General features: G+C 46.2%; 6 protein-coding genes and 1 pseudogene across 15 annotated transcripts; 4 read left to right on the top strand and 3 right to left on the bottom strand.

The window, feature by feature from the left end:
- Positions 1–26,160: 26,160 nt before the first annotated feature.
- Positions 26,161–124,621, top strand: PIAS2 (protein inhibitor of activated STAT 2). 8 transcript variants are annotated; one of them, XR_010662906.1, is made up of 15 exons: positions 26,161–26,342; positions 57,057–57,531; positions 63,675–63,759; positions 75,177–75,227; positions 75,347–75,437; positions 81,480–81,614; positions 84,196–84,301; positions 85,708–85,781; positions 90,776–90,936; positions 99,156–99,289; positions 101,452–101,623; positions 110,058–110,197; positions 112,199–112,371; positions 114,225–114,437; positions 114,546–114,583. XR_010662906.1 is itself a non-coding variant. In XM_065932651.1 (14 exons), the coding sequence occupies exons 1-14, from the start codon at positions 26,319–26,321 to the stop codon at positions 120,988–120,990; spliced, it is 1,707 nt and encodes a 568-aa protein (XP_065788723.1). In that variant the 5' UTR covers positions 26,161–26,318; the 3' UTR covers positions 120,991–124,621. The 8 variants fall into 8 exon arrangements, 7 of the variants coding, with proteins under 7 accessions (XP_065788723.1, XP_065788718.1, XP_065788717.1 ...); XM_065932651.1 differs by lacking the exons at positions 112,199–112,371; positions 114,225–114,437 and adding an exon at positions 120,970–124,621; XM_065932646.1 differs by lacking the exons at positions 112,199–112,371; positions 114,225–114,437 and adding an exon at positions 116,585–118,648.
- On the bottom strand, positions 108,578–110,035 carry LOC136166308 (small ribosomal subunit protein eS25-like). Its single transcript, XM_065932426.1, has 2 exons — positions 108,907–110,035; positions 108,578–108,740 (listed from the first exon to the last, which is right to left on the bottom strand). Exons 1-2 carry the CDS (start codon positions 109,077–109,079, stop codon positions 108,578–108,580), a joined length of 336 nt encoding a protein of 111 aa, XP_065788498.1. The 5' UTR covers positions 109,080–110,035.
- A 30,148-nt stretch (positions 124,622–154,769) lies between the features above and the next one.
- ST8SIA5 (ST8 alpha-N-acetyl-neuraminide alpha-2,8-sialyltransferase 5) lies at positions 154,770–221,949 on the top strand. 2 transcript variants are annotated; one of them, XM_065935170.1, is made up of 8 exons: positions 154,770–155,156; positions 181,175–181,282; positions 197,361–197,453; positions 206,354–206,440; positions 209,803–209,947; positions 214,365–214,477; positions 215,236–215,328; positions 216,470–221,949. In XM_065935170.1, exons 1-8 carry the CDS (start codon positions 155,026–155,028, stop codon positions 216,936–216,938), a joined length of 1,239 nt encoding a protein of 412 aa, XP_065791242.1. In that variant the 5' UTR covers positions 154,770–155,025; the 3' UTR covers positions 216,939–221,949. The 2 variants fall into 2 exon arrangements, with proteins under 2 accessions (XP_065791242.1, XP_065791241.1); XM_065935169.1 differs by lacking the exon at positions 181,175–181,282.
- A 17,274-nt stretch (positions 221,950–239,223) lies between these two features.
- LOXHD1 (lipoxygenase homology PLAT domains 1) lies at positions 239,224–433,153 on the top strand. Of its 2 annotated transcripts, XM_065935167.1 has the most exons (41): positions 239,224–239,353; positions 246,975–247,089; positions 253,866–253,946; positions 256,068–256,252; positions 277,739–277,837; positions 283,778–283,926; positions 293,826–293,949; positions 296,962–297,212; positions 305,746–305,881; positions 306,724–306,884; positions 307,891–307,977; positions 308,397–308,532; positions 322,938–323,092; positions 324,617–324,777; positions 329,223–329,299; positions 331,759–331,955; positions 334,468–334,660; positions 339,917–340,077; positions 342,359–342,833; positions 343,291–343,445; positions 346,047–346,180; positions 355,590–355,756; positions 356,482–356,586; positions 361,741–361,869; positions 362,853–363,017; positions 364,207–364,388; positions 368,704–368,820; positions 369,534–369,696; positions 373,167–373,321; positions 376,588–376,797; positions 376,890–377,025; positions 390,354–390,562; positions 391,425–391,610; positions 394,711–394,838; positions 401,373–401,490; positions 402,364–402,538; positions 404,058–404,243; positions 418,924–419,094; positions 425,040–425,172; positions 426,522–426,680; positions 432,673–433,153. In XM_065935167.1, exons 1-41 carry the CDS (start codon positions 239,224–239,226, stop codon positions 433,151–433,153), a joined length of 6,837 nt encoding a protein of 2,278 aa, XP_065791239.1. The 2 variants fall into 2 exon arrangements, with proteins under 2 accessions (XP_065791239.1, XP_065791240.1); XM_065935168.1 differs by lacking the exon at positions 391,425–391,610.
- LOC136168039 (U6 spliceosomal RNA) lies at positions 359,309–359,407 on the top strand (annotated as a pseudogene).
- Positions 378,432–379,229, bottom strand: LOC136167669 (nascent polypeptide-associated complex subunit alpha). The gene has a single exon (XM_065935166.1). It carries the CDS (start codon positions 379,181–379,183, stop codon positions 378,536–378,538), a length of 648 nt encoding a protein of 215 aa, XP_065791238.1. The 5' UTR covers positions 379,184–379,229; the 3' UTR covers positions 378,432–378,535.
- A 13,917-nt stretch (positions 433,154–447,070) lies between the features above and the next one.
- On the bottom strand, positions 447,071–547,553 carry ARK2C (arkadia (RNF111) C-terminal like ring finger ubiquitin ligase 2C). Its single transcript, XM_065935165.1, has 8 exons — positions 547,493–547,553; positions 459,455–459,770; positions 457,698–457,808; positions 453,220–453,349; positions 451,342–451,446; positions 450,934–451,029; positions 447,730–447,836; positions 447,071–447,284 (listed from the first exon to the last, which is right to left on the bottom strand). The coding sequence occupies exons 1-8, from the start codon at positions 547,551–547,553 to the stop codon at positions 447,167–447,169; spliced, it is 1,044 nt and encodes a 347-aa protein (XP_065791237.1). The 3' UTR covers positions 447,071–447,166.
- Between the last annotated feature and the right edge of the window lie 6,356 nt (positions 547,554–553,909).

Here is a 553,909-nt window from a genome sequence, read left to right as displayed (position 1 = left end):
TTTCCAACACCACAGTTCAAAAGCATCAATTCTTCGGGGCTCAGCTTTTCTTATAGTCCAACTCTCACATCCATACATGACTACTGGAAAAACACTAGCCTTGATTAGACAGACCTTTGTTGACAAAGTAATGTCTCTGCTTTTTAATATGCTGTCTAGGTTAGTCATAGCTTTTCTTCTAAGGAGCAAGCGTCTTTTAATTTCATGGCTGCAGTCACCATCTGCAGTGATTTTGGAGCCCCCAAAAATAAAGTCTGCCACCGTTTCCACTATTTTCCTCATCTATTTGCCACGAAGTGATGATACCAGATGCCATGTTCTTAGTTTTCTGAATGTTGAGTTTTAAACCAACTTTTTCAATCTCCTCTTTCACTTTCATCAAGAGCCTCTTTAGTTCTTCACTTTCTGCCATAAGGGTGGTGTCATCTGCATATCTGAGGTTATTGATATTTCTCCTGGCAATCTTACATCAAACTAAAAAGATTTTGCACAACAAAGGAAATGATCCAACCCACAGAATGAAAGAAAATATTTGCCATCTTTCTGATAAGGGGTTAATATACAAAAACATATAAGGAACTCATGCAATACAATAACAAAAAAATACCCTAAACAATCTGATTTTAAAATTGCCAGTAGACTTGAAATAGATATTTTTCTAAACAACATATGCAAATGGGCGATAAGTACATAGAAAGGTGCTCAACCTCATTGATCGTAAAGGAAATGCAAATAAAAACCACAGTATCACATCTCACACCTATTAGCATGACTATTATTAAAAATACACAGGTGAGGCTGTGGAGAAAAGGCAACAGCACTCTCGGTAAGAATGTAAACTAGTACGACTACTCTAGAAAACAGTATGGGGGGTTTACAGAAAAATTAAAAATAGAACTATCATATGATATGACAATTCCATTTCTGGATACATACCCAAAGGAAATGAAATGACTTACTTAAAGAGATATCTGCACACCCATGTTCACTGCACCATTATTTACAATGGCAAAGACACAGAAACAACCTAGGAGTCCAGATGATTATAGAAACACATCTCTAAAGTGCTGAAAGAAAACAAAATGCTGTCAACTTGATTCTATATCCAGTGAAAATATTCTCCAGAAATTAGTGACTTTGAAAAAATGACCCTTAGCCTCAAATAGGACTTGAACCCAAACAGCAATAGACATCTCGGAGGAAGAGAGTGACACTCCGACCTCCCTTTCTTTTGCAACTCCAGGGACTGCAGAGGCCCAGGTGACCTGTTTGCACTGCTGCTGCTGCTGCTGCTAAGTCACTTCAGTCGTGTCCGACTCTGTGTGACCCCATAGACGGCAGCCCACCAGCCTCCCCCGTCCCTGGGATTCTCCAGGCAAGAACACCAGAGTGGGTTGCCATTCCCTTCTCCAGCCCGCACTGCTAGAACCATTTTAAAAAATATATCCATTAATTGCTTCCTAAATTGTGGTGTTGGAGAAGACTCTTGAGAGTCCCTTAGACTGCAAAGAGATCCAACCAGTCCATCCTAAAGGAGATCAGTCCTGGGTGTTCATTAGAAGGACTGATGCTGAACCTGAAACCCCAATACTTGGCCACCTCATGGGAAGAGTTGACTCATTGGAAAAGGCCCTGATGCTGGGAGGGATTGGGGCAGGAGGAGAAGGGGACGACAGAAGATGAAATGGTCGGATGGCATCACCGATTTGATGGGCATGAGTTTGACTAAACTTCGGGAGTTGGTGATGGACAGGGAGACCTGGCGTGCTGCGATTCATGGGGTCACAAAGAATCGGACACGACTGAGCAACTGAACTGACTGACTGACTGAAACTGTTCATACCTACAGAGAAAAGAAAAACTGTCCTCTTTCTAAGGAAATTTTATTTTCCTCTCCTTTTATAAAATATTAAATAAATTTATAATCCTTGAGTTTTGAAACATTGTTTCAGTAATCATCAAAGTATGAAAATTGTTTCAGGTATAGTTCATGGGGCTCTCACAAAGGCTGGTAGGTGCCCAATATGCTACTGCAGATCAGTGGAGAAATAACTCGAGAAAGAATGAAGAGATGGAGACAAAGCAAAAACAACATCCAGTTGTGGATGAGACTGGTGATGGAAGGAAGGTCTGATGCTGTAAAGTGCAATATTGCATAGGAACCTGGAATGTTAGGTCCATGAATCAAGGCACATTGGAAACGGTCAAACAGGAGATGGCAAGAGTGAATGTAGACATTTTAGGAATCAGCAAACTAAAATGGACTGGAATGGGTGAATTTAACTCAGATGACCATTATATCTAGTACTGTGGACAAGAATCCATTAGAAGAAATGGAGTGGCCCTCATAGTCAACAAAAGAGTCCGAAATGCAGTACTTATATGCAGTCTCAAAAACGACAGAATGATGTCTGTTCATTTTCAAGGAAAACCATTCTATGACAGTAATCCAAGTCTAAGCCCCGACCAATAATGCTGAAGAAGCTGAAGTTGAATGGTTCTATGAAGGCCTACAAGAGAGTCTAGAACTAACACCCAAAAAAGATGTTGTCTTCATTACAGGGGACTGGAATGCAAAAGTGGGAAGTCAAGAAACACCTGGAGTAACAGGCAAATTTGACCTTGGAGTACAGAATGAAGCAGGTCAAAGGCTAATAGAGTTTTGCCAAGGGAATGCACTGGTCATAGCAACACAAGAGAAGACTCTACACATGGACATCACCAGATGGTCAACACCAAAATCAGATTGATTATACTCTTTGCAGCCAAAGGTGGAGAAGCTCTATACAGTCAGCAAAAACAAGACTGGGAGTTGACTGTGGCTCAGATCATGAACTCCTTATTGCCAAATTCAGATTTAAATTGAAGAAAGTAGGGAAAACCACTAGACCATTCAGATATGACCTAAATCAAATCCCTAACAATTATACAGTGGAAGTGACAAATAGATTTAAGGGACTAGATCTTATAGACAGAGTGTCTGATGAACTATGGATGGAGGTTCGTGATGTTGTACAGGAGACAGGGATCAAGACCATCCCCAAGAAAAAGAAATGCAAAAAAGCAAAATGATTGTCCAAGGAGGCCTTACAAATAACTGTGAAGAGAAGCAAAAAGCAAAGGAGAAAAAGAAAGATACACCCATTTAAATGCAGAGTTCCAAGGAATAGCAACGAGAGATAAGAAAGCTGATCCTCAGTGATCAGTGCAAAGAAACAGAAGAAAACAACAGAATGAGAAAAGACTAGAGATCTCTTCAAGAAAACTAGAGATACCAAGGGAACATTTCATGCAAAGATGGGCTCAGTAAAGGACAGAAATGGTATGGACCTAACAGAAGCAGAAGATATTAAGAAGAGGTGGCAAGAATACACAGAAGAACTGTACAAAAAAGATCTTCATGACCCAGATAATCATGATGGTTGATCACTCACCTAGAGCCAGACATCCTGGAAGTCAAGGGGGCCTTAGGAAGCATCACTGCAAACAAGTCTAGTGGAGGTGATGGAATTCCAGTTGAGCTATTTCAAATCCTGAAAGATGATGCTGAGAAAGTGCTGCACTCAATATGCCACCAAATTTGGAAAACTCAGCAGTGACCACAGGACTGGAAAAGGTCAGTTTTCATTCCAGTCCCAAAGAAAGGCAATGCCAAAGAATGCTCAAACTACAGCACAATTGCACTCATCTCACACGCTAACAAAGTAATGCTCAAAATTCTCCAAGCCAGGCTTCAACAGTATGTGAACTGTGAACTTCCAGTTGTTCAAGCTTGTTTTAGAAAAAGCAGAGAAACCAGAGATCAAATTGCCAACATCCGATGGATTATCGAAAAAGCAAGAGAGTTCCAGAAAAACAACTATTTCTGCTTTATTGACTATTCCAAAGCCTTTGACTGTGTAGATCACAATAAACTATGGAAAATTCGAAAGAGATGTGAATACCAGACCACCTGATCTGCCTCTTGAGAAACCTGCATGCAGCTCAGGAAGCAACAGTTAGAACTGGACATGGAACAACAGACTGGTTCCAAATTGAGAAAGGAGTACGTTAAGGCTGTATATTGTCACTCTGCTTATTTAACTTATATGCAGAGTACATCATGAGAAACGCTGGGCTGGATGAAGCACAAGCTGGAATCAAGATTGCCAGCAGAAATATCAATAACCTCAGATATGCAGATGACACCACCCTTATGGCAGAAAGTGAAGAAGAACTAAAGAGCCTCTTGATGAATGTGAAAGAGGAGAGTGAAAAAGTTGGCTTAAAGGTCAACATTCAGTGAACTAAGGTCATGGCATCTGGTCCCATCATTTCATGGCAAATTGATGGGGAAACAGTGGAACCAGTGGCAGACTTTATTTTTTGAGGCTCCAAAATCACTGCAGATGGTGACTGCAGCCATGAAATTAAAAGACGCTTGCTCCTTGGAAGACATGTTATGACCAACCTAGACAGCATATTAAAAAGCAGAGACAATAGCACTGAAACAAGTACACTATCAAGTGTGAAACAGATCGCCAGCCCAGGTTGGATGCATGAGACAAGTGCTCAGGGCTGGTGCACTGGGAAGACCCAGAGGGATGGGATGAGGAGGGAAGCGGGGAGGGGGGATCGGGATGGGGGACACATGTAAATCCATGGCTGATTCATGTCAATGTATGGCAAAAACCACTACAATATTTTAAAGTAATTAGCCTCCAACTAATAAAAATAAGTGAAAATAAATAAATAAATAAAATCCTGAAGTGAAAGGAGCTAAAAAAAAATTAAAAAAAATAAAAAAGCAGAGACATTACTTTGCCAACAAAGGTCCATCTAATCAAGGCTATGGTTTTTCCAGTAGTCAGGTATGGATGTGGGATTTGGGTTATAAAGAAAGCTGAGTGCCGAAGGATTGATGCTTTCGAACTGTGGTGTTGGAGAAGGCTCTTGAGAGTCCCTTGGACTGCAAGGAGATCCAACCAGTCCATCCTAAAGGAGATCAGTCCTGGGTGTTCACTAGAAGGACTGATGTTGAAGCTGAAACTCCAATACTTTGGCCACCTGATGCCAAGAGCTGACTCATTTGAAAAGACCCTGATGCTGGGAAAGATTGAAGGCAGGAGAAGGGGATGACAGAGGATGAGATGATTGGATGGCATCACCAACTGGATGGGCATGAGTTTGAGTAAACTTTGGGAGTTGGTGATGGACAGGGAGGCCTGGTGTGCTGCAGCCCGTGGGGTCGCAAACAGCTGGACATGACTGAGCAACCGAACTGAACTGAACTGTGCACATTAGTGACGTTTCCAAGTTTTTTCCTTTGATGTATACAAAACAGAATCAAAGCTTACCGCTTATTTCTCAAGGGATATTAGTTCTTTTCTTTAAAGTCATATTATTTCTAAAATATTGAAAACAGTCCAACTTCAGTTGGAGAAAAGTATTCCACTTGTTCTTTCTGTTACAGCTTAAGATGTTCTATAGGGTGAATTGTGAGTGTATTTTATTCATAAAACTTTTTGTTTTAATTGACTATGTTCTTCAGAGTGTGTGAATCCGACAAGGCCTCTCCCCTTCTCTCCACTAGCCCCTCCCCACACAAACACCTTGGAACCTGTATTCACAACCTCACTTACATCAAACTGCCTTCCACAGAGCTTTTAACTGGGCAGGCAAGGATGAAGGAGAGTTTTCAAGAATAACAAGAAAGATGCCTGCCTAACAGATAACTCATCTCTAAATATATATTGTTAAAACTCCATTTTTTTCTTTCAGCAAGGGTTTATTGGGGCCCATGCTGCAGGAGGGGGAGCAAGAACAAGTAACAGGCTCCTTTGCTTGATGTCTCCCTGAAGCAGGTCAAGCTTGTTCCTTAAATGGGGTGAAGATAGCTGTGTGTCCAGGGTTCTGGCTGGGCGGGTGGCTTAGGTGGTTTGCCCACCCCTCAGGTGGTGTTGAGTTCAGGGGGGCATGCTCAGTACCCTGCTTTTGTTCCCGACACCCTATTTTTGTTCCAAGCTCTTCGAAAGTGGCAGTTGGGTTTTTTGGTCTCTTTTTATCTTTTGTCCAGCATTTGCTCCAACTGTCTATGCATGAATTGATTTTTAGTCCTATATAGTTTCTTTCTTTTTGTTGCTCACAAGCTGTTATTTTTAGTCCTATATAGTTTCTTTTTGTTGCTCACATGCAGTTATTTTTAGTCCTATATAGTTTCTTTGTATTTTGTTGCTGGAGGAGAGGTGTGTCCAGGTGCAAGCATTGTAGCACTGCAGCAAACATCCCAGGCCCTCGCCTGTCCCATTCCCCTGAGAGACTCCACGCCCTTAGTTTTAAGGGGTAAGGGGCCAAACGCTCTTCTTCTGAAACTTTTCCTGTTGGACAGGAGCCACAGACCATAGCCTATCCTAGAGGTGTAGAAGTCCTTCGCTAAGTGAATTGTTCCTACTGAATTGTAGGGACCTGGGCCACTCTCCGTTGGAATGGGCTGAATTCCTTGAGTCATCATGTGTCTTACTTCAAAATATTTGGGTCTAAAAAACACAAACTTAACCAAAAGGTTAAGCTAACAAGGGCTAAAAAGGAGGTAAACTACAATAACCATGAAAAAGTCTAGAAAGAGAAGGAACCAGGTGAACTTTGGGAGGCCTTCCTTGGCTGTTGGCCAGACAGGGAGTGATATTGCCCCTGCCGAGAAGCCATTCTGCTTGGCTGTATATTTTTGTTAATCTCCAGGTTAAAGTTTACCATGTTTCTCTAATTTTAGAATAGAAGGTTTCAACCTGTTGGTCCCAGGTCTCCTTCTTGGACCAAAAGGTATTAGACACTGGTTTACAACAGTAAAGAAGACAAAGGAACCCTAGATGAAATATAGCATCAACCAGTATGACTGGAAAGAAAAGGGTTATAAGAAAGTGAAAACCTCCTGTTAGAAAATCTTTTATACCTTGTAGGATCCAAGAGAACAAACTAGAGTCAATTTTCAATTTCCCCACCCATATTGCATAGCAAGGATTGGTTGCTCATTGTTTGCTAAAGTCAAGTGGCCTGTGGTCGAATTTTCTCAATATCGGGTTCTCCCTGGTGTGGGCATCAGGGCTACTTTCTTTGCCTCCCAGTCTGCCCTGTTGTTCCTGTGGGTAATTTTATAATTACCTTTTGGTGCCCATGGCAGTGAATGACTGCTACTAGTTTTGGTTTTTGAGTCACTTCTATGAGATGTAAAATCTCAGCCCCATTTTTTTTTAAACTTATTTTGAATTGGAGGATAGTTGCTTTACAATATTGTGTTGGTTTCTGCCATACAACAACGTGAATCCACCATAAGTATATATATGTCCCCTCATTTTTGAACTTCCCCCCACTCCCCCCACTTCATCCCACCCTTCTAGGTTGCCACAGAGCACCAGGTTGAACTCCCTGTGTTATACAAGAACTTCTCTTTAGCTATCTATTTTTATGTATGGTAATGTATATGTTTCAGTGCTACTCTCTCAGTTCATCCCATCCTCTTCTTCCCCTGCTGTGTCCAAAGTCTGTTCTCTATGTCTGGGCCTCTATTCCTTCCCTGCAAATATGTTCATCAGTACCATTTTTCTAGACTTCAGATATACATGTGTGTTAATATACAAATCTGTTTTTCTCTTTCTAATTTCACTCTGTATAATAGGCTCTAGGTTCATCCACCTTACTAGAACTGATTCAGATGTGTCCCTTTTATGGTTGAGTAATATTGTATATACATAGCACAAATTCTTTATCCATTCATCTATCAATGGACACCTAGGTTGCTTCCATGTCCAAACTATTGTAAATAGTTCAGCCCCATGTTTAACCGGGGAATTTTGCACATTTAAATTTTTTGCATTTAAGGATTGGGATGTATAGGGACCCCTGCCTCATTTACTGCTCTATGTCTTATACCATTCAACATTCCCTGTTTGGCCTAATATAATAGTTGGCAGAATAGGGGTATTGCATGGAAACTGACAGGGCACTAAGAGGCCATGTTTTAAAAATTTATCTTTGAGGAATTGCAAACCTATTTTTGCTTCCAGCTTTATGGGGTACTGTCTCTTGTTAGGATAAGCAACTTCTGGCTTAAGGCTAATTTTTACAGGTTGGACATTTATAGCCTTCTCAAGGATTCCTTTGTCCCAAACTGCAGGGTTTGCTGTGTGTAGAATATGGCAGGGAATAGGCCCTTGTTCCTCCGGCTGATTTGTTTTGTCAGAGTCAAGAAAAGAGGCTGCTCAGGGTCTCCTAATCATAGTATGTCTCCAAGGGAGCTCAGAGGGCCTCTTCCCAGTAGTGGGGTAGAATACTCAGGCTCACCCGAAAAGGCATGTGAGGCTAAATGCTATTCAGGTTGGCAAATGAGAGGCCCAGTGAAGCAACTGATGTGTTTGGAGATTCCATCAACACCAGTCACAGTTCAGTTTTTGGAGGAAATAGGCCCAGGGTGAGAGATCAGGATAAAATTAAATGGCTCCTGTATCAGTTTAAAAGTTGATTTTTCTTTCCTGCCACGTCAAGGATCACCCAGGGCTCCTCAATAGAGATAGAAATCTCTTGCGGGGAGAGCTGCCAGAATCCCCAGGCCGCCCAGTCATCCAGTGTGGCCATCTCCAGAGTGGGAGCTGTCCCCTCCCCTTCAGGACTGAGGGCAGTCCCACTTCCAATGACCTGTTTGTTTGCAGACTGGACATGAACCAGGGGGTTGTTTTTGACATTCTCAGGCCCAGTGACTGGTTGACTTACATTTGAAGCATTCCCGCTTGCTGGTTTTAACCTCCAGGCAGATGGCTTAACTTCCTCGGGATCCCTTGGGTTGTCCTGAGGTTGCAAGGCATGGCTGACAGCTGTGGCCTCAGTTTAGCTTGAGCCCCAGCCTACCTGTTTTCATGTCAGTTTCTCTCTTCCTCCTCAACTTGATCTCAGTTATTAAGTATCCCGAAGGCCACCTCTAGGAGTTGGGGGATCAGGCTTTGTGGTCCAACTGTGCCTCTACTGGGGAGGACTGACTGAGAAAATGTTGTCCCAGTAGGGACTGGCCCTTGGGAGTGGAAGGTTCAATGTTAGTAAATGTTCTAAAAACCCTCACAAGCTGTCCCTCAAAGAGGGCTGGATTTTCTTTTTCTTCTTGGATCACTCCTTTAATGTTTTCATAAAGCCAGTTAACTGGTTTTTTATATATATTTCCTCATCCCTTCTACTCCACATTGGATCATGTGCTATCTGGCTTCTGTTCCCTCCTGGGAATTATAACTCCAGCAGGGCTCCTGATTTGGGAGAGGCAGTCATATCTCCACCCATAACAAAACATTCAGGTTGGTCCCTGGCAAGGTAGTCAGTACACCCCCTCAGTTCAGTTCAGTTGAGCTGCTCAGTCGTGTCTGACTATTTGTGACCCCATGGACTGCAGCACACCAGGACTCCCTGTCCATCACCAACTGCCGGAGTTTACTCAAACTCATGTCCATTGAATGGGTGATGCCATCCAACCATCTCATCCTCCGTCGTCCCCTTCTCCTCCTGCCTTCAATTTTCCCCAGCATCAGGGTCTTTTCAAATGAGTCAGCTCTTTGCATCAGGTGGCCAAAGTATTGGAGTTTCAGCTTTAACATCAGTCCTTCCAATGAATACTCAGGACTGATTTCCTTTAGGATAGACTGGTTGGATCTCCCTGCAGTCCAAGGGACTCTCAAGAGCCTTCTCCAACACCACAGTTTGAAAGCATCAATCCTTCAGTGCTCAGCTTTCTTTATAGTTCAATTCTCACATCCATACATGACTATTGGAAAAACCATAGCCTTGACTGGACGGAACTTTGTTGGCAAGGTAACGTCTCTGCTTTTCAATATCCCATCTAGGTTGGTCATAACTTTTCTTCCAAGGAGTGTCTTTTAATTTCATGGCTTCAGTCACCATCTGCAGTGATTTTGGAGCCCAAAAAATCAGAGCACCCCTTTCCTGCTGCCCAAATTCTCTGCTTTTCCTCAGGGGTACACAAGTACATAGGACTATTTGGATATCCCTCCAAGTTAATGAAAGGGCAGAGTCAGGGTCTGAAGCCCTGCAACCAACTTATTGGGTTCTTAAGTAAACCATCTCAGTCTCTGTTTGTGGTTGTGTAGTCACTAAGTCGTGTTTGACTCTTGTAATCCAATGGACTTTAACCTGCCAAGCTCCTCTGTCCATGGGATCCTCCAGGCAAGAACACTGGAGTGGGATGTCATTTCCTTCTCCAGAGAATCTTCCCGACCCAGGAATCGAACCCTGGTCTTCTGAATTGCAGGCAGATTCTTTACTTACTGAGCTATGAGAGAAGCCCTCTGTCTGCATTGGTCTAAGTTGGTTAAAGAGAAGAGCACATGTTCTCTGATTGTCCCTTCACCATTTGCCTCTTCCCTAAAGAGGGCATACTTTTCCTGATCTTAGGTGATAGCAATTTCCACTGCAGGTTACCCCAGAGGGATTAGTCTCTCCTTCCTAGGGTAATGGGATATAAATGAACATAGGGAGGTGGAGTGTGGGATTGGTCAGAGGTATCTGGTAGGTGCCTCTGAGGAAGTAGGGGGCTCTGGAGAAGAAGGGGAAATTTGGTTTCGCCCTGAGAATTGAGGAAGGTTAAAAGAGAATCATCTAAAATGTTGGGAGTGTTTTCTGATTGCCTAGGCCACATGGAGCAGGGTTTTGGTAAAGGACCATGGAGACTTGACCACATGGAACTTCAGTCCATTTTCCCATCTTGTGACGGTAAAGATCCAATTGCAAGGTAGTATTGTAATTTAGAGACCCAGTTTCAGGTCGTATTTCTCCATCCCACCAACTTATATAAAGACCAGGCAGTGTTATGGCAGAGTTTAAGTTTTCCCCTCTTCAGCACATTTATTTATTTTTTTTAACTTCCAGTTTTTTTTTGTTTGTTTGTTTGTTTGTTTGTTTTGCCAAAGTCTCTCCCCACCCGTGTTTTGGTATCCGTTTTCTCCTATGAAATGCAGTCCTTGGATTCTGCGCCATCTGAACAAGCTTTCCTGCTAGCCTGCACTTCCTGGGGCCGCAGGGGAGGTGTCTCACCCTGTGGCTTCAGAAAGTAACTTCCAGTTTTTTAAGGATATATTCCAGAGGTGTTTCTTCTGGCTTAGAAGAGGATTCTCCCATGCTGAGTAACCTGCAACTGAGAGCACTCCTGGAATTGATGTGCAGAGACACTTACTAGGACCTTTCTGTCAAAGGGGGATCAGAGTGTCCTCTGAATTTCCCTCTTACCCAGTGGGATTCTGGGCATCCTCTGCTCTCCCGCTGATTCCTGTCCAGATGCCTCTGGTTGATCCAGTCCCTCGTGCCAAGTGTCCTCAATAGGGGATGTCTGAACCAGTGCCAGAGTGTTGCCAGGGCTTTCCTTGAGGGAGATCTGTTGTCTGTAAAAATTATGTCCGATAACAATTTTCCCTATGTTGGGCTATATTCCTTGACATTGAGCATCTACAAAGCAGAGGACATGCACTGCTTAGAAGTGGGCAGCCCAATAGGTAGTCTGTAACAAAGTATGAGGCTGCCAAGGCATGGAGTGAAGGGGGTCTTAGAGCTGCAAAACGGAACTCCTGGAGGAGCTGGAGTTGGATGCAATGGAAAATGCCTTGGGGGTCAGGACCTGAGGCCCTAGAGTTGGGAGTATTCCCATAGGGGATTTTTTTGGACATAGAGTAAGGTGAGAGACTAGAGAGCAGAAAATCCCCAAACCCTCTCCCCTATCTGTTTGGTGACTGTGATAAAACTGGAGAGAGCCTGATGATTCTTTCTGACATCAGTTTGGACAGAAACTGATGGCAACAGTTTGGACAACATTTCCCATGTCATTTAGCATACCAACACACTTAGTTTAGAATCTCTCTTTGGGATGCTCTAGTAGCACTTTGAAGGACCCCTTCAAAATAGCTGGAGATTAAAGGAACTTTAAGTAGAATTTGCTATTTGGGAAGTTTGTCAAAATTTTCGAAAAGCTTTAAAACACCCAGTCTGATAAACTCAAAGGCCACTGTGGAACAATTATCCCTTGAGTTAGGTGAAAAAAAAAGAAGATTTCAAAAACAATTACAGGACTTCCCTGGTCCAGGGGTTAAGAATCTGCCTGCCACTGCAGGGGACATGGGTTTGATCCCTGGTTCAGGAAGATCTCACATGCCGTGGAGCAACTGAACCCATGTGCTGCAACTACTGAGCCCATGTGCCTGGAGCCCATGCTACACAAGAGAAGCCATCACAATAAGAAACTTGTGCATGGCAACAAAGAGTAGCTCCCACTCACTGCGACTAGAAAAAACCCATGCAGCAGTGAAGATTCAATGCAGCCAAAAATAAATAAATAAAATTGGAAAAAAACCCTATAAAAAACAGATCACTTAAAGGCACAGAAACTCACATAATCTGATATCAAAGGCAGCATTCCAGGAAAACTTTGTTCTCTTATGAAAGAGAGAAACCAAATCCAGTCTTGCATCAGCTTGCTCTTAACAAAATCCATTCACCTAATTAAATTTAATCCAAGCTTAGAAAATCCTGAACACATACAAAATTTTTTTCTCAGTGTTCCTCTTCTGCAGACCTTATGCAACTTTCTGTAGTCATACTTTGTCCTTTATTCTTCCCATTTAGAAATAACTGGCTTTAGGACAAAAATCACCGTTTTTCCTTTAACAAAATACATTTCCATTCCTCATACCTTCTTTTCTGAAAACACACATCCTACTTTATTTAAGCAACCATGAACTGTCTTTACATCAGCATTCTATAGATTGGGAGAGAACATCTCAAAGTGGTACCAAAGAGCTTTAGTTTCTCTCTTGAAGACTAAAGTAGGTAAATTTTATACCTGTTTAGAAACGTAACCTTCCCAATATTTTTTGAAATGGCCTGGATACTCAATTAGTTCTTATCATTTAACTTAATTTTAATTTACCAAGATTTGGAGAGACTGTTTCCAATGGACGTTTCTAAAACATAATTATTTCTGTAGAGTTTGCCAAAAATTTCTTATCCCGGTTATATTTACTCGAAAATTCAATCATATCAGGTTATTTTTCCTGTTGACAAATTTCATAATAAAAACAAATGTACTTATTGACTTCCAGGAACCCTAGGGAAAATTAATGTATTGTACTTAATTCTGATGATTCTAAAGACAGGTTTGTATTAATTAAATCCATAAGCTTAAGCTAGTTCCAAAAAAAAAAAAAAGAAAAGAAAGAGCTAGTTCCAAGATCAGATATTAATTAAATATTGAATATTTCCCAGATCACATGAACACAAGTTGTATTCTGGTGAGCCTCCTTTATATTTCCAAGAATGTATGTAAGAACTCAATTTCCTTTAAGCCATTAAATACAGTTCATTTACAAGTTAATTTTTACATAAAGACAGACAGAACCAGAGAGTTCATAGTTTTCCCACCTGAATTTAAAATGGTCCCTTGGGACTTCCCTGGTGGTCCAGTGGCTAAGATTCCATGCTCCGAGTGCAGGGGCTGCCTAGGTTCAACCCCTGTTCAGGGAACTAGATCCCACATGCTGTAACTAAGACCCGGTGCAGCCAAGCAAATAAATATTAAAAAATAAAAGAAAATACTCCAACTAATAAAATAAAATTTTAAAAATAAATAAATAAATAAAAGAAAATAAAATGGTCCCTTCCCCCCCCCCCCACCGTCTGGGGCACCTCAGAAGAGTCAGGTAATTCCTGAGAGCCCAGGCAGAATAGTTACACTGCAAAGCCGAAAACAGAGATGCAAGCCCTGTTGAGCTTAGGCAGAAAAATAGTTACATTGCAAAGGCAGAGAGGAGAGAAATGCAAGCTCCTCAGAGCCCAGGTAGAACAGTTACATTGCAAAAGCAGAAGAGGGAAAAATACAAACTCCTTTCCTTTCTTTTTGTTCTTTAAAATCCCACAAAGTAACTCAAGGCTGGAGTCTCAGGCAATGAGGCCTGCAGTTGTATTTCAAGATTTAAATGCTTCACCATGCCCACAATTTTGGCAGAGACTTGCAGGGGCTGTTGGGCAGACAAAACTACATAAACAGACCAATGACAAAAACTTAAAGATACAAGAAGTTTTCGGGATAGAGGGGACGGGAGTGCAGATAGAAGGATCAAGAGAGAGGAAAAGGAGGGAGGGACAGAAAAGACTGAAAAAAGAAAAAGAGACAACAGCAAAATAAAGAGGAGATTACTAGAAAGATAGGACTACACAATATGAGATCTAAACCTCTATCACTGCTGTCAGGAGGAGCCTGCTGAACCACGGTCTATTGTAAGACACCCTTCTCCCACTTCTGCTTGTCACCAGTCAAGGTTAGCCATTGCCAGCCAGAGGGGGCAGGTCTCACAAGCTGAAAAGTGATGCTGTAGCTGCCCTAAGTCTACTCTCTCAAAAGAATGCAACAGAGGGAGCAGAGGCAGAGAGAGGTAACAGAGGTTCAGAGGTTTCAGAAGAAGGAAAAGGACAAGTTGGAGGGGAAAGCAGTGCCTGAATGAGGTTACTAAAGCCCCCAGAGGCCAGGAAGGCAGACTTCCCAACCTCGGTGACGCTGAAACAAGATGGTCAGGTGGCCACTTGCCACCCATGGAGAAGCTGCATCCAGTGGTCCAGGAGGTGCCAAGAACCTCTCCCCAGAAGGGGACAACTGTCCTACATTGGGAGCCCTGAAGCTGATAATGGCCAGTGTTCCTGGCCTTGCTCAATCAATAGAAATTGACTAGAGGTCAGACAAGAAATTCAGGCAAGGCTTTATTGGGGCTCTTGCTGCAGCAGGTGGGAAAGAGATAAAACAACAATTTCCTTTGCCCATTTGCTCCCCCAAAACTCTGTTTTTTATGTTGCTTAAAAAGAATGTATCCTTAAAAAAAAAAAGTGCATCTTGTCATTCTTTTAAAACTGTCAACTCTGTCAGTGGAAAGAGAAAAAGTTTTAATCATACAGACATTCTGTGTTGGTGTAAATGTCTCTTTGCCAACAGTTGTTGAAATATAAGAATAGAGAGGTTATACTGGATCTTACCCAAAAATAGAATGAAATCTGGTTTTTACTCTGTCTCTGTTATCAATGTCACTTTCTAATTTACCCTAAATGGTATCAAAATGTTTGCCCCGTCTTCCTAACTTGATCTGTGAACAGGTTTCCTGCTTCCATTCCTGCAGGCACATTCAGCCACATAGACCAGGATAGGACTCTTGCCCCATTCTTTACTGCTCTGTGATTTTAGGAAAGGTATCGGATATGTTCAAGCCTCATCTCCTCATCTGTAAAGTGGGAACAGTAATACCTTCTCAGAATGAAATGAGACCATGTGTGGGAAAGATTGCCCTAGTCAAGTTTCCTTCATTAAGAAATTGTTAGTTTTGTTTGTTTCTAAGAGAATGAATAATTAACAAAACAAAGTAACCTACCCCTATTAGTTTTAAAAATGAAGGCAGTGGATTTTTCTGGAAGAACAGTGGGGGTAATTTATGTCATTAAGCCAAAGAAACATTGAACAACAAGGTTCAGAAAGGGTAGATACTGGGGCAGCTTCAGGGACCTCAGCAGCTGTTCCTTTCGCTCAAAAACGTCCTGCCATTAACATGACTCATCTTTAAACTTTTTTAGCCTACACGTCACTCAGCACAGATTTTCAAGAAAAAGAAAGGGATCACTTCCCTCTGGCTAACAGATGGGTTTTTCTCAGTCCCCTCTCCTTCAGATCCAATCAGCCACAGCTAGGGAGGAGGTTCCCGTATCTCAAATAGGTTCGTAGGGCCTAGGAGGAAAGCAAGGTTCATATGTACCCCACAATGTATGTGGTTCCAGTGCTTGGAAATGCACATAATGAGTGCTTAATGAGTATTGGCAATTTCTGTTGCTACTGAGAGTGCAACCTGTGATTTTCAGACTCCATGCATTTCATTATATCATTTTTAACCACTGAAGTATTACTCTTCCTCTATTTGAATGAAAATGAAATCATTTATTCTTTCCTCCAGAAAATATTTATTTCATGCTTCATACGAATCAAATGATGCTCTTGGCAATGGGGATGCAGTGAAGAACAAAGTCCCTGCCTTCAAGGAACTTATATTCTAGTGGGGATGGGAACTCTGGGAAGAACTGTACCTGTAAACCATGAATTAGTATAATGTGAGGTAGTGAGAAGTCCCACAGTTTGAGGGAATAAATAATGCCAGTGAGGAAGAAGAAGGGCTAAATGTGAGCAATAAATAGGGTCCGTGGGCTGTAGTAAGGAGTTTAATTTTCATTTCTAGAGTGCTGCAAACCTGCTAGAAGATTGTGAACAGGGAGGTGGTTAGATCAGAGTTATATTTATAAAAAGCCATCCTGGCTATTACATGAAGAATGATTGAAGTGGAACAAGATAAAAAGCAAGACAGAAAGACAGTAGGCAACTGTGGTCATCCAGGACAATGGGGGCAGAAGCCGTGAAGTAGTTAAGAATGATCAGATTTAGGATGTATTATGCATTTTGTTTCATTATGAAATATCTCAAGCATGCAAGTATAGAGGATAATAGATTGATACACCTACTTTCCAATTCTATCATATCTTAACATTTTGCCATATTTGCTTCAGATCTTTTTTAAGAGAGAAAACTTTACAAGTATAGTAAAACCCCCAAGAATAGCCTCCAGATCCTAGTCCCTTCTCATAGGTACCCACTTTCCTGGTTTTGATACTCATCATTCGCATGTATGTTTTTGAACTTCTAGCATGTATTTACATATCCATGACTATACAGCATTATTTTCCCCTTTTGCAGAACTTATATAAAAGGTATATAACTTTTCCAACTTGATTTTTTCACTTAGCATTTTTTAGGGGGTTGTCCATATTCTTATATGCAGTTCTGGCTTATTCATTTCTTTCGTACTCTAAACATAGCATTCTTTTGAAGGAAAACACTACAATACATAAAATCACCCTGTCCTTGACGGACAAGTTATTTTTAATTTTTTGCTGTTACAAACAGTGAAGTAATAAATATTCTTGTACATATCTCCTGGTGCACATGTACATGTATAAAATTTCTCTAAGTTAGTGCCTCCTAACCTTTTTTAGGTCATGCACACAAAGATAATAATAATATTTCTGAGGCATGTTCATAAACTGGAGGGGATCTAGGAATGCCTACATGGAGCTTGGTGAAAAAGCTCATTACTTTTTTCCTATTATAAGAAAAATGGAATACTAAAGTATTACGGAAAATGTAAATCTTAAATTTGTTTAAAACTTCCAAATAGAAAACTTCAAGAGTTTTAATGAAAAGCTTGAGAGGACTTCTAAGGTCAGATTTAATGTATGAATTGTCTGTATTTCCTGATCAAGACGTTTTAATGACAATATCTTCAAATTTTTGCAGACACAATTGATAAGATATTTTGTATTTTTCAATCATTCAGAAGTTGAAATTATATTTAAAAAATCCAGTAGCCAGTCTCTTTCTATCACTGACAAATTTAATTTTGGAAATTTTTTATGATAAATAAAATAGGTTTTAGATTCCAGTAGTGTAGCTAGAACACAATTCCCTCCTATATACTCCAGTTTCCTTTATTATTAACATCTTTTAAAAAATTTAACGTTTATCTTATACTGGAGAATAGCTGGTTTACAGTATTGTGTTAGTTCAGGTGTACACCAAAGTGATTCAGTTATACACATGCAAACACCCATTCTTTTTCAGATTCTTTGCCCACATAGCTTACTACAGAGTATTGAGTAGCGTTTCCTGTACTATACAGTGGTTAACATCTTGTATTAATATATGACACAACTGGGCTTCCTGGGTGGTGCTGGTGGTAAATAACCCACCTACTAATGCAGGAGGCTTAAGAGACAGGCTTTCAACCCCTGGATCGGGTATCCCTTGGAGGAGGGCATGGCAACCCACTCCAGTATTCTTGCCTAGAGAATCCCATGGGCAGAAGAGCCTGGCGGGCTACACTCCATAGGGTTGCAAAGAATTGGACATGACTGAAACAACTTGGCACACACACATGCATGTCACAACTAATGAACAAATATTGAATCATTATTACTAACTAAAGTTCACCCTTTGTTCAGATTTCCTTAGCTCTTGTGCATTATCCTTTTTCTATACCAGGATCCAGCCAGAATACCATATTTCAAGGGTCCCCAACACCTGGGACATGGACCAGTATGGGCCCATGGCCTGTTAGAAGCCAGGCTGCACAGCAGATGAATAGTGGGCAAAGCGCTTTCTTTTGCATTTACAGCCACTTCCCATTACTCACATTACTGCCTGAGCTCTGCTTCATGTCAGAGCATCATAAAAGTAATGCACTTAAATCATCCCCAAACTATCTCCCCGATCCTATTCATGGAAAAATTATTTTCCATGAAACCAGTCCCTGGTGCCAAAAGGGTTATGGACTGCTTCCACGTCATACTTAGTTTTGTCTCTTCAGACTCTTCTTTGCTGTGACAGTTTCTCTCACTTCCTTATTTTCAATGACCTTGACACTTGTAAAGAATACTGGTCAGATGGTTTGTAGAATGCTCCTTCATTGAGATTTGCCTGATAACTTTTCCCATGATTAAACTGGGATTGTGTGTGTGTGTGTGTGTGTGTTTTGTATGTGGGGGGCTTTCCAGGTGGTGCTAGTGGTCAAGAACCCACTTGCCAATACAGGAGACCTAATAGATGTGGGTTCTATCCCTGGGTTGGGAAGATCCCCTGGAGGAGGGCATGGCAACCCACTCCAGTATTCTTGCTTGGAAAATCCCATGGACAGAGGAGCCTGTTTGGGCTATAGTTCATAGGGTTGCAAGCAGTTGGACATGACTGAAGTGACTTAGCACTCACACACGTGGGTGTTTTGAGAAGATCACAGAGGTAAACTGCCATTCTCATCACCTCCTATCAAGGGTACATACAGTCATTACGGCTTTTTAAAAAAAACTATTTATTTGGCTGTCTCCGGCCTTAATTGAGGCACTCAGGATCTTCCTTGCATCATGTGGGATCTCTTGCTACAGCCCATGGACTCTCTAGTTAAGACTTGCAGGCTCGGTTGTTGTGGCACGTGGGCTCTCCAGTTGTGGTGCTCAGGCTCCAGAGTGCTGGGGCTTAGTTGCTCCATGACATGTGGGCTCTTAGTCCCCCGAACAGGGATCAAACCTGAGTCCCCTGCATTGCAAGGAGGATTCTTAACCCACTAAACCACGAGGGAAGTCCCCATCACGGCTTATTATATCTCATCAGAGCCTGAGAGATGATAAAACACTGTTTCAAGACAATCTCTGTCATAGAGAAGTTAAATGAAAGAGACTTGTAGCAGCTTCCTGTCCTTTAAAATTTTGTTGAAACTCAGAAACAAAAAATGAGTACAGGAATGACTGGCTTCCCAGGTGACGCTAGTGGTAAAGAACATGCCTGCCAATGCAGGAGATGTAAGAGACTGGGTTTGATCCCTGGGTTGGGAAGATCCCCCGGAGGAGGGCATGGCAACTCACTCCAGTATTCTTGCCTGGAGCATCCGATGGACAGAGGAGCCTGGCGGGCTACAGTCCATAGTTCACAAAGAGTTGTACACGACTAAAGCAACTTGGCTTCCACGCACAAAGGACTGAATAGACATTGCTCCAAAGAAGTTATACTGAAGGCTAATAAGCGCATGAAAAGATGCTCAGTATCACTAACCATTAGAGAATTGCAATCAAAACAACAAGGAGATATCATCTGACACCTATTATGATGGGTACTATTAAACACCAGAAAATAACAAGGGTGGATGAGGATGTGGAGAAGTTGGAGCCACTGCACACTGCTGGCAAGAATGTAAAATGGGCAGAGCTGCTTTGGAAAATATGACAGCTCCTCAAAAAATAAAATAGAATTACCATATGAGCCTGTAATTTTACTTCTGGGTACATACCCCCAATATTGAAAGCAGGATCTAGGAGAGACATTTGTTCACATTAGTCACAATAAAAGGTGGAAGCAACCTACTATTAACTCAATGTCTGTGTCCCTCAAAAACCCACTTGTTGATGCTTCAATCCCCATTGTGATGCTATTTGGAGGTGGGGGCTCTGGGAAGTAATTAGGCTTGGTTGAAGTCATGAGGGTGGAAGCCCTAGGATTGGATTAATGCCCTTATAAGATCAAGAAACCAGAGATCTCTCTCCCCATCATGTATGGAAATAGTAAGAAAGTGGTCAAATGGAAACCAGGAAAGGGAGCCTCATCAGACACCAGATGCTAGCACCTTGATCTTATATGTCTCAGCCTCCAGAACTATGAGAAATAAATGTTAACTGTTTGAGCCACACAGTCTGTGGTATGTCGTTTCAGTAACCCAACCTGATTAAGACACAGCCTAATTGTTCATGGACAGATAAACAGATAAACAAACTATGGTATATACATACAATGGAATATTATTCAGCCTTAAAAGAGAAGAAAATTTTGCCATATGCTACATTATGGATGAGCCAGTCACAAAAAGACACATACCATGTAATTCCATTTATATGAGGTACCTAGAGTAAAGTTATGGAGAAAGCAGAATGGTGGTTGTCAGGGGCTGGGGAGAAGAAGAGAATAGGGAGTTACTATTTAATGAGCATAGAGCTTCAGTTTAGCAAGGTGAAAAGAGTTCAGGAGATGAACGGTGGTGATGGTTGTACAAAATGTGACTATACTTAATGGCACTGTATTGTACACTTGAAAGGGTTTAAGGTCGTAAATTTTATGTTGTGCATATTTTATCACAATATTTTAAATTGTTGAGGCTTCCCCTGTCATGATCAACTTTGGTAAATGTTCCATATGTACTTAAAATAATGCATTTTCTGCAAGTCCCGTTCTGGGTCTTCTCACAGCTCTACCTCAGACAAACATGGTTGAGTCTGATCAGACTGGGACCCGGGGACAAATCAGGGCACCCCAGCTGGCAGGGAGCTACTGCAGTGTTTGGATAAGGATTTCTCCTGGTGACTTTACAAAAAAACAGTCACCCGTCTTTTAATCACGTGAAATTCTTCCAATAAAGCTGCACACAAGGCATCTGGCTTACTTGACAGCGAGAAAGGCACATTCTTCTCTGAATCCTTCTTCTCTGAAGAGGGAAAGAAGGGTCTGAGTGTGTGTGCTTTAGTCTTGCCTGGAGAATCCCATGGACAGAGGAGCCGGGGGGTGGGGCGGGGGCTACAGTCCATGGGGTCGCACAGACTCAGACACGACTGAAGCGACTGAGCATGCACGCACATTATTTGTGGTCACTGAGTCAGATTTGCTAATCATGCAGTTCCAAAAATCTGTATCTTTAATGATTTTGTTTGCTTTTTGTATCAATTACTGAGATAGTATGGTAAAATGCTTGACCATACTTGTGGGCTTTTGTTTACTTCTCACTGTAGTTCTGAATGATACATTAAGGACATGTCATTTAAGTGATACACATTTACAATTGCTGTGTTTTGCTGGTGAACTGAACTCATTAAGTCCTTAATATGGTATCTCCATCAGGTCTATAAATGTAGACCATTTACAGTTCTTCCTGGTCCAGAGGCAATTTACTAATCAGAGGTCATTTTTATCATAATCCTCTATTATGTTTCCAGGTGAAAAGAGCTAGGAAATTAACTGAAGTTCAAGTTTTCATGCGGAAAGGAAAAGGGTTTTATTAACCCTTTACCCACAGTGATTTTTTTTTCACTCAGTGTGAAAATCTCCAATTTCATCTTGTCATATATAAAAAGAGTATTTTTTGCTCTTTGAGGACTCCAATCAAACATCTGGTAGACTTTTTCAACATTATCTTCTCTGTCTCAAATTTATGTCTAACATTTTCTTACACATTTCCCATCTTTTTATTTCCCTTACCTTCATTCTAGCATTCTAACATGTTCCAGTTATTCTCTTAAATTGTGAGTAATAGACTATTACACCTATCCATTGAGTTTTTTAACTTCTCAATTCTAGAGTATCTATAATATTTTTCAAGGTTTGCTTGTTAATTTACTTACTTGTGTAGGCATGTTTTTATTGCAGTCTTTTTCTGATTTTTGATTACGTGTTGGTCATTTAACTTGGAAAATTATCTGTAGGTTAATTTGAGGTTTGAAGTGATATGATCTTTATCTGGAGAGAATTTTTGTTTCTGCCCAGTGTCTGTAGAGTACTATCCTGGACCTGTTTTTCAATATTCAAGGAGTGAGATTTCCTGATTAGTATAAAAACTGAATGTAATTTGTGGACATGCTGACATTTCTGGTTTATCTTTACTCTGTGGGATCTTGTATTAAATATTGGGGTTGTTTATTGGACTTTGCAAATGTTATATTTTAGTTTGTCATTGTTCAGTTGCTAAGTCCTATCTGACTCTGTAATCTCATGGACTGCAGCCCGCCAGGCTCCTCTGTCCATGGGATTTCCCAGGCAAGAATACCGGAGTGGGAGTTGCCATTTCCGTCTCCGAGGGACCTTCCTGATACAGGGATTTAACCCATTATTCTTGTCTCTTGCATTGGCAGGTGGATTCACCACTGAGCCACCAGGGAAGTCCCAGTTTATAGATTTTACTTTTGATTGTCAAATTCCTCAGGATAAATGTTCAGTTTAAATGCCTGAAATATTGCCTTCTACGATTTTGACCATATAACTCTTTACTCTTGGCACTTGTTAATGATGTTCTAAATCCAGAATTTTGTTCTGTTGTTGAGTTGTACCAAGTTACCAAGTCTCTAACATATATGCTAGGGTAAAACCATCCTTGCATTACTGGGGTAAAATCTACTTATATTTAGATAGGAGAATTAATTTTTGTCTGGTTTTGGCACTGAGGTTATAACAGCATTTTAAAATAAAGAAGTTTGCCTCATTTTAAAATTCTCTCTACAGTATTAGAAATCAGATCATTGATTATTTCTGATGGGAGGTTTGACTGAGAAGGGGCAGAAGGGAATTTTCTGGGGCGATGAAAGTGCTGTGTCTTGATAAACATTTTTCAAAACTAGATGAAGAGTTCACTTAAGATACGAGGGTTTACCTATGTTATTTATACCTTAATAAAAATTGTTCAAATATTAATAATTGCTGAATCTAGTTGGAAAGTATAGCTATTTATTGTTATGCTTTCAAATTTTGTGTTAAAATGGGAATATAAAAGATAAATTCATTGTTCATTTTCTTTTGATACTATTCAGTAAAGGCTAAGGCAAAGTGCAAAAGATGTGAAGAAATCTGATTAAAATAGATGTGCGCTCGGCAAAGCAACAAAGGTGTCTTGGAACTATCTAGGAGCCTTGAATACGGATACAGGGAAAAAGGAGGAAATCAGTGGAAACAAAATGAGAGATACTGAGATCAAGAGACTGATGGGTCTACAGATAGGCAGGGAAAGGATTAAGAAGACAGGTGCTTGGAAAGTAAATTCAGTATCTCATGCATCATCCAACTAGAAAAGAGAATATTCTTTTCTAAAGTATTGGAATATATCATATAGATATTTAAGTGCTTAATTTTTTTTGTGTGTATGCTTATCAGCTGTTTAAATACAATCACCTATCAAAGGTAAGTTTATAAAGTATACTTAAATTCCTGATCTCATTTAATTCTTCAACATCCTGAGATCTGGAATAGATTAGAAAAACTGAGTTGAGACTTTGCCGTAGTTAAGACAGCTAATATGTGGAAAAACTACTTGTGAGACTTTTGAGTCTGTGTAGGATAAACTTGAAATGAAGTCGCTCAGTCATGTCTGACTCTTTGCGACCCCATGGACAGTAGCCTACCAGGCTCCGTGGTCCATGGGATTTTCCAGGCAAGAAAATTGGAGTGGGCTGCCATTTCCTTCTTCAGGGGATCTTTCCAACCCAGGGATAGAACCTGGGTCTCCTGCATTGCAGACACTTTACCATCTGAGCCACAGGAAACTTTAATTACAATACTTATGTTTTTAATTGAAGCTAGATAAAGGGGGTGGTTCAGCCAGGTAACTGCCTAGAACCTCAATCCATAAAGTGTTATCATAGTTAATCACTTAAAAATGTAATGAGAAAATTGTTAAATGGAATTGCTCTAGGGGAACAGTTCTACACGTGGCAGGCGGGGTAGTTAGGTATGTGGTCTACAGTAATGGTGAGACTTCGGTGCTTACCTCCTTCCTCAAATCTCATCCAAGGATGTATTATACCACACTATAAAGAAGTTATATCCAACTAAGTGCAGAGATTTCTTTTTGATGAGTAGGATTTACAAAGTTGGATCAGAGCTAAATTGTTTATGACAGTAAAAAGAGACTTGCTTTTTACCCATTACCATTCAGCCTTTCCTTTAAACAAATATTGAATTAATATTAGGGAGTATAGTTTAGGAAAGATGCCCAATTAGTAATCTGGCCTGCTGAGACCAAGTGGTGGTTTAGGCCAGTCTAAGACAGCATCTAGACTCTTTGCAGGCAAAGCTACCCAACCCTACAATGAACACTTCAGTAATTGTAGCGTGGCTTTTCTTGGTTTTGCGTGTCAGTGCCTCTTGTGAGTTGTAAGTGCCTTGAAGGAAGGGCTGTATTATATTCTACTCATATATTCCCCTAAAGCTCCTAGCCCACATAGGCCTTCACTTAAATGTCTGTTGAACAATGTTAAACTCGGAGGTGGAAGTCAAGGCCTAAGACTAATAAGCCAATATCAAAACTAAGTCCAACTGAGACCACGAAATCAATGGTGGAAAGCCAGAATATGAAGGTACTCTAGCCTGATACTGTTCATTCTTTTACTCACTAAATAGGAGGCCAACAATTTTTCAGGCATCTGTCAGTCATTACAGTCTAGTGGGTTTAAAAACATTTTTAAGGAAAAAAGGTAAACATGAATTATTTATATAATAATTACACAAAGACCTACATAATTACCCTGTAAAAACACCAGGAAGGAAAGGTTCCGGTTCTGTGAGCGGTCAGAGAAGGATCTGCAAGAAAATGGCGCCGGCGGCTCAGATGATAAAGAACCCGCCTGCAATGCACGAGACCAGGGTTCAATTCCTGGGTTGGGAAGATCTCTTGGAGGAGCCCATGGCAAACCATTCTAGTATTTTGGCCTGGAGAATCCCTATGGATAGAGGAGCCTGGCGGGCTACCGTCCATAGGGGTCACAGAGTCGGACACGATTGAACAACTAAGCACTGCACAGGCGCCATGTGGGTTTAAGAAGTCTTTCTGAAAGAGTGATACTTAAACTGAGATCAGAAGGATGAACAGGAATTAGGTGAAAAGTCAGACTGGAAAACTATTTTTGGTCCAGGGGTCAACATTAGGTGTCTGAAATGGGCTCCATCCACTTCTTCAAGGAAACCTGAATCCCAGACTTGGTCCAGCTAATTTCTGACCAGCTTGACTCAGCACCTTGTCTCATCCTTGGTCAGCACTTCAGGGGTGAGGTGAAACTTCCATCGTCTCTGCCTCTGGCATTTCATCTTTCCCACCTATCTGATTTCCCTGACCCCTCTATCAGGGCCCTTCTGGGCGCGCTCCTATTTCACTTCTCCAACTTCCTTCCCCCAACCCGCTCAACTCTGCAATCCTTGACATTCAGTCGCCCTTCAAAGTCAGAAAGAACTAGCCAGGTTAGCACTTTGAGGCTGCGGGCAACCCAAAGAGGTCTTACCAACCCTGCATCACGAGATGGGAACAATAGCTTATCCAACATCCACGTTTAGGTTGCTCCGCCGCAACTAACCCAGGGGATGCCTTTATTTTGGGTGGACCCCTCTGTCCACAGCCACCGTGGGGATGGGCCCCGTAAGAATTTTCCCCAAATGTTCCAGTCACGAGTCCCAGGCCACCTCTTCTCCGTCACTCCCTCCGCCCAGGCCCTCCGGTAACGCAGCAGTCGCCCCGGCGCTTCAGGAACTGAGGCCTGGCATCCAGGCCGGGGACCGGAGGCAGAGGGCTGCACGGCTACCGACCCGGGTTGGCCGGAAGGCGTGCGGGAAGGCGGGCAGGCCGCGGGAGAAGGCGGGGACCCGCGGGCGAGGACAGCGCCGCGCGGGGAGGGCCAGCGCGCGGGCGGAAGACGCGGGCGGAAGGCTGTGGGCTGGGTGGGCGGGGCCGTGCTCGCCGGGGGGCGGGGCTCCAGCGCCTATCACGTGACAGGTCCGGCGGCGGCGGCAGCGGCGGCGGCGGCCGCGGCGTCTTTAGCGGCCCCCAGTGCAGGATGGTGCTGGAGGCGGCGGCGGCGGCCGTGGTGGCGGCGGCGTTGTTGGCGGCAGCGGGCGGGGGTGCTGTGGCGGCAGCGGCGGCGGCGCCCGCGGGTGGTATAAAATGGCGGATTTCGAGGAGTTGAGGGTAAGCGGGGGCGCGGGAGTGGAGAGCGGAGGCCGCGGGGGAGGGGATGGGAGGGGAGGGGAGGCGGGGAAACCGCAACGTCGCCGGCCGCCACCTTCTTGTTTCGCGGGGAGCGGTTGGCGGAGCCCCGAGCTCCGAGCCTGGCCGGCGTCCGAGCAGGCGCCCGCGCGGCCGCGGGGGGAGCGCTCGGCGGCGGAGGACGCCCGGGCCACGCAGGGGTGGCGGGCCCTGGGGCCCAGGGTGAGCCGACCCGTGGGGTCCGTCGGGGGTACGCACACCTGGAGCGAGGGGCCGCGGCCGCTCTCGCCAGGGGCTCCTGGGGACCCAACTTCCTCCATTTATTTTAAGGGATGAAGTCGGGAGTAGGGTTTGCTTTTCCACGTTCGCGAGGGGTGTACGTGTCTGGCGATTCCTCAGTCTCCGGGCCACTGACTTGAGTGGGAGGCTGTTTTCGGAAACGTGAAGTTGCTTTTAGAATTCTCTCTCCTTGGGGTGATGCTACTACTGTTCAGGACGATCTGTCACGAGGAAGGCCCCTTCCTCCCACCAGTGCTCCTTGCACGTCTTGGAGAGGAGCGTAGTCTTTTGGGAATCCTGCTTTTCATCATCGGCCTTAAACCTTGGTGTTTTTCTTAGTACTATGGGTAAGAACTCCGCAAAGTCCGTGTTGTCATGAGAACAAGGTCATAACTTTATTGTTGATACGCTTGTATTGTAGAGTAGAGGTTTGAAATGGGCTGTGTTGAGGTTAGAACAGAAAAGATATATATTTTTTTTCCCCCGGAGCTGGTAACCTTCAAAGCCCTAACTGAGACAGAATTGTGATAAACGAGCCAGATTTTTTTTTTTTTAATGGGCCGCTGAGTTACTGACGGCATAAATAAGATACTTAAGGAGGGAAATCCTGATTAAAAAGTAAATAGTCTTCGAAGAACGGATGAATAGAAACTTTTAACTGCAGTCAGTTTGCACAACATAGACGTGTGTTGTTAGCGTTACTTTTTCAGAATAAGAAGAAAGTGGAATATGGTAAAAGATTCAATGTGTATGTTTATTACGGATTTTTGGAGTGGGGTGTATTGGGGGGAGGGATGTTGGCTGGTTACCTGGCTGCTTTGGTGAACATCGGCAAGAGAAAGGTAAATTGTTTTGTTTTGAGTAGTGCCTGCCATTTTCTCTCCAGCTGTTTCAAAAATTACTTAATTCCCAGTGAAAACTATATTAATACGTTTTATGCACTATGCTAGTTTATACAGAGAACCTGCTTGTAGGTAAAGGATGTTCATATGGTTAAGTGTAAGGGTGAGTCTCAGCTGTAGAGCTAATAACACCTGTAGAGCTTTTGAAACAAGGCCTGAGCCTTGTAAATTAATGCATCAGATGTAGGGTGGATTGAGGATACTGAAGTTTGTGGTTATTTGTATCTGCAATATTGTCTTAGTTTTTGTGTACTAATGGGTATATGTAACTTGACCTCTTCTAAGCTTTTTTTGTTGTTGATGAAAACTTTCCCAAGACTTGTGTTAGACTTTTTACAAATGTTGGTCACAGCTTAATAAAAAGTGGAGAATTTATTGGTGAAAGGTAAAAAAGGGCTTCCCTGTTGGCTCAGTGGTAAAGAACCCATCTGCAATGCCGGAGATGCAGGTTCGATCCCTGGGTCAGGAAGATCCCTTGGAGATGGAAATGGCAACCCACTCCAGTATTCTTGCCTGGGAAATGCCATGAACACAGGAGCCTGGCAGACTCCAGTCCATGGAATTGCAAAAGAGTAGGACATGACTTATCGACTGAAAACCACGGAGGGCAGAAAAGGCAGTCAGTGCTTATAGGTTGGAGTGGAACCAGGAACTGGAAAGTGGTTGAAAACCAAGATTTTTCTCTCTTTCTGTTATTGTCTCCCTTTCTCTCCCTCCACTCTCGTCTCTGGCCCTCAGCCCTCTCTTCTCTCCCATTTTATTTTGTGGGTCAGCTTTATCATTTTTTTCTGTAAATTAGCTGTGTTTGCTTCTCCCTGCACTTGCTAGAAGATGGCCCCTCCCCCACAGGTTGCCTTAGGAAACAGGAGAATTTTCAGAAGTGAGGAGGGTATGAGCTATGCAAATGCTGAGTTATCACCCCAGATTTTGCCGTACTGCTTAATAGCATCGTTTGCACTTAAAGATGTGCTGTAGCTCTCCCCACTCCTCATTGCAAACCTTGATGATAATGGTGGCAGATATCCATTATAATAACGTGCTTATTATGTGCCTGACTCTGGGTTCAGAACTTTACATACATACTTATTTAAATAGTTCTCACAAAAAGTGAGGCCCAGAGTGGCTGAATGACCAGACGGAAATCACACAGCTTGATACTGGAAGACCTGGGATTTTTAACTTCAGAGGTCTAACTTCAGAGTCAGCGCTCCTCAGAGCCTAAGCTGTGCTGCTCTGCCCAGTTTCCTTCAGGTCCACGAGGTGTCCCCTACCTGTCCTCCTGCACTCCGTGAACTAAGTTGAATGATAAACAATACCCTGTTTATATGACATGATATTAAGGGGAAAACCAGACAACTGGCTAAACATCTAATTAGAAAGGAGGCAAAGAGGAAGATCTGAATGGTTTCTGATTCAGAGTATATTCTGATCATCAGAGGGAAAGTGAAGTAAGTTAAAGGACTGGGAAAAATCACGGGCATTGGTTTGTTGCCTAAATTCTTGGCTGTAGAGGAAATGGCCAGCAGGCCTGAATGTTGCATGTTTGGCTCATAATGCCGCTCAGAGGATTTCCTTTATCTTTGTCCATTATGACTCAGGACCACTTCCTGGGAGCCCATGTCACCAGAGCAGGTCACTGCTGGCTAGTGCTGGTGTCCCCTGTGCAGAAGGTCCGGAATTTGGGAATTTAGACCTCACTGCCTCAGTGACTCCTGTGCCTGTGCTTTTCCTGGGGGAGGGGCCTTATTTGATGAGGCCCCTCCCTTAGACCCTGAAGAGGCTGCCTGACCATTTCCCTTTTTGAGACTGCCTTGGGGGCCAGTACTAGGACTCTTGTCCAGTCATAGCAGAGTGCGACATCCCTACATTTTGTCACTTGCAGTTCAGGTGACCAGCAGAATACCAGCACACCCCCTTCAGTTCTTAGGGGAGACAGGATCTGATTGGCCGAGCATTTAAGCCAGGAGATGAGGGTCACATTGGGCTTTCCAGGTGATTCAGTGATAAAGAAGCCTGCCAATGCATGAGATGCGAGGTCAGTCCCTGGGTTGGGAAGATCCCCTGGAGCAGGAAATGGCTACCCATTCCAGTACTCTTGCCTGGCAAATCCCATGGACAGAGGTGCTTGGCGGGCGACGGTCTCTGTTCACGAGGAGTCAGACAGGACTGAGCAGCTAAACAACAACAATAACAAATAGTCAGAGATGATTACAATAACGCCTCATGTGTTAGAAGCTTTCAGGGTGCGATTGTTCAGTCGCTCAGTGGTGTCCGACTCTTTCAACCCCATGGGTTGCAGCACGCCAGGCTTCCCTGTCCTTCACCATCTCCCAGAGTTTGCTCAGATTCATGTTGGTGATGAATCAGTGATGCCATCCACTCCTCTCTTGTCCCCTTTTCCTGCCTTCAGTCTTTCCCAGCAGCAGTGTCTTTTCCAGTGAGTTGGCTCTTTGCATCAGGTGGCCAGAGTATTGGAGTTTCAGTTTCAGCATCAATCCTTCCAATGAATATTTAGGATTGATTTTCTTTAGAATTGGCTGATTTGATCTCCTTGCAGTCCAAGGGACTTTTGAGTCTTTTTCAACATCACAGTTCAAAAGCATCAATTCTTCGGCACTCAGCCTTCTTTCTGGTTCAACTCTCACATCCATACGTGACTATTGGAAAAACTAGCTTCGACTATATGGGCCTTGGTCGGCAAGGTAATGCCTCTGCTTTTTAATATGCTGTCTGGGTTTGTTATAGCTTTTCTTCCAAGGAGCAAGAGTCTTTTTAATTTCATGGCTGCGGTCACCATCTGCAGTGATTTTGGAGCCCAGTAAAATAAAGTCTTGTCACTTTTTACATTATTTTCCCATCTATTTGCCATGATGTGATGGAACTGGATGCCATGATCTTCATTTTTTGAATGTTGAGTTTTAAGCCAGCTTTTTCACTCTCCTCTTTCACCTTCATGAAGAGGCTCTTTAGTTCCTCTTTGCTTTCTGCCATAAGGGTGGTGTCATCTGCATATCTGAGGTTTTTGATATTTCTTAATTTCAGCTTGTGCTTCATCCAGCCCGGCATTTCGCATGATATACTCTGTGTATAAGTTAAATAAGCAGGGTGACAGTATACAGCCTTGATGTACTCCTTTCCCAATTTGGAACCAGTCTGTTCCATGTCTCGTTCTCACTGTTGCTTCTCAACCTGCATACCGGTTTCGCAGGAGGCAATAGGTGGTCTGGTAATACTATCTTTTAAGAGTTTTCCACAATTTGCCGTGATCCACACAAAGACTTTAGTGTAGTCAATGAAACAGACATAGATGTGCTTCTGGAATTCGCTTGCATTTCCCATGATCCGATGGACATTGTCAGTTTGTTCTCTGGTTCCTCTGCTTTTTCTTAATCCAGTTTGAACATGTGGAAGTTCTCGGTTCACAAACTGTTGAAGCCTAGCTTGGAGAATTTTGAGCGTTACTTTGCTAGCGTGTGAAATTGTGTGGTAGTTTGAACTTTCTTTGGTGTTACCCTTCTTTGGATTGGAATGAACACTGACCTTTTCCAGTCCTGTGGCCACTGCTGAGTTTTCTGAATTTGCTGGCATAATGAGTGCAGCACTTTAACAGCATCATCTTTTAGGATTTGAAATAGCTCAAGTGGAATTCCATCACCTTCACTAGCTTTGTTTGTAGTGATGCTTCCTAAGGCCCACTTGACTTCACACTCCAGGGTGTCTGGCTGTAGGTGAGTGATCACACCATTGTGATTATCTGGGTCATTAAGGTCAGTTCTTCTGTGTATTCTTGCCACCTCTTCTTAATCTCTTCTGCTTCTGTTAGGTCCATACCATTTCTGTCCTTTATTGAGCCCATCTTTGCATGAAATGTTCCCTTGGTATCTAATTTTCCTGAAGAGAGCTCTAGTCTTTCCCATTTTATTTTTTTCCTCTATTTCTGTGCATTGATTGCTGAGGAAGGCTTACTTATCTCTCCTTGTTATTCTTTGGAACTCTGCATTTAGATGGGTACATTTTTCCATTTTTCCTTTGCTTTTCACTTTTCTTCTTTTCTCAGCTATTTGTAAGGCTTCCTCAGACAAACATTTTGCCTTTTTGCATTTCTTTTTTCTTGGGGATGGTTTTGATCACTGCCTCGTCTACAGTATCACGAACTTCCATCCATAATTCTTCTGGCACTCTATCAGATCTAATCCCTTGAGTCTATTTGTCACTTCCACTGTATAATCGTAAGGGATTTGATTTAGGTCATACCTGAATGGCCTAATGGTTTTCTGTACTTTCTTCAATTTAAGTCTGAATTTTGCAATAAGGAGTTCATGATCTGAGCCACAGTCAGCTCCCGGTCTTGTTTTTGCTGACTGTATAGAGCTTCTCCATTTTGGGCTGCAAAGAATATAATCAGTCTGATTTCGATGTTGACCATCTGGTGATGTCCATGTGTAGAGTCTTTTCTTGTGTTGTTGGAAGAGGGTGTTTGCTATGACCTGTGTGTTCTCTTGGCAAAACTCTGTTAACCCTTGCCCTTCATTTTGTACTCCAAGGCCAAACTTGCCTGTTAGACCAGGTATCTCCTGACTTCCTACTTTTGCATTCCATTCCCCCGTGATGAAAAGGACACCTTTTTTGGGTGTTAGTTCTAGGTCTTGCAGGTCTTCGTAGAACCTTTCAACTTCAGCTTCTTGGGCATTAGTGGTTGGGGCATAGTCTTGGATTACTGTGATGTTGAATGGTTTGCCTTGGAAACAAACAGATCATTCTGTCGTTTTTGAGGTTGCTCCCAAGTACTGCATTTCGTACTCTTTTGTTGACTATGAGGGCTACTTCATTTCTTCTAAAGGATTCTTGAATACAGTAGTAGGTATGATGGTCATCTGAATTAAAATCGCAGATTACAGTCCATTTTAGTTCACTGATTACTATAATGTTATGTTCACTCTTGCCATCTCCTGTTTGACCACTTACAATTTGCCTTGCCAACAAAGGTCGATCTAGTCAAAGCTATGGTTTTTCCAGTAGTCATGTACAGATGTGAGAGTTGGACTGTAAAGAAAGCTGAGCGCTGAAGAATTGATGCTTTTGAACTGTGGTGTTGGAGAAGACTCTTCAGAGTCTCTTGGACAGCAGGGAGGTCCAATCAGTCCATCCTAAAGGAGATCAGTCCTGAATATTCATTGGAAGGACTGATGGTGCAGCTGAAACTCCAATACTTTGGCCACCTGCTGCAAAGAACTGACTCATTTGAAAAGACCTTGATGCTGGGAAAGATTGAAGGCAGGAGGAGAAGTGGACTACCAAGGATGAGATGGTTGGATGGCATCACTGACTCGATGGACATGAGTTTGAGTAAGCTCTGGGAGTTGGTGATGGACAGGGAAGACTGGCCTGCTGCAGTTCATGGTGTTGCAAAGAGTTGGATGCAACTGAGCGACTGAACTGAACTGAACTGAGTTTACCTTGATCATCGACCTAACATTCCATGTTCCTATGCAATGATATTCTTTACAGCATTGGACTTTCTTTCACCACCAGACACAGCCACAACTGGGTGTGGTTTCCACTTTGGCTCAGCCTCTTCATTCCTTCTGGAGCTATTTCTTTGCTCTTCTCCAGTAGTATACTGGGCACCTACCGGCCTGGGGAGTTCATCTTTCAGTGTCCGACTATCTTTTTTGCCTTTTTATACCGTTCATGGGGTTCTCAAGGCAAGAATGCTGAAGTAGCTTACTGTTCTCTTCTCCAGCAGAGCACGTTTTGTCATAACTCTCCATTGTGACCTGCCCATCTTGGGTGGCTCTAATGGCATGGCTCATAGTTTCATGTGATCAGTTTGGTTAGTTTTCTGTGATTGTGGTTTTCATTCTGCCCCCTGATGGATGAGAATAAAAGGCTTGTGCAAGCTTCTGATGGAAAGGACTGGCTGTTGGGGAAATTGGGTCTTGCCCTGGTGGGCAAGGCCATACTCAGTATATCTTTAATCCAATTTTCTGTTAATGGGTGGGGCTGTGTTCCCTCCCTGTAGTTTGGCCTCAGGCCAAACTGTGGTAGGGATAATGGTGATAATGGCCACCTCCTTCAAAAAAATCATACCAGCACAGGCTGTGGCTCCCAGGACTGTTGTAGTTGGTGCCCCTGACGCTGTGGCAGGCCGCTGTTGACCCACGACTCCGCCGGAGACTCCCGGACACTCATAGGGAAGTCTGGCTCAGTCTCTTGTGGGGTCACTGCTCCTTTCTCCTGGGTCCTGGTGGGCATGAGGTTTTACTGTGTCAGCCAGGAGTCTGTTTCCCCAGTCCTGTGGAAATTCTGTAATCAAATCCCACTGGCTTTCAGATTCAAATTCCCTGGGGATTCACAGTCCTTTTGCCCGATCCCCAGGCTGGAAATCTGTTGTGGGCCCTAGAACTTTTGCAACAGTGCGAGGACTTCCCTGTTACAATGGTTCTCCAGTTTGTGGGTTGTCTGCGGCCGGGCTCTTGGTGACCTCCTCCAAGAGGACTTAGGCCACTTGCCGCGCCTCCCAGGTCTGCAGTCAGAGCCCCTGTCCCTGCGGCAGGCCCCTGCTGACCCGGGCCTCCACGGGAGACGCTCACACTCAGGCAGGTCTGGCCCAGTCTCTTGTCGGGGTCACTGCTCCTTCCCCTCCGTTCTTGTGTGCACAGGGTTTTGTTTGCACCCTCCCAGCATCTCTGGTGGGTCTGAGATTTTATTTTAAATGTGTCAGAGAAGAATGTATTCAGTTCAACTTGTTCCAGTTGCTTGTTTAAAGCATTTATGTTGTTAGGTTGTGATTTATTAGGTTGGTGCAAAAGTAATTGTGGTTTTTCTTTGTTGAACTTTGACGTTTGATACTGGAATACGTTCTTGAATGTGGTTGTGTTATACATCATTTAAATGTGTATTTCTTGCTGTAGTTTTTTTGCTAATGACTTACTACTTGCTGTTTCTTTTGACTATACAAATGATGTTAGACAAAAAGCAAATTCAAGCAGTTTTTGTTACTTGAGTTCAAAATGCGTCATAAAGCATCAGAGGCCACTTGCAACATCAACAGCACTTTGGGTCTAGCAATGCCCAATGAGCATACAGTGCAGTGCTGGTTCAAGAAGTTTTGCAAAGGAGAGCCTTGAAAATGAGGAGGGCGGTGGTCAGCCGCCAGAAGTTGACGGCGACCAACTGAGAGCAATCCTCTAAGCTGATCCTCCTACAAGTATGCAAGAAGTTGCTGAAGAACTCAGCATCGATCACTCTTTGGTCGGTCAGCATTTGAAGCAAATTGGAGAGGTGATAAAGCTCCATTAGCGGGTGCCACATAAGCTGACCTCAAATCAAAAAAAATCATTGTTTTGAAAAATGTTGTCATCTGTTATTCTACTCAGGAGCAACAAACCGTTTCTCCATTGGATTGTGATGTGCAATGACAAGTGGATTTTATACAACAGTTGGCAACCAACGCAGTGGTTGGACCAAAAAGAAGCTCCACAGCACTTCCTAAAGTCAAACTTGCACCAAAGAAAGGTCATGGTCTGTGTCTGGAGGTCTGCTGCCTGTCTGATCGACTGCAGCTTTCTCAGTCCCAGCGAAGCCATTACATCTGAGAAGTATGCTCAGCAGATCGATGAGATGCACTGAAAACTGCAGCGTCTGCAGCCGGCATTGGTCAATAGAACGGGCCCAGTTCTCCACGACAACTCCCAACTGCGTGTTGTACAACCAACGTTTCAAAAGTTGAACGGATTGGGCTACAGAGTTTTGCCTTGTCTGCCATATTCACCTGACCACCTCTTGCCAACTGACTACCACTCTTCAAGCATCTTGACAACTTTTTGCAGGGAAAACGGTTTCACAACCAGCAGGAGGCAGAAAATGCTTTCCAAGAGTTCATCAAATCCTGGAGCATGGATATTTATGCTGCAGGAATAAACAGACTTGTTTCTCATTGGCAAAAATGTGGTGTTGTGACGATTCCTCTGGTGAATAATAAAGATGTGTTTGAGCCTAGTTAAAATGATTTAAAATTCACGGTCCAAAACCAGAGCTACTTTTGTGCCAGCCTAACAGTTTGTGAATTAACTAACTAGTTGTGAATTAATCTGGAAGAAGCTCATACAGTCTGGTGGCCTGGGCTTTCGTCACTGCTACTGCCCTGCTTTCTTCCTCCAGAAGAGCCTCTGGCAGGGCAAGCACAGTGGTGGACGAGAGGCAGAGTAGTTGTCGTCTGAAGTCCCTCCTCTTCTTCAGCCAGAGCACCTTTTCTACCCTTGCCTTCTCCAGTTGCGTAATTTCAATACGCTACTGGTGCGTTCCTCAAAAAGGTCCCTGCTACAATTTAACCTGGTTAACCCACTCTTCCTACTTCTCCCAAGGGTGCGGGTGGAGGGGGACCTATTGTTGTAACTTTTTTTTTTTAAGGTTGTCTCACCCCCTTCCTTTAGTGCACTGAGAGTTATCTTTTGTGTGTCAGAGAATGAGAGCGAATGTGTTTGCAAGAATCTAGTGAAAGAGCCAGTGATTATAGCTTAATAGATTCTAGTACAACAGACACAGAAGATCTACTCAGAGGTTTAAGTAATTCTGTAACAGAAGATTTTCTACCTAAAAGACTTTGAGTATTTGGTTCCTTACTTGCCATCCTGGTACCTTTGGGTGCTGTTGGGATACAGAGGGAAAGTGGGAAGTTAGTGGGGAAGGAGGGTGTTGAGCTTAGAGGTCCTCATCCCTCCAAGTTCCCATCTATTGGGTCAAGAAGTAGACTAATACATATGATAGATGTAACAGAATCCACCATGTAACTCAAGGCTGTTATTAGTGGACACAACTCAATTTCCAGGAGGGCTTCCATTTGAGATCATGTCTATGAAAGCAGATTCAAAACCAGGTATTAATTTAAAGTGAAATAGATAATTTTTCATAGTAAACAAGGTATTCTTAGCTGAAGTAGACCTTTTTGTGTGTGTTTGCTCCTTAGGTCCGCACCATCCCTCTGGTTTACATGAATATTTAGTCTGATAAAGGTGACATTTTTCTAACCATTAGATCCTCCAGATGTTTGTCTTTTGTCAACATTTGTGCCTTTGTTTTTCTGAATTGGATCTTAGCTATTTAAAAAATTTTTTTCTTGCAATATAATTCTCATACCATAAAATTCAGCCTTTTAATGGTTGTGGTCAATTTACAAAGTTGTGCAGCCGTCACCACTATTGAATTTCAAGACATTTTCATCACCCCCAAAGAAACCCGTGTCACTGTCAGTCCTTTCCTATGTTCTCTTTCTCCCAGCCTTCAGCATCTACTGGTCTGCTTTGGCTCTATGGATTGGCCTATTCTGGACATTTCATATTAACACAATGTCACATGTGGCCTTTCTTGGAAAGAATCTTATGATTTCTTTGATTTAACATATAATCTTTCCAGGTTATTGTAGCATGTATCAGTATTTCTTTCTTATTTGTGGTTGAATAATATTCCATTGTATAAAACACACCACATTTTGTTTATCCTTTCGTGAGTTTATGTACATTTGGGTGATTTCCACATTTTGATTAGTGTGAGCATTCATCCCTAAGTGTATAAGTCTTGTGTGGATATATGTTTTTGATTTTCTTGGACAGACACCTAGGAACATAATTTCCGGATCATGTGATAACTCTTAAGTTCTTAAGAAACTGCCCAACTCTTTTTCCAACTGCTACACCAGTTTTCATTCCTCCCAGAAATGTATGTGTTACGACTTCTCCGCATACTTGACCTCATGGATGTGAAGCGGTATCTTCTTGTGGCTTTGGTTAGCGTTTTCCTGGTGACTCGATGTTGAGCATGTTTTCATGTGCTTATTGGCTCTTTGTATATCTTTGGAAAAATGTCTGTCCAAGCCTTTTGCCCATTTTTTAAATTGGGGTTTTTTTTTTATTATTGTTTATATTTTTTATATACTTGAGACATAAATTCTTTGTCAGCTAGGTGGTTTTCAAGTATCTTTTTCCTTTTTGTGGACTGTACTTCATTTTCTTTGCTATGTACTTTGACGCACAAATGTTTTGAATTTTGTCTGTTTTTTCTTTGTGGCTTGTGCTTTTGATGTCAAATCTAAGAAAACATTGCCTTATGGAGTGTCAAAGATTTATTCCTGTTTTCATCTAGAGTTTATACTTTTAATTTTTACATTTAGATTGTTTATCCGTTTTGAGGTAATTTTTGTTTATGGTGTGAGGTGGAGATAAAATTTCCTTTGCATATGGATATCCAGTTTTCCCAGGACAATTTGTTAAAGATTCTTTCCCTATTGAGTTATCTTGACAGCTAGACTTTTTATTCAGGAATCTGAATTTAAATTCACAGTTGAAGTAAAAGTGATATGAAATCAATTGGTGTCATAGTCTAAACTATTGTATATGAATGTTCATTTTAAACCCGTTAGTGGCATGCCAATTCCCCACAAGGTTTTTTTTGTGTGTGACTTTTCAGAGAACAATATAAACTTAACATAGACGTGCAGAGCTCTCCATATGATTATTCATACATTGAAGGTAAAAAGCAGATCTAGATTAACAGCTTTTTTTTTTTTGATTGGGGATCATGGATTTCAACTGTATGACCTTAGACATTGTTTGACTTTCTCCCCCCAATTGGAAACGGTTTTAATATTTTAAAATTTTTTATTTCTTTTTCTTCATCTTTTTCATTCTTTTTTTAAGTGAAAGGGCAGAAAATTTTTTTGTTGTTAGATTTCTTTCATAAATCCTGATATTACTGCCTTTAATGAAGGTCGTTCTCTTTAGTTTTTTTTTTTTTTTAGGTTAATTCCAAAAGTCAAAAATAAAGCATATCTTTCTGTGTTTTGACTTTTCTTTCAACTCTAAACAGTATCTGTTGCTTGACTCAGTAGATAAGAAATTCAGGTCATTGTATTTTCTACCTGCCCCGAGCACTTTGATTTCTATGAGGTACATTTTTGTTCCTAAAATATACTGTTGATTATTTTATTATTATTATTTTAAACTTTCCATAATAGTTAAATTCCTGTTTCTTTTGTTCTTTGCTTTTTTAAAAACTAATTTTAATCATGCTAATGAAGTCTGCATTTCTTTAATTGCATTTGTTTTGTTAGTAGTTTTGGCTAAGCTGGGTCCTAGTTGCTGTGCACGAGCTTTCTCTTGTTGCAGAGAGTGGGGGCGACTCTTGTTGCGGTGCCTGCTCTTCTCATTGCAGTGGCTTCTTGTGGATCACAGGCTCTAGAGCGTGGGCTCAGGAGTTGTGGCATTCGGGCTTAGTTGTGTGGGATCTTCCTGGACCAGGGATTGACCTGGTGTCCCCTGCATTGGATGGAGGGTTCTGAGCGACTAGACCACCAGGGACGTCCCAGATTTCTGTTTTATGACCATCAGTTTTAGACACCGCTTTCCTTTCCAGTCTTAGAGAGGATTTAGCACCCACCGTTTTCCTTTTGTTCTCCTTGCTTCCACCCTTCTTGTCATGTATGGATGTGAGAGTTGGACCATAAAGAAGGCTGAGCGCAGAACAATTGATGCTTTTGAACTGTGATGTTAGAGAAGACTCTTGAGAGGCCCTTGGACAGCAGAGATCCACCCAGTCCATCCTAGGGGAGATCAGTCCTGAGTGTTTGTTGGAAGGACTGATGTTGAAGCTGAAACTCCAATACTTTGGCCACCTGATGCAAAGAACCGACTCATTAGAAAAGACCCTGATGCTGGGAAATATTGAAGGCGGGAGGAGAAGGGGACCATAGAGGATAAGATGGCATGGCATCACTGACTCAACAGACATGAGTTTGAGCTAGTTATGGGAGATGGTGAAGGACAGGGAAGCCTGGCGTGTTGCAGTCTATGGGGTCACAAAGACTTGGACACGACTGTGTGACCATACAACAACTATCCTTCTTTCCCATTCTAGCCTTCATTTTCTAATACATTGTCAAGATTTGTAACTTTTATATTATGGCTTATAACTTTTCTAAACTTCTCTGTGCTTCTACAGAAAGACTCTGCAAAATGAATACTAATAACCAGCCTTTGTGATATGTGTGCGGATATAAGTAAGAAGTTACCGTAGAACCAAGTAGTGTGGAGCTGTAGAGGAGCTTCTGTGTTGTTAAACCCTGGCTCCTTAAATTAGCAATGTTACAAAGCCCTGCTTTATTGTGGATAGCTCCTGGAAATCATTGTTAAAACTTTAATATTGCAGTGTGTTTTCATCCTGTAACGGTTCAACTTTTCTTGAAGATGGGTTTTCTGGAGCTCTCAGCCTTTTATAATTTGGGCAGCTTGCTTTCTAGATCTGCTATACATCTGTTATCCTGAGATTACATTGCACTCCTGGGTTCGGTTTGTTGTTTGGATCTCATGTCTTTCTCTTTTTTAAACTCCTTTTTGATTTTACTGGAATATAATCTTGAATAGTTTTATTTTTTTAATTTTATTGACGTATAGTTGGTTTATAATGTGTTAGCTTCTGCTCTACAGCAAGTGACTCAGTTACACCTGTTTATATTTTCATGTTCTTTTCCATTTGGGTTTATCATAGGATATTGAATATAGTTCCCTGGGCTATACAGTAGGACTTAATTGTCCATGCTGTATATATTGCTAATCCTACGATCCCAATCCCTACCCCTGACCCAAGTATTTGTTTTAGAAATGATATGCTGGTGATAAACTTTCTGATTTCTTGAACATTTAGAAAATGACTTGCTTTTGTTCCTAGTTGAAATTTAGATACAGAATTATAAGTTGATAATACAGTTTTTCCTTCTGAATTTTGAAAGCTTTGTTTTTGGAATTTAAAACACCCAGTGTTGGTGTTAGAGATCTGTTGCAAATCTGATGGTTATCCTTTTGTGGAAACCTAATTTACAGTCTTTATGGTTATCTCCTTATCTTTGGATTGTGAACTGTGTCTAGTTGTGGGCCTTTTTCATTCCTTCTGGTGGAACCTTTTCAATGGTAAGGCTCTTCAGGTCTGGGGAATTATTTTTTGTTTTTTTGATAATTTCTTTCCTATTTTCTCTGAGACTCTTGACAGGTGAATGCTAGATTTCCTAAATTGACGTTTTGTTTGTTTATATTCTGGAAGATTTCCTTAACTTGTCTTGAGAACTAACTTGTCCATAAAATTTATTTTAGTGATTATATTTTTGATTTAGAAGAGCTTTATCCTGTCCCCCTTTTTTTAAAGTAGCAACCTGTCCTTGATTTATGGGGGGAAAATATCTTGAACTCTCTTAGGATACTAATTCCTTTAAAAAAGTCCTCTTGATTGTTTTCTGAATTGATAATGGTTATTAGTGATGTATGTATTTGTGTATGTCATGCTAATTAATAAACTTAAATATTAAGTTATTTAATAGATACAAAAAATTGTTTATACCAAGTAAAGTGAAATCGCTCAGTCCCGACTCTTTGCGACCCTATGGACTGTAGCCCACCAGGCTCCTCCGTCCATGGGATTCTCCAGGCAAGAATACTGGAGTGGGTTGCCATTTCCATTCCAGGGGATCTTCCTGACCAAGGGATTGAACCCAGGTCTCCCGCATTGTAAGGTATAGGTAAATAAACATTTGTGTGCTCACCATGCTAGTTAAGAAATTGTTCATTAGATCAGCAGAGTGCCCTTCTCTGATTACATCCACATTATATAGATATAAAATTATATATATATAAAAATCACACATTTTATATATGCAAATTTTTTTGTAATTGTGTGTTTAAAAATTTTATACAAATTGAATAATGCTGTATGTATTTGGGATGTTTCAGTTTATCATTGTCTTTGAGTTTTCATTGTGTAAATGTAAATACGAGTTTATTGATTCTTGTTGGAAGAATTTCCTTTTTTCCCCTCCTACAACAGGTCTCTTTTCTATATGTCTGAAATCCAAAAAGCTCTGAAAATGCGTGTGCCCACACATGCACACACAAACACAAGTAACTTACTTTGTTAACAGAGTTAACTTGCATTGATACAGTGCTGTTTGTAATCTTTATTGATCTCATTTAATGTGAATATTTAATACAATATGTTTTACTGTAGAAATTCTAGCAGTAGTATTGCTGGGAATTAAAGATGCATCTTCAACAATACTGGATAATGGTAGATTATTTCCCAAAGAGGATTATATCAGTATTTGCTCCCTCTAGTAATGCAGAGGTTTTCATTACTTAGCACTTTTATCAGACTTCAGAAGTTTTTGCTAGGGAGTATAAAATATCCCCTTTTAATTTTCAATTTTTTGATTTTTGCTGATCAGTTTGAGCATCTTTTACTGTGCTGATTAACATGTTCTTCCCTCATCTGAGATTCTCTTCATATCTTTTGCCCATGTTTGTACTAGGTTTTTTTTTTAATATATATTTTTTAATTGGAGTATAGTTGCTTTACAGTGTCGTGTTGGCTTCTTCTGTATAGCGATATGAATTGGCTGTGGGTACACATGTATTCCCTCCCTCATCAGCCTCCCTCCCAGTCCCCCATCCCACCCCTCTAAGTTGTCACAGACACAGGACTGAGTTCCTTGTGTTATACAGCTTCCTACAAGTTACCTATTTTACACATGCTAATGTATATTTTTCAGTGGCACTCTCTCAATTTGTCCCACCCTCTCCTTCCTCTCTTGTTACCACAAGTCCGTTCTCTACATTGCTAGTGTGTATTTTTCAGTGCTACGCTCTCAGTTCATCAAACCCTCTCCTTTCCAGACTGTGTCCACAAGTCTTTTCTATACGTCTGTGTCTCTCTTTCTGCCCTGTAAATAGCTTCATCCATACCGTTTTTTCCTAGGTCCCATATATATCCATTGATATACAGTGTTTGTTTTTCTCCTTCTGACTTTCTTCATTCTGTATAATAGGCTCAAGTTTCATCCACATCAGCTCAGCTGACTCAAATTCGTTCGCTTTTATGGCTCAGTTTTTTAAAAAAAATTTCCTCCTGATTTGTAGTGGTTCCCCGATTGAATCTATTTATATTTCCTAGACTAGTTTCTAAGTCTGATAGCACCATCACATAGTTCTAATTACTGTAACTTTTTAACAGCTTCCATAAAAACAAGCTTCTGCTGCTATAGGGCACACGGAAGTAAGCAGATCATGAGAATACAGCAAGAAATAGAACATGACTGGCATCCATTCCCGTGCGTCCTTTCCCGGTGACTAACCTCCTCCCCCTCAGAAGATACCTACTGGCCAGACTTCAACATCTTACACTAGTTTTGCCTGTTTTTTGAATCTTATTTAAATGGACTGATATAATATAGTGTATATTTTTTGTGTCTGATTTTTTTCTTGTCAGTTTTGTTTGAGAGATTCATCCATATTGTTGTATGTAGTTGTAGTTTTTTGTTAATTTCCTTTCGCTAGCAAAGTAATAGAGTTATAGTTGCTTCTCCTTTCCCATCCATCCTTTTAATTTTAGACATTTTGGTGGATGTTAAGTGGTTTTCAGTTGAATTCTGTAATGATTAATGATGTTAAGCCCTTTTTAATATACTTATTGGTCTTTTGTGAGGTAGCTTGCTAAGTCTTTTTCCGTTTTTGTATTGGGCCATCTGTCTTTTTCATACTGACTTGTAGGAGTTTATTAACGTATCCCAGATACCAGGGCTTGTATGTTGTATTTTGCAAATATCTTTTCAGTTTTCCCAGCCCTGTAAGTATATTCAAAGTTCTGTTTGATTTCTTAACTTCTCCATTGCCCCCTTTCCATTGGCAGGTATCTCCAGGGGAAAGGCATCAAATATTAGATACCATATTCTAGGCTTACCTTCTTTCCACAGTCTTGGCCTTCCAGGTTCTTACTGCCTTTGTTGTGCTTCTTGCCTTTCAACAATTTTTTTTTTTTTTCTTAAATTATGTTCAGTTTTAAAGTTTTCATAGAGTTGGTGTGAAACCATCGAGTCAGTCATTGAGGGACACAGAAATAGGCCAAGTCCTCCTGCCTTGTAGCTCCTCAGGGAACTTCTTGGTGGTTTTCTCCTCCATATAATTTTAGAGTCAGGTTTTAAAGTTCTGTAGATACATGCCCAGCTGTTGGGATTTTGATGGGAAATGCATTGAATTTGTAAACCAATTTGAAGGGAACTGACATTTTGTTATTGTTTGTTAAGCATGAACATGGCAACATTCATTCACTTAGGTCTTTTACAATCTCTTTGAAATAAAGTTTTTATAATTTTCTTCTAATAGCTTTTCTTCTAATAGTTTCTAATAAAGTTTTTATAATTTTCTTCTAATAGTTTCAAAAAACTATTGCAAGTGTTTTGTTAGATTTATTTCTTGGTACCTTATTTTGTGTCAAATCAGTCACGGTATCTTTAAAAATTATATTTTCTACCTTGCTGGTGTAAAGAAGTACAATTTGACCTTGTGTAATGGCCTTGGTATTATCCTAATTGTGATAAACTGTATGTAGAATTCTTTTGGATTTTCTGCGTAGACAGACCTGTGAATACTGACCTCTTTGTCTCCTCCTTTCCAATTCTTATGCTTTTTTTTCTTTCTTTCTCTTGTCTCAATGTGCTGGCTAGGATCTCCAGTACAGTGTTGAATAGAAGCGGTGATGGGGCATCCTGATCTTGTTCCTGTTTTTAAAGGGAATGCTTTCAGAGTTTCACAGTTAAGTATGATGCTTGCTGTAGGTTTATTGTAGATAATCTTTTCAGGTTAAGGATGTTCCTTTCTATTGCTAGTTTGCTAATTGAAAAGAAAAATGAATGGATGTTGAATTTTATCAAAAACTTTTTCTGCATCTTTTGAGAGGGTCGTATGTTTTTCTTCTGTTAACTTAACGTGATGAAATACACTGATTTGTTTTCTAATGTTTAAACCAACCTTGTGTTTCGAATATTGTCAACCCTGTCTGTCCCTTTTTTCCATTATTGGACTCAGTTTGAATATAGTTAATGTACAATTTTGTCTTTAATAATGAATAATATTTCCTTATAATTAAGAAAGTATATATACTTTTCCTCTTTCTTTTGGAGGAGTTTATGTGAAATTAGAAAGATTTGTTTCTTGAGTGGTTGGTAGAACTTCCTTGTAGAATTGGGACACATCTTAATCACTGATTCAATTGCTTTGGTTATAGAATTGCTTGAATTTTCAATTTTCAAACTGATTTTGGTAGGCTATACTTTAATAGGAAGTTGTCCATTTCATCCACATTCTTGAGTTTATGGCAATAAATTGTTAGTTTCTTATTTTGTAGTTAATGTCCTTTTAATCTTTTTTTTTAGTGCTGCCTTTTTCTTGCTTAGTTTTAAAAGCTAAAAATGCCCATTTTTTTTCAAAAAAACCTTTTCAAATAATCAAGTTTCTGTCTTTTATATGCTCTTTAACGTATCCTTTCCCTACTTAATTTCTGTTCTTTTTTGTTTCTTTTCTTTATACTTCCTTTGGGTTTATTTCTATTTTTCTAATTTCTTTAGTTGGATGACTTGCTTATGCATTTTCAGCATTTTAATAGACATTTAAGGTCATGAATGTCTATGTATTTGCTTTCCCTGAATCACCCACGGGATGAATTCTTAATTTATGAGTTCTTTAAAAGTTTTAATTCCGGAGGACTTCCCTGGTGGTCCTGTGGCTGACTCCAAGCTCCCAATGCGGAGGGCCCTGGGTCTCTCCCTGGTCAGGTAACTATATCTTGCATGCCACAAGTAAAGATCCCAGGTCCTGCAGCTAAGACTTGGTGCAAATAAATAAGTAAAAATATTTAAAAAGTTTTATTTCTAAACAGCTGGCATTCTCTTAGTTAATTTGGTTATTGATTTGTAATTGTGGCAGGGCAACGTGATCTATATGGATACAGTCCTTGGAAATCTGTTGAGACTTTTTGTATTTGGAGAGTTTTTTTGTATTTGAAAAGAGTGTATTTTCTAGTTGTTGGTGCAAAATTTTATATATCTACTATTAGTCTTGTTAATTCTGTTGTTAGCATCTTATATCTTTGTTTTTTAAGAGTAGATATTGTTCTTCTGCTAGAATTATTTTTTCAATTTTCTTTGTAGTTTATATCAGCTTTTTAAAAGACATTTTAAAATTGTTACTAGTACATAAAAGTTTAAATTTATCATATTGCTGTTGAATTGAAACTTTTACTCTCTGTAGTTCCTCTTTATATCTAATGATGCTTTTTCTGTTACATACTGTTGTTTGATATTAACATACCTATTATTTATTTATTTAGCTTTGGGTCAGCTGATTCTGCCTGACTTTGAAAATTTCCCCTCCCCCTACATTTTTGTGTTCTTTTATTTTAATCTCTTGTGAGTGTCATGGTATTGGATTAAAAAACGACTCTGCTGTAATAATGTTGGTCTTTGTACTTTATAATTAATTTTTTATTAAGATAATTGGTAATTCACTGACAGTTGTCAGAAGGAATGCAGAGGCATCAGAGACATCCGTGTCCTCTTCATCCAGGTGCCCCCATTGATCATGTCTTGCAAAGCTGTGGTACAACATCACAGTCGGGGTACTGACATTGACGCAAGGTACAGACCATTTCCATCTCCACAGGCATCCTTCATATTATTGTCTTTATAGCCACACCTGTTTCCTTTCCATCCCCTTAATCTCTGGGATCCACTCATTTTTTCCTTCATTTCTGTGATTTTGTCTTTTCAAGAGTGTTATATAAATGGACTCATACATAAAGGTGACCACCTTTTTGAATTTGTTTTTTTTTTTTTCACTTAACATAATTGTCTAGAAGCTAATCTATGTTGTTAAGTGTATCAGTAGGTTATCCTTTTTTCTTGCTGAATCATAGTCTGTGGTATGGATTTGTTTAACCGTGTACCTGTAGAAAAAGTTCTGGGTTGTTTATACAGTTTTTGCTAATATGAATGAAAGTGCAATGAAGATTTGTGCATAGTTTTTTTCTTTTTTTGATGTAAGTTTTCACTTCTCTGGGGTAAATGCTCAGGAGTGCAGTTGTTGAGTTGTATGATTGTTGTGTATATAGGTTTTTTTAAGAACTTAGCAAGCTGTTTTCCAGAGGGGCTGTTCCATTTTACATCCCTTCAAGCAATGTATGGAATGATCCAGCTTCTCGAGAGCCTCCTTGCCAGCATTTGGTATATCACTGCTTTTGATTTTAGCCATTCTGGTGATACCTTAGGTTTTAGTTTGCACTCCCCTAATGGCTTGCCTGGAGAATCCCACGGACAGAGGAGCCTGGTTGGCTACAGTCCACGGGGTCGCAGAGTCGGACACGACTGAGCGACTTCACTTCACTTTCACAATGCCTAATGATGGGGGCTTCCCTGGTGGCTCAGGTGGTAAAGTGTCTGCCTGCAATGTGAGAGACCTGGGTTTCAGGAAGATCCTCTGGAGAAGGAAATGGCAGCCCACTCCAGTACTCTTGCCTGGAAAATTCCATGGACGGAGAAACCTGGTAGGCTACAGTCCATGGGGTCACATAGAGTTGGACACGACTGAGCGACTTCACTTGGTGGCTAATGATACTGATAGTTTCGTTTGCTTATTTCCCATCTCTGTATCCTGTTGGCGCAATGTCTCTTCATGTCTTTTGTCCTTTTTTCTAATTGGATTTTTTTAAATTAATTAATTTGTTATTTATTTGTTTTTGGCCATGCTGGATCATCGTCGTTGCACTCGGGCTTTCTCTGATTGCTGTGAGGGGCCCCTCTCTAGCTCTGCCGCTGCGGGCTTCTCCGACTGCAGCGGCCTCTCTCGTTGTGGAGCAAGGGCTCTAGAGCGCGGGCTCGGATTGTGGTGCCTCGGCTTAGTTACCCCCTGGCATGTGGAATCTTCTTGGACCGGAGATTGAACCTGTGTCCCATGCAATCGGCAGGTGAATTCTCAACCACTGGACCACCAGGGAATCCCTCCTATTGGGTTTTGAGAGTTCTAGATATATTCTAGATACTAGTTCTTTTTGGATACAGATATTTTCTCCAAGGCTGTTGGTTGTTTTCAGCCTTTTAACAGAATCATGGAAGAGCATAAGTTTTTAATTTTGATGAAGTTCAGTATATTATTTTTATTCTTTTTGTGATTCTTCCTCAGTGTCAAGTCTAAGAACTCTTTGCTTAGCCGTAGATCTTGATTATTTTCTTCTAAGTTTCCCCCCCCCCCCCCCGTAAGTTTTATAGCTGTATCCTAATACTTATGTGTATGACCCATTTGGAGTTACTTTTTGTATAAAATGTGAGACTTGGGTAGTTCATATTTTGGTCTATGGCGATGCAGTTGCTCCAGCATCATTTGTTGAGAGGCTGTCTTTTCTCCGTTGAGTTACTCTTGCACCTGCGTCAGAAGCTATTTGGGTGTATTTGTGTAGCTCTGTTCCTGCATTCTCTGTTCTGTACCACTGACCTCTACTTCTCCCTCTCTGCCCATCCTCCAGTCCTGAATACTAAGCTGAATTATGAAGTGGGATAGACAGATTCCTCTCTCTCTGATTTTCTGATTTTCAAAATTGTTTTAACTCTTCTAGTTCCTTTGCCTTTCCATACACATTTTAGAATAGCCTCATGTATATCTATAAAACATGGTGAGATTGGATTTTGGTGAGATCTGGGTAGGAATTGTGTTAAATCTGTGTCTTGACAAAGGGAAAATTGATTTTGTTGTTTTGTTGCCTGTTCCAGTGCCCAAGGGATCCGTTTCTTTAGCACTTTTTAGACTTCTTTCATTATTAGTGTTTTGTAGTTTACAGCATACAAGACCTGTATGTGTTTTGTTATATTTTTGAATATACATATTTTCATTTTCTTTGGAGTGATTATAAATAGTATTGTGTGTTTTACTTATTTCTACATGTTCTTTGTTAGTATATAGAGATGCGATTGTATTTGTGTGTTGGCTTTTGTATCCTGTGACCTTGCTGGACTCAGTTATTAAATATCTCTCTCTCTCTTTTTTAACAGTTCAAAAAAATTTTTTTCTCACTTATTTGTTTGGCTGTGTCCAGTCTCAGCAGTGGCACTCGGGGTCTTTCGCAGCGGCGCACAGGCTCTCTAGTTGCAGCTAGTGCATGTGGGCTTAGCAGTTGTCACTTGTGGGCTTGGTTGCTCCCTGTCGTGTGGGATCTTAGTTCCGTGACCAGGGATTGAACCTGTGTCCCTGCATTGTAGGGGGGATTCTTAACCACTGGAACCACGAGAGAAATCCCCAGTTATTAATTCTAGTAATTGTTTTGCAAACTCTTTGGGATCTGCCAGTATAGGCAGCTTTATTTTTTTCTTTCAATCACTCTGTCTTTTCTTTGGTCATCTTATTCCACTTGCTAGGATTTCCAGCACATCCTTGCCTCATTCCCAGTCTTTGGGAGAAGCATTCATTTTTTTCACCATGAACTATAGTTGTTTTTGTAGGTGCTTTTTGTCAAGGTGAGGTGGTTCTCCTGTATTACTCTTTTTCTGAGAATTTTTATCATGAGTGGTTGTTGAATTTGCCACATGCTTTTTTTTCTTCATTGATGCATGTATTTATACATACATACATACACACACACACATAATCATATGATTTTACTTAAGTGTTAACATGGTGTACTTCAGTGATTTCAGACATTGAGCCAACTTTGACTGGAGTAGACACTTCACTTGGTCTTGGTATTCTTTTTATATATTGCTAAAGTCTGTTTGCTAATACTCGAAGATTTTAGCATCTACAGTTGTGAAGGATGTTGGTTTTACTTTCATTTTTTGTAGTGATTTTGTTTGGTTTTGGTATCAGGCTATTACTAGCTTCATAAAATAAATTTGGGTATCTTTCATATTCTGTTTTCCAGAAGATATTATGTTGAATTGGTACTGATTCTTATTTAAATGTTGAGTGGAATTCTCTGGTAAAATGATATGGGTGTGGTAGTTTTTTTTTTTTTTTTTTAATTTTAAAATTAAAAGCTAAATTTCCTAATTAGATGGAGTATTCAAATTATCTATTTCATATTGGGTGAATTTTGGTAGTTTGATTTTTCAAGGAATTGATCCACTTCAACTCAGTTGACAAATTCATGTGTGTTGCGTTGTTCTTAGTATTCCCATATTTTTGATGCTGTGATTTCTGTAGTGATATCCTTAATGGCTATTTTAATTGGAAAATATTTCATTTTTATTTGTTGGGATTATTGATATTTATTTCTACACTTTCATTTTGAGCATCTTACTTTTTCTGCATTTTTGTTTCCTCATCTATTTTCTTGCTGTCTTTTGGGTTTTTTCCCCCTCCCATGTGTTTCATGTTTTCTCCATTTTACTAGCTGTGAAATTCGTTTTTTTTTTTTTTTTGCTTTCTCACAAACTCTTGAAGTGTAATTAAATTTTCTCTTGAAACTCTAATATATATATAAATCTAAAATTACTGTATTTTTCTTCCTTTGCTGTAGAATGCTTTAAACTGCTTACTACCTCTACCAACTTTGAGGCATGCCATTTTGCCCAGTACTTTCGTCTTTTCTCAGCCTCACAAATTTCATATTATCATTTTATCCAGTAAATGTTTGTTTAGGCTATTTCCCTTCCTCCCCAGGTTTGTCAGTTTCTCTGCTCCTTATTCCGCTCTCATAATGCTCATTCTTTTAGATGACTCTGAGCCTTGGTGGGCTTTTACTTTCTGTTCAATATGTTAGGTATGCTCTTCTCAGGATTTTGGCATCTGCTGTGTTCTGTGCCTTGGAATGCTTTTCGTCTGATACCATTGGTTGCTTTATTACTTGTTCAGTCACTTTCTCAGGCAAATCTTCCTTTAAAATGACAAATTCTCTACCTCTTCACTTCATTTCCCTTTTCCTCTATTTTTGTCCATATTACTCATCACCACATGTCATATTTGTATTTTATTTCTTTGTTGTAAGTTTGATCTGTCCAAATTTGCTGAAATTTTACTATATTTATAACTGAAGTTGGGGGGAATTGACATCTTTTCAGCATTTTCTGTTTTTATCTAGTTGTTGTTCAGTCGCTCAGTCGTGTCTGACTCTTTGCAGCCTCCGTGGACTGCAGCCTGCCAGGCTTCCTTGTCCTTCACTGTCTCCCGGAGTTTGCTCAAACTCATGTCCATTAAGTCAGTGATGCCATCCAACTGCCTCATCCTCTGTCACCACCTTTCCTCCTGCCTTTAATCTTTTCCCAGCATCAGGGTCTTTTCCAATCAGTCTGCTGTTCATGTCAGGTGGCCAGAATATTGGAGCTTCAGCATCTGTCCTTCCAGTGTATATTCAGGGTTGATTTCCTTTAGGATTGATTGGTTTCACCTCCTTGCTGTCCAAGGGACTGTCAAGAGTCTTCTCCAGCACCACAGTCCAAAAGCATCAATTCCTCAGGACTTAACTTTCTTTATGGTCCAGCTCACATCTGTACATGACTAGTGTGTCATGTCAAACCATGGCTTCAACTGTATGGACCTTTGTTGGCAGAGTGATGTCTCTTGTTTTTTAATATGCTCTCTAGGTTTGTCATAGCTTTTCTTCCAAGCAGCATGCTTCTTGTAACTTCATGGCTGCAGTCACCGTTGACAGTGACTTTGGAGCTCAGGAAAATAGTCTGTCACTGTTTCCATTGTTTTCCCACCTATTTGCCATGAAGTGATGGGACCGGATGCCATGATTTTAGTGTTTTGAATGTTGAGTCTTAAGTCGGCTTTTTCACTCTCCTCTTTCACTTTCAAGAGGCTCTTCAGTTCCTCTTTGCTTCCTGCCATAAGGGTGGGTTGTAAAGCAGCAGAGACAACTCACAGCATCAACAATGCCTTTGATCCAAGAACTGCTAATGGATGGTGCAGTGATGATTCAGCAAGTTTCACAAAGGAAACAAGAGCCTTGAAGTTGAGGACTGCAGTGGCCAGCCGTTATAAGTTGACAATGACCAGCTGAGAGCAGTCCTCGAAGCTGATCCTCTTACAACTACACAAGAAGTTGCCGAAGAACTCGGCATTGACCATTCTGTGGTGGTTCAGCATTTGAAGCGAACCAGAAAGGTGGAAAAGCTCATTAAGTGGGTGCCTCATGGACTGACCACAAATCAGAAGAAGTCATCATTTTGAACTGTCATCTTCTCTTATTCTACTGAGAAACAACGAACCGTTTCTCAGTTGGACTGTGACGTGCAATGGAAAGTGGATTTTGTACGACAATTGGTGATGTCCAGCTCAGTGGTTGGACCAAGTAGAAACCCAAAGCACTTCCCGAAACCAAACTTGTACCTAAAAAAGGTCCTGGTCACTGTCTGGTGGTCTGCTGCCAGTCTGATCCTCTACAGCTTTCTGAATCCCAGTGAAACCATTACATCTGAGAAGTGTGCTCAGCAAATTGATGAGATGTGCCGAAAACTGCAGCTCCTGCAGCCGGCATTGGTCAACAGAATGGGCCCAGTTCTTCTCAATGGCAGTGGACAGCCAACAGTTCAGAAACTTAACGAACTGGGGACCAAGTTTTGCTTCATTCCCTGTATTCACCCGATCTCTCACCAATCTACTATCACTTCTTCAAGCATCTAGACCACTTTTTGCAGACAAAATGTTTCCACAACCAGCAGGAGGCAGAAAATGCTTTCCAAGAGTTCCTCGAATCCTGAAGCATGGATTTTTATGCTACAAGAATAAACATTTCTCGTTGGCAAAAATGTGTTGACTGTAACAATTCCTATTTTGGTTAATAAAGATGTGTTTGAGCCTAGTTATAATGATTTAAAATTCACAGTCCAAACCATTTACTTTTGTATCAACCTAATAGCATTTATCTAGCTAATCATATGCATTTTTTTGAGCCAATAAATCTTTTTGTGTTGTTTTTCTTCTTACCTTATCCATTTTCAGAGTACTAATGAGTTGGTTTCCCAGTGTTTTCTAAAGGAGATCAGTGAGTTTTTTTAAGTATCATTATTTAGAAATGATTTTTCTTATATTTGATGTTTGAATCTGATGCAGTGTTAGTCTTTTTGCTGCTCACATCAGCTTGTCCTGGGCTGTGAGTTGTTTTCTGTGTCCTTCTGACAAGATTTTCAGTAGTCTTTGATAATTTGTTTTCTGGATAGGATGTTCTAGGCATGTCTTGTGTGTTTTCTGCCTCAGACTTGCAGTTAGACATTTCCTCAAGGAGCCTGAGCTTTTTTTTTTTTTTTTTTGGAAATGGTATTTAGACCACAATCTCTTTATCCTAGATTCAAACAAATGACTTTTTCTTTTGGTCTAACTGAGTTTAGAATACTTTCAGATTAATAGAAAACTTGAATAGATTGTGCCATTTACCCCACAACCAGTTTCCCCTTGTCAAGCAAACTTTTTATTATGGAAACATTCTAGGTGACAAAGGTAGAGAATTCTCTGTGTATCCCATACCTTGCAGTTATCAGCTCGGGTCTTTTTTCTTGTTGCCCAGTCGTGTCTGTTTGTGACCTCATGGACTGCAGCTTGCCAGGCCTCCCTGTCCCTCACTATCTCCCGGAGTTTGCCGAAGTTCATGTCCATTGCATGGGTGATGTCATCCAGCCATCTGATTCTCTGACGCCCAGTCTTTCCCAGCATCAGAGACTTTTCCAATGAGTCGGCTGTTCATGTCAGGTGACCAGAATACTGGAGCTTTCATCATCAGTCCTTCCAATGAATATTCAGGGTTGATTTTCTTTTAAGATTAACTGGTTTGATCTCCTTGCTGTCCAAGGGACTCTGAGGTGTCTTCTCCAGCACCACAGTTCGAAGACATCAATTCTTTAGTGCTCTGCCTTCTTTATGGTCCAGCTCTCACAACTGTATGTGACCACTGGGAAGACCAGAGCCTTAACTATATGGACCTTTGTAGGCAGTGTGATGTCTCTGCTTTTCAACACACTCTCTAGGTTTGTCATAGCTTTCCTGCCAAAAGCAATTGTGTATGTCCTCATCTACTCTCCCCAAATGATTTTAACAGAAATTCCGTGTACTTTATAGAACTTCTATCCATAAATATTTCAGTATGTGACTGTAAGGACAGAAGTCATTTTAACCAAGTAATTTATTGAATTTATCTTAAACCATTTTTATTTTCCTAGATTAAATTATATTTGGGTACTTTGAGGCTTTTGTGTCTGTACTCACAGGAAACATTAGTGTGTTACCAAAAGATTCCTTCTCATCTGTCTTGGGAAATGACAGAATAGGTGGTATACTGGGTCCCTGTTTCACCAGGCTTTTCTCTGAAATTTTGGTTGGATGAGTGGACTCGCCTGCTGAAGTTTGAAATACAGTAATATTTTAAAAGTTTGTGTTTTGTGTTTTCTTAAAGTCAGTCCACAAACACTGAGAAATTTCTCTGTCGCGCACACAGCAGTTGTAACTGAAGTATTAGAGGGCAGACTTGGAAGCAGGCAGGATGGACTGGGTAAAGTCCCCTTGAAAAGAAGTGTTATTAAAAAGACTGACATCAGAGGTTGGTGGAAAGCAGTAGCTGAAACCCATTTTTGGTAGTATTCATAGCAGGCTCACTTTACCTGGTGACTGCTGAAATTGGTTGAAGACAGATATTTTTTAAAAAAGGCATAACTTGAAGAAGTAGTGGGATCCAGCGGTGTTTGCCAAGAAACACATATACATAGGAGTTGACTGGTTAAGCTTCTTAGGGGTTATCTTAATAGTAAATGCTAAATAAAGGGAGAGTTTTGTTGTTTTAAACTAGAAATTGATTACCAGAAAGATGGTGTGACTGCCAGTATCCTAAGTCTTGATGCCGGGACCTTCAACTACTGATAGCTGGTGTAAAGCCATCGTCTTTGAGCAAACGCCTGCTGTACATTATTTTGGCAACATTTGCAGGGCAGAGGCTGCCCTGCCTCCTGTTGTTTCCTTGCCCCTCTCCAAACCTGGGGATTTCTGTTTTGCTTCACAATACTGTAATTCTGCATTCTGTCTCTTTATTCATTTTCATTTGTGTATTTACAATAGATGTTAGACCAAGTACGTTAGCATTCTTTGCCAAATAAAGTTCCTATTGAAAATGAATGTTGTGAGACCTCCCAGGAATTCTTTTTTGAGAGTGAAGCTTTAGAATGCCTTGTGGTCTATTTTATCATTTCTGTAAAACAAGTTTCCTTAAAATGAAGAATTACCTGAAAATAAGGGTAAGGAGAGACACCATGAATTCTGAGTTAGCTTGATTTCTTTATAAAGAATCACAGATATCTTATATCTGTAGGACTGTCATTGTTGACTGTTTGTGTTGTTCAGCTATCACTAGTGTTAGTTGTTAGATTTACTGTTTGTGCTATTGTAGTATAAGCAGATTTCAGTTTTTTAAGATTGAGGACTTTGGGAAAGAGGCACTGCATTTCTTGCTTGGGAGGAAACTTCCTGAAAAGCCGTCATAGTCTTTATATGCTTGAAACTGTGACTCTTAACTGGTGTGCCATGAGATAGGCCAGAAATTCTTGTTTTCCATCTTTGTTGTCCTGAGCATAGGAGTTCAGTTCAATTCAGTCGCTCAGTCGTGTCCAACTCTGTGTGATCCCATGGACTGCAGCAGCCAGGCTTCCCTGTCCATCACCAACTCCCAGAGCTTACTCAAACTCACGTCCATCGCATTGGTGATGCCATCCAACCATCTCATCCTCTGTCTCCCCCTTCTCCTTCTGCCTTCAATTTTTCCCAGCATCAGGGTCTTTTCCAATGAGTTGGTTCTTCCCATTAGGTGGCCAAAGCATACGGGTAGGGTAAGATAAATAAAAATCTTCCTTTTAGCCATGGGGGAAGTGAAGCAAATTAAAATATAATGATCATGGTACTTGTGATATATGTTGCTGTTAGAGTTTGATTTAGATCCATACTGTCCAGGGTGGTTGTCCCTCCACCTGTGGCTCCCTAAGCCGCCTCAGTTAGTCCAAACTGAGATGTACTCAAGTGTGAGATCACACTGGGTATTGAAAACTTTGTATGAAAAAAGATCTTGTTGACACTTAAAAAATAAATTATGTTTCAGTTGCAGCCACTTTTTACATGTTGAAATAATGCTTTTGACATATTGGATTAAATAAAGCATATTATCAAAGTAAATTTAAAATGTATTTTAATGTGGTCACCAGATAGTTTCGAATTATATATGTGGTTCCTGTTTCTATTGAATTGTACTGATCAAGAATATAAAGTGTTTGCTGGGATTACAATGTAATATTCTCTGACTTGTACAATTTGAAATTTGGAGACAGAGTATTTGAAGTAGAATTATGATGCAGCGTATACATTCAGATTACTTTGATATATTTAAATTTATTTGCATTTTGGAAAACTGGCAAGTGTTCCTAACAACTCTTTTAAATACCAAGAAGAGTTTTAGCAATTGTTCTTGGGTTATCAGTGACACTTACAAGTGCAAAACAGAGGCATTCTTATGAGTCACTGCCGACTGTAGGTTGGCCCCTGCATACTCACCAGATTGAATAGGCATCCCAGGCAGCTGTAGAGTGTGTATCGCCGAGGAGGAGGGCTGGTCGGCTTCTGAAAGAGCTTTTGGACAGCTCAGGTCTTACTCCTCTTTCCGGGCAGATGATGCTTGTACGGCACAGGTGGAACTGACCCCAGTGTGGTTTTCCTCTGAGTTCAGAATTGACTGAAAATGACGTAAGTGGGTGGGTTTATGACGCAGTAAATGATAGGAAAAATTTACTAGCTTTGTTGAATAAATAAGGTGAAATGTGGAACAGAGCTATTTATAGTCTTCATTTTACACCATAGAGTTCTTGTTTTACATGTGTCAATTTCAGTCATTTTAGGAGTTCGACTGCTGAATAAAGATGATGTGATTTTTATCTTTAGTATTTAAAAAAAAATCCTTATTTTCTTAGTGATTAAGTGAAGTTGCTCAGTCGTGTCCGACTCTTTGCGACACCATGGACTGTAGCCTACCATGCTCCTCCATCCATAGAATTTTCCAGGAAATAGTACTGGAGTGGGTTTCCATTTCCTTCTCCAAGGGATCTTCCCAACCCAGGGATCGAATGCAGGTCTCCCGCATTGCAGGCAGACGCTTTACTGTCTGAGCCACCAGGGAAACCCTGTTGTCCCTTAATATTGGAGTTGGGGTGAAAAATTTATAGGATTTTGGATTACAGTTCTGTCTTGATTTTGTAGATTTTTCCTGCTTAGCATCAGAAACTTTAGACGTACATTGTTGTAGAAACTTAAATTTTTTTGTTTAATTGGTGATAATACTGTAATAAGCATTACACTGTGTATTGTACACTGTGAAAAGGAGTGTTTTCATTGGTTATAGATTTCATAGTCAGACAGTGAAGTGGTCAACAGAAACCAACAGACCATAGATTTCCAAAATTGAGAACAGCAAAACATAATTAAAACCATGATGTGAATGTGATGGCGGGGAAGGGTGGTGATGGTAGAAACAGTTAACAATTGTAAGTGATATGTGAAAATGCTGATTACTAGCACATGCCAGTTGATATTAACAGAATGTTGGAAAAATCTGATTTTACAGTATATTTTAGATAGGGTTTTAATATGTTTGGGGCTGACTATTGGCTTATATCCTTTTTTTTTTTTTTTCCTTTTAGAATATGGTTTCTAGTTTTAGGGTTTCTGAACTCCAAGTGTTACTAGGCTTTGCCGGACGGAATAAAAGTGGACGTAAGCATGACCTCCTGATGAGGGCGTTGCATTTATTGAAGAGTGGCTGCAGCCCTGCGGTTCAGATTAAAATCCGAGAATTGTATAGACGCCGATACCCGCGGACTCTCGAAGGCCTTTCTGATTTATCTGCAATCAAATCCCCGGTTTTCAGTTTGGATGGTGGCTCCTCACCTGTAGAGCCTGACTTGGCTGTGGCTGGGATCCACGCGTTGCCTTCCACTTCAGTCACACCTCACTCCCCGTCCTCTCCTGTTGGTTCTGTGCTGCTTCAAGACACTAAACCCGCGTTTGAGATGCAGCAGCCGTCTCCCCCAATCCCTCCTGTCCATCCTGACGTGCAGTTAAAAAACTTACCCTTTTACGATGTCCTTGATGTTCTCATCAAGCCCACGAGTTTAGGTAAGTTTCTTCTGGACAAGAGAGTAAATAAAGCAAGAGGGCTTCGACTGTTAAGTCATGAATTGCTGTTAATATTATAAAATCAGGGCATTAAAATGCCAAATGCTTAAATGTACAGGTAAAAAGAAATACGGGCAACTATGACAAATCTGGCATAAAACTTAATTCGTTGATCAAATTTCCTTTTTACAGCTTAGAACTCAAATTGCTTCAGTGTGTATACGAGCAGACACAAATCGTATTTATTGCCTGGGATTCTGCCTTTTGATATTTTTGCTGTTTTTACAGAGACTTAGTTTCTGTTCAACATGGCTTTTAAAACTTTTTTTCAAGAAATAAATCTTTTTTACTTAAATTTTTCCTAAAGTGACAGAGTTTGCCACATTTTTTAGCTTTTTGTTTAATAACCCGTGACCGCAGAAAATGTAGTAAATTTTATATTGTTAGACATTGATACATGTGACTCCAACAAATTTTTACCTCGATGACTTCTGTGCTGTAATGGCATAATTTCCTGCTGGCTAATGAAATTATTTACAGAGGTATTTGAATTTGTTGATAAATTGTTTGGGAAAAGACATTTCATAGTTAAGCTGGGAGATCATTTTCCTGTCAATCCTAGGAAAAACACTTTTTTTGTTTCAAGTCATTTGAAAACTCTCTTAAATATATTAATATACTTTTTTCATTTTGTATAGGATTTTACTTGTACATCTTGGTTGAGCTAGAAGGAAGTTTTGAGGTTAATGGGTCAGTATGGTCTGATAGTAGTAGGCTCCTTATGTTGTTTTGTTTAGCACAGCTGAACCAGGCAGGGAGAATAATGTATTTTATCTCTTCATTACATTCATTCTGAAATAAGGACTCTGTATTTGTTCATGTTTTATTGTTTGCACAGTCCTGTGAGCAGAATTATTGCATCATAGAGTGAGGACTCCTGATAACATTGTGCTAGGTTAGTTTCCAGGACAACTGTGCCAGTGTGAATTCCACCAAGTGAGAGACTGTCTCTCACTGCAGTTTTTCTTCCAACTTTTATCTTGTTTAGATTTTTCATTTCTAAAACTAATAACAGGAACAAACATCTAAAATGTGTATTACCTAACTGTGTTTCTTTTATGGTTTTACTTTCATTTTTAATTTCTTTTTTAAACAGGTTCGTTTATCTGATTAAAATGTTTCCATAATTTATTTCTCCTTTTTTCATGGTTTTTGATTTGTATCAGTGCATATGTAGTATCATTCACGTGTTTCTTAGCAATCACTATGAAATTATTTCTTTGTGTTTGGAGAAGGATTCAGATTAGTAGTGTGTGTAGGTGACCCTGCCTCCAGGGACTCCTCAGGAATATGGCTAAAGGCAGGACTGAGAAGAAGAGGCTGTCGGGGTCCTGGTTCCAGTGGACGGTTGACTGTCTGGAAGGAAGACGGCTGGAGATGGAGAGAAGATGCAGCGAGGTGTCTTCTCTGCCCCTGGCATCCGTGGGGCACCAGGCAGCCAACTCTGAAGAGGCTTCATGGAGTGCTTCGCGCTTCATGCTTTCCCTGTGTTCAGAAACAGAAATAGGAATTGGGTTACTTTTCCATGTTCTTCATAGGTTTTTCTTTCATTAACCTCCGTAAGGTTAAAGGAAGGTAATAGGCTTTTTATAAATGTACTAAAATTTTTGTATCTTGTGTGATTTAATAATGATTTTAATAGTACTGGAGGCATTTTGTGTTGAAGAGTGATTAAGAAGAAAACCTGCCTTTTGCTCATAATTTACGTTAGAATGTAAGACATACATATAACCTCGGGACTTATAAAATAATCTTTTGCTCCTGAGCTAAAAAATTGTCGATGTGTGTATTTTTCAAGAGTCCTGCTTGTCATTTCTGTAAACTTTATAAACTGATTTCTTGTTTTAAAACAAGGCTTTAAACATTTCCTTATCCTGCTTTCCTTAAGAAAGAAAAGAAAACAATTTTCTTAATGTATATATTCTTAGATTCATAAAACAGTGATCTAAAAAAGGCTAGTGTCATACTGTCTAAAGCAATGCAGTGACATTCAGGAATTGCTTTTAAGTTTTAATGATTTGGTTATGTCATGTTGAAAATACTTGTAAAAATAAAAATTTGGGGTAAATCCATTTATTATGAATTGAAAGAGATCCAAAACCATATTTCAGAGCACATATTCTTGACATCCATATCCTTGATTTAATATATAGTTGATTAGATGATTTCTAAGCCATCAACATATTGTTGAGCAGGAATTAATTAACAACATGGGAAAGACTGGAAGAGCCCTCATAGGAACAAAAACAACAACCGAAAAGTCAAAAAATGTTACAAAACCTCTTGGGAACATTGAAAGCAATAGCCTCTTAGTATTGAGGGATTCGCTCTTATAGCAAGGTGCATCTGTAGATGCTAAACAAAACTGTCATGACAAATACATTCCACTTAAGAAGATACATTATTATATAGTTTTGCAATTTGGTATTATTTCTATTAAAATTAAAAAAATTATTTTAGCATTTAAAATGATAGACTGTTGCATCTAAAAAGTGTGAGTGTATACAATAATACTATATGAATTTCCCTATAGCTGAGGTTTTACTGTAACAAATGAATTATCCCCTAATCTGAAAACAAGTTAATAAAATTTCTCTTCTCCCTTAAATAGCTATTCTCATTTGCTTTTGCTTTCACTGCCAGTATTTTTGTCTTTTGTTTTTTTTTTTTTCCTATTTTCTGTTTCTTCTTCTTTTTATTCTTTTGATGATGAAATCCTTTCTCGTTAAAAAGTTTGTGTATACTCAGTCTGTATAGAAGAATATATTAAAGACATTGTTATAAAGAATATCTATGAATGAAAACCTGTGAAACCACTACCCATTTTTTAGGAAAGGAACATCGCCAGTATCTTTGAAACCTTCTTGCCTTTTCCTCTTTGAGTTAAATCACTGTTTTGGATTTCTGTTTCCTCTTGCTTGTTTTACCATGTATGTGAGAAAAAGTAATGTTCAGTTAACTTGCTTTTGAAATGTATATGTGGTACCCTGTGTATATATTCTTCTGTGACTGGCTCTCTTTGTTCATTCTCTTTTTAAGCATCTACATGTTGATGTGTCAAACTGTTTAATATTATGAATACCTTCAAAATATTGAGTCTTTGATTCCTTAAAGTTTCTTTACTTTGTTTTTCAGTTTACAAAAGTAATTTATGCCAGTAATTGATAACTTCAGACATGGAAGCATAACAGAAAGGAAAAGTCCCTCATAGCCACAGTTATTACACAGCTAGAGTCATCATCAGTAATTAACTGTTTCTCTGGCTTATTATGTCATCTTTTCTCTCATTTAAAGAAATTCTCATTTTTCTTTATTAAAAATGCCCTTTCTTACCACAGAGCCACTAGGCCCTTTTCTGGTGGAGGGACAAGGGCATTATTCTACTTGAATCTACTGTGAAAAGCACCTTCTGGAGTTCTGTGCTGTGACAGTCTTAACTGTATCTCTTAGAAATAAATGATGCATCTGTAGATGATAGTAGGTCTGTTATCTTGTAGATGTACCGCAGCTGAACCAGTGTTCTGTTGATGTACGTTTTCAGTTGTTATTTATTCAGAAGTATTTTCGTGTATAGCATGTCTTGGGGCTCTATTCTTGCAGTCTTACAGCCGTTGCTGCTGTGAGCATTTTTGCATGTGTTTCTGAATACTCGCATTGCATATTCACAAAGTGTAAATGCCTTGATGTGAATTTGTTGGGTCAGGGAGTATGAGTATGTAATATTTTGATATTCAGTTTTTGCAGAGAAGTTTGGCAGTTGCTTCAAAAGCATTGTACCAGTTTCTACTTCCAGTATGTATGAATGTGTTATTTTCCTTATACCTTATCAGCATTGTATTGTTGGTCTTTTAATCTTTGTAATCTGGTAGGTGACAGAGTAATAAAGGTCAGTATCTTTTCATAGTATTAAATTTCTGAATATTAGGAAATACTCATTAAGTCTCTGGGTGCAGTTAACAGTTAATGGACTTCCTTGATGGCTCAGTGGTAAAGAATCTGCCTACAATGCAGGAGACATGGCAGGAGCCGTTGGTTTGATCCCTGGATCTGGACGATACCCTGGCGAAGGGAATGAAAACCCACACTAGTATTCTTGCTTGGGAAATCCTATGGACAGAGAAGCCTGATAGACTACAGTCCTTGAGGTTGCAAAACAGTTGGACACAACTTGGCAACTAAACAGCAACAATAACAAAATGATATGCACATTAATGTAAAGCCATTAAAATATAATCTCATAACAAGTGCATAATGAGGGTTTAATTGGATATGGTCATGTAGCCTAATTGTAGAGAAGTCAGAAGTATAGCGTGGGCTTTAGGAATTTTACTATTTAATTGGAGAGAATGTTAAGGTGACGGAAAAGTAGCAAACAGTTATATGCTTGTATGATGAAACCCTATAATTTGTGAACCTAAAGCTTAAATACTGTATTGGCCTAATGAATGGGAAAGTTAATCTAGACTTCTTGGGAAAGTTAGTCAAGACTTCTTGGAGTAAGAGTGGTAACTTGAGGGAGCTTTGAAAGATGAATGTGCCTGCTCTGAATCGGTGCAGTTTATGGGAGAGTAGACATCAAGAAAAGAGAGATCTGAGTAATCAAAGGAGTAGAAATAAAAATGGCACAGTTCTGAGACCTGATAGTGAAGAAACTGCTTTGAATAGAGCAGGACTTAGGGAGACATTGCAGATGTAGGTTTGCTAGGAACGACATTGTCATGGAGGTCCTTATAAATAAGGCACTGTGAACATGGTTCATTCAGAGATAAGATGATCTTAGCATCTTTTAGCGGGGGAACGATGATGAAGAGGTTTTACGAAGGATGACCAGCTCTGCACTGCTGTTCTGATGAGGGACCAGCAGGGAGGCAGGGCTGCCCCTTCATTTGTACAAAGTGATTCTAGGTTTTGGGGAGGATGGTGGTGGTGAAAATAGGAGGCAGTTGATGAGAAAATTAAAAAAGCAAATCAGAACAACAGAACTTAATGAGGAACTGGTTACAGGGGTGAAGATGGAGGACTAAAGGGAAGGAAAGGAGTGATTTCTGTGATTGAACAATTGGTAACAAGTCTCCTCACTCAATTCTGAATTAAAGCCACTGTTTTACAGGAAGCATGAATACTCAGCACTCTGCCCTCCCCAAATGATCTTTGTAGCTGATGTATTTATAGAGTGAAAAGTATTTTAGTATTAAACATCACTGATGATAATTAATATGACTGTTTTTGTAAAGACGAAATTCAGGTGATTCAAGTTTGCTATATTCTGTTTAAATCTCATAAAATTTGAAAAATTTTGGTGTATGCATAGGAGGATTATTTTAAAATGTTCTCATAAAACAATCTTTAGTGATAATTGTAACCGATTGATTATTGGAATTTAGATGTGTATTCAGTCAAGTGTTCATTGAAGGCATTCATTGCTTAAATGAGTACTAGAACATAATTGAATAATGGGTCAGTGTAAAACTATGAAAAGTTCTTTGTGAAGAAAATACATGTTAATTTTTAAAAATGCACTTCTGAAGAATGACTTCATTAGATAATCTTTTTTAACTACATAACCTTCTGTATGCTGAAAATTATTTTTATGTCTTAATAACTCTCCCAACTTAGAAGTTTCAGAGTTTTAAATTTTCTCCTAAATGAGTGCTCTGTGTATGTAATTGAGTACAAAGTGTTGAAAACAAAACACAACAAAGAAAGAAACAAAACAAACAAAAACTCCTGAATCTTGACTAGAGTTCTCCTGGGGAGAGTTTTTTTTACTTCCTCAGACTTTTCATTGGAAGATGCTGTAGTCAAGGATGAAATGTAATAATTTTGAAGGGTTGTGTTATATTTTGATTATGATTAGAATATTACAATAAAGAATGGTAAATGTTTAAAATTGAACCTGCTTTAGAGTGACCTTGCTTTCATGATTCCAAGATGCATGTAACTCAGTACTTTATTTTGGTGTGTTTTAACAATAAAAATTTCAAAATTTGGCAGAGTCTTTATCAGAAGTGCCTGGTTATTGTAGGTTCTTCTATTATTGAATTTGTTATTGGAATACTACCTTTCTTTTTTTTCCTCCCCAGTTCAAAGCAGTATTCAGCGGTTTCAAGAGAAGTTTTTTATTTTTGCTCTGACACCTCAGCAAGTTAGAGAGATATGCATATCCAGGTAAGAGGAGTTTGGAATGTGTTTTCTGGGATGTTGGTGTCTTAGTCTGTTCTGCCTGCTATAGTAGAGTGCCACAGATGGGGTGGCTTAAGCAAAGAAATTTTTCTTCTCACATTTCAGGGGACTTGAAGTCCAAAAGTAATTGACAGATTTCGTTTCTTCTGAGGCCTCTCTCCTTGGCTTGTGTTGCAGGGGGCTGCCTTCTTGCTGTGGCCTTCTACACGTGGCCTTTCCTCCGTGTGCCTGTGTATTCCTGGTGTGTCTTCCTCTTCTTGTGAGGACAGTAGTCCTGGTGGATTAAGGCTCCACCCTTGGGACCTCATTTAACCTTGATGACCTCTTTAAAGCCCTGACTTCATAGTCACATTGGGAGTTAGGGCTTCAGCATATGAATTTTGGGGGGACACAATTCCATCCATAACAATTGAGCCATTTCTCCTTAAGTAAGCATAGTATACTTTGACTAAGGTTAGCCAAATATTTAATAAATACTTTGGAACCAGACATCTTGGAGTGTGAAGTCAAGTGGGCCTTCAGAAGCATCGCTACTAACAAAGCTTGTGGAGGTGATGAAATTCCAGTGAGGTATTTCAAATCCTAAAAGGTGATGCTGTTAAAGTGCCACAATTAGCATGCCAGCAAATTTGGAAAACTCAGAAGTAGCCACAGAATTGGAAAAAGTCAGTTTTCATTCCAGTCCCAAAGAAGGGCAGTGCCAAAGAATGTACAAACTGCCGCACAGTTGCACTCATTTCACATTCTCAACATCCTTCAAGTAAGGCTTCAGCAGTATATGAAACGAGAACTTCCAGATGTACAAGCTGGATTTACAAAAAGCAGAGGAACCAAAGATCAAATTGCCAACATCCGTTGGATCATAGAAAAAGCAGGAGAATTCTGGAAAAACATCTGCTTCATTGACTACACTAAAGCTTTTGAATGTGTAGATCACAACAAACTGTGGAAAATTGTTGAAAGAGATGGGGATACCAGGCCACCTTACCTGCCTCCGGAGAAACCTGTATGCAGCTCAAGAAGCAACAGTTAGAACCAGACATGGGACAACAGATTTGTTCCAAATTGGGAAAGGAATATGTCAAGGCTGTATATAGTCACCCTGGTTATTTAACTTATATGCATACATCATGTGAAATTTCAGGCTGGATAAAGCACAAGCTAAAATCAAGATTGCCAGGAGAAATATCAATAACCTCAGATATGCAGATGACACCACCCTTATGACAGAAAGTGTAGAGGAATTAAAGAGCCTCTTGATGAAAGTGAAAGAGGAGAGTGAAAAAGCTGGCTTAAAACTCAACATTCAGAAAATGAAGATCATGGCATGCGGTCCCATCACTTCATGGCAAACAGATGGGGAAACAATGGAAACAGTGACTGACTTTATTTTCTTGGGCTCCAAAATCACTGCAGATGGTGACTGCAGCCATGAAATTAAAAGTTGCTTGCTCCTTGGAAGAAAAGCAATGACAAACCTAGACAGCATATTAAAATGCAGAAACATTACTTTGCTGAAAAAGGTCTGTCTAGTCAAAGGTATGGTTTTTCCAGTAGTTATGTACATATGTGAGAGCTGGACAATAAAATAGGCTGAGCACCAAAGAATTGATGCTTTCGAACTGTGGTCATGGAGAAGACTCTTGAGAGTCCCTTGGACTGCAAAGAGATCCAACCAGTCCATGCTAAAGGGAATCAGCCTGGAATATTCATTGGAAGGAAGGACTGATGCTGAAGCTGAAGCTCCAGTACTTTGGCGACCTGATGTGAAGAGCCGATACATTGGAAAAGACCCTGATGCTGGGAAAGATTGAAGGTAGGAGGAGAAGGGGACAACAGAGGATGAGATGGTTGGATGGCATCACCGACTTAGTGAACATGAATTTGAGCAAACTCTGGGAGATGGTGAAGGACAAGGAAGTCTGGTGTGCTGCTGTCCATGGGGTCACAAAGAGTTGGACATGACTGAATGAGTGAACAACAGTTAGAAAAAATTTTAATTTTTGAATAAAACCCCTTTGAATTACTTTTTGTCACTTCTGGCAGTAATTTTTTTAATGAAAATTTAATTCCAAATATAGCAACATAAAAAAGAATTGTGTTAACAGCCCCAAAGATAGAATGACATAAAGTTCATCGCCCAGATGCTTTTTTGTAGTGAATGTGGACATTAATAATTTTTCTGGGATAAGAACATAAACTAGAGGACCATTCTGAGCTATGTGGTTACCTGGGCCAAAAAAATTAGCAGAAATCTGAAAACAATTATGAAAAGTACTCTGAGCTTTGCCATTTCAAAAAATAGGATAAACTTAAACACCTTTATTAAGAGCAATGAACTAAAAAGAGAAAGGAAAGAAAAGGAAATCTGTACTATATACTTTTCCAATTAAGTCATCTTTGGTGTTAATACATTATTTATAAGACTTTAAAAAGATTTAAATGATATTCTGGAATGGTAGAGTTAAAATTTGGAACCCAGAATTGAGCAAATTAGAGATCTTTTTGCATCCTTTCAGCTCTTCTTTAGAACACTTATCTTCTGTGAGATGTTAATACAAGTTTTTAAAAAATAAAGGTCCTGCAGTTAAGTTTTGGAAATTCTATATTCAAGGTAGTTTCAAAAGTTCTTCAGGTCAGACTTTTCAGTCTTTCTTATGTTAATGTGCATTCTCAATCTCCTAAACGGATCAGAATTTATGGATTTCTCTTAAACACCCTAACATCTTGAAGATGAACACAATATCAGGTGGAATAGTACGGGATACAACTTTAGATCTTTCACTGATCACATCACTGCTCTCAACAAAGCCTCAGAATAATTTTATACCTTGACTTGGTAAAATTTGAGCTCCCCAGAAGGGAAAAGGACCAAACATTGAACAGTAAAAGAGAAAAAAGGGGACAGTACTAAGGATTAGTCCAAAAGACCCAATATCCAAATAATAGGGGTTTTGGAAAATTTAGAGAAGGAAATTATCAAAGAAGTAAAATGAATGTACATGTTCACTGGTGGCAAGAGATTGCAGGAAATTTTTATATTGGAAGTACTTTCAAACTTGGAAGTACTAATAAACCAACTGAGAAATGAATAGGGTAAGTTAAAAGTTATATTTTATATCCCAAGCCACATCATTATTATTTAGTATTGTTTGTTATTCACTGATGATGCCTGCTTGAGAACATTTACTAAGGGTTCATTAGCTACAAAGCATTATATTATATGGCATGTCTCCTTTCCACAAGTTGCAATCCAGTTAATGAACTGGCTTATATACATAAAATGATTGTTGGCATTACAGGGTGTCACATGGAAAACACCAATGCAGTAATGACAAATAAGAGCTGATTTATAGATGGAGGAGATTACTACAAGCTTCTTTAGGGTGTTGGGTTGGCCTTTGATGGAGGGAGATTATTTAATCACTAGTTTTCAAGATACATTTTTAAATGAACAAATCAAAGCATGGAATTTGAATAATATTTAACATTAATTAGCCTTGAAAGGATCTTCCCTGGTTGCTCAGCTGGTAAAGAATCTGCCTGCAATGCAGGAAAGTGAAAGTGAAGTCGCTCAATCGTGTCCGACTCTTTGCGATCCCATGGATCCTCCATCCATGGAACTTTCCAGGCAAGAATACTGGAGTGGGTTGCCATTTTCTTCTCCAGGGGATCTTCCCAACCCAGGGATCCAGCCAGGGTCTCCAGCATTGCAAGCAGACAATTCTACCATCAGAGCCACCAGGGAAGCCCTACCTCAGTTCAATTCCTGGGTGGGGAAAATCCCCTGGAGAAGGAAATGGGAACCCACTCCGTATTCTTGCGTGGAGAATCCCATGGACAGAGGAACCTGGTGGGCTACAGTCCATGGGGTCGCAAGGAGTCAGACACAACTGAGTGACTAAGCACACACACTGTCTTAAAAAGGCGTGTGTGTAATTTGCTTAAGTGTATAGCATGTGTCTGGACAAATATGGTAAGTTGCCTCTGGAGGAGGGAATCAGGTGGTCATGGTCCAAGTTGAGGGAATTTTTTCACTTTATATCTTTTTTAGTATCTTTTTGAAGTTTGAACTGTGTGAATGTTATTAGTCAAAAAATGAATGACTAAATAATTAATTTCAATAAAAGTTTTTAATCATGGTTGTCTCTGGGATGGATGGTAGTGATGATATAGTATAAATGTACTTAAAGCCACAAAACTGTACACTTTAAGATGGTTAACATGATAAATCTTACCTTAGGAATATTTATCCACAAAAAAATTTTAAAAATACTAGCCGTAATAGGCTATTAGTGATCCTCCCAACAAAAAAGACAAAAGACACCTATGTTGTCCCTGTAAGCTCCAACCTTTACAGAGTTGGCTAATCAAATAGCAAAAAAAAATTTCCTTAGAAGTGGAAGTAACAGCTTGGTAGTCATTACCTGGCTTTAATAATTATCAACATTTTGGAATCTGTATGTGACCACTTCTCAACTTTTTTTCTTGAAATATTTAAAACCCACCTCAGACATCATGTAGTTTCACCCAAAAATACCTCAAGATACATCTCTTAATTTTTAACATAATCACACTAAAAATGATTCTTTCACATAAAACAATGTCTAACCTGTATTCAAATTTTCAGGGTTGTTTTCAGTGTTCAGATATGGCCTGTATATTATTTTGATTTTTATGTCTCCCACAATTAAAAAACTTTTTACTTTAAGCTAATTATAGGTTTATAGAAGAGTTGTGAAAGTAGTAGAAAATACTCTTCATCGAGTTCCCTTAATATTAACATGTTTCATAGTTATAAGTGGCAGTTATCAAAACCAAGAAATTAACCTTGGTGCAATACTGTTAACTATAGACCTTACTCAGATTTTATCAGTTTTTCTGCTAATTAATTTCTCTTCCCGGGTTCATTCCAGAATCCCAAATCACATAGAATAGATGTATCACTGATGTCTTTCAATCTGTGATGGTTTCTTAGATTTTCCCTCGTGTTTCATAACTTTTGATACTTTTATTGAGTCTGGTCAGAAATTTTGTAGAATATTTCTTGGTTTGGTTTTATCTGGTGTCTTTTCATGATTAGATTCAGATTATGCATTTTTGACAAGAGTTACTAATATATGCCCTTCTCAGTGTATTGTAACAGGGGATTCATAATAGTGATGCATACTATATTTGGTTATGTTAATTTTGATCACTTGGGTAAGGTACTGTTCACCAGATTTCTGCACTGTGAAGTTGCTGGTGTTTTTTTTTCTTCTCCCTTTGTTAATAAATATCTGGGGGAGATATTTTGAGATTAAGCACATTTTCTGTTTATCTTCAACTTTTTGCCACCAATTTAGCATTCACTCATGAATCTTGGGAGAAGGCAGTGGCACCCCGCTCCAGTACTCTTGCCTGGAAAATCCCATGGACGGAGGAGCCTGGTGGGCTACTGTAGCCTGGTAGGCTTCTCGACTTGAAGAGTCGAGTTGGACACGACTGAGTGACTTCACTTTCACTTTTCACTTTTATGCATTGGAGAAGGAAATGGCAACACACTCCAGTGTTCTTGCCTGGAGAATCCCAGGGATGGGGTCGCAGAGTCGGACACGACTAAAGTGACCCAAGCCCCAGTTGTGGGAAGGATAAATTCTCGAAGGAGCTCTTGATTCTACCCTTATCGTACTTTCTACCACTTAATTTGAAAAAGAGTGGTTTATTTGACTCTGTTAGCATATTACACATTCTGGATTTGAATAATTACGGTTCTTGTGGTATCATATAACTTCTATCCCTATGGTTCTCAAATTTTGCTGTGTATTAGAATCAACTGGGGAGCTTTTAAGATTCCAAATACCCAGATTTCATTCATACCAATTAAATTTGAATCTCTGAAAATAGAACCCAACAGCAGTAGTTTTTAAAGCTCCCCAGGCATTTCCAGTTGCAGCAAATTTGAAAACTGCTGTGCATCCATCCCCTCCCCTTTGCCTATAATGGCGATAAGGTCTAAACCAGAGGCTTGAATGCATTCAGGTTTGGGTGGTTTTTTTCTGTTACCTCTTGTGAAGATTGATCAGTGACCTCAGCTCTGTTTCTGGCTGTACCCTGCCCCTTCCATTGGGTATCACTGCCTCTGCAATCATGCTGTCTCAGTTCCTCGTACTCCCATCTCTTGCATGTTCCCAAAATCAAGGTGTGATTCTCTCTTCGCTGCTCTGTGATAGTATCCATGAATGTGCTTTTTTCTTTTCTTTCTTAAATTAGCTGGCTTCAAAGAGGTTTTTGCTTAGTATGTTTTCTCCTGTTGCCTCTTCTGTTAAATGGTGTGGGCTCTGCCTGAACAGAGGCCTCTTTATATTATCCCACATTTCATCTGCCAGGTCCTTGGAGTTTGCTACTCTGTTCATCCTTTTTTGTGTCTCAGGATTTAAAACTTGAAGCAACTCTACCCTTCCGAAGCTAGCATGGTCTTTAGAGTTCATACTGATTGAAATGTGAATTCTGGCTTAACCACTTAAGTCTATATACCCCTGGGTAGGTTACTAAAGCCTACTGAATCTTAATTTACCTAGCATGTAAAGTTGAAGAAATAATCACCTCACTCAGTGATTGGTGGCTGAACGCCATAACCGGCTCTACCTCTGTTGATCCTGGTGCGTAGCATCACTGTCTGTCCAGTTGCACCATTCTGAAACCTGGGCACCATGCTTGGTGTTCCCTGCTCCTTATCCTACCTCCTTGTATCCAGTCAGTCATTTAGTCCTATTAGTTTTTATCCCTAAATGTCATATTCTGTGATATTTATGTTTAAATAACTTTCAAGCATTCATTTTCTGCCTGTACAAGTGTAATGATCTCCTAACTCTCCCAGGTGACCCAACTGATCTTTCTAAAAGCCCATTCAGTTTTTTCTTCCTTGTGCTTAAAAACCCTGTGTAAAAGTGTGTTAAATAGTCGCTCAGTCGTGTCTGACTCTGTGACCCCATGGACTGTAACCCGCCAGGCTCTTCTGTCTGTGGAATTCTCCAGGCAAGAGTACTGGAGTGGGTAGCCATTTCTTTCTCCAGGGAATCTTCCCGTCCCAGCAGTCAAACCCAGGTCTCCTGCATTGCAGGCAGATTCTTTACCATCTGAGCCAACAGGGAAGCCCTTAGTGATGCCATCTGAAGTCCGCACTCCATTGCTTGACAGTTCTCTGCCACACCTACTCTGCTCACCTTCGTTTTTAGTTTTTCAAGTTGAAGTATAGTTGATTTACAGTGTTGTGTTTCAAGTGTGCAGCTAAGTGACTCAGATATATAGATACCTTTTTCAGATTCTTTTCCATTATAGGGTGTTATAAGATACCGAGTATAGTTCCTTGTGCTATAATTTAAATCTTTGTTGTTTATCTATTTTATATATATGGTGGTATATTTAATCCCATACTCCTGATGCATCCTTTCCCCTAGCTCCCTTTCCCTTTTGGTAACCATAAGTTTTTCTTTTCCTATGTCTGTGTTTTCTGTTTTGTAAACAGGTTCATTTATATCACTTTTTAGATTCCACATATAAGTGATATTTGTCTTTCTAATTTACTTCACTTAGAAGCAAATGTTTCTTAACTTGGTCCACCCAGTGTTGCCGTAAATGGCATCATTTTATTCTTGTTTTTATATAATAATATAATAATGGCATTATTATATTATTATAGACTAATATTCTATTGTGTGTGTATTTTTTATCCATTCATCTGTTAATGGACACTTGGCTTATTTCCATGTCTTACTGTTGATGCTGTGAATATTGGGGTGCATGTATTTTTTTGAGTTACAGCTTTTGTCTCTTCTGGATATATACTTGAGGGTGGAATTGCTGGATCATATGATAACTCTGATTTTTTAAGGAACTTCCATAGTGTTCTCCATAGTGGTTGCACGAGTTTGCATTCCCACCAACAGTGTAGGAGGGTTCCTTTTCCTCCATACCCTCTCCAGCATATATTATTTGTGTACTCTTTGATTGTGGCCATTCTGAACCATGTGAGGTGATAACTCGTAGTGTTGGTTTGCATTTCTCTGATGATTAACAATGTTGAGCTTGCATTTCTATTTTGGGGAAAATGGCTATTCAGTTCTGTTAATTGGATTGTTTATTTTCTTGATGTCATATGAGCTGTTTATATATGTTGGATGTTGATCCCTTATCAGATACATTATCTGCAAATCTTTTCTGTGATTCCATGGATTGTCTTTTTGTTTTGTAGATGGTTTCCTTTGCTGTGCAAAAGCCTTTACATTTGATGAGGTTCCATTTGTTTATTTTTGCTTCCTTTTCCATGTTAGGAAAATATTCAGCTGTTGTGTCTTCAAATATGTTCCCAGGCCCTTTCTCTCTTCTCCTTCTGGGGGCCCCTGTGAATTTTTAGTGCATTTGATGTCCTAGAGGTCTCTTAAACTGTCCTCATTTCTTTTCATTCTTTTTTCTTTGTTCAGCAGCAGTGATTTCCACTACTTTCTTTCAGCTCACTGATACATTCTTTTGTATCATTTAATCTGTTGTTGATTCCTTCTAATGTATTTTTCATTTCAGTTTTTATAGTCTTTATCTCTGGTTGTTCTTTATATTTCCTAACTCTTAAAACTTCTAACATTTCACTTTGTGCAGAAATTAACTTCTTCCAAGTTCTTAGATCATCTTATGATCATTACTCCAGACTCTTTCTTGGGTAGATTTGCCTATCTCTGCAGTTTTTTTCTGAAGTTTTATCTAACTTCTTCATGTGGAAAATGTTCCTCTGCTGCTCATTTGGCCTGAATTGCTACTTGTATTTCTATGTTTGTGGTAGGTTAGTTTTGTTTCTCGACTTGGGAGAAGTGGCCTTGGCAGGGTGTACTCATTCATGTTTTTTTAAATCATCTCATCTCCCATCACTCTTCTCTAGCAGCCTGTTCTCCAAGTAGGCTTTCCCAGCTCTTCGTCTTTGCGTATCCTCTTCCCCCTTACTCTGCTTGGCAGGCCTGAATCACGTTTTAAGGGCCACTTCAAGTCTAACCTTTTCTGTGATGCCTTTCCATGTTTCTCCAAATACATCCTTTGTCTCTCTCTGTACTACTTTCATGAACTTATTTTCTATTAAACATTTATTTGACTGCTTGGATTTACAAACTTCTTAATGAAGCCAACATCACTTACTCATTTTTATATTCTCAAGGCCTGTCATATAGTGTCTGGCATGTAGTAAACGCGTTTATATCTAATGAATGAATTCAACATGTAAAAGTTCCTAGAGCAGTTACTGTCAGAAAATATCAGAAGATGCTTAGTCATTACATGTCATATTTGTGAAGATACACAACACATTGTATTTCCCAGTTGATGTTAATCTTCCTTACTGGAATGAAGCATGAATCCTTAGTGAACTATCCAAAATCCTTTATAAACGTTCTCCCATCTGTCTTTCTAGGTTAGTCTTTTAAAAATTGTGTTCCCAACCTAACAAGCATTTGCCGTGCTTTCCTTTTATTGAGTATCACATCACTAGTGAAGCCACTGTTACTGATGGAAGTATGTCTCTCTTAAGTGTAAATAGAACCACAGCTGTCCAGACTCTTTTCTAATTTGTTCAGACTAATTATGGAAATTGCCTTGAACTTTCAAGAGAAAATAGAATTTCCCTCTTTTCTGTAATACTTAGTTTACATAGTATACTATAATACCATATTATTTTAGTTGTATATATTTGTTACCTACTGGCATATGTGACTTTTGAAAGCAAATATCATGTTTTATTCATCTTTGATGCTCCAGCACCCAGACTTTGCAGTGTTGTTTGATTTTAATGAGCAGAATGATATGAGTTACTCACAAGAGGTCAGTGTTGTCTAGGATATTGTGAATAGACATTTGAGAAATGTGGATTACTACTGGCAGGAGAAGCAGAGTTAACAGTAATAGCAACCAGCTGCTCACACGCGTTGAGCACTTCTCATATCCAGGCACTTCACATGTATTAACAACCTGTTTGTCACCACAACTTCCTGAAGTAGGTGCAGTCATTTTCCATCGTTAACAGGTATAACCAAGCACAGAAGGGCTGAGTCATTTGCCCAAGGTCCCGCAGTTTGGAACTGTAGGACTCAAGCTGGTCATTCGTCTGCTTTACTGCCTTCCGGGGAACCTAGAGAACTGGAAGCAGTAAGAAGGCCAGCCCCGTGGGAGCAAGGTGGAGGGCGGTGTGTACTCTCCACAGGACTTAGCTCTAATTACCTTCTCTTGGATACAGTCCAAGATTTATGACAATGGCTGAGGGCAAGATTTCTTAAACTGTAAAGCGAATACATATCGCTTTGGGAATCTTGTTGAAATTCAGAGTCTAATCCTGTAGGTCCGAGGTGGGACCTGAGATTCTGCATTTCTAACGAGGACGCTCCCAAGGAGTTAGAGTGCTGCTTCAGTGTGGACTCCGTTTTGATGGCAAGGGTTTAGGAGTTTCAGTGTCAGAGATATTTTATACGGGACTCTGTTAGGTTCTCATCTAGAAATTCTCAAGAGATTCTGTGTCCTTAATTGGGTGCGTAGTTAGGAAGTTGCTGTGGTATAGAGGGTCTGAGACTCTGGACACCAGTTATTTATCCTAGTTCTTATGTTAGAATCCCCTGAGTAGTTGGAAAGACTGTTAATGCTCTGACTGTGCTTCAGAGCCAATAAGGATACCTGATGAGTGGGCCTTTATATTTATTTATTTATTTTTTAAATTTTATTTTATTAGTTGGAGGCTAATTACTTCTCAACATTTCAGTGGGTTTTGTCATACATTGACACGAATCAGCCATTGAGTTACACGTATTCCCCATCCCGATCCCCCCTCCCACCTCCCTCTCCACCTGACTCCTCTGGGTCCTCCCAGTGCACCAGGCCCGAGCACTCGTCTCATGCATCCCACCTGGGCTAGTGATCTGATTCACCATAGATAATATACATGCTGTTCTTTTGAAACATCCCACCCTCACCTTCTCCCACAGAGTTCAAAAGTCTGTTCTGTACTTCTCTGTCTCTTTTTCTGTTGACTGGAATACTCAGCAAAGGTTTCAAAACCACTGTGAGCAAGTTAATTCATCAGAGTCTTAGAACCTAATGTGCTCCTTTTCATGTTAACCAAATCTGTTGTCTATTGATAAAAATTGTATTGTGAAAGTTCCCATGAATTGAAAATACTTTAAAATTGCTGTAAAGTCAAGACTAAATTTAGTTAGGCATATGAGGACTATCACTACAGGGTTTTGTTTTGATTAAACCTGCCATTGTTTAGGCTAATGTTCATTTTTTAAGGACTACAAATAAAAATACCAATAATGCTTTTTTTTTCTGTTGAGCTTATTTCTGTGAATTCTAGTTGTGTTTTCCTAACCCATTTGTTCTTCTCTTTCCACCAGGGATTTTTTGCCAGGTGGTAGGAGAGATTATACAGTACAAGTTCAGCTGAGGTGAGTTTGAAATTCTTCTGTTACTTTTATACTTGCTAACTATGTGCATATAGTCCTGAATTTGTAAAGTGTAAATTTGAGTACAATGTTTAAGAGTTTTTTTTTTTTCTTTAATGCAGACTTTGCCTGGCAGAGACAAGTTGCCCTCAAGAAGATAATTATCCCAATAGTCTGTGTATAAAAGTAAATGGGAAGCTGTTTCCTTTGCCTGTAAGTTGGTTTTTATACACCAGGCTTTTGCTTGTGAGTTTATTATAAATGCTAACAAGGCTTAAAAATCGTGACTGCTTAGTGCCAGTGAACAGTCCCAGCATTAAATACTGTTTTCCATTAGAGAGATTCATGGCTCCTTGTGGAAGTGGCAGATTCCAGGTCTGGGGGAGATGGAAAAGATGAGCTTCAAGCATCTTGTGCCAGGAAGCAAGGAAGCTGTGAGAGATTCTTAAGATGATTTCAGAAGGCATAGCAGCAGGGCGGGACCTGTAGGGAAGGACAGTAGGGCAGCATGTTGCAGTGGGTGTCTGGATGAGATGTGAAAGTTAGAGGCTGCTGAGGACAACTGGACATGCTGATTGAGGATTCCAAGCTTGAGCCTTGACGGTGCACACCCTTGAGAGATGGATGCAGTGGTGTTTGATTGACAGCCTGTTGAGAGAGAGGGGGAGACACCTTCTCTGTCTCCCTCTCTGTCTGTATAGCCTGTTTCTGGCCTGATAGATGTCAAATCTTAAAATAACAATTGTTGAACAGGAGTATGTATCTGGCTCCACTGAGGTTTGAACTAAACTTCAAATTTGCTACAGCTGTGTGGCAGTAAAACTGTAATCTCAATAGTAGAGCATGACCTGTTTTTCATAGTGGTTATGTGTCTTAACTGAAGAAGTGCTGTGAGAACAGTGATTCTCCCATGATGCTAAGCTGCCGTATTCAGCAAAGCAGGCACCATTTGACATGGAGATGAGGTGACTGTTTAGCATTCCTGCTGAGTGCAAGATTTGGCTCTGAAATAAGTATATGAGCAACAGCTGTGAGCAGCTGAGCAAGCCAGACAACAAAGTCTAGAAATCTCAGCTCTACCAGGGCCAAGTGATTGTAGTTGAACCCCAAAGTGACAATGGCCCGTGGCCAAGGTCAACCCCTGTACTCGAAGATCTGACTTATTGGTTGTCCAGAGTCTCATTTCTATCATATATAGCCTATGGATTTATTTGATTTACATGGTCTTGTGCATGTTCAAAACCCAGGGGGAACATTTTGCATCTTGGGTTTCTGGTTGTAAGCAACAGGGATCTCAGGAGCTGTCTTTTATCTGGATGAATCATATAAAGATCTAAACCAGGGGAAGAAGCAGGCTTACTTGGATCTAAAGGATGCCACTAGGTGGCCAGATAAGATTTTGGAATGATAGCACATTTTCCATGGCTTTTCATTTCCAATTTTCTTTGTCTTGGATGGGCTAAGATTTCTTTTGACCTTTGACTTTTATTGCTGTTTAACTCTGTCACTCTCCTTAAAGAAATATCTGACTATGATAATCTTCTTGGTGTCTATAGAACCACCTGGAAGATCTGTCTAGTATTAAATGATTGTGCTAGTTTTGGGGAGTTGTGTCTCTGAAATATGTGAGGCTGTACTTAAACTCTGGTATTGCTGCCGAAAATACGATGGTTACAGAAGTGTACACACATGTTCCACAAAATATTCCAAGGGGACCAGTCAGTGGCATGCTTTGGTAAAAATTCTGTCTTTAAGATCTACAGCACCACTGTGGATAGCTCTGAATTTGTCATTCTTTCAGGACTGATGAGAGAGAAAAACTTAGGTAGTTGAACACATTCTCTGGGACACTGTGCTCATCACTGCTGGTTTCTCTCCACAAACACTAACCAACCCTTGAATACTTACACTAGGGATGTTGGTGAACATACTGACTACTATGCGGTGAGTCCCACACTCACCTCTGGAGCCAGGGTCCTGCGGTAGCTCCAGGGGCACATGTGAGGGAGATGAAGAAATGGAGCATAGGACAAAGGATGTCAAAAAGGATTTCAGAAACAGAAGGCAATGGAGAGGTGGTGGGGGCAAGGGGGAGCTTACCTGACACTCATAGGGTGGTCCCAAAGATCAGATGCCAGCCTTTCCCAAAGACATTCTTCATCTTTAGCCTTGTGAATTCCTGTGGGACAGCGGACATAAAGGTACATGGAACTGCTGGAGAACTGCTGAGACCTTCCCTTGATCCACAATTGAGATATTGTAATATCCCAATATTGGGATATAGATTGCGGTAATGTAATATGGGCATTGACTGGCATGTTTATGAGAATCAGGTGAGTATACTGCCACCTTGGGATAAGAATTGAGCTCTTTACCACCATGGAGATCTTCAGGGACTTTATTCCAATTGTAAGAAGCATCAGCAGGCCACAGAGAAGTTTGACATGTGGTCTTTGCCCATGATCCTGGTTTATTACACAACAGATCTTGGAGGAATGAGCTTTGACAGTCACGGGATTTCCCATTAGGGCTCTGAATAAATTTGAATTTGTGTCCTGGAACAAGTCCCTGTCTGTATGACAGTATGCAGTATGGATCCATAGTGGTTGGAAACTCTGCTGCATGAACAGAGAGTGAACTGAATGGAAAATGGTGTTACCTTGATAATAGCAGTGTGTCCCTGGATAATAAGGGTCAAATAGTGATGAAAGCAGCTTATGTGCTTTTTTTACCCAGATCAAGATGATGACTTTTAAAAGATACTTTTATCCATTGATTTTCCAGTCTCTTGATAACAGCGATGACAGTAAGCAGCTCATAGCAGGGCTTGTAGAATGACATGTGCATTGAGGGCAGACTCAAGTGAAACTGCCTGCAGGAATATTCCCCGTACCTCCATCTTTGACCCAAATGCTGCCGTTGTACAGACTGACCACCCAATGAGGAAATTTTGTGTTTTTGAGGGCAAGAGAGAGGGGAAAAAAAAGACCCTCTTTGCCTGGAGAGTTTTGAAAGGCTAAATTATTTTTCCTTTTAGACAGATTTTGAGAAATGGATGTAAACCTGTGGAGCTGTGAGGTTGGGGGTGTGTCGGGGGGTTGACGTGGGGGAGTATTTCTTGTAGAGATTCCAAAGAATGGAGAGGATGTGTGCTACAGTGCAGCCGGCAAAAATCTCTTGTGTTTCCTCTCATTGCAGTGGGAGACATGTCAGTACCAGCGCCATCATCTTAATGTATTCTCTTTCTGAGTTTGTGGATTTCTTTTTCCTGATACATAATTTTTTTCCTGCATATATTAATTATGCCGATGGTCTGCCTCACAGTAAATCTGGTATAAAGTAGAATCAGAATTTTCTTTTGTTAAAACGAACACACACATGCTCCAGTGTGAAGAGATTTCCTTGGCCTAAGATGGGATAATATTGGCATCTAAAATATAATACTTAAGTAGACTCAAAATTTTCAAACATAAGTGAATTCATAATTATGCTAAAACAAACCATTGGAGGTTGCATCAACTCATTGCTCTAAAAATTGATAAAAGAGAATTATTGATTTCGGAGTAACCAAATGTTGATGTGGTCAAATTGTTTATGGAAAGGTTTAATACAAGCAAAAGGAAGAATGGATTAAAAAAACCTTTTTTTTTCTTTTTTTTGGTAATCCCTGAATCATATAATGGATCTAGGTAACCATGATCAGTGGATACTGAAACCACTAGGTCACAGCTAGATGGGAGGGATCAGGCTGACATAAGCTGAACTGACCGACCTTGCCATCCCTGAAAATGGAGCAGACAAACATTACACACCTCATGACGTGGTACAATAGGAAGTCCGTAGCTTCTCTCTGAAATCTTTGTCTCTGAAAATTTGAACCTGAATCTAGTCAAATCTATGCAACTAATTGCCAGCTTAAAACATGGAGTGTCACATCTTCAAACTGTGAGGAAGCAGTCAACCAAATCCAGAAGATGAGAATATTCTTCAGATCAAGGGCCCTGGGTCCCCAACAGAACAGTAGCATCAGAGACAGAGCAGGAGTTGGGGCAGAGGGTGAGAGAGTGTAAACATTATTCTTTAGTACCGAGTAAAGGAGACTTCAGAGACAGCTGAGCACATTGTGAAGCTCTAGTTTGGATTCTGATTCAGACTCTTAAAGGGACATCTTATATGTCAAACTGTGTATGGATAAAATAATGTGTCTGGGATACTTTATATAATACTCTGAAATGGGCGAAGACTACTTATAAGTACCCTATTGAATTGGGTGATAGTTTGTTTAGACTTTTTTCTCTAGTTTTGTATACATTTGAAAGTTTCAGTAATAGAATAAAAGACATCTTCAAGGCAGATGAGAAGTTACAATATAAACTAGATATTAGGCAATTTTTAAAATCATGGTTAATTTTGTAAGGTTATGATACTGTTTTTATTTCCTGAGGTCTTTTAAAGATGCATATAAAAGTATGGGTCCAGTCACATGTCTGGAAGTTGCATTTAAAAAGTACTTGGGCAAAAATAAAGGTGTATATGTGTGGAGTCCCCTTCATAGATCATAGCCTTGTCGTGGCAAAGGGGTTTGTGTAACTCAGTGAAGCTATGAGCCATAGCAGTCAGGGCTGCCCAAGAGGGGCGGTTCATAGTGGAGAGTTCTGACAAAATGTGATCTATTGGAGAAGGGAGTGGCAAAATACTTAAGTATTCTTACCATGAGAACCCCATGAACAATACAAAAAGGTGAAAGATAACCACTGCAGAAGATGAGTCCCCCTCCCAGGTCTAGGTGTCCAGTATGCTACTTGAAAGAGCAGAAGACAGTTACTAACAGCTCAAGAAAGAATAAAGAAGCTGGGCCAAAGTGGAAACGACGCCCAGTTGTGGATGTGTTTGGTGGTGAAAGTGAAGCCTGATGCTGTGAAGAACAGCATTGCAAACAACCTGGAATGTTAGGTCCGTGAATCAAGGTAAATCGGATGTGGTCAAGCAGGAGATGGCAAGAGTGAACATCAGCATCTCAGGATTCAGTGAACTGAGATGGGCAGGAGTGAGCGAATTTAGCTCAGGTGACCATTATGTCTACTACTGTGGGCGAGAGTCCCTTAGAAGAAGTGGAGCAGCAATGTTTTGTGCAGTGATGGGCACAATAAAGGGCAGAAGTGGTCAGGACCTAGTAGAGACAGAAGAGATTAAGAAGAGGTGGCAAGAATACACAGAAGAACTATACAAAAAATGTCTTAATGACCTGGATAACCACGATGGTGTCGCTCATCCAGCGCCAGACATCCTGGAGTGTGAAGTCAAGTGGGCCTTAGGAAGCATCACTTCGAAGAAAGCTAGTGGAGGTGAGGGAATTTCAGCTGAGCTGTTTCAAATGCTAAAAGATGATGCTCTTCAAATGCTGCACTCAGTATGTCAGCAAATTTGGAAAACTCAGCATTGGTCACAAAAAAAGATCAGTATTCTTTCCAGTCCATAAGAAGGGCAGTGCCAAAGAAAGCTCAGACTACTGGACAGTTGTACTCATTTTGCATGCTAGTAAAAATTATTCTCAAAATTCTTCAAGCTAGACTTCAGCAGTATGTGAACTGAGAACTTCCAGATGTACAGCTGGGTTTAGAAAAGGCAGAGGAGCTAGATGTCAAACCCACTGTTTTGTTGGATCATAGAGAAAGCAAGGGAATTCCAGAAAAACATCTGTTTCATTGATTATGCAAAAACCTTTGACTGTGTGGATCACAACAAACTGGAAAATTCTTAAAAGAGATGGTAATACCATACCACTTTCACCTGAGCAACTTGGATGCAGGTAAAGAGAGCATTTTTATCCCTCACAAGATTTTAATAATTCCTTTGAAATTCCCCAACTTGCTCTTTTTAAAAAATTTTCAAAATTCGTTTTCCCTCTTTGTCACCCCTGGTATTTGAATGAATGCGAGTTCCTAAAATGAATCAGTATAAAAAGATTCAACTTTATTGTTTAAGAAAGGAAAAAAAAAAGATCATAGCCAATATGGCAAGATCTCAGCACCTTTGATTTTAATGGAACATGGAATTTTCGTTCTTGTATTTTTCTGAATTTGTAAAATATTCAACATTTTTGAAAGGTTATTTTCCTCTTCTGGGTTTTGTGTGATTTCTGGGATAAAATAAGAGAATTTAGTGTGACTGAAATTAGGCAAGATACTGTATTTGGAGAAAATGTTTGCTCCTCTACAGAGAATTTTAAATTGCTTTTCTTTTTTATGGTTATAGGGCTATGCACCACCACCTAAAAATGGGATTGAACAGAAGCGCCCTGGACGCCCTTTGAATATTACATCTTTAGTTAGGTTATCCTCAGCTGTGCCAAACCAGATTTCCATTTCTTGGGCATCAGAAATTGGAAAGGTAAAGATTCTTTTCTCTGAGGAGCATGAAAGTGATTCCTCTAGGTGGTATTGATTTACTTTGCTTTTTCTTAGGCTACTAGTGAAATCTCGTTCACTTTTCTGTTTTTAACCCCCAAAAGCCGTAATTTTCAATTCAGGGTAGAGATGTGAGATTCTTTTTTTCCTTTTTCTTTTTTTTTTTTTGAGATGTGAGATTCTTAAAGGTTAAAACTTTAAGGTTTCTTCAGTAGCATCTCTCTGTTATCTTCCAAAGGAGATCAATACCTTAACAGTATTTCTTAAGTTAATGGTTAATCATGCTTGTGTTTATGTGTGTGTTTTAAGTGGTATTTTAAGAAAGTGGGAGTTTGGGCTACTGTTATATATTTATGAAGAGGGATGGAGAAAGCTTTATGAGGCTTTGGGGGAAATGGTTAAATGTACTCCTGTTGTGATTAGACATAATCTATTCCAGCCTTTATATGCACAGCTGATACTTAAATAACGTGAGCATCTTACAATATTTACTTATATTTAGTAGAAAATATTTACTTAGATTTGTATTAATTCCTCCATACTTTTAGATTGATGAGCCTGGGTTTCTGCAGATTCTTAGTCTTAAAAAGCTTTTTGTCAATTATGAAATACTGATGAATACAACAAGGGATTTCCATTTTAGAACTGCTTATTTACATAACTGAAGTAGTAGAAATGGAAGAGAGTTCAGTTAATCTCTGATCATCTGCTCTAATGTCGGAATCCCATAGAAATAAAGGACAGCTTTCCTGTCTATGGATGGGGAAGTTGAGTCACGTTTGTAGCCAGAATTGATTGGGTTTTATCACCGAGGTAATTGCCAAGCTGGACATAATGAATATTTTGTATTAATCTTTGGCCTGTACAGATACTAGGACCTCTTTAATGATTGTTCGCTTTAGCTCTCATTTCTGAATTTTTACTATAACTTGTTTATCTAAGACACTGATCCCTAATATTTTTTATTTGCATGAACTTAAATGAGCAGTGATGTAGCACTGGATAAGGATTCAGGAAATCTTGGCTTAGTCTCAACTTATTTTGAACAATAGGTAAAATCTTGAGAATGGGCATTATATACAAATATAAGGGACATTATTAACTGAGCAAGTACTAATGCTTTAATGTTTAGTGAGATGATAAAGTTTTTTTTTTGATAAAGCTTTTTGAGAGAAATTTGAGCAGGAAAGCAGTATATCTTTTTGAAATGATTATAACCTTATAGATTTTGTCGTTGAGTAAATAATTGCATATATTGAAGGCTTAACAGTTTTTTGTTTTTTAAATCCCATATTATGGCTGCCCTGGTAGCTCAGCTGGTAAAGAATCTGCATTCAATGCAGGAGACCATAATTTGATTCCTGGGTCGGGAAGATCCTCTGGAGAAGGGTTAAACTACCCACTCCAGTATTCTTGGGCTTCTCTGATGGCCTAAGTGGTAAAGAATCTGCCTGAAATGTAGGAGACAGACCTGGGTTGGGAAGACCCTCTGGGGAAGGGAAAGGCTACCCACTCCAGTATTTTGACTTGGAGATTTCCAAGGACAGAGAAGCCTGGCAGGCTACAGTCTATGGGGTCTGAAAGAGTCAGACATGACTGAGCGACTATCACTTAATGGAAATAATATTCTTTCCTTGCAATTGTAATGATTAAATTTGTATACTCTTTTGGGTAGTCAGATATGTGAAAGGACTGTGGCAGGATGTTAAAAATGATATTTAAAGTATTTGGTCTGGCAACTGTTAAAAGTATTGTAGAATCAATTGAATGAATATGTGTAGTGAACTGGTAAGATGGGTTTTAAGTTTTTAAGTAAAATTATATATCATCTCTTCATTGCTTCATAAATACCTCATGAAAGTTCCTTTGTGCCAAGTCTAAGAGGGTATGGAATTGGATGCTATTATTTTCTCACCTTGTATTTTTTATTTTTATTATTTCTTCATGTGTCTTATATACTACAGTAGCTGCCCTTTTTCCAGTAAAATGCCCATTTGGAAATAGCAATTAATTTGTCAAATTTTTTATCAAAAGAAAACTGATTTGGGGTTCATGTTAATAATTTGCCTAAGGTCATGTAGCAGGTGTCTGCCAAAATTAGAACTGTGGAACTCTGGATTAGAAATATTAATTTAGACCACAGGTGTTTGAACTTTGTTTCTGTAGTGGAACTCATTTTTCATTGAATGTGTTTTCCCTATTACGTAAAAAACAGAAAATTCTAGTTAGAAGTGTTCATAGAAGGGTGTATTCTCATTTATACTAAGGTGGCTCCTAAGGTACCAGTTTTGCTAAGTTAGAAACAAAGTTTGAAAACCATTGATCTGAGCATTTTATTTTTCGCATAGATGTTTTAAAGTGGTAAGTCATTGAGAAATACCTTTAGTAGGGTGAAGCATTCATCTTCCCTAAAGTAACTGAGTTGTTTGTTCCCTTCCCAGTCACTGACTTTCCTGTATAAGTTATGTTGAATGTTGTTTTTAGAAACCAGAGTTTCTTAGACAAGTGTTTTATGTAAATAATTGTTATCTCTCATCTTTAATACAGATTATCTTTCTTTGTAGAATTACTCCATGTCTGTGTATCTTGTACGACAGCTCACATCAGCCATGTTATTACAGAGATTAAAAATGAAAGGTATTAGAAACCCTGATCATTCCAGAGCACTAAGTAAGTATTGTTTGTAAGACTGAGCATATGAGATGGCTTTAAATGGAAATTTTAAAAGCTTCACATATACATCCATACAGAAACAATTTGGGAATAATTATTAAAAACCAAAAATAAATTATGAGTTAAAAATACTCTTAAGAATGGAGCTGTATAAATTGAAAAACTCTTGTCTTAGAAACTGCTCCCCCCCCCCCAAAAAAAAAGAAACCGCTCCCAAGAGGATGAAGTTTGAATCTCAACTAATATTGATATTTTATCTTTTCATAAGAAGTTACTTTGGTAAATGTCTGTTGGCAGTTTTGATGCCTGCGTTGGGAATAGGAATGCAAGTCTTCAAGTCCTCCAGTGTGTAGTGTGCTATACTTTTAACTTAAAAGGTCTTTTTGCAAAAGAAATGTTGATATCCATCAGAAATAATATTTGCCTTCTGAGATGTTTTATTTTGTACTTTGATACTTCCATGCTGTATAATAATAGAGGAAAAAATGTGTAACCCAAGCTGTAAATAATTTAGTAACTGATGTTAATTGAACGAGACTTTTTTTCTGGGAAAGAGAATATTTTTCCCCCGTTACCTCCCATATCACTGAATGAACCAGAAAGGAGAGAATCTGTGGGTTGGAGAGGGAGCCAAGTAGGGCTGTTGAAATGGTATTTTGTTTCTTATTCGCAAACCATTTCTCATCTCACACAACACAGCGTTGATCTTCCTGTCTAGAACCGAGAGCCAGGAGAATTCTCCCACAATTCTTACTGACGAAGGTTCCACTCTTTCTCGTTCCAGTCCTGTTCTCCCTTTCATGGTGTTGAGAATTAGGCATCTGAAGGCAGTTTATGTATTTATTAGTTTGTGTCAACAGTAACTTGTATGTATTATGTGGTGAAGAAGATAGCAGATAATCCTGCATCCATAGTGTGTTTTCAGTAGTCAAAGTATAAAAATATTTTACCTTCTCTTAAAAAGTATAAGAATATTTTATTTGTAAAATTATTTACAGATTTAACAATTATTGGAAATTAAATGTACTCCCTAATTAAAATAGTCATACATGTGTTTTAGAAAAGTACTGAAGCTCAGAGTAGAGCTGTCTTCCCTAATTGTATTGTTCTTAAGTCTGAAACAGCTCTCTGTTTTAAAAACTCTTCCTTACCCACAATTTTACTTTTAAAAAGAGATCTTAAAAATTTGATTAAACATGTCATTTAGAGTTTGTAATTCTTTAACCTAATACTGGAAGTGTGGCTGAGTGTTCAGTACATTAATACTTAAAATTTTGTTTTTGTAGTTTCTTGATCTATTGAAGTGTTTGGGAAATTTTAAATAAGATGGCATATATTTCTATAATTCTGCTCATAAGTCACAATTTTTTAAGCGTTGTGTTTATTGTTGATTTTCCCTCAAGTTAAAGAAAAACTTACTGCGGATCCTGACAGTGAGATTGCTACCACTAGCCTTCGGGTGTCCTTGATGTGCCCTGTAAGTAAAGCAGCGAAACATGCTGAGGCATTTTGCTTTTTTATAGGTTCCTAATTTTCCTAAAAAAGTAAGTATGGGAATGAATGATACAGTATAAAATTTTGAACTTTTTTGGTTTCCCATTCAAGAATCTTCATGGATAAGGATTATAATTCCAAAGAAAGCAAGCATTCTTCAGGCAGTGACTAAGCAAAAAGAGACGTAAAAGGATATTGTATAGAAGAGGAAAGAGAGCTTTAGGTTCACAGTAATCTGTCACTGCTAATTATAGATAATCCACAGCTAATACTGAACATAGAGGGTTGACTCCTTTTATCAGCATATAAATTGTGTTGAAAAATAGCAACAAAATTATTAGGACCTAATGCTAATTGATGGAAGAAATCAGGAATAGTGGATGAAGGCTTCTTTAAAATCACTGTTGGGAAGGACCCTTTCTGGATGAGAGGAACTTTATGAGAAAAGTCCTGGAATTAGGAATTTATGATATGGTTGGGGAGGAGGGTTGGGTTTGGCAACCAGCCACCTTTGTGTACAGTTTTTTAAATAGAAAGAGAGTTGTGTCAGAGAAAGGGATAATTTGTTGAGCTCGTATTCGTGCTTCTTAGACTGTCTTAACTAGCAAACCTGTATGGAGTTGTTCCCATTTTGCCGATGAGGACCCTGAGACTGAGAGGGGTTGCTAACCCAGATCACACACTTAGGTTATAGTAGAACAAGAATAGGAGAAGGCAAAGGCACCCGACTCCAGTACTCTTGCCTGGAAAATCCCATGGACGGAGGAGCCTGGTGGGCTGCAGTCCATGGGGTCGCGAAGAGTCGGACACGACTGAGCGACTTCACTTTCATTTTTCACTTTCATGCATTGGAGAAGGAAATGGCAGCCCATTCCAGTATTCTTGCCTGGAGAATCCCAGGGACGGGGGAGCCTGGTGGGCTGCCATCTATGGGGTCACACAGAGTTGGGCACGACTGAAGCGACTTAGCAGCAGCAGCAGCAGAACAAGAATAAAGAGTTTGGTCTTCTGACATTATTCCAGTTTTCTTGACAAGGTAACATGTTGCCACATGGGACCAAAAATATAAATATTCTGATTATAAATCTACCTCTCTGTTATTCTGGAAAGCAGTATTTGCAGGTATCTTTCTTAAGCTTTATTATGTATTATCATTTAGTTGAACTTACCTTTATTGGAAAGGGATAGAATTACATGAAATTGGGATTGCTTCCAAATTGGAAATCTGTGGTTATGAGCAGAGAGAATGTCTGCAGGAAAACTTTAATGCCCTGAGGTGGCAGTAGAGGCCCTCGAGGGCATGTGTTTAGACCCAGGGTCTTCTCTAGGCACTGAGCATCAGTTCATTTGAGTGTCCTCACAGTACCTTTTTCTCCTTCCCATGTTAAAATTGATAGTAAATTGAAACACATGAAATTTCCATTTTGTTAGTCAGAAACAGTTTGGATATTAGAAATTTCTTAATGGTTTAACCCTAGTGTAATTGGCAGATGCTCATTGCTGGCTGTATTTTAAGCACAGCCACTGTTTGGGAATGGAACTTGTGTTACCTTTATGTTTTAGTATGTCAGTCTCAGTCTGTTGTCAGGAAGAAAGCACTTCTCTTTACCAAAGAGCACTTCTCTCTGCTTCTCTTTACAACTAAGAAGTTGCACAGTTACAGAGTGCCGTGTTCTGTAAGTTTTTTTTTTTTTTTAAGCATTTTTGTTTGTGTGTGTTTTTCCTCTTTTCCTTCAAACACTATGCTATTCTACATGACAACAACCAAAACAATAACCAAATTGTTGGATTCTTGGACATTCAAAACCGTGAAAGTGGCGTATTGAAGTGGTTGGGATTTCTCCTGTATAAGAATAGGTTCCTTTCAGATGTGTCAGTTTTAAGAAAACCGTCAGTTCTGTTATTTGAAGAAATAACAAGATCCTGTTTAAAGTTCATTAAATGTTTTCTTTCTCTGCTTACAAGTGAGAACAGATCTGTTTTGAGACTGTCTTCTGAGCTTTTCCTCAATATTCATTCTACCTGATTTTTTTCAGAACATTTTCTAAGAAAACAGTGAATGGTACTCTTCAGACTGTCCTAGTGTTAGCATACATTGGGTTGATAACTGTAGGATGTGGTATATATCATTAGAAAATCAAGCATAGATGTTTTGAACAAACTTAGCAGATAGATGATGGAACTTAGATTATGAAAGTAGTTTTAGAGGCAGAGACACTATAGCGAATGGAAATAAGACAGGAACTAGGATGGTGATGGGAACTGGATAGGAAAGAAAGGATTATAGGCAGTTGGGAGGATAAGCCTAAAAAACCCTGGGTTTATTAGGCAAAAATTCGGGAAAATGATAGTTTAAGGTGGTGGGAGAAATGTTCTGTTTTCATGATCTGTGAAATGTTCTGTTTTGTAAAGTGATTTAGAGTAGACATGAATGTGGATAGTGAGAGTGTAGTCTATGATATCTGTCCTTGTGACCTAAGGGAGCTCTATGTTTTCAGCACTAGTTGTTAAAGAGGGATCTGATTGAGTGTGTATAATTAACTTTTTTAATACAGTATCGTAATTTTACACAGAATTGAGATTGGACTGAAAACTGACCTTTTGTAGTCCTGTAGCCACTGCTGAGTTTTTCAAGTATGCTAACATGTTGAGTGCAGCGCTTTAACAGCATCTTTTAGCATTTTAAATAGCTCAACTGGAATTCCTTCACCTCCACTAGATTAGTTCATAGTAATGCTTCCTAAGGCCCACTTGACTTCACACTGCAGCATATCTGGCTCTAGGTGAGTGACCACACCATCGTGGTTATTCCTGTCACTAGGACCTTTTTCGAATAGTTCTTCTGTGTATTCTTGCCTCCTCCTCTTAATCTCTTCTGCTTCTGCTAGGTCTTTACCCTTTCTGTCCTTTATCATGCCCATCCTTGCATGAAATGTTCTCTTGATCTCCCCAGTTTTCTTGAAGAGAGCTCTAGTCTTTCCCATTCTGTTGTTTTCCTCTACTTCTTTGCATTGTTTACTGAAGAAAATCTTTTTATCTCTCCTTGCTATTCTCTGGAGCTCTGTGTTCAGTTTGGTGTACATCCCTTGCCTTTGGCTTCTCTTCTTTCCTCAGCTGTTTGAAAAGCCTCCTTGTATAACTACTTTGCCTTCTTGGATTTCTTTTTCTTGGGGATGGTTTTGGTCACCACCACTTGTACAGAGTTATGAACCTCCGTTCATACTTCTTCAGGCACTCTACCAGATTTAATCCCTTGAATCTATTCATCACGTCCATTGTCTAATCATAATTAGTTATTATTTGGGTCATATCTGAATGGCCTAGTGGCTTCCCCTACTTTCTTCAATTTAAACCTGAATTTTTCAGTAAGGAACTCATGATCAGAGCCACACTCAGATCCAGGTCTTGTTTTTGCTGACTGTATAGAGCTGCTCCATCTTCAGCTGCAAAGAACATAATCAGTCTGATTTTGGTATTGACTATCTGGTGATGCCCACGTGTAGAATCTCTGTTGTTGAAAAGGGTGTTTGCTATGACCAGTGCGCATGCTTGGCAGAATTCTGTTAGCCTTTGCCTTGTTTCATTTTGTATTCCAAGGCCAAACTTGCATATTACTCCAGGTATCTCCTGACTTGCTGCTTTTTCAATTCAAGCCTGTATGATGAACAGGACATCTTGTTTTGGATCACTGCCTTGTCGGGGCGAAGGGTCTTCTGTAACTCAATGAAGCTATGAGCCGTGCTGTGTAGGGCCACCCAAGACGGTTGGGGCATAGTAGAGAGTTGTGACAAAACGCGATTCACTGGAGGAGGGAATGACAAACCAGTCCATCAGATAGATTTTCTATCAGAGTAAGAGAACTGGTTATAAACTGAGATTTTTTTTGTAAAGGGAATATACAGGGAAGTTTGAAAGGCTTTACAGAATAACTTGGTCTGATCTAATCTGGATGTTATGTATCTCTTGATGTTCGTATTCCTCTACCAATTGGAATAAGAATTGAATAGAGAACTCGGTTTATCAATATACTGACACTTCAACATATGTGATTATATGAAAGTAAAAAGTTTTCTTTCTTAAGTGAAAAATACATTTGCAGTTCATATCATATATACGAGACTGACTAGTATAGATAAGCAAAGATTAATAACCAAGTAGAAAATCAAGAAGGTTTTGAAGAGACAGTTCTTGAAAGCACAAATGACGCTTAGAAGCTATAAAAAGCTCTGCTTCACTTAGAAGTGTATCACAAAGCTATAATGGGGTGTTTTTCTCCTGTCAGATTGGCAGAGGTTAAAGGATTCAAAAACTGCTATGTTGATAAGGTTGAGGGGAGCCAAGCACATTAATACATGTATAAGTGTAAATCACTAGGTAATTTCTGTGAAAGTTAGTTTGTCATTGGGACAAAAATTACAGATATACTTGGACTCAAAATTTTTCCTTCTAGGAATTTATCCCATAGCTATTTATTGCAGCATCATCTGTAGTGATAAAGGATTAGAAACAGTTTAAATATAAGTACAGAATTGTGTGAATTGCATGCCACCATTTCTGTGAAAATATTTTTTAGAAGACACGCTTGATTATGCATAGACCCTCTGTGAAAGGACATGCAAAAGATGGATGGCAGTGGTTCCCTTTAAACAGGGGAAGAGATGAAAAGGAAACATGTTTTCATTTTTTTAAAATTTATCTATTTTTAATTGAAGGATAATGCTTTAAATGTTTTCATTTTATATATATCTTTGTCTACCTGTGATTTTACAAGTTTTACTTACTTTCAGAAAGTGAAATGGTCTTTTAAAAATTATAGCTCAAGCAGTGAATACAAATACAGTATATTGGAGTCTTGATGGAAATAAATTCTGGCTTGAATTTCTTTTTCATTTTGTTAGTCTTGTATGACTTCTTCAGATTTTTATGACTTGAGGCATTGTTCTCCTTTCTGAAATGACTTTTCATGTTGTCTTCTAGTTAGGGAAAATGAGGCTGACAATCCCATGCCGTGCTGTGACTTGTACACACCTACAGTGTTTTGATGCTGCCCTTTATCTGCAAATGAATGAGAAGAAACCCACCTGGATTTGTCCTGTGTGTGACAAAAAAGCTGCCTATGAAAGTCTAATTTTAGATGGGTAAGTATATCCCAACATAATACTTAATTATACTCAATCTTATTTTTAAACTGTAGTTAATGGCCCTTCTATCTTTACAATATTACAGTGTTGGAGGCAAGAGGGTGAGTAGTTTCCTTTTCTTTTTCTTTCCATGATCATATTTCATTACCTATAGGAAAGAGGGTAAAATCCACTTAGTGATGTCATTTTGCTTTTCTAGAACTAGAAGAGCAATGAAGTCTCTGCAAAAACATACTAATTAAGTGGTAGGGTAAATAGAGTTGTGTTATGCAGCTGGTAAGTTTCAAATGGGAATTCACTTGTAGGTTTTTCTGACTCTGGAGCCTAAACTCTTAAACAGTGTTGCTCATATTGTGTATGTTGAAATTAAGGAAAATAATACAACCTAATTGTTAGTAAGTAGTGTGTGTATACATTATCATTTTCATTCAATATAGAGTGAAAAATAACCTAGATCTTTAAAGGTAATTCTGCAGCAGGTTTTTTGAAGTTTGAAAAGAGTATTACTATAGAGAGGAATGAGACAGTGAAGAGTGGTGGGACTTTTTCTGTCTGTAAACTTTTACTTTTAAACTTGCTTTGAAATAATTTAAAACTTACCAAGAAATTATTAACAGTAGCATACTGTGTCAGTTGTTAACATTCTGCCGTATTGTTTTACCACATTGCCTCCTAATTTGTATGTATTTGTGTGTGTGTGTGTGTGTCTGTGTATGGAGAGAAGAAGACGATTATCACTGTTCTCAGGAACCTTCGAACCATTTGAGAAGAAGTTGCATGTTTCATGCCCTTTTGCCCATGCATATTTTAGGGTGTGCTTCCCGGATACTTGACACTGTGTCGTGGGTACACTGCTTATCGTTAATGTGTTTTAGAGAGTTCCGGAGGTTTTATTTGAACAAACACTAGTTTTTTTGTCAGAAACTTCAAGATTTCATTTTTCCCCCCTTTCATTCATGCAGTTCTTGATTCTATTATGCATTCTTTTATGAATTCTTTCAACATATTACATATTAATTACTTGCCTGTGTCAGGTCTAAAATGGAGACAATAAAGAATTGTGTAGTAAATGTTAAGTGCTGTAAGGTAAAGAGTGGAACTCTGTCAAGAGACCTGGGATGGGGAAGAAACTGCTGGTGGGGAGTATGGGATCGCATTACTACACCTCACCTGATCGTTGGTCAGTAGGCTCACCGACACTTAATGAGTATTATCTCTTCATAGGTTTAGGACACTGCCTCCGTCATTTAAAAATTTTTATACACAAGTGTCATTTCTGCACTGTTACTTGTGCCGTTGATCAAAGTATTGTTCAGTATAAAACTTTTAATTATTGGATTTCTGTTATGCATTAATATCTCTTAGGCCTTATGAATCAGAATTTTCTTGACCGTCATTGCAGTTGGCCATATTCACTTGAATGAAAGCATTCTTAAATTACACAAATCTTGTTTTGATTTTGATTGGAATTTTGTTTTTCATATAATTTCGGAAAATACATATTTAAAGTTTTACATCTTCTAAGGAAGGTAGTGTTTTTCCTCATTCATTTTATCAGTTTTATTGTGGTAGAAGAGCTATCCCTATTTAAAGTGTACAATTTGATACATTTTGACCCCATATATACCTGAAATATCATTAAAATATGACAACAAATATGTCTGTCACGCCTGAAGTTTTCTCAGTTCTTTTGGGGCTCCATGGACTGTAGCTCACCAGGCTCCTCTGTCCATGGGTTTCTAGGGAAGGTACTGAGATGAGTTGCCGTTTCCTGCTCAGGAGGGCTTCCTCACCCAGGGACCAGGCCCGTGGCTCCTGCATTTGCACGTGGATTCTTTAGCTCTGAGCCACCTGGGAAGCAAGGTGGCTGGAGAAGAAAGTGGCAGCCCACTCTAGTATCCTTGCCTGGAGAAACCCATGGACAGTATGAAAAGGCTAAAAGATAGGATGCTGGAAGATGAGCCCCCCCAGGTCAGAAGATGTCCAGTATGTTACTGGGGAAGAGTGGAGGGCAGTTACTAATAGCTCCAGAGAGAATGAAGCAGCTGGGCCAAAGCAGAAATGACATTCAGCTGCAGATGTGTCTGGTGGTAAAAGCAAAGTCCAATGCTATAAAGAATAATAATGCATAAGAACCTGGAATGTTAACTCCAGGAATCAAGGTAAATTGTATGTGGTCCAGGAGAAGATGGTAAGATTGAACATTGACATTTTAGGAATTTGAACTTTCAGATGACTTATTATATCTACTACTGTGGGCAAGAATCTGTAGAAGAAGTGGAGTAGCCTTCGTACTCAACAAGAAAGTCTGAAATGCAATGTTTGGGGTATAGTCTCAAAAAGGACAGAATGGTCTCGGTTCATTTCCAAGGCAGACCCTTCATCATCACAGTAATCCCAAGTCTGTGCCCCAAATACTAACACCAAAGAAACTGAAGTTGACTAGTTTTATGAAGACCTACAATACTTTCTAGAACTAATAGCAGAAAAAGATGTGCTTTTCATTGTAAGGAATTGGAATGCAGAAATAGAAAGTCAAGAGATATCCGAACTAGCAGGCAGCTTTGGCCTTGGAGTACAAAATGAAGTATGTCCGTGGAATTCTCCAGGCAAGAAATTCGGAGTGGGTAGCCATTCTCTTCTCCAGGGGATCTTCCCAACCCAAGGATTAAAGCCAGGTCTCCTGCATTGTGGGCAGATTCTTCACCACTTGAGCCACCAGGGAAGCCGCAAATGAAGCAGGACAAAGGCCAGCAGAGTTTTGTTAAGAGAACACACTGGTCACAGCAGACACCCTTTTCCAGCAACCCAAGAGACGACTCTGCACATGGACATCACCAGATGGTCAATGCCAAGATCATATTGATTGTTCTTTGCAGCCAGAGATGAAGCAGCTCAATGTAGAAAGGAAAAACATGACCTGAAGTGGACTGGCTCAGATTATGGGCTCTTTATTGAAAAATTCAGGCTTAAATTGAAGTAGGGAAAAACCACTAGGCCATTTAGGTATGACCTAAATCAAATCCCTTATGATTATGCAGTGGATGTGACAAACAGATTCGAGGGATTAGATCTGGTAGACAGAGTGCCTGAAGAACTATGGATGGAAGTTCATAACACTTGTAGGAAGCAGTGACCAAAGCCATCCCCAAGAGAAATAAAGAAGGCAAAGTGGTTGTCCAAGGAGGCTTTACAAATAACCTCAGGAAAGAAGAGAAGTTAAAGGCAAGGGAGAAAGGGAAAGATATACTCAGCTGACCACAGAGTTCCAGAGAATAGCAAAGAGCGATCAGAAGGCCTTCTTAAATGAACAATGCAGAAAAATAGAGGAAAACAACAGAATGGGAAAGACTAGAGATCTCTTCAAGAAAATTGGAGAAATCATGAGAACATTTCATGCAAGGATGGGCATGAGAAAGGGCATAAAGGGTAAGCACCTCACAGAGGCAGAAGAGATTAAGAGGAGGTGGCAAAAATACACAGAATGATACAAAAAAGGTCCCAATGACCCAGATAACCACAATGGTGTAGTCACTCACCTAGAGCTGGGCATCTTGGAGTGTACAGTCAAGTGGGCCTTAAGAAGCATTACTATGAAGAAAGCTACTGTAGGTGAGGGAATTCCGGTTGAGCTATTTAAAATGCTAAAAGATGATGCTAGTAAATCATCTACACCAGTATGTCAGCAACCTTGGAAAATTCAGCAGTGGCCACAGGATTGAAAGTTTAGTTTTCATTCCAATTCCAAAAATGAACAATGCTGAAGAATGTTCAAACTACTATACAGTTTCTCTCATTTCACATGCTAGCAAGGTTATGCTCAAAACCCTTCAATCTAGGCTTCAGCTGTACTTGAACTGAGAACTTCCAGATGTGCACTCTGGCTTTCGAAGAGGCAGAGGAGCTAGAGATCAAAATGCCAACATTTGTTGGATCATGGAGAAAGCCAACATGTTTAGTTCTTGATAAACATCCACTTCTTCACTGACTATGCTAAAGCCTTTGTGTGGATCACAAAAAACTATGGAAAATTCTTAAAGAGGTGGGAGTACCAGGCCACTTTACTTGTCTGCTGAGAAACTTGTGTGTGGGTCAAGAAGCAACAGTTAAAACAACATATTGGTTCAAAATTGGGAAAGGAGTACAACAAAACTATATGTTGTTATCCATTTTATTTAACTTATACACATAGTACATCATGTGAAATGCCAGGCTGGAATCAGGATTACTGGGAGAAATATCAGTAACCTCAGATATGCAGATGATAGCACTCTAAGAGTAGTAAGTGAACAGTAACTAAAGAGCCTCTTGATGAAGGTGAAAGAGAGTGAAAAAACTGGTTTGAAACTTAGCATTAAAAAAACTAAGATCATGGTATCTGGTCTTACCACTTCATGACACATAGAAGGGGGAAGAGTGGAAGCAGTGACAAATTTTATTTTCTTGAGCTCCAAAATCACTGGATATTGACTGTAACTATGAAATTAAAAGAGGCTTGCTCCTTGGAAGGAAAACTCTGACAGACCTAGCCAGCATATTATTAATAAAAAGCAGAGACTTGACTTTGCTGACAAAGGTCTGTGCAATCAAAGGTGTGGTTTTTCCAGTAACTACCTGCAGATGTGAAAGTTGGATCATAATGTAGGCTGAGCACCGAAGAATTGATGCTTTTGAGTTGTGGTGTTGGAGAACACTTTTGGGAGTCCTTTGCATTGCAAGGAGATCAATCCAATCAATCTTGAAGGAAATCATCCCTGAATATTCTTTGAGGCTTCAGTATTCACTGTTGAAAAACAGACTTCAATTCTTTGGTCACCTGATGCAAAGCACCAACTCACTGGAAAAGACTCTGATGCTGGGAAGGATTGAAGGGGGAAGGAATAGGGGGCGGCAGAGAATGAGATGGTTAGATAGCATCACCAACTCAGTCACGAATTTGAGCAAACTCTGGGAAATAGTTGAGGACAGAAGAGCCTGATGTGCTACATACAGTCCTTGTGGTCACTAAGAGTCAGACTCAACTTAGCGACTGAACAATAACAACAGTTTTCTCATGTATCTTTCTAACCTCTCACTATTTCCTCAGTCAAATACTAATATGCTTACTGTTTCTGTAGATCTGGATTTTCTAGAATTGTGTATGAATGGCATTATAAAGTATATTTCCTTTGTCTAACTTACTTTTTATTCAGTACACTTACTTTGAGGCTTGTCCACATTGCTGTATGTGCCAATAGTTTGTTCATTTTTATTGCTGAGTAACACTCCATTGTACAGATAGCCCACAGTTTATCAATTCACTTGTTGATGTGTTGTTTCTGATTTGGGGTCTTGCAAATAAATCTGCTAACAACATTCATGTCCAAGTCTTTGTTCTGATGTTTTAATTTTTCTTGGGTAAGTACTCAGGAGTGGAATCCCTGGTCACATGCTAGGCGTATGCTTAATTTTTCAGTAAATTACCAAGCTGTTTTCCAATGTGATTGTACTATTTTATATTCCCATTAGCAGTGTATGAGAGTTCTAGTTACTCCACAGTCTCATCAACATTTGGTATTGTTAGTTTTTTAAACTTTAGACATTCTACTGATATATGGTTGTACCCCATTGTGGATTTAATGCAAATAAGGGATTTGCATTTCCCTTATTTCTATACTGAACATCTTTTTGTGTGTTTGTTTGCCATCTCTGTATCTTTGGTGAAGTGACTGCTTAAATTTTCACTCATTTTTCATTTGGGTTTTTCGTTTTCATATTACTGAGTTTTGATAATTCTGTACACACTGTGGATGTATGTCCTGTTGTCAGATAATGTAATTTTTAAATGTTTTGTGCCATATCCTCTTCTTAGTCTCTTAACAGTGTCTTTCAAAGAGCGATGGTTCTTGGATTAAGGCCAGTTTATCAGGGTTTTCTTTTATGTCCTGTGCCTTTGATATCATACTGAAGATACTTTCCCCTAACCAAGGGTCACAAAGATTTTCTCCTTGCTTTCTTTAGAAGTCTTTTCATTGCATTTTACAGTTAGCTGTCTTGTCTATTTCAAGTTAATTTTTATATATGGTGTGAGATAAAAATCAGGGTTTTAGCTTCATTTTTGTTTCTGGCGTATGGTCATGCGGATGTTCTGCCACGCTTGTTGAAGAGATTGGCTTTTACTCACTGCATTGCCTTTGTGTCAGTTTTTCAAAAATCAGTTTGGCGTACGTGTGTGGGTTCATCTTTGAACTTTATTCTGTTGATTTGTATATGTTTATGTCAGTATTGCACTGTCTGGAAATCAGAGTAATATGAGACTTCTAATTTCTTTCTTTCTTAAAATTATTTTGGCAATTATAGATCTTTTGCATTTCATTGCACATTTCAGAGTCAGCTGGTCAATTAGAAGAAAACCCTGTTTGTTTTACTTGTATAATGTTGAATTTGTAGATCGGTTAAGGGTGACTGCACAGTATTAAGTCTTTTAATCTATGAACATGATATATATATATCTATTGGTTAATTAGGTTTCAGTAATATTTGGTAGCTTAATATTGGTCTTGTGTGCCTTATGTCAGATTTTTCCCATTATTTCATGTCTTTGATGTGGTATTGGTTTTTATATTAATTTCTCTTTGTTATACAGAGATGTAGTTGATTTTTGTTTATCTTGAAACTCTGCTAAATGCATTTTGTAGTTCTAGTTGCATTACATAGAACATAGGATGTTCTGTATAGAAAAGTTAATACTTCATGAATAAAGACAGTTTTACTTCTTCCTTTTTAATTTAGATACCTTTTATATTTTTGTCTTGCTCTCTTGAACTGACTAGTCTGTTTACATGATTATTTGCATTAATTGATTTTCAAATATTAGACTAACCTTTCATTCTGAAGATAAACCCCACTTGGTCATGATTTGCTATGTTCTATATTGTTGGGTTTGTTTTGCTAAGTTCATGAGAGAGAGTGGTCTGTTTTCCTGTAATGTCTGTTTTTACTGTCAGAGTAGTGCTGGCCTTATGGGGTTTCCCAGGTGGTGCAGTGGTTAAGAACCCTCCTGCCAGTGCAGGGGACACAAGAGACATGGATTTGATCCCTGGGTGGGAACGATGCCCTGGAGGAGGAAATGGCAGCCCACTCCAGTATTCTTGCCTGGAGAACCCCATGGACAGAGGAGCCTGGTGGGCCCCAGTTCATGGGGTTGCAGAGTCAGACTCGACTGTACAGCTGGGCACCCACACAGTGCTGGCATTATAGGTGAGCTGGAAAGTCATGATACTGTGTCTCCTCAGATATTTGGTAGAATTTCATACTGAAGACATTTGGGCCTGGAATTTTCTTTGTGGTAAAGTTTTTACAAATTCAGTTTCTTTAACGGACACAGGGTTCTTTGGGTTATCTATTGCTTTTTGAGTAAGTCTAAGTTTGACTAGAAGTTTGTCAGTTTTATTGATCTTAAAGTACCTGCTTTTGGTTTCTTTGTTTTTCCTCTATTTTATTTTTTCCTTTTTTTTTAATGCTCCTTGTTATTTTCCTTCTCTGGTCAATTTACTTTTTTCTAGTTCTGTTTCGGTAGAAGGTGGGGTTCTTGATTTGCATCCTTCTGTAATGTTGGAAGATTGTATGGCTTTAACTACCTTCTACAGATTTTTGTATATTTTCATTTCCATTCAGTTCAAAATACTTTGAGTGTTTTAATATTATGTATCATGAGTTGTTTTGTTTAATTTCCATATATTTTTCTGAAGTTGTTTTCCAATTTCATTTCATCTTGATCCTGTAACATAATTTATATGCTGAGTTATTTTAAATTTATTGAGACTTTGGTGTCCCTATTTCTGCCTCTTTTCCCCATCCCTGTGATCCTTTTTTCTTGATAATAAGCTTATAAATTATTTCTTGTACAGTATTTTTTGTATTTGGCTTATACATTATGTTGAGGGTTGTTTCTTTATTGCAAGTCCCAGCAAGAATGTTCCAGGTGTCTATTTTTGGTTAATCACTGATTTTTAAGGTGATACTCAGTAAGTCATTTAACTCTTTTGTTGCCTGTTGAGGAGCTAAAGCCTGGGAGGAGGGAGGTGCTAACAGTTGTTATAAAGTGTGAAGTATTAAAACACCAAACAAACAAAAAAGCATTAGTTTTGTCTCCAAGGTAAAAGGTATTACTTTGTTATTTCACCTTTGAGCAAAGCCATGCAATTACGTTTCTGTTCTTCTCACTTGGTTTATAGGCTTTTTATGGAAATTCTCAATGACTGTACTGATGTGGACGAGATCAAATTCCAAGAAGATGGTTCTTGGTGTCCAATGAGACCGAAGAAAGAAGCTATGAAAGTATCCAGCCAACCATGTCCAAAAATAGAAAGTATGTGCAGAATGGCTGCAGAGAGCAAAGCAGTGAGACTCGTGTGTTGTTATCTGTAGCATTAACCTTGGCCATTAGAACTACTGTTAGGAGTTCACTGTGCTCAATTTACCTTTTGATCGTTACACATCTTATTTCTCCCAAATGGTTTTTCTTCTTAAGACATGTGCAGAGGTTTATACCACATTATAATCAGTCTTTTCATAGTATATTTTCCATATATAAAGTAAATAACCATCTAAATTGCCTTATTATTTTTTACTGAAGTATAATCACTGTACAATATTAAAGGGGAACAGTATAGTGACTGACAGTTTTTAAAGGTTATACTCCATTTATAGTTAATTGTAAAATGTTGGCTGTATTCCCTGTGTTGTACGACATATCCTAGTAGCTTATCCTGAACCTGATGGCTTGTACCTCCTGCTTGCCACCCCTCTAATGCCCCTCTTCTCTTCCCTCTTCCTGCTTGTAACCACTAACCTGTTCTCTGTATCTGTGAGTGTGCTGCTTTTTTGTTATATGCACTAGTTGCATTTTTTAGATTGCACATATAAGTGATTTCACATAGTATTTGTCTCTGTCTGATTTTTTTTCACTTTAGCATCATGCCGTTCAAGTTCATCCATGTTGGTGCAAGTGGCAAAATTTTTTTCTGTTTTTAATGTCTGTCTGTTTGTGTGTGTGTGTGTGTAGGTAGGTACACGCCATACCTTCTTTATCCATTCATCTGTTGATGGACACTTAGGTTGCTTCCATATCTTGGCAGTTGTAAATAATGCCATTATGAGCTTTGGGGTGCATGTATCTTTTTAAATTAGTGTTTTTGTTTTTGTTTTTCAGTATATACCCCAGAGTGGAATTGCTGGGTCATGTGGTAGTTCTGTTTTTAGTGTTTCGATAAACTGCTGTATTGTTTCCCATTGTGGCTGCACCAATTTACATTCCTACCAACAGTAATCAAGAGTTACCTTTTCTCCATATCCTCACCAATATATTGCCTGTAGCCCTTAGACTCATCTTAATATGTGGTGCTTGTTACAACATGAAAATTTATAAGTGACATTTCTGTGGATAGTTTTCCAGAATCGTTTTTAGAGTATCTGTAGGAGGAACCCCAAGTAGACATGTGGTTAGAGAGGCTGCATTTTCCATTAATGGAGAGTAGGGAAAGATGATCATAGGTTAGTTGGTTTAAAATAAAAAGGTGAGTTTAAAGCTCATTGCTTTGTGGGAAGAAATATGAGCCTGAGTTATTTAGCTCAGCCTTCAGCTCGCTATGATGTCCATGCTGAGTGGGGAAATTTAGGGCCATCTGAGAAATTGAAACCTGTAGGTGAACCTAGTTTCTTTTTATCTGACATAGTCCACTCACTGAATTTTGTGCTGACTGTGTTTCACATTCTGACAATGTAATGAATAATAGGTATTCAGAGTAGGAAGAGAGGAAAAAGTAAAGGTTTTATGTCAGTATTAATCATTCTCCTGTGTTGTTATTGAACCTGTGGGAATGATCAAGGTTTCCCTCATATGTGAGAAAAATAGTGATTTAATTAGTTGCTACTGCTTTTCCATTATCAAGTAGCATGCATTTTCTACTAAGTAGTGAGATAGTTGGGGGTTTTTTTCAACTGATATTATCAAGGTGAACATTTTGTCCAGTTCTGGCTGGTGGTGAAGAGCTTATGTATTCTTTGATATAAGCACCAGTGCTTTGTTAGAATGGAAGTGTCTGATTCTGACTTAGTACTCCCACGTCTGTGAGAACACACAGCCAGTAAAGCCACGTACTCTTGTCTACGGCTAGAGACCAGCCCCTTAACTCCAGATGTCTGTCTATAACGTGCGTCCTCACCGGGGGAGATAGTGTGAGGAGCAGGATCTACACAGATCTACTGGCAGTCCTGGGGAGATAACTCGGCAGGTGCTCTCTGAAAGAGGTTTTGGTCTTCTCACAAGGCATAGTGCTCCCTGTCTCCTCGGTAAGCAGTCGTTTTATAGATGGATGTCTGAAGTTAGAGAGTTAGTCTCTGTCCATGGGACAGAGTGTGGACTTTGTGGGCTGTGTATTCTCCAGGACATGCTACACAGTTTAAAACTTCAGGCTGGAGCTTGTGTTACACCTCTCACTTTATTTCCCCCCCTCTGTTCTCTCCATGTAGCTGCAGCTGTCCTCAGTAAGCCTTGTGCAGTGACTGTAGCCAATGAGGCAAGCAAGAAGAAAGTGGATGTCATTGACCTAACAGTAGAAAGCTCTTCTGATGAAGAGGAAGGCCCTCCTGCCAAAAGGAAATGCATCTTTATGTCAGAAACACAAAGCAGCCCAACCAAAGGGTTTGTGAATTTATAGTTCACTATTGTTTATTACACTTGGAACTAACTGTTCTTGGGTTAGGTTTGTAAATGGCTCTTGGAGAGTGGCATAACTATAGAGGGCCATTTTAATTTGTGTTCTGTTCAGTTGAAATATTTTCAAATGAGCGTGTTGTTCATGGGAAAGCAAATTTTGATGAAGATGATACTCCCATCTTTGGGAAGTGAGGATTGATATCTTCTCATGTCTAAATATTTCATATTGAACACTTTCTGTTATTTTCTTGACTCTCTTTGTGTAAGGAGTAAATTTGGCATCACAGACCACCGTGAGGAAGTGAAGTGTGTGGAGTGTGTAATTGGCAATCTGACTAGTGTGGATTCTAATTTTGACACCATTGCTTACTTGTTCTGTGATCTTGGATGAAATATTTAACTTGTTTGAGCCTCCTTTTCCTGTTCTGTAAAATGGGGTTAAATAATGCCTACCTCATAAGGTTATATTCAGGTTTCAATAAGATAATGCAAGAGTTCAGCCTGATTCAGGCCCATGGTAATTTTCTCAGTAAAAAATGATTGCCTTCCCTTCTCACCCTCTCCAAGGCACAGTGTGGGCAAGTAAATGTGGTCTAGCGTTTATTTGTAAGGCATCTGGCAGAAGCTGTTGCTGACATAGTAAGTGACAGGTTTAAGTAATTCGCAATAGATACTTCTGAGAGATTTTGGAACCTGCAGCAAAGTAGCAGAGGGTTCTGTCGACTGACATCCCATGAGCATATTATTTCAAAGTTGGGTGTGCCAGTCTTATCTTTTGACCTCTCATTGCGCTTCTTTTCTCTAATGGCTTCTTGGGGTATAATTTACATATCGTAAAATCCCACATCTGAAGTCTTGAGTTGCACAGTTCAGTGGTTTTAGTAAATTCGTAGATACGCAGTTATCATCACAACTCAGTTGTGGAATATTCTCAACACCCAGTAAACATCTCTCATGTTCGTTTGAGTTAATCCTCATGCACACTCCAGTAGGCAACCATTGATCTCCTTTTTATTGCTATAAATTTGCCTTCTCTAGGCATTTTATACAAGTGGAGTTATATTCTCGGTGCACTTTTGAAACACTCCGTTTTTACGTTAACTTTTGAAACCAGGAGAATTAAAGCTTTCTGTGCTGCCTTCTTCACTGTTAAAATACTTGTATTTCCAGATGTGGTTTCCACATCACAGTGAGAGTGCATTTTTTTTTCTTAGTGGAACTGAAAATGAAATAAGTATTTCAAACTAGGATATTTTTCTGGGATGCTGATCATTTATGGTTTCTTTCAGACAATTTGGTTGGCACTTCTAGAATTTAAAGATTTCCCTGGTGGCTCAAAAGCATCTGCCTATAATGCGGGAGACCCGGGTTCAATCCCTGGATAGGGAAGATCCTTTGGAGAAGGAAATGGCAACCCACTCCAGTACTCTTGCCTGGAAAATCCCATGGATGGAGGAGCCTGGTGGGCTACAGTCCAGGGGGTCGCAAAGAGTCGGACACGACTGAGTGACTTCAGTGTCAGTGTCTAGAATTTAAATGATAAAAAATGAAAATAGAGTTTTGAAATGTTTACTGGCTTATATGTGATATTTCCAGAGTTTAGTCTCTAATGAAATGCTTTAGAACACGCTGGGGAAACATAGGTTGCACAGTATTACATATATAGTTAGATGGATTCACACCAGATTGAAGGGTTACTGTCCTCTTGGAGGTTATCTCTGGTGGCTCACCAACAGGGTCATCTGAGATGACCTCACTTCACTGAGGAATCAGGACAGTTCACACCTGTGATCAGCTACCACAGACAGAGATGTTGAGTCTCATTTAGGTTAAAAAGGAAAAACCTAACATTTAGAGTATAAGGTGGAAATTTGTGACTGAGTCAGCAACACGTGAAAATTTTGGTTTAAATTGTTAGTAAAGTGCAGCTACCCCGCTCATTCCATGAAACTGGCATAATTCTTAATACCCAAACTTGACTTATACATTAACAGCCAAACAGGAAAACTGTTATGAAACAGGCTTACATTAGGAAGATCGATGAAAATTCTGAATTCAGTCTTGGTAAATTATTTAATAATATATTAAAATGGCATCCTTTAATACCAAGTAGAGTTTATCCAAGAATGCTTTATAATTAGGAAATACATTGATAAAATGGATCTTGTCATAGACAACTAAGCCCTCCACATCTGTGGATTCTGGCAACTGTGGATCGTCACAAATGGCTAGAGGAAAATTTATTTTTTGAAGTTTCCAAAAGCAGGAACTATTTCACATAGCATTTGCATTGTATTAGATATTATAAGGTATAAAGTAATCTAGAGATTAATTAACTTATGGAGGATGTGCAAACACTACAGTATTTTAGGTAAAGGACTTCAGTATCTATAAATTTTGGTATCCTTTTGGGGAGAGGGTCCTTGCACCCAGTCTGCTGTGAATACTGAGGGACGACTGTATATCATCATCTTAATAGATGATGACTTTCTGTAAATTAACACACGCTTAGATAGAAGCTCTCTGAAGTGTCAGAATTCACTTAATGGTTTACCACTTGAGCTGATTTGTTCTTAGATTGCATTAATAAAAGAAGCAGTATCCAGGATACATACCCATGCCAGTTCTATTCCGTTTTAGGCTAAATGACTTTCACTTAGACTGTTTTAGTCAGGGCTTTCATCAAGAAGGGTGTTAATGAGAGCAGCCAGAGGAGGGAAAGAGGATGGTGAATGGTGGAAACTAGCCTGATGGATGAGTGGGTCTAAGGACTGAAGCTGTGAAGCCAGGAGAAGAGAAAATGTGATATTTATCTTGTAGGTCTTGAATGGGAGTCACTGATGAACTGGGTTAAGTTTATTCTTTGTTATAGCATTTGGCAGATACAAGGCCAGTAGAGGAATGATACATGAAAACTTTCCATTGGAGTTTTCTGAACACTAAGAACGTTGATGTTTTGTGTTAAAATCACATTTTCTGTGTTAAGGTAGAGTGGATGCCACTTGTGCAGGCGTCACAGTGGAGACCATACTGTGGTTATTTCATCTGTGTAATCCCTTCCAACTCTTAGATTTTTTTTTTTTTTTTTTCTGGTTTTGTGTCTGGTCATTGTTTTCATGTCCTACCTTTTGTGTCAGCATCTGGAAATTTTCCCTAAGTTGTAAATTTATCATAGGGCTTCTTAGTGTTAGTAAGCAAATGCGGAATAGAGGGAAAATAAGACTTTTAGAAAACCTCTGGTGTTTTTCTAAATTAATAGATAATTTAAAAACATTATGTCCCTACCCCATGCATTGAAAATTGAATGATTGCTTTGTCATTAATAAAGAGGTATTCTCAAGACAGGAAACAAAGATTGGAGATAGATTAAGAATCACTGCATCCGTGAAATTAAAAGATGCCTACTTCTTGGAAGAAAAGTTATGACGAACCTAGATAGCATATTAAAAAGCAGAGACATTACTTTGCCAACAAAGGTCCGTCTAGTCAAGGCTATAGTTTTTCCAGTGGTCATGTATGGATGTGAGAGTTGGACTGTGAGGAAAGCTGAGTGCCGAAGAATTGATGCTTTTGAACTGTGGTGTTGGAGAAGACTCTTGAGAGTCCCTTGGACTGCAAGGAGATCCAACCAGTCCATCCTGAAGGAGATCAGTCCTGGGTGTTCGTTGGAAGGACTGACGCTGAAGCTGAAGCTCCAATACTTAGGCCACCTCATGCGACGAGTTGACTCATTGGAAAAGACCCTGATGCTGGGAGGGATTGGGGGCAGGAGGAGAAGGGGACGACAGAGGATGCGATGGCTGGATGGCATCACCGACTCGATGGACATGAATTTGAGTTAACTCTGGGAGTTGGTGATGGACAGGGAGGCCTGGCATGCTGCGATTCATGGGGTCGCAAAGAGTCGGACACGACGGAGCAACTGAACTGAACTGAAGAATCATTCGGAATTGGTAGCAGAACTGAATCTTTTAAAATATTTTTATGATCATGAAATGGGAACACGTGGTGAATTTCAGGTTGATAGATAATAATTCAAGTTATTGAAATTTCAGACATCTAAGTCTGGGCCAAGTATGATGAATTTAGTGATCTAGTACTGTAGAATACTAATATTTGCTATCTAGCAGTATGCCAGCAATTTCCTTTTGTACTGTGAAATTATGTTGTTCAGTCACTAATTCATGTCTGACTCTTTGAAACCCCGTGGACTGCAGCATGCCAGGCTTCCTTAACCTTCAGTATCTCCTGGAGTTAGCTCAAACTCATATCCATTGAGTAGATAATACTCTTCACATCAGGTGCCCAAAATACTGGAGCTTCAGCATCAGTCCTTCCAATGAATATTCAGGGTTGATCTTGTTTAGGATGGACTGGTTTGATCTCCTTGCAGTCCAAGGGACTCCCAAGAGTCTTCTCCAGCACCACAGTTCTTAAGCATCAATTCTTTGGCACTCAGCCTTCTTTATGGTCCAACAGTCACCTCTGTACATGACTACTGGAAAAACTGTAACTTTGACTGTACCGACCTTTGTCAGCAAAATGATGTCTCTTCTTTTTTATTAATAATGTGCTGTCTGGTATCACTGACAGAAATAGAGCTGACTTGAGGACAAGGATAATGACTTTCTATTTAAATATGATGAACTGAAGGTGACAGTAAACAACCTCTTAACATTTTCAGCTATGTATTAACTGTGTGACTTTGGGAATTCTCTAAGCTCAGTTTTCTCATCTGTAAAATAGAAATAATTATAATGTGCAACTCATTAAGTTATTGTGAGGATTGAATGAAAGAATGGCAATGACAGTACTCAGGAAAGCATTGGAAAAGTGACATATTTTGACCATTGTTATTATTCATCTTATATATGACAAACTGCCCAATAAATCCTTTTTGTTACATGAAAACAAAAAACAGACAAAAAATAATATGCTGTCTAGGTTTGTCATAGCTTTCCTTCCAAGGAGCAAGCATCTTTTAATTTCATGGCTACAGTCACCGTCTGCAGTGATTTTGAAACCCAAGAAAATAAAATCTTTCACTGTTTCCATGTCTGTTTGCCATGAAGTGATGGGACCAGGTGCCATGATCTTAGTTTTTTGAAAGTCCAGTTTTAAGCCAACCTTTTCACTGATATTATGCATAAAACTATAAAAATTTATATGTGTACATAATACATAATGTACATATAGGCCTGTGTGTGTATTTGCCAGTCCTATGAGAAGGGGGTACAAAGCTTTAAAAAGTGTTTTTATTATTTTATAGCATCACATACTTAAACCCACAATTCCACCAGACATAGCCATTTAGATTTCACCATGGTTCCTATTATTCCATATCTATAAATACATCTGTTTTTGCACAGGCATTATAGTTGTTTAACTTTCCGAATGTGATCTTTGTGATGCTTCTGATTGAGACAAAACTCTGCTACCAGTAGGTAATTTGATAATCCTAACAAATGGTGAATTTTACCCATTCTATATAAAGTTGAATTTGTGTTAATGTTACACAGCTCAGGCAATTGGATTTAACTTACAGTAAATTGTTTGATTTTTCAGATGTTTGCTGAGATTGTAGATGTTGATTTAATAATTTGTACTGTCACTGGATTGTGACATTTTCACATGTTGTATTGGTGAAACAAGGAATAGCTAATCACTCAGTTTTATGTTATGAGAGCTGAAGATGTGCAGTGGTTGAGGGTTACTATGGTGACGAGTACACTGGGACATTGACCTCACTTCTGTGCAGGTGTAAGTAAAGGGCCAGGGTGGGAGAGTGAGTGTTGTTGTTTTCTGTGAATCTGATCCAGATTGAAAGGTCAGTTGAGGATCAAGAGAAAAGACAGTCTCCAGTGTGAGATAATCAGCCACTTTTTACACCCCCTTGTGAGTACTCATATATGCCAGTCTCTATTTCCTTCTTACTCCCATGACCCCATGCCCCAGTTTCTGATACACATTCCTGTGTGGGAGGTAGGATCATGTGTAATTTGGAAACACTTCTGGTGATTTCCTGTTCTACTTTTATCCTTGTAGAGGACCAGTGTCTTCAGACTTCCAGAAGAAGATGTGCTTTAATATAACATACATACTTGAGCTATCAGGTTTTCTCCTTCCCCCTCCAGAGCCCACCTTTGTGGTTTTAGATTGCCAGGTAACACTGGCATCCAAGAAGCCTCCTGATTCTGACTGAGGCAGGTTGCTCTTTTTGTCCGTCTTCACCTATGTCTGGAAAATGTGTTTTGAATTACTTAGCTTATGTTATTATCTCAAGCATACTGTATTTCCTGTAATTCCCAAATAGATGAGTCTAAGTTCACTTGCTTTTCTGGGTCTAGCAGTTGCCAACACAGCCATGTAAATCCTCTCAAGATGACTTCTCTTTCCTCCTTTCCAATTTCATATGTAGTTTTGAAAAATAGTACAGATTAACAGGGCTTCCCAGGTGGCTCAGGTGAAGAATCCTGCTGATGCAGGAGGTGCCGGAGATGCTGGTTTGATCCCTGGGTGGGGAGGTTCCCCTGGAAGAGGAAATGGCAACCCACTCCAGAATTCATGCCTGGGAAATCCCATGGACCAGAGGAGCGTGGTGGGCTACAGTCCATGGGGTCTCAGAGTCAGACGTGACCTAGCGACTGGTCACACACATGCACGCGCTGTTTGTATCCGACGTGCCTCATCTTCGTAGTGGTCCCTTCCCGCTGTGGAGATTGTGCCCCTCTCACTGGGCTCACAGTGGTTTACTGGTGGTGCTTTGGAATGCTAACCTTAATGTCCTAATGACCTCATGTCCAGGTGTCCCCTCCCCTACTCTTCTCTTTTTTCCCCTCAAATTTAAAGTTTTATTTTTCAAAATGTACAGTGGGGGACCTGTCTATGCATCTTTATTGGAAGCTGGGGCATCTTCACCTTTGGTATTTCTGGTTTAAATTACTCTACTCTGTGCTTTGAAACCACTTTCATGGATGCTTTACTAAGTAGCTCTTGAAGGGCTGCCCTGGCCAAGGAGCTGTGAGTCTTCAGTTTCTCGGAGACGACTGCTGAGGTTTTAAGCTTGTAGTCAGGAACTGACTCATTTGAAAAGACCCTGAAGCTGGGAAAGTGTGAGGGCAGGAGGAGAAGGGGACGACAGAGGCTGAGATGGTTGGATGGCATCACCGACTCGATGGACATGGGTTTGGGTAAGCTCTGGGAGTTGGTGATGGACAGGGAGGCCTGGCGTGCTGCAGTCCATGGGGTCACAGAGAGTCAGACACGACTGAGCGGCTGGACTGAACTGAGTGAGGAACTCCCTTAGTCTGGCGTATGTGGCTTTGTCGGGAAAGACTAGGTTATTGAGCTTGTCCCATATTTTGCCGTTGGCCTTGCCCCCAGGGTTGTTCACTGGGCGTCTTTCCTGGCTGGCTTTTTGGCATCGACTTTTTCTTGTCATCCTTGGGTGGCATCTCAGAGATTGGAGAGCAGCTGCGACCCCTGCAGCCTCACTGAGGTGTTGGACAAAAAGATCATCAGCCAGAGGGTCCGTGACGCTGCTTCGTTTCTCTGGACTAAGGTGTAATGAGTATTAAGTGGCAAGAATGCAAAATCATTTCTCTTTTTTTCCTGAACTTCTTACAAAAATACGTTTAACCATATTGCTTCTTAAAATTATAAAGTAATTATATATATACAGTGTGTATACATATATGTATAAAGACCAATAATAAAGTGTATCTTAAGTATATTTAATTTGTGTTTTTAGTGGCATGAACAGTGAATTTCAAAGTCATACCCTTGTGAAAGAGTAGATGGTGTCATGGTAGCCAGTGTGGCTTAAATCCTGATTGTTTTATTCTTAATCTACTTTCTTTGCTGACTGCTAACAGCTTTTATCAGACTGTCCGGCTTTAGGACTGTCTTTACTCAGGTGATTGCCAGATAAGAGTGCTAATAATTAACACCATTCATGTTACAATGGAAGGAATTATGGTTGAGCTATAGTAAGTAGCTTTACTCATAAAGGTACCCTGATTTAAAACAAATTTTAGGAGTCTTCTATTTTATTTCTAAATTTCTTTATATATAACTTACTAATATCACATGCATGTTACACATACATTAATAAAAGCCGTGTGTAGTGTATATTCCTATTTGTGGTTCAGAGTTCTATGTTTTGCTCCAGCCATGTTCTTTATGTTTTAGTGCCACCTTGCTCTTATGTCACAGCTGTTATTGAGAGGCAACATATGTTCATGTTAAAGTGAAGACTGTTATGAAAGGAGAGTGAGTGGAGTTCTGTGTAGTGAGTAGCTGCCATATAGTTGTTTTGAAGCTTAGTGAACTTACGATTGAGAATGCCCGGTAGTACAGCCCTTCTCTCCTGTGAACTAACAGCCAGATTGTTTGTAATTTCCCATGCTATTTAAAACAGGGTTCTCATGTATCAGCCATCTTCTGTAAGGGTGCCCAGTGTGACTTCGGTTGATCCAGCTGCTATTCCGCCTTCATTAACAGACTACTCAGTACCATTCCACCACACGCCAATCTCAAGCATGTCCTCAGATCTGCCAGGTATGTGAAGAGTTGTTTTGTTTTTTACCAAGTTTTTTTTTTTTTTACCATTTATTTTTTTAATCTTAATCTGTGAAGCAAATATAATTTAAGTATCTTAAATAAAAATGCAAAGGAAATTGCTAAGAAAAGAGTTCCTGTGAAGGTGATGCCTGTTTTAAATAGTAATCACGTTCAGTTGCTCTCCCTTTAACTACTGAGCAATCTGTAGATTTTGTTGGGAGGAAATAGAGTAGGATAGGGGGAAAATTTTACAGAATTTATTCTCCCACATAGAGAATGTACCACAGAGAGACTTTCTCTTGGTTTGTTTTTCATGGATGCTTCACAGGTTAGGGAGAATTCTCATACTTTTCTTTTCTGAAAGCGCATCACTTCTTGGTAGCCCATCACAACTGCAGAATATACTTGTGTACTGTGAGGTCAGGTTGCCTACCAACTTTACCCTGTAAAAATAGGATCTGCCTGCTCTTTTCCCACAATACTCCTGAGTATTTAGGGTTATCCTTTAAATAAAAAAATTTTTTTTAATTGGAGGATAATTGCTTTACAATGTTGTGTTGGTTTAGGGATATCTTTTATATATATGTTAACAGTTAAAAACTTCATGGCTGCCTGAGTTACCTTAGTATCAAGTTTTTTCATAGATCAAATTGGCACAAGTTTAGAACCAGTGACAACTAGACTTCCCTTCTCTCTGAAGGGCCCTTTTATTGAAATTCAGTTACCTCCTCCTGTTATTAGTTTCCTTTTCTGGATTCAGGAAGTTAATTTTGACCTGTGATTTATTCTTCTTGACCCTCTTAGTAAGGTCTTTATATTTTAAGCACAATATATATTCTATCGGGTAAAATTTGTGTTGTTGGAACAGTTGATAGTTGTGTAATCTGGTCCGGTGTAATTTTGTCACTTGAAACTTGTTCAGAGTTTATTCAGTTGAATATAATTTATTGGAAAAGAGTAGACTAAAAATAGTGTCCATCAAAAAAAATGTTAAAAGCTCTTTGGTTCTTTCATATATCTCCTCCACATGTTCTTTGGGAATTGGTTAGTTTTAAAAAAAAACTGTTTGTAAACCCAGCCAGCACCAGTTACAGAGTCATTGCTGATACAAAGCTTGATCTTGAGTTACAGGTGAAGTTTCATGGTCCGTTAGAAAGAGGGAAAGTCAGAGTCTTAATTCCTAACTGCCATGTTTGTTTTAACTGTGGCTAGTTTTAAATGAAGTTGAAAGGTTTCCACATGTCATCTTAGTATGTGTTACAAATAAGCATTCCAAAAGCATTCATTTCCTGAAGATCTTGAATTAAAAATTAATCCTGAGAAAAAGGATAATGAACATTCTCTGTTTACTAAGTGACTCTGGCCATTTAGCAATAGAATAGATACAATGTACAAATCACTTGTTCTGTTTTTGAATTGTGTGATTTTGGATGAATTTTTAATTTCAGAGAATTTGTATTTCAAAATTTGGGCATAAAGTCAGACTATTTACTTTATAAAATGTACAGATTTGAGAAAAATGCAATAAAATACGTTAACTGTGTATTTCATAAAATACATTTCAAACTGGTAAGAACTAAGACTATTATCCAAGACTGATATTTAGCCATTATAAGCTAGTATAGTGATACTGATTATTAAAATGTTAAAAGACTTTATTAGTTGATAAACAGAATAGAATAGGATCTATTGTACTTTAGAGAGTTACCAGTTTACTGTCATTCATGAATTATGTAGTAGTATCTTGATCTAAATAGTTTAGTTTTTATTTGGGTTTTACTGTTAATATGCTCTTTTGTAATTAGTAATTACTTTGGGGATTTTTTGTGCATAATTTTATGTAATTAGTCATACTGTACAGAGTTTTGATTTTTATAAGTTTAATAATTTATAATAAAATATTAAATAGAATACCAAGAATTGAGAGATGACAAACTCTTAATACATTTCTTAAAATTCCTTTTAAACATCATAAACATGAATCTTCTGAATCTGCAGGAGAACAAAGAAGAGATGATATTAATAATGAACTGCAGCTTGGAACATCTTCTGATACTGTGCAACAGTGAATGCAAAAATAAAACATAATTTGTATTTGTGGAATGGAAAACAGCTTGATTATTTCACGAAAAAATATGACTGCCTTATTATTGCTAGTGCCATATTGTCAGGTGTGAATGGTGCTCAAAAGTTGTATCATTAAAATTTGAAAGTGCTAAACATTTACATATTTAATCATGTAGCAGTTATGTTTTGTTAAACTTCATGGCTCAAGTAAGTAAAATGTGTTGTTATTAATAAGACATATAGTCAGTTTCACATGAAGAAGCATTTAAAATCTAAAAACTACAGATTTATCAGTATTGAGAAAAGCATTTAGAATGTACCATCATAATTTTTAAAACTACCTGCTTTTTTAGTTAAAGATAATTATGAAATACTTAAGAGTGAAAACACAGTACAACATATCATTGCAGTTCAAACTTATGGTGAAATAAGAACAGCATTTTACTGAAGTTTTATAAAATATTAAGGCAATAATGTTTTAATCACTGTTCATGAAGCTTCTTCCGTTTCATGTAAGAGTTTTCATAGTCTATACTTACAAAGTAGAATTATAAGACATTGTTGATAATAGTTTTTTAATAGGAGGAATAACATCTGAAATACTGTGTCAAGCTTCAGTGTTACTGTTGGAGAGAAAATGGTTTCAGTGAGAAATATTTACATTGAAACATTACTGAATTTTGTGTAGACAGCATCTGTATAATACAACTAGGGAGATACAGTGGGTTTCAACCAAAATTTCAGAAAAATTTCTAGATACTTTTATTATGGCGTTGTATAAGTTATCATATTCAATTATCCCTGGATGAGATATCAAAAGATATAGATCACTTAAATCTCTTAAAATATTTTATTAATAGATTGTTAGCACACATGAAATGATCATCCAATAATAGAAATGCTGAATATATAAAACTTTCAGATGATATTATAAGGGCTGGACAGATTTTGAATTACTGTTCAGCTGCAGGAGAGAGAGGATTTACTCAGCAGTATTACTGTGAAGAGAAACTCTCTTACTGAAGTACATCACCTCCTTAGTATCACTTTAATGGGGAACTCTTTGGAAAAGTTGGTTATGATTCCCTTTGTCCAGTGGTGGCTCAAATCTTGTATCTTATAGCTAGTGATAGGCATAAGAAATGACAAGTCATGTCAGCAGTTTTCAAAAATCATTTAGAAATTGAATGACTTCTTTCCAATGATTGGTGCTACAGCTTGTATTATTCAATAAGTATTATCATTATACCCTTATTTAGAGATTATAAGGGAATAAACTTACTTAAACATCTGATTTATCAGTTATATTCACACAGGTTATTAAATATTTTAAATATCATTTCCCACTAATATTCTCTATTTAGACTAACAGTCCAGTATCATAGTATAGTCTATTACAATTGCTGTACTTGAGGTGATGTTGAATACCAGGCTATAAAAATTCATAGAATAAATAGAAATTGGCCTTAGTAATCTTACACCTAATATATGATTTTTTTTTTAAATGTTTTAGAATTTATTCAAGCAAAGGTCTAGGGGAACTGACCTTGAAGTTTATTGTTAGACTTTTCAGATGTGAAGATTTTATTATTTATTGTTATAACTTTAATATTTCAAAACAGTATTACTGGGCAACCTTTTGTCACTTTCCTATTTCTAAAGTGTAATTGGAGGATCCCGAATCTTTAGGAAACTGCATTAGCTTATAACCCAGTACACGCTTTCAAGACTTAGCTTGTTAGTAAGCAGCAGCTATGAAGTGCTTGCTTTATGCAGCATGTTGAACTGTGTACTACTCCTTTTGTTGTGGGAACTGGGGGACAGAGAGCTGTCCGTGAAATAGACATTTATTTGTTTAAGAAGTGATATTTTAGATGAAGCTTAATGTGTATTTCTAAAAAATAAATGTGAAGTGTCTTAAGAGGCTAAGCATGTTTTTTTTAATGTCTCAATCCAGATGATCATCTCTTCATTTTTTTGCTTCTCATTCTGCTAAGTGAAAATTTGCTTTGACTAGTTCTATTTAAATTTTGGACTCCTCTACCCCTTTTAAGCCTCTGGGGATAGTTTTCCCAGTTGTTTTGTCAAGACATATGTACATTTTTGGGTTTTATGCACATAAATATCCTGAAATATCCTGATTGTGGTAGACCTTCCCTACAGCAGAATGGTAAGGACTTAACCCAAATGTTCTATGACTTAAATAAAAAATGATTTGGGGAAATAATTCTTGTCTCCAAAATATGAGACAACTATTAACAGAACATTTTTGTTTTAGGTTTGGATTTTCTTTCCCTTATTCCAGTTGATCCCCAGGTATGTATCCTGAATTTAAGCAACTAATTTGTATTGGATTGTTGGTTGTGTCACTAACTAAAAATGACCAGTTGCATAAAATCAGGACAGTCAACTCTCAGTTACTTAAATTGATGGAAAGAAAGTACTTCTATAAATATTTCACAATTTTACTTGGAGGCATGACGTTGTTTTTGTTTATGATATTTTGACCTTTACTACTAGCATTTTAAATTATTTTTTGTTTAGTTTAATATAATCATTTGGCATTTCTTAACAAGCATTTGAGTGATTGAAATGAGGGGAAGCAGTGCTGGACAACTGGAAATGTTGAAACTTTGTAGAGAGAATTTGTAAAACACTTGCTCTGTACATAGAACATGGCTGAAGCTGATTAAACAGATTGAATCATTAGCTTGATTCTTCGTAATTTTTAAAGGCAGTCAGATTCAGTCCTTGAAGAAGCCCTCACCTAAAATTGCTGTAAACCAGCCTTTCGTGTTTTCTCTGTCAGAGATAAGAAACTAGTATTCCAGTGTCCCACCATGACGAGCTTGCAATGAGCACAGACTCCACTGATAGGCTAATAGCAGAGGAGGAAAAGGCACAAGGAAAGCTGATGGGAAGAGCAGACAAAGAGACTTTGAGAGAAGCATTGAGAGTAGGGGCGGAGAGAGGAAGAACCATGGATCACTGCTTTTGTAGGCCTTTCAGAGTCAGCTGACCACAGGTTATGTATCAGCTTCCTGGCTTAATACTCTGTTTGATCACACAAACAGTACTGGAAGTTTGGGCCCAAGGTGACAGGCACAAAAAGAGAAGTTTCTTTTCACCCTAAATTGACTTTGTTACATCAGTAGATTCTATAGCAAAATATCTATGTATTTTTCTAGGAGATAGATTCTTCAGGATTAACTGATTTTTATGTGAACCATCCTTTTTTAAAAAATCATCTTGGAACCTTGAGGGTTTTGATTTTATAGGCTATTCAGCATGCTTGGTGTCAGGCTAACTTGCTGATAAAAAAATACCTGGAATTGATAATATTGATAAGCTGTCCTTACTGATCTTCTTTCATGTAGTCAATCTAAACACAAACTTAGGACCGCTCCTCTTGTAGTGTGTACTGGACCTCACTTACCATACTAAAGTTAGTGCAGTTGTATCTCACATAAAACGGTCTATGGCGATATAAAATAAAGCTTTTAGCGCTTGTCTCTGTTCCTCCTGGTCAGTATCAGAGTACTTAAACTCAGGTTGAAATTTGTTTGGGGATCAGCAACTAAGATTTAAACCAAAAATTATAAACACTTGGAGGTGGCTGTCAAGCCGCCATCTCAGAGGCAATTAGATTTCCTTTAAGATTTATTCCAAAATTTTGTTTGTTTTTTATTTCAAAATACATGCGATAGTTCTGAGCATCCCGGAGTAGTTACTACGTGTAGTCTCTACGTTAGAGTGTATGCTATCTTCTAATTCACAAGTACTGTTACATGTATGTAGATAGGAGTCAGACATTGTTTTTCCACTGATCAGTCTTAACAGTATTCCTTAAGGGTCTAATTAATACTAACTTTTGAAAGAATTATTGAATTTGTGTTAGCACTTTTGCTTAAAGCCATTAAAGATAAGTTTACTAGCCTTTTACAGTGTGCTTTAATTTGGTATAAGTACATTTAGTGAGCAAATTCTTTTCAAGATTAAGTATGAGTCATAATTGTGGGGCCAGTATTCAGTATTAAATAACTGTAGTTATTACTGACATTTTTGTACTACTACCTACATATTTGGTCAACAGATTCTGTTTTGAGACAGTCAAGAATATGCTGCACTCATCAAATAATGTAAAATGTTAAATTCGTGCCACCTTCTATCCAAAGATGAGAAGTTTTGAGAAATTTTTAAATCCCACTGAGATTTAAATGTGTGGCTGTCACTTGTGCATATCTAACAGTGTGTAGTCTCTTTGTTTACAATCAATGAAGCCTCTTCCTCATCCGCATCATTGTTTGTTTCAAGCAGTACTGTCCTCCTATGTTTTTGGATAGTCTCACCTCACCCTTAACAGCAAGCAGTACGTCTGTCACCACCACCAGCCCCCACGAAAGCAGTACTCATGTTAGTTCATCCAGCAGCAGGAGTGAGACAGGGGTCATAGCCAGCAGTGGAAGTAACATTCCTGACATCATCTCACTGGACTAAAGAAGGACTCGCTCGATTCTAGGAATCATTCATCAGAACTGCTCTTTCTTGGATCTCTGGTCCGTGGAAGCTATTTTTTTTGCTAATTACTTTGATATTTATTGAAATGTCAGATGGATTCGTTTCCCTTCTGAGAGATGAACACATGATCGCAACAAGAACCACATGACATGCAAGGATTTTTCTTACTCTTGGTGTACTCTTTGAGCATCAGATACATTCAGCTGTAACTATATCCTCCTGAGAGATGGATTTCAATTTCATATTACTGGACAGATTCTACAAATCAGTTAAATTTTTTTTGTTGTAATACACAGCAATAAAATTATGTAAATATTCAAGTACACTTTTTTCTAATTAAGAAAAGATGTAATCAGTGATTCTAAAATGACAACTTCTCGTTTAACCTGATGTGAAGGAAAAATATGCGGAAAGAAGTTACATTTGCCAAATGAGTCCTTTCCATGGATTTGTTCTGTTTTCGTTGAAGTAATGAAGTCTGGATAACTGGCCAAAGCTTGGGTTCCATTTTTCTCCGTTTCTATCAAAGAAGAATGGCCTATGTGCTAAGCATTTCCCCCGTTGGTTGTTTCCACTCTGGTATTGTGTGCCCGTGAGTGCAGAGTGGAGTTCTGGGATTTGGCTGCTCCTTATTAGTGATTATGTTGAAGAACACTATGCAGAGTCTGCCCTGATGTAATGTGTGCTGTTTTTGGTAATTGAACTTTCTCATTCTAGAGATGTCTGTAAATTAGGGGCTTACCTTCTCAAAAGAAATTCTCTGTGACTGTTGACTGAAATGTTTTTTTGGATTGAGGTGTGGCTGGAATGTTTGTTAAGATTTTGTTCACACTGTCCAGAAATATTGAGAGCATGGAGGCAGTGGAAGAACAGATTTAGGGGCAGTGGGAATAGCAAAGTTTAATTTCTTCCTAAGAACTTCTTTTACTTGTTTATTTTATAGGATAATGTTCAAATCTGTGATGAATAATACTGACAAAATATGTCATAATCTCGTTTTTCTCATAGCAGTGATTTTTAAATTTAAAGAATAAACAATAGCAAAGGGATGGAGGTGGAATCAGATTTCCTGCTTTTTAAAAAAAGAAATGTTTCCTGAAACCACAGAAGATAAAAACAGAATTAGAAGTGTTTGAGTATAAGAAAAGTTTGAAGAGAGGATGGGCCTGAAACCCACATTGAAAACCACTCTTACTATGTGTTTGATTTTAAATCTCTAAGGAAGCTGAATTTTACCCCGAGAAACATTTTTATCCAAATTTTATACTTTGCTTTCATTTGGCTGCACAATTTTGATTTCTCAAGGAGTTATTACTTTCCAAATGTTTAGCTTTCTCTCCCTAAGCTGTATCTAAGTAAACCTTTGTTTAAAAATCATTAAAATCTAGCTGGTTTCTCAGACTGAAATGCCCAGGTGCAGAGTCGCCAGTTTCATACAGGACAGGGGACAGTCAGGGTTGGTGCAGCTCCAGGGAGCTGCCTTCTCACGGCTTGGTTTCCACGCCTTCTCGAGTTCTCACGCCCTTTGTGCTGTTTTTGTACTCATTTAATTTCCTGTGATTTTCTACATCATCCCTTCTTTGGCTGTATTATCCCTTTAATGTATTATCCCTTTTGGAGAGTTAAAAACATGGAAAACAAACCTGAATCTTCTTGCAGTCTTTACATCATAGTTGCCAGTTTTAAATTCTTAGGACATGTTGCAGTCCTTTGGTCCATACACAGAATTTATTCCTGGTAAAATTTTACATTGCTGCTCTAAATGTGGATGCAAGTTCTGTTAACTCTGTAATCAGACAGAAAAAGTAACCTGATTTGTGTGGTATAATTTGTTAATAAAGAAATGCTGTATATTTGTTATCATTTTGTTATCCATTAGATTCTCAGAGACCCTCCCGTCCTCAGCTTAACCACAGAGTTTTACAAGGTCAATGAAAAAAAAGAAGAAATTAGTTCATTTACTTGATTCTTGTAACTGATAACCGCTGTGCAGTTATAGTTGTACTTTGTTTTCTTTTCACTATTTTATGTGAACAGTTTTATTGTTCATTTTTGGTGCTTTACACTAAATTACATAAATTTTTAATTTATCTCATACAGGCAACTCACATTTTTTAAAATACACTTTTAAGTTTATAATCTTAAAATTGAGACTTTTATGTGTGTATCTTTGAAGGTGAGTACCTTTTATTATGCTTTTGGCTCTATGACAACAGCATGCTTACTAAGCCTTTGTCCTTTTTTTAGTATGGTCACCAAATACTTTTACTGGGACCCTGCCTCTGTAGTAGTGTCTTTTGCTAGCCAAGATACCTGCTCAACCAGGTATAATTCCGTTTCAGAGGAGGTCTTCTCTAGCTGTTACGTAGACGGCAGCCAACCATCTGCCATCTGATGATGTTTAAGAAAAGGAACTGCAGTTACCAGCCTCTTACAAACACTTAGCCAGCCTGTGTTTTTATCTTTGTTCATATAGAAATGTTAGAAGAGTTTCCTTGCTTTGGTAACTCATGACGATATAATTGGTACTGAATGTAGCTTCACACCTAAGGTCTGCTTATATCAACTAGCTTTTTGATTCTTAGGTAAGCTGCTTTAGGAGTTTGTTTCCATTTCTGCCCAGAAGGTATAAATTCTTTCAGCATCTGTTGTGGGATGATTATATAGGCCAAACGAAACCATAGAGTCCAAAAAGCTAGAATGGAAATACCATGATTAAGTGTAAGATTGTGAGTATAAATAAGGAGATCCATAACTGGGTATAAAGCAAATTTCCCTAGGGTAGAATTTTAAAAGGATGTGAAGAAAGGTTGGATTTTAGAGGAAAGATACTCAACAGACTGTTTTGATTTAGGATTCAGACCTTTCAGCCATTCTGCCTTCAGAGCAGTCCTGAACATCTGTCATCTAGTAACCAAGTTGTCTGCTTTTCTTCTGTCAAAAAAGTATTTATTAGTTACATTTTGTCTTTTTAAGTAAAGTTGAATTTTATAAAATATTGGTTCTCAACTCTTTCATTTCTCTCTGGCCCCCAATGGGTGTGAAAAAGTCTCCGCCTGCCTCAAGTAAACACTTTTTATTTTCCTAATCTTTTTCATCATGGAAAATGTAGGGCAGCGTGCCGTTTAAAACTTGAGCCCAACATTGTATTTTGTGACCCTGGGTCTATGTGTTGTGGGAGCATGGAGGTGTCCTTTAGGTTGGTAGTTCATGACAGAACCTGATTCACCATCTTTTCTGCTACATTTCTGCATGAATATGGTGAAACTTACAGGAAAGAAATTTAATAGTTTCTCTGCTTTTTAAAGAATGACTGGTTTGTAAGCCCCCACTTTTTTGTTAGGAACCACACTCCAGTTCCTAGCAGAAATCAATAAAGCTATATAAAAATGCCCATTCTGCTTTAATGCTTACCTGATTCAGTATTTTTTTTTCTGTTTGTGTTGGTAATACATGCTTGTAGAAAGGGCACTTAAATAGTTTTGAATGTTTCTTGCCGGTCACTTTGCTACATGTTTGTGATCTTACATAGTTTTATTCATTTCTCTGTGTAATTTGTATCTTGATTTTTTTTTCTCAGTCTACAGGCGTTATTCATGTGACTAAAAACTACATTGTATGGATGTGCCATGCTTTCTGTTGCCTTTCTTTCCCTGTTGGACATTTTAGGTTGTATCTCATGATGCTGTTGCAGTGTGTGTCTTTGTGCATAAATTATTTCCTTAGGATAAATTCCTAGAGGTGAACTTCTGAGTCAAGGATGTAAATACTTCTGTAGTTTTTGGTGCTCAGCACTTCTCCAAGTGGTTTTGCTAACCATTTGGTATGAGAAGAACTATCTAACCATATTTTCCAAGAATATGTACCATTAACTGTATGTAGGCATCTGCATTAAGGCCTTCCACCTCTGACCTTGGTGAGCTGGGGTAACTGATTTGGAGATAATTGGCAGAGATTTTCCTGGGATGTCTCAGTTTCAAATATATCTATATGATATGTTCCAGAAACACCTGCTTATAAGGGTATCCAAATGATTTTTCACACATTTTTACTTGCATTATGAAGTAACCCGTTGTTACACTACGTTTTCCATTTTTAGTTAGAAAGTCTTGACTTTCTGAAACCACCTTTCACTGGGGCCAGCCCTTAGTAGCCAGCTCTCTCTTTTTTTCCTCTTCCCTTAGGCTCCATTTTGGCCTTTCTGAGTTCCCCAAAGCCAGTAGGATCTTCTGAGCCAAAGGCAGTCCAACTCAAACTGGAAAAGTGGTAAGGCTAAAGCAACAACAAAAGCAGAGCTAAGCTTTGCTTTTTCATTTTTTTTCGTGTGTTTCCCCACCCCATCTTGGTGTTCTCAGGGTAGCTCTAGGAAAAGAAAAAACAGATTGCTGTCTTCATTTGCTTAAGGTATTACTTTCTTGATTGGCGTACCGTGTTGTTTCCTGAACTGTTTCTTTTTGAATGGATTTTAAAGCTGCTTTTATGTTTTCATAGCTCAAATCTTTTACATGAAGAGTGTTGTGTTATAAAATATCCCTCTTATTTTGGCCTTCACAAACCATTCAACACGATTTCGGTGTGTTTTGAAAGTGTATGTGGACTAGACTGGTATAACAGATCTGGTCCCATTCTTCAAAGGGCTTACAAGAAGTTTTCAAAAATCAGGAATTCTTAGCTACTAAGAGATGTGCTAAGAAACTTAGAAAATGTCACATTCCTTACTGCAATCTTTCAAAGGAAAGTAGTGTTGTCTTTATGTTGCAAATGAAGAAACAGATAAATTTTGCAGTTGGACTTAGGTGTCTGAAACAGACCTGTTAATTCAAAAGCCTTATGACTCAACTGAAGTGACACTAATTAGGTAGGCTATTTGGGAGACTGGTATGATAATCTAGACATAAAATTATGAGAACTGATTTCAGGTGATGGCTACAGGAATAAGGAAGGAGTGGATGATGGAGCCATTTCAAAGGAAGACTCAAGATTAAGTGGATGTAGGAATAAGAGCGGAGTCCATTTCTCAAGGTAGAATGGACAACAGTCATTAAGGGGAGACAATGGTGAGTTTGATGATTAAGATGAGATTTCAGAAAGGAAATTTTCAAGAAGCTTATTGTTGTTCTGCAGCCTTAAGAAGTGCAAGCTTCTCTGCCTCCGTTTTTACTTTCACTTGTCTCCCTTCTGTATGTGTCCTGGTCTCTCCCAGTTGCCTCCCCACTCTTGCGCTTGTGCATGCCCAGTTGCTCAGTCATGACCGACTCTTTGTTCCCTGTTGGACTGTAGCCCATGTCACCTGCGTCACAGGTGGATTCTTTACCTGCTAAGCCGTGGGGAAGCCCCCTGTCCACCCTCTCTCCTCCCTTAACTGTGCTTGGCTGCAAGTTGATGTTTTTTTTGAATTTGCACTTAACTGCCTTAGCATAACGAATTTGGCTGTCTCCTAAAGGCCTGCCATAGCCTGCAGCTCTCACCAGTGTGGGCTGTGTCCACATTCCACGTATCTCAGGAGGTGGTGGTGGCTGCCCTTCCTCTGTCTTGTAATTTCTAAATAATTTCTCAAGGCTTCTGACAAAAATCTGCCCTTTTGTTGCTCATGTCAGGAAGTTATACTGTTACCTCTGCTCCTACCATCAATCATTCCCATTGATTTGCTGAAGGCCTCACTTCCTAACAGTGTACTTGACCATCTCTGATTCTGTTGTATTCTCAGTGACTTCATGTTCTGACAGATGATCCATCCAACACTGGCTGGTGAGATTTTTGGTTATCTTGCCTCCAACATTTTCTTCCGTTCAAACTCCCTATTTAACTCTCTATTTTCTTTGTACTTACTATCCAACTTCATTATCACATCCTTCAGCATGTCCTCAGACCCCTTTCTCAGTCACCTACCAGTCCTTTGACTTGACACTGCATGGTTCTTTCCCCATTCTCATCAATTAATGCAAATATTCCTTGTTTTCTTTTTTAACTGAAGGATAGTTGATGTACAAAATTATGTTAATTTTAGATGTACTACATGATTTGATGTTTTTATGTATTATTGCCATGATAAATGTAGTAACCATTTGTCTCCATATGAAGCTGTAGTAATGTATTATGCTGTATGTTTTCATTCCTGTGGCTTATTTTATAACTGGAGGTTTATGTGTCTTAATTACCTTTACCCATTTCTTCTCTCCAGCCCCTCCATCTTGGCAACCACCCATTTATTCTCTGTATGAGTATTTTCATTTCATTTGATTAGATTCCACATAGGAGCAAGATTATATGATATTTGTCTTTCTCTGGTTTATTTCACCTAGCATAATACCCTCTAGATCCATGCATGTCGTTGGAAATGGCAAGATTTCTTTTTTGTTGTTAATGGCTGTGTTATGTATGTATGCACTTTACCCGTTCATCTGTGGGCACTTAAGGTGCTTCCATATACATCGGCTATTGTAAAATAACGTTTCAGTGAGTATTGGTGTGCGTATGTCTCTTTGAAGTCACTTGACTTACAATACCCAGAAGTGGAATTGCCAGACCATATGGTAATTCTACTTGTTAATTTTTTGAGAATCCCTCCTACTGTTTTCCATTCTAGCTGCACCAGTTTACTCCAGCCAGCAGTGCACAAGGGTTTCCTTTTTTCCACATCCTCGCTAACACTTACTTCTTGTCTTTTGTGTGTGTGTTTGATGACAGCCTACCACTCCTGTTCAGAACACCTTTCTTAGCAGGTGATCTTGTTTCCAAACTCAGTCAGAAGATTCAGAACTTCAGCATGATTCCTTTTCCTCCGTGCTTACCTTCATCTTTTATTCCAGCCTCAGAGAATGGGTTGGGCCAAAGGCCAGCTCAGCCCCGTGAACCTTCGACTCCTGTGTCCTCTGTTGTCCTCAGGCCCTTCCTCCATGAGAATTTCCCTCTATCCTCTATGTCTTCCACCTTTTGGCTGCCGCTTTTGGCTTATAAAAGTCTCATGTCATTAAATATTTGAGAGGCTATTATATGCCAGTATATATAGAGAACTCACCTTCACCAAAGCTGTCACCCAGTAGATGGGGCTTCCCTGGTGGCTCAGATGATAAAGAATCCACCTGCAGTGTGGGAGACCTGGGTTCAGTCCTTGAGTTGGAACGATCCCCTGGAGAAGGGAGTGGCTACCCACTCCAGTATTCTGGCCTGGAGAGTTCCATGGACTGTATAGTCCATGGAGTCACAGAGTCAGACACGACTGAGCGGGTAATACTAACTACTAACTAACTAAAGCCATATAGATAAGTGAATAGGGAGATCATAGTGCAGTGGTTAAAGGTGGAGTCAGGGTGCTACAGGAGCACACAGATAAAGAGACGGCTGAAAATGTCCAAAATAGCCAGAAGTTTGCTAAGGATTGTTAAGAGAAGTATGTTAGAAATCATGAAAAACCTTGTAAAATAGCAATAGCAAGAAGTTATTGAAGATTTTTCATGGTGATTCATAATAAGGAGCATTGGTCAAGTTTCATGTGATAATTTCTATTCTACAAATGTGGAAACAGATTCTGAGAGGGTAAGTGACTTGTAGCATATAAGCAGGGAGTCAGACTTCATGCCCAGTTTTTAACCATCTTCTCATAGAGGCCTTCCTTGACTATTCTATCTAAAAAGTGTTTCCTAAATATCCTAACCACATCACTGTTTGTATCCCTTGTGGCAGATAGCACAACCTGTGTTTATTTTATGTATTGGTTCACTGTGTATTTGTTTCCTCTGCTAGATTGTAAGCTCCATGAGGGCAGGGGTGATATTTCAATTGCATCCCAGAGCCAAACACAGTGTGGCATATAGTAGGTGCTCAATAAATGCTTGTGAATGAAGAAATGGTGGGTTGTCATTTGTGTTTGACTTATGCTGACTGTAGAAATCACTTGACATCTGAGCAACAGGTATTCACAAGGGAGGGAAACAAGAGAAGGCAGATGGCTGAAAGAAGCTGGGGATTTTGGAGGAAGTGAGCTCACTAACCTAATAGACTCCAAACTCTTACAGGGTTGAGGGCCCAGGAATGGGAGATTGGTAGGGAAATGCACAGTAGGGACAAGAATGTGCCAATAGGTGTTTTATTAAACCTGAAGGCCTAGGACCCGTTGTAGACTCAGCCTACTGTATATGTAAGGCTGGGGAAATTCTGCCTATAATCTCTATATCCAAGGGGTCAAGTTACCTGGGTCAGCCATACTGCTCTTTAGTATTGCAGTAAAATTGTATTGGTATTTCGGAATACCAGACACCTTACCTGCCTCCTCTGAAACCTCTATGCAGGTCAAGAAGCAACTGTTAGATCCGGACTTGGAACTATGGACTGGTTCCAAATTGGGAAAGGAATATGTCAAGACTGTATTTTGTCATCCTGCTTATTTAACTTATATGTAGAGTACATCATGGGAAATGCCAGGCTGGATGAAGCACAAGCTGGAATCAAGATTGCTGGGAGAAATATCAATAACCTCAGACAATATATTAAAAAGCAGAAACATTACTTTGCTGACAAAGGTCTGTATAGTCAGAGCTACGGTTTTTCCAGTAGTCATGTTTGGATGTGAGAGCTGGACTATAAAGAAGGCTGCATGCCAAAGAATTGATGCCTTTGTACTGTGGTGTTGGAGAAGACTCTTGAGAGTCCCTTGGACTGCAAGGAGATCAAACCGGTCAATCCTAAAGGAAATCAGTTCTAAATATTCATTGGAAGGACTGACGTTCAAGCTGAGGTTCCAATACTTTGACCACCTGATGTGAAAAGCCGATTCATTAGAAAAAACCCTGACGCTGGGGAAGGTTGAAGGCAGGAGGAGACAGGACGGCAGCATGCGGTGGTTGGATGGCATCACCGACTCGGTGGACATGGAGTTTGAGCCAGACCTGGGAGATGGTGAAGGACAGAGAAGCTTGGCTTGCTGCAGTTATGGGGTCGCGAGGAGCCGGGCACGACTGAGTAACTGGACAACAGCAAAATTGAAAGAGAGCTTTAGTTTTTTAAAACGTGGAATATGAAGTAGTACTGGTTTCTTGATGGTTTATATAATGATTTGGGGAAACCACATTTTCAGAGCTGATTAGCTGTCTCTTCATAGCATTTCCGTGCTGGGGATACAAAAGGCCAGCGTTTTAATGCTTGAGGAAAACCTTGTTTTGTCTCAGCAGTTTATGCCGTAGTTTGGCCACATGGGCATTCACGCTACCGCGTGTCTTCTGTCACTTGAACTTCTGTAACGGTAGGAAGCATCTTACTGTTTTCATCCCTGTCTCTCTGTACCTGTTTCTCACAGTGACAAGTTTGGTTTGTTTTTTTTAATTTATTTTTGGCTGTGCTGGGTTTCTGGTGAAGGGGAGCTGGGGCTGCTCTTGGACAGCGCTGCATGGGCCTCCCGTTGCAGCGGCTTCTGTCGCTGCAGAGAACGGACAGCAGGGCACACAGGCCTCAGTGGTTGCAGCATAGTTGCAGTTCCCGGACTCGAGAGCACAGGCTCAGTACTTGTGGCACTGGGGCTAAGTGGCTCCACAGCTTGTGGGGTCTTCTCAGACCAGGGGTCGAACCCTCACTCCTGTAGTGGCAGGCAGGTGCTTTACCACTGAACCACCAGGGAGGCCCCCCAAGTTCACTTTCTTAAGACACAATTCAGATCATGTAACCGCGCTGCTCAAAATCCTCAGTGTTTCCCTGGCTTGTTCTGGGTAAATCTATTTTTACCATGACCTATAAGGCCCTACGTCAGTGATTCTAAAACTTTCAAATGTGACCATAGTAAGAAATAATGTTCTAAGTTACGTCTCAATATGCACACTATATTTTAAAAACAAAATTTTAGGAATCAGTGTTGGTCCTTACATACTTAAAAAGCATATATGACTTCATTAACATTTAAATAAAGTATGATTAATGAATTATCTGGTAACTTCATTCAGTATATTTTTCATTTCTAGAAATTCATTTACGGTTTATATTTAGTATATTCCAAGTTGCTAATTGAGTCTTTGAATATATGGAAAAAAATTATAACAACTGATTTACTGTCCTTGTTGGCAAATTCTAACATCTGGGTCCATTCTGGTTTGATTTTGGTTGGTTGGTATGTTTCCTCATTATGGATTGTGTTTTTCTGCTTCTTATGTGCCTGGTAATCTTTGCTTAGATGCCAGGCATTGTAAATTTTATCTTGCGCTGAATATATTTGTGTTTGTATGAATGAATTGAGCATTGTTTTGGGATGCAGTTATGTTACTTGGAAATACTTGATTCTTTCATGTCTTGGTTTTATGATTTTTTTAGAAGCCTCCAGAACAGTGATCTCTCCAAGGCTAGCTATTCCACAATAATGAGGCAAGACCCTCCTGGTTATTATCTGCAGTGCTTCTTGGATTGTGAGGTCTTAGACTGTGGCTGTTGGGAATAGGCACCATTTCTGGTCCTATGTGCTTGACATTATTCCATCTTAATTCTTTTGTATTTTTTCCCCCATCCTCATATAATTTACTTACCTGCATTTAATGATAGCAGCTGTGATGAATTCTAGAAGGAATCCCTCTCTGTTTAGCTCCTTGTCTCTGTTTTCTGTCCTGCAAATTCTCACCACCCTCGTCTCTGGATTCTCAGCTCCATTTCCTAAATTCAGAGGATCTGCTGGCCTTTGCCTGGGTTTCTCTACTGTGCTGCAGCTTGGAAACTCGCGAGGTAATGAGCTGGGGCAGTGGTAGGGCTCAACTCATTTGTTTCTGCTCTCAAGAATCACTGTCCTTTGTTGCCTGATATCCAGCATCTAAGAAGCAGTTGTTCCATATACTTTGAAAATATTTTGATTGTTGCAGGCAGAAGGATAAAGCCAATCTCTTCTTGGATGGAAGGGAAGTCACTAACTTTTTGTATGTTTCAAATTTCTCTCCTGGAATGTAGTGATTAAGTCTGTGATGGAAAAATGAGGTATAACACTCTAATTTTGTTTTGTTTAAGCCACTGTCACAAATACATTCATATTGCTAACAATGTTGATAAATATGATACAGTAATATCTTTCAAGTCTTATTTTCCACTTAAAAATATTGTTGATAATCTTTCTGAAAAACAAACTTACCATAATTGAAACTCATAGTAATGACATGTTTACTAACAGAAGATTATATACATTTGTGCATTTAGCTTGATAAACTACAAACTGTGTTAATATAAAACTCAGATAATGTAGCAGTAACCCTCCTAATAGAAGTTGACCTTCATATGCTAGAAAATCAAATGGAACAACATTCTACAAAAGATTAAACGACCTATTCCTTCCATTTATGTGTTCATCACATGCTCTTTACTGTTTTTCCTGTGCTGTTTGTCTCACTTGGCTGTAGTGTTTATTGAGACATATCTAGTTCTTGCAGAATGTTCATGGGTCTGCTCACTTAGGTATCTATTTTGCTAGTTATTTATAATATCTTTATTTTTGAAAATACTGATTGTGACCCTCTACATTGCTTTCCTGACACATTAAATTGAAGTGTCTAGTTCTTGCAGAGTCCATAGCTATTTTTCTATTCTAGTATTTATTTCTGTTGTTTTGAAATTCTGAGTGTGACCCCTTAGTTACATTGGTTTCCTAACACATTAAGTTGTGTCACCCAGCAGTTTGAAAAGTTGCCTGATAACACTGGATTTCGTCCAACTGGCTAGGATCAAACAGGCACCTATTTGAACCTGGTCAGTCTCCTGCTGGAACAGCTAAGAGTCTTAGATAGTTTAAAAAAAAAAAGTTTTTAAAAGAAGCTTTGAAGCATTGGTTAGCTAGTATAAAATCAAGGAATTCTCAAGGAAGAAGTAAAATGGGGTATCTAGAGAGTAAGACAAAACTGCTGCAGTTGGCTTCACCAATTATTTGTTGACCAGAGCAACCTGACTTCGGTCTTCACAGGCTCTGGGGCATGATTCTAGCAAGCAAATCTCAAAGGTCCTGAGTTATCTACTGTGTGATATTCTCCCCATAGAACCAGAGCCCAAAGGATTGTACCTTTAGTATAAAGATGAAGTAGCAGTAATCCTAGTCTATGAGGGAATCACAAGGAATCTGAGGTTTTAGCTAAGGAGGAAAATTACCACAAGGCTTCATATTCACACAGTCTTGTAGCTTGAATGCATAGTGTTAGATATTTTGACTAAAACTTCAGCCTGAAAATTTAGTTGGTGACCCTCCATAATGGTGGTGCCCCATGGTACCTGGCAGATGTAAATACAGAGTCACTCTGGAAGAAGGTACATTCACCCCTGAAGAAAATTCCAAACAAAATGAGCTGCTTGAAGTAAAACAAAAAACTTCAGTTTACAGTGATCAAGAGGAAGAAACATTGAAACAACAAAAACCTTCAGGGACTTTAGATAATGAAATTATCAGGGACAGGCTGTAAAATGATCATCTTAGCTTGTTCAATGAAGTGAAAGACAAGACTGAAAAATACATGCAAGGAATGGATTTATAAAGTATATCCAATTAAATACTAAAAGATACCATATAGAACTTGAAGAAGTAAAAATGTTTGAAAACTGTACAGATTAGACACATCTGAAAGTAAATAAAAAGTATAAATGTTTTTCAAACTTTAATGTGCATGCAAATCACATGGTTCAGTTCAGTTTGCTTGATCAGTTGTGTCCGACTTTTTGCAACCCCATGGACTGCAGCACGCCAGGCTTCCCTGTCCTTCACTTATCTTCTGGAGTTTGTTGAAACTCATGTCCATTGAGTCAGTGATGGCCTCCAGCCATCTCATCCTCTGTTGCCCCTTTCTGCCTTCAATCTTTACAGCATTAGGATCTTTTCCAGTGAATTGGCTCTTCGCATCAGGTGGCCAAAGTATTGGAATTTCAGCTTCAGCATCAGTCCTTCTAGTGAATATTCAGGACTGATTTCCTTTAGCATTGACTGGTTTGATCTCTTTGCTGTCTAAGGGACTCTCAGGAGTCTTCTCCAGGTCCACAGTCTGGAAGCATCAGTTCTTCAGCACTTAGTCTTAGTTATGCTCCAACTTTCACATCTGTCCATGACTACTGGAAAAACCACTTGGGGATGATGATGTTAAAAAGCATTTTTTTTTTGGATTCTGTATGTTTAAAGTGGTTCTTGAAAAGCATTCCTGAAAAGCTCAGAAGTGAGAAGGCTCCAGATTCAAAGACCACACTTTGAATATCAAGACATTTCAGTATACATCAGAAGTCAATAAAAATGCAGCTCAGAAGTATAATGAGATGAAAAATATGAAGAAGAGTTGAATGTTGGCAGGCGCTCAGTGTTAAAGCATGGAATTAAGAGATTGGGTCTGGGAAGAGGACCACTGTTGGCTGTGTGGATACATCAGAGGAGACGTCAGTGAGGCACTCTGTGGCCAGGAATGCCCCTAGAGGAAGTGTCATCTGCCTAGGAATTGAGGTACCAGTGTTGAGTGGCATGCAAGTGGTGGGCGGCCTCCACGGGCATTGGGAGGGACTTGCACCAGAGTGAGCATGCCACAGGCTGTCAGCACACACCCCAGCTGTGGGGGCCTTACCCCACTCCGGCCTGAGTGAGTGGGTGTGCCCCAATCAGCCGTTGCTTTTGCTCCTTCTTGCCCAGGTGGGGAACAGACGCCTGAGGGTGCCACACAAGCTAAGTTGCAGCCAAAATCCAAGCTGAGCCCAGGGGCAGTGTGACAGAGGAAGGGGAACTGGAAACTCTCCATGCAGCTGCGCAAGCATGGATTAAATCCCTGCGACCGGCTCTGTAAATCTTGAATCTTTGGAATATCTGAATAGCCAGTGAGTGTTCCTACAACTGAAACCCGTCTAGCTTTAGCAGCAGTGGACTTTGGAGGCACGTACATGTGGGAGTTGGGCCAGGTCAGAGTGATCTGGCCCCACAGTGCCCCCAGCAGGTCCAGAAACCTACCTAGAAATATCGAAAAGCCACCTAGGGAGGCAGGGGTTGACTGTGGCTCACTGTGCAAGTAAGGACACTGATAGAGTGTCCTTAGGAAGCCCCAGGAAGATATTAATGTATTGTTTCTTATGTATTTCATTCTGTTAGGTTGTTGTCAGTGGTGTTTTTGTTATTTTTAACCTTTTCTATGTTTAAATGTATTTTTGTTTTTGTTTTTGCTTTACTTTTTGTTTTTTTGTTTGCTTGATAATTTTTATGTGTTTTATATTTTAATTGTTTTTCTTAGTCTCCTTTCTGTTTTTGTTTTTCTTTCTTTTTTAAATTTTTTTTTGTAAATTTAGTCCTTATCGATTGTTTTCATTTCTGAGTTGAGCCATAAAGAAAGCTGAGCACTGAAGAATTGATGCTTTTGAGCTGTGGTGTTGAAAAAGACTCTTGAGAGCCCCTTGGACTACAAGGAAACCCAACCAGTCCATCCTAAAGGAAATCAGTCTTGAATATTCATTGAAAGAACTGAAGGTGAAGCTGAAACTCCCAATACTTTGGCCACCTGATGCGAAGAACTGACTTGTTTGAAAAGACCCTGATCCTGGGAAAGATTGAAGACAGGAGGAGAAGGGGATGACAGAGGATGAGATGGTTGGATGGTATCACCGACTCAATGAATGGGAGTAATCTCCGGGAGTTGGCGATGGACAGGAAGGCCTAGCGTGCTGTAGTCCATGGGGTCTCAAAGAATCAGACACGACTTGAGCAATTGAACTGAAGACAGCATATTAAAAAGCAGAGACATTACTTTGCCAACAAAGGCCTGTCTAGTCAAAGCTATGGTTTTCCAGTAGTCATATATGGATATGAGAGTTGGACTATAAAGAAATTTGAGTGCCAAAGAAATGATGCTTTTGAACTGTGGTGTTGGAGAAGACTCTTGAGAGTCCCTTGGACTGCAAGGAGATCAAACCAGTCCATCCTAAAGGAAATCAACCCTAAATGTCCATTGGAAGGATGGATGCTGAAGCTGAAACTCCCAATACTTTGGTCACCTGATGGGAAGAGCTGACTCATTTGAAAAGACCGTGATGCTGGGCAAGGTTGAAGGCAACAGAAGAAGGGGACAACAGAGGACGAGATGGTGGGATGGCATCACTGACTTGGACATGAGTTTGAGCAAGCTCCGGGAGTTGGTGATGGATAGGGAAGCCTGGTGTACTGCAATTCATGGGGTCACAAAGAGTTGGACATGGCTGAGCAGCTGAACTAACTGACTGATAAATAAAATTCTGTTGTTTGCAGTGATGTGGATGGATCTAGAGACTGTCATACAAAGTAAGTCAGAAAGAGAAAACATATATTGATGCATACACGTGGAGTCTAGAAAAATGGTATAGATGATATTGTTTTCAAAACAGAAATAGACAAATGTCGAGAACAAATCTATGGAAGCCCAGGTGGAAAGGGGGAAAGGTGGGATGAATTGGGAGGTTGGATTGACATATACTATTATGTATAAAATAGATAACCTAGACAACCCACTGTATAGCGTACAGTGCTCTGTGGTGACCTAAATGGGAAGGGAATCTTAAGAAGAGTGGATATGTGTATACATATGGCTGATTCACTGTGGTACAGCAGAGACTAACATGGCAGTGTAAAGCAACTATACTCCAATTTTAAAAAAAAATGCAAAGGGAATAAAGATATTAGAGATTGAGAGTCACTTCAAGAGCCAAGGCAAGTTATATATTAATGTAAGGTGTTGCATACTCTGATACCTAACATTTTTCTCTTAGATCTGTATATGTTATATTCTCCCATTTTACAAGACCCAGAGTGTCTGTTGGCAGAATGTTGTTTACAGTGATGGTACTTGTTCTTTCAGAAAGACTTAATAATGTTTGGGACATTCCCCCAAAGGGCACGGACCAGCAGAGATTGCTGTGCAGTTACAGACTAGAAATATCAGGATTGTTTTGCCTTGAAATATTAGGTTGAGAAGAAGTAGGCACAAAATCTGAAGGGATGTGAAGAGTGTAAACACAGTTTTATTCATCAAAACCCAACATCCTCCTTTCAGGCTCCTCCTGAAGCTTGAAAGATGGCACATTTAAGGCAAATAAAATACTACTTTTCTTTGGCATGACACTTTTTGTTTCCAAATGTTTATTTGTTTTACTTTTTTCTCAGATAATCCACACACCATCTGTATGATGAATGTAATTATTCCTGTTCTATAAGTTGGGAATATCAAGGCTCTGCGAGGTGGTTTGCCTGGATCTCTTCAGGGAATGAACCATGTGTGATTCATCCTCTTAGTGTCGTTTCTAAAGTTGTTTAAAAATGTAAAGAAAGATCATCAATAAATGTGTATAAAATTGAAAAAAAAAGATGAGGTTATGAGGCACGGATGATAGAGAAGGTCTAATATATTTCTAATTGATGTCCCAAAAGAAAGGAAGAGAAACAATGGGAAAGAGACAATATTCAAAGAAATCATGGCTGAGAATTTCTCAAAACTGATGAAAGATATCCTACAGATTCAGGGGGAAATAAATCCCAAAGAGAAATAAGAATTCACACCTTGACATATCAGAGTAAGACTTTTAAGACACCAAAAATAAAGAGGAAACTTATTAAAATCAAAGAGAAAGTGGATATTTTCAAAGGTTTGACAGTTAAGCTGACAATGATCTCTCATCAGCAATGATGCAAGCCAGACAGGGACACTTCAGTGTAACTGAAAGAAAAATAACCTGGAACTCAGTACCAAGTGGAAATATCTTTCAAGCATGAGAGAATAATATATTTTCACTTGAAGACAAATTTGTCCCCAGTAAACCTTCACTAGAAAAGGATATAAACCAGGATAGAAGGAAGAAATCCCATATGGAAGAGCTCAGATGTGAAATAAAGGCTACAGAAAGTGACTGGTTAGCAGATACTGTCTAATAACAACTCAATGTGTAATTTTTAAAAAGGCAAAAAAGAATGAAAAATCACATGGACTTTCTTAGTGGTCCAATGGTTGAGAATCCATTTTGCCATGCAGGCAACATGGGTTTGATCCCTGGTTAGAAAACTAAGATCCCATGTGATGGAGAGCGACTAAGCGCACACCCCACACCTAGAGTCCGTACACTGCAGTAAAAGATTCTGTGAGCTGCTGCTAAGACCCAGAGCAGCCAAACAAATAAACAAAAAAACCGGGAGTGGCATATGAATGAGGATGAAATGATCAATCGTCTTTATCGGTAAAGATGAGGGTAAAGGTACTAATTTACTTTAGATTGCTTGTTGTCATTATTGGAGTACCTGCCTAAAGATACAGTCAACAATTTTCAAACTGGTTGGGGAATAAATGGGATGTAAAAAATAATCAAATGATAGAAATAGAAACATCAAAATTGTAGGATAAATGGAAAGTACAAAAGAGTTGCTATAAATCCATATAGCTCAAAAGTTACAGGAAGTGAAAATGGACTAACTGCTTCAGGTGTATGACAGAGATGGTCAGATATAATATGCTGTTTACAAAAGACATTTGGAACACACGAGGACAAAAATGCTGGACTTTAAAAGAGCAAACTTTGAGCTGGGGAATTTTGAGGTAGTTGTATTAATACCAAACAAAACAGCTACAAAATTATTAGATAAAGCAATTTTAAATGTACCTAGTGACATAGCTGAAATAACGTTGTGTAGAAAATGTAAGAACTGCATGGAGAGTAAAAAAAAAAAAAATCCAGTCATTATGGGAAATAGTAACATCTCTCTTTATAAGGAATAGAACAAACACTTTAAAAATTAGAAATGTACAGAATTAAACATTGACAAACATGATTTAATGAACATATATAGACTATTATATCAACTGCAGAATATACATTTTTTATAGCACAGATGGGACATCTCATAACAATTTCAAACAGTTCAAATATAGAAGTATGTTCTCTAGTGTTAGTCGCTCAGCCATGTCCAACTGTTTGTGACCTCATGGACAGTAGCCCATCAGGTTCCTCTGGAATTCTCCAGGCAAGAATACTGCAGTGGGTTTCCATTCCTTTCAGGGGATCTTCCTGACCCAGGGATGGAATCTGCCTCTCCTGCATTGCAGGCAGATTCTTTACCAACTGAGCCACCAGGGAAGCCCATTGTGTTCTCTAAGCACAATACAATCAAGCTAGAAATCAGTGCAAAAAATTGCATGTCTAGAAATTTGTGACCCCGTGGAATTCTCCAGCCCAGAATACTGGAGTGGGTAGCCGTTCCCTTCTCCAGGCAATCTTCCCAACCCAGAGATCGAACTCGTGTCTCCCGCATTGCAGGCAGGTTTTTCACTAACTGAGCCACAAGGGAAGCCCAAATAACTCCTGAGTTGAAGAAGGAATTGTATGACTTTGTATACAAAACAGAAACAAGACTTGCAGACATAGAAAATAAACTTACGGTTTCCCAAGGGGGGAGAGAAGGAAGGAGGGACAAATTAGGAATATAGAATTAATAGATACAAGCCGTTATATGTAAAATAGATAAGCAATACAGATTTACTGTATAGCATAGGGAATTATATCCAAAATCCAAAACCTATAGTGAAATATAATCTGCAAAAAACTAAATCATTGTGTTGTATGCCTGAAACTAACTCAATACTGTAAATCAATTATACTTCCATTTTTTTTTTTTTAAAGAAACTTTGAAGTAAGCCGGAAAGGTAAAGACCAATACAGTATACTAACACATATATATGGAATTTAAGAAGATGGTGACGATAACCCTATGTGCAAAAGAGAAAAAGAGACGTGGATGTACAGAACAGACTTTTAGACTCTGGGAGAAGGCGAGGGTGGGATGTTCAGAGAACAGCATTGAAACAAGTATACTATCAAGGGTGAAACAGATCACCAGCCCAGGTTGGATGCATGAGAAGCGCTCAGGGCTGGTGCACTGGGAAGACCCAGAGGGATCGGATAGAGAGGGAGGTGGGAGGGGGGATCGGGATGGGGAACACGTGTAAATCCATGGCTGATTCATGTCAATGTATGCCAAAACCACTACAATATTGTAAAGTAATTAGCCTCCAACTAATAAAAATAAATGAAAAAAAAAATAAAAGAAACTTTGATTAGAAAGTATTTAGAATTGAATGCCAATGAAAAACACAATATATCTAAACTTTTGGGATATAGCCAGAGTAATACTTAGAGGTTTATAGCCTCAAATATGTATATTAGGAAAGTTAGGTTGAAAAGGGATGAGGCAAACATTCTTACTGAGTTAGAACAAGACTGGCATAAGTCAAAAAATAGGAGGAAAAAATAAGAGTAGAAATAAATAGACGGTTACAATGGAAAGATCGGTATGTTTTCCTCCTACTCCCCACAGCCTTCTTCACCTTAACTATTACCCTTCAGATTGCAGTTTGGCCATCTTCTCCTCTAAAGCAATGGTTCTCCAAGTGTGCATTCTGGGAACTTGTCAGAAATGAAGATTTTTTTATTCAGACTCCCTGGGGGTGGAGCATAGCCATCTGGGCCGTAAGGCTCTGTGAACTGGACCAGGAGCCCTCCAGGGCATTCTGATACCTGGTTGAGAACCACGGTTCAAACCACCGCTGAAACTTGAGTTTGTATTAGAATCCCCTCTGGGCTGATTGAGTGGAAAGTCTTAACAAGTTCCTAGGGGACGTTAATTCTCTTCTTTTAGAAACCACTGTTTTAGGGGCTTTATAAGCAGGCCCAAGAGATTCTGGTTGGCTTGGGTTTGGCAATCTGACAAACTTGTCCGTGTTCCTAATATGCAGCCACTTCTCCAGGAAAACTTACCCAACAATTTCTGCCCTCCCAAGCTTGGGCTCATCTCTCCAGGGTGATCTAGTACCCAGTGCTCCGCTCCATTGTAGCAATTATTTTGTGGCCCAGCACTATCTACTTGTCGGGTTCTCTCACCAGAAGACAAAACTCTTGTAGGCAAAGAGCTTACCTCCTTTGCTCTTTGACTCTTAATGTTTTGATGGATATTCAGGAAATATTTGTTGATTAATTGATACTTGAAGTACCTCTGACTGTTAGTAGTACATGCCAGTGGGGCTTCCCTTATAGCTCAGTTGTTAAAGAACCCGCCTGCAATGCAGGAGACCCTGGTTCGATTCCTGGGTCAGAAAGAAGGGATAGGCTACCCACTCCAGTATTTTTGGGCTTCCCTCGTGGCTCAACTGGTAAAGAATCACCTGAAATTTGGGAAACCTGGGTTTGATCCCTGGGCTGGGAAGATCCCCTGGAGAAGGGAAAGACTACCCACTCCAGTATTCTGGCCTGGAGAAGTCCATGTACTGTATAGTCCATGGGCTCACGAAGAGTTGGACATGACAGAGTGACTTTGACTTCACTTCCCCAGCTGGACAGTGCTATTCTTTGGCCCTCCCAGAAGCAACGAGAAAGGCATGTGTTCTGTAGTTTGGGATGAGGTTTCTGGACAGAAGAATCAGTAGTGGAGCTAAATCAGACATTCCCTTCCACCTGGACTTGAGCAGTCCCATAGGACCCTGTCGAAGTGGCTGTGTGGACTGCCTGAATTTGAGTCCTGCCTCCTCTCTCTCTGATTTACTGGTGTGATCTTGGCGAAGTTACTTAAGTACTGTATATTCCAGTTTTCTCTTGTGTAACATGAGGATAATAAAAGTACTTTCCTTTGAACTTTGTCACTTTTGAGAATTAAAACATGTGAAGCTATCAGAGCAGTATCTAGCACTTATTAAGCACTGTTACTATACTCCCTTTTAATTTATGGAAATGACTAAAAATTATCTGATTATTAAATCTCTTGGGGCTTACATGGTGGCTCAGTGATATAGAATCCACCTGCAATGCAGGAGACTTGGGTTCAATCCTTGGGTCACAAAGATCCCCTGGAGAAGGAAATGGCAGCCCACTCTAGTATTCTTATGTGGGAAATCCCATGGACTGAGGAGCCTGGTGGGCTAGAGTCCATGGGGTCACAAAAGAGTCAGACACAACTTGGCAACTAAACAACAACAACTAAATCTCAGCTTAGAATAGATGACTCTCATTTGCCAAGCTCCTAATTAAGCCCAAACATTATTTTCATCCCTAGGGATGACCATAGATGGAACCTAAGTAAAAAAACTATAGTGGTGAAGCAATGCAAACTGATAAAATTATTACACCAAAAGCATTAAATTATTTGCCAACATGAACTCATATTTTTCACTCAGTGTATTTTCTGATTTTACATATATATTTTACATATAATAAGGTTATTATACTTCTCTTACTTTGTAGCTAGTGCCAAGCTTACATTTTATTTGTCTTATTGATTAGGCAATCTCCTCCCTGTCCCCAACTTGCTCTTCTCTATTAGGATTAGAGGTAAAACTGCTGTGAGCTTGGCAGAGAGGTAAAGATTTTAAAACATATTGCCTGCATTGGGGTACTGACTTTATTTGGGATATTAAAAAATAGCCTTTTCTATAACTTTTTTCTTCAGCTATATCCCATAATCCCATGAGGAATATATATGGCGGACGTTTCTCTCTCTCATTCCCCCTTTCAAAGGGAAACCAAGTTGCAGACTGTTTGTTCACCAAAGGTCCAACAAGACTCCACATTGATTTCCAATTCAAGACCTTTCCCATCAGAAAATGCCCCTGGAGCATCAGTAACCATCTTACCTGAGGCTTGGGAGGTAACAGCAGGGAGGCGTCAAAGGACACTGCGGATTCACCCATTTCATCCAAAATGCACAAGCTCTTAACCCAGGGGTTCCCAGCCCTGCCTGCACATCACAGTCACCTGAGGAGCTTTCGCAAATTAACCTGTAGCTGGGCCCCACCACAGATCAATTGAGTCAACTTCTGGAAAGTGGGGGTCATGCATGGACATTTTGTAAAAGTCGGGGGCAGGAGACAGGGGAGGGGGGAGTCTAAGGTGCAGAGCCACAGTGCCTGGGAGTGGGATAAATGCCAAGAATGAAGGAGGAGGAGAAGGAACCCGCAGGACTGCCGGAAGCTGCAGCACGCTGAAACTTGGTCATCTGCCCACAGAGAGGGTGAATTTATTTCAGAGCCGCCTATCTACAGGAGAGAATGCTAGCCCTGCTGTTTTCAAGTATACAGGTAGCAGGAAGAATAAATATTGAAACTCTGGTTCCTTTTCCTTCTCTGCCCTGCCCCGCCCCCTCACCCCTGCCGACTCCCTCTCCCCCTTACACCCAGACTAGCCGTCCACTCCAGTGGACTCCAGCCCCCGGCCTGCTTGCTAAGTTAGAAAGTTGCCTGGCCCTTCTGACTGCCCCACACCCACCTTTTGAGGGAGTCTCGCTGCAGGTTTTGCAGGGTTTGGGGAGGTTGGGTTCTCCCCACCTAGACTGAGACAGTCTTCCAAGCCTGGGAGGGAGATGGTGAATTTCTAGTGGTGACCCAGTTGAGACTCTGTCCAAGGGGTTGAGTGGGACTGCCAGGGTCAGCCAAAGGTGTGCCAGGAACACTTCCTACTTGGATCCGGAAAGAACCACACTCCAGAGTGTCCACGGGAAACGGTGATCTATTCCTGTGATCTCTCAGACCTCAGCTCCTCTTGAGTATGGGAGTGGGGAGAGCTCTGCATATACTTGAGGCTGAATTTCCTGCCTCCTCTGAGGGTGGGGGTGGGGTGGAGTTGCAAAGAGGATTATATTTATTTAAAGGAAATGCACACAAATGCTGCAGTCTATGAGCAGATCCACTCCTGCTATGCACGCCAGAAAACAGAAAGGAATTAGCCTTCATTGACTGTCTAGTAATACAACAGCTAACATTTATGGAGCCCTTACTCCGTGCCAGGCCCTGGTTATCTCAGCCAGTCAAGCACCGTGATCCTGCCAGGGTGAGACACGGACGAGGTGACGTGAAATCACTCACCCAGAGTCACACAGTTACTAGGTGCGGAAAATGAGATTTGAATTGAAGCTGCCTCATTCCACACTCTTACTCAAATCACTGGCTATGTCTCTTCACTTGCATCTTCTTGCTTAGTCCTCAAACTGTTGTTCAGCTGCTAAGTCATGTCTGACTGTGCAATCCCATGGACTGTAGCACGCCGGCTTCCCTGTCCTTCACCATCTCCTGGAGTTTGCTCAAACTTGTGTCCATTGAGTCAGTGATGCATCCAACCGTCTCATCCTCTGTGACCCTCTTCTGCCCTCAATCTTTCCTAGCATCAAAGTCTTTTCCAATGAGTCGGCTCTTCACATCAGGGGGCCACATCCTTTCCAGCATTTATTATTTGTAGACATTTTTATGATGGTCATTTTTGCTGGTGTGAGGTGATGCCTCACTGTGGTTTTGATTAGAATTTCTCTAATAATTAATGATATTGAACATCCTTTTGTGTGCCTGTTGGCCATCTGTAAATGGCATCCCAATTATAATTCCGTCAGACTTTTTGTAGAAATATCAACTTCTATTTATCAAGGCTGATTCTATAAATGTATTAATATTTGAAATTGCAAAGGAGCCTAGAATAAGCAAAACAATCTTAAAGATTGAAGTTGGAGGACTTTTATGGTTAGATTTCAAGTTACAATAGATGAAACAATATGTATTTTGCATATGGGTGATTAAATAGAACAATGGAATAAATATCAAACCCAAGAGTAAGTCCATATATATATTATTAAAAACATAACTTGCTATTCTGAAAATGCATTAATGCATTTCAATGGGCGAAAGATGCCTTTTCAATAAATGGTATTGGAATAACTGAAGGTCCTTATGGAACAAAGATGGACTTTGACCTCTACCTCACACCACACACAAAGTTCCTGCTCTCATATTCTGGCCAGATAGGGCAGTTTCACCCAGAGGAGGAGGCAATGAGCTCAGCCTGCAGTTGGGCATGAAGAGTAAAGTGAGTGGAGGTGACAATTTAACCAAGCATTACAAGTTTCTGACATATGGCAACCCACTCCAGTATTCTTGCCTGAAAAGTCCCATGGACAGAGGAACCTGGCGGGCTACAGTCCAAAGGGTCATGAAGAGTCAGACGTGACGGAGTGACTTAGCATGCCCTATGTCCTGAGCTCCTAGAACAGTGCTTGGCACATAGTAGGTGCTCAACAACTTTTTGGGAATGAAGTTGAAAGCCATAGAAAGAAAGATAGAGTAATACAGTGACAGTTGTCATGTGCCTGGCTCAAGAGTTGAATGCAATGGAGAGTGATGGATTTTAAACAGCACATGAGATCAGCACTCAGAAAAGTCTGGTGGCCGTAAGGAGAACAGAGTGTAGGGGCTGACGGGGGGTCTGGAAGAACAATCCAGAGTCTATTACACTACAGCAGGCATGACATGAGCAGGCAGATGGCTAAGGCATTGGCAAGCCTAGTTGGTAAGGGATGAAGAAGAGATTTAGGGAACTGCAAGATCAAACCAGTCTTTGCTAAAGGAAATCAACCCTGAATATTCATTAAAAAGGACTGATGCCGAAGATGAAGCTCCAATACTTTGGCCACCTGATTTGAAAAGCCGACTCATTGGGAAAGACCCTGATGCTGGGAAAGACCGAGGGCAGGAGGAGAAGGGGGCAGCATGAGATGGTTGGATGGCATCACCTACTCAGTGAACATGAGTTTGAGCAAACTCCAGGAGATAGTGAAGGAGAGGGAAGCCTGGAGTGCTGCAGTCCTTGGGGTCGCAAAGAGTCAGACATGACTTAGCAACTTAACAATGACAACAGCTGAGTGTTGGAGAGGCTCCAGGGATGGACCCAGCACAAAAGACTTATTTTACAGAGGGAGAGTCTGAGACCCAGAGAGCGGAAGCAATTTGCCCACGGCCACACAGCATGCTGTTAGAATATACTGGACAGGAACAGGTCCTATCTCTGATCAGGTGTTCCTTCCATGCCAGATGGTCTGTGTTCTGCTCTCTCTTGCACTCCTAGCTAACCCTGTCCTCAGGAAAGTTTCCAATGTCATCCCAGCCTCTGCAGTGGGAGGGGAGTCCCCAGGCCTCCTTACTCAGCGCTGCCTCTGGCTGCTGACAGTCCAGAGAGGCGGTGAGGACCTTGGGGGCAAAGGTCACCTGAGGCTGCTCCTGGAGCAGCTGCCTGCTCTGCACCGCTCTGAGACTGACCCTCAGTGGCAGTTGTTATTTTAAGTAGTTCACGTTGGAGGGAGGAAGTGACGGAGGCAAATGTGAAAATGAGTAGCTATTGCAAGATGTGTGTGATAAATGAAACAAGGAACATAAAGACAGACCAAGAGGCACATCTGTTATTTTTGTTCCTTTTTATAGCAACCTCTAAGTCAGACTTCTCACACTTGAGTAGGAACCCTTAGCTGCTAAGCGTTTTCCTGACCCAAGCATTCATGAGCCCCAAAGGGAGCAGAGGTGGGTAGGTGATGTGGGGCCCTGGAAACAGCATGAACCCTCAGAGCCGCACCCCGGGCCTGGGTGCCCAGCACCTCGGGATCCGAGGCTCTAAGCAGGAGGGCTGGAGGGCTTCAAAGGTCGGTGCTCCCCTCCATTTACTGAAGGGTAGGTTGGCGATCTCACTTGGTCCCTGAACCCAGGGACGTCCCCACCCAGATGGTCCCTCACCAGCAGCCAAGAATGCAAGGGAGCCATTTTCCATGGGGGAATACCGGCTTTCTCTCTCGAGGTGCTTTCTCTGCTGAGGGTCGAATCCCCAGTGCCACCTGCTAGTGGGGACTGAGCCCGGGGGCTGCCGGTAAGCGTCCTGGCAGAGGGGGCTGCGGAGCCAGATTCTGAGCTTCCTGCAGGGGGGACTCCCGCTATTCCGAGGCTCATCAGAGGCTCAGAGGAGGAACTGAGGGGGTGCTGGGGGAAACCCGTCCCTGACATGGTCCCAGTCAGCCTGCTCCGGGCCTGCACTGCACGGAGCCCTGGAGATCCTGGAGTGTCGTGGGAGCAGCTAAGGGCTCAAGCCATTCACTGTGAGCGCATTCGCTCTCTCCTTTGTTTCTACTGGTTTGTACTAAGCTCTGGGCTGAGCACTACTGTGAGATTGTAGGAGAGAGTGGGGGTGCTCTGGCCTGGGCACCCACTGGTGCAGCTGGAGCAGCTTCAGAGGGACAAGAGGGACAGCTGAGAATTGGGAGGAGAGGCCAGACCTTCTGCCAGGAACAGGAGTGGGAAAAGTGTTTCGGGAAAGCGTGCAAAAGAGAGGGACATGGCCTTGCCCAGGAGTGGGGACCTCTGTCAGCATGACTGTTGTTTTCTCCAGCCATAGGGACAGCCTGGAAGCAGAAGTGAATGGCGAAGTCATCACTGGCTGTGCATTGGCCAAGCATGTACAGTGGTAGGACCATCCTCCTCCTCCTTCCTTTTATTTGGAACAGGAATTAAGCAGCAACTAGGTGGACCTCTGTGACTGGCTGCAGGACGATGAGAGATAAGAGGAAGGTGTTGGATGGGAAGGTTCCAGAGCAGAAAGGTAGATTGCTGAGGCTCTTTGTTTTCCTCTCCCCTTCCTTCCTCTGTTATGCTGTCTGGAATGCTGACACCATGGCTGGCACTCAAACAGCCATCTTGGGCTATGAGACAATGTGCAAACAGCAAGAGAAGAGCATGGGTCCTTGATCCAGTTAGAGCCACTGTCCCCCCTCCCAGTTGGGATTCCTTTTACGTGAGAGAGAAATAAACTAGTGATCTTGAGAATTGCTATTGTGAGTTTTCTGTTATATGTCACTGAACCTAATACTAACAGATACAGATCAAGTATGAGGAAATCGTGGGTAATTATAAGATGGCAGTAAGGTGATTGATCATGGTACCTGAACCAAGTAGGAAAAAAGTCAGGAGGTGGCCGGTACAACTGGGAATGGGGACTCCGGCCCTTTGGACACCAACACAGCAGAGTAGCCTACGGAGGGCAGGAGATCTTTAAGACTAAAAAGCAGGAAGTTGTGGTTAGAAAGCGGAATTTTGATTTTATGGTTTGAGTCTGCATGACAAGAAGTCACAGTAAGTGCTAAGATTTCCTGAATACTTCCTGTGCGGCCAGCTCCCTTTTAAGGAATTGGTATGCCTACTGTCACTCCTCGCCATAATTCTGGAAGATATTTTCTTTATTATTTCACAAATAAAGCAACAGGCTCAGAGAGGTCAAGAAACTTATCTGAGGGGACCAAACTGGTAACTGGCTGGGTTGGCAGTAGAACCCCAGCGGGATAACTCGGGCCCAAACTCTCAACCAGCCCTCTCTTCTGCCTTGTAGAAGAAGGGGACTTCTTCTGGGGACTGCTAGATAGAGAGGGGAGAAGTGTGTGAGCCTAGAGGGGCGTGGGCTGTGAGGCAGGCCAGAGTCTATACCTTCTGAATGGGGATTCGCATCTTCTAGCAAGGTGGCAGGAGACAAGTTGGAGGGGAGGCAGCGAGCCACATACCAGACCTTTAATTGACAGTGCTGCCCTGGGCCCTGGGGTTGACTTGGAAGACAGTGCCAGAGTCTAGGGAGCCTGAACCCTGCAGTGTGAGTTAGATTGCCTCTGAAGTAGAAGGGTGGGCTCTAGAACCAGATGGCCTGGGGTCAGGTCCCATGCTCACCTCTTAACTCACTGTGTCATCTTGGACAGGTTGCTTCACCTTTTGTGCCTCAGTGTCCTTGTGTGTATGGACGTGATCGTAGTTCCTACCTTGTAAGACTGTGCAGATGAAATGAATTCACACCAGGGAGCACTGTGGACAAACACCTCTGCTCTGAGCACTCGATGGTCTTGTTTCCCAGAGCTTCATGGAGAAGAGAAAAGGCAGGGACAGAACAGATCCAGGTAAGGAGGGCAGATGGTGAGAGGATTGATTCCACGGAGGAAGCATGGGGCTTGACCCAACTGCTTCTCAAGGCAGGGTCTCGTCCCGGTCCTCTGCAATCCCTCTGGATGGCGCAAGGCCACTGTTCCTGGGTTACTCGCTTGTCAGTCTCGTGTCTATAATATGAGGACTGACCCGACTTCTAAATAAATGTCTGAGCAGCTTGGAAGGAGTGACTTTTTTCCTGAAACTCCCTTGAGTTTCCGGACACCCGCCCAGGTATCCGCGGGCACCTGGATGGGGGTCACCGTCCAATGGTGTTTGTCTGATGATGGCCTGAGCCACCCAGCTTCGCTGACTCGGCCAGGATGGGGCCCGCCTTTAGTCCACTGCCCTCCTCATCCGGCCAGGTGCCCGGTTTCCAGCCCCGCCCCAGCGCTGGCTGCACACCCTGCCTTGGCCCTGACTGCTCCACGTTCCATCTGATCCTGGCAGGTCTCAGACTCTACACAGCCAGTGAATTCCTCACTCATGTCTGCAGCTATTATTAGGCACCACTGGAATGCAGTCCTGCTGAGGGAGCTGTTTTTATTAGCCATTGTTATAAGGTTGGTATCTGTGCGTCTGTTTCGGAAACCTTCTGGTGAGGCTGACGGTGGGTCTCTTAAAGAACCAGGCCCCCCTGGGCCACCGAAGCACCAGGATGGCCACGGGGCTGTGGGCCGGTCCGAACTCCCGCCCCAGTCTCCGCACCCAGGTCAGGAAGGCTGCGGCTCCAGCTCGTGGCTGGCCCAGCCCCAGAGCCCAGGGTCCACCCGCCCTGTGGTGCTGACACTGTGACACTGTGCAAGCCGTGTTGCCTCAGTGGGCACTGTGGTGTCAATCTGTGAAACAGAAACAATGAGGGTTGTCTCACAGGCTTTTAAAAAGGTCCAGCCAAAAGCACAAAAATGAAAGTGCAGTGGCTAGTCTCAGGGGACACTGTATGTGGAGTGCCAGCATGCACAGGTCCTGTGGGGAGGACGGGGACCAGTGGATTTGACCCTTGGAACAGTTCGTGGGCAGGGGTGAGAGAGGTTATGTTTCTTGTCCAGGTTCACAGAGCCTGCGGGCAGGCTGGCCCTGACCTGGGTAACTCTGGCTCCAAAGGTCACACTGTCCAGAAGGCACATGCATGCGTGCATGCTAAGCTGCTTCAGTCGTGTCTGGCTGTTTACAATGCTATGGACTGTCGCCCGCGCCAGGCTCCTCTCTCCATGGGATTCTCCAGGCAAGAATACTGGAGTGGGTTGCCATTTCCTTCTCCAGGGGATCTTTCCGACTCAGGGATTGAAACCAGGTCTCTTAGTCTCCTGCTTGGGTAGGTGGGTTCTTTACCACTCGCGCCACCTGGGAAGCACAACAACCTTAAAAGATTACCTGCCCCCACGCCCAGGGTATCTGGGAGGCCTGGGAAGTGAGGAGGGCAGAAGAGAAGATGGGGCAAAGACAGAGTTGCAAATAAAAATGGAGAAAAGGAAGGGTTTTTTTTTCCTTACCTAGGTGTCTTTATTTTGTGATAATTTATGGAGCTGTACTCCATGATTTGTGCACTTTTCTGTACATATGCTATACTTTTTTAAAAGGTTAAAAAGAAAATAGGAACTTTGTAGCATACTGTTGATTACAAATGTATTTTTAAAGTTCAAACTCATTATGACTTATGCAACTCTCATCTGCATCTATTCTAACGACATTAAAAATCATGTTTAAGAATCTGAAGATATCAAAGTAAGATTCCCATGAGGCTAGGTCAGTGTATAAATCTCAGAACTGAAATTCTGATTAACCCCTCTTGGTGGTTGACTAGCTCCTGACATGGAAACCATCAGCTGTCATAGGTCATCCTTCCTTCTCCCCACTGGAAGATGATTTCCTCCAACCTCCCTTTTTAAAATACATTGTTCAGTTGCTAAGTCATGTCCAATTCTTTGTGACCCCATGGGGGTTGGGGCCAGACTCACCCAGATTTAGATCTCAGCTCTTCTGCCCACAGGCTCTGTGAACCTGGACAAGAGACATAACTTCTCACACTGCCCACACACTGCCCTGAGGGTCAAATCCACTGCCCTGGTACTCTCTTTAAAATACATTGTTGTTGTTGTTAAGTTGCTAAGTCGTGTCAACTCTTTGTGACCCCATGGGCTGCAGCACATCAGGCCTATATATAATTTCATTTCTTTCTTTATTTTTGGCTGTGCTGGATCTTGCTGCATAGTTTTTTCTCTAGTTGCAACAAGTGGGGGCCTCTCTCTAGTTGTGGTGCATGGGCTTCTCATTGCAGCGGCTTCTCTTGTTTTAGAGGATTGACTCTAGGCACACTGGCTTCGGTAGTCGTGGCGTGTGGGATCAGTAGTTGCGGTTCCTGGGCTCAAGAGCACAGGCTTAGTAGTTGTGATGCATGAGCTTAGTTGCTCCGTGGCATGAGGAATCCTCCCGGATCAGGGATAGAACCTGTGTTTCCATTTTGGAACCTGAGGACAAGAGCTACTTCCTTGGAAAATTAGAGTGATGAGCTGCAAGGAGCCTGGATCTTCAAAGACTTTTCTGAATGAAGCCACTCTCCTAGCTTTAGATTGCTGCTGGATGTCTGTTATATAATAGAAAGAAGTGTATATCTTTATGAGGTCTTGTCATTTTTGGGATTTCTGTCCTTCAGAGCTGAACCTGATTCTAACTCCAGTTCCCCCCATGAAAGAATTGATGACCTTTCTTTGTCCTCCTTGGGCCTCACAATTAACCAAGGATCTGTTGGGAAGCCAAGAGTTCACTCACCAGCCTGAAAAATGACATTAACCACCTAAGTTAGTCCTACATGAGAGCTGAATAGACAACCCAAGTCATAAGATCTTAGGGGGTCCACAGGGCCTCCAAACTGCCTCTTACATATACATGATCCCTGAAATTCTGTCTTTATATAGTAATTCATAAAATTATACAGCTATGAGAATTCCTACTCAAATGCAAGTGATTCTAGTAGGAGTACTATAGTATGTTATATTATCCCTCACATTAGCATGAAGTCTTTTATCTTAGAAGTAGAGACTGAGTTAGAGAATTCTGAAGATGAATGGAACCTCAGGGGCCATTTAGCTCAGTATTTTCAACCATGCTTCAGCAAGCCCTTGCCTTTCTATGTGGGTGCCTAGGGGGTGCCATTTGGGCCAAGAAGGGGCATGAGAGGAGGGATGAAGAGCAAGGAGCATCCTTTTGCTTTGAAGGCAGAGTTTTAATGCTGGAAAAAGTTTTAAAAACCACAGCTGTCTTTCCATGTATAGGCTCCAAGTCTAAGGATGCTAATAGGCTAATCAAACCTGAATTCAGATGGTCAGTTAGTGACAGATGACCAGACCTAGAATTCAGGTTTTTGATGATTAGCACTGTGCTGTTTCCATGATTCTACACTTTCTTATGTCAGCTTCAGCTGTGTATTGAGGAGATGAGCTTTGCTTGGTGGGAGGAGAATGAAGGGGGCAGATCCTGGTCTGGGCTCCAATGGGGATGCTGGGGAGTCCTGACCACTGATGCCAGGCCCTGGGAGTGGTCAAGAGAGGACAGGGGAAGAGGGATGCCACCAGGGACAGCTGACCACCGTCACAAATTTGTTGAGACACAACTTTTCCTCTGTCTCCAACCACAGTAAATGCTGCTGTCTAGAGTTGTACTTCCAAAGCTTCCAAAATGCTTTTACAGTTTTACATTTAATCTTCACAGACTCCTCCTTTGAGGGGGTAGGTATTGTATTTTCCAATTTACATGTGATGATACCAGTGGGTTAGAGAAGGTAGGTGTCTCTCCTGAGCTCACAGACCTGTGACCTAAAGCGTGTCACCTTCTGACCCCATCCTGAGCTCTTTCCCGCCGTCCGACAGCACCTCCCACGCTCCAGGACACTGTCAGCCACTCTCTGCTGCCTGGAAGCCTTTGCAGCCAAACACCAAGTCATTCAGACAACAAACATAATCTGCGTCCTCATTTGTAAGTTGCGGACCTGTTGCCTGGCTTTTCTTTTCCCATGAGCGTGGTGGCTGTTGTCACAGGTGCAGTACTAAATAGACCAGTAACATGTGTTGGGGGCTGGAGGGCCGGGCAGGCGACCAGCGCACAGCACCATGGATGACGCCGTACGTGGTTCTGACATGGCATTTCTGGGAGGTTGGTGGGACATATCTCCCCATTCTCTCATTTCTCTACCCTCAACACTACACACTCCCCGGAACAATGTTCCATTGAAAAGAAGAAAAGGGAAACATAAGTGGAAAAAAGCGTAGAGGGCATTCCATGCATTCTGTGCATGGAAATGCCATCCTGTGATCTCCAGGCTGTACTTCAGGGATAAATGAAGCTGTGCTAACCTGTTGACAATGGATAATGGATTAACATGTTACAATCTATCAGGCCTTTATGGATATAATCCTGAACACAGGGGAATGCCTTTTATGGGACTCTTTAGGTCCACGGAGTAGGCCTTCCTGCATAGGGCTCTGCCTATCACATGATAGGGAGCAGGGGCAGCCACCTACAGCCCACAGGCAAACTCTGGTCACACCCATTCGTTTCTGTCTCGGGCAACAATAGAGCTGCATGCAAAAGAAGGGGTGTGGCCCATGAAATGTACAGATTTTTTCTGGCCTTTTCAGAAAAAGCTTGCTGACCTCTGCTATACAACTCTGTCTGCTTGGCCTGTAAGTAACGGTCACCTGGGCAAACTTACCACATAGCAGGGCCAGGCAGTCTTACTGTGAGCACACTCGTGGATGAGGATCTGTTTTGGGGGTGTTCAGGCCAGAATACATCAATCCTGTCATTTCTCATATGCAAGTGTTGACAAGAAAACTTTACAAGAGGTTTCCTTTAAAACGAGTCCTGTTTCCACGGATTTCTATTGTGACATCAGACACACGTTCTCTCCCCAGCAGGTTGCACTGAAAACCCTGAGGACGTGGCTGTGGTGCGGCTCACCTGAGGTTTCTCTCCAGTGTTCTGTGCGCAGCTCTCCTGGAGCCGGCCTTTATTACAGGCACAGAAAACGCTTCATGTTGAATTTCCTTCCAGCAGGAGTACTGAATGAAAGCTATCAGAGCCTTTCCCAAGAGCAGGGCTTTCAAAGGGCGTGGGGAGAGTATATATTTTTGCACAAGGAACGAGAGGGAACCCTGGAAAGCGAGGGGTAGAGGGGGGAGGAAAGGAGAGTATCAGAGACAAGCTCTGAGCTGTCCCAGTATGTGGTGGGCCTGCCCCCAGCATACTTACCGATGGCCATGAACATCATCAAATGAGCCACATGTGAAGGACTGAATACAGTGTCAGCTCTCATGAAGCAGTGAGCCTGTGCCTCCACCCTTGGCCTGCTCCTCTGGAAGGAGGCAGAGAGTGCCTTACCAAGTTGGTACAGTGACGAGAGATCCTTGGTGGGGCTGGCTGCCAGTGGGGTGCCGGGGGGCTGCAGTGCTGGGGAGGGGTTGGCTGCTGGCAGGGGGAAGCAAGATAAGTTGTCACCTCCATGTCTTTTCAGGCGTTTCTCCCTCAAACTGTTCTCCACCACCCGGCAGATTGATTTATCTAAAGCGCAAATCTGAGCATATTGTTCCCCTACTTAAAATCTTGCAATAGTTCTGTGGATACAGTCCCAGCTCCCCGTGTCCTGGTTCCTGCCACCACCCCCCTCCAACCTCATCTCCAGCCACGCCGAGCTGGCTGTGCCATGTCTGTGGCTGCCCACCCGGCTCCTCTGCCCTGCATACCCCGTCCTAGGGCTCCTCATGGCCCACCTCCTTACTTGTCACAATTCAGGCCAAACACTGCCTCCTCTGGACACCTCTCTTGCCAATCGGTCCCTCCCCACCTCCCCACCCCTGACACCCCAGTGTGAGTTACAGGCACACATAGCCTCCTGTAGAGTACTGTGTATCTGTCTTCACTGTGCTATGAAGCTCTTGCGCCACAGACTGGCTGATCTTTTTTCCCTGGCATTCACAGAAGACCAAGCACCTGGAAGCTCTTCCACCACGGCTACCAAGTGACTGGAGGTTTTAGGACCCGGGACTGTGGGTAAATGACAGGGGCTCTGCTGCGGCCATGGCATCAGGACTGGGAACTCCCCTGGTGCTTTAAATGGATGATCACAGGGAACAGTCATTCCTTTCCATTTCTCAGGTACCCAAGGAACATTAGACATTTCTAGGCAGCTATATTTATAGGCACTTGTCTGAAGTTCTAGCATTATACTGACCAGTCACAAAACGCATCTCGAGGCCAGTACTGGGTTGCAATGATAAACATTCAGCTGAATTCATCAGTGCTCTTGCTCAAAGGACAGAACCTGATCCCAGTGTTTCTACCCCAGAGCTTGGCCTTTAAAGTGATCAAAGGAGATCCCAGAAAGGTTCTTTCTGGCCACCATGTCATCATGTCATCTAAATGTGTTCTTTTTTATGGCTGTGACTCACAGCGTCTAGGATCTTAGTTCCTCAACCAGGAATTGAACCCAGGCCCTTGGACATGAAAGCGCAGTCTGAGTCACTGGACTGCCAGGGAATTCCCTCTAAATGTGTTCTGAGTAACTTTATCATAAACTGTGTAGCTATTTCAATCTGTAGGAGTATGACATGCCTGAGGTAGAAATGGCTCTCTCTGCACCATATGCCCTGAATGCATAAACTGTTATGGAATAGTAATCATGATGCCTCTTACCTTTTGAAGCAAACTGAATAAACTGGGGCAAATGTAGGAGAGAAATACCTGTGTAAACAAAAAATGTTGCCTGCCTTTTCAGTTCTACAAGGATACAGCCATTAGTCACTGTATTTTCTTCTCCAAAAGAAAATTCAGGATGGAAAAAAACAGGAAGTGTTCTGTCCTTTGGATGCACTGGTCCCTAGATAGTTAAGGTGCACATCTAAGGAGAATGTCTAAGAGACTCCAGATTGTTGCATCTTCCTGTACATTGAAAAGCACTAAGATCATTAACTTGAGAGGTCTGTTCTTTATGATTAGCAGTCATCTTTTGATGTTTGACTACATGTTTTTTTCAAGCAAAAAAATAATCATCTATCTCTTGTCTCCTCCTTTACCTCTTTGGAGTAGTTCCTCAGAGCTATCTGAGAGGCTGTCTCCTGGGCTATGGCTAAAGCTTAACTCTCTACCTTTACACTGTGTATTTTTCTTTCAGTTGACCCCTGGGAGGTGGTGCTGAGACAGAAGGAGGATGTTTGTCAGGTTGGAGATGTGAAGGTCAAAAGGGGACTTCACATTCATGTTCAAGATTATTTCATAAGTTATTTAGAACAAAGCTCGTACTTCATAAGGGAACTGGAAAAGGAGTTTAAGTTATAGTCTATAATAAGAATTTATTGAAAATAAGACTGATGGCATAGAGTCCAGTTGTCTGCAGTTGCCCACGCAAGGGGCAACCCTGGCTCACTGGATTACAAGACCATCCCTGGCATTTTTAGTCAGTGGCCACTAGACACCCTCATCACAGGAAAGTGTCCCCAAACCACAAATCCGCCTTGTTCATATAAAGACGTACAGGAACAGCATATTCTTATCATAAACTCCTTGAACACATGGTGGAAGGTTACTTATATAACCTGGCAGGTTGCAGTTGTGCAGTTGAAACAAAACGCAGCTTTCTTAAACCAGTAGAAACCTCTGAGATCTTTTCAAAATAGGAATCTTTCCATTTTCTGTTGGAGACAATGCTCACAGCATGAGTAATACCCATCAGTTATCAGTAATTTAGCAGATTGTGCCAGTGTTGACATTTGTTCTTGGCTTAATTGTGCGTGAGTGTGTGTTTTAAACAAAGATGCAGCTGTCCCCATTCCTGGCAATTAGGATATAAAAATGGTGTTCGCTGAGTCTGGCAGAGGGATCGGTTCTCCATGTGTTTACTCTTTTGTTTGCAAGGCCTTCTGAGTGTTTGCTGCAACTCTACCATCAGAATATCAATTTGGCTTAAAATGGAACCATATCCCCATTAATAGAAATAACAGGAACTGCAGACCTCCATATCTCCAGACCGTCAGTCTCTGATTCCATCAGAGATGCTTGTGATTGCGTGTGTGTGAAAGACACTTTTTTGACTTCTTGTGAAAGCATGTTTTAAATGTCATTAGGATCAAAAAAGCAGTGTCAGCAAAGATGCTCTGCTGCTGCTGCTGCTAAGTCACTTCAGTCGTATCCAACTCTCTGTGACCCCATAGATGGCAGCCTACCAGGCTCCTCAGTCCATGGGGTTTTCCAGGCAAGAGTACTGGAGTGGGTTGCCATTGCCTTCTCCGAGAGATGCTCTGGACTCTTGCTAATCATTTGCAGAGTATCAAGCAATCCAAATACCTCCCATATAGAATACAGTTATCCCTCAGTATCCTCAGGATTGGTTCCAGGGCTCCTGTGGACACCAAAATCTGCCAGTGCTCAAGTCCCTTACATAAAACAGCATTGTATTTGCATAACACCTATACACATCTCTAGATTATTTATATTGCCTACTACAATGTAAATGATATGCAAATAATTGTACATACAGTTTGAATGCAACAGTTATAACCAGACATGGAACAATGAACTGTTTCCAAATTGGGAAAGGAGTAGGTCAAGGCTGTATATTGGTAACCTTGCTTATTTAACTTATATGCAGAGTACATCATGCGAAATGCTGGCCGGATTGAATGAAGCACAAACTGGAATCAAGATTGCAGGGAGAAATATCAATAACCTCAGATAGGCAGATGGCATCACCCTTATGGAAGAAAGCAGAGAGGAACTAAAGAGCCTCTTGATGAAAGTTTGAGCAAGCTCTGGGAGTTGGACAGGGAAGCCTGGTGTGCTGCAGTCCATGGGGTCACAAAGAGTAGGACAGGACTGAGGACTGAACTGAACTGAGGTGGTACCACAGATCAAATATGGGGTTACAATAATAACGTACCATCTAAAAGTTTATGTGTTATTTCTTTAGTTGGCTAAAAGCCTACTGGCAACCTCATGGATAATAGTTATTTTATACATAGACAACACAAGGTCTGCTTTCACCTTGTAAGTTAACATGAATTCCAAGATATTGGTGGAACCCTAATCATGAGATTTAACCGTGAGTTTGGTTCTTCCAGTTCAAAGAGCAAACCATTAGATGCTGAGACCAGAGTATTGGAGTTTGGGCACTTTCCTATCAATGTCCTTTTTTTTGCTGAGAGATTCGAGGTCGCGTCAAGTTCGGAGATGAAGCCCCGACCTGACTTGACAATCGCCCGGACTGGCTGGAGGGCGCTGGAAAGAGACGCCCTAGAATCATCCACTCAGGGCTCCGTGGTGACCGCTGCGGGCACATGACTCCCAGGAGGGGCGTGCGGAGTGGGGTGGGGGTGGAAGGGTGATGGGAGAGCCCAATGAGGGGTTAGGATCTTTGAAGAAGTACGTCTTTTGCATTGCATTTCTTTGGGTGCCCCCCCCCCCCGCCCCCATGTCTGCACTCTAGAAGCGCAGACCTTTCTAAACAGTGACTTACTAGAGCTCTGGGGGACCATGGCACCCGAAGGCGGCCGCTGCCTGACCTAAGATTTACGAGTGGTTCCAGGGATGAGACAAGGTCCCAGTGTCTCGGTGACAACAAGGCCTTTGACGAACTGCCGAGAGCTGTGGCCGGGCGGAAAGCCCCAGAATCTCCTCCCTGCTGGAGTGGGGCGCCCGGGGCGCGGGCGGGCGGGCGGCTCCGCAGGCCATCAGCATGCAGGAGCCGCGCGCTCCGTCCTTGAGGGCTGCCGGGCTGACCTTGCTCGGCTTTCTCGGGAGGTATCTCCCCGGGAGCGCGAGGACGCGGCCGCGGGGGTGACTCAGTGCCCCGCCGCAGCTTTCCTTCCTGCCTCCTCCTAAAATCCCGGGATTCAAACCCGGCGTTTTCCGCCCCACCCCTCCCCCTCTCCATCGCCCGCCTGTCGTTACCCAGACTGTCCGGGTGTTTTGTCCCACACCTCCCATCTGTAGAACTGAAGGCCGGCCTTCGCGCTCTCCCTCGCTGCGGGCCCGGGGATCAGACTTGGCCCGCCAGGGCCGGGAACCGCACTGGGCGACAGATCCGGAGCCCGGCCGGAGGGGGCGGTGCGCGGCGCTCTCCTGCGCACAGGCGGACCTAGCCCGAGCCCCGCTCCCCATTGGCCGCCACCTCGGCGGGAGGGGCCGCCGGGGCTCGGGGCACCTGGCGTCGCCCCTCCGCAGGGATATCGGAGGCTGCCGGGCATGGGCGCCCGGAGGTAAAGGCATCGGGAGGGAGGCCTCGGGTATCTGTGGAGCTCGGGGAGGCCAGCCCTGTTCTGCCAGCTGCCCCGGCGCGGGCGGCTCTCGGATGCGCCTGCTCCGGCTTCGCCAGCCGGAAACTTTGCTCCGAGAAGTCCCCCACCCTCCTGATCGCGCCGAGAGGCGCCTGGTGGGCCGCGCGCCCCCGGGGGCCCCGCAGCCCCGCGCGTGATTGCGGGGGCCCCCAGGCGCCAGGCGCCCGCCGCGCTCCGCCGTGCGCGCGCGGCCGCCAGGATGCGCTACGCGGACCCCTCGGCGAACAGGGATTTGTTGGGGAACCGAACTTTGCTCTTCATCTTCATCTGCGCCTTCGCCTTGGTGACCTTGCTGCAACAGATCTTGTATGGCAGGAACTACATCAAGAGGTAAGAAAGTCCGAGCGCGGGTGGGGTTGCGCGGAGCCCGCGAGCAAGCCCCCAGCTGGCAGCCGCAGCCGCAGCCTCCGCCCCGGCGTGGCCCGGGTGAGCGACCCCGGGGTCTGCACTGAGCCTCGAGCAAAGCCGCGTGAGGTTTGGGTCACCGCGCGCCTAAACGCATCTCTCCTCCCAGCCGGAGGAGAACGCCTGCGCCCAGCGCTAGCCAGAGGGGCCCGACAACTTTGTTTTGTTGTGGAAAACGGGGGACAGGTTGGAATTCGGACAGGCCAAGCTGAGGATAAAAACATATGAATGTCCTGAGCGGCTTCAGGGGTCAGATCGGTGTCCTCAAGTCCACAGTGCCATGGCCATGTGGTTGGAGGGGAGGCTGCCGAGTGTGGAGGGTTCAGAACCGTATAGGGTTACCTCTCGAGTCCTGAACTTTTGTGGGGACCCCTGGGGGAAAAAACACAGTCCACTCCCCCCACCCCCCGCCCAGGAGTGCAGAGTTAGGTGTGGCGGGGTGGATAGTGGGCTCGGACGATGCGACAGAAACAGTGAATTCTTACAGACCCGTAACCACTGGCGCCGGGAAACTCACCACCCGATCCCTTCTGAAGCAGATGGTTCCGTCTCATCCTTTCGCAGAAGCTCAGAGCTGCAGCAGAAGTTAACCCTCCCCTCTTGGGCCCCGCTCCTACCCGACCTCATCCGTGGGCAAACTCCATTAAGAGAAAGAGATTCAGCGCTGGGGCACGGCCTCAGTCCCTGCGTGCGCAAAACACGGGAATGCCACCGTGGGCGTCTGCCTGTGCAGCCGCTTGGGGTTCCAGGACCTGGGGAGAGGGCCGCGCTAGGATCCTCCCATTTCAGAGCCTCTTCCGGGAAGACCCCGCTTCTCTTTTCTGCCGGGGGTTTTCTCCGTTGCTGACAGTTGTCTTCCTACCCTCGCTGCCCCTCCCCCCACCAGACCGATAGAAAACAAAACGCCTGGCAAGCTATATCAACATCCCGGCTTCTTCCCCAAACTTCCCAATAATAAAACAGTTGTTCTCTTTGCATCCTTTGGAGTCCACATCGGTCGCTGGCGTCCTAGTCTGGGCTGCATCCAGGGATGGGAGCAAGTGACGCTGCTGCTGGGCCCGGGCTCACGGTAGGAAAGTCAAACAGTTGGGCCATTTTCCGCTCAGCGACCTCGAGCTGGGGAGCGTGAGGCCTCTTGACCAGGACATTTGTTTCCAACCAGCCACTGCCCCGACCTTCCCAGAGAGCATTTTTCTCTGGCTGAGGGCCCCTGACGGGCCCTGCGTGGTGCTGGTAGCTTTAAAGGACGTTTTCAGAGAGTCTCCCGGCTTGTTAGAGCCCATTGTGCCTGCGGCCCCTCAACCCCCGCCCCCACGAAGATGACCCTGTGCAAGGACAGTTGGGCCCGAAATGGCCTGCTTGCTGCACTTGCTCCTTAGCAGGGTGGCTCTGGGTTCCTACCCCCTGCCGGCACCTACCCAGAATGGCCCTGGGGTTGCTGGGACCCCTGCTGCCTTATCAAGACTGGGAAAATATCCTGCCCACAGCAAATGGCAGCTCAGCTTCTAAGTGCTTGCCCTGGCAGGCCCACCTCGATCTTGGGCGGGTGAGCTGGCTGCCTGGAATTCGGCGGCCATACCAGTTGCATCCCATCTTCTAACAGAGAGACCTTGTTCCCCTCAGCCTCAGCGGCCACCTCACAGGCCTTGCTCCAGGGCCTGGATGAATTCAATCAAGTAAGCCAAACTCACATGTCCTCCATCCCGGAAGGGCACTGAGGGATCTTTAAAGAAGATGCTGTGGTCCTGGTGTTCAGGGAGCTTGAGGTCTAGTTGGGGAAGCACAGTGGTCACAGATGAGCTAAGACGTGAGTGTTGAAATGTTTGAGGAGGAAGGCACCACCGGACCGGAGTTGGGAGGGAAGAAGACCACTTGGAGGAGGTGGAACCCGACTGGACCTGTGATGGAAGGAGAAGCTTGGGGCAGGTGAGGGAAGTGCAGATCCAGAGCCCGAGAGGGCAGGAGCCAAGGTGTGGAGATGTAGCCCCGCCTCCTCACACCTCTCCTGGGCTGACCCTGCCTGGCCGTCACACGTGGCTTTAACTATTGATCAGCTGGACAGTCCTAGAGGCTATCCTGACCCTTCACCAGGTTGTGGCTGCCACACTGGCGCACGAATAGCATCTGTTCCCCTATCCAGTTTCCTACACATCTCATCATTGTCATGAATTGACTTGATAAGGTTACTGGTCTGTCTCCTGTGTTTCTACATCTGACACTTGAGTGTTCCTCCAGTAGATGTGCTGGAACGGCCTGCATGAGAGTCACCTACATGGTCACTGAAATGCAGGTTCCTGGGCCTCTGTCTGGGAGTGGGACCCAGTAACCGGCCTTTTTAATGAGCTTCTCGGATGATTTGTAACAAGCTCCCCTCTGCTGCTCTAGGCTGGTGGTTCTCAATCAGGCACTGTTGCCCCTTGGGCAATGTCTGGAGACACTTCAGGTTGTCACAGTGGGGAGAGGAGAGCATCTGGCATCTCTCGGGCTGAGGCCAGGGACAGGGCTAAAGATGTTATGATGCACGGCCCGCCCACAACAAGAAAGACTTATGCAGCCCCAAACGTCAGCAGCGCTGAGGCAGAGAAAGCCTGCTCTAGATGAAAGCTCCATGGGATGGGATTCACTATGTTTTGTCCCCAGCTGTACCCTGAGTGCCAAATATGGTGCCTGGCAGGTAGTAGGTTCTTGAAGTGTTGGGTAATGGAGAAGTGACTGAAAGCGCATACCTGCAGGGGTAGTGAACTCAGGAGGCCAGTGACATGTGGATCCCACTGGGGTAAGGGGGAATGTAGGGAATGGGAAGTTCAGGGAAGGAGGGGACAGATGTATTTTTGGGTCAGTGGCTTTAGGGAAGTGCTTATTGAACTGAGAAGGACAGTTTAAACTCCGTCCATTAGGCCATAGGGAGCCGCATGTGGTCCTTGAGGAGAGTAGTGATGTGATCCAAGTGACCTTTCAGGAAAGGGGCAGAAAAGGGAGGAGGCTGGGAGGCTGTTGACACAGCCTGGTCAGAAGTGAGGAGAACGTGGTGCTGGCAGCAGATCTACTTGGGAGCCGGGGATTCATGCAGGTGGCCCTTCTTTGCTTCTGGGCTGAGCCGGGTGGATGGACTCGGCAGAGCCTTCATTGTTTGACAGGACACAAAGGGCCACAAAGAGGGCCAGCTGGTCCAGCGAGAGTCAGGGACAGACTCCACCAGAAGGAAGTGTGGGTGTGAGTCCGCCTACATTCTTCTTTTTTGGTTGCCTGGCCACTCCCTGTGCTGTCCAGGGGGTGCCTCTGGGAAGGAAGGTGAAGGGGAGACGTAGAGAGCAAGGTGGGCAGTACAGGGGGCTTAGTGGGCTCCGGGTCTCTACTGGAGAAGGTGCACAGTATGTGGAGTAAGAAGGAAAAGGCAAAAAACACCAATTTCTTGGCTTCCACGTCTGTTCTCGCTTGAACAAATACTTTATGGAGATTTCCTACACGCTGAACCCACAGTGATGTGCAAGACAGACGCCGTCCAGGGTCCCCAGGGCCTCACAGTCTGTGGGGAAGACAGAATGGCACGCGGCACATGCATAGGCCACACTGGAGATGCGGACACGGGACTCGAAGGATGCGGAGCGAGCCGCAGCAAATCGGTTGGGATGTCTTAAGGAGCAGGGAGGGAGGCATTTGAAGGGGGTCTTAGGGAAAGGGGAAATGACCCATAAGAAATAGAGGTGGATGGAAGGGGGATGAAACCCAGCTTGCATAACAGTTGGAAGGTTCAGGGGAGACTTGAGTAATTCTTCATGACGCATGTATAGCTGGGGGCCAGAGTGAGGCAGGCAGGGCCGGATTATGGAGAACTAAGTGGAAAATGACTTCTTTCCTGAGGGTTCAGTTGGTAAGGAATCTGCCTGCATGGGTTTGGATCGCTGGGCGGGGAAGATCCCCTGGAGAAGGAAGTGGCAACCCACTCCAGTAATCTTGCCTGGGAAATCCCATGGACTGGGGAGTCTGTGGGGTCGCCACGTATCAGACACAACTTAGCAACTAACCTGCCACAAGTGGGAAATATGTGAGAAGGAGCTTGTCTGGAGGAAAGAGGGTAACAAATTCGAGTCTAGATCTGCTCAGACACTGCAGGGCAATCCAGCAACTCATTGGAAAGGAGCTCAGGAATTGTAAGTTAACAAGAGCCAGACCAACAATGGAGATTTTGGAGTCACCAAATATTGAAATCACCGTTTTCCCAACTTTCGTGATTGTTATCCACGGTATGTTATACCCAGGGATCCAGAACACACTCTCATACACATCCATCTGAAAGTAACATTCTGTGAAAGAATGTTTAGCCTCATTATGAGAAATTCACTTTAATATGTTCTATTCTGCTTCATTAAAAATTACATTTCACTTCATTTAAAAATAAGTTCAGCCTTAAAAGGGAGGAAATTCTGAAGCACACTACACCATGGATGGACCTGGAAGACATTATACCAAGTGCTATAAGCCAATCACAAAAGGACTCATATTATATGGTTCCACTTATGAGTAGTTAAATATATAGAGACAGAAAGCAGAATGGTTGCCAGGGGAGGAATAGGAAATAAGTGTTTAATGGGTACAGAGTTTCAGTTTGGGAAGATAAAGAATTTTGGAGCTAGATGTTGATGATGGCTGCACAACAATTGTGGCTGCGCTGAATATCACTGAACTGTACACTGAAAATGGTTAAAGTGGTAAATTTTATATTTATTTTATCACAATAAAATTAAAAAAAATTCTGGGGCATACTGCTGCATTGATTTTTTAATCTATTGGTTGAAACCCTCAATTAGAAAAACACTGGCCTGTGTGATGGAATTGGATGACATCTTACCCAGGGGAAAGATGGCGATGGGCAAGGGCACAGCGGAGAGTCCCGAGGGCTTGCCCGCACAGAACGGCTGGAGAGAGGCAGGCTGGGTGGGAGCTGAGGCTGCAGAGAGGTGGGGGCGGAGGAGAGTGCGGAGACAGACGGAAACCAGGCAAAATGGCAGCTGGCGGGGCAACTGGGTCGCGCACCGCGGAGGGATCCGTGCGGAGGGATCCGTGCGGGGGGATCCGTGCGGAGGGATCCGTGCGGAGGGATCCGTGCGGAGGGATCCGTGCGGAGGGATCCGTGCGAAAGGGTCAACGCGAGTTTGGCGATAGGGGCAAGGACGGTTTGGGGCTGAATACTGGGGACATTGTGACTTCATAGGATCTACTGATCTATAAGTTCACAAAGTTTACGCGTTTTCTAGAATGTGCTATATGCTGAGCTTAGTCGCTGGGTTGTGTCCAACTCTTTGAGACCCAATGGACTGCAGGCCGCCAGGCTCCTGCGGGGCGTGGGACGCATCTCTGCCTTTAAACTCTCTGCTGCTCCAGATCCCCTTTGTTGGTGCAAAAATCTTCACACAAACTCATATCGCTGGCGTGTTAAAGACTTCACTTACGCTTTAACAGAGGGGCAGCGAAAGAGAGAAAGAGTTGTGTTTTTTTTAAAGGTGATCTGGTGGCCACCTGCTGTTTAAACTTGATCTCAGAGGAGGACCTGGCGGACATGGGCTTTAAGGCCCTCCTTCAGTGTCTCTCGGGAACTTTATGATTCTCCATAAAGAATGCGAACGTTTTTGTTAGATTTATCTCTAGCTGCATAGTTTTTATGCTACTGTAAAAAAATCTTTAAAAAATTATGTTTTTTGTCCATTTGTAGCTAGCGTAAAGAAATAAATTTGATTTCAATGTCTATTGTTTTTATAAACAGCAAGCTTGAGGATAGTAATAATAATCCACACATAATGATAGTAATTCATCTGTAGAGTCTTATGGGACTTCTGTGTAGACGTCTTCTTCTTTCATTGCAACCCTTATACCTTAATTCACTTATCTTACTGTGCTGGCTAGAACCTTTGATAGCATGTTCAATAAATGTCATAGTGAATATCCTGGCTTTAATCCTGATTTTTTTTTCTTAAAAGTTATTTTTAAAGAGTAGCTTTATTGAAATATAGTCATAAAATCCACCCATCTATGAATTCATAAAGTTTATCCATTTGAAGTGTACAATTAAATGGCTTTTAGTATGTTCGAACAGTTATGCATCCCTCATGCCAATCAATTTTAGAACATTTTCCTTAAAGAAAGAAACACTGTATCTCTTAGCCATCACCCCCATAGTACTCCTATACCTCCCAGCTCTAGAAATGAATAAATACACTAATCTCTTTAGATTTGTCTATCCTGGACATTTCATGTAAATGGAAACATACAATGTGTGGTCTTATGTAACTGAGAATCTTTCATTAAGCATAGTTTCAACGTTCATCTGTGTTGTAGTGTATATCAGTGCTTCATTTCTTTTTTTAATTTTTATTTTATATTCGAGTAGAGTTGATTAGCAATGTTGTGTTAGTGTCAGCTGTATGGCAAAGTATTCAATTAAAAGTTTACATGTATTTATCCTTTTTTCAAGTTCTTTTCCCATTAAGGTTATTACAAAATATTGAGCAGAGTTCCCTACACTATACAATAGGTTCTTATTGGTTATCTATTTTAAATATAAAACAGTGTGTATATGGCAATCCCAAATCAGTACTTCATTTGTTTATTGATGAACAATATTCAATTTATGGATATACCATATTTTATTTATCCATTAATGATGGGATTTAGGTTCTTTTCACATTTTTGCTATTATGAATAAGACTGCCATGAGCATTGTACCACGGCTGTATGTGTTTTTCTGTGGATGTGTGTTTTCATTTGTCTTGGGTATACAAGTAGAATTGTTGAGTCATATGGCAACCCACTCCGAATTTTTGCTTAGAAAATTCCATGGACAGAGGAGCCTGGTGGCTACAGTCCAGAAGGTCACAAAGCGTCAGACAAGACTGAATACACACACACAGCGCACAATGTGGTGACAAGTGGAATTGTTAGGTCATATGGTAACTCTCTGTTTTATCATTGGAAGAATTGTCAGACTGTTTTCTAAAATAGTGACACCATTTTACACTCCTTCCAGCAGGGTATGAGGAGTCCAGTTTCACCACATTCTTGGAAACACTTGTTATTATCTGTCTTTTTGATCATAGTCATCTTAGTGGTTTTGAAGTGGTATTTCATTGTGGGTTTGATTTTGTGTTTTCATGATGACTGGGGATGTGGAGCATTCTTTCCTGTGCTTATTATTAGCTGTATGTATTCTTTGGAGAAATGTCTATTCAGATTCTTTGCCCATTTTTAAATGGGATGATTTGTCTTTTCATTATTGGGTTGTTAAGTGTTCTTTATAGATTCCAAAGATAAATCCCTTGTCAGATATACAATTTGAAAACCATTTCGCTCATTTTATGGGTTCTCTTTTACTTTCTTGATAATGTCCTTTGCAGCATGAATGTTTTAATTCTGAACTCCAATTCGCCTACTTTTTTCATTGGTTGCTTGTGTTTTAGGTGTTATATCTAAGAAACCATTGCCTATTTCCAGTATCAAGTGCCACAAAGATTTACCCCTATGGTTTCTTCTAAGAGGTTTTTTGGGTTTTTTTTTTAAATAGTTTTTTCTCTTACGTTGAGGTCTTAGATCCATTTTGAATTAATATTTGTATGTGGTGTCATTAATCCTGCTTTTAAAAGGAAAAATAGTAAAGTGTCACCATTGAGTCTATCTGCTTAGTTTTATTTTGTTTTGTTTGTTGTCGTTTTTTGTTTGTTTTTTATCCTCTAGTAAGGAAAAGAAGGTTCCCTTATGGAATATGCTAAAAAGTTTTGTTGTGTTTGAATATTAATTTTAATCAGTTGCTTTTTCTATATCAATTGATCTTTTTCTTCTTTACTCTTTAAAAAAATGCTTTTATTTATTTATTTATATGACTGCACCGCATCTTAGTTGCAGCTTGTAGGATCTTTAGTTGTGGCATGTGAGTTCTTAGTTGTTGCATGTTGGATCTAGTTCCCCAAACAGGGATTGAACTTTGGTTGCCTGCACTGGAAGCACAGAGTCTTAGCCACTGGACCACCAGAGAAGTCCCTCCTTTACTTTTTTGATGTGACTGTTGTTGTTGTTGTTTAATTGCCGAGTCATATCCAACTCTTTTGTGACCCCATGGACCGTAGCCTGCCAAGCTCCTCTGTCCATGGGATTTCATTGTGTTAATAGATGTTAAATTTAGAATTTTAGAGACAAACACAACTTGTTTGTGGTACATTATTTGTTTCATACAATGTGAGATTTTGTTGACTAGTATTTTTATTTAAGATGTTGGATCTCAAAAAAAAAAAAAAAAGAGATGTTGGATCTCATGTTCTTGAATGATACTGGCATGCAATTTTCAAAATGCTATCTTTGTCTAGTTTTAAAACCAGTCTTGTCAGATGAGTTGGGAATGCTTCCTCTTTATCTATTTTCTGGAACGATTTATGCAGGTTTGATATCTATTTTCTGAAAACTTGGTAGAATTCATCTGTACAGCCATCAACACCTAATATTTTCCTTGTGGGAAGACTCTAATTTACCAATTTTGTCTCTTTAATGGTTCAAGGCTATCCAGGTTTTTCTTGATTCACTTATTGATAAATTATATTTTTCCAGAAAATTTTCAAAAATGTTCAGGTTTATTTGCACAAAGTTCATAATATTCTCTGTTACATCTCAGGTTTTGGCTCCTTTTCTATTCCTAACATTGTTTATTTTTTCTGTTTAAATGATCTTTATTAAATTACTGATTTGGGGCTTTGTTGATTTTTCTCTTGTAACTTTCCTATTGAATTCATTCATTTTTTTTTTTTTGCTTTGGTTTTTTTCTCATATTATTTTTCTAGCTTCTTAAGTTGGATGCTCATCTTTTTAATTTTCAGTCAGTTGAACTCGGGTCTCCCACGTAGCAGGCAGATTCTTTACCATCTGAAATGCCCCTTTCAGTCTTAAGTATTTTCCAATGTAAACTTTTTAGGTTATAAAATTTCCTCTTAATAAGTCTCTAGTTAAATTTCTATGATTTGGGATGATGATGATGATGACAACAATTCAGAATTGTCTTAGATTTACAATGTGCCACACACCAGTCTATGCACTTTGTATGTTACTGCACTGAATTCTAACAACAAATAATAGATACAATTGCTACTGTCATTTTATAGGTGAGGTAACTGAGGCACAGTGAAGTTAAGTAATTTGTTCATAGGCATACAGCTCCTTTTTGTTACCTTGAAGTATTTTAATTATCTTGAATTCCAAATATTTTCTAATTTCTCTCATGATTTATTTATATTTGCTCATAAAGTTTGGAGAAGGGATAGGCTATCCACTCCAGTATTTTTGGGCTTCCCTGGTGGCTCATCTGGTAAAGAATCCTCCTGCAGTGCAGAAGACCTGGGTTTGATCCCTGGGTTGGGACGATCCCCTGGAGAAGGGAAAGGCTACTCACTCCAGTATTCTGGTCTGGAGAATTCCATGGACTGTATAGTCCATGGGGTTGCAAAGAGTCAGACACAACTGGATTCCTTCCTGCTCGTAAATTTAGAAGTGTTTTAAGAGTTCCAGATTCTTTCTTTACATACTTTTTTGAATTTTTAACCCAAATGAATTGTGATGTGATGTTTATAAGGCTGATTCCTTGAAATTTGTTTAGATTTTCTTTGTGGTCTAGTATGTGGGTTGATTTTCATAAATATTATTTGCATACTTGAAAAAAATGTGATTCTCGCATTGTTAGATACAGTATCCTTACATATCTTTTCAATCAAGTGGTTTTTAATTTTTTAGTCTTCTGTATCCTTACTGATTTTGTTTGTTTTTTGTTTTTTGGTTCACTTGTTCTGTTGATTTCTAAAAGATATGTATTGAAAATTTCCTCCATGATAGTGGATTTATTAGTTTCTACTTATCAACTTACCAGGCTTTATGTTAAACATTTTGAAGTGATGTTATTGGATGCATACTAGTTTAGACCTATTGTCTTTCTAGTGAACAATCTTTTATTAAAATGTAGGGAGTTACTTTGTTTTTAGTAACCTTCAATTTGATGCTGTCTAAAATGAATATAGTGAGGCAGTTTTCATTTGGCTAGTATTTGCTTGTCATTTCTCTCTTTAGCCTTTCTTTCCCCCAGCATTTCCATGTCTTTCATTCCATGTCTCTGTAACCAGCATATAGTTACAGTTTTTATATTTAGTTTGACAACCTTTATCTTTTACTTGGGAAGTATAGTGGATCTACATTTATTGTGATTACTGATGAATAGCATAGGATGTTAGAATATTATTTCTACCATTATATTTTGTGTCTTTTATGTATTCTGCTTTACTTTTTTCCCTACCTTGATTTTGAATTGTTTGTGTTTTCCTGGCTGAAGGAGGAGGTTTCTAAGAAGAATCTTTATCTTGGGTAGCCCCTGTTGCTGTTGCAAGGGAAACATGGATCATGGGGATTGACCGATGGTGCTAGGACTGCTGCTGTTTTTAGAACTCATCTGTGGCTTCTTTCCTTGCCAGATCATCCATCCATTTAAGAAGGAGTTTTATACATATTGTGTGTGTATATATATACATGTATAGGGTCGTCCCTCATAGCTCAGTCGGTAAAGAATCTGCCTGCAATGCAGGAGACCCGGGTTCGTTTCCTGGGTTGGGAAGATCCCCTGGAGAAGGAAATGGCAACCCACTCCAGTATTCTTGCCTGGAGAATCCCACGGACAGAGGAGCCTGGTGGGCTCTTGATTCCATGGGGTCTCAAGAGTCAGACACGACTTAGCGACTAAGCCACCACCACCATATATGTATGTATATATGTATATTAAGTGTATTTTAGCATTTTATAGTGGGAGATGTTGCAGATTGGGGTCCCTGGAAAGAAGACTCTTTGCCAGAGATTCGAATGCAGGATGTTTATTAAGATGTGTTCTTGGGATCAACACCTAAAGAAAGAAGAAGGACCAAGACTGAGCAGAAGCAGAGACCGAACTGCAGTGGAATCCCAGAGAAGACCATGGCCACCCTGGAGGGGGAGCCCCGGAGCGTTCCCTGAGCTGAGGCTTCCTCAGGGTGAGGAGGCTGGGCCTTTGTACCTCTAGGTTGAATTTTTAGTCACTGGATGCAGATGCTTCTGGAAGAGAGTGTGGTCTTGGCCAAGTTGGCTCTCCTTATGTGGGGTGATTCCCAGAGGAAACTGAGGGTTGGGGGCTGTCAGCTCTCAGTACCCCAGCAGGTCAGGAGGAAATCCTTCATTCATGAAGGGGCACCTGCTACAGAGGGTTTTTCAGCCTGCCATTTTGCCAGAAATAGAAACCCCCGAATATCTCCATCACCTATGTCCTCTCCAAACAAAAGTCTCACCCCCATGATCAACCTGTGCCTGAAGCCCACTATCTTTTTTTAAAGAACAGAGTTGCCCAGTATAGCATAGACAGAACAATCTGCCCTGCAGGCCCCAAAAGGATCAGCTGAAAGAAAGGAGGGGATCACCCAACTCTTAAAGGAGACCATTGCTCCTGCCAGCCAAGGGTCTTTCACACATCACATCTGTCCTGACTCTGCAACTTTGTACCAACTTTCCCCTATCTGCTGTGCCCTCCCAATTAGCTCTCTGCCAGTCCCGATCCTCCTCCTCCCTCTGTTCTCAGCCCACAGTGCGCGTCCCTGCTCTGAATCCGTAGCACCTGTGCTGGCTGTACTCAGCACGGTCTGCCCAGAGCTGTCCTGTTGCCTTCGATGTGACAGCACAGCAGGCTGAACACCAGACTGGGCCTGCCTTATCCTGCCTGGTGTAGACAGGACTCTTCTGCACTTGAGGGTACAGATCTGGGCTGCCTGCATATGGCTGAGATTTGTCTGCATATGCCTGCAGGCCTGAGATTTGAGGATATGAAACTGGGTCAAGGAAAAGTACAGCCTGACTTTGTGCTGTATCTCAAGTGTGCACTCGAAGGCTCTCACCGCTGATCCAACACTCCCCCTACCCAGGGACAAAGCCTTGTTCACTGGAGAAGCAGGCACGACCCCCAGGAGGTGGAGATGACAGGACTGGAGGGTCTCCCTGGGGTGCTTCTGGAGGGGGAGAGTGCCTCGTGGGGACGGAGTGGAGCTGGCGGGTACCCTCGGGATGGGGAAGGGGCTGAGCTGACCACCGCCCTGGGCCTGTGCTTTGCTGGCAGGACAGCTACCATCTTGCTGATCAGAGCAAGTTTTCATGGGGCACCTGCTGTAGGGCTGGGACTGCAGGGGGGAGAGGCAAGCAAGGCACCCAGGGGCCAAAGCTGATGTAGCTCTTTCTCTGCACGTGCACCAGCTAGAGGGCGGGGCCTCCTGGATCTTGTGCCCTGGCCCTGGGCTCTCTGCACCCAGCCTGCACAAACTGCTGGGTGTTAGGAGCTTCCTGTCCTCTGCCCAGGGTCCCTCAGGGGCGTAGTGCTGCCCTCTCATAGCTTGCTGTTGATCATCTCTCTCTACTTTTTTTCCTTTTGATACTTGTGCTTCCCAGGCAAATTTCACCTCTTAGAGGTTTCTCCTCTTTGACTTATTCAGGCTCATTCACTTCTCATCTAATAACCTCTCATCCAGTAATTCTCTCATTTAGCTCTTCACTTGATGTGTGGGAACCCCCTCCACATACCTACACTACAGGTGGTGGATTCATCGGGCAATAATATGAATTATTAGCATTCATTAAGGGCTCATGAGCCAGGCTCTATCCTAAGCAGATAATCCTAAAGAAGGATTATCTCATTCAATCCTTACATTAGTCCTGATAAACAGATACAGTCATCTTCATTTAATGCACAGAGAGGATGAATAACTTGTATACGTTCGCACAGTTTGTAAGACCCTTGAAAGAGATATTTCATTCATTTCTGAATTCACAGGACCTGGTATAGAGCCTGACATTAATTGTTGAATGAATGATGCATACAAAGGGTATCCCCAACTTTTCCCCCAGTAATCAATGAACGTCCACTAAACATTCAGCTTTATGCTGGTGGAAAGGTTATGTTACTAAAGAATCATCGACTATGTTACATGTCCTTAAGGAACTTACAGAACATTGAAAGAGACAAGCATGAAAAATAGGTGAGATTGTGTATAAATAAATTAGTCGTTGTGTGACAGAGACTGTAAATCTCGTAGATTTCAGAGGAGACAGAAATCAGGGTGGTGAGCGGCCAGGTGGGACCCGAGGTGGGCTCGGAGAACTTGTGGGTTTCAGAGACTGGATTTAGGGTGACTCTGGGGGCAGGCTGTGGTGTTGAGTCTGGAGGAGCAGGTGATGGAAGTCACTGAGGGCTTCTCCATTTCTCTTCGTTTTCTGGTGCGCTGAGATCAATCGCCTCTCTGGTCCCAGGTTAGTTTCAGGCAGTATGATTGGGTGGCCAAGGTGCTCTCCTCTCTTCCCGCCTGATGACACTGGTCACTGGCCAGGCTTTGCCAGTCCCTCTGAGGGGGACCCCCGGGTCCTGCCGAGGCTCTGGACTGTGGTGGGGATGGACGTGAGGCAGGCAAGCCGGGAAGTGTGTGTGGGGTGCTGTGCATACAGGGGCCTGGGGTTATTGGGAGGGGAAAAGAAGAACAAAATCCACAAATGCTTAGGTTCCTTAGAGTCAGCCCTCTGGGGTTTCACATTCACGGCTTCAACCAACCATGGATGTGGAACCCGCCAATTTGAACTGTACCACAGTCTGGGGGCCGCATAACAGAATGCTATTGTCACATGGCTTTGGAGGCTGATGTCTGAGATCAAGGTGTCAGTAGGATCTGAGGGCCATGAAGGTGAATTTGCTCCCCACCGCCCCTAGCTTCTGGTGGTTTGGGGGTAGTTTTCGATACTCTTTGGCTTGTAGACCTCTGCCTTCATCTTAACAGGGTTTTCTCCGAGCATACCTGTCTGTGTCCCTTTCTTTATAAAAACACCAGTCATATTGGATTAGGGGTCCATCATACTCCAGTATGACCTGATCTTTTTAAATTTTTTAATTGTTTATTTATTTGGTTGCTCCAGGTCTTAGCTGTGGCACACAGGATCTTCATCTTCCTTGGGGCAGGATCTTTAGTGGTGTCATGTGAACTCTTAGTCATGACATGTGGGATCTAGCAGCCTGAGCAGGAATGGAACCCAGGCCTGCTGCATTGGGAGCACGGAGTCTTACCCACTGGACCCCGAGGGAAGCCCCCACATGACCTCATCATAATTTAACTAATTACATCTGCAACTACGCTGTTTCCAAATAAGGTCACCCTGGGACTGGACTTCAGTATCTGATTTTTTTGGTAAGGGGGGAGGGGACACAATTCAACCCGTAACAATCAAAGGACCTAACAGGAGCCAAGGCCGGGGAAGGCATGACTTGATTGGCGTTTAGCTAGACTGGATTCCAGAGGTTTGGGGAACAGTGTGAGGGGCCACTAACGTAGGAGGCGCCTGCTCACATAGACTCTGGGCCTGTCCTAGGATGGAGAAAGTAGGACTAGTGGGAGCTCTTGACAGAGAGTGGTTGGAATGAATGCTAGGATGAGTGTTTGAAGGGACCCTCCCCCCATGGCCACATCACTCTCCTGCTGTCCAAGGAGGGACGGGGTCTCCACTCTGCTAGCTGTGGTGCTCTGTCTGCGGCCTGAGTGCTGGAGGAAGTTGGAAGGCTAGTGTGTGCACCCCCGTGGACCCCATGCTCCTCCTGAAGGTGGCCCCCACCATGGAGTAAATGGTTGAGCAAATATTTAGCAAAGAGTAGTTGGAAGAAGTGTGAGATTTTTGGATGGCCTTGGGTGCCCACTCTTGTGGGTCTGGTGCTGAAAGTGGAGGTCTGGAAGGCCAGGCCAGGGAGCAGGCTGTTTGGAGGTTGGCTGGGGGAGCCCAGTGTCTCTGTGGTGCAAAGCTTGATGGGGCTGTGAGGTTGCCCCCGAACTGTAGCTGGAGCTCCTCTGGTTCCTCTCTCTGGACCTCTCCCCGGCTAGTGCCCCCAGGCGCATCCTCTCCTGTCCCCACCTGAGCGCTGGCAGAACCGGGACTCCGCTGGGCCACTCCTTAGCCAGAGGCCTCCACAGAATCCATGAACGCTCTTGGCATCTGGGGGGCTCGTGGGTACCAGGGGCCTTTCAAAGAGGCCAGCCCTCTGCCATCTGTCCACAGACCCCCACTCACTCCAGTGCCCACGACTTGCTCCACTAGAGGTGGAGAGTGTGAGGAGGTTAGCCCAGGGAGCAACCCCCGTTCTTGTCCCCAGCAGGCTACCACCTGCAGCATCTTTCCTGTTGCCCTAAATGAAAGGCCCCCACAGGCAACTGGGGAATGAACCCACTTCTCTTTTTCCCTGAGGTTCTTCTCATTCGGGGTGAATGTTACCATCAGGGAAATAATATGAGTCACTAGTGAGTCAGGATGGAGACCGGGTGAGGAAGTACATGAAACCTGGTAAATATGCCCATTCATCCTCCTGCAAAGGCTTCCCAGCTGGCAGGCACTTCCGCTCTGAGCTGGTGGGAAGGGTCCGCACCTTCTCTGAGGGGGACTTCCTGACCACCCACCCCTGCTCCTCCCTGTGGACCTGGGGATGGCGGAGGACTGTGAGACGTAGAGGAGGGCAATCTGTGCCCCAGGAGGGCCGAGCCCCCAGAATCCTGGGGGTCCATCTGAGATGTTTGCTCAGAAAAGATCACTGATCCCCTCCCTTGTGCTTGACTTTAAGGGGCCACAGAACGGTGGACTGTAACACCTGCTGCCTGCCCTGGACTCCTTGCCAGTCCCAGAACAAGCCGTGGGACTTGGGCTTCACGCCACTGCAGGTGCCAGGCCTTTTCTGGACCATTCTTCTCCAGATCCACCTGTTCCCTCATCACTTCCTACCCTGCTGAGATGTCGGATCTCCAGGAGGAGACCAATCTCCATGGAGCAGCCTTTCATTCCCAATTCCTTATCCCTCTTGCTACCCTTTATTTTTTCCACAGTACTTTTCACCATATGACACGTTACGTGTTATGTTGCCTGTTAGATTATCTGTCTCCCTCTAGTCGAAATGAAGTGTTGCTGGGGCAAGACCTTGCTAATTTGTTCACTGTTGAACCCCAGCCAGGCATGATTGTTCAACAAATATAGAACAATAAAATAAATATTTGATATATATATATATATATACATTTATAATGGAATAAAAATAGCATGAATAGATAAAGGAAAGATATCCTGTCAGCTGTGTGGTACAACATAAGTACTTTGGTGATTCATAACAGTAGAGTGGTTATACATTTTATTTGACAAGCTTAGTGTGAAAGAAATGACTGATTTCCTCATTTTTCCTTTAATTAAAAAAAAAATAGACTAAACCATATCCATCAGCTGGTGGAAGATCTAGTCTGTTTAGTCTACTGAGGTGCCTTCCCTCTGCCCTCGACAGGGTCGTGTAGGGATTCTGGAGGTTTGTGTGGAATGAAACAGTTGCGGGACTCCTCAGGCCACCCCCCACCTCAGCCAGTCCAGTCATTGCTCCTTGGAAGCTTCTGGATCTGTTGCAGGAAGGGGGACCCATTCCAGGGGCGCAAACTGGGCTCTTGTCTAACACTGGGAAGTGAATTGTCCGAGGAGACACTTGTGCTGACAAAGCAAGAGATTTTTTTGGGAAAAGGTGCCCGGGTGGAGAGCAGGAGGGTAAGGGAACCCAGGAGAACAGCTCTGCCACATGGCTTCTAGTCTCACGTTTTGTGGTGATGGGATTAGTATTCGGGTTGTCCTTAGCCAATCATTCTGACTCAGAGTCCTTCCTGGTGGTGCAAGCTTTGTTCAGCCCAGATGAATGCCAGAGAGAAGGACTCTGGGAGGTGGTTGGACATGTGGTGTCTCCTTTTGACCTTTCCTGAACTCCTCCGGTTGGCGGAGGCTTATTAGTTCCGTGTTCCTTACCCGACCTCGTGTCATAAAACAACTCATGCAAATGGTTACTATGGTGCCTGGCCAGGGTGGACGGTTTCTATCAGTGTGCTTCCCCTAACAGATCCAACCTCCCAAGGTGCTCCAAGAAGCAGTCTTTCTGAGGCCCTCTGTCCACGTAGAGGGGGATGTGAGGAGCCCGCAATGGGGACATCGTGGCCTTCCAGCACTTGAGGAACCTTCTGCTCAGCCATGGTCTCATCCACCTGTCCCCAGACCCAAAGGCCCTCCCACCGCCCTCCGGGTTGGCCTCGCACAGATTCTTCAGTGAACTGTGAAGCTTTCATTCCTCACCACCCACATGGCCCTAAAGTAAGAGGTTGAAAAAGCCAGGTTACCTTTTTGGAATGGAGGAGCGAGAACGCACATGAATAATTCAATAGATTAGCCTCCCACGAAAGTTAAGAACTGATGCTTTGTGAATGATTTTCTTCTTCTTCTTTTTTTTTCCAAATAGAGCTGACTCAAGGTTATCTTGTCATAACAGCAGCTCAGTTGTTTGCATTCTTAATATAGGCTTTGTCCGGTGGGAGGGAAAGGGCAGTTGCAGGCAAGGCTCAGGAGCTGCACGCCCTGGCCTTCCCCCGTGGCGGCCTTTTCTGATGGTGACTGTGTCTGCTGCCCAGGGGGCAGAGGCTGAGGGTTGTTGTTGACCCAGTCCCCGAGATGGAAGACCCCCAAGGCGTGCTGAGCCCTGGCACAGGATCCAGCATTTTGGTGGTTGAACTAGGAGTCACGGCTCTGGCTCCCAGGCCTGGCTTTGCCTCCAGCTGGCTGAGAGGTAACTTCCCATGCTCTGCCTCAGTTTCCTCAGCTGAGATGGGTGGTGCACACTCTGTCTCCCTCTTAGGACTAGGGTCAGCTTCGAACAAGAGGATCTAAGTCAGGGCCACCAATGGGGATTCCCCAGGCTGTGGGTAGCTCACAGCAGGGAGTATTTGGTCTACACAACATTTAAAAATTGGCAAGTTAAAAATAAAAGTCTGGCTATCCAGCATCTCTTGGAAGGATGAACAAAATGGCACCATGAGGCTCATCTTCCCACATGGCAGCAGTGGGCTGGGGCTCAGGGCACCTACCTGGGCAGGTGTAGCCTGAGATAACCCCTGGTCCCTGCTGCCTTTGCTTCACTCACTCACTTCATTCACCCTCTGCTTCCTTGGTGAACTTTGCTCCGTGGTGGAAGTGAAGTGCTTTGTGGGAACGTAAAGTATTGGTTGTTTTGTCCAGGGAGTGTTACAGGTGAAATGGCCCAAGGAGAGTGAAGAGGACGATTGGTTAAGGGCGAGGAGGGGCGTTATGGGACCATCCGTCACTTTAGAGGTCAGTGTCGGGGAATGAAAGTGGCCCTTCTGGCCTGCACAGGGTCTCTCTGGGGTAAAGGCGTCACGTTCTCAGTGGGTTCACCGGCTTGAGATCGAGTTGACTCAAGAAAAAGAGGCAGATTTGGTTCTGTTCTTGGTCAAGATCGCAGTTAAGAAGGGCTTAAAAGCTGAGCTAAAGCTCAATTGCTGCAGCTGCTTCTGGCTGCTGATCTCTAGGTCCCTAGCCTCTTGGGGGCCTGCACTCTGGATGGGGTTGGGGGAGGACAAAGTGCCGTAGGCTGGTGACCCCCACAGAGGTCACTGGGCGCTGAGGGGCTTGGGTGGCAGCAATTACTCAGGAGAAAGGCATGAAACTCTGGAGCGGCTGCTTCTCTCAAATCTCAGCATGAGAAAACCTCCCCTGCTTGGTTTTCCCAGTTTTTCCTTTTTGTGTTAATGCCAGCTCTCCTCAATCGTTTCTGTTCATGCAGCACGAAGAGTTACCAGAATGCTTTCACACCTGCTTTTTCTCACTTGAGAAAGTCCAAGTGTTATTTGCTGAGGACCTACTGGGTGCCTCCAAAGGTCTAAAAAGTCATCTGTGATCACTGCATTGCTCGGAGTCTACATTGTTTCTGTGATTATTAAAATAATACATGTTTGTCTTAGAGCTTATGGAAAGGACAGCAAAGTATAAATAAGCAGGGGAAAAAATTCCCTCATCATACCACACTCAGAGACCTATTAGTTTTAGGGAATGTTTTCTCCTCGCCTTTGCTGTAAGCACTTTTTTTTGTAAAAGAAATGAGATCATAGCGAACGTGTATTCTATTTACTTACTCATTTTTTGCTTCAGTTAATGATTTCCCTGAACCATTTAAGATGACTTCATAGATACAATATTTCGGGGTCCACTTGGCCACATGTCATTTAGCACTGTAGTTCTGTAGCCTCTCCCCAGTGCTGGGTATTTAAGATGTTTCCTGATTAACAAAAGACCCCAGACAACTGTCTGTCTGGTTCAAAGCCCTTTGATCCGTCAACAAAAATTCAATTAACCATCAAGTTAAGAAGAAAAAAGGGGAATTTTGTTCCAGCCAAACTGAGGATTATAACCTGGGAAGCAGAATCTCAGGAAGCTCTGAGAACTGCTCCATCTTTTAAGAGTCGAAGTCACAGACATACACATTTAAAAAAAAAATTATTTTAATAGGAGGCTAGTTACTTTACAATATTGTGATGGTTTTTGCCATACATTGACATGAATCAGTCACGGGTGTACATGTGTCCCCCCGTCCCGAGCCACCCTCCCACCTCCCTCCCCATCCCATCCCTCTGGGCTGTCCCAGTGCACCAGCTTTGAGTGCCCTGTGTCATGCATCAAACTTGGACTAGTCATCTATTTCACATAAGACATACGCATTTTTGAGATAAAGGATTTTACATCAGAAAGACATACTGATATCTTACATAAAGTTCACCAAGGGTGCATAGTCCAGGTGAACATACACCAAGGGAATAGCAAGTCAGCATGACCCACTATAGAGCTGGGAAAGAGCACTGTTGTTTTGAGAAGTTACACTGCTAGCATCAGAATAAAGAAAAAGACAACAATCTTGCCGGTTGAGCAGGCATTCCCATCTTACAGGAGCTCTGTCTGCACAGTAATGCAGTTGAACCCTGCTCATTAGGGAGGGAGAAGGCCCAAACCACAGAGAGATCATTTTATATTTAACTTTTCTTGTCCTGCCTTAAAATAGAAATTTTATTTCATCAGATCAAAGTTGGATCATTTCCTAAGGATCAGTTCCTAGAAGGGGTATCATGGGGACTGAGTGTATAAACACTCTTAAACCTTTTGATACATCTTCCCAGGTTCTTTACCAGAAACGTGAGTGACACCAATGACCAGCTGAATGTATTAACATTACATTTATCTTGTCATCTTGATAGGTTAATAAAAAAGGATTGCTTTAATTTCATTTTTATGTGTTTTGGTTACTAGGGGCTTCCCTGGTGGCTGAGATGGTAAAGAATCTGCCTGCACTCTGGGAGACTTTGGTTTGATCCCTGGGTCAGGAAGATCCCCTGAAGAAGCCAATGGCATGCCACACCAGTATTCTTGCCTGGGAAATCTCATGGATGGGGAGCCTGGTGGGCTACAGTCTATAGGGTCACACAGAGTTGGACACGACTGAGTGACTTACACTTTCACTTTCACGCTTGGTTACTAGTGAGGTTAAACCCACACCACAATTTACCTAGATTGTGTATGTATAAGATTCAAAAAGCAAAAAAGGCTATGAATGTGGAGAGTAAGACTTCTTCTCAGCTGGTGCTCCAACAGCTTTCTTGTCTTCTCTGGCAGAGAACACAGAGTGACATGTATTTAAATTGTATGTTATTAGATTTAAGCTGTAGGTTATTAGATCTAAGTTGTAGATTATTAGATTTAACCTTATGTTATTAGATTAAACTCTTATATGTGTGTTCACATTTATATATCTGCTTTTGTGGGCTGTTTATATCCCTAGGTTGAGGATTATTTCTTCCCTTTGATAGGTGAGGAAACTGAAGCTTCAGGAGGTAAAAATGCCAGGAGTCACATGATTGCAAAAGGGAGTGGGCTCTGGGGGCAACTCTACCCAGGAATCTTTGGAGGCAGGAATGGGGCAGCTGCAGGCACATGTGAGAGAGGCTCTGGAAGCGCCTTCTTATCCAGCAATGTCTCCTTCATCAAACTTTTGCTGCTGCCTGAAATCCCACCGGAGGCAGGCCCGCAGCCTGGCCCCTCCGGTTTCTGACACCTGGGAAAGGGCGGTTTCTGTGTCGAGCACTGCCCGGGACACAGGCCCGGCCCTGGCCCTGCATCCTCTGCTTTTTCAGGCCCTCAGCCCCGACCCCACGCCCTGGCCTGGGGCCCTTCAAATCCAGACTCTCCATGCCTAGTGCCCACTACTAACAGTCCTCGAATTACATATCCTACAACTCATCTCTCGGCGTGAGAGTTAGAAACACCTCTGTGTGCACGGCCCTGCTACCGCCCCAGGAAGGTTGGACCCAGTGAGCCATCTGGAGTCTGCCCTCTGCCTCTGCTCCCCAAACACCTTGCTTCTTCCTCTTTCCTGGGATGTGAAAACCTCCTGCTCTAATTTTTGTCAAGGATCCTAGAGTTTTAGAACCTAAAGCTGCCTGAATCAGCCCCTTTTCCCCACTCCACTTGCTTTAGGGCTCTTGGGGAAGACTACTTTACACCTGATTTACATGCAAGTCTATAAAGGCTGTTCAGTTCAGTTTTGTTCAGTCGCTCAGTCATTTCCAACTCTTTGCAACCCCATGGACTGCAGCACCCCAGACCTCCCTGTCCATCACCAACTCTTGGAGTTTACCCAAACTCATGCCCATTGAGTCAATGATGCCTTCCAACCATCTCATCCTCTGTTGTCCCCTTCTCCTCCTGCCTTCAATCATTCCCAGCATCAGGGTCTTTTCAAATGAGTCAGCTCTTTGCATCAGGTGGCCAAAGTATTGGAGTTTCAGCTTCAACGTCAGTCCTTCCAGTGAACACTCAAGTCTATAAAGGACTATCCCATGTAAGGACGACACACGAAGAGCAGGCACAGAGGACCAGTGACCCAGGGCAGAAGGCATGGTGCCGAAGGGGTAGTGAGAGAGAGTCAGAGTTAAGCTGACAGAGCTGGGGGCTTAGGAAGAAGAAGGTTCTTCAACTGGACTTTGAACTTTGGGTGGGAGTCAGGTAAGTGAGGGATGGGATCCAGTTGAATGGGAATGCCCGGGGCGAAGGCTTGAGAGTCGAAATGCCCTGGTGGGTCACAAGGCTGAGGTTTCCCTGGACTGCAGGTCAAGATGCAGGGCAGCTGCTGGAAGGGCCCCTGAGTTGAGAGTTTGGAACTTGTCCTTTGGCAGTGGGGATTCTTGGAAGGTTCAGGAACAGAGGAGGTGGCTGCTGGCATGGTCATTAGGAAGCAGCTCTGAGAGAGTGTGGGGGTACATGGAGACCAAATATGAACTTGGAGGCAGCTGATTTCCCATGCTCTACTCACCTGAGGAATGTAGAAAAGACAATGGCTCCCGTCTCTGCCTGCAGAGCCCGAGGAGGCCAGGGCCGGAAGCATATATATTTTTAACCCAGTCCATATATTTTAGTAACCCATCATAATTTTGGGGGGATATTATTGATGCTCAAAATACTTCAAGCTAGGCTTCAGCAGTACGTGAACCGAGAACTTCCAGATGTACAAGCTAGTTTTAGAAAAGGCAGAGGAACCAGAGATCAAATTGCCAACATCTGCTGGATCATAGGAAAAGCAAGGGAATTCCAGAAAAACATCTACTTCTGCTTCACTGACTACACTAAAGCTTTTGACTGTGCAGATCACAGCAAACTGTGGAAATCTTCCTGACCCACGATTTGAACTGGGGTCTTCGGCATTGCAGGCAGATTCTTTGCCAACTGAGCTATCAGCGAATGGCCCTTCTGTGTCATAATTCCTGCTAAAAATAGTAATTGATGTTTTCTTAGTAGCCTGTCACTTCTACAGCCCTGGGGGGATCTGTCTTGTGAAGGGACACCCCGTCTCACATCAGCCAGTCTGGGCAGGAGAGTGGCAGAGTTGCTGGCTGACCCACTTGGTAGAGGACATGAATCTTGCTGGCTGGACTCTTTCTAAGGAGCCTGTGAGTTTTCTAGCTGGCTGCTGGGGCTGGAAATTGCTTGAATGTGCTTGTTAAATGGCTACTTTGCAAAATTTCAGGTGGAAATACTGTTTTCTTGGCCAATAGGTATTCTGGTACAGACTTTTAGGTTGGTTTTTAGAGTCAGAAGGTGCTGGATTTAAATCTTAGGTTGGCCATTTGTTAGCCTTGTGACCTTGGGTGAGTTACCAAACCTCTCTGAGCTGCACATTTCATCAACTATAAGTGCAGAGAATGGGATTTGCTACATGAAGCTGTTGTAGGAATGGAGAGTATGTGAAGGGCTCACAAAATGTTTCCCCTCCTAATAAACCAAATTCTTTCTTTCTAAGAAATACCTACTAATATTTCCTCAAAATATCTCTTTGAAAGGAAATGTAACCCCTTCAAATCAATAAACAGATAAATGAATAGTTTATTTTATAGATGCTCACAATGTATTTATAAAATGTGTATGTGATGCTGTTTAGTCACTAAGTCGCATCCAACTCTTTGTGATCCTGTGGACCGTAGCCCGCCAGGCTCCTTTGCCCATGGGATTTCCTAGGCAAGAATACTGCAGTGAGTTGCCATTTCCCTCTCCAGAGGATTTTCCTGGTCCAGGGATTGAACCTGAGTCTCCTGCTTAGCAGGCAGATTCCTTACCACTGAGCCACCAGGGAAGCCCGAATATGTGATGGATTTATAGAAGTATGCAATATTTGTATTGTGGATAGATAAGTATATGAAGGGACTTCCCCGATGGTCCGGTGGCTAAGACTCTGAGCTCCCAACACAGGGGGGCCTGGGTCTGATCCCTGGTCAGGGAACTAGATCCCACATATTGCATCTAAGACCTGATGCAGCCAAATAAATAAATAAATATTTGGACTTCCTTGGTGGCTCAGATGGTAAAGCGTCTGCCTGCAATGCGGGAGACCTGGGTTCGATCCCTGGGTCGGGAAGATCCCCGGGAGAAGGAAATGGCAACCCACTCTAGTACTCTTGCCTGGAAAATTCCATGGATGGAGGAGCCTGGTAGGCTACCGGCCATGGGGTCGCAAAGAGTTGGACACGACTGAGCAACTTCACTGGTTCAAGAATATAAAGATCTCGGGCCAGCACAAGTGCAATGCTGCTGCTGTTCCCTGAACGCACCAGGAACTGAAGGGCACTTTGCTGCGGCTTCAGCCTCTGTCCTGCGAGTTCTGCCCCCAGCTCCGCTCTGCTGTGGAGGCAGAGAGTGTGGACAGGGAATCCGAGTCACTCGGCAGAGCATCCACTGAGCACCTCACGTGTGCAGCCCTTCTGCTCACGGTGCCCCGAGGGCCTCTTCCACTCAGCGTCTGGCTGGAAACCAGGCTGACTCACAGGCAGGAGGCGACCTGTCTTGCCATCGAGGACACAGCTCAGCCCGGTGACTGAGGACACAGCTCAGCCCAGTGATACTTCCGGTCAAGCACTTTTGAGACATCAAGACCGCTCTCCTGACTCAAAAGATAGCAACAGAGGCCAAGAGAGACAGGGAGACTTCACTGGGGTCACTCAGCTCATTAGCGGCTGATCCGGGTGGACCAGAGTCCAACTCCGACCACCATCCCTGCCCCGTTTCCCTTAGCATAGAGGCTGTTTATTAAAGGGCTTTATTTTTAGGGGTTTCAGAGTTTTATGTTTGTTTGATTTATTCTCCACTTGCACGGTGAAGTTTATCATACATGCCAGAGTCTTTGGTGGGACTTGAATATTCACATTCGAGGGCAAAGCCAGCCTCTAGGAGGTGCACTGGGGCTCGGTGTGGGGGGCAGGGGTTCCCTACAGCGGACGTTTGGCAATGTCTGGAGACAGTTCTGGTCATCACAGCAGGAGGGTGGGGGAGGAGGTGCTGCTGGCCTCGGAGGGTAGAAACCAGGGATGTTGCTCACCAGGGGAGCACAGGACAGCCCCCAACAAGCACTGTGCAGCCCTTTGCAAATGGTAGCAGTGCCAGACCGAGACGCCCTGGTGATGGGGCGGCAGCACCCCTGTGGTCTGTAGCCTTCTCTTCGGACCTGGGCAGGTTCCCGCCGAGAAACCCAACCATGGCCAAAGCTTTGGGGCAGCGTGGCTGGGACCAGGCGTGCACAGTTAGCCTCTTTTCAGGTCTGCCCAGCTGTTTTCAGCCTAGTATCTCCGTGCATGAGGCCAGCAGTGCAGAGCACCTCTGGGTCAAGCCTCCTGCCATCTGTCTGTCTGGGGGGCAGGTAGAAGGCCCAGCTTGCTTGGGCTTAAGGCAGGGGCGTGGAGGTGGGTAGTAGCTAATGTTCCTTAAGAACCTAAAGCAATTTTCCTGCCCGCCACTCCATTTTGCACCCTCACCTTCAGTGGCCCTGGCACTGCACCTTCCAAAGCTTTCTAGATCTGTGCCTGGAGAATAGATTTGCTTCTTACAAGCAGTCAGGGCTCCTCTCTCTGTCCTAAGGCAAGTGACCCATCTGCTTTTGCTCTTCCAAATTGTTGTTGCTGGCCCCCTTCTATGCCTTCTCTCCAGCCATGCTCAAGCCCTTATTATGCCTTTGCTGCATTTCAGTCAGGCTGGGGGAGGGAGCAAAGAGAACCAGGTGTGTTGAGTTCATCTCTTAAGCAGGAGGATTGGAAAACTAGACTTCATTAAAAGCTTTGCTGTGTGTCTGGCCTTAGAGGAAGGTGAAGAGCTGAGAGCTGGAGCGAGTTGCTAGAGGCGGAATTGAAGGATGCACCAGACAGAGGGTAGGGGAGCTCAGTGACTTTGATCTCACTAAGCCTCAGTGTCTCTGCATGTATGACAACGTGTATCCCCCACCTGCCCATCCAGGTGAACTGAGGGCACGGATGTGGGCCAGCAGAGAACCCTGTAAAGGACCCTGGTTTATTATGGTCATCCTTCTGCATGGACAGCACTCTCGTCTCCACTAGGCGTGGTCAAGGCGATGTGTCACGTGGCACACGCTGGACCGCGGCTCCCGGGTGACGGGCTTACCCAGCACGTGAGCATGAGTACCGACTGCCTCGTTCTCTTGCCAGAGGCCTCCAGTTTGGTTGGCAGAGTGGCGACCAGCTGGCCAATTGGACGGGGCTCTTTAATGTCACGGACGACCCAGCAGTGCAGAGCGGCAGTGACTCCAGTTCCAGGTACAGACCCCCGGTGAACAACCAGGGAGGGGGGAAGCTCTTCTCGGGGCGACCCTGGAGCCTCTGCCCCTCCAGGCTGCCCTCAGGGAAGAAGCGGTCTCAGTGCAATGGCCCAGAGCTCCCCCTGGGATCTGACCTGGGCTGCTTAGATAGGAGGGTGAGGGCCAGGACCCAACCAGAGCAAAGCAGGGACTTACTGCCCCCGCTTTTGGAATGAGGGTGGGGGGTGATGGAATGGGAGTCTGGGTCTCCAGTCTCCACTTGAGGTGGGGGCCATATTCCACCCCTTCTGGAAGAGGAGTATAGGTGTGTATTGGGATGGCACTGGGGTGGGCAAAGACCATTGGCTTCCTGCTCCTCTGAAATCCACTGAGCAGGCCGTCCCTACTCTGCCCAGCCTTGGCTGGGCTGACCTTGGCTGTACTAAGCTCAGTCGTGTCCGACCCTATGGACTGTAGCCCACCAGGTTCTGTGCGTGGGATTCTCCAGGCAAGAATACTGGCGTGGGTTGCCATTTCCTCCTCCAGAGGATCTTCTCAAACCAGGGGTCAAACCTGCATCTCTTACGTCTCCTGCATTGGCAGACGGGCTTTTTACCACCAGTGCCACCTAGGAAGTCCTTGACCTTCGTTGGGGAAGAACCATTTTCATCAAGATAATGATACTGAGAACTGACTTTTATACCATCACATGGTTATTTCTTCTTGATCTGCTGTAGTGTTTGGAGCTAAAATCAGGAATGGGGGGCATTCTGTACACCCAGGAGAAGGAACTGTTTGTAGAACGAATGAAAACGGAGTATTCGCAGGTGGAACCCGCTCATTGCGGGGTGGGGGTGGGGTGCGGCGGGGGTGGTCATTTGGGGAATTTTTTCAGACAAGGTGGGATTCTCTCTCTGCTTGAAGGTGGGTGTGGCTGCAACCTGTCCACTAAGGGTTTCTCGGGGCTAAGTTGTTTGGTTTCTTAATTTTTGCCCTTCCAAGTGCAGGCTAACTATAGATTAATTTCCCTGGGAAAGAGGCCTGGGTTTTTGTTGCTGTTAATATCGACACTAAAACATCAAATTGACCCTGCAGAAGAGAAGTAGTATGTTTTTCAGGGGCTTAATATGCATGATTTTATCCAATGCTTCAAAAAAGGGAGGATGTGGCTCTAATGTCAGATGCAGACGGGGGAGGTGAACAGACAGGCCTTGGGGAGTGGGGCAGCCAAGGGCCATGGCCTAGGATCAGGGTCTTATTCTGACTCTTTAGGAGCCTGGTGCTGCTGCTGCTAAGTCGCTTCAGTTGTGTCCGACTCTGTGCGACCCCAGAGACGACAGCCCACCAGGCTCCCCTGTCCCTGGGATTCTCCAGACAAGAACACTGGAGTGAGTTGCCATTTCCTTCTCCAATGCATGAAAGTGAAAAGTGAAAGTGAAGTCGCTCAGTCATGTCCGACTCTTGGCGACCCCATGGACTGCAGCCTACCAGGCTCCTCCGTCCATGGAGTTTTCCAGGCAAGAGTACTGGAGTGGGGTGCCATTGCCTTCACTTTTGGAGCCTAGTTCTTTCCATATATCTGTGGTGGAAGCCCTGGCCTGCCACTTGGCGCCTGGGATTGTCACCCAGTGAGAGTGACATGTCCAGACTTGTCTGTTCCATATGTTGCGCTTCCAACATTGGCCCATCTGCTGTGTGACCCACTCAACCAGATGCCCCGGGGTGTCTAGGTAAGTCTGCAGGTGTCTGTCTCCCTGGGAAGGACTCCCTGAAGGGTTTACAGAGAGGGTTTGGCTAGAAAATCCTAATCAGCTGAGTAAGATGGGACAGGCCCCTGGGAGGCTGTTCTGGGCAGATGTCCTGGGCTGGGACTGAGACCACTGCACGGATTCTGCTTCTGACTTTTCCTACCTCCAGCAGCTTTCGTCTCTCTGTCCTTTCCCTGCAATTTTGTCTCTAAGTTCTCTGCCTTTCTCACCCTTTCTCTCCTCGTATTTTCTTCCTGCCACCCTCTCCGGGTCCACTTTTCTTTCTCAGTCCCTGCGTCCTGCCTCTCTCTCCTCCTCCCTCTCATCTCCCTTGCCCTTGATCCTCTCTCCCTCTCTCAGCAGCGCAGGTCAGCCTCCCCCTCCCTGTCTCCCGGGGTCCCTTGGGTTCAGAGACACCGCCATTTCCATCAGGTGCCCTTTATTCAACATCATCACCAGCTGAGTGGGTTTCCTTCCGGAGAGCCGCCGTTTGACCAAGACTCCCCTGAGCCCCTGAATAAATGTGATGACCACACATTCCAAGTTCTTCTTGGGCACTGCCAACTCAGATCCCAATTTCTGATTGACCCCTAAACTCCCCACATAGGTGAGAAAACACAGTATGTCTTTCCCACGTGCAGAATATAATGGTTCATGTAATTAGAACCGACTCGTGTGTTGGAGATTCTTTTCTTTGGTGTGGGAGCAGCTTCTGCCTTCTTTAAAATGGACGGGACAGCTCCTCACAGCAGATGTGTGGGACTTGGGGGAGGACCTGATGACACTGGGAAAGGACTCTGCCGAGTGAAAGTGCATCATCCCAGCAGACAATTGTCCGTGCCTGAAATACGGGATGAGCTTTGTGGTATTATTTGCCTACTGAATAATTCAGCACATGCCATATTTTGCTATCTGTAGCTGTGTGGAGGGTTGAAGTGTGGTACACCGGAAGTCATTTATTATTAACATCCATTGGAAGGGAGGTCAGGAGTTACCATTTATAACAAAGGATAAAGAGGGGCAAAAAAAAGCAATGACTCATAAGTTATGTACTCAACCAGGAGCCACAAGGAGAAGGAGCAGATCCAAATGATCGGTCTGGAACACTCCAAGCAGGACCACAAAGGAAATCCAGGCCAGATGGTGCTCATAAAGGCTGTGGCCAGGTCTTTACTTTGGACAGGAGCTGGGGGAAGTCCAGCTGGCAAGTGTGTGAGTTACAAAATATACATTGACATGTAGCTTTGTTAATTTCAGGTCTAGATCTAAAAGTGTCCAATAGGCATCTAAGGAGAACTGCTGTAGAGAGCAGATAGGAATAATTGGTAATCAGCAAGTGTTTCTATTTAAGTGGCTGCCTTGAAGGAGCAGGAAGGTCTTTGAAGAGAGTTCTCATCATCTTCAGATTAGGTGTTTATGTTTCTTCTCCTCACTTAGGTAGTGATTGTGCTTCTCCCTCTTTGGATTTTCAGCACCCAGTATGGCACCAGCTCAATAAATGTTAATTGAATAAAGGATGAATTAAGCAAGGACAAAGTAAAGAATGTTGGCAAGAATGTGCGGACTTCAACGTTAGTGTCCCTGAATTCTCCCTTAGAGATTTATTCCTTTGGATAAACCTCGTCTTCTCTTGGCAGTATCCTTGAAAATTAATCCCTGGGGAGGGGAAACATTTTGGAATCATAAATTCACTCGCAGTTTAGAATGACCAAAGAATTTTTTCTCTTGAGAGAAGCAGGCAGTCAGGTAGTCTGAGAATCTGGGTGGCAGGGTGGGAAAAAGGAGACTGAAGGTGGGGGTGTGTGTGTGGATAAAAACAGAAGGCAATGAAGGCAGAGGATATACTTTTGCAACAACAGACTGAGAGCTGCCCCCACCCCCGCCACCCACCCCACCCCACCCCCCACTACGGAGTATGGCAATTCTGAGAAGGAAGATGGGCGAGGGGAGGGGGAGTGAAGGGCTCTTGTCCTGTCAGCTCACTGCTTTGACCTCTCCAGCCTGGCCAGCTTCTTGCAAACCCAGTGACCATCTGGAGGGCAGGGGAGGCACGGCGCCCACCTGCCAAAGTGGGCAGGCAGCGCCCACCGCCTCGGGACACCACAGGGAAAGGTCACCCAATCTTAGGGGCTGAGGGCAGCAGAGGCAGAAGTGCCCCAGGTGCTAACCTCAGCCTGGTCTGTAGTCACAGCACAAAAGGCTTCACTCAGCTTCCGTCAGATGGTTCCTGATCCATGTCCCAGTCCTTGTCCTCCTCCAGGATCCACCTCCCACTCCACCGCCTCCTGGAAGCTTTCCCTGATAGCCACTTTCACTCCTCGTTCTGTAAGATGTGTCTGCATCGGGGTTGGGGGTGGGGGGTGGGGTGAGTGAAAGTGAAAGTTGCTCAGTTGTGTCTGACTCTTTGCAACCCCGTGGACAGTCCATGGAATTCTCTAGGCCTGAATATTGAAGTGGGTCTATGCTTTCCCTTTCCCAGAGGATCTTCCCAACCCAGGAATCAAACTGGGATCGCCTGCATTACAGGTGGATTCTTTACCAACTGAGTATGAGGGAAGGAAGCAATTTCTATCGTTACGCACACAGAGGACTCCCCAGCAAGTGCGCACGAACCCCTCTGTGCTTGCTCAAGCCTTCCCCAAATCCCGAGGACGCTTCTGCACCAGAAAATGGGGCTGGACCGCCTGTGCGTGCAGTGTCAGGACCTTCTGAACCGTCTTACTTCAGACCAAGCCCACAGGCAGCCCCTCCTCCCAGGGTGCATGCAACCTGGGCCCCCTGCTCCGGGACCACATGGCAGGAGATGGTTTGCTAAGACAGGGAAGGACCACTTCTAGAGCAGAGCTGAGGACAGATTTTCCCTGAGCTGCTGGGCTTCCACTTGGGGTGCTGGGGACTTCCCTCGGGGAAGGAAGCACCAGCACAGGAGTGGTGGGCAGGCCCCAAACTGGCGACACAGACGCCTCTTTGCTCCTCAGAACGGCAGGCCGAGTGAATGTGTGTTTCTTTCTGAAAGAAAGAGCCTTTCTTTCTGGGTCAAGGTCTGCGTTCCAGGCAAGCGTGTATGCCTGGGGTGTGGAATCATCATATTTCAGAGCTGGAAGGAACTTGACTGAATTGAATTTAGCATTTTATTATGCTGTCTTGAATTGTTCCCTAATTGTTTCATGACAGTGTATAATTAGGGAATAAATTGTGTGATGCGGCTGGCGAGGGCTCCAGGAGCCTAGGGTACAAGTCGGAGGTGCTTCTGTGGAGGGGGGGGACTTGGATTGGACATGGACAGGCGATGATGCCATGACTGAGCGCTACTGGGGGCTGGCTATGTGCCAGGCACAGTGCTGGGTGCCCGACACGCATTACCCTCAGACCTTTGGCGGAGAGGGTGCTGTCCTTGCCCCCATTTTACAGATGAGGAACTGAGTCCCCACTTCCAGGTGGCAGTGGGTGGTGGAGCTGGAAAGCACCCCTTGCTCTGTAACTCTGAGTCCCAGCACTCGTGGGCCATGCAGAGGTATTCTACTTTCCGGGCTGTGGACAGACATCCAAGGTTGGGTTGGATTGGCTCTCCTTGGCTGTCCTTGCCAAGTCGTCTCAGCTCCTGGCTGTTAGACTGGACAAAAATGACCGTATTGATCTAAGTAGGTAACTGACATGCACGTTTTCTCCCAGCGCTGTCATGAGCACTATAGGTAAGAAAAGACAATCATTAGGGTCTCTCATCCCCTCCTCTCCTATCTCTTTCCCACTTTTGCCCTTCTGCACTCTCCTTCACCCCCAGCCTCTATGCTTTGTGCTCCTGCTGTCTCCTCTTGGGGGTCCTGGATTTCAAAGAGGAGCCCTGGGTTGCAAGGTTAGCCCAAGGGAAAGACTTTTCTACGGAGGACTTACGGAGGAGGTGTGGTGACAGCTTTGAGGGGTGGGGTCTGCACGTCTGCATTTGAGTGCAGGCTGGCTTAGCATAAGCCTTTTTGGTCAATTTTTGCTTCTGGGGAAAAGGACATAAATAAATAAGAGATTAGGAGAGTAGTCTGAATTTGGGGGTCACCTGCATCAACACGAGTATTGTGAGAGAATGAGATTATCGAGAGAGAGGATGCAGAGTGATCAGCAGTCTTTGGATGGAGTTGCCTCCTTATTTGGTTGAATTTAAAATGGAAAAATTCCGCCTGTGGTTCTGATATGCTATCTGGATGTTCTTCTTTGCTTTTTGACTGCCAGATTTTTCTATGAATATCCCTTAAGTTTAGCAGATTATTTGGAATGAAACTACTTTTTTTAAGATTCTTCATTCTATTAATTTATTTTAAATAATGGGTGACAAATAAATAAGCAGAACTCTTGGGCTTCCTCTAAGTAAGAGGGCACTGCATCTCCCTTTCCTCCCACACACCCCATGTGGGCTTCTGGTGGCAGAGAGAGGAGGCCGAACGTGAAAGCGGGGCTGCTGGGGCCCCGAGAGGCCTCGGATGGTGTCATTCCGTGAGCTCTCCTGGCCACCAAGCTTTGTGGCCCTTGGCTGTGTCTGAATTGAGTCTCCTGGTCCAATAACCACTGGCATGAGCCTTTCTGTGCCTCAGTTGCCTCCTCCTCTGTCAAACTCCCACTTTGCTCAGCCACCAGCGGGGTCCCCTGGGTGGGTGCACAGCTAGGCAGGAGGTGTTCCCCTTGGGGTCGGCTTTTCACATCAGATGACCCTGGCCCCACCCCTTTCTTACCCCCCAGTCAGCTCCCCAGACCCTCTGTTCCTCCCTCCAGCGGTCTGTTCTTCCTCCTCTCCTTCACAGCTCCCACGCTTCCTTCCTCCTGGACCATTATCAAGAATTTAATACTAGTCCCTTAGCAAAGACAGGAGGCCACAGAAAGGAGTGAGAATGGAAGGAAATGGAGAATGGAAAGGAAGGGGCTCTGGGGTCTGGTTAGGAGGACTAGCATCCATCTGGGAATCAGTTTAGGGGATTCTTAGAAGGGAAGGCACCAAGGCTCTCCAGGTGCCCACTCCATGTAGCCATGCATAGCCTGCAACCGCTTCTTCCATGGCTGTGGAGGCTGTGCTGGGACTGTGGGCAGTGGGGCTCCTGGAGCCTCTAAGGGAGGCCGGTCCTTTACTGGGACTGCAAACCTCCCTTCCCTCACGCTCAGCTGTGGCTCCTTGATTTACCTTCCGGAACCTCCTAGAACACTTCCACCTACTCTTTGTCCAGCAGTTCTTCACACGTCAGGGAATCCCATTCTCTCTACCTCACCTGAGACCCACTCTTCATACGCTGTCTTCGTCTGTGCGGGCTGCTGTGATGAAATACCACACACCAGGAGCTCATCAACAACAGGGATTTGCTTTCCGCAGTTCTGGAGGCTGGGAGTCTGAGCCTGCGTGGTCGCCAGCACGGTCGGGTGAGGACCCTGTTCCGGGTGGCGGACTTGTGTCCTCACATGGTGGAAGGAGCTAAAGAACTCTCTGGGGCCTCTTTTATAAAGACACAAATCCCATTCAGGGGCCACCACCCTCATGACCTCATGATCCCCAAGGCCCCACCTCCTGATATCATCACCTTGGGGGTTAGGGTTCCAGCATATGAATTTCGGGGGGACACGCATTCAGCTCAGTGAACGCACCTGCTCCTTCGCTTTGAGCCTCCACAGTCTCCGCCTCCAGCACCTCCTACTTCCAGTCTTGCCTCGACCCACACCTTGCCTCTTGCCTCCCCTGCCTCTGGCTGCTGTTGAATGACACAGGGACCTCCCTGGGCTCCTGTTGTCTTGAACACCATCAGTATCTGGGAACCAAGTGCTGTCTGCGAGAGACATGGGCTTCATCTTCTCCCAGCATCACTGCTGGGGCTCAAAGTATTGTAGCCCCCAGTGAATTCCATGGTCCAGATGGAGATCTGGAGGGGGGTTCAGGCCGGACAGGGGAGCCCTCTGTGGGGCAGGCTCATGGGGAAGGGTTAGGAGGAATGACAGAGCCAGACTTTACACCCTAGACCCAGGGCATGCTGAAACGAGGCTCCCTCAGCCTGCAAAGCTGGAGCCCAGGCCTGTGTGGGAGGAGGGGACCCAGTATTCAACAGTTGCAGTCATGTTTGCATTTGTCTTCTCACTTAACAGGGGCCATCACCTGCTGATCAGGCAGCCAGTGCTGCCCAGCCCTGCCCCCCACCTCCCCAAGGGCACAGAGATGGGGCAGGATGGATGCAGCCTGGCGCCAGCATCCGACTTGGCTGCCGGAAGCCAAGTGGCATCTGAGCTGAGCTGGGCTCCTGATGTGACCGGCGGTGACTATTTATACCTGTGAGGTGTCCTGCCAGCATCTCCTCCCCTTTGAACTGAGTAGAGATCATCTTTCCAGAATTGAAAGAAGAGATAGTGACTAGCTCACTTGAGAGGCTCATGGAGTTAGGGAGGCTGGAGAAACTGCCACTCTCAGTCTTCTAGTAGCTCAAGGGAATGCTTGAGATATTTAGAGAAAGAGCCGTGGCTTAAAAGGGCATTTGTTAGTGATTTTCAATAATAAGAGTCATAACCCCATTACAGAAAATGTATAAAAATGTAGAAAAGTATTTTTTTAAAATCATCATAATCCTGTCCTTAGAGCAACCTACTATTAATATCTTGTTACGTCCCTTCCCATGTGCTTGCATATGTATATATAATTTTTTTTTTGGAGATCATAGTTTTGTAGCTTGCTTTTTTCACTCCGTATTATCATGTAATCGTTTTCTCATGCACAAACATTTCAGCATCATTTTGATGTCTGCATGATGATCAGTATCCTGACCAAACGGATTTCTATGACTTCCTCCAGAATGTCGTCCTCGGGCCTCCTCTCAGAAGCAGAACCGAGGAGTGACCCAGTGTGGTGGTGCTTCTTTAGTCTTATTTCCTCAAGTCGTTTATCTTTAGAGATTGAGATGGAACAGCACGGCCTTCTAAAAGCAAAGCCCAGATAGGCTGGAGGAAGAAGCAAGGGCTATTAGATCCATTTTTTTTCAGATGGAAAAACGAGGCTTTAGACCTCAGCCTGGAGTGATTGTAATTACCTGGCTAAGGTACCACATGCAGTGTTTTCAGAATGCCTGGGATTTTTTTCAATCATCAGGTATGGTAAGACACACAGATGTGGAAATGACTGTCAAGAAGGAAGAGGTTTTTATACTTAAGATCCTGAAAAATGGGAAGCACACCATACCAGGTCGGGTCACACGGGAAGGCACCAGTATCAGCCAAGAAGCAGAAGGAGCAAAAGGGGAAAAGTGGACAAGAGCCTTTATTGTGGTTTCTATGTAAGGAATGGATGAGGCAGGCACACGGGCTTAAGACTGGCTTGTTTAAATAATTTCAGTGGGCTCTGGGGCAGAGAGCTGCCCCAAGTAGTCTGGTAGCTGGCCTGTGGGTGATCAGGGCAGAGGACTAGGTGGTCCTAAGTGTGAGAGGAGGAGAAAGAGGAGGAGGAGGTGGTGGCGGAGTGTGAGCTCTGGATTGCTTGGTTTGCACATGAAAGGTGTGCTCACAGGGTTTTTTGTTTTTTGTTTTTTTTAACCATATCTAGGAACTGACTATCTCTAGAAGATGCAGTCTATCTGGGGTCAGGAAGGCCCCAGATTTCAAAGCATCAAACACAGTTAATCAATGGAGTTTGCAGCAGGGATGGGTGATCAGGAACATCCCTACGTCAAAGCAGAACTCAGCATGGGCTTTACCCGCAGAGTGATAGGGGAGAGGTTTCCTAATAGCAGCAGAAGGAGAATGGCAGCCAGTCCAGATGGTGGGGAACTTCTGAGTTATCCATTTCTTTCTCAGCTCTGTCATCCACCAGCTGAGGGGCTGTAAGCACGTCTCTGACTCACTGGGCATCCACTGGCAGGTCTTGTCCTTTCAGGGCAGGAGAAAGGCAAAGAAGGGGAATAGACATTTTCTGGGCACTTACTGTGGGCCAGACGCTATACTAATGCTTTCTTTGAAATTCTCATCATTATCTTATCTTGTCACAGGTGTACTTCGTTTTTTATGCTGATTTTGCAAATGAGGAAATTAAGGCTCATGGAAGTGATGGGCCCCTGGCTAGGGATGGGCAAAGAAGGATGGGAACCCTATTCCGAAACCCTTGCCATCTAATAGCCACGAAACACAGCATGTGAGACCCTTTGGAATCACTGAACTGCCAAGTGATGATATTGGGGATTCAAGAGAAAGGGAGATTGAGTGGAGGCTGGCAGAGGGAAAGTGAGGATGGCCTTGTGAAGGTGACGAAGGGGCTGGCTGATCAAAGGGAGGTGCTGATTGGTTTTAACTTCTTCGAGAGTTTCTCTTGTTTGCTGTGCTTAGTCCTTCAGTAGTGTCCGACTCTTTGAGACCCCATGGACTACAGCCCGCCAGGGCCCTCTGTCCATGGGGATTCTCCAGGCAGAATCCTGGCGTGGTTGCCATGCCCTCCTCCAGGGGATCTTCCCCACTCAGGGATCAAACCCAGGTCTCCCACATTGCAGGCAGATTCTTTACTCTCTGAGCCACCAGGGAAGCCAGTAAACATTCTCTTGTTTATTGATCATTAATTCATAAAATTGTTCTGGCTTGGTTAGTTAAGTGGGAAACACTGAGGAAACTTTGGGGTCGTGTTTTAGTACTGAATGGGACTTCAGATACCACCTCATTCAAATTATTTAGGAGGAGAAAAAAGAGGCTCAGAGAGACAAAGTGATTTACTCAAGGCCACACGGCTGGTTTAGAGGCATATCCTGCGTGTGTCTGCAAGTGTCCCAACTCCTGAGAACCCTAGCATAAGTGCCCTCTTAATTATCTTCTACATCATCAGAATCTGGAACTTTTCTTAGTAGCAGCCTGAGATCATGGCTTCAGATGACCCAGTGGATTTCCAAGGGCTTGGTGTCACTGGCTGTGGTTGCAAGTGACGATCTTTGTGATAAGACACCAGACCTCACTTAGTGTTGTGTGATGGAAAAATGACCTAAGTTAGAGACAAAAGTCATGGACGTTTTTTTAGCCCCAGGCTGACACCTTGTTCTTAGTTGCAGATAACAGAAACCATTTTAGTTAAAGCAGAAAGGGATTGATTAAGGGTAAGGCTAGCACAGAATCACCAGCAAAGCTGAAGAAAGACTCCAGGCCAGCTTCCAAGAATGTCTCTGCAAACTGCATTGTAAAACTGGGCCACTGTGGAAGCCTCTGATAAAATCGTGAAGGTGCAGCCATCACTGCAATTTTCAAGAGCCAAGCCACCTCTGCCCCATTCTGCCCCAGGGAAACAATGCCTTAAGCCTTGACATTCTTCTAGAACATGGCTCTGAATCAGTCTCATGCTACTGATTGTGAAAGTGCTAGTTGCTCATTTGTGTCTGACTCTTTGCAACCCCGTAGAATGTAGACCACCAGCCTCCTATGTCCGTGGAAAGAATTTTCACAGGCAAGAATACTGCAATGAGTTGCCATTCCCTTCTCCAGGGGATCTTCCTGACCCAGGGGTCAAACCTGGGTCTCCTGCTTTGCAGACTGATTCTGTACCTTCTGGGCCTCCAGGGAAGCTACTGACTGGTTGAACCTAAATTACATAGAGGACCCTAGCTACAAAGGAGTCTGGGAAATGTAGTTTTTAGCTTTCTTGTCTCTGTAGTGCAAATGTGCAGAGATAACAAAGACAGATTTCACATGTTTCAGATACTCCTCATTTGGAAAGGGAAATAGATATATAAACAGACAATTATAATACAATGGTATCTGCTCTAATTAAGAGAAAATGTATAGAATAACCTGAGAGTGAGCATTAGAAAAGTCTTCCCAGAAGTGGGGGCATTTGAGGTAGGTACTGAAGGATCAATATGAATTTGCCAAGTGAGAAAGACAATAAAAAGAGTTGTAAAACATAAAGGAAACAGAAAAAGGAGAGTGATATTTTAGGATCTTCAGTGCCTCAGTTCAGTTCAGTAGCTCAGGCTTGTCCGACTCTTTGCGACCCCATGGACTGCAGCATGCCAGACCTCCCTGTCCGTCACCAACTCCGAGTTTACTCAAACACATGTCCATTGAGTCAGTGATGCCATCCAATCATCTCATGCTCTGTCATCCCCTTCTCTTCCTGCCTTCAATCTTTCCCAGAATCAGGGTCTTTTCAAATGAGTTAGTTCTTCACATCAAGTTGTCAAAGTGTTGGAGTTTCAGCTTCAGCATCAGTCCTTTCAATGAACACCCAGGACTGATCTCCTTTAGGATGGACTGGTTGGGTCTCCTTGCAGTCCAAGGGACTCTCAAGAGTCTTCTCCAACATCACAGTTTAAAAGCATCAATTTTTTGGCACTCAGCTTTGTTTATAGTCCAACTCTCACATCCATACATGACTACTGGAAAAACTATAGCCTTGACTAGACGGAACTTTGTTGGCAAAGTAATGTCTCTGCTTTTTAGTATGCTATCTAGGTTAGTCATAACTTTTCTTCCAAGGAGCAAGCATCTTTTAATTTCATGGCTGAAGTCACCATCTGTAGTGATTTTGGAGCCCCCCAAAATAAACTCTGTCACTGTTTCCACTGTTTCCCCATCTATTTCTCATGAAGTGGTGGGACCAGATGCCATGATCTTCGTTTTCAGAATGTTGAGTTTTAAGCCAACTTTTTCACTCTCCTCTTTCACTTTCATCAAGAGGCTCTTTAGTTCTTCTTCACTTTCTGCCGTAAGGGTGGTGTCACCTGCATATCTGAGGTTATTGATATATCTCCCGGCAATCTTGATTTCAGCTTGTGCTTCATCCAACCCAGTGTTTCTCATGATGTACTCTGCATATAAATTAAATAAGCAGGGTGACAATATGCAGCCTTAAGAGACTCCTTTCCTGATTTGGAACCAGTCTGTTGTTCCATGTCCAGTTCTAACTGTTGCTTCCTGATCTGCATACAGATTTCTCAAGAGGCAGGTCAGGTGGTCTGGTATTCCCAACTCTTGAAGAATTTTCCACAGTTTGTTGTGATCTACATAGTCAAAGACTTTGGCATAGTCAATAAAGCAGAAGTAGATGTTTTTCTGGAACTCTTTTTCTTTTTTGATGATCCAACAGATGTTGGCAATTTGATCTCTGGTTCCTCTGACTTTTCTAAATCCAGCTTGAACATCTGGAAGTTCACAGTTCACATACTGTTGAAGCCTGGCCTGGAGTATTTTGAGCATTACTTTACGAAATCTGCTTAAATTCTTTTATAACATGAAAAGTGGGAGATGATTTATTTTGTATGGATAGGAGTCAATTTGTTGTGTAAATATTTTTAATATTCTAAAATATATTTAAAATGTCTTAAATGTATGATTATAATATTTAAAATTAAATTATAGTAAAATAATAAAGGGCAAATATTTACAAATATAATAGTTTTAAAGTATTAAATATGAAGTTATATTTTAAATTATTTAAAATACAAGTTGTTTAAAAAGAAGCCAGTTAATTGGATAAATATCTCAGTATTTCTAGAGCAGCACAGACATAAGTTTGTCTATAGAAGTTAGTGAGAATATATGTGAAATAGCTGCTGCCACGTTTTGGGAAAGTTTGTGGGAAATGGTCAAGGACTGACTTCATTTTAAATCCTTGGTTGTGGCTTGCAGGGCCCAGCTGCAGTCCTGGGGCTCCACCCTGACCTCTGGCTCTCCAGGGCCAGCTGTAGTGAGGCCTCTGCCCCAAGTTTGAGGCTGAGCCTGTAGATTTCTTGATTGTGAGCTCTCCTGGGATCCCACCCTCACAGCTTCACTAGCCCCGGTGTCTTCCGACGACCTTTAGAAAGAGAGGCCACGAGGAGAGGGTACACCTGGCCTCTGCCCTGGAGGCCCCTCTGCCTTCGTGGCCGAGTCTGGCGGGGAACACCGCGTTTTATCTTGCTGGTCACCCTCCCCGCCCCTCCCCGCCCCACCCCAGTCAGCAGATGTTCCCTGGGCTGGTGTGAACTCTCAGGTGTGGCTGTAGGAGGTCAGAGGGCCCTTTCCAGGGGTCACCAACTGTCCTTATAAAGTGGGCAGACAAGAGCATCTTGACTATATGCGCTGCTTCGTGACCCAGCTTTGCCACCTGCCACCTACATGGCTCTGGGCAAGTGTGTTAACCCCCAGAGCCTGCTCTGGATGCTTGTGATGACCACTTATCTGGTGGGCTAGTGATACAGATTGGAAGAGGATATTATGTTTAATGAAATAAGTCAGACAAAGACTAATACTATATGGTGTCACTTATATATGGAATCTAAAAAGTAATACAGGGCTTCCTAGGTGGCTCAGTGGTAAAGAATCTGCTCACCAATGCAGGAGACACAAGAGACATGAATTTGATCCCTGGATTGGGAAGATCTCCTGGAAGAGGAGATGGCAACCCACTCCAGTAATTTTGCTTGGAAAATCCCATGGCCAGAGGAGCCTAGCAGGTTCATGGGGTCAGAAAGCATTGGACACGACTTAGTGACTAAACAGCAACAAAAAGTAATACAAGTGATTGTGCATTCAAAGTAGAAATAGAATCACAGACATGCTAAACAAACTTGTGGTTATCAAAGGCGAGAGGGGAGGGGGCAGAGACAAATTAGGAATATGGGATTAACTGGAATCAAGATGACTGGGAGAAACATCAATAACCTCAGATATGCAGATGACACCACCCTTATGGCAGAAAGCAAAGAGGAACTAAAAAGCCTCTTGATGAAAGTGAAAGAGGAGAGTGAAAAAGTTGGCTTAAAGATCAACATTCAGAAAACTAAGGTCATGGCATCTGGTCCTATCACTTCATGGGAAATAGATGGGGAAACAGTGGAAACAGTGTCAGACTTTATTTTTGGGGGCTCCAAAATCACTGCAGATGGTGACTGCAGCCATGAAATTAAAAGACGCTTGCTTCTTGGAAGGAAAGTTATGACCAACCTAGATAGCATATTAAAAAGCAGAGACATTACTTTGCCAACAAAGGTCTGTCTAGTCAAGGCTATGGTTTTTCCAGTGGTCATGTATGGATGTGAGAGTTGAACTGTGAGGAAAGCTGAGCGCCGAAAAATTGATGCTTTTGAACTGTGGTGTTGTAGAAGACTCTTGAGAGTCCCTTGGACTGCAAGGAGATCCAACCAGTCCATCCTAAAGGAGATCAGTCCTGGGTGTTCACTGGAAGGACTGATGCTGAAGCTGAAACTCCAATACTTTGGCCACCTCATGCAAAGAGTTGACTCACTGGAAAAGACCCTGATCCTGGGAGGGATTGGGGGCAGGAGGAGAAGGGGACGACAGAGGATGAGATGGCTGGATGGCGTCATCAACTCGATGGACATGAGTTTGAGTAAACTCTGGGAGTTGGTGATGGACAGGGAGGCCTAGCGTGCTGAGATTCATTGGGTTGCAAAGAGTCGGACATGACTGAGTGACTGAACTGAACTGAACTGATGGGATTAACAGATATAAATTACTGTATACAAAATGGATAAGAAACAAGGAGGTACTGTATAACCAGGGAATTATACCCATTATCTTGTAATCGCCATGCTGTATATCTGAAGCTAACACAATACTATAAGTCAACTCTACTTCAATTAGAAAGGAAAAAAAATGAATACTTCCATGTAGAGTACTGGGCCCTGAACTTGCCCCGTGACAAGGGCTCAACGGTGTTGGCTGAAGTTGGTATTGTTATTCTGCGTTAAGCTGCAGAAGGGACTGTGGAGGCTCAGGCTCCTCCACACTGACAGCATGGCCTGGAGCACCATCTGTTCAGCCTCAGTTTTCTCAGCTGCCAAATGGGGAGAAGGAGTCTCACCTAGTCCCAGCGCGAGCATGAACGCCAATGAGCTAGTGGAAGCAGAAATTCTTTTCACAGTAGGAAAGCAGCTTGTGCTTTCTCAGCCATGCTGTGACTGTCACTGCTAGACACCTCCCCAGGAGGAGGAGAAAGGGGCAGGAGAGGGCAGGCCCGGCTGAAGGCCTGTAGCCTCGCTGACCGACTCCAGGGCCGCCTCCGTCAACGACTGGTCCCAGGAGGAGTGCGAATGAGGATGTATCCAGAGCATCCTCTTTCTCCTTCAAAGTCACCATGTGGAACCAAGCCCGCTTCAAAATGTCATGATGTACTGAAACGGGTTCATGGCCTAAATGCTTATATTCCCGGGGTAGTAGGGGTGCCGAGAGTAATCAGCCAACCAGTGATTAAACCAGCGGGCCTGGAGGCAGACCCCCATCAGGTCATCTGCTGGGGAGGGCTGGTTTTCTCTATTATTTTGACGGGACACCACCCCTCTGCCCCCTACTCCCGCCATTGAGAGCCCCAACAGGTTCCTGGGAGTCTGCCCGCTTCTCTGCATAGTAACCTCTGTCCCTGTTGGTTCCCAGGTACTTTGAATTTTACGAGGGTCCTTTTGAGTATAACTCCACAAGATGCCTGGAGCTGAGGCACGAGATCTTGGAAGTGAAGGTGCTCTCCATGTGAGTGTGGCTGGGTGGGTGGTGGGTGCTGGGCGGTACATGTGGGGGGCGGGCAGGGCAGGGGCTTGGGTGGGGGCATGGCCCAAGGAAATAGGACACTTGGTGACTCATGACAGAGCAAGAATTAGGCCTCCTTCCCCAGGGCCTCTGGCGTTTGGAGAGCCCTGGAGGGCTGGACGTAGGGATGACTGTGTTTTACGAAAAATGTCAAGTTTGCAAGGTCACCTCTGGTGACTGCATGTTCCAGTGCCCGGCTCAATTACCAGCCTCCACAATTATCATCACGGAGCTCTCTTATATAGAAATTGAAGAGGGCACAGGAGTGTGTGTTCTGAAATTCAGTACTTTGTGGCTTAAGCATTGCCCTTTTGCTATTGCCTTTTAAAAATTTTATATTCATTCATTAAAAAAATTATTATTTAAAGTATACAGCTTTCAAGTGGTGCAAAAGGGTATAAAGTGAGAAGCCCCCTTTCCACAGACCTCCCCTCCCTCAGTCTCCTCCTCAGAGGCCACCCGTGTATCTTCATGCATCCTTCTAGAAAGTCTGCATAAAGCAGCACCCAAATAGCAAGAGAACTGTGCCCGCCCCTCCCCACCCCAGTGTATCACTGTGGCTCTTTTACAACCTGTGCGAGGGAAGACACATCACATGCTGGACACTCCCTCACTCCCTCACAGGACTGCCAGGAATTGAGAGGAATCTGTGTCCTGTTAATCCTGACGGTGCATGTTGACTTGAAAACTGTTACTGTTGACCCTTGAGCAATGCGGGTTTGAACTGCACAGTTCCACTTAGATGCAGATGCTTGTCAAGAGTAAGTTCTGCAGTGCTCCTCGGTCGGAGCTTGGTTGAGTCTGTGGGTGCAGAGGAACTGTGGGCCTAGAGGGCTGCCCACAAGCCCTGTGCTATTCAGGGGGCAGCTGTACACCCAGATGTGGGAGAAATCGGGGCCAGGCAGTGCTGGGTGCTCATGTGGACTCAAGGGCCCCTGAAGGATCCTGGCACCACCATCAGGCCCACAGGCAGGAGCCGCTGCTCCTGTAGCCGGTTGACATGATCACATGATCACGCGGGTCATTGAAAGAGCATGGGCCTTGGAGTCAGGCAGATTTGGGGTCTAAAGCCAACTTGGGCCTTAGCAGCTCTGCATGTTTGTACAAATTACTCAACCTCTCTGAGTCTTTCCTTTCCTATAAAAATGGGGCCACTATTACCTACTTTTAGCTTGCAGTAAAGACTAACTGAAATAACAAAAGTGAAAGTATTGTGTTGGCCAAGACGTTCATTCAGGTTTTTCCATATGACGTCACAGATACGTAGCCCAGGAGTGCATGTCACAACAGCACACGTAATAGGTGCTCAATAAATGTGAATGTCGGCCCCACACCCCCAACCCTTTTCCTTTCTGGAATTAGCAGCAGCAGCAGCAGCAGCTTTGCTGACATTCACAGTCTCCATCAGCTTAGTCGTACAGGAAAGTTCCGGCGATAAGGCCAGGTGTCCACCTGGGATCAGCGGCATTGTTCACGGCCCCTGTTCTGACCAGGGGACTGGGGCTAAGTCTGGGTGTCCAGCTGGGATCAGCGGCATTGTTCAGGGTCCCTGTTCCGACTGAGGGTCTGGGGGTAAGGCCAGGTGTCCACCTGGGATCAGTTGCATTGTTCACAGCCCCTGTTCTGACCAGGGGACTGGGGTTAAGGCTAGGTGTCCAGCTGGGATCAGCGGCATTGTTCAGGGTCCCTGTTCTGACCGAGGGCCTGAAGCTTCCAGAGGAAGCCCAGGACGTGCTCCCTCTCTGTCCACCCCACCCAGCCCTGAGCAGACCGCACCGTGGAGGGGGCCAGGAGTTAACTGGGCCAAGAGGATTCCAGACCAGGGGGACAGTGTGTGCAGAGGCCTGGGCCAGGAAGGGCCCGCTGTGTCCCAGACTCTGAGAGCCGGCCTGAGGGGACACCGGAGCGGGGTCGCTGGAGAGCAGGCAGGGCTGGGCCTTTTGAGTCCTGCAGTGCAGGCCAGGATCTAGATTTTTTCTCTGTCTGAGGGCCATGGGACCCGGGGGAAGGTGGGAGGAGTAGGATGTGGTTGGCATTGGATATGCTTCGCCGAGGAGCTGTGGCTTAATGGCAAAGATGGCTGCCCGGCCCCCTGTCAGGAGCCAAAGGTGTAAGCAGAGAGCCTGATCTTTTCTCAGAACTCCAAGATCTTAAGCCCTTAAGATGTCTCACCCTGGAAAGCCAGGGCACTGAGAGCAAAACTTAAGAGTTCACAAAGGGTGAATAATTAATTTTAAAAATTATGAGATGCAGACAGTTTCTTCATGGCTACCTCAGGATCCAGACAGGAGCCTGATAGACCCTGTGAATGGGCCATCCTTCTGTTACAGCCCACCCCACACCCCATGTATTTCCTGTGAGTTTGCGTGAGTCCCTGTATTGTTTTGCTGAGGCTGCCACCACACAGTACCCCCGACCAGGGGGCTTAGACAACAGAACTTTACTTCCTCGTGGCTCTGGAGGCTGAAGGTCTGAGATCGAGGTGCCAGCAGAGTAGCTTCTCCTGAGGCCTCTCTCCTTGGCTGATTCGTGGCCGTCTTCTCTGTCTGCCTTGCAGGGTCTTCCCTCTGTAGCCAGGTCCTAATTTCCTCTTCTTATAAGGACATCACTCGTAATGGCCTAGGGCCCACCCTGGTGATGTCATTTTAGCTTAACCACCTCTTTAAAGACCTTATCTCCAAATGGAGTCACATTCTGAGATCTTGGGGTTTGGGGCTTCAGCGTAGGAATTTCAAAGAAGCTATAACAGAGTCCATAATAGTCCTGTCAGAGGGACCATGTTCGAAGTTCCTCGGGCCCTTAACGGGATTTCCTCATAGCTCAGCCTGTAAAGAATCTGCCTACAATGCAAGAGACTCAGGTTCGATCCCTGGGTCGGGAAGATGCCCTGGAGAAGGAAATGGCAACCCACTCCAGTATTCTCGCCTGGATAATCCCATGGACAGGGGAGCCTGGCAGGCTACAGTCCATGGGGTCGTGAGACTCGGCCATGAGTTAGCGACTAAACCATCATCACCACTGGGCCCTTCGATTCAAGCCTAAATCTCCAACATTGTGGGGTGTGATGGAGCCTCATCCCCGCCCCACGCCATCTGTGCTCACCCTCTGTCCCTTGTTGGGAACTCGTGTTAGTGGTCATGCGGCCTCTGTGCGTTTGGCTCTATGTGTCTCTGCCTTTGGGGTACCCTCTCTGGTCTCCAGCTGGTGACCTCTGGGCCTTGTCCCTCCTGTCTCTTTCATGTCAGTTTCCCTTCATGTGGTCCCCTGGCCCTGGAGTCTGGGCCCTTTGTGCTGGGGGAAGCGCTGTTTTTCAGGGAGCAACAAGCCCAGTGACTCCTTTCCTGAGTCCTCAGGCTGAGGTCAGTGGGCTCCCCCAGAGCTGAAATCAGAAAAGCGAGAGACTGGTCTCTGGTCTTAGTGGTTCGATGCTACCTGGGCACCTGCGGGCTTCACTGTGGTCCAGCCCAGAGGCAGGAGCAGCGCTCACAGCGGAGCCCCTGAGTCATCGGGAAAAGGTTAAACCTCCATCTGCCAGTGGAAGGGGCTGGACGGATGTGCCCAGAGGCCCTTCCGGTACATGCATGTCAGCTGGCATTCCATCTGAGGAGCCAGGGCAGTGTGTGATTCATCTGGGAATGATTCTGATACAAAATTGCTCCAATCAATGGTAAAAATCAGTCAACTGAAAAACTCCCACATGGTAAGGGCCTCATTCCCTGACAATGTCGGATACAATGAGGAATGACTCTATGATGATTTGTTGCAAAATCACATTGTCCCTGATACTTGTAAAAATTATCTATGCTTTATTTTAGCCATTCTAGGGCCTCTTTAGTTTTCAACCAATTGATGCCTGCGCTCACACACAGACAGTGCCATGCATGCCTGGGACCTCACGCTGGGTCTCTCCTGCCGCCCTTTCCCCAGCTTTCTGGGCTGGGGAACCCTCACAGAGCCTCGCAGAGACCAGGAGAGAGGCTGGGAGCAGGGACGGCAGCTTTCTGGGCTGGGACGTTCCTTTGCGCCCATGCTTCTCTGAGTCTTGTTGCCTGACCCTGCCCAGGCTCTGGACGTGTCTGTTAGACGAATGAGTAGGTGGATGAGACCTAGGTGGCAGCAGAAGAGGACATGGAGGAAAACGGGAAGAAAGAAGGAGGAAGATGAGGGGGGATGGTCATCATCTCCTGCACACAACTGGAAAAATCAAGTAGCTACCAAAGTTTATAGTAATAAAAAGTGACGGTTTCTGCCCACACCCTCTCCCCCAGCCCTGCTCCTTACAACTCTTGGCTGTTTCTTCTGGGAGTCACCTCGTACCTCTCAGTCCTGTGCATGCCACGGATGCCACGTTTAGTGTTCACTGATGTCCTGCTTTGGTGGGTGAGGATTCCACTCCCGTAGCCAGCCCAAACACTCCCTCCACTCCACTTTTCCCAGTTGAGGGGTCCTGCTATTTTTAGTTCTTCTATCTATAGATTGCCTAGATAACCTATTTCTTGTTCTACCAAATACTGGCAGTATCTGTTGGTTCTATACTTTGTTAAGATGAGGGCATCTGGCTTTAGTCATCCATGAGTTTACCTTGAGAATGTCAAGGCTGATGACATTTACATTCTATATGTAGCTATAGCAAGCCTTTCTTGGGTTTTCTCTATGGACTGACTCTAAAATTTGAAGATCAGAAAATAGTGACTCCCATTGCCTTTCTTGTACATCCCCCCCCCCTTTTTTTTCCTGGAACTTCTAGTCATCTTTTTCCTTGTGAACACGTTGTCTCTATCATGCCCTATTTTTTTCCCCTGCCTCTCCATCAACCAGGCATTCCCCCAAGGGTTTCCCTTCATCCTCTTTATCCATCCTAGACAGGCTGCTCTCTGGGTAGGTCACACACAGTTGTCACTTCCCTTTTCAGCCCTGTAGATTGGATTCACCCATATAGCTGCTTCTTTCTTGGTTTATGCCTCCATTTGCTGCTGCCCATGTTCAGGTAAATTTCCCCAAACTGGTGGATAATGGTTGAGTCCTTCTGTGTACAAATGATTCTCTTATTTGTTAGTTTGGTGGCGTTGGCATTTTAGGTGAAGATTATTCATCCCCAGAATGCTGAAGACCTTCTCCATCATCTTCTAGTGTCCAGGGCTGTGTGAGCACATGGTACTAGTTTTTCCTTTGGATGTGACCTGTTTTCTTCTGTCTGAGTCTTTACAGGTCATGACCATTCTGGAATATCAGAACCTGGGCCTCAGGATGCACACTCATGGAGACCTGTTATTCCAGAGCTCACTCCAAACTCTTGAATTTTCTCTTGGGTTTCTTTATATTTCCTCCTCCAGTTTTCCTCCCCTCTTCTTTCTGGTACCTCTAAGAGTTGTATACTTCTGGATTGCTCCTTAAATAGCTTTTCATCTCATCTTTTCTCTCTTTGTCTTTTGCTTCTATTTTCTGAGAAAATTCCTTGACTTCACCTTCCAGCTTTTCTAATGAACTTCCTCCTGCCCCCCAGAAGCTCTTTCTTTTTAGATTATTCTCAGGACAATCATCTTTTTTTTTCCTCTTCTGGAAAATAGTCATGTATTGGGAGAAAGGGGTTAAGTGCCTGGGATCAACCTTTCATCTTTAAGGTAAAGGTGATCTCTGCATTTGTAAAGCAATTTATAAAATATTTTATACATATTATCTCATTTGATTTTTCTGACAACCTTTGAGATCAGCAGGGCAGAAGTTATTATATCCGTATTACAGATAAAGCAGCTGAGTCTCAGAGAGATTAAATGACTTGTCTGAGGTCATATTGCCAGTTGGGAATGGAACCAGGATTCCAGGCTGGGTGTCCAGGCCCAGATCCTGGTCTAGTGTGTGACAAGGCCTTTGGAGGTGCGGAGAATGGGGCCTGGACACTGGTAAGCGTTGAACGTGGGGCCCCAGCCTGCAGTGTCGCCAGGGTTGTGCTTCCAGGAGGTGTTTGAGGCATTGGCCAAGCAGGATGCTATGCTGGGGACCTGTGGGTGACAGCGAGGGAGGGCGGCAGGGTGAGCGAGGGTGCCACTGTGCAATGGCCCCTCTCCTTCGATGCCACGTGAGCTCAAGAGGCAAGAGCTGCTGTGGGAGGTTTGGGAAACCTGGAAGGAAGACGTCAGGATGAGAGGAAGAGTTCCTTCTGGCTGGCTAAAGCTGCAGGGCAGGTTCCTGCCCCAGGGCCTTTGCGCTCACTTTTCTTTCTGGAATACTCCTTTCCTAGATATTTGTGTGGCTCACTCCTGCATAATTTCAGTTCTTTGTGTACGGTTCCCCTCTTCAGGGAAGCCTTCCCGGATCAACTCATCTGAAGCATTCACTTTTTGATCCCTGCTTCATTTTTCTTTTTGAAATTTTTTTTTCTTTTTTTGATTGAAGTATAGTTGGTATACAATATTATATGTTATAGATATACAATACAGTGATATACAAAATTTTAAAGTTATACACCATTTCTCGTTATTATACAGGATTGCCTTTATTGCCTGTGTTGAACAATATATTATCCTTGTAACCTGTTACCTCATTTTTCTTTGTAGCACTCAGCACTCCCTGACATGGCCTTATATGTCTGGGTTTGTTTGTTTTTTTGGTTGTGATAAGAATACTTAACATGAGACCCACCCTCTTAACAAAATTTTAATTGTGCAACCCAGTATTGTCAACTGTGGGCGCCAAGTTTTATAGCAAATCTCTAGAACTTACTCATCTTATATAACTGAAACTTTATAACAACCCTTCATTACTCCTTCCCGGAGCCCCTGGTATCTATCATTCTTCTCTGTTTCTGTAAGAGTGACTGTTTTAGTTACTTCATGCAAGTAGAATCATGCAGTATTTTTCCTTCAGCGACCAGCTTTTTCACTGAGGATAATGTCCTCCAGATTCATCCAAGTTGTCACATATGGTAAGATTTTCTTCTTTTTGAAGGCTTCATAATATTTCATTGTATATATAGAATACCTTTTCTTTATCCATCCATTTATCAGTGAACATTTAGATTGTTTCCATATCCTGGTTATTCTGAATGATGCTGCAATGCAAACAGGGGTGTAAGTATTTCTTTAAAATTCTGATTTCAATTCTTTCGGATATATATCCAGATGTGGGATTGCTGAACTATATTGTATTTCTATTATTAATTTTTTGAGGAATCTCCATACTGTTTCCCCTAGTAGCCATACCATTTTACATTCCCACTAATAGTATAGGAGGGTTCCCTTTTCCCTATATCCTTGCCAATGCGTGTCATCTTTTCTCTTTTGATAATAGCCATTCTAAGAAGTATGATGTGATATTGTACTATGGTCTTGATTTGCGTTTCCATGATGATTATTGGTATTGACGTCTTGTATGTCTTCTTTGTAGAAATGCCTTTTCAAGTCCTTTCCCCAGTTAAAAATCAGGTTCTTTGCTTCTTTGCTATTGCTTTGTAGCAGCTCCTATGTACTTTGTATACTAACCCCTTATCAGGTATGTGGTTTGCAAATATTTTCTCCTGTTCAGTGGGTTGTCTTTTCACTTGGTTGATTATTTCCTTTGCTGTGCAGAGCTTTCCAGTTTGATGGAGTCCCACTTGTCTATTTTTGCTTTTGTTGTTTGTGCTTTTGGTGTAGTATCCCACATATCTGCTTCCCATGTGCAAAGTCTATGTAGGCAGGGAGTTGTTTTGTTCACCACAATATCTCTAGATCCTGCATATTGAGGAATTCAATAGCATTTATAGATTTTATTTGAACTCAGGCTCATTGATTCATTCATTAATTTATTGATGTACTCAACAAATATTTACTGCTCATCTGCTATGAGCCTTAGCACTGGAGACACAGTCAGGCGTGATGCCCAGGCCCAGTATTTACTGTTTAGTGGGAATGGTCAGGCAGAAGTAAAGAGAAGCTATAGGTTTTACAGAAAGGAAAGTGCTGGGGGCTGTGAGTGAGCATCATCACGACAGCTCAGTTTAACAAAAGGTTGTCCAGACAAAAGTTTTCTCCTCTCTTCCTGTCTGTCACTGAAAATTGTGATCTGCCCTTGGGAAAAGAGTAAGAGAGGGGCATTGCCCCCTTGCGATGAGCCCTACTGTGTCCTGAGCGCAGTGTGGGGTTATCTACAGACTTTAAGAAAGTGGTCTCACACCATCTATAGACAGATGTTCCTGGGAGAACTGTGCAGGCCTATGTAGTGGGCATTTGAAGAAGGATGTTTTGAAATGTACCCAGATTTGTTTTGATCACATATAGTAAGACACATGGACACACAAGACTGTCATGAATGAGCCTTTTCTTGTGCTCACAGATCCTTAGAGACAGGAGGCATGGCATGCCACTCAGGGGTGCATGGGGAAGCACCAGGACTGGTCAGGAGGCAGGAGGGGCAAGGGGAAAGCATGGGTGAGGCCCTTTATTGTGGTTTTCTTTGGAAGGAATGGACAAGATGGAATAAAAAGGTTTAGGTTTGGCTAGTTTGCATGATTTCAGTGAGCTCGGTGCATAGGGACTGCCCCTGGTTTTCTGATCCCTAGCTCTGGGCTGATGAGGGCAGGGGGCTAGTGGCTCCATTCATAAAGGAGGTGGTTGAGGGTGTGGACTCTGGATTGGTTAGTGTGTGCATGGAAGGCAGGCTTGCTGGAGCGTGGTTTGCTATCTCTAGGAGTTCACCAGGCTCCAAATGCCAGAAAATCAAGGGTTTTGCAAATTATAAAATACAGTGAATACAAAGGACTAGCCCAGGACTTGGCATAAGGGGGAACAGGAAGGGAGCGTGTTCGGGGATGGTGACACTGTGTCCAGCCTGGCCCTTTCATGCACTCTCTGTCTTCCACTCCCAAGGGTGAAACAGTCGGAGCTGTTCGACAGGTGGAAGAGCCTCCAGATGTGCAAATGGGCGATGAACATCTCTGAAGCCAACCAGTTCAAGTATCTATGACTCGTCTGTCCTCCCCAGCCCTTCCGCGCATGTGGTTCTCCTGACCACCTCTTCAAATCTCCCTCATCCTGCCAGGCCAGATGCCCCCAGGGGCATCTTCCCTGGTGCTGGCCTTGATTGGGCTTTGGAATCTGGAAGTGGGGAGGTTCTGACTCAGCACACAGGCTGAGGCTGGCATCTTGCGGGGCACTGTCCCCCGTGTTCCTGCCCTTAGCCCTGGCAGCACCGGTGCGTGGTCGGTGCTGTCGTCTCCATCACAGCCCCTGACCATGAGGTCTCCAGCTGGCCTGCGCATTAAGGCTCCTTACACGTCTTCCGCCGCTTCACCCTGCTCCCCACCCAGCCCTGGGGCAGCTGCTTGGACTCAGCAGTGCTCTCCTCTCAGAGCACTTGGGCTCCTAGAGCTGGACCAGCCACTGGAGCACAGCTATATTATTCTTGAGCTGCTCTCTAACTGAAATTGACAGTTGAAAGCTCCCAGGAGGCAAGAGCTATATCTTAGTGTTCTCCTGTCTTTGAGAGCTAAGAAGCTAATAGATGTCCAGTCTCTGTGATTAGTGGTGAGCTGTAGCGTCTGCTCTACTCTAAAATTCTGGGGGTTTCTGGTATGCTTTTAGTACAAGAAGACCTTATGGAATGGAATTGACATGATCCTGGGAATGTGTATATAAACTGGATTTCAGCAACTCGGGTCGTAGTTTGAATGTGCTGAGGAGCCATCTGCATGAAGGAATCCTACATGGGAAGCTGTGAAAAGCAAACAACACTGAGTGTTTTGTATTTTCTGTATAAGTCATTTCTTCCAGTTTGTTGCAGTTCTGGGCCAAGTCTAAAGGCAGCTTTAAGTGGCATGTTTTAGAAATGTGCTGCAGGTACCAGCAGCCTCTAACCAGAGGCCTCCCCAAGATGTAGAAGCTGAGGCTCAACAGTCGTTTGCAGAGACCCACAAATCATAGATGTAGAATGCAGGGAAAAGGTCCAAGATCTGTGTTGCCGATGCAGCCCCAATTTCACCTTTAGAACGAAGCCTTATTGTGGGTGATGCGTGATGGGGAGGCCCAAGCCCACCGAGGGCATGCTGACGAGCACTGGACGGGGTCGGGGAGGTCACGAGATGCCAGAGGGTGTTGTCCAGGCTGAGAGCGGCACAGAAACGTCATCAGTGGGAGTCACATATCTAAGGAAATAACGAAGCCACAGGGAGATGATGTGGCAAGAGAAAAACTGGGATACGCGTGGGAGCCGTTGGCAGGGACTAGCCAGCACTGTTTGGGGGGAGGCTCTGAGAGCTGAGCCCCTTCTGGCGGTGGGGGGGTGGTTCCAGGTGTGGGAGAGAGAAATGGCATCAGGTCCTGCCATGCGCTAAATGGAAAAAGCTTCGAGGCAAGGTGGTCTTCCCCCTTTGCTCTCATTACAAGCTCACTGATGACGAGATTCTAAACTGAGGTGTAAGAACCTGGTGCAGTGGGGTGGGGTGGGGGAATGTGCTGGAACACAGGCGTGAGCATTCCAGTTATAGGAGAGGAATCCTGTAACAGAGGCCCTCCCCTCCCCGACTGCTTGCAAATGGACACACTTGCATCCCGGTTTATATATCAGTCACTCGTGAGCTTGGTTAATATGAGTCAGTCTCCCTCAGTGGGATACTCACCAGTGGGCTGACAAGCTGGACCAGCCAGATGCTGCTTTGAAATGCTGACCGATGGCTCCTGCCTCACCAGGCCTCTGGCCTTCTCTCTGGAAAGCCTCAGTTACAACCCTCCCCAGGAAAGACTACTCCCTATGGCCAGCAGCCAACTGAGCTCCCCTGTGAAGTCTCTGCAAGAGATAGAGTCACAAAAAATAATGTGTATACCATTTTTGGGCTTTGGAAGCTTGGAGTCACAGGATTACAGAGGGTCAGAAAAGCCAGCCCTGCATTCTACAGATGAGGAAACTGAGGCAGAGAGGGGAGCAGACCTACCCCAAGCCCCACAGCTGGTGAAGGCAGAGCAGAAACTAGAAACCAGGCCTCTCAATGCCAGGCTGGCATCCAGGTTTCCATCCCAGACCTTCAGCATGGACTTTCCAGAAAGCTTGTCCTCAACTTTGGTTAGTAGTCATCATCCAGGCTCCATGGAGACGGTGTTCCATTCTGCCCAGGGCCGCCAGGAGGCTGAGTATAACTGTGCCCAGAACCAGTGTTGGGGGGAGGAAGTGTGCCATGGCCCACTGCTGCTGTTCTTGGAGAAAGTGGATCCTCGTCCTCTCATAGCCCCCAAAGTGAGACGGGGACAGCTGGCATCCTTGGTCAGATCCAGCCCCTCTGTAGCCAGGGTGGGACTCGGGTCCCTAGAATAGGGGAGCAGGATGTGTCTAGGGTCTGACCCCATCACCAAGTCTTGCAGGCACACTTGGGAGGGTGCAGTGCCAGGCGGAACGCCAGCTGCAGAGAAGAGAAAGCCAGGCTCCTCTGGCCTGGCTGGCTCCCAAGCCTGCCTCATCAGCCCCACGCTCCCTCGGAGGCTGTTTTTTAAGCCTGCTTGCGTTGTCTGAGCTTTAACCCTTCTGTAGCTCATGTTTGAGTGTTTTTGTCAGTGAAAACCACAGGACTTTTTTTTTTTTTTTTTTAAATCATGAACTCCTGAAACCTTTTGAAAGCCAAGTTCCACTTTCTGCAAGAAGTCACCCAGTATCAACCCTCCATCCAATATCTGACCCCTCCCTATTCTTGGGACAGTTTCTAAGTCACTGAAATGGCTCATTTCTGTTGACCGTGCGTATGTTGCTTTTTGACCATCAGGTGGGGTTAGCCTCGCCTAGAGTCAGTTATGGGGGCCAAGAACGGAGGAAGCGCTCCCATCCCTGGGTTTTCCCTGAGAGCTGGGTAAGGAAGTGTTTCTGGGAAGTAGTAGAAGGCTTGGCGGTTCTTGTGAAAGCTGAAGTGGGACCGCTTCACCCGGGGTTGGCAGGACCTGGTTGCTGACACCCATGTGTCTGACATTATGCAGAATCCTGACAGGCAGGGTCCTGGCCACCCAGGGACTTTCATTCAAGTGAAGAGGGAGTTGACAGAGGATAAAGCAAGTGGTACTCAGTCTGTGCTCTGGGACTTTGGAGGGCAGTCTGGCCAGTGGGGACAGGGCAGCTGGGAGCTTACGGAGGGAGACCTGGCTGGACCCTGAAAGGCTCAGGCATTGGGAGGGGTTCTGAAGACAGGGGACACAGGAACAGGGGTGACAAGGGGTGGGTGGGAAAGGATGGTGCTTCCTGGCCTCCCCGAAGGGCCTCACTTCTGAGACCCCTCCGTTCTCTGGGAGGCTCTGCTCTGCCCCACATCACTGTCCTCTTCCTGTCCGTCTCCTGCCCACAGGTCCACTCTGTCCAGGTGCTGCAATGCCCCCTCCTTCCTCTTCACCACCCAGAAGAACACGCCCCTGGGGACGAAGCTCAAGTACGAGGTGGATACTAGCGGCATCTACCACATCAACCAAGAGATCTTCCGCATGTTTCCCAAGGTGCTGCTTCGGGCAGGGTAGTCTGGGTGGGCAGGGAGTGACCCCGCGGGGCCTTCTGTGGCCATGCCCGTGTGGCATGGCAATCGCTCTGCTGTTCCCCTGTACCCAGTGGTCCCGGGCTTGGCTGGCCAGTCTCTTACGCTCAGTAGACAGTCCTCTGGGGTTCCTGGGTGTCCTGAGTACCTGAATGCCAACTGGCTGTTATTTGAATGACTTTTGGCAAGAAAGTGGTTGTAAAGTTTTGATTATTGCCTTGCTTGCAAAGAACATCCTGAAGCTCTCTGGGTGGAAGATTAAGCACTTGCTCCCCACCCGAGGGAGGCACGAGAGCAAAAACATACATGCACAGGTTGTGTGCACAAGAAATCACAACCATACAAAGCAAGGCACTGCAAGGCTGACCTCGGAGCGGCTCACCTTGGGCAGTCCTTTTGTCTTGCTAGGCTTCACTCTCCCTGTCTGTAACACTGGAGTTTGGACTTGGTGTAGTTTTGGCTTCTTAGAACGGAAAACCTAAAACATCAGGCACTTAAACAGGAGAGACATTTATTATTTTATTTTTCCCTTTACACGCAAGAAGCCTGGAGAGAGGCCGTTCATTCAGGGCTGGTGCATTTCCCCCACCCTGGCCAGGGGGACCACAGAATGAGGGACCCGTGTGAGCCAAGGGCTCAGACCACAGAACCCAGGCATAGATATTCCCTTCCGGCCTGATCGTTGCACCAGACTCTTGGAGAAGGGACTCTCTGCTGTATGTTCAGCTCTTCTGATAGTTACCTCCTGAAGGGGACGGTTCCATGCATGTTTACAGGCAGTTCCTGGAGCGCGCTGGCCCAGGGCAGGGCGTAGTGGGTCCCGTTTGTAGACCTGCTAGTGTGGCTGGGGGTCAGGGGGTATGTTCAGGTCTTGCCAGATGAAATGTGAAGGACTGGGCTGCCCTGCTTCCAGGACAGCTAATGAAAGAAAGCCCGGGATTCCCTGCATTCTTGGTGTGCACACCAGAGTGCGTACAGGTATGGCTGGGCTTGGGGGTGGATAGGGCAGTGCTGGGGGAGAAGACGGGGCTGGAGAGGTGTCAGACACACCCTCCCACTGCAGTGCTGGAGGATGACGGGACGTGAGCCATCTTCATGAGGTGGGTCTTGCAAGGCCTGGAACATAAGGCTGGTGACAGCAGGTGAACTTGAAGGTAATGCCAGTGGGTGACACACAGCTCGGTTATGACATATGGATCCAAGGAGGGCCACGGGGAAGGGCTGGAAAGGGAGCAGGGGTGGCCAAATGTGCAGGCCATATGGTCTCTGTCACAGCCACTCACCTTTACCATTCTAGCGTGAAGCAGCCACAGACAGGAGTAAGCAAAGGACTGTGGCTGGGTCCCAACGACACTTTAATTCCTGTTCAGTTCAGTTCAGTTCAGTCGCTCAGTCGTTTCCGACTCTGCGACCCCACAAATCGCAGCATGCCAGGCCTCCCTGTCCATCACTAACTCCCGGAGTTTACTCAAACTCATGTCCATCCAGTCGGTGATGCCATCCAGCCATCTCATCCTCTGTCGTCCCCTTCTCCTCCTGCCCCCAATCCCTCCCAGTATCAGGGTCTTTTCCAATGAGTCAACTCTTCGCCTGAGGTGGCCAAAGTATTGGAGTTTTAGCTTCAGCATCAGTCCTTCCAGTGAACACCCAGGACTGATCTCCTTTAGGATGAACTGGTTGGATCTCCTTGCAGTCCAAGGGACTCTCAAGAGTCTTCACCAATACCACAGTTCAAAAGTATCAATTCTTCAGCGCTCAGCTTTCCTCACAGTCCAACTCTCACATCCATACATGACCACTGGAAATACCATAGCCTTGACTAGACAGACCTTTGTTGGCAAAGTAATGTCTCTGCTTTTTAACATGCTATCTAGGTTGGTCATAACTTTCGACACCACAAAATATTCCTTTGATTTGTTTTCCCATCCTTCAAAAATATAAAATCCATTCCTAGCCCACTGGCTGCACAGACATAGGTGGTGAGTCAGGTGTGGCCTACGGGCTGTAATTTACCACCCCCTGGATTAGAGCATGTGACGCAGAAGTATTATTATCTGAACTTCCCTAAGGTGAGTATTTCTTTGAGTTCAAAACATATGCAGCTTCTCAGGCTCCTACCCTGACCCTGAAGATTCTGACTCCGTGGTTCTGGGATGGGGCAAAGGATGTATACTTCCAGAAAGTACCCAGGGGGTTTCCGATTTTCACAAGTGTGGGAGACACTGGCATAAAACGTAGAACACCTTTGGTCATCTCTCCAAAGATGGCTTTACTTTATTCTCTCTCTGAGCATAGTCAGACAGTGCAGCTTCCCACACTGGCCATGAGATGTTCTTGTTTCCTCTGTCCTAGTCCTGGGAGCCTATCCCTCCAGGGAAAGTGCGCCAAGAAGGACAGTCTCCCACAGACGGGTACAGCGCCTCCTTTAGAGGTAGCCTAATTCCTGGAGATCCCATTGTATTTTCAATCCTGCTGAACATCATGGGATCTTCCACGATGCCCGTCTGACAGTTGGTCTCAGTGGAAGCCCCAGGTGCTGACCGGGGCTGCTCTCATGCAGGGCCGGCCAGCTGGGGTGAGCTAGGAGGAAAGCCACCCAGCGGTCTCTGGGTGTCAGGGCCATCCCATAATAAGCACCTGATGCCCTCAGCCTTGGGCCAAGTATGGTGAGCTTTTCATCCACACCAGTGGCTGTCTATGTGTGGGGCAGGGAGGTGGGGACATCTGCCAATGTCTGGAGATGCTTTTGGCTTCCCTAGTAGCTCAGCTGGTAAAGAGTCTGCCTGCAACATAGGAGATCCCGGTTTGATTCCTGGGTCAGGAAGATTCACTGGAGAAGGGATAGACAACCTACTCCAGTATTCTGGGGCTTCCCTGGTTGCTCAACTGGGAAAGAATCCGCCTGCCATGGGGGAGACCTGGGTTCAATCAGATGCATTTGGTCATCCTGATGGAGGTGTATGAGGTCAGAGATCCTGCTAAGCTTCCTGCAGTGGGCAGTCAGCCCCAGAGCAAGGAATGAAAGTGAACGTGAAAGTCGCTCACTCTGGTCCAAAATACCAGTACTGCCAAGGTGAGCAATTCTGCTTTACGTCATCTCACTGAATCGCAGGAAATATACATTACTATCCTGATTTTTTTAATTACAAAATTTAATTCATAACAAATTTTACAAAAATTACAAAACCAAGTCACTGAGAGTTCAAAAAAACTTGCCCATGGTTCCCTCAGCTCACTGTGGTGCAAAACCAGGATTGAGTTGGGTCCCTTAACTGGGGTGCCCAATAGTTTGCCCCAGCCATTCCCAGTTTGACTGAATCTAGGTCCCACATCCCAAGCAAAGTGCCCCAGTCCTGGGCCAAAGGGAATGGTTGGTCACCCCTTGATTCCAGGTCTACATTTCTGCCTGAGCCTGCCTGGTCCCACCTGCTTTGGATTGCCTCAAGGCCTAGACTGGGGACATGGTAGAACCAGGTCTTTTAATCAGGCCAGTATTTGCTTTATTCTGCCTGCTTGCCTGTGGTCCCCTGGAAGGCAGGCCTAGGGAGCCTTTGTTTGGAGCAGCCAGTGCCCCAACCCAGGCAACCCTGCCAGCTGAGGTGTGATCAGGTCAGAGTGCTGTGGGATGCCCCTTCCCAGTGCCGCAAGGGTGCATCATCACCAGGGAAAGTCCTGGGCTCCCCTGCTCAACACGCTTTTCTCTGCAGAGATCCCAGGGTCGCTGGCTCTCACTGCTCCCCTGAAGTGGCTTTGCTTGCTCACCTCCAGTCTCTTGTCTCTGCTTCTGTTAAGTCCTGGCATCTGTGCTGGTCTATATGACCTTTTTGTCCTGGTTCTGTGCCCTCCGCATGGAGCTGAAAGGTTTCAGGGCCAGGTTTAGGGCCCTGGTCCCTGCTGTCATCCCCCAGAAAGTCTGCATTAACCACTGGCAAGAATACTGGAGTGGGTTGCCATGCCCTTCTCCCGGGGAATCTTCCTGATCCAGGGATCAAACCTGGGTCTTCTGCATTGCAGGCAGGCTCTTTACCATCTAAGCCACCTGGGAAGCATAAAATAAGTGGACTAGAAGTCAGAGAAGCTGAGTTTCAGACACTGGGGAAAGCAAAGGCAAGCAGGGTAGACATAACCTGGACACTCTTATTTGAAACTGGGGACTTCCAGGGTTTATTGAAAAAGGTTGTGGAGACCTAGCTTCCGGTTCCAGCTTACTCGTAATTGCGTGTGGAACTGGAAAGGAGGCTTTTAATCTCTTTTCATCTGCAAAGTGGAACAGCCACTTCTCTCCCTCGTTCCCTACAAAGCTGGATGTGGGTACAGAGGGCAGGGCACCAGGTGGAGGCAGGGGTGGGCCGCCTCTGACAGCTCTGCCCCTGTCTCCCCAGGACATGCCCTACTACCGGTCCCAGTTTAAGAAGTGTGCGGTGGTGGGCAACGGGGGCATCCTGAAGAACAGCCGCTGCGGGAGGGAGATCAACAGTGCCGACTTTGTCTTCCGGTAGGAGTCACCTTGGGTCTGCATCTGCCCCTTCTACCCCCACACCCCTCCTCCTCCATGCCCGCCCCTTCTGGTGCCTCACCCTGCTAATGCTGCCCTTCCAATCCCCACTTTCCACCCCTGCGAACCCTCATGGTCTGGGCTGTCCCTTCCCCCTTGAGCTCCATCCTGTGCAAGGGGCCGAAACTGTCAGGTCCTCAGTCTCCACATCTGTAAAATGGGAGCAAATGACATACCAGATATGAAGACACTGAGGACTCACTGGGGCATGCAGAGCTGTTAGTGAGGTTGTCTGGGCAGCTACCTCTCTGGTTGGGTTCCACTCTTCTGGAAGCATTGCTTATAACCAGGGTAGCCTTGTGGCTGACACCTTCACTGTGGCCTTATCTAAGTTAGACACCTGTCCATGAATTTCTTCTTCCTTATGTAAAACCCCCTCTTATCTCTTTGGGGATTCTAGCTTACCTCTTTAAGTCAAGAAGATAGCTTGAAAATAAGAGTTAAAGCGAACAAACTTGGGTTGAGGCTGCAATCATCTCATGGTTGGGGATCTACAACAATTAGGCCACTCAGGGTTGGTGAGGGAAGGGGTTGAACTTGCCCTTCTATGCCCAGGCCATGAAGATTCCACCCAGCTGGTTTCCTCTCTGTTCCTCTGCCCAAATGATCACCATCCCTTTCATCCCCACACCCCAGCTCCCCAGCTCCCTCAAGAATGACTGACTACATGCAGTTGGGCCATTTTATCTCTTCTGCAGGTGCAACCTACCCCCCATCTCAGAGAAGTACACCATGGATGTAGGGGTGAAGACAGACGTGGTCACCGTGAACCCCAGCATCATCACAGAGAGGTCAGTAGCCCTCTTTCTAGACCGGTCCTCTCCAATACGGTAGCTATTCATCACGCATGGCCACTGGGCACCATCCAGATTGAGATGTGCCATCTCTAGGTGCAAAACGCACCCTTGCTCTAAAAGATTTACTACGAAAAAGAGGGTGAATCACACCTCATTACTGTTTTATATGGATTACATATTAAAATGGTAGTATGGGGGAATATCAGGTTAAACAAAGTCTATTGTAAAAAATTAATTTCACTTGATCCTTTCTACTTATCTAAATGTGCTTCCTAGAACATTTAAAATTACATTTGTGGCCTGCCTGATGTTTCTCTCGACAGCACTGGTCTAGACAATCTTCCCCTAGAGATGAATCAGAGAGCTTTCCAGCTGTAGGACAGCTCTCTACAGGGAGTGTCCATGTGACACTGGGGGGAAACCTCTGGCAAGGACCTCAAGCCACCGCCTCCCTGGGCGGGTCCCCTCCTGGGATCTGTCTGGGAAGCCTGGGGGAGGGGTTAAAGTGTTAAAAGCCCAAAGGGGGCACATTCACACCTCCAGGTCAGGAGAAGGGTAAGAGGAGGGGGAGGTGTTACATGGGGCCAGATGCCCAGGAACCTTTACAGAGTCAGCAACCAGAGAGGGGTGGGATGAGTCAGCTGGGAGGAGGGCTGTTTAATGTAGAGAGAAGGTTAGGGAGGGGCTGTGGGGAAGGAAGGGCTCCGGGGGCCAGCGGCTGCCTTGGTGTCCATCCCCGGGGACCTTGGGGAAGGCAGGCCAGGGGGGTGTCCCGAGGGCTCTAGGAAAGGCCTCCCTCCTTCACTTCCCCTCTGAGCCCGCCCGGGGAACCCTCATCCGTGTGGGCTAAGGATTACCCTCCTCCCCCAGCCGCCCGCACCCCCGCCCCCGCCGCAGCCAGACACCAGGCACTTGTCCCTTTGGGTTCAGACTGCTCTCTCCTGCACCCACTCAAAAAGCTAGAACTGTGCGGGAGGAAGGTGGACATTCATCTGCTGAGTGATTGAGATCAAAGGAGCCGAGAGGGTGCGGGGCGGCCTTGAGAGACCCCCCAGTCCTTTGCGAAGAGCCCAGGGAGCCGGGGTGGGGCCAGCGAGGGCCCGGGGCCCGTCTCACGCTGCGCGCGCCCCGCCAGGTTCCACAAGCTGGAGAAGTGGCGGCGGCCCTTCTACCGCGTGCTGCAGCTGTACGAGAACGCGTCGGTGCTGCTGCCCGCCTTCTACAACACGCGCAACACCGACGTGTCCATCCGCGTCAAGTACGTGCTGGACGACTTCCAGTCGCCGCAGGCCGTCTACTACTTCCACCCGCAGTACCTGGCCAACGTGTCGCGCTACTGGCTCAGCCTCGGCGTGCGCGCCAAGCGCATCAGCACCGGCCTCATCCTGGCCACGGCGGCGCTCGAGCTCTGTGAGGAGGTGCACCTGTTCGGCTTCTGGGCCTTCCCCATGAACCCCTCGGGCCTGTACATCACCCACCACTACTACGACAACGTCAAGCCCCGCCCCGGCTTCCACGCCATGCCCTCGGAGATCTTCAACTTCCTGCACCTGCATAGCCGCGGCATCCTGCGCGTGCACACGGGCCCCTGCAGCTGCTGCTGAGGGCGGCGCCGGCCTTCCGCCGGCTCCCCCGGCACACCGGGACCCCCGGCACACGGGGACCCCTGGCACACGGAGCCACGCTCTTCCTCGCCGGCCCTCAGGGCGGAGCGAAGGCCTGGCGCTGAGGTTGGCACTCTCTTGGATGCTCAGCTTCAGACTTGGGTCCTGTGGGCTCTGGGAGGCAGGGATGCGGGCCAGGCAGACACAGCTCTCTTCGCACCGCCCCACCTCCCCGCCCCGGCCACACCTCAAGATGGGGGCCCTGGGGATCGCAAGGGAATCAAGCACATTTCCACTCAGTTTTAGCATCTGAGAGAGCACAAACCGTATGGCCTCTTTGCAGCTAATGGAAGTCCCTACTGGGAACAGAAAAGATGGAGATAGAACATGTGAGGACAGTTTAGCTGTAACTCAGACTTTTGAGTTCCTGACTCTTATTCCCAGGCCTCAGCCATGAATTGTGGTCTAGAATCTCAGAGCTAAAAGGCGAACAGAGCGGCCAGACCTTCCTGTGAGGACAGTGGCTCAGAGAAGTCCAGGGATTATTAACTGAGTTTCCACCAACCGAGTAAGTGGCACTGTGAGATCTGATGCAAGGGCTGTGGATTAGGATCTTCGCTCAGACACTGTCATCCAAGGAGAGCCATCCCCTTCAAACACATCCTCAGACACACACGTCTTGGTGCCTCCAGGTTCAATCCTGTGTTTGACCTTTTGATGAGAAGGAAATAAACCAGACCAGCCATTTGCACTAAGGTTTTCAAGCCAACGTTATCGACTCAATAAGTGCTTAGCGACTTGCTTCCTCTTCTGTCTCCCTATTTTCAGCTCTGTTTTAACCAGGAGTTATTTATAAGATCCATCCCTCTGTGTGTTCCTGAATACTGCAGTTCCTGCTGTATCGTGTTCCTGAATTGGAACCGTAAGGCTCTGGACTGGAAAGCGCTGACATGTGACTGGTGAGCTTAGCGACGGAGGTTGAGTCGTGGCCTCCGACACCAGCATCTCTGAGGTCTTACTGTGAAGGCGGGGTTTCCCGCAGCATGAAGCGTGCTGGCCTTCACTGTGAGTGGATCCACAGGGCCTGGGCTTTGGGAAGTCAGCTGTGCCTAGGCTGAAAGGGCTTCACGTGTCATTTCACATCGCTTTCCTCCCACTGTGGTACTCCCACCATGAATGCGGCTGTGCCTGATACACACGGTTGGTGAATTGCCTTAGAATTTAGCTTTGTGGAACCATAGAAGGTTAGTGCTGGAGGATCTTCAGTCTGCTCCTCCTTTCCTCCCTTCCTGCTTTCTCCCCTCCTTCCCCTAAACATTTCCAGAAGCCTGTTCTGCTTTGGTTTGGGGTGAGGCTTGGGAAGACATGATGACAAAGACAGGTTCTCTGTCTTCCAGAAGTGGAGGGCAGACCAGAGACACATTCCGGCTCCGCATGCTGGGTGTAATGAGAAGGAGGAGGGATGATGAGAGCTCCCCACACAGGGAGCAGGACCTTTCATCTGATCACCTCATTTTACAGGCAGAGCAGTAGGCCCAGCTGTTGAGAGACCATAGCACGCAGGCCCTGTCCCAGGTCCCCAGGTTCCCCATCAAGGCCAGAACCCCTTCCTCTTGCTTGGGTTTCATGTTGGTGGGGCCATTATGGAACGAGTGCTCCATGCACAACTCTGTTCTAGGTGCTGGCCTTGGTTCTGAGCTCCGGTCCTCACGCGGGAAACCCTGGGCTGTTCTGAGCCTGTCTGCTTGTCTGCAGTGCAAGGAAGTAGCCAGTGAGCCAAAGTAGGCTCAAGGATATGGTGAACCAGGGAATACCACCGAGGACAGTGGATGATTTGCTTTCTTGGGCTCTGCCTGTTTCTCCAAGGAAGGAACATCTGAGACAGATTCCAGTTAACTGAGGTTTCCAGCCACTTGTTTGTGGTTAGTTGGGCCTCATTCTTGAAACTACAGAATGTTAGGCCCGGAAGACTCGTAAAGACCATTTTGTCCCCCTTAAGGAAGGAGGTCCAGAACAGGGAGGTGACCTGGCTTAAATTATGCCAGGGGCTCTACTGAGTGCATTCAGTGGACAGAACCTTGGTGAGTCAGACACCAGGGATCCCACAGCCAAGGGTGTCTGCCCCAACCAGCGCCCTCATGGGAGTTGGGGATGGAGCATCACAACCCATCCCATGTAGGAGCTGGACTCCTTGCTTTTGGTCCTATTGAAGTCTGAGGGTCTTAGGGCAGTCCCTTCTCCTTTCTTAGGTCTCCATCGCCTCATCTCTACAACCAGAAGCTTAGAAAATGTCCCTAGGGTCTCTGTAATCTTTAATTTTATTGTTTTTGTAAGTATTCATGATGTATGGATATAAGCCATAAATACTATTTATTGCTGTAATAGCTAAGATTTCCTGCACGCTCATTCTGTATCAAGCCCTGCACTCGGCGCTTTCTTTGCATTATCTCCTGTGATCACCACAAGACCCCTTGGGGTAAGCAGGCTCCATTGGGGAGACAGAGGCTCAGAGTTATTTGGTGTCTTGCCGATGGCCAGACACCCAGTAGAGGAAACCGCACCCAGGTCTTGTAGAAACCCGAAGCCCGCGCTCCAAACCTCTGTCTTCACCACTTCCTAGCCAGTGTCCCCAGGGTTGGCACAGAGGGAATCCTTGTTCCAGAAGGACCCGCTGCAGGGTGGTGCTGGGCCCTGCTCTAGGGACAGTGCTCGGAGACTGGCATGGGTTCAGAAGGGAGTCTGCTTGTAGCTGCTTCTTCACCCGCACCCCACCCCAGCCATGGCCACAGCAGATGCGCCCACAGTGCAGTGAAGGGAGGGGAGTGGAGGCCACATTTTGCAGAAGGGGTCCACATTAAATGATGGCATGTTGGAGGACTTGCCCAAAGTCACATGGCCAGCTAGTGACTGAACTGGGAGTCTCCTGACTTCCACACTCCACTTTTCTCCTGCAGCCAGTGTTTGTAGGAAAAGCACATTTTCAAAGGCTCAGAAGACCTGGGCACTGGCTCAGGAAGCCCCCCACCCCCATGTACCTCAAAGCTCCGCCCCCATCCCACCATGCAGCGTGGACAGCTAGTTATATATAATATCCTTATGTGAGGAAAATAAATTCCCCAAACAAAACAACCATCGTGTCTTCCTTTGTGCTAAGCCCACTGCTCCAGGCTTCCCAGGGGTCTCGGACAGTAAAGAATCTGCCTCCAATGCAGAAAACTCAAGTTCAGTCCCTGGGTTGGGAAGATACCTTGGAGAAGGGAATGGCAACCCACTCCAGTATTCTTGCCTGGAGAATCCCATGGACAGAGGAGCCTGGCAGGCTACAGTCCATGGGTTTGCAAAGAGTCAGACTCGACCGAGTGACTAACACTTTTACTTTCACCAGGCTTGAAAGGCAGTGAAAACAAGTAAATGATTCCGTGCTTAGTCAAGCAAAAAGGAAGGTGGCTTAAGGTCAGATGCAACCTCTGAGACCATTTTGGCAATGCTGCTGTGGCAGCTCTGCCCACTAATCGCCTGGTCTTGTAGACAGTCCATTGCCCTTGATTCTGCTGAGTGTAGGGAGGAGGCGAGGGCAGAGTTACACATAGCTGGCTCCAGCCAGATATTCAGCAAATCGTTACTGAGCACTCATTTTGTGCGGGGCATTTGGCTAGGGGCCTTTGAGCTAGTGATGAGCAGTGTTAGCCCCAGCCCTCCTGGAGCTTATGGTCTGGTGGGCATGTCCAGATGCTGCACTGAGTCCCCCAGGCACGTGTAGGAGCTGAGCTGAGTACTGGCAAGTCTGGGCTCAGGGTCAGGTATCGCAAGAGGAGCACCAGGCCTTGCCGGCATCGGTCCTGAATTCTGAAGGTTGGCAGAATGATTGCAATTGCTAAAGCGGTAGATCCATGTCAGGCTTCATTTCTCAACATCCATGTGACATGTGACAGGGGTGAGTGGCTTCACTGGTCGCTTGAAACCTCTCTTCGTTTTTTTCGGTAAGGAACCACTTTACCCTGACTTTCCTCCTGCCTCTCTGAATGTTCCTTCTCAGGCGCCTTTGTTGACTCATCTTTTGTGAAGCTTCCTCAGGGTTCTCTTCTCTTACTAGGAGTGTTCCTTCAGAAATTGCATCTGTTCACAGCCTCAAACCTCTCCTGTCCTTGCATGTTACACCCCTTACTGGGAGGCCAGTTCTCCTTTGGAGCATCAGAAACACGCTCACTGTGGCTTTCTGAATGCCTGTACCTGCTCAACATCTCAGCTGGTACAGTTAAAACCTGTTTAGTGTGCCCTCAACTAGCACAGTTAAAAGGACAATCTAGATTCAAAGTCACATCCCCCCACTTACTGGTGACTTTGGGGGAACTGCCAACGCCCTCTGGAGGCTCTGACGCATCATCTGAGGTTTAGGCCAGGACACCAGCCGTGGAATAGGGTTGTGTGATGCCTAGCACAGTGCCGACACAAACTAGACACCCAGAGAACAGGTTCCTTCTTCCTCCTTTCTTCCCCCGCTGAATGGCTCTACCTCATCACTGGCCCCTCAGTCCCTAACCTGGGTCACTCTTGGCTCTCCTTCCTCCTTCGCTTTCTGTCTGTTCGTTCACCAGATCGTATCAATTCCAACTCATAAATATCCCTTGAAATCATTCCCTCCGTACATTCCTTCTGCCACTGCCCTAACTCAGGCCCTCTGATTGATCATTCTGCTTCTAGAGAATTACCTTCTGAAAACACCTGTGGTGGAGTCCATTGACTTCTTATACCACACAGTCCAGATTCCTTTACCCAGACATGCAGGGGTTGTCCCAAGCTGGCTCACTCACCTTCCCAGAGACCCTCCTGCCACCACCATCCTGCCAGGACTCCTCCAGGGGCTGTAGCTTCGCACGAGCTGTTGGAAATGCCTGAAATGGCCCTTACCTCCTCCCTCCTTCCTTTACCCCACCACTTGTGCAGGTAATGTCAGGTGAGGGTCTCCACCTCTTCCCCTCTGTGAGCCTGGACTGAGCACTCTCTGTGCTTCTGCAGGAACCATCACTGACTCCTGTTAGGACGTCCTCACAGCACACCACCATGGGTGCGCCTATGTCCTTGGCCGTGGCCTGTCCTTTCCCTAGGAGAAGGCGCTGTATCTGGCTCTTCTTGGTGTCCCCAGTACTGGCACAGAGCCATCTGTTAACGATAGCAGTGGACTCTCTGATTGACCGATGTGTTCCAGTGGTTCAGGAGACCCTGCTAATTAACTGAGTAACATGTAACTGTCAGCTTAGGCGAGTCCTCCACTGATTATTATCATTATTTTTGCCTGGTACCATGCATGTGGGAAGCATTGCGCTGTACAGACTCCCCCACCTGCCCTTGGGGAACTTGGGGCGCAGGTCCCTGTTGTGGTTGCTTGCTGGCTCCATCACCTGGTCTCTGCTGCCTTCTCTTTGCCTCCTTCCATTATAATCTTGCATTGAATCCCTGGGTCGGGAAGATCCTCTGGAGAAGGGAATGGCAACCCACTCAAGTATTCTTGCCTTGAGAGTTCTGTGGACAGAGGAGCCTGGTGGGCTACAGTTCATGGGGTCACAAAGAGTCGGACACGACTGAGCGACTAACACAGTATTATAATCTTCTCCCTCATCTGCTTCTTGCCTAGTCACCAACTCTCTCTAGTTTAAGCAAAAGATGGAAAGATTTTCTTTTTCCCTTCCCTCCTGCAAAACCACAGAGATTTGTCAGAATCTTAAATCACTGTGTTGAGGTACAGACAGGGTAGCAGTATACGAGGGACTAATCAATAATATCTCAGGAACAAGTGGAAAATGCTATATTTATTGGCTGGAAAACAAATGAGCTGAGCTTTGTGAAATGTCTGCTCCAGAGGTCCAGTGGTAGGTCAGGAGCTTGGGGGTCTCTCTGTGGGAGGTGGATGGTGTGGCTCTGAGTTCAGCACATACCCTGGCCTCTCTCCCGGCAACCTGGGCACCCTTTTTAGGAGGAGGCTGACTGTGGCTTATGACCAGATGAGGCCAGGCTTGGGGTGTGCCGATGCCTGGGGTGTGCCCTGTTCTCTTGTTCTTTAGAGGGCTGGTCAAGCCAGGCTAGTCTAAGGAGGTTGATTAAATCCTACAGGGTGCTGTGATAAAGTGATAAGTTCTTCAAGGCATAGACTGTAGATCTCTTGTGTCAGAATCCCCTAAGTGCTTGTTAAACCCCCTGCCTCCAGACTCAGAACCTGGGGGAAGGGGGGTGATGTGGGGCAATGAGCATTGTGACTCCAAGACCAGCTGGGCTCTCCAGGTCATCTTGGGGCCCATATCTGCTGGAGAACTGGGTTCTGCACTGCTTGTGGGTCAGTGGCTACTGCCACGTGAGTGATGTTGTCTGGCTTGAAATTCAGACTGGAGTCTTAAGTGATAAAGAAGAAAAAACAAGCATAGACTTTGATGTGTTTTAGAAACATGAATATAAAACATAATCCACTATTAAATTCACAACAGAAATTGACTGCTTAGGAATCTCTTACATTTATGAAATCTGCTTTGGCCTGGACATTATCAGTGATTTCTCTATTTTTCAATTGTGGGTAACATATACATAAGATTTGCCGCCTTAGCCATTTTTAGGTGTACAGTTCAGTAGTGTTAAGGTGTGTAGCCAATCTCCAGACTGTTTTTTTTTTTTTTTTTTTGCTGTTGTTATTGCAAAACTAAAACTCTATACCCATTAAAGGACAGCTCCTCGTTTCCCCCTCTGCCAGCTCCTGGCAGCCATCATCCCTTCTGTCTCTGTGGCTTTGACTACTCTAGGTCCCTCACATAAATGGAATCATAGCGTGTCTGACTTTTTGGTGACTGGCTTATCTCATATAGAATCTCTTAGGTATAATCTGTTCTCAGATGACTTGAACTGGTTTCAGTGTCCCTATGATAGGATTCTGATTTTAGTTTTTGCCTAGAACAGTTGTCCTGGGCTGTTATCTGTTCCCTGGCTTCTGGCAACCTCAGCATCTTTGCTGAGGGTCAGAGCAGACCCGGTCTTGCTTTGCCAGCTTGACTCAGCTGTCCTGGCCAGCCAGTGTCCTGAGAGGCAATACCTCTGCTCAGCTTCTACAAGTCTATAGATATTTCTCCTGCATGGTCTCTTCTGAGAAACTGCTTTGCTTTTTTTAACGAGAGAGGGAGAGAGACATCCATACATTACCATGACTTAGCTCTTGGCACAAAAGCCAGAAATCAGTGACTGTCTCTCTTTGCAGTAGGGAGATGGTTTCCTTGGCAACCAAGTAGCTCATTTCCTTCAACTAAATGACTTGTTCAACTTTAGGGTAAAAGTGTTGTTTCCTCTAGAATCGTGGTCCTCAACCTTGTGTTCACATTGAAGTCACCCAGGGATCTTTATAAGGCAACCCCATGCCAGCTCCTCATCTTTCCAGAGAATCTGATTCACTTGGCCTGGGGACAGGGCCCCATATTCTTATTTTTAAAAATCTCTTTTAAGTGAATCTACTGCACAGATGCCGAGGGTCTCTGTCTTGGCGACACATCGGGGTCATCTGGAGAGCTTTAAGAGCTACTTGTGCCTGGACTTTGCCCCCAGAAGTTCTGATCCAGTTGGTCTGAGGCATGACCTGGGCGGGAGGGCTTTTCTGACTCTCCAGATGACCCTAATATGCAGCCGAGATTGAGAACCACTATTCTAGCCCGGCATCTCCCAAACTTGAAACTGTGTCAGAATCACTCTGAGAGCTCACTGGTTCCTGGGCCCCTCCCCGGAGTCTGATTTGGTGAGCCTGGCAGGGAGCTTCCTTGCCGCTTCCTAAGTGATGCTGAGGCTGGTCCTGGGACCCACACTTCGAGGAGCACTGCTCTGCCTGATATCTTGTAACTGGCTCAGCCCGACTCTGCTGGCATTTGTTTCCTGGTTAGTGGTTGGGAGACTTGATTCAGGCTTGAGACTTCTTAAAGGTACCAAGCAACTCTTTTTCTGAACATTTTCAACCTTTAAATAGACATTATGAAATCTTTTTAAAGCAAAGTTAACTAGATTTCCTCTCCCAGGGTTAGGAGACTCGGCGTGTGCTTGAATTAAGTTTCATCTGTTCCTGGAGTAGGGATGCATTTGGGGATTAGCGCTAAGGGGCTGGAGTCTCTGGAGTTGGTGACCAGAGCCTGTGACCCGGAGCCTGTGTCTGGGTGAGGGTCTCCCCGTGATGAGTGCTGGGATAAGATCAGGGCACTCTCTTAAACACAGAGCTGGAGCTGGCGCTCTGCCCACCATGCCCATGGAAAACAAACAAGGTGGTGATGAGGCAGCATCCCACAGACATGGGTTGATGTGACCCAGGGTTCACACCTGCCTTATGCTCCTCCTTCCTTTCCCATTTTCTGTTGGAAAAGGCTCAAGTTGAAACCAGCAAGCTAGTGCCGAGATCCTGCCTCAGTCTCTTCTGCCTCCAAGTAGAGGCCAGTCCCCTGGCCCTTCTGAGGATACCCACCACAGTCGTGTGGCCCCAGCAAGCCCTTTATCACTGTGGCAGCTCACAATTTTACATTCAGCTGCAAAATGATGGTCAGAGAAAACTTGACCATCTTAAAGATTTGTTAAAGGAGGAAATAATTGCTATTTTTTTTTTGAAACAAGGTCAAAGCACACCTCACTTCCCAGGGCCACTTACCCAGCAAGTTCACTCAGCCTCAGGCAACTGGGGACTCTGGTGAAGGAGAATTAATTTTGAGCCCCTGTAGTAGATGCTATAAAGCTCTGTATCAAAGACCAAACATCTTGCTAACAGCAAATCCCTCACGGCATTCATGGAATTTAATTTTAAATTCAATTCCAGTGAACTTGATTCTGGTTTCTAATAATAAAGCAAATTAAGAGAATGACAACAGGTGCTAGATTAGCAAGAAGCGGCAGCTAATAGACTAATATAATGGCATTAAAAAGACCAAAGCTATACATCTCAGAAAATACCAAGTGATCTGATGCTATTTAGTGCAGGGGCCAATATGTAGTAAAAACCCCAAGGGCAACAAATAACCCCTCAGAGCAGCCCATCCTGTGGTGTCCACAGCCACACAGAGGTATGAAAATGCTCAAACAACGTTCAGTAGACTGTGTGTTTAAGGAGGCAGAGAAGTGCTTTATCCACTTGGAATTATTTCCATCCCCAAGCATTTGAAGCACATTCATCGAAATCTTGGTGCTTAAAGGATTAGCCCTCAGTTATCTTGAAGTTCAGGTTGGTGAAGTTCAAGTTCATTATCTGATCATACAGGATTCGTGAGCTGGGTAAACTCTTTGAGACTTAGTTTCTCTCTGACATTTGCCGCGCCACACCCCCACCCTCCACAACCCGCCCCCCCCCCCCCCCCCCCCCCCGCCTCCTGCAAGGTGGAGGGTGAAGGACACCCCTTCCGCCGTCCTGCTTTACAGGGAATGTGCAGGGTTGGTGGTGGTGGCCGGTGGGGGCCAGGTGTCCCCTGCTTCCAACTGTGGTGTCTCTGCTGCACATGGGAGGGGATCTGGATCTCAGCTGGGGCCAGGGCTGGCTCTGTAGTGACTCTGCCTGGATTTATCTGTGAATTTAAGAACAGGCCTGTTTGTTTGTCTTCCTGTGAAAGTGAACACTTCTGCTTTCTACACACCTTCATCACCCATTTTCTCACCAGCCCTCGCTGTGTTCCTAGGAGGAAGGAAAGGCGGTGAGCGGCCTGCAGACTGGACTGAGGCCGGGGAAGATGACAGAGGTGTGTCCTGGCTCGCAAGGAATGCTGGCGGGACCCTGCTAGGGTGCCCAGGCTCCCCAACGGGCAGGGGGAGGTGGCCCTATCTTGCTCCCACCCTGAGGCCCTTCTGTTTTCTTCCCTCTGGGTTATCCGGTTGCCTGGAGTCAGGTTCAGGCCTGGGGCTTACCCCTGGCTGCATACCTGCCCAGCGTCTGTGGGGAGGCTCCTCTTTGGTATTCGTTCCTCTCTGGGCCCCCAGCACTGGGAGCTGTACCTGGTGGGGTGAGAGGGTGGCAGTTTTACTTGGCAGAGGGTCAGCCAAGGCCACAGGCCTGAGCACGGCAGGCGTGAGGAGGTGGTTGGCAGTTGATCCAGTGATGCCACCCATTGCTGTGCTTGTTTGTGGGGGGCTGGGGGTGTCCCGAGTGACAGCTCCTGCCAGCCTCCCTGCCCCTCCTCCACAGGACCCTCAGCCTCTGCTGGGGCCAGTTTCTAAGCAAGTCACCCTTCCCAAGTTTTTTTTTGGGGGGGCAGGTGATCCTCCCTGAGGCTTCCACGCTCTGCACACGTGTTTTAGGGGTGCAACAGGGTCTTTGAGGCCTGCCAATTCCCTTTCTGGACCCAACTAACCTCTCTTCAGAAAGCCATAACTCTTCTTCAAAGCTGTATTGTGTGAACTGTGAAATATATGTAAATGTGTATGTATTTTTTAAACTCACATGTTGACTCAATGCGCGTACAAGAAGTCGTCCAGTGCTACAGTTTGGAGTCGAACCTCTGCCACCTGGCTCCTCAAGTGAAGGCAGGACAGATGATGGGGGTCCACGAGGGAGCTGTGGAAACCTCCTCCCTGCAGCCACGTGCTCCCAGGCTCAATGTCGGTTTCCAGGAGCACACGCGAAGGCAGCCAGTGGAGTGCTCCCGAGGGGCTGGCGGCAGCGACTCGCCCCTGCGTGGCCTCCTGTGTGTGAAAACAAAGTGGCCTTGCGGGTGTGACCTCCACATGCTCCTCAAACCCATCCCCCTGTGCTTTCCTCTCCCAAGAGCTGCATAACACTGCACTGCGCTCCATGGAGCCTTTCCCCCTGGAGAAGAAAAGGGAGGCTGAGATGTCGTTTGCTGGGCTGCACAGAAACTCAGTCTGGATGTGGAGCTGGAGCATTGCTTTTTTTAAAAAAAAATCCCTCTCTTGCTCTGGTTGATTTGCTCCCTCCTTTGTCCTGGAGAGAAACGCTCTGTGCCCCTCCAGAGTGTTGGGAAGATGAGGTTGCAGTCATTATTTTCATGCAAATTTTGCTGAGGAGCACGGGTTCATAGAAACTCTTGCAGCCTCATTCTAGCTTGTGTGCGGCTGTCCTTGAGTGATCCTGAAGTGGTGACTGTGACCTAACGCCTGAGAACGTAATCAGGGTAATTTGTATCTGTCACTGTGTTTGAAAAGCCCTCAATTCCACCCAATAAAACCAGTCAAGTGGCTCATCTGGCGCAGATTTCTCTGTCTGTGGCCTTGTGTGTGTGCGTGTCTGGGGACTGGGCTGGACCAGGCTGATGCGCACAGCTCAGCACGGGGAGGCGGCCAGCTCTAGGGAGGAAGGCACGGCTGCCCGGGGCTCAGCTTTGGGCACCGCTGGCCTCTCTGTGTCTGGCAAGAGTGGCAATCTAAGCAGGGGGGCTTAGGAAGGGCTCAGAGACCAGACCCAGATCAAGTTGGGTGGAATGCTGAATTGACAGTATACAGGGAGCAGAAGGACAAAAAGAGAGGACTGCAGACTTCCTCTAAGGAAGGAGGGTCCCCTGGGGCTGGCGGGGCAGCGGGGAGGATAGAGGGGTGGGCTGGGATGGGGGAAGATAGGATCTGAGTTTGTGCTAACACCTAGAAACAGACCCATTAGCTAAAAAGACTTATTTTACTTTAAGCAAACTTGCTCTGTCAAGGTCTGGAGTCATAGCAAAGGAATTACCCTTTCATTAAAAAAAAAAAAAAATTGTTCTTTCAATGCTGCTATCCATGAGTGTGTTTGGAGTAGGATTATGTTAAATAAATTAAAAAAAAATTTCTCGTACAAACTGGCTGGGTCTGGCCTGCCTTATGAGATGTAGATAAGACTGTTTGGATTTCACAAATATGCATTTTGGAGAAGTGCAAAACCTCTCCTCTGATTTCTGCAAGCTCTCAGGGGCTGGTATTTTCCTGACCCCCTCACTCTCTAGTCTTTAGAGCTTTTGAGCATGTTTCTGCTTTATATCCCTTAATCACCTAGATTATATGCAGACCTTCCCTTGACATCAATGATCATACAATGCATTCCAGAGTGATGTGGGAGAAGATGGGAAAGAGATGGACAACATTCCAAGCAAGAAATCTCAAACGTAACGTTGGGTGTCCTCTGGCTAACCCACTGGCCAGCCTCCCAGTGGGAATACTTCATGTGGTCCTAGCCCATCTCTTTGGCTCAACTTCTCCTTGCCCTTTTTGGCCTGCTATTCTGACTCCCCAGCTCTCTATCAATGGAGAACACATTTCTACTATTTCTATTTGCACTTGTTTAAACATTCTCTGTGTGCTTGGTCTCCTGCAGAGCCTGGATCTCAGCTCACTTTTTACCTCCTCCCCGCAAAAAAGAATTTCCATACCAGCTGACAGATATTTAAACTTTCCTTATTACCATTGTAAAATGCCAAACGCTCAAACAAGCAATGGTGGAACCTAAGGATTAGCCCTCAGACCTGAGTACTGTCTGTTATAGGAAGAAAAAAAGCTGAGGGTCAAGGAAATAGGATTTCAGTATGTATTTTTTAATAAATGAGTAAATGAACCAATGAGCTGGGGGGACAGACGTTAATTGTAGTTCGTTTATTTAATAAATAGATTCATGCTATTTGTCACTTCATTCCTTCGTTGAACAATCATTTCTTGTGCCCCTACTTTGGGCCAGGTGACTTGAGGATTTGGGAATACAAAGGTGAACAAATGCATGTGCCATCTCTGCATTTACAGGACATAGAGTCAGTCTGGCCAGAGCAATAGAGGTAACCAAAAACTCCACAGTTCAAAGTTTAACTATAGACAGTGCTTCTAAGGAGCATGCGCTATTGCAGGGATGTTCAGCACATTTCCCTGACCCAAGGATGAGCCCAAAGAGCACTCCACTGGAGCAGAGACAACTGAGATGAGAGCTGGAGGATAAGGAAGTGTTAACTGGGGGAAAGGTAAAGTTGTAGGGGAAGAAAGTCCAGGTAGAGGGTCCTGGATGGGGAGAAAGCTTGGGACCCTGGGGGAAGGCTTTTGCAAGGGTAGGGAGGGGGAGATAAGGCTAGAGGGCTGGATGGGGGCAAGACCCTGTGGGGAAGAGGTGGGCCAAGTTAATGATTTTGATTTTGATTCTAAAAGAATTAAGTAGACCTTGGAGGATTTTAAGGAGGAGGAGGACATGGTCAGATTAACACTGAAAAAATTCCTGAGAGATGCGGCCAGGTAGCAAGTGGGAAGACCTTGAGCTCACCTCCACCCCAGGTACACCAAAATTATGACTATTTACAGAGCAACCATCTATGAGTACAACCTGAAGACTAGCAGAAAAGATTTTCCGAAACTAAAGATATAAGAAGGACAATGACATGGGTGTGAGGGGCAGAGATGAGTATAGTCAAGACCCACATCTCTGGACAGGTGACCCACAAATGGAGGGGTGATAATCACAATTGCTGAGGTTCTCCCCAAGTTGTGAGGGGTTCAAGTCCCACACTGGGCTCCCCAATTCAACCCTAAATTGGGAAAACAAGCCCTCAGAATGTCTGACTTTGAAGGCCAGTGGGGCTGGCCTAGGGGAGAGCCAGAGGACTGTAGAAAACAGAGACTCCACTCGTAAAAGGTGCGCATAAAATCTTATATGATTTGAGTCTCAGCACAGAGGCAGTAATTTGAAAAGACCCTGGAGCAGATGCACTTGCTGAGCTTAAAGAGCCTCCTAGAGAGGCAGGAGGCCACTTGGACTTCCCCTCGAGATTAAGATGATGGTAACAGCCATTGTTGTGAGTTTGTCCTACTGCAAAAACACTGGCACTCGCAAGCACCATTTTGGAGTGCTCTTCCTGGCTTGGGTAAGTGCTGGGAGCTTACCCACCAGCAGGACAAGGCCCCATCCACTAGGGGCTGGCAACAAGCCCAAGATCTCACTGAGTCACGCAGCTAACTGCCCTAGGACCTGGCCCTGCCCATCAGCAGGCTGGTCACCACCATGCAAGGCAGATGCTTGCAGTCAACTGGCTGCCAGAGTCCAGACAAGCCAACCAGCATGCCCATGGTAGTTGATCCCACCACAAAGAAGGGCCTACACAGCACACATGGGGGGCATCCCTACAGCATCTAGCTCTGGTGACTAGAGGGGAGCGTGATGCTGAGCTGCAGAGGCCGTCTCCTACAGAGAGCTACTTCTCCAAGGTTGGGAAACATAGCTGACCTGTTTAATACATAGAAATAAGCACAGAGAATTAGGCAAAATGAAGGGACCGAAGGATATGTTCCCAATAAGCTAATAAGGTAAAACCACAGAATAATGTAGCAAATTGGAGATAATCTGATATCTCCACATATCTGATAAAGAGTTTCAAGTAAAAACTAAAAATGCTCAATGAACTTGGGAGAAAAATGGGTAAGCTGTGAAAACTTTAACAGAATTAGAAAATATAAAGAAGAACCAAACAGAGCTGAAGAATATAATAACTGGAATAAAAATATACTAGAAGGAATCAGAAGTACATTAGATGATATAGAGGAGTGGATCAGTGAACTGGAAGACAGAGCAGTGGAAATCATTCATACTGAACAGGAAAAAGAAAAAGAACTTTTAAAAACGTGAAGGTAGTTTAAGGGACCTATGAGATAACATTAAGCATGCTGACTTTATATGGGTTCCAGAAGGAGATGAGAGCAAGTGACAGATAACTAGAAAAAATAACACTTCCATATGCTGTGAAAGGGAACATACATTCAGTTCCAGAAAGTACAGAGAGTCCTAAACAAGAAGAATCTAAAGGGGTCCACATCAAGATACTTTATAATTAAAATGGCAAAAATTAAAGATAAAGAGGGAATCTTAAAAGCAGCAAAAGAAAAACAATTAATTATGTACAAGGGAAACCCCATAACACTCACTTTTCAACAGAAACATTACACCCCCAAATAAGTGGCATAATATATTAAAGCAGTGAAAGGAAAAAAATAAAATAAAGCAGTGAAAGGAAAAAACTCTACAACCAAGAATAGTCTACCTAGCAAGGCTTTCATTTAGTTTTGAAGGCGAGAGAGATTTCTACAAATCAACAAAAGCTTAAGAGTTCAGTACAACTAAGCCAGCTTTGCAAGAAATGTTAAACCATGTTCATGCATGCTCAATTATGTCCAGCTCTGTGACTCCATGGACTGTAACCCACCGGGATCCTCTGTCCATGGAATTTTCCAGGCAAGAATACAGGAGTATTCTTATCTGGAAAGACAAGACTCCAGGGAATCTTCCCAACCCAGGGATTGAACCCACATCTCTTGCATCTCCCGGTTGGGCAGGTGGATTCTTTACCACAGTGTCATAAGAGATTTGAAGGGGATTTTTTAAGTAGAAAAGAAAAGACTACAAGAAATATAAAAATTATGAAAGGAAAAATTCCATTGGTCTCATTGGTGAAAGCAAACAAACAGTATAGATAGTAAATCAATCCCTTATAAGGCAAGTAAAATGATCTAAAAACAAAAGTAATAGGATAATCTATATCCACAATAAGTAGTTAAGGGATACACAAAACCAAAATTATAAAATATAACATCAAAATAATTAAACATGGAAGGGAGTGTAACAGTAGGGTTGTTAGAATGTGTTACAACTAAAGAACTCAGTAACTTAAAATAACTATATATTAATATATATGATCTGTATCTATTTCTATTATCTATTTATCTAACTATCTATCTATCTACCTATCTATGTTGTTATATATGAACCACAGACCATGGTAACCACAAACAAAAAACCTAAAGTAGATACACAAAAAAAGAAAGGAATATAAACATAACACTAAAGATAGTCATCAGATTCCAAGAGAAGAGAACAAAATGAGAAGGGAAAACTATAAAAACAACCTTAAAACAATGAACAAAATAGCAATAAAAAAATCTCTCAATAATTACTTTAAATATAAATGGACTAAATGCTTCAATAGAGAGACATAGAGTGGCTGAATGGATACCAAAAAATCCTACCCTATTCCATCCAAAGCAACAGGAACAGAGATGTGCTCTAAGGGGTTTTGGCCTTGACGATGGGTGTGTATGTGCTTTTTGATCAGGTCAGGAAGAAGAGTGGGTGGAAATGGTGTGGGTTGGAGCCACCTTGGCTGGAGAATGGGGAGGCGGGGTGGACTTGGGGATGGGGTGAGGAGGAGAGAGTCTGCAGGCCTGAAGGAGGGATTAGGATTGGGGGTTACATGACCTGATTCATTTGTAAGTAAAATCCCTTGGGCTGATCTGAGCAGTGTGGATGTGGGGAATGGGGGCAGGTAGCAGGAGTGGGGACAGAGTTTGCCTAAAACGTCTGCAGGAACATTTCAGTGAAGCAGGAAAACCACCGATCTCATATCACTCCATCACCTGCCCTGCTCCCAGAATAGGAGGTGGTTCATTTTGAGACACCAGACCAGCTGGTACCCTGAATGAGAAATCAGCGACACGTGGTGGGTAGGGAGCCATGGGAGGGGCCAGGGCTGCCAGAAGGAGCACTCCTCTGCTTGCACTTGTGTATGCTCTGCACCCACCCTCAACACACACTTATAATTCACTCGCTCACTCGCTGTTGCTTGAGTCATGTTCAAGCAACTCTAGATAGGCACTGAGGATACACAGGACCTCCTGGGAAGGATCTGTGTCTGGTGGAAGAGAGAAGGCATTGGGCAAGATTGAATTTTTGCCCTCACTCTCACCCCACACTGTGTCCACACACTTTGTTATGTAACTTTACAGCCCTGGACACTGGGCTCAGACATGTGCATTGTTTTGTTCGGCCAAAGATGTCAGCAGATGTGATGCAAGTAAAGGCCTCAAGTGCATTTGCCTTGTCAGGGTGGCCCCCTTGCCCTTCGATCATGGCCGTGAGAAGAGAGTTCCCTGGGCAGCTGGACCCATATAGGCTAGGCCTGTCCTAACTACATCCAGCCAGTCCTGTAGCTGAATGCAGAGCTGAGGTTGAGACCAGTGTAGATGTTACCCCAGTTGAGCCATAGACATGTGAGATAAAATGCTCGTGCCACTGAGATTTTTGTGGTTGCTGTGTAGCAAGAGCTGACTGGTATCGAGATGCACACTTCAGCCCGTGTCAGAGTGGATGAGGGCTTTCACAAGGAGAGCACCAGGCATGTTAGAAAACAGAACTTAACTGTAACTCGGGTTTCCTGAGAGGGAGGTTGGGTCAGATTACAGAGGACCTCCACCGTCAGCTCCAGGAGCTCCAATCCCATTAATGCCAGGGACATTTGTTATTCTTTTGGCAACCCCACATCTGAATGCCCTTCCAAAGTTTGAGGAGAGCACAGCTCCCAGTGTAGGAGTTGAAAATGCCAAATCCTCATTTTCCCAGCCTCCTTTCCAGCAAGGTGTGGGCACACACTTAGGCTCAGCCCATCAGATGCACAAGCCCCAGACTCTGAATTGGCACAAGATGGCAGCGTCCATTCTGGCCCAGCATCAGTGGCAGTGGGGTCCTTACCCCGCCACATGACCTCAGGCATCCTTCCAGGGTGCGGCCCCTAAGCATGGGTCTTAGCCTTCTGGAAAATCCTGAAACTCCTCCACCCCCTTTTACTTTCACATCAATAATTTTTTCAACTTAAACTAGCCAGTGTTGGTTTCTATTGCTTACAATCCTGCATCCTGGCTGAATAAATTTGGCTGCACTCAGATGTAACTGAGGTTTTTTAACTGGACAGTGACCTGACCAAAGACAAGCTTTAGAATAGATTTAGCCAGCAGGGGGATATACTTGAAAGGGGAGGCGCCTGGAGCAAAGAGATCATTTTGCATGTGTGTGAGAGCATGTGTGTGCAAGCATCATTTGTGCACACGTGCCAGGGGTCAATAGGATAAACAGGCACCTACTTTATTCAGATGGAGAAGGAAATGGCACCCCACTCCACTATCCTTGCCTGGAAAATTCCATGGACAGAGGAGACTGGTGGGCTGCAGTCCATGGGGTCGCAAAGAGTCGGGCATGACTGAGTGACTAGCACACACTTTAATCAGAAGTCCCAACAATCACCCTGTCTGCCCTGCGTGTCAGGTTTCTGAATTAGAGTGTGGATGTACAAGACCATGTTCAGGGCCTCATGCTAAGCCTAGGTTGGAGGAGGTGGCTGGCACTGACCCTAGCTTTGCCTGGAATGGAAGGGGGGTCTGCGCATCATGCCCTGAGCACCTTTTTCCATCAATCACGTGCAGGTCCTCCCACCAAAGGGCCTGACGTTGAGTCAGTAGCCAAAACTGCACCACATAAGCTTTCATAGTGGAAGACAGCAGACAAGGCTGGCTGGTGAGAGACACAGTGGAGTCTGAAGCCAAACACTGCCCCCTCATCCTCACTTCCAGTCAATGCCTTCCCCTCACGCCTGCCCCCTACAACCACTGGGCTAGTTCCACCACTTCTAGAAGGTTGAGTGCAAATGATCAGACAGCAAGTAGTTTATTCTGACTGGTTTCTTTCACTCTGAATAATGCTTTCGAAACTCATCCGTATTGCAGCATGTGTCATCTCGTCTTCCTTTATTTTAATGGCTGAATAGTCTTGGCCAGTCAATGGGCATCTGAGTTGTTTCTAATTATTATCAGTAAAGCTTCTTTGAATGTTCAAATGCAGCTTGTTTGGACATATATTTTCACTTCTCTTAGGTAGATATCCATAAGTGGAAATTTTGGGTTGTGTGGGAAGTGTCTTTACAAAAAAGTGTCAAACTCTTTTGCAAAGGGATGGGATCATTTCACACTGCCACCAGCAGCGTGAGAGTTCCAGGTGCTCCACACTCCTGTCAACACTTGGTATTGTTTCAGATTCTGCTCCCTTAGTCATTATGTTCTAGGGACGTGGGATGCTCTAAAAATATTTGATTTCAGTTTTTTGAAAAAAGTTCCAATAAAAATTTATTTTTTCTTGAATAGGCCCTCATGCAAAAGGAACACTTGGTTTCATTTTTTTTTCTCTGAATGGATTCTCATGCAAAATGATATTTCCCTAGTAATTTCCCAGTAATCTTTAAGGTCCCAAGGACCTCCTAAAGAACCCAATATGAAATTAACAACAGAGGTCAAACCACGCAGTGCCAGCAGGGGGCGTGCGTCACCTACACTTAAACTCTACTCATGTTTCTCATTCAGATTTTGAGGTGACTCTAGGGCCGTCCTCCAGCAGAACTAAGGTGGAAGAAAAGTTGATCTTTCTTGAGTGATAATGTTTTGGGCCAGAGATGCCTTCCTGTGGTAACGACGTGTTGTTCAGTCACTAAGTTGTGTCTGACTCTTTTGCAACCCCATAGACTGTAGCCCACCAGGCTCCTCTGTCCATGGGATTTTCCAGGCATTAATACTGGAATGGGTTGCTATTTCCTTCTCCAGGGGATCTTCCCCACCCAGGGATCAAACCTGCGTCTCTTGCTTGGCAGGTGGATTATTTACCACGTGAGCTGCTTGTGTGTGTGTGTGTGTGTGCATGCTTAATTGATCAGTCGTGTTCAACTCTTTGGAATTCCATGGACTGTAGCCCACCAGGCTGCTCTTCCACGGGGATTCTCTGGGCAAGAATACTGGAGTGGGTTGCCATGCCCTCCTCCAGGGGATCTTCCTGACCCAGGGATCGAACCCGGGTCTGCCGCTTTGCAGGCAGATTCTTTACCAGCTGAGCCACCAGGGAAACAAGCATTTATTTATTTACTTTTGACCACACCAGCACATGTGGGATCTTAGTTCCCCAACTAGGAATGGAACCTGTATCCTTTGCATTGGAGGCCCAGAGTCTTAACCACTGGACCACCTGGAAAGTCCCCTTGAGCCACTTGGGTGGCTCCAAAGCACAAAGCCGTCCCAGGGTCTGGTTAGGGATGTGTGTGCTGACTGCTGTCGGATGTCCTGTGTCACCCAGGAGCTTTGAGGACTCGACTGCCCAGGCTCTGCCCCAGACCGAGTAAATCAGGCGCTCTGGGACAACCAGGCAGCAGTCTTTAAAAATTCTCCAGGTGACTTCAGCGTGCCGTGGGGGCTGAGAGCCCCTGGGCTGGAAGCCTGTTAAACCTAGCTGGGTGGCCTGGCATGGCTCCTCCACACCCACAGGCACCTGCCATTCCGTGTCACAGAATGTCGCAGCTACTAGACTGAGAGTCTGCCAGTCCAAACCCCCAAGGCTCCTGGAGTGCCCCCTGCTGTCGGTAGACAAGCAATGCCAGCCTGCCCTCACATCTCTGCTGCACTCAGCGTCCCATCCTTCTTTCTAGATTGAGTTGAAACCTGCCTTTAATCACCACCTGCAGTTGTTAAGACCGCCCTTTCAGCCTTAGTCTAGACAGTCACTCACATTTGTAGACCCTCAATATGTCCTCTTCTCCAGGCAAAACGTGCTCTCAGAACGGTATTGGTTCTGGAACACCCACTTTACCAATATGTCATGTAAAGTGTGTTTCCTTTTCAGCCTATTCGGTTTTCCTTGTAGCTGCTTTGTAGATCTACCTGCCGTTTGTCCGTTCATCCACTGAACATCCATTCATTCAGCGAGCAGGCGGGTACCAAAGCCGGTAGTGTGCCAGGCATCTTATAGGTACTGGGAGCCCAACAGTGAGCAAGGGGGCATGAACCCTGCCCCCCACAGAGCTCAAGGCTGGGGGCTGGGAGGGGCAGGGGAGGGGCATCAAGGAGACAGGGCCTTGCAGGACGGTCTTCAGGAAACCGGCTGTTTCATCTGTTCCTTAGTGTCTCTGATGTGTTACTGTGGGCCGGGACCCACAGAGCAAGGAGGACACCGGGGTTCATCCTTGCATACGGGACCTGAAGGAGAGCTTCTGGGACCATCTGAGATGATAACGAAGCATTACTGAAACCCCCACTCCCCACCGCCATTCCTGCCATGCAAAATAAGAGAGAATTCCTGAGTCATGAATGTTTATTAAGCTTCTACTGTGTTCCAGACGCTTCTGCTGACTGAGCACTTTCCCCAAGTGTTCGATAGAGTTTAATGAGACATGCTCCCCTTTTTACAGATGGGGAGACTGGCTTGTCCAAGCCGCACAGCCAGGAGGTGGTAGGGAGACCAGTTTTGTCTGATGACCTCAGTTTTATCTGATGACCTCACACAGTCAGAGAAAGGGATGGAAGTTCCCAGTGGACTGAAAACTTCTAGCATTTCAGGATTTACGTAGACACTTTACAATTCAGGCTGTAAGAAATCTTAATAAAATCTTAACAAGATCAGCAAGGAAGAGATGTCTAGTGGCACTTAAGGAAAATTTTCTTGCTGACCAAGTGTGGGGAGGGGCCTCTGGTCCTCTTGCGCTGACTCAGAATCCCCACATGGGGCTGCAGGGAAGGTAAGGGCTGAGTGGGGCCGGCATCTGGGTGGTTGCTCAGGGTTTCTACTGTTTCACTGCAAAGCGCAGAGGGCGATATGGGCAAACGGAAAGCTCTTGTTAGAACAGATGCTGGTTAACTTTGCTGACCTGTCGGGGCGCAGTGGGGTCACCTAGGACTCTGTGGGCTTCCCCAGCATCCTTGGCTTCAGCTGTAGGAAGTCAGGACTCAGGAAGCACCCTGTGGGTGGTCTGAGGGTTTGTCAGAGCAGCAGCTCTCTCCTGGCTGAATGGCCTCTTGCGTTCTTGCAGTGTCTTGGCCTCTTGCAGAGTCTCAGGGAGATGGAAGTGGAGAGCTTGAGAAGGATCCAGTTAGAACCTTGCCTGCCTTGTAAGGTGAGCAGAGGTCATAAATAATAGAGAGAAACTGAGTCCTCTGAGTCCAGGGGCCCAGCTGATTTGGGGCTCTGGGTGCCTCGGGAAGGCCCCAGGTCCTGGGGGCATCTTTTCACAGCCCTCGAGGCTGTGAGGCTGGGGCATCTTTAGGGTGGAGGCCCCACCTGTCCCTGGGGTGAGGAGGGGCCCTGCTGTGAGGCCAGGTAGGAAACAGATGCCAAGGGCTCATGTCACCTGATTCTCCATGAAAGGTAGAGAGGGGGGTGGGCAGGGAGAGGAGGGGTAAGGAGGACAGCCTGTCCTCGGTCCCTGTGAATAAGTCATGAGGCCCAAGGAGAACCCACGGCAGGTACAAAGGAGGTGGAGGGGGAGAGGGAGCCAGAGACAGGGGCCGGGGGTGGGAAGGGCTGGGATAAAGCCCCGAGGTCCTGCTCAGGGGCCAGCGAGGAGAAAGGAGCCGGAGGGCTCTGGACACGTGTGGGCTTTGACCCACCCGCACGTACACACGCGCGCAGGAGCACAAGGAGAGGGGGGTCCCAGGAGGGGCCGGGGAGTGGGCACGCTGAGCCAGGAAGGGCCAGGAAGGGGCAGCCGGCACAATGATGCCCCAGAAGAAAAAGAGGAGAAAGAAAGACATTGACTTTCTAGCCCTGTATGAGCAGGAGCTGCTGAACTACGCCTCAGGAGACGACGAGGAGGAGCTGGAACACGAGTACTACAAGGCCAGAGGTCTGCCGGGTCCTGGCTGCGGGGTGGGGGTCCGGGCAGAGGCAGAGGGGCCCATCCGATCCTATCTCTCGCTTTGAGAGAGGAGTGCAAGGTTCCGATCTGACCCCTTTCCCGTGGACTATCCTGTTGGGTCTGCATCCCCTTGGGGTACACGAGGGCCCCCCTGTACTGAGGGTCACAGGGTCGCAGTGGCCCAGAACAGATGAGAACAGAAGTGCCCATCCTCTCCAGCTCCTGGGCCTCTCAGGAGCCACGCTCCAGCCTGCTCTCCGCGGATCAGCCGCCTGAGGCTGTGAAGGAGCTGTGGAAGGAGGCCTGGGTGCTCATCACATGCTCAGCAGGGGCTCCGGGCTGCTGCCCGCTGTGGCCGACGGAGAGGGGGCCCTGGGGCTTTGCTAGGCGATGCTGTAGTCCTCGGGGAGGGCAGTTGGTGCTTTGGACCCAGGGCCCTAGCCTTTAACCTTACTTTCCTCTGGGGTGCGTGGCAGGTGCTTGGAAATACTGTACCTTCACATCAAGTAAACCAGAGAAGGGGTGAACTAGGGACCCAGGAGCCAGTTTTGGCTTAAAGGGGACTTTTGTTTGCTTTGGTGTTTTTTTGTTTTGCTTTGCTTTTGCAATTTAAAACAATGTTTGACTGTGAACGCCTCTATGCAGTGGACTTTATCACTCGTGTGTGTGTGTGTGTGTGTGTGTGTGTGTGTTCGCTCAGGCGTGTCTGCTTTTTTGCAACCCCATGGGCTGTAGTTTGCCAGGTTCCTCTGTCCATGGAATGTTCTAGGCAAGAATGTTGGAGTGGGTTCCATTTCCTTCTCCGGGAGATATTCCTGACCCAGGGATCTAACCCACCTCTCTTGCATCTCCTGCATTGGCAAGCAGATTTTTTTTTTTTTTAACCATTGTGCCACCTGGGTTTCACGCATCAGTGTCGCCTACCGGGTCCCTGAAGACATTAAATTCTCAGTGCTTCCTCTAAACTGGCTCACTACCCACTGTAAGCACCAGATTCACCCATTCATTCACCAAAGAAGTACTGAACGCATGTTTTGTGCCTGTCATGAGCTTCTGCTCCTTAATCCCGTCTGCTGGGAGTTCCTTGATTATACCACACCAGCCAAACCTGACCTCTGTGCGGGTGGGCCCTCTATTTTTCTGACTCCTCACCCCACTTCCAGCGCAGACCCAAGCTTAGAAAAGGAGGTCACCACCGTGGCACCATGAAGGCTGTGGCTCTCCTGGGGCCTCTTTCCCGGCTCCGTGTCCCAGGCATCTCCTGGGGTGGAGGCGGGGGTTGTGGGGAGGGAAGAGGAGCCTAGAATGGGTGAAGCATTGCAGTCTTTTCTCAGGACGTGTGGTCCAAGCTCTGACTGTCCAGTGGCGGGGAGGAGCATTGAGGCTAGGTGTTAGGGCAGCACTCTTGGTAAGTACTCTTAGCTTTGGGGCGATTCACCCTGGCCAGCACAACTGCTGGTGAGAACATTCGAGAACCTTTCATAGCTGCCACAGTGTCCACTTCTGTTCATGGGCTCTGCCTGCCTCAGTGTGACTCACAGCTTCCCTTTTCTCTTTATCCTTCTCAAAGCATTTTCACTCCCATCCTCACTTTTAATCCTCGAGATCCCTGAGCACAGTCCAGGCAGGTGTGATTAGTCTCAGGGTAACGACAGAGGCTCCGAGAACTGAAGTGATTTCAGCAAGGTCACAGGCAGGAAGGACAAGAGCTTCAACCATTCCCAAGGTAAGTCCCCACTTCCTGTCAGGATGCTGTTCAACAGAATCATGGATTTAAAGCCTCAGGTACCATGCTGAGCACTTTACTCATGTGGATTGGTTTCATTTTTGCAACAACCCAACGATGTGGGTTGGATTCTCAAAATCTTTTTCAGATGCGTCAAGTGAGGCACAATGAAGCTAAATAACATGCCTAAGATCACAAATCTATTAAGTATCGAGTTAGGATTTGAATCTTGCTGGTTTGGCTGGTTCTTGCCCTTGTACTGCCCCATCTTGACTGAGCTAAAAATAGCTGGAGAAGAGAAAGCCGAGGTGAGGGCCCCGGTGACGTTCCTAAGAGACACAGACCCACTGATCTGCAGTCAGCCGCAGGACGGGATGATAAATGTGGATGGTTCTGACCGTAGGCACATTCTGAGCTTTGCCTGCACTGTCACGGTTACCCTCTCAGCTTGAGAACAATGTGTCACCTACGCCCTTTGAGCACTGGGTTCCTCCATTGTGTGGAGAATCTTGCTGAGTGTGATGGGGAAGAAGAATAAGGAGGAGGAGAAAGGCCTAGGTTTCCTTCTCTGTTCCTCGGGTCGCCTCCAGGCTACCCTGAAATTCACCAACAGCCAGAGGAAGCAGAGCAGCTCTCTTGATGCTCTGAGGGTACAGGCTGAGCCTGGTGCACTGGTCTACCCCCTGACCGACCTAGGGCCCACGAGGACAAGAGAGTGACTCCTCCAGAATCTGGGTTTCAAAGAGACCTCAGAGGCCGTCTTGCCCACGCTTCCAGCCCTGGGGCCCTTTGTCTCTCCTGTGTCTCAGACAGGGGACTGCCCAGCATCTGTGGGAACACAATTTCCCAAGGCGGCCTTCTTGGGGATGATGTTAATGAAGACGATGGTAGTCATGTTGAAGAAGATATTGATGTCGATGATGACAACAATGGAGATGATGATGGTGGTGATGTGATGATGATAACAGTTTATCACTCATGGAATGCATATCTTTCATCCAACTGAGGGAGTATCTGTAAGATAAATTCCCAAAAGTGGAAATAGGCCAGGTCAACGAGTATAAATGTTGAAGATTGTTTTATTTGGTTTAGTCCTTATAATCATCCTTCAGAGAAGAAATTATCTCTACTTCAGTGATGAGGAAAATGACGCTCAGTAAGAAATTTGCTTGAAATCATAGAGACAGTGATGGTAGAATTGAGATTACATACTGGTCAATTTATTTCATAGTCCACATTCATTTCATTGATTGTTTCATTCATTAATTTGTCTTTCCATTCATTCATCCGTATAATTATTTATTGAGCACCTTCCATTTCTCATGCTCTGTGCTAGGAGAAGCCTTGTTGCTGTTGACAGTTTTTCTTTGTGCTGATCAGGGGATTTTACTGTTTGGGATCCTCCCTCCGGACCAAACAGAATTTTGTGTCTTCCATGAGATATTTGTCTTCTCTAAGACAGTTCTTCAGTTGTTTGAAGAACTTTTAAATTAAAATTTTAAATTGAGGAAACACACACATACATATGGGCTTCCCAGATAGCTCAGTGTCAATGGTAAAGAATCTGCTTGCCAATGCGGGAGCCTCAGGAGATGCGGGTTCAATCCCCGGGTCAGGAAGATTCCCTGGAGAAGGAAATGGCAACCCAATCCAGTATTCTTTGCCTGGAAAATCCCATGGACAGAGGAGCCTGGCAATCTATAGTCCCTAGGGTCGCAAAGAGTTGGACATGGTTGAGCACACACACACACACATAGAATATTATATATATATTCTATATATATATAGCACAAAACTCATAAAGGTATAGCATGTTGAATTTTTACAAATGTGCATGCTTGTGTAACCACCATTCAGAACAGGACATGGAACATTTCTAACCTCCAGAAAGTTCCTTCACTCTCCTTCTCAGAGGTAATAGCCCTCCTAATTCTATCACCATATTTTAGTTTTTTGCTCTTGAACTTCGTATAAATGGAATTATATAACACATTTTTGTGTGTCTAACTTTTCTTTCACTCAACCTTATATCCAAGAGATTTACCTATTTGTGACTTGTTACATAGTTTGTTCGTTTTTATTATTTGTGTATTATTGCATTTTATAAATATATCACCCTTTGTTTAACCATTCTATTGTTGATGGACTTCGGCGTTATTTCACTTATTATGGATAAAGATGCTACAGATCTTGTACATATCTTTAGATGAACACATGCACTCATTTCTCTTGGATTTATAACTGGAAGTAGAATCACTGAGTCATGAGGTGGGCTTATGTTTAGTTACCAGGGCTTGTACCAATTTACACTCTCAGCAGCAATGTATGGGGCTTCCCTGGTGGCCTAGTGGTAAAGAATCTTTTACAGTGCAGGAGATCGCCTGCAATGCAGTAGACCCAGTTTCAATTCCTGGGTCAGGAAGATATGCTGAAAGGGCAGCCCACTCCAGTATTCTTGCCTGGAAAATCCCATGGACAGAGGAGCCTGGTGGGCTCTAGTCCATGGGGTTGCAAGAGTTGGACAAAACTTAGTGACTAAACTACCACCACCACCAGTAATGATGAGAGTGCCAATGGCTCCACTTCTTGAAAATACTGAGTATTTGTCCATCCTTTTAATTTTAGACATTCTGGTGCATATATGGTAGTGTCTCATTGTATTTTAATTTGCATTTCTCTTATGAATAATGACGTTGAATCTTTTTCATTTCGATATCCTCATTTATGACATGCCTATTTAAGTATTTTGTCCATTTTTCAACTTGTTCAGTTCAGTTCAGTTTAGTCTCTTAGTCGTGTCCGACTCTTTGTGATCCCACGAACGGCAGCACACCAGGCCTCCCTGTCCATCACCAACTCCCAGAGTTCACCCAAACCCATGTCCATCGAGTCGGTGATGCCATCCAACCATCTCATCCCCTGTCATCCCCTTCTCCTCCTGCCCTCAGTCTTTCCCAGCATCAGAGTCTTTTCAAATGAGTCAGCTCTTCAGATCAGGTGGCCAAAGTATTGGAGTTTCAGCTTCAACATCAGTCCTTCCAATGAACACCCAGGACCGATCTCCTTTAAGATGGACTGGTTGGATCTCCTTGCAGTCCAAGGGACTCTCAAGAGTCTTCTCCAACACCACAGTTCAAAAACATCAATTCTTTGGTGCTCAGCTTTCTTTAGAGTCCAACTCTCACATCCATACATGACCATTGGAAAAACTATAGCCTTGACCAGACGGACCTTTGTTGGCAAAGTAATGTCTCTGCTTTTTAATATGCTGTCTAGGTTGGTCATAAATTTCCTTTCAAGGAGTAAGCATCTTTTAATTTCATGGCTTCAATCATTATCTGCAGTGATTTTGGAGACCAGAAAAATAAAGTCAACCACTGTTTCCCCATCTATTTGCCATGAAGTGATGGGACCAGATGCCATGATCTTAGTTTTCTGAATGTTGAGCTTTAAACCTTTTCACTTTCATCAAGAGATTTTTAGTTCCTCTTCACTTTCTGCCATAAAGGTGGTGTCATCTGCATATCTGAGGTTATTGATATTTCTCCCGGCAATCTTGATTCCAGCTTGTACTTCCTCCAGCCCAGCATTTCTCATGATGTACTCTGCATTTAAGTTAAATAAGCAGGGTGACAATATACAGCCTTAACGTATTCCTTTTCCTATTTGGAACCAGTCTGTTGTTCCATGTTCAACTTGATTGAGATGTAATTAACAATAAAATGAATACACTTTATGTGTGTTGTTTGATGTATATTGACAAATGTATACATCCCTGTAACCTCTTGCAACATTCATATACAGGGTATTTAAATTATCCTACAAAAGTTCCATGTACCCCTTCCCAGGGAAATCCCCCTAACTTCAACCCCAGACAACCAAGATCTGCTTGCTGTTAGAACAGATTAGAGTTCGCATAACTGTCATTACTTACTGTGTAGTAATTTTTGTCTGATTTCTTTTGCTCAGCATTATGTGCTTGAGATTCATCGGCATTGCATGTCAGTTGTTCATTCCTTTTTATTGCTATCACAGAGTAAGATTTCACTGTAGAGACATACCACATTTTAAAAAATTCATTCACTTTTTGAGGCATTTAGGTTGTTTCTAGTTTAGGGTTATTATGCTTATAGTTGCTGGGACCATTTGTGTGCAGGTCTTTGTATGGACATGTTCTTATTTTTCTTGGGTAAATATCTAAACGTTGAATTTCTGGGTCTTATGGTAAGTGTATGTTTACTTTTAAAATGAACTGTTGCCCATTAGAACAATCGTGTGGTCTTTCTTTTTCTTATTAATTTGTGTAATTCTTTATATCTTCTGAACATCTGTACTTTGTTGGCTACAGGTAGACTTCAGAGATATAGTGGATTTGATATCAGAGCCCAGCAATGAAGCAAATATCACAGTAAAACAAGTCAAACCATGGTTTTGGTTTCCCAGTGCCTATAAGTTACGTTTACCACTATACAGTCTGTTAAGTGTACAATAACGTTATGTCTAAAAAAAGTGCACATACCTTAGTTTAGAAATACATTTTGCTAAAAAAAATTGCTAGCCATCAACTGAATCTTGGCAAGTCATAATTTTTTTGCAATAGTAACATCAGAGATTACTGATCATAGATTATCATAACAAATATAATAATAATGAAAACATTTGAAATATTTTGAGAATTACCAAAATGTGACACAGAGATGAGAGTGAGCAAATGCTGTTGGGAAAATGGTGCCAACAGACTTGCTTGACGCAGGGTTGCCACAAAGCTTCCATTTGTAAGAAACAAAATATCTATAAAGCACAATAAGGCAAATTATGATAAAAGCAAGGTATTACGGTGGCATGCCCGTGTGTGGATTCCAAATATCTTCTAGTCTGTGGCTTGCCTTTTCATCTTCATGATGGCCTTAATTTTTTATGTTCTTGAAATTTTTATTTGCTTATTTTTACTTATTTATTTATTTTGGGCTGTGCTCCTTTCTCTAAAGCAGGCAGCTCGAGGCCTTTACGTCATGTCTCATGAGGTGTGGTTCTAGAATTTCCACTGTGCTCCTCATTTTCCTATTGACTCAGTTTGAAAGCATCCTTGCATAAGTGCAAACCATACGGGCAATACTTCAGGTCCTGGAGTTATCTCGGGAGGGGGCTAGGAGCCGTTTGCAGATCAGAAATCCCTGTGGTGTAGACTGTGAAGAGTGAAGGCTTTGGTTATCACAAAAGACAGGGGGTTACACAAATGTACTGCTTCCTTTCTCCCCATCACGGGGATTTTTATCAGAACCAGGAACATCAAAAGAAACCACATCAACAGCAAAGAGAACAAGCTTCAATGGCACAAAGAGAGGCGACATCAGTGCCTCTGCCTAAAGGGACTCACTGGCAATTCTGCTTCCCCCATCCCTAGGATGGGTTAGCCTGAGATCGCCATGGCAATGCCCAGGGGGTCACAGGAAGTGAGGACTGCAAGGCAGCCCTGTGTAGAGGGCAGAGAGGAAGGTGAGAATCAGGGGCAGGCTCTGAAGAAGACCTTGGCTAGGCGGGCATCCATGTACTGTCCTGGAAAGATCACAGATGGGCGTTGGGAGCCTGGGGCTGGGCTCTGGTGTTGGCACTGTGCAGTGTGTGACTGGGGCTTGTCCCTTTGCCTGCAGGTTCCTCGCCTAAAATGAGCATGCAGCATCAAGTGGGAGACTGTGGTTTCATGGCAGGACTTGATGTGGATCTGACCCTGGCTTAGAGTCTTGGGCGTTGCAGCAAGTGTTCCCAGAGTCCTCTGTGCTGGGTATCCCTGGTGGAGTTAGCAGGAACCAGGCTTCTCCGAGCCCAAGTAGGATTCAGGGTTCTCTTCTGAGCCTGCCCCCAACTTCTCCTTTCCTCCTCCAGTGTACGAGGTGGTCACAGCCACGGGGGATGTTCGTGGTGCAGGAACAGACGCCAATGTCTTCATCACCATTTTTGGAGAGAACGGGCTCTCTCCCAAGCTCCATCTCACCAGCAAGTGAGTACTGACTCAGCCTTGGTGGGGTCCCGGGTTGGTACTGGGGGTTGATGCAGTCCTGGAACCCATGAAGGAAGACACATGTGTCCACAGGTATATGAAGTGGCGTGGGCCTTGCTAATGACAGACCACGTGCCAGCCAGGTCTCAACCAGGGAAGTTTCTCTGTTGATTTTTGTGTGTATAGTCATGCTTACTTTGGATCCCAGAATTCCAAGTATTCATATCAGCTGTCCTTTGGTATGGGAGAATAAATACTCAGGACCAAGAAAGAAGGTCTAGGTCCAGCTTTACCATTTAGTTGCCATATAACTTTGGCTAAATATCTTTGCACCCAAAGCCTTGACTTCCTCATATAGCATCCGGAAATGATAATCCACCTTTTACCAAACTCATAGGACTTTTGGGAAGAGAAGAGAAGGTCATGCTTGTGGATCATGCATGAAGCTCAGGAATGAGCTTAAATGCTCTGCACCTATGTCTCAACCAGGACCAATATCATACCAAACCTTGCCCACTAACGCACACTCAAGTCAGTGCGTGTGTTTATATGTCTGTGTGTGTGTGTGAGTGTGTGTGTGTGTGTGTGTGTGTGTGCTTATGTCCTCCATGTCATTGTGGCCCACTGACAGCAGAGGCTGCTGTATCTTTTCCCTCCTCTCCGCACACAGGGTTACTATACACGGTAACACTAGAGTGGAATCATGGAATTCCAGAGGTGGCTGGGCCTTACCTGGGCCATTGGTTTTCACCCTGTGCTAAATGGAGCAGGGTATGGGTGAGCTGGTTTGGGGCTCCCAATACCCTATTCCCCTTTCTTTGGAGCAGCTTGGCTTATGCTTCTCTTATCTGCTGAGTTTCTCAGTCAGATTCTATTTACACCAAGGATGCTATAGCCAAGAAAGATTTGAAAGTCACTAAATCTATTCCACCCTGCTCCTGGGAAATCTGGGTCTAGAGGAGAGAGGTGAGCAGCTTTGGATCATGGAGCTTTTGATGGTAAAGCTGGTCCTCGAACCCCGGGGTCCTGATGCAGATATTCCCTCAAGCACATGACCCCGCGGCCCTGGAGGGTGTGCGGGAGTCTCCCCCCGCAGTCCTCCTGGGGCTCCAGCGTGTGATCTCTGGGCTTCGGGGCACCACACCTCCAGGTGTGGTGGGGAAAGTGATAGAAGGGTGGGGTCCACAGGCCAGGAGATCCATAGACTCTGTACTTAGCAGACTGACCAGGTCCAGCAGAACACGTTCACCCTGAAGGCTGACCGGGGTGTAAAGGCGACTGTGTCGAGGCAGGCGTAACATGCTATTTTGTCCATTTCCGCAGAACAGGGTACCCGCCTCCTTGTACTGCTTACCCTGCTGAGTGGTTCGCTTGTGGAAGCCCTTTGCTCCAGTGCTGTGGGCACGGTAAAGAGAATACATGAAAATTCCATCCTTTCTGCCACGTGTCCACCTGGAACGCAGCCCTCTAGGGAGAAGCTGCTGGACCCTGGGGAGTGGGCTAGCTTGGCTTCTAGAGTCCCCAGCCTGTCTTTTTCTAAACAAAGAGAATCAGCCCCCTTTTGTGGCGGTTCCTCACCATCTTTCCCCCTCTCATGCTTCTGCATCCTTAGACTCTCCCCTCTCACATTTTTCCTTTGTCAAAACGCCCTCTCAGGAAGGTCCCTGGAGTCAGCTTTTATAGCCGTGTGAAGGTTCGTCACCCTCTCCCTGGGAATCTGAGTTCCAGCCTTCCTTCTCAATGGGGAAGACAGACCACATCACGGGAGAGGGTCTCGGGTAGCACCAAGCCAGCAGGACCAGCAGGTCTCAAAGCAGTGTTGAAACTGCAGGAAGGCAGCCAGCTTTTCTGGGATAGCCCTGCACATAGGAATCAACATCCCCCCATTATTCTGTGGGTCTGCTAGTCAGGGGTGGGGTCTCTCCTGTATCTGTGTCCTGCTCCAGGCTGGGCATTGGGGGCAGAGATTAGACCAGGACCCCAGTCTGGCTGGGGCAGAGGGTTCTTCAGGAGCTCACGGGAAGTGGGTGGTTTCTGGGATACAGGCACGTTTTGCAGCATCAGCTGTTTGTCCTTGGAGAGGCTAGAGAGGTGATGCCTAGAGGGATGCTAGCTGGAACCGGAGGACGATGGGAGATCTGCCTTGTACCTCCAGCATCTGTTGCTGCAGTTCTTTGTAAAGAGAGCTCCCTCGATGATTTGATATCAGTGTGGCTAGATTAGGACTTTACAGGGAAGGACATGTAATCTGGACCTCAAGGGGTGAAAAGGACTCTAATAAGAGAGGATCAGAAAGAGGGTACTTTAGATGAGGGGGGACAGCTTGCAGAAGCACGGAAGCCACAAGGGGAACTGCAGGCCAATGGGGACTGCGTGGAGGGGCAGAGAGGAAGGAGGCAGGAAAAGCAGGGGAGGACTAGACGGGAGAAGGTCTTGCCTGAAAGTAAACTAGTGGAGATTTGACGTACTGTGCAGCCAAGAAGGATGAATCGGACCATAGTGAGCAGGATAAACGGGGAAGTAGGAGACCAGAGTCTGGCTGCTTTGCAAGGCTGATTTCAGAGTTCGCAAGACCTGAAAACCTGTCTACAAAGAAAATTGCATAGACACAATCCTCACCATCTGAAACCCTTCTGATTCAAGATGGAGAGCTCAAGTCCGGGTGGGAGCGTTGCTTTCCAAGGAAGTCAGGTTGCCAAGTGACCCAGATGCAGGTGGCTGCAGAGGTCACAAGCTCTGCGAGGTTCAAATGCAGCTAAGTCCTGCCTGGCTCAGCCCTCCCCTTCCACCATCGCTAGGGTCTGGATCAGAATGCCTGCTGGTCTCAAAACTCTCTCCTTTCATTGTCTAGGGCTCTTCTCTCCTCTTCACACTGTGTCACCCCAAACCCACATGCACACCCACTTGTCACCTAAAACTGATCTCTTTTTCCTTGTTTTACGCCCACAAGCACACACATATACATGCACACATTTGCACATGCACACATACAGACAAAGTACAAAGCTTCCCTGATAGCTCAGTTGGTTAAGAATCCGCCTACAGTGCAGGAGACCCCGGTTCGATTCCTGGGTCAGGAAGATCCCCTGGAGAAGGGAAGGGCTACCACTCCAGTATTCTGGCCTGGAGAATTCAGTGGACTGTATAGTCCATGGGGTTGCAAAGAGTCAGACACGACTGAGCCACTTTCACTTCACGAGGCATCTTGGGGTGCATCAGACTTCACTGATAGTTTGGGGCACAAGAATTCACATGGAGGGCACATAAACAACTTAAAACAGAATATTAGATAGACCCTCCCCCCAGTTTTAAAACTAAGCCACCACCCTTCCTGGAATTTCTCCTCGAACACTTTCTCTGCAGCCTCTGGCCGCATCCCTCACCCCACCTGCTCTCCCTCATCCTCTTCTCTCTCTCCTCAGTTCTGCTCTTTTCTATGGCTTTTCTCCTCTGCCCCAGGCCTTACCTTCTACTCTCCTGTGGTTTATCAGGATTTTTTCATCTCCAGTACAAAGTAATTCCTGCAGCAAGAAGAACCTTGCTGCCTATTGTTAACATGCTGATTGTTCTCACCCTCATGGTCTGGGGTCTAAATTCCTCGGCACACATCAGACCCTCTCTTAGGCAGCCAAGAGTGTGACACCCTCACTCCGATTCCCCTGCTAGCTGACCTCTGCCCCGCCCTCCACACCAGGAAAGTGGCAGCGGCTCTGGACCCCAGAGGAAGCCCCCTTCTCCGTCACCCAGGACCACCACCCAGCACGGGGTCCCATGTTCAGGCTACGGCAAAAGGATGGAAATCTCATGTATCTTCTGGAACACGGTTCTCTTGTTGAGAATTCACCACCTGAGAGTGGGGGAGAATCCTGGCATCTTAGCCTGCCCGGCAGTTAGCTAAAATGCCCTGTGCGCGGCTGGAAAGGGTGGGTTCCCTGCAGGACAGCAGGCGCAGGTGGGGGGCTGTGTTGGCCTTTATCTGAGGATCGACCAGCAACCGTGGAGAACATGCCATCTCCCGCAAGGAAATGTGAAGAGGTCTCTATTGTTTCTGATGCTTCCTTTGACCAGGGACCCTCTGTCCTTTGCTGTCTCCCCTCCACCTTCAGTCAGATTTCTGACTTATTGGAAGCAGGGGATTTGGAGTCCGACTCCGAGTGGGTTGGGGTTGGGGCTCATCTGGGATAGTCCTGGCCCCTCCCTGAGAGGAGGGAGTCCATATAGCCCAGTCTCTACAATCCTCTGTTCCCCCTCCTCTGAACAGAGACCCCAGCAATACAGAAGGCCTTGCTCTTTTTTTTTTTTTTTTTTTTTTTTTTAAATTCTTGGTTGCACTGTGTGACTTGCAAAATCTTAGTTCCCCAACCAGGGATTGAACCCAGGCCCCCCTTGCAGTGGAAGTGCAGAGTCGCAACTGCTGAACAGCCAGGGAATTCCCCAGAAGGCCTTGCTCTCGTCTGCCAGGATGCTGGTCTCCATTCTGTAAACACTGTGGGTGATTGCATCACATCCTGCCATGCCTTGGATGCTCCAGTGTGGTCCAGAGACAGCGAAGAGGGTGCCCTCTGCCCGCCCCAGCAGACTTTTCTCTCCTTGTTTCCTTTCTTCTATCTCCATTTTTGAATTTTGTCTTTTGAGCGACTGTAAAGCAGCAAGGAAAAGTACAAACATGCCGGAAAAGTACGAATCCACCTTCCACCTGGTTGTATGCACAGGCCCTTTCTGAAGACGCAGAGCTCTCTGTGCTGGATGCAGCTGCTGGAGCCAAAACACTTGTGAGAAGCACCCCGGAAAGCCATCCGCTTTCTTTCCAAATCACCCTCCTCTTCCCCTGCTAATCGGCACTGGTTGTTCCCCAAATTCCATGTACCCTTAGCAGATGACACTCGGCGATCTTCAAATTCATCCCAAAGAATTTACCACGGGCAGCTAAAATAGGGACTGTGCTTTTTTCATAATTGCAAAAACAAGACGTGCTCCCTTCAGGAAACTGAAAAAAAATACAGACAAGAATAAGTAACCAACACTTCATAACAGTCTTATCATGCAATGTTTTTGGGTGAATCCTCCCCCTCTATTGTTTTTAAATTAACTTGGTGTTCCTTATGTATTGGTTGTTCTGTTTGTACATTCTATTTTTAACCTGTTCTTCCTTTGATGCCCATTTCATAAACCTGTTTCTGCTTCATTAAATATTTTTCACAATAGAATTTTTGATGGCTGCCTGGTATTCCATCATATAGCTTCCCAGGGTGTTTCATGGGATATTTATATGATGTAGAGACTCCTGTCTATTCCAAAAATCAATTTCCTTGTTTCATATACTGAAACAGAAAATACCTCTTATTTCCTTGTTTTTCATTCACACAGTCCTGATGCCCAGAATCAATATTCACAGAATGCATGTGGTGTTACTATTCACCCTTGGAGGTGAGATTCCAACAGGTTCAAGCTGCCAGCCTGGGGACAAATCATTTCACTCCAGCACAACCCAAACTTCCCACCTCTCTCTCCTCCTTTGGCCCCATGCCCAGAGTAAACCCCTTGGGCTCTTCTCCCTGACAAGGTGACCTCGGTGTACATTTTCACCTGATTCTGTGACCTTTGCACTGCTTTAGGAGGGCCCCGTGTCTCACAATGTGCCCACCGAAAGGAAGTTTCTCCCCAGACCAGACTGTTTGCCAAATGCGTCTGTGTGCAGAATCACAGCTTCTTTGTCTCTAGAATCTTAAAAGCCTTTGGTTACTGAGAGAGTCTGAGCCTTGTTGCCTTGGGGAGAAGGCCCTTCACCTCCCTTTTTATTTTGAAACAGGTGATGGCCAATAAAAAGGCATGCCTTCTTTATTTTTCATTTCCGGTGGGCTGTGTGCTGATGCTGAGAGCCCTGGCTGGGGGCACTGAGGGAGGTCCACAGCTCTCAGTCCTGCGAGGCCTTTACCCTGGGGGCAGGAAGAGCTGCAAGCCGGCCTGGACTCAAGCAGAGGGGGTCCTGGCCCACACAGAAGACAGAGCAGATGTCCACGTGAGATTCCGGCTTCTACTCCCAGAGGACTCGGTTCTCCAGCCTTCCTGTGTCTAAGCTGATGGATGCTAGGATGCTCCCAAGTCTGGACTTGTTTGGGCACCTCATTGAGAAACATCTCAGGTGTACTTGCTTCTGTTTGCACCGTCTGTGGGATGCCAAATATGCATTCCCTCATTGCCTCCACTTCCCTGATTGCTGGTTTGGGTTGAGTGTTCCCTTTCTTGTTGGAATAGCAGGACTGTGGACTACCACCCAAGGTTTGCATCCACTTGGGGCTGCCTTTGCAACTGTTTCAGCAAGGGCAAGGCAGGTGGGGAGGAGGGGCCAGGAGGCCTGCAGATCCAAGAGCACCATGGCATTATCACACATTCCTTCCTCCTCCATTCTCCCAACCCAGAGCAACCACAGAGGATTGGATCATGACTTTGGAAAGCCAGTTTCTAGTCCCAGCTCTACAACCAACTAGCAATTTACTTGTTTGTGAAATGGGGCTAAAGTTGTTCACCATCCTTGCCTTACTGACACGCAGCGAAGATCCCATAAGAACCTGGGTGTGAAAGCAAGGAATGAATACTAACCATCCTTGCCTTCCACCTCTCCAAACCATGTCAGAAAGGAATCTCAGAATGGAATTGACTGCCAGTAGCACTTTCTGGAGTGGGACGGTGGAGGAAGTAGGATATGCCAGCCCTTGGCTCTCCTCCTGGGACTCTGAGTCAAGTGCTGACCTGTGTTAACTGTCACACCATTGCAGGAGTGAATCTGCCTTTGAGAAAGCCAACGTTGATGTGTTCCGAGTAAGAACCAACAACGTGGGCCTCATCTACAAAATCAGGTGAGAGTTTGGCTCTGAAAGGGTGGGGTGAGATGAAGGCAAGTAGAATAGGAACTGCTTTCATTATTGACACTTTTGGGTGTTGACTGCTTTCCTGGGGTTATCTGAGTGGTGACCAAAGGTGACCACATCTTCCCCTCTCACCCTGAGTCATGGTGCTTGTAAACTTGCCCGTTAGAGATTCACTTCTTTGGGTTAAGACAACCTGAGACAATTTTTCACACACTTGGGGGAAATAAGCTCTGAGAAATTCTAGCACAGTGGTTAGTAGACTCTGCATCCAGATTGCCTTGGTTCAAATTTCTGCCCTGCCATTTACCAGCTGTGGAACTTCAGGAATATTTCCTCTCCAAGCTTCAGTTTCCGCATCTGTAATAATGGTGCCCAGCTCCTAGGGCACCATTAGGGTTAGTGAGGACTCAAGAGTCAGTGTTTAGAACAGTAACTGGTACACAGTAAGCACCCAGTGAGTGTTAGCAATGCCAGGTCATATTGCAGGTGTCTTTTGACAGAGATCTCCCCTGACTTTGTTCTCCAGGAGAATTTTTATGAATGTGTGGGGAGGGATAAGTCTGCCAGCCTGGTTGCTGAGCAAGAGCTTCAATTGCCCTCTTTTGCCCCCCTCTACCTACTACCCATCCCCAGTCAAGTTCATGCCCAGCTGTCAGCATGTCAAGATCATCTATGGTCTGACTGTACCCAGACTAGAGGGCCTGGACAGGAGTGAAATGCTCCAATCACTCCTTGTTTTTCTTCTTCCCACTGGGAAATATAGAACTGTGAACTCTTTTTACTGGGAAAATAAGGGATGTATAACAGGTTCTGGCACTGGTTGTGTCAGGGGAAAGGGGTCATGAGCAGGAAAGGGGTTCTGACAGGGGAAGGCTGGGAAGAGTGTGTAGCGTGTGGGAAAGACAATCACTAAGCTGAAGTCCTACTGTGTGCTGGGTTCCGTACCAGACAGAGGCACGCAGTCTGTGTGTATCATGTGTGTTAGGGGCTTGCCAGGTGGCACTAGTGGTAAAGAACCCACTTGCCAATGTCGGAGACACAGGAGACACAGGTTCGATCCCTGAGTCAGGTAGATCCCCTGGAGGAGGGCATGGCAACCCATTCCAATGTTCTTGCCTGGAGAGTCCCATGGACAGGGGAACCTGGGAGGCTATAGTCCATGGGGTCACAAAGAGTCAGACGCGATTTAGTGACTGAGCGTGCACACACACACACACACACACACCATCTGTTGGGGTGTGTGCTGTCTTGAGCTGTGGTTGTCCTGTTGAGATCTGCAAATGTAAGGCCTGACTGTAATGGAATGCTTGGTGCAGAGTGAGGTCACCCAAGGATCAAGTTCTGGGGAAGAAACTGAGCCTCAAAGAGGAAAACTAGACTGCCAAGGATGGAGCGGGCTACAGGAAGTGGAAGATGATAGGGACCAGATTTTGAACACTCTGGATCTCTACAGTAGCCCCTGGCCCCACGTAGTATTGATTACTTAAAACATGGATAACCCAGACCAGGTGCAAAACCAGGTGCAAAAACACTTCAGATCTTTGAAAAGCTAGCACAAGATAAAGAATGTAAGATATCTCATTAATAAATGTTTACATGGTTACCCACTGAAATGATAAATGGATTAAATGAAATATATTATTAAAATTAATTTCACCTCCCCTTTGTCTCCAGTGTGGCTACTAAAAAATCTAAATTACCTATCTGGCTTGCGCATGAAGCTCATGTGGGGCAACACCAGTCTATGTGGACATGGGGGCTCCTCTGGGTGGTAGGACTGAGTAGCTGAGTGAAGGGTGTGTTTTGGGAGTCACGGTGAGAGGGAAAGCTCCAGACAGTCCTTCTGCAAGCCTTGGTGATCCTCAGTTTTCCATGGAAGGCAATATTTCCTTATGGGCAATGTAGCAATCCACATTCAGCAATAAGCACATCCACCTTGCAAGGAATCCCCTTTTTTCAGGTGAGGAAACTGAAGCCTCAGAGATAAAGAAATAACAGAATTACAACGGTTAAACCTCTGTTCTGAGAAAACATGCGGGGTGTGTCAGTATGGAAGGGGCATTGTCTCTGTCTTACCAGTGATGGTGTGGTTGTCTGCCTCTGGCCCAGGATCGAGCATGACAACACAGGCTTGAACGCCAGCTGGTACCTGGACCGCGTGATTGTGACCGACATGAAGCGGCCTCACCTCCGTTACTACTTCAACTGCAACAACTGGCTGAGCAAAGTGGAGGGTGATCGCCAGTGGTGTCGTGACCTGCTGGCCAGCTTCAACCCCATGGACATGCCTCGAGGTCAGTGTCTAGAGGGTGACTTGCCTGCCATCCCTCCCTGCCTGCGCTGGGCTCGCCCAGGCTTCTGCCTTGTTCTGGGCAGCCCCATCGCTCCTTGCCACCTCTCCAGGGTCTTCCTGTTGACTGGGGCACAGGTGAGGCCCCAGCACTTCCTTGTGACCTTTTCGAGAGCAAGTTCTGGGGGCTCACAGAAGCGGAAGATGCAGGAGGCCCTGAAGGCATGGTGGAGGAACAGGCACAGCCCTGAGCATACCCTGTGTTTTCTTGGTCTTGGTGGTTTGTTTAGTCGCTAAGACGTGTCTGACTCTTGCAACCCTATGGACTGTAGCCCACTAGGCTCCTCTGTCCATGGGATTTTCCAGGCAAGAATACTGGAGTGGGTTGCCATTTCCTCTTCTAGGGGATCTTCCTGACCCAGGAATCAAACCCAGGTCTCCTGCATTGCAGGCAGATTCTTTACCGAGTTATGATCAGCTCCTACCTATGGGAAGTTCCCTCTGAGTTCAAAAGCCCCTCTCCCTGGCTTGCTATTCCATACTTTTTCTTCTGACATTTGGGGAAGGTGAGTTCCAGCCAGGGCATGATGGATCTGGATCACAGCCTGCCGCTTCCAGAGTTCCCCAACTCCTTCTGGTTTTATGAGGAGTGAAGCAATTTATGTCAAATGCATTTCTGGCCCAAAGAGTTAATTCAGTTGTTTTAGCTCTGCAGGAACAATGAGAGGCAGGGAAACAAAGTGTGTAAAAACACATCTGTATTCTCTGTCCTATTTTATCATCCCTTTGTCTCCTAAAATCCTGATCCCCCCCCTCCTTTCCAAAAAAGGAGACCTCACATGTGGGTACCATCATCATAGTATCCTGCCTACATAGAGTCAAGGGCCACCAGAGGGAAAAGGAACTTGTTGGCCAAGGAAAGAGAAGTGACTTTCCCACGGTCACTCAGTAGAACATCAGAAGGCTAACACACTCCTCCCTCCAGCATGTCCCCAGTGGTTTTCAAGTGCCACCGGCACTTGCAACTCAGCTGGGCACGTAAACATATCTGTTATTCTAATGATGATCTCCCAGCTTGAAAACTTGCCCTCTTCCTGTGTAGCTCTCATCATAATAACTTGCAACTTTGATTCTTTTTTTTTTAAAGATATGTTATCCATCTTTTATTACAAAATAAAAATTTGATCATTGCAGAAAATTTAGAAAATATAGACATACAAAAAAAGAATATCTATAATTCCTATAAATATCACTGGTGACATTTTTGAGCACTTATTTCTGGTCTTTTCAGTATATATAGTTTGAGAGGATGTGCTGGTACAACACCCCCTGTTTTAGAGCATGTTTATTTCTAAGCCATTAAATGTCACTCAACCCCCCTACTTATAATGACTGTGTAGCATTTTGGTGTAGGGAGATACATACCATCATTTATTCATTGAATACTTTATAGTTGGATATTTATATTGTCTTTCCCCTCTAGATTTTTTGTTTTATGAAGAATACTGTTATAAAGAGTACATCTAAGTCTTGCCACAGATAAATTATTCTTTCCCTAAGATCATTTCCTAAGTGGAATTTCTAGGTTAAATAGAGTACATACGGTGAAGACTTTTGATGGGCATTCCTGAAGTGTCCTACAAAGGACACAGTCCCACCAGCTGTGAAGAGCACCCAGTCAACTTGTCCCTCCAACAGCTGGAAGTAGTGATTCATTTCCCAATTGGATAGGAAAAAGGACTTTTCAATGTTCTCTCTTTGGCTAATGGTGGGGTTGAATATTTTCATATGTTTTATTGGTCATTTGGATTGTGTGTGTGTAAATTGTCTACCTCATGGTCCTTGTGTCTGTCTTTTTGATTGAGGTTAATTTCCCCAATTCTCCCATAGACCTGAAGCACTCTAATTCTTGATCCAGTGTCATTATCAGGATCAATCCTTAGCAAATTGTCAAGCTTGCCATCTTTCTTTTTTGTTCTAAGTTTCCCCTTTCTTGGCCTTTCCCCTCCTTTTAGCTCATAATCCAACTTCTGCTCTGGTCACATGAAAAGCCAGTGTGCTGCTGTTAGGAGAAGAGCTTCTGAAAATCACTGTTGAGAAAGAATGAATGTAACTCAGTGATTCCTCAACTTTACATGAGAACTATCCCAGGTAGTGTTTCCTCAAAGTTTCTCAGTTAGGTGCCTAACTGGGCCCTCTGTCCTTACATGGGCTGGAGGGCATTGGGTTTTTTAGTTTTTCCAGGCTAGATTCTGGGAGAAAGAATAAAAAACATGATCCTCAAATAGTCAAGGGACTGCACTGGTAAACAAAAGGATAAGTTTCTTTTATTTTCACCTGGAATTATATTAATTTGGTGTTTAGAGGTCTTTAATCATCAAAATGGGGAAGATAATTATTTCCTTATTCATGCAAGTTTTCAGGTAAAAATATTTAAAAGCATGGGATGAAGGGTATAAAAGAGGAGGAGAGAGGAAAGGGGACACTTCCCATGTATAGCCCATGCACCCATCTTTGTTCCCCCCGTCGACCCCCTTTTGTCCATTTTTTAAAAATTATTTTTAAATTTATTTTTAATTGGAGGATAATTGCCTTACAATGTTGCACTTGTTTCTGCCATACAACACTGTGAATCGCCATAAGTATACACATATCCCCTCTCTCCTACCCCTCAACCCACTCCTCTAGATTGTCACAAAGTCCCTGGCTGAGCTTCCTGGGTTATACAACAACGATAGCTATCTATTTTACATATGGAAATATACGTGTTTCAATGCTACTCCCTCAATTTGTCCCACCCTCTCCTTTCCCTGCTGGGTCCACAAGTCCACTCTCTATGTCTGCATCTCCATGCCTGCCCTGCAAATAGGTTCATCAGTCCCATTTCCGTAGATTTCAGATACATTCATTAATACACGGTACTTGTTTTTCTCTTTCTGACTTACTTCACTCGGTCTTGTAACAGGCTCTAGGCTCATCCACCTTTCAGCTGACTCACATTCATTACTTTCTATGACTGAGTACTATTCTGTTGTATATGTGTATCTGTCGTTGGATGTCTAGGTTGCTTCCCTGTCTTAGCTATCTTAAATAATGCTACAATGAACATTGGGGTACACGTGTCTTTTTCAATTATGGTTTTCTCAGGGTATATAACCCACAGAGGGATTGTTGAATCATACAGTAGTTTTATTCACAGTTTGTTAAGGAATCTCCATACCTGTCTTCCATAGTGGCTATATCCATTTACATTTCCAGCAACAGCGCAAGAGGATTCCCTTTTCTCCACACTCTCTCCAGCATTTATTTTTTGTAGATTTTTTTTTTTTTTGATAATGCTCATTCTGACTGTTGTGAGGTGATATCTCATTGTAGTTTTTATTTTTATTTCTCTAATAAATAAATAGCATGTTGAGCACCTTTTCATATGTTTATTATCCATCTATTTGTCTTTGGAGAAATGTCTGTTTAGGTCTTCTGCCCACTTTTTGATTGGGTTGTTTGTATTACTGGTATTGAGTTGCATGAGCCACTTGTATATTTTGGAAATCAATCCTTTGTTATTTCATTGGCCATTATTGGAGAAGGAAATGGCAACCCACTCCAGTATTCTTGCCTGGAGAATCTCAGGGATGGCAGAGCCTGGTGGGCTGCTATCTATGGGGTTGCACAGAGTCGGACATGACTGAAGCGACAGCATGCATGCATGCATGCATTTCCTCCCATTCTGAGTGTTGTCTTTTCACCTTGTTTATAGTTTCCTTTGTTGTGCAAAAGCTTTTAAGTTTAATTTGGTCCCATTTGTTTATTTTTGTTTTTATTTTCTTTACTCTAGGAGATGAGTCATAAAGGATCTTGTGATTTATGTCATAGAATATTCTGCCTATGTTTTCCTCTAAGAGTTTAGTAGTTTCTGGATTACACTTAGGTCTTTAATCCATTTTGAGTTAATCTTTGTGTATGGTGTTAGGAAGTGTTCTAATTTCATTCTTTTACATGTAGCTGTCCAGTTTTCTAAGCACGGCTTATTGAAGAAGTTTTCTTTTCTCCATGGTATATTCTTACCTCCTTTGTCAAAGATAAGGTGCCCATAAGATGAGGTATGTGGTTTTATCTCTGGGCTTTCTATCTTGCTCCATTGATCTAAATTTCTGTTTTTGTGCCAATGCCATACTGTCTTGATGACTGTAGCTTTGTAGTCTGAAGTCAGGACGGTTGATTGCTCTAGCTTCATTTTCTTTCTCAAGATTGCTTTGGCTATTCAGGGTCTTTTGTGTTTCCATACACATTGTAAATTTTTTTTGTTCTAGTTCTATGAAAAATGCCATTGGAAATTTGATAGGGATTGCATTGAATCTGTAGATTACTTTGGGTAGTATAGTCATTTTTACAATATTGATTCTTCCAATCTAACAACTGGAGAAGGAGATGGCAACCCACTCCAGTATTCTTACCTGGAGAATCCCAGGGACAGAGGAGCCTGGTGGGCTGGCATCTATGGGGTCGCACAGAGTTGGACACGACTGAAGTGACTTAGCAGCAGCAGCAGCAGCAATCCAAGAACATGTTATATCTCTCCATCTATCTGTGTTGTTTTTTATTTCTTTGATCATTGTCTTCTAGTCTTCTGCATACAGGTCTTTCGTCTCCTTAAGTAAGCTTATTCCTAGGTATTTTTATTAATTTTGTTGCAATGGTGAATGGGATTGTTTCCTTAATTTCTCTTTGAGTTTTCATTGCTATTATATAGGGATACAAGGGATTTCTGTGTACTAATTTTCCATCCTTTGACTTTACTAAATTCATTGATTAGCTCTAGGAGTTTTCTGTTGGTATCTTTAGGATTTTTCTATGTATAGTATGATGTCATCTACAAACAGTGAGAATTTTACTACTTCTTTTCCAACCTGAATTCCTTTTATTTTTTTTTCTTCTTTGATGGCCATGGGCTTCCAAAACTATGTTAAATAACAGTGCTTTGCTTATTTTAAAATCAGGTTGTTTGTTGTGGAGTTGTAAGAGTCTATCCAGAATATATTTCTGAATATTAACCTCTAATCAGACTTGGTTTACAAATATTTTCTCCAGGCGGGCTGCCTTTTGTGCTGTTTGTGTCTGCTGGTGCACAAACTTTTTCAATTTTATGAAGTCTAATTTATCTAGTTTCCCTTTTGTTGTTATGCTTTTGTGTCATATCCAAAGTCATTGCCAAACCATATGTCATGAAGCTTTTGCCCCATGTTTTCTTCAAAGAATGCTGTATCTTTAGCTTTTACATTTGTTGTTGATTCATTTTGAATTAACTTTTGTATATGATGAAATGTAAGGGTCCAGTTTCATTCTTTTGCACATGGATATTCAGTTTTCTCAGCACCATTTTTGGAAACTACTGTGCTTTCTCCGTTGAATGGTCTTAGCACCGTTGTTGAAAATCATGTGACCATACATACAAAGGTTTATTTCTGGGCTGTCTGTTCTGTTGGTCTAAATGCCTATCCTTATGTCAGTATCACATCGTTTTGATTACTGTAATTTTGTAGAAGTTTTAAATCAGGATGTGGTAGACCTCCAACTTTGTTCTTGTTAAAGATTGCTTTGGCTATTCAGAGTCCCTCGACATCCTGCTTCTTTTAATGCACCTTAAATTTACATTAACTGTTTTTAACAGTGACACCATGCCATATTGACTTTGCTGTCAAAGGGCTTCTATTTACTTGGAAAAAAATTATGAATAGTTTCTCTCAACCCCAAGTCCTCAGTCCTTGCCCAGGACTTCAAGACTGCTGGGGAAACCTCAGAGATTCTCCTGACTCATCCCCCACGTGAGTCAGCAGGTGTGGGTGTCCCAGTCTTGGCTGGCTCTCCACCACATCTCAACAAAATGATCCAGGCAGACATCGCACCTCCTAATTAAGCATCTCAGTCATACATGCAGCCTGAACAGGAAGCTAGCAGCCATCTCTATGCTCATTTCCTTCCTGGAATGGGTGTCAGGGGTCCTGGCGCTTTCTGGGGCCTGGGGAAAGCCGGCAGCCACTTTTTCAGCATATCTGTGTTGATTATCCCTGGAAACACAGTCTTGACTATAAAATTGCTCCAGAAATTTGGCGAATTTTCCCTTCTGCCATTTGCCTTTTTGCATCCCTGCCTCATTGCCTTGGACACCTGACTCACTTCCTGGAGGATTTCTTTCATCCTGTCTGTAATGGCTCACCCTCTTGACACCCAGAACCCAGAGGAGACATTGACATTTACAACTGATGAAAGCCCTTGGCCAGGATCTAAGTACAGTCTTCCAGGCTTTGAACCAAAGCATCATCATTAAAAACTAACAGCTTCCATCAGTGATGCCCTCTGAGCTACTGTTAGATTCTCCAGGTCGAGGTAAAGACACGGTCTTTGCCCACAAGGTGCTCACAGTCCAACGGAGGACAGAGTGCAAATACCCACATAGAGGATGGAGGGCACAGTGGTCCAGAACGCCAGTCTCAAGTCACAGAGTTCTAGGTTCAGATCCCAACAATGTTACCTATTGTATATGGACAAAATCCTGCGGTAGCCTGTGTCTTCATGGGCTCACACCTTACAATTAGAATCTTATTTAAAATTCACAGCACCCTGAGGAGGGAAGTTCTATTATCTGCAAAGAAGGTGGAGCTGAGCATCCATGACCTTGAATAGCCCCCTCCTGTGTTTCTTGGTCTCAGGCTAGCAGCTCCCCTTTCTCAACCTGCTTGTTCAGACTGTATTGGCTCTACTGTCTGGCAGGCAGTGCTCTGAAAGCTGTTCTCTCCGGCACTAATAAATCATGAGGAGGTTTCAAGGGACCCACACGAAATGGGGATGAAGCCTGAGGGACAGAATGAGACATCCTCTCCCCACCTGCTCCCACAGTCTGGGACGGAAGCCAGACAATGTACAGCAGTCTTTAGAGTTCAGTCTGCACCCCATCCACCCCAACAAGGACCCAATAGGACTGCTCTCCTTGGAGCCCCCACGCCTGCCTGCCTGGGATGGTGGGAGGTTCTCCGTGCTCCCAGACTGCTGTCTCAAGTTGGTTAGACAGAAAATTCTGAATCTCCCACTGAAACATATACCAGGCTCAGAGGAAATGTTAGGGCCCACACCTCTGCCCCCACATCGCTCTTCTACCTTCTCCTCAGTTTTCTCCAGGCCACCTAAACACCATTGCATCTAAAGCCCCAGCCTCTCCGGAAAGGATTACCTGTTCCCTGGCCTTGGGTTTTTCTCTCCCTGCAAACTCTGGAGAAATTGAAGTCTGTACCTTCCACTGTAGTGCAATGATTCTCAGTGGAGTCCCGGCACTCCATCAGCAGTTAGGGGATGTGTAGGGAATCCTATGGACTTCCCAGGTGGCTCAGTGGTAAAGAATTCTGTCTGCCAAGCAGGAGATCTGGGTTCGATCCCTGGGTCTGAAAGATTCCCCTGGAGAAGAAATGGCAACCAGCTCCACTAGTCTTGCCTGGGAAATCCCATGGACAGAGGAGCCTGATGGGCTAAAGTCCAAAAGGTTGCAAAAGAGTCAGACATAACTTAGCGACTAAACAGTAACAGCAAGGAATCTTATGGGGAGAGAGGAAGGAATTTCTACCTGTTCCCAGAGATTCAGATACATCCTGGCCAGATAGCAAAAGGAAACACTGTGGCTACTGGGGCTGGGGTGAAGCCCTTGGATACATGGCTGAGAAACAGCATATCTCAGAGACTGCTATTTGCCTCTTTGGACTCTAAATCCTTAATATGTTTCCATCTGGTCTCTCCAGCTCAGCTTGGGTTTTTCTGAGGGTAGCACTTTCACTTGTGCCTGCACACTTGGTCCTGGGACTTAGGGGCCTGAGTGAAGATCACTGGGACATGGGCTCATGTGTGCAAACACGCGCACTCATGAAGACCAGCAGCAGAGACGGGGGCAAAGAGCTCTAGTGGCGGGCAGAGAGCGGGCTGCTAGGCTTGCCCTCAGTAACGGTGCAGCTTGGACAAGTTGTCCTCTGGGCTGCCTGCTTATCTTATCAGAGGTCCCCTGTGCCTCTGGCTTCCTCTGCTAGCTCTGGCTTTACTCTGCTAGCTAAGCGTCTCTCAGCTCCCTCAACTGGCTCCAGGCATCTGTCCACCCCCCCCCCCCACCTGCCAACCTTGATGTCATTTTCGGTGTCACACTCATGGGGCACAGTGCCCAAATGCAGTTGATAAACACACTGCAGAGTTACACAGGCTGAGAACACGGGGCTACCTACCTATGCCTTGCTGGCCCTAGGGAGGCTCGTGGTGCATCCCTGAGGCTGGAGCTGAGATGGGGGCAGCACTGAAAGATCGAGGGTGGTGACAGAGGTGGACAAGGCAGGACATGATGGAGTAGAGTTGGAGCGACGCGGTGCTGGGTCTTGAAGGAGCGTGGGCTGAGGGCTGTCACCAGTAGGGAAGCGCGGGTATGACCTGTTTAGAGCAGACATAGCTTTCTCACTGCCAATATGATGTCATTTCCTGCCTTCTGGCCAAGCAATTGTTCCCATCCCGGTGCCAACCCACAAATCCTCCCACCTTGCAAAGCACCGAGTTGATCACATGGCTTAAATCAGTACCGAGCCCACATCGCATTAGGAGAGCCTGCCAGCTTGTCAGTGAGACAAGCCTGTGAAGCCAGGATCTGAGTTCCAGCTGGCCTGGGGGCTGCACACACCCTGGGACTGATAGAGCCCAGGCCCAACAGCGCATCAGGGTTTCAGACCCAGGCCTCGCTGACAGCTGACAGGACCCTACTTTCAGAAGGGACCCCTTGCTCCCAGCTGGGACTGGTTCATTAGGGACAAGCCTACTTCTAAGGAACATTTAGTTTTTGGTGGAATAATAAACATGACTGCAACCGGTTCTGTGTTGTGCTTCAAGACTGAGGGGCTGGTCGTTGGAGGAATGGGAGCCCGCAAGGAGAATCGACAGCTTGGGCAGGTGGGCTGGAGCAGGCAGGCGGCAGAGAGGGTGGAAGACAGTCTCCGTTTCCAGTCTGGAGCAAGGACTGGCTTTTCCCCCCCCATACCAAATGGCACAGCAAGAGCAGTGCTGGGAGCCCAAAGCTGCCCAGAGCTGGGGACTGGGTAGACATGGTGCTGGGTTTGTCTGGCACGGTCACCATTTCCACTCCTGGTTATTTCATCAGGTTAGATCATGCTTGTGCTCAGTCGGGTCTGACTCTTTGTGACCCTTTTGGACTATAGCCCTTCAGGCTTTTCCGTCCATGGGATTTTTCAGGCCAGAATACTGGAGTGGGTTGCCATTTCCTCCTCTAGGTGATCTTCCTGACCCGGGGATCAAGCCCACATCTCCTGTGTCTCCTGCATTGCAGGCAGATTCTTAACCCGCTGAGCCATCGGGAAAGCCCATTTCATCAGGTAACTGGGTTGTAATTTCCAGCCCATGCCGGGCTTCACAGTAATTATCACACAGCTCCAAATGCTCACCTGGTCTTGGGAAGACAGTGTGGGGCACAGTGCCCAGGGTGCCTTTGAAGAAGGGATGCGGCAAAAAGAGATCGTGATTAATGTCTTAGGGGCATATGGAGGTCATGCTGACCTGCAGTGGATTCCAGACCAGTCAGAGAACCACATGGTGGAGGAGAAAATGCAAGCAGCCTGGGTGATTGATGCAAAACAGCCCTGTCATGAGAGCTCTGCCAATAAACCCGAGGTCCTAACCTACTCCCAGATTCTCATGGAATCATGCAGTAGTTAAATCTTTAATGTTAAGATACAACTCTCTGGATCAGAAAGCATTCAGGGCTGTACCGAGTCCTCACTCTGGCTCTGCCCTCAGCAGTCATGGGACTTGGGCCAGAGCTCAGTTCCTCTCCTTGGGGGGGCACTAGTCGGCCTCTTGGGTTTTTTCAGGACTGTTGTTGTTTAGCGGCTAACTTGTGTACGACTCTTTAGCGACCCCATGGACAGTAGCCCACCAGGCTCCTCTGTCCATTGGTATTTCCCAGGCAGGAATACTGGAGTGGGTTGAGACCCCATGCACTATAGCCTGTCATTTCTTCCTCTATGGGGTTTTCCAGACCCAGGGATCGAACCAGCATCTCCTGCTTGGCAGGTGGATTCTTCACCACTGAGTCACCCGGGAAGCCCCTTTTCAGAACTAGAAGAGGGTTTCCCTTCACAACCCAACAGAGACGGATGGCCCAGGGCTAGCCCTCCTCTACGGCAGCAGGAGGAGATTGACTTTTGATCCCTCCCTTCTGCAGCGAATACTTTCTTCCCCATTTTATGCCCCTCCCCTGACCTTCTATTCTGCCCATGCCAGTCTCCCCATCACAAGGTCAATCTCTGGACTTCCACTCTCTGTGGTCAAACCTGGCTCTGCCTCTCTACCAATTAAGCATGAACAGATGCCTTAAGCTCTGTACCTCTATTTCCTCTTCTATAAAATGGGGATAATGTGAATTCCCACTTCAGGAAGTGGTTGAGCTAGTTAATTGGGGGAATGAACATTAAAGGACTTAGGGCAGTGAGTGAGTGAGTGTCCAACTCTTTTCAACCCCATAGACTGTAAGTAGCCAGGCTCCTCTGGTTCATGGAATTCACCAGGCAAGAATATTAGAGTGGGTTGCCATTTCCTTCTCCAGTGCAGTGCAGAACATAGAATAAATGCTCAGTCAATGAGGCAAGTCTGGTTGCTGCTATTGTTACAAAGCTGTTTCTCCTCCTGCGTCTTCCTCCGCTTCTAGGCTTGTTCTGACTCTGAGATGCACAGACTCAAGATTCTGGCCTCTCGAGCTCAGAAAGGACTTTGGAGCAATGAAGTGCCTGAATCCCCTTTAGAATCCAACAGGCTCATCTAGACCGCTGGGTATAGGCTCATGACCTCGACCACAGCAGAAACCTGCAGGGAGCACTGCTCTTCCCAACCCCCTTCCCTCTCCCTGACCTTCCCCTTTAACCCAGCTCAAGTGTTACTCAGGGTCCCCTAGCTCTGTTTGCTGTGGCTGCAGCATGGGAGTCGTGGTTCCCTGAAACCCTGTGGAGGTGATCCTGGGCCCCAGGACTCACAGCCTTGAGGGCTTCCGGGTGGGGAGGGCAGGGCCAGCCCCGCAGCCCTCTCCTCCTCTGAACTTCACAGCAGCTTCCCACCCACCCCATCTGCTGCCTCCTAGCATTGCAGAAAATCATCTCCGGAAAGAGTGGGAAGAAGAGAACTGCTTTGAGTGAGGCCCCAGTGAAGAGTCTCAGATAATTTGGGGCCATAAAGGACCTTATCTACCCTCCTCCGTATTATAGAGAGGAGAATAGAAGCTCAGGGAAGCTGAGCCACCTGCTTGTGGTCACACTGTAACTACAGGCAGAGCCAGATCCCTGGGGACAGGATGCCAGCTCATCTCCTCGTGTCATTCAGGGATCCAGTGGGCAGTGGTAACTTATTGGGAACCTTCTCTGCACCAGATCCTGGACTCAGGGTAAATATGTAAGGGCTTTTCTCTAGGAGCTTAGAGTCTAGAGGGAGGAGAGTCAGGCCAGTAAATAACCACAGTACAAAGAGATAGAATGTTCTAGGGAGGGGGATAGAATGTTCTTGGCCCTAGGCCCAAGGAAGCATTGAGGAAGAGGGAACCAGGAGGGTTCATAGAGGAGGTGATGATGTTCAGGCTGTGACTTCATGGGTGAGAAGGAATTCACCAGGCTTTCAAACAGAATGAGGGCGCTTCAGGAGCCGATGGGTCCTAATGGCGCAGTGTCTCATTCACATAGCTGGGGGTAGACCCTCAAATTCACAGCCTCACTGTGGCCCGAGGTTCCTGGGACCACTGCCAGCCATACTCTCTTTCAACCAAGCAGCCTGAACCTTTGGGGGAATGCATAGAATTGTATATTTGCCCCATGCTTGGTTATTTTGATTCTCAAATAGGTGTTTGTGATAACCTTTGTAATTTGGAAACTATACTTTTTGGAGCCTCATCCGGTATTTGTGAACTTGTGAATGATACAGTTATTGCCTGGGCCATGGTCCTGGTCTGGGTGTCGCCTCCAGCCACCATGGTTTCCTGCTGGGTTCCTGCTGAGAGATCCAAGTGCTTTTTGGATCCTTTTCCATTACAGGTTATTACAAAATATTGAATATAGCTTTCTGTGCTATATAGTAGGTCTTTGTTTTTCTTCTATTTTACATACATAGTAGTGTGTTCATTGGTTAATCCCAAATTGCAAATTTATGTCTCCTCCTCTTTCCCGTTTGGTAACCATTTGTTTGTTTTCTGTGTCAATAAGTCTATTTCTGTTTTTTAATTAAGTTCTCTTGTATCATTTTTTTTCAGATTCTGAATATAAGTGACATCATATGATATTTGCCTTTCTCTGTCCTACTTCACTTAACATGATAATCTCTAGGTTCGTTCATGCTGCTGCAAATGGCATTATCTCTTTCTTTTTATCTGGCTGAGTAATATTTCATTTTAGATATATACTGCATCTTTATTATCCGTTCATCTGTTGATGGATATTTAGGTTGCTTCTACGTCTTGGCTACTACAAACAGTGCTGCTATGAACACTGGGGGGCATGTATCTTTTCAAATTAGAGTTTTCATCTTTTCTGGATATATGCCCAGGAGTGGGATTGCTGGATCATATGGTAACACTATTTTTGGTTTTTTAAGGAAACTCCATACTGTTTTCCATAGTGACTATTCCAATTTACCTTTCCATCAATAGTGCAAGAGGGTTCCCTTCTCTACACACACTCTCCAGCATTTGTGACTTGTAGACTTTTTTTGATGGGGCTTCCCAGGTGGCACTAGCGGTAAAGAATCCACCTGCAATGCAGGAGCCGAAGGAGATGTGGGTTCATTCCCTGGGTTGGGAAGATCCCCTGGAGGAGGGCATGGCGGCCCACTTCAGTATTCTTGCCTGGAGGATCCCATGGACAGAGGAGCCTGGTGGGCTACAAGTCCATACGATTGCAAGGAGTCAGACATGACTGCAGTGATTTAGCATGCACAAGTGGACGTTTTGATGATGACTGTTTTGACTGGAACGAGGTGATACCTCATTGTAGTTCTGATTTGCATTTCTTCAATAATTAGCAATGTTGAGCATCTTTCATGTGCCTATTGACTTCATGTGCCTGCATGTCTTCTTTGGAGAAATGTCTATTTAGGTCTTCTGCCCGTTTTTTGATTGAATTCTTTGTCTATATATATATGGGCTTCCATCGTAGCTCAGTCGGTAAAGAATCTGCCTGTAGTGCAGGAGATCCAGGTTCGATTCCTGGGTTGGGAAGATCACCTGGAAAAGGAAATGGCAACCCACTCCAGAGTTCTTGTCTGGAGAATTGCATGGACAGAGGAGCCTGGCTGGCTATAGTCCATGGAGTTGTGAGAGTCAGACATGACTTAGCAACTAAATCATCATATATATGTATGTGTGTTTTTGTGTGTGTGTATGTATATATAGTGAGCTATATAAGCTTTTTGTATGTTTTGGAAATATATTCCCATTTTGAGGATGAAGGAAACAGAGGCACAAAGAGGTTAAGCAATTTGCTTATAAGCAATGGAGCCAAAAGTGAACCCAGATGGCCTTGAACTTAATCACTGCATAGGACAGCCTTAGAGACACCTCTGTTAACATTTTGGTGAATTTCGTTTCTATTCTTTTTTTGTGCATGAATGTATTAAAGACTATATATTGATGAAAATGGTATTGTATTTTGGTCAAATTTATAACCTGTTTTTTTTCTAGTTAATACCATTGACTAATATTCTAAATCATTATTTTTAATGGCTGCATGGTATTCCATGAATGGGTGAATACTATAATTCACTCCTAACAATCCCTCGTTTTGGATGTTTTTAACTTGTTCTCAATTTCTCATTATTACTAACAGTGCTATGATAGACATCTTTTTAGGTGGTCTGTGAACACAAGGATTTCCTAGCATTAACTAGTTGCTATGCACAGGGATGGAATTGTTGGTCCAGGGGGTTGCAGAACGATAAGTCTTTGACGCACATTCCTCACCTCCAGCAGCACCTGAGAAGTGCTGGCTTCCCAGCCCTGTGGGGAATAAACTCTGGCAGTGGAGTGGAATATGGGTTGGAAAGAGAAGAAATGGAGCACGGGTAGAAGGGAAGGACCTTCTGCAGGCAGCCAGAGAGGGGGGCTGAGTCTGTGGAAGTAGCTCCGCGGGTCTTGGCAATGAGGGAGGTGAGCATTCAGAGCAGTAAACCCTTCGCTACACCATACTGTTAAAACACCTCATGGTATTTAGGCTGACATCACAGTTTCTTAGGAAATATACAGGTTGTATATTTTTTTGTGGAGGATGAAAAGAGCAGAATGTTTTTCTTGATTACCACCCAGGAGTGCCTATTAATGCCTGAGTGATATTTCAGTGCCGGTGTGTAACCAGCTCAGCTGGGTTCAGCCCAGGGCCTGTGTTCCAGCACGTGGGAAGTGCTGACAAAGTGATACAGACCCCAGAAGTTCTGGAGTGCAGGACTGAGGGCTCGGAGATGGGGGCCTTGGGAGAGTCTGGGGTTTAAGCTAGGCTGGGCAGGGAGGGTGGAACGACAACTAAGAGAGCCTTCTTGTGAAGGTCCCTTGAGTTCACATCTGGGCTTCAGTCCTTTCCGACTGTGAAAGCTTGATTAAGTATCTCAGCCTCCTGCTTCCACTGATCACCTCATCAGTGAATGGTGACAATAGCCATTGTGAGGATTATCCGAGATAAGAGGTGTGCTGCCCCATGCTAGGTTCTCAGCAAGCCCTGGGTGCTTTTATTTCTTGATTAGTGGGTGTGTCGGTGAGGGCAGAGAGGTTGAGGGCCCTCTATAGAAAGCAGAGATATTCCAGTCCTGATTAAAGATTAGGGTGAATCTGTGTGAGAAATTTGGGCCTCTGGACCTGAGGGAAGAAAGAGGAAACCGTCTGGGGTCAGGAACGGGGAAGGAGCACTCGAGTCCATGGGCTTGGGAGGCCATCCACTGGTCAGTGGCCGTGACCCAGCGTAGAGCCTTGCTGCCCATCCTCGGGTTCTGTGGACCATGTCCTCCTCAACCCATGTGGGCTTGAGTAGTTAGGGATGTTCCCTGGAGAGGGGAGAATGTTCTTCCTCGGCTCCCACCCCCAAGGCAGCTTCCCCCAACCCCTGCCATCTTCCGCTCCCACACAGCCCCTGTGAGATCTCACTTCTGCATCTTGGCATCCTGGCTCTGGGTGAGCGGAAGTGCTGGGTGTCAGGGTGTGAGGCTGGCAGATGCGGCTGGGGGTGGGGTAGCATCAGGTCCAATCATCCGCCTTCCAACCCTCCTCCCCAGTCTCACCTGTGGGAACAAATAAAGCCAGGTTCCAATTAGACAGGATCTGGGGATGGGCAAAAGCTCCCTTCCCTCAGCTCATCCTCAGCTCATTCATGATTCTCTGCTTCCTGAGAAAGCCTGGACCACGTAAGCTTCTCCGAGGCTCACACCACACTGGGCGTGGGATGGTCTCTTCCTTGGCAAGCCGGACAGAGGCTTCCTCATGGGGTCTTTTGCTAGGCTTCTGCTGTCGGGCACATTGACGAGCAGCTTCGCCCGCTCAGCTGGTCACCGGGTACCAGGACATGGGGCTTCCGGCCCCCCCAGGGCTGTGCCTCCTCCTCCTGCCGCCCAGGATTGCTCTGGGAGATGGGTCCCGTCACTGCTGTGTGCTGACTGTTCCAGACGGCACGCCGGGGAGGCTGCGGGGGCGGCTGGCGCACCCGGCGGAGCAGGAGGCAGCTGGGGCTTGCCAGTGCCTGCCTTTTCTGGAAGCCCACGCAGGCAGCTCCCGGCCGGTCTGCAGGGCACACACTTCCTGTTTGGAAGGAGCAGCCTTGTGCCTCTGCCAGGAGGGGGTGCAGAGGGGAAGAAAGGGCAAGGGCCAGGCTGGACTTGTGCATCCCCTGGGCAGGACAGGGTCGGAAGGTCACAGATGACCCTATGATGTGACCTTGAGGCAGCCAACTGTCTTTTAAGCTACAAATAAAATTCTCTGTGCAAGACCCCGGCTCAATGCGGTTGGGTTTTGGAAGGCGTGGTGGGATCAGCACCCTAATCTGTAGCTGTGGTGTATTTGTTCAGGTCAATGCTTCAGTTAGTCTGTTCTCTTTGAGCTCATGCTGGCCTTTGGAGGAAGGAGGCTACTACCTGGTTTCAGATGTGCGGGCTGTACCCGGCTCCAAGCTGACGATGTAAAGAGAGCCCTTTCACAGCACAGGGACTGTGGGTTTATGCGCTTATTATGACAGTTATCCAACAGATGGCAGTCAAGTGTCTTGAGGAAAGGCTCCCTTTATCTCATTTGCACACAGGCACTGTGTGGGCTAATGGTAACCCTGCTGAAAGGTCAGAGAGAAATAGTTCTAGGGAAAATATTATAACAGATAATATGCCAAACAGGTAAACCACAGGCCAACTCCAGGGCTGGAGCAGGCCATCTCTAGTCCCCATTTCTCCCATGCTGCTTAGGAAGAGCAATGAACTTGGCTTGCCAGCTCCTCCTCCAACTTGACCTTCCCCTTTCTTCCCATCTCTACTCCTTGCTCGTTCACAACCAGGCAATGAGCTGAAAGGCACGAGGCCTAAGTTTGCAGAACTGGACCTGCCATCGTCCCCACCTTCAGGAATCCCCAGATTAGACTAGCCCCTCTTCTCAATCGGACTCAAAGGAATGGCAGCTTCAGTCCAGTCACATAGCACTGTGAGGGGCGGGGAAAACGGAGCACGTTCATGGTCCTTTTCATTCCCCACCCCGGCAGAGAAAGGGCAGTCATTCCCCAACCTTTAGAGCCCTGAGCTGCTTAGCTAGTGGTGAAAGTGGAAGTGAAGTCGCTCAGTCATGTCTGACTCTTGCGACCCCATGGTCTGTAGCTTATGAGGCTCCCCCATCCGTGGAATTTTCCAGGCAAGAGTACTGGAATGGGTTGCCATTTCCTTCTCCAGGGGATCTTCCCCACCCAGGGATCAAACCCAGGTCTCCCACATTGCAAGCAGATGCTTTTACCATCTGAGCCACCAGGGAAGCTAGCGGTGAGGATGCGCTATGATCATCCTGTAAATAACTGACTCCCCTGGGCTAGGTAGCACTGTTCCCATCCAGGCCCCAGAGAGCAGAGGGGTCTGCAGTCCTCTGTCTGTCCAGAAACACACAGGATGGTGCCCGAAAGCACAAGATAACATAGAGCAGGGGATGGCCACACCTGGCCTGTCACCTGTCTTTGTGTGGACTCTGAGTCTAGAAAGGCATTTATGTATTTGGAAGATTGAGAAGAAATCAAAACAAGAAGAGTATTTCATGACACAGGAAAGTTCTGTGAAGGTCAAGTGTCCATGTCCATAAATAAAGTTTCCTTGGAACGCAGCTGGGCCGATTTGCTCATGTAGCATTGACATAGGGCTGTGGGCCGCTGCTTGGTGCTACAGTAGCAGAGCTCAGGAATTGCAGCAGAGACCGGGAGGCCTGCAAGGCCGAGAATATTTAATATCAGGTACTCACAGAATAACGTTGCCAGCCCCTGGTCAAGAGCACGAGAGCCCATGAAGTATTCTGGAAGCAGCCCTGGATTTGGAGACAAGAGACCTGGTTTGAGCCTTGCTGGCAACATTTAGCAGCTGTGTGTCCTTGCTTTCTGAACCTCAGTTTCCTCATCTGTCAACGAGAATGTCCTCTCTACCTGCCCACCTCATGTGGCCCTTGCATGGATCACAAGGACAGGCAAGTGCCTTGTGAACTGCAAGGCCCATGTGAATGTTTAGTATTGTTTTCCGAAGAAGGTGGGTCATTCTGGCCCCTTCTTTCCACCTTTCTTTTCATTGTCTTTCTCCAGGCCACCTTGCTCCCTTGGCCTCTGGGGCGGGGGTTTTTATTGGCTCTTCCCCTTTCCCCCTGGCTGAAACACCCACCTGTAACCAGAATGGAAAGTCTGTGCTTGTTGAAACTCTGATTGCAGGAAGTTGGGGGGCTCTCATGCGACCACTGAATAGGAAGTCTAGCTGTACCATGCTGGCCGTTTGCCCCCTGTGAGGGGATGAAGGCCTGCTTTTATACTTTTATCACAACTCAGGATGGACGCTGGGCCCTGGGCTTTGCTTTTCCATTTTCCAATGGCTAATCAGATACTATGGGGTTCTGCTTGAAGAGGAAATACGGGGAAAAGAGAACAGTAATAAAATAAGCTTCATTGTCTGTCTATGGGGCCTTTAAAGAATGGATTTAAAAAGCAGTTCTTGGCCCCTCCTCAGTGTGATCAAAGGCCACAGACTCTCCATTCAGCCAACTGCATGGGGCCCCCAGGTCTCATTCTGCTGCAGAAGTCCCACAGAGTTTAGGACAGTCTAGCAGTCCATGAGGTCGCTAAGAGTCGGACACAACTTTCACTTTTCACTTTCATGCACTGGAGAAGGAAATGGCAACCCACTCCAGTGTTCTTGCCTGGAGAATCCCAGGGACGGGGGAGCCTGGTGGGCTGCTGTCTGTGGGGTCGCACAGAGTCGGACACGACTGAAGCGACTTAGCAACAGCAGCAGCAGCAGTTTTGTTTCAGAATTGACTTCCCCCTGCATCCTGTTCATCTGGCTTCCTGACCCCTGGGCATCAGCCCCTGGTCGCCTCACCTGGAAAGGCCTGGAAGCTTACCCGGCCTATTGGTCCCTGACCCTTGGCTTGCCACCCCTGTTGCCTCACTTCGGCCCTGGTTCTCTGCCTCCCTGGGCTTTCCCAGGAATAGGATGTGTGTTCCCTAAGCCCTTGCTGGGTTCCTGCTTCCCTGGCCTCATCTTTGTGGGCCCTGGTTACCTCTCCCACCCTCTGAGACGCCTCCCTGTTCTCCTGGCTTCCCTCCACATCTGCAAGGCTGCCACTCCTCGTCACGGACTTGCAGACCACAGAGGACCCAGTGTTCTCACATCCGTCACCTCTGCCATTTTCTCCAGGGTCCCTGACATACTCAGTGAGACGCTCATATGTGCCCAGCACTGTGCAAGGAGCTGTGAGATGTCTCCTCACTGTGTGCTTGGCACAGAGTGAGCGCCTGGGTGTCTCTGGGGATGGGAACTCACTTCCCCCAAGGGTATCCCAGTCCTTGTTGAAGAGCCCTAGATACTAGAAAATGTTTCTTTTGGTGAGCTACAATATCCCTCTTTATACTTCATCTCACTAATTCAAATTCTGCCTTCTGGAATGACTCAGAGTGTCTGTACTCCTTCAACAAACACCCCCCAGTCCCCTCGTCCTTTCTCTTGCTTCACTGTGCCCAGTTCCCCTTGGGGTCCTGTTGCCCCCCTGACGCTCAGCAGAGGCCTTCAGAGCCTCTCCCTGTCCCCACGCCATCGTGGTACCTCCAGCCCGGCAGAGGGGTCTTGTCTCTGTGAGCCCTGACTGCACCCGAGAAAGGATGTGAACCAAAGCGAGTGACTCTCAGAGGCCCACCCAGCCAGAGGAGGAAAGAACCACCCCTGAGGGAGGCCTCTGGCCCTGGAGGATGACCAAGAGCAGGATCTGCTGGTGACCCACGTGATGAAGGGTGCCTGGAAGGCAGCCATGTTAACAGGCTCCCCAGGGAGCCCAAATGTGGCCCAAGTTTCAACACTGAGCCAGGGTTTGCATGTCTGAAGGCTTGGCTCGGTTCCCATCTCAGAAGTATCTTTGTGGTGAAGCAAGAGGGGGTGGGAATCTGAGACCAACTGTCCACTGGAGCCTACATGTGGGGACGAGGATTGGGGGTTTTCTCTCCCCTGGATGGGTTTTGCCAAGTAGAGATTGAGGAGAAAAAGAGAAGACATTGGTCCCTCTGAGCTCAAGGTCCTCAGCCGGTCAGAGCTCAGCCTTCAGGACTGTGTGGGTGGGGAGTCCTCACGGATCCGCTGCAGAATTCTGCACTGTGCGCTCTTAGAGGGCAGCCCTGTACTGCTGGGCAGGCCTCAAGGTGCGAAGGGAGAAAACTGGCTTTGTTCTCACCTCCACACCTCCGTCCTTTGCCCTCAGCAACTTCACCAGACTTTGAGATTTAGGAAATTCAATGAGCTTTTCAATATACTCAGTGAGACTCTCATATGTGCCCAGCACTGTGCTAGGAACTGTGAGAGAAATCATATGAGAGAAGGAAGTCCTGCTCCCAGTCCTCTTTTAAGTTCTTAAGGAACTTACAAGCCTCACCTGCGGGAAACAGCAAACAGAACAGGGAGGAGATGGTGAAACTGAGAAATCATTGACACCGACTACATGGCAGAGCCAAGGAGCACGGGGAGAAAGCCCGCTGGGGCCTGGGACACCGAGGAGAGCTCTAGGGAGGAGGCAGGCAGAGGGGCTAGGATTCGGGCCTCAGTTAAATGCCTTTTATTGGCTTCATATACTAGGCATGTTCGTGTGTATCTGCTAAGTTGTTTGCTTCAGTAATGTCCAACTCTTTGCAACGCTATGGACTGTACCCTGCCAGGCTCCTCTGTCCATGGGATTTTCCAGGCGAGAATACTGGAGTGGGTTGCTGTTCTCTCCTTCAGGGGATCTTCCCAACCCAGGGATCGAACCCATGTCTCTTATGTCTCCTGCATTGGCAGATGGCTTCTTTATACTAGCGCCAACTGGGAACCCCATTTATTGGGCATAAGACATCTAAAAAAAGATTCTGGAACATAAAAAATAGAAAGCTATGGCAGTAAGGGGAAAGATAAGGGAAAGTTGCCTCAGCCCTTAGAATTGTTGGCCCACAAAGAGAATCTAGAGGAATCTACCTTTTGCAGCACATAGAAACTCCTGGCTTTTGCTCCCCACTCTAAGGCAAGATCTGGTTGGGAAGATTTAGGTATGGCTTAACATGTTGTCAAGTTTACATTGAACACCACCCCCTCTTGAGGCCATGGCCAAAACTGAAGCATTTTGGGGTTACAGAGCATGGATTTCTGTTAAAAAAAATGGAGCAAGATACAGGAAGCAGATATAGGTCTTTAAATGAAGTGATGCCAAAATGTGTATTTGCTGGCTCTTATTGGTTCTACTGGTCTTTGCATTGGTTATGGCCTTGACAATTTATATATAAATTTGGTTTTTATTTGCATAATCAGTTTTCTCCAATGAATTTTTATAATGTGATGCAGTGTAGAGAACAGATTGGCAAAAATAGCATAGAGGCAGTGGGCCCAGCTGGAGTCATTTCAGTATCCAGGGGAGATACGCTGGTGGGTTAGTTGCGTTTGGATTGACTCATGCATCCCAAGGCAACAAGTTAGTAGATAAAAACAGAAGTCCCCCTACCTCTGATTTGTGCTCTGCATGTACAAATCAGCGATGTTCAGCAATGGCCACTTGAAACCAAGTCAGGTGACTTGAGTCTTGCTCAGTTATTGACAGTAACGGTGACAATTCATGTGCTGCTGGAAAGAAGGGTGGATGGTGTGGTAGCTACTTTGAGGCCTCTGTTCTTCTCTGCTCAGGACCGGAACGAGCTGACACTTTCTCTGTCTTCATTTCCAGGTAACAAGTATGAAGTCAAAGTGTACACTGGTGATGTCATTGGTGCAGGGACTGATGCTGACGTCTTCATCAATATCTTTGGAGAGTATGGAGACACAGGTAATGGATTTAAACTCTTCTCAAGCCATTCCCAGAACTTCTTCTTAAGTGGGCTGTTTCCCACCCTCCTGGCAGAGGAAGGCAACTCCAGGCTCCTCTAGGCTCTTCTCTTGAGCCTCTCTCTTCTTCTTGTGATGCGCGTTGTCACGGCCTTCCTCGGGCAGCTTGGTGCCCTTTGGGTCAAGTTTATGTGAATGCTGTGCTTTCAGGATAAGCCGTGCTTGGCTTCTGAATTGATTTTAAGCCACCCTGCATCCTAGAATAGACCCAAGCTCCACATTTCCAAGGGATTCGTTCTTACTCACTCTATCTCCCTAAGCTCCACGCCCATCTTGAGTTATATTTTGGGATGTGACTGGGCATGGCCTGACTCACTGCAGCAGTTTGGGGCAGATAAGAATGGGGCAGGGGGAATATTGCTCTTGGCTTCATAGGTGGACCAGGATCTGAGGGCACAGACCCAGCTGTAGGTGTTGGAAGGAGGTTCAGGCCAGTAGAACTACTGAGACAGGTGGTTCGCTCCTGCTTCTGCCAATTTAAAGGAATACTATAGGAATCAGAAAAGCTTCAGAGACACGAATTTTGGACATAATCTATTAAATAATTTAAAATGCATTGCTGGAATTATAAGAAAAAAAAGAGAGAAATCTCCAGGTGTCAGAAATGAGAGAATTTAAAACCAAAATATTAGCTACGAATGGATGCTCTGAATCTTGGAAGAAGGAAAGCTTCATGTTCAACAATCTATAGGATAAATTTCCATACACATTTGGGGTCAGAAATTATATTTTGGCTCTGTATGAGGCAAAATATACAAAAGAGCCGGGATCCCTAGAAGTTCACAAGAACATCTTCAGTGAAAAAATAGACTAGGAAAAAAAATTGCTCCTCAGTACAGTAAGCATATTTCTGTAAGAACTCTATATTAAAAAGACATTTGCTGGGGAATTGATAACTTAGGCTTATATATAGGTGGGCTTGAGGTGTCATTTTACACTGCAAATGTGACTTGGGAACTCTACCCCTCAGGTAGAGAAAATTTGTTCCATGCCAGTGGTTTAGTTGCTAAGTCATGTCCAACTCTTGCGATCCCATGGACTGTAGACTGCATCTCTTGCATTGGCAGGGAGATTCTTTACCTTGAGCCACATGGGAAGCCCCTATGACCAATATAGGAAACACAAATACAGGAAGTGAAAATACAGTTACTAAATATAAACATTTAGTGGATGGGTTAAACAACACAATTAGAAATTGTTGAATAGATAATTAGCGAACTGTAGAAAAATATAAACAAAATATACAGATGTGTCAGAGACATAAAAGGTTGGAAAAATACCAGTAAGAGGTCATGAGATGTGGCAGAGGGAATACGCCTTGACATGCTGAACAAGAGTTTCAGAAACAGAATACACAGAATAGGTGAGAGGAAATATTTGAAGAGATAATGGCTGATCACGATTTTTTTCAGAATTAAGCAAAGATATGAATCTTCAGATTAAAGTAACAAAAGACATTGACCAGAATAAATAAGAACAGATCTTCATTTAGATACATTGTGGTGACACCAAAGGTCAAGAGAAAGATCTTAAAAATAACCAGATTTGGTGGATTATCTTCTATAAAAACAATTAGATTGATAGCAAATTCCTATCAGCAGTCTATTGAGGATATAAGTTCATGGGATAATATTTTCAATCCTCTGGGAATTCCCTGGGGTCCAGTAGTTAGGACTCCATGCTCTTACTGCTGAGGGCCTGGGTTCAATCCCTGGTCAAGGAACTAAGATTTCTTACAATACCACAAGCTGTATGGTGGAGCCAAACCTAGGATTCTATACTCAACTATTCCAGAATGAGGGCAAAATTAATGGATTTCCAAGCAAACAAAGAGAAATAAGACTTACCACTCATAGACACATGCTTAAACATGAGTTTTTCATAGACTCATGCTTAAACTCCTGGAGAATATACTTTAAGAAAAAGAAAATTGTACCCAGAAGAAGTGTGTGAGATCTAAGAAATAAAGGTGAGCCAAAAAATGATAATTATGTAACAAATTTAAGGAAGCAATAACTGTACAAAATGATACTATTAATAATAATTATTATCAAGACATGAGAAAATGTGGACCCTAAACACTAAAACACAGTGATATTTGAGAAAGAAAGGAGATAATAAGAATTAAAACATATCTTGGTTGCCGTCCATTCACTGACTTCAAAGAATAATTAACTTTAGACTTTGATACATCAAGTATGCATATTAAAATTGTAAAACTAAGCACCCCAAAGAGAAATGCATAAGTTCTGAACTAGGAGAGGAAATGAAAGGGGATAAAGACTCAGTCAATCCAATAGAAGTCAAGAAATGAAGAAAGAAAAAACATGCTAATGGCAAAAAGTAAGATAAATGTGTAAATAATATAATAAATAGAAATTAAACTAAATTCATCCACTAAAGAATAAATGTTCTCATATTAAATTAAAAGAAATAAAATCCAGCTTAAATATATGAGACACAAATTTCTGAGAATACATAAAATGAAAGTATACCAGGAACATACCGTCTACAGGAAAGAAGCTGGTGTAGCTATATTAATACCCATCAAATTAAACTTTCAGACAAAACACTTCATTAGAAATAAGTATCAGAATGACAAAAAGAGCAATTAACCTGGAAGATAGGATAATTCTGAACTTGTATAGATTTAGCAACATATTTTCAATACATGTGAAGCAAAAAGTAATAAAATTCTTGGAGAAACTTGACAAGTACATAATCATAGTGGAAGATTTTAATACAACACTCTCAGTAATTGATAAGTCAAACAGATAAAAATTTAGTATGGTTGCAGATTTTAACAATGGTTAATAACCTTGGTCTGATGAAAGTATGTAGATTCCTAAATCCAGTGGGTAGAGAATATACATTCTTTTCAATTGCATAAAGACAAATGCAAATGAATCAATAACAGAGAGACAACATTCTTTGATCATAAATCAATAAAATCAGAAAAAACTCAAACCTTTTATCCCATTTAGAAACATTTAATTTTCAAAAAAATTAATGATCACCTATAAAATCCAGGAGAATTTAAAAAATCATTAGAACCATGAGAAAGTTTAATAAAGGTGCTGGATATGATTAATACAAAAATATTAATAAAAACAGTAAGCAAACATATTGTTTAAAACTATATGATTTATACTAGCAATTTGGTATCTAATAAAAACTCTGGAAAAAATAAAAATTTCTACTTAATAACATGCAAGAATACCTAAAAAATGGAAAAATATATTATACTTAGGGATGAGAAGACTTAAACTTAGTAAGATGTCCAAATTTCTCAAGTTATTCTGTAAATGCAATGCAGTTTCAGTCAAATTCCCAAAAGGCAATATTCCACAGCTTAAACTGCTATTAAATTCATGTCCACAAGGGCTAAGTGTTGCCAGGACAATTTTGAATAATGAAAATAATATTGACAATATTAATAATATGAAGATATTTGCCCTCCAAATACTAAAAATATTCAAATCTCAAAAAACTATAGCAATGTGATATGTATAGAAGGATAAACAAATAAACCAATAGAATAAAGAGTCTAGAAATACACAGACAGTGTCATTATAAATCTGAGCAGAAAGGATGAAATATTAAATTACTGGTGTTAAAACAGTTGTCTAGCCATATGAGGAAAGATAAAAGTCAATCTTTTTACCTTTCACCACACACCAAAATAAGTTCCAGATGCGCTAGAGATTTAAATGTGAAAAGCAAACTATGACTTTTTAGAAGAGACTTTAAGAATGTGTCTTTTAAAAATCTCAGTTTAGGATAGAGTTTCTTGAATTCACTGAAAGTACAAACAAGAAAAGGAAATATTGATAAAGTCCATTAAAACAAGAAAAAGTCTGTATGAATAAAGGACAGACAAAAACAATAGACAAAGACAAAGAAAAGGAAAGACCATAGACAAAGGAAAGACAATAGAAAAATATAATAAAGTATACGAACAGAAAAATTATGGACAAGCAAAGCCTGAATGGCCAATATATATACGAACCAATCTCAAAATATATGTATATATATGAACATCTTTCAATCTTTTCAAATAGTGAAAGGAATGCAAATTAAAACCATAATAAGACACCATTATACACACATGAAACAGAAGTTTAAATACATATGTTAGCAATGATTATGGGGAATGGGAACCCTCAAGGGCTGCTGGTGATAACTGATGTAATACAACCATCTCTGATGGTGATTTTGCAATAGCTAATACACTGAAGATGAGCACATCTCAATATCCAGAAACTCTGTAGATGTCCAGTCAGATCAGTTCTTACAAATGTACGGCAGAAGGTTAGTACTAGAGAGTTCATTTCAGTGCTATTTACAATAGCAATCAAATAGAAACAACCCAAATGTGAAAGAATGAACACAGAAGCGTGTTTTCTTCATTCAATGACTATTATACAGCAGTTGGAAGAATTCGGTTACTAGCATCAACAGAATAATCTCCAAGGAGTGATATTAACTTAAGGAAAGTAAGTTGCACAAGGGTGTGTGAGGATAGGATGATGGTAACATGAGCAACAGTAAGAATCCCAGCTCCTAACATGGCACCTACCTACCACACTCCAAGCGCTACCCTAAGGGCTTTGCACACCTTCATTCAGTTAATCCTCGAAACAGCTCCTATGAGGTGGAGTCCTTATCATTCCCACAGTACAGACAAGGAACTTAAGACAGAACGATGTTCACTATGCTGTTATTTATGTAACATTCTAAGACATGCAAAAATAGTATATGTTCTTTATGGATACATACATGCACAAACAAAAATTCATGAAAATAATGGATGCCAGTTGATGATACTGTTTGCTTGTGGCAGGGTGTGGCAGGTGAAGGGATGAACCATGAGGCTTTAGACCTACCTGTTGTGTTTAATTTCCTTTAAAAAAGAGAAAGGCCTATGTTAATTACAGAAAATGTTAATATCTGTTATACCTCTTATATCTGAGTGGGGAGTACATGGATGTCTAATATTTTCTATATGTGTGAGTTGTGGCAATCTAAAATTTAGAAAAATTTAAGGAATCAACTTTTAGAAAGGAAAGAAAACAGGATGGAGAAGCAAAAATCTGGTGCTCAGATGGGCTTGTAAGGGTTAACATGACTGGTAGACTTGGGAAGGTGATCATGGAAAACTCAAAACTAGAAGGAACAGGTTAGCTCAAGCCCTATGTGCTTAATACCTGTGTGACTTCTGGCAAGTTGTTTCACTTCTCCAAGTTTCAGTTTCATCATCTGCAAGACAGAGTTAATAATACTTCCCTCTTAAATTGTGACAAGGAGCAAGTGAAGGGGAAAAGAAAAAGTTAAATACGCAGCGGAGTCTGGTGATAGTTCTCACTGCCATTTTCCAGGGGAGTCAAGCCTAAGGCAGCCTGCTGGCTGATGTCAGGGTCCCAGCCACAGCCTGTGGACCAATGACCACGTTTGTGCTCCTTGTTCAGATAAACCAAGGCAAGGCCTCGCATCCAGGGACTGGGGTGCAGATGGGTTTGCTAGGGTGGGGACTCAGGCTAAGGCAGAACTCAGAAACCCAGTTATGGGTCCTAGGCACAGGCCACACAAGGTGAGCCTCGGCCTTCACTGGCAACTGGAGGGATTTAAGGAGTCTGTAGATCTCGGGGTGGAGCAACCCTTTTAAAAAAATTAATAAACTCTAGAGTAGTTTTAGGTTCACAGCCAAATCGAATGGAGTACAGAGAGTGTCCACATACTGCCTGTCCCCACCCACAGCCTCCCACATGGTGACTTTTGAGACCATTCTGCAGTGGGCGGCCCATTAAAGTTTGGAGCCGGTTCTCTCTCCTCCTCTGGTCTCCTTCGTACAAATAACTTTCTTGTGTGTCTGTGCATACAGGTGAGCGTAGGCTGGAGAATGAAAAGGACAACTTTGAAAAGGGGGCTGAAGACAAGTTCATGTTGGATGCCCCCGACCTGGGGCAGCTCATAAAGATCAATGTTGGCCACAACAACAAGGGGGCGTCTGCGGGCTGGTTCCTGTCCAAGGTGGGTTCAGCTGCCTGTCTGCAGTCCCGTGGCCTGGAGTTCTGGCTCCTCAGAGGCTGTACTTCAGACCTAGATTCCCTCCTTAGGTCCATCAGCCTCCACCTTTCTACCTAAGCCCCCGGTCAGCCATGCTGCTCTCCCCACAGCCTCTCAGGCTTTGCCTCTGTTATCTATCGCCTTCCCAGAAGGACCGCTTCTCTCATCTGCTCCCATCCAGGGTCTGATCCTCCTGCAGGGCTGTCACTAAGCCTTCCCTGACTCTGGCCACCAGAACCTCTCCCTCCCACGAGTGTCTATAACCCTGCTGGCTTGTAGCATTCATTTCACCTTAATCATAAGCTACCTTGTAACTTACCTTGGATCATTGCTTTGTACCTCAAACTTCTGGATCTCAGGTCCTCATAATTTTACCTAACCAGGACAAAGTTAAGAGTCAAGAAGAAAACAAAAAGGCTTCTGAGAAGCTGAGATCTATCTGGCTTAAATTTCACAAGAAGAGCTCATGCCCCAGGTACTACCTTACCCTGCCCTGACTTTGAAACCAAGACCCCTCAGATTCTCACTCAGTCTAATTCTTGCTTATAATCCCTTCTAGAAAATTGCTACTCGTAATTTTATATCCATATAGCAGAAAATTAGAGGTAAAAAGAGACACTGAAATTGGTGGGGTTATTGAGAATTGCAGTGGAGAGTCTGAGAAGACAGAAAAAGTCAAAAGAATATTGAATGATCATGGAAGTCTGAGGTCATTTAGAAAATTGGCTACCAGCCTTTGCATGCATTTTCCTTAGTCATGAGGCTATCCACATCTTTCAGCCCATCATAGAATGATAGGAAAAAACGGATGTGTAACGTATTTTGAGAAATATTTTGAAAAGGTCTTACTGCTTAAAAACATAACACCCTTGGATTTATAATAATCTGACTACTGAGAATGAGGCTGTCTGAATAGTTGAGGTTTTGTTACTCCTTAATTTCGTATACCATGCTGTGGCAGTTAGGAATGTGCTTGGCTGCAAAGATCAGAAATTGAGGTGCAATCAAGGGCTTATTTTTCTCATCTCACGTGAAATCCAGATGTGGCCAGCTCAGGGCTGGTGCAGCAGCTTTCTGAGACCTGCTCTTTCGCTGAGTCACCATCCTCAGCACAGTGGCTTTCATTCTCCAGCTTGTCTCACGATCACATGTTGGCTGTTGAACCTCTAGGCATCTTATCTGTGTTCTAGGCAGGAAAAAAAGAGAAGACTGAAGGGGAAGGACTTTTTTTTGGTGGCATGCCTTGCCTTGTTTTGAGAGAAACATAACCCTCTTTGGAACCTCTGCATGTGTCATGGGCCACCCTAGCTGTACTGGAAATTGGGACTTCAAGTAGGTTTTCCAGCCGTTATGGCAGAAGTAGGCTAAGAAGGTGATTGGAAAGGGTGTTGAGTAAGAATCCTTGCGAGTCTGCCACATGTCTCTCCATAACTAGCCTGAAATTTCCTTGAGGGCACCTCCCCAGCTCTTGGCATGGGACGAGGTGCTGAATCAGCAAAGCAAGGAATGGCGAAGTTTCTTTTGGAAAGTGGGGGCTTCCTGGCTGTAAGAGCAGCCAGCCTGATGCTGAATAGGGTTCCCGGAGGTTAAGTGGAGCTGCTGCTTGGATTGGAGAAGAAATGGGGCAGGAGTTCAGAACCTAGAGAGCCAATGTCTAGGCAGAAGTGTGTCCTCAGCACGGAGGAGGCAGTGTGCTTTATGACCTCAGCTAGAATGGGGCTCAGAGAGATACCTTGATGAGTCCCTTCATCCTGGGGAAGAAGATTGTCAAAGTGAAAACGCAGGAGTAGCTGAGGGAGCTGCAAAGTGCACCCGGGGGCCTGAGGGTGACCTTGACATAGTACCTCGTGAGGTCAGGTTCCTTCTTGGTCATCTGGACCCTAATCCCTCATGCTTTCCTTTGAAACATGTCCTTTTGTCATCTTCATGCTCAAAGGAAAGGGCAACATGACAACGTGTGAGATATAGGGTAAGAACACTTTTCCTTTCAAACGCTGAAAATCTTGTTCCGTTACCTTTTGAAATTTGATATGGAAGCCACACAGACTTTTGTTTCTTTCTGGACAGCCTCTTTTGTGGGGTGTTTGTTTCAGCTAGGATGCTTGTAGGATTTTTCTTTTTATTTATAATTTAAAATTCTTGCCAGATAATGTCTAGGAGTAAGGTCTTTGTTAGTTCATTCATCTCCCCCACCCCCTCTCCCTTCCCTTCCCTTCCTTCCTTTGTTTTTAAAAGAAAAGTGAAGTCTCTCAGTTGTGTCCGACTCTTTGGGATCCCATGGACTATAGCCTGCCAGGCTCCTCTGTCCATGGCATTTCCCAGGCAAGAATACTGGAGTGAGTTGCCATTTCCTTCTCCAGGGGATCTTCCTGACCCAGGGATCGAACTTGGGTCTCCCGCATTGCAGGCAGACTCTTTATTGTCTGAGGTACCAGGGAATCTTGTTTTTAACTTCTCTATAACATGAGTCTTTTATATGATGCCTAGGATATTTTTTGTTTGTTTGTTTATAGCTCAGAAAAGAGATCTAGTAAATATACTAAGAGGTCAGAAAATATACTAGATTCTTGCTTGGTTGGCTTTATTCTGATCTCTTCTTCAGGAAACAATTATCCATTTACTGGATCTCCACTCTCTGTTTTCAAAAGCTCTCAGCTTCCCTTTTATACTTTCATCTCTATTTTCTTTGCATTCCATAAGAACTTGTCAAATTTCCTCCCACCTTATTATTGACTTGCTTTTTCATACCACCAGTTCCTTTTCTTTCTCCTATTAATATGCATTTTAATTTTGAATATATTTCTTCAAATTATTTTTTCTTCTCACAAAAGTCATATATATATTAATTGTTAAAAGTTTAGGAAATACAAATAAGCAAAAATGAAATAATCTGAACCACCATAATTTCACCACCCAAAGGTAACCAATGTTAATGTTTTCATACATATCCTCCAGGCATTTTTCTGTGAATTAATACACATATGTCATTTAAAATAATGGGGTCATAATAAGCACAATGTCTTACAAACTGCTTTGTCTTCATTTTCAAGTGTAATGTACATACTTCCTCATGCTATTTAAATAGAATAATATTGATATTTCACAATGTAGTTTTTAATGACTATAATACTTCACTACCCAGATATACCATGAAGTATTAAACCAATTCCTCTTTGTTGAACATTTCAATCTTTTCCCTCAAACTTATTGAGGACATAAACTGTGCTAAGACAGACATTCTCATAGCTTATCTGCACACACATTTATGATTACTTCCTACAAATAATTCCTAGGAAATACTTAAAGGTCGTGCAGAATTGTAAGAGCACTGATGAATTTGCGGCTGCACAGTTTTGCTTTCCTTGATATGCTTCCTCATGTGATCTGGTTCTCTTTTCATATCATCTTACTGCCTTTTCGCTGCAGCCCCTCCTATCCTTAAAGATGTTCACTCCTATTTCATAAAGACTGTATTTTGTTGTATTCTATTAAGCAAATCAGTTTCTTGTAGGGCTTCCCTGTTGGCTCAGATGGTAATGAATCCGCCTGCAATTCAGGAGACGTGAGTTCGATCCCTGGGTTGGGAAGATCCCCTGGAGGAGGGGTGGCAACCCACTCCAGTATTCTTGCCTGGAGAATCCCCGTGGACAGAAGAGCCTGGTAGGCTACAGTCCACAGGGTCACACAGAGTCAGACACAACTGAGCGATTAAGCACAGTTTCTTGTCTTCTTTTTCTATATCCTTTATCCTTTATTATACTTTATACTTTTTTGTATTCTTTATCCTTTATTCAGTCTTTTCTAGATTACCACTCTTCTTTTCATTCTTCAGAACGATTTTTCCTTCTTCCCACTCTCCTTCCTTCCTTTGCTTCTTTTTCTCTTCTTTCTGTTCGCTCCTCAGACACTGTTTTAAACCAGAAGCCAAGCAGGCTACTTTCAGTGTGAGATAGGTTATTCTCTTTGGGGCCAGTATTATGTGTAGGGGTGAATTCAGGGTCTGCAGGCAGGTCCCCAAGGGAAGTGTGCCTCCAAATATTCACTGGCTTCTGAAGAGCTCCTAACAGTCTGGTCCTTTAACTTAAGCCAAACCGAAATACTCCTTGGGAATAAGACATAAAAATAAGTCTAGTATTTTGTAGGTCGGAACACTTGAATTTACTAGGTATTTTCTTGAAGGAGGAATTCTGGTGAGGAAGGAAGAGGATTTTAGATCCCAGGCAGAGTGAGTGCAACCTGAAAACCAGAGGCCACCTCTCATCACTGTGACTACACAGCGCGTAGCCAGCCCTAGCCTCCTGCCTCCCCATGGAGACTGGGTCTCCACGCTGCCCTTCCTCACCTCACCTCCACAGAGACACCAGTTAAAGTGCCGCGAGATTGCCATCATCTCCACATTCGACAACTGTACAGCAAGTGCTCCCATTCTAGAAGTGGCCTGGTTGGTTGCCTTGGACATCACGTGACAACCGCTCCTTTGGTATTTCTGTGTGGGGGCTTGGAGGGATAAATCTGACAGCCTTCATAGGTCGCCTCCCTCCTCTTCTTCATTAGTCAGTTGTCCATGTTGTCCACGCTCCTCACACCCCTGTTCTTCATTCCTTCCCTGAGGCTGGCATCTCCCTCCCACAGGCTTTGCACATGGCTTGGGTCCCCACGTCTGCTTACTCCAACAGTTGTGATTAATTCAGATGATCAGTTCAGCTCAACCACCACCTCCAAAGAACAAGTCACAAGATGGAACATCACACTGCTAGTGGGCATTGCCTTTGGCCCATCTGCTTCGGGATAGGATTTGCCCAAGGTCCTGTAGCTCTTTGGGGCAGGGATGGGACCTGTCCCCAGTCCTCTGGACTCCAAGTCTGGATTCTCTCCACTGTGCCATGCATTAGAAAATCCAGAATTGGGTAGGTCCCCTGCCACATGCCTTAGGGAGCTTAAGTTCAACCAGTACCACTGGCTCTGACAGGAAGTGGAGACAGAGACTCATGGAGCAGATTTCAGGGACCTCAAGAAACTCAACTTGGCCTCATGTCACCAATTTACACTCGACATTCAGCAAACATTTACTGAGTGACTATTACATCCAAGGCCCTATGTTATGAATGACTGTTACAATGGACATGGTTCTGCCTCTAAAAGAGATAAGACAAGTCCTGAATACTTACAGTAAGGTAGGTTATTTACTGTAAGGCAGGTTACTTATTGTAACCTTATATCCCAAAACTTTAGGGAAAGTCCAGCTTTCAGTGAATGAACATTCTGTCCTAAGGGTCCTACAAGTGTTGATCAATCCAAATGTCCTGATTTATAAATCAGAAAACGGAATCACGCTAACTTTAATACAAAGCTGGATGAGGCAAGCATCTTTCATGAGGTGCAAACAAATGTTGGGGTGAGCAGCGTCTGACTGGGCATCAGAGGAGGCTCCAGAGAGGGTCTGTTGGAGCTGGGCTGTGAACACGGGCAGGGCTTTGCCAGGGAGGGCAGGGAGGAGGAGGACAGATGAGGGGCAGCTGGAAGGTGGCCCCGGAATACTGAACAACTCAGGGCCAGGGCACAGGGCTCAGAGAACCGAAGCATGTCTGGGGGTAACTGAGGGCAGGACCACCGCGGGCGTGATCAGAAGCCACTGAAGGCCTTTATTGAATGAGGCAGCCTGAGGCAGTAATGAAGGAGTGGGTACGTGGACGGGCTCAGAAGAGAGGAATGAAATGTAGAGGAAGGGGTCAGAGCGTTGGAGGAGACGCCACTCAAGTGCTGTTGCCTGCAGTTACTCAGTTTTGTGGTATGTTACCTAGCAATCGGCACAGTATTTCTGTGTGATGAGTGAGGCATAGGTCTCAGGGAGCAGCAGGAGGCCACCAACCCCTCTTTCTTTACTGAACTTCAATTTCTCTTGTAGACCATTCCCTCTTTCTTCCATGAGCCCAGGTCTCCCCTACTAACCCCTGGAAGCTGAGATTTATTTCCAAGTGGGTTTGTAAGCTCCAAAGTCTTCATCTTTTTTTTTTTTTCTCCTGTGTCAAAACTTACCTGTCCCTTGCCCTATGACCTAAGAACTAGAGATGTAAGCCACAGTTCAATAGTGGTTCTTTGGGAGTGCTTTGGTGGCCCAGTGGTTAAGAATCTGCCTTGTAATGGAGAGGATGCAGGTTTGACCCCTGTTTGGGGAACAAAGATCCTATATACCATGGGGCAACTAGCCTACGTGCTCCAGAGCCCCCACGCCACGACTAGAGAGTTCATGTGTGGAAATGAAGATCTCAAGTACTGCAGCTAAGACCCGGTGCAACCAAAAAGAAAAAATAATGGTTCTTGGAATGTGGCATGGCTGCTTATGAGTCAAGTGAGGGCCACCTTGACTGGATAACAGATGTGCATTTTAAAAGGGAAGATTGGAAATATGGTTAGGTCTTACATTCATTTCCTGCTCCATGACTTGGGCAGAGAGGGAGCATTGTGGATCACCCAGACTATCTGCATCTCAGGCACCTTGGCATGTGGGCAGGAGGTAGAAGACCCTTCAGTCTCCCTGGATTGCCCTGCATGTGGAGGTTTCATCTCTTCTGCCCAAAACAGGCCTTTTCTCCAACCAGGCTATGTCAGGTTGGTGGATGTTATTTCCACGTCAAGGAGGGAGGGCTGCTTTGGGTCCTGGTTGACTCTCTACATCCATCTACAATGTACTGACTCTAAGACCAGCTCCATGTGCTTGCACTGACATGTCTAACCCATGCCAGAGGAAATCAGGCCCGTAGGCTCTGGGTTGTGTAGGGGTGTCTGTGAACTGTCTGGAAAGATCCAGAAAGAAAGAAATCCTTCTTGTCAGCTTCATCTTTGGCTCCCCTTTTTTTGTGGGTGGTTTATCCTCTTTGATTCCTTTGTGGCTCAGATGGTAAAGAATCTGTCTGCAATGCGGGAGACCCAGGTTCGATCCTGGGGTTGAGAAGATGCCCAGGAAAAAGGAATGGCAATCCACTCCAGTATTCTTGCCTAGAGAATTTCATGGACAGAGGAGCCTGATGGGCTACAGTTCATGGGATCACAAAGAGTCAGTCACAATTGAGCGACTATGCTTGCAGGCTTTCACGTTTTTATCCTCTTTGGGGCTTCCCAGGTCACGCTAATGGTAAAGAACGTGCCTGCTAATGCAGGAGACATAAGAGACGTGGGTTCAAACCCTGGGTTGGGAAGATCCCCTGGAGGGGGGCATGGCAACCCACCCCAGTATTCTTGCCTGGAGAATCCTGTAGACAGAGGAGCCTGGCGGGCTACAGTCCACAGGGTCACACAGAGTCAGACACGACTGAAGTGACTTAGCACTAATCCCTTTGGGTTTTCGTAATGGGTGGTCTCATTGTAACTTCTGTGTCCCTGTTCTTGCAAGACAGAGTGGGCCCCACCGTGGACAGACCCCTTTCTCTAGTTGCCATCTCGCCTCCCAAGGCTTATGACCCCTGGTTTCCCACTTGCTTCTTGGAAGGTCAGCCCAGCCTGTAGACTTGTCTGCAGGTGGAGAATATTCCTCCAGGAGATAATGGTTCTTGTTTGCCATTAGGTTATTGCTTCTGTCTTTCACATACACTCATGTGTGTGCTTCTTTATCATTCATGGTAAGGTTGCTTCTATCTTTCCAGTCTTATTTTACTGTTGTCTCTGCTAAAACAACAGTGGTCTGGAGGGAGCACCACCATTTCATTCTGTTAGCAAAAACCACTCCTGAGCTGTCTTGAATTCTTAAAAGGAACGTTATGGAAACCCAGGCATGTCTGGGCAACTCATGAACTGCAGTGGGAAAGCTGTTTGTTCTTCCCCAGAGAGGCCCTCAGTAATGTCCCTTGACAAACCAGGCTCATGGGTCCCAGGCCACAGGACCCTTATTAGCAGAGACCAGAACGCCTTTGGGAGAACCATCAGCCCCGTCTCAGGGACAGTCTTCCTGCGGAATTGCTGGCATCAGCTCCTTCTATATCTCACTTCTCTACTCCTTCCCACCATGCTCACCACTTGCTACCAGATATGTTCCAAAATGTTCTACCTTCCGGCAGCCAGCTTCCTCTAGCCTCATCCTGCAGACTAACTGTTACAGTTTTCAATATATTGTGTTAGCCGTAAAGTTCTTGATGGAAAAACCTGAACAAGTTTTTTGGTCAACTCAGTATATCTGGAAGTCTTCTAGAACTATCCATGGGCTTTCATCCTTTCTACACCAGTGTTTAAGTCTTGGCAGTTACTCAAACACTCATTCCTATGTTGTCTCTTTCCTTTGTGGTTCAGCTGTGCAAGCTAGTTTTACCCTATACAGGTGTTCAATGGCAACACATTCTGTTTTTCAGATTAGCTAAGCTTATTAAGCCAGGAATTTCCATCAGACACCAGGTCAGGAGAAGGCCCTTTATTGACGGCATCCCTGTGAACTGCGAGGGTGGCTGTCATTTGCTCTTGGAATCATGGCTGGCACTCCATTCTGTGAACATTTGAAGACGGAAATGGTCAATCGGTACATCTAGTTTATGAGTAGACTTGACAGCTTATCTGATAAGCTAAGTCTTTTCTTTCTTCACCTTGGTTTTCCAACCTTGTAAAAGTCAGCATGAAGCCAGTTAAGAGGTATAGCCCAGATTCTTGGCTCCCCAATCTCCCCCAACCCCAATCCTGGGAGATAAAAGCAAAAGCAGAGAAATGCACAGATAGATGAATTGATAGAGTCTAGACTTTCTTCAGTGGCAGAACCTGCTCTGGACAGACCACGGTAGTCATTAAGCATTCACCTCTACAAGTACAGATACTTGATAAAATCAGCAAGCTCTGAAGGGTGACTCTTACCAACCAAACTTACAAGGGACTGATTTATAAACCTGAGCTTGAATGCCAGTTTACTTGGGGAGAGAAGGCTGGTCACTGGCTCAGGCCACTGCGGCCCCCTGGTGGGTAGTATCCTCAGGAGGCCAGTCGTGAGCCCAGAAGTTTCCTGAATGAACACTGGGTTAGAACTAGGTGAGGTGCCGTTAGGTAGGTCAAGACGTGCCCTGTTTCCACATTACAGGTACTTTGATCTTAGGAAGTGAGTTTTTCATTGAAAATCAGCCCTATTCTGTCAGGCAGCCCTGGGAACACTCAGCCTGTCTGTCACCAGGTATGTCTGCCTTACCATTATGATGGAAGACTCGACCTGGTTATTGACGATCACAACTGACAATCACAATTACCTTAGAGTGAGTTTTCAGTTGGATGTTTCTGGGACATTTTGGGAGGGCCTCTCAGCATCTTGGTGAGCTTGAGAAGACACATTTATCTCAGCCTTGCTAACCTAGCTCACGTGTGAGTCTCCCCAGGGGCCTCATGAATGCCCAGTTCCCCTGCCGTCACTGCCCGTGGCTGACATTTTCTGACCAGCTCACCAGATCCAAGGATTCAGTGCACCAGAATCAGGGCTTCTAGCTCCCTTTGCATGGACTCTCCTTCTCAGTAAGAAGGCCAGAATCCCAAGCTTCAACAGGTGAGGAAGATGATGATCTTGGTGCTGTCTGCAAATCCAGGCTTCCAATTCTGGCTCTCCAGTCTCTCTGGGCACCTCCTGCCAAGTTTCTTGCATTGCATTTTTAAATGGTCATCAACAGAAGAGGGAATAAAAGCTCAGTAATTCAAGAAGGAGGTAACTCTCAGTCATGCCCGTGTGACTCTCAGCGCTTTGCAAGGTTTTCCTGACAACAGGTGTGTCCTTGTGATAAGCTCTCCTTGGGCCACTAAGGAGATGAGAACATATTCTTAGAGTTCACTCAAGTGATGGAGGAATGGATTTGGTCACCGCGTGTGACCTCCATGACATTTAACCTTCCTTCTCACTGTCTCTTTCCCAGATTGTCATTGAAGATATTGGGAACAAAAGAAAATATGATTTTCCTCTTAACCGCTGGCTGGCCTTGGATGAAGATGATGGCAAAATCCAGAGGGATATCTTAGTGGGTGGAGCTGAGACCACAGGTAGGACTGAAGAAAGGGGAGGTGCAAATTAGCTAATATTTCACTTTCTGTCTGAGGGTCGGTGTTCTCATCTGTGGACCTAGAGACTTTCAGTCAAGAGGGAAGCAGTTGTGTCTTCAGACAACATTCCTCCTGCCCCTGAAAGTGCTCTCCGCTCCTCTGGGCTGAAGTCTGGGCCCTGCTGACACCAGAGGAGATGGGGAAGCACCCCTGAGTAGATGCTGACTTCCCAACGAGAAGAAATTATCCATAGGATGGAGTCAGGATGTGAACATGTGTCCATTTATCCATCACTCACTCTTCCCTTCTCCTACTGTGAGTGTTTTCTATAAGTCAGGCTTTCTCTAGGCACCTGACCCATGTCGTCTCCTCTAGTCTTCACAGCACCCCTACAATATGGAACAATTGTTGTTCCCATTTCACAATAGAGGGAAACTGAGTCACAAGTTAATACACCTGTTCAAGGTCACACAGCTGGTAAGTGACAGATCCAGGATTTGGTCTGCTTCCTAAATCTCTGCCCTGTAGCAGTGCCATGCACAACTTGAAACTGCCAGCACGGAAGTTCATAGATGTTCCCGAAGATCGGTGTTGGTGAATACTTGCAGCTGAGAATGTGCTCTGGGGCAGACCCTCCCATAGCTCCTGCTGCTCACAGGATGGGGCCAAGTTCTGGGGTATCGGGCAAAAATTGCTCCACAGCTGGGCTCCAGTTGACTGTTTCAGCAGCATCTTTCAACAGCTTCTCCCACCACTCCTACACACGCTCCCTCTCCCCGCCCCATCTGCCCACCGTCCACTCTGTCCTGCATCTACAACGCCCCCCCCCCCATCTCATCCACACGCCTTCCCTCTCCCTCCTCTGAGCTGCCAGCCTTCTTCTTTCTCTGCCTCTCTCTTTGGAACATGCTTTCTCCTCAGCCCGTGAGGTCATTTCTCTTCCTTCTCAGATTCCTGCTTCCAGTCACTTCCTCTGAACCCCACCCTCCACTCCCTCTAGGTGGGACCATTTCTCCCTTCTTTTGCTCCAGACATTTTGAGTAGAACTTGATGGCTACTGTTTAGGAAGCCACATGGTCCTCTGCTTTAGTGCTTTTCTATTTTTCTTCTTTTCATAAAAATATTTTTATTTGTTTATTGGTTGTGCCTGACCTTCATTGCTGCTCGGGGGCTGCTCTCAGTTGTGGTACGAGGGCCTCTCACCGGGGTGGCTTTCCTTGTTGCAGGGCATGGGTTCTACAGCGTGTGGGCTTCAGTGGGCCCCTGGCTCTAGAGCACAGGCTCAATAGTTGTGACACTCGGGTTTAGGGGCTCCGTGGCACGTGGGATCTTCTTGGACCAGGGATCCAACCCTTGTCTCCTGCGTTGGCAGGCGGATTCTGTACCACTGAACCACCAGGGGAACCCGCCAGTGTTTCTCAACCTTGGCATTGCGGTGCCTTGGCCTTACCTGACCATTGTTGGGTGTGTCGTAAGGGTATTACTAGAGTTTGCCAATCATTTACTTACAAACATACACTAGGGCTTCACAGGTGGGTCAGTGGTAATGAATCTGCCTGTTAAGGCAGGAGACGTGGGTTTGATTCCTGATCTGGGAAGAACCCACATGCCATGGAGCAACGAAGCCAGAGTGCCACAAATATTGAGTCGGTGCTCTGGAGCCTGGAAACCACAATGACTGAAGCCCACGTGCCCTAGAGCCAGTACTCCGCAACAAGAGAAGACATCGCAATGAGCAGCCCGTGATCACAACTAGAGTAGTCCCCCGCTCAAGGCAACTAGAGAAAAGCCCAGGCAGCAATGAAGACCCAGCACAACCAAGAGTAAAAATAAATAAATAAAAAATCACTGCGTTTTATGCTTGAAGTGGGCATGCGTAAAATATACCGCAATAAAGTTGTTAAAAAAACATCCATGAGAGCAGATTTAATATGCCCCCTTTAACCCTGTTACTATTACTTGCTTGCAGTGGCAGAGGAGGAGGAGACATGAGTCAGACCCTGGGATTGCTCACAGCCTAGGCCGTGGCAGTCTGTCTAGAGTGAGAGCCTCTCTGGCCACACGTTGTAAAGCTGGAGGCCCACTCTTTGAGGGTGGTAGCTATTCCTTTTTATCGTCACATTCTCTCAAGGCCTATTATATAGTAAGCATTCAGTAAATGTTTGTTGAGCAAGGGAAGGTGCAAATGTATGAATGAATAATGAGCTATCTTCCCAGAGATGTTTTATTTCTCTGAGATGAGGGGATGAAGTTAGGATGAAGGGGAGGTGGAGGACTAGCAAGGTTCAAAGTACCACTTAGACTCCTGGACAGAGTGAAAAAAATGCAGACCCAACCTTAACAGAATTTCCTGTAGTTTCCTGTTCACATGTTTGTCTTTGGTGTTTTCCATTACCCTCTCTCATCTCGGAGTTTAATCCCCCTTGCTGACTCTTCTCCAGAACTCTGTGTCCTCACATCGCCTTTGACCAAACCCCAGATGGCCCAGGCCCCTCCTCAGCCTTCTGACATCGCACCATGTCAGGTGGCCAAGAAGGCCATCGGTGCCCTCTATTAGAGTTACACTTTTAAGTTATGAGCAAAAGACCAAGCTCCATGAGTCAGAGAGCCCCGAATATAAATCTCTGTTAATCGAGTTGACTATTATAATTAAATGAGACATGATAGAATTCATCCGGCAGCTATTAATAATATGCACATGGTAATTAGCATTCATAATAAGTGCTATTCTGAGCCAACCCAAGCTCTTCCTTCTCTAGTTAGTTTCCTGTAATCATGCCTGACAGCCTCCTGTAACCTGCAGTTTGTTCCTAAAGTCAGATGCCCTGGCACCCCAACTCTGAAAAAGATAAAGTGAAGTGGAGAGGGCTCTGGGTGCCATCCAGAGGAGGAGGATTTGGGGGGGGATTGGGGTGTATGGCAGAGGTATGGCTAGGTGCGGGAGGAGGTGGGTAGGACATCGTGACCAGCCTGCACTGACCCCTCTCTCTCCCCCATTTGTTTCCATTCCAGCCATCTCATACGTTGTCACCATCTTCACTGGGGATGTCCGGGGGGCCGGGACCAAATCCAAAATCTACTTGGTCATGTATGGGGCCAGAGGGAATAAGAACAGCGGGAAGATCTTCCTGGAGGGCGGTGTGTTTGACCGTGGCCGCACAGATATCTTCAACATTGAGTTGGCTGTCCTCCTCAGCCCCCTGAGCCGGGTCTCCATCGGACACGGCAATGTGGGCGTCAACAGAGGCTGGTACTGTGAGAAGGTAAGGGAGACCCTGGCCTGATTCAGACACTCTCTTTACTTTGCAGGCTGTTGTTTTGTTGTTTTAGTCACCAAGACGTGTCTGACTCTTTTGTGACCCCATGGAATGTAGCCCACCAGGCTCCTCTGTCCATGGGATTTCCCAGGCAAGAATACCGGAGTGGGTGGCCATTTCCTTCTCCAAGGGATCTTCCCAGCCCAGGGATTGAACCAGAGTCTCCTGAATTGGCAGGCAGCTTCTTCACTGCTGACCCTTAACACAGTAAGATGCACTTTATCACTGAGCCACCAGGGAAACCCCTCACTTGCAGCTATACACTCTACTGTGAATCCTATTTCCTACTGCCTTTGGACGAGTTCTAGCACATGGGAAATCCCTTTCACGGGGACGCTGGGATGGTAACATGCCCATCTGTCACGTCTAGCTGATGGTTGGGAATGGGGGCTGCTCTGTACATGCAACCAGGGACCCGACACAGGGTAGGTGATCTGGGGTGTTCAGCTGATGGTTATAGTCTGTCCTGATTCCTGATGCAGTGTTCCACTTTAGTTTTTAAATTGCTCCATCAACAAGTATTTTTAAATAAATGATTTTAATTGTGGAATACTTATGCTTTAAAGAGTATACATAATAAAAGTAAGATATAGAGAATGATTTAAAAGCTCAAATGTTAATTTTGCCTACCACTTAACTTAAAAGAACATTTCCAATGCTTCTGAAACTCCTCTGTGTCTTTCCCCAATCATATAATTCTCTCTCTCTCAAAGAACATATACTATTAAGAATTTTGTCTAGGTGTATATTGTTGGTTACTTGCAGTTTTCACTCAACATTATGCTTTAGAAATATCTGAATTGATAGCAGAAACTGTAGACCATCCCTTTCCCATCTACTCCATTGCGTGAATCGATTTCAACTTGCTTGTCTATTCTTCTATTGATGGTCATTTTGGGGTTGTTTCTTGATTTTTGCTACTATAAACAATACTTACATGAAATTGTTGTATGTACATCTTTGTACAAATATGCAGGAGCTTCTCAAGTTGGAAGTTCTAGGCTGTAAGGTAAGTGAATCTTCAGTTCTGAAGCTTAATTGTTTCCAAAGAATTCCAGTTTGGTTTCCAAAGTAGTTGCACCATTTTATTCTATCAGCCGTTTATATGACACATTTTGTTCCAGACATCCTTGTCAACACTAGATATTGCCTGAATTTTAAATGTGCACCATTTTGGGTGTATAAGATGATCTTCAAGTGATTTTAATTTTTACTTTCATGATTACTACTGAAGTTGAACATCTCTTCATTTCTTTACTGTCCATTCATATTTCTTTTTATGGAAAATGCCTGTTCATGTCTTTTGCTGATTTTTCTGTTGAATAATCTATTGCTGGATTTTTTTTCAGGAGTTCTTTATTAAATCCAGATAGTAATTCTTTATTGATAGTATTGTTGTTGTTGTTGTTCGGTCACCAAGTCATGTCCAGCTCTCCACCCCATGAACTGCAGCATACCAGGCTTCCCTGTCCTTCACTATCTTCCTGAGCTTGCTCAAACTCATGTCCATTGAGTCAGTGATGCCATCCAACCATCTTATCTTCTCTTGCCTCCTTCTTCTCTTCCCCTCAATCTTTCCCAGCATCAGTGTCTTTTCCAGTGAATCAACTCTTCGCATCAGGTGGCCAAAGTGCTGGAGCTTCAGCTTCAGCATCAGTCCTTCCAATGAATATTTAGGATTGATTTCCTTAAGGATTGACTGGTTTGATCTCCTTGCTGTCCAGTGGACTCCCAAGAGTCTTCTCCAGCACCACATTTTGAAATCATCAATTCTTTGGTGCTCAGCTTTCTTTATGGTTCAACTCTCACATCTGTACAGAACTACTGGGAAAACCACAGCTTTCACTATGTGGACTTTTGTTGGTAGATTGATGTCTCTGTTTTTTACTACACTGTCTAGGTTTGTCATAGCTTTTCTTCCAAGGAGCAAATGTCTTTTAATTTCATGGCTGCAGTTGCCATCTGCAGTGATTTTGGAGCCCAAGCAAATAAAATCTGTCACTGTTTCCACTTTCTCACCTTCTATTTGCCATGAAGTGATGGGACTGGATGCCAAGATCTTTGTTTTTTTAATGTGGGATTAAGCCAGCTTTTTCACTCTTTTCTTTCACCCTCATCAAGAGGCTCTTTAGTTCCTCTTTGATTTCTGCCATTAGGGTGGTGTCATCTGCGTATCTGAGGTTATTGATATTTCTCCCGGCAATCTTGATTCCAGCCTGTGCTTCATCCAGTCTGACATTTCTCATGATGTACTCTGCATATAAGTTAAATAAGCAGGGTGACAATATACAGCCTTGACATACTCCTTTCCCAATTTGGAACCAGTCTGTTGTTCCATGTCCAGTTCTAACTATTGCTTCCTGACCTGCATACAGATTTCTCAGGAGGCAGGTCAGGTGGTCTAGTATTGATAGTATTGTTGATAGCATATGTTCAAATATCTTTTTGTAGTTTGCCATGTTTTTTGAAGGAGAGGAGATTTAAATTAAAAGTAATCTGTCTTATCTTTTCCTTTATGGCTAATGCATTTTGAAAGAAATTTTACTTCTCCTAAAGTTCTAAAGACATTTTCCTACATCCTCTTCTAAAATTTGTAGTTTGGTTTTCTTGTTTATATGCTTACATCTTTAATATATCAGACATTGATATTTGAATAAGGTGGGGATCCAACTTTCTCTTTTTATATATAGATATTTAAATGCCCCACCAACATTTATTGAAGGACTTTAAGAATCACTTGGAATTATTTTTAAAAATAGAATCTTGGGCTCAAACCCAAACCTACTGAGTCAGAATTTCCAGGTAATCTGGGTATTTATACATGCTTTAGGTAATTGTTATCATTAAAGAAGTCTAGGAAGCCCTGGATAACTAAATAATAATCCTTTCCCCACTATTCTGAAAGAGCAACTGTCACATGTCAAATTCCCCAAATGTATGATTTGTTTCTGAGCTTTCTAGGCTGTTCCATTTATTGATTTAGTTTATTCCTGCACTAATGCATTACTCACTATCTTCACTTTACACCTTTACACTAAGTCTTGGTATCTGCTAGGGAAAATTTGCCCACTTTATTCTTCTTCCTCAGGTATATATTGACCTATCCATGAGTCTTTGTCTTCCATAATTTTAGAAATTTTTTGCCAAGTTCCATGAAGAACTGTTGAATAGACTGCAACTGGGTCTGTAGACTTATTTGGAAGAACTGACATTGTTACTCTACTAACTTTTCCTACTTATGATCATATAGTACCCCTTAAAATTTAGGTCTTTAATAATTCTCAGCATAGTTTTATATTTTTCTTAATAAAGGTCTTGTGTGTCTTTGTAAATATATTCATAGAGACATTTGTCGCTATTATAAGTGATATCTCTTTAAAAACTGTTTATATTTTTTTTTGCTGGGGTAGACAGACGTAGAAGTACTTTTGTATATTAAGCTTATATATAGTTATCTTGCTAAACTCTGTTATTAAGACTGATCATTTGTCTATAGTTTTATTGTTAAGAGTTTTTATTCTGAGTTGGTGTTAAACTTTATCTACTGCTTTTTATGTACTTAATTAGATTGTCAAATGGTTTTTCTTTTTTATATATTATGGTGAATTACCGGTTCTTATGGTAGACCAACTCGGAATTTCTATAAGCCAAACTTGGTCATAATGAGTTTTAATTTTACGTTTCTGAAATTGATTATCCAACATTTTATATAGAATGTATTATGTATTAATGTCCATGAGTGACATTAGCCCTTGATTTTCCTTTCTCATACAGTCCTTGTGAGGTATGATCTTAGAATAAAATGAGAAGCATTTTTTTCTCCTGAAAGAAGGTATAAAAAAATCCAGTGATCTGGTCAGGATAGTGTGGGATTGTGTGTGCACACCTGTGGGAGAGAGAGAAGAATTACTGATTTAAAAAAAGAAAGTTGTGTTTTTGTTTTCTTAGTTATAAAATTGGGGCTTCCTCAGTGGCTCAGTGGTAAAAGAACCTGTCTGCAATGCAGGAGATATATGAGTCACAAGTTCGATCTTGGGTTGGGAAGATCCCCTCAAGGAGGAAATGACAACCCACTCCAGTATTCTTGCTGGGAAAAATCTCATGGACAGAGAAGCCTGGCTGTTATAGAATTATTCAAGTTTTCCATTTTCTGTTGAATCTGAATGAGCTATATTTTTCTTGGAATGCGTGTATTTGTAGACTTCAAATGTCCTGATATAAAGTCATGTACAGTATTCTCTTACCTTTTAACCTCCACTACATGTGTAATTATAATCTTATTTTCATTCCTAACATCATTTATTCAGATATTCTTGCTTTTTTAAAATATAATTCTCATAAAAGTATATTTAGTCCTTTCATATAACCAACATTTTTCTTTGTTTATATTCTATTATATCTTTATTTTCTATTTTATTATTCTTTATTAGCTCTTCTAAATTTCTCTGGGTTTCAGCTGTTGCTATTTTTTAAATAAATTCTTAAATTGTATTCTTAGTTTATTCAATTTCAGCCTTCTTCTTTTCTCATAGTATAAATGTTGATACTATAATTTTCTCTCAAAGTAGTGCTGTACCTGTGCCCCTCATGTTATATTTCTGCTATCATTCAGTTTGATTTTATTGTTTCACTTTAAAATTCAACTTTGTTGCGTTATAACTAGCATAAATAGAAATGCATTATTTTGAACTGTACTGCTCTATGAATTTTAATGAATTCATGTACACTCATGTAACCATTACCAGAATTAATATATGAAATATTTCCATTACCCAACATGTTCCTTGTTCTCCCTCCCAGTCAGTTTCCACAATTCCAAGCAACCACCAATCCCATTTCAGTCATTAAAGATTAAATTTGTCTTTTCTAGCATTGTCTCATGTATTAGTACTTCTTTCTTTTTATTGTTAAGTAGTATTCCATTGTAAGGGTATACAACATTTTGTTTATTTATTCAACCATTCATGTATGTTTAGGTCATTTCCAGGTTTTTTGTTGTTGTTGCTATTATGAATAAAGTGCTATGAACATTCATGTCCAAGTCTTTTTATGGGCATGTTTGTAATTTTGTTGGGTAAATACCTAAGAGTAGAATTTCTGTATCCTATGGTAAATATACATTTAACTTACAAAAGTCTTTTAGACTATTTTCAAAGTGACTATACAATTTTGTATGCCCACCAGCATTGTATGAAAATCCCAGTTGTTTTATATCCTCACCATCATTTAGTAATGCCATCTTTAAAATTTTTAGATATTCTTACAGATATGTAATGGAATTTAATTTTATTTTAATCTACATGCCTCTGATGACCAATTACATTGAACATTATTTTTTTCATCTGCTTATTGATCATTTGTATATCTTCTTTTCCTTTTACCGCTTTTAAATTTTTTATCTTTTTATTGTTGAATTATGAGTTGTGTTTTCTTGATATAAGTTCTATGACAGAACTATCTATAGCTATGTATGAATATGTAATATATAATTGTGATAAATAATATGTATTTTATATATGATGTTCAACTCTTTGGGATCCCATGGACAGTAGCCTACCAGGCTCCTATGTCCATGGAATTCTCCAGGCAAGAATACTGGAGTGGGTGGCCATTCCCTTCCCCAGGGGATCTTCCCAACCCAGGGATCAAACCTGGGTCTCCTGCATTGAAGCCAGATTCATTATTATCTGAGCCACCAGGGAAACCCATGATATATATTATATATAAACAATCTCCCAGTATGTGGGTTGCCTTGTCAATTTTTTTAAATTTATTTTTTAATTGAAGCCAAATTGCTTTAAAATGTGTTGGTTCCTGCCATACAACAACACTAATCAGTCATAATCATATATGTGTGTGCTCAGTTGCTCAGTTGTGTCCGACTCTTTGCAACCCTATGGACTGTAACCTGCCAGGTTCCTCTGTCCATGAGATTCTCCAGGCAAGAATCCTGGAGAGGGTTGCCATGATCTCCTCCAGGGGATCTTCCCAACTCATGGATCAAACCCACATCTCCTGCACTGTAGGTGTATTCTTTACCACTGAGCCACCGGGGAAGACCCAGTTTTATATATATATACACCCCTCTCTTTGGAGCTTCCTTCCCTTCCCCCACTCCCATCCCTCTAGGTCAGGCTGGGCTCCCTGTATTTTACTGCAACTTCCCACTAGCTAACTATTTTACACATGGTAGTATATACATGTTGAAGCTACTCTCTCAACTCAACCCACCCACTTCTTCCCCTGCTGCATCCACAAGTCCATTCTCTACATCCGTGTCTTCATTCCTTCTCTGCAAACAGGTTCATCCGTCCCATTTTCCTAGATTCCATATATATGAGTTAATATACGATACTTGTTTTTTCTCTTTCTGGCTTACTTTACTCTGTATGAGAGGCTCAAGTTTCATCCAACTCATCACAACTGACTCAAATTCATTCCTTTTTATGGCTGAGTAACATTTCATTGTATATACGCACCAAAACTTCTTTATCCATTCATCCATTGATGGACATCTAGGTTGCTTCCATGCCCTGGTTATTGTAAATAGTACTGTAGTGAACATTGGACTACATGTGTCTTTTTTTTCATTATGATTTTCCCATGGTATATGCCCAGTAGTGGGGTTGCTGGGTCATATGGTAGATTTATTCCTAGTTTTTAAAGGAATCTCCATACTGTTCATAATTTGCCTTTTCATTTCCTTAATGTTTTAGAAGAGGAGAAGATTTTAATATTGATGAAAGGCAATTTATCGATTTTTTCTTCAATAATTTGTGCTTTTTTGGTTCTTATTTGTCATTCCATTTGAAATTCTTTCATTACCCATTGTTTATTTTGAAATGTAATTTTTAGGTTCCAAACACATATTGCTTTCTATGTTTTTGTTATTTATTTCAATATTGTTTTAATCAGGAAACATTAATGATGCTATTTAAATTTTTGAGATTTACTTTACAATGCATTTCAACCTATGCACATGTTCCAAGAGCTGAATTTAATTTTGATTTTAATTTAATTTTGATTTTAATTTTAATTTAATTTAATTTTGATTTTATTTATAAATTCAGTTTGCTACTTTTGTTATTTGAATCTTCTGTCTCCTTAATAGCATTTTGTCTGTTTGGTTTATTAACTACTAAGACAGATGTGTTGAAATTTCCAATGTCAATGATAGATACTTAAATTTCTTACTATAGAACTAACAATTTTCACTGTATGTGGTTTGAAGCTACATTATGAAATATAGAGTTATTTTAACCTTCTGGTGAATTGAATCTATGCCACAATCCAATCTGATACTATCTTTTTCATAAATTTAGTCCACTTGTATTTATTATAATGACTGACATGTCCGTTTGTCCTGCTTTTACTTTTCTTCCCTTTTTTTGATAAATTGATTGGTTTCCTTGATAGTGATTTGGAAACTATACACTATTTCTGGTTTTTTAGTGGTTACTATTGAAATTTTAGCATACATACTTACTGTGAAAAGACCTAAATTTAATCAACCATCTCTGTTTCTCTCTTAGACAATTCAAGAATCTCAGAAATTTCTAATGATAATAATCCTGCATCTAGGTTGTATGCTATTTTTGCCTAGTATTTTAGTTCTATTTTAAATTATTTTTAAATCCACACATTATATGTTGTTTTGTAGAGTCATTATTTGTTCAGATTTGCCAGTGTGTTTGCTTGCCAATTCTTCTTGCACTGAAGACCTCTTTTCTGGTGTCGGTTTTCTTCTTCCTGCTAAACTTCCTTTAGAAGTTCTTTGGTTAAATAAGGTCTATCAGTGGTAAACTCCATTTTAGTTAATCTGAAAATTATTTTCTTTCATTTTCATTCCTGAAAGAAGTTTTGGAATATAGAACTCTAGACTGAATTCTAATTCCCTTATCCCCTAATATCATCTGGCTTCTGTTAGTCTAGTTGTCATCTGTCTTTTTTCTCTTGATGTTCCTAAGATCCCTGTCTTTGGCATTCTGATGCTTCTCTTCAAAGCATCTAGGTGTGTCTGGGTTAGATAGACTGGCATGTTCTAAACCTGATTTCAGAATGTTAGTAGAGATGGACAAGGTGTAGGAGAGAAGGTTGAATAAGGATCAAGCCCTGAAGAGGGTAGTTCGTTTTCATATTAAATTATAGATATTAATTATCTTTTATGTGATTGACTTTTTCCACAAGACAAATGTAGCATATTAATTTAGTGTTCTAGTTGTTTGGTTCAGACTGAGATTTTAGGATGCACATAAGGAAATATGATGTTCAAAAACAGTGTGTGTATAGAGAAAAATGTTTGATATTTGTGCTAGTAAATTGGAGCATGGATGATACCTACTTGGGAAGATTTCTTAGAGGAGGTATTTCTATGAGATAGGCTATACGACCCTAAAGGTAGAGCTAAGAAGGCTGTTGAACATTGCAAGGAAGTCCCGATCAGGCGACTCGCTGCAGAAGATGTCGTCCTCTCCCCCAGGTGGTGATTCTGTGCCCCTTCACTGGTATCCAGCAGACCTTCCCTTGCAGCAACTGGCTGGATGAGAAGAAGGCGGATGGACTGATCGAGAGGCAGCTCTATGAGATGGTGTCTCTCAGGAAGAAGAGACTGAAAAGTAGGTGGAGGGGCCTGGAGCCAACAAAGGCCAGGATGTCAAACCACTGGGTACTCCTGCTTCTCAATTTTCCTCTGGAAAGGAAAGGGTCCCCCAGGGCGCTCAGTTCTCCAAGGTACAGGCCACACAGAGTTATATTCATGGCACGGAGGCTGATACTCCAGCAGTCCCAAATTGATACGCTGCTGTGATGGGCTCGTTGTTGAACTGAATGGTCGAACAGAGAGCTGTCTTAATGTACTGGCCACAGTCTGGGTGGAGTCTATTTTTTCCCCTACTTAAAGCTTACCAACTGACTCTCACCAGGAGATACAGAGGTAAAGAGCAGACTTTTGGACTCAGTGGGAGGAGGCAAGGGTGGGATGATTTGAGAGAATAACATTGAAACATATTCATCACTATATGTGAAATAGATGACCAGTGCGAGTTCAATACACAAAGCAGGGCACCCAAAGCTGGTGCTCTGGAACAAGCTAGAGGGATAGGGTGGGGAGGGACACGCGAAGGGGGTTCAGGATGAGGGGGGCACATGTATACCTATGGCTGATTCACGCTGATGTGTGGCAAAAACCACCACAATATTGCAAAGTTTTAATCTTCCAATTAAAATAAAGTAATTAACTTTAAAGAAAGGAACTTTAAGGCACACACGTTCAAATAGCAAGGAACCCTTCATTCCCCAAATTTGGTGCTTGCTATTATATAATGGGAGAGTGAGACACAGCTGCACACAACCTGCGTTTCGGTCTTGATCACCTTTGATGTGCTCATTTTCCCCACTGGAAGCATGAAAATCTTTTCACTTTTTTGAGTTTATGATGCAACTGGACCTATCTCTGCAGAATTCCCATGGTCCCTGTGGGTCTGGACGACCGACTTGAAGAAAGCTGGTTCCAACTCTCCTATCTTCATCCAGATTTATGGGCAGAAGGGGCGGACAGATGAGATCCTTCTGAATCCCAACAACAAGTGGTTCAAACCCGGCATAATTGAGAAATTTAGGGTAGGAAGGAAGTGTGATGGGGTGGGATGGAGGAAGGAGGAAGGGGTGCAAGATGCATTTGTCATGGGATTCTGGTTTTCGAACCCAGGTTTGGATCAAATTTGAAGACAAAAAGGTAAAATAGAGTCCCCAGACCCCTGCAGGAGTGCCACATTTAATTTACAGGCAATGCACTGGGGTGCAAAGATCTGGCCCTTTATCTGAATCAAACAGTTCCAAACCAAGCATGGGAGAAGAAGCAAGTATGGAATGACTTTGGACATCCAGGAGCCTGGTGACTTGGGGAATCATTGTAGAACAGAGACCCTGAGCACAGTTAGGGTCAAAGAGTCCAACCTGGACTGAATTAGAGTGAGCAGCCAATTTAAGGGAAAGTATACATTTTAGAACATTTAAAAATAAGTTCAGCTTTAAATTTTCGATATGTGTATAAGTAGAGCAAGGCTTGTTTTGCCAACGGAAGTGCTGCTCTGACCTTTAGGTAAGAATAATTTTGTAATTTGCGGCTCTCTTTTCGGGGCACCCTGTTGGAGCTTCTATTATACCTTCAGTTCATTGCTCGTTATGTATTTGTCTTCTCAGTTAGACTTTGAGCCCCTGGGAGAGGGCATGACCACTGTATTGATCTTTTTGTCTGTTTCAGTGTCCAGCAGAGTCCTGGGGCTGTGGGCCTGTGTTAATTTGCAGGGCTGCCATATAGATTTTGTAACTGAAAGCTTATCATTTGGAAGATTTCCTTTAGTCAGGATCCTACTGTGGGTCAGTTATTTTTGTTCAGTTTCACCAGCCCCGGCTGAACCCTAGATCTGCAGCTGTCTCGCCCTCATGTGCCACTGGTTAAAGGAGCACAAGAAGATAGAGTATATGAGGGTGGTTTGAAGTAAACCCTACCTTGATGCTGAAAAAACAACTCAAAGCAGATGCCCTCCTGGCAGGGGCTCAGCTATGAGGATAAATTCATTTCACTTGATTCTGTCCATTCAAACCTTGTTATTTCTCACCATAGATTGAGCTCCCAGACCTTGGCAGATTTTATAAGATTCGGGCATGGCATGATAAAAGGAATCCTGGTTCTGGATGGCATTTAGAAAAGGTGAGATGACCATTTTGGGGTTGGACGGTGATTGGGAGAGGAATCAACATGGTTTCTTTCTAATGACCTTGTATTATTAGTTTGCCTTTATCTGTTGGGAGTGTGGATGGGGAAGGGTTACAGTGAGACCTAAAATTGATGCATGGAACTCCTGATGAGGACAGGACTTCCAAAGTAGGCTAAAAAGATGCTTAGGTTTCAAGACACTTGCCTTGTGTCCCAGTCACCTGGCTGCCAGGCAACTGTGGGTCTCCGGGGACCAGAGGGACAAATATTAATCTGGCACTCCATCTTCCACAAGAGTCCTCTCTGGGGGGAAGGCCTTGTCCTCCTTGAAATGAACTAGCAGAACAGGAACCTCAAGGCGTGGATGAATATCTCTAGTACACCCACTTGCTCACCCTAGGACTTCATTCCAGATGACCCTGATGAACACTCTGACCAAGGACAAGTATAACTTCAACTGCAATCGCTGGCTGGATGCCAATGAGGATGACAATGAGATCGTTAGGGAAATGACTGCTGAAGGCCCAACAGTACGGAGGATAATGGGCAGTAAGTACTGACGGGCTCTTTTCCTGGGGAGGTAGTGGAATGGGGGTGTGTGTGCCAATAGGAGTCTGACTCATGAGTTGTAGTCTTGGCCGCTATGCATCATCAGTCTCCCTCGGAATGAGGAATGAGTTTATAAGATCCTATAATCAAGATAGGCTTGTAGGAACCATCTCCAAGTCATGAAGCTAAAGCTCTATGAGGATGGGTATGGGTGAGAAGGGGGAGATTTCTGCATCTTCAGGTTGGCTATGAGATGACGTGAAGAATCCACACTGAACAATATTTCTCCAGACACTCCCTGAAATTAAAGGAAGCATCCTCTTCAAATTATTCATGAGATGCTCTTCAAAAAAGGAAGGCTGGATCTGGGTTCTTACAGCCATACTTGGCTGCTCCCTTGTGAATCCTCTATTTCTATTTGAGGCTAGTAGGAGAGAGCTGAGCTTTTAATCTGGAGTCATCCACAGTCAAAGAGGTAAGCGAGACCATTTTGCCTCTAGGTTGTACCACCAGAATGCTGGCAAATACATGGCATATGTCCTATCCTTTTCCCTTGGCAGACATTACTGAGCAATCACATCATTCTTTCCCATTGAGTCTGAAGTGAGCTTTATGGCCCTCAATATGGCACTGCAAGCAAATATTAGCAATTGATCAGAATTAGCACTTAAGATAATTAAGTGCAAAATTAATTTGAAAAATCGCAGAAAGTTAAGACTATATAGAAAACAACATCACCCATCGTTCCTGAAGTCCTTCTAAGTATTTGGATAACGTCACTTCTCAGGCATTTGCACATCCAGCAGAAATTCTCTGTCTCTCTCTATATATGTAAAGAGGGATCACCCTGTTAGTTCAATTAGGCAATACTTGCAATTAGTACTATTTTAGGACTCTTCTTCAATTTTAATTAAAATATATGACTATGGAATATTTGTGTTCAAAGGTCCTTAGAATAGCTTGATGCAGATAAGGAAACTGAGGCAGTTCTTACCCTGATTATACAGTTAGAGGCAGAGTGGGAGCTAGAACAAGATCTCTTACCTTGTCAGTGACCATACTTGGCCTTTTCACATTCAGTAGTATTTTCTTTGGCAGCAAGGCAGTCATCTCCCTGAAAATATGATAAATAACATGATCCCTGCTCAGCCCCCAATTAGGACTTTATATAAAATGTAGCCCAAGGCAGAAATACACCTACTGTTACCTGGCTTGCCCTCTTTATGTGCCAGAACTGAGCCTGTAGATATGAACAATTGAGGACAGGGTCTTGAGATCTGTTTTCTAAATCCTTCCAACCAGTCCTCATGAGATTAGCTCCTCACTCCCTATTTCTGAAGTTACCTGGTGCTGTCATTCCTGAGACTTTTTGCAAGGTTGCTTCGTGAATTTCACAGCTGACTGCTCTAATCAATTCTCTCCGTCTGTTAAGTCATGGGACCTCAAACTTCAGCATTATCACCTAGAGAGCTTCTTGAAACACAGATTGGGGTGCCCCACCCATGGATTTTCTATTTTAGTAGGTCTGGGGTGGGGAGCTCAGGGATTTGTTTATCCAACAAATTGCTAGGGGTCCTGGTGAGGACCCACTGTGCTAAGGCATCAGTCACTTTTCTAGCTGCGCTCCAGCTTCTGAGATTTGGTTGCTGTTGTCTATATTCAACCCTCTCCTTGGGCTTTCTTGGTGACAATTTTGTGTTTGGTTAAATCTTTAAAATACCAGTGTGCTGTCATTCTAGTGAGATTTTTTTTTTTTTTTTTTTTTTTTTCAGAAAGAAAGCTTCCACTTTTACTTAAATGCCCAGGCTGTTCTTTTACCTCCATCACTTCCTTACCTTGACTAAAGCATGACTCCCCTTCTCCCAAAGCCCAGTTTTCTGTCCTCACAGCTGTGGGGCTAGCGAGAGGGGGCGTTCTCCTGACTCTCTCTGAACCTCCAGCCTCAAAGCTCACACTTCTCATGGGGGGCCTCTGTCCCAGCTCATTTGCATCTTCTGTTGCCTCTGTTCACGTTCCTCTTTTGCACTGGTCATTCTCTAGATTCCCCACTTCTACCACTGTTCTAGAATAGCAAATTAGTCTGCTTGGGCTGCCGTAACAAAATACCATAGACTGGGATTTTGAAACAATGGAAATTTATTTTCTCATAGTTCTGGAAGCTGAAGTTCACGATCAAGGTGTTGGCAGGTTGGCTTTGTCCTGAGACCTCTCTCCTTGCCTTGGAAATGACCATCTTCTCACATGATCTCTTCTCTGTTTGTGCTTCTATCTGTGTCCTAGTCTCTTCTTAAAAGGACACCCGTCATATTGGTCCACACATATGACTCATTTTATCTTGTTTACCTCTTTAAACATCCACCCTCCAAAAACAATCACATTCTGAGGTCCTGGGGGTTGTGACTTTGTCTTGTTGATCCTGTTCACGAAGCCAATTGTCTCGATGTATCTCACCGTGCACACTTCGCTGAACCCAGGGTAGGCAAGGCTCGAGCTAAGAGACAGGAGAAGACTCGAGGAACCGTAGGAACTGGAGACATGTTCATTCTCTCCTGGCTGGCACGGCAGCTGTAGCAACAGATATAACATAACCCAATATAACCACACCCAGCCCTTCAGGGCCTTTCCTGGTGAAGCTCATATAGGCCTACCGCGCGAAGTAGCCTGTGACCGAGTTGAGTACCTCATGACACGCATGCGCAGTGCTATAAGTGGTCTTGGCTGTTACACAGCCTTGCCAAGTCATTGTTTACAGAACGTGGGGCCAGAGGGCATGAGAGCCTGGCGGGGGGAGGGGGAAAATGAGACAGCCTGACTGGCGCCATCTTGTTTATCTCCCCACAGACTTCAACATATGGATTTGAGGGGGACACAATTCAGTCTGCAGCAGATAGTATCTCTCAAAGTGTGGTCAGGGGCCCATTTATATCAAAATTGCACAGAGTGTTTGTTAAAACGAAGATTCCTGGGCCCAATCTCAGAAAATACCGACTAGACTCTCTGAGGACTATGCCTGGTAATCTGTATTTTTATCAAGCACACCGAGTAATTTTTGCACATATCAAAACTTGTTCTACTTCATCAATGTCCAAGTGGAAAATCCGTTCATCCACATGCCAGTCCTCTTCCACTTTGCTGCCCTTCACCTCCCTCCCATGCAACTAGCCACTCCTCAGTACCTCACTCAGGCTCATCCCACAAAGCTGCTCCTCTGAGCTCTGACTCAGTCTCCACCTCCAACTCAGGTTCCTGAGCTCCTCAGCTGCTCATGACCTTGATGACACACACACCACCCTTGAACTTGAACTCCACCCTGTTCCTTCTTCCCTACATTTTTCCTGCTCTGTCAAGGACTTGTGGGTGTGTGGAGGATATGTTTTAGGGACAGGCCTTTAAGAAATTATCCAGTGTAGAGAAGAAGCGATCTTGAAATTGGGCAAGGACCAAGTTGACTACAGAGGAGAACATAAATTCAAGAAATACTTTGCAGGTGGAACTGGCAGGATCTGAATGAGTGCTATGGACACAGTGGGGAGATGAGCTTCCTGCTGAGGAAGCTGGGAGTTGGAAGTAGGGATTTGAAACATTAGAAGAGATCATGGTAGGAGGGGTGGGGTGGAGAAGCGTTTTCATAGGTTACATACAAAAACGCACTTGTTTGTTTTTGCCTTCTGCAATACTATTACAAGACAAAGGCAATTTAAAAAATTCTCTAATGACTAGTATTGGATTGAAGTGAACTAAGTCGAGACCTGGCACCCTTCACTGGAGCGCTTGCACCTCTAGCAACATGGTACAAGGAAGCTACAAGGGACTAAAAATAACTGCAGAGATACAGCAGTTGGGGCAATTATGAACCATAGATACAAAAGGGCCACAAACCAACTGCCATTTCTGAATCGCAGGGAGCAAAAGCAGGATGCTGCGTGTGACCCCTGCACACAGCACCACCACGGGGGTGGGCAGGCCACCGAAGCCACTCCTCCAATCAGAGCCACCAATCTGCCACTACCCTCATCCCGCTTAAGGAACCAGTTGCCCTCCTCGGAGAGCCAGCAAGGGCACTTGTGAAGCCTTGCCTGAATTTCTTTTCTGGCCTCTCACCAATTCCTATTGATTAAAGAGTCCCAGGACCTGGGTTTGTAACAGAAGAGCTGTTTGTTCTGGCTATAAAGGCATTTTAATGTCGTCTGGGGGTCCTGGGCAGTACTTTGGAGCCCATACCAACTTGAATTTCTTTCCCTCAATGGTTCTTTTCGGCCCACATAAATTTCTCTTGTTCTTGGAACATACCCATGTCCTCACTCACCTCTACAGGAGCTCAGATCTCCTCTTCTGGTTTGGATGCTTCTTTGTATCGGTAAACAGAGGTGGTGACAACGTCTCACTCCCCCAGTTGGTACCCTGATCTACTGCATGATATGCAGGGCTTCCTGGAAATCCCTTGGGGAGAGCCTCGCTCATGTAAGATGAGTAAATACCAATTTAAAACCAATTCTCTAGGTTTGAATCTGTGTGCTCCATGTTTACTTAAAAAACAAGGGCCAGTCAAACAAGAAATTAACACCATGTCTGAGAGCCAGGATGCCACCGGGGGTGATCGCTCTGATTAATGCAGACCAGGAAACACAGACAAAACACTCACCAGCCCACAATTTATTTCCACCTTGCCTTTCCCCCAGGAGCTATGTGAGATAGTAAAACCGATGAGATTAGCATTCTCCAGTGCGTGCCCAGCAGAAGTGATTTTGTACCACTGATGAGCGGGCAAGAGACCACTGGACTCAAGTGCTGAGAATTGTAGCTTCTTGCTAATCAGGCTGAGCTGTAATTTTAAAATTAAAGTACAAGAGGCTCCAGTACTTACTGTCTGTTTGAAGTCTTTCACTGCTGATAACTCACAGTTAAAATCATCTTTAATTGCCCACAGGCTTCTCGCCAGGAAGGAGCTTGAAACCTTAGTGGCAGGTGGGCTGGGAGGGCCCCCTCCCCTAGAGAGGATTGGGACCCCTGACAATGTTCAGGCAAACAGACCTTTGAGCTCCTGAATAGAGGGGACTGGAATTCCCAGGCACAGGGATTTCTGAATTCCCTTATCAGCTTGCTTCTGGGAAGGGCCTAATATACAACTGGAAAAGGCAAAACGACCTTTATCAAAATTCAGAATGAAGTGAGACAGGCACGCCCCCTCCCCCTTTCTGCTTCCATGTTTTGTTACTCAATCCAGTTACCGCTAATTGTTCCGATCACTGTTAACAACGCCTATCGTTGGGAGCTTAACACAAAAGCATCAGCTTCGTTTATGTGAAGGCTGAAAGTTTAAAACACGTAGCTTCTGTATTTTAGCAGAGTTGATTGGAGAGACAGCAATGGTTGAATGCCAGGTGCTGTCCCCCAAAAAGGCAGTGTTGGAGGCAAGACCTTTCCCCCTCGTTGGCTTCAGTGGCTGCCTCTGCCAGCCCCAGTCAGGCAGGTCTTCGGATAAGCTTCTGTCCTTGACCTTTTCTTCTAACAAGTGCTTTTGCTCAGACACTATATCTTCAGATTCATATATTTAAAGGTCAAATTTAATTTTCAGATGTCTTCATATTGCCAAATAAAATTGGTATATGACCAAAAAAAAAAATCGTGCGCTGAAATCAACTTACTGGTACGTCATTCCTGATGTACTTTATCTTCATTTTAGATGGACCACGGATGAGTGGTGTTCATTTTAAAAGGCAACAGCTATATTGAGGCATGATACATGTTCATACGAATCATCTATTTAAAGTATTCAGTGGCTTTTAGTATATTGATAGAATCATGCTTCATGACCACTATCAACTTTCAGAACATTTTCATTGCCCCAGAAGGAAACCACATGCCCAATAGAAGTCACACCCCCACAACTCACTACCTCACTCCTTAGCTCTGTACTTACCCATCTGTTTAAACCAATAATCTATTTTTTGTGCCTAGATCTGCCTGTTCCGGACATTTCATATAAGTGGGATCACTTGATATAAGGCTTTTTGTGCCTGTTTCTTTCACTTTGTGGTTTAGTTACTACATCATGTCCAACTCTTTGAGACCCCAATGGACTGCAGCACTTCAGACTTTCTTCTCCTTCACTGTCCCCTGGAGTTTGCTCAAATTCATGTCCATTGAGTTGGTGATGCTATCTAACCATCTCATCCTCTGCCGTCCTCTTCTCCTCTTACCTTCAATCTTTGCCAGCATCAGGGTCTTTTCCAATGATTTGTTTCTTCACATCAGGTGGCCAAAGTATTGGAGCTTCAGCTTCAGCATCAGTCCTTCCAACGAATATACAGGCTTGATTTTCTTTGACTGGTTTGATCTCCTTGCAGTCCAAGGGACTCTTAAGATTCTTCTCCAGCACCACAATGCAAAAGCATCAGATATTCGGTGCTCACTCTTCCGTCACTTAGCATAATATTTTTAACATCCATTCACCTTGTACCAAGTGTCAGCATTTCATTTATTTTATTTACTGAATAGCATTTCACTGTGTAGGTAGACTACATTCAATTGTTGATGGACATTTGCGTTGTTTCCACTTTTTGGCTATTATGAATAACGTGACTATGAACATTCACGTGCAGGTTTTTGTGTGGACATATGTTTTCAATCCTCTTGGATATATATCCATGAGTCAAACTGCTGCTATGTGGCAATTCTGTTTTGAGTTTTAAGAAACTATCATACTGTTTTTCAAAACAGCTGCACGTTTTGCATTTCCATCAGCAATGTATGAGAGTTTTAATTTCTCTACATCCTTGCCAACACTTGTTCTTCTTCTTTAATATTCTTTTTCAGTGTTGTTTTTGGCTATTGTGGGTCCCTTGAAATTCTATATGCATTTTAGAGATGGCTCATCAATTTCTACAAAGAAGTCAACTAAGACTGATAGAGATTGGTTTTTATCTGTAGGTCAGTTTGAGAAGTATTGCCTTAATGATGCAATTGGAGCTTAATGATGAGACCCCAATGGACTGCAGCGATGTTAAGTTTTAATGATGTGAAGTCTTCCAATTCGAGAACATGGGATGTTCTTTTCCACTTATTTAAATCATCTTTAATTTCTTTCAACAGTTGTTTAGTTTTCAGAGTGTAAGTTTTACACATTTCCTTCTTTTTTATTGAGGCATAATTGACTCACAAAGTTATATTTAGTTTCAGGTATACAACATAATGATTCAATATTGGTATATATTGTGAAATGATCACCACAGTAAGTCTAGGTAACATCCATCACCATATGTTGCTACATAATTTTTTCCTTGTGATGAGAACTTTTAGGATATACTGTCTTCTTCTTGTTTAGTTGCTAAGTCGTGTCTGACTCTTCATGACAGCATGGTCTGCAGCACGCCAGGCTTACCTGTCCTCCACCACCTCCCAGAGTTTGCTCAAGTTCATGTCCATTAAGTCAGTGATGCTATCTAACCTCATCCTCTGCTGCCCTCTTTTCCTTTTGCCTTCTACTGTCTTCACAATTTTCAAATATGCAGTACAGTATTATTAACCTTAGTTGCTATACTGTACATCTCCATGACTTATTAATTTGTTTTCATTGATGTCTTAAATTATCTGTTAAGGGACTTCCCTGGTGGTCCAGTGGCTAAGACTCCATGCTCCCATTGCAGGGTCCCTGGGTTTGATCCCTAGTCAGGGAATTAGATTCCACATGCAACACATAAGACCCAGCACAGACAAATAAATATTTTAAAAACAATTATCTGTTAAGTATTTAATATTTTTGGGCTTCCCTGGTGGTTCAGCTGGTAAAGAATCCACCTGCAATGAGGGAAAGCTGGGTTCAATCCCTGGGTTGGGAAGATACCCTGGAGAAGAGAACAGCTCCCACTCCAATATTCTGACCTGGAGAATTCCATGGACTGCAGAGTCCATGGGGCCGCAAAGAGTTGGACACGACTGAGCAACTTTCACTTTCATTTATTCTTTTTAAAGCTATTTTGAATGGAAATGTTTTATTAATTTTATTTTCAGATTATTCATTGCAAGGTAATAGAAACACAGTTGATTTTGCTATCTTGATCTTGTACTCCATGACTTTGCTGAACTCATTTATTGGTTCTGATCATTTTTAGTAGATTCCTTGTGATTTTCATTATGCAATGTCATGTTGTCCATGAACAGAGATAGTTTTACTTCTTCCCAACCTCCCTGTTCCCAAAGACACATGCACCCCAGTGTTCACTGAAGCACTATTTACAATATTCAGGACATGAAAGCAACCTAGATGTCCATAGACAGATGAATGGATAAAGAAGACGTGGTTCATACATACTATGGAATATTATTCAGCCATAAAAAGGGACAAAATTGGGTAACTTGTAGTGATGTGCATGAACCTAGAGTCTGTCATTCAGAGTGTCTGTCTCTTCCTGAGCCATCCTTTTATTCTCAACCTATTTGTGTCTTTGAATCTAAAGTGTGTCTCTTCCACGTGTCAGATAGTAAGATCCATTATTCTTTCTGTCAATCTCTGTGTAATAAGGAGCATGAATTATTTTTGATGTTTGACTTCTGATAGCTTTCCAGCTACATCAATCTCTCTCATTTTCTGCCTGATACCTGGGCAATTTGGTGAGAAAGCCTGGATGCTCCCTTCCTTCACACTGGTGGAAAGTTCAAGCCATACAAGGACCCATGTGAAGAAATTCCCACCCCCTAACCACCATACCCCACGCCAGTCATCCCTCCCTGCTATCTCAAGCCATTTTTGGACGTGCTTGAGGTTTATCATGCTCTCCCCAGAATGCCTCATTATATGAAAAATCATCTTATGTTCACTCTTGATACATATGTGGCATCATTAACCTTGATTTCTGATCAAATGTGGAGTAGGGGGATCCATCCTATCTCTGTCAGATTATCATCACATTTTGCCTTTGGATTAAAATATTTAGTCCATTTACACTTAAGGTAATTACTAATAAGGCAGGATTTAAGTTTGTCATTTTGCTATTTGCTTTTTATATATCATAAGTTTTTTTTGTTGTCCTTTTATTATTCTTTCTTTTGTATTAGCTTCTAAAATATCATTTTAGTTCCCTTGTTTCTTTTTATTTATATAAATTATTTTTTTATTGGAAAGAATTACACTTGGGGAATTATACCAGGTAATTACAATTAACATCTTAACTTAAAACATTCTAGTTCAGATTAATACCAACTTATTTTCAATAATATACAAAAGCTCTGCTCTGGTGTAGGTTTGTTTTTTTCTCCTCCTTCATGCTATATTGCCATACAAATTAAATTTTCATACATTATAAACTCACCAATGCAATTTTATATGTATAATGCTTTATGCAGTTGTCTTTTATATAAAATATGAGAAGAAAAGGGTACAAACAAAAACTAAAATATACTGTCTATAAATATACCTCTATCATTGCTTTTCCTCATTCTCTGTATGTCTGAGTGAGTTCAAGTTACTGTCTAGTGTCCAATATGAAGGACTCCTTTTAATATTTCTTTTAGAGCAGGTCTGCTAGTGATGAATCCTTTTAGTTTTTGTTTATCTGAGAATGCCTTAATAGCCCCTTCATTTAAAAAGAAATAGACTTTTTAGAGCAGTCTTAGATTCAGAGCAAAATCCCTTTGCTTCACTGGCCGCTGCTTCTCATCTGAGTTTCTAGCTTCCGGGCTTGACCTCTAAAGTGGGCATCCCTCTACAGTCCTCATCTGCAACCTCTCCACAGAGGACCTCATCTGGCACTATGACTTTCAGTGGAATCTACATGTCTATGATGACGAAAGTCATGTCAACAGTCCTGATCCTCCACACATGTTCAACCGCCATCTTGACCTCTCTTTATGATCGTCAAATGCAGCAGTCCCCATCCATTTTGGGAGCAGGGACTGATTTCAAGGAAGACAGCGTTTCCTTGGACTGGGGTGTAGATGGTTTGGGGATTATTTAAGCATATGGGTACATAGTACATTTACTGTGCACTTTATTTCTATTATTATCGCATTGTGATATATAATGAGATAATTATACAACTCACTACAATGCAGAATCAGTGAGCCTTAAACTTGTTTTTCTACAGCTAGTTGGTCCCATCTGGGGGTCATGGGAGAAAGTGACACCCAAAGTGTGTTGGCAATGTCCAGTCTACTCTGTAATTTTCGTTTTGATTGCTGTCACTGCAGAAAACCTTGCTTCACAAAGATAGGATATTGGAAATGGAAGCAGGCTTTTCAGTGCTTTTTTGGCAATCTTATGATATTCCACCTTGACTTTAATCCAGAATGTATGGAGATTTGAAGTTGTCCCAAGCACACTTTTAAAGCCACTGTCATTTGTGATCTCAAGTAGTTGATCCTCTTCTAGCACAGGCAAAGTCAACTCATCTGGCTTATTCACAAATGGTTTACGGATCAGTTCCTTCTCAGTTTGTGAGTCTTTTGTGGTTGGAAAGTAATGCTCCAAGTCTTTTGAAAGCTGAGATAGGTGATCATGCACAAGCTAGGAGAAAGAAGGTGCTGGCTCAGTCTCTTTCAAAATCTCTGCTGATGTTTGAAACATGTCAAAAATCCCAATGTTCACTCATCAGCAATGTAATTCCAGTGTGGCTTTGAATGCAGCCACTTTATCTGCTGACTTGGAAACAGTGTCATTTTCCCCTGTGACAGACTGAGTTTGTTGAGCAGGTTGAATATGTCACGCAGTAAGCAAGTTTTGCAACCAATTCTGTGTCACTAAAATGTGCTGGCCTATAGTGACTGTTTTCCTAAAAGAAATCTCTGGAGTGGCCCTTGTAACCAAAGCCCTCTGGCCCGTGATCTTCCTTTAGAAAGCCATCTCATTTCTGTGTATAAGAGAAGGCATGTGATCTCTGTGTCCATTTCCTCACAGAGCTGTGTAAACAGACATGAATTAAGGTCACGTGCTTTAATGTGGTTGATAATTTTAATCACAACCTGCAAAACATTGTTAAATTCAGGTGACATTTTTCAGCTCACCAGCATTTCTCTATGGATGACATAGTGGGTAGGTTTACAGTCAGAAGCAACCTCTTTTACCTGAGTAGTGAAACCAGAGAGCTGTCCAGTCACGGCAGCTGCTCCATCCATGCATTTACTGACACAGAATGATCAGTTCAGCTTTCCTGATATGTAGTCATTCAAAGACTTGAGCTCTGGTATTGTTTGGCAACAAAAGGGCACATAACATACCCGCAAGCACATCCTCCTGAAAAATATATCGCACAAAAACAAGCATTGTTGCCTTGTTGTCATCATCGGTAGACTCATCAACCGGAATTCCATATCATGGTGACTCTTTAATCCTAACAGTTGCACTTCAATGTCCCCTGCTACGTCATCCATTCATCTAGTTAAGGTGCTGGCCACAAGAGGAACATGTGCCACCTTTTGAGCTGCAATCTCCCCTTAAAGCTCACAGTAATGTCCTGAGTAACAGGCAGGATCAGCTCGTCACCAATATTAAAGGGCTTCTAGCTCCAGCAATGCAGTAGGTGCTAAGAATGATGCTCTCAGTGCAGACATGTTCGATAAAGTGGTGGCCTTCAATAATTGCTTCTGTTCTTCGTGTTCACATTTTTTTTTCTTCTGAAAAACTCCAAGGGCTTATCTTTTAATGCAGGGTGCTTGATATCTATGAGGTGAAGAAGTTTAGAAGGTTTCATGGCTTGTTGGATAGCTAGCTGGTCGCCACATATTTTACCAAACGGGCTTGGAGAATGTGAATCACCTGTTGAAATGAATGTGCAGTTTAAGTAGGACTCTTGGTATTTTCTTTGAAGTGCAGCCTACTTTTTGTGAAATGAAGTGAAAGTCACTCAATCATGTCCGACTCTTTGCAACCCCGCAGACTCTAGCCTGCCAGGCTCCTTTGTCCTTGGGGATTCTCCAGCAAGAATGCTGGAGTGGGTAGCTGTTCCCTCCTGCAGGGGATCTTTCTAACCCAAGGATCGAACCCAGGTCTCCTGCATCGCCGGCAGATTCTTTACCAGTTGAACCACCAGGCAGCCTTAGAGTCTTCTGCTGTCTCATCACTGGGTCTTCACCCATTTCCAAAGAAACTCCCCAGTGATGTTTATTTTTACTCATTTTGGCTAGGATTAGCTTGTGGGCTTGCCGAAACTGTGACTGAGAAAAGTGTGCAGGGTGAGAAAGAGGCATGGATGGAAGTGGTAAATAAAATAATGGGTGGGCCATGCATGGACTAAAGTAAGTGATGGATTCTGACTTAAAGCCTGCCACCAGATGCAGCTTGTTACTTTCCACTCACTGATAGGGTTTAGATATGAGTCTGTGAGCAATTGATTTTTTACGGTCTCTGTTCAGTCAACCTCTCTGCTAATGTTAATCTGATTTGCAGCCTCTCCCAAGCACTAGCTCACTGCCTCAGTTCCACCTCAAATCATCAGGCATTAGATTTTCATAAGGAGTGCACAACCTAGATCCCTTGCATGCTCAGTTCACAGCAGGGTTTGCACTCCTAAGAGACTCTAATGCCATCTCTTATCTAACAGGAGACAGAATTCAGGTGGCAATGCAAAGCAAGGGTGAGTGGCTGTAAATATAGATGAAGTTTCGCTTGCTCATCTACCACTCACCTCCTGCTGTGTGGCCCAGTTCCTAACAGGGTACAGACAGGTACCAGTCTTTGGCCTAGGGATTGAGGACCCCTGATCTAATAGGTATCTCAGATTTATAATGAACAAACAGAATTATTGAATTTTACCTCCAAACTTATCCTTCTTTCCAAATGTTCCTACTTTTTGGCAATGCTATTCACCTAGTTGCCCAAGCCAAAAACCCAGGAATCATCCCTGGTTTCTCTTTTCCTTAATTACCTATCTAATCTATCACTGAGTCTATTATTTCAACCTCAAAAATGTATCTCTAATCTACCAACTTCTCCCCATCTCCACTGCACCCCCAGTCCTAGGTACCCTCTCTCTTTTCTAGACTACCGTAATTATTCCACTAATTGTCCTCTCTGATTCTCTCCTTCATCCCCTACAATTGGCTCTCCACATAGCAACCAGATGCTCTTTAAAACATAGATCAGGCCAAGTTACTTCCTTGCTTAAGCCCTAGAATGGCTTTCTGTAGTACTAAAAACAATAAGCAAAGAAAGCCACATGTCTTACCTTGACCTGTCACTCATCACGGGCCCCTTTCTGGCCCCTGTTCACTTCTGGACCTCACATCATCCCCTCCTGCTTCCTTCACTCCAGCCACACCAGCCTTGTTCTCTCTGCTCCTGGAACATAGCTGCTCATCCCCACTTTATAGTCTCCGTACCCACACTGGGGCTTCAGTTAGCAGCACCCTCTTCTTTCATAGCACCTGTGGCTGGCTCCTATCACTAATATCTTAGTCCAAGCCCTGCCTCCTCATAGCAAGCTTTTCTGCATCTCTAAATCATTTTCACCCCTCACTGCCCTTCTCTTCACTTCTAGCACACTCTGTGGCATCACTTCAAGGTATTACCTTTGTTGTAGATATAACTCAGAAATTTCCCTGTTCTCAATTTATAATTTTACTGTCCATCTCTCCTCCCCAGTTTTCCATTCTCAACTCTAATGCAAGTGCCACAGAGCAAGAGTTTGTCTGTCTTGCTCATTACACCTGTCATAATGCCTTCCACCTACTAGGCTTAGGTTAACAGATAGGGGGCAAATGAATTAATGAATTTCACTTTGAAGCTTATTTTAAGTGGAAGCAAGGCTGTGATGTGCAGGATGTGGGCTGCCCTCCACAGTATATTTTCAATGTGGGAAGAAGCTTCTGCCCTTTCCTGAGCGGCTGCACTTTGTGGCTTTCTTTCTGCTTCTCTTCCTGGCATGTCCTTAGCACTGGGGAGTTCTGAAGAGAAGAGGAGGCTCAGTTCTTGTTCAAAAGAAAAGCTATCTTACTTTTCTTAGGAAGACAGGGCACATATGAATTGGAGAACAACCTAAGGCAAAATAAAGTCTAGTGGGTTGGAATGGAATCAAGTGCCAAAATGTTTGAATTAGACCCATGGTCCCCAAACACTGCCAGCTTCACCAGAGTCCCCTGGGGGAGCTTGTGAACAATGCAGTTTTAGGGGTCCAGCTCAAGAATTAAGATTTGAGAAGTCTGAGGCAGGGCCCAGGAATCGGAATTCTTATAAACATTTCCCATGGAGTTCTGATGATTAACCAGAAGCCGGACTCTCTGAACTGTCTGGGACAGAGATTCACAGCTGAACTGGCCCTTCATTGTCCTGAGGCAGCCGAGGGAAGGAGCAAGGTCAGCCCTGGATGACAGCTGGATGGAGGAGGGGAAAGCAGTGCTTAAGAGTGGGGAGCAGCAGGGCCAGCGCTGGGAGCAGGGGGCTGGCAGTCAATGGTCTCCCCCTCTCTACCTGCCAGTGGCCCGGTACCGCGTGACTGTGTGCACTGGGGATCTCGAAGGTGCGGGAACGGATGCCAACGTCTACCTCTGCCTTTACGGTGACGTGGGGGACACAGGGGAGCGGCTGCTCTACAACTGCAGGAATAACACGGACCTGTTTGAGAAGGGCAATGTAAGCTGCAGCGATGCGATGCCCCCTCCCGGCCCCACCCGTTCTTCCTTGGTCTTCCCTGCTCCGGGTAGAGCTGCCCGCTGGTACTGGGGCCTCGGCCATCAGAGGGGCTGGCTCTGGGGGAGGGAACCGGGAACCACATGCCTGCCAGCCACCAGGCTTCTAGGACTGGGAGCTGGAGAGCTACCCTAAAGGGATCACAGTCCTCTTCCCACCCCTGAGTTTTGAGAAGAGGGCAGAGCGGGAGGACTTCGGGGTGGGCAGGCAGGGAAGGAAGCTGGGCACCTTATGGTGACCTAGAGATCCCAGGCCTACAGGAAGCTGGGGCGTCTGAGGGCCCGCTAAAGAACACTGCCTTCTCCACTAGGCGTGACCACTGGAGGCACCTTGTTGATTTCCTTTTTAAGAGAAAAACCAAGAAAGATACTAAACGTGAAAGTGGGAGAACTAGGTTCTTCTGTCAGCCACATGACCATGTGCTGGGCATTTCCTTTGGTTTCCCCAGCCATCAGCTGGGTTTACTGGGGAGGCTGTGTGAAACAGCTGGGAGAGAGTCAGGCAGACTGGGGCCAGTCACTCCATTCCCTGAGCCTCTAAAGCGGGTGCAGGGTGCCTACCTGTGGCTGGCTGTTGGGAGGATGTGGGATGCACTGCCCTAGCAGATCTGGCCTGCAGCGCGGTGTGTGTGTGTGCTAAGTTGCTTCAGTCGTGTCTGACTCGTTACGACCCTACAGACTATAGCCCACCAGGCTCCTCTGCCCATGGGATTCTCCAGGCAAGAATACTAGAGTGGGTTGCCATGCCCTCCTCTGTAAAGAGCTGTGTGGCTGCAAAACTGTGAGGCCAAGGTTGGTCATCAGATGCAGACTTGATAAGCCTTGGTCCTCTCTTTCCTCTGCCATCCCTTCCTTGGCGAGGGCAGGGCAAGCCCCAGAATGTGAGTGGAGGTCTCCTTCCATCCTTTCTCATTCCTTTCTTGCTACATCTTCTGACTCCTGCCATGAATCCCACCCTTGAGTTCCTGTCCCCAGGGTATGCTCCTATAGACTTGGCGACTTTGTAGCCCCTGCTGCTTTGGAGAGAAAAAACTGAAGTTAACAGAACCACTGGTTCCCCCCAATCATTCCCTTTCTCAAAAGGGCCCAGTGTCTTTCTGCAGCAGAGCGCTAGAGGAGATTAGCCAAGGAATGAATTCACAGTGAATGATTAGTCACTGATGACAGCTTGATGTGTTAATCCACCTGGGGGATTTGCCTTTTCAAAGGAGATGACAGGGAATGGCTCTTGCTCAGCCAAGAAATGCAGATCTCAGTTGTTGAGAACTTGACATCAAATGATGTTTCAGTGGGAGAAATAGGGGTGGAGTGCAACCTGTTCTTTATGGGTAGCTCCTGGCCCACCAGGGAAAGACCAATAGCCCAACCCGTCAGCTATGTCTTGTAGGATTTCTGGGCTTGTATCTTCCCTTGGTGTTTGGGTCCCAGGGGAGCCACCGTCCATCTGGCCCTGCTGTCTCCCCTGTAGGCCGATGAGTTCACCATCGAGTCTGTCACCATGCGGAAGGTGAGGCGGGTGAGGATCAGACACGACGGCAAAGGCAGCGGCAGCGGCTGGTTCCTGGAGCGGGTGCTGGTGAGAGAGGAGGGGCAGCCGGAGAGCGACAACGTGGAGTTCCCGTGTCTCAGGTACACCAGACCCGCCAGCTTTGATCTTCCCCAGCTCAGGTTACAGGCCTTGGATTCTTCTGTCTTGCTGAGGTGTGGAGTTATGGCATCTGCTGTCAGAACTTCTCTGCCAGGATCAGGGAGTGGTGAACATCTTAGCTATGGTAGATGTGTGTGTTTATGGGTGAGTGTGTATATGTGTGTACATGTGTGTGCATAGTTGCACACTTTTGTGAGCCCGGGGAAAGAGTAATAAAAGCTCCAGCAGACTGGCTTATCTATTTCACAACGTCTCACGCTGAAACTGGGCTGAAGTGTCTGAAGCTGAAAGAAAGCAGCTATATTTGGAAATATGTGTTAATATCTTGCAAGCATTTAGGTGGAAACTGAAATGACAAGTCACGGTTTCCTGTGCTGCTGGGGAGGGCCTGGGGATGGAGAAGTGGTGGAGGGCAAGAAGGGAGAAAGGTGGAACTTTGCGATGGCTGAGGATGGCTGAGGATGGTGGTCCATCCTCCCGGTTCGTCCCCATGAGCGCTCGGCCAGGGCTGCCCCACAGCGGTCTCCAGGTCTGTGGGAAATGCCACAGTGACCTCAGCAGGACAATCAGAGGTTGATTGAGGGGCTCCGACCAGCACTGCTCACTCCCCCAAGTTTCTCCCTTCCTGTCATCAAAGCCAAGAGTTTGTATCTTCATGTCTTAGATTCACAGCATGAAAGCTCATGGGAAACATAACAACTTAGTGGTCAGCTAATTTTTTCTTAATTGAAGTATAGTTGATTTAAAATAGTGTGTTAATTTCAGGTGGAGAGCAGTGATTCAGTTATATTCTTTCAGATTATTTTCCATTATAGGTTATCAAATATAATTCCTTGTGTTATACAGTAGATTCTTGGTGCTTATCTATTTTACATGTTGTAGTTGATGCTAGATAACAGCCAACTGATAGCAAGGTCCTAGAGATCATGTGCTTGGGGAGGCAGGGCTTGAGAGAGGGATGGGAGAGACCACAGGGTCACCTGCATTGACCTGGGAGAGGGGGCAGTGTATTGGTAGAGGTGACCATGGTTTAGGGAAGCCTGAGCTCCATGTCAGGAGAGCTGGGGAGAAGGCAGTACCTTGGCTTCATTTGAGGTTATCTGAGGTTATTGATATTTCTCCCTGCAATCTTGATTGTAGCGTGTGGCTTCCTCCAGCCCAGTATTTCTCATGATGTACTCTGCATATAAGTTAAATAAGCAGGGTGACAATATACAGCCTTAACGTACTCCTTTTCCTATTTGGAACCAGTCTGTTGTTCCATGTCCAGTTCTAACTGTTGCTTCTTGACCTGCATACAGGTTTCTCAAGAGGCAGATCAGGTGGTCTGGTATTCCCATCTCTTTCAGAATTTTCCACAGTTTATTGTCATCCACACAGTCAAAGGCTTTGGCATAGTCAATAAAGCAGAAATAGATGTTTTTCTGGAACTCTCTGGCTTTTTCAGTGATCCAGCAGATGTTGGCAATTTGATCTCTGGTTCCTCTGCCTTTTCTAAAACCAGCTTGAACATCTGGAAGTTCACGGTTCACGTTTTGCTGAAGCCTGGCTTGGAGAATTTTAAGCATTACTTTACTAGCATGTGAGATGAGTGCAATTGTGCAGTAGTTTGAGCATTCTTTGGGACTGGAATGAAAACAGACCTTTTCCAGTTCTGTAGCCACTGCTGAGTTTTCCAAATTTGCTGACATATTGAGTGCAGCACTTTCACAGCATCATCTTCCAGGATTTGAAATAGCTCAACTGGTATTCCATCACCTCTACTAGCTTTGTTCATAGTGATGCTTCCTAAGGTCCACTTGACTTCACATTCCAGGATGTCTGGCTCTAGATGAGTGATCACACCATTATGATTATCTGGGTGGTGAAGATCTTTTTTGTACAGTTCTTCTGTGTATTCTTGCCACCTCTTCTTAATATCTTCTGCTACTGTTAGGTCCCTACCATTTCTGTCCTTTATTGTGCCCATCTTTGCATGAAATGAAATATCAATAACCTCAGATATGCAGATGACACCACCCTTACGGCAGAAAGTGAAGAAGAACCAAAGAGCCTCTTGATGAAAGTAAAAGAGGAGAGTCAAAAAGTTGACTTAAAGCTCAACATTCAGAAAACTAAGATCATGGCATCCAGTACCATCATTTCTTGGCAAATAGATGGGGTAACAGTGGAAACAGTGGCTGACTTTATTTTTCTGGGCCCCAAAATCACTGCAGATGGTGATTGCAGCCATGAAATTAAAAGATGCTTACTCTTTGAAAGGAAAGTTATGATCAACCTAGATAGCATATTAAAAAGCAGAGACATTACTTTGCCAACAAAGGTCCATCTAGTCAAGGCTATGGTTTTTCCAGTGGTCATGTATGGATGTGAGAGTTGGACTCTAAAGAAAGCTGAGTACCAAAGAATTGATGCTTTTGAACTGTGGTGTTGGAGAAGACTCTTGAGAGTCCCTTGCATTGCAAGGAGATCCAACCAGTCCATCCTAAAGGAGATCAGTCCTGGAGATCAGTTCATTGGAAGGACTGATGTTGAAGCTGAAGCTCCAATACTTTGGCCACCTGATGCGAAGAGCTGACTCATTTGAAAAGACCCTGATGCTGGGAGGGATTGGGAGCAGGAGGAAAAGGGGACGACAGAGGATGAGATGGTTGGATGGCATCACCGACTCGATGGACATGGGTTTGGGTGGACTTCAGGAGTTTGTGATGGACAGGGAGGCCCGGTGTGCTGCAGTTAATGGGGTTGCAAAGAGTCGGACATGACTGAGAGACTGAACTGAACTGAACTGGCTTCCTTTGATAGGTTCTGTGGCCAGGAGTTACCTCCCTCTTGGGAGTATAATAGGAATGACTGCAAAGATTAGCACCAAGACACAGACATATGGGGTGACACCCTGGACAAGAAGCAAGTATCTTGGTTTCCCTGTAGCCCTGGAGAACATTGAGAGTGTCTCTTTTGTTGCCATCAGCCCAATATCACAGACCATCTTGAGTACTGGGGCCTGGATAACTCCTACTTGCACAACTGTGATTTCTCAGGCTGGGTCTCTGTGCTCAGTGGAAACAGTGCTTTTCAGGCAAATTTGTCCAATGTCTTTCCTGCTGGCATTTACTGTGGCCCACTCCAATGTACTGATGAGTTATAGCCATCAAGCCCCCTCCCTTCAGGGTGCAGACCCAGCTTCTCCTTGTTGGCAAATCTCATTCATCCTTGAGAAGTCAGATCAGAGTCTCTTCACATGAGCCTTTCTCATTTCTCTAAACTTCTGTTGCACTTGATTTGGTCCAACATTCGTCCTTGTCTTGGTCTCCATCCAGCACCTTGGCCAGTCTGTCCTGCCTTCTTCTTTTCTTTTAAATTAATTTTTATTGGGGTGTAGTTGCTTTACAATGGTGTGTTAGTTTCTGCTGTACAGCAAAGTGAAATATATATATATATATGTATCTCCCCATTTTTTGTGGTTCCTTCTCATTAAGATCACCATGGAGCACTGAGTTGAGTTCCCTGAGCTAGACAGTAGGTTCTCATTAGTTATCTATTTAACACATGATATCAATAGTGTACGTATGTCAATCCCAATTATTAAGTCACTCAAGCCTTTTTGGACTCTTCCAAATGCCTAGCCTTGGACTAGATGTGATGGAGACACTGTCCTCAAAAATTTCACTGTCTAGTGGGTGATGTAGTCACAAAGAGTCAGACACGACTTAGTGACTGAACAACAAGTAGGTAATACCAACTTATAGATAGACGACTATAAAAATAAGCTAGTTAAGTGATGCCTAAGAAAGAGTTATTTATTCAATAGAATTAGTACTTATTCTATGTCCTGTCTCCTTAACTAGACTGCAGGATCTCTAGGGCCTGGGCTATCTCTTATTCATCATAGTATATCTTTTCTTCTCCCCCACCTCCCAACACCACAGAGCGCCCTCAGCACAGTGCCATGCACATGATGAACTTTTAGAAAAAGAGCTAGGTTTTTTTTATGATAATGACACAGGTGTTCATGGCTTTTAGGACAGACTCTTTACCATGATAACTGAGGTTCCACATCAAGTGACCCTGCCCCTTCTCCAGCCTCATCTGCCAACCCTGCAACATTGGCTCGCTCCATTCCATTCCACTCCACACTTGCCTTCGGTCTGCTCCTGGAGGCTCTGTTCTGTCCCAGCATATTGTTCACTCCGAATGCACCTCCCTCCTCTCCTGGTTAACTTCTCATCACCCTCCCAGTCTTACCCAGTTATCACCTCCGCAGGGCAGCCCTCCCTCCCAGTATGGGTTGAGATCCTTTCTTCTGAGCTCTGGTAGAACCATTTTCTTTTGCTGAGTTCAGAGCTCTGGCCTCCCGGTGAATTGTGTGGTGATTGATCATCAGGCTGCCCCACTCAGGGAGCTAACGGCCCTCGTTTGCCCACAGGTGGCTGGACAAGGATAAGGATGATGGGCAGTTGGTCCGAGAGTTGCTGCCCAGTGACAGCAACGCGACATTGAAGAGTAAGTGGTCCAGAGGACAGGTGGTGGGTTGGCCTGGGTGGGACTTCCCTGGCTACCTAGAAACCAGCCCTTGGAGAAGGCACACACCCTTCACTTCTCTCCATGAAGGCAGCACTGCAGAGGGTGGGGAGGAAGAGGCTCTGAGAGAGGACCTGGAACCCTCTGTCTGAGCTCTGCACAGCCTCTCTACGGGCCTGGATGTGGGGCCCTGGATGCCTGTGGGCTTCTGTCAAGAGTAACAAGGGTAGTAACACTGGCTAACGCTGCCCGGCCCCCGGGTGGGTACCTGTCATTCAGGACCTGGAGAGGATAAACACGTTTGGCAGGGGCTGTACAATGAGGACCCTGTTTTTTGATGCTGAGAATTATCCTAGAGGTCTTACAATTTTCCTTACTGGTATTATTTCTTCAAGAACCTTGACTTGTTCATGAGTCTTAGACAAAATTTAAAAGAAATATATCCAGAATCCTCAATAATACCAACACCTGGTTTCTTTTCCAAGGCTTCATAAAACTGTTAATCTCCCAGCCGTGTCTGACTCTTTGAGACCCCATGGGATCTTCCCGACCCGGGGATCGAAACTGAGTCTCCCTCATTGCAGGCAGATTCTTTACCGCCTGAGCCACCAGGAAAGCCCCTAAGACCTCATATTTATCACCTATTATCTGCAATTTGCTATCTGACCTCAGGAAGATACTTAGCTCCACCAGATCTGCATCCTCACCTGACAAATAGGCATAATGACATCAACTCCACCGAACTTCCAAAGTTATTTCTGGGCTCACATGAATAATAAGACCTCATACTTATCACTTTTTATCTCATGTGAGCCCAGCAAGAACCCTGGAAATCAGCAGAGCTAATGTTGTTATGCCAGTTTGTCAGGGGGGACCCACATCTGGTAGAGCTAAATATCTTCCTGAAGTCAGATAGCAAATTGCAAAATTGAAATTCTGCATTCTGAGAACAATGAATTACAGAATTTAAGAGCTGGAGCAGTTCTTAAGAGATGAAAAAATGCCTCCATTGGACACAAGTCTCATGCTTGTGGCAAGGAGTGCCCCTAGGATAGCCAGGTCTGCAGTCAGCCATGGAGCTGGGCCCAGTGCCCAGGTGTCTCCATCTTCCTGCCCATCCTTCCCACTCCAGCAAGCCCTGCTGCTCCACAGGGACGGGGTCCTTCAGGCTCCCTCTTCCCCAAGTCAGAGCTTTTGAAAGGATGTAGATGAAAATGGCATAAGGCAGCGGTCTTTCTCTCAGGTCCTGCTGTATCCTTACAGCCAGGACAGAAGCCACCTCTTCAGGTGTGCCCGGGGGAGCTGACCTGGACTGTACGCACAGGTCTGGCCTCCTCCAGGGCCTGAATGGTCCGTGGGGTTGTCACCCAAGAGCTGTGCTTAGCTGCCTCTCTCTGAGTCTTTCTTGCCAGCGCCAGAAGGCCCTGAGACGGCTGTGAACCGCAGGCCTTGGAACTAGCATCACTTGCCTTTCCAGTGCGTCACTTCTCATTCCCAGGACCCACGCCCTGGAACAAGGCTATCGGACCTGGGTTCATGGCTCAGACTATCCTAGGCCTTGCCTTTTATCCTCCCTTGTGGACAGATGACACAGACCTTTCTGGGTCACAAGACAGAGTAATATCTGCATGGCATTTTGGGTGAGAAAAGACTTCGGGTTCACATTAGGGATTTACTCATAGCTGATTCTTTTTTTTAATATCTCCAACTATTTTACTTTAATATATAAACCTTAATACATAATAGTTCAGAGAAAGCAATTGTGATTATTTCAATATCATGCCAGAAATATTATTTGATAAAACTCAGCTTCTATTTCTCAACTTAAAAAAAATGTATACAAGCTTACTTTCTTAAATGATTGTATGAAAACACCACTCTCAAATTTAAGGACTAGTATTATGCTTAAGGATGACTGCCTAGTGTTTAATGGTAGGCTGGCTCCTTCTGAGCTGTTGCCATCTTGGGCCAAAAACATCATCTTCTGAGGCTCAGATTCCTCACCTGTAAAACCGAGGTCAGAACACCCAGCAATAATACCATGTCGGTAACGTGCTATATGTTTTCTGCCAGGCGGTAGAGGCTTCCTTTGCCTTGGTTTCTTCATCCATCAGACGAGAAATTGAATGCGTATTTGCTTTAAATCCTCATCTCTTACATTTTAGTATTCTTTGCATGCCTTCCTGTTCTCAGCGCATTCACACTCTATGGGGCAGACGAAGCAGGAATCAGAATTCTGATTTTGAGATGAGGGGACTCCAAAAGATGGTAGGAGCACCACCCCCCACCCCAGTCTCAGGGCTATGTGAGGAGGGCAAGAGCCTGGGCCCCCGACCCCCAGCTGAGCATCCAGCCCTGGCCATCGACCTCCTGCCCCGAGCTCCCTGCAAGCTCACCCGCGCTAACCCCTCCCTTCCCGCCTCCTGCCCTGGACTGTCCAGACTTCCGCTATCACATCAGCTTGAAGACGGGGGACGTCCCTGGGGCCAGCACAGATTCCAGAGTCTACATCAAACTCTACGGGGACAAATCTGACACCATTAAGCAAGTTCTTCTCGTCTCTGACAACAACCTGAAAGACTATTTTGAACGTAGCCGAGTGGATGAGTTCACCCTGGAGACCCTCAACATTGGAAACGTAAGTCTCTCTCCCAAGACCGTGTGCAGGTGTCTCACCTCTTTCCCTGAGTGTATCTCCACATGGGTGCACACACACACATACACTTGTGCACACACACACATATACACACACTCAAGTACACACACATACATACACTTGTGTGCACACACACATACATGCACACACACACACACTTGCACACACACATACATGCACACATATATACACACACTCACATGCACACGCACATATACACATAGACACACACACACATACATGCACACACACATACACACACTCTCACGTACACACAGGTGAACCCATTTGAAGGGGAAAAGTGCCCACTTGGCTAGTGCAGTACTTTGTTTTCCAGCTTTGACCTAGAATCGCAGGAGGCATGTGAGCAGTGGTCAAGCTTCCAGATGCTCTCTGGGGCTGGAACTCATGTTCTTAGTCCGGCGTTTCCTTTCCCTCCGAAGCCAGGACCAGAGGGGCCTGGGCCCTAGACCCTGGTGTGCAGGAAAGGAGGAAGAAGGAAGGAGGGAGGGCTGTAAAGAGGGGCTGAAAATGCTCCCCAGTTCCAAACTGGCGTGTGTGTCACAGTGCCACCCAGAAAGCCGGCCTCAGTGTGAATTCCCAGGCCACACCTGAGAGATTCTGCCTTAGAGAAGATATGGGTCCCCACCATCAGCTGACTGCTGTAAGGGGTCTAAGCATTCACCTGGAGAAGTGTGGGTCTGCCTGCCTGTGCTCAGTGCTGGAAACTTTTCTAGAAGTGTCTGAGCAGGGCTTCGTGTTACCACCTGTCCCTCTCGGGGTGAGTTGTGGAAACGGAGAGGGTTACAAGCTCCCCTTTGCCAACCCCTCCCCACTTGGTGAGCCTCACCTGATTTCAGGTGCTCTGGGGAATGATTTCATGTCAGTCATTTACATCTTGAAGCTCCTTAGCTTAAATCAAGATTTTCCTTGATCAAGCTGTATTTACATTTTAAGCTGAATTAATAATTGTAGACTGAAATGCTGCTTCCTTGACTAAGGATTTCTGGCAGCAGCCAGCAGATAAATGAGACATCCGAGTGGTGGGGAAGGGTGTTTGGGTCCTTCTTGTGTTTCTGAAACCTGCTCAACAAGCAGTGTGGCCAAAAGTTGGGGAGTGTGGGCTTGGGCTCCCGACTGCCTGGTCTGAGGCCCAGTGTTTCCACTTACCTGCCATGTGCAAGTTACTTCATCTCTGTTTGCTTTGGTTTTCTCACGACTATCGAGAGGGATTCCAGTGGGATTGTTATTAGCATTAACTGTGTTAGTAATACCCACACGCACGTATGCACTCAGTAAACTCTAGCCTCAGTGACTGAAGGATTGCCCATGTCAGGTTCTGGCCGCTGCGGGACTGACAGATGATCCCTGCCTTCGTGGCATTTTCTGTCACATCAGGCAGAAAACACCTGTTCCTGTCTTTCCTCTGTCACAGCGCCAGCCCCACAGAAAGATGACGAAGCTCTCCCGTGCTCCTTGGCCCACACCCTAAAGGCTCTCAGACTGTGTCTGTAGACGTAGCTGGATTCCAGGGGAATGGCCTCCAGGCGCTCAGCTGTGATAGGTTTCCATTAGTAGAGGCAAACAGGAGCTCAGGACGCAGAAAAGTGAGAGCAAGGCTTACAGGAATAATTTTCTAAATCTGGCCTTTGGGCAACAGACTCACAACTAGCACCATCCCTCCAAATCATCACAGAAAGAATCCAGGGGGCTGGAAGGGATCTCAAAGGCCATCTGAGAATTCCATCTGATGTTAGAATTGGCTTGGATATAGCATGTCAAAAAAACAAAAACATAAATGTCATTCAAACACTGAAGAACGAGGTACATTTAAGGATGATAACATTTATGTGCTCATCTATGACATCTGTGGGCAGAGATTAACATAAAATATAAAATAGCAAAGCAACTGAACTATAGTGTTATTGAGAAAAATACACCTTGGTTCTAAGAGTGGGAGGAGGCACTGGACACAGAATGACAGAGCCCCAAAAGGTTTTCTGCATATTGTCACCTGTAGGATGGCTGTGCCAGAGAAGACGTGCAAAAACATGTACAACCGTGTATGGTGTAAGGCAAAAAATGCCAAATCACCAACAGGGCCACCAGAAGCCGATGGTTAATAGTTTGAACGTTTGCTTTCTTGTGCAGCCACCACATTCTTAGGACGTCCACTGCCTAGCATTCAGTACATACTGGAGCTTTCAAAGCTCCGCCACACCTGTCCCCCCACTTGCTTCTCACCACATTCCTGGGAGGTGGGCTGAACTAAAGACAAAAGGACAGAGGCTCCAGGCTGGAGAGGTGGGGTCCTGGTCTCCTGGCTGGTTGAGGGCAGGCCGACCTGGGACCCAGCCCTTCCTGCTGAGCCTGCATCTCCTCAAGAGCTGGAGACCCGGCTGAGTGGAGTCACTTGCCCTGGTGTTTTGGGGGCGTAAGGATGGAGGCTTCTACACCGGCCCCTTGCTCACATGTATCTCGTGTTTCCTTCCAGATCAACCGGCTGGTGATCGGGCACGACAGCACGGGCATGCATGCCAGTTGGTTCCTGGGCAGTGTCCAGATTCGCGTGCCCCGCCAAGGCAAGAGGTACACCTTCCCTGCCAACCGCTGGCTGGACAAGGACCAGGCTGACGGGCGCCTGGAGGTGGAGCTCTACCCCAGCGAGGTGGTGGACATCCAGAAATGTATGGAGGCAGCCGTGACGGGACTGTCAACACTGCTCCCCATGGGGTGGGGCAGCGGGGAAGGAAGAGGGATTGTGGGTGACTTGGATCTTGTCTCAAAGTGGGAAGCTTCCAGTTGCCCCTGGCAGGGTTCTGGGAGGGAAAGGGGGCTCCTTCTACAGATGGGGAACCTGAGGACTCGGTGGATGAACCATTGTTTTCTGGGAGAAAGGCAGCAGATGACTTTATTGAGAAATATACCTTCTTGGCCTTGCGTACAAGAGGAGCTTGAGAAATAGTTTTCCCCCTGGGAAGACTAGTGAAGAGATAAGCTGTTTATGCATTCATTTATTCAATATGTGTACGTTGACTGTCTCTCAGTGCCGACACTGCCCTAGGCCTTGTAGAGACAATCATGAGAAAAACAGATCAAAGCCTTTTCCTCATGGACTTCATGCTCCATGATGGGAGGCAAAAAATAAATACATAGTATAATGTCAAGAAGAGCTAGGAAGAAAAGGAAGCAAGATAAGGGGTTAAAACAAAATAGGGAAGAGGGAACTATGTGGACGGGGTGGTGACCTCTCTGAGTGGAGGTGAAATTCAATGTGATCTGGCTACCTATTGTACATGATGTGAGAGCCATCGATTAAGTAGGGGTTAAAGAAACAAGAGGTTATCTAGAGGATCATCAGTCCAAACCTGGTACACACAATGTCCCTTCCCTCACCTCTGCATTTTTGTGTCTATCCTGAAAGCAGCCATCCTAGACTTGCTGCCACAGGAAGGTGCTCTGAGAAAGAACCCACTATGAACTCACTGCTGCTTCTTCCAGAAAGCCTTGTGTGAGAACACTGTGTCCGTCCTCTCTCCCCATGTAACCTGTAAATTCTCTGAGGACTGTGTCACATACACAGGCTTTGTAATGGTACCTGCTAGTGTGCAGAATCAAATCCTCCCCTCTTTTTATGAGTTAAAACTTGATTTCCATCAGAGCAATACAGATACTGGGCTTCCCTGTTGGCTCAGATGGTAAGGAATCTGCCTGCAATGTAGAAGACCCAGGTTCAATCTCTGAAGCCAGATTGAACCCAGGTTCAATCTCCAGGAAGAACCCCTGGAGAAGGGAATGGCAACCCACTCCAGTATCCTTGCCTGGAGAATCCCCATGGACAGAGGACCCTGGTGGGCTACAATCCATGGCGTTGCAAAGAGTCAGACACAACTGAGCGACTAAGCCCAGCACAATACAGGTACTACAAGATAAAGATTAAAAAGGCAGCAGTTCCCTTACCTACCTCTTTCCCCAACCCATCTCCCTTCTTCAGAGGTAACACATTTTTAATAACTTTAGCTTTTTCTTCAGAAATCTATCTCCATATTTTCAGTAATATACTTATCAATTGCTTGATTTTTAGTTGTCATTTAGTTGTTGTTCAGTCGCTCAGTCCTGTCTGACTCTTTGTGACCCCATGGACCGCAGCATGCAAGGCCTCCCTGTCCTTCACCATCTCCTGGAGGCTGTTCAAACTCAGGTCCATTGAGTTGGTGATGCCATCCAACCATCTCACCCTCTGTCATCCCCTTCTCCTTCTGCCTTCAGTCTTTCCCAGCATCAGGGTCTTTTCCAATGAGTCAGCTCTTCACACCAGGTGACCAAAGTATTAGAGCTTCAACTTCAGCATCAGTTCTTCCAATGAATATTCAGAACTGATTTCCTTTAAGATTGACTGGTTTGATCTCCATGCAGTCCAAGGGACTCTCAAGAGTCTTCTCCAACACCACAGCTCAAAAGCATCAATTCTTTGGCACTCAGCTATCTTAATAATCCAACTCTCACATCCATACATGACTACTGGAAGAACAATAGCTTTGACTAGATGGACCTTTGTTGGCAAAGTTATGTCTCTGCTTTTTAATATGCTGTCTAGGTTGATCATAGCTTTTCTTCCAAGGAGCAACCATCTTTTAATTTCATGGCTGTAGTCACCATCTGCAGTGACTTAGGAGTCCAGTCTATCACTATTACCGTTGTTTCCCATCTATTTGCCATGAAGTGATGGAACCAGATGCCATGATCTTCGTCTTTTGACTGTTGAGGCTTAAGCCAGTTTGTTCACTGTCCTCTTTCACTTTCATCAAGAGGCTCTCTAGTTCCTCTTCACTTTCTGCTATATGAGTGATGTCATCTGCATATCTGAGGTTATTGACATTTCTCCCAATAATCTTGATCTGGTTTGTGCTTCATCCATCCCAGCTTTTCCCATGATATACTCTGCATATAAGTTAAATAAGCAGGGTGACAATATATAGCCTTGACGTACTCCTTTCCCAATTTTGAACCAGTTCATTGTTGTATGTACGGTTCTAACTGTTGCTTCTTGACATGCATACAGGTTTCTCAGGAAGCAGGTAAGGAGTTCTGGTATTCCCTTCCCTTTAAGAATTTTCCACAGCTTGTTGTGATCCACATAGTCAAAGGCTTTGGCATAGTCCATGAAGCAGAAGTAGATATTTTCCTGGAATTCTCTGGCTTTTTTGATGATCCAGCAGATGTTGGCAATTTGATCTTTTGTTCTTTTCTAAATCCAGCTTGAACATCTGGAAGTTCTCGATTCATGTACTGTTGAAGCCTTGCTTGGAGAATTTTGAGCTTTACTTGGCTAGCATGTGAAATGAGTGCAATTGTGGGGTAGTTTGAACATTCTTTGGCATTGCCCTTCTCTGGCATTGGAATGAAAACTGACTTTTTTCAGTCCTGTGGCCACTGCTGAATTTTCCAAATTTGCTGGTCATAGACATTAACTATTTTCAGTCATAGACATTAACTATTAACTTCCTACTATGGAATAGGAGGATTTAGCTTTTTTAACACATGCACACACATACATTTATACACACACACGTATATCCCCTCCCTCCAACCGTCAATAATCAACATTTGATTTTTACATTATTATAACCATGTAAATATTATTCACTGCTGAGATACCGACTCATAAAAATTATGCCTCATTTTTTATACAACTTGTTTTTTCTGGAGTTAATAATAATCTCATTTATTCATTAGTAGAGTTTTCAATATACACATATATATTTCTATATACCCATCTGTATACCCACCTATCTGTATTAGTCTGCTAGGGCTACCATAACAAATTACCACAGACTAAGTGGCCTAAGCAACAAAACTTTGTGTTCTCCCAGTTCTGGAGTCTGCAAATCTAAGCTGAAGAGTCAACAAGTTGGGTTTCTTCTGTGATCTATGTCCTGGGATTGCAGAAGGCCACTGTCTCACTGTCCCTTACAAAGTCTTCCTATGAGCATGGGCATGTCTGTGTCCCAATCTCTCCTTGTAAGGATACCAGTCATATTGGATGGGGACCCACCTTAATGGCCTCATTTTAACTTAATCACCTCTGTGAAGACCCTGTCTCCAAATGCTGTCACATTCTGAGATACTAGGGACTAGGGTTCCAACATATGAATTTTGGGAGGACACTGTTTTTCCATAACATCATCTTATCTCCATCTCTCCAACAGAACTAAAGTTCTTCTCATAGCTTCAAATCCAACAGGAACTCTATTTTCTTCTCTCCAACTCATGTCACAAGGGAAACTCTTGTCTTGTTCTCTGGGCTGCAGTGAAGCTTTCCTTTTGAGACTTCCTTTCTACCATCTTTTGGACATTCCAGTCTTTCTCCTCTGGGTTAGATCTCCTGTTTTCTGAATTTCATGTCTTCCTCTTCTTTGGTTCATTGTCCACTGCAATGGAGAATTTGAATGTGTGCAAATGTTTCTGGTCTACTCTCACCATTGATCCATAATTTGGCTTGCTAGAGAATTCTCATCTACAACTCATTTTCTCTTAGAGTTTATAAGGGGTTTTCCTACCACCTTCTGGCTCCCAGGGTTACAACTGGGAAGTCTGATGCCATTCTGCTACCCAAACCTTTGGGTTTTTTCTCTCTAAGACCTGCAGGATCCTATTTTTATCACTAGCATTCTGAAATTTCATGATGTCTTCAGTATCTTTTGTGATTTTGGTTTCATCCAATCTTCTGGGAACTCAAGAGCTCCTTGAATTTAGAAGTGTTTTTTAGCTCTGGGACCCTTTTTTTTCCTATTTATTTCTTTGACAATTTCCAACTCTCTGTGTCTGCTGTTTTCTTTAGAACTGAAATTTGTCTGATTTTCTTATCTTTCTATCATTTTGTTCTTGGGAATTTTCCTTTTTGTTCTTCAGTGCTGTCCTTGACTTTACCCTTTCTTTGGAATACTTTATTTCGGCTACCACATGTTCATTTCCAATAGGTGGCTCTTGTTCTCTGCATGCTAATTTTTATCTCTCCTAATTTTGTTTAATCCTGGTTGCTATTGAAACCAGAGAGAGGGAACAGAGACTGGGGTTCTCCCCATTAAGAATGCTGGCTTTTACTGGGTCTCCTTCCTGTCCATCAACTTGCCCAACCTCACCCCCAGCTAAAGCCATATCTCTAGTTCAACTTCTTTCGGCTCTCAGCCAGTCCCCTCGGTTTCAGCCGCCAATTTCTCACATTGCTGTGGTAATGGGAGACCCCTTATCATGTTGAAAATAAGTCTTAACTTGAAAAAATTATGATTTCACCTTACAGCATTGCTGAGAGGACAAGTCTTGTAATAGCCACTTAGAAAAAGCAAATATGGTCCCATAGTTCTTGGAGACATTTTGCTCTCCTATAAGAAGCGCCCTCTAATGGTGAATACTTATAACACATTTCCACCCTCTAACAACTTAACAGTATTTCTTCAACATAGAGACAAATTCTTTCTGTGTAGCTCTGTTGGTATCATCTGAAAGATGCCTATATTTAAATGAAGATTACCATTTCAACCATCCTCCTTTACTGAAAATAAGGGGAAAATACAAACACATAGCCTTTTGCTTCTTTCTGCCCCACAGTGTCTAGCCAGGGGTATGCACACAGCAGAGGGTGCCAGCTGGTGTGCTGACCTCATTCCTGGTTCCAGAGGACACATGCGGCACAGAGGAGAACTGAGCTTTGGAGTCTGCTTAGGTTTGCCATTTCCACAACCGACTCAAGGCCTCGAAGCCTCAGTTTGTCGATCTGCAAAATGGCAATAATACTGCTTATGATACTGATGGGAGGATTGGACGAGATAATGCCTAGGAAGCAGCAGACACATGGCATAGGTTTGGGAAGTGTTTGCGTTGTAACTATTGTTACTGTTGTTGCTATTACTGAATGTCCTGCTTCTCCTCGTGTACCCGCCCAGTGATCCACTATGAGATTGAGGTTTGGACCGGGGATGTAGGCGGAGCAAGCAGCACGGCCCGAGTATTCACGCAGATTTATGGCGAGGAAGGCAAGACAGAAGTGCTCTTCCTCTCCAGCCGCTCGAAGGTGTTTGAACGGGCGGCCAAGGACACGTTCCAGGTGTGTGGGGGTAAAGCCATGGTGGTGGAGGGGGGCCAAGAGAGCGCTCAGCATATGTCTGAAAACACAGGGATTGGTTCTCGGCCCTGGCTTCTTATTAGAACCATCTGAGGAGCTTTAAGAAACTAGTGCCGCCTAGTCTACACCTGGATCTATTAAATGAGAACCTCTATGGTTGGATATGTTTTCTGTGTGTGTGTTTGTGTGTGCCCAGTTGTGTCTGACTCTTTGTGGCCTCATGGACTGTAGCCTGCCAGGCTCTTCTAATCCAGGAAATTTTCCAGGCAAGAATACTGGGGTATGTTTCTAAAATCTCTACCAGTGATACTAACATGCTGCCAATTCTGAGAACGACTGGAGGGTTGGTTCTAATTTAGCAAAATATGGCGCTAGGGCCTTGGTCACTGCATTCATTTCCAGCCTTGGCCTCTGATTCGACAGCTCACTCAGCCTAAGAGTAGGGCCATGCCTCCCAACCAGGTTACTGCGAGGCTTGGGGTCTCGTGGCCCTGTTCTGAGTACCCCAGACCACCTCACTTCCCTTTGAGTAGCAGAGAAAAAGAGGTGAGAATGTGAGCATGCTGTTGGCAGGAGAGGAGGACCCAGGGTGGTACCTTTTAAAGGGCACGTGAATGTTTTATGTGGGACACAAGTGCATGCGTGCATATGTGTACGTCTGCAGATCTGGTCTGCAGTAGCATCTTCATGCTGGCTGCTCTGCGTGTGTGCCATAAGTAGCCTGGCCTTCAGCAAAGAGTCCTAACGGTGCCCAGCAGAAAGGGTCATGGCTGAGCTGGGCCAGGGTCATGGGTGTCTGGATTGTCAGCGGTGGAGGAGGCCTCCTGGAGTCCAACCCTCTCCTGACATGGCTGAGAGTGCAGAGGCCTGATCGGTTCACCTCCCTGAGCCTCAGCTTCTGTATCAGCTCAGACCTAGTTTTATAGTAACTACCTGGCCTGCTTCACAGCCCCTGGAAGGATGAAAATGGTCAATGTCAGGGAAAGTACTTAGGAAACTGTGACCAGTCACGGAGGTGTTAGGAGCAGAGCGTCTTCTGGATGTGAGTGGACTGCGTGGTTGGGTGTGGTGGTGGCTGCCTTCAGAGCTGGGCAGGTTGATGGGGGAGCCAGACTGCGAGGGTGCTGTGACCTGGAAAATACTGGAGAGGAGGAGATGGCGGGGAGAGATGGCAAGTGAGCCAGACTGCGAGGGTGCTGTGACCAGGACCACTGGACTGTGCTGAAGAAGGAGCTTCCCATATCCAGAGCCCATCCCCACAAAGCTGAGAAGAATACACTCCTCTTTCAGGGGGGCCTGGGCTCCATTTTGGCTGCTCATTTTCTCACAGAGGAGTTCTGGCTACACTGTGCCTTCATGAACAGTGAGTCAGGAGACCCGAACTCTCCTGCCGGTCTGAGCTCCACTTGTGGGGGACACTGAACAGCTCATGGGGCAGCCCTGGGCCTCGGTCTCCTCAGCATGGGGGCCGTCGGCTGAGCCGGGGCCAGACCTCCCCCCGATGTCAGGCTCAGACCAGAGTGGCAGATGGCAGGTCGAGGACGCAGTCCCCTGAAGCAGAGCTAAATCCCTGCCCTTTGAGCCGGCCGTGTGCTAGGGCCAGTGCGGGAGAGAGCTGAGACACAGACAGTAGTGCCCGCGGGCAGAGAGGGCATCTGGGCTAAGCTGGACCTTGCCAACCTCTGGGACCCCCCGAGCACTCGGGGAGGGGAGGGCTGGGTGTGTGGGGGGTGCTGGGGCCTCTTGGGGGCATGGGGGAGACTTCTGTCTTTGACAAACAGCACATTTTTTTTTTCCTTTTTGGAAAAGTTTTATATGATTAATGCTGGGGAAAAAATAATGCTCAGAAAGAGAACACAGAAAGTCACAACACTAAAAAAAAAAAGGTAATAATAAAGCTTAGGAACTGGGATGAATAGGTTTAGTTAGAGGCAGAGGAGGGAATAAAAGCATTCTGCAGGAGGGAGCAAAGATACAGAAAAAAGAAAAACAGGAGTGATTGTGACGCGCCGTGTGTGTGTGTTTAAAGTGGAGAATGAGAAAGACAGGGGGAAGAAGCCCATCTTGACCCACTGTATCAGGGGTTCAGAAGACATCAGTTTGGGTGGAGGGGGGTCCAGCAGGGAAACCAGCCTTGGGTGGGCGGCGGGGAGAGGAGGTGCGCGGGCAGCTTTGACTCAGAGGCCCCAGCCCCTGGCTCCGCAGGGCCCCGGGGAGGATGCTGAGGGCGCCCCCCAAGCCACTGCCCCCGCGCTTCGTGCAGCTGGAGGCGGCGGACGTGGGCCAGGTCTTCAAGATCCGACTTGGCCACACGGGCGAGGGCTTCAGCCCCAGCTGGTACGTGGACACCGTGTGGCTGCGGCACCTGGCGGTGCGGGAGGAGGACCTCACGCCCGAGGAGGAGGCGCGCAGGAAGAAGGAGAAGGACAGGCTGCGGCAGCTGCTCCGGAAGGAACGTCTGAAGGCCAAGCTGCAGAGGAAGAAGAAAAAGAAGAAGAAGGAGGAGGAGGGCAGCGACGAGGGGGATGAGGAGGAGGAGTCCTCATCGGAGGAGGAGTCCTCATCCGAGGAAGAGGAGGAGGAAACCGAGGAGGAAGAAGAGGAGGAGGAGCTGGAGCCCGGGATGCAGGAGGTGATCCAGGAGTACAAGTTTGATGCCCACCGCTGGCTGGCCCGGGGCAAGGAGGACAACGAGCTGGTGGTGGAGCTGGTGCCCGCGGGCCAACAGGGTCCTGAGCGTAAGCCTGCAGAGGGGTCACTCAGCCCCCAGGGTGGGGGGGTGCGGAGAGGGGAGGATGCCCAGCTCTCCTTGCAGGTGGGGCCCCCCACGGCTCTCCTGACCTGGGCTGTACTGAAATGCCACCATGGACTGTTCTTTGCTGGGGCTGGCATTGCCCTTGCCCTGAGACTCTTGGGAGGAGCCCTGGTATAACTCGCAGTGACTCATCATGGTGACATCAGCAGGAGGGTTGCTGAGGACCAGCGCCTTGCCAGAACTCTCAGCCTCTTGGGCTTCATGGTGAAGGGAAGTCTTGGGTAGGGAGGAGGAACCGGTTCGCCTCTACGTCAGTGTAGATGTAGGTGTACCTCGAGGTCTTTCCTGCTTCCACCATCTGGCTGGATCTGACGGGCTGAGGCTCAGGTCCACCCCGAGGCCCAGGTGTCCTCAACACTGTGCCTTTCTGTGTCCCCCAGCCAACACCTATGAGGTACAGGTGATCACGGGAAATGTGCCCAAGGCTGGCACTGATGCCAACGTCTTCCTGACCATCTACGGGGAGGAGTACGGGGACACCGGCGAGCGGCCCCTGAAGAAGTCAGACAAGTCCAACAAGTTTGAGCAGGGACAGGTAGGGTGTGGGCTCCCCCAGGGGGGCTGGTGGGTCCCAGATGGAGGGAGCCCTCTGCTGATTCCCAAGGCAGGCCCAGCCTGCACGGCAACTGCTGTGTCCAGCCCTATGCCCTGTCCTGTCCAGCCGGGTAGAATGGAAGCGCCTCGTTCACAGCACTGGGGCTTTGTGGCAGGGACATAAGGAAAGGCACAGGTGGGGTCTGGTGCCAGGAAGCGCCCAGGAACTAACTGGAGGCGGCACGGGTACCAGACCGTCAGGGGTTCGGGGAGGAAGTGCTGACCAGAAGATGGGCTTTGAAGGAAACTTGGAGGGGAGGAGGCGTGTGAGCTGGGCCATGGTGGAGGAGTATGGTGTTGATCTGACGATGACAGTGAGAGGTGTTCCCTGAAGATGGGACCACACGAGGGAGGTGTGGGGTGGAAGTGCGGAAGGCCAGTTGGAGGACATTGGACGGTGGGTCTTCTCACTCTGCTGTGGTTACTGCCAAGCCATGGTGGGTGCTGCCTCTGAGAAGCTTGACACGACCAACTGAAGGGTTGGGGGCATGAGAGCCTTAAATGACAGCTGAGAAGCTCGACCTACATCCTGAGGCAGTGATGCCACAACAGCATTTGAGCATTTAGAGAAATGCAGGCCCCTCTCCTTCCAGGTTTAGTAGGAAAAGCATGGAAAAATGCAACTGTCATTCTTGTCCCTTGAGATTTTACAGGGTCCTCTGGCTAGAAGACTGTCTCTTGTGTCACCTTTCCCATTTCTGCCAGCATCCCAAAGCCAGCTTCCCTCATCAACAGAGAGGAGAACCAGAAATGTACAAATCCATTAAAAATACTTCTGAGCTCATTGCTTGATCTATTTTGGATGTCCCTGCTTTTTTCTTCAACACCACCTTCCCATGACTTGAAGATCAGGATTTATTTCTGTGTTTCCTTTAAAACTTGCAGCCACTATGATGACTAGAATTGGAAGGAAATTGCTGCAGAGGATGTAATTGGTACAACTGATGAAACTTGAATGTAGACTACATGTTAATATTGTGTTGACTTTGTTTCATGAATTTGGTAATTGTACTGTCATTGTATGGGCCTCCTTGGTGGCTCAGTGGTAAAGAATCCATCCACCTACAATGCAGGAGCTGCAGGAGACGCAGGTTCAATCCCTGGATTGGGAAGACTCCCTGGAGGAGATCGTGGCAACCCACTCCAGTATTCTTGCCTAGAGAATCCCATGGACAGAGGAGCCTGTCAGGCTACAATCCACAGGATCGCAAAGAGTCAGACATGACTTGTTACTGAGCACGCAAGCACTGAGATTATATGAGAATGTTATTCTTAGAAAATCTATGTTGAAGAATTCAAAAGTAGAGGATCACGATATCTGCCAAATAGTTTCAAATAATTCAGGCAAAAAATAGAGAAAGGGCAAGAGAGAGTGAGAGAGAAAATAAGATCTAAGGGTATACAAAATTTCATTGCTCTGTTTCTGCAAATTTTCTGTAAATTTAGAATACTTTTCAAAAAGTAGTTTAAAAGTTATAGTCAAGAAGATCTCATTCACTTATTGGGTTCACTTCTCTGGTCCTGGTGTCATCTGCTTCCTCCAGTGCATATATGTACACTGGTATCATATACGTACACTGGTATCATATATGTACAGTAGTATCATATACGTACACTGGTATCATATATGTACAGTAGTATCATATACGTACACTGGTATCATATATGTACAGTGGTATCGTATACGTACACCGGTATCGTATACGTACACCGGTATCGTATACGTACACCGGTATCGTATACATACACTGGTATCATATAAGGCTTCTCTAGTGGTCTCTCTTCCCACTTGAATGGTGAACAATCCAGGTCTTACACTTTACATTCTGTAATTACTTCGGATTTGCACTTTGATTCATAGTAGGTACTTAATCAGAATTTGTGGTTGAAGGAGTTTATGCACATACGTACACACACAGCATGTAGTATCTGCATACATACATGCAAGCAACAGGTCCTACACATACACACACACCCCCCACAACACAAATGCGGGCATTCAGTCAACCTATTTTCCCTACCTCTCTCTCACGGTCACTTCTATCACCCTCTTACTTCCCTCCACCTTCCAGGACACAGTGAAAATGAGAAGACCTCCCTGGCAGGGGCAGGTGAAAAGACAGTAGTGCAGCAGGTGAAGGGAATGAAGAGGTGGAGACTTCCAGCTATAAAATAAATAAGTCTCAGGGATGTAATGTACATGTAGGGAATATAGTCGATAATGTTATAATGACTCTGTATGGTGATGGATGATAATTGGTCTTTAAGTGGTCATCATTTCATAATGTATAAAAATATTGAACCACTATGTTGTACACCTGAAACTAATTTAATGTTGTATATTAATGATAATTCAATAAACAGAAGCCGATAGTGCAGACCAAACCCCAGATGGCTGGCTACATTTTCCATTCCCCCTCCTTCCTGATGCTTTGGATCTAACAATTGGCCTCAGGCTGCCCCAGGTCCTGGGAGGGTGAAGCTGATGGCAAGGTGGGGAGGGCTGCCCCCACCCCATGAAAGCTACTCTGATCTTTCCCAGACAGATACCTTCACCATCTATGCCATTGACCTGGGGCCCCTGACCAAGATTCGGATTCGCCATGACAACTCAGGCAACAGACCGGGCTGGTTCCTGGACAGAATCGACATCACTGACGTGAACAATGAGATCACGTGAGTGGGGCTGGAGGGGAGGGAGGGGAGGTATGCCTGCCACTAAGATAATCATGGAAGGAAGGGTAGGGCGGGCTGGCTGTGATGCGTGAGGAGGGCGGGGCTGGGATGCGGGTCTGGCCCAAGGAGCTGGCTAGGTGGGCATTGCCTCCTAGGAGACTCGGGCTGCCCCTCAGCTGCCTGGCTTGTCAGGTGGGCAATCTAGTAGAAGATCTAATCCAGTTTATGTCCATCGTTTCAGAAAGTCAAGTTTTCTATTCCTGCCATGGCCCAATCTCCGTGCCCAGACTTACTATTCATAAGTCTCTCCATGTATAAAGTGACTTCCAGGACATGACTTTAACATTCTAGACCAGGAATAAGGAAACTTATTCTGTGAAGGCCAGATAGCAAATATTTTAGGCCATTTGGTCTCTGTTTCAATTGTTCGGCTTTGCGTTTGCTGCAGAAGAGTAGCCATAGGTGATACCTAAGTGAATGGATTTTATTTATTTATTTTTTTAAGTTAGAGTAGTCAGGAACTGGACTTTCCTGGTGGGCTCAACAGCTAAGAATTTTCCTGCCAATGCAGGAGATGTGAGTTCGATCCCTTGGTTGGGAAGATCCCCTGGAGGAGGAAATGGCAATCCTCTCCAGTATTTTTTGCCTGGGAAATCCCATGGACAGAGGAGACTGGTGGTTCTACAGTCCATAGAGTTGCAAAGAGTTGGACATGACTTAGCAACTCAACAGCCACAACAACAAAGTAAATGGATGTGTCTGTGTTCCATGAAAACTTCATTCATGGGCACTGAAGCTTGAATTCCATGTAATTTTCACATGTCACAAAAGCTATTTTTCTTTAGACTGTTTTCAACCATTTAAAGATGTAAAACCTTTGCTTGGGTTGTGGGATGTACATAAGTCGGTGGTGGGCCAGATTTGGCCCACAGGCCATAACTTGCTGGCCCTGCTCCAGATTCATAGCTACCCCCGGGAGCTAGAGTGGGAAGGGGGTCTTGTCCTTCTGATAGGTGAAGGGACCACACCCCAGGGAGGTGAGGCTGTAGCCCCAGCACCAGTTTGTGCCAGAGTCAGGACCAGAACTCCAGACCATCAGAGATGAATCTGGTGTGTTTCCACCATGAGACCACATTGCCTTTTGGGCAAGAGGAGTCAAGGGGCAATAGACATGAAAGAAGGCCTGGAGCTGTTGGGGGCAGGGGCACAGAGGTGGACAGAGAGAGAAGCAGGCAAGATCTTGAGGGGTTTGTGGAGCTGCTGAGGGCCTGCCAGTGCCCAGAATGTCGAGGGCACTTAAGAAATAAATGTTTGAATTAAACAACATCTTGGCCTGCAGCCTGGTGTCTCTTGAAACATTCCCCTCTCTGTGCAAGGTAGGGGCTGATGGAGGTCACCCCATCTTCCACCTCAACCCTGCCCCACCAGCCCAAGAGATTACTCCAGATGGGGACACTGAGGGACAGCTCACATACAGCCCAGTGTCATGGGTATCTATGAGGTCACACGAGGTCCCTGTGGTGGCACAGAAGGACTGTGGGACAAGCCCACACTGGGAACCAGGGTCCTCACCTGGGGTAGGTGCTCTGCCAGAAACTCACCAGGTCACCCTGGACAAGTTACTACACCATCTTTACAGAAACTTAATTTTATATTGCAGTATAGTTGATAAGCAATGATGTATTCATTACAGGTGTACAACAAAGTGATTCTGTTATACCCATTCAACTGTCCATTCTTTTTCAAATTCTTTTCCCATTCAGGTTAGTAGACTGAGTTTCCTGTGCTATACAGTAGCTCCTTATTGGTTATCTATTTTAAATATAAAAGTGTGTACATGTCAATCCCAAACTCCAACTTTATGAGCTTTCATTTGCTCTTCTGATAAATGGGTTTAAAGGTAATAGCCCACCTTACATCTCAAGATGGTCTCAAAATCTAAAGAAAGCGTTTAATCTTGACAAGGATAAAGTGTTCCCAAAAAACGTAAGGACAGGGACAAACTGTGAACATCCCATACAGCCTGGTTAGGGTCGGTGAACTCTGTTCAGTTGATTTGGCATCTCTGGGCCAACCCAACAACTTGAAAATTATTGCAATTCTATAATCTGTTTTAATTTCTGTCCATACTTGTCTTCTTTCATTTTTAAGAATATTAGTTGTTCTTACCTTTTCAAATCAAGACATTAGGTGACTTTTTAAAAAACCCTGTTGGAATTATGATCGTTTTGCTGTTAAATGTGTGTGCAGAGAATTGCACATTTAGACCATGAAGTGCTCCCCCAGGCACACATTTCTGTCTATCCAGTTGCTCCTTGAGTATCTCAGTCAGGCCATTTTCTACACTTACTACACACAGGCTACACGTCCCTGTTACATTTGCTCAAGTGTCTTATATCTTGATCACTCTTGTGACTGGAACCTTCTCATCACTCCCCTCTCCTTTTCCCCGCCCTTTCTCTTTCCTTCCTCCGCTCCACACTCTGCTCGTCTTCCCCTCTCGCCCTGCCATCCTTCCCTGTTGGTGTTTCATGGTTTCTTTACTTTGTTTCGTTGCTACTGAAGCAGCAGTAAGGGCTCTGTGCTCAGCTGGCTCCAACCAGGGGCAGGCAGAGAGCGACTCTGAGCAAAGCCTGCCCTGGGAGAGAGATGTAAGACCATGGCCGTTCGTTGGAAGCAGAATGAGAGCAGTGAATCATTCTCTCGGAGAGGCACTGTCTTCTCAACAGTGCCACGACCTTCCATGACCTTTGTTAGCTCAGGAATCAGACCTTTGCAGCCAGAAGGGTGAATACACCCTGAGCTGTCCTGGATGCAGTCACTGGTCTCCTTGCAAACTGGGTGCCCTTAACTCCTCTCCGCCGCTCCCCACCCCTCCGTCCATTGGCCCTTCTGTCAGAAAAGCTGTCAGACGCCCCTCCCCATCTTCAGCGCCTCCTGGTCAAAGCCTCCCGGCTGGCCCCTCTGCCTCACCCAGGCCCTGCCTGTGTCTGCAGCTGTCCAGACCCTCAGGCCAAGGTGTCTCCTCTGCTCACACCGTGCAGAGGCTCCCGGGTCTGTCAGAGTAAGAGCGAGAGCACTTCCAGGGGCCGGTCCCACCCCTTTTGCTCACTCCTTGCTATTCCTTGAAGCCAGCAGATGCGGTCCCACCTCAGGGCCTTTGCACGTGCCGTCCCCTCCTGCTAGCACTCCTACCCTGATGGCCTGCTCATCCTTTGTCTAGGTAGGTCTCTGCTTAGGTCCCATCTGCCTAGCGAGATCCCACTCCCAGCCCTGGACCTTTTATTCCTCCTCCTCTGTTTACTGTCCCCACATCACTGACTTATATAAACTGCTCTATTTAGTCATTCTTCCTCTCTCTGATGTAGAATATGAGGTCCCCTGAATGAGGAAATGACTGCATCCATTGTGTTCACTGCTGTGTCTGCCCCCTCACCACCCAGTCCCTAGAAGAGTGCCCGGCACATAATAGGCATACCATAGATACTTATTAAGTCAACTAATAGATAAAATTATGCTTGATGTGTTTATTCATTCATTAATTCAACAAACACAAGCCATGCTAAGTGCTACCAGCTAAACAACTCTCTCAGATACCACCTTTGAAGAACAGAAACCTATGATGGTCTGGGAGGTAGTTCAGGTTCAATTCCTTTCTCTTCCACTCTTTGCCTGTGTGGCCTGGGTGGTCACCTCATCTCTCGAGTCTCAGTTCTTCCATCCATACTGTGGGCATAAAGAAACTCTTACACAAAACCATAGCAAGGAAAACAAACAAAACAAAACAAAATTATAGTGAGGACTAAGTGAGGTGCTGTGTGTCAGGGGGCCCAACACCCAGTAAAAGGCAGCATCGGTTCTTTCCCCGGGCAGAAAGGTTCCAGTGAGTCAACATCTAAAAGTGGCCAGACAGCTAGGAAATGGGGCAGGAAAATGTGCAAGGTGGTTGAGGAGCTGACAGGCGGGGAGGCAGGGAGAGCACAGGGATTGTGGGGTGAGCAGGTGCTGGTGGTCTCCACGTGGTAACCTAGGACATTGAGGGGACCGGGAAGGAGGGTGTGATGGTAGGTGATCAGGCTGCTCTTTTGTCCAAGGTGGCATCGAGATGTACCTTTATGAACAGGCAGCCCTTGGATGTTTGAGTGCTTGAAACAGAGAGCATTAAAAGTGTTTGAAAAATGTGATTCGGGTGGCACAGAGGTGGAGAGCCAGGGGGCACATATGGGATGCAGTGGGTCACTGTGTTTTCCTGGGCATGAAGATCATGGAGGATAGGAAACAGGAAAAGAACACTGGAGAGGGTGGTGAGACAGGGTGAAGGGGCTCCAAAGCCACACTGCGAACACATCCAGGCTCCTGACTGGCTGCATTTCATGGGCACCCTTCCAGCTGAGCATGGAAGATGGGGAGAAGGAGCAGGGAGATGTCAGCTGCTGTCAGGCCCCCTCGGGAGATGCTGTCTGAGTAGAAAGACTCAGGAGAGGGTGTGATGCCCAGAGTCCCTGCCATCGCCATGAGGTCACCCAGACAGAGCCACAGTGGCCCCAGGGGTCAGATGTCCAGAGGTGGACAGATTCAGCAGAGCCTCAAGCAGGACCCCTTGGAACCCTTCTGGCCTCTGAGACAGTTGCTCTGGAGGGCAGCTGAGTCTGAACTCGAAACCCCAGGAGGAGGGGACTGGGGGGAGCGGGGACCGAAGATTTATTGATCTGCAACTCAATTGCAGAAAAAAAAAAAAGAATAATTATTTTCCAAATAGAGAGTGCTTGAGGTCTTTTAGAGGAGTCTCAAGCTGTCAGGGTCCATGATCGAATGATGTGGAAAGTCTTTTTAATGGTGGTTTGCAGCTGTGAGTGGCTTTGAGTGCATTGTCTTGGGGTCTGAGGTCTCCCGTGGGTTGACCGGGGCTCTACCCACAGACTCACATCCTCTCATATAAGGAGGCCACTAGTCCCTTGGGCAGGGAGAAAATTGTGAAGTTGAGACAGTTTGTCTGGGGACTCTAGCCTGGGAGGCTCCGCCACTGGCCTCTCTGGAAAAAAACACTTTAATAGTGTCAGGTTGATGTTCACGGTGACAGCCCCGTCACACTTGGGATGAGGAGAGCTGGCCCTCTCCTCTCACTGGCTCTGCTCAGACAGTTCCTGGAGCCTTGGGGTGACGTCAGGCACCACATTCTAAGGGGGCTGATGGAAAAGAGAAAATGCATCTTCAAGAAAAGAATAGTGACTGATTAAGAAACCTAGGAGTTGTGGCAGGAAGTCTGAAGGAGGAATTAAGAACGTTTCACCTGAAGAGGGGATGATGCCTTTTGACTCCATTGATTCCTGTGGTGCCCATGTGTGCCAGGGACTCTGGATGGCAGGGGGCAAGGAGACTTTGAGCTCGTGGGGTGTGCAGTTTGCCTGACTTCTGTCAGAGACACTTTAAATACATGCTTCTGGGCAACCTCTTCCTTCCTCATCACTTCAGCGACCATTTATTTGACAATCATGTCCAAGTGGTATCCCAAGTTGTATCAGTCAGAATAGGCTAAGTTCTGCTAAATAACAAGTAGCCCTAAAATGTCAGTGGCCTCACACAATGGAAGCTTAGTTCTTGCTCATAACATATGATGTGGGCGGGGGGTGGACATCAGGGGGATATATGTTGAGAATCATTGTGATCTCTCAAGCATCCAAGCTGATGGAGGCTTTTCCTCAGTGTATGTTTCCATGCTCTTCCTTGCAGTGGAAGGAGATGTGACAAATTGTGCACTAGCTCTTAAAGACCCCTTACAGCCCAGAGATTCCAAGTACATTAGCAAGGACTTAAAAATTCAAAGTCCTCCTCACCTCTAAAGCTATGGATCTCTGATGTTTTAGTTTCTGAATACATAACAGAAATGGGCGGACATTTGGAAGTGTGTTGTCTTGAATTAGTGTGTCTTTGTTAAGTCCTTCTCTCTTCTGCTTCCTTGCCCCCGTCCTTGTTGACTAAATGAGGTTTGCCACATCTTCCTTCCTCCCTTAATACTTTAGCTATCTTTTTATATAGATCTGCAATAAAATCGAATCACTCAACATCAGAGAGGAAGAAGCAAATGCCACACAAGTTAGGAATATATTTAGTGTTCTGAGCTCTGTCCACACTCAATCAGGTAGCCTTTCTCCACCTCTGTTTCCAGCCCTAAGACATAGATTCCTGTTCTGATTGATGGGGATCTCTTAAGACCCTGAATCATGACAGACAGATGTTATTCTTGAGTTCCATTACAGGTGGCAAATGTGTTGGGTGGGCTTTCCAGCAAGGGTTGAACAAAAAGTTTCTTGAATTATTTTTCCCTGTAAGTTTCACCTATCAGGAAGATATTCCCTGAAACCCCTCACTTCTCCAGGATTTGGGGGAGGGGGGCGGTTATCACAGAATGTTGAGACAGAAAAGACCTGACGGATGATTTCATCCAGCCTCAATGCGACGAAACTTGGGATGCAGGGGCCATCCTGCGTGTTAGGGGAAGAGCAGAGGCACAAGCCCAGAGTCCCTGAGACCCAAACCCACTCTTGTCACACCGCTCTTCCCGTGCCACCAGTGGGCATGAGTTTCAGCCTTTACGCACAAAATGGGAAAGGCCACGCATTAAACACATTTTACAGCTTTCAATGTGCAATCTGCTCATTCCAGTTTTACTTTCAAGTGAAACTCATCCTTTTGGCAGCCCGAGTTTTGTTTCCCATGCTGAGTTTAAATAACCGTTTTTGAAATAAATGTATCATTTCAACACTGACTAAAAAAAAAAAAAAAATAAAATAAAATAAACCTCCTGCTGACCCCAGCCCTGCCGCTTCCTTCCATTGCCCTGACAGGAGTGGTGGATACCCGGCCAGAGTACCTGCCTGCCTCTCTTCTCCGCTCCTGAGGAACAGCCACCTTGTCCCCTCCCCAGGCCTCCAGGAGCCGTGGGAGGAAGGGGAGGGTACCGGCCCAGAGGCCCAGTACTCCGCTAGACCTCCTGCGGGTGCTTGTTGGCACTGTTGGGGGTGGAGGCTAAATGCCCGGCACTCAGGCCCATCCGGCCTCTGGCTCCGGTTCTCCACCGCCAGGGAGCGGGATCCGGAGGCTCGGGGCCCGCGACGCTGCCGCAGTGGGCGTGCTGAAGACCTCTAACTTCCCCGAGCAGGCATCTCAGGGTCCGCAGGGGTGGTGCGCCCAGGAGACAGGCGCGGATGCCTTGCGCATGCGCTCTTCGCGGGTGTGGGAGCGCTTGCGCCCTCCCCGTCTTGCTGACTGTTCTGTCTCCCAGTATTAGTTTCTCCAGCTCCTTACACCTCTCTCTCCTCCCGTCTCTGTCCTCCTCCAGCCGCCCACACTCTCATTACTCCTCCGCGGCCCCAACCCCGCTCTTTTCTTTATTTCCGCCTCTCTCCCTTAATTGGCCATAATTTAGAACTAAAAGCCTATTATTCATAAATTATTTGGTTGAAGAAAAATTTAACTTTTCCATTCATACATTTAAAAGGCTGAAAAGTGGAACAATATGCATTTTTCACTTAAACACTAATTTCAAAGCAATCTAGTTTGTCTCTCTCAAGGCTGAGCTCCTCCCACCCGTTAAATCCATGTCCCTCGGTACACAGCTATGGGGGAGCTTCCCTCACAGCTCGGTTGGTAAAGAATCTGCCTGCAATGGGGGAGACGTGGGTTCGAGCCCTGGGTTGGGAAGATTCCCCTAGAGAAGGGAAAGGCTACCCACTCCAGTGTTGTGGCCTGGAGAATTCCATGAACTGTTTAGTCCATGGGGTCACAAAGAGTCGGACACGACTGAGTCACTTTCACTTTCGATGCACAGTTACATGTCCACGCCCCTGGCCCTGCTCCTCTCCCATGCTGATGGGAGGCAGTAAGGACTGCAGGAGGGTGTGGGGCTCAGAAAGGGATGAGACCCTCGGTCAGCACTGTTCCCAGCATCTCCAGATTTTGACCCATCTCTGAATACATCTTATGCACCTGGACGGCAGTAGGGATGGGGTGCACCAGCCCCAACTTAGAGATGATCTGTCCCCAAACCCTCTGAGTTGTTCTGGGAGCCCAGAGGCCCAACGTGAACTGTCCAGCCCATGGCCTCCAAAAATCCCAAGCTTGGGCTGAAGACAAAGAAAGGAAGTATCACCATCACCATCATCATCATCACCACTACCAAAGTATTAGTGAATTTTTAACCAAGAATTTACCAAGAGCCAGGCAATTTAAGCACCAGGCCATTTAAACAATTACATGTTTAATTCATGTAATTCTCACCACTGCCTTTGAAATAGGCAGCATTATCCTCATTCTATAGAGGGTTGCCAGATAAAATGTAGAATGGCCACTTAAATTTGAAAGTCAGACAAGCAAAGAATAATATTTTAGTATAAGTGTGTCCCAAATATTATTCCTTGCTTATCTAAAATTCCAATTTAACTGGGAGTCCTGTGATTCTGCAGGCTAAATCTGGCAACCCTCACAGAAAGAGTTGTAAAGAAATTTGTTCAGTCTCACAGGACTGTAGGTGGCAGAGCCAGGATTCAAACCCAGTCTGGATCTAGAGACGAGTCCTTAGTCCCCACTCTCTGCTGCTTCTCCTGGCCCTTGTCCTGTCTTCCCTTCCATCCCGGCTCCTCCCTTGCCCTGGGTCCAGCCTCTCCGCTGGGGAGTCTAACTTGGACCTCCCTTCCCTGGATGGTGTCTGCTGTCTGCTGTGCCAACTTCTTAAAGGTCATACTCTTTGTATCTTCCAGAAGCTTAAGTGGGTCATTCCATTTCAATCCCTTAGGTATGAAGCACCTCCTATGTACAATATTCTCTGCCAAAGTGACTCTGGCTAATAGATTGATTCTAGAAAAGGCCAAAACAATCCCCAGAAACACCTCTTTCTCTAGATTCCTCCTATGTGACCCTGATTCCAGACACTGTTAACACAGCCTTTTTCCATGGGGTGTATGGAAACCACATCCCATATTTGTTGTCTACTCCAGGCAAGCGTAGACTTCCAGGCAAACTGGATTCCCTCGTAGCTCAATTGGTGAAGAATCTGCCTGCAAAGCAGGAGAGCTGAGTTCGATCCCTGGGTCGGGAAGATCCCCTGGAGAAGGATATGGCAACCCACCCGGTATTCTTGCCTGGGAGATCCCATAGACAGAGGAGCCGGGCAGGCTACAGTCCATGGGGTCACAAGAGTCGGACACGACTTAGCGGCTAAGCCACCACCAGGCCAGCAACTAGTGGGGTGATTCCGAGCCTAGGTAGGATGGGGGGCGGCGCTGGGGGGTGGGGACAGACAGGGGAGCATTTGGGCCCCATGAGGGCCTCTCGTGTCTCCGCCTTGACTGCTCTCTCGTGAGACCTTCTCAAAGAGACATTCCCAAACTCTCCCCATTGCCCTCCCGCACAGGTACTACTTTCCCTGCCAACGCTGGCTGGCCGTGGAGGAGGACGATGGCCAGCTGTCCAGGGAGCTGCTGCCAGTGGACGAGTCCTATGTGCTGCCACCAAGCGCGGAGGAGGGCGGGGGAGGTGGTGACAGCAACCCCCTCGACAACCTGGCCCTGGAGCAGAAAGGTTTCCTAGACTAGAGCTGATTTCTTTCCCCCGGGCACCCCTCTCCTTTCTTTCCCCAACTAGGTCTCCATCTTCCTCTCCACTCTGAGACTTCCTTCTCGGGGAATCTAGCAGTGCTGCCCTCTCAGTCTTCCGTGGCAAGGATGGGGAGGTGACAGGGGTGTGTTCTCACGTGTCTAGCATATGGCTGGCTGTAAAGTACGTGGCTTAGCATGGAGTTATTGTCAGGAACGGAATGGAATAGAACAGAATAGTTACAGCTGGTTTTGACTTGGTCTTGTGTCCTCCCCTCCAGGCTCGTTATAGACCCCCAATTTGAATATTTTTGTCAAGGGGAAGAATGAACTTTCACGATTCCTGTGATGCTTGTGCTCCCTTCCTTGAAACTCGCATCCCTCAAACTTCCCAACCTGGAGGAGTCAGACCAGGGTTCCCGGCTGATGAAACTTTGAACTTCACAGTCACCCCAGGTCTTCCTTAGGCATCCTACAACTTTATTGGTTGAGAGTTTCCTGTGTGAGCTGGAAGTAGGGGTGGGGAGCCTCATCTCTGCCTTCTGGAAGTTTCCAGACTAAAGGCAACTACAGAACAACACATACTGCAAGGAAAGTGACTCATAGAAATAGTCAACCTAAGCAGAGAAACGTGCTTAATATGTTGTCTCCCTCCTCCCTTCATGGGAGGTGCAATCTACCACTCACTTCTCCACACTCTTCTCCTGGCAGATAAATCTACCACATTTTCAGTGACCATAAAGACTGGGGACAAGAAGAACGCTGGCACCGATGCCAATGTCTTCATCACACTCTTTGGCACTCAGGATGACACTGGTAAGAGAGCAATGCAAGGCCACATTCACCCACGTTCCTCTCGAGGGAGACGGGGAGGGACCGTGGGACTTTCCAAAGATGTCTGGCCATGTCTCTCACTTTCTTTCTTAAGAAATCATTTTTAAAATTTTCTTTACTGTTTTATTGTATTGTGGGAAGAATACTTAACATGCAATCTGCTTTCCTACCAAATTTTTTTTCCATTTATTTTTATTAGTTGGAGGCTAATTGCTTTACAATATTGTAGTGGTTTTTGCCATACACTGACATGAATCAGCCATGGATTTACATGTGTTCCCCATCCCGATCCCCACTCCCGCTTCCCTCCCCATCCGTTCCCTCTGGGTCTTCCCAGTGCACCAGCCCTGAGCACTTGTCTCATGCATCCTACCTGGGCTGGTGATCTGTTTCACCCTAGATAATATACATGTTTCAATGCTATTCTCTCAGAACATCCCACCCTCGCCTCCTCCCACAGAGTCCCAAAGTCTGTTCTGTACTTCTGTGTCTCTTTTTCTGTTTTGCATATAGGGTTATCGTTACCATCTTTCTAAATTCCATATATATGCGTTTGTATACTGTATTGGTCTTTATCTTTCTGGCTTACTTCACTCTGTATAATGGGCTCCAGTTTCATCCATCTCATTAGAACTGATTCAAATGTATTCTTTTTAATGGCTGAGTAATATTCCATGGTGTATATGTACCACAGCTTCCTTATCCATTCGTCTGCTGATGGGCATCTAGGTTGCTTCCATGTCCTGGCTATTATAAACAGTGCTGCGATGAACATTGGGGTGCACGTGTCTCTTTCAGATCTGGTTTCCTCAGTGTGTATGCCCAGAAGTGGGATTGCTGGGTCATATGGCAGTTCTAATTCCAGTTTTTTAAGAAATCTCCACACTGTTCTCCTACCAAATTTTAAATGTGCATTATTGTTGACTATTGGTTCATGGTGTACAACAGATCTCTAGAGGTTGTTCATCTTACTAAACTGAAACTTTATGCCTATTGATTAATAACTCCCTATTTCCTCCTATGCCTTGCTTCTGGTAACTACCAATCCAATCTTTGTTTTTATGAATTTGACCTTGATATCTCATTTCAGTCGAGTCATGCTGTATTAGTCTTTCTGTGCCTGGCTTATCTTACTTAGCATAATATCCTCAAGAACCAGCCACATTGTTGTATATTGCAGAATCTCCATTTACAAGGCTGAGTAATATTCTGTTACATGTATATACCATATCTTCTTTATCCATTCATCTGTCAATGGACATTTAGGATTTTTATCCCATGTCTTAGCTATTGTGAATAGTGCTGCGGCAAATATGGGAGTGTTAATATCTTTTCAAGAACCTGATTTCATTCTTTTGTATATATACCCAGAAGTGAGATGGCAGGTTCTTATGGTAGTTCTATTTTCAACTTTTTGAGGAACTTTCATACTATTTTCCAGAGCAACTGCATCATTTTGGATTCCTACCCACTGTGTGTAAGGATTCCAATTTCTCTATATCCTCACCAACACTTGTTGTCTTTCGGTTTTTTTTTTTTTTTTAATAGTAACCTCCTGACAGTTATGAGATGGTATCTCATTTGTAGTTTTGGTTTGCATTTCCCTAATTATTAGCTGGGAGGGGTTGGGGGCAGGAGGAGAAGGGGACGACAGAGGATGAGATGGCTGGATGGCATCACCGACTCGATGGGCATGAGTCTGAGTAAACTCCAGGAGTTGGTGATGGACAGGGAGGCCTGGCGTGCTGCAATTCATGGGGTCGCAAAGAGTCAGACACGACTGAGTGGCTGAATTGAACTGAACTGAATAATTAGTGACAATGAAAACTTTTTTCATATATTATTGGCCATTTTTATGTCTTCTCTGGAGAAATGTCTATTTAAGTCTTTAGCCCATTTTTAATTGGGTTATTAGATTTTCTTTGCTATTGATTCATATATTTCTTTATATATCTTGGTGATTAACCCCTTATAGATATACGATTTGCAAATATGTTTTTCCATTCTACAGAATTCTGTTTCTTTTGCTGTGCTTTTAGTTTAACATAATCCCACTTGTTAATTTTAGTTTTGTTGCCTGTGTTTTTGGTGTCATATTCATGAAATCATTACCAAGACCAATGTCATCAAGTGTTTTCCTTATTTTTTTTTCTAGGAGTTTTACAGTTTCAGGTCTTACATTTAAATTTGTAATCCATTTTGAGCTGATTTTTGTGTATGATGTGAGAGAAGGGTCCAAATGAATTATTTTACTGTAGACATCCATTTTCCCAGCACTGTTGATTGGAGAGGCTTTCCTATCCCTATTTCGTACACTTGCGTGCCTCTGACTCTTGAAAGATTACATGCAACTGACCCCAACAGAGAAAGGCAATTCCTTATTCTTTTAAAATTCTTTTTATATCCTTCTAAGTCCTCTCTTGGCCCTCATCGCTGTCTCTACACCCTACAAATGTTTGGAAGCTGTGAGAATCATCTTCCCTGCAGCAGCATCTCCCCAGGTAATGGTGCCCAAGTCTTTGTCCAGCCTTCCTGAAAGGTGTTTTTGTTTTTGTTTTTTTTTACCACTTCCTGCACCCTTCTTTGAGGCGTCACTATGGTGGCTTTCAAAACTACAGTGAAGGAGCTCCTCAGTCCACACAGTGAGAAGTCTTTGCTCTCTATCTTTTGCCAGCTTTTCCCTGCTATTCCAAATGCAGAGGTAGTGCTCGATTCGGCAGCACATATACTAACATTGGAACGAAGATTAGCATGGCCCCTGCCCAAGGATGACACGCAAATTTGTGACGCGTTTCATATTTTTACTATGGAATGTTACTCAGCCGTTAAAAAGAATTCATTTGAATCAGTTCTAATGAGATGGATGAAACTGGAGCCCATTATACAGAGTGAAGTAAACCAGAAAGATAAAGACCAATACAGTATACTAATGCATATATATGGAATTTAAAAAGATGGTAATGATAACCCTGTATGCAAAACAGAAAAAGAGACACAGATGTACAGAACAGACTTTGGGACTCTGTGGGAGGAGGCGAGGGTGGGATGTTCAGAGAGAACAGCATGGAAACAAGTATACTATCAAGGTTGAAACAGACCACCAGCCCAGGTTGGATGCATGAGAAAAGTGCTCAGGGCTGGTGCACTGGGAAGACCCAGAGGGATCGGATGGGGAGGGAAGCAGGAGCGGGGATCGGGATGGGGAACACATGTAAATCCATGGTTGATTCATGTCAATGTATGGCAAAAACCACTACAATATTGTAAAGTAATTAGCCTCCAACTAATAAAAATAAATTAAAAAAATAAAGTAAATGAAAACTTTAAAAAAATAAATAAATAAATGCAGAGGTAACTCTAACTTTATCTCAATAACAACCTGGGAAATGGTGGCTCTTCCCAACCTCCAATAAGATTCAGTCAGTGGGTTCCGTGGTACTCTTGATATGAGATGCTCAGGGAATCTTGGAGTCATTCTGGAGCCTCTGTCAAGGCCATCACAGAAGGTAGCATATGCGCTGGAGTCAGCTGTCCACTTGGGCCACCTGTCCAGTCATTCTGAGTTCAGAGAGGAACCAGTTCCTCAAATATGTAGTCATCACATATTTTCTCATTACCCCTAAAGCTCTATTCCAAGCATTGCTGCAGAATGAAGGGGTGATCCCTGACTTTGTAATCACTGACCTTGAGATGCTCATCTTCTAATTCAGTCGTGTGTACTCGAGCCTGACTAATTGGTTTAAATTTCTCCTATACCACTTACTAGCTGCATGACCTTGGGAAAGGTGCTTAATCTCTCTTTGCTTTAGTTTCCCCCATTTGTAGCATATTCTGATGGCGCAGTTGGTAAAGAATCTGCCTGTCAGTGCAGGAGGCACAAGAGACATGGGTTTGATCCCTGGGTTGGGAGGATTCCCTGGAGTAGGAAATGGCAACCCACCACAAAATTCTTGACTGGAAAATTTCATGGACAAAGGAGCCTGGTGGGGTACAGTCCATGGGGTCACAAAGAGTTGGATATGACTGAGCACACACATGCACTTTTGTAAAATGGAGATTAAACTAGTAGATACCCCCTAGAGTTGTGGATTTAATTAAATTGAATGTGTAAAATATTTGAGACAAAATGACAATAAAGCATTTATTATTAGTATTATTATTACTTAATAGGTTAAATAATGCAAATATAATGAATGAATCAGGTTGAAACTTACAAATGTATGTCATTGCAATAGTTACTAAACCATGGTCAATGAAATTGAGAGGGCCTAATAGAGTGCTTTTATTCATCAAGGGATTTCTAAGTGTTTGGCACATTCTTCAACACTCAACAGTCATCATCTTATCAAACAGTCACAACTCCTCTATGGGGAAGTCACCAAAGCCACCCCTTTTGACATCTGAGGAAACCAGATCTCAGAGAATTAAGTAATTTGCCCAAGGCCACCCAAACAGTAACCAAGGTCTGTCTGACTCTTTGTGTACTTAAATCATTTGCAATAAGTCTTTGATTATCAAAAGAGTTCCTACATGAGGCAGGACTTACAGGGATAAGGAGACTTGAAGGCTGAGGCAAGAGGGGATGGTGATGACCCTGGGACCACCTTAAATTTCAGACCGACACTGCAGTCAGAGCCCTAGGACAGAGCATGTATGTGAAGTGGCTGGTCAAGGGTGCTGGAATCCAACCCTCCTTCTGTCATCCAGAGAAGAGGCTCCGGAGAATTGCCACATGCCCCATCCTGCAGGGATGCCCCTGTTTCCCCACTGGAGGGAGCATGGGAGGGTGGTTCCCTCCCCACGTGGAGAAACCTGAGGGGTGTGTCTTAGGGCCCTAACGCTTTCTCCCCAGTGATCTTGGATAAGGCCCTTAATTTGCAGTTGTGTCTCCTTTTCTTCAGCAAAACTGGTAATAAAAATACATATGTCAAAGCGTTATTGCAAAGCTCCATAAGAGGACATACATACACACACACATGCAAAATGCCAAAAATGCCCTATGGATGGTAACTGTATAGTCTAAATTTGATAGAAGTTCAGAAATTTGCTCATTAGCAGAGGAGACTAAGAGGGGTAGTTAGACTAGGTTTGAAGGTCTCAGGCCTAGCCAGTCATGTTGGGGCCGTTTGGTTGCAGGAATGACCCTCCTGAAATCCTCCAAGACCAACAGCGACAAGTTTGAGAGGGATAGTATCGAAATCTTCACAGTGGAGACCCTGGACCTGGGAGATCTGTGGAAAGTCAGGATCGGTCATGACAACACAGGTCTGGCTTCCCTCCCTTCTGTTCCTGGCTGAGAACATGAGGACCATGGGCAGGTCCCCATGGGTGGACTAGGAAAGAATCTAGAGTAGACTTGGATGTCATCGCTTTCCATAATGACACAACTTCCTCAGTCCCTTCACGGCTGCACACAGAGATTCTGGTCTAATTGATCAGCGTAGGGCCCGGACACTGGTGATTTTTAAAGCTTTCTCCCCAAACCCCATAGTCAGGAATTTCAGTGTGCAGCCAGCCTTTGATTTAGTAGGCCTGGGATGGGACCCAAGAGTTTTTATATCTCACAGGTGATGCTGAGACTGTTGTTCTGGGGGCTCCACTTAGAACCGCAGATGGAGCCAGTTCTTCCCAGAACCCCCTAAGACTGTGTCCAAGTTTGTTCTCTCAGTAAAGCAAGACTCATTTTCTTGGTCCTCAAACCATATCCTGTGAGCCTGAGGAAGGAGGCCTTTCTCCTTGCCTCTGGGACTGAGGGACAAGGTCTCTGCCTGGCTGGCTTCCATTTCCTTCTTTAAACCTGAGCACTCATTTTCCCAGGGAGAAGCATCAATCCTTCACTGGCTTCCCTTCCCTTCATGCATCATAAACTTAGGCCAGGGAGCCCAGCATGTCACCCTGCCACTGGTTGAAAGTGTGCAGTCCTCGTTAACACAGGCTCTCTCTGGGATCTGGGTTCCCTTTTTGGAATACCTTCCACCCTGGACGGTTCTTTGCTTCCCTCCTCTCAGACTCTGCCTCCTGTCATATCTTCCCCATGTCCCTTCGCTCTTGTTCATTTCACTGACAGCAGCCCAGAGTAGGATCTGGTAGGGTACACAGGAATCAGTCCACACTGTTGTAAGCAAAAGGGATGATGAGTCCACGCCGGTGCCTATGGCTAGGGAAGGATGCTTGGAGTCCCTGAAGTTGTATACAGGAAGCCATCTGTGTAGAGGTCCTTGAGGGATTCTGTGTCTCCTTCCCTCCAGGCAAGGCTCCAGGCTGGTTTGTAGACTGGGTAGAGGTGGACGCCCCATCCCTTGGAAAGTGCATGACTTTCCCCTGTGGCCGCTGGTTGGCCAAGAATGAAGATGACGGCACCATCGTCAGGGACCTTTTCCACGCGGAGCTTCAGACAAGGCGGTACACACCATGTAGGAGCCCTGCACGGCAAGGCTGGGCCTCCCCCGAGACCTCTTCATCCACCTGCCAACTCCCGGCCCTCACCCGGGGTTGACCCTTGGCCGGGCCCACTTTGGGAATTCCCCGGGCCCTGTGCTGGCTGTGGACAGAGCTCCAGACCCAGAGAAAGGAAATACGAGATGTATTTCTACTCCAAACTAGCTGATGACAACAGGCAGAGAACCTGACTTCTCTGGAGTTCAGTTTCCTTGTCTGCAAAATAGAGATAATAGTGTAGGGTGGCTGTAGACCCAAAAAGGAGAAAAGATAAGGGCTAACATTTGTTGTTTTGTTGTTGCTCAGTCATGTCCGACTCTTTGCAACCCCATGGACTGTAGCCTGCAGTCTCCTCTGTCCATGGGATTTCCCAGGTGAAAGTACTGGACTGGGTTGCCATTTCCTTCTCCAGAGTCTAAGAATGAAGGGTCATTATCAACCCCTTAACCAGTCCTCACTCCAGTCATTAACACACCCAAGAAATCACTGTTGTAAGATTTTATCTTGATTGGGGGGGGGGGGGGGCAGAACTTGAAAAGAAGCTAAATGTAATTCCTTTACCAGTTAAAGAAAAGGAGAAAATGGAACAATTAGGTGAATTTTTGACACTTCATTTCCTCTATCATCATCTGAAAGTCTGTGTTGCCGGGGAGGGGCAGGGCAGTGTGGAGCCAGTGGATGAGTAGTAGAAGGGGTGAGAAGAGAAGAGAAAGGACTCTTGCCACTGTAGACTGGCTGATTTGATTGGCAGTTGTCCCCTGAAACATAATGCTCCTGTGTATAGGATGTCTGCACCAAGGACTACATTGAGGATGCTGTAACAAGTGAGGAAACTAAGGCTCCTCTAGGTGACTTGCACAGGTCACACAGTCAGGCTAGATAGTTTGTGCTTTCACCCAATCTGTTGTACTAGCTCTGTGATGCGAGAGGCATGGAGACCCTAGTCTGAGGTGACAGCGGTTTTTGATGGACACTAGGCATGTTGGGATACCTCCCTTCACCCTGGGTTGCTAGGCAACCACATGAAGGTTGAGGCCCCTGGGTAGCAGCTCCCAGTGAAGGGACAGATCCAGAGTGGTGGTGCTGGTGAAGAACTTGACCTGCCTGCATTTGTTTCCTGTTTTCACTTCCCCTCTAACTTTGCCCTCTGTCCCCTCCCCTCAGTTGTCCCTTATGAAATCACTCTCTACACCAGTGATGTCTTTGCCGCTGGGACAGACGCCAACATCTTCATCGTCATCTATGGCTGCGATGCCGTGTGCACCCAGCAGAAGTACCTGTGCACCAACAAGAGGGAACAGAAGCTGTTCTTTGAGAGGAAGTCAGCCTCCCGCTTCATAATGGAGGTACCGGCATCCCGCAGGCTTCCAGGGGAGCCAGGACAGGGGTGCGGGCTGGACCAGAAGGCAAGGAGATGGAGCCTTTGTCCAGAGTCTGGCATGTGTCTTTCATCTAATGGGGTGTTGTGAGTGAGGGAGATGGCAGTTCGTCCAAGCTCTCTGAACCTCAGTACATCTGAGGAGCCAGGAGGACAGTGACCCTCCCTCTCCGGGACCAGTGTCTGAGTCAAGGTGATAACGAGTGGACAGGGTTTAAGGAAGCTAGGGGCACAATTCCACTGGAGCCATCTCCAGTGCCAACAGCAGAGCCACAGAAAGAGCTGGCTTCCGGACTTTTTCATCACATTATTGTCTCCTGCTTATCTGTCAAGCTACAGCCAATTCAAAAGAGCATCCCATGTATTCCTTGGTTCCCCCTCAGCTCCGGCCTGAGAGTTTTGCTGTTCGATGCTTATTGTGGATGTATGTCACCGCGTCCACACCTGGGTATTCTGCACACCCATCCCGTGCCTCCTTGTGCACCCTACTCTGTGCCAGGTGGGGTGGGACAGATCAGGGAAGCAGAGGACCCAGACCATGCCTGCAAGGGGCTTACAGTTCAACTGGGGAACCCCAGATCTCACACGAGGCTAAGGAGAGGGTCTGGTGATCATCATCATAGCTGCTCCTAGGGGTAAGAAGGCGCTGTCATAGGGTCACTTAGCCCTCGGAGCAACTCTGCACTGTGATTATCCACGCTTAAGTATGGGGAAACCAAGGCACAGAGAGTTTAGTAGCTTCCATGAAATCACACAGCCAAGGCAGAGTGGAAGCAGGATTCAAAGCCAGAAGGATTGGCTCAGAATATGTGCCCCTGCTGTCCACTAGCCTATGAGAGCAAACAGTGGGGCTGGCTGAGTGTGCTGTAGGTATTCAGAGACCAGAGAGGGCTCCCTGGAAGTGGTGGCTTTGAGCTGGACCTGAAAGTGGGCACACGAGGGACCAAGGAGGGAAGGCCTTCCTAGCAAGGGGAGCATCATGGCCGAGGGCCAGAGGTGGAAGGGAACACAGCGTGTGGCTTGAGGTTTGACAAGAGGGAATAGGAGAGTGATGTAACTTGGCTATAGGATGCGTGGAACAGGATTTAAAGGGGATGACTCTGAAGGACAAGGGGTAGGGGCTTGGGCTGTCCAGGTAGTAGGGACCTTGGGAGATGTGCCCCTCATTTTCTGGTGGGAGACAAAGCACAGAGCCCCATCTTGCTTCCTCGGGTCGAGTCTGCTCCGGGGAGCTCCCTTTCCCCTCCCCACCTTCTCCGGGAGCAGTCAGCACTTGTGGGAAGGTTGCCACCTTGGTGGAGATTTTTTAACATGGAGAATTCAAGGGTGATTCATCTACCCACAAGAAGCAGCATCTCACCCACGGAGATGTCCCGGTGCATGCGTCATCCCAGCCAGATACTGTCAGAGGCCTGAGTGTGATCACACCTTGGCTTCCGGGAAGTTCCATCAATGAAGTCTGCCTAATAGGCAGCTATAATTTGCCAGTAATTTGTTGCAATTTTTTTTCTTTCCAAATCTACCTGGGTGTTGGGGGGAGTATGAGAGCTTAGACACAAATGAGCTCGCGTTGTGTCCCTGTCTCTCCGTTTCTCTTTTCCCACTGATCTTCAGGTAAGAGGAGGAGTGCTGGACTGCAAGTGAGCCCATAACCCTGGATTCTGACTCTGCTCAGCCTCTGACTCAGGGGCAAGCCCACCCTCTCTGTGGCCTCATCCTCAGACACACGAATCTGCTGGGAAAATAACAATAGCTAATATTTACTGGGCACTCCCCATGTGCCAGCCTTGTTCTTGGCACTTGGGGTGTATCACCTCATTTAATCCTCATCACCATTCCAAGAGTCAGATGGTGTCATTGTCCCCTTTGCCAGCTGCCTGGCAGCTCAGTGTCCTTAAGAGCAGATCCTGTAAGTCACGATCTCGCCTGGAGCTTCCTGTTTCTCCTACTGTGAAAGGGTGAGGCCCCGTGCATTCACTGGTCTCTGTTTAATGATTCAGAAAGTCCAGGAGCTCATGGGGGCCACCACGTCTCTGATGAAGTGTGGGTGAGCTGGTTGGTGGGGAGTTTGCTAACTCAAGGTGTCTCCGGCAAAGTGATGCCATATTGGTCACTTGGAAGGAGAGAATTGTTGACAAAAAGAAGCATGTCTGTTATCTTCGACCCAGAAGTGACCTTGAAAGGTTGTCCTGCCCATATCCCTGCCTTCGACTGAGCAATCTCCCCATTTGATAGATGAGGTGGTTAAGGCCTAGAAGGTCAAGAGACTTGTCTAGATCATGCAGCTTGTAGGGCTACAGCTGGGAAGGATGGAGGTGGGTGGGAGCAGGGGGACATTCCTCAGGCGGTGCTGATGGGCTTGCCCATGGCTGTCAATGGTGGGGGTGTGTGTGTGGAGGGTGTGCAGTGCTGGGAGCTCTTCTAGTTCATCCCCAGGTCACATGTGTCTAGGCTTATAGAGGCTCCATGTTTGGTAAATGGCTCAATCACTCACTCAGATGCCATTCACTCATCAGGAGCCTTCATCCACCCTGGAGCTGACTGTGCCATCTCCTTGTAGCACTGAGTCCTTGATGGAGCAGGCCAGGCAGAAAGCTCTGCAGAGGGGCTGCCAAGAAGCTCAAGTCTGCACACCCTCCTTAACCTCAACCTGTCAATGCCAAAGGCATGAGTTGCATGGACCAAGCATGAGCCAGGGCATCTGGGTATTACTATGTTTCCCAGCCCTCTCTTCGCTTTACCCCGACGTCCTTGTCTGTTTCCACCTGTGATTGCCCAGATCCCCATAGGGATGAGGCAGGGCGTGAACTGACACATACAGCACCATTTCAGGGGAGAACATGACACATGAGACGTGGGAGAGGCCCCCGAGGCTCCCAGAGCCCTAGAGTGGGACCTGGTGGAGGGCAGCCTGACAGAGAGAGCCAAGAAGGCAGGTGCCAACTGTGTGGAAAGGTGCCTTGCCTTGTGTCTGGCCACCTTGCTCCTTCTTTCGAAGACTCCAAGGAAAGGATCAGGGAGTCAGTCACTCCTAGCTGAGTCCCACTCTGAGTCCCACTAGCTGTGTGCCCATAGGCTCCAGGCAGGAGAGATGAGAGATGGCACCTCCTGAATTTCAGGGACTGGCCATGTCTGCACGGATCGCTCTTTCATTCAAGGGGACTTTCATGCACACCTTGGTGGCTGAGGTGTGAGAGAGCCCAGCTGACTCTGTCACACTCATTTCACAGATGAGGAAGCAGTCTTTCATCCTTTCTGCCATTAGGTATTGAGTACCAAGGTCAAGGGCTCTGTTCTGGGTTTTGGGGATGCGTGATGAGCAAAATAGACGTGGTGTCTACCCTTATGACTTTCAGTGATGGAAGAGAAGGTTTCACACAAGTAAATGCAAACTTCTGACTGTGAGAAGTGCTGGTGTGTGTGTGTGTGTGTGATAGGATGCCATCAGACCCTATCATGAAAAGATTTGAGCTTTTTAAGGTGATCAGGTCCTTATCGCTCAGATAAAAAATCTGCCTGCAGTGCAGGAGACATGGGTTCAATTCCTGGGTCTGGAAGATCTCCTGAAGAAGGAAATGGCAACCCACTCCAGTATTCTTGCCTGGAGAATCCCATGGACAGAGAAGCCTGGCGGGCTACAGTCTGTGGGGTCGCCAGAGTCGGACGTGCCTTAGTGACTAAACCACCAAGGTGATCAGGGGCTTTCCCTGAGTAAATATCCTTGAGCTGAGTGAGACCTGAATGATGAGGTTGGGCAAACACTAGTTTAGGTACAGAAGAAAGGGAAGGGGCAGGCAAAGCTGATGCAGAGGCCCCGTGGCAAGAAAATGTCACGCTTGAGGGACTGGAATTTGACACAGAAGAGGAGTGGCTGGAGATGGAAGCAGCCCTTGGGGGCCTCGGAGAAGGTCAGACTAGCAAGACAGGGCTTGGGCAGAACCAGAACGCATCTTCAGGTCTCAAGCCTCTGCTAGTAGCAGAAGACTGCAGGCTGGGCTCCACCAATGAAAGGGGGAACAACCTCCCAGAGCTTGACTGAACTGAGTTCTGGAGTCTAGGCTGGTGTTAAGTCGGGGAGAGGAAGGGAGGTGTCAGCACAGTGTGTATAATGAAGGGAAAGCAGGGGCTGGTTTGACCAAACAGGAGGGACTGACTGGGAGAAAGTGACCCCTGGAAGTTCAAGGGGATTCTAAGGTAGATGCCCTCGGGAGGCAGGGTTCTGCTGAGGTTGTACTTTCCTGGACTGTTCAGCCAACATCTGGTGTGTTTTCTCCTTCCCCAAGTTAGAAGACGTGGGAGAAATCATTGAAAAAATCCGGATTGGCCATGATAACACGGGCATGAATCCTGGCTGGCACTGCTCCCACGTGGACATCCGCAGGCTCCTCCCAGATAAAGATGTGAGTTTCTGACTGGTCCGTCCTGCTGCTTCTTTTGTCCTTTTTCAGAAGAGATTCAAGTCAGATTTCTTATAAGAAACAGCAGCCTTTTTAAGTTGAGATAAAAATCATCTAAGGAAAATTCAGCTAGTTCACGCCAAGTGCAGGAACTAGAGCAGGCCCAAGGCACAATCTTTTAAAACCTTCAAGAAGAAGGGTCTGGGCAGTCGTGTCTCTGCTCCTCACCCCCAAAGCCATGCTACTAGTGAGTGACCAAGTGTGTCCTTCCTGCAACTCAAGGTCAACTCAGAGAAAGAAAGCCATCCACACAATTTGGAAAACATTCCTGAAACCCCAGAATTCTAAAGCTAGGAGGCAGCTGTCAGTCATGGCTGTGGTATGAGTGAGCTGGGAGAAGTTTAAAATACAGACTCTCCTCCGACGGCTAGCTGAGTCTTAGTCTCTGGGATGGGGTTCGGGTATCCATTTTCAAGTGACCTGGGGAATTCCACCTTCCAGAGCCTCCCCCTGACATGATTTGGAAATGCTTTAAGTAAGACTGGATCTGCTGGAATTGGGGCAGGGCTGGGGGCCTCCCCTGGGGCTTTAGCATTATCAGCGGGGCTCCATCACCCTCGGGCTTGGTCCCCGTGAGTGTTGACCTGGGTGATGAATGACTGAAGTTGGCAGTTTCCACATGAAGGGCTCAGTTTCCTCCTTTCTCCTCACCCCAGGGTACAGAGACCTTGACTTTCCCTTGTGATCGATGGCTTGCCACTTCAGAGGATGACAAGAAGACCATTCGAGAACTGGTCCCTTATGACATCTTCACCGAGAAATACATGAGAGATGGGTCTTTAAGGCAAGTCTACAAGGAAGTGGAGGAGCCTCTGGACAGTAAGTGTGGGGCAATCGCCCTCATCACCATCGGCAGAACCCCTCCTTGTTGGACACTTGCCCTGTGCGGGGCACAGCCTTTGCACCTCGGAGGCAGAGTCTGTAATTACCTTCACTCCATAGTGAGGGCAACTGAGGCTCACAGAGGTTGCACAACCTGCCAGAGTTCACTCAGCTAATAAATGGCACGGCTGTTCTTCAAAGTTGCAGCGCCCTCACCCTGAGTCTTGTGCTCAAACCCTCCCCTGGTCTGACAGTGTGATCAGACATCCACGCGTGTGCTCTCCTGTGGCTGGACTCAACTGGTCCTCGTTCTCTCCCTTTGCTTAGTTAATCTGGCTTCTAATCCGCAGGACTTGGTCCTCTCTGCTCTTGCTGGATCCAGCTGTCCCTACCGAGTGTGAATCAGATAGCTTCCTGGCTTTGTACAGAACTATAACTCTGGTGCTTGTTCTCGGGGGCTGGGTGTAGCTTCAGCATCCAAGGCCATGGGTTTCTTTTCTGTGTGTGCCAGCCACCTTTTCCTCATTGATGAGGCTCTTTTCTGCAGAATTTGCACCAGCCTGAGCACACACTTTCCTTTGCTTTGGAACCACCATTTTCTTTCCTTTATTTATTTGGTTTTTTAACGGAAGGATAATTGTTTTACAGAATTTTGTTGTTCTCTGCCAAATATCAACATGAATCAGCCATAGGCATCCACATGCCCCCTCCCTCCTGAACCTCCCTCCCACCTCCCTCCCCATCCCACCCCTCTAGGCTGTTACAGAGCCCCTGTTTGATTCCCGCGTCACACAGCAAATTCCCATGGGCTATCTATTTTACATATGCTAATGTAAATTTCCATGTTACTCTCTCCAGACATCTTCTTACCTCTCTGACTGGTCTCTGAATGCTCTTCTCCCTTCCCTTACTGGGTGGCATTGCTCCAGGCTCAGACCTCAACCTAAACTGAGTCTCTGCTGTAGCTGTGACATTTCTTTCATCTGAGTTGCCACTTGCTTAGAGATAAAAACAAGTGTTACCTCAATGACATGCCTTTTCCTACCCACATCCCTTTCTCTGAATGTGTTTTACCTTGAATCTGGGGGATCATTCGCTTTTCTACTTGGATCCCAGAGGACGTGCTGGAAAGCTGTCCTCACGGCACCCTTGGCTGTTCTGCGTTAACAACATGCCATGAACCCCTCTGAGCTGGGTGGTGTTTCTAGGGAAACATCTTTTCACGGATAGCTGGGCGGCCTTGGTGGGATGGGGAGGGAGGAGGATCCGGAAATAGCAGGATTTGACTGCACGACCGCACTGCTCAGCACCCAGAAGCTGAGTCGGTTTTGCTAATTCCCAAAGGGACTGGAGAGAGCAGTGAGGGGTAGGAAGTCCGTTTAAATCACAGCCCTGGGACATCACACTCCACTCTGGGACAAGGGCCGCCTTTGAAAAGCTCCCGCCCAGGTGTGGAGCAGGTCTGAATGAACAACCAGGAAACAGGTGGGGAGGACAAGTGAGGAGGGTGGGGACAGTCGACTGCTGTGTCCAAACTCCGGCAAGATTCCTAGTGTTACCTCGTGTCATATCAGCCAGCCAGGTGTGGGTCACGTTGACTCCTTTAGACAAAAGAAGATGTTATTAATGTGTATGTGAAATGCTGGCTGGATTCTGCGCCGAACTGAGCAAGGTGGGGGCCGGGGGGCCAGAGTTCAAGTGTGGCCAGTGCTGGATCCTGCTCTCAGAGGGGACAAGCCTCTAGGAGCAGATCTCCTGGTGCACCAAGGAGGTGTGGCCAGCAGATGCTGGGTGGGGTGATGGAGAGGGGAGGATGGGAAAGGAGGCAGAGTTCAGGACAGGATGTGAGCTTGTGGCCTGTGGTCTAGTCCAGGTGGACACAGGGATGTGGGTTCAGAGCGCAGAAGGGACCTGGGCTGGAGATACAGCCTGGGGAACTCACAGGCGAGAGCTGTGGGAGGTGGATGGAACTGGAAGACATGGGCATCTAGGGCAAGGCAGATGTTTAGGAACCTATAAGGCTGCTCAAGGAGCAGAGAGAGGCAGAAGAGGAGCAGGGAAGAATAACGCTATGGATCCAAGGGAAAATGAGGATAATAATAGGAACCATGTTGTGGGCGTGAGTGTGTTCCATACCCATGGGTAGAGCAGCTCACATCACCTGACTCTCCTGCATTTAGTTACATGTGGTTCTGAGCCCACTAGCATGGGCTGGTAAGAAAGTCCATCTCAATCACTGCAGGGAGGGGGCATCCCCTTTTCTAGGGTCTTATAAAAATCCTGAGGCTCACAGCAGGGACCTGGCCTTCAGTTCAGAGTGAGAACAACCTTTACTTGTGGCCTCCTGCTGTTTGGTGAGACTGTGGCTGCTGGCTCTGAGCCAGCACACAGGTTTCATTTCTCTGGGAGCCAGAAAGTCTTCTCCAGGGAGCCCGACTTTGTCAAAAGACCCTGTCTTCACCCTGGAGGCCTCCTTGCTTCAAGGCTTCAGACAGGCTTGGCAGCTGTCTCCTTGGGTCCCTGTGGGCAGGTGGGGAGTTCCTACCACCATAGGCACTCTCGAACCCACACCTGCTCCCAGGCTGGGGAAACTGAACTTCCTCCCAGTTGGGCCATTTTCATCTTCACCTCAAAGCCACAACTTCCATCCTTCCCCTTGGGGATAATCCAGCTAAGTCCCCTCTTCCTTGGCCTGATACTCCAAAGCTCCTGGCACAAAGGGCTGTGGAGAGGGGACACAAAATGCTTAGCCATCATAGAAACAGATGTGTCTTCCCCCCACCCAGGGTGGGGGGTTGTGTGAGTGACTAATTTATTCTTCCCTGATGAATGCTTAGCAGCAAAACAAAAAACAAGACAGCGTTTGGTTTTATTTTCCTTAATAATCTGTAATAATTGTCACACCAAGTATTTTTTGAGCCCTTTCCAAAGGCCGTGGGAGACCAAAGAGTAGGTGACAGTGATTGCGGCTTTGGTGGGGGGTGGTCCCCTGGAGCACTGGGGCAGCTTGGTTGAAGAGTAAATGCAACTAAGAGAAGAGACACTGAGGGGAAACTATTCCTTTAAATATACTTAATTTTTTCCTATAAACTGTTTAGAAGGATTTGGCATTGATACTGGTCACCCTCCAATGGGAAGGCACATTTTTGTCAATGTGTCACGCCAGGTGCATTTAGTGACCACGGTGTGCATGCATGGCAGGCAGTTTCCTGGGGGTGGTGGTGGATGTTTTGAGGGATGCTGGAAAAGTCTCCATCCCCTGGGTCTCTTAGAGGCAAACGTCCCACTGTTGAATCCAGTCGGACTTGTAGCAGAGCATGCATAATGGAGCAGACAAAAAGGACACGGAGCTCTCCTGGAGGGCTGGGCCACAAGCTGAACTCCGCCTACAAATCCAGTTCCCCCAAACTAAACAGTGCCATCCCTTTCTTCCCTCTGTCTGTGTGTCTGTCCGACTCCCCACCCAGTTGTGCTGTACTCGGTGCAGATCTTCACAGGAAACGTTCCCGGGGCTGGGACAGACGCCAAGGTCTACATCACCATCTATGGGGACCTCGGGGACACCGGGGAGCGGTACCTGGGCAAGTCAGAGAACCGCACCAACAAGTTCGAGAGAGGAACGGTAGGCGGGGCCCCCAAGTTACCGCACCCCTCTCCTCTGGTCTTCTGTTCCGGGGGCCAGCTCCTCTTGGTCCCTGAGGCTGTTTGGGACCTTTGTGGGGTGTCATTGACCCTTGGGGTGGCATCTACCCCATGCATCCCCCAAGGGCATCTGGTTCCCCTCTCAGCCTACACCAGGGCCCTGGGTCCTGTATGTGGAGTAGGGGTGGGACTTGAGCAGGCAAGAGGCCATGTGAGACCCAGGTTGCTGGCTATATGGAGCTGGGTGGTCTTCAGAGAATGCAGCTCACTGCACGTGGGTCATGAGTGTGGAGGTGAGTACCACAGAGTTAGGGGGCTGCCTCGACAGAGGCTTGAATGAGATAGAGGTCTGGAGGGCTGGGTCTGCCATCCACTCTGTCTATAGCTGAGCATCTCTGGACTCAGTTTCCTCATCTGTGAAAGAAGGAGCCTGATGTGAATCAGCTCAGCTGTGTTGTGCAGAACTCTAGACAGCGTGGAAGCCTGAGGGAGCCACGGAAGAGTGGGGGTAGCAGATGGGCATCCCCCTCCTCCCACATGGGACCACTCTGACCTGGCCTATCTACTATCAAGCAAGCCTTGATTTAATCAAGGGGCTCTGTGGCTACCAAAAAAGCTTGAAAACCATCCAATTGGATAGTGGGAACCGAGGCCCTACCAGCTCTGACCTAACAGTGGTTTTACCAAAGGAAGATTTCCGTCCACACTTGCTTCCCACCAGCCCGGCCCGTCTCCCTGCCAGAGCACCCCTCTGTCTGCCACCTTGCCCCTTCCTTGCTTCTCAGGCTCCCTTCTTCCTCTCCATTCACCTAACTCTGCTAGAAGTCCCACAGGCCAGGCTACAGCCTGGGGAGGAGAGACAGGCAACTGGCTCCTAACCCGATCTGCGGTCCTCCTCATAGCCGCGTGTCTGGGGAGAAAGATTCCCATATCAACCAGCTTATGTTCACTGGGGTCTCCTTAAGCCCAAGCCTCAGCCAGGCATGACCTTTAGTGCTGAAACGTCTGCTGCTTGGTGAACAGGAAAGTAACTCCGGGTTAAGGACAGGGGTCATCTAAGCGGGTCTGCAGCTGGCTGGTGACTCCAGCAGCCAGACTGCAGGAAGGAGCCCTAGCCTGGGCTCGAGATACCAGGGCAGTTGGGCTTCAGGGCTCCCTGAGAAGGTGGAGAGGGGAAAGGGAGTCCTCTGGGGCAGGTTCCACCTGGGGAAGAACGAAGGGGCTCTGGACTTCGTTTCCCACCAGAAAGTATCTGTTGAATGAATAAATGAGTGAAAGTATAAATGAAGGTGATGCAATCCATTCTCCTCGGTGTTTAGATTCAGATTTTTTCTCTGTTAGTAATTATGACATTGCAGGAGAAGTCTTTGCCCCGTTCTGTCTCGTCGTTCTCCTCCTTCCCTCCCGTGTTGACGTCCCGTTGGGGAAGCTGGAGCTTTTGGCTCAGTCACTGATGATTTCGGACTTTGTTCACTACTGAGTATGTGAAAGCTTCCACTTCTCTAATCGTTTGCTCCAGATCTAGGAGTCACCTTGACACCCCTCTCTCTGTCAGCACTCCCTCCCACCCATATCCAGTCAGTCACCTGGTCTTGGAGAGTCTCTCTCTAAATGACCCTCAGATCAGCTCGGTCAGCTTTGTCACACCTTCCTTATCGCAGCTTGCTTGGCGAACCCTGTGCCAGACTTCTGAAATCCAATCTACCCTCCAGGCTTCCCCAGTTAACCCATCCAAAGATGGCAGAGTCACTCTCTCACTTGGATTCATCAAGGCTCCCCTCTGACCCCAGATCTGGCCTGAGCCTTTCATGGGATTCCCAGATCTTCACTACCTGCCTCGCCAAGCTGCATAGAAGTTCTCCTGGGTCCCAGTTTCCAGAATGGTCTATACTCTCTCCTGTGTCCAAGTCTTTCCAAGCCTTTTCTCTGCATCCATGTACATATGCCCATAGGAAATACATAACACTGCGCTGCAGTTTTAACTTTTTACATAAAAGATATCATTCTATATGGGTGCTTTTTGCAGACAATGGGGTACCTTTGACATCTTTCTGTCAAGATAGTCAGACCTGGGTGTTGTTGGCCTGTTCTTTGTAACCACTGCACACATAACATTCCACCTATGACACTGCCATGGTTATTTACTGTAGCCCCAACACTGGACACCTAGGTGGGTCCTAACCTTCCACTGTAAACAATTACCTGCAGTAAGCATCCTTGTATACATATGAAGGTGACCCCCCAGGACAGATGCAAAGTGGAATTGCCATGTTGTAGGGTGTGGGTTCAGCCACTTGCCAGCACTCTAAGGCCTGACAGGTCCACATCTGCCGTCAGCATCACACCATTCACCTGCACTTACCTCAGCCCGCAGTCTGACCTGCCCTGGCTGCTTGGAAGGCCCAGCTTCAGCTTAATGCCACCACCAAGTAAGTCTTGCCAGCCCCGGCCCTAGTCCTCATGCAGGTGCTGCTACCACCACCTGGGCTGTCCTGAGGAGAGGCACAGGGCATCCTATTATCCCTGGGTTCCCAGCTCTCAGTACAGTGTCTTAGCATATCTTTTGGAAGGAAAGTGGGTGTCACTCAGGGTCACCTCTCCCACCTCTCCTTCCCCAAGCTCCTACCAGCTGTTTTGACCTCAGTTCACCCGAAACCTAGAACTCCACATCTCACTGAGCAATCCTAAAGGAATGCAAGCACCCGAGAATACAATGTCACATCATGAAAGGTATAATCAGGGACACAGAGGAGGGCCTATGTCACACCCCCCACAAAATCCCTCATGAACTCACAGTCCAGGTGTTGGGCCTTGTGCTCCCCAGCCTGGCCTGCACTGTATCCTCTCCCCTCTCTGCTCTCCTGCAGCCCGGACTGGCTCCTCCAACTGCCAGCTTCCCCCTGGGAATTTCAAGCCCTCTCTCATTATTCAGAAAGATTCCAGCTCTTCCATAGCTCTTACCATCCAGCCTCCTAGCTGACCTCAAGCCAATACTCAGCATAACTCAGCATGTCCAGAATGTCCTCTTATCCCAAGAGGAGCTAGACTGCAAAACAGGGCAATTATGTAGGGAAGGCCTTGGAACATCAAACCCTCTGTGCTGGGGATTTGGGCCTGGAGGGCTCCGGCCTGGAAGGTCTGTTCAGCCCAGCAATTAAGGGGGATGAAAGGTACTAAATGGATGGGGCTGGAGCAGGTGGAGGCGAGGAGGGGCCCCCACCCAAATCCACCAATGTGGACTCCCAGGCCGACACCTTCATTATCGAGGCTGCGGACCTGGGCGTCATCTACAAGATCAAGCTCCGCCACGACAATACCAAGTGGTGCGCAGACTGGTACGTGGAGAAGGTAGAGATCTGGAACGACACCAATGAGGATGAGTTCCTGTTCCTGTGTGGACGCTGGCTGTCCCTGAAGAAGGAGGACGGGCGGCTGGAGAGGCTCTTCTATGAGAAGGTGCGTGAAAGGCAGGCGGGGCACCCGGGGTGGTTCCGTGGAAAACAAGGTGCCAGAGGCGTAACGGGCCTGGGTCGTGGTCCTCCTGACAGGAGTACACCGGGGACCGGAGCAGCAACTGCAGCAGCCCCGCTGACTTCTGGGAGATCACCCTGAGCTCCAAGATGGCCGACATCGACATCGCCACCGTGACGGGGCCCATGGCGGACTATGTTCAGGAGGGCCCGGGTAAGCCAAGCAGAGAGCTCATCAAAGCGTTGGCAGGCACATGGAAATGTGTTTAAACTATTCCTGGACAGGCCGTGTATTAACCTCACCATCATTTCACTAACATGTAACATTTTGTAGTTTACACACAGGTTCCTCACTTGCTATTGCCATCCCCACAACAGCTCTGTGAACTGAGAGACATTGACCAAAGAAACAAATAGACTGCAAGTTATTTCTCTAGTGAAAATGAGCTTATTTGGGATCAGCAGAGAGTTGCAACTTGGAGTCTACAACCAGGTCAAGCTACACGCAAGTCCCCACAGAGCAAGGGAAGGAGAACTCTTTCATAGAGGAGAAAAGGAAGTTGGGGAGGCTGGAGTAAACCAAGAGTCCACAGCTTTTCATTGGCTGAGTTGTCGCCAGGATAGAAGAGGAGTCTTTCCTGGGCTCTGTCTGTTGTCACAGGGCATGAGAGCTCCCCCTTCTGGTCTCCTATTTAGTTGAAGTTTCTAGTTTTTTGTTTGTTTGTTTGTTTGTTTTTATTTTTTTATTTTCTCCTCTTGACGGAGTTCTTTTTATGAAAGCATCACCGATGAGTCAGGTTTTCACTTCTCAGCAGTTTTTGTCCCTCAGTGTCAGGAAGGACATTTCCTGGGTATAGTGTCCCATGTTGGAGAGAAAGTGCACAGATTGGAAACCTAATAAGATCGCATTTGAGTAACAAGGAAGGAGGGAGAAATCGCAGGCATTTTTTTAAATCCAAAGTCCATGTTACCAAGATAACAGACTCTGGAGTTTACCTGAAACTTTATATCTCCATCAGAGGTTTGGAAACACACTTCTGACAGGCCTGATCTGGATATCTTGGGAAAGCTGTTTCATCAGATGTTGTATGCTTCAGTTCCAGGAAATATTTTCTTTCATGTGACTGGATGATGTACATGTCCAATCGGGATTTAACTGCCTTCTTTGTCATATGAATCCAAGAGTCTATTCCTTGGAGTTTGGTAGCACAAGTATTGGTTAGTAGTACTTCCCAGGAGCTTTTCGAGCATGATTGAAGATAGTCTTTCCCAATAAATAAAATATCCAGGCCGCAAGGCATAATGCTTCAGATCTTTGTCTCCGAAGAGTGTACCAGGAAAAGATTGCTCTACAAATAACATGATTATTGTCAATAGAAATTGTATTAGAGTATCTCTCCTTTTATCAGTTGTGGAGCAGAAAAAGCAGAAGCCAAGTACATTGGGTGTACTGTGACTATCTTAAAGGGTATGTGTTGGTGAGTTCCAAAAGGAGTGGGTCTAAGATTTAGAAGAATCAATGGCAGTGCTTTTTGCTAAGGTATTTGGAGATTTTCTACAGAAATGGCCATTGAGTCTTTTTTTTTTTTTTTTCATTTTTCATTTTTTCATTTTTTCATCCAACAAGAAGCCATAACTTTATTAATGATAGAAACAGTACAAATTTGAAACCCAGCTGCAGTTACTCTTTTGAAACACCAAAAATAGGTCCTCTTTTCAGATGGTTACATTGTTAATTCCATAATAGCATTTACAATATCATTACTGTTGTTCTTCAGGGCTCGGACTGCCTTTGCTCTCGACACATTTGCTTGTGACATGACCAATTCTATGTCCTTAACTTCCACACCTGTTTCATCAACCTCTTCCTCTTCACTCTCCTCTTGTACAGTTGGAGTCTGTGTGTTTTCTTGGATGTTTGAGACAGCTTCACCTTGAACTTTGAATTTCTCAGCAGCTGCTAACTGTGCCTGCTGAGATAAATCCTCAATCTTGGCTTCCCCAAAAACAATGTAGGTATCTGAAGCTGGGCTCTTGTACACATCTGGTTTTGTGATGACAAAAAGGATATTCTTAGATTTCCGGATAGTGACTCTAGTAACCCCTGTAACTTGTCGAAGGCCCAGTTTGGACATAGCCTTCCGTGCCTTCTTTTCACTCCGGCTCTGTTTTGCTTTACTGACTGGTTCTTCATCGATTTCAGCTGCTGCTGCCAGCTGAGCTTGCTGTGTGGTTGCCTGTGTAGAATCCTGCTCCTCAAGCTCTGGGACTGATTCATCACTATCAGATTCTGTTCCAGACCCTGTCTCAGCCTGGGGCTGTGGCAACTCCTGCTCTGTAGCAGGGACGGTTTCTGTGGCTTCACCGGGCATTTTGTGAGGGAAACGCGGAACCAAGATGGCGGCAGAAAGAGAGCGAGCGAGCCCCATTGAGTCTTAATAATGCTGTTAGTGCATTTGACTGAACCAGAGGATTGAGGGTGGTTAGCACAATGGAAGTGTATTAAAAACCAGCCAAAAAATAAAAAATAAAATAAATAAATAAATAAATAAAAAACCCAGCCAAATAGTGCAGACCTGTCAAAGTACCTGGGCTTTCCTGGTGGCTCAAGTGGTAAAGGAAGCTGCCTGCAGTGCAGGAGACCTGGATTCAATTCCTAGGTTGGGAATAGCCTCTGGAGAAGGGAATGACTACCCACTCCAGTATTTTTGCCTGGAGAATTCCATAGACAGAGGAGCCTGGTGGGCCACAGTCCATGGGGTTGCAGAGTCAGAAACAGCTGAGCAACTTAGCATTCACTCCCATCAAAGTACCTGACTAGCGAAATTAGTTCTTCAATCACTATGAAGTTTGAGAGGAGCTTCTCAAGTAGGTATAATCTTCTCCAAAAGGGCTTTGTCCAGCGAAGAGGCGATAGTCTGTCAACAAGGAAAGGCTTCCATTCAGTGTGAAAACATACAGACCATGACTGAAGGATATTTATCTCCATGAGACATAGGAAGTTGTATTAAATCCATTTACCAGACCTCAAATGGTCCATTAGTAAGTTTACAGTGTCCAGGAGCAGTGCAAGCAGATTTTCCTGAGCTGTGTTTCAGAGAAGTGGAATAGTGAGGTAAGCACTTTTGTGGCCTTGCTAATGTTTCCTCACTGATATTGATTCATGGATGCTATCATCCATGAATAGACCAATGGTTTGATGCAGGTACAGTGGTGAGGAGTGGGGATTTTACTCTCTGGTAAGACTGGGTAGTTGTTTGGTGCAAACCAAATAGCTTTCTCTTTTTTATCAGACCAAGAATTGTTGAATTTCCAATCTTGTTTTTCTTTTTTCTGAGGCCAATTGTTGGGTTTTTCTAGCTAGTTTTGCTAAGTTATCATTTGGGGGAAATATCCCTTTGGACCGTGACAGATGTCTGACTGCTATCAGTTCCTTTAAGGTCAGCATTCCTTGCAGAAATGTCAGCAAGGTGATTTCCCTTAGCTTCCAGCGAGTCAAGTTTAGAATGCCTCAGAATCTTATTAATAGCTAAAACTGCAAGTGAAAACATTGCATCCTGTAATCCCTAAACATAGGGGCCATTTAAAATTTTATTTCCACTGGAAGTAAAGAAGCTGTGCTGTTTCCACAACATTCCAGAATCATGAGCTATTCCAAAAGCTTATCTACCATCAGTATAAATATTGGCAGTTTTGTCTTTGGCTGAAGTATGAGTCTGTGTTGGACTGGAAACCTCTTGATATCACTCGTGTAACCATGTGTACCACGGGGCTAAAGTAACAACATCAAAGAAGCTGCAGTAGCATACCCAGCAAAATATTTCTCATTGTCACCTTTTGAATAGGAACCATCAGTGAGCCATGAGAAGTCAACATTACCCAAAAGAGTTTCCTGAAGATCATCAGGAGAGTTAGGAGGTGACCATCAGCATTAATTGGTAGGGAGGGTCTTCATCATGGAGAGAAAAGTAGCCTGGTTAAGAATATTACAATGTAAAAGAGTTCTCTAAGGAGCAGTTAACAAAAGGACTTCATGGGAAGTGAGGCAACTGACTGAGAAATGTTGAGTGTGATGAGAATTCAGGAGGGCTTCTACTGCATGAGGCACAAAAATTGTTCAAGATCTCATAAGGATTTTTTTTGGTAGCCCTTACCCAAAAGGGCAGTAGCTACAATGGCAAAGGGTGTATCCCGTTGGCGCAGGCTCCAGTTGCTGACTGTCATACCCTGTGGGCTGATGGTTCTCACAGTGTTTTAGGGCATGTACCCCAAGGTATACACGTACCTCTTCCTTTTCATATGCCAAAAGGGAAAAGGAAATATGATCTTTGAGACGCCCAAGGACAGGTGGATTCATCAAACTCTCCTTTAAGGCCTTAAAAGCTATGTCATCTACTTCTTCCCATAATATTAGGTCAGTGTTATTATTGTTTAGTAAAACATACACAAGTTTGACCATAAGAGAGAAATTTGGAATTCAATTTTTGCAATAACAAAGTAACTCTAGAAAACCTAGCAGTCAGCACTTAGTTTGGGGTTTGGGGAAATTTAGGATACTGTGAAGTCTATCTGGAACTAGGTATAACTCTTGTTCTGATATCAGATGCCCTACATGTGGAAACTAGGGATTGGGGCAAGCTGCAACTTTTCTTTGGCAGTCTTATGTCCCTTCAAGGTTAAAAGCTTTAGCGAGTGGATACTGTCTTTTTATAAGGAAGCTTGAAAAGGAGAGCAAAGAAACAAATCCTCCACATAGTACACCAAAGTAATCCCTAGGGAAATTTTTATCATCCAGATCAGGCTTCAGGATTTGTGAGAAATAGGGAGGGCTTCTAGTAAAATCCTGAAGCATTACTGTTCAGGTGAATTTTTTTTCTTCCAGAGTGAATGCATAAAGGTACTGACTAGCTTCGTCTACTGGAATACTAATTGAATGCACTGCATAAATAAGCTACAGTAAAGAATTTGCTCCAATTGAGGTTGGATAGTAGTAACACTTGAGGGTTAGGAACAATAGGGTGTTGAGGGATAACGTTGTTTTTATTGCTTGAGGTTCAGGAGAAACCTCTCTACCTTTGGCTCTTACATTGTCTCATGGCAAAATGGGAGAGTTACAGGAGCCAGTACAAGAGATAATGAAGCCTTGAGCCTTGTAATCTTCTGTTATTAACTTTGTGCCTGGAAGGATTCTTCATTTACAGGACATTGATTAATTCTGAGAAGAGATTTTGAGAATCTATTTGAATCTTGGTTGGAGGTGCACTGTGAATTTTGGCAGTATTGGTTAAGGATTTTGCTCTTAAGGCGGGTGGTAGCTGATTCAACTGGGACAAAGAATCAGTGTTTCCAGAACCATCTCTAGTACTGTCAGACACAGAGCAAATAAAAGATGTCATTTAACTCATCTGGTGGGCTGCTTTGTGACTACTGTCAAGTCCTAGAATTAGTTCTCCTTTGGGGGAGAAAGAAATTCCAACATGATACTTCTGTAAGAAGTCTTGGCCTAATCAATGGATAGGGACAAAGTGGAACTAAGAAGAAAAAGACATGTATCTCTCAAAGGGCCTAAACAAAAGGAAATAGGTTCAGAGACAGGAACCTCTCGAGGTTCATTAGCAATCTCCGCTATTTGAACTGATTAGTACTGTGGAGCAGGAGCTGTTTCAGTAGTGGGGTTGAGCCTTGGGAGTGTGGCTCTGGTAACATTTAGGACTGGGAGAGATTCATTCCCAACCTGGGGGGATATTTCTCCAAGACCATTAAGAGGGAGGATTGGGAAGAGCCCCTGTATTCTCTGTGAGCCCTGCCCTAGAGAATTGGGAGGACACTGGAGAGGCTATTTGGGCTTCCCTGGAGGCTCAGGTGGTAAAGACTCTGCCTGCAATGCAGGAAACCTGGGTTCAATCCTGGGTTGAGATGATCCCTTGGAGAATTAAATGGCAACCCATTCAAGTATTCTTGCCTGGAGAATTCCACGGACAGAGGAGTCTGGAGGGCTACAGTCCATAGGGTTGAAAAGAGTCAGACATGGTTGAGTGATATCACTTGGAGAGGTTATTTGGAGGGCTGAGGGTGTCTAAAGCACTTAAAATTTGTAGCAATTTCTTTTCCAGTGTCTCGGCTCTTTGCACTAACAGCAGAAACTAAAGGGTTTAGGTTTTGTTTAGGGGCCTTCAGTTACTAGAGATGAAGAATAAGAATTTTGGCCATCTTTCTTTTAGGTGACTCATCTAGAGTACAAGAAAGGTGGTGTGCCAAGTTAAATAACCTGGAGTAGACCTAGTTTCCCATTCCATCCTGGCCTTTTTTCCTGCCGGAAGGAAACGGTCCATGTTAACAATTAATAAACATAGAATTAAAAGTTACCCAGGGGGATTCAATCATCTGAAATCAATTGTAATAGTTACGAGCAGGTTTATTAGATTTTTGTGTGCAAGCCTGAATTTTGTTCCAATCAACAGGCTTTGAAAAGCCTTAGGAATTGCCCAATGAAGTCACTTAGTGATTGCCTGAGGCTGATGTTATACAAGCATACCTCGTTTTGTTTTTTATTTTTTTCTTTGCACTTCATTTTATTGTGCTTCTGGGCTTCCCTGGTGACTTAGATGGTTAAAAAATCTATCTGCCAGGTTCAAACCCTGAGTTGGGAAGATCCCTTAAAGAAGGGTATGGCAAACTACTCCAGTATTCTTGCCTGGATAATTCCATGGACAGAGGAACCTGGTGAGGTATAGTCCATGGGGTTGCAAAGAATCAGCCACATCTTAGCAACTAATATACTTATAGTGCTTCACAGATTTTTTTTTTTTTAACAAATTGAAGGTTTGTGGTAACCCTGCATGGGGCAAGTCTATCAGTGCCATTTTTCCAACAGTATTTGCTCACTTCCTGTCTTTTTGTCACGTTTTGGTAATTATGCAATATCTCAAGCTTCCCCTTTTTTGCTATATGATATATTTCAGTTATAAAACTTGACTCATATACATGATTTGATATCATGGCTTTCTAAAAATTTGATTGCAGTATAGTTACTTCACAATGTTGTGTTAACTTCTGCTGCATAGCACAATGTAGACATATATCCCCTCTCTTTTGGGCTGCCCTCCCTTTGAGGACACCATAGTGCTTTAGTAGAGTTCCCTGTGTTCTACAGTATGTTCCCATCAGTTGTCTGCTTTATACATAGTATCAATAGTGGGTATGTGTCAATCCCAATCTCCCAATTCATCCCATCCCACCCCTTCCCCCTTGGGAAAGATTGCTTTCAAAATATTACTACTAATTGACAAGGCACCTGGTCACCCAAGAGATCTGATAGAGATATACAATGAGATTAATGTTTTCATACCTGCTAACACAATATTCATTCTGCGTCCCATGGATCAGGGAGTCATTTTGACTGTCAAGTCTTATTCTTTAACAAATACAGTTCATCAGGTTATAGCTTCTATAGATAGTGATTCCTCTAATGAATCTGGGAAATGTAAAATGGAAACCTCTAGAATGTACCATTCTAGATGCCACTAAAAGAGTTCGTGGTTCATGGGAAGAGGTTCAAAATATGAGCATTAAGAGGAGTCTGAAAGAAGCTGACTCCAGCCCTCATGGATGACTTTGAGTGGTTCAAGACTTCAGTAATGGAAGTTACTATAGATATGCTGGAATAGCAAGAGAACTAGACTTAGAAGTGGAGCCTGAAGATGTGACTGAATTGCTGCCATCTCATGATAAAACTTTAACAGATGAAAAATTGCTTATGGATGAGCAAAGAAAGTAGTTTCTTGAAAAAGAATCTTCTCCTGGTGAAGATACTGTGAAGATTGTTGCAATGACAACAAATGATTTAGAATACTACTTAAACTTAGTGGATAAAGCAGTGACAGGGTCTGAGAAGATTGACTCCAATTCTGAAAGAAGTTCTACTGTGGGTAAAATGCTATCAAAGAGCATTGTACGCTACAGAGAAATTGTTCATGAAAGGAAGAGTCAGTTGATGTAGCAAACTTCATTGTTGTCTTATTTTAAGAAATTGCCACAGCCACGTCAGCCTGGAGCAACAACCACCTTGGTCAGTCAGCAGTCATCAACATAGAAGCAAGATCATCCACTGGGGGAAAAAACATGACTGAAGGCTCAGATGGTGGTTAGCATTTTTTAGCAATAAAATATTTTAAAATTAAGGCATGTACATTTTTTAGATATAATACTATTGCACACTTCATAGATTACAGTCTGTCATTGTTGTTGTTCAGTCACCAAGTCATAGCCAACTCTCTGCAATGCCATGGACTGCAGCACGCCAGGCTTCCCTGTCCCTCACCATCTCCTGGAGTTTGCCCAAATTCAAGTCCATTGAATTGGTGATGCCATCCAACCGTCTCATCCTCGGTCGCCCTCTTCCCCTTGTGCCTTCAATCTTTCCCAGCATTGGAGTCTTTTCCAATGAGTCAGCTGTTTGCATCAGGTGGCATATCCACTGGGCAGCTGAAAAATTTATGTGACTCACTTTATTGCAATATTTGCCTTATTGCTGTGGTCCAAAACTGAACCTGCAATATCTTCAGGGTATTTCTATAGTGAGATAGCAGGATGGACTCCCAGTTGTGATTCTAGACATCTTTTAGGATTTTCCCAATTAATAGTTTGCATTCAGTGCTGGGCCTGGCCTTTACCACTAAGCACATGAACTAGCTGATATGTTAGAGAAGCCAGGTTGATGAGTTTGAATGACTATATTAAATCCCTCCTCAGATCTGTAAGGATCTTTGGTTGCTTTGGGAAAATCTTTGACTTTGGCTCACAGTTCAGCTTTAGTCCAGGGAATTTAAGAAATTAAGGATTTAAGAGGGAGGAGATCGAGATGATAGAGTAGAAGACCAAGCCCACCTCCCACTATGAACACATCTAATACATCTACATGTGAAACCGTTCCCACTGAAAACAAACTGGATACTGGCAGAGAGAAAGATCACGTGGAGTCAGGTAGGAAGAGAAGAGAAGCGATCAGGTTGGGACTGGTGCCCCTAGGAAGGAACATAGAAGAGTTGGGGATCACACAGGTTAGGAGATTCTCTCCGGAGAGTAAGCAGTTTGGACCACATATTGGGCACCCCTGCCCTGGGGTCTGATACTGAGGAGATGACTCTCCATAACTGATTTGAAAATCTGTGGGACTTACAGGAGGGCTGTAAGAAACCTAGATTCCAGACACAGGCATGCTTACTCCAGGGTCAAGTCAGAAGAAGCAGACTGAAACTGCCCAGGACCCTGGCCCACTTCCCACATCGACTGCCCACTCCACCACTCTAGCTCCAGCGCAGCTCCACGAGGGTGAAGTCTGTCATAGCCGAGGAGAGTGTGCGACTGTGGGGAACAGAGACCGCTGGGACCTGGAATTCATCTGAATGGAGTGAGCATGGCCTTTTCTGGCACTTGCAGAGATGATGCATCAAAAGGTACTGAAGCTCTAATTGATAGACCAGGACCGCCCCAGTGCTTGCCCTGACCACACCAGGTGGCCACTCTGACCTCTCTTGCTTCAACACTATTCCCTTCTAGGATGAAAGTGTTGGGAAAGTACACACACTTAGAGGAAATAGAACCAATTTGAACTTGACCCTCAGGACTTCTGCCTTAGCACGCTGGACCTCTGGGAGAGCAAACTCCAGGAGACGGTGAAGGACGGGGAAGCCTGGCGTGCTGCAGTCCAAGGGGCTGAAAAGTTGGATATGACTGAGCAATGAATAGCAGCAACCACCCTGGACCTGACCCCAACCCCAGTAGGGCAGTGTTGGCCGCTGAGCACAGCAGAGGCCCTGGCTCACACCTGGCTCTGGCTCTAGCCTTTCCATCTCCAGCCCCACTTCCCACCCCGGTGAGAGTTGCCAGCACACCCGAGGGGAAGACGTGACCTGTGCTGACTCCAGATCCAGCTGTTTCGCCAAAGCCACTGGGCACACACAGACTGACGGGGTTGCTCCCACACAAGGAAACCCCTTCAAGACTGGGACAGGTAGTTGCTTTTTTTTTTTTAACCTAATTTGATAGAGACAGAGAAAGTTAAGCAAAACAAGAAGGCAGAGAAATTTGTTTCTAATGAAAGAACAAGACAAAAGTGTCTGAAAAATGACTAATAAAACAGATAAATAATTTATCAGATGAAGAGTTCAAAGCATTAATTATAAAAATGCTAACTGAACTAGGGAAGAGCAAAGACAAACACAGTGAGAATTTTAACAAGGAACTAGAAAATATAAAAAAGAACCAATCAGAGTTGAAGAACACAATAACTGAAATGAAAAATACACTAGAAGGAATTAACAGCAGGTGAAGTGGTACCAAAAAAGATGTCATTTTCATCATAGGCAGCTGGAGTGCAAAAGTAGGAATTCAAGAGATACCTGGAATAACAGGCAGGCTTGGCCTTGAAGTACAAAATGAAGCAAGTCAAAGGCTAACAGAGTTTAGCCAAGAGAACCTCCTCTTCCAACAACACAAGCGATGACTCTACACATGGTCATCACCAGATGGCCAGTACCAAAATAAGATTGATGATATTCTTTGCAGCCAAAGATGGAGAAGCTCTCTACAGTCAGCAGAAACAAGACTGGGAGCTGACTGTGGTTCAAATCATGAACTCCTTATTGCCAAATTCAGACTTAAATTGAAGAAAGTAGGGAAAACCACTAGATCATTCAGGTATGATCTAAATCAAATCCCTTACAATTATAAAGTGGAAATGAGAAATAGATTCAAGGGATTAGCTCTGATAGAGAGCCTGAAGAATTATGGATGGAGGTTCATGACTGTACAGGAGGCAATGATCAAGACCATCCCCAAGAAAAAGAAATACACAAGGCAAAATGGTTGTCTGAAGAAGCCTTACAAATAGCTGAGAGAAGAAGAGAAGCTAAAGACAAAGGAGAAAAGGAATGATATACCCATCTGAATGCAGAATTCCAAAGAATAGCAAAGAGAGATAAGAAAGCCTCCCTAAGTGATCAATGCAAAGAAATAGAGGGAAACGATAGAATGGGAAAGACCAGAGATCTCTTCAAGAATATCAGAGATACCAAAGGAACATTTCATGCAAAGATGGGCACAATAAAGACAGAAACAGTATGGACCTAACAGAAGCAGAAGATATTAAGAAAAGGTGGCAAGAATACACAGAAGAACTGTACAAAAAAGATCTTAATGACCCAGATAACCATGATGGTGTGATTACTTACCTAGAGCCAGACATCCTGGTGTCTGCGGTCAAGTGAGCCTCAGGAAGCATCTCTACAAACAAAGCTAGTGGAGGTGATGGAATTCCAGTTGAGCTATTTCAAGTCCTAAAAGATGATGCTGTTAAAGATGCTGTTAAAAGATGATGCTTCACTCAATATGGCAGCAAATTTGGAAAACTCAGCAGTGGCCAAAGGCCTGGAAATGGTCAGTTTTCATTCCAATCCCAAAGAAAGGCAATGCCAAAAAATATTCAAGCTACCGCACAATTACATTCATCTCACACACTAGCAAAATAATGCTCAAAATTCTCCAAGTGAAGCTTCAATAATACGTGAACTGAGAACTTTCAGATGTTCAAGCTGGATTTAGAAAAGTCAGAGGAACCAGATATCAAATTGCCAACATCTGCTGGATCATCAAAAGAGCAAGAGAGTTCAGAAAAACATCTACTTCTGCTTTATTGACTATGCCAAAGCCTTTGACTGTGTGGATCACAACAAACTGTGGAAAATTCTTTAAGAGATGGAAATACCAGACCACATTACCTGCCTCCTGAGAAACCTGTATGCAGGTTAAAAAGCAACAGCTAGAACTGGACATGAAACAATGGACTGGTTCCAAACCGGGAAAGGAGTATGTCAAGGCTGTATATTGTCACCCTGCTTATTTAACTTATATGCAGAGTACATGAAACACAACTGAGCAACTGAACTGAACTAAACTGAATTAAGCACTATGATCAACTGTGGATTGGCCAGTTTTTTTTGTAAAGATGAAATACAGCCATGGGCAGAAAACAATGCAGGTGATTCCAGCAAGGAATATCTAGTCTGGAAAATTTTCAAAGGGCTACAGTTTGCATAACCTAACATCTGCTTTATCAGAACAATGTCTCCCAAGATATTTAGGAAGGTCAGTTGGGAGAAGGCTTTTGTTTGTTTGTTTGCTTTTTAATTTATTTATTTATTTTAATTGGAGGCTAATTACTTTACAATACTGTGGTGGTTTTCACCATACATCAACATGAATCAACCATGGGTGTACAGATGTCCCCCCATTCTGAATCCTCCACTCACCTCCCTCCCCACCTCATCCCTCTGCATTGTCCCATGAAGCTTTGCGTGCCCTGTTTCATGCATCGAACTTGCACTGGACATCTAGTTTACATATGGTAATTAGGAGAAGGTTTTCCAACTTGTTTCAGTTAGTAACTATAAGTAACAAACATGAAGTGTTTCTTTTCTTACTCATAAAAGTTCAAAGAGAAACATAGGACTAATACAGCAGCTCCAGTGAATTTAGGGTCCTAGGTTCTTTCAACCGGACCAATCTAGCAATCCTCCAAGTGGCTTCCATCTTAAAAGTTGCCCATGGTTCCCAGATGACTGCCGGAGCTCCAGATATCACATTCACATTCCAAGCAGAATGAATGGAAGGGTAAGGAGCAAAAAAGGTGTTCCTCCCAATTGAGTCAGACCCTCTAAAAGAAAATTTCCCAACATCTTATATATCATGACCACCCCTAGCTGTAAGAATAGATACTGGCTGTGCAACTAGAACTCTCTCTATGCATATTTCCTGAGCAGGTTTTTATGCTGTTTAAAACCTGCTTTGGAAATGAATGCCTTCTAGAACTTTCATTTGCCGTGTTACACATATAAATACCGTTTTATTTTTCTTCTCTAAACTCCTACTTTTCATGAGAACTCGCTTTTGCCAACCTCGTTTTTACGTCCATAGTGTGCTTGTCAGGCGTCTACCCCTGTACTTGGGGAGCAGTTATTGCTCTCGCCCCGCTTCGCATTGGAGTGCTGGGTGCAGCTAAGCTGATCGGTCAGTGGGGCTTTTAGATGTCACAGCGATGCTCTCTTTGATCTTCATTTGAGAGTTACCAACTCCCTCACTCCGTGGAAGGTGCATGCTAAGTTGTCTTAGTCAAGTCTGACTCCTTGCGACCCTATGGACCATAGCCCACCAGGCTCCTCTGTCCATGGAATTCTGCAGGCAAGAATACTGGAGTGGGCTGCCATGCCCTCCTCCGGGGGATCTTCATGACCCAGGGATCCAATCCACAGCTCTTACATCTCCTGCATCAGCAGGTGTGTTCTTTACCATTCGTGTCACATGGGAAGCCCCCTTGGCGGGTAGACACTCCCCATAGATAGCTCACCAGCCTGAAAAGCTCTGTTTTACTTTGTCTCAGAGACAGGGAGCTGAGATCAGTGCCTCCAGAGGTCATTTCTGAGTCTCCAAGCCCGCCCTGGTGCCCCCTGGCCCGTGATGAGGCTGGGCTCTCACGCTCTCTTGCAGTTATTCCCTACTACGTGTCAGTCACCACGGGGAAGCACAGGGACGCAGCCACCGATAGCCGGGCCTACGTCATCCTCATTGGGCAGGAGGACGAGCGCAGTAACCGCATCTGGCTGGACTATCCCCGGGGGAAGAAGGGCTTCAGCTGCGGCTCCGTGGAGGAGTTCTATGTTGCCGGCTTGGATGTGGGCATCATCAAGAAAATAGAGGTGCTGGGCTCTAGGGCCTCAGGGCGGTGGCCCCCAGGGAAAGAAGGAGCTGACCTTACTCGGGTGGGAGGCTGAGTGGGCCTGACCTGAGCCCCGCTCAGAACAGGTAGCATAGGAAGAGCTCCTGGCCTCTGTCATCAACTGGCTGGGTGACCTTGGATGCCTCACCCGCCCCTTCAGGTCCTTTCTCCCCCCACCCAGAGGGGATGTCTATGTATTAGTTTTTTTTTTTTTTAATTGCTCTGTAACAAGTCACTACAAACTTAGTAACCTAAGGCCACACAAATGTATGGCCAGGAGTCCAGGCCTGGGTTAGCTGTGTCTTCTTCTCAAGGTCTTACTGGGCTGAAGTCAAAGTTGCTGCCAGGGCTGTGGTCTCGTCTGAGACTTGGGGTCCTGTCCTAAGCTCAGTGGTTGTGGGAGGAAATCAGTTCCCTTGTGGCCGTAGGACCAAGGCCAGGGGCTGCCTGCCTTCTCTGCCCTGTGGCCCACTCCAAAGCTGGGCAACGTGTTTCCTCAAAACCATTCAGAGAGAATCTCTTCTGTTTCAAATCTGTGATGTCTTCCATCTCTGATGTCTACACCCGCTTTTGAAGGGCTCGCCTAATTAGGTCAGGCCAACCTAGAATAATCTTTTGATGAGCTCAGAGTCATCTGATAAGAGACCTTCATTGCATCTGCAAAATCTCTCCACCTTCACAGGAGGGACTTGGATCAGTGAGTGCAGGGCACGCTGGAAGGCAGCACTGAAGATGGGGGACGGTGGGGGGTGGCTAACAAATGGGAGAGGGGATGCTGAGCAGGGAGGGCTTCTTGAGTCAGTGGTGCCCCATCCTCACGGCGCCGGTGTGTCCCCGCCTAGCTGGGCCATGACGGGGCCTCCCCCGAGAGCTGCTGGCTGGTGGAGGAGCTGTGCTTGGCCGTGCCCACCCAGGGGACCAAATACATACTGCGCTGCAATTGCTGGCTCGCCAAGGACCGAGGCGATGGCGTCACCTCCCGTGTCTTCGACCTCCTGGATGCCATGGTGGTGAACATCGGGGTGAAGGTATAAAGGGCACCTGGGTGTGGGGATGGCGGGGCATGGCAAAGGGAGTGCTGGGTGAAGGATGCGAGCACAGGGGAGACGGAAGTGAGAGAAGGAGCAGACCCATCCCTGGGGCATTGGCCGGGGCTGCAGCCCTTTGTACCAGCCAGACCCACTTTGCTAGGAGCCAGGAGATGCAAGTGTCTTCTTGTCTGCAGCTGTGTGACCTTGGGCAGGTCATCTGGCCTCTCTGGGTCTTGGTCTTCTCACATGTGTGTGTGTTAGCTAGCTGCTTAGTCATGTCTGACTCTTTGCAACCCCATAGACTGTAGCCCACTAGGCCCCTCTACCCACGGGCTTCTCCAGGCAAGAGTACTGGAGTGGGTTGCCATTTCCTTCTCCAAAATGAACTATAGAAAGAAAGTGAAGTCGCTCAGTCATGTCCGACTCTTTTCAACCCCATGGACTGCAGCCTACCAGGCTCCTGCATCCATGGAATTTTCCAGGCAAGAGTACTGGAGTGGGTTGCCATTTCCTTCTCCAGGTCTTCTCACATAGCACATGGAAATAATGCTTCCTCTCCTCTCCCATGTAAGGTATTGATGAGAACTAATGAGACCATGAATAGGCCATGGAAAGCATGCTCTACGTAGAAGTATGGAGTCATTTTCTCCAAAGGATGTTCCATTGACACCAGTAGGCCGGTGATAGGGACAGATGGCATTTGGGGTGCTGTGAGCCCCTGGGTCTCAGTGCGGGGAGTGCTGTCTGCCCAAGACTCCCCTTAAGTGAAAAAGGCTGGAAGGCAGGTGCTCCAAGTACCTGTCCCAGGTCCACCTCTATCTGGCCAAATGACCTGGGCTGAGTTGTATGAAGTTACAGGTCGGTGCCAGTCAGGAAGCAGAGTGCCTGGGTGCTGGACCCTAGGACATGTGGTCAGCTGATGGCCCAGAGGCTTCTGTGTCGCGTGACCTTGCAGACTTCTCTTTCTCTGAAAAACTGTGGGGGTCAACAGAAGGTCCCAGCCCTCATCTCTGTTGCTGAATCCAAATCAGTGGGCTACTAGATTTAGGTCGGAAGCTGTCCCACAAAGGTAAGAAGACATCGCCCTGGACTTGAGCGTGCCGTGCCTGTATTGTTTGTGGAAATAAGGAAGGACTGAGTTATCGGCTCTAAACTCTATTTGGGTAGGAGTGTGGATGCCTGCCCCTCTCCTTCCTGCTGGAGAGCTGAACTTCCTACAGCACAGACACCCCCTCCCTTGCTCAGCCATCTGCGTCTATGGCAGACGGTCAGTGGGGGAGAGCACACAGTTCTTCCGGGGACCTCTGTCCTGACCCAGTTCCCAGCATGCATGTGGGCGTGTGTGTGTCTGTGTGTGTGTATGTGTGCGCGTGTGTGCCACCCCCAGTGCACATTCACACCCCATCTCGGTGCAGCTCACCTCCCTCTGGGCTCTTTAGTCTGTGGAAATCCAAACCCTCACACCCTAGTTATTTATGTTACAAAAGAACACAGGTTTGTCACTTCACAAAGAACCCGAGGGCTCTTTGGACTGGCCACCTCCCCAGGACATCTGATATCAGACCGGAATTACAAAAGCCTGTTTCTGTGTCTCTTTCTGGAAACACATCTATGGCATAAAAAGAGATGGGTCTGTGTAAAGAAGAGAAAAAAGATGGACCCAGAGAAGACAGGAGTCTGGTGAGCCCAGTCTTAAGGGGCCAGTCTCCACGGGGCCACGAGCGCTCGCTTTGATCGTTTTGTTTCTGAGTCTGCTGGGTAAGAGCCGGGCAGTCAGGCTTCTGCTTTCATTCCCGTAGCTCTGTGCCCACCACACACGCCCTTGTTCGGTGGTCTAAGAGGATTTTCCTGGGAAAGCAAAGTGTAGTTCAGTTATTCCCCCAGCAAACATGTCCTCCTGGTCAGGCCGGAAATACTGCTTCTAACCTTGCAATGTGGTGGTGAAGGTTCTCGGTGCTGCCTGAAAAGGACAACGTCAGGGGTGTAATCACTGACATGAATAACTTGGGTTCTGACTGAAGCCAACTAGTGGTGGGAATCCAGCATCTGCGACAGTGATATTGCAGTGATATTGGGAGCCCCTGGGGAAAGGAGGGGCTGGCTATGGGTACACGCAAGAGGATGGTCAGCATGGCATGTCCTTGGCTGTGGGTGCAGGCCTCTCCTGAACCTTTGAGACCTCACTGGGCACCTGGCGAGAGGCTGTGGTGTAAGAGGCCAGGGGCCAGAGGACACTCCAAGTCAGGGGTGAAGATGGCCCCTCTTGCCCCGACGCCACCCCTCAGAAGAAGAACCGAGCCTGGGGACTCAGGGAAGGCACCACGCTGAAGGGAGCGGGCTGACAAAGAGAACACACCCTCTTTGGAGCAAACCTCAGGCCAAAGGGCAAAACTCCAGTCTAAAGTGAAAAGCACCTACCGTAGGTGGCTGGCCCACCTCACAAGCAAAAGGAGACAGAGGTCCCTCAACCGTCAGCCCTGACACACTCCCCATCACCGATGCACAGGGTGTGAGCTGGCTGCGAAACATAGGAGGGACAGTCCCCCAGAACTGCTGCGGCCCCTTGATGCCAGGTCCAGAGTGGGCACCAAGGCGAGGTGTCTGTCGCTCTCACAGCTCTGCATCACGCGTATCTCTGTTTACGGAGCAGAGGCAGAGGCTGGAGAGGGTGGAACATCTGCCCAGGTTCCACAGCTAGCAGGGGATGGCCCTGGGGATCCAGTGGCACCCTGCATGGCCCCAAAAGCCACTGTCCAGCCAACACACACTGCTGGCATGAACGGACTTAGGTCGGGCGTCTACGAAAAAGGAGATCGGTTAATGCTGGGGCAATCGGTCACGTTCCTCCTCCACACATGTTCTCTCTCAGAAACTGAACTCCTCTCCAGCCCTGAGCTGGGCACAGCTGGGGACAGGGACAGTGACACGGCCCGGCTCTTGTTCTCCAGACACTCACGGTTGGTTAGAGGGAAGGATCTTTTCAGAGCCTTGGAGCTTGGAGGACGTGTTCTTTTGCCTCAGTGAGAGTGAAGTATAATAAATTGCCGTGGGTGGTGGTTGAGGCCAAAGCCCAGGATTTGCATCCCTCTCGTGACAGGTACTCTACGAAATGACGGTGTGGACAGGGGACGTGGTGGGCGGTGGCACCGACTCCAACATCTTTATGACCCTCTATGGCATCAACGGCAGCACAGAAGAAGTGCAGCTGGACAAGAAGAAAGCCAGGTATCTGGATGTGGCCTGTGCCCCTTGCCCCTTTGCCCCTCCACACACCCAATCCTCCAGCCCCATCCTGCCTTCAACCAGACTACCCTCTGATTCTCCCCTCATCCGCTGGAGACTTCCAGCCTCCATGCTTCTGTGTGATTCCTCCCTCCTAGAATGCCTTTCATCTACTTTCTCTGTTGCAAGACCGTTCTAATCCAAAGGCTAGCGCAAATCTACCTTCTCCAGGAAGCCCTCCTTGATCACCTCAGCCCATAGCGCTCTTTCCTTCCCTCCTTCTGTCACTGTAAAATGTTTATTGTAAGGTCTGGAGGTTTGTGGATAGCACTGTGTCATTGTGAATCTCCTGCTTTCATTCTTTTTACTGTAGTAATGTAACCTGTTCACATTAGGGGGAGCTGGCTGAAGGGAATACAGAAACCTACTCTATTTCTGTAACTTGCCTACAAGTTCAAAATGATTGCATAGAAGTGAAAAAAAAACTCAAATATTAAAAAACAATTGAACACCCATATCAGGCACTGTCTCAGACACTGGAGAGACAGTACAACCGGGAAGAAAAGATGCTCAAACTCATGAAGTTTAACACCTGAGGGAACCACAACAACAGGGACCCTGATATGGGCTTATTTAGTGTTGGATGTTTTTCTAAGCCCTTTGAATGTATTGACGCACTTAGTCCTACCTACAACTTTATGAGGACTGTTATTATCATCCCCATTTTACAGATGAGAAAACTGAGACACAGCAGAGTCAAGTCATGCTGTTCAAGGTCCCATAGCCAGTAAGCTTTGGCCCTGGGCAGTGCACTCAGGTGACCCCAGTCTTAAGCCTTAGGTACTACTTCCTCTTAAGATAGTTATTAGTAATGACAGTACTGGTGGACCTCTTATAGTGCTTCCTGTCTGCGCCTTTCATTAAATCCCCAACTTAGTCCTAGGTTTTGTTTGGTTTTCTGTGTTCAGTCATTGTCCCGCAAACATCCCTGACCCCTGATATCTTAAGCATCAGGGGGCAGAGACCCAGAACCCAAGCGTAAGGCTTGTACAACCCACCCACAGCCACTCGCCTCTGAACCCACACTGCTGCCTCCCACAGATCTTGCCCCGCTTCTTAGCAAAGTCTAACACCCTTCCATTAAAGCTGGAGGGCAGGATCCTTTCTGAGCTCTCCCAGCTCCTGCTTCTGGCCTTGCATGTGTCGGCCACTCAATAAGTACGTCTGGAGGGTGGTGGAGGTAGGGATGGGAGGGATGGTGCTTGGGGAGATGAAGTTGCTGAAGCTCTTGGGGGCCAGCTGGAGGTGGCTTCTCATGGACAGAGCAGTCTGTGAGAGTGGGAACTCTGCTTGTCTTATGCCGCTTGTGTCTGGGGGGATCCGATGAGAAGAGTTTTGGCGTCTCTTCTCTTAGCACGCCTATGCTCTTATTATGCAACTCCTGTTTCCTCCTGGAATTCTCTTCTGAGCAGGTCTCTCCTGATAGTGATTGTAATAATGGTTAACATTCAATGAGCACCTACTCCCTGCCAGGCTCCATTGTAAGTGCTCTCTGTCTCTATCTCTCTCTATATAGAGACAGCATGAGTTAATATATACATATTTATATTACCTATAATAATAATGCAATTATATATATTAACTCACAACAAATAAAGTGCCTGAGGCACAAAAAGGTGAAGTAACTGACGCCCCAAGATCACTCAGGTAGTCAGCAGGGAAGCTGGAATTTGAACTCATGTAATTGTGGAAATAAAGTGGAGGTCAAATGAGAACAGAGGCTGTATCTTTCCAGCTTGCTACAGCAAGAGTGTGAGCACCATCACTCGGTTTGGCAGAGGCCCAAGGCTCTCAGGATCCTGGAAAAGCTTCAGAGTGCAGCATTATTGGAGGCCTGGGAGAACTGGAGGAGAGCTAACTAGAATCGAGGCAGCTCATGTGACTGGATTCAGTTCAGTCGCTCAGTCGTATCCAATTCTTTGCGACCCCATGGACTGCAGCACTCCAGGTTTCCCTGTCCATCACCAACTCCCATAGCTTATTCAAACTCATGTCCATCAGGTCACTGATGTCATCCAACCATCTCATCCTCTGTCGTCCCCTTCTCCCCTAGCCCTCAATCTTTCCCAGCATCAGGGCCTTTTCCAATGAATCAGTTCTTCACATCAGGTGGCCAAAGTATTGGCTTTTTAGCTTTAGCATCAGTCCTTCTAATGAATATTCAGGACTGATTTCATTGAGAATTGACTGGTTGGATCTCCTTGCAGTCCAAGGAACTCTCAAGAGTCTTCTCCAACACCACAGTTCAAAAGCATCCATTTTTTGGTTCTCAGCTTTCTTTATAGTCCAATTCTCACATCCATACATGACTACTGGAAAAACCATAGCTTTGACTAGATGGACCTTTGTTGATAAAGTAATGTCTCTGCTTTTTAATATGCTGTCTAGGTTGGTCATAGCTTTTCTTCCAAGGAGCAAGCATCTTTTAATTTCATGGCTGCAGTGATTTTGGAGCCCAAAAAGTCTCTTACTATTTCCATTGTTTCCCCATTTATTTGCCATGAAGTGATGGGACCGGATGCCATGCTCATAGTTTTCTGAATGTTGAGTGATTGGATAGGGGAGTGTCTTTGGATTTCTCTAGTTGGTCTTGAGTCGGGAGTGGGGGAAAATCAAGAAGGCAGATTTGACTGAGTCCTGAGCGTCGTGGGCCCACTGCTGGCAAGGCTGCAGTCTGGCGGCCTGCGGTGGCTGCTGCAGAGCCAATGGGCAGAGCTCTGTTATCCTCTCGGGTCTATCTGTGGTCAGCCTCCTCACTCTCTCACAGTCTTCACCTCTGTGCTTTGACCTAATCTCCAACCCAGCCCCAAATCCTTGGAATTTCTCGGGTTAATTATCCCACGCCGACATTCCACCTTCCTTTAGAGATGTACATAATTGCTGGTGGGAGAGATAGACACTTCTTTTCTGGTAGTATCTAAACTCCAAAAATGTTTCTGAAAGTCACACCATTCTATAAATGCTTTGAGGCACCTTGTGAAAGAATTTTGTTTTTCTGAATTAAGATTTATTTTGTGAGAAGAGCCATCATTTCTTAAATACACTGGTTTGCAAGCTCAAGTCTCTTACCCAAAATATAGGCCTGCTTTATTTCATTTGCAAGTGGCCCACTGTTTGGCCTGTGTCTTGGAATCCTCGTTACAGATGTCAGCCTCTCAGCCTGGGGACGCGGACAGTGAGACCCTCTGGGTTTGTGTCATTCTCTCGGCTTAGTGCTATGGCGAAGAGTTCCTCCCAAGAAACGGCTCATGGCCAGAGTGGAGGTGGGAATGGGCGTGTATCGCACAGAAGGCATTGTGTGGGTTTGCCTGCTGCAGCACCCCTGTTGTAAAATACTGCACCCAGAGGTTAAACTTGATAGCCATTCCCTCAACCCCTCTCCCCAGGTGAAGTCCACAACTTGTCATCTTGCCACTTTGGGGGAAACTGTTCACAACTAATTCACTTTGAGATGGTGGTGAATTGATGTGGCATTCAAAAAAAGAAAGAAAAAAGATACCCTCAAAAGGAAATGCTTAAACCTAAGGAATATATCTCTAACAGTGGAATTTGAGGCAATCTCTAATGGAGATAGGGATTACTTTTAGGCAAAGAGATGTTTTTCTCTAGAGGAAATTAAGTGCCTGTAAGGAATCATCCCGAGGCCCAGTGGAAACCCCATGAACTAGGAAATTTTTTGGTCTGGAAGCAAACCAGATTCTCAGAGCTCTGTTGGTTTGCCCTTCAGAATGGCCCCTGGCTTCCACTACCTACAAATCTTCCCAGCTTCTTGGCAATGTCTAAAACTCTTCCATTAAAAACTTGCCCTTGCAGCCTAAGGCTGTGGGCCTGGTTAGCCTCAGGCTGTCCTCCGTCGCGGAGACCACTGAGTGAGTGGCTGCTGGGCCCTTTCCCAAGGACATTCTTTGATGGGTGGAGAACAGAAGGAAAGCAGAACAGGGAGGGAGGGAGAGGCAGCGAGAGCTGCTGAGCTCCTTGGGGTGGGAGAGCAGAGCACAGCCTGAGCCACTTCAGCAGCCCGTCCTTCTGAGCCAGAGGCAAGCACGTGGCTCAGGGGTGGGCCACTTGTCCAGCAGTGGCCCCTCAACGTGGGAGCCCTCCCGCATGTCAATGGGGTTGTCTTGAGAGGGTGTGGAGAAGCAGGAAAGAGCTGGCTGGTGAGTCGTAGAGGGATGAAGTTCCCTTGAGAGGTTTCCCTTTAGGATGTGGGCCTTTTACTCTGAGGAGACAGGGTCTACCAGGTGTAATCAGGATTTAATCTGCAATGAAGGATTAGGGGGAAAGTATAACCCAGGCTTCAGTTTTCTAAAAGAAAAAGCTTATTTCTCTCCCCCTTTTCCTTACACCTGCTCAACCATAAAATCTCCACAAAGGGGAGATTGTTGGTTAAATGCAAATAGTGACAGTTAAAGAAATAGACGAAATAGACGACGTGAAGAATTCTAATCTTCCTTTGGTCTCCAACATTATACACCAGCAAGAGTAAGGAATGAATGAGTTGAAAGATTATTTGACAGAATCTCCACTTTGTGAAATGAGCTTGAGGGGAGTTTCTGAGAACTGCCTTCTAGTTTCTACATGACCGGGAGACAGACAATTTGAACTAGAACAGGAGGAATTTAGGCCAGACTTCTGGGAGGGTGTTTTTACTTCTAATAGTCGCAAAGTGCACAAAGCAAGTTATCAGAAGGGATTAGGCCTCTGTTCCACTGCCTTGAAGACAAGGAGTAGTTAGTTTTCAGTTTGCAGCATTTGCAGTTCTAGCTCCCATTGGCTGTGGCCTCTGTTTTTAAAAAATATGTTTTGCTCAAGGAAGCATAAAATTGCCATGCAGTGTCATATCTTCAGTGATACCTGTGTTACCCCCAGGGGCTTATCAGCAGCAGCATCTGGAATCAGTGAGCAGTCAAGCAATGTCAGCACTGAAGGTCGCATTATGCATGCAGCGCTGTGAGAAAGGCAGTAGAAATAAAGATAGAGCACCTCTGAGATGATGCGGTCATTTCGGGAGAAAAGTAGTAATAGCAGCAAAAGCAATGTCACCTGCTGTTTTACAGTTATTAGTAGTGTTATCCAACCAAGGGCCACTGCATTCAGTTGTGCATATCACTTCAGTTCAGTTCAGTTTGATCACTCAGTCGCGTCCAACTCTTTGCAACCCCATGGACTACAGCATGCCAGGCTTCCCTGTCCATCACCAACTCCCAGAGCTTACTCAAACTCATGTCGATCAAGTCAGTGATGCCATCCAACCATCTCATCCTCTGTTGTCCCCTTCTCCTCCTGCCCTCAATCTTTCCCAGCATCAGGATCTTTTCCAGTGAGTCAGTTCTTCACATCAGGTGGCCAAAGTATTGGAGTTTCAGCTTCAGCATCAGTCCTTCCAATGAATATTCAGGACTGATTTCCTTTAGGATGGACTGGTTGGATCTCCTTGCAGTCCAAGGGACTCTCAAGAGACTTCTTCAACACCACAGTTCAAAAGCATAAATTTTTTGGTGCTCAGCTTTCTTTATTGTCCAAATCTCACATCCATACATGACTACTGGAAAAACCATAGCTTTGACTAGACAGACGTTTGTTGGCAAAGTAATGTCTCTACTTTTTAATATGCTGTCATAGCTTTTCTTCCAAGGAGCAAGCATCTTATAATTTCATGGCTGCAGTCACCATCTGCAGTGATTTTGGAGCCCCCCAAAATAAAGTCTCTCACTGTTTCCATTGTTTCCCCATCTATTTGCCATGAAGTGATGGGATGCCATGAAGTGATGGGATGCCATGAAGTGAAGATGCCATGATTGTCATTTTTTGAATGTTGAGTTTTAAGCCAACTTTTTCATTCTCCTCTTTCACTTTCATCAAGAGGCTCTTTAGTTCTTCTTCACTTTCTGAAGGGTGGTGTCATCTGTGTATCTGAGGTTACTGATACTTCTCCCAGCAGTCTTGATTCCAGCTTGTGCCTCCTCCAGCCCTGTGCATACTGTGTACAAAAAGGGAAATGTGAGTGGTTCTGTCTAGAGTTGTGCAGTGCACAGCCTGCCCCACCATTCATGGCAGCCATGTCACTCATAGAGTCTCACTGCAAGCTTTGCAGGTATGGGATTCTTTTCACATTTTAAATTGATTTCACATCCATTTGGTCCTCATAACAGTTTTATGAGATTGCAGGGACAGTGTCATTTTCCCCAGACTACAAATGAGGAGACCTAGTCCCAGAGAGGAACTGGGACTGTTCTACATCGTTAACACAATGAGATTAGGACCCAGAACTGTAGTCTTGATTCAGGGCCATTTCTACCAGCAATTCACTCAACCCAGCCTTTCGAGAACACCTCTAGGGGCAAGAGACAGGCTACTGGGGAGTCACTGGGAGCTGAGAGGCCTCTTCTCTCCTTACCCCGAATCTGTCTTTACCATGGCCTCCCCCCCTCACCATGGCCAGCCTCCCTCCTTCATGTCCCTCCTCTCCATCCCCAGATTTGAGCGGGAGCAGAATGACACCTTCATCATGGAGATCCTGGACATTGCCCCATTCACCAAGATGAGGATCCGAATTGACGGCCTGGGCAGCCGGCCCGAGTGGTTCCTGGAGAGGGTAACACGGCTGGACCTTCACCCTCCCTTCCTCCCACTGCCCACCCCTACCTCCTGCTCCTTTGGGTTGTCAGTGGGGCTTGTTAACATGCAAATGTCACCTTAGAAGGTTGTTACCTGAGTCTGCCCCAGATAATATGCCCCTAGGTGTGAATTAATCAGGGAACGTAGTTTTATTTATTTGTATCCAGTCAAAACTGAATGAACTGCCAGGGAATACAGCCTGCCTGGTCAGTGTAATGTGGACAGAGACCGGTGTGAGCTTCCTGGAGGGAGCGAGTTGGGAGGAGTGAGAGGAGGAGCAGCAGGTCCCGGAGGCGAGGTTCTGTGGTGGGAACCTGAGGCAGACGGCGGGGAGGCTCCCGGTTCCCCCATGGTCTCAGTGAGCTGGCTGCCTCTTCTCTGAGCCGCCCTCTCATCCCTTATCCATCAAAGGCCATCTGTCCCAAGTCCCCTGAGGCTCTGCTCCCCTGTTCAGCCTTTAGTAGACTTTACTTGAGCCAATAATACAGTGTTCCCTCCAAGGACAGTCTGGCGAACTTGGGTCCACAGTGCTGGGGGAGTCTGTGGCTGAAGGTGGTTTGGTTGGTCTATTTTTATGTCGTTAATTCAGCAGATATTCCTGGTGCACAGTGATAGGCCCTCCTTGGAAACATTTCTATATGAATTGCCCACTTCCAGCTTGCCAAGTAAGGCTAGTCACGGCAGGAGCTTCAGACTCTGTGCCAGGCCCGCGGGGTAGGGTCTTGTCCTGGAGAGGACCCTTTCCTAGGATAGTGGGTTCCAGGGTCCAGACGAGGGGGCCGCCTTAGTGGGTGAGCGGTCGGTGGGGGTGAGGGAGGTGTTCACACACTGGCCACTCCCCCACACCCAGATCCTCCTGAAGAACATGAACACGGGAGACCTGACCATGTTCTACTATGGAGACTGGCTGTCCCAGCGGAAGGGCAAGAAGACGCTGGTGTGCGAGATGTGTGCCGTCATCGATGGGGAGGAGATGATGGAGTGGACGTCCTACACCGTCTCAGTGAAGACCAGTGACGTCCTGGGTGAGTCGGGGGCGGGGCACTCCCTTCTGTGTTCACTGCCCACTCACCCTGTCCGTCTCAGATTCTGGCTCAGGTCCTGAGCTCGGGTCAAGGCAATTTTTTTGGTTAGCCTTTCAAAAGTAAGGCCAACTCATTTCTGCAGAGTGTCAACTTCTACAAAGTATTCCTCCCCATGACTGATGTGGCTCTGTCCTTTCTGCATCAGGAAAATGGGAGAAAATGGTGCAGGCGTTTGGCTCAGAGGCCGTCGTCCTCTGCTGCCTCGTGAAACCCCTCACCCAGGTGCTGCCCAGCATGGTGCCCTTGGGCCCCTTCCCACGTCCCTGTGCTTGGCCACCATCTTCTGTGCCGGCTTTCGCCTGGGATCTTAGGATACGATAAGTCCCTGAGCCCACGTGTGAGTGACATTCGAGTGCAGCAGTGACAGTGAGGCTGTGACAGAGGCTGGCACCTTCCCTAGCTGGAGATCAGGGGCAAAAATCAGGGAGGGCTTCCCAGAGGTGGTGCCAAAGTGCAGCCAGAAAGACAAACAGAAGCCAGTGAGGCAGATGGGACACCAGAGGCAGGGCCTTCCAAGCAAAAGCACCAAGGCATGCAGAGGCCTGCAGCTGAAAGGGAAGCAGTGTGTCCTGCCTCCCTCCCCTCAACCAGTTCTGTCCCCTGGGAGCTGGTGCAAGGACCCTGCAAACTCACTCACACTACCTGTAAGTGGTAGTGATGGATCCTTGGTTGGCCCTGCTAGCTCACACTTTCAACAGGGAAGCTCTCCCAGCACAGTGATAGGCATCTCTTGCAAATGAAGTCAAAGAAATGAAGCTTTCCTAAATTGGCAGCTCAGGCATACATGTTGGGTCAAAACAGCTGGCAAGGCACCAGATTTGTGGCACTTCCTTTCTTCCTAAGAAAGAAGACTTTGCCCTCTTTGCTCAAAGTTCCAAGTGTTCACTCATTATCAAGTCCCTCATCCCTTCATGATAGGCTCTCAGAAAGTAATAAGCTCATTGATAACCATGGGGTATGTATCAGAAAAGTTTCAAGGGGTCACATCTCCCAGAAGCCTTTTCTTTCCAACTGGGTCACTGCTTTTCTTTGGCTTAACCAGAGAATGTGTAGCTCTAGCATAGAATGTCAACCAGAGGCAGACGTGGGAACAAGGAACTTTCACATTGTACAGGAAGGAGTTTATTTCTAAACTGTAAAGTCAGTCTACATGGCATGCCTTTAAGGATGGGTATATTTCTGCAGAATACATGAGTTCTTGTACCAAACCATCCATGCCTGCTAACCAGGACCGCAGTTAACCCAACAGCATTTACAAGGCTCAAATGTAAGACAAAGGATAGAGTTGTAGACCTGGAGCCCTAGGACACTGACCAGCCCTTTCTGACCTCATCCCTGGCCTTGACGACTCTGAACTTGCCCACGTGCACCCCTGGCTCCTCCCAGGATCCCAAGAGTGAGGCCAGAGCAAGAGGGCTGTGAGTCAGGGAGGCCAGAGCCCTTGTCTTGTGCACCCCAGGAGCTGGCACCGATGCCAACGTGTTCATCATTATCTTCGGGGAGAACGGGGACAGCGGGACTCTGGCCCTGAAGCAGTCGGCCAACTGGAACAAGTTCGAGCGGAACAGCACCGACACGTTCAACTTCTCTGACATGCTGAGCCTGGGCCACCTCTGCAAGCTGAGAGTTTGGCATGACAACAAAGGTAGCTCAAGGTCAGGGTGGAGGGAGGGCAGGCCTCAGCTCTTCACCTAAGCCCCGCCCATCTCTCTGGCAGCGCGTGAACCCTTCCGACCCAGGGTGGCAGGAAACTGGAAACAGTAGATTGCTACCATTTTAATGTTTCCATCAGTTAGAAGAGCCAGTGTTTCGGGACAAATTGCAGTTCCTCCTGCTCCACGCCCCCCACCCCAGGGTAATGAGTAGCTCTTACTTTTTCTGTGATATCAGGGCATTAATTCTTCTTAGTTCAGACATTAAAATTAAGAGGAGGGGGGAAAAGGGCAATATCACCAAAGTCCCTTCACATGAATTTTCCATAAAGGATTATGCTTGTTTAATTATATTAGCAAATCTAAACTTAGTCAAATTCACTTATAAATATGAATGATGGGATAGGATATAAGCCAAACAAGAAATTTATCTTCAAAATGCCGAAGGAATACTTTGTTACATCTGTAATTGTGATGAAGCTCATGTTCAATATTTCTTTCTTTACCGCTTTGTTGTCTTCAGGCCACTATGAACATTTTTTTTCTGGCTTTGGGCCATTATGTTATACATTATATAATTGGAACAGAGTTGTTAAATACTAAATGTCACCTCCTTAAGACACATTATTTTCTTGATTTATGCCATTCTAACTCACCCTCTTGTCTTCCATTGAAACTGGCTTTGACAAGGCAGTTCACTCAAATCCTTCTCCAGTCTTCTCTGAGTCCCCCCCCCCCCCCCACGAGTGGCCCAGAGGTGTCCTGAGTGTTGTATTGTCCTTACTTCTTTAGATCCTGGCAGAGAACCAATATATCTGTCATGGTGATGATGAAGCCTAATTTGGCAGCTTTAATATGCACTAAATAATTTAAACTCTTTTCCATAACATGGGATAAGCTCTGATTAAGCACACAGAAAGTTCTCATTCTTAAGAGCAATAAAATAATGAAGATTTGCACAACCCTCAACTTTCACATCTTGGTGTACCCACTCAGTCATTCATTGAGGGAACATTTACAGCATTCGCTATGTGCCTAGTGCTCTGTTAAGTATAAAAGATACAAACATTTGACCTTTGTGACCGTCTTATGGATTCTTGCTCTTTTCTACAAGCAAGGAATATTGAGGCCCTGTGAGGTCTGAACAACTTACTCAGAAACATACAGCAAGAAATAGACATAACCGAAACTCAAATCCAAGTCTTCTGAGGCCTATTCCAGTAGACTATGCTGTGGGCCAGCCCATCCTGCTGGTTCCCTTCTGCCCAGCCAGTGGGCTGATGAGTCAGAAAAGAAAAGATGTGGAGATGAGGGCAGTTTCTCCTAACTCTGGTCACTATGTCCCCCATACACGTTGTCAGGGCAGTGGGGGAGGGTGTCTTCTCCAGAGAAGTGAGAGGAGACGCTTGTTCCTCTCCTGTCCATTCATTGTCCTTACAAGTCTATGGAAACAAACATATTTGCAAAGTATTCTCAGAATATCCCTAATGAATCTCTACTCTTTCCTAACAAAGAAACAAAACAAGATCCCTGAATTCTTTCTCACCCTCTCATTATCCGTTATGATTGTCTTAGAATTAGTAGGAGGTGGGCTGGTAGTTGAAAGTCTGACAATTATGAGTCAGATTTATTAAGATCATCTTTTGCCCCAGAGAATTCAAAAGATCAGGATAAGCCGCTGCCCATGCCACGCAACAAATGAGTGTCAGGACAATCACTTCAGTGTTTGATCAGGCTGCCATAGGCTCAGTAAAAGCACTGAGCCCCATTGTGTGTCTAATTAGAGTGATTTGACAGACCAGATTGATGAGGGTGGGTAGAGATGAGATCTGTCTACCCTAACATCCATGCATACAGTTTCCTGTTGCAGTGTCCACACCAGAGGCAAACCACTGTTTAGAAAGTTTATTCCCAGGAAGTGTGCCCCTTCCCTAATCAGAAAGAAGCACATGTTACTTCTGCACTAATACACTTACTGGCAAGGCATTACTTTTGAGGGAAGGGGCCTTGCCTCATTCATATTCATCTTCATAAAAGTGCCGATGGCAGAGTGGAAACTCATTTAAATCTTAACTTAGTGGAGACTCCATGCCTTCCCATCCCCAGAAGAGAGCTGTGAAATACCAAGACCACAGCCCCTACCTCAGGAGCAACAGAGAAGCAAAGAGACTAGAACCTTGAGAAGGAAGAAATATTATTCCCAACGAGACTGAACAATCCCCTCAAGGTTTAACCACAAGATGGGATCAGAGGTCAAGCAGCTCCCTGATCACCTCCTGGTCAGGTCAGAGAACTGGGTAGGGGAGAATTTCATGTAGACCATGATGACCTCCCTCACTTTTCTAAGAAGGGAAGACAATGTTAGGGCCATTTTTGTTTAGGGCCACTTTTAATATGAAGATTTCACTCTTCATATTAAAGTGAGGGTGAAGGAATGACCAGAAAGACAGAGAATGCCCTTATTAAAGATCATAGTTCCAACTAAACACTCTACAGTCTTTGGACTCATGTATCTGCCCAGGGTACTGACTTCTCTCCAGCTTCTCTCAACTCTGGACCCGGTCACTTGTTTCTAGGGTCTCCACCTTGGAGACTGACTATTTTCAAATTGGACTGTTACAGATTTCTCTCAAGCTTGGCAAAATGGTTCAAACTGCCATACATTTCATCTTCAAGTCACAGCAATAAAAGTTGGATAATTGTTGATCCAAGATAAAAGTTCATCTCTGTCTCCTCCTTCAAAAGCTGCTATCTCGGACTCCACATTATCTAATTCCACCTGACTAAACACCTGAAAGCCTACTGGTTCTTTGTCCCTTGGATGACTGTTCCTGTTGCTGCCCACACCTTCAAAATCTGCCTTATTCCTTCTCAATCTGTTTCTCATCACAGACTTTCCAGAGTTCTCTTGGGCACTTGTGTTCTGTGTTGTATCCCCCCTTCCAAACTATCTAAGAAAGCAAAGACTGAGAAAAATGTTCCAGAAATTCAAGCAGTAACATTTCATGAGTTGAGTCAGGGATAATGTTTGTTTTTAGTGCTGTCTATGTATCCCTCCTTTGGGGCTTCCCAGGTGGCTCAGTGGTAAAGAATCCACTTGTCAATGCAGAAAACACAGATGACATGGGTTTGATCCCTGGGTTGGGAAGATCTCCTGGAGTAGGAAATGGCAACCTGTTCCAGTATTCTTGCCTGGAAATTTCCATGAACAGAAGAGCCTGGTGCACTATAGTCCATGGGGTCGCAAAGAGTCAGACATGACTGAGCACGCACACCACCCATTGTCCATTCATCATAGCTTTGCTCTATAAAGTTGCTGTAAACGCTGAACCACTGCTGCTAAGAAAAATACAAGGCTAGATTCCTGCAATCCTCTGGTCACACATTTTCATCAGCCAGTCAATACATAACCTTGTTTTGTGTTGGGGAAGGGGCTTTCCTCATGGCTCAGACAGTAAAGTATCTGCCTGCAATACAGGAGACCCAGGTTCAATCCCTGGGTTGGGAAGACCCCCCCAAAGAAGGGAATGGCAACCCACTCACTGTTCTTGCCTGGAGAATCCCATGGAGAGAAGATCTTGACGGGTTACAATTCATGGGGTCACAAAGAGTCAGAGCAACAAACACACACTGTTTAAAGACACTTCATATGGTATATATTGTTGACTTATTAACAGTGAACTCATGACCATCAATGCTATTGATGAAGATAAAGGAAAGTTATGTGGCAAATCTGTTTTCTCTGTAAGGCACATCACAGCCTTCTTACACTTAGAAACACTAGACAGTTCTTTAGCACTATAACATAAAAAAGTAAAGAAAAAAAAACCCCACAGCACTAAGTAGATGACAAAAACACTTGTTCATAGTGTGAGAGCTGAAAGAAGAGTCAGAGCACCATCTTGTTTAATTTCAACTGGCAACATGTGAATCAGACAGTGCAAGTTTTTGCTGCCCTGCACATGTCTGTGAATAACTGTGAAAGGACTGTGAGCATTGATTTTAGAGCTACACATAAATTTTATCAAATAGGTAAATTTGCAAATATGGATACAGAAATAATAAGGTTCAAATTGATCTGTTTTTGAAAAGACAATATTTGAGCTAAGGCCTAAAGAATTTATAGGAGTAGACATTTGGTGAGGTGTGGTGTTTATCAAAAATGAAGTGTGTTTGAGGCAGAATGAACAGAAAACATAAAAGTCCTAAAATATAGGAAAGACTGATATGTTTCAGAAATGAAAGCATAGTTCAGAATGACGACAAAATAAGGAATGGGAGTGAGATCTAGAAAGTAGACAAGAATTGGGCCATGCAAGGTATTATAAGCCTTGTCAAGGATTGGGTCTTTATCCTAATTGTCCTGAGAAGCCATCAAAGGATCTCAGAACAGTAGTCATGTGGGGAAGATTATCATAGTGTCTGTGGGGGATAGGTTAGATGGGAAAGAAAACAAACTTCAAAAGATTAGCTAACAGATGATGGGAGATAACTATGTCCTGCACAATGATGGTAGCAGTGGGGAATAAAATGTAGAAAGATTTGAGAAATGCTTAAGGCAGAGGGCTTATTGAAGGATTGGCTAAGAAGGAAAGTTGAGGCAAGAATGGTAAGGCTGCTGGAGGAGCTTCTTCATCCTGACATGTTTAATTTAAAGTCAAAATTTAAATTTAAAGTCAAAATTTAGATATCTGGGAGACATCTAGGAGTGATGGCTAGTAACAGTTGAGTCTGGAGCTCAGGAGTCAAACTAGTTGGGAGATACTGTTCTGAGATATGAGTGCAGAGGAATTACTGAAGCCATCAGAGTGAGGAAATGAAGCTTCAGAAAAACAAGAGTGACCAAGAGCAGATTCCTGAGAATCCCTGTTTGAGGTTAGAGAATAGAAGGGAAGGCAGAGGAGAAGGAGAAGGAAAGGGGGAGGAAAATGGGTTGCCTCAACATTTTTTTTACTTCCTAAAGGAATGTGTCGGGGGAGATGGACCCTACTTATGGAACTATTGAGGACTGTTCACTGACCATGAAACCCCAAAGTGTGGTGTCTTGGTTCATGATGCCATAGTTTCCTGGGCATAAATTTAATAAAGAAGCTATGAAACCACATTTGTTTTCAAATAACAAAGCAATTTAAACTATTTTAAATGTTTATTTCTTCTTAGCAAATTCCCAGAATCCCTTGTTGAGAAATTTTGTTATGCAGCCAAACATTTAAGTCACCGTAACAGGGAGAAAAGTGGGGAAGATAAACAGTCTTCTGTCATTTGTAGATTCATGTTTATAAGATACAAATGTTCATCATTGCCTCCTAAGTACTCCTTCTCCTCACCTCCCACACACAAAATGTCAGGGAAACTTTCTCACCAATCTCACTCTCTTTGTTTGCTGGTCCTTTTTGAAATGTGTAATTGCCTTTTTGTTCCTGATTCTTCCAGTCCATCCAGTGAATGGTATGATACATATGAATTTGCAGCAATGAGAAGTCTCCAAGATGAACTTCCATTTAAAAAGTTATCTTTTCACTCTCTTCTCTTTCCTAGCTCTGCCATGATTACATCTCCCTGTTGAGGATGAACAAACTCTTTGATGTACTAACCTCCTCACCGAAAATTCTTCCTATTGCTTTACCTTACTTAAGCCCTCTCCCAGAATAGTCATCATATTTGTAAGTACATGCTCAGTCTGGCTCCCTTACTTAACTAGCAGCTCCATGAGTACCATTGTCATATTCTTTACTTTTCCCTAATGCCCCTCACACTGCCTGTAACGCAGTGGGGGCTTAATATAGAATTTATTTAATACCTCTGTTTCAACCCCTCATACACCAACCCTGTTTTCTTATGCCTCTACCACAGGGAACCCACATTTCTCCTGGATCAAGATTTTTTCTTGTGTCTTAATACTTTCAAAAAGTGGGTCCTGGTCATGAATTTCAGGGTCATCACTAGGTCCTCTAATAATGGCTTCTCCCACTCCTTGGACACTATGCATATATCTAGACTTTCTCAGTTTTCTATTTCATTTTCCTTCTCTGCAAAAACTCTACACTCAAATTTATCTCATTCATGTCAAAACCCTGAAAGGAAAGGGGGGCGGTTCAGCACCTTGGACAGCTCTAAAACTATCCACCCATCATTTCTTGCTACTACTTTGGTTTAGTTTGGCCTTGAAGTACAAAACGAAGCAGGGCAAAGACTAACAGAGTTTTGTCAACAGAACACACTGGTCATAGCAAACACCCCCTTCCAACAACACAAGAGACAACTCTACACATGGACATCACCAGATAGTCAATACTGAAACCAAATTGACTATATTTTTTGCAGCTGAAGATGGAGAAGCTCTATACAGTCAGCAAAAACAAGACCTGGACCTGACTGTGACTCAGATCCTGAGCCCCTTTTTGCAAAATTCAGACTTAAATTGAAGGAAGTAGGAAAAAACACTAGACCATTCATGTATGACTTAAATCAAATTCCTATGATTATACTGTGGAGGTGACAAATAGATTCAAGGGATTAGATCTGGTATACAGAGTGCCTGAAGAGCTATGGGCAGAGGTTCATAACATTGTAAAGGGGGTGGTGACCAAAACCATCCCCAAGAAAAAGAAATACAAGGCAAAGTGTTTGTCTGAAGAGGCTTTACAAATAGCTGAGAAAAGAAGAGATGTGATAGGCAAGGGAGAAAGGGAAAGATACTCAACTGAATGCAGAGTTCCAAAAACAGCAAGGAGAGATAAGAAAGCCTTCTTAAGTGAACAAAGCAAAGAAATAGAGGGAAACGATAAAATAGGAAACACTGGAGATCTCTTCAAGAAAATCGGAGATATCAAGGGAACATTTCAGGCAAGGATGGGCACAATAAAGGACAGAAACAGTAAGGACCTTACAGAAAGAGAAAAGATTAAGAAGAACTGGTAAGAATACACAGAAGAATGATACAAAAAATTCTTAATGACCCAGATAACCATGATAGTGTGGTCACTAATCTAGAGTCAGACATGCTGGAGTGTGAAGTCAAGTGGGCCTTCGGAAGCATTACTACAAACAAAGCTAGTGGAGGTGATGGAATTCCAGCAGATCTATTTCAAATCCTAAAAGATGATGCTGTTATAGTGCTGCACTTGATATGTTAGCAAATTTGGAAAACTCAGTAGTGGCCACAGGACTGGAAAAGCTCAATTTTCATTTCAATCCCAAAGAAGGGTGATGCCAAAGAATGTTCAAACTTCTGCACAATTACTCTCATTTCACATGCTAGCAAGCTTATATTCAAAATCCTTCAAGCTAGCCTTCAGCAGTAGGTGCACTGAGAACTTTCCGTTCAAAATTCCAGTGCAAACTTCCAGTTCAAACTGAGTTTAGAAAAGGCAGAGGAACCAGAGATCAAATTGCCAAAATCGCTGGATCATAGAGAAAGCAAGGGAATTCCAGAAAAACATTTGCATCTGCTTCATTGATTATGCTAAAGCCTTTGCCTGTGTATATCACAACAAACCATGGAAAATTCTGATGGGAATACTGTAACACCTTACTTGTCTCCTGAGATACCTGTGTGCAGGTCAAGAAGCAACAGTTAGAACGGGACATGGAACAACGGACTGGTTCAAAATTCAGGAAGGATTATGACAAAGCTGTATATTGTCACATTGCTTATTTAATTTGTGTGAAGATTGTGCATGCCTACCAAGTTACTTCAGTCATGTCCGACTCTTTGTGACCCTGGACTGTAGCCTGCCAGGCTCCTCTGTCTGTGCGATTCTTCAGACAAGAATACTGGAGTGGGTCGTTGGCCATCCTTCAGGGGATCTTTCCAACCCAGGGATCAAACCCGTGTCTCCTGTGGCTCCTGCATTGCAGGTGGATTCTTTGTCTGCTGAGCCACTGCGGAAGCCCTATATGCAGATTACATCATGCAATGCCAGGCTGGATTTATCACAAGCTAGAATCAAAATTGCTGGGAAAAATATCAGCAACCTCAGATATGCAGATGATACCACTCTAGTGGCAGAAAGTGGGGAGGAACTAAAAAGACTCTTCATGAGAGTAAAAGAGGAGAATGAAAAAGCTGGCTTAAAGCTCAACATTCAGAAAAACCTAAGATCATGACATCCAGTCCATTTACTTCATGGCAAATAGAAGGGGGAAAAGTGGAAACAGTGACAGATTTTATTTTCTTGGACACCAGAATCACTGCAGACAGTAACTGCAGCCATGAAATTAAAAGACATTTGCTCCTTGGAAGGAAAGCTATGACAAACCTAGACAGTGTATTAAAAAATCTGAGACATCACTGTGCCAACAAAGATCCATATGGTCAAAGTTATGGTTTTTCCAGTAGTCATGTATGAATGTGAGAACTGGACCATAAAGAAACCTGAGTGCCAAAGAATTGATGCTTTTGAACTGTGGTGCTGGAGAAGACTCTTGAGAGTCCGTTGGACAGCAAGGAGGTCAAGTTAGTCAATCCTAAAGGAAATCAATCCTGAATATTCATTGGAAGGACTGATGCTGGAGCTGAAGCTCCAATACTTTGGCCACCTGATGCAAAGAGCCAACTCATTGGAAAAGACCCTGATGCTGAGAAAGATTGAAGGCAAGCGGAGAAAAGGGCAGCAAAGGATGAGATAGTTAGGTAGCATCACTGACTCAATGGACTTGAACTTGAGCAAACTCCAGGAGATACTGAAGACAGGGAAGCCTGGCATGCTGCAGTCCATGGGGTCACAAAGAGTGGGACACAACTTAGCAACTGAACAACAACAACTTTGGTGTAGATGCCGGGATCTTCTAAGAGCTTGGTTCCTCCATTAGATAGCCCAAGACTATCTGATTACCTTTGGTCTCCTCATCGCTCTTGGACTTAAAGAAATTCCAAGTCACTGGCTAGAAGAAGCACAAGCTGGAATGAAGATTGCTGGGAGAAATATCAATAACCTTAGATATGCAGATGACACCACCCTTATGGCAGAAAGTGAAGAGGAACTAAAAAGCCTCTTGATGAAAGTGAAAGAGGAGAGTGAAAAAGTTGGCTTAAAGCTTAACATTCAGAAAACTAAGATCATGGCATCTGGTCCCATCACCTCATGGGAAATAGATGGGGAGACAGTGGAAACAGTGTCAGACTTTATTTTTGGGGGCTCCAAAATCACTGCAGATGGTGACTGCAGCCATGAAATTAAAAGATGCTTACTCCTTGGAAGGAAAGTTATGACCAACTTAGATAGCATATTAAAAAGCAGAGACATTACTTTGCCAACAAAGGTCCATCTAGTCAAGGCTATGGTTTGCCACCAAGTCAACAGTGGTCATGTATGGATGTGAGAGTTGGACTGTGAAGAAAGCTGAGCACCGAAAAATTGATGCTTTTGAGCTGTGGTGTTGGAGAAGACTCATGAGAGTCCCTTGGACTGCAAGGAGATCCAACCAGTCCATTCTGAAGGAGGTAAGTCCTGGGTGTTAATTAGAAGGACTGATGCTGAGGCTGAAACTCCAATACTTTGGCCACCTGATGTGAAGAGTTGACTCATTGGAAAAGACCCTGAAGCTGTGAGGGATTGGGGGCAGGAGGAGAAGGGGACGACAGATGATGAGATGGCTGGATGGCATCACCAACTCGATGGGCATGAGTTTGAGTGAACTCCAGGAGTTTGTGATGGACAGGGAGGCCTGGCATGCTGCGATTCATGGGGTCGCAGAGTCAGACATGACTGAGCGACTGAACTGACTAACTGACTGACTGACTGATGTCATCTTCTTCCCTTTGTAAGCAGAGAAGTGACCTCCTCCTCACCAACCAGACTTTGGGTCTGAAAGCAGGATCCTGTCATTGGCAAGAACAGAAAGATTTTTGTGTCTTCAATGAGCCCAAGTGGTTGGGATACTAGGATCAGAAGAGGACCAAGATTCTCTTTATAGTAACTTTTCCTCTTTAGAGTAAAATCTCCTCCAGAGATGAAAATTTAAATGTTTAGTACAGAGCTATACCTAATCCCTTTATTTTTTCATGCCATTGACTTTTGGAGGAACAGGTCCCACTGATCTATAACATTTGCACAGTCTGAGCCTGTCTGCTTGCTTCTTTATGGTGTCATTACTTCCTTGTTCCCCATATTTCCTACAATCTGAAAGTCAGCTGTAAAGACTTGATTAGATCCAGGTTCGGTACTATTTGGCAAGAATACTTTGTATGTCGTATCAGGGCTGCTTTAAAATGGGACTTGTGCACTTCACATTGTATCACAGCCATCTCATACTTACTGACGCTCACGTCTAACGGTGAGTCCAGGGCTGACGGCTTGATTCCTCCATTGTAAACTCTCTCCCGCCACTCTTCATCTAATGGCTTCTCAGTGGTCATCAGTTAGAGTTATAAATGCTTTTCTAATTGTTATTTCTTATCCACTTATTAGCTAGAATTCTTCTGTAAAAAAAAATTGTCCCTCAGGCTATTTGATTACCATGAAATGTAGTTCATAGATGAAAATCAAGATAAATGATTAATTCTTCCTCTTAATTCCAATTACCCAGATAACTTTATAATACTGAACAAATTATAACCAGAGTGTTTATTTTCTAATTCATGTTTTTCCTCTTGCTTTCTTCTGAAATGAAAACTCTAATGAATATATTTTCTTTTGAATAATATAAATTCATAGAAATGTATAGGATCTCAGAAATCATGTATTTTAACCCAGTTAGGTTGCTCAAATAAGGAAGCTGAGGCATAGAGATGCTATAATATATTCAGTTTGGTGGGTATGCTGAAAATCGAGTCTACAGATCTCCCAGATCCAGATGTGTCACGCTGGGCATCCTATCTTGGATCATGTACATGAAAAACTATTTGTGAAGGGATACTAGCTAGATTCTGTATTCTTTAATAGCTAGGACTCTGCGATGGCTCCATATCTCATTTCAAACAATCTGTTTACCCTTTTAACGAAATTTTGTTTACCCACATGTACTTTAGCTTGCCAAAGTTATTTTTTAAAGAAATTACTTGAAAAAATAAAGTATCTATTCAAGCAATATTTTAAGGGCTTGCACTGAAATTTTAAAAACTGAGAGATCACTATAGAAAGTAAATGTAATTTATCAATTCTGTGTTTATTGAGCACTAAGTCAATACATCTGTGATATAATCAAGAAGTTTAAGACATAGCTTCCACACCTTAAAATCGAACTGGAGAATCTGATATACATACACACACACACACACACACACACACACACACATAATCACTATTAAAGAATTCATGTTCATGACCTCACTAGAAAACATTTATTTCCCAAGCCATCTTGGGCAAGTGTTCATTTGAAAGTGAATAAATAGATGATGAATGCCATAGGACTGGGGAGTTTGGAAGAGGCCTAAGTTGTCCAGAGGGTAGGTGGGAATTTAGGGCAGGGAAATAGCTTGAAGCCTTAATGAAGATGAAAGATACAGCTAAGTGATGCTGAATAAATCTATCTCACTGGGATGAAGGAGTTGCCTTAGGAATCTCCCTTACTGAGGCAGGAAATGAGGTGGATGGAGTCAGGATGAAGAGGGCCCTGTATACGTAAACATAGGATTGGACCCTTTTCCCCATCAGATGTGGAAGGCCACTGAGGAATCACAAGTAGCAGACAGCATGATGAAATCCGGGAAGTATCTGGCAGTCAGTCTCCCTCCTATTTGGAGTCTGCTTTCTCTTGGCTGGAAAGGTTGGGGCCCTGTGCTCATTCAACTTTTTTTTTTGATTGGTGGAAAATTGCTTTACAATTTTGTATTGGTTTCTGCCACACAGCAATGCGAATCAGTCATAATTATACATATACCCCTTCCCTCATGGCCTCCCTCCCCAGCCCCATCACACCCTCTCCACACCAGCACCCCCACCCCAGGTCATCACAGAGCCAGGCTGGGCTCCCTGTGTTGTTTAGCAACTTCTTGCTATCTATTTTACACTTCATTCTGTTTTTAAACTTTTTTTCTTATAGTAAACCTTAGAACATTTGGGATAAATGATTTCACTAGGCCAGGCCATTGCTTCCTGGCGGGGCTTTGAATTATTTTTTCCTTCCACTCATAGAATGTTACCTCCAGTGTCCTTCCTTGTTCCTCCCTATTTAATAATGGTGCACTCATCCATTCAATAAACATGTATTGAATCATGTGCTAAGCATTGCTCTAGGCACTAGAATATAGTGGTGGATATCAGGCAAGACTCCTGCTCTCTAGGCTTACAGCCTAGAGAAGACAGACAGTATAGGCAAGGTGCAAGGAAATAAAATAGAAATTATTTCAGACTATGAAATGGGTATACGTTAATGTGATAGTAAGTAATTAGGGATGGGGAAGTCTCCGCAAATTGGAAAGGTCTTCCCAAAGACGGACATTTGATCTGACACCTCAGTGATGAAACACTGTGGATATTCAGAGCCTAGGGTATATTGTTGCAGGCAGACAGAAAAGGTATGTGCAACTTTTCCATAGACAAGACTAGATTTCATATGTTAAGGTACTAAAAGGTGTAAGTGAAATATAGTAAGTAAAAATGCAAGTAGTATGAGATGAAATCAAAATGGAAAGGGGCCAAGTCATGTCAGTTCTTATAGTTGTTAGTGAGCTGTTTGCAGTTATTCTGAGAGTAATGGGAAGCCATTGAACAGTTTTCCATGAGAAGTGACAAAATCAAATCTGATTTATGATTTCAAAAGATCACTATGATGCATGTAGAAGGATAGAAATTATAGCATTGCATGTAGAAGTAAAAGTTTGGATAACAACTAATTATCCATCATTAGGACAAAGCAGAAATTGTCTTGTGTGTGCATACAATGGAATACCATGCAACTATGAAAAGGGATGGGCAGATATTTATGTACTGATATAGATTGTGAGTGAAAAGTTAAGATGTCAGACTGTGGGATGTTTGCTATCTTTGTGTAAAAAGACAAGTAGGACTCTGAAAGAGGAGATTCTGTAAAGAAATGGATTCTCTAGTGGTGGGATTAAGTTGGTTCCCTGTTGATCTATGTGGTAGTGCTGCCACTCAACTAGCCATTCTGTAACGTGGTCTGTCTATTTCTCCGGTGTCCTCACCAGCAGAACCCAGTTATATGACATCAGCCTTCCCAGAGCTACCTCTTCTCATGTTTGATAGGTTCTTAGTATAGAAAGTCATGGTAGGATCCCTGTTAATCCCTTCCAACAATTCCAAAACAAGGCAATTAAATAATCAGTGGACATGAAGCTAAGAGTGAAGCTTATTTATCTTACAATGGGTGGGGTTAGTCTGCTATTTACCATGGAAGGAGTTCCTTTGCAGAATCAAACTTGAGTAGAGAGTTGAAGACGGTGTGAGAGAGTGCAAGCCTTCAGAGGAGAGAGGGAAGGGGGGTGCAGAGGGAAGAGAGCAACCTGCTAGCACACACCCGGGCAACCCAGGTCAGGCTGCCTCCTCCTCTGGTTTCTTCACCCACACACTGGGGCCCTGAATTGCCTGTGGATAAAGTTAAACGCAGCCCAGAATCCACCCTGCCCATCATCCCACTGCTTTCCTCTGTTACCACCATGCCTGGAGCTTTGGAAGTGCATTCAGGAGTGAAGCCTGCCCATGATATGGAGCAGAGTGTGTCTGTTATTTCCACTTAACACTGTGCTGGGCTTACTTGCTTAGTCATGTCCAACTCTATGTGACCCCATGGACTGTAGCCCACCAGGCTCCTCTGTCCATGGGGATTCTCCAGGCAAGAATACTGGAGTAGGTTACCATGCCCTCCTCTAGGGGATCTTCCCAGCCCAGGGATCGAACCCAGGTCTCCTGCATTGCAGGCAGATTCTTTACCAGCTGAGCTACCAGGGAAGCCCCCACTTAATACTAACCATTTGTTATTTACATTTTGAATTTAAATAAAACTTAAAATATGCATGCAAAACAAAAACTTTGTTGATAAAATAACACCACTTTTGAACTCAACAGAACCATTGTAAAATTTAACTTGTTCTAGGACAGGCTGATTTCCACTTTCAGTAAAGACTTATCTTTTAAAACATATGAAGTACCTTTTACACCAGGAATGAAGCTATATGAGGACTGCCAGTATGTATGCTCTGCCCATGAGCCTTAATGTCTGCTCTCTGTGGACCATGTGACTGGAGGCATGTGCCCATCTTTGTGTGTCTCTGTGCTTATAACCCTTGAGACCAATGGCAAGATCTAGGGATGTCACTTTGAGCAGTGTCTGATCCCCCCTCACCATTATTGAAATGGCTTTTTGTTGGAGACGCTTGGACCGCCCTTCCAACCCCAAGTGTCATGAGAAGGCAAGATGTGAAAGTAAAACATATACATGCCCCTCTTGCAGCCTTCTGCACGTACTATGGACACACAGATTCTCTAAGAGTTCCTGAAACCAAGTTAAGGATTTTGGAAAGAGAATTATTGGGTTGGTCAATAATATCTTATGGAAAAACCTAAACAAACTTTTTAGCCAACCCAGTCTATCCTCTGGGCTAGAGGTATCTCAGAGATCATCTAACCCACCCCCTCATTTCATCAACATGGAGACAAAGGCCCAGAGAGGACAGAGAATTTGTCCAGGGCCGCACAGCCAGCCGATGTAGGGAGCAGAAGTCTGAAAGGGGAGGAAGAACCCATTCAGCCTCCGTGTCTCTATTCTCAGGGTTATTTCCCGGCTGGCACCTGAGCCATGTCGACGTGAAGGACAACTCCCGCGACGAGACCTTCCGCTTCCAGTGTGACTGCTGGCTCTCCAAGAGTGAGGGCGACAGGCAGACGGTCCGTGACTTCGCCTGCGCCAACAATGAGATCCAGGACGAGCTGGAGGAGACCAGTATGTGGGGACACCGGTGGGCCCTGCTTAGATGCAGCCTGGGCAGAGGGAGGGGGAACAATGTTGGAAAGTCTAAAGGAAGCTCTCTCATAGCTGGAGGGGAATCAGATGCCCAATGAAAGAAATAACATAGGAGCAGTGCATAAGCCCCCTAAGTGTTGCTTCCTGAACCTGAGACAGCCAAGATTCTGGTGCCAGCTCATGGCCCCAGATCACAGGGACTTATTAGGTAGCAGGAAAACCCACTGGGGACAAGCTTACCCTGGGCAGTTTGATGTGATGCCCTCTCTGGTTTACTTTTTTGTCGTAGACTCTCTCCAACTGATGTCTATGGCAACAGCCACCAACTCAGGCCTTCCTGAAAACAGAATGTGAGGGGAACCAGCATCTCCACCAACAGCTTTCTCTTTGGTTCCTTCCTCAGGGCATGTGTAAAGGGAAAGAGTAATTGGTCCCTAAGGTGGATGGCCATCAAGGACCAGGGAGGTGTCTCTTTAATACAGATGCCAGTATCTGGTCCGACAGATTTGATGAAGGTTTATCAATAACAGAGCCTGATGTAAAGAAAGGATTTTCCAACCTTTTCTTACTGCAGCTAGCTAGTTACTGTAACACTAGCTGCAGTAAGACTTAAACCCACAAATCTCAATAGCTAAATACAATAAAATCTGTTTCTCACTGATGTAATCAGTCCAGTGTGGGTGTTTGGCAAGAGGCCTTCCACGCTGTGATTCAGGGGCCCAAGTTCTTCTCACCTGCCATTTTCAACATGTGGCTCACACATTTCTTGAAGAGAGAAAAGAGAGCTGGGAGAAGGCACATTCCATACTTTCTCAACACATTAACTCATATTCTAGGAGTCATGTGGCTCCACCTAGATGCAAGGGCACCTGGGATTGTAGTACCTGGCTGGACAGTTGCCCCAGGCAAGCTCTGTACATCACAAAAGGGAAGCATGGATCCTTGGTGGAAAGCCACTAAGCCTTCTGCACCATGCCATCCAAACTGCCCAGTGATGACTCAGCTGCTTGGAGAGGAGTGATCACTGATGGTACTGGGAGCTTTCAGACAAGGGCCAACCACTCATCCGTCAGCCTCAACGTATGGGGATAACTGCCCTAATTCAGAGGGTGAACTCCCAGCTTCTCTATTGTACTTACCGAGGGCCCACTTTTATTTTAGATGCTATGAACCATGCACACTGCTTTGTTCTTATTAGTTTCCTTGTACTGAACTGTGCCCATCTGTTGATGTCCCTACGCAACTATAAGCTCCCAGAGGTCAAGGATAGAATCACTCTGCAGGCCTTGGGACTTAGTAGATGCACAAATCACTAGAGCTCAGCAAATAAAGGTTGTTTTTCCTTGGGGCCTCACAACCTCAGTAGTGGTGGAGGCTAATGCATAATTGCTAACATGAGCAATAAAGTCTCCTGGGGCCCTTGGCGTTCAGGGGAGGAGAGATTTGTGAGGCTGGGAGCATAACCACAGAGTTTCCTTCACAGATTTCCTGCCAAACAGCTTGCTAAGACCTATGGAATTGGGGTTGGTAGGGAGCTTGGTAGAGGGGAAGCAGTACTTGCATTAATTCCAGAAGGATGTGTGTGAGACAGAGATGGAAGGGCAGGGACACCAAGCCAGGAATGGTCTGGATCAATCTGTCATTACGAGGAGCCTGCAGAGGGCAGGGTGCCCAGAGGCCAGTGACATCCATGTCCTCAGATGGAGGCTCATCCTAGGGAGAGCCAGGGAATACAATTTAAGCCAGTCATCCCAACCTCAGCTGTCTTTAACCAAGGGACACAGCCTGGTGTGGGTTCTGGCACACACTAATGAATAGGGCAGAGATCCTGCCCTCATGGCATTTACATTCCATGTCTGTGGTCCCAGGGGCATCTCTGAGCACTTGACTTGTGAAAATAAACACCCTCTCATATCTGAACAGAGCTCCACACATCCCCTGTCCTCACTGGATCCTCACCACCCTACACTGACCCTATGAACTGGATAGGGGCAAATTCCCCTCTCTATATCCTAGGTATGGAAAACCAAAAACCAAAAAAGTGAAGCAACACATCTAAGACCTAGCCAGAGCCAGTAGGACCCGTGTGACCTCATTCCTAGATCAGGACTCATCATACCATGGCCTCTGGGTCATCATTGGACCTGGCTGATACTCTAGATTGATCAACTACCCCATCTTGTTTAGCATCCTGTTTGCTGCCTTCACCTCCAATTCTTGTTAGCAATTTCAGAAGCTGTTCCCCATCCTCTGTAAGCATCAGCCTCTGTAGGTGATTCCAATGTGCAGGCAAAGCAGAAAACCATTGGCAACTTTAAAATAATACTGATATTTGGGTCTCACCCCAGAGAGTCTGTGTTAAGTCCTGGACAGTAAGATCATGTGTTTTTGTGTGCATATGCATGGACACAGCACACACACACACACATGACACCTAGGAGGGGAGAAAAATCTCTCTCTGGGGCATGCTGTGTGTGTGCTAAGTCACTTCAGTCGTGTCCAACTTTTTGCCGCCCCATGGACTGTAACCCATCAGGCCCCTCTGTCCATGGAATTCTCCAGGCAAGAATACTGGAGTGGGTTGTCATGCCCTCCCCCAGGGGATCTTCCCGAGCCAGGGATTGAACCCGCGGCAGGCGGGTCCCGAGCCTCCTGGGAAGTCCCTTCTCTGGGACATCCTCCACCAAGACCAATGCCTCCCCACTCTACAGCCCCCTTCCTTCTTATCCACCCCTACTTGAAGCCTTCTCAGGCTGCTCAGTCAGCCTTATCTGCACCTTTTCCAGTTCCGATACAATCAAGCTTCATAACCAACTCCCCAGGTTGGAGGACTCACTGCTCCACTAGGCAGCTCTGTTTAAAACTTCATCTTTATGATTTTGTTCTTGAAGCTGCTGTCCTCTGGCAGTCCCAATGGAGGCAAACAGAAAACTTCAGGAGTGGTCAGGACTTGGTTGTACATGCCTAAACCCCAGCCCTAAGCTGGCTCCAGGAAAAAGGGATCATGTTGGTGCCCAGAACTTGGAAGTTTCAGGTGGAGCTGGCTGGGGCTTGTTTGTCTCCAGAGGCTCCAGTGGTTTCAGTTTGTCCCCTTTTCTTCTCAACTGTTTCTTTCTCTACATCGTGGGAAGATGGTGGCTGGTATCCCCAACCCCATAGCCTTCTAACTGACCAACTTTGGTGGAAGGGAAGAGAGCATCTCTTAAGGAATAATTCTGATTGTCCAAGTCTGGGACTCTGATGCAAAACCACGTGGGAGGAACATCCAGAGCCAAGAAGGGTCCTGGCAACATAAGATGGGGGAGGTGACGTGAAGCAGTAAGCTGCAGGTGCCCGCTGGATGCCCAGCTGTCCTCTGGCGGTGCTCCTCGGCGCCTGGTGCCCCTGCTGTCCTGGCCTCAAAGCAAACACCTATCTGTTCAGGAGCTGCTCACGTGAGGTGTGTTGGATCCACTCGGCGCATCCTGGGCTTCTGGTTCATCTCTGTCTGCAGATGCCACGCCCAGAGCACAGGCAAGATGTCAAGGGCAGACAGCTCTGTTCTCCCCTGTCCTGCCACATTCATGCCCGCTGAGCCTACAGTATCTTTGTCAGTGGCCCCTTCATGTGAATGACTTGCACGGTGGCTACGGAGCCACTTTCTCCAGCTGGACTCCTCCCACTGGGGTGTTGGCCCCGGGGTGAGCCTCACGTGGATCCCTGCTAGGCTGGGCTCCTACCCGCCCCGCTCTGTCAGATCCCTGGTCCTCCTCTTTCCTTGCCTCCCAGCAACCTATAAACAAAGCTGAGAGTCAGGCCTTCCACATTTTTATCAAGTCATTGATGAAATGACTTTTCCAAGGTGGAAACAGGCTGATAGAAAGACCGTTGATGCAACTAGCCACGTTTGTTTTTAATCCATCTGAATGTCCTCACTTACACACCTTTCTTCTCTGCCTTGTCCTTGGGGCCATGAGGAGAGGGTTGGTTACAATCCACACGCACGTCCTCCTTGAGCTGATCGTAGGAAGCAAGTAGGTTCCTAGTGCTCCCTGCTTTCTTCCCTGGGCGCTGACAGTCCATTTCCTTACAAGGCAGGATCCACTTTGAATTCACAGATGTCTGGTTTGCAGAAATACCTTACCCTCCCTGTGTTGGCTTTGAGCCCCCAGCCATGGCTCAGCTTTCTCCTGTCCTGGTGCTGTGAACGGTTGGGCCTGCAGAGACGGATTCTTCTTCCAGGGCTGTGCTCGCTGTGGATCTCCTCCCATATCCTGGGATCTGTGCCCAGATTCACTCTACATGTGACTTCAGAGAAGTCACAAAGGCAGCAGGTCGCTGAGAGGTTACATTGAGCTGTAGACACAGCCAGCCCTTCTAATTGTCTTTATCACATTTCTGAGATAAAAGCACAGAGATCAAACTATCTCTTTGGATCTAGAATCCCAAATCCTCAATGACTCACTAATGGCAGGAAGACAAATATTGTATCTTCCTGTGTGCCAGCTCCATCCCAGCTGGTCCGAGGGGAATGGGGCTGGATCTCATGGATCTCGTGGATCTCAAGCCCCTCCCCTGCCCTCCAGTATCTTTGCTTATGCTCCTTCCCCTTCCACCCTACTAGAGCATCCCTCAGTTCTCCGTTGATCACAATCATGACTCTTCTTTGAGGCCAAGCTCACACATTGCCTTCTTCATGGAGCTTACTGCGATGAGCCCAGTCATTCATTATTTGCTCAAGAAATATTTATCGAGTGACTATGTGCCAGGCACCGTTCTGCGCCCTTGGGATTTATAAGGAGCAAAACAAAGACCCTTGCCCTCATGGAGCTAACATTCAGGTGGGAGGGGGTCATACAATAAACATTAAAATGATAAGTAACTGCTTAGCATATTAGAAGGTACTAGGTAAGAGGAGATGGAGAAGGAAATGGCAACCCACTCCAGTATTCTTGCCTGGAGAATCCCAGGGACAGAGGAGCCTAGTGGGCTGCCATCTGTGGGGTCGCACAGAGTTGGACACGACTAAAGCGACTTAGCAGCAGCAGCAGGTAAAAGAAGATGATAGAGCTCAGTAGAACAGGCTGGAGACCTGAGGAAAATGGGTTGGAATTTGATTAGGGTGGTCCCTGAGATGGGGACGTCTGAGTAGGACAGGAAGAAGGGGAAGGAGTGAGCCAGGCCAACATGGGTGGAGGTGGGGAGAGAAAGAGGATGAGCCGCAGACAGAGCTCTAGGGCAGGAGCAGGCCTTGTGCTCCTGGAGTAGCACGGAGGCCAAGCGGAGCGAGCAAGGCGGGGAAGTGCTGGAAGGTGAAGTTGAAGATGTAACGGGAGCCAGATCCACCCTCTCCCCATTGGTACTTGCGCCCTTTGCTGCAGGTTGTTCGGTTCTGCGGTGTCATCAGTGTTTCCGTCTGGGGCCAGAGATGAGTGCTAGGATCACCCAGAGTTTAGCCCAGTCCTGACACTAGACACCTGCTTAACAGATGAAACTTCAGGGGCGGGAGGTTGTGATGCTGAGCTTGACACCAAAGTGAGAGCTGAGACAAGACAGAGGCTGTTTGCTAGAGAAAGTTCCAGGCTCTTCTGGAGTTTCTCCTGCCTGGATCTTCCCCTCCCCTTTCTGTAGCTGGGCCCTGCCTCTCCTCCCTTCTCTTTGCTCCTGATCTTCACTTTGCATCTCAGAGACTCCTCCATCCCTGAGAGCCAGGCCCCAGCATCCCTTGGGAAACTCATCCCCACCTTGTGGTTTGCCCCCAAATCGAGGCAGGCTCGTTTACGGTGCCTCGATCCTAAAGATTTTAACCTGCGCCCCAGCCCCCGCACTTAAGACTGTGGTCTAAGACCAGATGCAGGACCTGAAGCGAGAGGCGGGTTGGCTTCTGCCCCAGTGGTGGGTGCCGCTTCCCCTCTGCTGACCGTCTCCCACCTTCTCCACCACAGCCTACGAGATCGTCATAGAAACCGGCAACGGAGGCGAAACCAGGGAGAACGTCTGGCTCATCCTGGAGGGCAGGAAGAATCGATCCAAAGAGTTTCTCGTGGAGAATTCTTCCAGACAGCGGGCCTTCAGGAAGTAGGAAGAGGGGGTGCCCACAGGGGGACGGGGATAAGTGGGGTGGGTAAGAGGGAACCCCCAAGAACCAACCCTTTTAGTTGGGGCCATAAATGTACAAATGGGCCTAAGCAGCAAGGACTAACTGAGTACCTACTGTGTACCAATGCCATTCCAGCTCTAGGGTCGCAACAGGAGCTTTAGAAAAGGGAAGGGAGAGGACTATCATTTAAAGAGAGCCCCCCTCTGAGAGACTAGAATCTAATTGTTTCAACAACTAGAAAAAAAGGATAATTATGTAATATGATAGAAGTGCTAATTATGGCCACAAAGGCAATCATAGTACAATATAAAAATGTTTCAGATTCATATGTTCTACACCTTAAATTCACACAATGGTATATGTCAAATGTATTTCAATTTTTTAAAACTTAATGCAAAACTACAACAAAAATCACTTAAATAATTACAGCAAGTCCAGTATGTGGCAGGACTGGAAATCACACAGATGTTATTCCACATCTGTGCAAATGAGGAGCTCGCAGTCTACTTGAAAAGGGAGATAGTCACCCATAAAAACGCAAATAAGACAGCATGGAATTCAGTTCTAGTGAGAAGGAGGGAGGGAGGGGAGAGCCTCTAAGATGCTTCATAGGAAAAATCAAAATTAGGTCTCGTGTAACAGCGCCCCCGCTTAGCACTCCCAGCTGCCCGCCACGCCCTGGAGAATCTCACGTCTTCCTGTACATCAGAGCTGCTTCTGAACTGCCCAGATGCCCACTTCATCTCCCTGCTGCCTCCAGAATCTCTTAAATAGAGCCTCCTCCTCCCATAACCTCACTTCACCCTCTTTTCAACCCCCCTCTGCGTGAAGATGGGCTGAGCTGCCCCACTCCCAAAAGGCAGCCCACCCCACTTCTTTTCCATTGCCCCTTCCCTCCCTGAGCCCAAACTCCAGCCAAGCCAGCCCTCCTTCCAGAAATGACCGCACCTCCAACCACACGACTTTGCCAAATCAAGTCCTCATCAGAAGATGCTTCCCTTCCCCTTCCTTCTGCTCCCTGAATCTCACCTCCCTCCTCAGCCCAGTGCTGAGGGCCCAGGGCCTCACCCTCCTCCAACACCATCCGCTGTTACCAATCACTGATTCTGGGAACAGGCAGCCGGAAGGGCTTTTTAATGGTTCCAATTGTCTTGTTCCAAAACTAGACTGAACCCCTCAAGCAATGGAGGCCTGATATCAGGTCTCGCTCGCCAGTCTATCCCTGTCCCTCAGACCAGCACTTAGGATACAGTTGGTGCTGGATAAATGCTTACTTCCTCCAGTGGGCACGAGCAGCGCTCACTGATGGCACCTTTGTGTCCTGCAGGGGCACCACAGACACATTTGAGTTCGACAGCGTCTACTTAGGGGACATCGCCTCTCTCTGCGTGGGCCACCTCGCCAGGGAGGACCGGTTCATCCCCAAAAGAGAGCTGGTCTGGCACGTCAAAACCATCACGATCACCGAGATGGAGTATGGCAACGTGTACGTGCTGGGCCTCCACCCTCTTCCCCCGGGAGGCCTGCAGCCAGACCACGGACGAGACGGCAGGGGTGGGGAGGTGTCCCTTGCGAGGCATCTGAGTCAGAGAGGAAGGAGGCAGCTGTGGCGGTTCTTGAGTTTTCTGAACCAGAGGATTACCCCGGAGGCAGGGGCCTAGACTCGATGACCTTGGGTGCTCCAGCCTTTTCATCCAGTGATGCTCCTTTGGGAGGAAAGAAGAGCCAGCCAGGCAGTGCCAGACAGCTGAGTCTTTCCTTCCCTGCCCCCGTGATCACTGTGTGACGACAAAGAGATACAGCTTTGAAGCCTGCTGCTCCACAGTCAAAGGGAATGCCCGTCATCCCTGTGGGCAGAGTGGGGACCAGCAGAGAAATCCCATGCCCACCGCCCCGAGGACCCCAGATAAGGAGCTTTACATTTCCCCCTCCAGGGCCTTCTGAGGACATTTCTAGAGGATTAGGGGTCTTAGTTACCTGGGTAACAGTTCGCAGCCATCAGTTTTTCTAATTAAAACCGCTTGGTAACCGTGTTGGAAGCCAGAAAGAGCCTTGAGGCTCTAGAAGGCAGAAAAAACACTAAAAAGGAACCAGGAGCGGATGATGGGGAAGCAGAGGGCAGCGTGTGCCTCAGGGAGGGTAAGCCCAAGGAGAGGTTAAAACAGCAGGGCCACCCCCAGAACCACTGTCCGCCCCTCCGGGCCCTCCCCCCCCGGTGCCCCTCCCGGACTGGCCCTGCTCTTGGCAGCATCTTTCACAAGAACTGCAGTGGACAGAAGCAACAGCCCGCCTGACCAGGCGGGTCCCAGCTTCAGGCTCCAGCCTTCAGGGCCCGAGCCTCTCAGGCAATGTCTGTCCACACTCTACCTGCACCTGCCGGCTCCCTGGAACTGGCCGTCTCTGAGCAAGATTCTCCTTTGGGAATGGAGCAGGAAAAGGTTCTGACATGTGAGCTTGTCTCTTAGCTATCTCAGGCTGCTGTGACCAAATCCCTGGACTGGGTGGCTCAGACAGCGGGCATTCTTTCCTCATACCTTGGAGCCTGGAAGTCAGAGGTCAGGGTGCCAGCGGGGTTGAGTTCCCCTGAGGCCTCCCTTGCTAGCTCAGTGTGTGTTCACATGGCAGAGAGAGAGAGATCTGGTGTCTCTTCTTCTCTTCACTAGGTGGCCCTAGTGAGTAAACCTGCCAATGCAGGAGACATAAGAGACGTGAGTTCCATCCCTGGGTTGAGAGGAAACCCTGGAGGAGGGCCTTGCACCCCACTCCAGTATTCTTGCCTGGAGAACCCCATAGACAGAGGAGCCCAGCAGGCTATGGTCTATGGGGTGGCAAAGAGTCAGACATGACTGAAGCAACTTCACACACACAGACACACACACACACACACACACACACACTTCTTCCCGTAAGGGCACTAATCCCATCATGGGTCCCCATCCTAATGACTTCATTTAAACCTGATGACCTCCCAAAGCCCAATGCACAAATGTCATCACATTGGGGTAAGAATTTGGGGAAAGAGAATTCAGTTCATAGCAGTTCCCTCTCAGGCTGCAATGTTATATTGTTGTTCTTTGGGGGAAAACCAGCTGGGGTACAGGAAACACTGTAGAAATCACTGGGTGAGGCTGTGATGAGGACTTGGGAGCTGGGTTAGAGGGTTGGGGAACGAACGTTCCAGCCCACCAGCAAGCCAACCTGTCCTGTACTGCCTCCCAACTGCAAGGAACGTGGCTGCTCATACTTCTCTACAAATGCCCCAAGTAAACAAGACAATACAATACAGTAATAAAAGAGTCACCACATAAGTTAGCTTTAAACACACAGTGTCAGCTCTGAGAGACTCAAAGGTCTCAACGCCACCCGGCACCTTCCAGTCTCAGGAGGGAGGGGAGTGAAGACCTTCCCGACCCACAGTCCTCAGCTGAGCTGTAGCATTCCTTGTCCAGTAGAAAGAATCTACCACTCCCAGTGAAGCAGCTTTTCCTACACTCTCAAAAGTGTGGCCTTTTGTCAGCTGGGCTAGGAGGGGAGGATGGGATGTCCACGGGCTGGACATCAAAGGGGGTGTAGGAGTCCAGACCCCAGATGCTCCAGCCGTCACCTGGTCAGCCAGTGGCTTTAGGCCATCGCCCAGCTCCTCTCTGGGAGGAGAGATGGATACTCTTTAGGGTCTGGCAGGAGGGGAAAGATGGCAGGAATACAGCCTGAGAGGCTCTCAGAAGTCATACTCCAGCCTACCTACTGTGCTGGTCTCAAGTCTGTGATTCCTGGTGGGTGACCGCCTCCCTCCCCCCTGCCAAATATCAGCTCTGTCCAGAGTGAGGACGGGGCAGGGCTGTGTGTCACTGTGGCTATTTACATGTCACTATTCTCTGTGTGTATTTGTCGCTCAGTCATGTCCAACTCTTCATAACCTCATGGACTGTAGCCCACCAGGCTTCTCTGTCCGTGGAATTCTCCAGGCAGGAATACTGGAGCGGGTTGCCATTCTCTTCTCCAGGGGATCTTCCCAACCCAAGGATTGAACCCAGGTCTCTTGCATTGCAGGCAGACTCTTTACTATCTGAACCTATTTACATGGTACCATTCTCAGTTCAGTTCAGTTCAGTCTCTCGGTCATGTCCAACTCTTTGCGACCCCATGGACTGTAGCATGCCAGGCTTCCCTGTCCATCACCAACTCCTGGAGCTTGCTCAAACTCATGTCCATCAAGTCAGTGACGCCATTCAACCATCTTATCTGCTGTTGTCCCCTACTCCTCCTGCCCTCGATCTTTCCCAGCATCAGGGTCTTTTCCAGTGAGTCAGCTCTTCACATCAGGTGGCCAAAGTCACTGTTCTAGAACACATTTAAATCCTACCATGTAAAGACCACTTACATAACACTGTATATAGATCCACGGTTCCTTTCTAACCAGCATGTTTGGCCATAATATCTGGATTTTCATGAAATAAAAAATAATTTTATCTCAATCTCTTATGAAAATAAATTTTCACCTTCCAACTGATTCCAGTCCTGAATCTCGCAGCATTTCTGACCAGTTCTTTGTTGTTAATATCCTCAGGACTTCAGTGGAAGGACACACAGAGAGGCTTTTGTTTCTTTTTTTAAAAATCCCAAAACGAAATCGTTGTTTTATCTCATTATCACATATAATACATAATCATTTTAAAATTCAAATAAGGCAAAAAAATGTGTATGAAAGAAAGAAAAAAAATCCCTTTCATAAAACAAAGTAAAATTCCCTAAAGTCCTATCCAGCAGAGAAGGTCACCATGAACATTTGGTGACCCCATTCTCTCTGGCTATTTTCTGATGTCTCACACACACACACTGTTCAGAGAAGGATGATCATATTCAACATATTTCTAACATATTCACTTGTGTTCATTATTCTCTACTTTGTCTTTATTCTTGTTCACGAGCCTATTGCAAGTGAGAACAGCCTGGCATGTTCTTCCACAGCTGGAGTCTTGACTCCACAGAGCCCTGAGGTCCCACATTTTGGTGATCTTTTAATTATGTCTGTTAGGAAATGTTTCCTTATAACTACACCAGGGACTATTTTTCAGCCATTAAAAACAACGAATTAAATATGTACCAGAAGACTTGGAGCCATTCCCAGGAAGCATTGTTGAGTGAGAAAAGCAAGATATGGGGAAGCATGTTATTATATGATGCCATTTTGTAAAGGGAACACTGATGTCCCACATGTGTGTGGGTCTATGTGCGTTCAGTACAAGGTTGGGCGAGACGGAGGGAAATTTGGCAAGATACATCCACAACTGTTACATGAGTTATCTGAGGTGAAGGCAGGATGCAGGAGGGGAAAAGAGGGGGAAAGGGAGACAGAGCCAAGCATAAAAGAAAAGAGTGCATTTAGAAAACCACATATGATCACAGGATTTGTGCATTTATATAGAATTATGTATATTAGTGGACATTTGCATAAAGAAATACATTTTAAGTGAATGTTTAAGCAAAGAAGGCAAATATATCTCCCTCTAAGAAAGTGTGGTATGTAACAACAACCCAGATTTATCAAGTGACAAGTTGGAGGAAGAGAGCTCTCCAGACAGAATTCGAATTTCCTGCCAAGTGTCTTTAAATGGCTGGCTCCGGTGGTGGCCAGGCAGGCTGGCTCTGGGCCCCGACTCTGGGTCACCTTGTGCAAGGACTTCTCTTCTCCAAGCCTTTGTTTCCCTTCTGTGGAACTGGAGGAGATGAACTCTATGACCCGGGGAGTTGACGAAATGCAAGAATGCCAAACCCAGGCATTTAGTGAGCATGCAGAAAACCAAGTTCTTTTTGCTGTTATAGATTTTCAGCTAAAAATTAATTTTTCATCATTGGGCACACCCTTTCAGGACTACGTTTCTGAGATCATTAGCCAGTACCAGAATTGCTCATTTCCAAAACTGTTAAAGTGTTAGGAATTTGGATGGTGGGGAAAAACAAGGACATTTGTTCAGTCCAAACCTCTAGCTTTGCTAGTGGGAAAATGAGGTCGCATAGGTGGGAGGCGGTGGGGCTGGGGCAGACCCCGGCCCCTTATGCCCTATGCAGTGCTTTCTCACCGCTCCTCTGACTTCTTCCTATAATTATTGGACTCACTGTCATCACCCAGAGGCTAATATTGGGGATGGGGTTAGAGAAGGGACTTTTTGGTCCAAGACCATTTCTCTTGGCCCTGGACTTGCTTCTGCATATGGTAGCTTCTTCAGCACTTTGCACCCCTTTGTACTGTGTCACCCATGAGCACATGCATGTGTGTGCACACACACAACACGCATGCACACACACACACCCACTGTTCAACTCAGCCAAGTGCAAGGGATTTGGGAGCATACATCTATCTTGTAGTTACTTTTCCCCTTGACTTGGCCTGAGATTGTCGTTCTGGTCCCATAGCTCCTCTGAAGGTGAAAACAGTGGGTAAAAGCATTCATCATTCCCTTGAGAGGAGCAAGGGGATCAGCCTGGATGGTGTGCAGTGAGCTTAGAGAAGGGGAGGAACAGCTCAGAGAGGTAAACCCTGGGAGGAGGATCAGATTGTGTAAGGTCTTGTAGGCCTTTGTAAGGTGGTGGCTTTTACTAATGCTTATTCTAAGTATTACTCCTTCACCAATTCACTGGACATGAGTTTGAGCAAGCTCCGGGAGATACTGAAGGAATCCTGGCGTGCTGTCGTCCATAGGGTTGCAAAGAGTCAGACACAATTGAGCAACTGAACAACAAAAATTCTGGGAAGAAGGATGATAAAAAAGGGGGAATCAAGGGGCAGTTTAAATTCTGAGCAGAAGGATAACATTCTCGGGCTTACATCTCGGCAGGATCACTTGGATGCTGTGCAGAGAATTCACTGTAGTAGGTATTGAGAAGCAGGGAGACTGGTTAGGAGGCTGACACATTCCAGACAGAAGATGGTGGTGACTTGGATGAGAGGGGTGGCAGGGCAGTTAGTGAGATTGTGCTGATTCTGGATTTACTAGATTGTATTTTAAAGATGGGGTCAGTGGGAACTGCTGGTGGATCAGATGTGGAATGGCTCCGCAGGTAAAGAATCCACCTGCAATGCAGGAGACACAGGAGATGCAGGTTCGATTCCTGTGTCAGGAAGGTCCCCTGCCGGAGGAAATGGCAACCCACTCCAGTATTCTGGCCTGAAAAATCCTAAAGACAGAGGAGCCTGGTGGGTTACAGTCCATGGAGCCTCAAAGAGTCAGACACAACTGAGCGACTAAGCATAGATGTGGAGTGTGAGAGGAAAAAGCAAAGGAGAATCAAGGGGCAGTTTAAAAGATGGTGATGTCAGGCACTGTCAATTTTCAGATGAATGAGGTCTATCCTCACTTTGGACGCAGACAGTTCTCGCCCTGAGATCTTGTCGTCTGGGACAGGATCTCTGGTGGATGCCCAGGATCCCGGAGGGGAGGATGTGAGCCCTCACTGACCTCCTCTATTCCCGCTGGCAGGTATTTCTTCAACTGCGACAGCCTCATCCCCCTCAAGAGGAAGAGGAAGTACTTCAAGGTCTTCGAGGTCACCAAGACTACGGAGAGCTTTGCCAGCAAGGTCCAGAGCCTGGTACCGGTCAAGTACGAGGTCATCGTGACGACCGGCTACGAGCCCGGGGCGGGCACTGATGCCAACGTCTTCGTGACCATCTTTGGGTCCAACGGTGACACGGGCAAGCGGGAGCTGAAGCAGAAGATGCGCAACCTGTTTGAGCGGGGCAGCACCGACCGCTTCTTCCTGGAGACGCTGGAGCTGGGCGAGCTGCGCAAGGTGCGCCTGGAGCACGACGGCAGCGGCCACTGCTCGGGCTGGCTGGTGGACAGGGTGGAGGTCACCAACACCAGTTCCGGGGTGGCCACCATCTTCACCTGCGGCAGGTGGCTGGACAAGAAGCGGGGCGACGGGCTCACCTGGAGGGACCTCTTCCCTTCCGTCTGAGGGCTGCAGGCCCGCCCTCTCCCTTCGCGCCAGCTCACCCGGACCACACCTGCCACCCTCCCCCAGGGCTTTCAGGAGTCCTTTCCTGAAAGCCTCCCGGAGCTGGGATTGGGGGGCCAGAGCTCCCGGGCCCTTCGGAGGTCACTGTGGGTGATGGCTGGTGCGGTCCCGCCCTCTCCCGGGTCTCCTGAATCTATAGGAATCCATCATGTGTGTCATCATCTGTGGCTGCCCAAAAATAACTTTTGGCATTTTCTTTTTCGATAACAGTAGTGACCAGGCTGAGACTTGCTGCTGGGTGTGGGTGGGAAATTGGGGCTTCACCCAGGGGATAGAAGTGGGGAAGAAGAGGTCTTCAAAGTGATGTATTTTAAGCAAGAACTAATTAACACTTCCCCCCCCCTAAAAAAACTGGGCTAATTAAATTATTACCAACCACACCCCGCAATGAATTCATCTAGGCATCTGCTCACTTAGAAACACATTCCCAGTTTCAGTAAATCCAGTGGCCAATGGAGAAAAGCATCAGGAGGAAGAATTTTAGCTGAAAGGATTTATGAGCCTGTGAACAGATACCTGATTCTTTCCATCACTTTTCAAAGAACGCATTGCCAAGTGCCCGCGGCTGCCCCAGCCAGAGATAACACAGTTGAGACGCAGGGACCTGAGCAGGTGATGAGTTGTGGGCAGTAGAAGGGAGAGGTCGCCTGGAACAGCCTGGTCCCTGCGCACGGGGCCTGGGAGGACAGGGGGACATCTGTGGTGCTTAGCACCTGTCACCTGTGGCTCGCTCTGGGCAATGTGGACGGACAGCTGAGAGGGACTGGAAGAAGATAAAGGTGTGGTCTCTGCCCTTGACGGGGGTGACCCTGATGGAGAGGCAGCCGGAGAGCCCCATATCTGTGTGGCCTTCTGGCTGTGTGTGGTGCACACACACACACGCACATGTTCTCACACACACACAGACACACACACACACACACACACACACACTCCCTGATCAACCATCACAAGAGTGCAGCAGAACTCAGCCTCTGACTTCTCATTTTCCTGCAGAGGGCGGGGTGGGACTGGGCAGAAAGGAGCATCAGGCCAGGAAGTCTTCCTGTAGGAGGCACCCCGTATCAACATTTCTGCCATGTCACCACAGGCCCTCTAACCCAGACAGGTGTAAACTTGGTGAGGATTCCTGGCTCTGCGCTCTCAGAGACCCTTGGAGAGAGGCCGCCACAGTAAGCAGCAAGAAGCAGACCTGAGTCCCAGCTCTTCCTCTTCCCCGTTGGGAGAGATTGGGCACATTATCTCATGTCTCAGGCTTCAGTTTTCTCATCTGTTAAATAGGAAGAATAACACTGACTTCGTAGATTATTATGAAGACTAAGTGAGTTAAAATGCAGACCAGTTAATTCAGCACTTGCAATGAAGCGTTTGTCCATCATATTGAATAAGCAGGACTCAAGGGGCTGGGGTAGGATCGGGGAGCAGTAATCATTAAACAGCTTTCTCTGTGTCTTTTTCTGGAGCTGGTTCTTCCCCTGTCCCTGGACGAAAATTAAGGCAAGCCTCATAACTCTTCTGGACTCTCGTAGGTAATAAAACGTCCAACAGCCTCTTTAAAGCCACAAAGTCCATCTCAGTTCTGTAATTTAAATGTTTGGCTCCAGTACAAAGACCAAAGCATTCCACTTCGAGTCGAGTCCCCTCCCATCCCCCAGCTCAGTCCAGTCCCAAGCGGGAACCGAAGTGAGAAAACAGGAGTGTGTGTGTGTGTGTGTGTGAGTGTGCACACGTATGTGTATGACTATGGAGTCAGCCTCACCTCCTGTCCCCACCTTGCACTTTTACTCCTGACCCTGAGACCCCACCCTTGGGGGAGGGAGAAGAGGTGAAGAGGGCAGCTCCCTGTTGCGGGCCCCAGCGTGGTCAGCATCCTTCTTCCTGGACTGGCGGCGTCTGGAGCCTTCCTCCCACGAGCACTTGTGTGGGCTCTTTCTCAGGCCCCTCACCTCCCTCTCCCACTGTGTCTGCTTAGAATCTAAGACACCCGAAAGGAGGTTCTCTGGCATCTTCTGCTCTAACAAATCCTGGGCACTCAGGCCACCCTGCCATCAGCAGTCGGTCAGCCCATCCTTCACACCCACAATCTCTCTGGATGCGGCAGGGCGCTGTGTCCTCAGCTGAGATGGACACATCCCCCTCTCCAAATAGCCCCATTGAAACCACAGTCATAGCCTTGAGCAAAAGGGCAGCCGAAAGGGAAGGGGTACTCCCGGCCCACCCTCGGCTCTTTCTGAAAGTCCTGCCCACGTATCTGTGCCCACCTCCTTCTCAGGATCTCCGTCCGTCTGTCCTCTGTCATACCTGGAGGGTGATGCTCAGCTCAAAGTTAAAAGCGCTTTCTACCATGTCCTCTGGCAAGCGCTACTCCATCTGAGCATGGAATGTAGCATCCACGGTTGATCCAGCCAAGACTGGGAAGGGAAAGGCCCCGTGTTCTTTTCAGTTGCTGATGTGCTCAATAAATGTGGGCTTACTCTTACTGCAAAGGGCTGGACTGGTTTGGGAATATACCCCATGATCTGCGTCAACTTTCTTTCCGTCTCTTCTTGGCCCCAGCTCTTCTCCCTCCTCACCAGGGACTTGCGAAGATGGGATGAAACTACTGCTGTGAAAGCTATCAAAACAGTTATCCCTTCTGTTCATTGGGCTGTACTTCATCTCCCACAGGGCACCTCCTACCCGCCTGGTTTCCCCAAGTCCCTGGGGACCTAGGCCAGTTACCCCGGCTGTGTGTCCAGCCTGTGTGTGTCCAGTAATGCCACGCACTGTCCATCTGCTGAGCCTCTGGTTGGAGCCATTCCTCGGGCTCCAAGTCTCCTCCCCACCATCCAGCCCTCCCTCCCACCCTGTTCTGAGGCTGCAGGCCAGTCTGGCCTCCCTGCTTCAGAGGGGCAGGACGTGAGGACTAGAACGGGCCTCTGACTCACCAAGGCTCCCAGAGGGACAAGGCTGCGCTTGCAGAGGACGCCCTTGGCACTCCCAGAGGAGGTGGGGCGGAGATGCGCAGTGCGGTGAACAGGAGTCTTGCGGAACCCTCCTGCATCAGGTCGCCTCCCCACGGATCTGCTTCTTCGGGCTGGGCACTGCCCTTCCCTTGGGGCCCTGAAGTCCCCTTTCCCCCTCCCAGGCTTCAGGTGACCCCACTTAGCAGGGTACTGGGGAGAAGGGCAGCGAAAGGAGGGGTTCCTGCTGACCCTGCTCGCACCTGCTGTGCCCTCTCTGCCCTGAGGAGGGAATGCAGGGCCCCTCCCCCAGAAGCCTCCCAGAGTGGGCACACTCCAAATCTACACCCCCACCCCAGCTCCACCAGCCCCTGGGCTGGGCTCAGTTCCTGGAAGGGCAGCAAGAAAAGCTGGGACTGGGAAAAGTAAGCAGGCAGCCCAGGATGCAAATGTTAAGGAGTCACTCAACCTCAACTTTGTTCGAAGGCAGGGTTAAACATTGCACCCAGGGCACCTTGCTTGCCTCTTCATCCCTAGTCCTGGGCCTAGAAAAAAGACATTCTTCTACCCAAAGGCCCCACAAAGCTCTGTATCCCAATAGTCCTAATCACAAGACTGAGAGTCAACAGCCAGCAGTGGGGAAGGTGATCAGCCCCTTCTCTATGGAAGGTGTCTCCTGAACCCTTCTCACCTCCAGGTCCCTGCTGCTGACACGGCCCCTGGTCATTGCTGGGGCATCAGCTTCGGCCAGTGGCACTGGATAGTCCCTTTCTTCCAACCAAGACAAAATCCCTTAGAAGTGAAAGTCGCTCAGTCATGTCTCACTCTTTGCGACCCCATGGACTGTAGCCGGGCCAGTCTCCTCTGTCCATGGAATCCTCCAGGCCAGAATACTGGAGTGGGTTACCATTCCCTTCTCCAGGGGATCTTCCCAACCCAGGGATCAAACCCAGGTCTCCCACGTTGCAGGCAGATTCTTTACCATCTGAATCACCAGGGAAGCCCCCAAACCCCTTAAAGTGAAGAAAACAAAACAAGGAATAGTCTTGTCCTCCTCTGTTCCTCTGTTCTATTTCCTACCGTCTTCTCCAGACCTGCTCATTCCTTCCCCAACCCCACCCCTCTCCCGCATTGACAGCTCATATTGCTAGAAAATTCTTTTTTATAAGGATGGCTTCTTGAGTGCCAAGGTTTATATCAGCACCATCTTTCCTCATTTGATCCTGAGACAAGTTTGCATTAAAGAATATTTGGAGAGAATCTTAAATGTAAAGCTATAACTACAAACAAAGTATTTCCAAATAAAAACCTACATGTGTGCATGTGTGCTAAGTCGCTTCAGTTGTATCCGACTCTGTGCAACCCTATGGACTACCAGGATCCTCTACCCATGGGGATTCTCCAGGCAAGAATACTGGGGTGGATTGCCATGCCCTCCTCCAGAGGATCTTCCAAACCCAGGGATCAAACCTGCATTAGCAGGCAGGTTCTTTACCCCAAGCACCACCTGGGAAGCCCAAATACCCCGGGGTCCACATTAAAGAAAAAGACTCATTTGCAATTAGCACAAGTTATTTACACAGGAAATGTTACACCAAAGTCTAAGAAACACTTTTGCTGTGAAGCAGGTTAAACAAAAGCCTTCAATCATATTTTCTCAGCTCTTTGACTGAGCAACACTCTCCTTCCAAGATTTTGTTATAAGTAAACACAACTCCCTTCAGATATACCCCTTCTGAATTCTGATTACGTGGGCTCCAAATGGAATAAGGTCAGAAGTACTATAGATGCCCACTTCAGGAGGACCGTTGGTGCTGTATCTTTGTCCTGAGCAGGGACCCCCATTGCTCTCAGCCCCTTGGCAGAGGTTGACACCGGGCATCACCCACCTGCAAACAGCCAAGTGCCCTGAGCAAGATAAGTCTTCTGGGGACCTCAGCCTTGGACAAAGGGAGTGTGGACAAGGACATTTGACATTTCTGGTCCTAAATTCAAAAGGAGAAGGTTGGGTAGCATCACTGGGATGGGAGGAGGGGGGCAGTGATGCTAATGAGCTGGAGGGAGGGTGGGTTCTGTGCTTCTAGCCTCAAGGCCTCAATGTGGCTTTTCTTCTAGACTTTCCAGCTGAATGTGGAAAAGACTTTTAATCAAGCAGTTGTTCCTGGTGTCTTGATTTTAAGGCCTCAGCCACCAGCCCTTCTGCTGGACAGACATTACTGGTGGCTAACCATGGCCTGGAATGGCCAGAGAGGAAGAGTGGACATTGATGGGGCCTCGGAAACTCTCCAGAGAAAGAAGAGGGAGGGGAGGAAGAGAGGAGAAAGACTATGGAAGGCAGGGATTAAAAGTAAAAAAAACACGCACACCCCATCACCATCATCATCTTTGTCACGGCTATTATTTATACAGTGCTGACTATATTCCAGACGGTGCCTTACCCGCGTGAGTTCATTGAAGCCTCAGAAAGATCTTTGAGACAGGTGCTATTGTTTCTCCTATTTCATAGATAAAGAAACAGAAGCACAGAAAGTGTAAGCAACTCGCCCACAGTCACACAGCTAACAGGTGCCACAGAAGGGCAGGGGTTTTCCTCAAATAGAATGTTAGACGGAAGCTCAAAGGTGGAAGAACTTCAGCTGTGGCTGGTTGCGGGCAGGGAGGGTTCTGAGATGGAAAGCTTGGGAAGGGCAGGTCCCATGGGCAGGAGCCTTGCTGGCAGGTGAGGCTGCGCACAGAGCAAAGCTAAGTGTGGAAGGACAGTGCCTGGTGGGGAAGGCTCTGGTGTGTCCCCCTCCCGGGGAATGGGGAGTCGGGGGGAGAATCAGGGCCAGAGGCCCGGCGTCATCTGGGGGCCACGGGGTGTGTGCTGAGTGCAGCGGCTGGGGAGGCCTGAGGGGGAGGCGGGGCCGGGGTGTTGGTTAACCTTCGGGGTCACCCTGACTGTGCATGGAACACGATTCCCAGGTGTGTCTGGGGTGGGGGGTGGTTCAGATGAGATGAGCATTTGAGTCAGTGGACTCAGCAGAGTAACCGGCCCTCCCCTGTGTGCGTGGGCCTCATCCAATACCTGGAGTGTCTCAAGAGAACCAAAAGCAGAGGAAGGGAGGATGTATCCCCTTGCTTCCTGCCAGAGGGCCTGGGAATTTCCCCATGGGCTCCCTGGTTCTCAGGCCTTCTGGACTCAGACTGAATTACCCTGTTGGCTTTCCTGGGTCTCCAGCTTACAGAGGGCAGATGTAGGACAACTCAGGCTCCAGAATCCCGTGAGCCAATTCTTCCTCAAAATAAATCTCCATATCTATAAATAACATATCATATCCTGTATTATATCATATTAACCCTACTGATTCTGCTTCCTGAAAGAGCCCTGACAATCACAGCCAGACTCCATCCTCCTTAACCTCCTGAGGGTTACGGAGACTGGGAGTCACGGGCAGAGCTGGGGTGTTTTCTGAGAAGTCTGCCCTCCTGGGCACTGTGATAGGCAGTGGGAGACGGGTGGAGATTCGGAAGGCTACCCACCAGCCCACGTGTTGGGTGCGCACAGAATCCAAGGAAATAGAGCCACTCTCCCAACCCCATAAGGCTGTGCCCCAACAGAGATTAAGTAGCCGAAGATGACAGAGGGGGCCTGTGGGATGTTGGGGGAAGGAGTTTGGCCTCCTATCCGAGTGCTTACAGCTGGCAAACAGGGATAGCAGGGTGTGTGCACATGGCTGACTAATAGCGTGTCAGGTTCCCGGAGCAAAAGATACAGGTGGAACTGTGGGGAAATCGACAGGTAGCGTTTTGGATCATCTGACTTGATGAGAGCTAGAGATTTAAGCGTTCATTTTGTTTGTGTGTGTGTTAGTCACTCAGTCGTGTCCGACTCTTTGCAACCCCATGCACTGTAGCCCAAAGGCTCCTCTGTAGATGGAGTTCTCCAGGCAAGAGTACTGGAGGGGGTGGCCATTCCCTTCTCCAGGGGATCTTCCCAACCCAGGGATTAAACCCCAGTCTCTTGCATTGCAGGCAGATACTTTACCATCTGAGCCACCAGGGAAGCCCATTTAATTCATTTAAATGTATGAAATTACATACAAAATGAGTGAAAGCGACGGACCTTAGTTAATAATAAGGTAACAATTTTGGCTCCTCCACTACAGCAAATGCATCTACCAAGGCAAGATGGTAAGGGGCGGCCATGAGGGAGCATATGGGAGCTCTCTACTCCCAATTTTCAATTTTCTGTACACCTAAAACTGTTCTAAAAAAAATAGTCTGTGACTGAGTGGGCAAAAAGTTCATTCACATGGGCTCTGCTTGTAGTTTCTGAGAGAAAGTCATCTTCCAGTTCACTGACCCACACTTTTCTGAAAATAGACTCTAGACACCGCAAAGAGTGTCTGAATTCCTCTTACGAAGGAATAAAAAATCCAAATCCCAACTTTCAAAAATCAAATCTTTCTTTCCTATGGAGAAACGGAGGAGCCTCCAGATCAAAACATAAGAGGTTACATTTGAAAATGATAAAAGAAAAAAAAAAAAAAAGGAACTTTCTGCCTTAAGATCCATAAGCTAAAGTTTAGGAAAACGGGTTAACTAGATGGTTGGTTCAGAGAATAGAACAGATTCTTTGAGAGATAAAGAGGAAAGAGAAAATAATAGATAAGAGAGGAGGAGGAGGGAGGGAATTGGGAGCAGCAGAAGCGGGGAAGCTGAGGGAGGAGCAGGAAAAAGGGAAACACGTGAAGGACAGGCAGAGGATGAGGAGAGGGTGAGGTGAGGAAGAGACAGCAGACACTGCCAGGTGTTCCAATGAACACAGGTCTGTCTTGGAGCACTTTTCTCCAGGCACGTCCTGGGTGAGCACAGAAATAAACGCCCTGCACAGGTGAGGTGTAGTTAGCAATGCAGTTCATTTTTATTAGTTATAAATAAAGTACAAAAAATCCACCAAAAGTGAATCTAAGCATTTACACAATTCCTACCGTCTCCGCCTTTCCATTGATGCACTATTGCTTTAATATTCATAATAAATATTCTTCTAGCTTTCTGCTATAAAATAGTCTATGTAGCAAAATGTTGCACAGCACAACAGAACAGAACAGCAGGAGGATTACAAAAAAAAGGACAATCAACGCTGGGGATAAGCCTTTCACTTACCAGGGGCAACCAAATTACCCCCTCGCGGGCCTGGGGTCGCTGGCTCCGGAGCTGAGAAACGAGCCACGGCCAAGGCCAGGGGTGGGACTGGGGACGCGGAAGGCTGGGGTGAGGAGGGCTGGGGGACAGGCCAGCCCGGGCAAAGGGCACGTCCCACCCTGACCCCCCGCCAGAGCAGCATAAGGCGCGTCAGTCCGGGAGCCCTGCCAAGGGGCAGCATCGGCCAGGCCCTGCAGTTGGCAGTCGCGCTCCAGAGGGCAACTCCACAGGCTGCCTTCACAGGAGTCAGGTCCGCATGGCTCCAGGGTGGAAGCAGAGGAAAGCTGGGCAGGCGGCAGGCAGGAAGCCCAGGGAAGGGGACCCATAGTCCAGCCAGAGCCGAGTGGGGCCGAAAGGGCCCAGCCACTCTCACAAGTCGGCCAGGCAGCGTGGCGACTTTGGGCCTCCGCTCCCTCCCCAGTCAGCACCATCCCACGGCGCCTCATGTGGAGGGTGGATCTCTCCACCAGGCAAAGGCAGTGATGTCAAGAGGCAAGAAGGAAGGATGAGCTGGAAAGAAAGGGGAGGAAGCAGACAGGTAGAGGGCCAGAGCCGCTCAGAGGGGACAGGGACCTCTTCTCTCTCTCTGGCTCAAAAGCAGCTGGACTCACCGCTGTGCCAGGCTTCAAAGCTATTGAACTTGCAACCCTCCCTTCCCGCCCCTCCCGGGGGCAGTGAGATCGGAGACCCCCAGCTGTCCCCCCACAGCAGCCCCTTCAGCCCACAGGCCCCTTGCAGCAAGGGCAGAGGGCGAAGGAGATGCTGGGAGGAGAGACCGTGGGTCTCAAACCTGTGTTCCAATCTGCTGTCAAGGGCGAGGCCTCAACAGTAAAGGCTCCGGGAGATGACAGGGTGGCCAATCTCAAACGCCAGAGTCTGGCGCTTATATCCTGCCGACCCCATCCCCATATATAAGAAAGCATGGATGGCAGCTCACTCTCCAAATGCCCACCAAACCTTGTGAAAGCCCATGTCCAAGGATGCATCTGTCTGTCTTGCCCCCTGTCCCCTGCCTGACACTGCATGTCAAAGGACAGGCATCCTTCCACTGGATAAGTTCTCAGTCCACTCTCTTCCTATCCTTCCCTCCACACTCCCTTTCTTCTCTCCTAAGAGGATGGGAGAGCACAGCGTGGTGGGCTCCCCGCCGGCTCTGTGTCATATTCTATTCGAGCCTGAGGGACACTGGATAAATCCTCTTGTTCAGCTTCCTCACCCCAGCCCAGAAAACTGAGACTTGGGAGGCCAAGTAACTTGCTCAAGGTCACAGGGAAGTTTGCAGGAGAGCTGGTCTGAAAAACCAAGCCTCCTGACCCCAGGTCCCAAGCTCATTCTAATAAATCAGGATTTGGCTCTCAGATGCTCCTGCTGGTAATGTCCAAAGGGCTTAGTTCTCAAACTAAGAGGGCTCCCCATCCCCCCCCCCCCCCGACCTTCCCCAGAGGATGGGGTCAGGGTGGGCAGAGGTTGTGGAAAAGGGGAAGAGGAAGAAAAATGGGGTGGTTAATGATGGGGGATGGGGGGGCAAGGATAGCAAGTGAAAGGCTTACCCCAGTCTGCTGACGAGTGCAAATTATATTTATATATGTGCTAAATACAGTCACTATATTGGAGTTTTTCACTAGGATCACAGCATACAGAATCAAAGGTTTGCATTTCGTATGGAATGTATCCAAAGAGGCCAGCACCACAGTAGGACAGCTTGCAATCACACACCCTGATAGTTTGGACGAAATAAAGTTCGCGGAATTTTTATTTGTTTTTTTTTGTTTTTTTGTATTCGTAGTTGTTTGTCATCGTACCAATGCATGCAAAGCATTCCACTCCCAGAAACAACGCCAAAATGAGGTAATAGGAGTAATAAAAAAAATTAGTATCCTTTCTAAATAAATAAATTATAATTAAAAATGCAAAACAACTATAAAAATAATTAAATAAGAACCCACGATATCTACAAGTTAGTCATAAATTATGATTGTTAAATATAAGGCATTTAAACTCACAAAACCCTGTAAACTAGCAACGTGCCATGTTTTTTGTTTTTTGTGGTTTTTTTCATGTTTGTTTTTCTATCAGCTGAAATCGCTCTAGCATTTGCTCTACGCGCGCGCAGGAGATGAAACACGAGGGGAGGACCTGACAGACGTTGCTACAGCCCCACGCGGGGAGTGTCTGTCCCGCCGGCAGGCGGGGGGCTGGGTGGGGGGGATTTCTTCAGGAAGAAGAAAAAAAAAAATCTGGTGCTTTTTCTTCACCATTGAAAAAACTGTGCTTGTTCAACATTAGGCGTAAAGAGTTAAGAATACTTGCACGGAGGCTGGAAAGATTTGCAGAAGAGGAGCTCGGAGTCCCGCCACGGGTGAAGGGCGAGGGCTGGGCGGGGCCGCGGGAGGAGCCGCCTGGACCCCGGCCCGCCGCGCCGGGTGGCCGGGCTTCGGGGGTTGGTTCGCGGGTTGGCGTCCCGGCGGCCCGGGCTGCGCTGTGGCTGGAGGCCCAACTGGAATCCTGGGGCCGCTGTCGCCCCAGAAGGCACTCATGCGTCTCGGTCAAGGAAGGGTCTGAGTCCCTTGAGTTGAGCAGAAGGAGGACGGCCAGGGGTCTCCCCTCCCAGAGGTGGTAGGTGTGAGATGCTGAGGCCCAAACCTGCCTCTTCTCCAGTCTTCCCAGGCTCCTGGACGGTGGGGAAGGCGGCGGGAGGGCGGCAGGAGGGGGCTTCCACGAAGACACACAGACCCCTCTCCTCACTTCTCACCCCTCTGCAGGTCTGGGAGGTGCCCATCTGCAGCGTATGAGAGCCCCAGAGAGATGGGCGTGGGGGTGGGCTCTAGGATCTACCCCCAAAACCAGCGCTGAGCTCTTCCCTCTGGGTGGTCCTCACCCCAGTTAGTGACTCATGTTAGCCTGGGGGCCTGCAGAGAAGTGGGGGGGAGAAGGGGACTTGTCCCACTCAGCCTGTGATACAGATGGTGGTGCCCCTGGGGAGAATCGTTGTCAACAGTTCGATGGGCACACAGCTCTCCCGACTTGAAAAAAGTGTGTTGATGTTAGGGAGGATCAGAGAATGTGAGCGTTGGAAGGAAATTTAGCAAGCATCCAATGCGAGCTCCTTGTGGGCAGCCGAGGAAGCTGAGGCCCCGGGAGCAGAGGGCAGGTTCTAGGGCTGCCACGTTGTCAGTGAAGAGCCCAGACAGAAGCCAGACACCGGCTCCCCACCAGCCTCCCACCTGCCCCACCAGCCTCCCACCTGCCGGCCTTTCAAACCAGCCTCGGAGGGAAGAACAAAGATTGAGGATATGGGCGGGGACCTGCCCTGGACCGCCCCACCCGTCTCAGGTCAAAGCAGGATAGGGGGCGAAGTTCCCAACTTCCTGGGGCTACTAGTCACTAGCTCTGTCCAAAATCCTGACAAGTACTTTCGCACTCGCGGGATCTCCAGCCACTGGCCCTGGAGACCAGGTTCACACACTGGAACCACCGAATGGGACAGGATCATGCCCTGGCCATTAACTTTGAATCAGACTAGTCACCCTGCACTATCACCCTGGCTCCTCACCTGGACTGTAAGCTTCCCGGAGGCCAGGATGTTGCCTCCCCGGCTGCTGTCTCTCCCAGCATCTGCTCTGGCAGCACTCAGGATAGACGGCCTTGGTCTGAGTGAGAGCCTGGAGGACTCCTCCTACCAGAAGCCATGACCCCTGCTCTCTGCCCGCAGGTGTCCAGAGCTGTGTCCCTCTACTTGACAGCTCCACATGTGCCAGAAGGTTCTATCTCAAGCCAAAATCTGCCTCCCCATCATTTTCACTCATTGATCCTGGTTCTACCCTTTGCAGCAACAATGCAGACTTAAATTTTCATAACCTTAAGGATGATCTTCATATATGTGATAAATATCTGTCCCCCTTAGTCCTATCTCACTGATATAAAGGCATGGAGACTGAGGCATGGGGCAAGTAAGGGGAGCGGGAGGCTGGAAGGGCAGTACCCATGAGGGAGAGGAGCCAGAGGCGGGGGCAGAGGAAGGGAGCAGAATTCCAGCTGAGCTGGTATTTTCCACATATGGACAAAGAACGTTGGCTTGGGATTGGAAGTTGGTGGACTCTCCCATCTCCATTCTCCTGTCCTCCTTTCTCTCTGCTCCCTTTGAAATTCAGAAAGGAAAAAAAAAATGTGGAGCAGTTCAGAAAGACAGCAGCCAGGGAGGCAACATCCTGGCCTCGGGGAGCTTACAGTCCAGGGATGATGTCACTTGGAACTTCCAGGTCTTGTCTCCCACTACCCCCATCCCTCAACCCCGAGGAGGTTCCCAGGAGAGAGCACAGAAGTCGTCGGGCGGATGGTTGTACTCCTCGCAACACCTCGGTGAGGTAGAGGAAGTAGAAACGGATGCACCGTTGCTTCTCCCCACTGTAAGAAGAAGGAAACCGAGGCACAGAAGAAGAAAGAGACTTGCCCAAGGTTATCAAAGAGTCAGAGAAAGAGCTAGAGACGAGGGACACAGGGCCTCCCAAACCCACCAAGGTGGTGTCAGGGCCAGGGTCCTCTCTGAGGGACTCGATCAGGATTCAAGACTTCCCTGAAGAAGCTCAAGGTCCTCCCCAAGGTCTGCATGTTTGACCTCAGCCTGCGCGTGCTAGCTGAGAGCACTTTGGCCGAGACTACTTTAACATCTGATTCATTCTTTGCATTAGGGAGGCAGTGGCCCCATTGCCTCTTTGTGGCAGGAAATGAGCACAGCCAAAGGAAGAAGCTGGCGTGAGCAGGGCTATCCTGGCTTCAAGGAGCCTGGGGCAGCTCTAGCTGAACCCCTCCTGGTTCAGTGTGGAACTGGGAGGGGGTGAGGAATGGTTGGAGCTAAGTAGATGGGCTCCGGAAGTGGGGAGCCCTCCTTCAAGACAGATTTATGCCTTTCACCCACTCAAATGCTGCCCTCCCAAGCCCAGCTGAGCCTCAGAGAGGCCCATCGGAGGCCCCCATCTGCTCCGTCTCCAGCCCCCACCCCCTTCTCAGATGCCGCCTCCAAGCTCGCTCCGTGCGCTTGTAAACATGAGAAAAACAAAAGCCAAGAAAAAAGACAAAAACAAAGCCAGGACCCCCTCCCGCCTCCCAACCTGGGTGAAAAAAAAAAAAAAATCATACTTTTTCACCGTAAACAGAATTTGGCTTTTTTTTTTTTCCACCTTTGATTCTTTTTTTTTTTTTTTTTCTTTTCTCTCGTAAAGACGGGAAGATTTTGGGCTGTCGTTGGTTGGTTCAGTCAGGCACCAAAACAAGAAACTCAATGAGAAATATTTGGTGCAGTTTCGGTAACAGCGACATGTCCACCACAGATGACTGGAGCACCACACACGACATTTTTTTCTGAAGCTAACATGCTCTGGCTGCCATCCACAGAAATAGCTAGAGACCCCTACATGGTTTCTACGTGGTCGAGAGGTATATATACAATCCTTCAAAGGACAGGATCGAGGGGCCGGGCTGTGAGCTGGGACCTGCAGGACTGCCTCTAGACTCTCAGCAGCGTGGCCCCCCCTTCCCGCCCCTGCTCCGGGCAACGCCAGCTCCCTCCCTCCCGCGCAGCAGGCGGACGGACGGACGGTCGGACGGACGGACAGACGGGGCAGTCACCACTCTGCATGGGCGGGCCTCCCCCCACCCCCTCCTTTCCTCAGACTCAGATTACCACCAACTCCTCTTTCCACAAAAATGTGCTTGCAGGCTTCTCCTCTACATCAAATGGCTCAGAAGGCAAAGTTTGGCTGCAAGGGCTATGGCCGTGGGGGGACCTGGTGAAGGAAAATGGGGTGTCCACTGGCTGCTTCTTCCCTCAGCTGTCGGCTCCCAGTTGTGTCTCAATGTCCACTCGGCAGATGGGGCATTTCTTGCTCATGGCGAGCCACTGGTCCACGCACAGTTGATGAAAGAGATGCATACAGGGGAGGCGCCTGGAAGAGGGAAGGGTAAGTGGGAGCAGTGGTCAGGAGGAAGGGTCCCGCGCTGTGCCAGGAGCCGAGGGAAACCGACTACTCGGGGGACCAGGAGACTCACACTCAGAGGGTCTTGGGGGCCCTGCCATGGAGTGAGCTTGTGTGGGATGGGAATGTATGATAGGAAGGAGAGTCCCAAGACCCCCCTCCTCCTGGCCCTCCAACTCGAAGCCAGGACTTAACCTGAGATCCATCCAGGCCAAACGCCCCTCTGCTCTCTTAGCTTGGTGTCCAGGTGTCCACACAATGGGCACTCCACATCCAGAATGTTCCACACTCCACACAGAGCACACTGCGCACTCTTGCACACTCACGCATGTGCACAGGCAAACAAGCAAGCACGGTAGAGGACTGACTTGGCCCCAGGAAGGAGGACGGGGGACTCACGGGGCCGCGCTCCTACCTCACATCTTCTCCATCTTCCAGCAGAGACAGGCAGATCGTGCATTTCTCATCGGTGTCTGACTCCTCTCCCTCCTCCTTCTTGCCCTTCCCATCCTGCGGTCTTCGCTGGGAGAAGCAGAGGAGAGCATCTGTCACCTGAACCCGATTCACCTGCTGGTGGCTACTGTGTTCATCCACAGCACGCCCCCCTCTGCCTTTCAGCCTCCTCCCCCTGTGTGTCAGTCACTTCTGAAGTTCTTAAGTAAAATAAAAATATTTTATTCCCCTAATTCTCCTTTTATTCTTATAATTTCTTAGCTCAACTCTTTATCTCATTGGCTCAGTTCATTTTCCCTTTTCATTCTTAGCATTTGTTCTTTTCCTTATCTCCTCTCAACCTGTTGAAGTGATGGCAAATGAAGTGTGCAGTCTGGTGTGAGGCCACCCTGGTCAGGAAGGTAGAAGTTGTTCCTGGGCTCCTGAACACACCTTTCTCCTTTCCACGTTCTTCTCCATAAGCTTCAAACTCTCCCACCAACGAATGGTCATTATCTCCATGCCAGTGATCCCCTTAATTACTGAAACACTGTCATTTCCTCTTTGTCATTGTTCAGTTGCTCAGTCGTGTCTTATTCTTTGCAACCCTATGAACTGCAGCACGCCAGACTTCCCTGTCTTTCACCTTCTTCCAGAGCTTGCTCAAACTCATGTCCATTGAGTCAGTGATGCCATCCAAGCATCTCATCCTCTGTCGTCCCCTTCTCCTCCCGCCTTCAATCTTTCCCAGCATCAGGGTCTTTTCTAATGAGTCAGGTCTTTGCATCAGGTGGCCAAAGTATTGGAGCTTCAGCTTTAGCATCCGTCCTTCCAATGAACATTCAGGACTGATTTCCTTTAGGATTGACTGGTTTGATCTCCTTGCAGTGCAAGCAACTCTCAGGAGTCTTCTCCAACATCACAGTTCAAAAGCATCAATTCTTCAGCACTCAGGCTTCTTTATGGTCCAACTCTCACATCCATACATGACTATTGGAAAAACCATAGCTTTGACTAGACAAACATTTGTCAGCAAAGTAATCTCTCTGCTTTTTAATATGCTGTCTATGTTTGTCATGTCCCCTATTAACATGCTATGCATGACCCTGACACATAATAGGTGTGTTAATAGATGTTGGTTGGAATCACTGATGGATAAATTCAGTGCCTCCAAGAGAAGCTGCACAGGCCAAGGGTCATGGTCTTTGACACTGACACTGTGGGTCCTGGGAAAGCCTAGAGTGAGTGAGCCTACTCTCCAGGTAAGAGCAACTCCCCACTCCCAAGCTCTCACCAGGTACGGGCACTGTGCTGGGTTGTATATACGCCTTGTCCCACTGAATCCCCAGAGTCGCCCTATGGCAGTCACTAACATATCTTTCCCATTTTACATTAAAAAGGGAAAGGGAAGGGCCAGAAATGCCAAGTAAGCTGTCCAGAGTCACACAGTTATATGTAGTGGTTATGGACTGAATATTTCTTTCCCCACCCCAAATTCATATGTTGAAACCCTAACCACCCTTCCAATGTGATGGAGATGGGGCTCTGGATGGTAATTGGTCTGGATGAGTTCATGAGGGTGGGTTCCCCATGATGGGATTGGTGCCATTGTAAGAAGAAAAAAAAGACACCAGGGCCTCCTTTCTGCCACGTGAGGACAGACCAAGAAGTGAGCCATCTGCCAGGCAGGAAGAGTGCCCTCACTAAGAATCAAGTCGGCTGGTGCCTTGGTCTTGACTTCCTAGGCTCCAAAACCATCAGAAATAAGTGCCATCAAGCCACCAAGCAGATGGTATTTTGTTACAGCAGCCCAAATACAGTAGTAAAACTGAAATTCAAAACTGATTCCAGCACCTAGTGCTCACAGCCACTGCAGCCTAGGACCTCCTGAGGGGGTGAAGACGGGCTCCAGCTTGACCAGCACGAGCATTTTCCAGCTCCAAGATTCTCAGTGCTTGTCAATCTTTTAATTCCTAAACTTAAATAAGTATTTATTTGTTTTCATAGCAGACTTTATTTCATAGAGTTGTGTTACTTTATATGAAAACTAAGCAGAAAATACAGCCTGCTCCATCCCTTCCCCTCTCAAAATGCACACAGTTTGCCCTATTAATATCTTGCATTAGTTTGGTGTATTTGTTACAATTGATGAACCATGAGTGATACCTCGCTATTAATAAAGTCCATTGATTTACATTAGAGTTCTTAGGGTTTTGACAAATGCAGTGTCATGTGTCCACCATCACAGGAGCATAAGAAAATAGTTTTGCCACACTACAAATCCCTTGTGATCCACCTGTTCATTTGTCTATTCCTCCCCCAGAGCCCTTGGCCACAGTGGATCTTTTTACAGTCCAATCTTCCTTTTCTAGAATGCTGTACATTTGGAATCATACAGTATGCAGCCTTTCAATCCAACTTTTTTCACTTAGTAATATGCATTTAATACATATTTTCTGTATGACATTTATTTTTTATATTATTTTATATTATAAAATATAAAATATTTATATATATAATATATTTTTAATATTTATATTGTCTGTATGACAATATTTTTTTAAATCATGGAATAATACTCCACTATATACATGTACCACTGTTTATCTATTTCCTTATCGAAAAAATCTCAGTTGCTTCCAAATTTTTTATTTGTTGAATTTAAAAATAAAACCTTAACTTCAACTCCTAGGTTCTAATCCTACTCCAGATTCCTAAGCAATAGCCCTGAAGAGTCTTCCTCTGCAGGCTTAGGGGAGAGCCTGTGAATCTGTGGCTTTAAAAGTGGTCCAGGTGAACCTGACACTCACAGAGGACTGGAAACCTACTCTCTGAAGCCTTAGCCTCCCATTTGTCCACAGGCGAGGTTGGACTTGGAGTCTTTTTTAAGGCAAACGTTAGCCTTCAGCGCTGGTGCTCCGTTGGCCCTCCACATTCAGATACAAACTTTTATCTGCCTGTACACCCACCCAAAACTCACAAGTCCACCAGCACACACACAGGCACCCCGCTCCCCTCCAGATGAGACACCTGCCATCACCCCTCCTGACCACACCGCAGAGGCAGGGGAGAAGACCCTGGGAAGGTAGCAGAGCTGCAGAGCTTCTTCTTGATGTTAAACTATGCCAGGATCAAGTAGACCACCCCTCACCCCCTACCCCCCGACTCTGCAGGGTGACCTGCTTACCTTCTTGTACTTGTGGGGGAAGGTGAACCTCTCGATGGTGTTCTGTACTGCTCCCCGAGTCACGTTTCCCAACCTGTCCTCGAGCTGCAGCAGCTCCTACAAAGAGAAAACGTGTGGATGCGTGCACTCCACACGCGCAGACACACCGATGCACACACGATAAGGCAGGGGGCACTGGGAGACGTCAGCAAAGACTCACACGGGGAGAACTAGCTAACTTGTCAGAGGCTCAAAGTCCTCGCAAGATCTCTACTCTTTTTCTCCCTCCTACTCTCAACCCTGAGGCTCCCCGCCACCACCCGTGCCTCCCCCACCAGAGAGGGAGGGACAGGAGATGGTGGGGTCTCCACCAAGCCAGCAGGAGCCAGGCGGAGTGGGAGGGTCCCCCCGACAGAGGGGCAGGGGTACCTCATAGCTCTCCCGCACAGCGGAGGTGTGTCTGCTGGGGTTCAGTCCTTGGAGAGCAAGGAAGTGAAGCTGAGGGTAAGGGTAGTTTCGGATTTCATGGACGACCTGTTGGGGAGAAAGTGCCTCAGACAGGATTCCAGGCTCAGGAGCCCAGCTTCCGGTCCCCCTCCTGCAGCTGCCAGTCAGCGCAACCCCGAAGTGCCGCAGATAAGGGAGGGAGCGCCGTCTCTCCTCCTCCTGTCTTTTCTGCTCATCAAGAGCCAAGCCTGTGCCGAACCGGCCCCAGAAGAGTCACAAAATCAGTAAAGTAACAAACGAATCTGATTGGGCATTTATTTCACAGCAGGTTCTGTTCTAAGCCCTTCTCTGACTAACTGAATTACCTCACCTGATCTGTCACGTGGGTACAATTACTATCCCCATTTTAGTGATAGGGTAAACGAGACACGAACAGATGAAGTAAGTGACATAACCACAGTTTCAAACCCAGGCAGTCAGACAGCAAAACTCACCCTTTTTCCCCTCTGTGCTGCACTGCCCAGACTAGGGTGGGACAAGCGAGGGCACGAAATTTAATGACTCAGGAACCAAGAGAAACAACACTTTAATGTAATATTTAAAAATCAAAGTAATACCAAAAAACCCGTAATGAACAAAAATATCAAAATTTTAAAGAAAAACAGGATCTGACTGTTTCCTTGCATGGCCTGCCTCACTCACTGTGAGTCAGAGCTCCTCAGCTTACTCCTGCATGACCCTGGACTTTACCTCTCTAGGCCTCAGTTTACCCATCTGTAAAATAGGGGTAAAACCTTTCCTGTGGGGTGATCCCTGGGTTGGGAAGATCCCCTGGAGTAGGAAATAGCAACCCACTCCAGTATTTTTGCCTGGGAAATACCATGGACAGAGGGAGCCTGGTGGGCTATAGTCCATGGGGTCGCAAAGAGTCAAACATGACTGAGCAACTGAGCAAAGAGTGCTTAGAACGGTGCCTGGTATGCACCAAGGTCTCGGTACACACAAGGTTTTATTCCTAGGGGGTGGTACTTCATACGTGAACCTTAGAACGTCAGAGCCGACAAAGCTCCTGAGATGGCATGTCCCAGCTCTCACTTTACAAGTGAGGAGACTGAGGTGCTGAGGGGTTAAAGGGCAAAGGCGGTGCCGGAAGAGCAGAATTAACGCTCGGGGGCAGCAGCATGGAGAAGATGTCCGGAAATAAGATTTTCAGGCTGTCTTCAGCTGCCTTAACGGAGTCACTTCACCCTCATTCATGGAGCGTCATGAAGCTTGGGATGCCAGGAACACAAAGGCCCCCAAACCCAACCTGAGCCACCCACAGTGCCCGCCCCTGCAGTGCTGAAGGCCTACGCTCGACACGAGGCCACCCCAGATGAGCAGGCAGCCCTGAGGGCCACCTCTAGGGTCTCCTGTGTTCCCACACCAGGGGTCTTCATCCCATTTCACAGATCAGTAAAACCAGAGCCCAGGGAGGCACCCACCCTAAAGGAGGTCATATGGGGCTCGGGGACTACCCTGCTTGTTCCTAGCCCTGGGCCTTTCCCCCAAGCACTCCCCATCCTCACTCACTCCCACCCCCATCCCGACACCCCCAGCCACCCCAGACCACAGCCTGCCACACTGCCCCTTGCCCCTCCCCCAGCGCCCCCCACCCCTCCTTCCGGCAGTGCTCCTTTCTAATCCAGCAGCTTTCCTTTCTTTCCCCTTCAAGCCTGATTGGGACTGCGAGCCGGGAGGGAAGGGTGGCAGTGGCCTGCCTGGGCGCGGGGCACAGGGGAACAGAGCCTCAGGCCTCAGCCCACCACTGGCAGCACAGGCGGCGGAGGAGTCAGTCTCCTGGCAAAGCCTCTCACTCACCATCTGCGTGGAGGAGGAGTTTCGGGGGAAATGGTGCATTCGGAGAGTTGCTAGGTAATGCTGATAGTGCTGAGGGACGGGCCGCACCTGGAACTGGGCAGAACTCAAGCCGGCGTCCACACTGAGATCCCTGCAGGGACAGGGCCACAGTGAGGCACAGGGGGTCCAGCCGTCGGGCTGCGAAGGGGCCCCAGACATCAGGCCCATCGCGTAGCATCAGGGTCACAACCTGCCGCAGAGGCAAGGGAGCCAGTCCATCCCCCTCAGGACAAAGAGAACCAGACTCAGAGAAGGAGGGGCTCTGCGAGATCCGAAGGAACGAGAACAGTCTGGGCCTCATACTACTTGGGACTAGTGCACAAATCTCCTTCCCAAGGCAAAGTCCATTCCTAAGAGAAATGCTGAAAGAGGAATCCAAATAAGCCAGATACAGATACAGAGCAAAGAAAACACAGGTCCAGATAAAATGGAGGGGTCAGAGGCCATGCTTTTACCACTTTAAGAAAATAACAGGAGAGGGAGCTGCAGTCTTGGGGCAGGAAACTCTCCTGAACCACTGCCCCCATTCTTAACCGTGCAGGAAATTCACTTCACTTAGTAATCAATCAGTGAATACTGAAAAGGAACCAGGGTTTCTTGAAAAAATGACTAAGTTCAGGTCTGAGTACAAAAAAAATGTGCAAAATGAGATTGAAACATCGTGTCATAATTGAAAGCAAGGAAGTCATCAAGGTCAGGTCAAAAGGATTCAGGAGCCATCTTGAAGAGGCCCCCACTGGCAGAGTTTGGACATTTTGCATCAGTGAGTGTTGCAATAGGTTGAAATACATCAAATAGGTTCAAATCCATGAGCATGGAATGATGCTAAAGCAAATCGGTCCCCTTTAAAGGATGCTAGGGAACCAACGCTTCATTTTGAAAACTAATAAATAAGGAAAAGAACCAAACATTTATCCTGTCTTTCCTCTATTAACTGTACTTCAGGGTAACCAAATCACGATGAAGGGAAATTGCTCTTTATGAAAGTTTTCTGTGTAATAAATGAATAAGGAATGATTGAATTACTTGTCACCTTCTCACGTCTCCTAGAGAAATAAAGGATCTAGGTGAAGATCATCAATTACTATTAAACTCACATCGGAGAGTCAACCAGCTTTCGGCTGGAAGAACCCAGCATCTCCTCTGAAGTGTTTTTACCAGAAATTACAAGTTGAAGCTGAACCTGTTCAGGTTGCAACCTGAGTGCCAAGGTGTAGGGAATATAGCAAACCAAAGGGTGCCTGAGCAAATGCAATTTGTTTAAAATATGGGGAGCATGGCAAGAATTTCTGCTTCCATCTGTGATGTCTGAACAGTGTGATGTAAATATATTCCTGTATTTCCTCCATCAGTTCAGTTCAGTTCAGTTACTCAGTCGTGTCCGACTCTCTGCGACCCCATGGACTGCAGCACGCCAGGCTTCCCTGTCCATCACCAACCCCCGGAGCTTATTCAAATTCATGTCTATTGAGTCGGTGATGCCACCCAACCATCTCATCCTCTGTCATCCCCTTCTCCTCCCACCTTCAATCTTTCCCAGCATCAGGATCTTTTCCAAGGAGTCAGTTCTTTGCATCAGGTTGCCAAAGCCCAGATCCCTGGAACAACTCCTGATGATTCTGTTCCCTTGGGAAATGAGGTAACTCTTGGAGTTGGTTGGAAGTAAACTTAGAAATCCTCTGAGTCCAATCCCTCATTTCTGCAGGTCCAACAGAGGCCTGAAGAAGGGCAGTGCCCGATCCATGGCCCTGGGCTAGCCAGTCTGTGACTCCAGGGTTTCTGACCTTCACCTGGGCTCATCCTATGACCTGCCTCGACGAAAGGAGTCCCATGGGGCACCTCGTGGGCAGAAACTCGGACTCTTAGCAGCTGCCTAGCAGTCCCAGCAGATTCACAGCTGCAGAGAGATGTTCAGGGAATCCTACCAAAAGCAAAGTCCCAAGGAATTGAGAACAGAATTGCTCCAATTCCGAAAGTGTTGACTACAGAAGCAAAAGACACCTTCACCCTCAGATGAGTGGGGTGAGTTGCCCAGGGTAGGCCTGGGTGGGCTCTGGGATCCCCTTTTATCATCTCATCAAAAATCTGATCCCAAACCCAGGATCCCCGAACAGCTGCCTGCAGGGGAAGGAAGCCAGGAGGCTCTCATCTCCATGCCCCTTCTCTACCTGTCCCAGGTTCCCCGGGCAGGGCTAGGATTAGGTGGTGGAGCGGCCTGCAGTGGGGGCAGAGATGGAACCATGAAGCCAGGACTGAGTCAGAGAGACACTGGAGGAGGGTGCAAAGTCGGGGTCCAGTTACCAGGCCTAGGCCAGAAAGGGGAACTTCGTGCGGGGGATTTAGCCCCCAAGGCCTGCTGCTCCCACACACTCTCAGGCCAAGGTGCTCAGCTGAGAGCAGCTACGTGGGTAGGGCTGAAATCTCCTAAATTTCAGGGAAAGGCCAGTCAGCCTCAGGCCTGGGGCTGGACCAGGCTCTGGGGGCCGGTTCCTGGAGTGATGAGGGCGGGAGTCAGTGATTCCTGATGGTTCTTTCAAGGAAAGGGGTAGGGGGGTCGGGTCCAGACACACTCCCACCTCCTCCCTCCCAGGGCTCCTCGCAGAACTGAGCGGGGAGAGCGGCCCCTCCTCTAATGCATTTCCTGTCATCTGATTTCCAGAACTTTGCATCTCCTGGCAGAAGAGACCTCCCTGGGAAAGAAGGGGGGTGGGCATGTAAAGCCTCTCATCACCACCAGGCTGGCCCTTGCTGGAGAAGAGCTCATTACAGGGAGGAGAGAGGGCCTCCTGCTTGGGAAGTGGGGAAAAGCCCAAGGTGGCCCTGGGCACAGGGGCCCCAGTTTCTCCCAGTTCTCAGGGCAGGCAGGGGTCAGGAATGCAGAGCAACAGAAATTTGAGGAGGACAGGAGATTTAAAGCAAGCTGGCTCACCCGCAGCCGCAGCCGCACCCCTGACATCTCTGCAGCATCACCCTCAGCGTGTCACCTGACCCTCCCACTTGCCACGTGGGACCCCGTGTGGATTCAGATCCCTCAGCCGCACACAAGGACCCTGGGTGCTCTGTGTGCTGAAGTGAATTAAATTGAATTGACTTGCCTGCCGAGGGACAGAATTTCATCCAAGCAACAATTAAATCTTCCTAATTTGAATCTGCTAATTAGAAAAAGGCTGGGCTGAAGCTGGCTGTGGTACAATCTCTTAAGGAAGTGTTAAATCTAACAGAGAAAACTGGAGAACTAGTGAGGGCTGGAGATGATGGAACCTGTGAAAACAACCCTCTCCTGCACCTAGAAGCAAGTTTAACATCCAGTCATCCAGAACTGCCCCTCAGAACTGTTCCTGGGTGTCCAGCCCTGGGCACGCTTCCAAAGCAACCATTGCTCATGAAAGTCAGCCTGACTAAATGGCTGAGTAATGACACTACTGTATGTCTATTTTATAAATAGTCCATTCCCTTTCGTTGAGGTTTTTTTGTTTTTACATTCTTTTAAAGAAAAAATATTTTTTTAACCTCAAAGTTGTGAGAACGGCACCAAAAATTCCTGGTTATCCTTCATTCAGATTCCCCAGATGTTAAAGTTTTACTACTTTACTGCATTTCTTTTTCCTTCTCTCTCTCCATTTATCCATGCCTACATACCTACTTATATATACCCATACACAATTCTCCATAGATTTTTTTTCTAAACTATTTAAAAGTAAGTTGCAGGCATGACACCCTTTACCTCTAAGTACTTTCGTGAACTGCACATCTTTTTTTTTCAAGTGTTCAGGTGTTTGGATCTGACCCTAGGTTAGGTCAGCCCTCCCTGAGCTAGAACCTGTGAGTAGGGTGGGACCAAAGACCCAAAACCAAATGGTACTGCATCCCAGGGCAAGAAAGACCTCTGTTTTGAGTGCAGATTGTGGGAAGATTTCACAAGGCCCTGCTGCCTACAAAGACCCCTCAACGAAGCCCTCAACCTCTCCCCAGGCCTTGCCTCCAACCTGGCTGGTTCTATCTCCCTGAGCCTCTTTAGCCTGGCTGGCATGCCCTGGCACTTCTCTCTGGACTCCTCAAGGCCCACTCCCTCCAGGAAGCCTTCCCTGACCATCATGCTAGCTCCTGAGACTCTCCTATCTGCCCTCCTCCCAAGGACCGTTGGTTCACAGCACTCCCTGGACTTGGGAAATGCGTTGCATCCCTGTCAGCTCCTCCTAGGCAGAACCACAAGAACCAAGCCCCAGGCTGGGCACGTGGTGGCACTTAGCCACATCTGAGCTTGCTGCCAGAACTGGGGGCCCCTGGGGGCCCATCTGGCTCCACAGGTGGCTGGGGACAGGGCAAAAGCTGGGGCTGGAAGACTAGGACGTCTGCTTCACTGATGTGAAGGAGACAGGCGCTCCATGGATCAGGCAAGACCCTCCTCTCGCCCTCCCCCAGGGGCCCCAAAGACTCACCAGTCAGTGCCCTCAGCCAAATACCTGGGCTGAGGTGTCTGTAGTTGGTGGCCGAAGTCGAAGCTGGGGTGGAGGCGGTGGGGATGGACAGACACGCGCTCCTGACTCCGCCTGCACCAGAAGGGAAGGAGGGCCCAGGCGTCAGGGCAGCCCTGGGCCAGCCCAGCTTGCAGGAGCGCTGAGCCCTGGTGGCCCCTGCCCAGGCCTACGTATGGAGCAGTGGCCTTCAGCCCTCTTCCCAAGCTCCAAGGAAGCTTCCTGGGCAGCAGCTCAGACATTCCCGCTGTTTGTGGGCTGCCCACTATGCCAAGGCTGCTCCCTGGGTCTAGCTGCTGCAGGCCTGCTGTCTCACCCGGGCCCTCTGCCTCCTTTGCTCCTTCTACGCCCCTCTGTCCTTGGCGGGTTGTATTCAGGACACACAGACCTGCCTCCTGTGGCATCTCCCACGTCTATGCACCCATACCCTCTGCTGCCACCACACTCTTCTCCTCTCCTCCACCCTTCTCCACACTCTTCCCAGTTTTCATGGCCTAGGACTAGGCCTCCTCCAGGAAGGGCTCCCAGAACACTCCAGATCACAGTGACCTCTGCTTCCTCTGACCTCCTACAATACTCACCTTCTGTCCCAAGCACCCCAGCCTCTACAGACATGAACGCTTGGGGCCTTAAAGATCATCATGTCCAGAGATGCTCAAAGTATGCTCCAAGGACCCCTGGCAGTCCCTGTGACCCTTTCGCAGGGTTTCTGAGATCAAAATGATTTTCATTATAGTACTACAATGCATTTGCCTTTTCACTCTCATTCTCTCACAAGTGAACAATGGAGTTTTCTAGAAACTACATGACATGTGATTCAGCTACAATTCGAATGCAGAAGCAGACTTGAGAATACAGCCATCGTCTATTGAGCCAGGCATTAAAGAGATTTGCAAATACGTAATTTTTAAAAGTCACTCTTTTTACTGCATTTATATCTAGCTATTCTTTGAAAAACATTATTGGTGTTAATATAACTTTGTTATTGTCATTTTAAAATGAATTAACAAGTATTTAAATTTTTTTCAGTTTTTATTTCTAATAGGGTAAGTATCAATAATCATAAGCCACATCAACAAAAGCTTGCTATAGTCCTCAATAATTTTTGAGAGTGTAAAGAATGTCCTGAGACAAAAATGTTTGAGAACCACTTATCTTGTACACTTCCTTCTCTTAACAGTTGAGACTCAGAGAGGTGAAGTGACTTGCCCAAGGTCCCACCGTCAATTCAGCCCTATTTGATTAGTACTGTCTCATTTTACTTTGCATTTACATGGTGGGCTCTTTGTGGTTAGGGCTGACCCAGGGCATCCCTTAGGGACCTCCAGTGTTAGAACCAGATGACCGTGAAGTCTGAGAGGGTGCGAGGGGTCCCCGAGTCTAGTCTCCCACACTGTGCAAAAGTCCACCATGAGCATCCTAGTCCGCTAGTTACCCGGCTCCTGACCAGCTACCCGGGCCATGTGACAAGGACACATACTAGCAACAGAGGGAACCGGTGTCAAGTTAAAGCCGTTCTCCCCACCCGGAATGAACGCCTCTAACCAGAGCAAAAGCTGCCTCCTACAGGGAGACTCCTTTGGTGCCTGACGGCTGGCCCAGCCTGGCCGGGTGGAAAGCAGGGGTCCCGCCCCGGGCCACGCCCCGGCCCCGCCCACCTTCGCCCACGTGGCGCACACACGCCCCGGCCCCGCCCACCTTCGCCCACGTGGCGCACACACCTCGGGTGTGAGACGAGCCGGCGGTGCTGGGCTTCCAGGAGCTGCTGCTGCAGGAGGTATTGCTGGTGCAGGGCCTGAGGTAGGAAGGAGGGACCTGTGACGTCCTGGAACTGCAGGGCGGGCAGCGGGGTCAGCGACTGGTGCAGGGCGCCGCTGTGCTGGTGGGCCGGGGCCATGTGGGCGCTGAGGCCCGGCTGCGACTGCACGGGGTGGGCCAGGGGGAAGTCGGGAGCGAGCTGCTGCGGCTGCGGGGGGCCCAGGTGGAAGTGGCGGCAGGAGGTAGCGTGAGGAAGCTGAGACCTTTGAAAGGGGGCACCTGGAGAAGCAATGACAAAGACTCCATGAGGACTAGCCCTGCTACCCTCGCCCACGGGTCTCATCTCCTCCTACCCGCAACCTGCAGCCCGTGAAACTCAAGACCTTCATTAGAACCCATCGGTGTCATTATTCTTATATACAAATGATCATCAGTGCTGCCTGGTAAAGACTCAGTGCAGAACGTGTTGGAGGGAGGAGGCATATCTTGTTTAATAAATAGATAAGCGTTCTCTTTTAAATTAACACACTAGTTAAAGGAATTTTAAGGTCCCAGGAGACAATTTGGCTTTCTTGAATTTCTCCCAGGCAACTTTATTGATCCTACTACCTTTTAAAATAGATGCCTAGAAAAACAGCCTGCTATGAAGGAGAGCAAGTTTGGTGCCTGGGTTGGGAAGATCCCCTGGAGAAGGAAATGGATACCCACACCAGTATTTTTGCCTGGGCAGAGGAGCCCGGTGGACCACAGTTCATGGGGTTGCAAAGAGTAGGACACACCTGAGCAACCCACACACACAAAAGAAAATTTAGTCCAGCCTAGTCAAGCTCTGAAGCCTTGGCTGGCCAGGACCCAGCCTGCAGAGAGCCCAAATTTCTGAGGAGAAAACAAGTTGTTTTCCATGCAATTTTTAAAAAAAAACCTAATCACACAAAATTTTAAGTATAATTAATTTGTTGTAATATCATAATTTTTTGAAAAGCAAATATTTCCAGCAATAAGCCAGGCTCACGCTTCATTTAATCTAGTCTCCACCACCTTCTAAATAAAATTGACCTTGATAATGAGAAAGTCTTGCAACTTCTCCATAAGCAGAGATCCAGCTCTCAGCCCTGGAGCCCTTTAATAAGGGAGGAAGTAGACTTGGCACCTCAGGAAGCTTTACAGAGGCTTCCTGTTAAATGTGGCAGGTTCAACACATATCTGTTCCTTCCCAAACCCCACTAAAATGAGAGCAAAGGAATAAAGAGAAAATAAACAGACAAGGACAGGGAGAACAGGAGATGTGACATCAGCAGGAAACAAATGTCAACAGATTTCTGGAAGACAGAAAGCAGCTGGAGGAATTAGCAGAGCTGAGAAATTGGAAACAAAGCACCTAATGAAGGTGTGGACTTCCCTATAGCTCAAATGGTAAAGAATCCGCCTGCAATGCAGGAGACCAGGGTTCTGTCCCTGGGTCTGGAAGAGCCTCTGGAGAAGGAAAGGGCAGTCCACTCAGTATTCTTACCTGGAGAATCCCATGGGCAAAGAAGCCTGGCGGGCTACAGTCCATAGGGTTGCAAAGAGTTGGACACGATTGAGCGGCTAAACACACACACAGTGAAGGTGCAGTCAATGAGAAATGGATAGATCTTGCCACACATGCTGGAATGGTGTGGAGTTGGAGGTGGTGACTCCCTTGGAAGGTGGAGAGATGGTGGTGCTGAGAATGGGGAGGCTGGTTGCCAGCCTGTATGAGGAACAGTTCTGCCGTTTCCAGTGCAGTGACTGCCCCTCCCTCGCCCTGGCATTTTGCAGGGAAACTGAGCCAGAAAGGCCCCCGTAGTGGAGGACCAGGGTGCAGCGCTGCGCTCCAATAGGGGGGTTAAGTGAAAGTCTGTGCATGGAACTTTGGAAACCTCTGTTCCCTTCTGTCACTTGCTTCAGTGGATACTGCCCTTCATGTGCCTCTTTGCTCTCCCCCCACACCCCACAGCTCCAGGCTGGAAACCTGTCCCAGAAAGAGCTCTACAGATCCTTCTGGTTGGGAGTACCCAATAAAATGGTAGCGTCCTCAGCCAGCCACTGCATAATAGAGCCCATAAGTTGAAAGGTCCATGCATAGACACAGAACTTCTGGAAGTTTTGGTGACCTACTCTTCAATGTGAACAGACAGCCAAGGATGTCTAGTCTCTTGAGGAAAAGTGAAAAGAGAGAGAGAGAGTATACTAAATTTAAAAAAAAGAAAAAAGAAAAAAACTCAGGAACAGAAGTAATGCAGGGGTCAAAAAAAAAGGGAAAAAAAAGACCAATAAACTTCAAAATATGTATATCAATATCCTCAAAAAAAAAGATATTGGGTCCATGAAACAACTGTAAGCTCCTTTAAAAGGAGCAATGAGGAGACAAGAGAGTGCTTGGAATTTAAAAATATAAGAGGTAAACTCTGAAATTCAGCAGAAGGGTTGGAAGATAACACTGGGGTAATTTCCCAGGAAGCAGAACAAGAAAACAAGGAGATGAGGAGAAAGATGCCAAAGTTGAAGGGTTCAGTCAGAGGAGCCCACAGTTTTTCTAGTAAGAGAGAAAAATGGAGAAAATTATAGGGAAAAGTATTTTAAAAATTTCCCAGAACTGAAGGTCAGTTTCTAGATAGAAAAGGCCCTCTGAGTGCCCAGCAAAATGGAGTGGGAATGGGGAGAACCACACACTGAGGCATCTCCCAGGGAAACCCCCAAGCCTGGGGGCAGTGAGATGATTCTGACACCTTCCAGAGAGAAGGCACACCAGTTGCATTCGAAGCATCAGGAAGCAGGATAGCACCAGATTTTTCAACAGCAATACTGGAAGCTTGAAAACAGTGGAGCGACTGCCTTCAAGGTACTGCAGAGGTGGGGAGGGGGAGATTTTCAATCTAGAATTCTGTGTCCAGCTCAACTTAATCAGGCATGAGAAGAGAACAGGATTGTTTTCAAACATGCAAGGTCTCAAAAAAAAAATTAACTTCTCTGCACCCTTTCTCAAAAAGGTACTGATGCAAACCAAGAGAAAGCAAAGAAATAGGGGGTGACACCTGGAAGAGTGGGGGTTTCCCACGCAGATGGCTGTACAGACCCTCCAGCAACCTTTTGAAGGGGGCAGGAGGGAGGGTGCTCTGGGGAGGCATCTAGGGGGTAGATAAAAAATATAGGATTACCATTAGATTTGGCCACAATGAAATAATACTTGAAGAAATTTTCCAATTTTATAGAGCATTTGGTAAGAATTTATAAAACTGTCATAGAAAGCAGGCAATTATTATATCTAGGAAGAGGAAATATTGTTCAGAAAGTGTAATTATTATGTACCACTTGGTTCAACAGTGAACAATCTCTATATATTAATAATACAGTAAGCATTAATAAACTATTTTAGAACAGAAAAAGACATTTATTGCATAATAAGAAAACAGACAATGTCAAAATTGAAAAATCAACAAATAGCAGTATAAGAATTTATTTAGAAATTTACTTAGTAATTTATGTATTTCAGGAAGTAAATACTTGAAGAAGAGCTGGGAGTGTTGAGCTTCTAGTGGTGAGGCTGGGGTGGGGGTGAAGGGCAGACAATCCCTGTTTTATTAAATATGTCTTGTACTGGAGTTATTTGTCTTTGTAAATGACATGCATGTCACTGATAGGTTTAAAAAAATTTTTTTTAATGAATATTTGCAAAACAAAATAGAACTATAATGTATTTCTGGCTCACTGCAAGTAAGCCAGAAAAGAATTATCTAGAATCTTAACTCCCACAAGCATCACAGATCAGTAGGCCTCCCTGCCTGGTGAATTCTGGCTTCCAGGAGTCCAGGGGCTGTGGCCTGAGCACGCTGGCTCTGGCTTCCTCCTCCTCACTCACCACCATCTATCACCAACATGACCGTAAAAAAAGGAGAAGGCCCACGCAACCAAAGGAAAGAGGGCAAGAGAGGAATGGAGAGCTGTCGAAAGCTAACGAAGTGAAAGACAGCCACGACTGCGGAGGAAAGGAATGGGGTGACAAAAACAAAGAATATTTTGAAGACTCCAACCCACCACTGTCTGTTCAGTTACAATGTGAGCCATATATGCAATCGTAGATTTTCTAGTAGCCCCCTTTAAAGAAGTCAAAAGAGACAGGTGAATGTAATTTTAACAATATATGTTGTATAACTCAGTATATCCAAAATGTTACTATTTCAGCATATACTCAATATAAAAATTTATTGAAGGACTTTCCTGGTGGCCCAGGGGTTAAGAATCTGCCTGCAAATGTAGGAGACATGGGTTTGAATCCTGGTCCGGGAAGATTCCACATGCAGGGCAACTAAGCCTGTGCTCCACAACTGAAGCCCATGTGCTCTCCACGCATTGCAGTGAAGACCCAGCACAGCCTAAATAAATAAATGACATTATTTTTTTTTAAGTATTGGGATAGTTTACATTATTTTTTTTCATACTAAGTCTTCAAAATCCAGTGTACACCCAGCACAGTACATCTGCGGTACCACTTGCAGTTAGCAGCTTTCATGTTGGACAGTGCAGCTCTAAAGAAAGAAGACCAGCTCCACACACAGAGCAAAGTGTTTTAGCCAAGTTTGCTAGCGTGTCTGCCAGTAGCCCCCCTGGCTTGCTGGCGAGATCCACACACCTTAACCTGATCGTCCAGCTCCATCCTCCTGATCCCACCCACCCCCACCAAACCCTCCGCCATCATCCACGCTGGACCACTAGAATCTGCAGACATCCACGTTCCCACTCCGGGGCCATTGCTCACGCTGGTGGCTGCCTTCCCCACCTTTAAAGGTCATGTCACAGCAACTCAAAAAATGCCTCTCCTGCCCACCAGCCCCTGGGGTCGCCTTCCTCCTCTGTGTTCCAACGGAAGGCCCTGTCGCTACCACTCCCTTGGGCTCTGGCAGTAGGTACCTTGGGCTGTGACTTCACGCCTGCTGCCCCTGGCTGACCGAGCTTCGTGTCTCGCTGTTTCTGGACCCCCACACGCCTCCCTGGAGCTGGTGCTCAGTGAATACCTGGCTGACTGACTGCTGGAGGGACTGAGGGAAGGACAGGGGCTCGGAGGGACTGACGTGCTGAGGCTGGTTGAAGGCAGACTGGTATGAAATCGAGAGAGAAGGAAGGCGGCCAGCAGGGCTGGGGTGAGCTCTAGGTTTTAAAGCTGCAGCGCCCAGGGGCCGGTCAGGCGCAGCGGGCAGGCATCCTCCGCCTCGGGCACTGGTGGAATCTCTCCCATCACGGAGAACACCAGCTGCCTTCCTCCCACAGTCCCTTCCTGCCATGAGGGCGCCCACCCTGCGATGGGGGGCCTTTCAGGTTCCCGTGGAGGCCCCTTAGGAAGAAGACCAGCCATCACCCCAGCCTGGAGAGGTTTCCACCCTCCTGTAAGCTGTGCCTCCAACCGATGCCCTGGGCAGTGAACGCGGCTGCCTTCTCTCCTGGGTGGGCAGCAACAATGAACCAAAGTATCTATAGGTCTCGAATTGTTTCAGGCAATTTCTACCTGCAGAAGTCCTTTGACCTCTGTTCTGGGACTCTGTGCCCCTCTCCCCTTTCATCTCCATCCCCAGAGGGCTCCCAGTCGCAGGCGCCCTACTCGTAAGGTAGTTAAAGGCAGGAGACACCCATTCTGGGGCCCCATCCTTTATGAAAGCAGCAGATCGCAGCTGCTGCATTTGGTCTCTAAGAGCAGAGGAGTGAAATTCTTAGGGTACACAATGTGGGCCCCTGGCGAGCCAACGATCAGTGACATCTGAATAACACTTACATCCCAGAGTGCCCCCATCAATAGACAACCTGCAATTTTTCCCATTAGAGTTACTCCTTTGGGTTAAAAAAATAATCTCCAGATGTCCTTGACTATACTGTCCATTTATCTTATTTCCCCAGGGCTGAAATGACATCAGTTGGAAGAATCATCGTGAACTAAATAACATGATTAGGGAGTGGGGGGAAAAAAGAGGGGTTACATTTTTTTGTCTTAAAAAGCACCACATTAAAAGAACACAGCAAAGTATAAGGCACACAGTAGTTTCAGAAATGTGAAAAGAAACATGTGCGTCTTAGAATTCTGGAAACTGGTGCTATCGGGTCCCTCTGAGAGCTAGCTGGGAGCACCTTCAAGCCGGGGTGTTCCCCAGGGCAGGGCTGGGATGGGGCAGGCCACCGTGGGGCCTTGCCCAATGGCCACCTGGCACGCGCAGGCACCCCACAAGAGCTGGTGTTTGACCCGTGCCTCGTGGGCGCGGAGCCAAAAAGGCTGGCAGCGGGAGAGTGCGTGGATCAGAGGACAAGCCCCATGGGGAGGGGAAGGTGAAGGAGAAGCAGAGGATGTGGGGGCCACGGGCTGTGGGCCAGGTGGGTGGAGAGGACAGTGCAGAGGTCTCGCGTCTCTGGAAGGTTCACTGATGCTCATCTGGTAAATGACAGAGCGGAGACTTGAACCGAGGCCTTGACTGAAAGGCAGTCATCAACGGGAAGGAGGGGCAGAGCCAGGGAACCAGGAGGCTTGATAGAGTGAGAGGCCCTTCCGAGGAGGAGAGCAGGGCAGAAACAAGGCCCGACACCCGGAGCGTCCTCTGGGCCAGGTCCGGCTTCCTGGGGACAATGGGACGGAGACAAGGGGGCAGAGGAGGCAGGTTGGGAGCTGAGAGGAGCCAGGCTGGGAAGTCAGGAAGTCAGGGACGGCGGTGGAGACAGTAGAGCGGTGTGGCCGGACGGGCTTCTGCAGAGCAGGCAGCGTCCTGCACTGGAGGGATGTTCTAGCTGAATTCTAACCTGCACCAGCTTGATCACCTCAAGGAAAAGGGGCTTTCAGCCTCCAGACCCCAGAGCTGAGAGGCACTGTCTTCAAATCCTCAGACCAAGAAGGAAGGGAAGGAGCAGGCAGTGCTGGGGACAACCACCAGAGGGACCAGCTGCCCACCTCATGGCCCCTGGGATAACGGCCTCCTGCCGGTGGGGACCTCGGGGACAAAGCTGCAGGCCCCCTGGCCAGCCAGGCCAAATGTCCCCCACTTCTCTCACGGATGGGTGCAGGACCCTGGGAGAAAAGGATGGAACCAAACCCTCCTGGGTCTCCAGGGAAGCTGGCATTTCCCCCCCTCCCCAGGCCAGTTCTCGGGCGCCAGTTTCCTGTTGTCCTCTGGTCATTGACCCGCCTCACTCTCCCTCAGGAGCGGAGGCAGAACAGGAGGGCAGCGCCCACAGCAGTCGGAGGAGATGGGAGGGCCAAAGAGACCCCCTCCCGCAGGCCCTGGGATGGAGGGATGGAGATCAGCTGGCCAGCCGACCCGGGAGGCTGCCGCTTGTCTCTGCCGAGCGCTTCTTGAAGCCAGGTCTGGAGCCAGAGTCTGGTCCTCTCTGAAAGCCAAGCTCTCAAGTGGCAAAGAAAATCGGTCTTTTGAAAGCAGATTTCTGCCCACAAGCAGCCAGGAAGAAGGCCTCTGGTACTGAAGAGGCTTTCAGAGCCGGGCAGAGTTACCCCGTGGAAGGGCTCAGTCGTAAGGCCAGGGTGCCTCCCCTCGCTGTCAGATCTGGAGGGACATTCCACTTCTCCGGGCCTCAGACTGTGACCCACAATGATGCCACCCCGTCCTACACACTTGCTAATGATTCTCAGCTGTGGGGTGGGGGCACGGCAGGCATCTTCTGGCTCAGCCTCTCCTCTGGCTCGTGGGGGACCCCGGGGCAGTCACAACACTCGGTTCACAAGGTCTGCTGTCCCACGTCCTGCTGGGACAATCCTGTGTGTGCCATGTCCAGCACAGGCAGTGAGCTCGAAGCGGTGAGAGGCAATAGTCAACCTGTGCTCACTTTCAAAATCCTTCCAGTGGCTACTGTGTCATTCTATAGGCAGTTTTGAGCAATCTGTCCCTTGTTGCAAACACCCTTTCTGGCCTTTCTCTCGCTCTCTCTGCTCCCTGTGACCTTCTCTCTCACCTCTCCTGGACCCCTGAGGCCTTATCTAACCCCTGACCCCATACTCTGCCTCCCAAGGTTGCCTGCATTCTGTCAACATTAAACACCCAGGGCAAATGTTAACTCTGGGATAGAATCTCCCGCTGGATTTGTGGGAATACTTCAATACTGTTATACTTTGCATTTCATTTCTGCACAAATTTTATCTCTAATAGTTGGCTGTAAAGTGAGTGATTTCAAGACAAATACTATGCAGTAAGTGTCCTTTGTTCATAGAAGGATTTAGGAAACTTCCAAGAGGGGAGGGAGAGAAAATGAAAGAAAGGGAAAGAAAAGCAGGGAAGTGGGAAGAAGAGAGAGAAGAAAGAGAGAAGGAAAGAAAGAAGAGAAAGACTCATTATCTTAGAAACGTTTACTATTAGATTATTAGCTAGTAAGGAAATACAAGGGCTTCCGTGGTGACTCAGATAGTAAAGAATCTGCCTGCAATGCAGGAGACCTAGGTTTGATCCCTGAATTGGGAAGATCCCCTGGAAAAGGGCATGGTAACCCACTCCAGTCTTCTTGCCTGGGAAATCCTAAGGACAGAGGAGCCTGGCGAGCTACAGTCCATGGGTAGCAAAGAGTCAGACATGACTGAGCAACTAACACACACACACACACACTCACGCACACACACAAGGAAATACACAACTGCACGGAATCATTGAATATATGAGTTAAATGAGGCTCAGAGACCACACAGCGTTTGTTCTACAAGATGAGGATCTGGAGGAAGCTGGGAAGGAGTGGAGGCTTTTCGAAGGACTTTCAGTCGTTATGGCCAAGGTGGGACTGGAGTCCCGGCCTCCTGAGTCCCCGTGTGATGTGCTCCACCCTGTACTGCACTTCAGAGTCACCCCACCCAAGCACCAGCTCCTCATGTGCCCACACCGGTCCACACGCAGTGCCCAGAGAGGAGCCCAACTGCCCAGGCCCCAGGGGTCTCCCCGCCCCTCCCCGTCCCCCATCCCCATCCTAAGCCTCCTCTAGGAGGAAGCCTTTCCTTCCGAAGGGAGTAACCGAGGGGTGACAAGGACCAGCAGCTGCTGCCCGTGGGAGCAGTGACATCTGAATCTCTGCTGTGACAGATGCTGAGGCGTGGCCGTGGTGGCTGATGTTGCTTAGGCCCACTCAGTCCACCGAGGCCAGCAGCCCCAGGCCTCTTCCCTGGCCTAAGAACAAGGCCCAGCTTTTTGAACTAGGCCAAGGTCTTTGCAGCCCATTGGGTCCTCCTGGCAGAAGGCAACTGCTGCTTTGGCGAGGTCCCTGGGAATCCTCCCTTGTAAAGCTTTGGCCCTGTGATTCACAGTTTTAACTGATAAAGAGGGATGGAGGAAATCCAAGGGTCCTGGCACCAATTCTGGGCACCCATGGACACCTAAACTGAAGTCTGATGAGGAGACCAGGACTGGGAGAGGACTTGAGTTGCCCGAAAGGAGCTAAGGAGTCCAGGCATGAGCAGTGCAAAGGAGACGCTGGGTCTGGGAACAGCTCAGACAAAGGGAATTGCTCTTTTTGGTGGATTTGGGTCAATGTTAGGAAGACAGTTCTTAGAATTCACTTGTCCTCCAAAGTTCGTCATCACTGGGCATGTCCATGCAGAGGCTGGGCAGCGGCCTGTGAACACTGGAGAGGGAAAGAGGGCCCCTTCTGTGCTCACTAGGAGATGATGCAAATTCATTGCAGCGTCTACCCCCTGCCTGAGCATTGGTAGGCCAAATTGGTCTTTGGAGGCACAGAAGGTCTTTTCTGGGTGATGGGGAAAGAGGAAGGAACACGACAACAAGCAGAGAGCACTCCTGAGTACTCAGGGTCCAGACCTGCAGGTGCAAGGAGGAGGATCAAGCCTCAGGCAGGCGACCAGCAACAGACTCCCTTCTCTATTCAACACGGTCCCAGGAGCCTCCTCTCCCTCCGCACTGATACAGCTCAGAACTTTGGTTTCATGCATCTTCTGAGCCTCCCAATGACCCCCACTGACTCCTCCATCCTGGGACATGTTCAAGTTTCACGCTGCTAGGTAATGCGTCCTTTGTGATCCTCTCAGATGCAGGATGCTTGGGGAGATGATACTGGAAAGATGGAGGAGGGTGCAAATTGTGGGATGTCTGAATGGCAGGACCAGGGTGTCGGGGTATACCTCATGAGACAACTACTTCAGAGCAACCCAGAGAAATCAGAGATGAAGAATATGGATCATCTGCCCAGAACCTAGCTTCCTAGGCTGTTCTTCCTGGCTTCCTTACTTACTCCAGGTAAACGGAATTAACCTCTTTTGATCCAGTTGCTCAATCCAAAGAAGAATATTCCCTGGCTCGGCTTCTCGGTCTGCTTTCCTTCCTCTGCATAGTTTGGTTTCCTGACCAACGGGAATAAACAGGGCTTAGAAAGGAAATGATATGCCCAGAGGGATTCTTTACCGCCAAGAGCAACTTTGTGAATGCTTCCCCAGGGCCAGGCTTTGATCTCTAATGAAAAGCTCAGCTTCTTCCGAGGAACTGAATTCCTGGCTCTGGTGGGAGGGAACTTTCCATCCTAAGGAAACCTGCTTGCCCATGGGCATGAGATAATTAAACAGCAAACTTCCGGGAAACAGTAAAGGATCAGTGCTCCAGTTGTGGTCACAGACCAGGAGTAAGGGAAGGGAGCCCAGGAGTGGGAGGTTGGCTAGAGACAGGATGCATTACGGAAGACAGTTTTCCAGGCATCATTCATCCCGGAAGATGCCTTTATTTTTTAATCTAATGCCGATGAGCTCTATAAAAATATTCCCACCAGAGTCATAAAAGGGCATTTTGTAGAGGCTACCTATGGTTAGGAGACCTCACTCCCTGGGCAAAGGACCAAGCTCTATTTCATGCACCTGTATTCCTAGTGCATGGCACAGATCTTAACATGTAGTAAGAACTCACAGAAGAAAAAGGGGAAGGAATGGAGGGAGAAAAATGAACATGTAGGCAATAACATCTTGCTAAAAACCTTGGGAAGTGTGCAAAACAGCCACCTTCCAGCATTTCAGCACTTGAGGCTTTTCCATGGTGGCAGAGGCATAAATGCAACTCAAGGAGGTAAGATGTAAGATAGAAAGACTGATCTGAGAGATGCTGCAGACAGGAGGATTGGGAATTCTTTCAAAGAGTCTAGGGGCCCAGTTACCAGTCACCATGGACTGAGGTGGCCCAGCACACCCAGTGGTCAGTGTGAACAACAACCAACTAACCCAGAAGAAGATACAGTTTCAGATCTAGGACAGAAAGCCTCCTGCCATTCCTGGCCAAGGAAGGAGGGGTCTACACTATTGATGGCATTGGTTAACTATCTTGTAAACCATATATAGTTCCTTCTAGGTCATACTTGTCTAATATTTTTGATAAAGATTAAAGTAAATTAAAAACAAAAATCCAAGCCCCAAGAACTTTCAAGAAGTGCCAGGGCAGCTTCCTGGGCCCACCTCACATGAGCATTGCCTGGTGCACAAAACGGAGCAAGTTCAGAAAGCTGCTTCACCTGGGCTCTCTTGAGATCTGCAGAATACACATTCAGTTCAGTTCAGTTGAGTCACTCAGTCGTGTCGGACTCTTTACGACCCCATGAACTGCAGCATGCCAGGCCTCTCTGTCCGTCACCAACTCCCAGTGTTTACTCAAACTCATGTCCATTGAATCAGTGATGCCATCCAACCGTCTCATTCTCTGTTGTTACCTTCTCCTCCCACCTTCAGTCTTTCCCAGCATCAGGGTCTTTTCCAATGAGTCAGCTCTTTGCATCAGGTGGCCAAAGCATTGGAGTTTCAGCTTCAACATCAGTCCTTCCAATGAATATTCAGGACTGATTTCCTTTAGGATGGGCTGGTTGGATCTCCTTGCAGTCCACAGGACTCTCAAGAGTCTTCTCCAACACCATAGTTCAAAAGCATCAGTTCTTCGGCGCTCAGCTTTCTTCATAGTACAACTCTCACATCCATACATGACCACTGGAAAAACCATAGCCTTGACTAGATGGACCTTTCACGTGACACCCACATAAAGGCCTGGCCCTGTGCATACGTTGGGCAGGACTGAGACTAACCTCATTCCTCGGCTTTCTTTTTCCCCAGGAGAATCCTGTTCCTTCTGCCTCTGTGTTCCCCTGCACCTCCTCTGCCCTGCTCCCAGCCTGGCTCTCAGGGCCCACTCACTGTGACGGGCAATGATGGACTTGCAATAATGGCTTTTCTCAGGAGTGGTTATGTTTTAGCAAGATCATACCATGAAGTCCTAATGATGGAATTTCAGAGAGCAGCCAGTGAGTCTTGGCATGGGAAAGTGGGGAGAGCCCAGTCTCTCCCTGAAATTAAATTCCGAAGGAGTCAGAAGCAATTAAATTACATTCCCAACTGGTTCTACCCATGGGCACATTGGTCTGGCACCTGGGATGTGAGTGCAGGGGGGTGGGGTTGGGGGAGGGGAGGTGTGTAAAGAAAGAGAGAGGAAGGAGGGAGGGAGGGTGTTGGTTAAAATCCGTGAGAGCTGAGAAAGGAAGGCAGGAGACTGGCTGTGGGAGAAAACAGGAAGGGGGATGTCTGAAGGGAGAGGGAAGAGAGAGGTCGAAAGGGAGATTATACTCGCACCATCTCAAAACAAGCAGGTTCCAGATCCTCAAACAGCAAAGGCCCATCTCGGGTCAGCTCAAGGGACTCTGTAGGCCCCTCTGGGGCCCCTGGCTTGGCCTGTGATGGCTCCTGCCTCCACCAGCACGATGGGGCCCCCAGGCAGGCCATGTCCAGCTGTGCCCATGTCTACTCTACTCATCACCTGCTATCCTGCACAGTTATCATCTCAGGCCAATGTCCCTTTGATCAAGTCACCCCAACTGGACCAACAGCCCCCAGAGGCCAAGACTGTTCACTGGGGAGCAGCTGAGTCACTTCACTTCTTAGCTCTGCGCTGAGATTCTGAGCAGCAAAACGAGTGCATAGGGCCTCACCTGGCCACCTGGCAGGCTGACCATAAGACGCCACCTGTGAACATGCCTTACAGAGGACAAGCACTCTCACCCTCCACCAGGCGGGGTGCAGAGAACAGGCTCAGGGAAAACCTTCTTCCAAGCCCCCTCTCCCCCCATCAAGCTTCAAGCACAGTCTCTAGTGGCCTCCTGGCTCCTGGGGTGAGCTCTGGGACACCAGGGACACCCAAGGAATGTCAGTTATAGCATTCCCACTGGAGCCAACAATTCTCCAGGAGGGAGTCATTGCTTTGAATTAAGCATCACTCACTCCCACTTTTAAGATGCAAACCTTCCCAAGAGGGTAGCACATTAAGTCCTTACTGTTGGGTGTGGATGAACCTGCAAGACTTTCTGTCTGTCCAGAATGAATGAAAAGATCATTGAGATGCCAAGTGAGGTGGGAAGCCTGGGAAAGAAAGCCTGACTTTATCTCCTTCACAACTCTGCCCCAGCAGTTCTGAGGATGGACGCAGCCAGCGACAGGTCTTTTGCTGTCTGGCCACATGCATTTGATTGGCCAGTTGCACTTGACTTTAAGCTTGGCTTATCCACTCACCAGATATTTACTGCATGCCTATTACTTGCCAGGAACTGTTCTAACGTTGAGATGCAGCCGTGAATAATAGTCAAAAACATGTGTCCTCGTGGGACTATAATCTAGTCCTGCACTGTCCTGTGTGGTCACCTGTGTGACTGTGTGTGACTGTTCAGCATGTGAAATTGGCTAGTCCAAATTAAAGGCTATCAGTGTAAAATAAGCACCAGACTTCAAAGGTGTTGTACCAACAAAACATTGTAAAAAATATTAGAAACTTGGCAAATTGCTTTCATGTTGAAATAACAAGTTTTGGATATGCTGAATTAAATAATGTATCTATTAAAAATAAATTCCATACTTTTTAAATGTAGCTGTTAGAAAATGTTAATTTATATTTTTCTTACATTATAGTGGACAGTACTTTACAGTATAGTGTATACTCACAGTATAGTGGACAGTACAGTCTAGACAGTAAGTAGGTATATCAGAAAAAGTGTCATTTATCAATGATGATAAAAGCAATGAAGAAAACAAACAGGGAAGGAAGATGAGTAGGGGAAGTTAATTTTTCAATAGGATGGCCAGACAAACCTTCACTGAGGTGACTTTTCTGTAAAGAGCTGATAAAGCATGAAGATATCAGAAGAGTTTTCCAGGGAGACAGAACTGCAAGTGCCGAGATCCTGTGGTGAAAGTGACCCTGGCATTGAGGAATATCAGGAGGCCAGTGTGGTTGAAACAGAATGAGATGAGGGGCAGAGGGGAATGGTAGGAATTTAGGTAAGATAAATATTGGGGGCTCAATAAATGTTGGGGCTGTGCAGGACCTTGTTGGCCATTATAGGATATTGGATTTTACTCTGAGTGAGATTAGCTCTTACTCTTAGTGAGAAGCCAAAGGAAGGTGTCTGAGCAGAGACGTGACAAACCTTGACTCCCTCTGATTGCCATGGTGAGAACAGGCTACAGGGACCAAAGGGCAGAAGCAGAGACCAAGAAAGATATGGTTGTTCCTTGGACCAGGGTGGGAGTGGGGCAGAGAGATAAGAGGTAGTCAGATCTGAAACATATGTCAAGGGTAGAGGTGACCGGATCTGCTGATGGATTGGACATGAAATGTGAGAGACAGAAGACAAGGATTCCAGATCTTCTGTCCTGAGCAATAAGAAGGATGGTATGTTAACAGTTTGCTAAAGTGGCTCCAATCCTTCCCTCCTGGTATGCACACACCTTGCAAGGTGACTTTGCAGCCCCTCCCACCAAGAAGCATAATCTAGTTCCCTACCTCTTAAATCTGAGCTTCACCATATGACTGACTTTGGCCAATAGAACGCAGTGGAAGTGACAACATGCCGGTTCTGAGCCTGGGCCTCAAAAGACCTTGCTGTTTCCATTCTCATTCAGAGCCCTGTCCCTCCCATGTGACCAAGCCCAGGCTAACCCAGTGGAGGATAAGCAACCATGTGAAGCAGAGATAAGATTCTAGCTGAGACCACCTTAGACCAGTCTGTCCCAACTGATTGTAAAAATACAAGTGAACCCAGTTAAGACCAAAAGAACTCCCAGCTGGGCCCAACCCAAATTCAGTTCAGTTCAGTCACTCAGTCGTGTCCCACTCTGTGACCCCATGGACTGCAGCATGCCAGGCCTCCCTGTCCATCACCAACTCCCGGAGTTTACTCAACCTCATGTCCAAATTATCAACTCACTAAATTGTGAGCTGAATAGATGGTTGTTTTAAAACAAGCTTTGGAATAGTTATCATGCAGAAAAATACTAACAGATACAGATGATATTGCCATTTATTGAGGTGGAGACTCAATTTTTAAGTATGCTGTGATTGTTTTGAATGTGAGTCTGGATGCTTAGAGAACAAAATCCTTGTCTTCTCTCCCTGAAACACTCAGAGTACCCTCAGGAAAGGACTAGATGGAATCTGGGTGCTCAGTGCACACTTGGATGGATGGATGAATTCATTTGATAGATGACTTATTAATAGTCTCCCCAAGGACCAACCAGTTCCCTGAGTAACCCTTCCCTTGACAAAGCCAGATGAGCTTTAAATGCTTCCTCCCCGCCACCAACCGCCTGCTACTCCGTTGAGAGTTTGCAGTTGAACCTTGACTTCCTAGAGCTTCCATCAGTAATAGCAACAGAGAGCTGAAACCCACAGATCCGTGTGTTTCTTTGAAAACACGAAGCACTGATTTCTAGCCTGTTTTGACCTCCCACACCCAGCCTTTTCCCAGATGTGCTGGCAAACAGACAAATCAATTGTTTGGGATTTTTCTTCCTCACCACCCCCATGACATGTTAATGAGCAGGGGAAATGCCAACAGCAAAGTCAAAAGGGCTGAGGGCAATCCCCAGCCGTGAGTAGCCAGCTGGTGCAACACTGGGTGTCTTAACTTTCCCCCCAGGGCTGGTGTCCTTTTCCAGGGCTTCAGGCACTGTTTTCTGCTTCCCTGTCTTTTTTCCACCGATGGTGCTCCAGGTCCCTTAAGAACCCACACTGGTGCCACTGTGATGCTCTCAGTAATGTCGGGACATCAGGTCATCTCTTACAAAGCATCTCCCAGGTGCAGCCAGCCCCACAACCATCCAGCTGGATGAATTAGAAGACTATCCCCATTTTAGAGATGAAGTAACTGGGGCTCTGAGAGCTGGCAGATTCACCCCACACCACTTGGCCCATGGCTGAGTTTACAGCCTGGTTTTCTGATTCCAAACTGGTCTTTCTTTCATTATTGGCACCATCAAAATATGTTCTCAATAACGGGCCAAATACACTGAGGAAGGAGGTAAAGGGGCTCCTTAGGCAGATTGTTGGTAATTTTAGGTTAGGTCTCCCAAGGGCATATAACCCAGTTCAGTTAAATTCTGGCTGCAGTCAAGCAGGCCTGGGGAGGGTGCACTTTAAAGAGACTCGGGGACTCTCCCAGGCGGAGACTGCACCTGCCTGCCTCACTGGGGCTCCAGCAGTCATCTGAAGCTAGAGGGGAGTCCAAGAGCCAAGAATAATGGCCCATCACCAGGTTCTTTAAAAGACTTGTAGCTCTGATCAGGCCCTGAGCCCATCCACAGTCCCCACTTGAAAGGGGGGAATAGACGAAATGAAGATGCTTATTGGAGGCAAATTGGCCCCAACTGAACCTAGTAGGGTCTCTTGGGAGACCCTCCCCAGCTCCTACTGCACCCCTCCCTCTCCTCCAGGGCAGGGGACTCCACAGGCTGTCTGTCCTTCTGGAGTTTGGGTGTGTGGAAGGATTGAGTGTATGTGAGTGTACATGTAAGCCCACAGCCTGTCCCATGGCCTGCTGGGACTAGTCAGGCTTGCCCGTTAGCAGTGCCTACACATAGTCCAGGTCTGCCAGGTCAATTGTTCTTTATTAAATACTTTCTCTATACCCAACACAATATACAAGGAGTGAAGCATTTTCCCTCATGGAAGCAGTGGGATATACCTGTCTGGGGAGTCAGTCAAGTTGCATTTAAATGGATCTTAATCATTCGCTTGCTGTGTGGCCTTAGGCAAGTAGCCTAATCTCTCCGAATCTCTGCTTCCCAACCTGCAAAATGGGCATAAGGATATTGCCATGTCTACCTCCAGGACTGTCATTTGAGATACACATCTTGAAAACTGACTTACACATAATGAGGCCTAGTTTCAAAGATGTTACAACAAGCACATAAGTGAGTAGAACCTGAGGGTGCTGGAAGAGTCTGAATTATACTGTGTGGGTTAGATTACAACACATGTGCAGCAAAAGTATCAACAATAAGCAAATGATTTCTGGAAGGATCATGATTCCCCATGAGGAGGGAACTTGGGTGGCTGGAGGGGGGCGAGGGAGGGAAATGGGGTTTTCTCTGTATGGGTCCTTTTGTGCCACATGAACTTTGAACCATGTGTATATATTATGTGGCTATTAAAATACAGAAGAGTCTTTACGAATGGATAAGGAAGCTGTGGTACATAAACACCGTGGAATATTACTCAGCTATTAAAAAGAATTCATTTGAATCAGTTCTAGTGAGATGAATGAAACTGGAGCCCATCATACAGAGTGAAGTAAACCAGAAAGATAAAGACCAATACAGTATACTAATGCATATATGTGGAATTTAGAAAGATGGTAACGATAACCCTATATGCAAAACAGAAAAAGAGACACAGATGTACAGAACAGAATTTTGGACTCTGTGGGAGAAGGCGAGGGTGGGATGTCTCGAGAGAACAGCATCGAAACATGTATATTATCTAGGGTGAAACAGATCACCAGCCTAGGCTGGATACATGAGACAAATGCTCAGGCCTGGTGCACTGGGAAGACCCAGAGGAATCGGGTGGAAAGGGAGGTGGGAGAGGGGATCGGGACGGGGAATACATGTAAATCCATAGCTGATTCATGTCAATGTATGACAAAAACCACTACAATATTGTAAAGTAATTAGCCTCCAAGCAATAAAAATAAATGGAAAAAAGTAAAAATAAAAAATAAAATACAGAGGAGTCTTTAAAAATAAAATAATAAAAAATGTCCATATAGCAAAACAGGAAAAGTGGTCAGTCTTCAGGGTTGCTCTGCTCCCCTTTCTCATCCTCCCCCTCGTTCACCCCAGGGTCCCAGGACCTCCCATGACTGTCTCCCATTCCTCTTCCCAAGTTTCAGCTGTTTCTCTCCACTTAGAAGACCAGCAAGCTGAGGTGCAAAGAAGGTAAACACCTTGCTGTCCCACCTGCCAGCTGGCAGGGCTGAGGCGGGGTGGGTTTGGGGTCAGTTCTCTAGACCCCAGAGAGTCTCCGCCGCCACCCCTAACCTCTAACTCAGATCTGCTGAGAAGCCGCGGCGAGGCCGTGGGCCCAGGCCTGTCTGACAGCCGCGGAGGCGTACTCTGCAGTGGGAAGGGTCTTCCCCTCCAATGTCACCACCCGTCTGCTTCGGGGGAAGGCTGGGTTCCAGTGATGCTGCTTTCCAGAAGGTGTTTGCGGTGTCAACTTGGGAATCAGAGCCCTTGGACAGGGTTAGGCAGCTGCCTTATTCTAATTCCATTTGGGAGAGAAGAGGCCTTGGCAGACTTCCCAGCTTGCAATGTTTTAACCAAACAATTTTAAAAACGGAGTTCAAGACCTGTCACCCGAAGCAACAAGCCTTAGCGACATGCCTCGGAGCCTGGCTCCCCCCGGCCACGGCCGGAAGGCCGGGAACACCTCCAGCTTCTCAGAGAGAGGGCCGTGTTGAACTTGGACTGTGCCTCATCTGAAGTAACCCAAGGCCTCAGGAGGGGCTTCCCTGGTGGCTCAATCGGTAAGGAATCTGCCTGGAATGCAGGAGACCCGGGTTCAATCCCTGGGTTGGAATGCAAGAGTCGGATACGACTTAGCAACTAAACCGCCAAGACCTCAGGAGTTTGGTGGTTGGGGGAAGTGTTTGAGAATCCTTGCCAGGAGCAGGGAGACCCTGCCAGTGACCTTGGCCAGGGGCCACCCTTTGGGCCCCTGTGGCCCCATCTGTAACGGGCGCAGCGGCACGTAGCCCGCAGGCCTGGTGTCTGGAGCACGGATGGCACGTGCTCCATGGTGGCTGCTGGCAGTGTCTCCACTTCCACGACAGCTCCTTCCAGAGGCGGCCTGTCCTCCTCCGAGAGCAGGGGCTGGTCCAGCCCTTCAGCAATTGCCCTTCCTGTCTGCATCCCCTGGAGGGAGAACGTGACACGGCCAACCTGTGGCTCAGAGAGCCTTCCACCCTGGGCTGCAGCTACTGCAGAAGTTGGGGAGAAGAGTGAGTGTGAATCCACAGACAAACGGTGTGTAACTGAGCGCTGGCCTCCCGGGAGCCTCTCCCCACCCTGCGCTACACACAGGACGAGGCTCAGCTCCCAGAGGGAGGTTGGCAGGAGGGTGCCTGCTCTCTGCTCTGACTTCCGCCGTCTTCAGAGCTGACAGGCAGCTATGAGCTGCTCCTGAGAGTCAAAGACGGTGGCAGACACGCAGGGGCATGTTTGCCTGCAAGCTTAGTGGTGAGCCTCTGGGCTGCCAGGCAACCAAGAGACAAGGGTTGCTGGCTTGCCTCCGGCCTGTGAGCAGTCAGCCCACCCCGGGATGGGTCCCCCACAACCCTGAGACCCCTGGAGTCCAACCTTTCCCAACCAGGACGTGTGGTCATGGCAGGGTTCGTGGACAGTTGCCCGGTGTGAGATCTGATTCTCAAGGATGGGGGTTGGGACATTGAAACGTGTGAGCAGGGGGCTGTGCTGTGATTCCCAAGGCTCTGAGATGAGCCATTCCCTCCCGCTGAGCTTGAGATCTGCACTTGGGGAAGAGAGGGCGTTTAAAAATAGCATGACTGACTTGAATACCTCTGCTCCCTGCCTGCTGCAAGTCAGATCCAATTACTCTGCTGACAAGAGGCTTTTAGCCCAGGGAGCCTGGCATCCTGGATGCCACTCCAGGGGGCAGGACACCATGGTACCCTAGACCCTCCTCCTCCCAAAGGGCACCCAAGGGGCCAGGAGAAAGGGACCAAGGAGATGCAAAGATCACATACCCACACGGCCCAGCCCAGGATCATCATTAGGACACATCCAGCTACTAGGTTGAATCTGGTTTCCTCAAACACCCTCCAACTTTTGTTCACATTGGGTGAACCATCTTAAATATCTGGCTCATGCCTGAGATTCCAGCAGGAGAGCTTCACCCTTTGGGAATTTCTCTCGAAGATCCAAGTGACCCTCCCTGGGATGGGTACTTGACCACAGTTGAAGACACACATAGAATGCCAACTCCATGAGGCAAGGCTTCCACGGTCTAGTTCACTACTTGCACACAGTCGGTACTTAACTAGGGTGTGTTGAATGGACCAGTGGTAAAGGGGATTTGACAGGAAAATGCAAATGACTCCATGCAGGCCCTCTTGAAACCATCAACTGACCCACGTTTCCTGTAAATCATGGCCACATGGCATCACCTCATCAGCGAAGGCCTAACCCAGGGGCCTCCAGGAAACCTGTCTCTTTCCTTTCTCCAGTCAAAGTCACTGCATCTTTCAGCAAACTTGCCCAACCCAAAGTCACCTGCCACTGACCCCGTGAACCCAGCAAAGGCTAGAGCTGCAGCTCTCTCCTGCAAGGCCTCACCCACCTTCTCCGGGAGCAGTCCTCTCCTTTCTCCTCCGGTTCTCTCCCTCCCTTCAACTCTGGAAATGATTGGATGCTAGGGGAATGCAAACCAAGAGAGCTGCCCCTGAGGAGCGGAGGAGGGAGCCCGGAGCCATCAGGCCTGTGCTGCATGTCTTGTCTCTGACACTCGTCAGTTCCGCCCCATGCTTTGTGACAAGGAGCCTGTCTCAGCAACTTCCCTGGGGTGGAGGCGGGGTCTTGATCATCTGCACCTGGCACACACTGGTGCCCAAGAGATTCATTAATGAGTGTGTGTGTGTGTGTGTGTATGTGTGTGGTGGAGGTGTCCTGTAAACATTACAAAGGCACATGTAGAAAATCAGGGATTGCTTGCTGAACACTTAGTAGCCTGGACAGTTGAGGGAAGGATTCATAAAGCTAATTCACCGTGTGCCACATCAGTGATAAAAATGGGGGGACAGCGGCGGTTCCACTCTCTGGGTCTGTTTCACTTCCTCTGTGATGGATTTGCACTTGTCTGTCTGTCAGGAAGGCCCTCCCTCAAGCTAAGCCAATGGACAGTTATTGGTGACAGCTCTGAGTGTTTCCAGGCAGGGCTCCAGGTCACAAGCAAGATTGAGGCCCTAACCACCTCCCCGAGGTAAAATTCCACCAAGAATCAGGAGTCTTGTGAAGCTACTGAGTAATGAATGATCCTGATCCTGAAGACAGAACACTGGACCTAAAGGGTCCAGTACCAGGACCTAGGGGGGCTCTGACCTTCACCATAACACACATAGCTGGCTGACCGGCTCCTCTTCCTCCACGCTGACTGTGGGGAGCCAAGTGTGTGGATGCAGAAGTTGGAAGGATGACGGTGGCTGGCATTTCACAGATGAGACATTGAGCCTCTAGAACTCTCTCTCATTCATGCATTCTCATTCTCTCTCTCTCTCAATGGGACCAGCCAAAGAGCAGAAAAGCAGAGTGCAAGGGGAGGAGCATGAAGCCCAAACCAGCAAAGCATTTGGTGCCTTAAGAAATGGAGCTGAAGCAGATCAGGACCCTGACAGCATGTAACCGTAGAGGTGGAAGATGTATCAGCAGGATCACCAAGAACCTCCCACCCACCGCCCCCTCACCACATTACAATTTGGCACTAAGATTCCAGTTTGGTGCAACCTCAATGGAGAGGTTTGGCAATGTCAGTGAAAATCATAAATACACAACCCTTGTCAACAGGCAACTCCATCTGTCATCCTACATGTAAATGCATACAATTCCATAAAGATATGCGCACAAAATGTGCACCGTTGCTTGTAAGTACAAAGGACTAAAACAACCAAATGTCCATCAATAGTGAACCATGTGTTCAGGAAACACTGTACAGTCTTGAGAAAGAATGACCATGGTCTCCAGGATGCCTTTTGCCTTGAAGTGAAGAAAGCAAGGCCTCGGAAAGGTCCTTCAAATTCTTAATTTATAAATAGGGAGATTAAGACACGGGGGATGAGAAGTGAGTTGCAGAAAACCATCTCTCAGCTAGAGCTTCCCTGACGGCTCAGCAGGTAAAGAATCCAGCTTCAATGCCAGAGACACAGGAGACATGGGTCTGATTCCTGGGTTGGGAAGATCCTCTGGAGGATGAAACGGCCATCCACTCCTGTATTCTCGACTGAAAAATCTCAGACAGAGGAGCCTGGTGGGCTATAGCCCACAGGGTTACAAAGAGCTGGACACAACTGAGCGACTAAGCAGGCATGCCCGCCTATTAGAAGTAGTTCTGAGCTGGGACCCAGGCGACCTGATGCCCAGGGCAGAGGTCCCGCCACTGCACCGCAATTTCCGCCACACTCAGATATGGCTGGGAGCCCACAGCCTCTCAGCCTTCCCACCCCGATACTTAACAACCCAGAGTCAGCCTAGTCTTTCTCTGTGAAATCCGCACTCGTAGTGCCCGAGCTTTAGTCCCTTCCCTCCTGCCCTGCCCTTGACTAAACCAAGGAAGAGGGCGTCACCGTCTTTCCCTGAAGATGTGCCCCAAGTCTCAAAGCATCCTCTGATCCCCTGCCTTCCCACCTTCTTAGAAGATGACACCGGTCAAAGAAGACTGCTTTATTCTAGATGGTGGAGCCTGCTCCCTAGGACACCATCCTGTTTGATCAGAGTAACTTATATCAATGTGCCCTTTCCCCCCGTTAAATAGAAAATAAACTTAAGGGCAATCTTTTCTTTGGGGGCAGTGGAGCCATCCACATCCTTGTTCTCAGTCTTAAAGGCTTATGGTTATAATGATGCTCACGTTTACACTGGACCCCCTGTGTGCCAGGCACTGTTAGATGCATCACGTGTATTAACTCTGTAATCCCCAGGACCCCATGGAGTCGCTGCTTTTCCTGCCCCCTCTTTCTCAGTGAAGAAACCAGGCACATCAGGGGCAACGTAACCTGCCCACAGACCAGCCTGAGGTGGGAGATGGCCCTGAGGGCAGCCAGGCAGCAAGGAGGGAACTGAGATGTGAAACAGAAACCACAACTTACAAAAAGGCCTGTGCAGTGACTCATAAAACAGATAAATGGCACCGCACAGATTATCTAAGCTCAGATTCTTTTGACACCAGCTCACTCACACCCATATGTTCCAAGATAAGACCACAGACAAACTGATCTGACAGCAATTCCAAACAGGCTGGTGTGTTCTAAAGATATGACTTCTGACTGTTCCAGCGAAGCAGTAGCTGAGCAACCCCGACCAAGACTGGGTTATAATTAACCCCAGCCCCCAGACTCCACAAGCGCCCCTTCTCTAAAGGCCCTTCTGAGGCGCCCCACGGTTCCCCCTGGTGTGTGCTCTGCCTTGCTGCAGCAGGCTAGCATGGCTGACTTTGTTTTTCTCCAGGTGTGTTCTTGGTGGTCTTGACTGGTGGGCTTTCATGGGATGTATGCATGCGCTGTGCTCAGTCGTATATGACTCTTCGTGATCCCCTGGACTGCAGCCCGCCAGGCTCCACTGACCATGGGGATTCTCCAGGCAAGAATACTGCAGTGGGTAGCCATTCCCTTCTCCAAAGGATCTTCCCAACCCAGGGATCGAACCCAGGTCTCCTGCATCACAGGTGGATTCTTTACCATCTGAGCCACGAGGGAAGATAGGATATCCTATCCTTCATAGGACAGACCTGGGATTTGAACCTAGGAAGTTGGTGTGTGTGCTGAGTGTTCCTCTTGTATAGGTGTCCTACTCTCCAGGAGTCATTATAGCTGCCAGTCCTGGCTGGCCCAAGATCAGCCCTGGCTCTGGTCAGGACGGAGATTAGGTCAAGGGATGGCAAGGCAAGGCCTGCTCTTTGACAGAATCCTCCCCTTCTCCTACGGCCTCTTCACTGTTCTTGAAAGCAGACCTGACCTTCCTCCTGCCCCGCTTCCCATGACTCAGCAGCCTCTGTGGCAGCACCTTCATCAGGCACCTCCATGGTTCCCTAATCTTTCCAGGGCAGATGGGACCCTTTGCCTCTGACTCCAGCCTCCGCCCCTGCCATGCTGAGCTTCGTCCAGGCCTCCAGACATACTGGAGCTCTGAAAGTGAAAGTGAAAGAGTCATGTCTGACTCTTAGTGACTCCATAGAATGTCCATGGACTTCTCCAGGCTAGAATACTGGAGTAGCCTTTCCCTTCTCCAGAGGATCTTCCCAACCCAGGAATCAAACCCAGGTCTCCTGCATTGCAGGTGGATTCTTTACCAACTGAGCTATCAGGGAAGCCCTGGAGCTCTACCACCTCCAATCATCTCCCCAGCTGTTTCCCTAGTCTGAAAGATAAGTAAACTTGGTCCGACTCTTTGCGACCCCATGGACTGTAGCCTATCAGGCTCCTCTGTCCATGGGATTTTCCAGGCAAGAGTACTGGAGTAGGTTGCCATTTCCTTCTCCAGGGGATCTTCCTGACCCAGGGATCAAACCCAGGTCTCCAGCATTGCAGACAGACGCTTTATCATATGAGCCACCAAGGAAGCCCCTTTCAGGGAAGTCTGAAAGATAACCCTTCCCCAAACATCCATCTGCAAAGACTTCAAAGCCCAGCCGCCACCCCACCTCTTCTAAGAAGGCTTCTCTGACCACCCCACTGGGTCTTCGCCACCCTGGATTCCTGAAGGGCCCGCCAATCTCTGTGCCTCTCGGTAGGCAGGGCTCTCCCAAGCACCCTGGACATTTGTCATGACACAACGCCTGTGAGCTCACCCAACCTTTTCCTGGGTGCATCCTGTCACCTCATTTGCAGCGTATGCTCCTTCCAGGCAGGAATTACCTGATATGCCTCAAGGCATCAAGCCCAGAGCCAGCTCCCAGCACGTGCTTCCCTGCTCTTTATTTTAAAAATCCAGCTATGAATAGCAGCTGTGACTCATTTTTTTTTTCCCCATGCAAGCCGTGGCTGGAGCCGCAGGTCTGGAAATGGCATCTGCATTAGAAGGGATTAACCTTCCACTTAAAAAACAAAACAAAACTAAACAAGACCTCATCTGCCCAGAGAGAAATTCTAGAGGGAAGTGCAGCAGGTGAGCATGGTTCTGTTGGATGACTGGATTAGGAAGGTTATTTTCCAAATGTGTTGATACATGGTTTTGTCATGGCAGAAGAAATAAAGCCATATAATAATAAGAAAGACAATATGTGCCAAAGAGGAAGCACAGGTAAGTAAGCAAGCGTTAATCCCCATGCCAGGCGCTGGCCACAGTGTCTGGAGGGAATGTCAGGAGACTGGCTGGGAGTGGAGACCTGGTTCCCCAAAGGGCTGGGCGTGTCTGCTGCTGGATGTCTGGGCCAGAGCTGGTCTCCCACTCTGGGGGGTGAAGGCCGCCAGAGCCCTGGAAAGGGAGGCACCAGCCTTTGTCACCAATCCCAATTCTTCAAACAGCTCTCAAACACAGGGGAATTCAAGTAAATCAAAGGAAGCCCAACTGTCTGCAGTAGGATGCAATTTATAGTCTTCCTATCTCTCCAAGAGGTGGCAGAGGCCGGGGCAAAAGCCAGGTTCAAGAAGTTTTTAGATAACTCTTAAATAGGAGCTACATAAATAGTCAGTTTTAAAGGGAAACTAGGCTGTTTGGGGACAGAACGGGGGTGATGTCAGCAGACAGCCCCGCTCCACCTCCCCTAACCCAGCCGTGTTCCCGGGCTGGACGGCTAGCACCAGGAGCCGCCGGGCACTGCCCTCCCTGCCAAGGCCGGGGCACCAGTCAGGCCATGCCCTGGGGAGGCAGCTCCCATGGGACAGGACAGGAGCATGAGGGACCCCAAGGTCCAGCCTCAAAACCTGGGCTCACCTCTGATCTCTCTCTGGTCAGCCTCGTCAGCCAGGCGCGGAGAGCCCCTGCCCCACATCGTGGCGCCGTGGCTCCTGACCTGCCACTGAGGGCAGGCTGACCTGGGCGAGGCGGGCTTCCCACGGCCCACGAGCCAGACAGAGGCTCACGCTGCACTCTCGTCCTCACACTCTGTTCCACTCCAAGGACACCCCAGCTCGTGTTTCCTGGAACTAAGCTCAGAAGGACTGCAAATCCCTCAGGAGGCGTACTCCAGACGACCAACCCCGGTCAGCACCCGCAGGGCGGGGGGCAGTTGGGGGGCAGGGAGCCACCCCAAATAGGCCCCCCCGGTAGGGTCTGGCACTCGGAGCCCCGGGAGGCTGAGGAGGGACTGACCGAACGCAGCGGGAGCAGCTCCTGGGTGCGGTGGGCGTGAGTAAGTGCTCCCGGGTGTGAGTACGAATGTGTGCAAGTGAGTGGGTGAGGGTGTGCGTGATGTATGTGTGTGTGTGCTCATGTGTGAATGTGTGTCTGATGGGAGTGTGTAAGTGTGTCTGAGAGGAAGGTGCATGTGGATATGGAATTCTGCAAGGGTGTATGCTATGTGTGTAAATGTCCGAGTGTGTGAGGAAAGTGTATGGGTGAGTGCATACAGGTACACAAATGTGTGTGATTGTGTGTGTATGTGTGTGGGGTGAGTGTGTAAGGATGTATGACTATGCATACGTGAGTGCACATGTGCTGTGTGGGGATGTGTGTGCAAAGGTGCACACGTGCGCACAGCCCCAGGCTGCAGCTCACCTGAGAGGGAGCGGGGAACACGCCCTGCAAGGGGGGGTTCATGGCAGGGAAGGTCATCCACACAAATAATTCTACAGATCACCTGCCCTCACAAGGGTAACCCGGACTCTCTCCCGTCAGCTCAGACCTTAAGAAGCTCTTTGTCTGGGCGTCCCACGGACACTTCAGACTCCACTCAACCGGATCAAATTGGATCTTTCTTCCCATCTGCTCCTCTGCTTGGGGGTGTGCAGAGCTCACCGGGCCCACAGACCAGGCCGGGGACCTGGGAACCATCCAAGGGCTTCTCCCTGGCTCTCTCGTCCACGCTTTCTGCCCAGCCCTTCACCCACTTCTGTTGTTTCCGCTGCCTCTAGCTGGCCCCCACCCCCCTCATGGCCTCCGCTGTGTCTGCTGCTCCCTTTGTCCCCGTTGTCCCCACCTGGGCCACCACTGTGGGCCTCGCTGGCCCCTCCTCCCAAAAGGCCTCTATTGCCACGCACACTCCAGCCAGGCCACCCTCCGGGAGTCAGCCCATCCGCGCCCCTTAGTCCGAGCTCCGCACCCCCCAATCCAAGTGCCAACTGACAATCCATTTACACATCGCTGCCCACAGGCACCTCCCACAGGCACTCCGACTGTCGGGGAGCCCTCAGAGCTGAAGGCTAGCTCTCGTCTCAGCTAGAAATTCCACCACCGGACACTCAACAGGTCACTCAACTTCTGCGTCCCAGAGAGCAGCAACCCAGTCCGCCATACTGTTCACAGTAGACGGTTCCAAAATAACCAGCGCATGTGAAGCATCAGCTCTGACATAAGAAGGAATTCTGTGATGAACCTCACCATCCCTCTCCTAGAACAAAATAGGTTTTGCCACATTAGACTTAGAGTTAAGCTCAGCTCTGCAGAACAATGGAAAGTACACGAACTTTGAAACTAAACAAAGCCAGACACGAATTCTACACGCATCACATAGCCATCCCAACTCTGTGACCTTGAGTCCCTCGCTTAACTTCTCTGAAGTTCTCAGTTCCTCCAATTCAAAAATGGAGCTAACAATCTCTACTTCATCAAGTTTGGTGAGCATGAAAAGACATAGGAATATCAAAAGCATTGCACGTCTGGCACAAAGTAAGTGTTTAATGCCTGTTACTTTCCTTCTTTTAACCTTTCTCCTGCCCTTGACCTACATCCATCCGATTAATGAGAATTCATTCTAACTTCAAAAGAGTAAGGAGCCACTCCACACGAGCACTGAACTATGTCTTCCAGCTATGTTAAATCATAGTGCAGCACAAGCAGGGACCTTGTGGCTCAGCTGGTTAAGAATCTGCCTGCAATGCTGGAGACCTGGGTTTGATCCCTGGGTCGGGAAGATCCCCTGGAGAAGGGAAAGGCTACCCACTCCAGTATTCTGGCCTAGAGAATTCCATGGACTGTATAGTCCATGGGGTCGCAAAGGGTCAGACACGACTGAGCGACTCTCACTTGCACTTTCACTAACAGGGAACTTGCTGATGGGACCCCAGAACTACTGCGCAATTTGTGAGGAACAAGAATCACAGCTGAGGGGACGATGTTTCAGACTGTAAATTGTTTCAATTGTCCCATAGGGAAAAGGATGAAAATGCAGAAACTTTACATTAGAATATAAAACACCTTGACAAATTTGTGATGAATTTTTAAATGGTTTGTGATGATTTAAAAGGGAAGGGAGACTAAGAGGGGACTGATTGTTCCCAGGGACCAGCAAGTTCCCTCAAGAATGGGCTTCTGTGATGGGTAACCTGGGTTGGGAAATGAAGGACACCAGAATCTAACAGATCTGATTTTCACCAGGCATCTGACACATTGCACAAGGAAGCAGGCAATAAATACCCACTGTAGTGAATGAGTGAGAAAGTTGAATTAGACTGCTATGAAATGTTTGTAGATAAAAATGAGAAATGCCATCTGGGTAATAGATACTACACTTAGGTGAGTTGGCCAATGAATGTTAGCTAATGTCAACCCACAGGAAGGGAGGGAGGAAACAGAGGCTTTCTTCACAGCAAATGGTAATCGTCTGCACTTAGCCTTGGCCTGTCCGCATTCCCACCAGTTACTTGATGGGAAAGCTACAGTCTGATTTATAATCAAGTTTAAATATATTCTAACCTGGGAGGGATGGACCTTTTGCTAGGTGACAAACTCTGGCTTCCTTGAGATTCCAACGGCCTAGAAGCATGAATAAAACCAACAAGATGAAATCTCATCAGCACAGATGGAGAAGCCACGGCTTTGTACAAAACCTCTGCCTGAGGGCTGGAGGGGAGGCCTGTCCGATGGCCCCAAAGGGAGCCATGGGTTCTCAGCGAGACTAGCTTAACAGGAGCCATGGGACTTGGCTCAAAAAGGCTCACGCACAATTTTTTCTTTTTTTCAGACACACTGCACAGCATGCGGGATCTTAGTTTCCTGACCAGCAGAGTCTTAACCGCTGGACCACCAAGGAGGTCCCGGTTCATACGGTCTCAACATCAGTAATTAAATTCATGGCACTGAGTCCAGAGCAAGCACCCTCCAGTGCCCTGAACACCAGGCAGGTTCACAGCCCATGGGAGCGCTGGGGCCCATCCTCAAACCCCAGAGGGACAGTCCTGGGACAAAGAGCACGTGACTCTATACAGCTCTATACGAGTGAGTAGAGTTTAGGGTTGCCAGTTAGTAAAGAAAGATACAGGCTGCTCAGTTAAATCGGAATTTCAGAGAAACAATGAGTGGCTTTTTAGTATAAAAAATGTCACATTCATGACCTAGAGGGGTAAGATGGGGGGATGGGAGGGATGTTCAAGAGGAAGGGGATATCTGTATACTTACATCTGGTCCGTGTTGACGTATGGCAGAAACCAACGCAACATTTTAAAGCAATTATCCTCCAATTAAAACTAAATTTTTCAAAATGTCACATGCAATAATTGGGACATACTTGCTTTTAAAGATCCATTCATTTTTTGCCTGTGATTCTAAATTTAACTGAACATCCTGTATTTTATCTGGCAGCTGCAGTGAAGCTGGGGTCAGAGAATAGAATTTAGAGGAAGGCAGATTCCAAGGATAAAATTGTAATAGCCCATAGCGTGCAGTGCATGCTTGACATATAGCTGATCTAATACATGAATTAATAAGGGATCAAGAAGACCTAACCAACAAGGGAGAGACGGCTTCACAGATGCATAAAGAAAGTGGAAGTGTCAGTCACTCAATTGCGTCTGACTCTGTGACCCCGTGGACTCTAGCCCACCAGGCTCCTCTGTCCATGGGATTCTCCAGGTAAGAATACTGGAGTGGGTTGCCAATTCCTTCTCCAGGGGATCTCCAGGGATTGAACCCAGATCTCCAGCATTGCAGGCAGTTTCTTTACCACTGAACCACCAGTGTACATATGCCCAAACCCATCCAATTATATAGTTTAAATATGTGCAGTTTAATTTTTTTTTTTATGGAGGAGGGAAGACTGGTTTGCCTCACTTTTTCCTAGACAAAGTTGTTGGGCAGCAAGGAGAGGTTTTCCTAGTTTGCATCAGATTTATGATTTCCAAATTCTTTTCCATGTAAATTGATTTGACTGAGAGCCCCACTCCCAGCAGAGAACAAATAAAAGCAGATGGCCCCTCCCAGAGCATACAGCTCCCCACGTTGGCAGGAGATGCTTATCTCCTGGACCCTACATGAGGACTTCCTGCTCTATTTGGGGACCCTAGGGGGCAACACCTCCAAGGGCTCCTCAAGTCTAAGGTCCCAGGTGCCAGGAAGACCCACTAGGCTGTTGCCATGATTTGTCACTAAGGGCAGCCCTGCAGGTGGCCGGCATTTGTTAAAGAGGGTTTAGTGGGAAGACCACAGGACGGGGTGAGACCTAGGTCCCGTCACGTGTGCCTTCTGACTGTCTTCTGACCCAGGTGGGGCCAGGCCTAGACACCCCAAGTAGCAGGGTGACCCTGGGCCGGTCACTGTACCATCCAGAACGGGACTAGGTGCTTGCTCGAGTCCTTTGTGCCCTCATGCTCTTGGCTCCATTAATACAGAATTTAAATACAAAGAGCTTTCCACATCTCTCCAGAAAGATTTCAGAGAGATCTGGAAAATTCCACAGTAAGGGAAAAAATGTCCTAGAGTGACAACAGGTGGTTGAGAAGTGGAGGGTGGGAGAAACGCTGCTACAGGGTGGCTAGCGACCACCTCGACTGGGGTCTGTGGATCTGCTGAGTTAGGTGCAGCCTACAGAGCAAGTGGGAGCCCCAGGCCAGGCCTGCTGGGCTGGTGTGGCCAGTGAAGCAGCTCCCTGGGCAGTGGGCCTATGGCCCAGGTCCACGGTCTCAGAAGGGGCCTGGTAACAGGCTTTGCCCTTGCCTCTGAGCAGGACCGAGCAGCCCCTGGGGGCCCGGGCCCAGTCTTTCTGTGCTCTCGCCTCCCTCTGGGTTCTAGGTTCATGTCCCACAGCCCCCTACTTATCTTATGGAGATATCTGGCCTTTCTGCCTTTCCAGTACAAGGCTTGGTTTTGCTGGTGACAATCTTTGCCTATAGCATCTTCAGTCTCCCCATAGCCCATGCCCCAAACCCTTCCATTTGCCCATCCAAATTTTGCTCTCCCCAATAAACTCTGGGTTGGAGTGGGGATTGTAAATGCCTCCAAGCTTAATCCTGAACCCTTATCAGCATATTTTACTCAAACAGAAGACCAAGGTGGGAAAAAAGCAAACAGTTGGAGGGGCAGGATTTAGTGACAGGGCTGCTGACAAGCTGGCACAATCCAGGCTGCGTTCAGACCTGGGGAGACGACAGACCATCCATGGCAGGCTTAGGCCATGGCACTAACAGACACAGAAATGTTCTGAACTGCTGGGGACTGTGAGAATACGGGTGGCATTCTGACTGCTCTATACAGGCACTGTTTTTCCCTGTTTCTGCAGGTCACACAATCTTACACACTGCCCATCATTAGACCGAAGGTCCCCGTTTGACCTGAGTCATAACATAACGGCACTCTCTTAGCAGGCCAGAAAGAAGCCAAAAGCGTTCTTGATAAAGTCACAGCTACGTGCTGGGAACCTGCTGGGTGCCCCGTCCCTCTTCTGAGGGAGCCAGAGACGTGGGCGATCAGGTCTCTGCCCTCCAGGCAGACTCTGGCCAAGCTCAGGTACAAAGACATAGTCAGAGTACAGAGCTCAGAGAAGAGAAGCTCGTGAGAGGGGAGAAATATCTGGCTCATTCTCTAAAATCAGGGCTAGAGCTCAAGAGCAAAGCCAGGACTTCCAACCAGGAGAAATGAAGCCAGGTGAAGGGCAGGAAAGGGGGTCACGATCCCCGCCTGAGCTTGGAGAGGTGGTCTCTGAAAGCCAGAGTGCCCGGCACCCCAGGGGCCTGAAGATCAGAGCTCTGAGTCCGGGCCTACATCTGCTCCTCACTAACCCTGCAGGCCCCCCTCCCAGGAGTGCTGAGGCGGGGACGGAGGAGTCACAGGCAACGGGCGCCTTGACGGCAGCAGCTTTCAGTCTCCACAGAGCCCCCGGAGCTGGAGTGTGTGGGCCGCCTGCCGTTCAAGACCCAGCAGGCCCACGGTCACTCCAGCCCAAAGCGTCCTCCTCCTCAAACTTCCCCTGACCTCCCTTCTCTGTGTCCCTCCTGCCCTGAGGTCCAGGCTGCACCTTCTGACACCTCATGGGACCCTGCCCGTCACAGCTGGCTGGTGGTCTCCCCTGTGGCAGATTCATGTCCTCACCAGTGGTGGGCACCTTGGGGGCAGGGGGCTGGGTTTCTTCTGCTGGACCATCCAGAGCGTCTGGGAAAGGTTCAGGCCACCTAACCAAACCTGGCGCTCAACACCTCACAAAAGACAGCCAGGCTCCTAGTGTTGTTCTTCCCTCTCCCCGACTGCTTCCTCCCACCCTGCCCACTGCCCATGAGCCCGCCTCCACACAGACACACACACACACACACACACACACAGAGCCACATCCCCATGATCACCCCCCCAACACACACACACACACACACTGCCCACCTCCCCAAGACTCTGCCTACACACACACACGCACACACACACACACACTCTGTCACGTCCCCATGACCCCCACTCCACACACACAAACACACTCTGCCACGTCCCCATGACCCCGCCTACACGCATGCACGCACGCACACACACTCCACACACCCCTGCCCTAAATTCAACGTGGTGATCTTTGCTCCCAGTCACCACTGAGAAACCACGCACACTGGTCTGATTCTTCTCTGATCTGGAAGAAATCCCCCTTTACCTCCCACCCCCAGGCTCCCATCCTGACCCTGGGAAAGGCTGAAGGTAGAGATGAGGGAGAGGAATGACATCCAATTAAGGTCCCTTCCTTCCTCCCCCAACCTGGAGGGCAGGAAGGAGGGACATCTCCAAGGCAAACCTCGGCAACTCCAGGCAGAAGGCAGCTTCCTGTTTCTGAGAACCTGGGTTTTGAAAGTCTTCTCAGGTCCCACCCGCCCTTGCATAGATGGCTTGTGGGGAATCTCTAGCCAGTCTCAGATTCCTCTCCCAGAGCTCTCAGGCTTTCAAAGGAAAACAGAAGCCAGCAGGCTGTCAAGACAGCCTCCAGTTTTGACTAAATGGAGCCATTTGGAAAAGCAGCAGAAACTCCACCCTATCCACATGTTGCCAAGACCAGAGACGAGCTTCCAGAGGTCTGGGCCTCCGCCGTGCCCTTCCCCGCCAGGCACTCACAAGGTGTGGTTTGCAAACGCAGCACTCCCCAAACTGTCTGGATCCCTTCTCTGGAGCCCCCATCAGTCATGCCGACCTTTGGTGATGGTCCTAACAGCCAGGTTGAGAACTGGACAGACTCCTGACTCTCTTGGATTAAGTAGGGATGAGCTCAACAAACAGCAGGTACTTAACAAAGACCACTGAAGGCAAGTTACCCTGAATTGACTTCAGGTGAAGTCACAGAATTAATTTCGTATTTAACAATTGGCTGAGAACCTACTTGGTGCCAGGCACACCCTAGATTCTTAGAAGTCAGGGGTGAACAAAATCCTATCCTCAAGGAGCTCACCACCCTGAGAGGTGTGTCCTCTGCACACCTCTGCACACCTGAGTGTGAGAGGACACACTCAGACTCTGCAGGAGTCTGAAACTTCTAGCATTGCCCTCCCCCTCTCACTAACCTCCAGAGGTTGAGCCGGATGACAGCTGAGCTCCAGGAGAGGAGGAAGACAGAGGTGGCCTCAGCTTCCCCTCCCTTCCTCCACTCCCTCGCAAATGTGACTTTGTAGCCATTCCCGTTAAGAGGCTAAAATCTGGGATATCTTGGTGACGTTTTTTGGCCAACGTGCGTGTATGCAAATGCTGTCTCCCAGTCGTGTCTGACTCTTTGCAACCCCACGGACTGTAGCCTGCCAGGCTCTTCTGTCCATGGGATCTCCCAGGCAAGAATGTTGGAGTGATCAGCCATTTCCTCCTCCAGAGGATCTTCCCAACTCCCGAATCAAACTTGCGTCTCCTGCATCGCAGGTAGATTCTTTACCCCTGAGCCACCTGGGAAGCCCAACAGAAGGTGGCAAAAGTGACTGATCCCAGTTCCAAGCTCGGGCCCCGGAAGGCCTTGCACATTTCTTCGCTCTCCCTCTCAGATTCTTGCTTTCCTTGTAAGCAAGCCTGAGCTAACCTGCTGGGTGATGAGACCGCAGAGAACAAAGCGGAGACAGCCCCGTTATCCCAGCCAAGGCCATAGTCGGGTGGCAGAGTCCTGACAAAGAGCAGAAAACCACTCAGGCATGGGTCCCGCTGAGCCGCCACGGGGCCAGGAGAACTGTTCAGGTTTCCCAGAGAATCATGAGCTGTAATAAATGATTGTGTTCTCTGCCACTGGTGTTGGTCAACATTAGGCAGCAGATTGTGGCTCTAGCTACTGACTCAAGTCCTCCCAGCCAACCTATTGCAGGAGAGCAGGCTTACCTCCCAGCTACTTCCCCTTCCCACCTGGCCTGGGGAAGCCTCTGAAGGGTTGGGACCCTTGCGTTGCCACCTACCAGTTCACTTCTCCAAAACTCCAGCTTGGGCCTATCCCCAGGTGAACACCAAGTGAGATCCTGGGCAACTTGGAGCTTAACGAGGGACTCAGATGTCATCCTCTGCTGCAGGATATCAGGGTAAAAATGATGGACTTGGGTGTCAAAGACCTAGCTCTGTCATTTACTAAGTGTAGCTAAGTTACTTAACTCACTCAGCCTCTGTGAATTCATCTGTAAAGTGGGGATGATGATAAAGCTGGTTCCTCAAAGGACTGACATGAGATTTACATGAGATGACATGCGTAAAGCAGTAGTTCTCAAGTGGGGATGATTTATCCTCTCGGTGGACATTTGGCAACATAGGGAGATTTTATTGATCACCACAAAGTGAGAAGGGTCAGCACAGGGGGGGTTTGGGGGCTGCTACTGACAACCTAGTGGAGAGAGGCCAGGACGCTGCTAAACATCCTACAACGCACAGGTCAGCCCCCGCAGTACAGAATCATCCAGCCCCAAATGTCAAGGGTGCCAAAGGAGGGAAACCCCAAGGTCTGTTGCCCTGGTTCCAGCCACATGGCAAGCAAGCAGCTGTGGAGGTGCTCACACAGACCTCTAGACAAGCGGGGCTCCCAGACCCCAGCACGCTTCCTGGGAGTTTTAGGGAAAAGCAGCAATAGCAAGTTGGGTGCTGATACTAGCCAGCCCACCTTCCATCTTTGAGTTCATCTGCCCCTGTGTGTGCTAAGTCGTTTCATTTGTGTCCAAGCCTTTGCGACCCTTTGGACTGTAGCCCACCAGGCTCCTCTGTCCATGGGATTATCCAGGCGAGAATACTGGAGTGGGTTGATGCTCTCTTCCAGAGAATCTTCCCAACCCAGGGGCCACACACCCAGGTCTCTGAGGTCTGCAATGGCAGGTGGGTTCTTTACCACTAGTGCCACATCCCCCGGACGGAGGGAAGCCCTCCATCTGCTCTAAAGGTCCATAAATGGGAGTCGAGTTAGACTGGACCAATTTTAAGTGTCAGCTTGGGTTCCAACAGGGAGATGACATGTCTGAGTTTCTGGCAGTTAAGATACTATGGCCCAAATGTACCCACCTTAATGGTCAGGCTGGGGCTCTCACATGTGCCCCAGAAAGTCTATACTTCCACAGTGAAAGCAGGCATGCACTTGATCACTTTATGTTCATGTTTTCACCCTGTTTAAAGTCTGTAGGAGGAGGGCCCCCATCTGTCCCACCACCCCTAGTTGTTTGCACCTAAGTGAGGAAAGCTTTCTGGAGGAAGGAAATGAAGGAGAGTCTGGCTTGCGGGGAGTGCTCCCTCCCCACCCTCCCCGCAGCAGGAAGCCAAAGAGGAAGGTCTGAGCACCTGCCACAAGCTCTCCCTGCCTCCCAGCAGCCACCCCACTGGAGCCACCTGGATCTCTGCCAGGCAGTGGGCATCTTATCTCTTCCAAGTCTCACATCAACCAAGATTCGGAGGGGTTACGTAATTGCATCCTTGTAGCGCTCAGTCGGTAAAGAATCTGCCTGCAATGCATGAGACCCTGGTTCGATTCCTGGATAGGAAGATCCCCTGGAGAAGGAAATGGCAACCCACTCCAGTATTCTTGCCTGGAGAATCCCATGGACAGAGGAGCCTAGCAGGCTACAGTCCATGAGGTCACAAGAGTTGGACATGACTGAGTGACAAAATCACCACCCACTGCACAGCTAGTAGGTAGCAGAGATAGGCTTTGAACCCTGGACTGCAAATTCCAAAGCCCATGGACAAGATAAGTTCTCATGACTTCCAGGCTCTCCAAATCGTGATTCCACAGTCCTTTCTACTTAATGGACCATCTATCTCCCCTCTGACCCCTGCACAGTAGCCAGTGTCCCTGAGGATTGGGGCATGGCTTCCTTGGGTGGAAGGTTTCAGAACCTGGAGGTTTAAGAAGCATTTGGAATGAGAGGACATCAGGTCTGAGACCTCACACTTTGATGAGTTAAACAGCCTGGGGTCTGACTCTAGTCCTGCCTGGAGGGCAGAGGAGGGGCTCTGGCCCAGGCAGAGTACCAGCTTGGAGGAAAGTAGAGAGAGCCTCCCAGTGCTGAAGACTAGAGTTTTAAAACCCTGGGAGGGAGGGAGCGAGGAACAGCAGTTCAGCCTGGGGCCTGACTTCTGGAAGACCCTGTTTAGGCAGATAAACAAGGAGGAGGATGTCGCCCATCAGACACGACCCGGTCAACTTCCCAGGGCCCTGACCCAGCCCTCTCAGCCACGACCGTCCTCTGTTGCCCAGAACAGGAGCCGGGAGGATTCATAGAGAAGCTCTTCTCAAACTTCACCAGATGTTATCAGGGTGGTACTGTGGGCACATCCTGTAGACAAGTATCTGAATTCATACCCTAGGGCCCTTTCTTGGTGCCATGTCCACCTTGAAGCGGGAGCATGCAGTGGGCTTGGCTCTGTGCTCAGTCCTTCCCACTGACGGGCCGTGGGCCACACGCACAGCCCCGGAGAGGATGGCTCAGCAGATGCACTGCAAGCTCATGAGGGTGCAGCCTCAGAGCTGAATGAGACAATTTTTGTGAATACCACCCCCGAGGAAGTGCTTGTGAATGGTAAACTGGGAAAAAATGAGCAAAGAAGTGGTGGCCCTCTAGTTAAGGAAGGTTTGACTGGCACTGTTTTGTCCTCAGCCCCGTGAGCTAGGAGCCGCCGTGCTCAGCTGCCAGCGGGCCAAAGCAGAGCTCGATTCAAATCTAGCCCGGCACACTTGCAGACCATTATCCATTGTGAAGTATTTCCATTGCACTCATTGCTTTCAAGGGTTTCAATGACACTTTCCTACTTGGTGGCGGTTTCCAGTCAATAAAGGTCTCCCTTATTGAAAAATCCCTCCCCTTCATTGAATGCTTCCTAAATTATTTATACTCATCGTCTCATCTGATCCTTGCGCCCCTGTGAGCATCCATGCCCACATCCTACAGGTGAAAGACATTAACTACCGAGGCCCAGGGCTCCCAGCTCAGAAGTAAACAGCAGACCAGTCTGCAATTCTGACCCCCCGACCAGCATTCCCTCTGCTCCGCTTTAGTCTTGGATTCCACACACCATCAGCAGCCATGGATGGGGCAGGTGGACTCACTGTCTGGCACGGGGGTGGGGCAGAGAGAGAATAGAAGACACTGACCCATTTCCATCACTCAGAGAAGGGTTGTTGTCCATTTCACAGAAAGTGGGAAGTCCGCATGCTTTATCTCTGAGTTCCCCTGAAAATAGAATATATGTGCCAGGGCTTCCATGAAACCAGCCAACCCCACCTGAGGACACAGAGGCAGTGACCCATCTCCAACCTCTGTCATCTGCCCCCAGACCACGCACGACTGATGGGGTCATTTTCCTTAGAGATCCCCACCCCGGCTTAACCTTCTCCATTCCTGGGCCGACTCCACCCTGGGGAGGCGGGGTCGGGGCAGGAAGAGGAAAGCAAGTCACAGGGTCCAGGGGAGATTGAGGGAAGAAGGCAGGGGAGATTCAGACTATTCCTGTCTCCATCCATCACCTGTGGCCCTGGGGGCGGGGGGGGGGGGGGGTGCGGGGAGACTCCCTACCACCCCATCCCCTTGCCTGCACCGACAAAAATAAAAAGCTTGAGCCAGGTGAATCTGATATGCTTCCTTTTCTGTAAACACACGATGTGTCTGTCTCTTAATATGACCCACAGGAATTTATCGAGAGTGTCTGGAACTTACAGTGATGTTTCATTTATCAACCTTGTTGAGAAAGGTTCACATAAGAGAATTTTCCTCATAACAGAAACTTATCCCTTTAAGCGCCATCGTTTAGGATGGAAACCTTTCCTAAACGCTCACACGCTTAGCTTGCCCAGCTCCTTAGACAGGCACCAAAGACCACGTTCCCCTCCCCGTTTCCTTGGGGTCAGAATCATCTAACAGCACATAACGGGCTGGGATGACTGTCCCCAGTCCTTCCCCGAGCCCATCTTCCCTCTTCACATTGGCTGTCGCCAATTTGTTGTGGACAATAAACTACGTAAACAACAAAAGAAATCCAAGAAACTGGGCCCCAGAGTTAAGTGCCTGAGCTCCATGATAACTATTTCAGTGTTTTGTGGATTTTTTCTTTTCTTTTTTTCACCTCTGTGTTCTTAGATCTGTTTTTGACCACCCTGAGAGGGGTGTTAAATTTTCCCTCACACCCACCTCTCCACACAAACCCATCTCTTGCAGTTCTCTAGGTTCACTCCTCACTCTGCGAAATGCAACTTTCTCTTTTTTCGTAAAATCGCCTTCCAAAAGAGCTGCTTTTTCATGTGGTTAGGATTTGGTAGGCTCACTCATGCTCACGCCCACCCCCCAACACACACATACCATACGCCCACCTGAGAAGCCTAAACCACCAGAGTGAAAAGTAATCGTCGAGACCAAGGACCCCACAGACCGCCCCCCCCCCCCACCACCGAGGGCAGCTTCGTGTGGTGCCCACCCGCTTCTCCCCAAGCCCTCAGTCATGGCTGAGGCAAACTCTGAAATCTCATCACCTCATTTCTTTCTGCTCAGCCTGCAGGCCCCATAGTGTGTTTCAAAAACAAACTGTTCTGGATAATTGAGCAGCTTATGCCATTAAAGGGTCCTGGGACCAATTGCATCTAGAAAGCAGTGTGTTTTAAAAGGTCCAAGTCTGTACTGTAACACTGAGTGGTGAATTTTGCAGGGATGCATGGTGGTGGGCTTCCCAGGTGGCGCGGAAGTAAAGAACACATCTGGCAATGCAGACCTAGGACACTCGGGTTCGATCCCTGGGTCGGGAAGATCCCCTGGAGGAGGGCATAACAACCCACTCCAGTATTCTTGCCTGGAGAATCCTCACAGACAGAGGAGCCTGGCGGGCTACAGTTCATACGGTTGCACAGAGTTGGACACGACTGAAGCAACTTAGCACGCACGCACAGGATACATGCAGGATGTGTCAAAGTTAGCAAGCTGGGACTCAAGCCCCCTTGACAACAGCTTGCTACATGGCTACCTCTTTTCCTCTCCTGGCAATAATCCTATTAGTCACTGAGCAAGCCTTTCTCTGCCTCCCAGTCTCATGTTCACATGTCAAGTGGGGGACTTAATCTAGATCGAGAATGGCAAAGAGGCTTGTATGGAACTCATGTGCCAACTCAGATCTTGGAACATCCTGGCCTGCGGTTCTGCAGTTAGAAGAATTCTGACGCTGCCTCCAGGCTTGGGGGGAAAGCTGCCGTGGTCAATTAAGATATCTGCTGCTGTCCCGGGAGCCTCTTGGCAGCCCGCTGTCCCTGTGACCAGTCAACGCCTAAGGTCACCTTCTGCTTCAAGAGTCTGCTTTCTGGGCCCTAAGCCTGGGGCTTCAAAAGTCCTCGACGGTGGAGACTGGAAGGCTTTCCCTTGGCTGTGGCCGCCTAAGAGGGAGTTGCCTGGGTGTCTGTCTGCTCCAGATGGTGAGCCCTGCACCGCCGACCTATCACCCGCTTGCTCGGTTCCAGACCTCTGCCAGCTCTCTGATGCTGCGCTCACTCCCTACCTTCCAGGCCTGTGTGTATGCATGCATCCGAAGTCACTTTAGTCATGCCCAACTCTGTGTAACCCTATGGACTGTAGCCCAGCAGGCTCCTCTACATAGGATTCTCCAGGCAAAATTACTGGAGTGGGTTGCCAAGCCCTCCTCCAAACGATCATCATGATCCAGGGATCAAAACTGCGTCTCATACGTCTCTTTCATTGGCAGGTGGGTTCTTTACCACTAGCACCACCTGCGAAGCCCTCCAGACCTGCACTCAGGTGGAATTGGAAGCACAGGAGTTTTCCTGCTTTGGACAGCCTCGAGGGAAATTTGGCACTGAGGTTTGGACAAACTTCTCCCCTACACGTCCTAGAAAACTGCAAGTTCTATACGCATACCCTGCCCCAGAGCTAAGCTCTGTTTTCATACTGCACTGTCTTTCAAAGACATCCTCTGTCCTGAGGAAAGGTGTCTTCCCACCCTCAGAGTAACCCCGGAGCTGCACCAGAAGCATGTGTTTGGGTCGGGACAGAGGCTTATTTTAATGCAGGTCCTCATGTGAACCTCCCACACCCACCATGGGACTCTCTAGAGGTGGGGCCTGGTTATCTTTTCCCACAAGGGGAGAACCACAGGGTATCAGGTAAATTGTCTGCTGAGCTGCCCAGACCAGGGCCCTGTGCTAACAAGACACGGCAAAATATCACTGCAGCAGACCAGCAGGTATCACTGTCTCCCTGACCTGCCACTCTCAACAACGTGGTGAGAAATGAATTCAGTGTCTTTGCAGAGGTGCCTGGAGTGCGCCAGCCTCCAGCAGTGCTCATCAACATCAATGTCCTTCCTCCCCTTTGTTAGCCTGTAATTCCTCCTCTACTACCCAAAACCTGCTCACTTGCCAAAGGATCTAGAAACCAGAAATCCCCCAAATGACCTAAATTCAGCCTGCTATGGACAGGAGGAAGAAGAAAATGTAGGAAGGGAAACAGAATCTTCCTCTGAGAGTTTCATGCCCAGGTGCCCACTCCACACCCTGGATCTTTCTATCTATGAAGAAGAGAATCTGTACTTAACTGGCAACAATTAGGGGTAGGGAGCAGGGCTGTTTCTGTTTACCACTCTACCCCTTGCCTACATGTGTGCATGAAATGGGCTTTTAGTAATCGTATATTGGATGGATGGAGGTAATGGATGGATGGAGGGATGGTTAGGAGGTTCATGGATGGATTGAAATCAAGACAATACACCATAGAAAGAGACCTGGATTCTATTGCTGGCCTCAGTGCTTAGTGGCCCTAGAAGAAAACTGATATTAAACTTTTATGAGCTACTATTTCCTACTAAACTATGCTGGTTCTATATGCTACAACCCCACCTTGGTGAATGGGGGCTTCCCTGGAGGCTCAGTAGTAAAGAATCTGCCTGCAATGCAAGAGCCACAGGAGATGTGGGTTTGATCCCTGGGTTGGGAAGTTCCCCTGGAGGAGGGCATGGCAACCCACTCCAATATTCTTGCCTGGAGAATCCCGTAGACAGAAAAACCTGCTGGGCTGCAGTCCATGAGGCCGCAAAGAGTCGGACCTGACTGAAGCCACTGAGCACGCACATGCACCTCATGGTAGGAGTTTGTGCCTCTAACAGGATGACTACACAACAGCAGTACTTGGTAGACGATCAAGTTACGCAAATGCCAGAAGGGATGGTGATGATCATGACCAAGCTCATCAATACTTCACAGAGTAGCTGGGTGTCAAGTCTCTAGACCCTTGTACAAGCATGGGGAAATCCACAATTCAGGTTGCCTCATCAGGGTGGGCACTGCGGCAGCCAGGAGGAGCATGAACCCTGGCACCATGGGTACCCATTTCCTTATCACCCATGAGAACACTCCCCCTGCAAGGATGGGCCAAGGCATTTGCCACCAACGCCCCCCAAGGCCATGAGTGGACCCTAATACCTCTTTTTGGCAAAACAACTGAGAGGTGGGCCCAGATGGCAGCGGAGGTCCCTCCTGTGGATGTGGGGTCCAGTGAGCCAGAGGATCAGAGCCGGCAGATACCACCATGAGGTCATCTAGCCCCATCCCCTCATGTTACAGAGATACTATAGAGATACTATTCCAGTCTTCTTGGCACGTATTAATAACAGTAACTCCTCCAGCCCCAGACACCTCACTGAGCTCAGCTGAAACACTTATTACTCACAGAGGAGGGGGAACGTCACTTTTCCAAGAGGAAGGCAAACACTGGGTTTATTAACTAATGACCACCAGTGGGTCCTGCCAAAACCACAGGAGGGGAGAGAGGCGCTGGGGGCTGGATGGTGGCAGAGAAGCTCTGGGAGGAGGTGATGGGTGCTCAGCTCACACGCGAGAGAATGAGAGCTAACATGTTCTGCTGAGGGGCTGTGGGGCTTGTTTTAGATTTTCTTTCTGTGCATCTTAAAACAAGGCTCACCTTCCTTCCAGCCATCATCAGAGCAGAGCAGTACTCTAAATCTGGGGATTTAGAGGCTCCAGGGATAGTAGGGTCCAGTAGGTTCAGCAGAGCCAACCTGGAAAAAGTCCCAGTCTCAGCCTCAATGACCTTGTATGGCACTTCCTCTTCTGACCCCTCCCTGCACACACACACACACACGTGTGTGTGCATACAGTCTTCCTAGTGCTTAGAGCCCCCCAGACCAGTCTGTCATCAGTCATTTACACTCAATAATAAAGATACACTACCACTTTCATCTTCCAAGAAAACAGACTATGCTCCTCTCATTTCTGTGCAATTTCATTTAGAGCCTAGGAAGAAGGTGTAATTGTGGGATAGGATGGACCCACCTGGCCCCTGGCATCACATCACCCAGGCAACCATAGTTTCCAACCCAAGAAAAAAGAGCTGGCACCAGTGGGGTGAGCAGGATCTCAGAGAACCTGTGCCAGCGAGGGTAGGACTATCTTCCATTGGGACTTCAAACGGTGCACCAACCAAGAAGTTGAAGATAGCCCTGGAGATTATTCTGGAAATCTCCGAGGGGGAGGGACTAGGGTCACCGTCTGTGCACGTGGCGTCTCTAACAGGCACGGAGATGTCCTGTGAGGGGATGCATGGAGCTGAGGCAGCCATGTGTGCCCTGGCACTGGCTGCAACTGCTGGCCTGGGGGGGCCATGTCCACATCACCCATGCAGAGGTGAGGAATGAGCTGGCCTTGGCTCCCTGGGGGAGGAAGTAGAAGGCAGAGGCAGGCCCCCTCTCCGTTGCAGGCTCTTGGGCTTCACAGGGCATCAGAGTGAGTGCGTCTGCGTACATAGGAGGTGTTATGTGTGCTGGGGCAGGGGCAATATGCCCACAGGAAAAATTCAAAGAGCAAGTACTGGATTTGGGAAATAGGGACTAGAGGTTTTTCAATAAAGAAGTCCTTGAGCCCCAGTTCTGGGCAAAGCCCTGAAGGAGAAGGTCTCTCTGATGAAAGGAAATAAAATCCCAGGCACGCATGCACAGACACATCAGCTGTGGCTCCCTGGGGCACCTGGGCACCTATGGGAGCCTCCCGAGACTCAGGTATCACAAAATACCCAGGTTGTTCTAATAGCAGAGTGGGATTCTAGATGGAAGAAGGGTGGATCAGGGTCCAGCGAAAGGGTAAAAGCCCTGGACAGTAAAATCTGCCCTGCTATCCCTGACTTGGGCTCTCTCTGGCTGCCATCCCTCAGTTTTACTTTCTGTCTCTATCAGTTATAAAGGAAAAATATCCAAAACTTTGAAATAAGGCAAAAAGAAGACTGCATCCTCTCAAAGTCATACTAGAACACTGTCTAATAGGCCTAAGAATCATCTGGCTTTCTAGGGAAATAGAACTTTATTTGACTTACTATCTACTCCTGGTAGAGTCCCATCAGGGCTTCCCTGGTGGCTCAGATGATAGAGAATCCACATGCAATGCAGTAGACCCGGGTTCAATCCCTGGGTCCGGAAGACCCGTTGAAGGAAATGGCTACCCATTCCAGAATTCTTGCCTGGAGAATCTCATAGAGAGAGAAGCCTGGTGGGCTACAGACCATGGGGTCACAAAGAGTCAGGCACATCTGATCAATTAACACACACACACACACACACACACACATACACACACAAACAGAGTCCAGTCCCTGTAAAGTTAGACGTTATCATTAGGAAATTAATATGGGTGCAAATTGTTTTTATCCAATGGAGAATATCAGGGTTTTTTGTTTGTTTGTTTGTTTTTAGAATATCAGTTTTGTATCTAATTTACTGATATTATTTCAGTCTTTTTTTTTCCCCATTAGCCTGCACGCACGTGCATGTGTATGTGTGTGTGTGTGTGTGTGTGTGTGTGTGTGTATGTGTATCATACAGCTGGTTCCCTCATTAATGACTTAATTAAATCTTTGGTTCATGCTTGCTGTGTATTTGTAGAAGAATATGACATTTTCACATTTTGGGTATCTGATTTCGACACTATCTTGGGCTGACCCTCTGTCCTCAGCCCCCAGCCTCTGCCCCGGCCACACTGGCCCAGCAGGTGAGAGTGTGTGTGAGGCTCCAGACCTGGGGTGGGGAGGGAAAGATCTCAGGCTCTGCCCGGGTCCGCTGACCAGCAGGAAGATCCATGAGCCTCTTTCTTTCCCTGCACAGAGAGAAAGTCACACCTCCCAGAACTGTGGTGGCATCAGAGGAGATGAACTGCAGATGGAGGTTGGTTAGAAAAGGTGGAAACTTAAGATTCATAACTGTCAGCGGAGCCTGCTGAGATTTGTGGGTGGGCAGGATCTTACCTTCAGCAGTAGGCAAAATAAACAATGGGGAAGCTGACACTAGATGAATGCATAATTTTAAAACATTAAATGACATACAAGGGGAGGAATTCCTCTTTGGCAAAAAAAAAAAAAAAAAAGAATGATTGTCTCATCTCTAAAAGCCACAGCTTTGCAGACACCGGCCCCACCAGGGGCGCCGCCCAGGGCTCTGAGCTGTGCTGTAAATCTGAAGCCAGACAGAGCCTGCGGGCGAGGCCCTGACTCCAGCGTCTGGCTTCCTCTCCAGCCGCGGGCCTGAGAGACCTCTGCCTCCCTGGGGCCTGCCCCTCTCAGGAGGAGGGGAAGACATCCGTCCAGGAGGGAGCCGTGATGCCAGGGACCCAGCTTCTCGGATGTCAAAACTTGGCATTTGACATCCTTGCAGCCTCTTCTTTAAAAACCAAGCCTCCCAAAGCTGCCCAGTCCCACACAGTGAGGCTGCCCCGAAGCGGGCCTGTGCTGTCCTGTGTCCCAGAGGCCGCGAAAGCTGAGCTGCAGGGCTCGTGAGGATCACATTGGCTGCAAGGCCTCAGGGAAGGGGAGGAACCGTAGGCCACCCTGAGCTGAACCCTGCAGCTGAGCCAGGGAAAAGTGCATTTCTCCAAAAACCCATCTCATTGGTGATGCTCAAAACTCCACCACAAGAGTTTTGTTCCTGACAGTCTTAAAGGGTACTTTTCCTCTCCAGGAGGCCTCCCTGGAACTTGGAGGATCCTGAGAGGGGCCAAAGCTTGATGCAGTCGGAGTCCGTGGAGCTCTAGGCGAGGGGCAGCCCAGGGCAGGAGAGGGGCAGGGAAGCGCAGCATTGCCATGGTGCCAGCCACTGTTTCCTGGGCTGCCCTGCCCTTGTGGCCTGAGATGGGAGAGCCTGGCTCCTCAGAGACAACAGCCGGAGCAGCAAGTGTGGTTGGAAAGCTGGCGGCTGCTGTGGACGGCAGAGCACGTGCCTGCCTGGTAGCGATACAGACCAGCTGGGCTTCCCTTCTCTCGTTCTATGGGGAGGGCAGAGGGATGGCATTGCACAGACAGTGCTGCAGACAGGGAGACTGAGACCCAGGGCTGCGTGGAGCCCGAGGCTTCACCACACTCCCACACGTGACCGGAGAAACCCAGGAGTCAGACATTCTTGACGAGTTGTTTCAGAGAGAAAAAGGCAAGCTGGCGGGGGTTGCTCTGTGTCAATCTCCCGGGTCCCTTTCCTTTCTTCTCTACCATGGGGCTGGCTCTGGGCTTTCTCTGAGACCGCCAGGAGGACGGGCCGGGGAGGGTGTGATGGGACCTGACCCAGGAGGCAGCTCTGCCTTCCCGCCTCTCTTTCCTCTTAGCGAGTGGGCATCACTCACAAGCACCAGACCCAAGGACCAGGTGGGGTTCCCAGATACAGGAGTGAGGGACCTCAGAAGTCACAGGCTCCCAGCTCCCACCCACAGGAAAGTCACCAGCACCCAGTCATGAGCAGCAGGTTCAGAAGCATCTGAACTGAGAAATGCAGTCCCCTGAGGCCAGAGGTGATGCGGCAAACCGCTGAGAACCAAGCTTGGCAGGTGTATGCTACACACACACAAGGGCTCATTAGCAGGATGCTACTGCCACTGGTTGTGATGCGTGGTTGTCACCATCATCACTGCGTTTACCTCCCTCTCAGTGAGACCTGAGGTGAGGTCCTTGGGGCCTCCTCCAGCGGATGTCGCTGCACACCCCCGACCCAGGTCAGCAGGGGAGGAAGGAAGGCTGCCCTGGGCTCCTCCGGGGCCTGCCTCCAGGCCCATCCCTGGCAGCACCAGATGGGCTACAGGTTGGCCAAGAGGATGAAAGAGGAGCTCTGAGACCGCAGCCCCGCCCAGGGGCACATGTGCACGCACAGGTTTCTTGCGGTTCCCATGCTTCCAGTGACTCCTTGAGAGTTGCTGAGTAAGGGACCAGCAGAGCTGAACAGGGTGGACAGTCCCTCCAGTCCCACTCATCTATTTTACAGAGGAGGAAACTGAGGCCCAGAGGCATGGGATGGAGAGGGAGGTGAGGTTCAAGGCTCTTCCACTCTGCCTCCTTCAGGGACGGGGGTGCCAGAGGAGTGAGTTGTTTTTTAAGCTCTATCGAGCACAATTTTGGGATGAAGACAATTTGAGAAGAAAGACCAGGAGGAATTTCAGGGTGAAGATGGCCTTTGCCTTTGGATCTTCATCTTTTCCTTCTTCACATTCCAAGATGAGATGAAGTCAGCCACCAGGCTTGGTGATAGACAGGGAGGCCTGGTGTGCTGCAGTCCACGGGGTTGCAAACAGTCGGAAACGATTGAGTGACTGAACTGAACTGAACTGAACTGAGCAGGCTTGGTTGTGAAATTGAGCAGGACCCTGTGGGGGCTCGTGAACAAGGAAGTTCTTAGGTTTGGTGTTTCTCATTTGTAGGGAACAGCCTCTGTGAAATTCCCTGAGTTCCAAAGGGCAGGTTCAAACAGTTGCTAATCAGGGAAGGGAGGGGATGCAGAAACAAGGAAGGAGAAGCTAAGAAACAATAGTGCAGACTTGGGACAGGGTCCTGGTTCACCTCAAGGGATAACAGCATCTTTAAGTTCTTTATAGAACTAAGTTCAGTCGTTCAGTCGCGTCTGACTATTTGCGGCCCCATGGACTGCAGCACGCCAGGCTTCCCTGTCCCTCACCAACTCCTGAAGCTTGCTCAAACTCATGTTTATCGATTTGGTGATGCCATCCAACCATCTCATCCTCTGTTGTCCCCTTCTTCTCCTGCCCTCAATCTTCCCCAGCATCATGGCCTTTTCTAAGGAGTCAGTTCTTCGTATCAGGTGGCCAGAGTATTGGAGTTTCAGCTTCAGCATCAGTCCTTCCAATGAATATTCAGGGCTGATTTCCTTTAGGATGGACTGGTTGGATCTCCTTGCAGTCCAAGGGACTTTCAAGAATCATTTCCAGCACCACAGTTCAAAAACATCAGTTCTCTGGCGTTCAGCTTTCTTTATAGTCCAACTCTCACATCCATATACATGACTACTGGAAAAACCAAAGCTTTGACTAGACGGATCTTTGTTGACAAAGTAATGTCTCTGCTTTTTAATATGCTGTCTAGGTTGGTCATAACTTTTCTTCCAAGGAGCAAATGCCTTTTAATTTCATGGCTGCAATCACCATCTGCAGTGATTTTGGAGCCCCCCAAAATAAAGTCTCTCACTGTTTCCATTGTTTCCCCATCTATTTGCCATGAAGTGATGAGACCAGATGCCATGATCTTAGTTTTCTGAATGCTGAGTTTCAAGTCAGCTTTTTCACTCTCCTCTTTCACCTTCATCAAGAGGCTCTTTAGTTCCTCTTCACTTTCTGCCATAAGGGTGATGTCATCTGCATATCTGAAGTTGTTCATATTTCTCCTAGCAATCTTGATTCCAGCTTGTGCTTCATCCAGCCCAGGATTTCGCATGATATACTCTGCATATAAGTTAAATAAGCAGGATGACAATATACGACCTTGATGTACTCCTTTCCCTATTTGGAACCAGTCTGTTGTTCCATGTCCAGTTCTAACTGTTGACCTGCATACAGATTTCTCAGGAGGCAGGTATGGTGGTCTGGTATTCCCATCTCTTTAAGAATTTTCCACAGTTTGTTGTAGTCCACACAGTCAAAGGCTTTGGCATAGTCAATAAACAGAAGTAGAAGTTTTTCTGGAACTCTTTTGCTTTTTCGATGATCCAACTGATGTTGGCAATTTGAACTCTGGTTCCTCTGCATTTCCTAAATCCAGCTTGAACATCTGGAAGTTCTCAGTTCATGTACTATTGAAGCCTGGTTTGGAGAATTTTGAGCATTACTTTACTAGAGTGTGAGATGAGTGCAATTGCGCGGTAGTTTGAACATCCTTTGGCATTGCCTTTCTTTGGGATTGGAATGAAAACTGACCTTTTCCAGTCCTGTGGCCACTGCTGAGTTTTCCAAATTTGCTGGCATGTTGACTGCAGCACTTTCACAGCATCATCTTTTAGGATTAGAAATAGCTCAACTGGAATTCTATCACCTCCACTAGCTTTGTTCGTAGTGTTGTTTCCTAAGGCCCCCTTGACTTTGAATTCCAGGATGTCTGGCTCTAGGTGAGTGATAGAACTATAGAACTAAAACCAGCAACAAATGGAAGCTTCAGTATTCTTCATTCTGAGAAGACCACCTGAGGCCAGATTAAAGGAACCAGAGAAGCTCATCAAGAGATTATCTGTTGTTGTTGTTCAGTCTGACTCTTTGTGACCCATGGAGATTATCTGAGACCAGATTAAAGGAATGTAGGCCTTCCACACACCCTAATCTTACCAGCAACCCCACCCTAGAACCATTGCTATAAAACTTTTCACCAGATCCTCCAGGATTGGGACATACAACTTTGGAGGGAGGAGCCCATTGTATCCCCTTTTGCCTGGCAAAACAATAAAACTGTTCTTTTCTATTTCACCTAAAACTCTGTCTTTGAGATTCGAGTGTGCACCTAGTTTTTTGGCATTAGTGGTAGGAACTTGCCTGCTGGCCAAGGACCGGGGGACAGGATAGCCCCTTCTGCTATTGACTCAGTAGGTGACTACCCACAGGGCAACATCTGGAAGCAACCCTGAAACAGACCCTTTGCATCAAGCTTCTCCTCCCCTTCTGTGTCCTGAGTCACATCCTTTGGGTTCAGAAAGCTCATTGGCTACCTAAACTGTAGCCACCCCTGGAGAGGCCAGACCTTTGCAGTTAGCAGGGGGGCACCCTCAGCAGAGAGTAGGTGGCCTAAAGGAGGAAACTTACCGGGGCACCTGGTGAAAAGAGAAGGGTTCAGGGCAAGGAGATGAGGACCAGTGCTATTGTCCAGGCTCAAAGGCCAAAATTACTGTGTGACCTCAGGCAGGTCACTCGACCTCTCTAGGTTTATTCCCTCACCTGTAAAATGGCTGGGGGTGAGGGAGGCGTGTCCTAGGAAAGTAGAAAGGGCTGCTCAGTAGCTAGAGGAATGGAGTATCAGGCCTGAAAAGAAACCAGCACTTTGTCCTACAGATTGATTTGTTCTCTTAAGTTTCAAGTTCCATTTGAAGAAGGTATTGTGTTTGTCAAAGTAGGGTCAGTTCAGTTCAGTCTTGTCCGACTCTTTACAACCCCATGGACTATAGCCCACCAAGCTTCCCTGTCCATCACCAACTCCTGAAGCTTGCTGAAGCTCATGTCCGTTGAGTCAGTGATGCTATCCAACCATCTCATCCTCTGTCATCCCTTCTCCTCCTGCCTTCAATCTTTCCCAGCATCGGGGTCTTTTCCAGTGGACCAGTTCTTTGCATCAGGTGGCCAAAGCAGGGTCAAGAAGCTTAAAATCACCTGGACTAGATGCCCTCACAAAGGACGATAAGAGAGTTTTCCTTGGCTGAATGACTTGCCAGGGTCATTGCATTTCCACGTCCTCCCTTATCTTGGGGGGAAACCAGGGGGCAGGGTGGGGGGACAGGGGCTTCCAGCAGGTATTGAAGCCCCAAAACCTTCTCTTTCCTTCACTGCCTGCTGCACACCCACGGGTCCTGGGGACCAGATGCTGCAGTTGCTCATTGGTGCCTGCTCTCCTCCCCGCCCCAGTCCTAATTAGGAGCAGGTGAGCCCCATAGAGACACCAGGGTCCCACCACCTGATACAGTGTCAGTCTCAACTGTTTATCCATCTAAGCAGTACTAAGGGAAGAGGAGGGGGAGGGAAAGAAGACACCTCAGAGCTTCCACTCAAGCTCCCCTAAGCCTTTCCAGTCTGGGTACTGATTAGAGAAAGATGTGCAAAAGGCCACCACTTTTCACCATGTATCTCCCACAGAGCATGCTCAGAATGTTCTAGAGGGTGTGCCCTAGGAACCTGACTCATAGGCCTTGTGCTATGCAGACTTCTGCAGACACCCAGGCTTATTTTCTCATCTGCAGTGTGGAGAAAGGGAGAAGGTACTGTGTGGTACTGTAGAGATGAGTGGTACTGTGTAGTACTGCATGCCCTGTACTTGCTCCCTCAACACAAGGTATAAATGGCTGGGGGTGCCATGGGGCAGTAATGAAGTGGGCACTGGGATCTGGTAGAGCAGTTAGCTAAAATGCAAACCCCAAGGCTATTTTCCACTGGCCTGAGCTCTCAACTCCTGAGACTTATCAGCAGCCAAGATCCACCACCCTCTCCCCAAATGCCTCTTGAAGGTACTCTGCCTCTCCGTCCCTGTGCCACCTCCCTCATGCAGCCCTCCATCACCTGCTAGCAGTCCCTCTGCCCAGACAGTCCTCTCAGATGCCTGATCATGACAAATCACACTTTCTTGTACTCTTTGTCCTAGGCATGGTGGCCTGAACTTCACACCCTAAATATCCCATGCATTCATTGGCTCACACCACTCCCTCTGCCCAGAGTGCCCTCAATCTTTGGTTATCAAACTCCTACTCATCCCACAAAGCCCCAAACACCAGCCTCTCCCTAAAGCCTTTGTCTATCTCCCATGCTTCTACCCTTAAGCAAAATTAATTATACCCTCTCTCCTGACCTACTATACATTCGGTTCGTAGAGCTTTTCTCTCTACCTGGTACCCCTCTCCCCACCCCCTCTTCTATTGCTTCACCTGACTACTGTCCTTCCAGTTCTCTCTCCCACACCTCTTCTTCCCAGAAATCTTCCTCCAGCCTCTCCCTGCCCCAGATTTGACTGAGTACCCTCCTGGGTACTCTCACATCTCCATACATAGTTATTTTGAAGCAATATTGATCCTGCCTTTTTAAATAGATTTTTTTAGTCTTAAGTTTGATATTGCCTCTTATTTGTCTGCCTCCCTCATCTCCTGAAAGCTCCTTATTCATTATGTGTCTAGCACACAGTAAGTCCCAATAAATACCTGCTGAAGCGAGGGAGGGAGAAAAAGAAAGACAGGAGGAGGGAGGAGAAGGGGAAGGAGGGAGGGAGAGATGACATTAACTATAAGTCAAATATTTCCAGTCTGAGTTTTATGAAACATTCTTCTTTTCATTAAGTTGTCTCCTAAAGATGTAATGAAATGTGATGCAATCTATACCCTCTTAACATCTTCCCTATAAAAACATTCACAATTTAAAATAACCCATTGTCAGACCATGCGCTGAGTTGGGGTTCAGATGCAATGGCCAAGCTTGAACTTCTCTAAGTGCGTATCCAGTGTCCAGCCGCCTCCTTCCAGTAGCCTAGATGTTCCTAGGGGAAGGGGTAGGTTGTGCATTTTTTATTCTCTTCCAGTCCCTGCAGTTGGAAGACTCTCAACAGGTGCTTGCTGAATTACTTCAGATGAACTGGATTGAGGCCTTGAAAGAAATTCCTTTGCAAGTCTCAAGGCCATGATTTTGCAGCATCCCACACATTGGGGACATAGGTCTAATATTTCAGTGCACAGGTGAGGTCCCACACCCAGGAAGCTTCAAAAGACTCCTCGCAAATATATCTCCCCAAGGGATCGCTTCTACTATTTCCTTCGTGTCTATGTTCCTCCTCTTCACCTGCCTGGGCAGGCTTGGCCTGGCTGTGGCCTCCACAGTCCTGACCATGTTGTCCTGGGCATGCTCTGCAACACTCTGAATTTCAGTGTCCTTGCTGGTACGATGGGCAAACTAAGGCTTACCTCACAGAGGCACTGACACAGAGAAGGTGCCCAGCTAATGTCAGTTCCCTCCCCGTTGTATGTTAACTGTAGACAGGACAAAGTGGACAGGAAGCACAGGTGATAGGTGACGGCTGTGCTGCTGTTTGAAGCTAGGCGCCCAACGGCGGCACACAGGAGAGCCTGGGTCCCCTCAGACACAGGGAGGGGAGGCTCAGAGTGGCCAGTGTTGGCTGGGACCAACTGTGCCCACCCCTTTGGGGCACTCCTCAGGCTCCATCGCACTTAATCCCCATACAACCCAAGAGATTACATCCCATTTTACAGATAAGGAGACAGAAGCAAAAGGAAATGAAGTAACTTGCCCCAAACCATGCTCTCATTGAGGGCAGAGGAGTCTAAGCCTGCTTTGCTGTTTCCCCAGCTCTTAGCCCAGGGCTTCCCTTGTAGCTCAGTTGGTTAAAGAATTTGTCTCCTGCAATGCAGGAGACCAGGGTTCAATCCCTGGGTCAGGAAGAGCCCCTGGAGAAGGAAATGGCAACCCACTCTGGTATTCTTGCCTGGAGAATCCCTATGGACAGAGGAGCCTGGCAAGCTACAGTCCATGAGGTCGCAAGAGTCGGACACAACTTAAACCACCAGCTCTCAGCCCAGGACCTGGCACGTAGGCAACGATCCGTACACAGCTGTGTCATCTAGCAGAGTCAGTGGTTGCCGTGATGGATTTTGGAACATAAAAAGGTATTCTACCCCATGTGCTTCTCCTATCCCAAAATATCACCCCCACCTTGCCTCTCATGGGGCCCGAAGTTCTGTGTGCTCTAGACCTCACGTAAAACTGCAGGGAATTGTCATCTGATAAGTGGGGAACTCCCCAGAGCACATAAACTCATGCGGCAACTAACAATGGACTTAATGCTGCAGTTAATTAATACTCACAAGGTGCTAAGGAAACGGAACTCAGGACCTGAAATGTTTAGGGGAAAGGAAAGGAATGGTCTAGAGCCAATATATAATCGAGGCCAATGGGAGCAGAACAGAATGGGCGGCCTGGAAGGTGCTCAAAGACTCTGAGCACAGAGAGAGATGGGAGATAACAGGTGAGTGGGGATCGGAGAGGAGGGGAGGCAGGGGGCTTCCACCAGGTCCCAGAAGAGACTCAGACAGACAGATGTAACCTCATCAGGGCAGCCTGGGGAGGTTTCCAAGGAGAAACTCCAACCCCCCCAGGCAAACGATGTCGTTAATTTCTCTGGATTTTCCCCTTGTGTTAAATCCTGGGGTCCTGGCTGGGGCCCAGAGGCAGGAAGAGGCGGTTAGGAGGAAAGCAGAGGAGACAGGCCCCCAGTGCCTGCGGGGGAGCCCACCGTGAACCAAACTGTCACCCCCTCTCTGGGACATGCAGGTGCAACATGGGCAGAAGCCTTGCCATGTGCCCAGGAGTTTCTGGCAAGGGTCTTCAGGGTGTTTGGTCCCCTCTTCTCCACCTTGTTCAGCCAGAGCACCGCCGCTTGGTGCACCTTACATACTGGGGCTCCAGGTGTAAGTCCCAGTACGTTTCGGAAAACAAATAGGAGGATTCCTATTTGTTTTGTTTGTTTAAAAACCAAAGAATTAGGGCAAAACAAAAGGCAAAAGGCCACCTTCTTCTGTCTGGGGAAGGACATTCTAACAGATGGTGAAACATAGATGAAACTTGAAGACACTATTCTGTAAAAGGAGCCGGTCATGAAAAGATGACTACTGTATAATTCCACTAATGGGAGGTCCCTAGCTAGCGAAAATCACAGAGACAGAAAGTAGAGGAGAGGTTGTCAGTGCTGGGGGAGAGGGGCTGGGAGCTGGTGTTTATTGGGAGCAGTTTCAGTTTGGGAAGATGAAGAACTTATGCAGACGGATGGGGGATGCTCACACAGCACCATGAATGTGCTTCATGCCACTGAACTGTGCACTTAGTTAAAATGCTAAACTTTATGCTACGTATATTTTACCACAATAAAAAATGACTAATTAGTTAATTAATTGATGAAACTACAAGTTTTAAAGCTGCCTGGGCCCCAGTTTTCCTGTTTGCGAGAAGGGCTCCATTTGGGGAGGGGAGGTGGGGGAACCAGCCTGGCTGTGCTCACATGGAGCAGGGAAAAGCACCCCAGGAGGAAAGCGAAACACGGGGGGCCTGAGTTGCCAGGGGCACTCACGGCCACGGGGCTGGGGGCTGAGGCTGCCCCGAGCCCAGACTCCCACACGAAGGGTGCAGATGACAACGCCTCCTACAGCCGGGGTCCCAGGGAAGAACCTGTGGGCTGGGTGCACGTGCATCTGCTCGGGCAGCCACTCACTGCCAGCTGCCCGGAGCCCCCGAGCCACCGCAGGGGTGCTCAGCTCCATCCTCGGCGTCAGCAGGGGTCTATTAACACTCTGTGTCCCCGGCGCTGTGCCCTCGATCATCACCACATCGCTGTCAACTGGCTCATCGATGGCGAGAAACGGCACTGAACCGACCTGCTCTGTGGGATGCAGCCAACTCCGCCTGTCATTGCAGGCAGGACAGCGTGGGCCCCTGGGGAGCCAGGGGGGCCTGGACGGGGCCCTCCACTGGGCCATCCCCGAGCTCCCTCGGCTCCCTGGGCCTCACTTTCCTCACCTGCCTGGTGGGCCGGCCGTCCTCACAGTGCTTGTCAGGTCGCAAAAAGAATAGTGGATGCTTAGAAAGCGCGGTGGAGCTCTTGAGGAAACATGCCCTGTTATTACCCCCAGGCTCTGGCTGCACTCACCATCCCCAGGGCCGAGGACCAGCCACACTAGACCCAGAGCCCTGGCATCAGGCTCATGGCCCTGGAGGCCCCTAGGAGACCACAGCCTGGCAGGGGCCAAGTGAGTGGCAGAAGGCTCTGCTGCTCAGTTAACTGTGTGTGACACAGAAGAAGGCATATCCTCCTCCTCCACACACACACACACACACACACACACACACACACACACAGGAGGGCTGATGGTGCCCCTCCAAGGTTTTGGGAAAAGAGGGCTGCAGAGGTGAGAAATCTCCTTTTCCCTGTGTCCCAGAGGCTTCCTGGACACCACACAGCCCTTACATAATAGCACTGCAGTGGCTCGATTAAGGGAAACACAGATCTTGTCCCTTTCAGGTTTTATAATAACACGTATGGATAAAACGGCTCGGCCAGAGGCAGCAGAGCTTTTGGTTCCTGTAGCCAGAGCAAGAGATGACCTGCTCCCCACCCCCGTCTCCCCTCTGCCAGGTCCCAACAGGAGATTCTAACCACTCAGGCCAGCCCCTCCCAAGGCTCTGTCTTCCTGTTGCCATGGAGACACAGACTCATTCTATAGCTGATGGCCCTCTCCTCCAGGACGAAATAAGCTAGAATGTGGGGTAAGTGGGAGTGAGCTCACACAGGGGCCCACACAGCGATGGTGGAGATGATGGTGACATGCTTAATGTCACAGAGGCTGCTTTCCAAGCTGTCTTGTGCACTACTTTTTGGGGTCCCCGCATGGGCTTCTGGGAGCGGCAGTGGCAGGCATATGGCTCCCAGCACTGAGGCATGAAGAAATGAAGTGACTTCTCTAGGAAGGTACAGCAAGTGTCCCCAGGTCACACCTCCTAACAGGGCCCATCCCAGGCTCTGTACCCAGCTCTCAAAAATGACAAGAGACCAAGTCCAGCTCATCGTGAGTAGGTACTTAATAAATAGATATTGGTTGAATGGGATAACAAATCTGAGGACGTGGAGGTTCAGAGGGGTCCACACGGCCAGTGAATGGCAGAACTGGGGTCTGAACCCCAGAATGTACTAGACACGAGGCAAAGCTAGACCACTTCTTTACTCACAATCAGGCCTTGGTCCACAGCTGGTGCTTCAGGGCCCCTGCGTGCCGGAAAAGACCCAGTTCTGTGGAGTTGTCCTGAAGGGAGCAGGACTGCAGAACTGAGACAGCTCTGGAGAAGGTCAGCTGACTTCTCCTGGACAGCCAAGGGCACCAAGACAATGTTGGTGCCCAACTGTGACCAGGATGACCTGGGTCCCCCTGGCCCCCAAGGAAGTGGGGACACCCATGGGCTTCTTCCTGCTCCTCTATCCCACGACTGGGTCCTGCTCTGAAAGTCTTGGTTCCCCACCAGGAGCACTGGGGTTTAGGTGATGATGTGAGCAGGGTGTAGGGGAGAGCGAATGATCTAACCAACATATCTAGTCTCTGCTCAGGGATTCACCCCCCGAGCCAGTCTCAGCCACATCAGACAGGTGTAACCTACATCTCCAGGGATGAACCCACAGGGAACATCCAATAAATTCCCCCAGGAAGGACTTCTTTGCACGGGCACAGGAGCAGGTAGACAGGCCCTGGAGAGGTGGTTCTCCACCATTTGTGTGCATCCAAATTACCATGCAGATTCTTATTCAGTAGCTCTGGGGCCCAGGAACCTGCACGCTCAACACGCACCCCTGGTGAGGGCACTGCTGAGGGGACCACATCTGGAGATTCATTGGCCTGAAGTTCTCAACCCTAACAGGACATCAGAACCAAGCAGGAAAGTGGTTAAAAAAGAGAGATGCCTGCCCCGTCCCAGGCTAGCTGCAATAGAGATCCAGGAATAGAGCCCAGCAGTTTGATTTGTTGAAAGCGCTGAAGAGATGCTGATGCTCAAGAAGGTCGGAGAAGCACACCCCTAACCTGCTATTCAGGGGAGCTGGTGTCTGATAAGGACTGAAACACAGGGTCACAGGCTGCTGGTGGGAGAGAACCAAGGTCAGCTGGGTAGAGTGTGCTGTATAAACACATCTTGTTCCATGCTAGAAGCTTTATGCAACATAAGTTTTAAGGCCCCATGTGGGGGGGGGGGGGGTCACCTTTTCATTGAAATTGCCTAATTATGACTCCAGTAGACCCATCTGTAATTCAAGAGCCAATTCTACCCTGCCTCAGAGAGGATCAGCATAAGTCTTTGGCTCAGACGCTTGGAACAGAAAGCCACTTTTCTTTCAAGCAGGAGACCACTTCCTTTCCAGGTCACTATTCTGGACAAGTTGTTCCCCACCACCTGAACTGAACATTAATACAAGCCTCCAGTTTGAGCTCAGATCCTGAAAATCCCTGAACTGTTGAATTTTAAAGCAGATGGAGACCTCAGGGGTCATCTGGTCTACTCTACATCTGCAGAGAGCTGAACCAGTTGAATAAGAAGCTAAATCCCAAAAGGTTCCTGGAAAACTCCCAAAACTCAGCATCTGTAAGGAGAGATCCCACATCCCCCAGCAGGTGGGCAGCCTGGAAGAAGCCTTTCATCCTCCCAATCGCAGTGTCTCCCTATTGTATTTGCTTTATAAGGTCCACAATGCTGCTGATTTATTTCCTTTTTCTTGGAAATTAAGTATATGATGAATTTCCTCTTGGTGTGAATCCCAGAAGCCCAACAGGAGGACTGGGCCCTAAGCCAGTTGCAGCAAATCCATTCTCTCCAGCAGGACACAGAAGGCCTCCTACTAGACTTGCATTTTCACTCTCCAAGACTTTTGATTGCTCTTCTTTTCCTAGCCCTTAGCACAGCACCTGACAGATAGAGGACAATCCATACGTGTGTGTTAAGTAAATGCATACAAGAGTGAATGAATGAACTTGACCTAATCTCAGAACTGGGAAGGGTGGAGAATAGTCCCAAGGCAGAGCTGCACTTGAGCCCTTCCAGAATTCTTTCTGGAATTCACATCTCTCGCAGTTTAGAAGCTGTTCAGAAATCTGACTCTTCCTCTCAGTCAGGACTCCAGTGTTTAATAACCACTGCGCTATCAACATGGGCCTTCCCTGGTGGCTCAGATGGTAAAGAGTCTGCCTGCAATGCAGGAGACCCAGGTCCATCATTGTTATCAATGATATCGCTATGCATCAAGTTCTCCCAGGATCCTCCAGAAGACACTGCTGGACACTCCATTTACTAACAGCACAAGAAAACCAAGGAGTAACTCTCCAGGACCCTCACCAAGATCTTGAGGGCATCTCATAACATGAACTACAGCATCTGAGGGGTCCTTGAGAAGAACCAGGTGTCATCTGGGCCTGGGTTGGGCTTGGGGGAACAGGAGGTAGTAACACTATCAGCTGGTCCCAGCTCATGCCCCCTTATCTTCCGCAAGGCTTAAGCCCATGTCACAAGACCAATTGCTTAGTTAGACCCCAACTTGTACTGACAAGTCCCACTTTGGTTTGGTCACAAGATATGACATTTCCTCTGCAGATGATTCTAACTTCCTGCAGGGTGACCCCCTTGCTTTATAACTCTTCTGTCATTGTTTCTATCCCTCGCCTACACTCTGCACTCTCAGAACAATCTAACCATGAAGTTAGTCTAACCATCCTCATCTAACCATGAGGATGTAGAAACCCAGAGTGAAGTGAGATGTCCAAGGCCATAAAAGTTACCCTGGCCAGATTTTGAACTTGGAACCCTGCGTAACAAGGGCCCACATCCTTGTAAAGAAACAACTGCATGTGTTTGCTTAGCAGAGAAAAGCCTCCTCTAGAGACTTCTGGAGGCAAACATTGGTCACCCCCAAACGGAACCCCTGGACCCTTGGCCCGACGTGACTTTGAGTCAAGGGTGTGGGGTGGGTAACACAGATCGGAGATGGGTTCTGGAAGAGTCCACATTGGAGCATTAAAGCCTAGGCTCAGGCCACCTGCCATCCAAGCGCCCTCCCCTCTCACCTCCGTCTGGTTCCAGAGAAATTCCCCTCCCCCTCCTCTGGCAGGAAGGCAGGAAACTGCCTGGAGAGGATACAGTGGGAGCAGCAGGGGAAGGTGATAAAGCAGAGGTGTCCTAGGGAAGCAGAGACTCAGTCAGAGGGTGTTAGAAGCAAGGGGAGCCCCAAAGACCCCCAACCCATCCACCCTACTCTTGTCAGAAACAGAAGCAGACGCCCAAAAGCCTGCGAGGAATGTAGCAGGGATCAGAGGGCCCAGCCTTCCCGAATCCTGGGCCAGAGCTCTTTCTTACCTCCTGAAGCACCCTGACGGCCTAATGAGGAAACCTGGGCAACCAGCCTCCAGCTTGGAACCCAGCGAGGAGGTATAAAGAGGGATCCACTGGCCTTGGTTCTTCCAGTGATTCTATGCTCCTGGGGGCCCCCCGCCAGTTCAGTTGTCAGAGGGAGCCAAGGACAACATTTTGAAGCCACCAAAGGAGACTTCATGGTACCTGTAGCCTCTGGCCTCTTTCAAAGGCAACAAAATCCAGTTGTAAACCAATCCTAAAATCTCCGCACCAAGCATTAGATGGAGGAAGGCATCTTACAGTGAGGGGTGGAACTGACATGAAATCACAGGCCTGGGTGGTCACCTCACCTAGGAGGGGGCATCCCCAAGGGCCCTCTAGGGACCCCACAAAGTGAACCTCCCTGGGGTCACATTAGAGTGCATGTATTTCATGTCCTTACAGCTTTTTCTCTAAACCTTTGTTCTTGTTATCTAGCTGCTAAGTCATGTCTGACTTTGCAAGCCCATGGTCTATAGCCTGCCAGGCTCCTCTTTCCATAAGATTTCCCAGGCAAGGGTACTGGAGTGGGTTGGTTGACATTTCATCTTCCAGGGGATCTTCCCAACCCAGGGATCAAACCTGTGTCTCCTGCTTGGCAGGTGGATTCTTCCCCACTGAGCCACCTGGGAAGCCCACCATACCAAAATATGCTTTGGGTAATTCTTAAGGATTTTTGGCCAAGCAAACTTCTGATTGGAGGTGGGGAGGACAAGAAGGTCTTGGAAGATCTCTTGCCTGTAGGGAAGCAGCTGAGGGAGGATAGCCCGGGCCTCAGGCCCTCTGAGAGGTGAGTCTGCAGGTCACCCTCTCACCAGCGGCCCCAGCAACTTCATGTGACCTCTGAAACTCCACTCAGAAAGTCGGAGGAGACCCAAGACACGGAGGCATGTTCCCTGCCCTGAAGGTCAGCTCATCACAGCAGTGAGAGGCAGCGCTCCTCGACCTGCCCACGGGCCCCTGAGCGCTAGGCTGTGACGTGGCGACCTGGTCTCCCCACATGAATCAGGGACCCAGGGAACAAAGGTGAACCCGGATTCACGAGTGCTTGGAGTCAGGGGAGCAGCTAAGGCTCTGGGAGAAGTTGGGCATGGGCACCACTTCGGGGCGGGCACGGCTCCCGTGGAAACTTTGCAAACAGCAGGTCTGGCTGGAGGACTGAGGTGTGCACCTTTCAATCTTCTTATTAAAAACACCTAGGCTAGAGCCGCCTTTTCTGCCAGAAGACTCGGCCTTTGCTTTCTCTGTGACCAAAGGAGGTGGAAGAATTAAAAGCACTCATGTTCAAGGCCACATTCAAACCCCAGAGAAGGAGGGACTTTCCAGACTGGCAGCACAGCAAAGCCACAAATCCTTCGACCCCTCTGATTTAGAATGTGCTAGAACTCCCATCTACTTACTGAGTTCTAGCTCTGGGTCGGCCCCAGGGACACAGCGGGCAGTCAATCAGATCCCAGACCCTCATGACCTCCATCCTGGATGCTGCAGAAGCTGACCTCATTTTAACCCTTTGCTCTTCCTGCAGGTGTGGAAAGTTCTCTGCAGCCTATGCACAAGAGCCCTCGGCAACTTCTCTCCTGCAACTCTGCCCGTGGAGACTCAGTCTCCACCCCTGTGAAATGGAGGGCCTGAGTGAACACCTCTATGAAGTCCTTTTGGCTCTGATGTGCTAAATTTCTGTAATTTAAAGAAAAGGACCAGAGGCGGGGACTACTGGGAGAGGAACTCATCAAGCACTTTGAATCCACTGACACAGGTACTGCCGAGCTCAGTGGGGTTATCACGCATCCCTCTTATCTGTTCACCAAAGCAGGTTCTCCAAGGGTCATCGGTCAAGGTCACGTGACCCTGAGTCTGAAAGTAGCAAAGCTCTGAGACCCACCGTGTTCACATGAGTGAGGCCTGGCTGTGCTCCCATCTACTTGGGCTGCTTCTGGGCTGCATTTCCAGGAACAGAAGGAGTCACAGGGAAAATATGCAGGACAAAGCTGCAGGCAGTCCCGGAGCCTGTGGGACCCTCCACTCACACGGCCGGCTCTTAGAAGACAAGCCATGTGGGAAAACCTGCTATTTCTTTTAGGGGCGCTCTGAGGGACTCGCCCAGGTGGCTGTAAGTTAAGAGGAAGTAAGTAAACTGGGCCTAAGAAATCATGCGTAGAAATCAATTTTTACACAAAAAACTTGAAGGGAAAACCTGTCCTTCTCAAGAATCCATTCCAAGAGCTGAAAGGGTGCACAGTACTACCTGGTGAAGAAGAGAATGGCCTTGAAGGGCAAGCCACTGCCCCCTGACCCCCTGTGACCTTGGACCTAGACCCCAGGGCCGGCCCACCACACCCCCATTTCCGAATGGGGATAAGATGGGAGCAGGGCCGGGGGCAGGCTGGCTACAGCTGAACTTGAGCAATATTTTGCTTTGCACGCTATAAAGGCCTTTGAAATCCTTCAGGGACATAAATGAGCTATTATCTTCAGTGCTGCCCTATTTCTTAATTTCTTTAAGTGGGGAAACGGGGCATGAAGTAGATAATAGGATCATGGGAATTTGAGCTAAAAAGGATCTTCAGGAGGTTCTCAACCAGCCTCCTCATTCACCAAGTGCAGGAGACTGAGGTCCAGGGAGGGTCAGAGACTGGCTCCCCCTCGAGCCAGCAGGCATGGGGACAGCAGGCTCCAGAGAGACCGGCCTGCGCCCAGGGAGGGGCAGGTCCTCGCACCCAGACCGCCTGGCGATGGGGCAGCAGCGAGCAGCGTGGATCTCAGGCAAGTCACTGACCTCTTCCTGCTCAGTTCCCATCAGCTGCTCACTGAGCAGCCGGCAGGAGTCCTGCATTTTCTAGTCACAGAGATCTTCCTTCAAATGGAGTGTGTGTGGAAGCCCACTTTTGAAAGCTGGTGGGAGCATTCAAAGAAGCCCTTGGCTCCTCTATAGCCTCCTCTACAGCTCCCAGGGGTCCCCAAGAGTGGCCTGAACACCCCAAGGCTGGACAACATCCAGCTGTCTCTCAACCTGAGTGCTCTGGGCCCCGCCTGACTCTCTGCCTGACCCTGCCTGGCACCACCCCACGGAGAATCCACACCCCGCCTCGTCCACCTGGGAGAGGCTGACTGTAGGCAAGGCAGTCTTCTCCCACTGCACCCCCAGATCCTGGCCTGCAGGAGAATCTGACACCTTTCCTACTGCACGGACATTTTGCCTAGTGCTGCCTGGGGCTTTGGTCCCAAAAGAGAGACCAGGAGGGCCAAGCCAGAAAGCAGGGATTGCCATGGAATTGTCTTTGAGAAAATGACACCAGCAACCTAGTCTCAAGTTAGTCAACAGGTTGTTTGGAACACCAAATGCCTTTCCCTAAAGGACTCTGGGCTCCCAGGTTTCCACCATAGTGGGAAGACCACTTTTCCAGTTGGGCCTGACTGCCATTCTAGTCCCCTGTCATAAAACAGCTTCTGTTCCTCCAAAGGCTGGTCACAAACACAGGGTCCCTCCTCCTCCCATCCTAGCAGCAGTGAAGACCTCCCACAGCCTCAGCATCTTCAGTGGAGAGCAAGAGGCCCATGGAGGAGAGGAGGCATGCCCTTGATTAACCATGTTGGTGGAAGGGAGGAGGGCTCTGTTTGGAGGAGTGACTAGTGGAAGCCCCTCAGTGGAGCTAGGACGTGAATTCATAATGCTTCTCGGGATTTTCTAGAGTGTTCTCATCAAGCGAAATACTAAACCTGGTGACTATGGTGGAGGCCATGAGTTATCCTCAATACCCATCTTCTTCTGTTTCCATAACAAAAAAAGTCCTTGTTTTTAGCTGACCCGTGGCTGTCTGTAATAAAGACACTTTCCCAGCTTCCTTTGAGGCTAAGTTTGACTACAAGACTAAAATCTCTCCAGAAGGATCTAAATGGAAATGGTGTGTACAATTTCTGTGCGTGTGTTAAGCCGTTTCAGTTGTATCTGACTCTATGACCCTATGGACTGTAGCCCGCCAGGCTCCTCTGTCCATGGGATTCTCCAGGCAAGAACACTGGAGTGGATTGCCATGCCCTCCTCCAAGGGCTCTTTCTGACCCTGGGATTGAACCTGTATCTCTTATGTCTCCTGTTTCAGCAGGTGGGTTTCACTAGCGTCACCTGGGAACTCCCTTCCACAACACGTGTGTGTATTACTCGCTCAGTTGTGTCCGACTCTTCGTGACCCCATGGACTATAGCCCACCAGGCTCCTCTGTCCATGGGACTCTCCAGGCAAGAATATTGGAGTGGGTTGCCATTTCCACAACACATACTTATTGTTTTGAGACACTGAGTTTGGGGTGGTTTGTTATGCATCAGTAGATAACTGATACACAGCCTGTGCTAAGTCGCTCAGTTGTGTCAGACTCTTTGTGACCCCATGGTTTGTAGCCCACCAGGCACCTCTGTCCATGGGATTCTCCAGGCAAAACACTGGAGTGTATTCCAGTATGGCAATCCGCCATACCCTCCTCCAGGGGATCTTCCTGACCCAGGGGTCACTTGTATCTCTTATGTCTCCCATATTGGCAGGCAGGTTCTTTACCCCCAGTGCTACCTGTTAAGCCCTGTGTACAATTTCTAGGAAGTGCCCTAATTTGAGAAAACATCCTCATCCCTTGCTCCTTTGTATTTGGTGGAATGCAGACACAGGCTGGAGCTGCAGCAGCTCTGTTGGGCCGTGAGTGACTTTGGGAATGGAAGTCAAGAATGGCAGAGTGATTAGGAAGAGCCTGGGTCCTTGACACTGTGAGGCACCACACCAGCCTTGAATTCCTCCTGCCAGGCTTCTTCTAGAGAGGTGAGAGAAATGACTGTATTTGCTAAACCAAATGGAATGCTAGTACAATGGCCTCTCCCCTGGAGTCCATCCGGTCTCTCGGGCCTCAGTTCTCACATCCCCTTCACTCTCTTTGTTCCAACTACATCAGACTGCTCTCTTTCTAGGGCAAGCCCTGAGCTCTCCTGTCCAAGAGGCTAGTCCCTCTGCAGAGAATTCTTCTCCCCACCTCTGCCTGGCTAACTCCTCTCCATAGGAGAGCCCTCAGGAGGACCCTACTGCCCCTTCAGCCAGCTGAAATCCTTCATGCCTTCTCAGCGCTGCCTGCACCTCCCCACACCTTGTAGTGTTCCTCATTTTGTTAACTCCTTACACACGATCCGCCCCCTCCGCAAGAACTGGGCAGCCTGCCTGGCCCACCGTGCACTGCCTGGCCTGGCGTAGGGCTGATTACAAAGCAGGAGTGCACACGGTCGGGCTGAAATAAATTGCATAATTCTATCTTCCTGACAGCTATTCACATGCAAGGTTATGAAGTGGGTACTAACACCTCCAAACTACAAAGAGGGCAACTGAGGCCCAGGAAGGAGAGGTGCCTCTCCCAAGCATCAGGTTTGCTCAGCGGCCATGGTAAGACCTAGGTGCAGTTCTCCTGAGCAGTAGTATATGAGAAGGGCAGGGGGAGCTGGGTGTCTACAGGGACAAAATCTGAGGGTGTGACTGTCCGGATGCTTTCATCTCATTGTGGTTTTTCTTTAAGTCAAAGAAGATCTCTTGGGACTTTCCTGGGAGTCCAGTGGATAAGACTCTGTGCTCTTAGTACAGGGGACCTGAGTTTGACCCCTGATCATGGAACGAGATCCCACATGCCACAACTAAGGCCTGAAAAGTGAAAGTCACTCAGTCGTGTCTGACTTTTTGTGACCCCATGGACTGTATGGTCCAAGGAATTCTCTAGGCCAGAATACTGGAGTAGGTAGCCTTTCCCTTCTCCAGGGGATCTTCCCACTCCAGGGATCGAACCCAGGTCTCCCACATTGCAGGCAAATTCTTTACCAGCTGAGCCATAAGGGAAGCCCAAGAATACTGGAGTGGGTAGCCTATCCCTTCTCCAGCAGATTTTCCTGACCCAGAAATCCAACCGGGGTCTCCTGCATTGCAGGCAGTTTCGTTTACCAACTGAGCTATCTGATGCAGCCTAAATAAATAAATTTTTTAAAAAAGAATATCTTTTGCGTGCATGCTCTGAGCAAACCCTCTCTAGATGCTGGGAATAAGTGATGACAAGGTGGGGGTGATCCCACCCACAGGTTTCTCCCTTCATAAGCGAGAAAAAAAGGTTGGTTAGAAAAAGAAGTTGGTTGGTGTGGGCATAAGCACAGGAGGAAGGGACAGTCTTGGGTGTTTGGAGCATGTCATCAGGGCCAGAGGCTGTGGGCTTTGGGGACATGTGTTAGCTTCGTCCCGGGAGCCCCAGCGTCAGTCACTCCTGCAGTCGCCACACCTGAAAGCCAGAGCCAGGAGGGAAGGAGTTCACAGAGGAAGACTGAGAACACCCAGGGCCCCCATTGATTCCTGCAGTGGAGGAGCAAATGGGTTCCCTTAGGATGCGCTGCAGGGTTCACACCTGGTGGCCTTATTCCTGGACTCACAGTTCTAGAAGGCAGCTCTGAGCAGGTCCTGGGAGCCTCTTCTCTATGGCTGTGTACCCGCTGTGCACTCCTGCCTCTCTTTTACTCATTCACTTGCTCATTCTCTGTCCTCCTCCCTGAGTACCTGGCTCCTCGCAAACCCTGGAGATATCCCCTGAATCCTTGTAGTTTTCACAGGTTGTCCTGCTCCTGGGCCTACGGGTCTCCTCCTTGTTGTGGGTGGAGTTGTGTCCTTGCAAAAAGATACGTTGAAATCTCAGCCCCTGAGATTTATTTGGGAATACAGTCTTTGCTAATGTGACCCAGTTAAGACAAGGTCACCCTGGATTAGCATGGGTCCTAATCCAATGACTGATACCCTTGTAAAAAGGTTGTGTAGGGATGGAGAGACACACGGGGAGAACACCATGAGATACCAGAGGTGAAGATTGGGGTGATGGGTCTAAAAGGCCAAGATCGCCAGCAACCACCAGAGACTAGAAAGATCCTCCTCCAGAGCCTTCAGAGAAAGCATGGTCCTTCATTTCAGACTCCCAGCCTCCAGAACTGAGAAGCAATAAGTGTTGTTTCAAGCGCTCCGTTTATTTGTCACGGCCGCCTCAGGAAACCCACACAATCCTTATCATGGGTGAGGTCCTGTCTCCCTACCTGGATGGAGAGTCTCCCAAAATGGGAGGGGTCTTGCTCCTCTCTGTACCCCAGACATCAAGTGAGAAGTGAGTGGAAAGGGTCCCCTGTCCCTGCCACCACCAGCCCCCAGCCCGAGACTCTGGACAGGAGATGAGGAAGCCTCATTCCGTCCACTACCACCTGCTCCTGCCCAGCCCACCAAAATGAGGTTGTCCCTGCTATTCTGGCCCCAACACACCATTCTGATCATGCCTGGCCTTTGTCACATTTCACGATCATATGTATTTGTGGGTCATTTGTTTACTTCCGGTCACCTGCACTAGACCATAAACTCCACGAAGGCAGGGGCATAGGGTGCAACGTCTGCGTGTGCCAACTCTCCTGCAGCACTTGCTATAAATCAGGGGTGAGCAATACAGTCACTGCCTCTGGGGAGGGGTCCGGGGGCGAAGGCAAGGAGTGGGAGCAGGAGTTCAGCCATGAGTCTGCTGCACTGCTTCCACTTTCCCTGCGCACACATCTTTCCTCTTTAATGATGAAACGACTAGCTTGTATTTAAATTTTAAATACAAGCTTGTATTTAAATTTTAGTATTAAATACTAGCTTGTATTTAAAATTCACAAATCTGTATTTTCATAGATGCAGATTCCTACTTCATAAAGGTAGCTCTGCCTTGGAGGCTGGGCATACAGATCTTTGCAAACTCCCCAGATAACCCTGGTGACAGATATGAGGACTACTCAAAGCCAGTTGTCCCACCTGATGCTACTGTTGCAGCTCAAAGGCACAGTGTTTCCTTTCCGACCAGGGCTCCATCTGGCTCTGATGGAATCCTCCAACCTTTGGGGTCTCAAGGGTAAAAGTTCTGACAGCTGCACCATGACCAGGTGTGACTAAGGCCCGGAACAGAGGCAGGGAGTCAGGGGGCGGAGAGCGGACACGGTGAGAAGAGCAGATGGCAGTGCCAACGAGAAGGGGCTGGGGTGGTGGGGTCCTGAAGTGGGCGCTGAGGCCCTGGTGCCCTCTCAACCCTCAGCTGACGTGTCTCAGACTCGATTCTCGGGTGTCCTTGGTGGAATCTGAAAATATACACATGTGCATGCACGCGCACACACCCACATACACAGCTTGCACACGCATTGACATACACATGCCCCCCCGCCACACACACACATACACCTTGTCCTCAGAGATGGTTCCCAGAATATGAACAGACCCACAGTGCTCCCACCTCCTCCCACCCCTGGGCCAAGAAGCCCGGAAGCTCCCAGGCAAAGAAATGAGACAATGGGAGGAGGGCAAAGGAGAGGAAAGTCTTTGAATCTCTTTTGTCATTAATTAGCATATGGTTCTGCTGAGTCAGTCCCCTCCCTGGACCTCAGTTTCCTCGCGTGTGAGGGCCATAGCAAGGCATGAACTGAGAAAGGTTTTGGCCGGTGCCACACCCACCAGTCAGCACCCCGCAGAGTGAGGGCAGGGGAGGCCCCAAGGCTCAGAGGACCACTGGGCCCAGGGCTGTGACGAGACATAGGCGCCCAGGGTAGCGCAGTGGTCACAGCTCAGACTCCAGGGTTCCCTGCCGGGTCTGACCCTTGGCGCCACCTCTACCAGCTCTGTTGCCTTTCGTGACCTCTTTGCATCTCAGCGGGCTTCCCAGGTAGTCGGGTGGTAAAGAACCCGCCTGTCGATGCAGGAGCCACGGGAGATGCGGGTTCGATCCCTGGGTCAGGAAGATCCCCTGGAGGAGGATTTGGTGACCCACTCCAGTATTCCTGCCAGGATAATCCCATGGACAGAGGAGCCTGGTAGGCTGCAATCCATGGGATCAAAAGAGTTGAACACAATTTAGCGAGTGAGCATACCTACTGTGCCTCAGCTTCCCCCTCTGTAAAATGGGGATGACAGCCTCTACCTCCTCGGTGCGAAGACGATGCTACTAGGGTGCCTAGTACAGAGTGGTACCAGAAGTGTGGGCACCCTGCCCTGATCAGGAGGCAGGAAGCAGCCAGCGCTCCCCTCCCCCACAACAAGATCCACCCCCTTACACCCTCTGGGCTTCCTCTCTCACTGCCCTGAAGTTCTGGGTTCTGCTAAGTTTGACAGTGACAACAGTGCTCTCTCTGATTGTGGAAGTAAAGTGACATCCCTGCCGCTCCCCCAACCCTATCCCAGCATCACTGGCCCCCCGACCCTGTGATATTTTGCACACTACCCCCATCACTTCCTGCATGCTGTTTATCTGCTTATTCATTTGCTGTCTGCCATCATCCCCCCCCACGCGATGGTAAGCTCCCTAAATCCAGGGGAGAGGTCCTGACTTGCCCACTGTTGCGTCCTCAATGCCCAGAACAAATCTGGAGCAGGATGGGCCATTCAGTTAACATCTGTGGGATGAGGGAGTGAATAAACAAATGAATGAAAAGAAGGAAGATAAAGCAATATTTTTTCAGCTTCCCCACAGACATTGGGGTCCTCTGCCTGGGTCTGAATCCCGGGTCAACGGTTCCTGGCACAGAAGAGGGGCTTAATAGATATTAAAGTAATAGATAAAGCAGAGAATGAGGGAGAAACGGTAGAGATTTGGGCCTGCATTGAGCCAAACGCATCCTGATCTCGAGCCAAGAGCCGTGGAAAACCCTGCCAAGGACCAGACCCGTGGCCTTGGCCCAGCGGGCCCCGTTACCTGGCCATGCCTCCACCCACAGAGGTCCTTCTGTGGCATCCTCGTCATGTCATTATCACCCTTGGCAGTCCATGAGGTGGGACTCTACTGGGCATTTAGGTACAGAGATCCTGCAGGTTTTATGGGCCATGCAAGGCTTTGGAGCATGTGTACAAAGCTGGGTTAGGGAAAGTCTTGAGAGGGCAACTGAGGACACGGCGTAGGGGCCGGGGGCGAGACGGAGGGAAGCCAGCAAGCACTGAATTTAGGGGGGCAGAGGCCCTGGGAAGGGACACCCCGGGGTCCTGGGAGACTGTGGCTGCTGAAGGAGTGGGCGGAGGAGGGTTCAGCATTCCAGAAGGGTCACCTGTGTGTCTAGAAGACTGGTGGTTCTCAGAGAGATACCGGAGGGGGCTTCGACAGCTGGTTTGGGGAAAAGGGGAAAGTTAAGGAGGTTAGCATTTGTCCTAGAATATTAACTCTAGAGCACATCTGTCCTTTCCAAAGCTTTTTAGACAGCAAGTTTCCCTGAAGTGTTCACCAGCCCCTGAGGAGGGAAGCGCAAAGCGATGCTCTTCCTCCTAGGACCTACAAGGAGCCCAAAGCCCCGGGAGAGGTTAACAAAGCTCACAGCGGTCCCAGGACTCCTGTCTCCAGATTTGCTGCCTTCCAGTCCTCCAGGGAGTGCTTATTCTCCTGGGTCCTTGGGTGTGAGGGGTCACGCAATGTTAAAAACAAGACAAGGGGAGGGGGATGTTTATGATGAGAAACCAAGATCCTATGAATCGCAAACTTGACACTGTTTGCCTTTGAGTGTTCTACAGACTTATTTGTGGCCCTCAAAGCTTTGTGAATGAGATGCATTTTTTAAAAAGTGTTAAATTTCATCAGTTCTAGGAAGCCATCAATTGGATGGTGCACTGTCACATTATGAACCACCATCAATTTCTAAAAGACAGTGTAACTGGGACACACAGACATCTAGATGTATCCCAATTTCAGAGATGGGAAACATGCAGGTATATGTGCCTTAGAGCTTAGTGACTGAGTGTGTTTCATGAAACCCCGTAGTAACGAGCGAACACCCTGGAAATACTGTAACCAGATATTCAGACTCTCGTAAAGATTTTTCTTGTTTAGCTTCTAAGATAAAAGAAGACCCTGTATTGTCAATAGTGCTGCTGGAGTAGGATACTTACACACCCTGATCAGTCCTTCTCATCCTGCGCTTTGTGCATGAGAACCTCAGCTTTTCAGTCTGAGTGAAGGCAACCTCGCATCTGAGTTGTTTCCCTAATAGCTCAGTTGGTAGAGAATCCACCTGCAATGCAGGAGACCTGGGTTCAATCCCTGGGTTGGGAAGATCCCCTGGAGAAGGGAAAGGCTACCCACTCCAGTATTCTGGCCTGGAGAAGTCCATGGACCTACAGTCCATGGGGTCGCAGAGTCAGACATGACTGAGCGACCTTCACATTCATGTATGCCCACACTCTCACAGCCCCATCCCTGCTCCAGGCACTGCACCGGAGCTGCCCATGGTCTCTCCCTGAGTCTCCCCAACAGCCAGTAGCGGGTCATGATTATATCCCCATTTCTCAGATGAGAAAACGAAGCTCCGAGAGACTACATACCATGCCCCAGGACACACAGCTTTTGTGGAGGGTCTGTACACCATACCCGGGCTGAGCACTCCCAGTTATGACCACACATTCTACTGTGTTCTTTGGACAATATGGAAGATGCACGCTAGTCACCAGGACAATGAGAAGAATTTGTAAGTAAATGAATGAGCACCTTCTGTCAACACAGGTGAGTGGTCAGACACCAACTTGCACAGGTGGCTTCTCACTTCTTGCCTTGGGACCTTGCCCCTTGCCTATTAGGCAAAGCCCTTGCAGGCATGTTAACCCACCCACCATGACATTAAACTGAAAGGTGTGAACATAAAGTCTCTTTTATTTCCATAGGCGAGGAGTTTTCTTGTGAGACCATAAGTTTCGTTCACAAGACAGTTTTTAAATAGGATCAATGTAAGGCTTCAACTGTGGGTACTAAGGACCAATTAGGGCAGGGACGATGGGTTGTCTCCCAATATCCGTTCCCTCTTTCTCCGGTGAAGTGAAAGTGTTAGTCACTCAGTAATGCCCGACTCATTGTGATGCCATGGACTGTAACTCGCCCGCCAGACTCCTCTGTCCATGGAATTCTCCAGGCAAGAATACTGAAGTGGGGTGCCATTTCCTCCTCCAGGGGATTTTCCCAACCCAGGGATAGAACCTGGGTCTCCTGCACTGCAGCAGGCAGACTGTAATAGAACCCTCAAATTTAGCTGGGCACTTGGCCTTCCAGAATAAAAACCTCATTTCCCAGCCTCCTTTGCGGCAACCCATGGTCATGTGATGAAGTTCTGGACAATGGGATATGAGTGGAGGTGCCAGGTAGCAATACATCATGCTCTTCCTGTCCTTTCTCTTCTTCCTCCATCCCGGTGCTTAGAAAGTGGACATGATATGAACTATCCTGGATATGCTGAAAAGGGCCAGACCCCAGGGAGGGAGGAGCAAGAAGAGATACCCGAGTCCCTGCCACCCACACCTGCCTGCCATGCCTGCCCAGGACCACGAACTCCAGGTTGACCTGAGATAGTTGGCACCCACTTTGTTTGGAGTCTCTGAACCAGAACCAGACTAAACCCTACTCAATAAATCAATTTCACCACGCGAAGACATAAGCATCTCCAAGCAAGTGTCATCAGATTTGAGAGTTCAGGTCTGCATGAATTAAGCTCAATAATAAGGCGATCTGATGTAAACTCAGACTACAGTAATGAAAATGTAGATTTTCAACGACGAGGGGGGCATCTCATGGAATTCACACTGGCGTCCTTCTCATTTTATGGAATTTGACCAGCTGGAGTTCATCCAAGTCAGAGTCTGATTGGAGGCAATGACACTGGTGGAACCAGGGATGTTTGGCCTGAAGGATTCTCAAAAGTACCCAGCAGAGCCCTGCGAAGGCTGCTAAGAGGACAGTCAGCAGTGGGGAAGGAAAGACCAGGGCCTGGGAGGCAGAGGACAGAGCCTGGCATCCTGGCACAGACCCAGGAAAGGCAAGGGGCCTGGTCGCTGCCCACGGGCCACTGATCCCCATCAGTGCACGTCGGGGGCTATGTGTGAGTCAGGCCCCCCTGCCCAACCGTCTCCCCCAGAGACCTGCAGTGACAGAGTGCGCCAGGCCACAAGTGGAGAAAGATCTGCTGCGTTGGGCTCCAGGGGCACCCAGGGAAATGTAGCCCTCATCAGAGGAAGATTTCTCAGGAGCACGGGGGCCCCTATAACACCTTGAGTTCTCTGGGACCCTGTCCCCACCTCCCCCCCCCACTCCATAGAGTCACTGTGTGCTGAAGGATGCGAAGTCTAGCGTGTGCAGCTGCACAGCCAGGCCCCTGCCCCTTGGCGGGGAGAGAACTTTGTCTCGGGTCACAGAAGGGACCTGATGTCCCAGCTGCACTGAAACCCCAGCCTCAGTTCTAGGCCGTGAAATTTTAAACCACCTCCTACGACACCTCGGTCTTCTTATCTCTTAGTTGGGTTTAACGAAAGGTAACCCAAAGATCAATGCAAGAAGACAGAGAGACGGTGCCTGTAAGTTCCCAACACAACATTCACAAGCTGGCGCTTCTCCCTTGCCTGCAGGAGGGGGTCACAGCTGGGGGGTGACCATGCTAGGAGGGGCCCATGGGAGGAAGGAGGTGGCTTCTGCCCATTTACTGCTCTTCTCAGGACCCAACCTCTCAGCTTGTCACTCGGGGTCTACTTTTGGCCAGCCCTTCTCCTGTGCCTTTCTCTCCAGATGCCCAGGGGAGGGGAGCCGTGCCCGGAGCAGGGGGAACCCCAGGGGCTGGTCATCTTGTTCACAGGCCAAGGCCCAGAGAGGTGGGACTGTACCTGACCGGCCTCCTGTGAGAAAACTCCAGACTTGGGAAAGCCACGAGCCCCGCCCCCAGGAGGTGGTGAGTCTGTAGGGCTGGGAAAACCTGTGTTGTCACAAACTTCTAGATGATCCTCACTTGCTGTAGACCCTAGAGTCTGAAGCTCTCTGGCCAGGTGAAGCCCCAGGTCTCTCTCCCAGTACGGATGATGTGCATCCCGCCCGGCTCCATGGATCTGCAGACCCGCCCACCTGCCCACATCCCTCCCTGGCACATGGCCGGCCCGGCAACTCCCAGGCTTCTGGTCTCGGCACTGCTCTCTTCCATGATTTATGGCTGTGACTCCCACACACACTCCAGGAACAAGAGAACCCGGCGCACCATTCACAAATTAAATTCAGCCCTTCTCTCCTCCCAGGTAATGGGCCCATCTGATGATAGAAGAGCTTATAAACAGCTATCGTCAAATTAATCTCGATGTCAGAGAAATAATAGCAGCTGTAAATAAGACTGAGTGTGCCTGGCTCGCCAGCTTGTTAGGACACTTTATAAAGCAGGGCAGCACCATTAATACCGCATGGTCTAATTCCCCCGCCATCTGCACGTCGAGGCTGAGCTCCGGCCGAGGAGTCTCCCAGGGGTCAGGACCACCACCCAGGGTGGCGGAAGCCCCAGCAGAGAGGGGTTTGTTGGCCATCTCCTGAACCCACAGCTTCTTCTTCCATCCTTGCCCAAACTGCCCTCATAAGCACCGCCGGGGTTCTCAGGGCTGGGGGGCTGCCAGCCACGGCCAGTCCTCCCCATATCCCTCATGGGGCCTCCTCCCACCTGGGTACCCTTCCCTGTCTCACCTCCTACTGACAGGGACTTCGGCCTTCCACCCCAGCCCGAGGCCCACCTCCTCCACAAAGCCCCTGAGGCCACACAGCGACCCAAAGGAGCCACGCCATGTCTGTAGCATCCATCATCGGGCACTATGGTGGAGACCATGACGAGTCAGCGGTCCCTCCCTCTGTAGCCCACACAGCCTCTGCCCCTCTTGGGCCGCAGCGAGGGCGATGGAAACAGCAGAGCCCTGAGGACGGTGAGAACTGGGGGCCACAGGTTCTAGTGGGGCACATGGCCATGGTCAGGCCTGGTGGCGTTACCCCGGCTAAAGTCTCGTGGGAATGTTAATTGTGTGAATTCAGTGATGGTGTCCAACTCATGGGGCTCAAGAGACCTGTCGATGGAAAGAAAGGGAAGCAGACACTGAAGTTGGGTCTCCAGAGACAGCATGCGTGGGTATCATGTGCTGCTGGGTGTACTCACGGGTGTGAGCGGCAAGTGGCTGTGTGTGCCTCTTGTCACCTGTGTGTGTGACTGTGTAACGTGCTCTGTGTACAGATATTTACACGTGTCGATGAGTGGATGTGGTGACGTCACGCGGGTGTGTGGCTGTGTGCGACTGTGCAAATGTGCATGATTCGGGGACTGTGTACAGACAGGCGTGTGTTGGGCTGAGCATCCAGGGGCGCAACTATGTGCACGTCAAGTACTAGACGGGTCGTGTACAGCGTGTCTAGTGTAGCTGTGGGCTCACAGGCGGCTAGGGAGAAAGCCCACCCCAAGAAATCTGGCGTACATCTGTGCTGTGCGGAGTCGCTTCAGTCGTGTCTGACTCTTTGTGACCCCATGGACTGTAGTCTATCAGGCTCCCCTGTCCTTGGGATTCTCCAGGCAAAAGTACTGGAGTGGGTTGCCATGCCATCCTCCAGGGGATCTTCCCGACCCAGGAGTCAAACCCACGTCTCCTGTGGCTCCTTCATCGTAGGCGGATTCTTTACTGCTAAGCCACCAGGGAAGCCAAGGAACCTGGGCAGGGTCATAAACGTACGAAGGGGGAGGAAGTCCTGAGCAGACTGGGGCTTCAGCACAGCCCTTAGCTCATCCCGGACACACTGGAGCTGCACATGGGCGGTGTGCCCTTCGTTCCTGACAAAGGCCAGGCAGCCACTGGCAAAGCTGATCAACAGGCAACACTTCGCGGACAACAATTAGGAGTGACAAGGGCCCAGCTGCCCCATAGGACATCTGCCTCTTCTCCCGTCCCCTCTGCAGTCCTCTGCTCCCCAGCCGGCCCTGGGCCCTGCAGCCCCTCTGCCTGCAACACTCTGCCTCCACCTCTGCTCCAGTTCAACCCCATGCATCCTCTAAGACCTGCCCAGCCTGAGCTCCCCATGAAAGAGCACTCAGCCCATACCTCAAACCATACTTCCTTGTTTGTTCATGTCTGTTTCCCACAGGACTACCTTTCTTTAGGGCAGTTAAAGTGCTTGGGAGAATACCTGGCACAGAGCAAGTGCTACGTGAGCATTTGCTGATGTTCCTGTTATTGTTATTATCCCCATATCTCCAGTACCTGGCAGAGTGCCTGGTCCAACTCAGACACACATCTGTTAGGTCAGCTTAACAAATCTATGATCAGATCTGAGCTTCGTTATAACCAGTTGCTAGAATTGTTCCCATTTTACAGATGAGAACACTGAGACTTGGAGGTGTTTTTTTTTCCCCCCCTACCCTTCCTTTACCAAATTCAAAATGCCTCCTAGGAGCAGTCAGGGGATCCTGTACATGGCAACAACCTAGCAGGCAGCCATGTGTAACAGTAAGTGTAGCCCCACGCTCTGCGCCAGGCGTCACGGTGGACGTAGTCCATCCACCACCTCACCTGTCACTCAGCCTGGCAGGTAAGAACGAGAACCCAATCCTGCAGGGAGCAGAACCAATGCTCCAGAGGGTTACCCACTTCAGAGGCGGTCACAAGCCCTCAGCTCCCCGCAGGCAGCCTCCCCCTCAGCATGGCCCTCGCAGAAATGACACGTTGACCCATGGGAGCACTCAGCTGGGCAGAGGGGTGGGAAGGGCCAGAGGATTACCGGGGAAATGGCTGGGGCTGGGGAACAGCAAGGAAGACCGGGACTGGCGTGGGTAGGATGACCATGAAATGAGAGGGCCCGATGCTCCAGAAAAGAAAAAGAAAAATCAGGCAAGGTGACAGCCCCCGGACTCCGAACATTCACCTCTTGGATCAGCTCTGGGCCTCCGTGGGAGAGGCAGGGTGCAGGATGACCTGAGAGGTTCCCAGGCAGCAAGCCACAGATCACTCCCTGCTCTGGGACCCAGCTCCAGTTTCACCTCCTCCAAGAGGGCCTCCTGGCTTTGCCAGGCCCCCGTGACTTCCCGTCCCAGGCACCGACGCTGGCCAGCGGCCTCCAGGCTGGGTCACACTTTCCGGACAGCATCACCGTCAGCCTGGCCCTCAGTGTGGCCTAATCTGTGCATTCTCTGCCCAATTCCAGGGGTCCTCGGGGGTCTCCGCAGCCAGGCTGCAGGCCAGATACTGTCTGTGCCTCAGCTGCCCACAGCCTGGCACAGATCTCAGTAACTGCTTATCCGAGAAAGCTGAGACATGCCCTTCCCTGCCTGTTCCCCGTGCACTCCTTTTGGGCCCCTTAGATTGTTCCAGGCCCAAACAGGGATGTGTGAGGGAGGAACCGAGAATGAACATCTTTTTCTAAAAGATGTCTTATACTTTACATGCATCATAACTTTCTTTCATCCTCACCTCCTCACGACAATGGTATTGATAACAATTATCTCCAGTTTTTTCTAAGGAAGAGACTGGGGCTCAGAGAGGTCCAAAGTCACCTGCAGTAGGTGGTCATATGGATTTAGTGAGCACCCGGGAGACGGGTACTTCCTGCTGAGACAAAGACAGGGGCTGGTCTCTGACCTCACCTACTCCCTCCTCTTATGCTTCTGGCTCCTCTTTCCTCCACCCTTCTCCTGGGGGTGGCGTGGGCTGGTGAGGGCCGTCGAGGGTGGGATGGGGATGGGCTGGGGAAAGGCCATCCCAGGTTGCTCTCTGGGCTCCTGGACCACCTTCGCCATCACACTCCCCGCTCACCTGCTCAGGTGAGGGCTGATGGCTGTAGCTCCCTTTATCCACCCCCAACCCACCCCCGTGACGTCTCTTCCCACCCTTCCCTCAGCCCCATTCCTCCTGGTGGGGAGAAGACTGGATTCCTCAGGTCCCAGAGGGCCCAGGCTCCCTCTCGGGGGGCGGTGGGGGGCCTTACTCCCTACCCTGCCCCCTCCCCAACCTCAGCTCTGGCTCTGTGGCCGCCCTGCTTACACAACAACCCTGCCCAGGAGCCTCAGTTTCCCCCAGCCAGAAACAGGAAGATGAGAGCTGCCCCCCACCACCCAGGCCCAGGTTCCCTGCAGACCAGCCGACTGGATCCCTTCTCCTGCCGGGCTCCCCCTGTGCTCCAAAAGAGGTGAGTCCACCAAAGGTGAAACCAAGGCTGGGCCGACCCACCTGGCGTCCAGGAGGGGCTCTGGCCGCCTCTGACTGCACTGGGGCCAAGGCTGTCCAGCTGCCTCTCTGGGGTCCCTCCCTAGTACCAAGCTGGGCACCCGCGCTGCTGGGCCAGGCGTGACCAGCAGTTCAGGGGGCCTTGCAGGAGGGAACCGGCCAGTGGACCCAGGTCTTCCCATCCCCGCCTCACCTGCCCCAGAGTTGAACTTCTCCGCGCAGCTCGGCAGGGCCAGGCTGGTGGAGGAAGAGGCCCGCCCAGGCCAGCTCCCACTCCAGAGAACAGCATGGAGACAGAGGGCCCCACTGGAAGAGCCACCCCCGACTTAAAGAAGGCCAGTGTCAGCAGCCCTGGGCCAGGGGACACGTCCACCCCGTTAGCACCCAGAGTTTGGGAGCAGAACTAAATGTTCTAGGAGGGGATGGTCTTGGGAACAGGCGCCATAGAGGGGCCCACGAGCTACTGTGAGGGGGCGTGGGTGCCCTGGAGGCACTGGCCGCTGGGGGAGAGGAGTTGGAGCCCAGCAAGCGGGCTGTGGGGGCAGGCGAAGCCCTGGGAGGGCCTCCGCCCCCTTGCCTCCCACACGGCAGCCCCCAGAGAAACAGCAGCAGCTGTTCCAAAGCTCCCCGCCCTTCCTGGAGACAGGTGTTGGCTGAATTCTCACTTCCTCCCAGCCTCAGAGAGCGCCTCCACCCGCTCTCCGCCCCGCAGGCCGGTGCTGAGTCAGCAGCGCCTCTTCCTCGCCTCCTCTCGGGGACACCAGCCCCCAGCTCCGGGGGGAGCGGCCGGGCCCTTCTGCTGAGGTCACCTGCGGGAGGGCGGACCCTGCTCCCCTGCAGAGGCACACCGCAGGAAAAGAGGCCCCAGGGAATCTCTGGCCCAGGAGCCAAACGCGAGCGGCGGCAGCCCCAGGCGGCAGGAGGGACCCGAGGCTCCGCACCCCCAGCGGGGCCTGAGCTCGCTGCCTGCGGAGATCCTGCTGGCCGGCGGAAGGGCGGAGCCTCTCTACTGAGCGCCGAGGCGTGGCTGCTGCCCGGCGAACGGGCCAAAAGACAGTGGAAGTGTAAGTGACTCTCATCCAGAGGAAATCACCATTTTTTTACAGCAGGAAGGGGCAATTAGGCCAATTATCTCCTCTGGCAAGTTGGAAGTGCAGACCCAGAGCAGTCAGGCTTGCCAGCCTTGTCACACGGGTGGTTATTGGCAGGGCAGCCTCGAAGCAGCGCTGCGCCCACCAGCCTGAATAATGGGCCATCACTGCTGACTGTTGCCTCTGGCTGGCTTCTCAAACTTCACTTCGCGTAAGTCACACTTCATGTGACAAGTCCTGTAAGGTAGACCCATCGTCCCCATTTGATGGATGGGTAAACTGAGGCCTGCTGGAGGAAGTTGACTGGCTCAAGACCACAGTGGACGTTGGTGGCAGAACAGAGACCAGAAGCCAGATCTCAGAGGAGTTTATCCGAAGCTTCCTTCCCCACACCCTCTTTCCTGCCCTGCCTTCCCACCCCTTTGGGCCCATGGATGGAAGGAATGGTTGGCGAGCAGAGATGCCTGGGAGCTGTCAGAGTCCACCATCCCCCACCCTCCCCATGGCCAAACAAGAGCCCAAGGGAGGCCACAGACCACACCAGCAGGAGTGGCCTGCGACCCAGAGCCATTGGGTGCCTCACAAGCCACGAGTCTGAACACAGAGCCACCGTTTGAGTGGAATTTGGTGAAGCCAGTCAAAGTGATGCTTGTGAAAACAACTTAGCAAGACATGAAAAGGCTTTCAATAGGTTAAATCTGAAAAATCGGAGAATGCAAAAGTGTATATTACTGTGTTTAGAGCGCTACAGAAAATATATGAGTATGAACAAAGTGGTGGAAAACCTTTCACTAAAGTGATCACAGACAGGTGGACTCCTAAGAGATTTTTTCCCTTTGGTCTATTTTCTAAACTTTCCAAAATGTGAGTGTATTACTTGATGATATAACATAGATAGAAGGCATCATGATGACCTAAGAAAACCTGGGAGAGGTGCTCATGACTTGGGAGCCGAAGTCCTTGATGGGGGGACACCTCGTTATCTTGGTGGCAACCTAAGCACAGGGGTCCCCCGGTTAAGCTGGTGAGGCCTCCTCCGAGCCAGAGTCTGCAGGCTAAAGGACTCACCACCCAGTTCCACCCCCTGCTCGTTTCCTACCCTGGGGTCTTTCTGGTCCACCATGCACCCTGTCTCTCAGACTCCCCTTCCAGAAGGTGGGGGCTCAAGGTTGGGGACTTGACCTGCCTCACAGCTTGGCTGGCCGCGAGCTAGACTGAGGCCTCTCCCAACGCAGATAAACTGATGTCCCCGGTCGAAGAGGAAAAGCAAGGATTCCTTTCCAGTGTTTTCTTGGTTTCAGGAGGTTCTTAACAGTGTGCAGGCCCTGGGAAGCTCTGCAGGGAGCCACAGCCAGCCGGCCAGTCACCCCGCATCCACTTCGGGCTCAGTCATTCCCTATCTCAACACGGGCAGGGGGCAACTTTCCCCACCCTTGGCCTCCGTTGTCTCCTCTGGTCCCCAGTTACCTCCTCCCAGACTGTGTTGAGGAGGAAATGCGGTAACAGAAGAGAAGAGCTTTGAATTTGGGAAAATCCGCTCTCGGCAGACAGCGCCAAGCCTGAGTTTGGAGCCCACACCTCACCTCTCATACCCGTCCTTGTCCCCAGCTGCCACCCCCCACCCACTCCGCCTCTGCGACGCTGCCCTCCTCCTCACATGGGTAGGCCCCACCTTTTTGCAAACCCGCGAAGGCAATGATCTTTCCACCTGCTGGCCTTGGGTCCCTCTTCTCAAGAAAGGTGAAGTTTGATAGAAGTCATTCAAACTGAGATACCAGAGCACAGCTCCCTGAGAGAGTGAATGTTGGTAGAGAGGTTGCTGAGTTACCCGCATGACTAAGGATGCACGTGCCCAGCCAAATAAGGCAGGGAGGGAGAGTTCTTTGAGGGTGTGTCCCATAAATATGACTGCATTTATCACCTGGTACTCCATCCAGGACTAGAAGTCTCAAATCCCAGGACACTGCCACAGTGCCCTTCCTTCTGCCCCCTTCAGCATCTCAAATTCTATTTATCTACAAGTTGAACTAACCTCTCCCCGAAATTGACTGCTCCGCCCATCATCCCTGCTTGCCTTCACGGTCTCACATTCTCCCAGGCACCTCCAGACCTCCCCACCCCTCCACCCCTCCACATCAACTGAGCTCTGCTCACTTCCTCTTATGGGAAGTCCCCCGCCCCCCATAAGCCCTCCTCCTCATCCTCCAGACCACTGGTGTGTGGACTTCCAACACCCCTGGATGCCCGCCGTGGACTCCTCCCCAGCTAAGCCCTCTGGGCTCATCCCTCTACTGGAGCTTCCAAAGACCTAAGAAATGGATTTCTTCCAGACTTTTCTCCCATTTTCTCCCAACCTTACGCTGCTTAACCCCTGGAGTAATGCTGTCCCAAGAACCATTCAAAGACAGGACAATGTTCCCAGTGCCTCCCATAGCTATGCAAGGCAACAGACCCACACCCACACCCCGACACACACACAGCCCCTCCTCGTAAGCGCCTTCTGTTCCTGCCCAGTCAGCAGAGCCACCTGGCCTTGACCGAAGTCTCCCTCCATTCCTGTCCCTGCCTGGAGTCTTTCTCCCCTCCCTCCAGTATGCATACCAACCTTTGAGGCACAACTCAACCCCATTTCCTCAGCACATCTTCCCTGATTTATCTGATCGCTTGGCCAGAACATTCCTGGCCAGTACATTCCGACAGCTGTGCGGGATGGGGGCGGCCACCTAGCATGCCGAGGGACCTGCTCTGTGCCAGGTGTCATTGAAAAGTCTCCACAAACCCTGTCAAGTAGATATAGTGATGGTGATTGTTTAGAGGACACTCAGCAGTGGCCTAAGTTCACCCTTCCTGGTCAAGACTGGGATAGGACTCAACTCCTGGACTGCTCCAAGCTCTTCCCCTCTCACCAATCAGGACGCTCTGCCATCTGTTTGGGTGCCGAGGCACCGAATACCTTAGACAGTGTCTGATTTGCTAAGCATCCATCTCCCAGCCTCAGCATAAGCCTCAGGAGGGCAGGTATCCAGGTCCTACATGGCTTTCATATCCCCCTTCACTTGGCCCCAAGTAGGAATTCAGTGAACACTCATTAACTAAATGAACAAACAAGTGAGTCAGTGAATGAATGACTTAATGAATGAATACATGAAAATACAGGCATTGCAAGTGGTTCAGCTGTGGGGTTATGAATGTTTGCTCTTAGTTCTTAAATCAGCCAGAAAATTTGAGCCTAAGGTAAGCCTTTCCCTCCAATTCTCTTAGAAATATATTGGCTCATCTGTGGCCAAACCATACCATCCTAATAAAAGCAAATTCAGATTCATATTATATTGAGCCAGGACTTTTTAAAGAACTATGTAGATTCATAGAGGAACTAAGGCGCAAGTGTACAAGTGCCTTATACATTTGAGCAACTGTGGTCAGGCAGGACTGAGACACCCAAAGTTATACCCTGAGCTGGAGTCAAGGGCCTATGTCTCCTGGCCGGGAGTTTGCCACTGCACTTGGATCCAGCATGGAGCTGTTGCTTCCCGAGGTCAGAAAAGCATTAAGTTTTCCAATGGATACTGCAGGCTGCGTATTTAAAGGCGGGAAGGGCATGTCAGGTAGGGCAGGGGGTGAGCAAGGAAGAGAGGTGAGAGGTGGCCCAGTGTCTGTTATCTGCATATTGGGGCATGGAGACTCTTGGTGGTGTTTTCCCCTTGCCTTGAGTGATTGATAGTATCTGCTGATTTATGAGAAACTATTATTTAAGTAAGCCCCTCAATCAGGCGAGCCTTATCCAATGCTGGTTTCAGGAGAGAAGTTCTCTTATTCAAAAGGAAAAGTGGTAAATGAGAACCATGTTCCATCTTATTACAAAGTCCAGCGTAGGATCTACAGAGTGGATGGCTTTTCCAAAATCTTAAGAGTTAAAATTGATTAAAACAGGTATGTGTCTGTTGGCTGAGAGAGTAGATACAAAGTACAATGGCTTTGTAGTGACCGGACAATCCAGTTAGAGGAAAAGGCTCCTTCAGATGAGTAAGTTTACTCTGACAGTCTAGACAAAAATATGGTATGCATTGATAAATTGCTAAAACATGACTTCCCAGTAACCTACTAACTTTCTATGCTATTACTAGGTTACTAAACCATTCTTAAAGCATATTGACCAGATAATTCCAACATATATAATATTTGTTTAAAGAAATAAAATCTGAGAGTTAGTTAATAGCCACTGCTCTCCAGGGTGATCACCTGAGTTGGGATCATTTTCCTTCTTGTTGAGGTTGGTCGGAGGATGGTTTATTTTGCTTTTTCAAACTGGGAGCAAAATTGAAAGTTTCATGAAAACCAAAATAAAGGAGGAGGGGAAGGAGGAGGAGGGAGAGAAACAAAATCCCCACGACCTGCCTATCTCGTCTCACACAAGCTGCAGCACGAGCCTCTGCTGGGAACTTGCCTGTGTGTCCATGTGTCACAGTAAATCAGCTCAGCTTTCCCACCCGGGCTGGGGAGAGCACGAGAACAAAGGGCCAGAGCAGAAAGGGCAGCCATGGGGGAGAAGGGAGCCGCATCAAGCCACAAAGGAGGCGAGGAAGCGCTGTGGTCAGGCAGGGGTGCGCCCGCCTGGGAGGGAAGGCTGGCAGGGGGCAGAGGCGAGCTGGGAGACAGCCCACAGGGGCGAGCAGGAGACACCTTGGCCCAAGGCAGAGCAGCTTCAAAATGATGACCCTCTGAAGGAACCGTGAATTTCTTTAATCAACTAATTTCCTCGGTGACTAAAACGCCTCATTTAGCATGGCTTATTCTGAGATGAAATTGAATAGGTGTAATTGACAAATGTTTGAATTTGGGTTCCACTCTGGGGGAAAAAAAAATACCTCTCCACTAGCTCCTCAAATATAATTATGGAACAAAGATATACTTTAAGGGCTCTTCTTCCAGTTCAGTTTGAAGATAGATTCGGACTTCCCTCCTGATCCCCGCCCCCCACACTCGGACAATGACAGAGATCTGGCTTTCTTTCTCAAGAGAGGCACTCCGGCCGGCCACAGATGAGGCAGCTGTCAGGAAACTGGGCTGTAATCAGCGTTCCCTGGCTCACAGCCTGCAGAGGGCACAGACCCTGCAGTAACAGGTCAGGCTGCTGGCCCTGGGATAAATGTGGGAGTGGTCTGAGTTGGTTTCTGTTTCAAACATCTTCCTTATGCAGGATCTCCATGCAAAACTTACATCACAGGTCCCAACAATTTAAATATGCACCTGGGAGAGGATACTTTCAAATTCCAGATCATGGCTTCAACTGCATGTAACATGTCACCCCCAGCATGACTTAGAAGGACAGTAAATCAATGAAACAGTAAAAAGAAAAAAAAAAGACAACTGAAAATGGGTTTTTCAGGCGAGTCTGAAATGCTACAAGATTGCTAGTTAAGAACAGTATCCCTTTTCTCAACCTAAGGGTTATAGCCCATCTCTTCATCAACATCATAAACCGGGTGCCCATGAAACTTGGAAACTGAGATGAAAAGTGGAGGCTATCGGGTGGGTACATAGGTGGCCAAAGATAGGAGTTCTTTCTATGTAATAGAGCTATTTTGGTGTGTCAGGACAACTGACCCATCCCCCACCACATTACCCAGGTATCTACTGTAGAAAGATATGGACTAGATGAGATTAAAGTCACCATATCTGTATCACAAAAAAAAAAAAGGAAAGGAAAAAAAAAAAAAACCAGAAGGCATTCACTCAAATCTTACAATGGGAGGTGGGAGTGGTGGGTGGGTGGGTGAGGGTGGGGATAGAAAAGCAAGGGGGAAAATCTAAACAGCAGGATACGACAATAAATGGGAAAACAGCAAGAGAAAAAGCACACTAGGTTAATATAGGAAACTAGTTCTTTATTGAGAGATTGTATATTAGTATTAGTGGATTCTGTGTGTAACAATGTCGTCATGCACACGATACAAAAAAAAAAGAAAAAAAAAAAAGGCTGGGCCCACCATGCTTCGGAAGGGCAACAGAACAAAAGCAGCGTACAATGAGCAGATGGCCCGGGCTACACGAGCACAGTACGTTTCAGCAGGGTAACATCTCTAACCGAGCGCTGTACATTGTCAACTGGGGGATGTAAAAAAATACAGACCATGCTTTAGTTTTAGTACAAGAAAAGGTGGAAAAGATACACAACCAAAAGGATATTTGATACAGAAAAAATTACCCACAAAATAAGAACAGGAAGTAATTCAGCACAGCAGAACACGCGATCCCTGTTTAATGGAAAACCATTTTGCTGGGGATTCTCTTTCTTTTCGTTTTTTTTTTTCTCTTCTCTTTCCTTTCAGATTGCCAAATGGCAATCTGGGGAGGCCCCTTGGGACTTTACTTTGGAAGGGCCCTCAAAGTAGGGGCCTTATTCTTTCTTTATTGCTGCTGTTTTGTTTCCGTTTTCGAGCAGGTCTGGCCAGCGAGGCAGCAGAAGGGAGCCGGCTGTTAAAGGGGCAGCTCCGAGGGCCAGGGCGGATGTCCAAAGATGCTCTTGACATTGTAAAATTAAGCAATTAAGACACCGTGGCCAGGGCTCCCCCTTAAGCCAAAGACCTTGCTGCACCAAATTTTCAGAGTAGCAGCAACTATCATTTTATCAAAATTGTTCATATATATATATATATATATTTATTATTTTTTGCCTCTGACTAGATGTAATCTCTTCACTTATGCCGGCATGCTACCAGGGAGCTAGCTGAAGCCACCCAGATAAGTGGCAAATGGGGTGCTACAGCCTCCAAGCCAAGGCAAAAGGAATCCACTTAACAGGGATTTACAGTGCAATGTACTCGGCTAAACAAGATGAGATACAAAAATGGTTATTTCTCTACATCTATTCTGAAATGGCCTACATCCTATACTACTACAATGGAAACTAAAAAGAACAGATTTAAGCTGGCAAGCTATCTAATAGTTTTACAAGAAGATTGTGGTTTAGGACCTTGTTGGGTTAAGCATTAGTATCCTCTATCGGAAGGTCATGAATTCTTATCACATTGCGCTAAATTTTACTCACAGCCCGACTAACCCTCAGCCCTTGAATTTCCTGTGGGCCTGTTTGCCATGAAAGTAAACTTTGACTGACTGGCAGAATTTGTTTTCTTAGGTGTTTTTTGTTTTTTGAGGGGGTGTATTAAAAATAAAATTTAAAGGCAGCTGAGCAATTTGAATTTCAAAACATGGAATCAGCATCCTGCAATGGTATTTAGAGATCGGTGGTATTAATGAGGATGATAATGATTTAATCAGGATAATTATACTTTCAGGCTCAACATCCATCTTAATCATTTTTGAATTTCTGCCTAGTGTAATGTTCCACACCCGTTTTAAACGGAAATGCCAAGTAATGAGATATAATTGTGTATTGGGGGAGGGGTTGGCATTTCAAGGGAGATCTCACCCCGCCCCCCCATTCCTATTCTTCACACATCCCCTCCACCCCTGCCCCCCACTGCTAGGCTGGCCTGAGACAGGGGATACTGCCGCTTAAATAGCAATGCCTTCCTCAGATGGAGACAGGAGATGGTTAAGAGGGGTGTCACAATACAGCTAAATGCGGAGGCAGAAGGGTCACAGCGCACACAGCAGCGAGTTGACCATTCACTGAGCTACACAATGAAGAAAAAAAAAAGATTTGATAAATGCAGAATGTCATCATTCTATCATCACACAAAAAAACTGCGGTTCAAACAGGCCTAAGGGGGTCAACCTTGCCTTTTAGGTTCTGGGGAGAGGCCGGGGCTGGGGACAGCTGGGCTGGGCGTTCATTCTCTGGCCCAGTCGGGCCCGTGGGGCGCACGAGAGCGCTGCCGCGACCCCACCCCCCATCTGACTTGGGGGAGCAGCCCTGGTCGCCAAGGGAAGACATCATTCCGAGCGCGAGGGAGGTGGGGGCGGGGGAGGGCTTCAGCCAGGAGGGATTAAAGCAGACGTGGAGTGGGAGAGGATAGCAGAAACATTTCCAAGAAGAGCAATGTGAGTCCAGAGGCAGAATGCAAAAAGAAAAATAATAATAATAATGAATCTAAATGCATCTCCGGTTTGCTTTGGGAGGTGGGAGTTTTTGATTAAAAGAAAATGGAAGAAATGTGAAGCGGGGAGAAGAGGGGGGAAATCAAGCTATTGTTGTTAGCAGAATGTAAGGGAAAGGGGATGTGGGGAAGGGGACCGTGCAAACACACCCCATATATCACAGTTAAAAACAAAGCCGGCGCCGGCCTGCTGCTTTGTCAACGCCTGCCGGGGGCAAAGGCCTGGCCTGGGGGCAGCGTCCCACCGCATCCGCGCACACACAGCGCAGCACCCAAGGGCCGGCACCCGTCTCCGGCCGGCCGGGTCCAGGGGTGCACAGCAGTGCACGCCTGACTCTCCGAGGCGCGCACACACTTGCATACAGTCACATACACGCGCGCACGCACGCACACACACACACACGAGCATCCTGAACCCATAAATACAACTGTCATACAAAGACCATGGGGTGGGGGGTGGATAGCAGAAGGGCGATACACCAAAAAGGGTTAAAGGGGGAGGAAAAGATGGGACGGGAAATCGTGCAAGTGCCTACGAGAAGGTGGGGGCTGGGGCATGGGACAGGGCAGATGCCGGATGCCAGCTAGGCAGCCATCGGTATCAGTGACTAAATAATGGAGAAACACGAACACAAATGACATGAAACACACATACATCTCAAAAAAAAAAAAAAGAAATCACAGAAAGCCAAGTAGGCTTACACACACAAACACAGGCGCGCGCGCACACAGTCATGTATCTCTCTCCGTCCTTCGATCACACAGGGCTAGGTATTGGGGGAAGGGGCTATGACTGGGGGAACCGCGTCCGCCGCAAAGAATAAAAAAATGGGGCCGGGGAGGGAGGGGACTCGAATTCGCCAAACCCTAACTTCACTGCAAAAGCTCCCACGAGGGCGGCCACCTCCACACTCGGGGTCCCCCCAGAAGGGAGAGGGGAGAAGCCGCCGCTCGCCCCGCGTCCTCCCGGGTGTGCCCTGAGCACCCCCACCCCCGCCGCCCTCGGCGCCAGCCCCCGCCCCGGTGCCCGCGGCGACCCACGCTCGGAAGAGGACCCCGAAAGCAAAAAGCGATACCTCTGTTTCGCACAGAGCCAAACACTGGAAGCACGAGATAGCCGACGTGGACCAGGACCATCCTGGCTCCTCGCGCGGCGGCGGCGGCGGCTGCGCGCGGGCCCTTTGTGGCGCGGCTCCGGGGCGCGGGCGCGGGCGGCGGCGGGGCTGCGGGAGCCGCCGGGGCGGGAGGCGGGGCGCGGGGCGCGGGCGGCGGCGGGGCGGCGGCTGGCGGAGAGACAGATGGCCCATGGAAAGGCTCCCTTCCCGGCCCCTCTCGACATTCAAAGGCGCTGGGGCCGCAGCTGCCGCCACACAAAGGCGCGCCCAGCCAATGGGAACGGAGCGCAGCGCGGCGCGGCCTCGCCGAAACCGCGGGGGACAGCGGGGACCGCGGGCGCGCGGGGGGCGGGGGGGCGGAGGTGCAGGGAGGGAGGGGTGATGCCTGAGAAGCAGCGGGCGGCCAATCGCCGCAGCCCGCGGCCGGGCGCGGGAAGGGGGTCAGCCCCGCGGGGCTCCTGCAGCCTCGCGTGGGTCCCTGGTCGCCCGCGAGCCGGAATGCGCGCTCGTGGAGCGCCCTGCACCCAGACACGCGCGGCGTGCACACGGAACGTGCACACACCGAGAGCGACGTGCACCCAGACATGTGAAGGTGCCTTCGTGCTTGCGGAGAGACAGGCTCCAGCGTTTCCAGTGCACACGACCCGGAGGTCCTTGCACAACGCTCCCGGGTCACTCGGGGACGTGTGCATGGAGGCTGGCGCACGTGCAAAGCCCGACTGCGGGCACAAGTGGAGCTGGAAAGCGAGCAAGCGCCGCACACGGGACCCAGGCACTGTCACACGGCCATGCATACACCGGAAAGCCTTGTTAACCGAACACGTGCCAAGAACGCGTTCCCAAAGACACACAGAGAGGACACACAATGCAGATATGCACACTTCCAGGCTCTCTGCCTGTCGCACCGCTTCGCTGCTTCTGCAGAGCACAAAGCTGACAATATGTATTTGCAGACTGGAAAACCCTGTTTTAGGCTGAGGTGTGTGCACACGTTCCATACAGAGACACGCTCACCCCAGAAAACCATTCGACCACCATTCTCTGCACTCTGACAGAGGCGCAACCAGCCGTGTGCACAGACACGCCCACTTCCACTGCTGACGGGCACATATGTGATATCAGGGTTAGGAGGCGCCTCAGAGTCACACGAGGCCGCCCAGCCACGGGGTCCCATGGGTCCTGTGGCTGGTCTGCCAGGTACAAGCAAGGCAGAAGCAAAGAGCCTTCACCCAGCAGGCCAATTGTCAGGTGGACGGCTGCGACCTGGTTCCTACACTCAGCCCACCTGCTATGGCATCTCCCCGCAGAGCCCTCAGACCAGGCTCACAGTCCAAAGTCCAAGGCAAGACCAGAGTCAGCTTGGCATCCACAAGGCAGAGGACATTTCCTCCATCTCACCTTGTCTTCAGTGGCTCCTTTATTTCATGAGTCTGAGAAAATTAGATGGGAAAATTGCAGTAGGTGGAACTTGAAAAAAAAAATCTACTCAACCAAAGCTGCTTCCATTTTCGAGATAAGGAAAAGCAGGCCCATTTACTGAATACACCTCGTGTTGTGTCAGGACCGAAGGAGGTGATCCAAATCCTATGGAGGCCCCAACGCTTTGCAGCCCAGAGGGGCTTCAGAAAGGGAAGAGATGGGGGTCAGCACGGGGTGCTGGGGAAGGGACACCTAAGAGGAGCGCAGAGTGGGTGGGAGGTGGGGAGAGCAGACGGGGTTGACTCCAGAAAAGTGACTTCTAAGAGCAACTTGAAGAAAGAACAGGAGAAGTGAGGTCAGGCGAAGAAGACAGCAAAGGGAACACTTCGGGGCTCTGCCAAGACACCCACTGTTTTCCCGGTGGCCACAGCTGGGCGTGATCCCAGTGCATGCATATTCCTCAGACCTCTCCCCACCCTGAGCACCTCCGCTGCCCTCAGAGAACCCGGGGACGAAGGCAGGCAGGAGCACACCAACAGTTCCAAGCCCCACTCTTGACAATCACTTCAACCCACTCCTGCCCCCAGCTCTTTCTTTTGTTCATTCCCCATTGAATAAACATAAATCCGCCACTAACAAAATTTTAAATGAAAAGAACTTAAGAATACCTAACTACTAAAATTTTTTCCTTTTCTGTTTCAGGCTTTGCCAGTATAACTGTATAATAAAGCTTTTGTTATCAGAATCTACATATTTTTACCTTGCTTTTTAAACTCAACATTTTAGAGACCTCCCTGGTGGTCCAGTGGTTGAGAATCAACCTTCTGATGCAGGGGATGTGGTTTCAGTCCCTGGTCAGGGAACTAAAGTCCCACATGCCACGGCGTAGCTAAGCCCACACGCCAAAACTCTTTAAGCTTCTGTGCTGCAGAGAAGTCTGCCTACCGCAACGAAGAGCCAGAACACCTCAATGAAGACCCAGGAGAGCCAAGTATTTAAGGAAATAAATAAATAATCAAAATAGTAATAAGGACTTCAGTGGTGGTCCAGTGGTTAAAAATCTACCCAGTGCAGGAGACATGGGTTTGATCCCTGATCTGAGAACTAAGATCTCACATTCCAAGGGGCAACTAAGCCCATGCGCCCCAACTACTGAAGCCCAATCGCCCTAAAGCTTGTGCTCTGCAACAAGAGAAGCCACCCCTAGGAGAAGTGCTCGCAATGCAATGAGAGTAGCCTGGGTCTCTGGCCATGCCACCGGCCATACCACCCTGAACACGCCTGATAGCGTCTGATCTCAGAAGCTAAGCAGAGTCAGGCCTGGTTATAACTTGGATGGGAGGGTAGCCTCCACTCATCACAACTAGAGAAAGCCTGTACACGGCAGCAAATACCCAGCACAGCAATAAAGAAGTAGATAAATAAATGTTTAAAATAATAATAATAAATTAAAATTTTATCAGAAACATTTTCCCGTAATTATCTTCCTAATTTTCATTTTAGATGTTTTCATTGTATTCCAACAAGTGAATGTACTGTGAAATTACTTAATCATCCTCTATTCTTGGGCACTTAATTTGCTCTCAATTTTTCATTACTGCAAATCATACAGTGAACTTTTACATTCCTGTAGCTGGTAGCTTTTGTTGAGCTGTAACTTCGAATAAACTTTGAGGATTGGCTGGCATTCTTAAATAAATATAGAAAACTTTATGTTGCCTGCCATACATTTTAAAAGCTTTATAAAAAGATTAAGCTCATTGCCAATGCTACCAGCAACATGCATGCGTGGGCGCTAAGTCTTCAGTCCTGTCCGACTCTTCGTGACCCGTGGACTGTGGCCCACCAGGCTCCTCTGTCCATGGGATTCTCCAGACAAGAATACTGGAGTGGGTTGCCATGCCCTCCTCCAGGGGATCTTCCCGACCCAGGGACCGAACCTGTGTCTCCTGGAGATCCTGCATCGCAGGCTGATTCTTTATAGTATGCCAATTCCTTTGCAACCTGGCTAGCTCTGGGAGAGCATTCTTTATCTTACTTTATACTAGAGCAGCTCATAAAAGCTATGACTGCCCAGCATGACCTTGTCAGCAGAGCAGTTTGGGTACACACTCCAAAGTCAGATTGCCTGGTTTCACATTCTGGCTCTGCCACTTACTAGCTTGGACAAGTTATTTTAACTTCTCTGGCCTTGGTTTCAACAGCTGTAAAATGAGCATGATTATAGCAACCTTCCCCAAAGGACTGAGGTGAGGACCAATAAGTTAATACTTGTCAAGGACGTAGAATAGTGCGTGGCTCTGCAGCGCATAGTTCTTTCCCCTTTGCTTGTCCATCTCTCCTTGTCCACTACCTCTTGTCGTCCTGTTGTTATTTATGACTGCCTAGTTAATGCATTTAGGGGACATTATACCATAATGTGGAACATCCATTAGACAAAAGCAATCATCAAGGAACAGACCAGCACTATAGCTAGGGAAATCCACCTACTAACCATACCCTTCCTGCCTTTATATGCTTCAGAGAAACATAACTGGCAGATGCCCACATTCATCAGTACAACAACATTCCCACACAGGCCTGCCCCTCCTGCTAAGAAGGACAGTGGGTCAGGAGGACAAGCTTCATTTGTAACAAAACCTACCATCCCTCAGCCTCAGTGCTCAATGTATTAGCCCATCTGTCTAATATGGGTAATAATAACCTGTATTAAAGGTATACTGTGAGGATCAAATGAGAAGATAGCTATGGAGTCTGTAAATAATACAGAGAATTCTAGAAGCATAGAATGAAACCTGGTCTCAAGTTTCTGTCCAAGAATGAAACTTGATTATTGTTTTGCCCACCTCCCTGTTTTGCCGATGAGGAAGCTGAGGCTCAGAAATGGGCTCATGAACAAGGTCAGAACCGTTCAAGGCTGGGTTAGAGCTAGGTCCATTTTCCCCAGCATACAGCCTAGTATTGTCCTACCTCCCATTTTCTTCCCTTTATGCTGGTGAGGACTGTTTTCACTTCCCTTCCCATTACATGAAGTCCACAGAAGTTCATTCATCCCGGTTTTTTCTTTGTATGTTCTTCTTGCCCACTGCCAAAATCAATATCTAGACCATGTTTGCAGGCTTAGCATGTTAAGACTCAGGAGGAAATACTGAAAATGCAAGGTGAAGGTCCATTCACAATTCCTGATCCAGAATGGAGAATCATGGTTCTATAAAGTAGAAATAGCACTATCATTTGGAACCTTGACCCACACTTTGACTCCTCACTCTCTTTTGTTTCCACTCTGGCCACCTGCCAAAAAGGTTCTACAGAGCATCCTGTTTCTGGGACCCAGAAGCAACTGTTTCAAGAACTACTCCTTTGGAGCCCAATGTCAGATCTGGGTTATGACTACCACTGCCCTTTAGCCAACAAATGAAAACAAATCCATCTCACCAGTCATGTAGACCTCAAACATTTTCCAAGCCTGATGACCAAATTCCTGCTCTTCTCCAGGATGCGTTGGTATCAGGTGGACATCGCTTTCAAAATCGGCTCAAAACAGCAGTGCCTCAACCACTGCACCCCCGTGATTGGTGTCACAACAGCTCCTGTGCTGAACAAGGCAGGAGGTCCAGATGCAGCCTGCTGGGGGCGGAAGCATGGCCCCAGGCACTGACAGTCACTGGGGGGTCTGCACATAAGCACAAGCAAAAAAAGGAATCCAAGAGGGGCTTAACCAAACATGATGGTGAGTCGGAGGGAAGTCAGGGTGGACTTGAGTCCTCAAGGATTCCTTTGGGATAGAGCAAGGGTAGGAGAAGACCCTAAAGGCTGGCTCCTTTTCCAACAGACTGAGAAAGTAGGGGGAGGCATCGACTCAAGGAGGCAAAACATGAACAAAGGCCAGAAGAAAACGCAGAAGGAGCTGGAGGTGGGGAAGGGAAGGGAAGGGAAGGGGAAAAGAAGGGGAGAGGAAGGAAGAGGAGAGGGAGGGAAGAAGAGGAAGCAGAAGGAAAGGGAAAGGAAAAGCAGTAGCAACGGCAGCTTGGGCTGAGTGAGCTGTGGGAGGCAGCTCAGAAATGAACGGGATGTCGGGCGTGGCAAGGATGGGAGCCGTGGGGACTGGACTGGTCACTCCTCTGCAACGTGCTTACTCACTGAGCACCGAGAGCTCCTCTCAGCCCTCAAACAGGTGGGGCCAACAGGAAACGCAGCAGGTACCCAGGGTCCATGACCCGCTTCTCCATTGTGCTCGGGAAATCGTCTTGAGTACCTGGCTGCCCAGGTTGAATGCTGAAGATCCCAGATACCCTGGCAGGGCAGTGGGGTCCTGTGACTCTGCCTGTCCTAGGGAAAGAGATGGAAGCAGGGATGGTGTGGGATGGCTCTCTTAGAAAAGAGCTGATTTGGAAGATGCTTAAAAGCCATTAAAAAAAAAAAAAGCTGATAAATAGAATCAAGCATCTAGCCTTCCTTTCCTTCTATGAACTCCATTTCAGGATAATGAAATACTGGATGAGGGGAAGTTTCTCTTTATAGAAGTATTGACTAATAAATGAAGAAGCAGTGATATAATGAGAATACCATCTTAATAAAACAATATTACTAAGCACAACAAATGATCATCATTGTTCAGTCACTGTGTTGTGTCTGACTCTTTGTGACCCCATGAACTGTAACATACCAGGCTCCTCTGTCTCTCATAGTTGGCTCAAATTCATGTCCATTGAGTCAGTGATGCTGGGAAAGACTGAAGGCCAGAGGAGAAGGGAACTGCAGAGGATGAGATGGTTAGGTAGCATCACTGACTCAATGCCCATCGACAGCGGATAAAATCAGCAAAAGAGAGACATATAGGACATAATTTGCTCCCTGATGAAAAAACAGACCACCACTTATGAAGTAGTCTTTCCAGAAAATGGGCCATGTGCTTAATCAAACCTCTAGGTCTAATTTCCAATTGATATGAAGCACAGG

This window comes from Muntiacus reevesi, chromosome 4, assembly GCF_963930625.1.
Source record: "Muntiacus reevesi chromosome 4, mMunRee1.1, whole genome shotgun sequence".
Taxonomy (NCBI): Eukaryota; Metazoa; Chordata; class Mammalia; order Artiodactyla; family Cervidae; genus Muntiacus; species Muntiacus reevesi.
Note: the sequence above shows the minus strand (reverse complement) of the source record. Positions and strands in the feature narration are given on the sequence as shown.

What these genes read in the sequence shown, in the direction of transcription:
- LOC136167669 (XM_065935166.1), bottom strand. Translation starts at nt 379,183, where the DNA reads ATGCCCGGTGAAGCCACAGAAACCGTCCCTGCTACAGAGCAGGAGTTG.
- ARK2C (XM_065935165.1), bottom strand. Translation starts at nt 547,553, where the DNA reads ATGGTCCTGGTCCACGTCGGCTATCTCGTGCTTCCAGTGTTTGGCTCT. An exon ending in ACTCCTCCTCCACGCAGATG is followed by an intron (nt 451,447 to 453,219) that starts GTGAGTGAGAGG and finishes TCTCCCCAACAG; the next exon opens with GTCGTCCATGAAATCCGAAA. An exon ending in CTGTGCGGGAGAGCTATGAG is followed by an intron (nt 451,030 to 451,341) that starts GTACCCCTGCCC and finishes TTCTCTTTGTAG; the next exon opens with GAGCTGCTGCAGCTCGAGGA.
- LOC136166308 (XM_065932426.1), bottom strand. Translation starts at nt 109,079, where the DNA reads ATGACAAGAAAAAGTCGATGCCAAAAAGCCAGCCAGGAAAGACGCCCA. An exon ending in CAGTTCAGTCCAGCCGCTCA is followed by an intron (nt 108,741 to 108,906) that starts GTCGTGTCTGAC and finishes ACACTTTCCCAG; the next exon opens with CTTCAGGGTCTTTTCAAATG.
- ST8SIA5 (XM_065935170.1), top strand. Translation starts at nt 155,026, where the DNA reads ATGCGCTACGCGGACCCCTCGGCGAACAGGGATTTGTTGGGGAACCGA. An exon ending in GGCAGGAACTACATCAAGAG is followed by an intron (nt 155,157 to 181,174) that starts GTAAGAAAGTCC and finishes TTCTCTTGCCAG; the next exon opens with AGGCCTCCAGTTTGGTTGGC. An exon ending in TCTGAAGCCAACCAGTTCAA is followed by an intron (nt 206,441 to 209,802) that starts GTATCTATGACT and finishes TCCTGCCCACAG; the next exon opens with GTCCACTCTGTCCAGGTGCT.
- PIAS2 (XM_065932645.1), top strand. Translation starts at nt 26,319, where the DNA reads ATGGCGGATTTCGAGGAGTTGAGG. An exon ending in GGAAGCTGTTTCCTTTGCCT is followed by an intron (nt 75,438 to 81,479) that starts GTAAGTTGGTTT and finishes TTATGGTTATAG; the next exon opens with GGCTATGCACCACCACCTAA. An exon ending in GAAAGTCTAATTTTAGATGG is followed by an intron (nt 90,937 to 99,155) that starts GTAAGTATATCC and finishes CTTGGTTTATAG; the next exon opens with GCTTTTTATGGAAATTCTCA.
- LOXHD1 (XM_065935167.1), top strand. Translation starts at nt 239,224, where the DNA reads ATGATGCCCCAGAAGAAAAAGAGGAGAAAGAAAGACATTGACTTTCTA. An exon ending in CGGGCTGGTTCCTGTCCAAG is followed by an intron (nt 283,927 to 293,825) that starts GTGGGTTCAGCT and finishes TCTCTTTCCCAG; the next exon opens with ATTGTCATTGAAGATATTGG. An exon ending in AGTTTGGCATGACAACAAAG is followed by an intron (nt 404,244 to 418,923) that starts GTAGCTCAAGGT and finishes CTCTATTCTCAG; the next exon opens with GGTTATTTCCCGGCTGGCAC.